Genomic DNA, 524,290 nt, shown 5'->3' with positions numbered 1-524,290 from the left:
AGAGTTTGGCTACGTGAATAAAAATTTAAATCCTGTGGTCTTATAAATATTCTGAGGATGTAGTGAGTTAGGCGTCAAGCTGACTGCTAATACATACCTACTCATCCACTGATGTGTCTTAGAATGTAGCAATGCTAAGATTTTTGTTTATTTGTGCACCTGTTGAAATTATCACCGGAATTGTTTACATATTTAGAATATTGATAAATTCTTAAAGACAACGTCCAATAAGCAATAAATGTGAAATTATTATTAATTTTTGTCAACACTGCATAGACTTTAAATACACTTATTAAATGAGTGTACATATTAGATTGTTTAATACATATTATGATGCAGAATATTGCAGAAGTAGCTGTTTTAGTATCTTTTTCGAAAATGCGACACGAATAAACTACTAGGTATATGGGTCTGTTCAGCATATATTTTTTTTAGGGATTCTGCCATGTTTTTTAAGGTATTTTTTAAAAAAGTTAGAAAAGCTAAAAATTCGCCTTCGGCTCATGAAGCTGTGCATTTCGAACTGTTTTTAAAGTCTGTACTATCGCGCGTTCAAATGAAATCCTGGGCTGGGAAGGCGTTGGAAGTTGACAGCTAACCTAAAATTTAGAGCCAAAAAATCTTTCTTTTTTTTCAATGTTTTTGCAATGTTTTACATTAAAAGTAGAATAAAGTAATGATTCCTATTCTCGAAGCAAATAAGCAAATATCTTTGCTGAAAACAAACATGTTCAATTATGTCCCGATTAAACATAAACAAATGTCATTCGTGTCAAACGGCGGGAAATTCAAACTTTACACTGTTCTAAACGATTTAATTTTTCCAACGCCTACTCAGCCCAGGATTTTATTTGAACGCGCGATAGAAGGGTCTGTTCAGAACAATTTAATTTTCAAATACAAATCAATAGATTTCATAATCATTAAAATGAATCATACGGTCGCGGACAGAAAAAAGTAGGACAATGTTTTTTCGCTAATATAAGTCTGTTCACTGTTTCTATGGTTACTATTAAAATGTTTATTTATAGTAAGCGCGGGTTACTCAACTCAACCTAAATTTCTTAACAAGACTTGTCCTACTTTTTTCTGTCCGCTACTGTACTTACTTAAATTAATTGTTAAGTATAATAAAGATTATTTGAGGCATCCCAATGTTTGGAACGTGCCATTCAGAAAAGAGAAAAAAGAAACAACGATTTTTAGGTGAAAATTTATCGATTCCAAAATTATTAAAATTTTACGGATTTTCTCTTATTTTTTTAAAGTTTTGTACTATGGGTCTGTTCAGCATACAACACTTTTTTAAGGTATTTTATCTATTTTTTCAAACTTTTGCTAGTTAAAAAATTAACTAACTAAATGGAGAACACACATTTGATGTTTAATATGTACCTACATACAGTCGCGGACAGAAAAAATTAGGACAATGTTTTTTCGCTTATGTAAGTCTGTTTCCGCTTTCTATAGTTACTATAAAAATATTGATTTATTTATTACAGTAAGCCCGGTTTACTCACCTCAATTATAGCTAAATTTTTTAATAAGACTTGTCCTACTTTTTTCTGTCCGCGACTGTATTAAATCCAAAAAGAATACTTTGAAATATGTAAGTTATTCTGAAATAGTAAGTTTATTTATTGAGTTCGTGTGTAAATTGGGCTTTTTTTGGTATGAGTTCCAGTTCCAATAAAGAGCCCAATTTACACACGAATGAGTTGAATAAAAAGTTTTTTTGTTCGACGAGCCCCTTAAAGGCTCCAAATCGATTGATGTAAATTATGCAACTAATCGTTTTATATTAATTATACGTGGCGTAGATTATGAAATTGACTTTTCGCACGGTAATATACTCGTACATGAGCTTTTAGGATTTGATAAAAAAATAAATAAAAATGGAATACACTGGCAATAAAAATTGGTAATATCATCAGCAAAGATATTGATCAAATTTTGATTAACTGCTCCCTAGTTTCTTCTAGTTGTCAAAATAATCTCAAAAGTGATGTAATGTTACATACGCATTTACTCCAAATATTTCACCTATATCTTTAATTAATACCAGTGGAACGGCCCGTGCTTACGCACTAAAATCAATAAAATATTAAAATTCTACGCTCATTTTCGATATCTCTTTCTTCTTGGCTTCGTCGTTCTCTATTTTCTGCTCTTTGTGGCACAAGTTCGTCTAAATTATCCATTATTGTAATTTTTTTCTTATCAAATTAATGACAGGTTTTACTGTCAAAAGGGGCGTGTCATAGCAACACAGTTTCGTGGGTACCGCCATATTGTGTCACGAAACGGTCACGTATTTGCATTATAGTATTAAAGATTGAACCAACACATTCAAAATATTTATCAATTAATCATATTTAATATTCGCATTTCCCCTACAAATCAGCTAAGACCCGGTTTCTGGAACGGTCCGATAACTTAACGGCCCGGCCGGTTAAATCAAGCGTTGCTATAGAAACGCCAGAAAGTGACCAATCACATTACATGATTTTTGTATTTATCGGAGAGTTAACTAACTGGCCAAATAAAATGTTTCCAGAAACCGGGCCTAAATCAATTAAAAAACTTTAATGGAGTGTTTAAATTTTGTTCTAGATATTCTTCGGCTTTGCTTCTGGGCTGGCCCTGCCAGTTTTCTTCTTCAACATGCTTTTTTATAAAATAAATGGTATAGTGGTTCCAGAGCTCTAACGTTTTATGATAGGCAATACTAATAACGAGGGGATTAATATTTGACACCTCCTAGTGAGAAAAGGAGCACTTCGTCCAAGAGAGACTACCTGGTACCGTCTGTCCTCTTTCTAAATCCAGAGCCCCTAGGCTAAAGACCCACCCTTAAAGGTCTGTTTATTTACGACCATTACCTGATTCTTTGTTAAGCTGTTTAACTTCATAACGATATTGCCTATCATAAAACGTTAGAATTCTGGGATCACTATACTTGTTGTTCATAGAAAACAATATGGGTTTGGTCTTAAATATCACAGAGATATTAGAGGCGGAAATATTTTTCAATCTATAAAAAAATTTGCTATACCACCATTAGGCTTTTTATATCTCAATATACTAAAACCTTTTTGGAAAAATAATGAAGTTGATATCATTCAAGGTGTAACTTCAGGTTTTAAAAACATCGCGTTTGCATATGTCAAATTATCGCCGTTTTCTACATGTAAAGAGGAAATTATGAATTATATTGTAAACAAAACGAAAGAAAAATCGTTGAGTGAACATTTACTAGGCGACGGATTAAAAAGGAAAAGTCGATTAACTAAAAAATAAAAACAACAACGGATTATACGTGGTGTAAAAGTGTGATTACAGATATACTCGGATTTAGAGTAGGCTGTGATTGATATATTTTGTCTATTAACGGTTGGTAGACTTTTTAGCACTGACAGTTGTCAATAGTTTTATGTCACGATCAGAATAAACATGTGTACCTACTGTGCTGTCTTAAAAAACTGCATGTTACCAACTTCATAAAAAAATCACAGCCTACTCTAATTCCGAATTTATTTGAAAGCACGGTAGCAGTGAATAAACATTGATGATATCGAATTAGACCGTAAACTGATGGACATTACGATCAAATAACCACAAACTTTACGTTTGCAAATGAAGTTTATTTGTGAACGCGATCGATGTTTCTTTTAACTTTTTTCCGATTGTGATGAACTAAATTAAAAAATATAATTCATCCGTTTTATAATAAAACTGACTCGTACCAGACTGCGAACTTTCCAAGAACAATAAAATTTATTAAAAAACTTTTATTTCATATTTTACAACTCCAAGTGTCGTTATCGACAGCAGATTGAAAAATTGTGATGATTTCAATTTCAAATAGGGGTATGGACCGGTTTGAGAAAAGAATTTGTTTTAGTAGTCTTCTGAATAATTGTAGTATTCTAAATGAAATCAATTATTTAAAGTAAAAACTAAAGCTGTACGGTTTAACTGGCTTCACCAGTTAAAGCCGTTAAGGGGCGTATTCTGTAACTGCCCCGCTAAATTTTAAAGGCCGTTAAATTAAGTTGTCATAGCAATGACCAATCAGGGCTTGAAATTTTAAATTTTAAAAGGCGCTAAAATTTTAACGGCCCTTTAAAAATTTCAGAATAGCTCCCTTAGGGTTAATTAGATCATGATTAAACCGGTTTAACCATCAGCTAATTAACTTCTTTAACTGGTTAACCATACACCTCTACAAAAAACGATCTGTCGTCGGTTCGTTAAAAAAAAAGACATCTGTGATTTGAAAGCTGATGATGCTACTATGATGATACTTTAACAGAAACAAAAGCAAGCACCCGGCCACTTGACCACATTTTTTTTAACACTGTTTACTGTGACAATAAAAGATGCTTGCCAGTTGACTGTCTGAAGTGACATTTTCATTTAATCGAAATGCGAAGTGATTTCTGCGCTGTTTGGGAAATTCAAAATTGCAACGTACACTTTTACCTATTTTCCGCCCGTTTCTAAAACACTGTTAACTGTTCGATTAGGTGGGTATAATAAACAAATGACCAAGTAATAATAGAAGGACGAATATATATCAGGTGAGTCAACACATCTCCACTTTAAAAATTTTAAACGCCCGTTGAACACGTGCTATTTTTGGGAACCCGTAAAACTGAAATTCCTTCGATTTAGCTTTTTATAGAGTCGAAAACAAAACTTTGAAAAACTGCAACATACATCATTCAAAAAGTGTGTAGAAAAATTACTCTCGGACGTGAATTATTAGGGAACAAGGTAAATATTTTAAATAACTGGTGTCTTTGACCACCCACATTTTCTTCATATTTCGCACAGATGGGGGGTTTATGACCGCTACCCTTGCAGCTTCTTTAGGGGCTGCGCAAAACTTGTACGTTACTTCTACTTGAGCAGCTAAACGTTCAAGACGCCTTGTAGTTGTCACCAATCCGTAAATAAATTCATTCCTTGTTAAGTTTAAATCCGTTTTTATTTTATTTAATAACAACATTCATATAATCGTACCGACCAAGCGTACGATACAACACATTGGTCCTTCGAGCCGGATTTAAACCGAATTATTATAAAAAAGTGATAAAGTTCTCGAGTGAGTGTCGTCATCGAGGATTCCGACCCTTGGTTCAAGAAGCGTGGCAGCATCCAGAAGCTCGGTAAACAAACCCAACGCCATAGTCTCCACCCAGGAAACCAACAGGCAGTCAAGGACAGTGAGACGTACACCCTCATCGTGGACAACGAATCCAGGTCAGAGATATCTGTTTCCTTTAATCAACCATCCTCACCCGTTATTGCCATATTGTGCGTTTTGTATTGTCATTACGCGGCGTGAGAAGTTTGAGTTGCAAGTTCGAAATCAGATTTAATAATGCCGGAAATGGAAAATCCAAAAACTAGCCGTTCCACAGCAAAAGGTAAATTAACGCGAATAGAAAAATACGTAAACGATGATACTATCGAGAAAAATATAAACGATTTAACCATACGTTTAAACGCTTTAGAAAATATTGTAAAGGACTTTGACAAAGCACAAGCCGGTGTCGAATCAATGCCCGGTATCGAATTAGCCGACGAGGAGGACGAACGTGATTCCTTCGAAGGGCGTTATTTTGATGTTGCTTCAAAAATTAACACTCTTATTCAGAAAACTCAAAATAAGGAACAGGCGATCACAACAGGTACATCTGTCCGTTCCGTATCAAATTCAAATCGCGATGATTCTTTAAACATTCAATTGCCTGTGTATAGCTTGCCTACATTTTCGGGTTGTTATAAAGACTGGCTCTCGTTCTCAGATCAATTTAAGTCAGTTATCCATGAAAACGACAAATTAGATAGTTGCAAAAAATTCCATTGTCTAAGGTCTTGCCTAAAAGGCGAAGCGCTTAAGACCGTAGAATCGTTATCGGTGTCAAACAATAATTATCAAATTGCATGGGATCTACTCGAAAGACGTTATGCCAACGAGAGATTAGTAGCGCAAGAGCATGTGTATGCTATTTTAAAATTCCCGGTAATTGCAAAGGCCTCGCATACTCATTTACGCGAATTAATTGATATGTTGAACACCAACATGGAAGCGCTAAAAATGTTGAAAGTACCGGTAGATAGTTGGGACGCGATCATTGTTCCGATTATAACCGAAAAATTAGACTTTCATTCGAAAAGGGAATGGCAGAGCAAGGTCGATGCATCTATTCCCAAGTACAAGGATTTTTTACTCTTTTTAGAAAAACGCCATCAAACATTAGAATCGTTGTTTCTTACGAATAAACTGGTAGTAACGAACGTCCAACCATCTAAATCAAAATCAAACAGCTACTCAAGCACGTCGAACAACCAGTCGTCAAATAAATCAAAATTTTGCAATGTGTGTAAAAAACCAAATCATTACACCAATCAATGCATCACATTGTTGAAATTAGACCTTAACGAAAGGCTCAAATTAATCCAGCAATTAAAACTATGTCAAAATTGTTTCAAGGACAACTAGGAGATTCGGGCGCAATAAAAATTCATGAATTGCAAAGAGCTAAAATCACCATCATCCAATTAGTTCAAAAACAAGCATTTGCCGATGACTTAAAAATCCTTCGACAAAATAAAGCTCTTCCTAACAAAAGCAGATTGTTAACGTTAAGTCCTTTTCTTTCAAAAAACAATTTGATTAGAGTCGGAGGACGGTTAAGAAATGCTTCTTTAAAATTTGACACCAAACATCCGATCTTGTTGCCAAATGATCATCACGTGACCAAATTAATTGTTGAGCAAACTCACATTGAAAATTTGCATTCAGGAGCCGAAGGCACGTTAGCGGCACTGAGACAAAATTATTGGATAATTTCACCCCGTAGTCTCATTCGACAAGTTATACACAGATGTAACTCTTGCTTTCGGTGTAACCCCAAACGAGTGACTCAAATGATGGGAGATTTACCTGCATGCAGGCTCGAATCGAATCGCCCTTTCCTTATTTCTGGAGTCGATTACTTAGGACCGATCCTAATCAAAGAATCAACCGGTCGCGGTAAAAGAAATGTAAAGGCTTACGTCTCGATCTTCGTTTGCTTAGTAACCAAGGCAGTTCACTTGGAGTTAGTCGGTAACTTGACAACCGAATCATTTCTGGGCGCTTTGCACAGATTAATCGCCAGAAGGGGTCACGTCCGGCACTTGTACTCCGATAATGGTTCGAACTTTATCGGAGCCGCAAATCAAGAAACCAAAAAATTCAAGTCATTTTTAAAATCGTCAGAATTTCAGTCCGATGTGATAAACAAATTAACGGAACGAAATACCGAATTTCATTTTATTCCAGCGCGATCACCGCACATGGGTGGATTGTGGGAAATAAATGTTAAATCGGTAAAAAATCACATTAAAAGAAGCATCGGACTTGCAACTCCAACGTTCGAAGAAATGTACACGCTCCTCACGCGAATCGAGGCAATTTTAAATTCTCGCCCCCTTACACCAATAAGTAACGACCCCAATGACCTCGAACCATTGACTCCCGGACATTTCCTTTCCCCAGGTGAATCTCTGACCGCAGTCCACGAGGGTGACATCACCGAGATTAAAACCAATCGACTGTCCCGTTGGCAACTCATCGAAAGGATGCGTCAACTCTTTTGGCGAAGATGGACTCGGGAATATCTCTCGCGACTCCAGGCGAGATCTAAGTGGAGAAATCCCGACACCACACCTGCCGTCGGCTCCCTGGTGTTGATTGCTGACGACGATCTACCTCCACTGCGGTGGAATCTGGCGCGCATCACCGAGCTGCACTTTGGAAAGGACGGGTTACCAAGAGTGGCGTCGTTAAAGACAAAAAACGGTGCTACGAAACGTTCAGTGCACAAACTGTGTGTGTTACCCTTAGAACGCGAGGACGTTCACGTGTTGACTCATTACGAGTGAAAAACTGTAAATTGCTCGCCTCGTTTTTTTTTGTGTATTCATGTATTTTGATTTTTTTTTGTACATATTTAGATTTAGTTTTGATTTTTTTTAGAGTTAGATTTATGTATTACATATATTAGGTCCCTCATATTCGTCTTTTGATGTATGAAAATTTTATCTTATTTTTAAGTTTGTACCATTTTTTCTTATCTCTAGTTTTATATCATCTTACTTATGTTCACTTAATTTCATTTTTCTTATTTTTCATATTTTATCATTTTTTTTTTCTCTTGTATTTAATTTGCCTTATTTTATTCATTTGAAATTTATCATTTTATTTTGTTCATTAATTGTTTTAATACGAAATTGATTCAATTTAGTGTTGAACCCTGGAAGGCTTCAAGGCCGGCGGCATGTCTTTGACCACCCACATTTTCTTCATATTTCGCACAGATGGGGGGTTTATGACCGCTACCCTTGCAGCTTCTTTAGGGGCTGCGCAAAACTTGTACGTTACTTCTACTTGAGCAGCTAAACGTTCAAGACGCCTTGTAGTTGTCACCAATCCGTAAATAAATTCATTCCTTGTTAAGTTTAAATCCGTTTTTATTTTATTTAATAACAACATTCATATAATCGTACCGACCAAGCGTACGATACAACTGGAATGTATATTTTCGGAATTTGTGTTTTCTGCATCTTGTGTTTCGGCCTTGACTCTCCTTAAAAAATCAGACAGCTCGATGAAATGTATGCAAAATCTGCAGATCGGTGCACATTATTTATTTATTCGAGATGCAAAAATCATTTCGTTCTTCCTGTTTCGTCGCAGCGGGACCGACGTTCCACCTTTCGAAAACTGCACAAAACGTCTTTGATTTTCGGTACGAACGGAAAAACAATAAACCGTGACAATGCTTGTAGTGGATTTTGTTGTGGGTGAATTCGTGTGTGTTCTCCAAAAGGTTGTCCATTGCAGACATCATTTGAAAGTTAAATCGAGTCTGGTCAAGATCAGGTCTGTAGACTCCTACATGAATAAAATATTACTTAATTGTAACAAATTCAGTTGAGGCGAACTTTATCCATGAGCCCTTTGGCCGACTCGCTGCCACGAAAAGAAAAACATTTTGGGAGAAAATCAGTACTGATTTCGACAACAAAATGTGTTTGTATCTGCGCTAACAAAACATGCAAAATGTGTATAATTCGGACGGCGCTTATAATTCGCAAATATTTGCTTTTGCAATATGTAGTAAAAAGAACTGACAATAGGAAATATGTATATTGTTATTAGATTTTAACGTCGTGGCAGTAATTAGCAAAAAAGTAAAAAAATTTGCTAATCATAGTGATTTATTTAAGAACCAAATACCTGACAGACTACCACTTGTCATCCATTGTTCTAACAATAGAATTTTTATCGTTCCCAGTCCCATATGTGCCTACCTGTTGACTCTCCACCCAAACATCGTAAATAGATAATCGAAGGTTGGGGGTTGGAAATTCCTCCTTCGTGTTTACCTCCGATAAAAATACAAAACGGGGGAAGGTTTCGTCTCGTTATTTTTTATTTTCGTGCAAGACCTCGATTCCGAGCGGGCGCTTTTGATCCACCCGGATCGTATAAAGATTTGGGGACATCATGCGTGGCTTCTTCGCTTCCTTTGATCAGCATTTTTTTTCCCAACCCTCGCACTGTATAATTTCGTAATTGATGTGGGCATCGGGAAAGAAAAGGAAAGCGCAGGACTCGTGTCCGGGCCCCCCAGGTGGTGTCGTACGCTCTCCTTTGTGGGGGATGCCATCAGCAGGTACCCAACAATCGTCAACGTGATTTCATTCATACGAGAAATGTGCAAATCTGAATCAGTTGTCGCGAATCTAGCGGGGAGTTTTCTTAGGTCGGCGAGGAAAGAGGGGATAACATATATAAATGTTCGACAAAAATTAATAGCTCGCTATAGTTTCCACCGACACTCTTCGATAAACAAATGTGCAATTGAAGAAATCGGGGCGGATTTGCTTGTAGAATTCTTGCGTCGACCAAGTACACCCAAAGCGGAGGGAACAATCTCCTTCTGAAGTTGTTCGCCGGCTGGGACCAGTTGGTTTTTGTTTTTCGTTTTTGGACGGTTTCGATTAATTTGAGATGCGAATTGCGTTCGGGGTGATTTTCGTAACGGGAATTTTCGGAGGATTCTTCGGCGACAACGCTTCCGCCTCGCCGGTGCACCACCACCACGTCATCTCCAAAGACCTCGACGACAACACCGTCGACAAGATGAACAAGCCTTATATCTCGATCTCGGTGAGTTTCACGACAAGCCTCGTATCGTTCTTCTTTGACCGAGGCGATGATCATCTTCGGACCATCTTCTGATTGCAACACGACGTTCGAGAGTGCCGTTCGACAGTTCGGGAAATTCGACGGGAAACTGGCTCGAGTGAACTTGAAAAGAAAAATTGTCAAGGCGATTGATTGCTTGCAGCGTCGCTCCGTCTACACGGACTCTGGCGCGGTTTACAATCAGTAATTAGGATTCTGCACACGTTTACACGTGTACTACTATTTGAAATTCGAGATTCGACACTTCAGATCAACGTCGTTTTTTAAATTGTGTAAATCGGAGTCAGAGTGCGGTGTAAACGTGCGCAACGCTTATTTATTTTACAATCGCTCGAATTGTTTGCGCTATTTTCTTGAGCCTTTTACGACTCGATGCGATTCGTTTGTTTCGCTTTATTATTGTTATATTTTTTGCACAACGTTTTCCGCGAAATTACGACAAACGCTAACGTCAGGGTTGCTTGGCAATAATGTAGCCCAGGTAACGCGATGTGGTCTGCTTTTAAGTCGCGTCACGTGGTACGGCGTTTGTCGCATTTCCGACATATGCAGAAAGTTTCATAAATCAGCGGAAAAATGAAACATTAATGGAGTGTAATTTTTTTTTAATTCTGATGCTTTACAAAGTGGAGTAATCGATATGTAGGGTGAGCCGCAATTTTTTTTGTTTTATTCCTGTTGTATCTGTTACGATATAAAAATCGACACATCTCGAATGTTAAGTTTTTAACAGTTTGGATTTCATCCAAAAAAGTTTCTGAATTAGGATTCAGATGGTCCAGCCTGTATATTTTAAAAAAATTTGAAATATTGTAAAAACAGCATTAAGCGTAATATGTACATTAAAAAAATTAAGAGAAAAATTAATTGCATTAACTTACTGTAGAATTTAAATTTTTTATTCAGGTTTAACAGGTTTCTAATATTTTATTTAGAAAAAAAAACGCTTTTACTACATTTAATTCTTCTAAGGTCTTTAATCTTTATTTTTAAATTAGCCTACATTAACTAAATAAAAAGTCATTTCCCCATTATAATGTGGCCACAATACAAAAAGTAAGAGTGAAGGCTATTTTAGAAACACTCGGTGTATAAAGTTTCTACACCCTTCTCTATAATGCAGGGACTTCCCCTATTTCTAACAATTTTTCTACAATATTCCTGTTTTAAATTTTTTTTATCATAGTTCTAGATCTAGACAATTATGAAAACATTTCACGTTTTGGATATTTTCATATTTTTCCGAATATTTTTTATAATTTTTTTAATCGTTAATATTTAGGCACTAACAGAATCAAATTGTAAAAAATTACAATATTAAAATATGTAGTTATTTGTGTATCAAGGCCAAAAAGTGCATCTTTTTCGACCGAGTCTGAGTGTTTCGGCCGAGGCGCAGCCGAGGCTTGAACAGACGAGGACAAAAGGCACTTTTTGGCAGAGATGCACATTAAATTTTTTAGGCAAGTCACGAACTACTTATAAAACAAAAGACATTATTGGAAAATTAAAAATTTATTTTGTATCTACCTTTTTCAAATAGATAAACTTATTATGTAATATTGTAATATATACATATTAACGATTTTCTTTAAGTATAGTATTTTTTTATCAGCTTTCCAACAAAACGAGAAATTTATTATTTGCAATACAATCACTTATTTACATAATTTATGGTGATAGGACAATAATTGTTATCGGTTTTGTCGGTTTCGTTGTTAACTTACCAAACAGGTTAACAGATAGCGCCACGGCCACCGTCCGAAAAAGAGTTACTTTTCGTCCGCTTATGAGTACATAAAATTACCGTTTTCAAAGTTGCCTACAAAAGTATTTTAGTAAGAACTACAAATTTTCCGCATTTTTCTATGTTCATAATGTCACGTTTTTAATTTCATTTTTAACTTAACTATCTTAAATATTTTTTTGAACAATTTTTAAACTCGTAACAGGCCCACCCTGCATATAATCGATATCGATAACTTTGAAGGATAAATAATTGTAGCACTATAAAATCGGTAAATAGTTGCTACTCGGTTTTAATTTATTGTTTTAACATTTCGTTGGTGATCTCATTTTCGTTTTGAAATAAATTATGATAAAAATTTAAGAGAATTATTACACGTAATTAACGCTAAGTGGTAATAACAGACGGACCAGTTTGGGCAACAATAAATAATATATAATAATTATTATTAATAATTTAGCGAAACGCAGCAACCGTATCAGTGACCTTATTGATTAACGCCGCCGAGACCCCCTCCCACGTGCAAATTAATTAAGTCGACTTGTTTACACGTTTTATAATAATTAAAATTTTTATCAAGTGTCCGTCTCTAGTGATACGAAATTGTGTACGCTTCGGTGTTAAGTTAAAAAGGCTTAATAATATTTTTTTTGTTGCAGCACGATCGAGCAGACAACAGCGACAAAGCAGATGTGATAACCCGAGTCCAAAAAGTATTTGTCGATAGTCCGAAAAGCAACGTGAGCAAAAATGGTAAGCAGCAAAAAACGAAACAAACGGCCTACTTGCTGGTCAAAACAATGCGCCAGAGAAACAAGAGATACATCAGTTGTAAGTAAGAGCCCATTTCTCAAATTCACGTAACCTCATCGACCCTCACGTAACCCCTCTCGAGGGTGTCTCGTTGCGTAAACCGTTCGCCCTCGAGTCGCTCAAATTCGCAATCAGTCATCGATCCCTCATCAAGACATCAGGCATTTGGAAGGTGGAGAGGTGGGCGGCGACATAACAGACGACATTTGTTCCAGATCTCACGCTCTGCCATTTTAAGATTTGCAACATGGGTCGCAAACGAACCACCCGATATTTTCACATGATAAGGAGGTTGGATAACGAGTCGTAAATTGTCCGTCGTTAGGAACAATCTAGATTTTATTTGTATACCGTCATCGCCGATGTGGCGCAATCAAGCCAGGTGTGACCTCCCGAGTTGAGGTCTCGTCGTTCTTGGCTTGGTTCGGCGAACGACCTGAAAGCGACGGGCTCGCCAGAGCCTGCACCCTATTATTTATATTTATTATTTATGTATTGATTTGTAATTATTGAAACAGTGTTAACAGTATTTTAAATATAGTTTTAATTTTAAGCACCACTTAAGCACATTTATAAACAGTTATTACAAAAAAGTTTTTAATGTTTGAACTTCAGATACATATAAAAAGAAAGGAAAAAAAACGAAATGCCCACACCTCTCTTGACAACGTTTAAAAATGTTCTCAACAATACAAACTATTAGTAACATCATAAATACTCCATTATAAATATAAAGCTCTGAGTTTTTTAAGGCCACTAAACTAAGATCTAGAATTGAATACAATACAAGCTTAATAATTGAATCTTCCGAGTTGTGTAGTCCTGCACTGGCCACTTAGCCAGCTGTTAAAGTTACCAACATATACTTGAAATCGCCGCCGAAATCATCCTGTAATGAATAGAAAAAACACGTTGAGTGCCGGTTATTGGGACCATATTTTTTTATGTGAATGGCAGTATGATGAAGCTATAGTAATGGTGCGTTTTACAGAGAGGTAGAGGTGAATTAGTCAACCACGGCCAGGAGGACTCTCTTGTAGTCTCCGGAGGTGTCGCCCTGGAAAGTACAGATCAGTCACTAGAAGCCCATGCATTAAATACAAGCGTTAAACAAACCCACACCGGTTAATTCAAATTAAAAACTAACTCTGCTAAGCTAACTACTACAGTCTGGTCGAGGTTATTTACAGTTTGGGTGGTGTCAAACGCTCTTTTATTATATTTACAATTCCATACGATCACGTGGCAAAAATTAAAATAAATTAATAAAAAGCTTCTAAGAAAGCAACACACTTTGAATTAATTCGTTTTTGTTACAACTATTACTGGAATTTGTTTTAAAAAGAAAAAATCTGGGGTCTTTTTTTATTTTGACATATCTGGATATGTTGGCTGTACTGGGTGATTCTATGACTCTCACGTAATGTGACTCTCGCTGTCTTTTTGTGTCTCGTCTGTCACAAAAGGCAGATACAATGTTGTATAATTGACAAGGCACAAATTAATCCGTTGTGATTATTTTACTATAATTTCAGGTGCTCTAATTTTGTCGGAAATGAACTTAAACTTTCTGTTTTCAAATCAAGTCGATACTTATTAAAAGCAACAGACCTACGTACCTGATGTGATAAATATAGGATTCGAAAAAGGTAAAAACGTACAGGTTTCGAAAAGGAGTTCTTTTCGATACCGGGTTCAGGAACATTTACTTAAATTTTTACCTAATGTTGGCAGTAACTGATAGTCGTGGCTACGTGATTATTTTACACTTTAAATTCAAAACTTGAATTGTTCGTCTAGTTACTACCAATGTTACCAACCGTTTATATTTGCCAAATATAATTTTCCTAACATTATGTTTTGAACTTTTTTTTTGTTTAAAATAGGGGCAAAATAGAAAAAATATTGTATTACACACGTTTTATAAGCGATTTTGTCGCACTTGTTTGCTTTGTAGCATTCCTCGCTGCGCTAGCCGTGCTCTAAAAAACGCGTGCGACAAAATGCTGTCTTATAAAACTTGTATAATAAATTACTATTATTTGTTTGCTTGAATGTACGGATCCACTTTTTCTGCTACATATTCCGAAGTCCTTTCGCCGACAGTTACGTTACGTTTTTTCACAAAGAATTTTATTTTTATACTGATGTACAAAAAGTATTGTAACAATAATAAAGTACCTAAGTGATAATTATTGACGATGTTTTTCTTTTATGATAACGCTGCATGCCAAAGAACTCTTCTCCAATGCAAATGAAAACATTCTTTTGAAAGCAGTTTTGTGGAATTGAGTTGCTCTAAATTATATTCTCGTTGGTAAAATCCAAAACTTTGAAACATTTTGTTAACTTTGCTGACCACGGCGGAAAATGAAATAATTTCGGCAGCGATTAGATTGAATTCCATCTTGTTGAAACTAAATATTAGCAGTGACATTATGAAATGATAAAGTGAACCCAATAATGTTTGTTGAGCAGTTGCTAAATTATTCTGTAACGAACATTTTACACAGAGAAAAATAACATAACTGTGGCTTTTTGTAAGAAAAATGAGCATTTAAGAGAAGAATAAATTAAAACATTGTCAAAAATATACTTGTGTGACTAAATTCATTTTTTAAGAATGGTAGAGAGTATAAGGCATTCACGATCTTTTTGGGACCGAGTTGGCTATGGCCATCCAGTGATTTTGTTGGCAATACCTCGGTGATAACTAAATTCCCTTAAGGAAATTGACACTTTTTGTGTTAGGTTAGGTTGTTTTCAGTTTAGGGTTATATTTTCTGAATAGGTACATTGTTGCCGGATCTCTTGAATCTGATCTGTTATTTTTAAATTAAATTAAATCGTTTAATACCAATTTTTTATCGTATCAAATTATTTTGGCAATTTTGACTGTTCCTTTGACGGAAATTTAAATTATTTTTACATGCTTACTAAATCATTTAGTTTCTTACGTATATTAAAATAATAAATCTGGCAATCCGGTGGCAAGAAAATGTCGAACAGACACTGACAGAAAAAAAAATTGCATCCGTTGCATCACTGAGTCAGTTAGTCCAACATGAAAAGAAAAAATCATAGCCAACTCGGTCCCAAAAAGATCGTGAATGCATAATAGTGTCAAAATGTATAGAAATTCTAAAATAAAAATTTGTGGGAAACAACTATGTAAAATAAATGGAAAAGTGGATTCCGTTGCTTTTCATAAAGAATTATGCAACATGATTAACAAAAAAGAGATAAGGGCTGTCATAGAAAAAAAGTTCTGAAAACATGTGGCTCAGCGTCAATCGTACCAACAGCGACAACGAAAATAAGTTTTGCCAAAACTCCAACAAACAAGATTGTGTATAGTAAACTCAATAACCTTTTTCTTCGTTCATTTCGAAAATAGGATTCTATCATGAATAATTTATGTTCTTAAATGAAAACTTTTTTTAACTGTGTAGTTTACTTGTGACAGTTTATTAAATTACGCCGCAGGTTTTCAGAAATGTTGTTTTCCATAACCGCTCTTTATCTCCTTTTTGTTTTATAATTTATAGCTATCGTAAGTATTTCTCACATCCTGGTATACTATGGAAATTTCCGGGTACAATAGTGTACATACACTATTTTTAAAAAAACGTGATTAACTGGTTGCCTACAAACAAGGTACTTGCAAATTATAGAATTTTAAATTGACAAGAATTCTCTCAAATCATCTTGCATGAGGTAGTCGCGAAAAAAAAATCTCTCATAGTGCCAAAATTACACTTTGAAAATGATAAACAATAAAAAAGTGACAAGTGTGGGCTGTAAAATGTACAGTTATAAAGCACAGTCAACTAGGATGTTTTATAATAATAATAAACACCGCGATTAAATTGTTTGTAAAGGAACATTTAAACTGCTTTTAATCTTTTATTGTTAAACCATTGTTGCTATAACTTCAAGTGTCAGAAAATCACTTTGTTTGAAATGTTTTCAAAGTGAGCACAAGTGAAGCTTCTTTTGTTATCTCGATTAGTTCATTATTGTCTTTTGTTACTGTAAGCCCTACACATCGCTATTGTTGTTAGAGCGTGTACTTAGAAGAGGACCCTTTAGGATTTGGGTCAGTTTCGGTTAACCCTCAACCTACTCGTCAGAAACGTTTAGTCCCAAGATAGTTTTAGTCTTATTAGTGTCTACTTTAGCTTTCGTGACACTTACGGAAATCCAGCTTTCCAGAGTTTTCCCGTATTTGTCCAAGAAGGCCTGTTTGATGTCTGCGAGGTCGATTTCAGATCTAGAGACGACGATTCGGATTAAAGTCTTGTCGTTGGTTCCCAGTCCGGCCATGCTGTCGTGCAGACGCTCGGCGAAGTATCCAACTTTGCTTTTGACGCACTTGACTGCAACGATTATTTTATGAAAAAGTCGCGGCTCCCACGAGAAATTCTTACCGATGCCGAGCAGGCCCTTCTCGATGCTCCCCGAGAACTCCTTCTTGATGGCACTTTCGATGTCGTGACCCGCCAGTCTCTCGTACTCGGCGAAGGTGGCCCTGAGTTGTTGGTAGCTCCGCGTGATCAAAATGGAATTGAACTGGGACTCTTCCGTCCCCCATTGGCCCTCACCGGCGCCGATCAGCGCCTCGGCGTCGGCGGTCGCTTGGGCTTCGTTGACTCCTTGGTTCTCATCGCGGTTGGCTTGGCACAGCGACACCAACAGCCGCTTGAAGTGCCCCGAAGAGTCACCCTTCAAGTCAGATTCCAGGGACTTTCCGTAGGCTGCAACACGTCCACGATTAATCAAATGTCACCGGGGTCAACCGTCCACGAACTGGTCGCGTAGTTACTCACTGTTCTCGTAGAACTGGCTTATCGTCCTGATGCCGTAGTTCGACAGAGTGCACAAGATCTCGATGATGGCCTCCTCGTCGGTCCCCATGCCCTCGACGGCGTCGTGCAGCTCTTTGGCGTAGAACTGGGGCAGCGGCGTCATCAGCGCCACGATCACATCCTCGAATTTACCCCCGAGTTCCTTCTTCAGCTCGGAGATCAGGTCCTTGCCGTAGGAGGTCTTGAAGGTTTCGGCGATCTCGAGTCGTTGGACGATTCCCCTGCGGGCTAGGACGTCGATGATCACCTTTTCGTCGGCTCCGAAACCTTTCATCGCCTTCTTGAGGGTGGCGGCATCCTCCACGGGGTCGAAAGGTTCGGCCGGGTACACGGTGGGAGTGCACTGGAATTCGCAATAAATTCGTTTCAATCGATGCGACAAACAGAGCGTGGGCGGGAAAAGGACAATTGAGAATGTTTTCGGAATTAGTCAACGGTCTGGCCTTGTGGGATACGCTAAATGCATTATTCATGGACGGGTTTAGTGGAATTTTTTAGATAGTGCAAGGGTAATAAAAGATAAAAATGAAAGATAATGCTAATAAGAATAGTGAATGCAAATGGCGAAAACGCAAACATTTTTTTCTAGTGATTATTGAATATGGTTGGTATCGATCGATAGTAAATGTCAGTGTTAAATGTGATATGATTTGAATCTGAATCCATGTTTTGGATCAAAATAAACTACTAAGGGGGTAAATTATTATTGTAATATAAGCCGAAATTGCATGTTACACTCGTTTCACAAGACATATTGTCGAACTAAACCCTCTCGTTCGTACTCGTATAACAATATAATTATTTTTACACCACCATAAAAACTGTTGTTTTTTCGAATCGATATTATGCATATTACATAAAAGGGATTAAAGTGCATCTTTTCGTCGTGTAAATTTATTTGGACGGCCGCTGCGAGGGTAGTAATAACACGAGGGATGAAAAATCACTTCAGCTCCATGATATACAGGATGTCTCAGCTAAGATTTTCGAGCCTAATATCTCGGTTATTTGCCAACGGATTTTTATGAAATTTAAAATGCAGATATTTTGGACCGTGAAGGTTCAATTAGTAATAATAAAATTACCTCAAGTTAAAAAATGTAATTTTAACACATGTTTCCTTTATCGAAAATTATGCGCGATTATTATTAGATTGTTAAACATTAAAAAATAGGGGTCTACACAAACAATTAAGTAAATCACTTGTCTGATTCAACGAAAAGATTTGATTTTGTCGTTAAAAATTTAATGTAAAATTTGAACAGTTACCTTTTGAAACAATTGATGAAAGATTGCCAAGAAACATTTTGTACACCCTTTAAAATCTGTCAAAATTGGGCGCGCTTTATTAGAAACGTCAAATTGTGTAAATTTATTGAAAATACTCTAAAAATAGACTACAGCAGCAGAAATTTCAATATTGTTGAAAAAGGAAAAAAATTTGCCTATGGAGAGTGTCGTAAGAACTTCAATGATACAGTTCGTTTTCTCGTGGAACACTATCCCAATGTAGGCTTTACAAAATGTAAGGTTAAGAGAGTCGTCAATTTATTTGAAGACACAGGAAGCGTACGTGAACTAAATTACCTTACTAAAATATCCCGATCGTGTTTTAGCCCTTTATGGAAGAATTAAAGCATCCAGTATAATAAATTACGTCCAAATGTTGTCTTTAACTTTGTAAGTGTTTGTAAGGTTAGCAGGATAAACGTCAAATATATCACCTGCGCTTCTGCGAAAAGGGATGACCCAAATTCGGCAAATTGCGCGTTTGTTTCATACGCGTCTACGTTTTTGTATTTGTAGCCACGTTTAACACAGTTTTTTGCTTTTTTTTGCACACCAGACATCTTTCAAGGACGAGTTTTTCCCTACAGCATTTTTTATTGACGATCAATTTTTTATGTAAATCTTAATTGATTCAACATTTGAAAAAGGCATGTAAAAATTACGTTTTTAAGAGTTGGGTGATTGCATTAATGGGATTTTATTCTTCACCGTCTAAAATATCTGCATTTTAAATTTCACAAAAATCCGCTGGAAAATACCTAACTGAGTTATATCTGCATTTTAAATTTCACAAAAATCCGCTGGAAAATACCTAACTGAGTTATTAGGCTCGAAAGTCTTAGCTGAGACACCTGTATATGCTATTTTTTGCACAACCTTGTATTTTGCTTAATTTGCTACACAAATAAAGAGAATACAAAATGAATTTCTGGTTGAACACTAGACAGTGTTGCTACATTATTACCTTCTCCACCGTGTTCACTCATTTTACATTAATAAAGAACTCTAAATCGGAGAAAGAAAACGCGTGGGATTACAACACTCGCTACACTTCCCACTCGAAAGAAAAAGTACCGCTTCATGCACATGTTGCATGAATGGTATTGCATTTTTTGTTGTTGTTAAAGTAAATGTCGAGTTATTTTCTAGTTGGCTGGATTCTCAATCATTTAAAAAAAGAAAAACAATAAACGATTGCCCACTGATGACAAAACAAAGTCGAAAACGTGAATTTCATGCTCGCTTTAGAAGAAACAGTCTCAATTTTCTCGACAATTAGAAAAGTTAAAAATTTTGGAGGAATTTTCTTTTTGTACGTTTGCTGACCTTAAACTTGTCTTGAACGTTTCCCGCCAAAGTTTAAGCCAATTTATCCAAATTAATGCACAATAAAAAAGTGTTGCCCACACACCTGTACTATTAAGGTTGTTAATTTAAAATAACAATTGATCTCATCTTTATGGCGTCCGGTTTTTTGAAAAACTCGCTGAACACGACGGTCGCCAAATTTATTCCTTTAACGAAGCATTGTTTTTTTCTTTTCCTCTGAGGTCTCATCATAAGGTTCTAAGCTCTCGTGTACATAAATCTTAATTTAATTCTCATAATTAAAGAACAGAGACCTCTCGTCGTTAGCAACAATCGAAGGCCAGCGAAGTTGGAGGCCGGATGAGTCGGTCGAGGTCACTCTATTTCACTACAATTTGTCCATTTTTGTTTATTTATCTGAATTATACAACAACAAAAATGCGGGTTGTTGAGAGATAACGAGTGCAACGTGATAGCGGAAAGTTTTCGAATTTGTTCGTTGGAGCGTCCGGGTTGTTGTTTCGGACGGAGGAGAAAACAGGTCATCGGTTAATGCAGTTCACGTGGACTCGCCCCTTCACATTTAATCACCCCTGCTCACACCTTTTAGACGCCACTTTATGTGAAACTGGGCCAACCCAGTTGCCAACAAGGCTCACAAAGGTGGGGTCGATGAATACATTTTTCCCTGATGTTGAACTCGAGCCACCACAATCGGTCAAATGGGGATATTACGTTTGATTCTTCTTGTGTACAAGTCCTCACGTAGAACCAGTTCAACGCAGAAGTGTAAATCTGGTCGGTAGTCCTCAACTTTTTTACGCAACGAATCGGAATGTTCAAATGAAAATTTGGTCGAGAGCGCCTGTCAAAAACTATAGGGCACATTTAGCCGAGGAGCAAACCATTCTCTTTCTGACAGTGCCGTTCGTTCAATTGAAAAAGAACTTTTTTAATTAAAATCGAGCACAATATGAAAAGCAAAGACACATTACAAGTGGTGACAGCTACAAGGTTTCATAAGCTACGACGCACGGAAAATAAGCAGAACTTGAGACAAAGGATTCTTGATCAGATTTTTATTTAGACACTCTGTATAATAGTATCCGAAAATTTCGCAAGATAATTTGGGAAGTGATTGTTCCACGAAAACTCCCACAGTTTGAAAACTACTGTACCGTAAACTGATTGCATATCCCGTTACGATTTGATCAGATAAAAATACCTTTCGATGCATAAGAGATCCGAAGAAAGTAGGACGCGTTGCAACATCTTCACATTTACCAAACTCGATATTTCTCTCATTATTTTTTTATTAATTTGTCGTTACACATGACGATTTGCTGCGGTAAGCTGACTTAAATGATGAGTCAAGGGTACAGAAATTACTCCGACTTGTTTAATGACAGTCATACAAATGAGCAAAATTCCTTCGGCAAGCAGGCTAATTGAAAAATTGGGCGGCTTGTTACACCGTAAAGAAGCTTATTCTTAAATTGTTTTGGAGCTTTTGATTTATCTGTAGAGGTTTTTGTTAAAATATCGTATGATCTTTAAAAAGTCTTTGGATCGCGATAGCAATGAAATGTAAAAACCATCTATGGAATTATTTACTTCTACTGCCTGTAGTTTTTATTGTACTTCAAAATAGCGCTAATCTGTCACGGAACTCATTTAAACATAAACGAAGCGAATAAATCCAATCACCATTTTCAACACGGTTTCCATTACTGTAGTATGATTTAATAATAAAAATTTTATGTTCTCTGAAACATTTTGAATTATAACCTGCTAACTTGAAAGTTGTCAAGTAAATGTCAAAAATAATTGAAATAAATAATTTCATAGATAGCTTGTTAATTCCACGGCAACCCTGATCCAAAGACTTTTTGATCGTACGATATTTACCGAACTAAGAAACTACGAAGTTTCAACGCTAACTAATCACTTCGGGAATCATTTCGTTAAATTGCCCAAAAAACAACAATTTTATTTTTAATTGTGTGTAATTTCCGTTACGTTTTTTAACTCCGGGACTTTCGGAACTAACTGTAATGATGATATATTTGTCCTGGAAAATAACCAGTCCACGCGAGTGTCCCACTGAACACAAAGATTTTTTGTGAAGGTCATTTTTAATTGTGTTGAATATTGTTAAATTTAAATTTTCCCGCATTTTGTGCGTCAATTTGTAAAAACAAAGTGGGTCGAATCTGTCTTTTTACAATTTGACATCCGTCAACGAAATTTGACATAAGATGACATTTGGTGCTTTCCTAGTTTGAATTTTGTACTAATTGGGCGAAAGGTCAGGTCAGAAAGAGTGAAATTAATCGAACAATTTACACGTTAATTTGTGCTGCAGATTAGAATGACTTCGACGTCACTGTCGACAACTCTCCTGGGAAGAAAACACCGATTCGGCTGTTACGAATTTATTCCGAAAAACTCGGAGACTCGGCGATTTTTAACAGATTCTGGGAAAATTGAAGAACTTCCGTTCAATAAATATTTACGCGAGTTACGTAAACTTAACAAATTGATCTCTGTCAAAAATATTATGTGTTGTAACTGTAAGTCGAGGAGTCGAACATTTCCCGTGTTTTTTTGCACTTAGTGCTCTGCGGTACGAATAACTGCATAGTTGAGGCGTGTGATAATGAACGCATCACTGTGTTATGTCTTTACAACATGTTCGCAAATATGTACTCAGCGAGATTTACAACACCTGAAACAGCAACAAGATGACTTCTCGAAATAAAAATAACCGTGATACTGTATCAGATTTGATCCGCTTCGGACAATTTACGCTCGGAGCTTCCCCTTGTTGTTTACAAAATTTCGAATGAATGAGTCTGGACTAGCGCCAAAATGGGGTAAACACAGCGTCGAATGAGTTATAGTTGGTGTTCCACTATTGGAGTATTGATTGTCCTGGATAAGTGGGAAACTGGAAAGTTTCCTTGGTGGTCGATAATGTAATGCCGGTGCAACGTGCATCGAGTCCTCCTCGTTCATTTTCCGAGCGAAAACGCGTCGTTCAATGTCATCGTAATAATCTGGAGTGATTTATTTATAGTTTAAGGATCAAACGGGGTAATTAAAATGGCTAATAAAAAAGCGAGAACCGAACACGCCCACCGGTCGTCGATGAAATTTGAAAAAAGCGTCGCGTTATCGAAGGAACGCATTATCGGGGAGGAAATAGCCGATTAAAAAACCGCAAAACTGGAAGTCGAAATGGGTCGGACAAGTTGAAAATGCACTCACCTTGAATGGATAGTACTGTTGTTGACTCATTTTGGCGTGAAATTCGTGTGACTAGAACAAAACAATTACGTTACACAATTGAAACAGGTACAGGTAACGTCAGTTAGCGAAGTAAGGCTGCACTGGCCTCAAAATGTTCACTCTCCGATAGTTATAATATATATGACATCATCTCTGCGAATAAACACTACATTAGTAATGTTCTTCGAACTGCTGTTAGTAATTCTTTTTTAAGGAGTGACTCCCGGAGTCTACAGAGAGCAGACTTTATCGTGCCTCATCCCTCGGAGTCGCGCTAAGAGGCGGTTATAATTAACTCTGAATAATTGACATAATCTATTTTGGTGACGTCCGTGTCATCGCTTGACCAGAGCGAGCAATCAATCGATTACCGCGACTTCTGGCAAATCGATAAGAACCGTGAATGTTAATTTTAAAAAAACCGATAAGAATTAGCATTGAAACGTCTTCGTTTCGTTGACCTTTATTCTGGTAACGTGCCAGATTACGGCGCCGGCATTTTGATCGCCGGCGTATCCACCGAGTGCACAAAAAAAATATGTTAATGCAGGAAAACTGGCTTACCCTAGGAAATGAAGAGTGCTCAGCAGGAACAAACTGTAATAACAACCGCCGTAGTCACACCCACTCCGGCTTTGCAGGCAGTGAAAGCGGCTGCTGACTATGTTGCTGGTGCAGGACGGGTCTGTGCGCCAGCGTACTTCCAAAATTTTTATTGGTGAAAAGAACGAGCGGCGGTTTTATTGGCGGCAGTCGTCGAGGACGGGGTGGCGCAAATGAGGCGATTTTCGCGTTGTTACGGCCCTGTTAAGCTGTCAACGGCGGGGGTGGATTTGTCTATTGCCACGGAACGTTTCGGGATTTGGAAGGGAGGGGGCGGTTTAGTTTCCAGAACCTTTTTCTCGCATTTGTTGCAGCCACAACAGTTGAAAATAATTTTTTTAGATAAAATCGGAACGATTGTGGTCGTAATGCACCAGAAAACTTGCGCTTAACAATTTTGGGTGATTCATTTGGCGGCAAAAAACCGGTTCTAGGATAAGCAACGATGCGTTATGTGACTTAAGTCGCTTTAATTGTCCTTATGGGATATGTTCTAGAGGGGCGAATTTTAGGGTGCCGATGTTGCGAGCAACATTTTGAAAATAGAGCAGAAATAGGCTTCAAGGACTCGAATTTCTCTTCAAATAAAAATTAAAACTGTGAATGATTCGTTCGGTTCGAGGAAACACGGAAAGATTGTGTTATTCATAGTTTATGCAAAAAATGTGCGAATGATCATACAACGGTCAGTTTTCATTCACGTAGTATAATTGAAGGTTAATCTTCAGCCGCGAGCAATCATGCGAGATGAATGAAACAGGAAGGTGTCAATCAGTGTTGCGTTAGCGACAGGAATTTGAAGCATTGTGGAATTGCGAACGAACGCTTCATTAAACCTTCACCGTGTCAATTATGCCATAAATACTCCCGATTTCTGACAAGTTCTAGTTTTTATGACAGTTATGATGCATTTCCGCCCGTTCGAGGAATCGAGGAAAATTCAATGTTGACAGTAAATAAATGATACGACCTACAATAATCCATTTATTTGCCTTCCACATAGTTTAAAAAAACGGAAACCTGCAAAGAATCGCCGTAATACACAAGTGTTGTTAAAATTAATCCTTAACAAAAATTAATCTTCCAGGAAGAAATACTGTCCCGCCCGTTTCTGCTCCACGTCCTTCACAGATTCTTGCTTGTTTATCCTAGGTCTGAAATTGTTGGGGTCCCGCCTGAACGTGATCCCCAACAACTCCAAAAATCGATTCATCCCGGCCAGGAGCGTCTGGGGGGTGTTGGCCGTCGTCTTCACCGACGGCACTCCCTCGAACACGATGACGCGGTCGGCGAGGTAAGTCGCCATGATGAAATCGTGCTCCACCACGAAGCCTGTCTTCTTGGCGTGCAGAATAAATCTGTAAACGAATCGGATCAGATCTGAGCCGACACCTCGACCCGAACCCACCTTTTGATGACTTTGGCGGCCACCAAACGCTGCTCCGAATCCAAGTAAGCGCTGGGTTCGTCGATAAGGTAGACGTCCGCCGGTTTACCCAAACACAGCGCCAGGGCCACGCGCTGGAGCTCACCACCGGACAAGTTCTGCACCTCTTGGTCGATGATGTCGTCGATCTTCAAGGGTTTGGTCACGTCCGCCATGAACTGCAACACACGATGTAGTGTCGAGAGTTTCCCAAAACGAGAACAGTACCTGGGGATGGATGTAAGCGTCTCGGATCTTCTCGTGGAGGAGTTGTCGGACCAGTCCTTGAGATTTCGGACTGATTTTCTGCGGCTTGTAGCTTATGTGGAGTGTTGGTAGTTCCCCGGAACCTTCGTCCGCCTGCAAATTCCCGGCCAACATCCTGATGAAAGTGGTTTTTCCGGTGCCGTTTTCTCCCAGCAGGACCAAGATCTCCGAGTCGGAAAACTGGCCCCTGACCACGTGCAGTTGGAAATTACCCATGGTTTTCGTCATGGAAGGATACTCGTAGTGGTTCATGCGTTTCACTTCTTCCTCGGTAGCCGATTCGGCCACTTTGAACACCAGAGATTCGTCCCGGAAGCGGAGATTCTCCGTCGGGACAAAACCGTCCAAGAATATGTTTATTCCTAAAATCGCAACGTGTTTTTGGGTAGTTTTTTTTTTCAAATGCATTTATTTACCTTCGCGTACGGAGAAGGGCATGGTGACCACTCCGTAAGCTCCAGGAACTCCATACAAGCAACATATGAAGTCCGACAAGTAGTCCAAGACGCTCAGATCGTGCTCGACCACGATGATGAATCTGAATTTGAAAAAAAAAAATATGAACGATAAGACTACAGGAAAATGTGTGATGCGGGTACACTGTTAAAACGGAACGGATGTGTTTGTTTATGTGACACAAGCATGACACAATCGCAAACAGTTATGGTTTTATGGAATTTTATTTATGAGAAATTCCGCAATTTATAAATAGCACCAATTATAATATAATCATATTATGAGACATAATGAGGGCGAAATCAATTTTATGATAATAGTACCGCTATGTAATCAACAAAATGACAGCAAATAAACATCTGGAATGTTCTATTTTTACATAATATCCAACTGATAGAAAAATTTTATTTCAAATGTCGCAATTTGTAGGTCATAAACACAATTATTATTATTTGATCTCCGACTTTTAATGGACGAAATAAAAACAAAGCAATTGGATGTAAGGGCAACATAAAATCAGTCACGAAAACATATAATTCTGAAAAAATGTGGTCAAAAGGCATCGTGATTGCTTGTTTCGGTCAACGTTGGCCTTGTTTCGTCACCTGTCAAACCAAATGTCAAATGTCATTTATTCACTTCTTAGAACTGACCAGACATGATGGTTTTTATTTTAAATTAATGATTTACGAGGATATTCTTAATTTACATTAAAAATGATGATGAAAGTGAGGTTACGTATCTGGATGTGTCAAAGAATAAGCTCTAAAAAGAGGACTTGCGATGACCAAAATTTTTTTGAGCTTAGTTACGAACCAATCGGCGAAAGGAAGCTTCATATCGGGTACCAAACATAGATGGCGCACGCGCGGTGCAACTGACCTACTCTCGCGTCACCACCTTGCACGTTCAGTTTTTTTCTCTTATACTTACTTATCTGGATGCAATAGTGACCGAATGGTCTGGGCAGCGTTGAGTCTCTGCTTGACGTCCAAATACGAGCTAGGTTCATCAAACATAAAAATATCTCCATCCTGTATGCACACCATGGCGCAGGCAAAACGCTGCAACTCCCCACCGGACAAGGCTTCTATCGTCCTGTCTCGTATATGTGTCAAGTCCAACATTTCACAAATTTCGTCTTGATTGTTAAGTTCGTTTTTCTTGTTCAAAAGCTGCCCCACCGTCCCTTTGACAGCTTTAGGGATCTGGTCGACGTATTGTGGTTTGATTAAAGCTTTCAAGTCATCTTCCAATATCTTTGTGAAGTAGTTTTGCAGTTCGGAGCCTCTGAAATGGCTCAGGATTTCGGTCCAGTCGGGAGGATCAGAGTAGCGGCCCAGATTGGGTTTTTGCTTGCCGGCTAATATCTTCAAGGCGGTCGATTTGCCGATACCGTTGGTACCGACAAGTCCCAAAACTTCACCGGGACGCGGAATCGGTAATCTGTGAAGTTTGAACGAGTTCTTGCCGTAACGATGCGTCGTATCCCTTTCCAAGTTACTGGGAAGATTGATAATCGTGATGGCTTCAAAAGGACATTTCTGCGTGAAAAATTGCATTAATCAAATGTTGGTCGATGTTTGGTGACAAACCTTCACACAAATACCGCAACCGATGCATAACTCTTCTGAAATTGACGCAAGTTTACTGTTCGGTATTACTTCAATACATAATTTGCCCATGCGAACAACAGGGCAGGATTTCTTGCATTCTTGCCTGCATCGTTTCGGTTTGCACTTATCGCTATTTACGATAGCGATTCGTGTTAATTTGTCAGTTTCTTCGGTGGCCTTTCTTCGTGACATGTTAACTTACAATATGTTAAGTTTCAGTGACACCTAACCTAAAAGTCGAGTCGCAAATGAGTACCCAAAAATATCTGCACGTCTTTGGCATGTCTTGTAAATGTTGTTAAATAAGTTTTAGTAATTGTTTACTCACCAGTGATTTAAATTAATGCAAAACAGATAAAGTCTAGGCCGTCAGCACGACCGGCCATGAGGAAAGGATAGGGTGCAGGCCTGCCAACAATAAAATTCCGAATAAACTAAATGGATGTATAATATTGAAACAACAAGTGACTATTTTTAATTGTGCAACGTCAATTTACGATTTTGAAAGATAAACATAAGGTTTCCTGTACGTTAGATGCATAATTTGAACAAAAATTTCGAAAAAACACCAAACATTTTTATATTGAAATATCGCGAAGTTGGTAGTGGTGTCTGTCACTTGTGTTTTGCTCCAAATTTCCTAATTTAGAAATTATAGTCTCATTGCCTTAAAAATAATTAATTAATTGCTTTCAAGCATGTCTAAGGTGGATATGGAATTAAAAAAGGTATATTTTGCTTGACGGCTACGATTGTAGTTGTAAAATTCCCAATTTTAGGCCTTCACAGAGCTGCAAGAAAAGCAAATTGACACAGCACAAAAATTGCGCATAGCAGACTTACAAATAGAAACTTTACAGAGAAATAAACAGCACGCAGCTTTTACAGAAAGGTAAAGCCCGAAACATGCGTTCTTTTTATGTATCTATTGATTTAACAGGGAAATTTCTTCACTGGAAGAGGGCACCAAGACTTATGAGTCAGTAGGTCGAATGTTTGTTCTCACACCCATAGATCAAGTCAAGGAGAGTTTGCAGAAGAAGCAAGCTCTGTCTGAGGAGAAGATTAAGGTGTTGGTAAATAACATGGCATATTTGCAAAATAGTTTAAAGGATGCAACAAATAGCTTGCGTGAATTAGTACAACAGAAAAAAGAATCTTAGTTTATTTGTTTTTAATGTAACATTTCTATAAAATACATATTTTATTCAGCCATAGCAGTTTCAAATAGTAACGGTTCCGACTGTGGATTCTCCTCCACATGCATGGGCTTGTGGAGTAGTTTGAAAATTCCTGTACCTATAGGCGCTGGCATCCCCATTATGATATTTTCCGAGACTCCGTTAATTTTGTCGGTTTGTCCGTAATAGGCCGCGTCGAACAAGTGATCAGCCGTTTTTTCAAACTACAAACGAACAATTAGCATACAACAGTAACTATGTAATAAAAATACTCACTGAAGCCAAATTGAGAATAGACTGTTTCATTTTAGACAGTCCGTAGCGCGTGATCCCCAAAACCTCGCCCGTGTGCGTCATCTGAGCCGCCAACAACATGATATGTCGGTAATCGACGCTCATGCCGTGATTCTCCATCACCATTTTAATCTCGGACATAATCGTCTCCCTACAATTGTTCAAATCAAACAAGAAAAACAATCCCGACGGCACAAACCTCGCCGCTTCGATCCCCAACGTGTTGGCAACCTCGATGATGTTGTTAGACACGGTTTTCGTCCCCTGGACGCCGTACGTGGCGATAACCTCCCTCAGATTGTCGCCTTCGACGCACAAATTGTACACCGTGTCGCCACCTTTCGCCTCTTTGGCTATCACAGCTCTGTTGACCGTCGGCAACCCTTTCACCACGACGCTCGGTATTTTCGCCTTCAGCTCGTTCAACGAAAAGTTGTACCGCATCGAGTGTTTGTTCCCGCTCGGGTGCACCGTTATGATGGTTTCGCTTTCGACTCGCACCTCGGTCGGCTTCAGTTTCAACTTTGAAGTGCAAATACTGAAACGACTTGTTAACACCAAATCGAACGAGAAATCACGTTGGCACACCTGTATCGCACCGTCTCCGCGCTGATTTCCAACCTGAGCAGTTTAATCCTGTCGTAGTTCAGCTGGATGAGGAGGAAACTGTCGTATTGCGTGTAGATCTCGTCGATGAACGACGCCACTTCTCCGAGGGTGGTCCTTTCGATTCTCGCTTTGACTTCTCGGGCGAAGCCGATGTCGCGCGGGTCGGTCAAACTGGCCGTGATGATCGGTGTGCTGATGTGCTTACTCGCGTTGATGATTTCTTTGATCCTGCACAAATATTTTCAACGATAAGTTTCTTACAAGTCGGTCACGTGACAACTGTCAATTTTGACATTACTACCTGGGAACTCCTTGTGTGATGTTCATGCTGGCCACGCCGGCGAAATGGAACGTCTTGAGAGTCATCTGAGTGCCCGGTTCGCCGATGCTTTGTGCAGCTAAAGCTCCCACCGCCGTTCCCGGTTCTATGATGGCTCTGATGTATTTCTGTCCGCACGTTTGCAGAAACGTCACCAACTGGCTGCAAGTCAGTCTTTCTATCTCTTTGACGACGTCGTGGTCGCCAAACTTCTTTTCTATTTCCTCCATTCGGTCAGCTATCTTATTCATAAAATCCCTACAGAAACACATATTACACTAAACCGTCATTTACCAAGTGCAAATACTAACGTGAGTTCCGTTCTAAATTCTGGGCTACACTCGTTGAGGGCGTCCGTTTCCAAAAACGTTTTCGTTGCTCTTCTGATTTGGTGGCCGTTTAAGGCGATTTCGTCACGATAAGGACATCTTGCCTGGACATGCCTCAAGACACGCTCAAAGTCTACTGGACAATCTTTTCCTACCAAAACAAATGTAAACTTTGTGCACAACAAACGCTCAAAACATTACTCTACCTTCCATGTAAGTAGGATCTAAGCTGTCACAACCGTAATTAACTTGCACAATGTCCCCCTCAGCGTTTCTTACGGAACCGTCGTAATGCACCACCAAATCCTCCAACGACTAAAATAATTTTAATTTACCTATCTATTATTTTGTTCGATTTAATCAATCTTGACGGACGCTTAGAGTACGCTCGAAAAGAAAAGTACACATCACGTGGTGTCTGATTGTACTGGTCGCACGACCGCCCATGTACTTCTCAATCTGAACATACTCTACTGTTGGGACAATTTACCTTGACCAGCCTCCTTTGCATGTACCCAGTCTCCGCGGTCTTGACCGCTGTATCCACCAAACCCTCACGACCTCCCATCGTGTGGAAAAAAAATTCCGTGGGGGTCAAACCCGTGAAAAAACTGTTCTCGACGAAACCCTTAGCTTCTGGAGTTTTGGCTAAAGCAAAATTAATTTTTCTTTGCACGATCCAAACTGTTGCTGAACTCACAGTGATGTTCGAAGTGTGGCAGCGACCGGTTTTCGAACCCGTCTGGTACTCTTTTGCCGTTCAAAGCTTGCTGCCCCACGCAGGCGATCATCTGAGAGATGTTAATGAAGGAGCCTTTGGACCCCGACAGCGCCATGGTGAGAGGACTGTTCGTGGGGTGCAGCTCCGCCAGACACGCCTGACCTGCGTGCTCGCGAATAACCGACAGCTCCTTGAGGATGACGGCTTCGAGGGTCTCCTCCACGGTGCAACCTGGTTGGGTCGGGAGGCGACCTTCTGCCATCTGGCGGATGTATCCGTCGCACTTCGAGTACCTGAAAGCTTCAGATTAGTCTTTGTCCGAGTTGGGACGGTGGAGCCAACCCCTCGTCCAGCAAGTTCTGTTTCCTCCGCAACAAGCTCCGGCTGGGAGTGACGTCTCCCACTCCGATTGAAAAACCGGTGTTGATCAGGTAGAAAGAAGTGAGCTTGGCCAGTCTCCACATCGACTTTATGGCGTAATCTTGGCCGAAGTCTCGCAAGATGACGTAGAAAATGTTGCTGCCTTTGCTTCCGCTTCCGAGATGGGTCTTGTCGAGGGTTCCGGCGATCAGTTCCGAGTTCCTGATCAAAACGTAAGAGTCTTTCACGCACAACTCTCTGTTTTTGGTGTAGGCTTTGCCCTTGGCTTCCAAGTTCGCTTTGACCGGACATTTTCTGTTGGGGCGGAAAATGAGGCTGCAGATTTGCTTACCGGACCACAGGCGTCTGGGCTAAACATGACAGTCATTTATGCAACGTGTGCGCAAAGCACTTTTTTTTTACAAGTGGGAAGTTTACACACACGACCGCAGCGAGTCTCTCAAGTGCCAAGGAATAGTGTTTTGTTTCTTACCTTTAGGATGCAAGGTGTGGGTAGGTGGATTTGCATGTGTGTGTCAGTATCCGCCAGTAGCGACCCTGCCAACTGACAGGCTTGAGTGTAGTCCAGAAAAGTGTCTTTCTTGGAGAGAAGATAACCCCCGGTCAAGAAATCTTGTGTGGCCGCGATCAAAAGCTCACCATTACGTGGTGTTACCAAATTATTTTTATTCTAAAAAGAACTCCATCCAGTAATACATTTTTCAACAATAATTATTTTATCGTATCATTACTCATAATACATAGTACATTAGTTACGCTGTCAGAATACGTTAGATACAATGATACGATAAAGCTTTGAATTAACTCGAATATTAGCGGTTTAAACAATCTCGAACGTCGCTAGGAGGATGCCTCGGCTGGCGCCTCGTCACTTCGCAACGTCCTCGATATTATAAATCGTATAATATTCTTGTAATATGAATAGCTATTATACCCCCATCAAGATCAGAGCTTCGGCTTTGGCTTCTTCGGTCTGGGGCAAGTGTAAGTTCATCTCGTCGCCGTCGAAATCCGCGTTGTAGGGATTGCAAACGCATTCGTTAAATCTACAATATTTCAAAACAAAAATAATTCTACTTGGACCACGACCTGCGGTATTATAACCGGCATGAAAATGTTTCCGAAAAGGAGACAATTTCCGCCGATGAGGGCGCCACAAAACGGGCGCTTCACGGTAAAATAATAATAAATGTGCAATATAACAAAGAACAATAACAACACTAAACACAAAAAAAAAACGAACAATAAGGAAAAGATTCACGAATTTAATTTCAAAGCAGCAATAAAAGAAAGAGTTTCTTGACTTCAAATTCAAAATGTCATTTGAACAAGAAACATTTTCGGTGACAAAAACTGGAGATGGTAAACTACCTGTGTTCGGTCAAATCAAATTAATAATTTTGGTTAAAAGTTAACTTTATGATTAACCAAACAAAAAGCCATTAAAGAGCCCATTTAAATTTGGAACTGTGAGCGTTAGTACCTCCACGACGACACGAGGGGGCTCTGACCTTTGCCACCAATAATTCAAACTTAGGGAGTTTTCATTTCTTGACCTTAAGTCCTTAAGTTTTCTGTAGTGGTAACGCTGTTCTTGGTGTGTACTGGTGCAGTTTTTATAAAACTTAAGAAATTTTTAGATGCTTTTTTAGCGTTTCCTGATTGTAAATATGGTCGAAGGTACGCATACAATTGATACCTAAAAGGTAAAAAAATTTAAAAAACTGCTTCTCTTTTAATTTTAGAGGTTGATATGCAAATGCGGCAGTTGCGATTACCAAAGAAAAGCAGAAACATGGTGAAATTCCCGGTGCGAGTGATTTATAAAACTGGAAAAGAATTCTACGGAGTCTTAAGAATTACAGCCGACACGATCGAAGTAATCCTTTTTGATGGAGAAGTGGATCCATTCTTCTTTACTGAAGATCACATAAATGGGTGCAATCCGTTAGGATTAAGTTTGAACTTGACAAGCAGCATGAGGCCACAATGCACAATAATTTTTAAAAAGAAGGTGGCTCGGTGGCCGCATGGCTGTCGGAGAAAGTACTCCGAGATCGCGGTCCCAATGCTAGTGGGTTCGAATCCCACCGAAGGAGGGAGGATTTTTTCAAAGGAAGGAACCTCCGCCGGGGCTGACGGTAGGGTGGTGGAAGGAAGAATCAACACTCTTTCGGCCACCACCGCGAGGTCAGCACGGGTTCGAGTCCCGTCGGGAAAGGCGCCCATGGGTGTATAAATGTTGTTGTGTATGTCTGTGAATGTGAGGTGGAATGGGCGTGGGTGGCCGGGGAAAGTGCCCCGGAGCCCCGTCGCATCACCTGAAGAAAGGATATGCAAAGAAACAAGGAAAATGAATTGAAAAAACGGCCGACCGAAAGGTACCGTAAAAGCCGTATGGCAAAAAACGAGAATGGCAATTAAAAAAAAAAATAAAAAGAACAGAAATTTCAATAGAGCCTTAACCGCTATCAGCACACTATTCACGTTGGGAAACATTCTAAGCCCCCATGAAATTAATAATTGTATTTTTTGCAGTGCTTCCACAGATTATGAGGAAGAGGAATTAAGAATTGCAATCGAAAATGAGGAACATGCTCCAACTACATCCTAGTAATAATACGAGTATGTAGTAATAAAGTTTTTCATTTGCGACTTTCTTGTTATTATTCAACCTTTTTGGCTGATCACAAGAGGGCTGAGAAGAGTGGTTTCTAAATGCCGCACAGTGGGATAAATGATGAAAATAGTGGCCAATACCTCAAAATATAATTTTTGGTGATTATTTCCTTCACGTGTTTAGCAACCAGTTGCGTGACAACTATTGACCAATCAAAACGAGAAAACAAAAAATTACCCAAATAATCCGATAAAAAATGTCGGTACATACCTGATTTTTTTTTTTAATATTTTGAATAAAAAGGATTGGAAACAATGCGTTTGTTTTCATTCTATTCAGGAAATAATCAGCCGTATACCCCTCGTGCAAAATTTTAATATCGGCAATTTTTTTGCTAATGAACTCAAACATCCATAAATTATTCGGTCAGAAGACCAATTATTATCAAATAAAAGCCCTCGACTTCGTCTCGTGCTCTTATTTATAAAAAACCACTCCTTCGGCAGAACACCAGCCGCGAACGAGGATGTCATTATTTCAGACAGAGGTGTAGACAACGATATAGCGCAATTTTTTAGGAGTTTTGCTGACATTGTTTAGCAAAACTTTTATACTATTTAACAAGAGTTTTTATCTCCGCCATAATACTCTCGTGTCAAAAATGGATTACTCCCTAGAATTCGAACTTTTAGGGAAATAACGTTTTTCATGTTGTGTGTAACTAGAATTTTCAAAAGCCTAAGGTTGGTTACTTTGAATTGAGAGATTAAATCCAAATATAACGCCAGTAACCAAAATTGATTGTGAAACGAAAAATCATCTATCACTTAGCGAGAAATTAGTCATTTGCAACTGTTACAATTAATTTGCTGTCTTACATTTTTGGGATATCTTTTGTTTGTCACCAGAAACCACATAGCCTCCAACCTAACCAAATTTATGGCAACCTAGTAACGAATATCCCTAAATCCTAGGGAATAATCCATTTTTGACACGAGAGTAGTAAACGTTACGTTGCATCGGTTGCAGAGCACTTTAATATTAGCAGACCGAGATTTGATAGATTCAACTTCTCTTTCACACAAAGTCAGACAACGTATGTGGATGTTTAATGAACAGCCATCACACTTAACGTGTGCCGCTTTTCCACTAACATCCTTAAAGCAGTGGCAACAATTAGCACTCATTGCACCTAATTAATATGCAAGAGGCGCACCCGCTTGTTATTTTAAATGTTTTTATAACGCAACGCTGTGAATCGCTAGGTACAAAAAACCCCAGAGGACAAAAACAACGGTAAGATACGGATCTTATCTGTCTCGTTGAAAAATGTATTTAAATACGGCAATAAATAAGTATAGGTGCTTTAGGTACTTGCGTAAAAACTTGCAAAAGTTGGATATGCAAAGGCACAAGTAATATCTGAGTCACAAAACGTCTGCAGCAACATCAAACGTGTGTGTTCAGCCAATCAGAGCGCTTGCTTTCATCCAATCAAAAATGTTTATCGCGGATAAATCGTCTTGCCAGTCTGTCATCTGTCAAAAGCGATTAAAATTGCATAAAAAGATAATTAACGTTAAAGTTTGTATTCTGGAATTAATCTTGCCAAAAATAACACGATGTCGTTGAATTTGGGCATTTTTATTCAAAGGTTAATCCCGCGCGCTAAAGCTCTCGGGCCTAACCAGAATAAAAATGCCCAAATTCAATTCGTAAAATTGTCAAAGCAAAAGGATTTCGTAAAATTGAAAAATTTATCCGATAAAAAAATTTGGTTTTGTTATTTTACCTTCGATTGAATCCTTTTTGCAATATCTTTTTGAACCATGTGATTTCAGTGGAGTGCGCACACGTTACGCCACTGGTAAGATTCTACTTGTCAGATTCGCATGACTCAGTGTGCTACTCTTAGAACGGGCGGACTCTACGAGATTTTTTAATAAGCTATTAGTCGTTTTAATAAATGGTACAGGTTCAGCAGTCTCACCTCCTTTTTGGAAATAAAATGTGGAAACTATTAACCGAAAAAAGTTGCAAGTTTTTCAAGAATCAATGTTTGCAAGTTTTTACTGGAAGCGGCGGACCAAGAGTGGATCATTCAGAAAGTTGTACTGATGATGGGCATATTCTATGGCTGTCGTTGTGATGAATTATATAAAATTGTTAGTTATTATTGGTATGTAATTATTTTTCAATAAACAAATTGTTTTTCACAAAATCGAATTTCAATTATGCGTGAGCAAAAGTGCGTGAGCGAAAGTTAAACCTTCATCCACTGGTAACCACTTTCTAGGGAGGTATCGAACAAAAAATTAATTAATACACAAAGGATATGAAAGTCCAGTGGGGGATGGATATTCCACCACTGAATTTACGTACTATTAAGAAAGATTTAAAGAAAATTTTAGAAAATTATAACAGGTAAAAACCCTTAAAAAAGCAAAACGTCCTGAACAAGCCAATATAGTTTTGCTTTTTTAAATATACCTTAAAAACAGGGTAAAATACTTAAAAAATAAAGTGTAGATTTTATAACTCAAACTACACTTTTGAACAAGCCGGTTATAATACACCAGGTCGTGACTTGGACTTTCAAAGTATTTAACAACCGATCAAATAAATTTGTTGTCAAGCAGTCCACGGTTTTCTTACATAATTTAACTCTTTCAACAGTCTCCAAAATATGTACGTATTGATGGTAGTCTGCTTCCGCTCTTTCGTTCTACACGAAATATTTGACAACTAATGAAGCTACGCCATACGTCAACGGAAACAAAAGCAAGCACCAGACCACTTGACCTCAAATGTTTTTGTTACCTGAACGTTCTGTGCTTATGAATCTTGGCCCGGTGCGCCATAATGGACAACTTGTGCAGACTGGGCTGTCGATTAAACAAAACAATATCGTTGTCGTGCAGATGTCGTTCCACCAGATCCCCCAATTTCAAGTCCTGGGCCAGCTTCTCTCTGTTTCCGTATTTGAGAAATTTCTTGAACGCCGATCCTTTCTGTTGGACGTAGTTAGCACCGGGCCACTTGTCAGGTCCGTTGATGACCAACTGCCTCATAGCGTCGATGTTCGCGTGAATCACTCTCTCGGGAAAAGTAAGAATTTTTGCGACGTGCATCGGAACACCGACCTGGTCGATTTGTAGAGTCGGGTCCGGTGATATCACGGTTCTGGACGAAAAGTCTACACGTTTTCCTGAAAGATTTCCCCGAAATCTGCCCTGTTTGCCTTTTAGGCGCTGAACGAGGCCGCGACCTGGCTTCTTAGGCTGAAAACAGCGCCATCTATAGTACGATAAGCGAGAGGCGAGTTCCTAATTTACCATCATGGCGAGGGGAACCCCAGACAGTTCGCTGTTAATGTACAGCGCCGTCTGCAACTGCAGAAAATCCCACCCTTCTTGATACATGTTCACGGAAGCGCCCGATAATTTGTGCTTCTTAATCACGTCGTTAATGAAAATAATCTCGGACTGTCTCATGGTCAGGTCATCCTCGTTCCTTAAAAAAAGATACAACGAAATCACGCGCAATACTTCATAATTACAATAAAAAACGTACGTTCCCGCTTTTAAATCGGATACAACGGAAGGTCTGATGGAAACAGGTGGTACCAACATCCTCGTAAAAATTAAATCTTTCGGTTGTGACCTTGAATTTGAAAAAGTGTCAATTTTTGTGATCAAAACTGAAATCGAGCATAAACCTGCGTCCGTCCATCGCTAGTAAAGGAATGTCGCTCTGCGGGATGCGTTCAAATAATTTCAAAACGTCAATGGGCGTGAGGATTTGTGACACGGTAGTCGCAGTTAGGGCGTTTTTTATTTCGGGGTTGGCTTCAATGGCGGCGCTGAATTTTTCTAAAACAACGCTATCACACAAAATGTTTGGATGAAATCCCACACTTACCTATATGTTCCTTCATTATTGCTTCTTTATCACCACTCCTATTTTTCTCACACATTATCTTCAAAACTGACCCCCCAGTGCTCCCTTTGCTCGCCGTCATCTTTTTGACAAACCCGTTCGTCTCTTTGCAATGGGGACACTTTGTCAGTTTCTTACACTTATCGATGATCTTCTTCCTGATGGCTCTTTTAGTCATGTAACTCAGATTTTCATTGGACAAACGGATTCTGTACTGCGTCTTGTCGGCCTCCGGGAGAAGGACGCGCGCGCAATGTTTGCATATCGTCTGGAGTATACAAATGATGCTCCGGAAGTATCCCACGTGAAAAACCGGCAGCTCCAGATCCACGTAACCAAAATGCCCGACGCACGAATTTATGTTTTTACCGCAAGTCTGGCACGGCGACTCTTTCGAGTTTGTTCCCTAAAACCAACTGTTGGGGCTAAATTCGCAAAAAAATTATTGTGACCTACGAGTCTTTTATCGAGGACTCCGTATGGGATCGGGGTGCGTTGGACGTCTTGGTTGTACAAATTTTTTGCAACGACGTGAATATGAGACTGCTGCTGCATCGATTCTGCACTCTCGACGCCGAAACTTACGTGCGAGCTAAGACAACGTGTTACAAAAGAGCCGGGGGTGTTGCGAAATACTTACATTTTTCTCGCGACGTCAGTCTCACGATACTGTTCTTTGGGCATTTTTATTTAAACTGTTTTGCACAACTGACACAAACTTAAAGGCAGGACCTTATTTACGCCAATAACTGTAAACATCACGTTTCACAACACATAACCTAACCTCTTTTAACTTGACATAACCTCAATCCGATGTAAACACTACAGTTGCAAAAGCCATAATTTTCATTAGATAGAATCGACTAGACAACCAGCAATACATTTTGGTACAAATGGACATCGATACAGATTTTAATCAAAAATTCTCTCAGGATTGAGCTCCTGGTTGGTTAAATGCCATCATCTTTGATCGTAATTTTAGTTAAGATAATTTTAGATTTTGTGCATAAACTGATGAGCATTTGCATTTTATGGTTATTAATTAATCTCTTTGTTTTTAAGGAATATTTATTACAAAACAACAAACATGCATGTTACCTAATGACCTAATAGATTGTTTGTTACAAGGATCTTGTATTTTCCATCGCCATATTTCTACAAAAAGCAGCCTATCATTATTAAAAAAAAATATACAAAAAGCTGACAGGTAGTAAACGTTTTCAAAATAATAATCTCCCGGCGTTTTGCTTTTAATTCCGAGAATCTAAAAATAAACAATTAACTGCGCGAAACAGGACAGGTCTGCGATTATAAAATTGACTGCGGGTTATTCCCCTAATAACAATTCATTAGAAGAATTATGTAAACACGAAAACCACTTAAGTCTGCTGCTAATTAGCAGTTATAGTTTCAACTCGTTTAACCTGTCCGTCTGCCACATATTTCTGCGAATTTATGTTATTTACATTGTGTCAAAAAAGAATAATTTCGCGCGTCGAGTAAACAGACTTTCTATTATTATCCTACTCCCAGGAGAAGTCTCCCGCTGGGATCTCGTTATGCAAATTAGTTTCGCGATTCATGGGGAAAGTTGTCGAGATTAATGGTGATGGTCTGAAATTATTTTGGCGTTTCGTAATCCCAATCAGTATTTATGAAGGATACGGCTGATTTATTCCGCAAAAAAAAGAGCGAAACTGCGGCCTTTCCAGAACAAATCGAAAAATAAAACGGCAGAGCCGCGTCTCGGGTAGGGAACTGTTCGGGGGTGGGGAATGAAGCACAGTTTAATAACTTAGAAGAATTTATTGCTACAGTATTGCTCATGGAATACTGAGTAAATTTACACTTAACGATTTAAAACCTACTGTTTGACTACGAGTAACACCTAAATATTTATAAACTATACTGTACACAATTATCTATAATTATCAGGAAAATAAAATAATATAAATAAAGTAACAACAAAACCACAAAATTGAAAATTCCGGTTTTGTGCGTATGCATAAAAAGCATTGAGTAAATATGTATAATAATTGCATTCAAATTCTTCGCACTAGAACATATACTGTTAAATTTGTCGCCATATTCATAAACAAATCAAAGATTTTCTTCTCGCACGACTGTAATGGCACTTATTAAATAATAAAAAAACAAAAATCCTAAACTGACATTGTTCAAGGCTAAAAAACACAATCAATCAACATGATGATTATCCCGGAAGATCGCATTGTTTATGAATAGAGCCAGAACCGCATCCGAAATGTAAGGCAAGTTTTTTGGTTTACCATCACAGACCGCAATGATAAATTGAGAAAAAACCGCTAATCTTAAGTCTCATAAATACGTATAAATTTGAAGTGTGTTAAACATTATTATGTACAATAACTGTAATCATATGCCAGTATGAAAATGGGCAAATACTGATCTACTACTGCATTTTTTGACAATAAAAAATGACGTAATTATGTGCACTGGTCCCGAAGCACTTGCACTCGAAGCATCTGCAACAAGAGAAAACATCGATGAATGGGAATCCTCTTACAACCAAAACAACACAATTTACATAGAATGGCCACCGAGGTCGGGTTTAATTGTTGCGCGAATTTTCCCACAAGAGATCAGAAAAAAATGTTGTCACACGGATACGTCCGAGGGCTGAGTCGCTGCTGCTGAATACTTTAACATATTAAACGCGGAAACGGTGGTGTCCTTGCGTTCAGCTCACCCAAATTGCCACCAATTACGGACGGAACATGTCTCATTTTCGCGCAAAAAATACTTCATTAAGCCGACACGATTCGGCCGGGCAACGATGAAAACCGTCAAGGACGATCCTAATCACCTTAATTGTCTAATTAATCACACCCTCGCCGGACAATCGGAATTCTTCCGGCGCGCGTGCGAAATTTATCGCGTTATTGTTTGCTTCTTCCGTTCCGACTCCTCGGAGGTAAAACAACAACAAATAGAGGTGATCTAAGAGCGCGTTCGGGCCAAACAGGATTCGATTTTTTGTGGTGATGTCACGAGCAAACTGGTATCGACCGCCCTCACCGTTTTTACAGATGTGTAACAATAATCTCGTCGTCGATGTCGTCTTTTTCGTCGTCGGTCTCTTCGGGCTCTTGGATGGCGGCTTTGTTGGCGGCCTCGAGGGCGGCAGCCCTCTTCTCCTTCTCCTTCTGCCTTCTGACCTTACGCATGTGATGGACCTCGACGATGGTGTACATGAAGATGCCGGTGAGGAGGATGCTCAGCTGGACGTAGAGCTTCATGCGAGCGCACAGATGGGTGGAGTAGGCGTAGGCGATCACGAAGCCGACGCTCTCCCACAGGCGGTAGTTGGAGAAGGCCGGTTCTTTGTTCCTTCTGAAGAGGGTCCCGTACAGACCTGCAACAACACACTCTCAGCAACAATGGAAAATTTTTGATCGTTTGCAAGGAAGGACGTTCGTTTTCCTGTGACGCGGCTGATGCAATCTAAAACCGATCATTATCGATTCGCTCGAAGGTATTCCGAGAATTGTACGGAGGAAGCTGTTATTAGCCGGTCGAGGGATCTTTGGCTAATAAATTTTGCTTTCCTGCTGAATCGCCACGACCGACTCCTCCGAAGGTTTGACCGCTTTCTTACGCGCGAATCTAATTAATTGAGATGCTTGTGAAGTAAAAGTGCGACTGAAGGTGAAAATACCAACAATTAGACGCTTAAAAATTCAGTAATTGGTCGAAATAGAAAACTTGAGAAAGTTCACACGTCAGTGCGGGGTGGACAATTTTCAAGTTGGCAACATTGTTCTTGACCTGACCTTTTTTGGGCTCATTTTCGATCCAACTGGATCGAACTTGTTTCTACGACAGTGATCGAACGCTCGATCATCAATCCTGACAAAGTGTTGGCTCAAAATCCGATAATCCGGTTGGTAAGAAAATGTCATTTGTCAATTCAGTTATGCCAACCTGACACTAACTGCCCACTAGATTTTCTTCTAAAGAAAATAATTTCACAGAGATGAACAAATTTGCCTTAATTGGTTCGCGATAACATTATCGAATATTGATCTAGATTGTTCGAATTAAAAAAACGCTTTCGTCAATTATGCGAATCAATCATTATAAAACCGGGTGTTATAAGGATAAATTAATAAAATCGAAAGTTAATTTATTACAGTGTTGTCGGATCGTAAATCAGTTACCATAGACAGAAAGCGTCAACGCAAAATTTCTGGAATTTTGATTAAACGCCACCTTCGGATTGAAATGTCAAATGAAATTACGCTGTCTGTCGAAATTAGATGATGATAAAGTTCTCACTTTAATAAATACCTCTGGAGATATTTTCTCTTTTGCAGATAAAATCAATTAAATTGTACTCGTTGACAGTTCAGTGACATTGACGGAATTCAAATATTTCTGTTCCACTACTTAGATAAAATCGAAAATTATTTGCAAAATCCGGCAGTTGGTACTAATGTGAAGAGGTTTCGTTTATTTAGCGAGTGTAGGTTATATTTTTCCGAAGAAATAGCCTGAGAAAATTCTTCCCAAATTCCAATAATTTTTGCTCTTCAATTTTATCAAATCTGCTTTTAAAAAGAAATTAACAAAAAAAATACAGTTCGTACTTGTTGGAGCACCACGATTATGATTTAATAAACGAAACTTTAAATAATATGATTTATTTCGAAAAGATTCAATTAATCAACGCGAGACTTGAAACACTGATTTAAACGTCCTCTTCTGTCAAATTATTTTGACAGGTGACTTAAAACTATTTCGCAGAAATGGAGACTGTAAATTCTGTCAGTGACAACTTTCGATAAGATTTGATCACAAATATTTAGGAATGCTGAATCAAAAAATATTTCGTCCATAAATTATCCTCGACAGACCCCACTCACCCTTCTTCTCCGGTGATACAAAGAATGACCTTTATTAGCATTAACATCACCTTTGGACATTTTTAAAGTTAAATTCTGTGTAGACGTTAATGCAAATGCAATCCGGGCATAGTTAACATTTAAATATATTCGCAGAATCGAAAACAACACAAAATATGTCTCGTTTAAAATTCAGAAGTTGGGAGCATTCTGCAAAACGAAAGAAAAAAAAACCACCAACGCAGTTTTATTTCGATTCTGAATAAACGCCATTTCCCCCACCGATGTGCTGGACCCGTTTTAAATTTCGATCAAATTCAATAATGCGATTTCGTCCGGTCCCAAACCAATAAAAACACGATTTTACACCGACTCCCAAGGCCGTGAAGAGATTTTTTCAATTACGTTCTGACATTGGCTTACTTTTCGGGTCCCATCTTTTTATTATTTATATGAATAACTGAAATTGTTGAAAACCATTAATTTAAAAAGTGTATAAAAGTGAGGCCGTCGTCTGGGGATTCTGTGTCACAAGATCTATTTAAAAATACTTTGGTCGTGTGATAAGGTTAGAAAAAAGACGCGTCAAGAACGTCCGTCATTATTTGTTACATAACTGGAGCGGAGAATCGTCCAGCGTCCTTCCAAGAATGTCATCTGAACTGCGGTTGCAGCTGAAACGTGCGTCGATGCAAATGCCGACCTAGCCAACGCCACAGGCTCGGAGATTCCGCTCGAAACGATCTCCAATAGAGAACCGCGTTCGTCGACGTTCTGTTGCTTAGTCAGTAACCCGGCTACAAAGTCGCGGCTTGACCTGCTTCGCCCGGAGCCAAAGAGGGAACCAGTTACGGCCGGTTGAGCCGCCGGAGGCTCCGTCTTCGCCAATCCGACAGATGAAACATCGCACTCCAAAAGAGGATGAAGAAGTGCGTGCACCAGCAACAAATCATCCAAAACATTCAAAATCCGCGCCTTCTTTTAATCTAGTTCCTCTCGACACTCACCGTTGACCTGCGTCTGCCAGACGGCGTCGCCCACTCCCCAGAGCCCGGCGGCGATGAAGAACAGTATGGGGCTGGAAGGGTGCGGCCGCCACAGCAACAGCCACACCTGGAGGGCCGTGTGGACGACGGCGCCGAGCGCCATGATCGGCGCCCTCCCGATGTACTTCATCACGGAGCCGAAGAGCAGACAGCAGATGGCGTTCACCACGCCGAAGGAGATCATGACGTAGCCCACCGAGGGGATGCCCAGCGCGCACGACACGAATGCCTGGGTGAAGTCGGCCCCGATGAAAGCCTGCTCCATGCCTATCCAAATCGTTATAGGGATGAGCAACTGCTGGTAGGGCTTCTTCAGCTGGTATGCCGTGGCTGAGAGCAGCTGGATCGGGGTCATCTCGACGCCGCTGTTTCGTCGCTGCTTCTCGCCATATCTGAAAAAACAGAAGGGGTCAGTCGGAGTCGGTTCGAACTGGAACGGTCAGAGGAGTGATGTAATTTCCGAAAATGTTGCGTCCGTCGCCCGCCGCTCGGAGCTGTCTCTCTGGAGACTTCAACGATGGATGGGAAGGGTAGTGGAGAGAGTCGTTTGGGGAATCCCGATCTGGCGAGAAAAATGCATCTCCGAGGCCTTGAAATGGCGCAATTCGAGAAATGAGCAAGTGTTTGTTGCCGGTTACGTGTATGATTTCTTCATCTGCAGACGTATTTCTGCCAAAGCGCACAGTTTTTGCGTCATAATTTTATTATTGGAAACGATCGCCTGACAAGCCCACCTGAGAATAATTAAAAAACTTGATTCTAATTTCATCGTTTTCATGCCTTCAAGGATAGTTTTTTGCCACGTTATTATCCCAAGCATAAATTTTAAGATTTGCAACGAAAACTGTTTTTATTCCCGTCCGTGTTCAACTATTTATGACATTGTTGTGCCCAAAATTATCTATTAAAAGAACAACTGCAACAACAACTTTTTACTTAATTTACAAACTCAGTTTTATAATAATAACCGTGGACTGGGGACTGAGACACTATGACTTAGCGAGTCTACTTTTCATTATTTTATCACTGACACCATTCGTCTTCACTGACCGAACAATTTTTTGTGATTAACAAAAGCATCTTTACTTACAGATTACACATTACAGTAAGAAATATTTTTCTAGGGAAAAAAATAACGCGAGTACCTACTACGTACTTACAGTCAAAATCAAAAAACACCAACACCGCCTCCCAACCCAAAATTACAACCGGCAACGCTGTTTGGTGGAAAATGAAAAAAGTAAGTTATATACAGTGCATTCACATTTGTTTTAGACCAGAGTAGGCTATGGAAATTTGGCGAGTTGTATGGTAAGACTGTGGCTGAATGACAATATACATCATGTATAATATTTGAGGTTACACTTTCTTGTCAAAATTCATGACCATGTAGCCAAGCATTATCATTTTCCAATTAACTACATAGTTTCGAGGACTCAATAATATGTGTATTTAGTGATAAATGTAAATATTGCACAAATTTAAAACTAATTTACATTAATACTTTATAATAATGGCAAATTTGACACTGGCAGTTCGAACAATTTTGATTTTGTTATTTTGACATAACCTCGATACCAACATTTAAAAAAATTAAAATAGCCTACTCTGGTCTAAAACAAAAATGAATGTATTATATATCGCGCGTTGAAAGAAAATCTTGGGCTGGGGAGGCATTGGAAACCGTCAATTATTGTGCTTTTTTAAAGCGTAGATTAATTGGAGTATGTTGACAGCTAACCTAAAATTTAGAGCCAAAAAATCTTTCTTTTCTTTCTTTGCAATGTTTTACATTAAAAATAGAATAACTTAACGATTCCTATTCTCGAAGCAAATAAATATTAAAGGGCACCCTTTGCTGAAAACAAACATGTTCAATCATGTCCCGATTCAACATAACGACGGGAAATTCAAACTTTACACTGTTCTAAACGGTTTAATTTTTCCAACGCCTACTTAGCCCAGGATTTTATTTCCCTCCACCACCCGGCGGCACGGCAATTTTGCCGGAGTACATACACTATTACGGATATTATTATCAAGTAATAGTGCAGTGCTAACCAACTTAATTACTGGCGTCTCGCCTCCACATTTTGACTTTGTTGTGTTTTTATACATATTATGTTCTGTGTCAATGTTAAGGAACTTCCTCACGATATGACATGAGCATAATACTCGTAATTATATCTTTTTGAATTTCAACTACTAATGTGTTCCCTAAATCCAGAATTTTTAAATTTTTAAATAGAGATGATTTTATTATTATTTTATTATTGTGTTTATTGCTCTCTAATGCTATTGTTTATTATTATTATTTATTTTTATTATTTTATTATTGTGTTTATTGCTCTCTAATGCTATTGTTTAGAGAGACTGATCTTTCTTATTTCAATTTTTTTTATCTTCGTCCTAAACCGCGTTGGAATCCGCTAACAATTTCACAATTTAAATTTTGATTTTACGTGTTGATGCCAACCAAATAAACAAAAATTACCAACTGTAGAGTGGTATTTTAATTTGACAACCTAAATCTATCGGGCGTTCTAATGAAATCCTGGTCTGGGAAGGCGTTGAAAACCGTCAATTGTTTTGCTTTTAAAAGTGTAAATTGACAATCAATGTTGATAGCTAACCTAAAATTTCTAAACAAAAAATCTTTCTGTTTTTTCCTTTCTTTGCAATGTTTTACATAATTGTTTGTTTGTTTGTTTGTTTGCCATGCGCATCTAAATTCTATTTTATAATTTACTGACAAGTCACGAGATGGCATCAAATCAAATTTTGTCAAAATCTTAAAACTCCTTTGATATATATTTTTTTTAATTCTTCTGATAACGATAGTGGAGAATCAAAGCGACGACAATCGAAAACAATTCCAAAAGTGTCACTGCAAAATTCTTTCCAATTTTTTTCTCGCAAATAAACCAAATCGCTCTTTCCCAATTTCTGTCGGCCTTGAATTTAATAGATGAAATTTTTAGTCACGTGTATCTTACGTAAGTATGCACATTTTGCTTTACAAAGAAATAGTAAATTAAGTTTTCAAGTTGGAAAAGGAAAAAAAAATCCCAACCTGCACAACCACAACAATTCCATTAACAAAGTTCTAGGTAACTTGTTATTTCTTAGATACAATAACAGTAGCGTTTGGTTCATATTAATTTTTCTTCGTCTCGGATGTATTACGGTTGTTTGTAATTGGCGGTTGTGGTTGCGGTTACGGTGACAGATGCACCCCTGTAATTCTTGAATTTAGACACCGATTACGTCAGTTTTCCGACATGGACTGCAGATGGCACAACGACAATCGCATCAGTGGAATTCCTGGATAATTTTGAATTTCCTCCGCGTTCACGAAGCTGTCCGAAGTAATGAAGCATTTCCTTCGCATTTTGTCCAGTAAGTGGCCATAATGGCGTTTTTCAGCGACCGCGGTCGGAATCGCCGGGTGCGCTCCGACAAGTCGTAACCTGTCGCCGACTGTGGACAAGCGATAAATCTGAATAGTTCAAGGACAATCAATCATCATCCTTCTGCGGTCGGGGTGGAGTCGAAATGAAAGTGTGCAACAAACTAACTAGTCGGCTGGTTATGTAAGTGCATACCACCTCCGCCGGTCGTAATGAGTTCTTTGACAATTCAAGTGTGACCGGAGAGTCGGTCGCAACACGAGCGAAATCCAAAGAACGGAGGCCAAAAAGTGTGGCAAAAAGCCGTTGTGGAATAAAACGCCGCGCGGCACATGACATTCCGGGAAACGATCTCGCTTCTTGCACTAACTGTAACTGTCAATTTGAATCGATTCGGCTGACAGTTTTACTTCTGCAAGTGGGAAAGTCGGGCACGTCTCGAGCACTTCCTGGCGCCAGCGGAGCGGTCTTTAATTGAGGTTCGCTTTACGCAACCGGAGGATTGATTGTTTGCCGTTGATCGTATGCGGCGAAGAAGTGTCGATAATTGGCGACTGGACTGTGCGAATAACTGGAATTGTCATCGTTTGATCGGATCCGCTTCGATCCGGTTAACGAAGTACGTATCTTTTGGACGGCGTTGACGCAATCCCGTCGTGGAAAAAATCCACAACAGATCCCCAAAGATGAAGCAGTGTCAACATTGGCGCGGTGTCAACCTTGCGGTCCTGCCATTGCAACTTTTTATGATCCGCGATGGCAAATATTTGGCGTGCGAATAAATCACGCAGAGCCGTAAAGTTGGCCAAACACAACACGCATCCACGCCGGGAAGGCTGTATCGATTAAAAGGTCAAAAATGCAGCGCGGCGACAATCGTCGTCGCCGACCAATCCGTAAAACCGTATAATTAGAGAAGCATTCCGGGCGAGTACGCGGCCTTGCCGAAGATAAATAACAGCCTATAGACATTCAAGATGGCGGCCTTCGCCGGAGAAAGGTGGATGCCAAATCTCGGCTGACCGTCGCCGAAGAGCTCGCGACTCCGGTCGCTTTCGAATTTCGTTGGGGTACCACCAGAGGTGACTGACACGCCGCCTCGATTTCGAAAAAGTCGACCGGAAACTGGAAAACGGATGCCGAATTATCGGTACCACCGAGATTATCCGTTTCTGTTACGTAACGAGCGACTTCCGTCGGGTACTCACGGCCGAAATTCGATTGTCTCGAACCTTCCGAGCCGACGCGGATGGGGTAGGTCAGGTCTCGTAGACCTTTGGGCGCCGGCCTCGGCGGAAGGTTGTTTGCGTTTTCGTCCAAACAAGGAAATTACCTAATTGCTTTACGTCACCCTTCGCACAACTCCCACAGTACCACCATCATCCTATTTGGTCGTGCAACTCCACCCGAGAGGTGTCGGTGGTACCGCTTGGTCCTCTTGGTCGTAGGTACTCTCTTTACCGTTCAAGTTTCGAACCTACTTCACTATGTGGTACCGCGAGGCGTGCAAACAGTCGCTGCTAGTGCCACGAGCAGCTTGCGAGTCAAGGTAAACCGTGTTTTACGATTATCATTATCGCTTTTTAAAGCTCGCGATTATGTCACTGGACAAAAGAACTCTATCGGCGATGGTGTAACGAGTACCACCGGCACGAAATGCAGGTCCAATCGCAATTTCCTCACGGCGATAATTTTTTGTAGAAAGTAGGGTAGTACAGTACCACCATGCATGCACCTGGAGTTTTTTCGATGTGAAGAGCGGCTCCGACGGCGTCGTTTGCATGTTTTCAAGGCTTTTCCCATAAATCTTGTACAAGACGAATTCTGCAATCTTGCGTGATCACAATCGCACAAACAAAACATTTCTTTATCTGTTTGTACGCCGTGAGCGGTTACATGTTTAGTCAAAAATTAATTTTTATTACCCACTTGATGCTTCATCGCCATAAAAGTTGTTTGTTTGGACTTGGGGAGCTTGATAAGACTAATTAACTTCTGTTAAAATTTCCTCAAAGTTGTAAAATTGGGACGAATTGACGAAACCAAATTAGCATCTGTTTATTCATGTTTCTTCGCGATTTCACACCCCATTCTTCCCAAACCCGATCACCTCGAACCTGGAGGTGTCGACATCGATTCGCCGCTTATTTATTACGAGTAGTATCGATAACCACCTGCAGAACTATCGAGTTTTCGATTTTTTCCCACCGCTCACCTTGAATCTCATTGGACGTCAAACGCTCAATTTGCAACAACGATCTGTCGAAATTTGGAAAACAACAAAGAGCTGTCCGTACGCTTCAACTCGAAATTCGGCGACCGATTGATCGAATGTCAGGATAATTATTATCAACGAAGAGTGAACATTAAATTGCAATTTTTAATAAAAAAAGCAATGACCTCACAAAAGAGGACGCATGCGATTTGTGCTGATAATTAGTATCCATCCCAGTCATTGTCCTCTGCGCACTGGCATTAATATAATAAACATTTTTATCGTTTCCACACACGGCGATTTCCAAATTTTTCATTGTAACAATGCAAATCAGACATGCCTCCAACTCGGTACGTTTCAGAACAAATTGCAATTCAAGTTATCAACTTGTAGCAATAATCTTTGTTGCAGTTTTAATCTTGTCGCTGGTCCAAAAATTAAAATTCTCACGCAAATCTTCAATCGATTAAAATTTTCTAGGGGCCCAAACCAGTACCAATCAACACAACAAATTGACACAAGTAAAACTTTCAAAGTCAACTCCCTCCAAGGAGGGAGGTCTCAGCTCTTCTCTGGATTTAGAAGAAGAAGTAAGCGGTACCTGATCTGACTTACGTAAGATGAGGATGCTTACCGGAAAGCATCTCTTTGCCTCCGGTAACGCTCCAACTTCCTTCTTTACCTTAACAAAAACGCTAAGTACGTCTGGTACCGCCTCCGGTGGTTCTGGTGCTTCCTTCTTGGTGGTGGTAATAAAATCAAAACAGTATTGGGCGCACCCGTGATCTTGTCAACTACATTTTTTATTTCCAATCGAGCGATTACATTCCCAAATTGGGCCGAAGGTTCTATGTAAAATCTTCAAATTCCATCAAGGTTCGCAATTACGACGCGGCAACAAGGTTCCACTTGAACCTGTCCGATCGAACCGTTTCGATTGTTGATTCGAGCTTCTTCAGGCTGTTACACCGATTAAATTATGATCGGCGACTTGTGAGTCACCTGATTAATTCATAATTAATTAACCGGTACCTGTTAGACGTAACTGGTTGGGGGGATAATGACGGAGATCGATTTGAGATAATTGTATTAACCGACCGGCCCAAAAACGACAGGAGGAAAATCGTTACGTAAGACAGTTGGCCCCGGCGACGAGCGAATCCGGCTCGTGACCGATCAAGGCAAAATCCCGACTCCGGCCGTTTCTTGCGCGCAGCGAAAGAGCTTAACGGTAATGCCACTGACCTTGATAGAGGATCCACGGAGACGGCGATGAGGAAGACCGCCGCGAAGATGCAAGCCAGGTAGATCGCCGCGATCTCGTAGATTTCCTTGTCGTCGGGTCTGGCCAGGTTGTCGTTGCTGGAGCTCATGGTGGTGCAGAAGTTGGCGCCGCAGCCCTCGTACGTGACCGGTCCCGTCTCGTTGGACTCGGTCCCGTGGGGATTGCTCAAAACTGGATGGAACGGATGAAAATCGAAGTCGCTCGATCGCAGTGTGTTTGCTTACCCAGCGATGAAACGAGATTGCCCCAGAGCTCGGACGTCTGCCAAGCCAGGAAGAAGAACCCGAAGAACCGGACGATGATGCCGTCGACGGCCTGGTCCGTCAGCTTGGCGTAGACGCCGGCGACCTGGGTGAGGTAGGTGGCCTTGGAGGCCCACATGGGCGCCGCCCCGATGCCCAGCAGCACGCCGGCCGGCACAAGGGTGTAAAACTTGGGGTAAACCTGCAGTCCGATGTAGGGCGCGTAGCACATCAGCGAAGCGCAAAGGGTCCACTTCACCGTTAGCCTCTTGATGAGGAATGTCGGAACGAAAATACAACTAACAACGAGAGCGGCGTAGATCGCGCTGAGGGACACGGTCCCGAGGCCGTCTTTGGCGTTGACGCTGCTCTGCAAATTGGCCGTTCCTTGGAAGGCCGTGAACTGGATCATGAAGGCGCAGGAGATGCACGACACGTTCTTCAATATCCTCCATTTCTCCTTGGTGGGTAGCTTGAACTTGCCCTGCTGGGAGGCCTCCTCGTCTGTTATTTCTTTGTTGGAGGGCTTGCCGGGCCAACCGTTGTCGCCGTCCCCTTTGAAACCCTTGTTGTCGTAGCCTCCGGTCACGGAGACCGTGTAGACTCCATCCTCTTTGGTGGCGCCGTCTCTTGAATCGGCGCCGGTGTTGTTGTCGAGGGACGCGGTCATCTCGCGGCCGCGATCACCCTCCTCGATCTGCAAACAAAACAACCATCAGTCAAACACCACCAAATACACCCATTCCCAACCCCAACGCCGACCAAATGGTCAAATCTCAACGTTCTTTCCTACAAATAGAACAAGTGAAGATGTACTGATGGCACCATTGCCACCTTCACTACATCTTCACCGAATGTGCTGAGCTTTTTCTTCTTCACCAAACGTCCCATAACGAATTTGTACCTTTTGGTGCGTTCGATTTCCCTTTTCGGTGTCGTATTTCGTCTCGCGTAACAGTAAACCGGTGCTCCACCAGAAGGAACCGCGTCAGGTCGTTAACGGTTACGGCGAGGATCACGACGTGGGTGCTTTTACGTAGCTTTTGCACTTCCAAGGCCGACTGGTTCCCCGGTTCGGACGTCAACCCCGCTTGCCCAATGCAACAGCTGAAATATTGCTGTTGCCTTTCATGGAAATAAAAACGCGAGTCCTTTAAGGGGCACCGGAGAAAAAAAACCGCCGGACCTGCATCTCGAAGCGGGCGCTCCGTTCGTTTTGCACTTTTTTCGACGGCTATTTTTGGAACGTCGGCCGTGATGCGTGCTAAAATTACAGACATAAAGATGGAATGCTGTAAAGTAGTATCTCTTTAAGGTATAAATAAACCTGCAACTTGATTATGATTTACGTGCGCCGGACGGCTTGTTTATTTTCTCCGCCGCGGACCGAGCCTCGATGGCAACAGTCGCAGCAGCTTTTGCCAAACCCGCATTATCTCCCCCCGACAGGATCGATTAACAAACAAACACCAAGCGACGAACCGGCCACCTCGCCCCCCAGATCTCAACCACCCAGACGGTCCTGTCTGCCGATTCTGAACGCAACAGATGGACAAACAATCTTGTTTCTTTTTCTATTCTACGAAACCACTCCATCATCATCCTGGTCAGCCTTCGAAAAACTTCCTGGACTAGTTTTTGCACCAAGAAATAGACCAGAGAAGGTTGAGCACTTTGATTTTTCCTTCTATCCCTTTTTGTTTTTTTAGCGATGACACAATTAAAAAGCATGGGACGCGGTGCAAGAACAAGTTGTTCCGTTTTCTCTTCGGGTCTGGTCCAGATTCGTGGATGTGGGCAAGGAAGTCGCATCTAAACTGGTCCATCAGATAACGGATTCCTTCTGGTAGTTTTGCAAGTGTTAGATGCCCCATAAAATTTGCATTTCAACCATCTGGTCGATAACCCTCCGGATCTGGTCGGATCGACGTCAAGATGGACTTGTCTGCGATAAATAATGATGGATGGGGGATCCCCCCATCGAGCATTTTGCCAACCAACGGATCGATTTATAACGTCGTGAGTTACATCATTTTAAATGATGTTTACAAGTCCCGAGGCGTTCAACAGTAAAAAAAAAATCCAATTTGCTCCGTGGTAACCGTGAACCTGGTGCAATGAAGGAGTCGATAATTGATCGAATCACATCGTTTCCCACCGTCGGTCGAGGATTATGGATGGATGGGAAAAAAGGCGACCTGGTGAAGGCTGGAACGTTAGCGCGATAGCATTGAGGACCGGTGGAAGCGAGGAGACGATACAAAAAGCAATAAAAAACCAGCGTTCCCATATTAGTTTGTTATTATTGCTAATTCGAGTGTCGGAAACATGTTATTACAAACTTCCGTACCATTGAGTGACAAGGTCGGAAAGATGCGCACGCAGATAGATATTGACCATTGCAATCTTTAATTGCGGGAGTAGAAGATGGAAAACGCGCAAGGGGGTCCGGTCCGTCCCTCTCACGAGTGATAATAATTGAGCTCTGGTGATTATGTAATAATGAAGCGTTTGTCGGAGCGCAATTTGCGACACGATTCCGACGAATCGCCGTACGTGATGATTAGAAAGTTTCTTCTTTTGATGATGGCGGACAGATCCAAAACGTTGGCCTCAATAGCGAAAACGGGGCCCACGGCGCGGTCGTGCTCCCTAACCACAACACAAAAGCCGATCTAGGACGAACCAGGTCAGTAGCCGACCTGGGCACGCCTCCGATCCGCCGATTTTCACTTTTAGGTGAACCACATATCGTCCAAATTCCGTGGGTGTTGCGTCACCACCGCGATCGAATTGCAAATTATGCATCGGACATTTGTTGCATCTCGACCATATGTCACGGTCGCGTGGCAGAAGGTACAATCGCGAAATTATAATTTGGGTCAACAAGCGCCGATAATTGGGATGGAGCATTCGAAGAATGCGGATTGAGGACGATTTAAAGAGCAAACAAGTGAGGTTCTCGCCGGAAAGGTGGCGTTTAGACCTTGTGTCGCGAGCCCTAAGGCTTGTTTACGCTTTTTGCCCGTTCCAAAGGTTCTTCCCGACAATATTTGGCCGCATCTTCTCCAAGGGTACCAACTGTCATCATGCTCGCGTCAACTCTGGCAAAAGTGACTTCTTAGAAGAAAAACAAAAATGTTTACCGATAAAGTTCTACTTTTGACTGTTCCGATCTGTTTTGTTGTCACTTTAATGTCTACATTTATTGTTGAATTTGTCAACGGTACCTTGAAACACAAATCGCAATTAAAAAAATTCAATGGATCGCTTGCCAAATGAAGAAAATTAAATGTGCAATGTGGAAATGGGCTGCCTCGAGGGAGCCTTGAAAGTAGCGAAACTAAAAGAAATAACCCATTTTATGGGCAGCCATAACAAGTCCATTATCAGCAATAAAATTTCTTGAAGTACAAGCAAAATGAAAGTACTGTGTAACCTCTTGACTACGGAACGGATCACAATAAAACGATTTCTGACTTTCTAACTTACTAATTCGGACATAATGTGGTTTATCTAATTATTTTTCTTCTTGTATCTTCTTCCTTCGAATCAAAAACTGTTTTCAAAAAACTAGAATCGTACAGGAAGCCACTTTCAGGTCAAAATTTTTGCAAACAAGTTTGTTTTTGAGAACATCTGGAGGAAACTCGTCCGCGAGAGAATCCAGTTTTTTCAATTCTTCTCCTTTGATTGATTAGTCTTTCAAAAAAACAGAACCACTCACCGTTTGTAGATTTCGATTTGGAGGGAACGCTTTGACAAGGGAAAAGCGGAAAAACTGGCCCTTCTTGTAAAAAACCGACGAGTCAAGTTCATGATAGCCGGACTAACATTGAACGGACTTGATAAATCTGGCCGAGAGGGGGCTAAGGTGATCATGAAGCAGAACGGTGAATCGAACATGGAAGATTGAAAAAGTGATGTGTATTAGTTTTTTGTCCTTCCCGTCTCGGTAATGAGTTTCTTGGGCGCTGATTCAGATGATTATAATAATAAAGACGATTTACCATGGAGTCGACCAGTACCCAATAGAAGCTCACGACAGACATCCTTCGTCTGGGCCTGGTCGAGCTTTGACTTCCATCGCCAGAGTGGACCGAACTGATTGATTTTTTCTTGTGATCGGACGTCATATTCGATCAGAACGATACCGTCATATCACTCGAGATATCACTGGTTCTTGGCACTCCAGGAGTTTCGAGCACACTAAATGTTGCACAATGCAAAAAGGATAATTTCATACTGCAGTTGCAGCCTTGAGATGTAACCTGTGCATTATCATAATGGTGACTATTGTGCATTTGTAACAGGAAATTTATAAACGGGTATTAAAGCAAGTGTCGCATTTGTGAACGGATCCTTCTGCTATTGTTTGCATTTTTCCACGGTTGAATGTCTTTTAAGTGTGATTATTTATGTTCGACGTACCAGCGCGTTCATGCCCATAACCATAAATTTTATTTGGATTCTTGGAACCCGCAGAGTCGACTTTCCGCTATTTTGCGGCACCACGAGAAGACTCATTTGCATCGGGAAAATTCGCCACCGTGCTGCTTCTAGTTTCTACTTCTGGTCCGGGTTCACGATTGAGACACGTCTGTCCCTGGCACCGAAATCGAGATCGGATCCGAGAAAAAATTCAGGCGGATCATCAACGTTATTAAAATTAATTAGTAGGGTACCGCTCAGAAAAAGTACTGGTAATTGCCACGGCACTGTCAAAATGCTTAATTGACGTCGTGGACGTAACAGGACTGTGTTTTTTGCACGCGATCGAATGCACAAAAATCTAATTGCATGGAATTCGATGGCGAAAAAATGGCGGTCGACACGAACCCATCCAGTGGAATTTTCGCGGCCGACTTTCGATCCTGCCAGGAAGCCAACTCGGATAGCGACGATTTTCTGCTGTATTGTTTTTTGTCATTTTCACTACTTCTAGATAGATGGCACGGTACTCACGTCAACAAAAGAACCCGTTTTCTAGACGGTACCCAGTTTCGATCGCATCACACCCACAACCACCGGCACCCACGGAGTTTTCGACCAAGCTGGCCCCGATTTATCACCGATGGATTTATTACTCTCGACGCCAGATCATCCTCTCAAAAACCCTTTGTTAACTTGATATCGAACGGATCGAATCTATTCACGGATGCTCACTGAAAGCACCATTGTGTTCGCCGGATATTGCTGCACCACTTGCCAAAATTAATAACATAACAACTTCACAAAAGCTTGCAACCCTCCTTCTAAAGACAAAAACAACTCGCATCTATTTTTGCTCTTGGTCTATCAAACATATCAATCTACACCTGTAGACCAGAATCTAGAAGAGACGAAGACACAACAGAAGAGAACTGTTGCCAGTTAAAGAAGCTGTTGTCTGTGACAAGAACAACTCCAGACGGTCCACCAGACCACCCGATTTGCCTCCAATCGAATCCCCGTGGCCCCCATTTTCGTGGAAACGACTCCTTACCAATTAGTAAGGCAAAAAGAATGATAAACCGACGCAACGAGCACATTTGTTATTTATTTACGAAAGGTTATAGTACCAAACACAATGCGAATTGTAATTCGAGATAAAACAAAGCCTGCAACTGCGTATTTCCACCGTTAATCCCATTTTTGTGCGAACGGACGCCACGTGTCACCTCCGAGATCCCATCCGGATCATTTTCCCTAATAATACCTCCCGATTTATATTTCATCCGATACCAGTTTAAGGTAATAACATGTTTGGTGAATGCATAATGACATCCTCGTTAAAACCGTAACCTTTTCTGGTTGGCGGCTTCTCGCATTGAATCCGCGTCCCATTGTGGGGAATGAAGATGCAATCCTGGTGTGCAGGAATCCTGCACGACTGCAGTTCCCAGATGAGACTCAGATTGTGTCGACCTCGGCGGGGGAAAATCCGCGAAAATTCGCACACGCGACCGCCAGCGAGGCGACTGCAGTTGTTTTCTTGAAGGCCCACCAACATTGCCAATGCTGGAGACGCAATTATCGCCACAATGTTGTTTGTATTTACGATGGATGGCTTCAGTAATATTCATGATATAACCCGTGCCATATTAAGCTAATTATTTTAATGGTCTAGTGATTTAAGACCGTTAATTAGCTAGGTGGGTTCTAGAAGTTGCTAATTACATTGATTTTCGTCGCCGGATGTGGAAACGTTTAGCGGGACGAAATTCACCAAGCGAATCCTCAAAACATCTCAATCTCCACTTGTCATTGACGAAATTCCCTGTCGGAGACATTCACGCCTGTCAATCGTATAACGGAAACATTGCGCATTGCTCACGTTTTATCCCGGCGCGCCGAACCAATCTCAGACGCGACTTTGGGTAGCCTTTGACGACGAGGAAGTCCGACCAATCGAGACGTATTCCACGAATCCGACTGGGGCGACGTTCAAATAATTAATCGCACGGTTACCCAATTATTCCCATAAATTATTCATAACGAGAACGAGTTTCGGCGCCATTACGCACCCGACAGCTACAGTCCTGTCGGGAAGTGGCACTCGCTCCGATTTTTGCAGGAGCGAATGCCACCGAGAAAAACACGTCCTGCGTGATTTATCGCCTCCAGAGCGATTAATTACGATCAAATAGCTAAGTTCAATGTTTACAACAGTCAAGTAGGTGGTTTCGAGCGTAGGTCAGTTGTGGGAAGCGCGAAAAAAATGCGACATTTTTCATCGAGACCGATAAGCTCGACTGGTTCTTTTCTCGGCGTGATGTCACAGCTCCGAAATGGAATCTGTCCGCCTGATCTATTCAAATTTATGCGAGGACATCGCTCAATATTATTTTCTAATTCATGCATAACGGCATTCGACGAGATTTTTCCTGCGCGCGCCTGTGTGATCGACATCTACAGGAAAATTGAGTCCTGTCTGGTGCCAACGTCACTCTTTCATCATCCTTTTGTTGTGACAATGCTGCATAACACTTTTTCCAATTGGGAAATCGGATTCTTTTGTGGAAAAAATTGGCGAGTCGCTCGATGACGTGCGCCACTGGCACGAGGTTCCTGCTCCGCACGAGAACCAACAACTCTTTGTTGCGAATTCGCCGCAAAATATTCAAATCTGCTTGTGCCTCTGGGCCGTGTCGTAACCGTTGCGTAACCGGCCAAAAAATATTTTTTATGGAGACGTCAATCAAAATTGTGTGTTTTTTTTGTTCATCAGAAATTTATTAATAGCTTTCCAGGTCAAATATTACTGGAAAATCCTTGAAACGCGAGAGCTTTGTTTTCCGTTCTATTCATCGAGTCTAAGCTGATTACGTGAGTAATTTGTGACTTTGTTTATATCGCTTGCCGTTTAATTTGTATAATTTTTCAATTAATTTGTGTAATTTGATAAAAAGTCGGGTCGCGTAATGGCGATTGTGGGTGATAATCGGCTCGTTAAAGAGGTGGAAATTTTTGGGTTCCAGCTGCGAGGACGAAACAAAATATCTGTGAAATTAACACTGTTCAACATAACTCCTGGGTTTACAAAAAAAAGAAAAATAACAGTGACGTAATAGGTCGACAACATTCATAATTTAAATGGAACACACTGTAAATAACCCATCACGAGACCTTCATAAATCCTTTCCAAATTGTATAACGCAACCGGTCGTGATCGACAAAGGAAGTTGCAAATTTGACGATCGGGTCAGCATTCAAAATTTTCAAAAACACCAAACGTTCCTCCTGGATCTGGGTCCGGACAAGATAATTTTCGAATTCTTGGACTTTTTGCTTCGGCGCCATAAGAACCCGTTTGGTGCACTGGAACGTCAATTCGCTCGGGTTCCTGATATTTCATAATCGGCGACAAATGTTCGACATTTCACGAATTCCAGCAATTCAAAAATATCAACAACATTTCAACAATTTGCGGTTGTAAATAGTTGCGGTTGCCTTAAAAAAAAATCCCGACGAGTTTTGCACCTCAAAAATGAACAACAAATCGTGATTAATTCGAAACGTTTGCTACTGTGGAGGAGGTTCCGCCGTACCAGAACGGGTTCTCGACCGCGTGCCAGACCGTTCCAGTCATCTTTGCCGTTCAAAATTTGGCACTCTTGGAACCCTGGACGAAGCAACTCGTCTCGGCTCTTTTGGTCACAAATTTGGTACCCGCGCGGCCGCGTTTTTGCCGCGTCAGAATTTAACGGCACCTTGGCCCGTCGAGATTATTGAAATAACAGCATCACCGAGTGTTGGTGTCGTGCGAATTTACTTTCCTTCCACAGAGTGTGCCCCACTTGACCGCACCTTGCGGGGATCTACGTGCGTACCCAATAGACAATAAATATTGGTCAATCACCATTTGCATAAACAAAAAATCATTTGCATGAGCGAAAAATCGTCGCCTTCGCGATTTTTTCGAAAACGACGAGTACCACCAGGTACGGTGGTGCAGTCGTCGGCGTTTGTCGCCAAACTCTTCGCAAGTAGGTCTGTGTCATACTTTCTACACGCATTAGCAAGTTTAATTTGCGCGATTCTGTCGATCGCCACAATTGTTGGCAGAACCAGACGGTTTTGCTTTTCAATGGTTCTTGCGGTAGGTTGGTCGCCGGTTCGCTGGTACCCGTTAGACACACCTGGAGTTTTTTTGACGGCGTCACGTGGCCAATTAGGAGTCGCTCTCGTAGATCATTTTGACGTTTCCTCAATACCAGACGAGCGATTTGGATTTTTTCGCCGACCGCAATCGGTATCCATCGTTTGTGAGTAAGGTCGTCGGTGCGAAAACAATAATTAATGAGGACAGTCGATTTTGGAAAACATCTATTGGTTGGGTCCGTTGCCCAACGTGAACTTTAAGCGGCCGTGCAATAAATTGCCCAATGAGTAACGTTAGTTCTAATTTAACAAGCATTATTATTCACGAACGCTGTGGCAATAACAGGTTTTCCATATTAAATGATTTTCAATAAATGAGAAAAAACACTTGCCCACCAGTCGTGTTTTGACAAAGTTTGTTCACCTCCCGGGGTTGTCAACTGGGCTCTGTGGTTTGCTCGTTTGTGCAAATTGTAAATACTACACGTGTTCGGTCGAAGGACGTGATCGCCAATTAATTATTATTCACAACTTTTCTCTTACTGTTAGTTGCTAGGTCGGTGTTTGACATTTCTTTGACGTCATCTAATCGTTATTTACATTGTCTGGTAGGGCGTGCGAGCAGCTATCTTCATCGAGTGCGAACTTCCTGCGGGCAAGGGTGGAGCTGACACCCTCCTCCTCTTCATCAGGAAATTAATTCTCCCAGTTTTTTCCGTTGCTCGAGTAAATGGATTAGGTGGCAATTAGCGACGGTTTTCGCACGCCCGATCGTGACGATCTTTATCGGTAGCTTTCAGAAAAAGAGTCACAGGCCAAAATTAGCCATTAATTAAGACTTAATTGAACGGCGAGGAACACTCGGTGGATTAGTCACAAAGCCGAGATGCAGAATATTTTCAGGCATTCCTTGCGATCTCGAGATCCATTCAGCGATAAACGTGTCCCTAAAATGTCTGTTTCCTCCTACTTTTGGACAACAAACTGGCAATTCCGATGAGATCTACATTTCCAAAAAAAACAACCGAATAGGTATCTCTGTAATTGTCTAGATAGAGCACTTGAATCTCCTCCAAATAGAAGTGACTTGTTGATTTGAGATTAATCTAAAAATAGCTTAATTTATGGCGGGCGCTTAACAACAATGGCCAAATGCAGAAAACAGATCACGCCTCTAGATTTAATTGTGAAGATTTGGCTTATCAGAGGCGATAAAATCTCAAGATCACTCGAAAATCCTCTTCAGCTCGGTTGTCGAAAAGCTGGCCAAATCGTACAGGAAACACTCCATATATGCGAACAATCCGACATAAACAAACTTGCATAACATGGCGGAAGTTTCGATGAAAGTGAAAAATAATTTTATATTCACGCATATACTCCGTTCGTTTTCTATTTGACAGCGCTAATTTTTTCGATCGTACACATCCGACCGAACCGACCCACATTACACCGAACCAAACCTAGTTACATAAAAACAGTCGAGCCAGTTCGAACTAGGGAAAACCAGTTCGCACTAGTTCCATCCAGGAGGATGTTTTTCGAATCGGAAGAAAGTTTCCACGATTCGAAGAAGTCGCGACGCTGCGCTTTGCTTTGTTTTCTTTCTTCATTCTGCATTTGGTCGGCTTTTTCCGTGATGCACACGACCATCGAGGAATTCCTTACGGACGAAGGAACAATGCACCGATAATTACCGTGATTGGACCGAAACAATGCAATATTGAATATCGACGGTGACGTCAGGGTTTACTGATTTCGTCGAAAAACTGCAGAGGTGTGGTTGCGAATTCTTGGGCGAATTCTGGTCGAGTTCCGCATGAGGAGCGCGACGTTGCGTCAGTGCCCATACAGGCAATACAGGCTTGCGACACGTTTTTGACACATGTCAAACAAATACAACAATTCGGCCCAATCGAAGAAGACCAGTGGAGTCGCGAAGTGCTGACAAAAAAGATTATGGTTTAGAACATGACCTAACCGTTTTCACGTCTATTGTTTACAACGTTCATTTGGAAATTTTAGTTTCCTTAAGATCCTACAAATATATCTGTAGGTGCACTCCGCACACTGATAGACTGCACCTTTTTAAATCCTAGTTCCCAAACATAGCGCAGTGAAAAATACTAAACTGTCTAGCCAATTGTTTCAGGTTATTGCAGATTAATTCCCGCCAGTAGTAATCCTACGCCTATGATGTTGTTTACAGAATGACAGCTGTCAATCTGAATAAAGTTTCAGTACAAGTGTTTTCAATTGTTGTTGTTGCAATTATTGATTCTTCCAGTATGAATGATATAACAAATTTTTGCGCGCTATTCTACTTTTTACCGCGTAGACACTTGTCTCTGTGTCTGTCAAAAAACGTGCAATCTATCAGTGTTCGGAGTAGAGTATATTCTAACAGTTTTTAAATTTCTCCTCAAAGTTGGTCTTGAAGTGTCAATTGTGAACGCACCACGGATCAGCTGTTTAAATCTAACCTCGCTTTTTGCATTCTTTGTGTTTTTACCCAGCATAATGATGAGTGGTGCGTTTACAATCGACTCTTCAACGCCAACTGTGAGCAGAAATTTAAATGAACACGCTATATAAATGTATAGCCTAATTTGTGTTCTTTTAACAAATATTTATTAGTCTTCACAGGGGAAAAACAAAAAACTGTTTCGCAAGCCATATTGCTCGTTTTTGTTTTTTTTTTCGGCAGACCGTCACCAACAGGTAAAAAGCCATAATTTTACTATCTTTGGAAAAGCTCTACTATTATTATGCTAGGTGCATAATATGATACGGTGAACGTATGATAACAAAAATTTCAAAATGAAAATAAATACAAGCACCAGAATCGGAAAGGTTTTTTTACAAAATCAAAATTGCTAAAATTCGACGAGCCACCGCAACACGTGGGTTTGTTTTGACTGTACAAATGAATTTTTGGCAACAATTAAGCGACGAGTAAACGAACCGAAAATGGTTTTTAAATCACCCTGTACATTTGAAAAATCGAATCACACAGCAAATATTTAGAAAATTTCGTGCACTTACGATATTTGGAGAGAAACCGGCTCAAATTCCCATCGATTAGGTTATCACTGCCACATTTTTGGAAACATTTAAGAGTTTCGATAACTGTACGAACAAACGAGCGCCATCACGGAAATTAAAAATGTTATGTTAACAATCGGCTATAAATTCAATTTGAGCGATGGAGTGGGACGTGATTTTCAATTGTTGTTCCTCGTAATTTACTGGATGTATGCTTTATAGCCAATTATTAATTGTGGAGCCGTCAGCCACGATATTTTCAAAATCTGTTTCTCTTATGAAAACGAAACTTCTACACTGATGGGTCACGATTCGCGTGACATGTGACAACCAAAACGTTTGTTACCTTGATTCCACATTCTTTTATGGATGTTTGTGCGAGTTTATGGTGGTCGATTAAATATTTGATTAGCTTATCGCCACCTGGCCAATCTACAAATTTCGCCAATTTTTTCTTCCGTTCCGAAACGGCCCCGACCATTTCCCATCAAAATCACCACCGTTCTCCTCGACAGATCAATTTGAAAATAGCAATTCGAGCGAAAGTGAAAGAGCGACAACGGGTGTTGATGTCATAAATCATCGCACATGCAAATTTATGGCTATTACACCACACACCGACGATGCAAAAACAAATCTCAAGTACTGTGGGCGTTTTCACCCCGTCTGTCCGTCGCCACCTTTACGTATTCACGATTTGTCTAGACGGCTCAATCCAAGAACTGACCTTAGTCGAGCCCGTGTCCCGCATGAAGAGATCCCTCTTATTGTCTCTCCGTCGCGTGAGGCATGTTTATTCATGGTGGATTCGACGAAACCGATCCATAAATTCAGTTACATAACGATCTACAACACATTTTGCATTGGTCGGGAGTACCTTGACAACAGGCATTGGAAAGTGCACTCTATGAAAATGGCCACTTTCAAAACTAATCAGTATGTGATCGGGAAACCGCGCCGAGAAAGGAAAATTCCACTTGAATCTCTAATAGATCGCCGAGAAATTCAGCTGTCAGCTGAGCGATAACGCGATTTTTCCACCGGGTGACGTCACGCGAAGACTACTCCACAATCTGTTGCGAAACTGACGAAATTACTCACGTTGCCGTAAACATATTTTTCATAATTGAAGTTGCCGTGATTGTCTGGCTGTCCGATAACGATCGGGCTAAAAATAGAGAGCGAAACTATTTTCGACGAGTGGCACTCGTGATCGTCCCAAAATAGCCCAAAAGTGACAAAAACAGATCGATCGATCGATCAAGAGCGTCTGAACGATCGACTGAATATTCATCGGAGGAGGTTTTTCGTTCGATTGCGGTAATGCGGTCGATCGGACTTGTTAAACACGCCGTAATAACAGTCTGCGGTGTTCCACACCGTTTCTATTAATTACCGACGGACAGAAACTGGCTCCGGAGCTTTCCGGCGGCGGTCAAGCTCCGGCCCTTCGGACAACCGTCGATCGCTCTCCGCGCAATTATCGCAAACAATGCAATAATTAACGAGTGAGTAATCGCCGACTGTTATGTATAAAAATTTGTTTGTTTGGGCGATTACGAGCGAGATGTGTTGGTTCGCGGGAGCGGAATTTTTCGGGGAGTGACGTTTCCTGCGCGACATCTTCGGAGCGCAATCCATCTAGCCCTAATCCGGCTAATCCGGATGCAGTGTAGGCTCGATCCAAGATTAAAATCTGACAATGGTATTTTCAGATTGATTAGGCGATCTAAATCCCGACGCGAGCGAAACCTGTCAATAACAATTAAAATTAATTAATCTACCGCCGAGGTGCCGTGAGGTGCATGGAAAACGGCGATTAGCCCGATTCGCGGGGTCCGTCCTTGGCTGGCGAATTTTCGCACAAATTTTTATTTATCGCTCGGTTATTTGTTGTTAAATAATCAATGTCAGGCGTGTTCAACGACTCCGGTGCGCTCGTGGGCAAGGGAGCCGCGCGCTCCTGCAACTGGTAAATATTGTCATTCCGTCGAGGAAAACAATAAATAACCATCGACTGGTCGGCCACTTTTCATTCTTGATGGCATTTTAATTCGTGTCATTTGCGATTTTATTAGGCTCGATTACGAACGGCAATTCAACTTTTACCGAAGCCGGCAACGAGCACTTATTATCCTTAGTTATTATTGCGAAACCTCAAAACGCCACTTTCTAGAGGTGTCGACCCGCCGCCGACATCCCCGAGGACTTACTTGATAGCGTGTGGGAAGTCAACCGCCGTTTCGGCGCAGCAGCTGGGTGGGGTAAGTCCGGTCCCGGATCCTCCGTCGTCCTGGAGAGCAGCTCCTGGTGCGCTTCGGCTCGTCGAGGTCGCGGCAGACCACGGCGGAAAAATCACAGACACTTATGTTTAACGCGTTGGGATGGATGCGCCCCAGCTTCGGACCTGCCGGTTCTTGTTTGGGGGAAATCGCCTTATGCTGTCGTCGAGTTGAGGAAACCGAAGAGCCGGTTGTAACTGGTTACGCTCGCGTTACGACCACCACATGCACCGCGAACAAGAGCTAGGTGTGTACTGGCTCGCCGACGACAAGTGCCGAGGTTGGAACTGACGAGACCTTTTCCCCAGGACCAGCTTTTACGGAGATAGTTCACGTGCTTTCTGGGAAGCTGCCGGAGGTGACGTTCTGATAGGTGCAGAAGCTGTCGACTGAGATCCGAACGCGTCACGCCTCCTGATAACACCGCTCAGTCCACCACGTTTCGTCCCCGGAGCGCGTCGCCCGAGGAGGCGCTTTCGGCACGGGATCGACGATCGTTCCAGATCTTTCTCCCACGCGACTGACAGACATTTTATTTCTTAGACATTTTTGCCATTTGTAACGTGTCGTTGAAATTTTCACGGTGGCTCCAAAAATTTTTTTTTTGTGGAAATAAAACCGAATGGGAAGAGAAACGACACGCTCGCCACCATGTTTCGTAATCTTCCTAGCAAAATTTAATTTTTACGACATTCGTAAACAATAAAACTGTTTACTCGTTTAATAAAAAAGGTTAAATATTTTTCAATTATTAAATTGTAGGAACAATAAGAAAATCGGGAGTGGTGGTACTTCTGTTTTATTGATATTTTCACAATGTTTGGAAAATGTTCGCAAGGCCGATCTTTCCACAATCATGAAATTTTCAAGGTTTCCCTGTAAAACTTTATTCTTATCTGTAATTGTTTCGATTAGTACCAAGCGCAAACCATTAAACTAGATTATTAATTATTATCTAGATTATTTAATTAAACTAAATTAAATAATTTTAAATTCCTCTATTGGTTGGGCAAAATCTCTCAGGATCTGCTTTTAAGACTGACATCAGTGACATCTTTGTTCTTATTAGAACAACTTTTTTATTTTTTTATAAAAACAAGAATATTAATTTACTCGATCCTGTTTTACAAAAGATGAGATCAGGTCTAAAAAGATTTTTTAATCTGTTATTTGTTAAAAATGAACAATTAATGACGCATACGAAAGTCTTGAACAAAATAAAACCAAAAATATAAGCATTTATCAATCAAATGACTGATTCATAAAATTTGGCAATAAATACAAAAATATTGTTTTCTGTTTAACTTTTGCATTTCGGAGCCTCTTTTGCTCCGCAACCGCTTATTTAACTGTTCTCTGACCATTTTCTTTGTCCTGGAGAAAATCCAGTACCGACTGTGCGAGAAATAGCTTGAGATTTTTACTTTGTGTCAAGAGGTTATACCGGTTCTCGGTTATTACCGACATAATCCTACTTAACATTGGCATGGTCACCGTTTAACACGGGTTTTTTGCCAGATTTGATGGTATTACCATTGCAGTAATGCAGTAAAAGATGTTCACTTCGTGCAGTGACAAAAAGACGAACCACACAATCCGCTCAACTGGACTTTATCCCTTCTGTATTTATTTTATGGCCAGAGAGTGAAAGATTTTTTGACAAACAAATTTTCTTCTACAAGAAGGCCGTCCTGGAAAAGTAAACATTTAAAAATATGCAAAAATATGACAATTAAAACGAAAACTTGCGTTAGGTAACTGAAATTTTATATTTTTGGAACAGGAGCAAGGAGAAAAGAATTATAAAATGCAAACAGTCTAAGTATAGACATTTGACAAAACGAGGATTAGGTAAGTGAAATTATTTCTGTTTTTCCATGACTGACTAGTTCTTTATCACTTGCACTGGCTAAGTAAGACGTTGGTCAACAAAAAAGTCTACACTCACATTGTATCGGGTGTTCATTTAAATTTCTCCTCAAAGTTGACGTTGAAGAGTGGATTGTGAACGCACCACCCGTCAGTTTGCAGAGTAAAAACACAAACAACGCAAAAGTGAGGTTAGATTTAAACAGCTGATCTGTGATCTGTAGTCCGTGGCGCGTTCACAATCGACTCTTCAACCCCAACTTTGAGGAGTAATTTAAATGTACACCTGACATAACCACCACACCTGATATTACCCTTTTTCTTACTTAAAAATGGCCGATATTATGTGAAACTTTGCACAACCTATAAAAGAGTAAACTGCTGTATGGTTCTGTTTTCTTGTTTCGTGATGCAAAAACTTAATCACTAAATTAAGCAGGGAAATTATAGTTCGAGTTTGTCGGAGCACAACCTTCACAAATAAATATTATTTTTACTATTTTTCTCTCAATATTTTGCAGAAACCACGAAAAGATACGCCGCAATCTTTGCTTGTGAAAATCTTGTTTCCATTGGCAACATTTTTTGTTTCATGATCTGAGTCACGAAGAAAGTTCTTTAGCAATGAAACCTTAAAAGACCACAATCAAAATCACGAGTCACCATAAATGTGGACGTGAATATTTTCTGCCGCAAATATTGCAATTTTCCCTCTGTAAACCTGTCCCGGCAAAATTTGTCTAGGTCACGTAATCCATTATCAATCTGGAATATTTTCTTTTTACGGCCCAATTAACATGGTAAAAAACATAAAAATTGTAAAAATTTATTCAAATCGATGTCTGGAGTTCTGTACTGACCACGAACTTGCCCAAATTACAATATTCTGTTGCAAAATGTCCACCCATGAGCGACTCCTTGTCAACAAACTTTCTGAATAAAATTTTAGTTTTTGCATTCGTCGTCTAGACAACGTCAACTGTGTTAACCTTTTTTATTGCAACGTTGGTGATAATTCTGTGTATTGTTTTGCTAACGTCGATATTGGCGATATTTTTGACCAACGATTTCAACCTACTTCGCAACAATTACGGTAGGCGCATGGAAAAAATAATAACTGTCTTTTTCTCTCTTTCATTATGATATGAAAAAAAGCAATTATTCCACGTCCTAGTGCGATAGAGTTGATAAAACACAAAACGGCAAACAATAATGAAGAAAATAACCTGGAAAGCGTACCGAATGCGGAGAGTCCATCAGCGCTTGCAGATTACGAAGTGCTCCCAACAAATAGCATTTCCGTTAAATTAATTTGTCAACAAATCAGTGAAACCGAAATTATATTTGTTACCAGTGCGATTAGATCGTTAAACTGTAACATTAATGAAATTCTTCACTTGAGAAAGTGAATGTTTATTTTAGATTTCCATTTGACCGTTCATCAGAGATAATCTTCTCTGAAGAACCATTTTAAGGAATCGGCGGACCGGAAGCTCTTCGTCCGATCGCTGACGTACCAACGTTAATTGTCTTACATTCGTTATTATTCACTTTATTACCGTTAAATTAACGCAAGGCGATGACGTGCGACTCCTTTAATACTACTTTAAACCAAAGTAAACTGCACCGTTTAACGTCGTTGGTGAAACACACGTTTCTCGAAAAAATACAATTGATCTTTCACGCAATCTGGAAAATTCCGCTCGACTGCAGATTGTAAATTAATTAACAGTTCGTGAAAATTATGGACATTTTGTGTGGTTTGCAGAATTGTGCTGACCTTGACTTAAAATCTGTTTAAATTTGGAATTGTATTCTTTCCTCTGAATCGCTGAAATGCTAATTTTTGGGTCACATCTCTGCACCCCAATTTACAATGGCTATCCATAACACACTCGAGGTACTTAGAAAGTTCTTTATTAGGTAGACTTTCTCAAAAAATGGTCTGTAAATTTTCTGCGGAGCACAGTATAATGTCCGAGATCATCCACTTTCACAATATTTCTTAATTAATGATTCAGAACTTTGTGGTCAGTGCAGTACTCAGCTCGACAAGTACCTACATCTCCGCATTAAATATAAATTTAAATTCACTTAATCTGTCTATTCAGAAGAAGCAAACCCAAAATTATCGATTTTGTGATTACTCTATATTATCTCTGTGGGTACTGCCGACCTCGAAAATGCTTCTTCTTCATATCTCTTTCCAAAGAAATAATTGCCTAGTCACTTAGACAAACTGGCATTGTGATGACTTCGTATCACGTGACGCAAAGATACTGATAAAGTTGTCATTTCAATCTTGCAGATCCTGTTACGGTTGCAACTGGCACGGTTTCTCATTTCAATGGGAAAACAATTATCACCGAGAAGATAACTCATCGAAGCGCTGGAAGACCGGCTTTTCGGCAATTTGCACAAAAAATATTGGCATTTTTTAATGCGAGTCCGGTTTTTTCCGGTTCCGAGTACCTCTTGCGTGAGACCTTGGTCGTGTGGTACCAGAAACTGGTCCTCGAATCGAAAATAATTTGGAAAAATGTCGTCGCACATCGATCGGTGTGAGAATTTTTGACAAAAAATTGCAAAACAAGTTCGAGGCTAGTCGGTATTCAAATTACCAGAAGAATGGTGCTTGCGCACCAAAAAAAAAAATTCGAAGTCATTATTGGTCAAAGATTAATGCGTCATGCACGTTAATATAAAGAGGGATTAATGTCGATGCGAATTTGTTTGTTAAGAATGACTTATGGTGATGATAAGGCACATGGAGGCGATTAAAGAAAGTGGGACAGGTAGAAAGTACTTCGGTACGACGGGCGCGGTTTTACTAAACTGGAAAACCTACGAAAAATCCTCGCAAAGTACCGTTTTCATAATCTGGTTCTGGTACTTGTGCAAATAGAATCTGACAAAAGTGGGAAATAGTTTTTGGAGAGCACTCGATTATTTTCGGATGCAGATAAAACAAGCCACATCTTCCAAAAATAGAATTTCCCATGTTACCGTGGTCACGTTTGATTAATTATTGATAAGGTTTTTTCGCGGCAGTAAATAAAACAGATTTATCTGCGACATCCTAGAAAAACATTTTTTGACACCAGTTTGTTCTGAACTTATGCGAACGTTATTTAAATATTATGAATAGTTAAAGCTGGAGCTGAGTAAAGCTTGAAAAAGTACACTTTCGTTCGGCGTAATCCTGGAGCGTTATCCTGTGCAACTCGCATAATCGCGTCTAATTCCGATAAGATCTGACAGGTATGTCGTGCGAGAATCAATTAAAAAATTGTTATGACGTCACAAAACAATATTGTATCTACATTTTGGAATTAGCAGCCCAAAACCCTTGGCAAACAATAAGAATATTATTAGCTTATTTGCACAATATGGTCCGCCATTAATGATTGATAAAACAGCTGATTTAAAGTATTAGTGCATAATGACTATCCTCTACGGTGAAGAGATAGAAATGGAGAATAATCCCCGTGGATTTTTCTGATAGGCAGATTGCGATTTAATCGATAATGCCTTTATATTGCGGGGGGCTCACAAAGAATTACAAAAGCTACAAAGTTTGATTTGCAAATCCTCCAAGATCAATCAAAACTAGCAGAATAAGCGACGAGCCGAGGAATGTAAATTTTGTGCAATTGGCCGAATCGATTCGCCACCGGAAAAATTATTTTTAGAAGACAAATTGATCACCTTTATTGTTTTAATCAATCAATGTCACTTGACAATGCATCGCCAGATTAGGCAATAAAAGAATCTATTTTTTAAACCGTTTATTAATCTGGAATCAATACTAAGTCTGTTCTTATAGGATTGCGATAATCCTGCAATAAAACTTCTACTGTCTACTTTAGACCTGTTAAAAAACGTGTGAAAAACTGAGCGAGGGAGGAGAAAATGTCTCGACTTACCATCATCCTCCTGGAGACATAATCCCTTCACCACTTCACTAGACAACACAAACAATCGACTCGCTGCGTGAAAAAGCGCCTCAAAAAATTCTTTGATAATGGCGGGGCCGCAAAAAGACACTCGGAGGAGGCATAGCGTACGCGGTGGGCTGAAATCAAACTGCTTTGCTTATCGGAGGCGAGCATTGTTGCTGTTGTTGGTCGTTGTTTTGCCGAGTGTCGAAGACAGAACAAACAAGAGGCGATTGCTTAATGGTGTCAGGTGTGGGCCGGAGGAATTTGGCATTTCTTTGCCATTTTCGGTTCTCGTCTCCGTCGGATCGCGTTTCGGCGATAAGCGAGAGTTGTTTTCTCGCGGATTTTCGTTTATTAGGGGCACGCGATTCGCGCCTATTTACGTTTGATAAATTTGCTCCTTCATTGTGAAGTGTCACTCGAAATTTTTCCGTCAGTTTACTTATTTTGTAATCTGGTAAATGTTTGTCGGTGAGCTACGAATTTTTCCACGATAGGCACTTCCACCTGCCTAATTAGGTGAACCGATACACCTTATCGACAAATTAACCGCGCCGACTGCACGATTGGCTGCTGACAATGGCAATTACCGATTTCGAGTGGTCTGCACCGTTATCTTTTCGACGAGAAAAATTTCGTCTCGATCACAATGGAATACGTACACACATTAATCCGAGGACTATTGTTTTTCCTCGAAAAAATATTTTCCAAACTGGTCACGCCGCTTTCGACGAATCTGCCAATCGACGCGATAAAAAAATATTTTTTTGTAAAATTTTATCAAAATGAAGTCATTTATACAGTAATTTTCGGGCGTAAATAATACCTTTTGCGCCCTAAGGTCTAAAAGAACAACAATTAATGTTAATAGCTATTTTATTTGTTGCATCACATTGGCAACCAACAACATAACTCTCGATAACTTTAAGGTGTATTTAAATGATTTTACAAAAAATAATGTTTGCATTTCGGGCGTGAACGGCGATTTTGGCCCTTTGGCGTCTTATAATCCCTCGGCCCTTCGGGGCTTATAATTCCGCCACGGGCCAAAATCGCCTCCTTCACGCCCTTAATACAAAAATATCTGTTTGGATTAAAACCACGAAAGCTGTTGCAACTTATTCCGATTTTTATTTTGTTGACTTTGTCGTTCGTGATTCGATAAAGCCTGTCGTAAAATTTGTAAGTCATGAAAGGTTGTGATTGTCGTTATTCAATAAAGCAAGTAAAGTGGCTGTAAAACTCGTAGAAATGTAAAAAATAAAAAATTTGTATTTGACGATAAAACGAATGCACCATAAAAAAATCTAGACTGGGAGCTTTTCGAAACGTGATCCTTGACCTCGATCCCTAACTCGATGTTTATTCATTTTGTGCATTCGGTTCTGCATTGTTAAATACCCACCGATTAAGAACCATAAATTATAAATAACATAATTTTATGATAATGTATTTGCACACGTGTGTGCTCTTCGTTGGCTGTAAATTTAGGATTTTTCTACACTAATTACCAAGTTGAACCATTTTACTACGTTTTTGGTTTATCTCAAGGTAAAAAAAAATTGCATTTTAATACTTATGTAAGCGGATAATTGTCTTTGTTTACACAACAGTGTTGTATTTCACGTTCATTCGCCAGGTTTTCTCTATGAATGGAACGCTCAAAACTAATCCAACCGTTCCTTGCAAGATACTTTCACAAAATATCAGAAATATCAGACGTCTTGATTTTACTGAATTATTACCCACACCATAATTTACACTGACCTTGACAAAAAATGCATCTAGTTGAGACTTTTATTGTCTTAGCTTGTTCAATGATGAATTACAATCATTGCGAGCAAATTCGAATAGAATGTTTTGGTCACGAGCTTTGTGTTCCTTCTTGGTAAAAATCTGGTGTCTCGGAAGAATGTTACATAGCATTCCTCCATAAAAGTATTTTTCAAGAAAAGAAGAAAATTGGCAATGGTGTGACAAATCTGGAAATCATGGTGGATTAGGTAGTTTCATACTGTTTCAATTTTCAAATCTTTTGAGATACATATTGCTTCTTGGCCTTGATAGTGACAATTCACAGAATCTCAATTTTGATTTTTTTTTCACAAACTATCGAGTGTTCAATTGAAAAGTTCATCAAGTAGCCTTTGAATTTTTCAAAACATTGTGAACTATGTCTTAGAAGATCAATGACAAAGGTCAGGTTAGGACCACGTTAAAAACTCGCAAAACACAACTGACAACTGTCAAAGAAAGCATCATTCTCCTTTTTCACTCTTTGATCAAAAAGTCATAGCCAACTTGATGAAGTTTTCTTTTGAACACCCGTTACATATAGGAACGGCATTTTTGTCATGTAAAATGTTACATTTCCCATTAGTCATTACACACAAAACTACAGTCAATTTATGCCATGAGTATTCAACGTATAATACCTACGAAAAATGGAAATTTTAAAATTCCTCTTGCTGCAAACCGCTCCGAATGCTTGCTATAAAAATTCATCTTTTTCTTCATTAGTGAGTCTTCTCTCAAGGTGGTGAATGGAGTGTACAGGGTGTCGCAAAATTAACGTATTCCAAATCGGGGGTCTTGTAGGGAAAAATCCCAGGAATCTCGAAAAAATAAAATAAAAAATACAGGGGAGGGTCTTTACAAAGATATATGGGTCTGAAGGTTCAAACTTTTCATCATGTTTTCTTCAAATAAAAAATATAAACGGTTGACGTTCGTTTTGAAATATGGTGAGGATGGTTATGTAATATATTAAAATATAAATGAAAAGACATTTCTTGAAAAAACCGCTTTATCTCGAAAAAAATAAGTTTTGTTTTTCCAATTTTTGTTCGAAATGGAAGTACAACATAGCTAGAATATTAATCAGGTACTTTTGTACAAATATTGGCAACTTTGATATTTTTTTCAAAATGACAGCAATTTTTTTTTAACATTTTTACTTGGTCAACAGGTACTAATCCCCGAACTCGGAATACGATAATTTTAAGACACCTGTATATTAAAACTTAAATCAAAGAGACTTTGAGTGAAAACCGCATCAAAATTTGTTCAGTGGTCCTTTCATAATATGTATGTTAAGAAGAAGAAAATGAGGCTTTCAAAAATAGAAAAACTATTTTTTTGTAATTATTTGGAAAAAAAAGCAAGCCTTTGGTGGTGGAAAGACCAAAACTGACGCCAAAAGTCAACGTCACTCTTCTCGTAATTGTATTTTGTACGTTCAACATCGTTATGTACTGATACTTTAAAAGGCGGAAATAATAGCTCATTTGCTTTTTATTATTTATTATAATACTGTAGTGCCAAGCGATTGGCCAGTTTTATGAAAAACACTCGGCAACAACCACTCACTTAAATTCGAGTGAATCGGATGATGTAAAATAAACACACAATTAACAAATTAAAATTCAGATATTCCATTCTTCCCGTTTGGTTCTGTTGCACAATCGGACTACAAATTGCAATTAAAAAATTCTCCACTTTAACGACCGTTTCTTACAACCGCAAACAACAATGCGACCATTTAATTTTTCCTAATCGCTGTTGCAGCGGGAAAAATCCGGTAATACTTATTAATTTTTAACAGACCGTGATTTCTCCGACAAAACATTCACGACGCGGTCGTTATGTAACAATTCGAAAATTTCTGATAAATAAATAAATAAAATCTCCTACCGTCTTACGTCACAAATATTAATACCGGAGTGATTTAACATTAACGTATTCGGATGAGGTTGATGTAAAATATTGGCTGGCATTTTTGCACTTGTAAATAAATTATGCAGCTTGTTGTTGACATTTGTCTGCATTTGCTCGTCTACTGAAAAACCCTATTCTCTTACACGTGTACGCAGATAATGGAACCTTGCTCCTCCAAAACTACTATAAATATTCGACCAAAAGTGGGACGTTACGGTTGTCCTTTGCAAATTCTTTCAAATATATTGCCCGTACTATACAACTATCTATAGCCACGTGGTTTTAGTTGTTGCATAACAAATGGGTTGCGACAACTTAACCTTCACAGTTTTAGGGTCTTTTTGTTTTTGTATCTGTTTATTTTGCATTATTTGTTGAATACTCACAAAATAATGAAATAATAATTTTTTAATTACTATTTAAATTCGCCATTTGCAAAAACTCTACTCTACAGTTCAAATTCTTCATTTTAGATTCTCTTCAAAGAGCAGACCACACTGACAGATTTGCTGATAAGTGCTAACTGTAAGGATAGAACCAGGAAAGTTTGTGTTGCGTAAGGAATGTTCAATCACCTCTGGGCCTCTAGATCTGTACAAAAGCGTCTTGATCGCACTGGTGTCATTACCTAAAAGGCCACCATTACCAGACCTGCATCCCAATTGAGTCCACCCGACACCATATTAGTGAAAATTGGTATTCTAATAATAGATAATTGTTCTAAATATATCAGCGTGTTTGTTTGCTTTGTACTTGGAACAGTTTAATCGTCGATTAATTCGTTACCACCAGTTTATTAGAAAAAGTGGATTTTAACGAAAAATCCCTCGACTAGTTCGAACCAGTACGGTTGAAAGTTAATGAGTAATTATGTCAACATTGCTTTGCTAGGACGATCAACAATTATTGTTGCGGTTGCTTGTTGCTAATATTTTCCCCACACAATTCGTCAAACACTTCCAAGATCTCTTCTCTCTTCTCCTTTTGTAACGGACACTAATTACGCGAATTAATTGAATCGTGCCCATTTTTCGAGTCCGCTTTTTTCCGGTTACGTCTCACTAATCTTATTAATTATTCAATTATACAGAGTGTGCGTAATTTATTTGCATCAACGTCGCATCTTTTATTGAACGTAATAGTGTAAATCACGCCACCAGCGTAATTTAGATAATGTTGTCACGATAAGAAGGAATAACATCTCAGGATTTTCAGACGCAATTTTCAAACGTGATTGTTGTAATTTTTTCGTAGGTAATATGCATGGGAAGGTGGACAGAAAAGACTTACAAGAGTAACGAAGAACAAATTTTAAATCTGGGAATATTTGTTATTTTGCATAATGTATTTTTGAAAAATAACTTTTTATCGATTAACTCGCAAAACATTACACTTTGCTCACTAGTGAGAAAATATTTTTCCTCACTAGTGATTCAATTACCATCTTTGCTCACTATTTTCAGTGAGCAAAGACCACTGAAATTCAGTGATCATGGAAAATATCATTGTTGCTATTTTTGTTTGATAAATTTAAAAAAACAATGATCGGTTGTTTTCGTCCTGATGAAGAAAGAAAGCATTCCTTTATTTCGCTTTATCTACGAATATATACAGGTGTCCTAGAACTCGCGAATCAGATTTAGAGTGCGCTTTCGTTGGTGATAAATGAAAGTAATAGCGTAAAAAAATGGTAAGGGTGTAGTAGATTTTTTGTAATTAACAATTAAAGTTGACCAAACAGAAAGTAGCTGTTAATTTAAATTTCAGGTAAATTCAACGAACACTAAATTGCTTAGCAACATAATTTTAGTAGTAATTTTTATTATTCATGCGATTCATACGTATTACACGTTACTTAGTAACTAAGGGAAAGAACTCGTAAAAGTGAAAATTACTCACTATTGGTCAATTTGAAAAATTCATAACTAAGAAGCTATTGCACCCTGAATATTTTTCTGGACGTTTTTCACCTCCATTACGAGGAATATGCCCTTTAAATCTGATTCACCAGTTCTGGAACACCCTGTAACATGTTATTCAAAGAAAAAGTTCACAAATGTCCTTGGCACGTTTATAAATAATTGCAGTAATGAAACATGTTTGGAGTGTTTTCTACTAATAGCAAGGAGTCGATATTGTTCGTAGAAATATTTTATCAAAGTTTTGTCAAGATTTCGAAGATTATTGAAATTTCTCGTGTAATTTATTGCCTCTTTTCACTTAATCCTGGTTATAATATAATCTGAAAAAATTAAGTCGTTATATATCCGGTGGTTTGTTTTAATTTATTTTATATATTTAAAATTTTAAAAAATTTAAATTTTGAAAAATTATTTTAATTTTATATGCCCTTTACCTTTCTTTGATTTTATCCTTTTTTATATTATATGCTATTATTTTTATTACAGTTTAATTTCACCTATTTCTTTTGAATATTTTCATTCATCAATCTAAAATATGTAAAAGTTCTACCGAGCGATCATTTAAATTTATAATTAGAGTAGGCTATGATTTGTAAATTAGATTGGCAACAGTGACTGTTGACTGTGCAGATCCTGTCAATTGACTCGCTGTGTAAATTACAGGTTATTTAAACATGTTGACGTTTAGGGTTCTCTCTTATGTTCCATCATTTTAATCTGTGATTTATAGGAAATGAAGCACTAGAGTTGAATAATGCGGCTTTATTAATTTAATTATTTTTTAATTATACAAATGTTCAAAGTCTTAGTTTAGATGCAACTGTTAATTCCCCGTTTCATACAGTGTGATCATTGATCAAAAACGACCAAGTCTGTTGGCAATGAAACAATTGAAAAATATTGGTGTTTTTTTGTCTCGTAACTGACACTGATCGGATGTTTTAACTTGACACGAAATTTAAAAAAAGTAGGTTATGTCGGTTACGCTATTACAAAAATGCACCTTTGATGGTAAACAACACAGTCAAAGCTGACAACCGAAATTCTGTTTAGATTACAGTGGTACCAAAATCATTCATATTTTCGTTGTTACCAACAGATTCAGTCATTCTTGATCACGCGGTATTTTCAAACGCATTTTTCAAAAACTAAACAGTTACTGCGTTTTTGGTTATCAACCGGAAAATTAGGGAATGCGTTTCGAAAATCTTCAACGCAAGCTTGTATGGAACACTTCAATTCACCATTTTCCTGCCGTTCACCGTTCTTAAAATAACTCTCCGTAAGAAAAAATTTGTGTTCCGAACATTTTGAAACGTCATTTTGACAATTTTTAAATGAAGCTGCAGCTGTCAATGTTGCTAATCTAATTTAAAAATCATAGCCTACTCTATTTATAAATTTAAACGATCGCACGGTACTCCTATCTTGTCCTAATCCTAATTTAGTTTATCAATAAATCGGTCTTTTCAATGATAAATGTTATCTTTTTTTTGTGTTTGGATTCGATAATCACTTTTCGAGTCTATTTTTTGCTTGTATTTTAATATTGTTATCACATTTTGATCGGTATCTTATAGTATTTCCTGTTTGTCCTCGCTTATTGATAAATTTAAAACATGCTATGGTGCAAAGGTACTGATTAGACTGTTTTACACATTCTAATTCTATTCTTCAGACATACATTTAGTTTAGCAAACGAAACGAACAGTACCAAAAAGCGACTTTCACGTCCCAAGTTCCAATTCGGGAATCGTTAGGAGATCAACAATTATTATAGAAAAACCTTTCAGTAATGTTTTTTCACATATTATATCCCAAGTGCAAAATTTTTTATCGGAAATTTTTTTGCTAATGAATTATTATCAAATAAGAGCACGAGACGAAGTCGAGGGCTTTTATTTGATAATAATTGGTCTTCTGACCGAATAATTTATGGATGTTTGAGTTCATTAGCAAAAAAATTGCCGATATTAAAATTTTGCACGGGGGTATACGGCTGATTATTTCCTGAATAGAATGAAAACAAACGCATTATTTCCAATCCTTTTTATTCAAAATAATAAAAAAAAAAAATCAGGTACCGACATTTTTTATCGGATTATTGCACAGTGTGCATTTTAGAGAAATTTTATCGGATTATTTTTTGTTTTCTCGTTTTGATTGGTCAATATTTGTTACGCAATTGGTTGCTAGACACATGAAGGAAATAATCCGTACAAAAATTTTATCGATCCTAATAAGTTTTACTTTCCTCCCACCAAGATAAAAACAATACTTTTAGGGCCAGTTTACAGAAGCGAAATTAAGTTAATCGTAATCAAATGTGAAATTAACTGAACACGTGATAAGATTGAACCAATCGAAGTTTCGGATTCAAGGGTTAATCGCGCATTAAAATTTAATTCCAATTAAATATTTAATTCTCTTTCTATAAACTGGCTCTTAGTCTTTACATCTTGGTACTTTTATTTAACTTAATATTCATGTCACTAAAACACCAGAAAAAATCAAGGTGTCTAAAATCCAGGCTACTAAGTGGTTTCAGTTCTAAATGTTCAAAATTAGTTCGAAAATCGGCTGTACTATTGTTTAATTTAAATCATGAACGGTGATCATTTTGGATATTTTAATTTTTAAATTGATTCATTACCTAATTGTTTTGGAACAAAAATCTTATTACATATTACTTTTTATTATTTGCTGTCGTTAATCACATTATTAAACATTTTTCCTGCCTAATTTCGGTTCGAAGTCTTTTATTCATTTGTTTTCACTGTATCCACCAGGGTAACTTATTTTTCTAATAAACAGAAGTAATCCATTTTCATTTTTTTATACAGAGGTACTAGTCGTCTTTCATAATCAGTCGTTTAAAATTTTGAAGTGGGGTGGTCGGGGGCGGATTAATGACCTGACGTCTACATATAACAAATTACTCTCCCCATGACTGGCATCTAAAAATTCTAAATTTGTAGGTTTACTTAAATACTCGTACTCCAAAAATAAACGCATCCGAATTTATTGCACCAAGAAATTGCTTTTTATAGTGATACATATTTTCTTTTACATTTTTCCTGTCCTCTCTTTTCTTTAATCTATTTTGTATTTTATAATTCATAACTTAACATTTTCAGAAAACCCGAAAAAAATGTAGACAAAAGTAGTCGCTTCTTGAAGTCAAACGCAGAAATACAGGCTGTTTGAAAAAAAAACGCCTCAACCCACAACTTTTTTATTTATTATCCGATTTCAATGAACAAAAAACCGAAGATATGGTTTTTCATGTGCTACGAAGCAGTCATAAAATAATTTTTTTTTGGCGTTATTTTCAGTAGCTTACGATAGTCAACTTTTTTTTTTTAATGGACACATGTAGTTTTTTAGGCTCAGTCTGATAAAGTTTTTTTTTCTGAATCTAACCATGTATTAAAAGTTATCGTTTGGTTCATAGCTAACTGAAAAAAAAATAAAACAATTTTTAATTGTGGTTCAGTTTATTATGAAATTTTCAAGTGTGCCGTGAAAAACAATTGGAATACAAATAGCAACAAATGTCAAGTGTGAGTTTGAAAATTTTCAGGTGCAATCTTGAAGGGTTTTATTATTATTTTCTTGGAAAACATAAATAATAATAATAATTATTATTTTTTCTATTAACTTTTTGTTTTTCACTAATTACGATTTTTATTACACTCGAACATAAAATAATAGTCAAATGACTGCTATCCTGCATGCCTGACAATGTTATTTTATACTTAAATAAAAAAAGTTTAAAAAAGCAGATGAAAACTTCTAAGCTGACGTTTAGATGACATTTATCGTACTTTGTATTCCGATTGTTTTTCACGGCACTCTTAAAAATTTTATAATAAGCTGAACCACAAAAAAATGTTTTATTTTTTTTTCAGTTAGCTATGAATCAAATGATAACTTTCAATACATCATTAGATCCAGAAAAAAAAACCTTACCAGACCAAGCCTAAAAAACAACATGTATCCATTTAAAAAAAAAGTTGACTATCGTTAGTTATTGAAGATAACGCCAAAAAAAAACCATTTTATGGCTGTTTTGTAGCGCATGAAAAACCATATCTTTGATTTTTTTGTTCATTGAAATCGGGTAATAAATAACAAAGTTATGGGTTGAGGTTTTTCATCAAACAGCCTGTATACAGTGGTCAGGATTTCTCAAGAAAAATTTAAATTTTTTCATATGGCAAATTATTATCTTATAAACTTGATCGAACCAATTGACATTGTTCCCACTCTTTTCTCATCTATTTAACGAAATTCTAAATCTATTGGTTAATAGGATCTGAATCTGTCAACGCTAAATACACTTTTGCAGAACATCAGAAGTGGGAATCGTCGAAAGAAATGCAACATCCACGTCCGCCTCTTCATTCAATTTTAAACATCATAATTATCTCTCTATTGAGTAAAACAAATTGATAAGTAAATAATACAAAATTATTATGTAATTGTCCCACTGACACAATTTATTCAACAATTACACCGAACCTTGAACCGCATTCAAATAGTTAATTTCCATAAAAATGGTATCTTGATCCCGTTATCACCTGCAGAGGTCCGTAAATATTTTGCGCAAATTTATCTCTGTGTACGTTAGATTAATTGCGGCTTTTAAATCATTCTTCAACGCACGAATGACAGAATCACATTTCTAGTGACTGGGTAAATTTGAAAGCTGCGATAAGCTACCAACTATTTGCTTAATGAAACGACCAAAATTGAAGCGACACTGGTTTTTCTTCTTTCGATATTCCGTCCGATCGTCTAGGAGGTCTAGCCGAACGATTTTTTTCCGTGACTCATCCGACTAATTGGTGTTAAACATTCTGAAATTTAGTTAAAAATAAAAAACAAATATGTTTGCCCGTTATTTCGTTGAACTTGGAGTTAAATGAAACGAAAATATTTTCTCGCGTCAGTTTACTCGCCAATGTTTGCGGTTTTGAGGTGTGGATGGTTGAAAAACCCCATTCGATCTCGTATGCAAATAATTAAAACTCACTTTGCCGACGCTCCAACATGATTCTCATTTTATTCTTTAATAGTCATTGTGACGTAATTTTGCGATTAGACCGATACCAGCCGAACGACTCGATTGCAACGTTGCATTATGCATCTCCAGCTGATACCGAATTATTTTCAACCAAGGCAATGTTCACGAGTTTGACAAATCGTCGAGAAACATCGTCATGTGTAAACACTGTTCTGTCAATCTTCCTGCCAACCTTCCTGCTAATAGGGCACAAGGACCAGCTCAGCATGTGGCGCATTTCGGAGATGAATAAATTTTATTGCATCTTCAATAATATGCTTCAATGTGACGACTCTAAGCTTGCCTTCTCTTGTTTGGCAAACACAAATACGTGGGAATTAAAACAGAGATTCTTGTTTGTTCCAAACAATAATTACTGTGTGTTTCTTAACTTTCGTTTTTCTCAAAGTAAAGTTTAGAGTGCAGTTTTTAATTGGACGTCATCACATCGAAAAGTTTTACAAGTCATTCATCGTAGGAACATGTCGTCAGTTTAATACACTTTCGGTGAGGTTAACGTTCTTGGCGCAAAATTGAACTTCATTATGGAGGCAACGATTGAAAAGAATAGAAAAAAGTGTAACGCTTGCGGGAATAGAAAAAATGACTATTATTAGTACATTCAATAAGTGATTGTGAAGGATAGTTAGTAGTTCATTCTTCTTATACCTAACTTGTTTTACAAAAAAAAAAAAATTACAGGTTTTTAATGAGAGTAATGTTGTGCGTCGAGAAGAGACTAAATGGTCAGGACTGAATCAAAGTGCAGTGTACAATCTGAAATTAATACATGATTTAATTTTCATTCTAAACGCGTTGTAAATATAATACTAAAGGAATTAGTATTTATGGCAAGAAAGTATTTTACGTGATTTACAACAATCCATTACCTTCAGGTGAACATTGAAATGAAACCTCATGTCAAACGTGATTGCAAATAATTATATATGTGCAGCTTTTGCAAGAAAGTACCATTGGAGAAATATTTTAATTTGAACAAAGTAAAGAAACAAATAATGCAGCTTGATAGATTGTCCTCGCAACATTTAATAAACAATGTAAATATTTCTTGATCGTAGTTCTAGTTTAATTTTTTCTGGTAATCCAGATCGTTTTTTCTTTGTAAGATTAATAAAATAACTTTCAATGAGTGTCCCACGTGGGGGAATATTAATTTAGGAGGAGTTAATCAATTTTAGTACAAAAAAAAGAACAATTAAAAATTCGAATTTATTGCAAGCTATCGGGCCTTCAAATAAATATATATTTAGAATAGGCGTAGGCAACATTCTAATTCTGTTAACAGTGTAAACCAATTATTGCCCGGAGTTATACAGGTTACATAGTAAGCTTTTTCCCAATTTCATTTTGTCATATTCCGTAGAGGGGGGATAGGGAGAATGCACTACAAAAATTAAAAATATTTTCTAACCTAATTTTATTTCCTTAAAATGTCAGACGTTTCTTGTGTCATTTTCTACGCGGGAAGAACGTTACAAACAATTGAATTTTCATAGGTTGCTCTAAATATAAATTTATTTGAAGGCCCGTTACAATCATTAAATAAATATCCATCAGAGCCCTAGGTTCAGTCCAATGTAAAATTTGTGGAATGTAGTAAATAAAAAAAATATTAAAGAACAGAAGGAAAAAATCAATAAATATTTTATCGGCTCAAATTGAAAATTTGTTGTTGGCCATTAAATAGTATTATTATGTTATGAGGAGCAAAAATGAAGTTTTATGTGCTGAGGCTGGTAGTTTGATTGCCGAGCGCAGTGAGGCATATACAAACCAGCCAAAGCACATAAAACCATTTTTGCTCCGAATAACATATACTATTTTTTCTTTAAACTTTCATAACAAATTATTTAAGAAATGTTAAGAAACCAGGTAGAAGATTGGGTAGATTGATAAATTAATATAGCTTGTTTTGGAAAGCGTTACTATGACTATCCCTAGTATAAAAAACGCTGTGAACAAAATCGGAAATTGGTTTTTATAATTATCCGTCTGTCAACCCGTTTTAATTTGGACAGATTTTGCAAATATGTACGTTTTGCAATTATTATGTACAAGTTTCTTGATTAAACCTTATTTATTCACTTCATTTTTCAATATGTCACATTCAGACACGAATTTGTTAAAATTTGAGTTTGGAATTTCAAATGTCAATGAAGTGACACTTTAGCATTATCGCCACAGCAGTGTAACGTCATATTTTACGGACGTTTAAAAAAAAATCATTTAGCCAACACAAAGTGCGGAACAATGGAATTATTTTCCCCGTTGGGGTCTTCTAAAAGAATTCGGACAGATCTGTTTCATTTTTTAAAAGAAATATTTTTCCATCATTTTTATTTTTCTAGCCCTTTCCGTTTCCCCGCAATGACGCCTTTGACATTTTTTTAAATGAAATTTCGACCTCGAAAGTAATTAAGACAAAAAGAGTAGAAGATTGAGAAACAGTAATAGTAAGACACAAGGCACCAAAAAATGTTGAAAGCTTTAGAAGAGCAGAAAAACGTAATATTCTATGCTAATTGGAGTATTCACTCTTTTATTAATGAGAACCTGAGAAAGTATGTGAGGAAGAAAAAGGTGGAAGTGAATGCTGAGAAGACGAAAATCATGGTGTTCGAGAGAAAAAGGAAGAGTGAGGAGAATGAGTGGAACTGGCAAGGAAGGAAAATAGAACAAGTAAACTAGTTACATTCAATGAAAGAGCCACATAACAGAGAGATCGTGAGGAAAGCAAATAGGGTAGTGGAATGTGTTTGGGGAATAGGAGAGAGAGAAAGTGGGGAGATGATTTCAGGAGGAGAATGATGATGTTTGAGAGCATGGTCGAGAGCGTATTGATGTACGGGGTAGAAATCTGAGGATGGAAGAAACAAGAGGAGGTAGAGACAGAGCAAAAAAAAAATTTGAGATGGGTGCTAGGAGCGAAGAGTGCAAGAGGAATAGATTGAAAGTGAAACCGGGAAAGAAAAGACAAAATGGATGGAAGGGAAGAGTGCAGGATACTGACGGAATGATGGAGAGAAAAGAAAAAGAACACGCAGAAGAAGGAGAGAGAGAGAAATATTATCAAAGAAACAGGTATGCCAGTGAAGTGGAAAGATTGAGAGCAAAAGGAAGATGGATGAATGTAGAAGTGAGTGAAAAGGACAAAGACACAAACAAGCAAGAAAGAAGGGAAAGAATCAAAGAATCCAGATACAACAGGGAGTATGACAGAAGAAATTCCGGAGTACCTGGGGAGAGAGTGTGTAAAAGAAAGAAAAATGATGGCGAGATTTTGATGTATTGGATCGAAGGAGAGGAAAGAAGGTGTAGAGTGTGCTATGAGACAATTAATTGAGCATGTGGAATGGATGTAGCGAAATGAGAGAGAGGGAGAGCAAGGAACGGGGAGAAATACTGAATGAAGACGGAAGGGAGATAAGATGGATGAAAGAGATATGGAAGAGGAGGGAAATGATAGAAAAAGAAAAAGGAGGGGTATAGGAAAAAAAAGTTAATTTTTGCAATTGCATTTTTATGTTTGTAATCAGGAATCCGAAATCCCGGACGGCAAAATAATGAGCTGTAATAAACTTCGGTGACAAGAATTTTGGTCTTCAATTTAAAAATCGTTCAAACGTTAAGAATACATTCTGCTTATCAAATTAAAACTTATTGTCAGTTTGTTAATTATCTAGCACCAGATAAACAACTACATAACGTAATCAAAAGTAACTTAAAAGAACTTGAATCTAAATGACTTCATTATTTGAGAAATTAAAACCATCACAGTTTCAGATTTTTCATTATTTTCAAATTTCATTATCATATTCCATTGCCGCAAACCATACGTCAACGATTATTGTAACCCAAAAAACAACCTCTCACCTCATTAACAGTATTATAAAAAGACACACATCTCTTGTATTGTCAGTGTAGTTTAGTCTGTCATGTTGTAACATGTCAGTCAGCACTAAATAAAATTAATATCAACGCAATCTGTTGTTATCCTGGCCAAAGCGTTCACGAATTTCTTTAGGGAATTATGTCTTTAAAAATTCAAATATGATCTGATCGGATGAGATCAGCTAAAATCGAATTTGTTCATTTTTTCCATTTTTCAAACCCCTGAAGGGAAAATATTTTGGTTAAAGACCTGACCTGACCTGACATTGACAGAGTTTATTCTAGTCAAGTCAGGCCAGGTTACGAGTAAGATAGGTCAGGCTTAATTTGCAAAGAGAATCCATTTCAATTAAAAACAGCATGATCGAATGTGGTCTGGTAAGGTCAGACCGGGTCAGATCAGATTTAACTTTAAATTTTAATTAATAAATTTGATTTAGAAAAGTGACGCCGTACTAAAGCGTTGAATGATTTCTTTTGGAAATTAACACAATAAAAGTAGTACGATAGCTAGAGTGGTATTTTTTACAGTTAGCGACAGACAATGATATTTTCCGTGACCGTCCATATTTTAAATTTTATACATATGTGTAAACTGCGTTTCTGTTATGTCAATTAATCCGAATCGGCACAATTTCTTTTCATTTTTGATGAACAAAACATTCAAATGAAATTTTTTAAATCAGGAAATTTTCAGGTATGTAAATAGTCCCCCAGGCTTCAATGTTTAATTAATTACTGGCGGAATAAGAACAATTATATGTATTTTGTCTTACAAAATCCTATTGACGTCACACACAAGTGAAATTAAAGTTTAGGCGAGAAAATAAAATAATTTCTCTGAATTTAAAATAAATGTCATATTCAGAATTTAATTCTCATCTCTGTATCTAATTAATTATTATTATTTATACAAATACTAGAGAATTTTTTCATTTGCTCTAACATTTAGTTGAATCGAAATTAAAATGTATCCATGTTAAAATAAAAAAAAAAAAAATAAAACGTGTAAAGGTTTCCTGTAAGCTGAGTTAAATAAACAACGCTCGTCCAGTGTTAAAATTGACAGGGAAAACTTGTTAAGTGTCACTTGAACCACATTTTTGCATGTAGCAAGATGCTCACCTTACGTCATTCGACATTCACATTATATGCCATCCTATTTAAAATCCCACTTAAGGTCAGTAGCATACATTTATTTTTTACCAGTTGAAAGGGTCATCCTGCCGAGCGACTCCCGTCGCACGTCTTTCAACACTGATCAACAAACTGATTTCGCTTTAACGTGTTTCGCATCGATTCGTCCACCGATCGATCAAGTATAATTTTCACGAAGCAGGAAGGCCAGAAAAAGAGGTAAGGCAACTGCCAACTGTAGGAGACGCAAGGACATGCCGAGAACCTGTTGCGCGAAGAGCAAACAAACGCGCCGGACGCGCTGAAGAAAATAATCGGCGACACAAAATCGACCATGTTTTCGTCAAAAATCGAATCCGGGTGAAAAATCACCGAGGAGGTTCGTTGAACTGCGAAACGTCGACGAGGGCCCCGGCGCTCTTTCCCCAGAAAAGCAGCTGTTCGTCAATTAGTCCGGATTATTTTGTAGAATTTCGTAAATGTGTCGGTCGGGTATTAAGTTCATTGTTGTTTGAGGAAAAATAGTGTTACAAATCAACCAGATCAAACATGTTGGTGTCAGCTCTGTTTAGAGATGCGTCTGACGGTAGTCGAGAAGGTCGCCGCTCGTCTCACAGTGGGCCAAGGTATGTGGGAGACCCTCACGGGAGGCTCTACTGTTTATGCTGCACGTTTAATTAAGCGACAATGATTTTTTATAGTGATCAACATACGAACATGCATGTTGTGGATATATGGAGGCAATTATGTATACGCAACGATTGAACTAACGGTGGTTATGGCGCAACTCATGTGATCTACCTAAGTAGCCAATATAAATTCTGTTGGGCTGGTCGACTGGATTTTTCTGACTCACCTAACAAATCGATATCGAAACTGCCAGCCAGTTTAAATCGATTGGGACGCGATCCTCACAGTAGGCTTGATCGACTGTCGATTGGAAATTGATCGTCGGCGAGAATCGCCGGCCCAGGATCCGCAAGGGATAATCGATTTTTAAAATCGGACAATGATCGATTACTCCGATATTTCCCGAACTTAATTATGAATGGCTTCAAATTTACCCACGTGTTCCTACTCAAATTCATAGATTTTTTCTATCGATTAGCCAAATGAGCAGTCGACACTTCTGATTTGTAGAAACGTTCGCTTGTGCGGAATGATTCCTGCAAAGGATGCCTAAAATTACAATACTCAATTGCCTACTTAAAACCAGTTCATGGATTTTTCGTTGAAACATTTCAATTCCTTGAAGATAATCCTAATAATCCTGTACAAGTCAGGAAATAAACATTTTTTAACATAATTGTGTCGTACTGCATGTGCAGATAAAATTTTGACATTTATTCCACCTGAATGTTCTGCTATGAAATATTGTTATTACTTTTTGACACTAAAATAACAATAAACATCGCAAAAACCATGATGCATGTGTTCAAGACATTTCGTTTATTACAAAGTCAAAAAAAAAAAAAATTACTGAATCCTGCTTACTTAGTTACGACTCGTTAGATACCGTTACAAAAATAATCGCTTATGGCGTGTGCTTGTAATTTATTTTTTAACTGTGTGCAAAAAATTATTTTCAAACGCAATTTACATTATTTTCTGATGATTGCCTCTTCAATAAATAATTAACAACACATTGGAAATTGTCCATTTTATAAATGCTTCGAACATGTTAATTAATAAATTTATGCAGAGAAAAAAATGATAAAAGTCCTTGGCACATTCATAAAACGATTTCAGTCACGAAGCATATTTAAAACGTTTTCCAATAATACCAAAGAATTAATCGCTCTTGGAAAGTCTTTGACGAATTTATCGTCGAGGTTTTAAATATTGTCTACGAATTTCTAAATGTCAATTTAATGACACTTGTAATTTGGCGCCAAACAAATTCAAAGTGTGTTAAATCGGATGACCCGGGTGGTCGTGTTGTAGATTCAACTCTACCGATAAATATTTGCAAATATGCTCAGTGCATCACTGGAGTGCGAATTGCGTTATGTTGTTATATTACGTGTCATGGTCAATTTTGTGCATAAAAATGAGAAAGATTGCGATTAAATTTCATTTCACAAAATAATCAGCTGTCACAAAATTTGAAAATTTTCTTGTCAGGTAATGTAGTAACTAATACTTACATTATTAGAAACACAACACAGTTATTTTCACGAAACAACTCCTCTGCAGTTTTTAATAAACAAATTCAGTTCACCGGTAGTACGCAATGCTTTTTAAAAGGGTAAATTATACTAACAATTTTGTCTACGAAAGTAAACATTTGTTTACTGGTGTTTGTGTTATCTAAAACAGTCTGTAAGTCAACAAGGCTACTGATTACTTGAAAAGGAAAGGTAGTCTGTGATATTGTATACGATTGTCTAAGGACGTTAGTGAAACAATTTGTCACTAAATCTAAGTGATAATTTAAATGTAAAACATCTAATTTAAATTTAAAACTTGTAATTTATGTTTTAATAAAAGAATGAATTGAATTTAAATTAAGGACAAATCACACCGGGATGCTATACAATAAAAATTTTCATATGTTTTTAAAATGGGCTGTTCACCTTTTGAACTAATGAGTTCTGATTTTTCTATAAAAAACAACACTGGAGAGGAGAGTTAATTCAGAGCATTTGCATTGGATACTTTACCGTACGATCAACAACAAGATAAAAGAAGGCTTTGAGATTTTGGACGTATGTCGACAGATTCCCGGAATGCATGGAAGTATTTTTGGTTGCATATACCTATTTTAATTTAAATTTGGAAATTTTTGACGAAACTCGGTCAAACAGGCAACAGCGCTATACAGTGAGCGGCAAAAGTATGGAATAAATTCCATAAAAATTAAACAAAATTTTTTTCAAAAAAATCTTTGGACGGGTCAATTTTAGTTTATAAAAATACATGTTTTAGTACCAAAGAAAATTCCAAGCAGTCATTTGTTTTCGAGTTATGACGTCATCGAAAGTTTTTTTAAATCGAAACCCCCTATTTTTTTTCTTGATTCTGATAGCCCTTTTAATTGTCTAAATGACAGCATGCATACAAATTTTGTTATCCTACATAAGGAAATTTTTGAGAAATAAAATAATAAATTTGGAAAAAATTAATTTTATAACGAACAAAAACAAGTCAAAAAATCAAGTAGGTACATATATCAAACAGTCAAATGTTACTGTCAATTTCATTCGTATGTGTTATTTGTTTTACAAAACCTTTTCGAAAATGACTCATTTAACAGAAACACAACGTATAGAAATTTTAATTTTGATTGGGCGCGGGGATAAAATTAGATAAAACTAAAACAGAGGGAATTTCTTCATAAACTTGCTTATTGTCAACAAGGGTGGAAATTCGAACATTTAATTCCATAATTTTAAGTATTTACTAACACAGTTTTTGACTTGTTTTTGTTTGTTATAAAATTTATTTTTTCCAACTTTATTTTTTTTTCTCAAAAATTTCCTTATGTAAGGTAACAAAATTTTTATACTGCCATTTAGACAATTAAAAGACCTATCAGAATCAAGAAAAAAAATAGGGGGTTTCCATTCGAAAACAAATGACTGCTTCGAATTTTATTTTGTACTAAAATATGTATTTTTATAAACTAAAATTGAACTGTCCAAAGATTTTTGTGAAAAAAATTTTGTTTAATTTTTAATGAATTTATTCCATACTTTTGCCGCTCACTGTATATCCATTATCCGTTATTGAAAACACCATTACGAAAATAAGATGAATCTGTTATGTTAAAATTTGATGAATAGTAACAGTTGTTTGACGTTTATTAGCGGAGTTAGTAAATTACGAAAAATCTGATACTGTCAAAGTCATAGCCGCCTCTTATCTAAATAATTGTTGATCGCACGGTATATTATATTACACTTTCAGGTACGTACTGAGCTACTGTTACTGTTACTTTTAAAGTAAAATCTGTCTTGTTAAGTAGTTACTGTTGCAAGTTGCTTTACCAACCAACAAAATTCCAACTCCTGATCTAAACCATCCTTGTTTAGTTTTTGAAATGCATAGTTCTCTAGTTACTTTTCCCTAAAGTGAATTTTTTCTGTAAGTTTACATTATGTGATCTTCACCAGAAGAGAATTTTTTAAATAAACTATACAGCTTATTTCCAGTTTTTTTACATTTTTGCATCTGAAATTTTCCCTTCTTTCTATTTTAGATCATCTTTGAAGCAAATTGCGAAAGAGGTACTTATTTCATAAAAGATCATCTTAGTGAAGCTTTATGTCCTTCATTTACTGTAGACGTTTTCGTAGCAAACATGGTTGCATTTCTGATTTCAAAAGTACCACCAGGATTTCAAAAAAAGATGCAACGAGAAATCGAATTCAAACTGAAGGTGAAACTCGTCATCTCTGAACAGGCTCTGAAATTCACCAAGAAGATATTGGACATGATCCAGAGTTGATCACGAGAGGGCGAACTTCAAGATGGCGGAAGGAAGATTAGTGATGGGGTCACGAAATGGAGCTGTGTGTGGTGGAAGAGGTAAAACTAAGAAGAAAGTGCATAGGAGAAAAGGAAGAGAAGAATCTAAGCACTAAGTTAAAAGAGAATTCAAATAGGAGTTCAGTACCGACACATTAAGAATGTGTGTGGTGGAATAAGTGAGACTGGGATGCGAAGAGAGAAACGAAAAAAAAAGAAAAGCCAAGATGGATGACCATGATGGATAGTTGTTGGTCGTTAAAAGGGTTGATATTTAAAAAAAAAGATCTGAATGAACAAAACTCAAGACCCTAAGGAAACCAAGAAGAATGTTTTTGATTTTTTGCAACAAGAAGACATTTTTCAGTTAAAATTTTGATTTGATCTATTTAAAAAAAAAGACGCTGAACTAGTTTTTAACCACAAAAACAGATACCAAGCAGATGCCACATATGCTACTGGTAATGTTTCATCTGTCAGTTTGGCACATTTTTCGCTGATCCTGTATTATAACTAATATACACGATTCCTGAGTGCCTTTTTGCAAAATTTAGGAGCCCCAGCTCTGAACCGTCTCCGGTTCCGCTCTGAAAGCTCCAGCTTTTTCGCATGCGACCACAATTTATCATAATTGTAGTTTTGCATCACAACATAGCGTAGCATGTTAATATCAATCTGCCAACGTGTAATTAATAGTATCAAACTAAATAGTAATTCGTATTTTCGGTCGACACTAAAGCATTATTTGTTCGCGTGCAGCTGCCGTAAAGTCTGTTTTTGAAGCTCCAAGGTCAAATACTGTGGGAATTTGACAATGTCAATTCGAGCAAAATTGTTTCTAATTGTGATTCTATTATTTTACGTCAATTTTATGGCAAAAGCGGAATAATAACAATCACAATTGAATTGTCACGTAGCGAAGTTTTTTTTTGCCCGGTTATTAGTCCGATTGTGAGAAATGATTAATTAGCAGGAAGCGGGAAATTGCAGGAAGGATAATCAAAGGGTCTGCGAAGTACAGTTCGTGTCCGAATCGATGTGCCTTTTTGTCGCTGTTTTTGGATTGTGCTGTGTGGTAATCGAGAGTGACTCACTGGACGATAAACAATCGAATCGGTAAAAATGACCGAACGTGTTTTTGTTTCGATAGTTTTCAATACGAGGACGTCGGTAAATATTTTTAAAAATATCGTTTACGTAGGCGCTTATTTATTTTGTTATTTACACACAAAATAAAAAACACGGCCATACAAGATAATTTTTATTGTAGATTAGACGACCCTAATCTAAGATTGTTTGGAAAATTTAGACGGAAATTGTAATGATGCCAATTTATTAGCTCGCGGTGTGAAATAAAAAGACGGACGGATGTGAAAAATCAGCGGGGGACAAGCAAAACAATAATTATTTTACAATTAAAAATGTCCCACTTATCATACTGACGTCTTTGCGCCAATTTACTCGAAGCAATTTGGACAAAGCTGTGACAACGGTCGGTACCACCATTATTTGTCAACGAACTTTAATTCTTCATTTTTATGTTCTTCCAGTTTCCCTGTATTTTGTTGTGCATGTTTTTCCTACAACAAATTAGCCGAATTACTCCAACGATAAAATCCGAAACAACTCATGTTCGATAAAGAATTAATTGCCGATTCGATTGTTGCTTTTCATTATTAATTCAGCCAAACACATAAACTCGATCCAAAGCAAAACAAGAGATTAAATAATTCCTTGAATTCTGGTGATTTCACCGGGAAAGTGGCATATTCACATCGGGGGTCCGCTTATTTTGAATTTTTATCCACACTTGTTTGTGATTCCAGTTTTGTATTATTTTCGCACAAATATTTAACAAGATCCGTCTTTATGATGCGAATAAAAAAGTTTTTATTATGTGTATTTAGTGGCGGCCGTTGATAAAATCTCTCCTCATCGAAGAAACAGCAAACAAGAACGAGATGAAAACACAAAAATATGTTTATTTTTCGTTTAGTTGCGTGTTGAATTCGGTAACAAGACGTTATTGCAGTTTTAAATATTTTGCAACTTGTTTTATTTTTTACGATACACTAATTAAAGTTTCATCATGATTAATTTATCCGAAAGTTGTTCAGTTTTCAGAGATAAGATTAACTATTGGGACCTTGGCACGACTTCGTGCCTCTGGTGTGATTGGTTTTCGATCATAAAATAATTAGGTACTCCCACCAGCTGCAAGAGCAAAAATTAAAAAAATTCCTATTGACGCTAAACTGTTATTTAATATGTTGCATTATTTTAAAGTATGTTCCACTTTTTATTCTTCCTACTTTTACCGACTTCTTTTATTTTCTAATAATAGTAAGTTGGCGGCTTCCGGGCTGTATTGGATTCGTGAAAATAATATGCAAGTCAGGAAGTAGGTGCCAATGCAGCTAATAACATACTTGAGTGAGAAATTAACGGTTTTCTATATTTTTTCCATAAAAATAAACAAGTGAAACAGATAAAAATCATTTTGAGAAATAAATCAGAATGGTTTCCATTGTTGTACGTCAGGTGGTACCATCTTAATGTGATAGTAGGTCGGTGGCAAAAATGAAACAAGGAACATCCGTTGCAGTACACGTTAAGTAGCCAAAAATTAAAATAAAACTCTTCAAAAAGACTTATCTATTAAACGTTCAAGGTGAAAGTCTGCTGAACAACCGGAAACAGGGCTCGCGACATCAGGTTAAACACAAGAAAGATTTTAAACGTCCTGCAGACAGTCCTTAAAAGTGTAATGTTTTAAGTAGTAAAAATTCTACAAAAAATTAGGTGATTTGGAGGACTCAGGGCCAAAGTGCAGTATACTATATTATACAGGGTGACTTGGGAGGAACGGCCGAAACTCCATGAGTGTACTTACACGTGAAAATAATGCTAAAAAAACTCATATGCTCTTATCCGATTTTCATTTGTTTTCAAGTTATAGCGTAATAACAAACAAACAAATTTGCAAACATTAACGTTCTCTTAATAAGCGCGTTCTTTTATGAAATGTTGAAAAATACCGCTTTCGACCTCTTAAAACATTTTCTGCTTCGTCTACGAAGGGCGCTTGTTGCTCTCCTCTCACTGCTTCATGCCTTTCTTGGCTGCAGTATTTCTAATACATCGAATTAGTGCTTTCAGAGTGCCCAATTTGTACACTTCATTTTTCAACCAGCGAAATGTTTTTTAACCTCAAACATGGCATAGTTTAATTACAAAATGTTTTGAATGTGAAAAAAGCGAAAATTTGGATACATGAAGAACGCTAGATAAAATTTTTAATTACGCTATAACTTGAAAACAAATGAAAATTGGATAAGAACATGAGTTTTTTTTAACATTATTTTCACGTGTAAATACACTCGTGGAGTTTCGGTCGTTCCTCCCGGATCACCTTGTATACAGGGTGCTTAAAAAATGATGAAACAACGCTATGCCAGACGATTCAGGGTCACCCCCAGAGTACTAGAAAAATGTTAAAAAAAAATTGTCAACTTACATTAAACAATAAGTCAAAGTAAATTCATAGGTAGGAAACTAAATGCAATTATGTACAGTGTGGAATAAAATGATTTACATCTAATTACCTTTGGAATTTTTGCACATGTAAAGTTTCCTGTACCGCTCTACTTTTTTTTTGAAGTGCCGAACTATTAGTTCTGTCAATAAATGTCATCAATCGAATTGACAATTGTTACAATTTACTAAATTGAATTAACAAACGTTGGTGGCCACTTTCAACACTAGCTGTGACTTGCTTTTGGTAGCTCCTTTTTAATTTCAATCTCTACCTTGCATTCATATCATCCCTTCGCAATAAATCACATTTGGAATTTTGGAATATTTTGAGGTTAGGCTTTCTTTTTTTTTGTAGAGCGGCATTTCGTATTTTTACAAGGGTAATGCAAAGGTAACTAGATGTAAATCATTTTATTCCACACTGTACTTACCTAATTAATAGCTTGGTTGCCAGATCAGTTTTATGATTTTTGTGCAAAACATTAAAAATAAAACTTGATATAAAGGTATGTACTATTTATTGATTTTAAATAAAAATTATTGCTGAACATCATGTTAAATATGTCTTTCACTACAAAAGTTGTTGAAATATTAAAAATTGGTTAATAATAAATAACAATTTGAGATACGGTTTTATAGCCTCCATATCTTTAAAAAATCACGAAATAGATTTTCTTTTAAATTTTTCCCATGCTCAGAGGGTGTCTCTGAATAGTGCACAATGTATTATTTCGTCATTTTTAAGCACCCTCCATATGAATTAAAAAAAACACTAAAAACTACTTTGATCATAAATCGATCAATCATCTCAACTACATAGTTTCTATCATGGTCTTTTTTGGATTATTTGGAATTAAATAATACAAACTTGGCATTAAATTAATACTACTACACAATAATAATTGATAGAACAAATAGTGAGTGCGAAATTTTTTTAGGAACGGGAAGTTCAAACAAATAGATAAGGGTTTTGACAATTACCAACCATCAATTAAAAGGAATACTTAGTACATACTAATATTATATCGAATGCCTATCCAGGTGCAGATAATTTTAAATCATCAATAATTTGACGTGTATTTTGATTTTTGGTAGACTATTTCTTGAAACGAAATTAAAACGGAATTCATAATTTGAATGACAACGAAAAGCAGGTGATGGGGAATATTAACGCACTAGTGCTATATTTGCTAAAATGGCTAAAATCTGAATGGATTAAATCTTTTGAAAGAAATAGAAAAAGGCAGTCAACCATAATTTGTATTTTTGGTATAAAGTGCTAATTCTCTTAAAAAGAAGTAGACGCAAGATTCATTGTAGTGAAAAAAATCTAATAAGGTTCTAATTAGATTCGAAAACATGTCATAAACCGCTACTGTGGTACTTTTCCACACAGTATTCATAAAAAAATCTGCACAGGTTTATTTAGCGGAATTTATTTCGTTGAATTACTTATCAAGTAAATAAGAAGTTGATTTTTTGACAGTTATGATTTGAGGGGACATTCTTAATTTTGCACAATAATTCTTGACCTTGTAACCTACATTATGTACGACAGCTTTAGTACAATGGTAGGCGGAAGTGCAATCGAAGCCAAAAAAGTTAGAAAACGTACACAAACATCACATACGAGTTGTTTAATAACAGAAACGAAAAATTAATTCTTTGTGATCCGGATACAAACGATTAATTACTGCACTTTGTGCGTCATTCGTCCATTAAACAAACTAATCGTAAATTTCAAACCGTGGATGAAGAGGTGGCGATAATAAAAAAATATAACTCCAGCAGCCAAAGGCATTTATCAATCAATTTCGCAATTAACTAGGTGATAGTAATGCATACTTTTCCAAAAGAATTGTCGAAATTGATTAATTTTAACTACCGTAACGATAAACAAAAACATCTGGACTTTGCCAATTCGAATTTTGTATTTTCTTCACGTCATGCTCGTCATGTCTTGAGCAACACTTGTGATATGAGTATGAATAATGTACAGTTGTTGACGAAATTTTTGTTCTAAACGGCAATGTGAAAACGTATTTTATTACAATGGAACACCACCAATGGAAATGCAAGTCCTGTAAGTCTTGACACGCCAAATCAAGTTTTCCTTTATTTTTCTTGATAGGATCGCTCCTATAGAAATTATTTTATCATTATCCTTCTCTGTTACATCCAGTGCAACAAAGAAATTCATTCAGATTCCAATAAGACTTTCAGTTCAAAGGTTATTTTTCAAAAAAAGGAGCCACCTATAATTCATAGTAAACATGTTTTCATGTTCGTTTCCTGAGATACATAACATATAACTAAATATATAAACTTTCCCTTTTCCTGACCTGACCTAACTTGACATCTGTCAAAGATAATCTCAAAATTTAAAATTAATTAATGTTTTTTAAGACTTTGCCCAAACGAACACGAAAAACGTTATTCAATATTCGTGCGCTGTCAATTTTCAGGTATTCAGCCTGTTTGGCATCACTCGGCTAACGCCTCGTGTTTCAAATTTCGGTCTCATACCTGAAAAGTGATCTGACAGCGCTACTCATATGAAAATAACTATTCTACATTACCTCCAGGAAAACCACAACTTTGATATCAACTTCAATGACTTGGCTTTCTCAGAAAACCAAATCAATGTTTTATCTTTTAACAACAGTCTAAGATGTTTGACATCTAATACGAGATATTCACAATTGTAAGATTCTTTAGCAAGTTTAAAATCTCTAAACTAGTTGTTAAGTTTTTTCCACAGGTATTATTACATATCTGGATCTGGAATTTATTCATGTTTAAGAAAAAAAAGGAGACAAATAAATTCTTATTCTCAAACGCACAATTTGTGTCGTCTATAAATAGTCATTTTTTGATAAATAGTTTTGTTATTTAACATCTCCTGTGCTGGAAACAAAACGTGGCTAACTTCCTCAATTAATTTTTAATTAAAAAAAAACTTTGAAAATCGTCTTGATATCTATTTTGGGACCTTGATGAAATATACAGGCTGCTCCAAAATTCGCGGAACAGCTTAGCAGTACGTTGTTAAGTAGTCATTAAAATATCAGATAAATATGTTAAAAATAGTATAATATACTATTTCATAGTATAATACATATACTATTTCATAGTATAATACATATACTATTTTATCTACTTTGCTTTACTAATTTCTGAAATTTCAGCTGTTCAAGTTTCCATATTAGACTAGGGACTTTGCGTGCGTTGGTAACAGACATTTTTTACAAAAATGTAAGGTTATTTTACTAAATTTACTTCGTAGTTTCACTGGTTACCTTGACGCCTGACGTCAAACGGCTGATTTTGCCAATATGTATAACAAAAGCTAAAAGTTACCAAAAACAGTTGTATAATATGCTTCATTATTAAACTGTTTTCGGTATAATATTGAGCCTATTTGTAACTCAAAGTAGATATATTTCTTTTTTGTAGAAGATATGGACCTACCTGTAAATATGTATTTCCTTTTTTTTGTATCGATAGAAATAAGAAAGAACAATCAAGGCAAGACCATGTTGCCATATGTTATTTGAGGCAAAACCGACATAAAATCACTTCTTGAAAAAGCTGGAAATAATGAAGTAAATTCTAACGTAAGTTGACATTGCCCCATTCAGTTGTTCCGCGAATTTTGAGGCACCCAGTATTCCAAAATCTAGGATTATTCAACTAAATGTCATATTTTTCAATAACTCATGAACTAAGTAAATACTGTTTTAAGTATGCTTCCTATATTTTTTAATTTGTGTGTAGTGTGCCATCATTATGTGAACGAACTCGTAGAGATATGATAAACACACTTTATACAGATTTTTCTCTAGTCATTATGTCCATTACTGTACTCGTTGAAACGTAAGTAAATAATTCTTTATTGCTCTTTTGACAAGAGACTATTCCAAAAACAGGTTTGGTACGACAGTTTTGCAAACAACAATCCAAAGTACCTCTCGGATCTTTGTACGACTAACAAAAGAATATTTATTTAAGAAAAAATTAGCAATAGATCCGCAAGTGCACAATTTTGCATTATGGACCGTCAGAATCACAGCGTACTGTCAGGTAGGTATCACAAACAAACAAAAATTAAAAGAAACGAAGCAATTTTTGCTTTTGCAACATTTCTATCGATCCGCTGAATTCCCAATTTTCCAATCGACTCTTAACGACTGCTAAATTGCAAAACGCCAATAAATCCATTTGCAAACCGTAATCTTCCACAATCGCAACGTAAACAACGATTTCTTTGTCCGGTTCGAGGACGTTCTCGTTTCTCCATCAATCCACACCTACTCTTTGTGCAATATATCGTTACCGACATATTTCCTTCGCACTTGACAAAAGCTCGACCAGTCTGGAATTTTTAATGACCTCCGACACGGCGAAAAACTTTTCGGACGCCGATCCTTGCTCAAATCCTGAAGGCGTCACCGACAATTATCCCAAAATTAACGATCCTGCACCGCTTAGTCAGGATTACGTAGACGTCCGACAGACAAACGTCTCGAGAGCCGTCCGAAGACGGTTAATAAGTGTCTGGAAGGCGAATATCCTGCGACTCCGGCGCCTGCTCGCGCAATCACAATTTGTTCGGCGCGATTGCATAATGGTATATTAAAGAACAAGTTTCATAAGGGTTAATTTGGCGCACGAGTCCCAGGTGTAGAAAACGAGCCGTAGGGGAGTTTTCTACGGGACGAGTGCGCCAATGCCCTTATAAAACGAGTTTTTTGTTATTTTTTCGAATTTGCACCCTTTTTTTAATCTTTAAATAAAAAAATTAAATTTTCAAATTCTAGAGAATTTTGTATTAATTCGTAATTCAAGGTAACGGATGCAACTACATCTGCAACAGATGTTAAAAAGTAGAGTTTGAATGTTAATATTGGAAGTTTTTTGGTGTAAGTGACAATAATACACTGAAATATTCATAAAAATTTTCTTAGAGATCTATTAAACCTTGAATGCAGTAATAGACCTATTAGAGACGCAAATTCGAAAAACAATTTTTAATCGATCGAGAAAGAAGAAGCTTCTTTCAAATGCAAATCGGTGGAATTTCTCTCGGTTTCATTGGCCCCTCGTAAAGTGCACTTGTGGGCCACCGGTCGTGAAAGGAGAGAAATGTTTTGCGTCAATTATCGCCGATCCTTCCAGTTTTTTCCAGTCCTGATCCGTCGCACACAATAAATATAGTTTGGGCAAATATTTAAATTATGAAACGGAAATCGACACATAAGATCAATTATGAAACCGGCGCTAATTTATTGTTTGTTGATTTGCACGCTCGCGTGCTAATTAATTGTGATACAGTTTTTTCAAGTGACAAGTTTATCGATACACAACAAACTTTCACTGCGGGACCCGGGCGGGCCTTATTGGTGGTATTGGCACCACTTGCACTTGTGCAAACCCAAAAACGGCCACCTTGGACTACTTCGCATCTTTGTTGTGATGCATCGCGACCGAAAATAGTCGAGCGGGTACCTCCATGGGTCGAAGGACGGCGAAAAGTCACGGCCTCTCTGACCAAAATGGACGCCGTGACGGCTTCCGTTTCCTCTGCGGATCGCGCACATTCGTTGCATAATCTGATTTATTTTACAATAAATAATTTAGCGTTGATTTACGGCTCATAAATTTGTTCATGTGCTCTTGACAATGAAAATATGGTAAATCACTGTGAAGTAAATACGGTCGCCGAAATTTTGCAAGCTCTTCGGCTCTTGGTCGCGCTCCCAAACAGGTTTCCACCTCGGCATCCGACCATTGTGCAAGAAGCATTCCGTAATTGTTGTTGTGCAGAGATTGTAACATTGAATTCTCCGTTCAAAAATCGCGCGCACGACCGTTCCGTTCCGCTCGGACTTTTCGCCCGGAGGCGACGCCATCGACGACTCCCGGAACGAGTTCCTCCCCGGTTGGCTCTCCTTGCACGTCTCTCTATTTTTACCGCAGACCGGTACCTTATCAGCCGGTATGAAGCGCAACAAGTGCATCTAAAAATAGTTTTCTGCTTATTCGGAATGTGCCGGATCGGAGGAAAGTCTTTGTCCGGAGAGGGTCATCAGGGTCTCGACGAACAAAGGCGTCAACCGTCGGATCCTACAAAATACCATTAGTTAAACGAGATTTAATTATCTTCCGTTATTTTGGTTCGTCAGAAATGACGGCATCGGCTAATAAGCGGATAACAATAATAATTTGTAACGACTACCGAGTACATAATTACCAGTCAAAATGTCATAATGGATTTTTAAAATGCGAATGTGAATTTTAGGCGACCTTGAGTGTGAAGTTTTTTCTCAAAGTAATTACGGAGTAAGCGTCGTTTCCTAGGTTTAGTCGCTGGATAATTGAACTTGAGGTAGGCTTTGTCTCGTTAACTACGCAACTCCATTACAGATTTCCCCAAATTACGAAATACTTCCGAAAAAAAAATTTTCTGCGCCGTTTCCAAACGCTAATCATGTTAAGAGATGAGAATAATTGCTTTATTTGTCCATCATTACTTGCTCGACTCAAACAAGACGTATTTGTACATCCAGAGATTAAAGTATTTACAACTACAATATTTTACATTTTTATCACGCAGAAAATATAATTTAAATAAATTAAATACTAACATTTTTTTGTTTTATTTCCAACACAAATAACTTATTTTTTAAGCAAGTTTCACTTTATCTTAATTATGGTGGACCTTGAAAACTGTTCGACAGCTATGACTGATGAAAATAATCCAAATCTCTATTCATATTTCAGATATTTTCAAAAAGCACATTTTTGATTGCGACAAAACAAATATTCACCTTTTCACTTGTTTTTTTTTTTAATTAAAAAATTTGGTTTGAATCAGATTTGTTGAGATTTCAAGAAAAAAAAATTCCAGATTCTTGTTCAAAGTTTATTTTTGACAAAATCGAAACTGCAAAAATTTTGTCTGCATTAACACCACTTCCAAGACATAAAACAATCATTTATTGTCTTCGTAGAACTGATTAAGATTAAGCGAGTGTCGACCCAAAACGAAAAAAATTAATAAATTTAAAATTGACCAAACCCATAATTAGAAACAAAAAATTGTATGCATAAATCTCTGTCGAAGGCTTGTTCTATAATTTTTGCTGTGATTAGAAAATTGCAAGAAAATTCATCGAAAGGTGAGAATACATATTGTAAAAAAAATCTGTTTTTTCCTTATAGATGTGGTGGATTATCTTGCTTAAATCAGTGCTAAAAAGTAAGAATTATGAAAGATTTTTTCCTTTGACGTGTCTGAGCCTGTAAACAAAACAAACTACGCTGGGAGATAATGAATGGTCGGGACTCATTATGCAGGAACCTGTAACGCTAAATGACGTCGTAATCTTGCAAGCTCCCATTACAACAAAAAAGGTTGTGTTGCGTTTAAATGTCAATAACTTATTTAATCCGGTTAACCGAAACGTAGATCGCATACATTAATACAATTAAATCGCAACGGCCTTGACAATTTCTTTGTGAACCACCCGGTACGGAGAGTGATTAAACAGTGACGTCACAACAGTCCTGCTCCTGGCCCTGACGTGCATTAACGTCAAACCCGAACCCGCTTTAAAAATTTTAATGTCGCAATTAAGTCGAAGTTTTAAGTGAAGTTAACAATTAAAAGAGCGGATTCCTTGAATCGAACCTCAACATTTCGCGTTGGTTATTATTATTTCGTTAATTTTTCACGCATTTCTCTTTGTCTCACCTTGCCCTTGCTCGACGAATGTTGTTATTAGTTTTAATGAAATGGCACGAGGAGGTGGCTGCGGCTCCGTTCTTTCTTTCCTTATGGGCCACGGATCCATTAAATTTACATAACAGGATAATGGACGGGTTTGCGTCTTTCTAATGGTTGAAAATTAACAAAAAAATTATTTATTTAAAAGAGGAAATTAAAATTCACAAAAATCGACAAGTACACCAGACAATAATTTAAATGTAATTATGTACATATACAGCGTGTCCACAAAGTCTGGAAACACCAATAAAATAGAAACGAATGAGAAAAACGCAAAAACAGGTGAACTAGCGTTTTCAAACAGCTTTCTGTTGATGGTAGGTATCTGTTTGCTGTTTGTGATGACCTTGAAAGAGGTTTTTTTTTAATGGCAACGTCGCATTTTTACAACCGTTTTTAATAGATCTTGTAATTGTCTACCCGACGGTCAAAAAATTTTCAATTTACCTAAGAAATTTCCTGAAAAAACCTAATTGGTTATTAGAAAATAAAGAAAACTTTAATTTTGAAAGGCAACTATAATTCTTACAACAAATGTTCAAAATGTTGTCCTTGGACATCTTGACAATATCCTAAATGATAATAAAATTCGTTTTGAACGTTTTCTGTTATTTCAGCAAATTTTTTTTATAACATACATACTATGTAATAACTTTTTCAAGGTCAAAAGACCGAACAGACTCCATCAGCAGAAAGCTTTTTTAAAACACTAATTGACCCGTCTTTAGATTTTTTTTTAAATTATGCGTTACGTTTTCAGACTTTTTGGACACACTGTATGTATTGTAGACAGATACCTAATAATTATTGTTTTTTTTTTTTTGACGTGAAATATTTTGTGAAATTTTACTTTCACAAAACATTAAAGTGCACTGGCGCTGCAAACAGTTGAGTATCACTTACTCTGTGAAGGTGTGCGTTATCTTGCTGAACTGCGTAATGATTTAATCCAAAAAACAATCTCGTGCTTTGTAAAATCCCAGACAAGCTTAAGGAAATGCTCCTTTCAGTTTTATAAGTATCTGCAATACTTTTAAGCTTTACGTATAGATAAAAATAATTAAGAGATTTTTCTTTCAATCAATATATCAGTATATGTACTCTGTTTCTGAGCCCGATGCCGCTAAGCCATAAAACGACCGAATTGATGACAGATTACAGTGCCTCCAAAACATTTAATGAATAATTAATTATAAGCAACCTAGGCCATTCTACTGGTATTAAAATGTTACAATTCAACTTTTTGAATTTTCCCGACAAAAGAAATTAGCATGTGCGTGTATTAAGCGGTACAACCCGGTTTTACGACTTACCGGCATCGAACTCAGAAACGGAGTATACCTACATATCTGATGTGAGTGACTGCTTGTCCTCTGATGTATTATTATTATTACTAACAACATTCATTGAAAACTTCTCTTACATAACAATAAAGTAAATAAACGTGAGAAAAAACAAATTGCGGAACCAATTACTTGCAGCATCCCACTTAATCGAAAATCCAAATTTTATCTTGTTGTTCATTTTGGCGTAGATCCGGCTTAATGCACCATATATTACATACAAATATGGCTACTGACGCATGTCCGCATGGAAAAACATTTAATAACAAGTTATCTGTACGAACAGTTTTCGTCTGTAATAAGCGGACAGATCAAAATATTCTACGGGGAAATGTAAACAAAGACCCAATGTAACGGTCAAAGTCACAACAACATAACAGAAGTTTCTGGTTAGTCTAGTTCTTGTTTACACATCGACTTGCTAATCGATTTTGCAACAAGTGACCCACACGTGCGCCGCTGCCGACACTTCCCCGTCCAAAATCCACCACGTCCTCGGCAAAAAAAAACAGCGCCAAAAATCCGAATCACGAGGACCTGATGCAACTGGTTCAAATTTTTTGCACGCGAGCGGCATCGATCCGCGAGGCGCCACCTGTCGGTGACTTGCCTCGTTCGCGTTGCAGCGTCCTGTTCGCGCACGTTTCGCTTTGGCGCTTGTCCGGCAGAGGGCGCCGCGTTGCCTCTTCGTCGACCAATCGAATAAAACCTGTTTGAACTCGACAATTTGAATGGGCTCTATAACCGCTTCTCGTTGAGTCGGACGACTTGCATCGTAGGGGGCTGTTGTCGAACAGAGCCGGCGTCGAGCGCGTGTTCTTCCATTTCGTCACAGGCGAAACAAATACAAAAAGATAAACTGTCAAAAAGAAACTTTTTGTTTTATTTGATCCTTGCCCACCAACTGTTGACGATCGCGCGACTAACGATTCCTGCAAGAACTGTCGCATTGTTTGTGTTTCGGTTGGAGCAATTGAAAGTGATGAGTGCTTCGAATTAGTGACAATTGGATTGATCAGTTCATTGCCGACTTCTCTTATTGAGGTAATTGTCTTCATTACTCCGTTGTTTATGTGGTCGCGGCGACAATTGCCTTATGACAAGTCCCGTTTTTAATTGTACAACTCGTTGCACAATACCACAGAGACGGTGCAGCTGCGGCCACATAGCGATTTGCAACTAATCCATTTGAATATGTTACTAATTGTCTAATTGTCATTGGGTGCGATCCCGCCGCCGATAAGAGACAACATCCGATGGATCTCAATGTCGCCAGTTGCCATCATCTAATGGCCAATAATTGTACCCTTTCCCATCAAATCTTTACATACCTAGTTGTTTTTTTTCCTGTAAATTGTTCACATCGCCCCTGATTAATACCCACTCTGATCCGTCAACTGGCTGCGGAAATGACAATGAGTATCCTGTGCTGTCATTAAATATGCATTATGCATACGACTCGTAGTCGAATAAAATACCTTCTTGGTACACGTTGCCATTGAATGATATATTAAATTTTGATTTTATCTCCATATTCAATGAGCGGAGTCAATAACCCACCGGTTATGCATTTTCGATAATTAGCATACCTGTGAGAAAATCGCATCAAGTTGCGACAAGACGTGTCACCCATAAACTGCAATTGGTTCGGTGCTTTTCCACAGAGCCAGTCGACTCAATAGATTCGAGTGCAATAAACTTGAAAAGCTGACTTATCGATGGTATTTACGGGTGAATCAAATGGTGAAACCTGATTGACTAATATTGCGTTCAATGGAGTTGTAATTAATATCGAGAAGATAATTGAGTTGGTTGATGGGCAATGCAATAGGCATGTAGGTCGAAGACATTCGTTCTTTTCAGATGGTCGTCAGTTCGTGTGAATCAATAGTAGTTGTCCATGTTGATTCTTTTGATTGGCTTTTTTCGGTGATGCTTTTACAGAAACATCCTTAACGATGCGGAAGAATTCCACTTACACAGATGGAAGTTAATTGGACTTGTTTTTTGATAGAAAGCTCAGAAAACTCGCATTGTTGGTTCCAAGAGGTGCACCTGTGCTGTAAAACTGAAGCAGTGGGATGACTTTATGTTGTTTCACAAAAAAAAAATCGGAAAGAGAAAATTACAAATGAGCAATACTGCGATCGTGCAACAAAGTGAACTCCAGACAAGTTGTAGAAGGAAACCGTGAGCATTATTGATGCTGTAGATGACCTTGAATGTCCATAACAGCTTGAGAAGTATTCGCACGACAGCACGGACTGAATATTGTTTGAAAACTCTTTTCAGTACGCCCATGATGTGGCACTATCTTCTCTTTCAATGTATTCAGAGAAGATAATTTGGTACAACATCCTCGAAGACGTAATGTTTCTCTCTTGCCAGCTAAGATCTACATTCCACTAAATTTTAGACAAACAAATTCTGAGAAGAAAAATGTGTGTTCACTTTCCGTCTCCCGATTTGAACCCACCAGAAAACATGTGGCAACACTCTTTGAATTGTCAAACAGAGTTATGGCAGTTTAAGTACTCTCTTCGTAGGAGTGAGAATTCTCCGAAAATCATGATGCACTTGCTGTCGTCATTTTTTTCTAATTTGTGGATTGTGCATTTATGAGTCAGTTTGCAGTCTTTAGTTCTTTAGTCTAATATTCTAGGAAAACAGACTTCAGAAGGATTCTGTTACCATATTCAGTACTGAATATTCTCGAGTCCCCGTAAATTCTTGTGAATCCCACCAACGTGTTAAAATTGATCATAATTTTCTAATATTCGGTAATTTTGTATCTGATGTCTGGTAAGACTTTGATTCTCTGTATTATTAATTATTATACAACTGTGGCCTGCAAGACTACCAGATTTGTCACCAGTCGAGTATGACTGGGATATTGGTTACGTTATTTACGTTAGCCTTTGCATAACGTATCCTAATATAGCATCAACTAACTGGGAATCACACCTAGTGAGTGTATAAATGTCGTCTTAAATTTTAATTTAGACGCTACGTAGTCCACTAACTTTACTGTTTTTTTTCAAAATTTTAGATGATATTACTTTGATTACCTTATAAATGAAATTGGTTGGCACTAACGATAAGAAAGAAAAATTCCAAAATAGACGTAAGCACTTGCTGCTTTATTCAATTGGATTTTTACTGGGTAAGACATGAGAAAAAAAGGGAAATAATAAATATGTATACAGTAAAAGCTCCCTTAAAGGACAGCTTGCTCCTATGAACGCACAGCTCCATCGAACGGACAGTTCTTTGGGCACCGTTTTAATTCCTATAGGTTTGTTAAGAAAGTCATCTCTATTGAACGGACACGGACAGCAGTTTTTCCTCCGTCTTTGAAAATAAAGCTCTCTTAGGCGGACGCGGCTCCAGTCGCCGGGCGATTCCCCGTTTTACATGCATCAGCATTTTTTGACTTACTTATTCTTATTAGTGTATAAGTTGCTCTTATGATACCTTGCGCAATACATATGTGGTGGGTGAAGTTAAAATGAATTCGAAAAACAGCCATATTTTAACCTTAAACGAAAAAATGCAAATAGTTGACCTTTATAATGCAGAGAGACTTTCTGTGCGTGAATTAGCTGAACGTTTTAAGATTGGAAAAACTCAAGACATCTCTGTTGAACGGACAAAAAATTTGAGACTGACGGTGTCCGCCCATGGGAGCTTTTACTACCGTGATCAAATTTTATCACAGTTGAGGCAAAAATTGTGTTAATTTTGTTTGAAGTTATAACATTAATCTGCAAGCAATGCAAGTGTTTGAAATGTTAGTTCCAGTTTTATTGTGCGATCTGTCACTGCCCTGCAATTAAAATTCAAATTGTTGCCAAGCAACGATTCATATTAAAAAAAGACCAGCTGTAGCTGTAAACATTTATGGTCTTATCTCCGAATGCAGCTTCGTTACGTCATTGTTATATACATATTTTACAACTGCAACTAATCTGTGCAAGTTTTTTCTCTCAGTTTTACCTATTCTCTTTGTTTATTTCTGCACTTTATTTCACAGTAATTAAACTACTGGAACTTTGTTTTTAATAGTTTTTAAAAAGATACTCCTCTGCCTGTACTCCATAAACAGTGAACAACTCCCCCAGAAACGGCATCATTTTTCCTGGGTCGACGATAATTTTATCTGGACCAAAGCCCGCAACTCCGGAATCCTCCTTTTCACGTAATTCTCGTTCTCGTGCATAATTTCCTACAGTTAAGTTTTATGATATTAACGACACAACGAAGAGGAAGAGAGTGTAGTTGGAAAGAGTGATTTATAAAAATATGTGTCAAGTTTATGAGAATTGCCCACCGGAATAACGATCCGCATTCCCAACTCGACGTGGTACGAGTGCATTATTCCGTAATTTGTAATTTAAATTCAAGAAATTAACAATTAACGTGTCCGGTAAAGACGGACCGGACAATAGATCTGTGAATGGGAGTTTCGTAGCGTGACATTCGGGTTCATTAAATCTGACCAAAAAGCGTAGATCCCAGCTCGTAAGACTTCGCTTCAACAGTTTTCTCTTGATGGAAGACGTACCTACTTTTTCCACTCATGTTTCAGTTTTACGTCCAAAACCACAGGTAGTGTACAGTAGTGTGTTTTTATTGGGTACATCTCGGTGCAACAGCTCTTTGATTACGACAGTAAGGTATAGTCATCGGCTTGAACAAATACGACGTTCCACTAAAATAATAATTTTATGTGGGTATCTCCAGAGAGGAAGAACAGAAGAGAGAGGAGAATAAACGAGTAATTACTGCATAAATAACATTGGTCGTAAACTGCCGAGTGCAATTCTAAAAGTCATTCATTTTGTTAAAAAGTCAAATTTAAATAAAAAGATACAAGAAAAAAAAAACAATCGAGGCTTTTTTCATTGTGATTTTTCGAGAATGTGCTGTAAAAAATGTATTTTTGTCTGCTACCAATACATATATGTAATCTGTTTCAAAATCAAAAATCCAAAACCTATGGAATTATGTTGGCAGAAAAAAAGAAATCCCTAGAATAAGTTTCATTTTTTTGGGTTGGCCCAACCTCCCGTCAAAATTTGACATTGAATTGTTGAGTTTTTTACGTAACACAAAATAATTATAATGTACAAAAAGGTGGTAGCTACCATATCATAACTTTTGAGTGATATAATAAAATGAGACTAAAAAAACACGATGAATTACGACCTAAACGACTGTCAACAGTTTTCTTTCATAACCCCACTTTTTTCTGACACTTGCAAACACCCTAAAAGCAAAAGTTGGCGACGTTGTCGGTTTCATTTTCGAGATAAAATGCAGTGTTGGTGGATTTTTGATTCTGAAACAGATTATAATATGTATGTAGTAGATTATATCATTAAGAGTAGAAGTGAGTCTTTTTGTGCTAAGCTCAGAGATTGAAGACCGAGACGAAGTCGAGGTGGAACTAGGCGAAGTTTTTTCGGATAAGGTTTCTTTTGTCACCCAGATGGAGATAAGACACGATTTCACACTTTTGTACAGATTCCAGTCAGTGTTACAACAATCATGGACCTGCTCTAAAAACATCGCCACATTTTTCTGACTTGTCTGATTGATCATTCTTTTGGTACAAGACAGAAAGAGTTAGAAGCTCATTAAACAGGCTGAGACAGAAATGAAGGATAAAGTGGCACTCTTTTCATTTAGTTCAAGGAGAGTTTCAGGAACGGTTCGGAATGCTGCGCCGACAATTACGCCATGCCGGTGAAAATGGCATTTGTGCGTGTTTTGGTTCTTGAAGCACGACATCTGAGAGCAACGCTCTGTTAGTCGAGCCCCTTGGGCCGTTAAACGAAAACAGAGTCGTTGATAAGACCGAACGCTGCGACTGCAGTTGTCGCCGCACACTCGGACGGACGACTTCCTCGTCATCGATCATGTTTATGCTATTATGATGACGGAGTCGATTTGCAACCGTCATTATTGGCCGTGTGACGTAATAAATCGACCTCGCCCGTCGTCATCGACGTGGTGCGATCACCGGGACTCGGAGACAGGTGCGCCGCCTCCCAAACCTCTACAAGAGAGAGGAATGCCCGGTTGTACGAGGAAAAAATAAAACGAAACATCGGTGAGTGCAGTGCGGTTGCTATCCTGCTCGCATCTCAAGAAGACGGATCGCTGCAGGCCGTTCCGAGGCCTTGAAGCTGCGCCACGATGAGTTCGTTTGCAGGAGGAGGTGCAATCTCCCACTTGTTGATCGATGCCGTAAACCGGGGATTTTTACACACCTCGAGGGTTCGAGGGTGCAATTAGAGAGATTCTGTACGTGTAAATTACTAATGACGTGTGGTTGGTGGCGAAAGTGGTCACGAGAGGCGGTTTCAGAAGTGTTCATCCGTTTCCTGTGGCGTCTTGACTGAAAAGATCCGTCGTTGTGGAATGAATTCTGTTATAAATTCGCAACAATGTATACTGCGGAAAATTGCATTCCTCGTTCAAGCAAGCAATCTTGCTCTGCTGAACCAGAGAAAATACATATTTGCATTTTAGCTAAGAAATATTTTTTAAATAATTTTGTTCTGACGTTACGAACTTTGATGGATCTAATCAACGCAATTACCATAACTGTTGATTGAACACAGTATTATCGAAATATGACAAATATAATTCTACACCTTTTCATTTATCATATCTTTCTAATTTGTACGCATTTACTGTCGGTTAACTAATTGGACATGTTAACTGATAGGTTCATTGATCACTTTTGTTAAGTGATTGGAAGTAGCAAATTGAAAATAGAAGGTTTGATGCATTTCGCTGTTGAAAGTGCCTTCAGCAACAGGTTATTTTTGTCTGCACGAGCATCAGTCCTCAGTCTACCAATATCTACTTCAATTAGAAAAACAAGCAAATTTTCTTAATGTAGACTGTTGAAACAGCTCAGTCATTGGAGGATTTTTTTTGAGATTAATTAAGAAAACGCTGATTTTTTTCTATAAACAGATTTGGTTAGAAGAATGAAAGTGCGAAATTTTTCAAGATTTTGTTGTATGTTTAATGTGAAATAATACAAAAATTTTAATAAATCTAAAGACTTCAATAAATCAATCGAGGGTATAGTTTGTCCACCGAGAGATTGGTTGACATAAAAATCACTAAATTCTTCAAGTATGTAGTAACATTTTTGCCCTAAAATTATGCTCTAATTAATGTATTCTAGTGCATTTTGTAGTGTTGGGTTATAAGCCTACAATTTAAAATCGCCCAATCTCTCGGTGGACGAAGTATAACTAACTATCTTATGGCCAGTTTCTGGACGTTGCTGTAGAAACGCTAGAAAATAACCAACCACATTACATGATTTTTGTATTTATCGGAGAGTTAACTAACTTGCCCGATAAAATTGTTTCCAGAAACCGGGCATTAATAACCTTAATTTTTTTTTTTTGATTTACATCATGTTCAAAACTGTTTTTAACAGCATAATAGCCTACCTACGACACTAGTTTATATTTGTTATTTTTAGGGACTTGGTGAGTAGTAGAAAGTGGTCGCGCTATGTTTTCTTTTTACAATATTACAAAAAATCCAAAATAATAGAGAATTGCTCAAAGTTGGATGTTGAAAAATCATTGTTATTGCGTTTTCAAAATATGTAGTTGAAACTTATTCCGGAATTTGCTAATACATACTGACGTTACCATTATTTTTAACATTAATTTAATTTTTTAATTGTAATTGAATTTAAGTTTCGTTTCTGTATTTTTTAAATTTTTGAAAGAAGAATTTGTTCTAATTTTACAATTAAACATAGTTTTTTTTAAATAACATGTTTGTGTAATATTAAATCACAACAAAACGATAATTTCATCAACAATTACTTCTTAACTCTTATTCGAAGTCGAAAGAGAGAAAAAAATCGGCGAACCAGATTTCACACACCCAGATAGTACATTCCTTTAATTGCCTTGTGGCAATTAGTCGATGAATAAGTTCTTTTCATGTTTAACGTAATTGGGTTAAAAGAAATTACTCAATGTTGCTGATCTCAACTCTCAAGGTATAAGTTTACAAAATTTGTTTCGTTTCTTAATAACATTGAAGAAGAGTTGAACTGTACACGATAATAGATGACTAGAACAGGCACATATTATGTATTTTGTTAAGAATATTGTTTTAATTTAAATTTTCAATAATACTGTACTGATCTGAAGTACATATTTAAAGGTCTTAAGCTAGATAAGTAATTTTGATCTTTTTGTGTATTGTAATGAACATATGACATCCTTGATGGCTCTGCGCCATGTATCAAATAAATTCAAACTCAGGAGTAGTTGATGGAATTGTTGAAGATTTATTTTTTGATGTGTATTCAACATCGCTGAGAAAATTGCTTTGCAGCTGCACCGAATCCAACAACCCACCCACAACTGACACTATCAACAAAAGCATTTGCTCACAACCACATATAAAACCAAGTTTTAAAGTAGAACAGGTTCTGTGGATCTCGTGAGATTTGATTCTGTATACACGACACACAGTCAGTTAAATACAGGATTATTCACGTAAGATGACGAGCCTGATTGGTAAAAATGCAAGTCAGAAGACAATTCCCAAAGCAATGTCGATCCCTATTACATTATTCGTCATTATCACAATGCGCATAAAACATAGACACCAAAATATGATTTTTAGAATTTGCGTCTGTAATAGGTTTATTATTGTATTCCATTTGGAGTCGTTTATGGCTATTTATTAAAGCACTCGTTGTTTAATGGATCTCGAAGAAAAACTTTATCAATATTTCAGTGTATTATTGTCATTTACACCAAAAAACTTCCAATATTAATGTTCAAACTCTCCTTTTTAACATCTGTTGCAGATGTATGTAGTTGCATCCGTTACCTTGAATTACCAATTAATACAAAATTCCCTAGAATTTGAAAATCTAAATTTTTGTTTAAAAATTAAAACAGGGGTTCAACCTCTAAAAAATAACATAAAAAAAACTCGTTTTATAAGGGCATTGGCGCACTCGTCCCATAGAAAATTCCCCTACGGCTCGTTTTCTACACTTGGGACTCGTGCGCCAAATCAACCCTTATAAAACCCGTTCTTTAATATACTATTAATTACTATTAAGCAATTAAAATCACAAAAGTAATGGGTAAGTAGGATTATATCGATTCTGTCATCGTTCGAAAACCTTTTCAAATACTAAATAAGAACGAAAAATGCAATGACAGCTATACCTTTGAAATTAATAGAATACCTACTTGGATTCCTGATTTAATTTTTAAATACCAAAACACAATGGATGCTTTGCAAAGTGTATTTTGGGTTGTATTTTTACCTGGTCAGGCTCGTCATTTTACGTGAATAACCCTGTATAGTGATGGTGTTAGATTATCATTGGCATGAAATTCAAATTATTTGGAAGTTTCACGTAATAATAATCTGAAATAGAATTGTACTCGAGTAGACCTCATATAAACCCGACTTGACTCCTATGGAAAATCTTTGGAGGGATGTTAAAGTATTGTTAAAACTAACAATTCCAAAACCTGGAGAAACTACTCGTGTCACAGAGGCTCGGTACTCCATCTCTGTGGAAAGACGTCCCCAAGATGTTTCGAAATGTTTGAGGAATAAACATTTTTGGACAAAGCTAAACATTGTTCTTGTTTATCAGCCACTTTAGTGTTTCTGGTACAACCTATATAGAAACAGATATTTGTTGCAAGTGCAAGTTGTTTACATGAAATCCTTTAATCTTTGGATTAGTATCAGTTTTCATTATATTTTTCTGAAAATTGTTTACTTCCAACAAAAGCGAAATGAAATGCCGTCTCGGTTTAACGAAGAAATTTCAGGAAGTCTGCACACCTCAAAAGATGACTTCCCGTTCGTGGACAACCGTCGAGACTCCTGCTGCACCTGCACAGAACCGTTGCAGCAATCGCGCATCACCGACAGTTAACGTCTAAAGTTGTATTTTAGTGCGTGCGTGGGCGTCCCATTATTAATGGCTTTGTAGTCCTCCTCAAGATATATGACGTTTTATTATACCAACATAAATATCAGCAAAGGAGGAATATTAACTGGTTTATTTTCTTAAGACCGAGTTTGCATACCACCTCGTAATAATTTTGAAAGCGCACACGCCGCCGCCAAGTAAACACGTTCACAGAACCTCTTCCACCCCTTTTTCAGCCCCATCAATCGAATCAGTCGATCGCGCTCTATTTGTTATTCAATTAACTTGCGGTCACTCGAACCGAAACAGATTTATTTTATTAAGCTCCGGATTTATTTTGCATCCGGAGGATTCCGTTTATGTTCGTGCGCAATTTGTTTGAGTTTCTTTCCGGGGAATAACGATATGTAAATATTTGGTCCCCTTTGTGTTAACGCATTCTCCGTTGATAAAAAGAAAATTGCGGAAACGATGCGAGATTGGATTCGGTCGGCGCCTTTTCTTGGGGGAGTAATTGCGGACGCAGATATAATTCCATCGGGGAGGAACGACTTTGATCGCAAATAAATGCATCTCTTGCAGAATGTATTAGAACCCTGAATGCGGACTCCAAGTGGATACTCCAACTTCGGCGGAAGTTACCCGAGGCCACTCCGGGCCCCTCCAATACTCCATCGATTCGATTCCTGCGACTCCGTGACTGCTTTCTTGCCCTTTGTCTATTTCCCATTTAAACTACCCATTTTCTATTCCACGACATATTTTCCTAACCCATTAGACGCCAAAAGCTCAGTTTACATTTTTTCGGTTGCACTTTTCAGCTTATTTCTGATGACCGAAAGCACACCTTTTATCATTATCACCAATTTTGTTAATGACTATTTGCGAGTGCTTGTTTTGGCAATGGGCTCGCAATAGCTAAACGTCTAATTTTAGTGTGGAGTTAGCAGATTTACGGCCTCCGGCGAGATAGAAAAAGGATCCAGTGTGTATTTTTAATCCAGACTTCCTACAATAAAAAATGCAATTCAATCGGTGCCGTAAACCCGAAAAGCTGGAATCCGTCTAATTCCTGCGAGGTGCAGCTTTCATGATGCACGCACGTGTTCCTGCAACAAAGCAGCTGTTTCAGCTCGCCGGCGGACTCCCTCGGCCATGAACCGGCCCCTCCGCTCTTCCACTATTAAAAACTATAATCAAGAAAGTGAAGTAATTAGTGATCCTCTCGCTGCAGAAGAAACTCAATTATTTACGTGGCGGGATCCGAAGAAAACTGTTGGCTTCAGTCCGCTTTGCGACCGTGGAAAAACCGGAACGAATTTTTCGACTTTGAAACGTTTAACAACGGGAAGTGCGAGTTGGATTTTTGAAATGGCCGAGTAAATCATCAGAGGAGTTACTTTCATGTTTGCTGATTTGTAAAAATTAAAATTTTATGGCCCAGATTCTGTTTAATCAGACATCCGATATTTACTTACGATAAATTTTCTAGTTGGCATAATTGGCACCGGGTTTTATTGCGCCCATTTATCTATGTATTCTGGTCAAAGTGATTTTTTAATGGGTTTTAAAATGCTGCCGTTGAAAACTGAGAGGTGGTGCGTGTCGGTTTGATTTAATAACGGAAGAAAATAGTTTTTGCTTTTGAGTTGTCAACGTAATGAAGAGGAAGTTTACTGGAGAGTAATGTTTATAAGGGAATTCGGGGAATCTTCTCCTTATTTCCTCGTGAAAACGACGGTGAAATATGTTTGCCTTCAGCGACTCCTCCGCATCTTGATCTACATAGACGCTTATGTGCTTTCATTATCGGAGATAATTCCTACACTCGCATTTTACTTCGCACCTTTGTATGTTGATCAAAGGAACGTTTCTCACCACTGACACTATTAAAAAGCTCGCACATGCGAGCTTCACAATTTTTATCATTTATTTCGAATGGATTTATTATTATTGCCCGTTTCTTAATCATTAATCCAGCCATTATTATCTACAGAATTTTCTTGCATCTCATCAAATGTTCGTAAGATAAATCCTTTGCATCCATTAAGAGATAAACAATAAGATAATAAAGTCTTCTATGTTTTCCATAAACAGGATTTTGTAGAATCATGGGTACTTAAGAATCCTTTTATAGAATTGACTCGTATGTGAAATTAAGACAAATCGCATCTTAAATAAAATTAATACATTTATGGCTGTGTAACTAAGGTAAACGCTAAGTGTCACTAGATGGTGCCATTTAACTATTACACTGTTCTGCATCAAAATCTCCCAAATGTTGCATAGAATCATAATAGAATTTGGTGCACTAAATTCGAATCTGCAAGTCCAATAACTTTATCACAAATTAATTTTGCACTATAGCTAGCGAATTTCGTAAAAAACACTCTTTTGAAAAAGCACAGTTCCTTTGACCTTGTGCAGTGAATATGAAAAAGAAATATGACAACATGTAGCAGAGTTAACGGAGCTTAAAGACAGTTACACAAAGTTTTGTTATTTTTGTATGAGGGGGATGGCCGAGCGAAGGACAGTCAGTACAGCAGCAAGCAATAACTAACCCAGAAGAACCGGAATAGTACGGTAATACGAACGTAGTAACCTTTAGCAAATAAAGTGTTGACCCCCACACCATATAAGTAAGTAAAGTTGGAGTTGATAAAATTTTATATAAAAGCGATGGATAAAGATGGGGCCTTAAGTAGAAGTGCAGTGACGGAAAAATGAAACAAGATTTTTTTGTTGGACCTCAAATTCGGAAACTTCTCAAGAACGCCATCTTCAAAGTCAAACTTAGTGAGACACAAAGACGGCGTGAATGACATTTAAAAGCTCATCGCACAGTATACTTGGGAATGAGAAGACGCAAAGCAACGACGAAATGATATAAGAAATGTTTTCCATGATATCGAACTCTTGGGTACGATTATGTCCTTTTAAAATCTCATTTGAATTTCGTTCCCAAGAACCTAGGAGCTGCCTTCACTGGTTATGGGGAGAGAGCTTCTACTAAGAGATAGCACTCACGGAGAGGCGTTATAAATAACCGAAAGTGGAGTGAATGAATGCTTGCAGATCAGTTTGTCATCATCAGAAAATTACCCAAGAAAAAATATTTCTCTACTCCTGTTGGATAATACTGTAATTATTAAAGTGTTTTCCATTGGATAACAGGATTCATTACCCACAGCCCGTTGAATAATAATTTCAAAACTCACTGCAAATATCATAGCAACTAATTTATGAAGTCCAATCGCAAATTTCAATGCAATGATATACAAAATATGTAATAATTTTAAAACGTCAATTTCAGTTTGTAATGAATAATGAAACTTATTTATCAATTTCTCTTCATAGTCGTAGAAAAAGTATACCTAGAATTCTATTCGCGGATAATGGTTATTACTCGCTCGGATGAATTACGCCACTCGCCGGCGTCTCGTGACACAAACTCATCCTATCAATACCAACCCCACATTCAATAATCACTAGAAACGATGTGAAACTGTTTTCGGTGTCACAAAATGCTCGTTGTGACACCGAAGAAGAAAAAATATACAGGGTGGAAACTTTAACTGGAATAAAATTCATAACTTGGAAATAGGCAATTTTTGTAAAAAATCCCGAAACAGATCGATTATTATTTTTCCTTGCCGACATTTTGACGCAATGGTTTTTGCATATCTGCTTCCGGAAGTGCTCAACCACCCCCAACTTTTTTTTTTCAAATAGAAGGGTATGTCAAGTGACACCTCGTTTGAAAGACCACTTCGCAAGGAATACAACGCACTATTTTTTTCCTAGACATTTTCAAAGCCTACGTGCTAAAAAATAAAAACCAATTTTATAAGTTTAACATTATTGGCCACCGTTTGATTGTTGGCAAATTGCAAATCGATAGTAACCTGCATCCCTTACGTTTTGTAACATTTCCGGTGTGATTTGCCTAACTTCATGCCTAAAACCTAAGAATATTGAGGACCTTAAGCAACGTATCGATGTAATTTGCCAAGAGAGAAACGGTGCCCATTTTGAACATTTGTTGCATTAAATAGTGTTGAACTTATAGAATTGGTTTTTATTTTTTAGCACGTAGGCTTTGAAAATATTCAAGAAACAAATAGTGCGTTGTATTCCTTACAAATTGGCCTTTCAAACGAGGTGTCACTTGATTTACCCTTACGTTTGAAAAAAAAAGTTGGGGGTGGTTGCGCACTTATATATTCCTGTTTAATTTTTTTTGTCTTGAAGCACCTGGATGTGTCTTAAAACCATCTTATATTTAACTTTTTCAATATTTCAACTACAACAAAATGGTTGACAGGTGTGAAATCGGGCACTCCTGCTGGCCAGTTTACGCGATCTAGTTTTCCGAGAAAATTATGTTTAAATAATAAACTTAGCAATGTCAAAAATCATGCCAAATTTTTGTTAATGGATGTGTCAACCTTACTATTGTAACACTGACTTCATTACCGAAAAAAACTTATTGCCATTTTCGTGAAACCAATTAATTTCAATAATTCTTTTGTTTATCGATCTGGCTTGATTCGATTGATTTTTTTAACTTGCATTTTATAGTTCAATTCCAAATACACAACCATTGGAAATCACACTGTTAAAAATTAAAAAACAAAATTTTCAAAATATGTAAGTGTACCGACTGGACGATTTCCGCAATGTGACTCAGAGAAAGCAGAAATTGTGCTTCTTTAGCTGTCGCTAATTCCAAACACTAAACGACTTTAATCGTTGCAAATTTGCAACGCAAATCAGAATGCAACGGCACATTTTCATTCAATTATGAAATTTTCGTCATACACAATGGACGGTTGGCTCCCATTGTTCGCCGCCTTGTCCAGCATTCCCATTAGAATTTTTCTCATTCTCCACATAGTCGCTGCGAATGTATTCGAACTACAAAATGCTAATCCCGCACTCGGCGTAATTCAAGACGGATTTTTCAGGTAAGCCAAGCAGAACAGCGTGGTATTGTCGACGAGAGCTTTCTTTATTACGATATTCAAATGGCAGGCCAGACAGCCATCCTGCATTTTCGCCGCGCTCGCAAACGTGGAAATTTCTCATTACTGTAAGGCGATACGTTTTCTTTGAAGATTTTTAATATCCACAGAAACCACAAATACCAACCAACCCACTCGCCTCTACACAAAGTGCACAATTACGAACGTTCGGCCGCTTTGAATGGAACGCGTGCCGCATTCCTCGCGAATTGCAAAAACTTTGCGATACATTAATTGCAACCAAACCGAGTCATTGTGAAGTAATTTAAGTTTGGCGCGCCGACTCGGGAGATAACTGGAAAGGGCGCACTTCCGGAATAATGGAATTACTGCTTCCTCCTACGCGACCAAACGGGGGGAGTTGGTGGGAGCTCGCCGAAGCTGTTAACTTGGTCGTGTTAACACCGCTAAATACAAAATCACACATAAGTCGGTCTTCGCAAATCAGATCTGTGGCAGCAACGTTTTATGTCCTATAAATTCTTATTATAACGACCCTGCAGCCGGTATATAACGATTAAATCTGCATTTGCTTCGATAATTCGTCTTTATAGATTTCTGCTTGTTTGCTCTCGTAAGTGGACGATTCCAAAAATAATTGCCGGAGGTGCTGTAACAAATTCGCTTCCGTGCGACGGGAACTCTTCTTTTATTTTTAGTAGAATTCTTTTCTGTCGTACAAATTTCGAACTGTTGAAGGATTTGCGTGTGATGAGAGAAAAAGACAAATGACGCTTAAACAAATGGAAATGAAACAGTAAATGTCGCTGAACTTCTTACACGAAGCTCTGAGTATAGGGGAAATACTGCGAAGAGTTGAATGAAGTCAAATTACCGGAGTCAGAGTATAACTTCATTTGTGGATTCATTTTAAAGAAACTAAAACAAAAATATGTTCCAGTTCCTTTGATAAAAATTGCAAATTTTAAAATGTATCGATCAGAAATTGGCTCATATGTGTACATTTATTGAGGGCATGCAAAATTAAAAATTTATGAAAATCAATCAATTGTCACATATTATATCCCAAGTGCAAAATTTTTTATCGGAAATTTTTTTGCTAATGAACGAAAACATCCATAAATGAGGGCAGAAGACCAATTATTAGCAAATAAGAGCACGAGACGAAGTCGAGGGCTTTTATTTGATAATAATTGTTCTTCCGACCTCATAATTTCCGATATTAAAATTTTGCACGAGGAGTATACGGCTGATTATTTCCTGAATAGAATGAAACCAAACGCATTATTTCCAATCCTTTTTATTCAAAATAATTAAAAAAAAAAATCAGGTACCGACATTTTTTATCAGATTATTGCACATGTGCATTTTAGAGAAATTTTATCGGGTTATTTTTTGTTTTCTCGTTTTGATTGGTCAATATTTGTCACGCAATTGGTTGATAAACACATGAAGGAAATAATCATCTTAAAAAAAAAGATTGAAAGGTGTGTCCTGGACAATTATTTAACGATAGCGTATTAATAAGGCACTGAGCGATTTTAAAAGATTCAAAAAAAGATTCAAGATGATTCCAAATAAGACATCAATCGGCATGGATTGCTACTGCAGCTGCACCTCATTTTGTACAAAGCGTCACAAGTCGCTGCAAGATAATAATAATTGACCTAACCAGATATACTTTCGATGACGAGTGGCAAAGGACCATTTAGAGCCAGCCATTAATGATGAATCCAAGAGATTGTTTGTACCAACAAAAAGAGAAAACTTAAAGCACTGGAAACATGCCGACTCTTAGCCAAAAAAAAAAAAAAATCTTCTGGGAAGGTCAAGGCGTCAGACTGTTGGAATTCCAGAGGGATAATAAAGAGACAGTCACTCAGGAGTATTGTGTGAATTTAGAAATTACCAAAAAGCAAATTGAAAGGGGAAAAAAGAAGATCTTGTTTTACCACGACCTTCGGCAGATTTGTAGCACAACCTCACTTATTTAGGAACTGCTGGAGTTCCTTCGAATTTTTTCCTCGTCCCTAAATTAAAAGATTCCTTAGCAAGAAGTTTTTAATAAGTGGGGAGATTATGGCAGTTGCAGAGAAAAATTTTCCTGAATAAGAAGAGACCTTTTTTAGGAAGGGACAAGTGGATTGGAAATTCCGATGGAAGGATATTCCGTAACATTATAAAATTAGCTTCGACATTTTTTGTTTCTCCTGGACTAGGAAATTCTCCCAAAATATTGCTCAATACAGATTTTTTCAACATCTGGATTTTAGTTTATGAAGAATCTTTGAAGAATGCATCTCGCCCGTGTTTACGCCTAGCGATACCCCGAAACGAGAGAGCCTTCTGATATGATTTTTAAAAGATTGGAGGGTCAGTTGAGAGCTAATTGGCCTCCCGTTAACTTATCAAAGCAAAGGATAGCTATGCATGGGGAACACGAAATAGCATTCTGCCAATTTTGTTGGAGGAGACAGATTTACACAGAAGACAAAACAGGATGACGGGCCCCTCATTTCCACAGAGATAACTCCACTAGATTATTTTTTTAAGGGGAATGATCAAAGAAAGTGTCTACCAAAGACCTATGTATCAACAGCGGAGAAGATCTCGAACATCGAAAACTGTCACTTGTAGATCTTTCCGGAACTGCATTGATACATGTGAAAGGAGTGGTGGGAAGTATTTTGAACATCTCCTTAATTGATTCACTTTTGTATAAATCAGTGAGATTTAGTTCTCTTGAAGAATTTCAGTTTTCCAGGCGGAAAACAATAAATTGTCAAAGACAATTACTTAGTAGTTCAGGACTATTATTAGGAACTAATAAGTAGTATCAGGAAAGCCTACGAGCACATCACCTACACAAAACAACATTCTTTTTAACCATGCCAGTTCATTGTGTTGCAACTGAATGTTAAAAGAATAGCCTCGATCTTGATGATCAATGTTATTGGTGCGAATTACCCAGTTTTGAATATTAGCTATTCGTCATCGCCACCATACTGTCCCGAGTTTAATCCAACTGTGACAAATTATGTAAATGTTTTATTTAATTTTTTAAGGCGATAACACAAGAGATTACTGTCTCGTTTGTGACAAGTTCTAGTTGACACCAGTTAATTAAGGCTCATTATTATTAAAAAAATGCACTTTGTAGTTTCTTCATTTGTTTCATTAAGAACCCTTCTTATCTGAACCATATCTACACAGCTTCTTTAAATTTTTAATTGGTAGTAACTGTTAATAAGCTAACATAGAAGTATACATATGTACTTTCAAAAATATTTGTCAGTTATTTAAAAAACACAAAGATATAAAAAAAGATGTAAAGAAAATTATACAGGGTGTATCTGAAATACGTGTGTTAATTTTAACCAGTGGAAGAACTCACCAATTTATGAAACTTTTCTCTATAACATTTTGCAAAATCCGCAAACGTTTTCTAAGATTTTTTGCCCCCTATTTTTTACCAAACGAGTCGTTTTGTGTGATTAATTATAATCAAAATAATGTAAGAAGTCCCGCGGCAAAAATGCGAAGTAATGAATGTTTCTATGGTAATGAAATGAACAAACATTTTTCAAAATCAAAGAAATTCCTTTTCGAGAGGATTTCCCTTGCCATTCAACGTGGAAACGCTGCAGGCATTCGGGGCACTTTTCCAGATTCCGCAATATTATCGGAAATTTTTGTATTATAAAACAAAAATGTTTATGTAATTATGTTATTAATATAGTTAAGATATTTTTGAAAGTACATTCAAAACAATAAATCTACGTTTAAGACACAATTTATTATGTATAAAATTGAAATTTTTGTTTTGAGTGTATGTACTTGACATGGGACTTTTTACATTATTTTTACTATAGTGTCTATTTTTCTGTAACCATGAGAATTTTAATTTTAATTATTTAATTTTTCTATAACAATCTAACTTTTATAACAAGGCTCCGTTTCTATCACAACATAAAATTTTCGCCCTTACCCATAGGTGGGTATACACTTTGATGGCTAATTTATTCCAGATTTTAAATCAATTTGTAATGTTTTTTCGTAAACATGTTATAGAGAAAATTTTCATAAATTGGCGATTTCCCCCACTGGTTAAAATTAACACACACGTATTTCAGATACACCCTGTATACATGTACAAAGTAGAAAGAAAATTATTATAATTTGTAGAATATCTAAGCTAGTGAGACATGTTAAAAAAATATCTCGTTAAGACCACTTTAGTTGTCTGCCAATCAGTTCTTTGAATGATGCACGAAGGCGTCAGTTTACAACTTTCAATCTGATTCCACCTTTAATTAACGCATATTATTTTCATCCGTTATTCGTATGTTCTGACTGTAAAAAAATGAAAGATGCATATTAAATTTTATCGCTAGCGTGGAACCAGCTACATGTTGATTCCCATTCCACGACAAGATCAATATAGTGTGTCTGCTCAAAGATTTGTATCAGACCAGCTCCTGCAGCGTCAGGAAAATTCCAAAGAACTCGTAAATTCGAGAAAGAACAGGAGATTATGACGGTATCAACCTGTGCTGCAAGCATAAATTTGCCAGGTCTCATCAATAGTGCCGTTATTAAATTTTGAAGAGCTTCGTTCAGTTTACAGTGGAGAATTTGAACGTTCCTCATCTGGTCGGCATCCTTGACCAGTTGTGAACCATCTTTCGTCTCTCTTGTCCGAATTAAAACAAATAATTTGCATAAATCGACGCTTCCAACAATTACAGTTTATAACATCCACGTTCTGCTTTCTGCTCCCTGACTCACTGTTTGTATCGCACTTAATTGTCCGTTGCCGGTCGGGCAGGTGGTCTGGCAATCAAAGCGCAGCTGTGCCCGCTCCGGATTTTAGTTCTTTTTCCCGTGGACCAACCCTTCGCGTCGGCAATCGAGGAAATCGCAGTCGAAAGGTGCGGAACTGTGATGCAACACCCGGCCGATAGACCTCGATGGTCGAGATAAACACAACAAAACGACGACTGTTCATTCAACTTAAAAAAAGTAAACTTGTTCCAGTCCTCTAAAAATAGTTAAAGAATGGTCAAGGTTAGACGGCCATCGGTTGCGAGCGCCCATGCCATCTAGCACCTTTACCTGGTGAAGCGGTTTCGTCTTTCGAAGGCGCATTGTTCTAACAGTGGTCTGTCTTTTCCAGGTGGTGCATGATTCACGGCCCCCATGCGATGACAAATCTACGAAGAAGAGTGATCGAGCCGCGATCACTGACTAATCCGATGCTCAAATGGTGGTGAAATGGTTGATTTTAGACGCGGTTAGATATCAGCCAGTCCTCCAGCTCCGGCTGTGGTGTGAGGTCGTCCTCTCGATTTTCCTCCAAGAACGCACGTGTTGATACAGCTGAGCAGTGCCGAAGGTGCCAAATCGTTCAGTATTACCGGTTGTGTTTGTGATCGGTGTGTGTGAAAATGTGATTTGGGTTCTGTGAACGTGACGATGCCCTCGAAAAAGCAATACGATTTAGTTCAAAATGACGATTATGACACTAGAATTCCGCTCCATCCTGAGGAGGCCTTCCACCATGGGATCACGTTCCAGGCTAAGGTGAGTCGGGGAAAAGGTCGCGCTTTTTGCGGGTTCCGCGCGTAAATTCCTTCGGTTTTATTGCGTGTTTATCCGTTTCTGGAATCAGGTAAATCAACACCGATGAGGAAACGCGTTTCGTGTGTCTGACTGGCACAAACATTTTTTTAGCTGATGCTAAACTATTTATTTTTATCGAGTTGACCTATTAATGGGGTTACCGTTTTCAAAATATTTAAACGATTGTCTGCCACGATTTTCTCGAATGGTTAGTATTTCGACCTGTTTTGTTAAACTCGACCGTGTTTCCCGTACAAAGAAAAATGCATATGGATGCGATTAACAATTGAGATTTATTTTAAAATCGGCCATTTGTGGCGCAAGCTCTTTGTGTGCTCCAATATCGGGAGCCTTAACCCACTTACGAATAATGATTGTTGTTGGAAATACAACAAAATCTTGTTCCACAAGAAAGAGACAAAAAGTGTTATCAGGGTTTTCTGAAAACAAAAGCTTTTGTGTCTAATTAATTTACAACACGTCCGAAATACTTTTTTGTTGAAATTGAGTTCTTTAAATTACTCAAGCTTCAAATGTAATTATTGTAAACATAAAGATATTTTGGAGCCAATAATTTCGGAAAAAAAAACATACCAGTCAAGTTTAAATTTACGCCAAAAACTAATATAAACTATGACTAAATCCTTCTTGTTAGTTTGAATTTCGTTTTGTTTAAATTTATTAATTTCGAACAGCAATAATTAATGCATCTTATATTTTTATCTTTTGTTTCAGTATTTTTTCTTGTTAAAAAAGTCTGGAGAAAGTTTATCTCTGTGCAAGATTTTTTACATTACAACAATTTGGCACTAATTTTCGCACCGAGCACAACGAAAACAGGGTCACAATTGTCGACTGTAATTAACTAATTACATAAGAGCTTCAATTTTTGATAATTTTCTGTTAGCAACGAAAGCTTGTTGCGAAAAAATTTGACAAGAAAAAGCGTCACGAATGCGAAGGTCGACGATCTTCTCATTCTATAGTTTTTCCAGAGAAATTTCTTCAAAATTCAGTGCTTTAGTTGTTAAAAGAGAAAATTATCTAGAGAAAAAAAGTCGAGTGTAACTCGTCGAGATAATTTTATGGCTCAGGATTGTAAAGCATAAAACATGTGTTTTATTTTACAATATTTATTTGATCACTCGTTGAAACAAATTGCTGTGGTAAATAGCTAGTCTACACATGTATTTATCGCTCTCAAAAAAGAAAACACATTTTTATCAATGTAAAACTGACAAAAACGTAACATTTTTTATCTTCTTATTATAGAGAAATAAAATTATCTTCTTAAAATTCTTCGTTAAGGATTTTTCTGTTTTATTTGTTATCTCAGACGAAACAACGTTGTTTTTATATTTTATGTATAGAAAAAAATATCCGTAGATTTAGTTGAGTTTTTTCTATCAAAAATATTAACAGGTTATTTTCCATATTGGACAACATTGCAAATTTCTTTGCAAAGAAAAAAACTGCATTTTTAAATTTGAGATTTGCATTATTTGCTGTACAGGGTGGCTTTGAAAGTTGTACAGATTTTTTAACCAGTGGTAGAACTCCACAATAGGTAACGATTGAGCCAATAATGCCAATAGGTACCTATACAAATGTTGATATTTTTCGAGAAAAAGTTATTCAAAAAAAGTTTGGGAGCCACTGAATTTTATGAAAAAATGGGTCAAAAAAACAGTAGACTGATATGGTTTTGATCTATGATGAAGCCCGTGGAGATTTAGAGCCAGCACGGCAAATCTACAGTGAAAACTTTCCTCAAAGGATCCGAACCTTTGTAAACGTTGTGCAGCATCTTCGTGATTTCGGCCGTTTCTGAAAATAAGCTCGGTCTTGGTCGCCAACGAGAAGATCGCAATTTAGTTGTAGATGAAAACATTCTTCACGAAATTGAAAAACAGCCTCGAACTGGTCGTCTTGCAAATCACCTGGGAGTAATTTCAGTTTGTAGTTTGGCTGGGAGTTGAAAACGCCGCTCAGGAAATTGGTCAAACCAGAGGCATTCTAAATCGAGTTCGGTTTTCTTGGACACGTCGCGTGCTGAAGCTTGCATGGCAAACATTGGCAAGCATTTTGAGCAACTTCTTTGAGGTTTCATTTTATACTTTTACTCGTCCTCACAATTACAGTCATTTTACTTTATTGTTTAAACCTTTGTTGTTTTCTGAATAAGTTGCAGGCACGATTTTATTATCACTTTACAAATTTTATCAAAGATTCATGACGAAACTCAAAAAGATTTAACGATAAAAACCAAACATAACCTCCAATGACAGAAAAACTTCACATTTTAGGTTGGTCGTACGCCACATTTGAAAATTTTCAGCGGTTCCCAAACAAACTGATTCCTTTGATTCTCTTGTAAACCATTTGTATAAGACAAGTTGGGTTATTTTGCCTTCTTTTAACACGTACTAGCTCAGGTTAAAATATCTGCACAACTTTCAACATCACACTGTATACTCTCCTTTTTATGGAAAAAATATTACAAGAGCTGAAAAGATTACAGTAAATACTCAAGGACAATTTCTGTATGTATTTGAAAACAAAGAAAATTCTTGTCAAAACAGACTTTGTTATAATGTATGATTTTTGTTTTCTTTTTGTTTTATCAGGAAACCTCCAAATCTTAAATTTCAAATAGTCGCTTTTCTCTCTCGGGCAAAAAAATATTTCTAAATTCTGAAAATAGTTCTTCTTTTTATAAAAAAAAATTTGCAATAAATTCCACTCAGTTTTCACCAAAAGTGATATTAGAAAAACTAATTTCCCTGTGTTCGATCTGCAAAAAAGCGCCGTTTAGAGTGTTTGTTGTCAGGCTGCCTGTATATCTCCGTTCATTAATAAATTAATTAATTGATTGAATTTTTTGTTCGCGATAACTTCTGCAAAGAAACACCCATTGGAATGTTTGCCTGTCTGTCTGGCTGTCTATCTATCTGTCTGTTTCCGTTCATTTCATTTATCATGTAGTGATTGATCGGAAAAAAATGTCTTGTTCTCCAACATACAAATATTACTGATTTATTGCTATTAATCTGTGCCGACTTCATTGATCTGACATTTTTCTAGTTGCTTTTTTTGAAGAAGAATAAAAAATAATGTAAATATTTATTATAATCTGATTTAATTGGCAAAGAAATTTGAAAAAAACATGCTGACGGATGATAAACTTGGATGAGTGAGGAAAGGTAACCAAAATGAAAGATCTATCAAAATATCTTCGAAGGTTGAAACCAGTGCTCCTCACGATATCGGCTTCAAGTTCTGAAATTTATTCGCGGAGTTATGGCATTATACTAAAAATAACATTGTATTCTGGCTTTATAAATGTATTAATCAATACTGAATCACTACCAACCACAAATAATATGAGTAATGACATGTTCTTGGCGTCACATGGAAGATTATTTTAGTACGTATTAGTTGTTACATAAAATAATTCCTGACTCGTCGGACCAAATGGAATTTTCTCATTCGTCGAGAAGTTAAATTAATCGGTCTGGAGGCATTGTCCTCGGCAAAAAGAGTCCAATCAAACTTTCGCTTCGACTCATATTTTGCAATTCAAGTTTTTGGAAAAAAAGACGGTCGGACCCGGAGCAACTTCCAGCAATTACAATTTTCTGCAGAAACTTGTTGAGAACATCCAATTTCACAGTAATCCAATGGTTTCTTTCCATCTCGGAGAGACGCTCTCGTAATAAGGAAGCAAATTAATTGAGTATTAACTGCGGTTCCCTTCCAACGCGAATTCCCCGAATGATCGGCCGATTAATCATTTTTGTTTATTTAAAGTGGTGGAGGTTTGTTTGAATGGGAGAGGATTATAAGATTAATTTTCCCGATTTGACAGTAAATAGAGTCTACCTGTAATGTTTCATTGCCGCCTAAAAATAACTTGAAAACCTGCCAAGAAAACTCACGACTCGAATCCTCATTGTAATTCAATATAAAACTGCCTCCGGCTGTTTTTCCTCTCTCGACACAATTAGTTTGTCGCAGGGGCGCTAATTGATTTGTAGTGCTTTTACCACCGCCATTAGTACACTTCTCCACTTCTTGCGGGAGGGAGGTGCGACCTCCTCTTTTAATTCGGTTAGTCTGCGATATCGTCCCGGACAGATGTTGCTAGCAGCATTCGGCTAACTTATGTTAGTTTTCGCAGTTTGGAAGTGTGATGTCGGCTAATTTGGGATTACTGCGGCCCGGAATATACTACCACGCCAACTACAAGAAAGCTAATCCCCTTTAGAACTACATTTTCCTCCAATTTACAAATCCCGACAAAATTTAATTTAACCAAGTGCTATTTGTACATTTCACGGACGCTTAATCAAAACGCAATCTGTAATTTTCCCCTCGAAGTGAGTTCCTTGACGATCTGAGAAAAACAGCTCCAAGACATGCGGGCAATTTTCCTACTGCCACCCTCCCTCTCCCGTCAAATCCGAAAGACGTGTTTCCTTTGCAAACATTTAATTAGCCGATTCCGCGACAGGAACAAAGCTTTTTCATTCGGAATGTGTCCTTCCGCGGGGCCATCAAGCTCGCAAATTTAATTAACGTCACCTCGCGCTTGTTTAAGATAATTGCTTCTTTTATTCCCTACGAAATTGAAGTTTTTTTCCTTAGGTACAGATCCGCAGATTCCGAACGGCCCTAACGAAAGATCAAATTGTGTTCACGACAAAATTCCACAAATGTTTATGGAAATTGGATGTGAAATTGATGGAATACAAGTTTGTTATTTTATTAAGTTATTACGTTACACGCTTGTAAATATTAAATTATAATATACATCGTGATAGCCCAAACTAATAATTTTTCTTTATCTGTTTATTCCATTCCTTGAATTTTTTAATGTTTTTTCTTAAACTGAAAATGGTTTCATCACATCAATTGTATTGAGGCATTTTCCAAATTTATTATAAAATTTCAATTTGTATACACCCACTGATGTGTATAAATTCCTCCAATCCAAAGCCTTTAGGGTGCAGAAGAGAATATTAAAATCTAAACTACATAATATTTTTTTGCCAAAATTGCCCAACATAGACAAACGCAACACCAACTATGACTCTAGGGAATAATTTTTTCATGTTTTTGTGAGATCTGATATTTTGATGTACCTACCTAAATTTGGTACTTGTTTAGTAATTAACGGTTGCTGATTCGATAGTTCTTCTGCAGATTTAATATTCAATAGATAATGATTTTAACTTACAAGTGGGAATTCGCGGAATAACTCAATAAATTCTATATTTTTTAGATTTGAAGATATGGGGGCTCAAAAGGTGCAGCTTTGATCTAATTTATTTTAAATATTGGAAAATATTTTCACTACGTTTTTTTTTACTACCCAATCGTATTGCAATGGTTTGCTTCTTAACAGCATTTACAAGAAGTGATTTTATGTCTACAAAAAAGAATATAGATTTTTTTAAACATTTTTACCAGATATTTTAATGCCTGCTTAACAACGTAATGCTAAGCTGTTCCGCGAATTTTGGGGCATCCTGTATACAGAGTGCGTCCTAAAAAACGCCGCAAGCCATATCTCCGTTATTTATGGCTCGATTTAAATAAAAACAACTGGAATAAATCACCTTAAAGACACTATAAGCACAAAAAAGATGATTTTTTTTTCAAAAAGTCATTCAAAGTCAACTTTGTTTTTTCAAATAGCTTGGTATATTTTTTCATTCCGATTTCGAAAGAGATTATTTTTCTGAATCCAACGATATGCCACATGTTAGAATGCAATTAACAGTAAGCGCAAAAATAAATAAATAAAATAGCATTATTGGACATTTTTTCTTCGAAAAAAAATCAGGTATGCTATGAAAAACAATCCTAAACGCAATATTGTTACTTTTTGAAGATTAAAAAAAAAAAATATATGATATATGTAATTAATATTGCGTTTAGGATTGTTTTCCGTAGTATACCTGATTTTTTTCCAAGAAAAAATTTCCAATAATGCTATTTTATTTATTTATTTATTTATTTTTGCGGTTACTGCTAATTGCACTCTAACATGTGGCATATCATTGGATTCAGAAAAATAATCTCTATCAAAACTGGAATAAAAAAATATACCAAGCTATTTGAAAAAACAAAGTTGGCTATCATCTGACTTTGAATGACTTTTTGAAAAAAAATTAATCTACGTTGTGCTTATAATGTTTTTAAAGTGATTTATTCCAGTTTTTGTTTTATTTAAATCGAGCCATAAATAAGGGAGATGTGGCTTCCGGCGTTTTTTAGGACGCACCCTGTATACAGGGTGATTCATATAGTATCATACAAACTTTAACCGGTGGTAGATTTCAACCCCTAGACACTCTTACAAAAATGTCCAGGTTCTAAGGTTAAAATTCTTGAAGATAAAGGATATTGAAGAGTGTACTTCCACCTTTTAAAAACTGCAGATAAATGAAAATATTTATTTTACGTTGAAACAAACTGTCAGGCATTGTTGTCAAAATGAAACTATAGCGAACTTTATAATACATACCAATATTTTCTCTATAGCAACAATTATTTGCTTCTACATATTATGACACTCATGACATTTGTTGTACATTGGACGTAAAGTGGAATAATTTACCAAAGAATGACATTTACCAATAGTGGAAAAACCGATATGGTAATTTTTGACAATTTTTGATGTATGACTCAAAATTTTATTGTCGAGAGCCTTTTGAGACCGGAATCTGCCACTGGTTAAAATATTTATGAAACTATATGAATCACCCTGTATATTTTTGTATTCCTCATTAACCAGTTTATCGGAGGAAATTCTTGTCCGACTTCTTGAGCAGTTCCATTTATTCAGAGTAATGCAAATGGTTTGAATTAAATATAGGAAAACTATTTTTAAGTAAGTTCGAGGATTGGTGCATTCAATATTGAGAAAATTAGAACAAGAAAATATGGTTTGAAGTTTTTATAGAATTTTTACTAACTAGGAAGGAAAATGTTCTGAGAAAATGATTGCTATTTTTTGAGTGCACGTAAATCTTGACTCAAAAAAATACTAGATTTAAAGTAACATTGGTTGACTCTAATGTCACCAGTTCTCCTGAGTGATGTAATTACTGAGGAATCTTTTATCAATCATCATCGCTACATTGCATACATTTTAGCAAAAAAAGAAATTACGCAAATTATGGAAGTAACTCCGCATCCGCATCTATTCGAAGGCTTAGACGAAATAGAGAAATGAGTTAAGGCATACGCTTTTTTGTTCACGGTCTACTTTGACCAACATTTTCTTTGATCGTGCCGTATAATATATTAAACGTACAGGGTGAAACAAAGTTTTAACTAAATCAAGCCGACGAAATCAACAACTTTTGAATATTCATTGCTTTCAGACATAAATATTCAAAATTTCGCTAAAGTTTATCTGTCTTTCACCTTGACCCGTTGAAATCAGTTCCTAATTTATTTCTTGTACAAGTAATTTGTGTTTTTAGCCTGCAACACATGTGTTCAATTGGATACAAATCCAGGGACCGAGCCGGTCACTATGACGGGTACCGAGATCATTTTCTACGCTTGTTTGTCACATTTGGAGCTAGTTTTTTCTCATCGATCACATCGAACTAAATAAAATTATGTATTTTCGTTTCACCGCCGAATAAAAATCTATTTGTGCTTTCTTGTTTTTCTTAGAAACCGTAGCTTTTTTGGTGGCACGTCTTTCTCGCACAATCTTTGTTGGGTGGTCCTTGTTAATGGTGATTTGAAGTTGACTCTTTTTTTACCTGTTAGGACTGGCAATGTTTTGTTGATTCTTTGATGTATCTGTCCACAATAACAATCTGCAATATTGAATTGTAACATTTTTCTTTTAGATTCTGTTATTGCTTTTAGTAAATATTTTTTTATTTATTTAATATTTTTCTCTGACTTCTATGCAAAATAACGTAATTAATTTTTCCATAAAATATCAGTCAGGTTTTAGAACAACATTTCATTTAGGATGCATTCAAAATAATTTGATACAAAAAAAAAAATAGTTTTGGTTTTCAAAATATTCATCATTCAGTTCGATACTGCCATAAAAAAATCTACTTTTTCTAAATTACTTCAGAAACAAGGTTTTTAAAACTATCAAAGATCCAGTTTGAAACTACTGCATCAACTGTGCATTGATCCCAAAGCAACAGTTGCAACGAGTCCAGATTTGGAGAAAAAACTTCAAGATCGCTTAACTTTGACTGGACATTTGCTTAATATACCACCTGCGTATCAAAAATAATTTTCATCCGATTTTTCACCAGCACTGTGGAGTGTTTGTTAAAATGAATTTTTCGTCTTCAGGAAAATAAAATGCAATTTCATTGCTTCGTTTCATAAGAAAATGCATTATGTATACATATTAAAAATTAGTCACACTTTTATTGCACCTTCTAGGACTTTTCTTGAAATTTCCACCATGCCTATGATCCAGTTTGGTCCGTTTCCTCGCGATCCTGTTAATTTACAATGCAACTATTCTCTTTCTCAAGAACGCAAGGTTAATGCATGAGGCGCATTGCAATAGAAAGTGTACACAGCATACACAGTTATCTCATTGGAGTAGTGTTTCATGTCCTTTGTTTGCTTCTTCTGTTTTGTAACAGCGATAAGGCAATTACGTCTTAATGAATAATCTTCCGAGGCTAGGGTCCACGTGTGGCCCGACCAATGCGTGCCGTGATGTCAGCTAAATGCAAATTAATTGAATGTTTTGTGGAATTTTCATTCAACACTGGAATGTTTTTGTGTCAATAGATTTATTCACACAGCCTTGCAGGCGCTATCTGCGAACGTCGATGAATCTTCCCATTCCGGAGTGTGGTACAAAAGCTTCAATTCCTGACGTGGGCGAAATCTGATTCAATAACAGAAACCGCCGCCGGATATATTGTCAAGTGAAATACAAATGCATTTGCAGCCGCCGAGGAAAACTCTAATGCTTCCACTCTCAACCGGAGAGGAAACAATAATCCCATAAATAATTTAGCATGGGATGGCGGGATAATGCGATGCACCGGGGATCGACCGTAGACCTTGATCTGGCAACGCCGTATTTTACGACGGGGAAATGATTCAGTCGCGTGGAAAATCGGAAAATCTTCTAGTTGCTGTCGCTCTTCTATTTGCGGTTCGCCACTTTTAATTTTACTGCTCGGTCTCCAATTATTATCATTTGATGGTCGCTCGCTGTTATCCTTCGAGGAGTGTGCCGAGGCGTTAATGGCTTTTAAAATGTTCTAGGCTTTTCAGAGCACTAAACAGCCGGAAATTTTAAAGTTAGTGGGATGGCTCAAGTGACCATAATCGAGTTACTCGAAGGATTATGCCGTATTTAAAATTTAACGACGATAATAGCACACTGCGGCTATTCAAACATTTACGTTTTGTGAACCACGCATCCGTCTGTTAATTTTTAATCGGTTAATATTTTGGCCGAATAATTTAACTCTGGATTTTGCTCCAAAACTGAATAATCCAACTGGCAAGGTCGAAAATTGTCGGTACAACGTGATTACTTCCAAACAAAACTGCATAATTTATCGCCGTACAAAGAGTTTAATGAATGGCCACTCTGCTGATGGCAACAATTGATTTTGGATTAGTTTCTGCGTAAAATAATCCTTTGCAAATTATTCGTGTGAACGACTTGGATTACGTAGTGCCGACTAAAAAGTGGTTTTTGGCGGGAGATTATACACAGACGTGTCATTGTCTTACCTTGACGTTTAGCAAGTCAAGATCGATTGTTTTTTTGGCGGCAAATTTCTTAAAGAATTCAATGTAAATTACATCGCGATGGAAGCAATAGAATTTTTTTGCGGTCTTTTCAAGGGCGAGGTGAGAATCAAATATGTAATACTGCCATGATTATTCAATTTTTTAGAGATTATTTTCTTTTCGATTTAATTTGCCCGCACGTATTTTGTATTACGTAATTTTTTGGGAATATCTCAGGGAAGATTTAATGCTACATTGTTACTTAAATGTCGATAAATAAAAAGCTAAACTGCTACCAGAATAGCAACAATGTGGGAAATAACTGGAAACGATTTTGAAAGAATGAAAAAAATGTGTTTTGCCAAAAATCTGAGTGAAAAGTTTCCCAGGCATTGCAAACAATAATTTGGGCACTAGGACAAAGAAAATTAGATGCGTAGATTGACTCCTACGCGTTTGTAAAAATAAGAGTAGATGCTACTGTCAGTCAGATTATTTAAACTAACCTAACTTACTACCTTGAAATAGGTATTATTTTACTGTTCGTGTTATAATTGTTACCTAATGTGTACACTTTTTTCATTAATTTAGGTGATTGTTAATTGTATTTAAAAAAATGCAGTAAAGTTGTGAATAAGAGCTACATAATATATTTATCCACTAACATCGTTTTTAATCTCGAAATCATGATTTTGCTTGCTCGTTTTCACTGAGGCTATATTATACAGGGTCGGGCATCGTATACGCGCACGCGGGAAATCGCGACTTCTAATTAAATTTAAACTGTTGAAATTTTATATTTATTTTTTATTAGTTTTCTGAAATTAACTGTTAATTTACCTGTAAAGTTTTTACACTAAATGAATCTGTACCTGCTAGCGTATCAAATCCTGGTGGCACAATTACAAATTTTGACTTGGTTAGCTAAATAATTCGCTTTTTTATTTAAACGCAAACCAGACGCGTGATTTATGGCTCAAATGGTATAATTTGCCGACAAAAGGACCATTGACTACTAGCCGACCGTTTTGCCTCTTATTTACAGCTTTGCCATAAAATTGACAATTCCCATTGTCACCTAAATGTAGAACAGCAAAAGTAGCAGGTCATAAGTAAAAATGATTTTCAAAGTTAAAATGTAAAATTGCGTTGAATTCAGAATCTATTAGTGTTTTTTCCGCTGATTTCGTAAATAATTATAAGAAGTGAATCTGGTTAGGTTAGTATAAAAATTAGAATTTGACTTTTTGGTAAATTTACCCTTTTTTTTTCTTGCTTTGTTTATAAGTGAAAAATTATCAAAAAATTATGAAATGTACCTTACCAATACCCAGGTAAGTGTAAAAAACTTCGACAATTTTAAAGTAGGCAAAAATTTTTGGTTAAGCATTCTTTCAACTCTTGTTTCACTTCAAATTTATTGCAAATTCACGAATTACCCAGACAACAATGCCAACACATTTTTTGGTGTGAATTTATACAAATATTTTTTTCCGACGACCACTATGAAAAATGCGTAAATTCGCACAAATAACTATTATTGAAAGTTGGCTATTGCATGCAAATAGCGAACCCGTGTGCAATGAAACTGGTTAGCCAATCAGATACCTTCTAGCCTGTGCGCAATGAAATCATTGCACACAGTTGTAGTAACCATGGCCACCAATGTATGTTTTGTCCGCAGCTCTGTCGAATAATATTTGAAGTTTGAAGGAATACCGAATATTAGCGTTTTTTTTTGTGGTCGTCGGAAAAATATCGTGTATACCACGTGTTGAAAATTCGATTTCACACTCGTTTGCTTAAGCCACGCGCCTACGGCTTGTGGCTCAATTCTGCAAACTCGTGTGAAATCTTTCATTTTCAACTCTTGATATACAATATACTATTAGAGCATGTAGCAGACTGCTAGTTACTGCAGACACTAACAATTTCTTTGAAAAGTTGTTTACGTGATGATTTCTGCGAAGATAAAATTTACAAAAAATGACTTAATAAATTGAATAAGTCTGAGACGAGTCAACTCATAAAAGCAAACCTCAAGGGTATATTTTCCCAAACAAATTTCCCACCGAATTTGTTTTGTTGGATGAAACTCATACATTTTATTTTATCACCTCTCGCCGAGTTATGGGAACAATTTTTTAAGCTGCAGGAATTCAGCCTCTTGATTATTCGTAACCCAGACGTCCAATCGAGTCAATTATTACACGACATAATCCCAGAACTACCGAACCAATCAAGCCGGAAAAGAGAAGTCTGTTCGAGCGTGAAGTTTATGGTCTTCGTCCATTGTGACAACGTACCCAAAGTACATTCTTGTATTTACAGAAAATGTCTTTTGTGACGCTGTCACCGTGACGTTGACTCTATTTCAATTCCACCCATCAATATTTACAAAATTCATCTATGTTTGTTTGTTTTCCATCTATAATTTTTTCGTCGGGTGTGATTTTGTAAAGTAAACGTCGCCACTAGCAAGATCACTCGCAAGTTATATTCGGACCCAAAAACACTAAACGTAAAAGTGAGTCGAGCTTGGTGCAAAACCGACGACCGAAAACACAATTCACTGTTGATTGTGGCCGCCACTACTAAAAATTTTCCGCCCCACAAAGTGTCGAATCTGCATAATTGACCGAAATAAAAATTTTCCGCTGCACTTCAACCCCCCGTTCGCAATCGATCCCTCCCTCAGTGTCACTCACAAATCTGTTTTTTCGAACCGGAACAATAACCGGCGAAATTTCAGTTCCCGGACGGAACCCTTCAAAATCGTCCTTTGATGACATTTTCATTCGATAAAATTGTTAATTGGTCCGAATCGGCTCGATTCGGATAATCCGCAAACACTTTTCAAACAGACCCCGGGGAGCTAATTCCCGGCCGTTTGGATCCGAGTTGGGGACCATTTATTTCAGAAATTTCCGCCTGAAAAACTGCGGATTCGGTGGCGGCGGAAACCTCACCGCCTGTTAGCGCTGACCCGGACGAGGTGGAAAACGCCGGACGAGCTGCGAAAATTCTTCTGTTTCTCCCCGCGAAAATGAAATATTTTTCGCGATTTCTTCCTCAAATAAATACGTTCTATTTCCTCGGCTAGCGTTTATTACGGGCGAAAAAATTTCGTATGCGATCCGAGCGGTCCACTGTCGTTTATAACTCGCTCGGAGGAAATTTGCTCCGACCCGACTTATTGGCTTTGTCTAGGGGGGTGGATGAACTGGAAATTACGGCCGCCGCACCGCCACCTTAAAATAACATGAAATATCGTCGGACGACATCCTCTGTCTTCGAGATTTTAATAACTCGTCCGCATTTTTAGCACCGGCAGAATTTTTGCGCTTATTCATTCTACAAACACTGTCCCAACACTATTTATACACTTAAGTACGCTTTTTTCTCCAAACATTCTCTAATTTTGAAATTCCTAGACGTCATCGGCTTACCTGGAAGTTAATTTCTAAATCGAAAAGGCTATCGTTAATGGACCGGCGTTTACACAGGGACGGGTGGGACCACGGAAAAAATTATACCTGATTCACCCCAGTTTTCGACGCGGTTCGTCCCAGTTATTTTGATGAAAGTAATTTCCAAGTGGCATTACGGTACACATTAATTTCGGTTGCCCAAGAAACCATTTACATGATGTATGGTGAAATTTACATAGAATTGAAATTGTTTTGGGCTCGGGAGTGTTAGGCAAGGTATACGCTATCTCGACAGGATGTTTTATTTATTTCCTTCTTATTCCTCAAGTAAATATTTAATATTTATAGAAAGATTTTGGTCGGACGCTATCGGCTCTTTGGATTGCGGCATTTTCTTTCTACTCTCGATTACTGCGTCAAAAGTGACCAGATGCCGACATTTTTCAACCTCAAAATCTCTTGTAATATGTGATAGTCAAATGTTCCTGTTCTTAATTTGTTAATTTAGCTGTATAACAAGTTTTTTTCTCTAGATTAGAAAATGACTAGAAATTGATTAGAGATGGGATGAATACCACTTTTCTCAAATTCCTATTAATTAGATAAAATGACTCTTGGAATATCTGGATTATCGAATATGCCAATAATTTAGAAAATTATTTCAAATTTCTAATAAGTAAATTAACAAAATAACCAGTAAAAATGCATTAATCGAATAATGAAATTTGCTACTTGTTATTTTAATTATTTTTGTGTACCAATTATTATCTAATTACAACCTACTACGTTTCTTTACTTTTTCTGTTTTCGTATGTTAAAATTTTTCTTAACTTTGCCGAATTTTCTCCTTTAAGAACTTTTTAATTCCTCAAATTGCAGCATTCGATACACAATTTCAGAATATTCTTTTAGAAGCTTTCAATCCAATCGTTGCTTGGCATTAAGTGCCATATTAAATTACTCCTTTCAGCATTAATTACAGCGAAAGCTCTCCAGTGCAGACGTTCAAGGGAGAATAGGTTTTACAAGCAGGAGAGACAAATTCGCCTCGTAAAAAATATATACAACGTGTTTCACCTAAGAATATGAGCCTGACGAAGTCTAAATGCAACACAAAATACATTTGACAATGGGAACTAGATTCATTAAAAATTATAAATTGTAGTTTTGGACATCTCTAACTCACACAATCGGTAGGGAGCTTTTCCGCAAATGTGCGAACAAGGGGAAAAAAACTTCAGGAATGTCCTACTTTCTATCAAAGTATGATTTATTACACATAGGGCCAGTTTTCTGTAAACTGTAAATTAAGTTAATCGTAATCAAATGCGAGATTAACTGAACACGTGATCAGATTGAACCAATCGAAGTTTCGGATTCATGAGTTAATTGCTCATTAAAATTTAATTCGAATTAAATATTTAATTCTCTTTCTATAAACTGGCCCCTAGTATTGGGTTGCATTTTGAGTTCGTCAGGCTCGTACTCTTACGTGAAACACCTTGTATATTCGAATGAAATTTCAGTTAAAATACATATTGTTAATTTTCATCCTTTTATCCAGTTTTATTGAATTTAGTTAACAATAAATGAGAAGTTCAATCAAGTAAACTGTTGAAAATTAGAATAAATAATAATAATAAAGCAACACGTTTTAAAGTTTTCACTAATACACACAGGGTGTAAGCGAAATATACGGAATAATTTTAACCACGAGCTACTGGCTTCATGTAGAACTCGGAAAAATATTTAAAAAATTATATGTAAAAAAAAAATTGACATTTAATTTTTGAGGTACATTTTTTTACAGTTAGTTTTAGTCTTCCACGTTGTCTCACAACCTTGTAGGTAAAATTTCAGCACATTTTTATAATACACCCTTGTATATCATGTTTTATAAAACGTACACGAGTGCGAGTGCTGGAATCGGCCGAGTGAGTATTAGCCATTACACGCGAGTAGAATACGATTTTTTTTTCGTACCACGTACATTTTAATTAAAAAACGTACACAGATTCGCCAAGTATGTCACGTCAAAATTACTGTGACATATGAATATATGAATCATGGCAATTTTATAGTCTGGGCGATCACTTGCCAAGGCAACTTTATGACTGGTCACAACTCGTGGAGTAATGACTCATTAGCCACGGCTGTGGGCAATGAATACTCAACCGTTGATGAATACATATAGAAGTAAAAGTAGAACAAAAACAAACACTGATCAGATTTGTCAAAATAATAATAATTTTCCCATTCATACAATATGAAGTAATTATGTAATAGTGTTGTTTATATTACGTTGATTAAGTTCTCATGAATATTAATACTTTGGCCGTTCCATTTTTATTAGTATGAAAATCGTAGGTTTATTCCCACTCTATTTCTAAGCTTTCACAAGCTCTTCACAATGACAGTAATTCTCATTACTTTATTAAGCTCCCCTATTGGAAAATTCTTAGTATAATAAGCCAATCCTGCAAAAATTTTCCATTTTCATGCCGTCTGCGATAAAAAGTTTCACCGTATTAAATTGCTCTGACATTACAGGAAAAATCTTGTGTGTTTTGAGCGTAAACTTATAACATCTTTCTTTCAGAATATGCTCCAAACTTGAAGGCTTTCATTTATTTTAGGCTTGACGTTAATAGATATCAATTAATTTCCTTGCTTCTTCCGTATAAATCTGACAATTTCCCTGAAAACTACACCGCATTTTTCTTTGACAGCTTACGACTTTTTTCATCTTGTTTATGTTGTTGTAAATCTCCGGTTCGTGAACTGTCGAATGACATTAATCATTAATTTACAAAGATCGACAGTTGTTGTGCAATCAATTATAATGGATGACTGGATTATTGCACTTTTCTGAAACTTGAAATGTAAGTTGAGCGATTACAGCATCTGAGAACTTTTCTCAGCACATCCTTTACCGCTTTTAAAAAACAAACGAGCACAAGGACTCATCGGAACGGTCTTGGAAATTTCACATTTGCATGAGTGACAATGCGTCGTCGTGTGATATTCAGATGAAAAATTAATAACTTCGCCCGGAGACAAGTTTATGTTTTCCAGTAAAATGCGTCGTTTCGCGACGTCCTCTCCTATTCAGTCAACAATAAAACCCCGAAAACAATCCATAATTTAAACACCCCGTTGCGGAGTGAAAGCAAGAAAGCTGCAGCAACAACCCTTCAATTTGTGGTCGGCTTTAGAGAAGCCCCGAAGATTTCGATTCGCAACAATGAATCAAGACAGATCTTGACTGACATTCGCGAAATTTAAGACGAAACGATTCGTTTGACGCAAACCGACGTTATTAAAATGTGTACTGAAAGACAAATATCTTTCGAATAAAAATATTTTTCCCCAGCCTAGTTACTCTTTAATATCATAACAAGCTGCCATTAACACTCCGTATTTTCAATATTTTCTCGTCGTGGGCGTCGGAACGCCAACGACCATCTTCCCGAATTTATAAATTCCCTCGCTCGTCACTCAATTTGCGGTAAACTTTCTGCGATTGATTTATTAATTTATACGGCGGATGACAGGTCGATGCGTTTGTCGCACAATCGATCACTGTAAATATTCCGAAATGTTATGATCGGGATTTCCGTCACTTCCCTCCCATCTCGTTAATTTTTTTTTGTGCGATTGCATTTAATTGGGTACTGTCAAAATCGTTTCCTGTTCCTGCGGAGGACCTCGCCGACCCATAAATCATCATGCGACAATACAGTTCGTAAAGTTACGTTGTATTCATACACATCACGCGACCTATTATTTATCCACCGGCAAAAATGGGTGTGGGCGGCCGTTATGGGTACCCAAAACCGGTCTGGGTACCTGTCTCGCGGAGGCGAACAGCTGATCCTGCCGCAAGCGCATCCTGGCGGTGGACCGTGCACAGGTGGAAGCGCTGCTATTTTGCTTCCAAGCCGAGCCGAGGTGCAATGATGAAATCGGTTATCTTGAAAAATGGACGTGTTTTTCGAACATAAATTAAGAGCGGGCGCATTTTTATTGCTTTTGTAAATAAAGCGTAAATTTCTGAGCATTAATGTTTAATATAGGCATTTAAGATTTATGTCGATTCACAGATGTGGCTTATTCGTAGGGAAATTGAAACTTTGCGTGTTCGGGATTTTAATAGGTGTATTGCTGGTTGCTGTGCCTATTACTATGATAGATACATAAAAAAAAAGCAAACGAAACCAAATTTTCATTTCTATTAATTGTTACATTAAAAGCTTCACTAAAATTAATTCCAAATTTCCGGATAATACAATTTAAAGCATCGATTTTATCGGACATGATTGAAGCGAAAGAGAAAATTCCACGCTTTTATAATCAAAGATGGGTGGTCCCCTAGGGCGATAATTCTCTCGGTACTTAGTAATAAATTTATTAGGTCCTGTGGGTTTGACATTGAGTATTTCTTTTCAAAATAAGTTGATGATGCCATTTGTTAGTCACTAGTGACAAGTTGGTAAATATGTTGATATATTATTAGTCCCAAATGGCAGCCAAACTCTTGGAATGACACTAATAGAATTTTTTAATTGAATGTTTCCATCAACATTTTTGGACAGCGATCATTTTGTTCAGAACGAGTTGTATTTACTACTTTTCCGTTGTTTTTTGAATTTATGTCTACATTTTTGATTTGTTTCTCAACAGAAAGTGCGCCAAAATATTTATGGATCCAACTACTTCAATATATCTTACACTTTATTTTATGTCACAAATATCACCAACACTAGGTGGAATTCAGGTCAGATCGTTTCGTAATAGTTTTGTTTTTACATAAGAAAAGCTGTAAGAATAGAGTTTCGATTGAGACGGCAAATAAATCTATGCACTAAATAAAAACAACTCGCTTAGATGTTTCCTTTGAGACTTTTTTTTTGTAATACGTAGATCATATATTGGGTGTTCATTTAAATTTATCCTCAAAGTGGGCGTTGAAGAGTCGATTGTGAATGCACCACGGATTACAGATCAGATCACAAATCAGCTGATTAAATCTAACCTCACTTTTTGGGTTGTTTGTATTTTTACTCTGCAGACTGACGAGTGACGAGTGGTGCGTTCACAATCGACTCTTCAACGCCAAATTGGATAAATTTAAGTGAACACCCTATATTTATTTTTATAGATCTGTGGGTAATTTTTTGTCTTGTTTCTAGCTTTTGGTCTTAAACATTCTATATTTTTTGAGCAAATAAATTAGTGTGTGACTTTCACTATTTAATGAATAATTGAGTTGTTTAAAGTTCAAAGCCGCCTCCAAAATTAAACCAAAATAATTTTGGAGTAGTCTCCGAAGATTTAATAAAAAAATACGTATTTGAGTTTAAAAATGTATTGACATGGTGAATATTATATTAGCTTTATTAAATAGCAATCTTGAAATTGCTTAAATTCACGTAAACAGTTGAGAAACAATTCTCTTTGTTACCACAGATGAATAATAAATGAAAAACGATTTAACCTTTATATTATTCAGACTTAGACCTTTCAGATTATAATTTTTTTCATTGCTTAAAGAGTAAATGGACATAGTTGTCGATGTCCGAGTGAAAAAAAGGAAGAAAAATGACGCGATTACTTTTTTTTGGTTTTTGCAATTTTTGCAATTTTTTTTAAAGTGGTTCGATTAGAATGTTTTTGGCTAGTTTTGTTAAATACAGCGATTAGAAGTTACACCAACAGTTGAGAACTCCACTAAGTAGCAAGTTCCAAAAGTTAGCCTCCAAAATATGACTTACAAGATTTAACAAAATATCAAACATTGTCAGTCAATTAAAATTATTCACGTAGTCCTTAGGTTTTCTAAAAAAGTACGAAGCAAGCAATAAATGAACAGCTAAATATAATGACCGTTTGTTGGATGGAAGAATTTTTTGAAAATATTTTTCAAAAACACTTTATTTTCATTTAATTATTTAATAAGATTTAGACAAATTAACAAGCAAGCTTTGTTGTGTGCAAATTAAGAGAATAAACAAGAGATTTGAAAATGGATTTCGTTTCGTTAACATTAAAAGCTGCTTTTCTTCGTGGTTTACATAAAGTGGCAAGTTCACACAAACTTTTCGTCTCAAGTGACAATGGTTACGTAAATACATCTTCAAATAACCCAAAGCAAATTAATTTTAATTATAGCAAAAAGTAAGAGGCGCCGCCGACTTTATCAATTTCGAACTTCACTAGACAATTATAAATCCATACTACATTTTTTATCCTTAAAGAAATCGTTTTTATTTACCTTCTCGTAGACTGGAATAGTTTCAGACTAAAATATTTTAGACAATTAGCAATTAAGCATGATTGATGGATGAGTTATAATGCTTTTGGGGCTTTTCAGAAATAGGAATCAAAGTTGTTTTTAGGAAGGGAGATTGCCATCTCATGAAATTGCTGTTTCAGAACTGGCACGCAAATTGCCCCAACTTTTCGGTGGGATTCCCCACCAAACTCGTACACATTTTTAAGGGAGCGAAGGCAATAAGAAGTACTATTAAAAGCGAATTCTATTTTCTTAATGATTTATTCCGGGAAAGTTTACTGAAGTTTACTTAATTTCTCCTTAATTCGGCGCAAAATAAAACGCGGAAATCAGAGAGCACTCGGCGAGATCCGCTCCGCAATTAAAAGCTCCTTGTAAAAAGAATCCAATAATGTTCCATCATCCTTTCTTTTATTAAACTCCCATAAGTTCGGAATTAATGAAAGGGAAGGCGTGTTTTTCGAGAGCCGATTTGCTGAGTTTTGTTGAGTTTGCGGCCGTAAATTTTTGCGAATCTAATTTGGGATTTAATTAAGGGAATTTAGTGAACAAGGGTAGGGACAATGTTTTCGGCGCGATTAAATATTTAAATAATGTTTATAATATCCCCGAAGTGAACAAGGACCCGGTCGGCACTCAAAACTGAATGGCTAATGTCCCACAAGATCAAAGCTTTTCGATTAATTTATTACAAGGAGAGAGATTTCGCAACGGGTAAATCCCCAGTTGTTATTATACCCGGTAAATCCCCTGTCCGTCCCGACTCGTGGGATTTCGCAAAATAAACCCAACTTTTATGCACGGCCGAACTTTCGCGTAATTTTATCACGGCCGAACGAGATAAGTGAGGCCCGAGATGGCTGACACCGAACTGTTCCCCAGACGAGATAAGAAAATTGTTCAATTTGCAGATTAGAACTGTTTTGCCTCCGAGTTACCGTATTCCGATCTGGTCTTGATTGGGGAATTACCGAAGGCGGCTCCAATAATTCCGATCGATACTAGTTCAAGGGGAATGTTATTAGTGTTGAGTTTGTGGAGGATCTTTCTAGATAATTACCAGAACGCTGCATTTTTTGCAAACAGCTTTGTAGGATCCAGATCCCACAGCTAATGGAGTTACAGAAAAATCCTTTGAGATGCTTTACATTGTTCGAGTTTTCCAGCCAAGGAATTTTAGAAAGTATTTAGAGTGGTAACTGATTTTAGGCCGAAGTTGTAAACAATTAAGCTGCAATTCGGGATAGTCTTTTTTTATGTTAAAAGTAATCAGATAACTGAAGAAAAACCAAATACATATTCCGAAAAATACCAGTTTTTCTAAACTGGAAAATTACAGTTTAAAAAAGTCTTTACACTTAAATCCTTCTCGATTTGCTTCTGATCTGAGGGTAGGTATCTTTCCGCGAGAAGAATTAAGACCTTAAATTTTTTGTTGTTTTGGAGAACACCAACGAAACATATTTTAGCTGAAACTGTCAATCAAATTAATTAGAGTGGTTCACTCGAAATTCCTAAGAGTTCAAAAGGATTCAAGAAAAAGTGAAAAAGATGGATAACTAGGGGAAGCCAGAGCGGAGAGAAACAACGGGGTCGAACATATTACGAATTCCATAACAGTAACTTTTAGGAATGGTTCACAATATCACTTTTCTTGTCATTGTTGGCGTCTGGCTGATTTTCCATAGAAAATTGGCCAGTTGTTTTATCACAGAAAATAAATTCGGTCAAGTACTTTGTTTACTCTTGATATAAGCTCAAATATATCTCATAAACTCTCTTTCTACGTATTTGTTGTTCTTGGCTTTCAATTTTCCCTAAAATGTTGAGTGGAGCTGAATACCATAAAAGAAGAACTTGTAGTAGTTGAAAGCTTAGAAAAACAATGTGGAAAGAGCCAATAAAGATTTGAAATTGTTTCTGAAAGGAAACCTGAAGCAAAAAGAGAAAACTTAAGAGCATGTGATGATTAAAGTGCTTTAAGGGCTTGTTCAGTAAGTGAATTTTACCACGTCATTAATTATTCCTTTTTTACTTTTGGATATTTTTGATTATTTGCATTTTAGATAATGTGGATCCATCCTGCTCTACCCACAAAGAAAACGAACTTGTTGTAGCATTATTCTTTAAAAATATATAAATCACTTGTATTATGTTTATGTACCATTGTATCATTGTGTTCCGGTTTCCCCTATTTACAACAATAGACCCCACTTCAACAGATTAAAATCGTTGAATAAACGGTCAATTATCTTATGTAAATAAGTCTAATTGAATATATTCATTTTTTTAATGATTCTTTTTAAAAATATGGTAATTGTAGACTATCTTTAAACACGGGGATCATGACTAGCAAACGATAAATTTTTCGTAAATTAATGTAATTTATGATGAAAGACTGGAAGGCTTAAAAGACTCAAGAGTCTCTACAGAAAATTTCATAAATATTCCCTGCTGCAAGCTCCCTCCACATTTTCAACGCACATTCTTCGGGCCGCTCATCTTTCTGCTTTAGCAATTTCCGCCGATTGGAGGGACGACGAAACAGCGAAAATAACGCTGATAAATCGAAACATGTAGAAGAAACGACATAAATCTCGTGTATCCTTTCTTGGGCGCTTGTTGATGGATGAAAATCCCAGTCGAGCATTTCGCTCTCCGATATATTTTTTATGGGCGATTGATCCTGGCCAAAAGTCTGTATAATTGACGATTTTCCCGATCATCTGTCCGAGAAGGATTATCCGCCGGACAAAAATAATACAAATTGTGCAGCACGCGGCAGAAATTTGCGTCGAAAAACTATATTTCATAGTTTCTCATCTCCTCTAAATTTACATCCAGTGTTACACGCGTTTTATTTGTAGGACCTGAAAGACAACGACGCTTTCCTGGCACATCACTCTTCGCCAACTCGCCTCGCGTATTTTTCTCCGATTTTCATTTTCCACCAGCGTATCCTTTTTAATCCCTATAACAATTAATTAATCACTCGCGCCGTTAAATTATTCATGGTCGGGCGTCCGCGCGAGCCGATAATGCCCAAAGGGCGCCGAATTATGGAGGCCCGGATGTTTTAATTTCTTTTTTTCGGCCCGGAATTGAAATATTGGCGACCGAATAAAAGGAATCTCCTCCCGGAGAATGCCCGGAATTTTAAATACCGGTCTGACGGAAACCGAAAGGCTTTCATTTCGGCGTGTTGACTTTAAAACAATATGGCTTCTTTGTTGCGATTAGCGTATTTTTCGGGGGAGCTTTTGAAGTCGCAAATTGGGGAAAATTGAACTTTTTTAATATCCCGCCTCTAATTGCGTATCGATCCCGGAATCGTCCTTTTTTCGGATTTCGGTTGATTATGACGAGAGATATCTCCGTCGACCGGTGTTTATTTGAGTTTCATCATCGTTCCGGTCGGGGTCTAGGTCCGGTGATGATTTGAAAAAAGGCCACGCATAATGGACCCAATCAACTGGAAAAAAAGACATAATTGTTGTCGATCATTGTTCGGGGCGCTCATGCGGAAAAAGCTGTTTCAGGAGTATCATTGAACTTGATATTGTAATTGATTCAAGATTTATTTTGTTTGTGTCGAGTCTAGACAAGCGGGACGTATCGATGCCCACGAAGATTTTCTACTTTACTCGCGACAATTTTGCTTTTGCAATTTTGAATTAATGACGTTAATAGTGTTGCCAATTAATTCTGGTATACTCTTGCGAGTGCAGAGTGCGGGGGATTACATTTTGAAAATTGCAACGGTTTAATTGATATATGACATCCATAAATCTGCCACGTAAATCGCAATGAACACCGTGCCAGTGTTGAACGACTTGTTTATGCCTTGAACAGTTTGACATTAACGCCTAATGAGAGACTGTAAAAGATTCTACCTCATCTACCGAGTGACTCATCGAAATCGAGCCATTTTCAAAAAGACGACTTTAAAAGGTATCATTGGCTGAGTTAATCAAAATCTTTCTTCTCGTGGGTGTTAACAAATTACAATGAAACTCGTGTTTAATTATTTTTATTCATGGAGAATGGAAAGATGTTTTGAATTTACATTTAATGGGGGATCTGCTATATCACGAAGTGCTTCTGGTAAACGTGACTTCCAAGAAAATGCAATTAACTGAAGATGGAGTTACACTCCAGACCACCAGAATGCCGGGTGAACGACAAAATCCGCTTTCAGTACTAGATTGCGATGACTGATGTATTAATTAAAACCGTCATGTGAATTTCAAGCAATTTACTTGTCCTTTAAAAATATTGAAATTCAATCACTTCACAATTTGATTCGAAGAGGGTGAACATTTTTTGTTCTTATACAGGGTTATAAATAATTGTCCTATCGCACTTGGCGTTGACAATCCACACAAATTTTGGATGTGCCGCCAGCCTCGCAACGTTAGATAAACTACTAGACAAATTAAAAATGCAAAAAATTATTGGGCATTTTGTAATTTTTCTAGTTAAGGAAAATCTATTGAAATTTTGAATTGAATAGTTGAAGAAAACAGGAAGGGAACATTAGATTGGAAAGAAGAATGATGAAGAGAAAAAGTGAAATATCTGGAAAGATACCTCTTTAAAACTAATACATACATACAAAAATGTTATAGACGAATAAAAAGAAAATAATTAATGAAAGAAACAGTTATGATATAAAATAAGTAATAAATAATGTTATAAACAGCAGAAGATGACGAAGAAGAAGGGGTCAATCAATTTTTTACTAATTTTTATTAATTATAATGAGATAAAAAAATAAATAAATGAAAAGGGATCTAACAAAACATAAGGATTAAGATTTTAAGCAGTGATAAATTGGTAGCAATAGTAAAAAGAAGAATGAAGATGAAAACAATAGAGGGAAACATGAAAGATTAATTAGAAAGGAAAGAATAGAAAATGTAAATATTTCAGGGATTTACAAGTTTATTAGATTGCAAAAAAATGAAGAGGGGTGTGCAGCGGAACATTGGAATTTAAAAAAAAATTCTCAGCCATAAAGTCTTTAAAATGTTCAAAATATGAAAAGTGACCTCTAATCCCAAATAAAAAATTGTTTCGTGTTGTTGTTTATGCTGTTAGTTACCCCAGACGTAATAGTCGTTTACATTAGAGTGCGGTAGGTGTATTTTACAGCGTGACAACTAGGTTTCAGGCACGAGGCAAAGCCGAGTGCCGTTTAGTTGGAGCGATGTAAAATACCTACCTGTTAAAGTATGGTCATCTTTTATACTGTAATCTTTGTAATGTAACGTTTTTTTTTGGGTTAAAATTAGACCTGAAATAAAATCACAAATAAAACTTTCACGTTGCTCTTCGCGTTTTATTTTAATTCTTTCCCGAATATATTTAGACGTCCTAAATTTTAACAGAATGATTCTTGGCCTTGCAAATTTATTCAGACAAATTAAGAATTCCAATTTTGAAGCAACCAACATCGGAGTATTGTCATAACGATATATGAAAATGTATAATTAACAAGTTGACTTACTAGAAGACAATGACATTTTAATTATTTATGTAGTGATGAAATATTTATATAACTTAACTCATGATATTTAAGTTGTGAATTAGTACGCCAACAAAAATCAACCAAACCGTTGTCAATAATTGCAGATGACTGATGACTATTTGACTCGACACAACATTTACTGTTTTTCGCTGTTAAACATTACAACGAACAACGTTCCTCGTTAATTATTCGATGCAAACAACTAATTGGGACATACATTGTGGTTTTGTTAGCACGAATTGTAACAAATTAAACGATAAATTATTGCTTGACATACGACCAGCTCCGCACGGACCCAAAGATGATGAACTTTGCACCCGACCAGAATTTCCGCTTCAGATCCCCAAAATTAATTTCGAGTTTTTCCGTCCACTGTAGGAAAACGCGTCCGGAATCGTACTTTTGAGCTTGCAAGACCCGCTTCCAATCGAATCCTTCATTTTAGTTCGCGGGATGCTGAACGTTTCTTGCATTCACAGTGCAATTAGAGCAATTAAAACCGCCGCACCGAATCACTCCAAGTTTGCTCCTGCCATTTGTACAGACAGAACCACCAGCCATAATTAATTTAATTTGAACATCCTCGAGACCCGAGACACTACCTGGTTTCTGTACAAGAGGTTCATCAAGAGAAGGACGTGTGGAAGCGTGCCAAAGGCCCTGAACTTTCGTTTCCTTAATTTTTCAACGACTATTACCGCAGATTTCCGCGCGATTATCCTGGAAGAACTTGAGATATTCCAGGCACTTTTTTACACGCAAAATCGTAGTGAAAGTAGCACTTTTTTACAGGAAAAATCGTAGTCAAAGTAGTACTTTTTTGCATCATTTTATTCCATTTCCTTGGAGATGATTGTCAAAGCATACCTATTTTTTTTTTTTAATTTTTCATAAATCCTTTTGGACCAAATTTCTCAACTTACATCGATATGCAAAAAAATTGTGTGTACAACACGTTATGAAAGTCTCTTTTTTTCACTTATTTGCTTGAGTTATCGGGCTACGCCCTCGTTAATCAATCTGCAAATTCGTGAAAAAAAGTATGACTTTCATAACTAGTTGTACAAATAACTATTCTTCAAACGTCCGTAAATTATGATATACTGCTACATTGATAAGGCTAAAGTGTTACTTCATTGCCATGGCATCTAACAAGCTGACCGTGAAGTTATTATCTCCGCTAAGGAGCGTCCGTGAAGTTATTATCTCCCCTGATGAGCGGCTGTGAAGTAAACTAGCTAAATCATTTGAAATGTCTATCTCAAATTGTAACAAATTCGTGTCTGAATGTGAGATATCGAAAGCTGAAGTGAATAAATAAGGTATAATTAAGAAATGTTATGAAAAAAGTTAAAAGATGAAACAAAAGACTTGTAAAAATTTTTCTAATAAAAGAGTCTCAAATGGAATCTGTAAAAGGTATAAAATGTGTTTGTTAGGAGAAGTAAAAAGAAGTGTAAAGAAATAAAAAAAGCATGTTAACTAAGGAGACGCATGACGCAGACACCTGTTCAGTCGTGTAACCATTTATACAGCAGTGTCTAAAACATTTTTTTATAATAAGAACGACTCAAGAAGTCGCGACTGCAGCACCTTTAATTGAGCTCCTTCCAGAGTCAGCTATGCAAATCGGAGTCGATTCCTAGTTATTAGATTGCTTTTTTCCGACCAGGTGCAGTTATCGACGCCTGTGAAACTCATTTTGCAGAAACATACCTTTACGCAAAATTAGAGAAGTTGCTGAACCGCGATAATGTCTCGTCATCCATCTGCAAATGCAGCGTACCGTAGTGTAACGTTGCATAATCACTGGGGAACATCTATTTCGGACGTAAAAAAAGACATCGAAAACGGCATTTATTCAAATGGACGAGCATTTTAATTTATTTCCCCGGTCTATCTCCGCTCGAAGGACGTCCCGTCCGGACTGAAATTTCATCCTGACGCGTTTATTTCAACAACAAAAAACATCGCCGAGAAAACGTCACACTTTGTTCCGAAAGTGAAAATTCACTTCGCTCGAATTTGAGGTCGCCGGGTCTAGACTGCTATCGTGATGGAACGGTCAAATTTTCCAAGGACGTGCTCACGCACGTGCGTGGTAAATTGGTGGCTTTTGCATTTCAATCGAGATAGGAATGCCTAGCGAATATCTATGGACATCATGCGGAAATGTTAGCTTGTTTACAGGCTTGCGGTGCGGAATCGTTGATGACGGCGCCGGATTAGACAAATCTGAAACTGAGCTTTTTGTATTTAGGTCGCGCGATCTCCAGGCCAGTGGAGCTTTTGGGCTTTGCTCTGCCGAAACCTGAAAAGAATAGATAAAAATACGCGTCTTACAGATATGTATTGCATTGCGTGTCGATTCGTTACGAAATATGTAACTGGATCTTGTAAAATTGTTTACGTTTATTTTAAAGATATTTGGGGCAATTTTTTGGGTGTAGCTGTTAGGAAATGAAGAAAGCTGAAAGAACCCAACAACTGAAGATGTCGAGGTGGTCCTGTTTAATATGTAAATGTTGTCTCATGTCCAAATATGCGGCGGATGCCAATATTTAAATAGATAACGATTGTAAAGTCATCAGCCAAAGCACAATTTAGAATATAATAAAGAAGTCAATGTCTGCATTATACGATTTTATAATTTATTATCCTGTTTACTTGGCTTACAGTAGGTACCTGCATCTTTGTTACTGAATGTTCAAATTTTATTTCTGCATGTCTGGGCTGTTACCTACTATTGTTAAACACACCCCAGTAGCAATTTGTGTAAAGAAAATTTGTTTGATTTGTTTGAAGGTAAAATAACAAGATCTCATTTTTTTATCGGATAAATTTTTCAATTTCACTAAAATGTTTTGCTTTGACAATTTTACGAGTTGAATTTGGGCATTTTAATTCTGGTTAGGCACAAGAGCTTTAGCTCGAGGGTCTAACCTTTTAATAAAAATGCCCAAATATCAACCAGTAAAATTGTCTAAAGCAAAAATGATTGAGTGAAAATTGGGAAATTTATCAGATATAAAAAATTAGGTCGTTATTTTTGACAACATTAATTCCAGAATGCAAAGTTTAACGTTAATTATTTATTTATAATGCCTACAGTTATTAACAACAATGTTAACCACTTTTTGCAGATGACAGAGTAGTAGGACGTTTTTATCGCGATAAACATTTTTGATTGGATGAAAGCAAGCGCTCTGATTGGCTGAACACGCACGTTTGAGGTACGTGGGAGTTAATCAAACTAAAAATAAAAAGATGTTTTTTTTTTGGATATGTACACCAACTGTCAAAGACCGATAATTTTCTTCATCGTAAATTTTCCTATAGCTCAATTGACAAAAATGTAATTAGAGTTTTTAATTTCAATATTTTCAATGAGTCCTGCGTCACTGTCATGAAATCAAATTTTAATGACACATATTCGATGCAAAAAAACACAAACATTGGAATAAATCCAAATGTGATGTGTCTGCGAACTGATGCTGGAAAATAATGCCATAAAAATGTATGAATGTCCTATATTTACTTATTTGGAAATTCAAAACAACCCCAGTAGTTAGATTGAATACATTGATCCTAAAAAAAACTCATTTTCTTCTGACAGTCCCATTTCGCGATGCTACTACTTTTCAAAAGTATTTCTGGACTCGAATAAACGCCGCAAGTTTTTTGATGCATCTATTCTTTACTTCTATATTTCCTATTTACAAGACTCCCCGATTATCTCGTAAATTTTCTCAATTGCCCGAAAAAGTATTGTATTAATAGCTTTTACAAACCGTTGTATTAGAACTCAACACAGAACAGGATAAACTCAAAATTCAAAACAAAGAACTAAGAACAAGACAATGAGCGGCTGTGTATCCCAGGCCAGTTCGTTCGCAAGTGAAGTGTCCTTCCCCAATACGACGACTTGGACAGGCAGCGGCTCGGGACTTCCCGGATTCTGAAGCGCCAAATTCAAATGCAGATTCCAGTTGCTAACAGTATCGTTAATTTCTGGTGCTGATTTGGTGCATAATAAGAAAATGAGCGTTCATTATAATCGATAGCAACAGCGTGATGAAGAAATGTGTAATACAACAGCGAAAGTGATGACAAATGCCTAATAGACCGCCGGATATCGCAAATGATAAATTTTCTCAATTAATAAATATCTGCATGTACGTCATGCACCCATATCCAATCACAATCCAGTAAAACACAACCAATTCCATTTTGAAAACGTGACGTTTTAAATTATGAATTATCTTGGCATCTTCTACTTTCAAGGTATGTGGGAGTGTTTCGTTAAAATATTAGATTTCCAGTGAAAATTTTTTCTTTCTCAACTAGCCGACTCGAAGAGATGCCAGCGATGATAAATTTGGTGTTGGTTCGAAGACCTCACCCAGCATCGTCCATTGTTTCCCCAATCAATTTTCTATAAATAGCCGATACTGTTAGCGCGCTTGTAAAAAATCATCTTGAGGCATCACCACCGAGATAATGGTCGCTATCGAATCAAAAATTGTAATTTACTGGTGAAACCCATCTTTAGGAATTTATTAAGTGTATGATGTGGAATTACCGCACTCGAGTCGTTCGTGCTGGTCGGATGGGCACGTCTGGCTTATCCTCGGAATTTTACGCCGGGCACTGATCGCCCATAAAAATACCCACCCCTCAAACAATCTCGCATTATCTCGACTTGTCGCTCTCCCACCTGGGGGAACACGCGAACCCGACTTGCCACATTGTAAGTGCTTCGGGGGGAGTTAATTCGGTTTTGTTGTAAGGCGGTTCGGACACATCACGGCTTTCGCATTTCCTCCGGAACGGAGTCTCTTTACGACCTCGTACCGGGGATTTAGTCGTCGGAAGGGCGCCTCGATAAATCGTCAAGGCGGGGAGGAAAAAATGTCGACGGACCGGCGGCCTAGGTCAAGTTTAGTTGATTATCCGTTTACGTAGCATCCTCATTTGGTCGTTACTGAGATGAAAGACGTGCCAGGAATGCCACGCCGGTTTCAATCCGGTGGTCTCCGTACCTGCTGACGACGGCCGATCGCCTGCCCCAGCTCTCTCAAAGAACGAACGCGCTCGATAAAATCGTGGAATGGAGGTTTCTGGAAAAGAGCTCAAAGGAGATGGCGACTTTAATTAAGAACGGCGAGTGCTGACGAGTTCGATTGCAGATGGACGGGTTCTGGCGGAAGAGCCACCAATTTTGTGTTTGTGTAATCGCATTATTCAACAGCTCAATGAGTACTAAAATAAGTAGAATCCTTCGTTCTTGCAGAACAATACCACATTCTACAAGGTCTTCTGAAATTACACGGATTTGCGAATTAACAAAGAACTTACGAGGAAATTCTGAAAATGCACATGCCAGATGTATCTGCAATTTTTTTATTCACAATTCCCACCACCGTTGTTAAAAATTAACGATTTTCGTCCTGCAGGATTTTCAGGGGTACTTTTCATCTCTCATTTTTTTTTTGTTTGCCATATATTTATTACTCGCATCAGATTTTTTCTTTTCGTCGTTCGCTTATTGCTCACCTCAATTTCATGATTAATTGCTGCTGGTTTTTATGGTTTTTATGTCGATTCAACGTACGTAATGTGATCAAATGTTTCAGAATATTACAGTTTCTAACATTATAATTGATAACCTTTGATGACAACAACTGAATCCTTTATTCGTCTAATGAATTATAAAACATGAAACTTACGAGTGTACTAAAAGAAAAACATTAAATTTGTCGTGGTTAAAATATCAGTTACCGATAGTAGGAAAATCTCAACATTTTTTTCTTTATTGAAAAAACTGAGTAGTTTAAATTTTCAAAATTTGATAAAACGACCTCGAAGAACATAATATGTACATCAAATTCATACTTTTTGTTAGTAGACCTTACCTCAGTGCCAATATTTAATTGTTTGTTAATATTTCTAATAATAATCGGTTTTAAACTGTAAGACAGTTAACGAGTTAAATTTAATGATAGGTATATAATATAATCTAATTCTTTAAACCACTTTTTTTAACTTAAATAATTGTTTAAGTATAGGGTTAAGTCCACATGCTGTTATGTAACTAATAACGGATGTTCAAAAACTGGCACATTTGGAGTTGCCGTGGTTTGGAACATGCTTGTCGTTGCTAACCTACATAACCTAAAATTAAACTTACGAATGTGAACAAAACGTCAACCACAGCTTAAGCAGGCACAAAAATGCACAAGCTGGTCCAAATGGATTAATTTCGGAACACGCGTTATTTTAAATGTGACTAACCACACTGAAACATTTGATTGATGCAAGAACAAGTCACAATCAACGTAAATTTTTTTTTTTTTAAATGTGTGTATTAAGAAATTTTATAGATTTGTAGTAGGGTTCAAGTATTTTGAAGAAAAAATATTTGTTATTTGTGAGCTGTGACCGCGGTAAGGTAAATTTTTGTTTTAAAAATGAACACATTCCTCATACTTAATAAGAGATCTTCGGATAACATTATAGAATAAAATAAAAGTTTATTCGATAAAAAAAGAAGGTAAGTTTTTGCAGGTAACGTTTGAAGTAAAAGTGTAATAAAGAAATTTTTAGACACCCTTAATGAAAAAGGTAATTTTACGTACTCCCAAACGGACGAAAAGTAACTCTTTTTCGGCCGCACTTTTCTGACCTTGGACCGTGGCGCCATCTGTTGGTCTGTTTAGTAAGTTAACAACGAAACCGAGTAAACCGACTGAAAACAAATGAAAATTTGACAATTAAATTTAACCAAAGTATTTTATTTGCCCGAACAAGTATCGTATCGTTAATTTCTGGTGCTTATTTGGTGCATAATAAGAAAATGAGCGTTCATTATAATCGATAGCAACAGCCTGATGAAGAAATGTGTAATACAACAGCGAAAGTGATGAATAAATGCCTAATAGGCCGCCGGATATCGCAAATGATAAACGCAATAATAATTGTCCTGTCACCGTAAACTATGTAAATTTCTCGTTTTGTTGGCAAGCTGATAAAAAATGCTATAAAATAAAATTGTTAATATGTATTAATAAATGTATTTATTTGAAAAAAGTAGATACAAAATAAATTTTGTTTTTCGCAAATTGTTCTTGACCGTACATTTTTTGAAACATACCGTATTTACAGACATGTTAAATTCATTATTGACGTTTATGTCACTGTACAAATTCCCCGTCTAGTCTGTCTATTTTACCTGTACTTCCCGGACAGGCTTTGAAAAACTATAATAATTATGGAATTGGTGGAACATTTGGAATTCTTGAAATCTCTGAGCAAATCTGCTCGGCAGACAATTTGTATGTTACCTCTCCAGCACCGAGTTCTTCACAGTCTCATCACAATTCGATGCGTCCCATCGAACCCTTCCAAATTTAGAATGTAAATTTACGACGCCCTTAACTGACATTCCAATTAATTACAGGTAACTTATGGCGATGTAGGAATCCTTGTCCGTGTCCTTGATACGAGTTAATGCTCCTCTCCGGCGAGTGTCTATCGACGTCCTTTTCTGGCGTTTTCAGACGTGAGAGGCTTTGTAACGATCGTTTCGTCGTCTGCCTAGCTTTGATTACTACTACAAATGCCTATTCCAGGCTCGCATAAAACACCCCCGAAGAAATGAATGCTCAAACCTTCTCGTAATTTGAATGGATATGGGTGCCGCCGTTCACCTCCGCCATTCAGGCCTCGTGAATTATCGTGACCGCCGGAATAATGGGGCATTTTGGGAGGTTTTTGTGTTTTCCGATGGTCGAAACGTTTTTACTTTATTTGTCCGGATGATTTTCCAGTCGACCGATTTGTTGTACTGTTGTCGGGGAAAAAAATTAAAATAAAAAATAGTGAAACCGGAAACACTATAAATATAGAGCCGCCACTCAATTTGAATATCGGAAATTCTACCAGGGACGTGTTTCAAATATGTATGAGGATCGTGCCGAAATGCCGCATTCGATGATTCTTTAATTAAAGTTACCGATCACCCACGAGTTGAAAATAAACAAAAATCTGGCGGCAGTCATGTGACACATTTTCAGGAAAATTTCAGTCCACCAGGAAAACGTAACGAAAATTTTTACAGTCGTTTCTCGGCTGAAACATTAATCTGTCAACGGCAAGTATTAAATAAATAAATTTTCCTGATTTATGGATTTATTTATGTTGTGTTTGATATGTGTTCAAATTATGATTATTGATAGTTTACAGACGTACATCTCGTTATCCTTTAATTTTCGGTCATATTTTGTATAATTTTGTGAAAAGGACAGTCAACTAAAATATTGCAGTTAAACATTATTGCATTTAATTAATTTTGCTAATGTGGAACCTGTTTCGATTAATTTATTTGGATTGTACAGTAATGTAAAATTAAATGTTAATTAACTGTCCAAATGAAGGACATGAATTAAATTTTTTCTTTATTCCATTATTGGATACTACTTTCGGGAACAATTAAATTGTTTTGCTAAAACATAAAATTTTTAATAAAAATATGGATGTACAATTTGAAATCAACTAATCTAGTTAAATGTTATCAAAATATTTCTTCATCTGTCCAGAAGGTAAAACAAATCAATCAGTGTTACTTTACGATGAACTTTATAGTAGGATTAGTACATTCTTCAATGAGTGTATAATGATTTCTATTATTCAAGAGGATAAAAATTGCAACACGAGCCGTAGGCGAGTGTTGGAATCATCCGAGTGAATAATAATGAGTAGAAGACTATACTTTCTCCACGAATATACAAAAAAAAAACAGTCTCCGAAAATTGAACTTAATAGTCGTGGAGAAATACAATTTTTTAAATTTTATTTATAAGAAAATCGCACGTCTGCAATAATCATCCAATAGAAAAATTGCATCAGGTACGATTAAAATGGCACCAATAAAAATTTACCACATAAAAACGGATTAACCCGATTTAGTCGAAAAATGATCATTACTTTCTGGTAGAGGAAAATACAAAGAAAACTCGACCACCTCGAGATTATTTTTCACAATCGTAAAAAAATTTAAAGAGGGTTTCGTCAACAGATTAAATACGAAATAGATTTCTGATAGCGTTAGATAAGAACGTAGACTGTGATGGTGCAGGAAACAATAAAAGGATAATTTGTTTGGTGTAATTTCCTCGTAATGATGGTGCAAATGCATTAACGTTATAATCAACTCATTAACAATTTTTTTAAACACCAGGAAGCTGGGAATCTTCAATGGCAATGGCATTGCATAATGTTAAATTACCTTTTAGATAAATGCAGATTTCTGTTATGAAGTTAATTGGTTTTTCATTTAAATTTTTTTATTTACAAACAATCATTCTGATTTTTCTTGGTAAATAATTGTTTCATAAGATTATAATAATTGACGCAATTGAGTGCAGCAAAAAATAAAAAATATCTATCACATGCTTGCCTTTCTTTTGTTGGACGTTATTTCCACTTATCTTTGTTAAAAGCTTATAACAGTTAATCGATTGGACTATTTCCTCATAGAAAAAACTAAAATTGTTCGATAATCTAGTTCAAACTTCACATGAGTTGACGTTGAAATATTACATCTCGATTGCAATTTTAATTGCAAATGCACTTAGAAGAATTAATGCCACAAGCTCTTCTCTTGTATCAGCTCTTAACCTGAAATTTCCAAACAACCGTCTTCGACATTTAACCAGCGGAATCACGTCATTCAGAAAATCACGTAACACGAAGACAAAGCCCTCTTTTTGTCCGAAGATCATGAAGACGTTATTATTCTCCTCGAGGCGCTATCAAGATGTGCGAGTAACAGGCACGTCCGATAAATTCAATGTCTCGAGTCCATTACTTCTTTTTATTGGACGTCCGAATTTGCATATGCAGCGACTTGGAGTACGGTAGCTGCACACATGGATGCAATAAAATTGTTGCTTCTGTTAACGGCCGACTGGATAGTTTCTTCGTGAATGGTGCAACCGTCTATTTATCGCGGCCACACCCCGAAACAACCGACATAAATATTTGTAATCGGAAATGGGAGCCGACTTGACGTAATTGGAATTTTTACATTACAAGGGGTAACAATGGACGTGAAATCTCCGCTTAAAGTAAATAAAAGGGACGCAGCTGGCCGGGACGTGTGCATCCATCTTCCAAATCACCACGTATGGGTGCAGGTGTCAATGATGTCCCATTGTAAACGGGAATGTCATCAGCTCTGACATCTCCAGACGATGTCGTCAATATTAAACTCGCGTTGGTGATTTCCTAGTCTTAAAAACAATCGGAAAATAACGGCCGTAGATTCGGGACTAATCGAATTTCCTGGTTTCGGTGCGATCTGTTTTATTGGAAAATGGTTTCAAAATGTGCATTAGCTTTGCAGTCATGTCAAATAGCGAAATGGCCGTTTTATTGCTGGCCAAAGTTAGAACCCGAACTCAATTAGATCGTGGTTTTATTATATACTGAGTTTCACTAAATTTAATCGAAAGTTTACAAAACGCAAACATAATAAGTTATGTTGAAGGATTTTATTGGACGATAATTAAAGGGGCATAAAAATTGCTACTCGGAATTTGTCAGACAAAATTTAAAAAACCAGGAAAACAAGTGAAAATAGGTACAAATTCTATTTGGTAATAATTCAGTCCAAAGTTTATAAAACAAAATTCTCTTGGAGTTTATTTTGACAGCGGCAGTAGTCTCAATAGTGTGCCACTGCAATGTTTTCTTACATTTGTAAATTTTTGCTTTATGATTGTTAGCAAAAAGCATGGCGCTAAAGTGCTATTTTTACTTTGAAAAGTTTCGACCGCGGGGGCAGTCAAAATCGCTTTTTTGAATATTCCAATTTTAGAATTAACGTAATTGGATCTCTCAACATTCGATACCTCAACCCTACGCCAATATTTGCCAAGTACTCCGATGCTATGCAAATCACGCAACCCTTCCTCCAACCTCACTCCGGAAATGCACCCTTCGTGACCTGCAGCTTCATCTTCGACCTTCCGGAGCGGTCCTTGTAGGTATTTAATCTGGCATTTCCCGGACTATAAGATCAGACCGAGAGCGAACGTTTAATTCCCTTTTTGCTGGCGATTTGCTATCTCGAGACAGATACGGCAAAAACTCCGGTTTTTTCTGATTAAACTCGCTTTCGACCGTTCGAACATCTCTGCCTAATTGTGGACACACGGTAATGTAAAACAAATGTTGTTAGAAACGGTCTCAACAGATGCTTGGCACCGACAACCAAACACTGACTGTATCATTAAAATAAGTACTAAGGTAGAATCTCGAAATGTCAAGGTGGCGAGCCACTCACAGACGTTTCAACATGCAAAGTCACCATTCCCTCTCTGTTTGTCTTCGTCGACGATATGCCCTCCTGAATTTCACAGATGAATTATCGTCTGCTAATTCCCGTGCAATATTGTGCCATGGATTAATGGATTTATCGGCTGAACCGAAACGCTTCTCTTCGAGCATATTAATAAGCGATCCATTTATTTAGGGTGAGATTCGGGAAGGGTGGCCCCTGAGGCCGCCTCCTCACCGAAAAATAGATCGAGAATACTCGCCACCAACACTGTCCCTTTCACTGAATAATATTCTTGCAATTATGACGTTAACATTGACGTTTCTCCAAATTCCTTGTACGCTAGGATCTGTCAACGTGTGTCCCCACCTTCACGCATATTTCGACCGATGTCCTGGTGCCTTTGGCTCGAAAAATCGTCCTTACGCTTGTCTTTTCGCTAGTAGCGTTTTACTATAGCGTGTACGAGCCACAAATAAAACAATCACCTGTGTATTTCAGCAGGAGTGACGTCATAACACATGTGTGCGCCCGAAATAAACGTGGCGCCGCGACGCGGTGACCATCGCGTATAATTAGTGATCGCATTACTGCTGTTTTCAGAAATCAGGGGCGTACGTTAACCCGTCGCTCCTGCTCTTTTAGGTCGTCGGTTGATGAACACACGTTCAATTCTTAATTGGGTATCAACGTGTGGGTGTTTTATATTCGCCCTGAGATGAAAGCAATCAGCTTAGCACGGTTTGCTGGACTCGCTTCCGCGTTGACTTTGCTGCTAGGTGAGCTTTTCGGCTGCAATTTGATCCCGTAATGAGCGTTGCTGTAAAATTGGTTGCATATCAACAGGCGTCCCACATTTCCGATGTCTGCAATAAATCCGTTCAAGAAGTTCGCTTCCAGCCAGACCGAAGCTTTTCGGTTGTCGAGCAACAAACAAAACGCTCTAATTTTTCTATTTTGCTCCTGCGAGAGTTTCCATCCGAGGAAGTTGCGATGATAAATGGACTGTGCACGTCCACATGTCGGTGTTGTTTATTATTTTCCCGTCAACGCTGTATTAGAAACACAATCATGTCTGATGACCGCATCGTGTGGCATGACATGTGTAACGTGAAACACATGCTCGAACCTATCTTGTAATTCGCCAAGAAATTGTACGTCTTCGACATTCGAGCTGTGCTCGAGGCTTCGGTGTCTGTCGATCCTGGCCGCGGTAAACAAGGAATTTTCGATTTTTCTTTAGGACTGGGAAATTCAAATATTTATTCATGTGCAATGTGGAAAATTTGTGAAGGAAATGTAATGCTCCCACTGAAATATCAACTCGACACTGTACAAATATCGAGTAATATCGTAATTTTCAAAGGGGAGTTTTTCTCCTACAAAACAGAAAAACTTGTTACAATGTCGGGGCGGTTGGGCCCGAATAAAAAGACGATTAATTTGCCGAGTGCGTTTACACATTTTTACAGTAAGCTACATTAAGCTAATTTAGCGCAACAGCTCCAATTAAAAAAAGGATCTCGTTGACAATTTGTATTCCTACATCCGGTTTTAATTATGTTGAATTTATTAAATTCACTTCGGACAAGGTGGACCGTTTATTACGATTTTTATACGGAAGGTGTTGAGTGTTCCGGGTTTTGCGAAAATGATTAACTTTTTCCTTTTCGTCCTGTTTTCCTGGCGCTTTTAATTAAACTGCGTCCAGTTTTGTAATCCATTGCGATTTTCGGGTTTTTCTTTTTTTGCAGTGCGGCCATACATCTGTCATTTGAGATTTCAGCGTCTCAAGGCCTCAAGTTGAAAAATCTCGTAAAACGTGCGAACCGGCGCATCCTTCCCGTTGGATGTGGTAACATATTGTCGGCCGACACAAATCTTTCATCCCGAAATTAGAATGGACCGAAAAATATTAGCGGCAGCACGGAAAAAATTAATAAACGCAAGTCGACCGCGTAAAAATAACATGAAAGCGAACATGTCAAAACACGTGTACGAGATGGTTGTATCTCAATCAATCCGGGGAGCTTTGCGATACACTTTTAATAAATCACGAGTCGTCTCGAGTCGGGGTCAAATTTTGCACAACTCGGTCCCGAAATTAGGCAAACTGCACCATTTCGCAGACCGACGCTTCCGTAATAAATCGGGAAATTGCCAGAGAGCTGAGTGCCAACCGATTCAGAGGCGGCGATAAATCCGTCCGTCGGTCAATATTTCGTCAATCCAAAATGTGGTATCGATTTGGCAATTTGGTCTCGAGCAGTGCATCGGGGAATTCCCGGAACAAAGGTGCCAACGATAACACGCCGGATCGTCGAAATTTTCCGGGCGCTAAATTTGTTTCTTTGTTTATTTATTAACGTGAGAAGGGAACGCTCCCGTGAATTGTCCCGCTTGATCCCGGTCTAATTCCCGTTTTTATTTGCAGTACATCGGGATGTTGGACGTGCCCCGGCCGACCAGCAGGGTGGAAATCGTGGCGGCCATGCGGAGGATACGCGTAAGTCGTGGAGATTTACGGCCCTCCGGTCTGATTAAATTAATGTTTGTTTCAGTATGAATTTAAAGCGAAGGGAATTAAGAAGAAGAAGGTGACAATAGAGGTCTCGGTGGATGGTGTTAAGGTTACGCTCAGGAAAAAGAAAAAGGTAACAGGGGGGAGATGTTGAAACTTTTGTATTCCGACTGCACGTACAAGAAAATACTTTTAACGGTTGTGGCCCCGGCAAATGGCCTGGATGGGAAAGGGGAAAACACTAGATTTTTATTAAAGAGTTTTATTTTCCCGGGCTTTCCTTTTGTCACTACACATTTTTCTCCAGGTTATAAGTCCGACCTCGTTCTTTGCAAAAGCTCCGCCGTTTCATGTTTATCGCCAGCTTTCACACATCCCGCCCTGCATCATTATCCGCCAGTTTTCGCTGATTGCCATCGACAATAAACAATTTAATGAGCCGGTGCTCCCCACGCTTCGGAAAACCGTTAATCTCCTTGTGAAAATTTCACGTGCGTCGTGTTGTTTTCCAATTTCTTTGGTAAATACGCTCGAAACACATCTGTGCGTGCCGGTTTCAATTTGCATCTGTCCCGCTGCGATAACTCACCGGAGCTTTTTTTTTCCAGAGGAAACACTGGCTGGACGACGGCAAGCCCCTCCTCCTGTCGCACCCCATCTATAGAATATTTTACGTATCACACGATTCTCAGGACCTGAAGATATTTAGTTACATAGCTAGGGACGGAGCTTCCAACGTTTTCAAATGTGCAGTATTCAAGTCGAACAAGAAGGTCAGTACGAACGTCTTCCGCCTTCCCGACTGCCGGGAAAGTTTCCCCTCTTGTCATCCTGCCAAAGAATTCGCGCCTACTACAACCTGTCAAAAACTGATTGTTAGTTGGACGACGTTTTGTTGCTCGGCAGGAATAATTGGGGAAGCGTTCTCTGTTTGCGGGAATTGTTTACAATCCGGCCTCCTACAAATAGGGTCAGGAATCGAGAGAGGATCCCGCTCTTGCTGCGGCAGCGTTTTCCCTCATAATGCAACTGTCACATCCTGAAAAATGTGTTTTGCCCCTTCAAGATCTCCAAGTGTTCTGCCGGCAATCGATATGACATATCAGGGAATATTGTTGCTCCGGCTGTCATCATCTCTTCGTGTTGTCGACGTTGGCACAATATCGATGGAAAATATGAGTGGCCAATATATTTTGCACCATTCAATTATAGATTCGGCAGTGGCGTGGGGCCCCCTCCACCGGGACGCCATTACATTTACCGACGGTTAAATATAAAAGAAGTGGAAGATTGCACTTGCGGGACGTCACCGTTGTCGTGACATCATTTGTGTATCTGCCAGAATGTTGTCGTTTTTAATTTAATGAATGCAAACGCTTCTTGGCAGAGATTGCGACGACACACGACATTAATTCGTGAACGACAATGGACCCGACCCGGCTTCCTTCGAGGAAAACACGCAAGGAAGCTCAGGAAATGTGGAGTCGCTATGATAACCGTGTCCTCTAATAAACGACCACTTACCATAAATTCGCCCCTTCACTGCAATTACAACCCCACACGAACAATTAGTCGGATTGGAAGTTTCCTTCTGGCAAAAAGGCGGCACATCCGTTAGCTCTCGTTCTTGCACTTTACAAATCTAATTAACGTCTCTCGGAATGTTCAAAAAAAATCCAACGTGATACTCGTTTGGCACTAATTTTGGAACTTCTTCAATTCTCTTTCGTTTCCAACTTTGCGAATGTCGAGCGGCTCTTTATCAGATTAAACGGAAGTAAAATTTCGCCAAAACAAACTGGAAATATTTTTTTGTAGGGGCAAGTTTAAATGAAGCGACTAATTTAATTTCTCGTCGACAGTCTATACTGTTTAAATTCCTCCCTTTTGCGTTTCTTTATCGATTTGTTTCCGATAAGTCCACAGATTGTGCGGTCTTCCGTAATTTCCATTCGCTGCCAGATCGCATTTAGGCGAGCTTTATCTGCACTATTGATTTCTGATAGGTTGCAACCCCCAGACAATCACCCCGTTCACGAGGTCGCATAAAACCCACACTCATTTTGCTAATCACCGGAGAAGTGTTAGCGTGCTCGCCGACGGAGCTTCCGAGCTGAGAGATTTTTTCTAAATTGAATTAATGCCGTTTTTTAGCATTTAACAAGATTAATCGCCTGCAAATTGCGCTTGGCCATGTATCAAATTGTGGTGACCATCGTCTGTGCAAAAACTTATTACTCAATGCGAGCTCATTACCATCAGTACTGAGTGAAGATGCTCACAAATAGATACGGCTTATTTACAATCTGATTCTCAATTAATTCTCGCCTTTGAAGCCACGTGTGAGATTTTACTGTACCATTTATCTGTCACATAAAAGTGGTATTATTTTCCATCTAAAGAGAGCTTTTTGCGTTTTCACTTGAAACACCTCGTCGGGAATTATGTAACAAGAACAAACAACCTTACCTCAATGCACAATGGTCATTCAAATGTATGTGGTTGTTTACAAAACCTATTATTATGTTTGTAGACGTAATTTGTATAGTGTACAGTTTCCCGCTCTCGTGATTTTAACTGCAAGCAGAACTAATAAAAATCCCTGTACAAACCCCAACGAGAAGTGTTTGTTTCAAGTTGGAGACATATTAAACATTTATTCAGTTGGGGGATTCCCAGGATGCAGCTACAAGTTGACATCAATTCTTTTCACACCACACTTACTATACAAAGGAATAGTACATTCTTCAATGAGCGTATAATGGTGGCTATTATTCAAGAGGATGAAAATTCCAACACGAGCCGTAGGCGAGTGGTGGAATCATCGAGTGAATAATAGCCATTATACGCGAGTTGGAGATTATACTTTTTCCACGACTAGACCAAGAAAAAACAATCTTTAAAAATTAAATTTAGTTTGATTTTTAATATTTGAAAATTAAAATTGTTCCTCGCGGTTGCTACGCCATGCGCGACTTATTATTTTTTACAAACGCAAACAGTTGTCATACTTTTTAAGAAGACCTCAAAATGTTATTATTATTTAACATTGCCGACTTAGCTCAAATCTGCAATTATCCCTTGAATAACCTTAATAAATTTAACTCCTTGCACTGTTTATTGTGACAGTTGACGAACGTGAATTCCCCGGGGACCGTTCCACCAAAAATCTCCTTTGAGAAATCACGAATTTATTTCATCATCTAAAGTGATCCGTGTTCCTGCCAAACAAAAATGTTTTCCATCCCCTTGGCCGCTCGGTTTATTGACCTGTTCCTCCGTGGCAGCCATCCATTATCCAGGGAGCCAAACTAGATACCTTCAAGTGGATTTTTTCATCTGATCGAGAGGACGATACTGGCCGGAGGGTGTATCTTGAAATCCCCCTATTCAAATTGTTACCTTCAACCCTCGTTATGCGGGCAATGTGAGGGCATTGTCGTGTTCTGGCGAAGCTGCTGCCTCGAGCCACGTCAATTCCGAGCCCCAAAGGTGGTGAAATTAATTTTATAATAAATATGTATCAGTTCGTACCCGTCTAGTCGAAAACTACCCCGAACAGTTCAGTTTACTCCTGTATTTATAGTTTATTGTCCTGGTGGAGACGTTCACCTTTATGGTTATGCTTTTGCTTTATTTTCTTGTTTTTGTATCTAATAAAAATATAGTGGGGAAAATGGATTCTCGGAAGTGGATTTCTCACCTTTTCGAGGAGGTGATGGTCACAGAGGAATGGGATTATAGTTGGAATCAATAAAACGAGCTCGTACTTTGCGGCAATGTGGCAAAGAAACTCTACCGGAAACCACGTCAAAATGTTTCCTCCGGGCGACAAGTGTCTAGTAATTTTTTACGTGCAATCGCGAAGTGTGGTCTCTTAACCTTTTCGAGGAGATTGTTTTTTCACGGATTGATGCCACACGCTTCGATTAAATCGAACCAAAAATATATTTTTCTGTAAGTGATGGCTTTGCTTTCATTTCAGGAATCGGTGAAAATCGCTATTTAAAAAAAAATCTCTTTATTTTTCTGACCTGTATTGATTAACCCACGCTCCACTCCAGGATGATCAGCAACAGTAGATTTTTCTGATAGTCTTACGGCCAGGCTGATTTAATTACTTTCCAGTTTCCAGCCAGTTGTTCTGGCAATTATCTCCACCTTTCAGCCAGATTTATACTCGTTTAAGCCCATTTAATCTCGTGTTACTCTCGCACCAAAGTCTTTATTAGAGATATCATTAGAATTGCTGGTCCAATTTATGAAATCATATCAAAGTTTCCTAATGAACTTTTAAGGGCTTTCGCTTCGGAACCCATCAATCCGTCGGTAAAAATCGCGCCGTCGAGACGTTATAATTCCATTTTACGACGAAAAGGAGTACACCTCCTCACACGTTGGAAATTCAATGAACTCCGGGAGCGTCTTCCGACTGCGAACATTTCTAGCGAGTTTCTAATTATTAAATGTTATTATTGTGCCACCTGCGCTGCTTCCTCGACTTGCTTAATTAATCAAAACGCTACCTCCTTTAATATTAAATTTCTGCAGGGGGTGCAGAAATCGGTGACGAAATTTTCATATACAAATTAATCGCTTTGCTCTTGGTCATTTCTCAACCCAACAATAAATTTACGAGAATAGCAATACTAAATTTCGTCCAAATTCCCTTCTTGTTTTTGTCGAGGACACAAATCCTAAATTAGCCCGGACGATCGAAGATTCCCCATCTCCATGTCTTTCGGAAGCAGTTCCATCATATGCGTCTAACCGACGTTCATCTTTTATCTTCGACATAAACCTAACAGTAAAAATGTAAGTGCCGTACTGGGTGCAGAGACGTTTTTGAATTTATTGCGGCCTAACGGAAGCTCCACTGTGGTTAATTTCAAGGGTGGGCACGGTGGTTACTCAAAACGAGCAAAAATTACCTCTTTTGCGTGTTTATTACGTAACAGTTTCTGAAAGCAATGGAGGAGGAATGTCACTTGTTCGACAGTCTCCCATAAAACGACAACAGAATGTGATTTGTAGATTGATATTTGGCTCGAGCGAATATAAAAATTTAGCGACGGTTGGAAATAAGAAAATGCAATTAAAGCGAACCGAGATGCCAGAGAGATAGGTTCCTTATTTATAAGTGTTACTAATTTTCTAGTAAAGCTCGTTTCCTTATCTCGCCGGTGGCGAATGCAGCAAATTGGCGAATAAATTTTCTGGGAAAATTTTTAAGTGTGTGAATTTCGTGTCGAAGCAATAAAGACGATGTTGTCGTTGAGATTTAAAGTAAATTTCGGGCGTCGCGTCTAAAAAGTTCGTCGAGATATTCAGATGCGGAAACACATGTGGTGATTTACGGTTTCTTTTTCCAAAAAATCGGGATAAATATCGTCATGCTTTCCACACACGAATATTCCGACGCTGTATTGGAATAAATTGTGGAAATTTATACACGGCTGTCGCTAAAACATCGCGTTTTATTTGTACATTAAGTCGTGTTAAAAATGGAAAACATGTGTTCTATTTGATGTAAAAATATTCACCGTTAGTCGGAAGTTCTTTCTTTTTTTTTGTTATACATTTTATATTTATGTTATACAGGGTCATTATAAATTATTGTCCCATCCCAGTTGTCGTTGAAAATCCACACAAATTTGGGATGTGCCGCTAGCTTCGCAACGTTAGACAAACTTCTTAGTAGACAAACGTCAGCAGCGCTACCCATCGGCGATGCTACTCTCACTCATGTTATAAAGCTTGCGGCGCATTCAACTACATCACCAACGCCTACTGCGATGAGACAATCATTTATAATTAGATTTCATATTTAGAAAGAATTTAGGACTGATAATAATGTTTAAGAATTAGAAATCTACATTGACGTCAGACTTTATTTCAATTATAAACTCTAGCAAACAGTACTTCCTAAAACTTTTATTTTATTTATGTTATTAATTTAAATTTTTATTAAAGTTGCAGTTTAAAAAGTTTTTCCTAACAGCAAAAAAATACAACACACAAATGAAACATGTTTTTAATTTATAGAATATTTAATTTATTCTTGTATTTGTATTACCTCGATTTGTCCATTTCAGAAAAAAGAGCAGATTCAAATGTAAAATTAAAGATCCAGTTGTCAATCAACTGTAATAATTCTATAATACTTATTTATAGTTTTTTGAACCTGCTATAATAGTGTATTACATGACAAGGGACTAAAGTGCATCTTTTTGTCCCGAGCAGCGAGGGCAATAATTACACGAGGAATGAAGACGAAATAAGAAAATATAACAGCACAAATGCTATTCTGTAAAAAAAAAAAACAGTGCCAAATAAGTAATAATCAAGACAAACATTATTTATTTATTTGTTGAACAAAATTAGACACTTTTTCGGTTTTTTTACATAAACGTAATGGCGCGAAAAATACCACACACGACGTGGTTGTTACAAGCACTTACCAACCGCGTAGCATAATATGCTATTAATTGTGTACGCCCATTATTTTTAATTCTACATTTTACTGGATTCTTTAGGCGTAATAGATTGATCCTTTTTTCTTTTTTACTCGACAAAAAATCTTTTGTCCAACTTTCCCTTAAACTTTTAGGAGGAATTTTCTTTTAATGAGATTTTTAACTAAAAAAAATTGCAACTGAGCTGTAATTGATAATTAATTGGAACTAACATTTTTCGCTTTTAATTTTCATTTTCATCAACTCAAAATCGTAATTATTGGTGAACACAAGTAAGCTTAAGAAAAATTAACATGAGTTGTGTATGCCGTGTCGTTTTAATTCTTACTCTTTACCGAGTTCATTAGACATAATAGGTTCGTCGTCTCTCCCTCCCATTTGAGGAAAAAAAATCGTTTGTCTTTAATCAGGGTAGGTCAGAGATTCGCCCTTGTCACAGGCAGCGCTTCCCGGGCACGAACTTCGCCAAGATATTTAATTTTTTCTTTCCACTTTAAATGTCGTGACTTAAATTTTATTCGTTTAAACGGCCCGTCTTAAACGATTCCGATCTCTGAAAGTTTGACGGATAAAATTTTTACCTCCACCCGGCTCAGTCGAACCGTTCCCTTGAAAATCTTATTCAGTTCGTGAGAAGGCTCGAAGTGGCTCATCTCATTATAAATTCCTGAATCCTGATTCAGGCGAGACTGAAGTTTCACCGTCGGATTTTTCACGCTATCAATTCGATAACGGCCGTCCTGATACACAGCAAAACGCGAAACGCAAAATAACCGAAAATAATGGACTGCTAATGCATCGTGGTAATTTACCCAGACATTGTGAGTAATCAGTGCGAAAGCTCGGAACGCATAAACATGTTGTGCGCACGGTAGCGGAAAACGAGCCAGAAAGGCGGAATTTATAATATCGATATTGTAAAAGTCGCAATATTTTGATGTTGGCACTGTTTTGATAATATTTTTTAATTTATCGACGTCGCTGACAAATCCGACGATTTGTGAGAAATGTCGCCGATTAATCGTGCCTGTTTCGTCAGGTCCCCGTGGAAATCGCTCCTGCTCCTGAAAAAAAAATGTGCCGTTCGACCTCCATCACCCGAACAGTTACTTTATCTCCAATTTACTTCCCGTGAGCTCAAGACATTATTATAAATCATAATTTTGAAGCGCTGCCAAGATATAAATTAAAAGTAGATTTGCTCATTGTGTTGGCTTATGAAGTGGCGCACCTGCAAGCTAATACATAAGCAATGTGCATTTCGCGTTGCAATTTGGAACGTGGCTTTGGGCCTGATTCTTATTTAAGACGTTGGCAATAGAAACGACCATAAAGACAGCGCAGCATTGCGATTTTGCGCGATTATTTCCCCTACGAATATTATTGACCAATTAACGTGTCCAATTTCGCCAATCGCGGACCCCACGAGACGATAAAACTGTTAGCTAACTGTTTTATCGGCCAAAAATTTTTATTGCTGAGATTTATGACGTTCAGTTTACTCACATTTTAGGAATAGTTGCCACGCTACTACTAATATACAATAAACCAAACAGTTACTTCCCCACTAAATTATGTGGAACAACTAAAAAACCAATATTTACCTACATACATGTTCCTATTTTAGTAAATTATATCATTAAGAGTAGAAGTGAGTCTTTTTGTGCTAAACCGAGAGATTGAACACCGAGACGAAGTCGTGGTCGGCAACTGGGCGAAGCACAAAAAGACCTACTCTGAATGATAATATACTGTTTTATCTTCAAGCGGATCACAAAAAAAAAATGTGGTTTGCAGTTTTAGAATGGTCGATGGGATTTTTTTTTCGTCAAGTTTCTTCAGACACGAGATAAGTTTTTCTCGTAATTAACATCAGCTTGGAATAAGCATCAAACATACTTGGAACGGTTTACTACAACAGTCTTGCACTGTATACGATTTAAACAGATTTTTTATGAATCGGTGAAAATCGCTATTTTAGAGAGAAATCTTCATATTTTTTCTGAATCTATTTTTTTTTAATTTTCTCTTTATTTTTCTTGCCTGTATTGATTAACCCACGCTCCACTCCAGGATGATCAGCAACAGTAGATTTTTCTGATCGTCTTACGGCCAGGTTGATTTAATTACTTTCCAGTTTCCAGCCAGTTGTTCTGGCAATTATCTCCACCTTTCAGCCAGATTTATACTCGTTTAAGCCCATTTAATCTCGTGTTACTCTCGCACCAAAATCTTTATTAGAGATATCATAGAATTGCTGGTCCAATTTATGAAATCATATCAAAGTTTCGTAATGAACTTTTAAGGGCTTTCGCTTCGGAACCCATCAATCCGTCGGTAAAAATCGCGCCGTCGAGACGTGATAATTCCATTTTATGACGAAAAGGAGTACATCTTCTCACACGTTGGAAATTCAATGAGCTCCGGGAGCGTCTTCCGTCGTGGTCGGCAACTGGGCGAAGCACAAATAGACCTTCTACTCTGAATGATAATATACTGTTTTATCTTCAAGCGGATCACAAAAAAAATGTGGTTTGCAGTTTTAGAATGGTCGATGGGATCTTTTTTTCGTCAAGTTTCTTCAGCTTAGAATAAGTATGAAACATACTTGGAACGGTTTACTACAACAGTCCTGCACTGTATACGAATACGTTTTAAACAGATTTTTTATGATATCTTCCTTTTGCACGGCTTGAAGTGATTGGAAAAAATCATATGCTGCAATTTTTTTCTCGAGAATATTCGTACAGTTCAGTGATTAATAAGATTTGAGATCTGTTTTTTCTCTCAGTTTGCAATTGTTTGACATTTTTGTTCCTCCCTCCAACAATTCCGGAAACCCCAACTAATTCTCCCTTCGGTCATTATCAAATCGAAATCACCTGCAGCATTCGCAATTCGCATCAAGCGGCACTAATTAAATCCGGAACTACAAGTAGTCACGTGTCTACATTGTAATCTGAAATACAAAGCCTCTTTGAACACGATTCCGACTAATTTAGTCTCATATTTCGGTATTAAGTGACGTTTAAATGAAAGGAAATCTCGTAAATTGGCCGGCTTATTCTGCGGGATCAAAAGGTGCAAGAACCCTCTTCGCACATCAGCTCGTTTGAGAACATTAAAATTTACTGCACATTCTTCTCTTGGATGTAACTATGGCGACGCGTCTTTGCACGTGTAGTCGAAGGAAAACAGGCGTCGATGCTGGAAGAAATTCACACGGACCTGACTATTTTTGTATCTGGTCTCACCGTACGGGGATTGATGGCACAAAATTTTTCAAAATCGATCCAACGAAAATATTTATCGGATTTGTTGTGCGAAAGAAGGAAACATCACAGGAAGTTGGCCATCGATTTCTTCGTATCGTGAACACGACGTGTGAATACATACATTCTTGTCTAATTTCTTCGCAAATATTTTTAAAAGCTTACATTGGGATGGTGGGTGGATTATCTAATAAAAGTTGTTTGTTGCGGTGAGTTTGTAGTGAAACTTTTTTGTTTAGATGAACACGTCTGAGATTTTTGTGGGATTTTATAACTCTCACACATTTTCCAAATTTGGAATTCTCAAAAGCTAAACTACCAAATTTTCCCAAAGTAAAATGCATACATATTTTAGATGCACTGCATCAGGTTCAGAATTTTTTTTTTTCTATTTTGCGTTTAGAATAAGTCTATTCTAGCACCAAAATGACGTCATTTGAGTGCTTTAATAGGTCGTTGGCGTGTTAGAATAGACTAGTAAAATTTACTGTATTGATGTTGGTAGCGTGAAGTGTCAACTGACAGACGTCAAAAAATAAATCTCGCAGAGAACAAAGCAAATTAATAAATAACAATGAATAAAACGTTTAATTTTCATACTGGGATTTGGTAAATTTTCTAACGTCTTTTGTGCAATTTGCCTAATTTGCGGGGGCATTAATGATAAACTTTCTTCAGCATTCATTTTCAAACATCAAATGCGAAAATAAAAAACCTGACGTTTTAAATTAATTTTTTTCACAGCCGGCTAAAATTATGCCACATAGAAAATGTCACCAACCAGCGCAAAATTCCCTACATTTAAAATTTTTATTTTTTTAATTTATAAAATGGTATAAAGCGACAAAATAGAAAAAATAGTATAAAAGATTCGTTGCAGAAGGTCATTCAAGCACTCATTTGTTCCTCAACTCGCCGCTACGCGGCTTGTTTCCGAATTTCAAATTCGTGCTTGAATAGATGCCTTCTGCAACTTATGTTTTAATATACTATTAATGCATTATTTTTGAAGTTGTTTAAAACTAGCAGAAACAGAAAATAGTAGATTATATCATTAAGAGTAGAAGTGAGTCTTTTTGAGCCCAGAGATTGAAGAACGAGACGGATTTTGATTTTGATTTTGACATCTGTCATCCAATGCAAATGGATGACTCGTGTTACACCACAGGGGCACCGGTTAAATATTGGCTAATAATTTCGTTATTTCGCTTTTTAGAGTTTTCAGAGAAAATAAGAAATGAAAAGACCAGATTTTAAAAAATGTCCGATGATTTTTTTCATATCTTTTAGTTCAGTAGATGTAAATGCAGGTTTAATGAACTTATAAAATGGATAAATGGGTTTTATTAATGCAACAGAACTTGCTCGTCTGATAAGAGATTGATGCAATTAATCTTGCTGACCTAGTTTGGCGAAACTCCTACTGTTGCCTATTTGCAGTTAAGAACTGCATTGTTGTAGAAATGATTCAATATAGGATGACGTTATTTGGTCAATGCAATTACTGCTAAAGTAAACCTCATCGAAAATTCAATTTTGACTCCCTTTTTATTCATACTTCAAATCTACAATCCTTTGGCATAAAACCCCACTTCTATTTATTTTAAAATCTAGTAACTCGAGACAATATTATTTTGTATATCAACATTAAAGACATTTCCGACGGTTATAGTTCTTGGAGGTCTAATTTCTCTTTCTTTTTATGAAACTAGGTTGTTGTACGCTAATAGCCGAAGCGCGTTTGTCATTTTATTTTTTCGGACAGGAAATTTCTGTTAGGCTTCTGTTTAGTTAACCTGTTTCACAACGATTATTCTTGACTGAAATTTTGACAATGACAGACGAAAGAAAAAAAGGGACAATGAAAATAGAAATCTTGACCTGACCCACTGGCCATATGACGGGATCAATAACCACTAAAATTTCATTTTGTTTGTTTTGGTTAGCCAAAAATATGTGTATCCACAAAAGAATTTTGGCTAAATGGCTAGCCAAGGCGATCAATTCTCACCACCAACAGGCGGTTTAATCAACACTTGCATTACAAGCGTTAAAGAGGTGTCATCTTTAAAAAAACATTGGAAAAGCTTCGATAGAGTCATTAAGGATAATGGATTTTTAAGTTGTCGTGGAAACTCTCCAACGCGGGAAGAAGTTTTCTTCTTGTCTTATTGTGGTGGTTGGTGTTTAAGAGACCCACTTTCTGATTTTGACAAAGTTCGTTATGATGTTTGTGTTTGTTGTAAATTGCAAATTTGGTTTTCTGCAGTTATCGAATTCCCTGTTGTTGTGAGGTTTGATTGATTTGGCGAATCGATTTCTTGCCTGAAAGACTGCGAATCGAAGCACCCAATTTTCGCATTAATTTTCAGCTGAACCGCAGATTCGTTAATGGCAATTTTAGAAACCATTAATTGCGGGCTATTCGCGTCCAACAATCAACAAACTTTTCTCGGAATAAAGTCGCCCGAGTAGCGGTCTCGAGCAAAACCTTCCCCGAAATAGAAGTCGTTCCGATCCTCCCATCCAACTTTCGGTCGCACTCGACCCCGTCCTGAAAAATCTCCACGTTGTCGGTATCGACAGGCGTCGAAGCGTCGACTTTAATTCGAAGTAAAGTGCAATAGATCGAAAGATATAAATAAGCTCACAAAATCAAGTACAGCGGTCTAGGTGTGTATTTGCGAGGCCGCTCGTCGCGACGCCACTTGCCAACTCCATCCTAATCAGTTCGTCAGTTCGTCGGCCACCTGAAGCATCGCCTTCAGCCAGACCCGCCAGAACCGAATCGTTCGCGGTGCCGACGCGGTGCTTCTCCTCGCAAAGCATGAGATATCTGCCGCGTCCTCTCGAGGTGTGGACGACGATGTCCCCGAAGGATGAGTAAAGAGGGGAGAATGGTGAGAGCACGCCACGCCAGCCTGGAGATGCCGGACCCCGAGGTGGTCGTCAAGAAGAAGCAAGACGTGCTGACCAAGGCGCGCAACAAGCTGATGAACCTGGGGGAGGTGCTGAAGGCCACCAAGAGCATAGACGCCGACCACCACAAGAAGACGATGACCCAAGCCACCATCGACTACTTCTTCAAGCACTGCCCCAACAAGGACAAGAACCACGTGTACGCCAACGCCAACACGTGCAAGAAGAACTCGCTGCAGAAGCAGAACTCCGTCGGAGCTTACCCGATCAAGATAGAGATCACGCACGACTCCGACGAGGAAAAGGAGGCGATCAAGAGATGCCGTCCGGCGACGGTGTGCGTCGACAAAGTGAGCGAGGCCAGAGAGACCGCCGCCCTGGCCCTGGAAAGGCCCCGGAAGAAGCTCTCTTTCCGCGAGCCGGAAATCGTGAGCTGCATGAAACACCACCACCACAAGAGACACGACAAAGAGTCGACGGGACTGAAGAGGAGTTCGAGCTACTGCAACGGAATTCTGCACCGGACTCCCAGCTTCGACGACGCCGATCTGGAGGTCTGTTAGCACCTGGGGCTAAATTTAAACTGTGCAGTTTATTTTGACGGGTCTCTAACGCCTTTTTCCTTGTTACAGAGCCAGGCGATGCGCGTCGTCAGGACCATAGGTCAGGCCTTCGAAGTGTGCCATAAACTGTCGATAACCGCCCCCGAGAACGACAATCTGGACCAGGACGAACAGGATACGCTTACACAAGACTTGCTCAGCGACCGCCTCAGTGACGTAACGAGTGATAAACCGAAGAGAGGTAAGTGGATGGTTGTTTTCGCCGACCTCTGTCAAACCTCGATTGATTCATTTCGGCCAACGCGCGACTTTCCAAAGGACGGAAACGATGTTTTTGTCATAGAGGTCGCGCTTAATTAAATTAACAAATGGCCCGGCATACTTTCGGTGAAAATACACCGAGTTAAAATTAGTTCAAGTGCACACCTTGATTGACTCCAAAAAAATTTTTTTTCGAAGAAGCGCCCCCATCTCCGCCGGCGCTTGTTCCGAGAGCGGTAAACAGTGCCAATCAAATTGGATTTCTTGCGATTCTGATTGTTGTGTTAGCAGTTCAATCGAAGAGGGATTAAAAATCGGCGGAAATTCTCATTGTGATTGTGTTTGTTTAAAGACATAACACGCTCTCGTCCAACTGCTTCATGTCCGATAACATACATTAAATGAAGTTTATTTTTTATTGGTATGATGTTGAGCAGAAATGGCTCTGCGCAACAACAATATACATGAGATTGGTGTTTATAAAGGTGTCAGAAATTGATTGTTCGAATTTAATTTCATTATCATCGATTACGTTACGGTAATGAAAGTTGGCAGCGGGAGCGGTCGTTGTGTTTGTGATTTTCCGAAAGGAACCGTTTCAGCTTGAGCGCGACATTAGTTATTGTAAAAAAAATCCACGACGCTTTTATTTCATTCATATTTTAAAGCCGACGAAACTCTTACATCTTTTTTTCGTTAATAAAATTAACTTGGCTGCCGTCGTCTCTAATTTGTATCGTTTTGTATCAAGGAAATTAAAGTGTTTATTCAGCCTTTCAAAGGATTTTTTTCAATTTATTTCCGTCCAATTCTGGCCGCACGAATATTGCGTGGAATATTTTTCACAATGAAAAGAAGGAGAACACAATTACGAGATTTTAAAAGTTATTCAAATTTCAACAAGTTGTTTTGACTTTTTTGTTATCCCAGTCATACGAACGAATAAATTTGTACATTTATTTTAAAAAATATAAATTTAATTTTCAAGCTCGCACTTACACGATTTAATTCTAAATTTAAAGCAATTTGTTATGGGCGTCAAAAATATTTCAATATTTTCGCACTTAATAAGAATAAACATTTAATAAAACAGTCAACACTGGAAAATTTCTTGCAAAAATTAATGTATATTGGTAATACAGAAAATTATATCGTCTTGATTGTCCTCTACATTTTCATTATCATTGTCAATAATGACAATTTTAAAATGGATTTTACCGTGGAATGCTTTAAAAAGAAACCTAATGCTTTCATATTTGTATAGTCGAATTCCAAGTTCGCACAATTTTTCCCAAAATTTCGTGAAATTCTAGCCTTTTTAAAAAGAAAAATGACCCTAATCAATTTCACTAGAGAGCTAGAGGTGAACGAATTCGTAATCATGTTTTACGCTTGCGAGACTGAGTGAGATAGAAATCCAATTTTTTCGTTGTCGTAATTTTTAGAAATTTGGGTCAATGTTAATTTCCTTGAGAAAGAGGAGTACATATTTCCAGACATTACGTCGAAATACATTATCTTAAGTGTGTGATATAGAAATTAGAAATTTCTGGTCACATTTATTTGAACAAATTTGACATTGTCTTTTCACACTTGTGAGACGGTCGATGAGGTTGAGATCAAAAAATTAGAGTTGGCTGTGACCAAAAATTTCAGCTGGCAATTTGTTAAAATTTCAATTATCAGATGTCAGTCTTAAAAGTTAGGTTAGTGATTTTGAGAACGTTGAAATCTTGATTTTGAGAACGTTGAAATCATGATTTTCATAAAGGTGTGCATTATGTGTGACCTGTCGGTTGTAAAAGAATCATGAGGAGCTCCAATCGTATTCACGAACTAGAGTAAATGTTCGAAATGTTTGCCTTCAGCTTCCAAACATAATGCTACTCTCTTCGCTTCATGTTTTCAAATGACCTTTGCAAAGTCGGGACATCAATTCAATTGCAGTTATCAGTAATTACTTGCATGAATTCGGGAATTGTGTCAGGCCTGTTTTTGAACACGTTGTTTTTCATTTATGGAAAAACAAAATAATCAAGGCAAGTTGTTGGTAAGTGCCTTGAAAGTCCGGAATGACAGTTACTATTCTAATTAGTGACATCTGAAGTAAATTTTTACGTGCTGCCAACTGAAGTGTATTAATCATGGCCATCTCGTTTTTTTTTTTAGGTCACACGGTACCTATGGTACCTAGTATAAAACAGTGTGATATAGGACATCAATCTCAATAACTTTTCTCAAAAGAGATAAGATTAAGATCTAATTCTCTCGCCGTTGTGGTGAGAAGAAGTTCGTATCTATCGTAACATAACAAAGCTTTTTAGAAATTTTGGTAGACTCAATTCTTTTGAAAAAGAGGAATCTTTTCAAACGGGACTTCCAAACGACCGTAAGTCGTATCACTAATGAGATAGAGATGTGATTTCTGTGATATTCCTCTCGACAAACTCATTATTGTGTGAAATTTCGAGTGAGATCGAGATTCAGTTATATCAAGTCGTAAAGATTTTTTTGAAAACTCGTCTATATTTCTCTATCACGTTTGAAGCGTTAAACTACATGATTAAGATTAAATGTAAATGATGCAAAAATGATCTCACACTCATCTCGGTCTGAGATCTCACTCACATACGGTAGTGCACCTGCTCATCTCAAGAGTGAGATATTTTTGGTTTAAACATTTTTTGAAATATTTTGGCGTATTTGATTCTCAAGTACAGATATCACTGCTGTCTTTCTAACAAATAAAAAAGCAAATCTTCAAAATTTGAAGTCAATTTACCAACTTATTTTGCCTATCTCGAGAAAAGCTTCTTATTTGAAGATATTAATTTGGAACGAATGCATGAAATGAATGGTCCCAGCTGCGCAGGTGGGAGTTTTAATCACCAAACTTGCAATACACCTCTGGAATCGTACAACTTCTATCATATTTCAGGTTAACAATTTGAAACTTTGCTAAACAGAAATTCATTGTGCAAGTCTGTCTCTCTTCAATTCCACCTTAATTGTTCAATTGCATTATAAACGTGCAAAGTTTTCGTCTGCAGCTCGCCATTTCTTAAAGCTCTCTCAAACTGGTACCAAACTCGTCAAATTAATAAGTTACTCGTTCGCCGATGAACGTTTCCAGTTGTTGGAAACGCGACGTTCCCGTTGGATCTGCGAGCAATTAACAAGATTGTGTCCACTATTTTTAGTTTCCCTCCCGTTCCCGATCCGTTTCGAAATTGGGGTTCATCGGCCATTTGCGAAATTGTACCGAATGCAAACTTGTCAGCGTAAAATTAGCAGTCAATTACGCAAGGGAGTGCTATTTAAAAATGATTATTTGGTAATTATAGGGAAGATGGCGGCTTCGACGCGGTTCCGAGTGCGGAGACGCCCTAATTGTCTTGTCGCCTGTCAGAGCGGACTCGCTAATAAATGACAAATAGTGGAGGGTTCGCCGAGCCAAGAAAAAAAAGCCGGAAAATATCTGGGGGTCGTCTGCAAATCGATTTAAATTACGAAAATGAAAATAAATTGAGCCTTTACGACGGCTTGTAAAAATTTTAAACGTGTGGAAATTACGACTTGTTTTGAGATCTTTAAGTACTGCCAACAATAGTTTTATTTGTATGCTTAAAATACATAGGCCTGAAACAATATGGTGAAGAGTTTCCTGATATTTGTGCGACGGCAAACTATATTTACCAGCCGATACCGAGCTTCCTTCCGTAAACAACGCTTTGTCAACCGAGCACTTAATTACTTCCCTGCTAACGCATTGTTGGTCCAACAAAGTTAACAATGCAGGAGCAGTGCACCGGCTCTCGGTTTCGTTTTACATAAGAACGCCGTCGATAAACTTGCTGCACGGACTTTGATCCAATTATTGGAAAAATGCCTTCTGTTCACGATCCGAATCCTGATCGAGCTCGATCGCCTACACTTTCTCTTTCCGAGTAATATTCGCTAATTCGCCAAGTTATTTTCTTTAATCCGTGATTTATTATTCTGTTATAACGAGGTGTGTAAGCTCTCGGCGCTTAATTAATAGATGAAAAGCAAGCATATTGAAAAAGGGATCCGGGTCGCCTCTCAGAATTGAACTGACAAGCTTCCTTTAATTACTGCATCTGTAACAACTCCACTATTTATTATTCCCTTTTCCTTCGGCACCTTATCCCGACTGGCCTTTTTTTAGCCTCCGTTCCTGCAAGACTATAATATAGAAAGAAGGCGGTTTCCAAAGTGTCCAATAACAAAAATCCCTAAAGGCACTCTTCTACAAGAGGGTGATGCTTAACGATTATTTAAGGTTAATAAGGGTCAGTGGTCATCGATTTGATTCCCTCAGTTCAAAAAATGTTATGTTATTATTATTTTAATCCTTTTAACTGCAGTTCTTATAAAATTTATTCTACACAATTTCTCAGAATGTAAAAATAAAATTTTGAACACTGTTTATGCAGGTCGATAATTAAGAAAAAACAAGAAGAGGGTAGGGTAACTCTCAAATTAAATTTAGCCAAGAAAAAACAACTAATAATTAATTATCAGTATTTTCATGTTTATTTAATTGGATTCATTTTTATTATTTTTTGTATAAAACAATAAAAAATCTGACGTTGTTTGCGGCACGAGCAGTGGGCGGTGCTGTAGTTATCCGAGTAGTCCAGCCGTTACACGCGAGTGAGTACGATACTTTTCCTAGTATACTCAGTTTGTAGCTTTTCGTACATTTATTTCCAGTTAAACTGTTTCAATATAAATGAAAAAAGCCTCTGGTTGTCTTATTTTCATTTATTTCTCTAATAAGGGTTAAATTATGTGTTTTAAATCATATTTCAACATTTAAAAAAGGAAGCAGCTGAACTTTTACCCTAACAATAACAATAAGAGTAAACATTTTGGGGTAAAATATATATTGTGTTAGACGATTACTTGAACCTATCTCTCCCTTTATCGTTTCTTTAATAACTTTATTCACGAAGAATCACTAAGTCTGGAGAATTATGATTTGAAAAGGAAAAGTCACTTACGAGTCTTATTACAAAGATGCTAAATTTAACTTCTGATTTAAAATTTGTATTAATACGCTACCAGCGACTGCAATTATGTTATGGTAAATTATCTAAACATTTAGCAGCGCATATCTTCAAAAATAAGGCTCGAGTAGTAAAATTATTTACGATTTGGACTTCCGCTACATACAAAGAAATGTATAGTAAAGAGCCAATCCGCCTTTCTACTACTGAGACACCTGTGTTCGAGTATTTTGGTATTTAACAACTAGTAAAAATTTCTCGAATGACGACACAATCTGGCAACAATCATTTTCAAGAGAATTCTCAAAATAATGCACCAACAAAGAATCTGTCTCTCAACGATTTTTTCTGGAAATATGGAACACCTGTTCCCGTTTTTCTTGCCAGCGTTAATTAAAAAAATAGGTCTATTTATTTATATCTGTGTCAACCATTGTTCTAAAATTCTCCACTCCATTCTCCCGTATTTTTAGAATTTCGTAAATTGATCAAACTAGAATTATTAAATTTTCATTTTTCAAAATTCTGATTTCGTTGCTTCCAAATTACCAAAAAAAAAATTAACTAAACTCCGTTCAAATATTTGTTTTGTTGCCAGTTTTTTTGTGCTGCTATGTACTTACTATTCACTAATCCAACAGAACTATCAAACATGGTCATATTGTTCTCTGCTCAAGGGATATTACCACACTGTTGATACAATACCCATTTAATTCACTTGCCTCGGATGCTCAACAACAGTCTCTGTTTCTAGTCACCATTTACCCAAGAAACCTGATTACACTGGTATTTGCTGTTATCTGTTACACAGAAGTTGGGATAGGATTCATAACTCTCTTTTCAGGGAGTTAAAGCCTCGGCTTTGTTGTGAAGTTCGAGCAAGAAACTGGTAAACAGGCTCCGATCCAACTTTTCAGACATCTGAAAAAACGTCTGCGAAACTGAAAACGCCACGTAATGACGTTCCACTTCAAAACAATACATATTTACCTAGGTGATTTTTGGCACCGTTTCGTTTACGATTCCCCACATCAAAAACGTTCCGAGATAAACGGCATTCATAATAATCAAAGTGGGAAAAACACGAACTGCGTCAACCGGAGCTTTTCGAAAATTCGCTGCTGCATTTTTTTTTGGCGCGCCGGTTTCGTTGCACCAATAAACCACCACCCCCGGAATGGTGCGTCGCGACCAATCTGGAGAAAGATCGTTTGTCGCGGCCACCGGACCCACCCGACCTATATTCGCTTGAAATAAACTCGAATTAATCCGCGGTTTACTATCGGAGTAAATTTTCAACAAGCACTCCGACTAAATTTGACGTAATTTATGTAATTTCATAACAAATGACACGGTTTATTTATTTTAAAGCCATGTTTATAATCTCCACTACATAGGCTACTCGGCGATTAATACATCTAAAATTAATTCACACACAAAGTCCAGCGGATCGGTTTATGTGATTCGAAAGCATCACTATCGCCGACTAATTAATTACTCTATTATTAGCGAAGGCGAAGCGTTAAAAACACACACTTATAGCTGGCCGAAGTTTTAAATAGAAAAAGTATTAAGAGTAAATCGCGTGCGACGCATCGCTTGTACTTTTTGATTATATTTATCTCGGGAGAAACGAAAATACCTCCGACAATTTCATGAATCATAACAACCTGGAGTCGTTACGCTTACGCAACTGACTCGACAAAGCAGCGTCGCAACTTGAGTCACACGTGTCGCGTGAGCTGCGACTCGCGTTTTGTCTACCACGACCCACGGCGAAAGTGAACATTTCCAGTCGAGATGAATAATGTGTCGACTTATTACGCTAATAAACGTAAAATCGGAAATATTTTTATTATGTTTGTGGAGTGGATAATAAATAAATTGTAAAATGTATGCAGCCGCGGTGTTTAGTGTTGTTTCGACGGTCGATTTGATTTATCGACGTTCCGGAGTACCTACACCTCGAAAATGAATTTTCCCAGGCTCTTAATTTTTCAGCGGACGCATCTGTATATATAAACATCAAAAGAGCTTAACAGGCAAAAGACCCAGTTTCAGATTTAGACTTCGGGGCGACAAAGAGAATGCAAAAACGCATGAGATGTCGTCGAACCTGGACCGATGTTCCGCAACACCCCGTGTTATTATTAGGTCACCACGGAATCCAATCGTGACGTCAATGGTGCACTCAGAACAATTATTTATATGAAAGCTCCACGGAATGAAGTGTTTTATGTCATTTCTAACGGCGAGGGGAAATCGACATCGCCGTAAAATATGTTATCGTGGATATTTAAAATGGAAGAAGCTGTTACGTCCTTCCTGCTAATTTCTTGTTGGAATGGATCTTTTAAAAGTTTTTTTATTTCGAGAATCCATTAGTGTCGCTAAAACGCTCCCGACTTGATAACAAATGAATTGCTCAGGAGAAGAACACTGGTGATATATCGCCATCTCCAGGACGAATAGGTTTTTCTAACACATCGAGATAATGGAAATGAAAGTTTTCTGAAACCGGCGTCGAATGTGAACTGTGGGGTGGATTGATAGGCCGGATTAGGACGATTTTCCGATAGTATTACTTTTTTATTCGGGACATTAGGACCGAACCGACCTTAGGTGCGACATTCAATAACACAAAACCTTCCGACTTTTCGCCCCCGGAATATTTCATTTCGCTCATCCCTGCAGCCCTGAAGAGCCCCCTGTCTGCGTAATTTCGCTGATCGATATCGCCGTTTACAAAAAATATATTTAGCCTTCGATGTTGTAAAATTAAATCCGTTTGTAAATAAACAGTACCGTCTAAATCCACAGTAACTGACCGCGGAAGCTGCTAAGGAAATGTCTTTTAAACGTGTCATGAAACTGACAGTGTCTGCTTATCGTTCTGTTTATTTTGGAAAGCCCAGCTTTTCGAGACGCAGATATCGTCAACCACCGACAGGTTTTTTCACAAATTCGCTAAATTCTAATGAGAACTCAACAAGTCGAGATATCTGACACATTAAATAACACGAACACTTGGATCGTTTTAAACAATCAATCAAGAAGTTACTGCAAATTTTGACGAGACGATGAAATATTGCTTACGTCTATCTTTGACGGCGACATGAAACAGCAATGCTTACTGAAATATTGAAAACCGAAGTTCAAGGAACTGTAAAAAGTACAAAAGTAAAGGAGACTCACATGTAGAAACGGAATAAACAACAGGTGTGAGGGATATCTGAGCTTTTGACAGGTTCTGGTCGGTTTCATTTTGTGCTTTGTGTTAGACCCAAAGCTCTAAAACTTTTCAGAAAAAAAAATACTGTGACTCGCAACATATTCAGTACCCTTTGATGAGGCAATGTGGACTGACGAGACTCCATAATAGATTAATAGCTTTTCGGTAGGGCGAGGAATGCATCAGGGATACGTTCTTGTACCGCTACTGTTCAAACATCATTCAAGTACAATATTTTTATTTTTAGTCTGTGTTTTGTGGAGTCTGCGAATCGTCCAAAATAATTTTAAATCTCTATTTCTAAGAACACTGTTACATAGATAGGGCAAAGAAAGACGCTAATAAATGTATGTGTTAAGTACTGACTGTGACGAATTATTGAAAAGTAACAGGAAGAAACAACTCGATTTTGTTATTGTGAACCGTAAGTTGAGTTATTAGTTTTATTTTAAATTTAATAAACAAGACAAAGTTTAAAAGTGGGTGATCGCAAACTTAAATTAAAATATAAATTCGACGGATTTATTGTACGATTTAAAAAAAGGAGCGAGTTTAAAAGAGAATTGAAATAAAACTGGCGAAGAAGAAGCGAACCCACTTGAAATGTTGATCGATCAGACTTCTCCTTTATCAGCACAACACCGATAATCTGCCAGCGCTCATCAAAATCTCGCGTAATCCCACATTTCAAATTCTCAAAATTAAATAAATCCTCCGGTTAATGGAAAAAGAGGATTTCGTCTGCGCGTAATGACCTCGTTATTTTTTACAACTGGAAATTATTTTATTGCCCTTTAAGGGCGGCCACTTGGAGCCGCCGAGAAATGTCATTAAAAAACCTCGCCTTTTGCAGATTTAATGTCGGAAGGTGCCAGCGACAAAATGTCTTTGCCGCCCGACGACGGCAGCTTCAGAGATTCCTACACCGACACCAAATCGTGCAAGCCGCACCAGCTCGACATCCTCCCGCCCCCACCCAGCACGAACACGAGGAAATCGCCTCTGGTGAGCAATTCGTGAAAAAATTTGTCGCCGTCTGGTCACGGTTTTTTGCAGACCTCTGCGGAAACGTACTCGTCTCCTCACAGCGACGTCCTGACGAGCGGCAGCGGGAGCGGCGGCAGTAATTCGCTGCCGCCGCCCGGAAGCGCGCTCTCGGCCCACCACGAGCTACAGTTGATGAGGGAACAACTGGAACAGCAGAGTCAGCAGACCCAGGCGGCGATGGCACAACTGCAACTCGCCAGGGAGCAACTGGCCGCGGAACAGGTAAAAAAGGGTCGACAATAAAATATCCCCAATAAGATGTGGGAGTGATTTATCATCGTAGTCTTTACCCCGGTTCTCAATCATCTTGACGATAATTCGTGCGCTCAGCAAATAAATTTTGTTTCCTGCTAATTAAATTCACGGAGTTTCGTAATTTTGCACAGCAGGATAATAACAGGAATGATAATAAGAACCTCAGGTGCAATTTTACGCTATTGTAATTTTATGGCAAGACCCACACACAGTGCACTTGCTAATGAAGTTGTTTTGTATACATCCATCTTGTTATGTAAATGTTTGATAATGCTTCGCTAGCGATTAGAGCGATTAGAACCGGCGACCAAAACAGACATTTCAGTTTCGAAAAAGAATTCTCAGTGCATGATCTACTGACTGTCGTTTTTTCAAGTAAAATATTTTTCTTAAAGTTAGCCAAGAACCAAATTTATAATATAACAGGATACATTCTCGGTCGACGGCCTCGTTATGCAAACTTCTCATGTGTGCAATAATAGTGTCTATATCGCACTCGTTGCGTAAACAACATTTACAAAATCTTCTCTTTTTGGTAATCACAGTTTCGCACCTGTGATTTAAATGGATAGTAAATTATTTTAGTTAAACACAATAGCAGAAATACATTACTTGTTTTTTTTAAATAACATATTGTTAAAGTCATTTAAGCCGACTTCAGAGAAGTTTTTGATTAAATCGGTTACTGCGCGCGACTTTAAATCCAAACATATTTTTGGTTAATGGGATCTAGACTTGAACATCCTGAATGAAATTAATTTCCTTTTTATTCAATACTCCATTCACAAAATTGAATCTGTCCAAAGGCATTACCTTCCATTCTACCCTTTTTACTGTGCGTATTTTGGGAAAGGATTTGAGTAATTTCACCAACCCTTGCTCTAAACATTACTTCTATAAATTGACTCCGAATTGTACAACCTGATATGTATCGAAACGAATCCTTCGTGGCCTTTGAACGGTATAATTTCTACATCCTATTTTACACGCTTGCAGGATTTAAATTTAATTTTTGAAAGTACACTCCCATTGTATCCTTGGCGTAGGAGATATTTAATACTGTTGGCAGCGTTATTATAGTGGATTTGCGCCGTATCCGTATCCGGCTCGAAGGATCATGATGCACTCTGGCTAATTGATTATTTTTCTGTCGTGCAGAGTGCAAGGCTGGAGGCCCAAGCCAGGACGCACCAGTTGTTGATCCACAACCGTGAATTGCTCGACCACATTTCCGCCCTCGTGGCCCATCTGCAGGGTGGCGAAAAGGCCGGTCAGCAGCAGACGCCGCCCCACGTGACTATGCCCCAGGTAGGTATTCGAGCATGTCGAAGTGTCGATTTGTCCCGACGATAAATTGCCTGTTGCTTGCTGAATTGGAAAACGAACGGGGACGATTCGATCCCCCGAAGAGTGTGTTTGCATGGGATTTAGTGTCCGAGACGCGGTTTTTCAATCGAGTAGGGTATTCCTGTAGGAGATTGACGTAAGAGCATGGCAGCGCATTGTGCTTCAGATTTATTATTGTGCAGAAACTTAATACTTTCGATTATTTTTGCTGCAGCTTTCGCTGCCGTCTCACGCTCATGTACTGAGTGAGTGTTTTGCATTCTGTGTGCAGGTCTTTGCAAAACCGTCGGATAACAATAACCATATGCTTCTGGATATATTCACCACGACTAAATGTTAGGTAATAACAAGAAAATGCTATTAACTTTTGGTGTTCCTTCGGAGTTGCGTCATCCTCGATGAGCCCCCGGATAAAAATTCCCGCGGAAATAACACCCCCGGATTATTGTCTTTTTAATGTCGCTTTGTCGTGTTGAACGGATAAATCTCGGTGTGTTCCACTCCCTCGCGATTATATAAAGAGCATCAAGTGAAAATGAATAAAGGCCATTATTACGCCGAATTTGCATTAAAACGAAATTTTAATTAGACGGTGAACAACGGCCGGCTACACTTTTTTCCTTCCTCTTTTATAGCGCACAAAATCCACACCGTGTGCTAGCCTTTACTGCATAATTAAAGTTTCCGCCCCAACTTAATTAAGAATTTTCTACAAAAACCATCGGAAAAGTTGTTACTCTTCTTTGATCTATGCCCACAATTTTTAATTTTTCTTTCAGCAATTTTGGCTCAATTTTATTCTTTACATGTCTGTAAATGTTGGACGATAACAAAGGAAATGTTTCCTTATAAATATTTTTACGGGGGCAGCTTCTTTCCAAAAAAAAATTCCAATTCAAAATTAACCACCAACAAGATAAGCTGTTACTTTATTTTTATAAAATGTAAAAATAACTTTTTTATTCTTATAAGAAGCGCTATCCCTATAGTTGGCGCGGCGACCCACTGGAGTGATAAACTGGCGTGACTTTCGGGGGATGGTTTCCTATTGGGTAAAGGGCGCGCGTTAAGTATGGTGCAGTTCAATGCACGCAGCCGAAAATTTCAAGCTTCCATGGTCTCGTTGTACGTTCGCACAAAACTAAAATTTGACGAAGCAGTGTAAATCAGGCTTTTCATGACGTCACTACGAAGTATCACGTGAACATCTCGTGATTACTCCAGTGGTTCGCCGCGCCAACTATAGAACTTGAGCGTTCTTCGAGCAAGATGAAAAACAGCATTTGTTGCAGACGTAGTTACAGTTTGTTGGTTGTAAGGAAAAAACTTCGCAGAGGTCATTATGAGCGTAGGTATAGAAAAACATTTTGGAGTATAATTTTTGAAAAATCACAGTTTTCTCAAGACATTTTTTCAAAAATTTTCTTTTTCAATCCAAAAGGGGTCGAAAGTATTATATTTTTATCATTCCAAAATTGGAGATTTGAGTTTTGAAAAATGTCTTCTGCAACCTTTCGCCGTCAACTTTATGCCAAACCACAGGACCTCTACTGCAGTTCTTCACTGCATCCAGGACTTTTATTATTCACCTTGCACCAGCGCCGAGTTTCCACCCAAAGCTTAACGAGAACATCAATTAACGGTGTAACGAGGGAAAACAAAACGAAACAGTTCCGTGTCCCGTATCAATTTTTTAATGAAATTCCCTTGTTTACGCGTTCCATCTTCTGTTAAATTGGTGTTTGCTCGTTTCTGGCGGCTCGGTTTGCCGAGATTAAACAAAGACTAATCCACCCCCGCCTTGTAAAAATCCTCCCGGACTTTAAACCCCTAATCGGCCGATCTTTCGTTTTGATTTGGTGCTCTCGCCCCCGCGGGGACCTCTCCCCTTCCGCCGCCGCCTAATTGCAAAAACCCTAACAGCTCACCTGGGAATGACGACGACGAAGCACCGCGCCACGATCAGTAAAAACTCTTTGACTCCGCGCAGCAACAGCAGCAGCCGGGGTCGGGCGACAACTACGCGTCGGACCCCATGTCCGAGTCCGCCTCGTTGGACAACAACCCCGCCCTGCAAGCCCTAGGCCTGAACCCCCAGGGCTTGATAGAGAACCGAGCGGTGACGTCGTGTCTGCCGCCGTCGCCCCTCCGGACGACGTTCAATCCTGCGGGCGGCGTTTTCAACTTCTCTTATCCGCCGCCGGTCGACGCCGCCTTCGACTCGCAGCTGCTCCAGAGACTGCAGAACCTGAGCGGGTACACTCCGTCGTCCCCTTTTCCGTACAACTACACCCAGACGCTGCCGTTTTTGTCGGCCGGACTGTACAACCAGCCGCTGCTCAACAACAACTACACTCTTCAGTCGCCGCCGCAGAAGAAGATGCCGTCGTCGCCGATGCCCATGAGGCACTCGTTCGCCGGCACCAGTCCGGCGTCCGAGCGGCGGGTGAGTCCGGGGAGGGGCGGCGAGTCCCAGCAGAACCTCTTCCAGTACCCCGGCAACCAGGGGAACCACCTGCAGGTGCAGCAGAACGTTCACCAGAGGCAGCCCAGTCCCGACAGGAGGGAGGGGCAGTTCATCAAGCCCCTGTCGCAGATGGGGACCCTCACCACCACCGACGCGGAGGGCAGGATGAGGGTGATCGTGCCGGTGGCGGCCGGTTCGGCCGAAGAGACTGGGAACATGTTGGCGAATTTGAGACTCGGTGATAATTTGAGACTTGGTGATAATTTGAGACTCGGTGACGAATTGAGGACTCTTAACGGACCGGCGATCACCAGGTCGACGAGTGAGAAAGTGCCCAACAGGAGTGAGTTGATGTCACAAGTGCAGCGCACCATGTGGGCCAGACATACTACGAAATAGCGTGTGATTTTTCAGTGTAAATAAACTGTTACATCACAACCAACATATCTGATAGTAGAAGTTCGCGATCGTTAACTTGAGAACTAATTATAGCCCCTTTTGTTTTGTTTTCCATCGGTTCTGTTTATAAAACACGTCCAAAACTGCTACCAGATTGTAGGATCACAAGTTAAAATATAGGCCTGTTTAAATTTGTAGTAGTCCGTATGATAAGGAGCCTACATTAGAATTGACGCACTGTTAGGGATAAATTATCCGTGATGCTAATATTTCAGCATTTTGTGCTAGCCAATTGTTCTTGATTTTTATTGACATTTTTTTACAAATCAAACAAAAATTTTAGTGCCAAAGCTATCGTGTCTTCTGAATTTGTAGATGTCCAGATCTTTAGCGAATGGACTAAGAAGGATCTATATCGAAGATGGTGAAAAATTTTTCAATTTGCATCAAAAAAAAATCTTTTGAAAGAATCCAAAATCGTCATTGATTTTTTTGACGTAGGAGAATATAAAAAACATTCCTTAAACGATCACGGATCGTGCTGATATAAATCTAAATATGCAATAAATTATCTTTACACTATAATAAATGTAAAAACAGTCTTCTGACAATTTTAGCAGAATATACCCAAGTATTCAAAAAAAAAAAACAAAATATATGTTACATTGTATTAACACATTTTGATATGGTGCCAAAACATGTGGTAGTTATTTTTACTGTACCTACGTTTGAATACTATACACGGAGTGATTCGAAATGAATAAGAAAATATTGGAAAAATTAAAATTTCAAAATTTTGAGAAAATACAGCTTAAGATAGCTAAATTTTAAAAAATTCAAAGTATGTAATTAAAATTTTAAACGATATCTTTTCGACTTATTGGAGAATTCAGCAATCAAACTATGTAATACATATTCAAATTCAAAAAACAAACTGGGCACAAAATTAAAGAGAAATGTTATCTTCAAAACTCGTGGTTCTTATAAAAAATATTTTTACAGGAAGAGTTTGTAGTTATTTTGGTGCGAGTGTGTTATGTTGGCTATAAGTCACGCGAGAAAAAGTTTAATTTTTAATTTTCTCAAGTGACTTATAGAACATAACACCTGAGTGGCATTCAAGATTTTATCCAACAACTGCAACAATTGCAAATAAATGTAAATGTAACCCAACAGTGAGTTACAGTTATAATTCACACGTGAGTTATGAGTTATAACACACGCGTGACTTATGGACAACTGTATGTAAATAATTCACACGTGAGTTATGGCTTATAACACACGCGTGACTTATAGACAACTTTACTGGTCTGAAATAAGAACAGTTATGTTGTTGGATAAAATAATAAATCTAAAAACGAAAATCTCTAGAGAAATTAAAGTACCACAAATTTTGTAAAATTATGATTTTTGTAAACGCACAATGCAAAAAATGACATGTTCTGCTATGACAAGTAATAGCAAAAAATTATATGCTTTCACGCGTACCTACCCAATGTATATTTATGATGTGTCGCTCGTCAACGAAAAAGCGATTGAAATGCATCAAGCATGGAATTTAAGCCGACTTTAAATTATTGAAATTGGAATTTGCATTGCATTCGGGTGCAGTTAATTACTCACACCTGTCGAACTCGAAAATTTTAAATTGTCAGTGCAGCCGGTGCAAACGTCCCTACAGCTCTAAAAATAAATTTATGTTGTGCCGCAGTCGAAACGCGAACCTCCATTGGAAAATTTTTCATTCCGTCTTCTCGATTCTGTCGCAATGTATTTTTGAAAAATGTACCATTTGAACCATCATGTTTCGTAAAATTTGAGACTTACAATGAGCCAGTATTGATCGATGTAAATATTTTAAAAAGTCCTCTTGTTTTACTAAAGCGTTGTTAGAGAAACAAATAGCCGACTATGTTATTTTTAATGTATTTAAATAAATTTTCTTTTGCAATAATCCCCGTCGGTCCTGTAATTTATTCACCCACAAACTCGCCTCTCGACACTCGCGTCCCATTTATTAAAAAATAGAGAGAGAGAGAATAAATATCGAACGAGCAGCAAGCAACAGGGCAGATTACCACCTAAAACACACCCCAAAAATCTAATTTCTGCGTTTAGCTCAGTTCAACGGCCAAAGTGGAGCGATGGTTCGAGCTGCTGGAGCCGCCTTCCATCTCCCGTCCCGAGAGCGGTTTCGTATCCTGCCAGGATCCAGATTTGGAGGAGGACGATGACGAACGAGCGATACTTGAGGGAACGAGGAACCTCTTATCTAAACTTAGTGCACGCAAACAGCGGAAGTTGTTGGGGTTAAAATTAGGCAAGGTGACGACGTTTTGACGTATGGAATTTCTTTGAGTCGGCCACATCGGACGCAGCATTGTTCTAACGTTCGTCGCACTCAAAAAGTTCTTGTTAAGGAGGAGGGAATGAAGCGGTCGGGGTATTCATTAGACGTGGGGAGCGTGAAATGAGGTACTCGCACTATTTTAAATTTGTACTTTAGCAGGATTTACGAGAAAATAAAACTGGAACGGATGCACTTATTAAACTCCGCCAGGAGACTGACAAATTCCGGAAGTCGCTCGATTTTTAGACATTTTATAATTAGTCTTAATTTAATTATAATTATGTTTATCCCAAAACGTTAGCCGAACATGTGATAAATGCTGTAATTGTAACGTAAAATTATTCCAGTGTAATACTGCCATTTATTACGTAATCGTTTTTGTTTTTAAATTCGCTAGTTTTGTAAGGACATTATTTTTAATAATACTGTTTTAATTTAATTGCATCGTCAAATAGTCAAATATATAAATATTAAGTAAGATAAACGACATCAGCTGCAGTATTGTACAAGGCAATAAATTCTAGCAACTAGAAATAATTAGGATTATTACTGTACTATAATTTCAAATGTAATTAAAAGTGCTATGTACAAAAGCTTCAATTTACGTAGTAATTTATTGTTCGATCAAGGCTGATTTAACAATTATTTATATTGATAATAAAGTAGTTTTAACATTTATTGCATGACTGACTTATAGCAAATCGAAAATAAATTTTTAAAATTATTGCACTCTGCTTTCATTAACCGCCAGAAATCCACTCGTACATTACACAGATATTTCATCATTTTGTACGCAACAGTTTTCTTACCTATCACTTAAATAAAGTTTGTACAAATTGTAAATTGATTTTAACACTAATACTGTATAAAATTAGGACACCGATTTTCAATTTGGTACAAACTAAAGATAAGTCGTAGATCGATTCATGTACCAAAATAAAAATAAGACATGTCCATGATGTTCTTTTATGCTGTGGAACTTTATGTCAAGAGTTAAACATGACCTAATGTAGAGAAACAACCAAGTGTAAAAAGTGCTGTTAGTGTTTTTTTTTTATCATTTAAAACAACAAATTTAAAAAAGTGAGACAGCTGTGCAGTCAGCCAGGAAATTCCAAATAATTTTCAATTTTCATTACGACTCTGAGACATAAACCTACAAATGTATTTTAACAAAGACAGAAAAGTGCTCTCGGCGGTTGTTTCTTTCCTTTAAATCTTGTTCAGTTCTGACATAACATCGACCAACACTTCAGGAGAAGTTAGAGCAACGTAACTCGAAGTACACGAGACAACAATAAAAGCCCTTTTTTCCTTTTCATTTATCTGAGTGTCGTTGCATAATTAATTTTTTATTTGACCGTTACTGTTTCGAATCAGTAGGATTACTCTTTGGTTTCTTCACGCTCACACCATCTACTGTTAATTAAAGTAAAAATATAAATCTTGCAAGTTTGTTGTCATTACGGTGAACAGGAGAGCTTATAAATCATAAAAGTTTTGTCTTTCCAGGATAAAACAGCTGTTGAACCGTCACAGATCCGCCATTTTTTTAACTTCTAATGAATTCAACTCACACTTCGACTTATTGAACTTTCATTAAAGTTCATTCAAGTTTCGGTGCAATAAAATTAGTAAAACATGTGAATAGATTTAACTCGAGTCGCAGCTGGAGTTAAGTGCCACAAAAAAGTTTCATCAAGGATTTTACACTCTGTAAAGCTGTTTGCAGTTTACCAAACTACCAATTAGTGCATTTTGTCCACTTTATTACGTTTTTCAGGAACGTGCTTTATTTTTACTCGGCAGTTCACAAGAAAGGAAAGACGTTTCGCCAAGTTTGCAAAACAAACACGAGGCCGAGTAAAAATGCATCTCATTTTCTCGTTTTATCTGTACAAAAAATCCATTAGCAAGCTTTTTCTTGTTCGAGATTATTTGTGTAATTAAGACTCTTACAAGACTATTTTTAGTAATATAAATTGATAATGATAATAATGCACTAAGTATGGGGTAGTTACAGTTTATAATAAATTATACGACTATAGGGGAACAGCTTTGTACTCGACGATAATCGTTCCCTGCAAACAAGAAACTGGATAAAGGAGAATAAATAAAGAGAAAAATGGAGAGAACCGGATTTGTGTGCGGAAATCGCTACGAAACTCTCACGTTTTCAAAACCGCACAATTTATTTGGCAGTTTGACACTTATTTGCTTTTTTATTATAGATTTTGAATACACTGCATCCACTTACAAATCTCTTGATCGATTTTAGAGACTACCCTTCTTGTTCGGGGGAAAAGCTTTCCGCCTCGAGAACAAACCGGACTTCGTAAATAGCACAGAAACTTTTATGGGAGAAATTACTTCCACCTTTTTTGCCACAAGTGGAGGCAATAATACCTAATTTTTTTCTGTTTTCTACCGCAATAACAGAGACACGACTACTGCTCGGCTTTGTGTTGAAATATCAAGTGAGCTAATGAAGTTACAACCAGGGTGCTTTGCCATGTTAAACGTTTTCTTCTGGTAGGTACTGATTTCAGGGAGAACAATTAAATTGGCCGCGTTTGAATACATTAGCGCAAAAAAAATGTAAAATAAAAATTACGTACATACCAGGATGCAAGCTAGAGGACAATGGGGCTTTGGACCGAAAGTGTAGCATCCATTCTGTAATTAAAAAAAAAATCATTGTTCATGATGGTGAACCCGAAATTATGCTTATACCTATGTTCGGAATTGATAAATCAAAATGAAACTATGCTTTACTTATCTTCAAACCCTATGATGTGAAGATAAGAAACAAGAAGTTATAACCTAACCTAACCTAAGTTCAACTTGTCTAACTACTCACTAAGTATTTCCGCAGCATTACGGCACTATTGCTGATAAGTGATAACTAACAAAAACTGTAAAATGGAGGAATCATCATGTAAGTAATGGTAATTATAACAAACACAAAGAAGGAATTTATAACTAGCACAGCACCATGTATCTGTCAACTTTAAATCAAAATAATCAAATCCATGGCCTACTAGGTACTGTTAAATTGTAACAATGCAATAGGTTCATACTTTTCATATTCGAATATAATAAAAGGAAAAAGGGACATTTAATAGATTAAGGGGCTGAAACATTTTTTTTTATGGTAAAGACACTGAGTCAAAAATTAAATTCGATTTTTTATACCAGAAAGTTATTCGCTTTTTTATTTTTCGTAAGTTGGCTACAATTTTAAACGTTGTGACAGCTCGTTATGCTCAAAACGTCACTTTTGTAGAGTGATAATTCCGATGAAAAAACACTTTCTAAAGCGTTATGAGTTGTTGTTGATTAATTTAACGTAGTTATTGGGACATGCCAGGTAATTTCGGTGGACCCGTCACCGCCTCCACCCTGGTTTGATAATGTACTTTGTTCATGACACCTCCCAATTTCCGGCGACCCTTCAATAAAATTTCCTCACCACTCCAAGTTCCTGGAGGTTAAGTACCTGTAATTATTACGTGAACTAACTTTAATTATGCTCATGCCGTCAGTCTAATGTGGGTTTTAAGAGGCCGTCGATATCAGCCCCCGGCATCTAGACTCGACTAGATAACGACCCCTTAATAATTTATCGATTTCGTTGTAAATTCAGCGAATCTAAGCTTGTCCATGTGAGTTTTGCATTCCAGGGCGCCGCTCCAAACCCACTTAATTAATTTGGGTAGTTTGAAATCCACCTGGCGAAAATAATTAAGGTTATTAAAGCGGGCAGCGATTAGCCGGAGTAATTCTTTGAACATTATGAACATTAGCATAAGTAATAAGTTGTGAGTGTATCATATATCACGGCACTAGGAGCGTTCTCCGCAAACAGCGTGGATTAGTGGAGGATGGGGGTGGCGACAATGTAGATGTCCAGGTAATGCGCAAGGTGTGGTTGGAATAGATAAACCGGTCATGTCAACATACGCGAATATATCACCCGGAATGTACACACTCGCATCTGCAACTTAATTTGTTGTCGAAACGTGTAACACGAGCGCACTTCAAAGTTGTCTGTTTGTGACATCGGCACTGGATACAAGATGGATGCCAACTTCAAAGAGAACGAAAAGATCAAGAGAGAGACGCCCCCGGGGATACTCAGGACGGAATCGGGGAAGTCCAGGCGGGCTTCCGTCGAATTCAAATTTCTCAAACAGGTAAAGAGTTTGCTCTGCTCGTGAGGGCCCTTCCGAGGGTCGTTGTTCAGATTCGAGTTGCCACCCACGTTCCTTTAAGCTTTCACACATTTTATTTTACCAAGTTATTACTATCATGCACAAATTCTCACAAAATTTTAGAAAATCTTATGTTGTGTGGTATTAACATGTACAGAGTGGTTCAAAACGACCGGTTTGAAATCGGCGCATGTGTATTACTGGTTGCATAAGTCGTTAATGATGTTCCAATAAATGTGATAGATTTTTACTGAATATAACTGTTGTCATAGGTGAAAACTAAAGTACAATTTGACTCTATTACAAAATTGCCACTAATAAGATATCAAGTTCGTCAAGAAAAAGTAATTTGGAAATTATTTTAGACGTTGTATTTTGTCAATCAATATCAGAGCTATATTTTTGTATGAAAAAATGTATAATTTAATTTTTTATTTGACTTGAAGTGGTGTTGTGAAATGTCCTGTACGACATAATTGTTATTCTTCAGCACTTGTTTATATTAGGAAAAAAACTAAATGTTTATGTATATAAATTAAACTTTTTAGTGACAAAACATTGTTAACGTTTTTATATCATCAAAATTAACAAATTTTTGTACCCTTATATCATGATGCTTTCTGTTTTTTCTTCTAAACGTTAGTGTTACATTTTAACTTGCATCTTTACATCTTTACATCTAACCGGGCCTTCTTTTTTCAAAATTCCACTATAGTATTGCCGTTATAACTTTTTATCTGCTTCGCCCACTAAAATTGACCAATCAGAATCAAAGCGAGATTCAATCTGTACAACTTTTCATCACATTTGCCACGTAAAAAAGTTAAGGTTAGAATTTTTCTGTCAAGTCCACAATTATTGTTTTAGTTTCTAAAAAATAAAATGTCATTAACACAATTCGAATGTCAGAAATTTTTACTGTGTAAATCAGATCGTCTTAACAACCTATTTGATTGGTAACTAAGAAAATGAAATGGGCGGGGCAGATAAAATGTTACGTTGTCCTTAGTTCACGTTGTTTTGGCATAATTGGAGGCCATGATTTATTTTTTTTAACGTTGGACACACTGTTTGATTTTCGTCACAAAAGTGCCTGACATGCTGATCTATCAAAATGAACATAACATGTTGCTGATTTTCCCGCGATGTCTGAGTATTCTTCTATTGGAAACTAGTAAAACTGACAACTTGACACTGACGCTATTTATAACCTCAAACTTAATAACCTAATTCAACGGACAACTTTACTACCAAAATAAATTTCCATGGCCTCCCATTATGCCAAAACAACGGGAATGGATTTCATATGATACATTTGTTGAGGTATAACTGCCCTTTTCCCAAAGAAATCTACCTTTTTTGGAAAAAATAAATTTTACAGTTGTGTATTTAGTGTCTTTATTTGAAGATTACTCTATGAAAATATAAAAATCTGTTTCAGAGAAATTGAGTAATAAGGGAATTGGGAGTGCTCCAGTTTCATGATTAAATTTTTTCAACTTCATTATTGTTATTTTTGAGGTGTGGCTTATACGTAGGAAAATTGATCCCCGAGGAACTGTAACGTTCAATTCTCACCTTTTCGTGTATCTCATCATTCATCAAGCTGCTGACACTAAAACTCTTCGGTAATTGTTTGTAATTGTTTTTGGGGCATGTTTTAAAGTTGTTTTTAAATGGGACTTGAGGTTTTTCTCGAGGTTCATTTTTCTCGAGACCTACCACCAACAAGAAAATCCTCAAATCAATACTGCATTCTTCGTTTGTTCACAAATGCTGGGTGAATGTCTTAGGTGTCAACAACTCTATTACATATTCCCAATATGAACCCATAAAAGAAAATCTGAATTTGTTGATGATTTATTTTGCAGTAAAAGACAATGTAAAGCTGGCATAAAATCTAAAAAGGAACATTCAAGTGATTTTTTACAAAAAAAATACTTGATTGTTTAAAAAAAATTCTCGTCTGTTGCCACGTACTTACTTCTTATCAGTCCTCCGTTATGTAGAAAATTAATATTTGGGATAATTGGTTACTGTGGTCAAAAGGTCTTGCTTTGAGTGATTATCGGCTTCAGACTGATGAGCTATTCGAGACAAACAAAAAAATGTACGTCCTTTTGACGTTAATATATCAAATAATTTATTACAAATGTGTAATAATTATTATTTATGCAACGAGTTTCTGTGTAAATTGGGCTTTTCTAATTGCCCGAGGGACAAGATTAAAACACGAATGTAGCGAGGGTTTTAAGGCCTCGAGGGCAATTAGAAAGGCCCAATTTACCAAGAAACGAATTGCATACAAAATTTTATTGTTTGAAATGACGTCCCTGAAGCTTCCAAATCTTTGAAAAATGGTTTCGCATTTGGTTTTGATAGTTTTGACAAATTTTTCAAGACCTGTCAGAAATGTAACGTTGAATGTGTGTCTGGGGCAACGTTTCGTTATCTGCTCATTTTGCTTTAGGGCAGTTAAGAGGCAGTTTACAAAGGAGAAAAATGAGAATTCATGACAGTTGAAAACAATAAAACAGTTTTAATGATTTCGCAACAGAAAACAAAGCAATTAAACAAAACATGAATTTTTTATTGCGAAATTAAACATGTGTAATTATTACATTGTTATAAAATTAATGAATCAGGAAATGTGAAACGGTTTTGTTGACTTTTGCAGTGTTTAACATATTTGTAATATTCATTATAACCATATTTATAGAGGGTGTCTCAGCTAAGACTTTCGAGCCTAATAACTCAGTTATTTTCCAACGAATTTTTGTGAAATTTAAAACGCACATATTTTAGACGGTGAAGAATAAAATCTCATGAATGCAATCACCCAAGTCTTAAAAACGTAATTTTTACATGCCTTTTTAAATTAAGATTTACATAAAAAATTGATCGTCAATAAAAAATGCTGTAGGGAAAAAGTCGCCCTTGAAAGACGTACGGTTTGCAAGAAAAAATCAAAAAACTGTGTTAAACGTGGCTGCAAATGCAAAAACGTAAACGCGTATGAAACAAACGCGAAATTTTGCAGAATTTTGGTCATCCCTTTTCGCAGAAGCGCAGGTGACATATTTGACGTTTATCTTGCTAACCTTACAAACACTTGCAAAGTTAAAGACAACATTTGGACGTAATTTATTATACTGGATGCTTTAATTCTTCCATAAAGGACTAAAAAACGATCGGGATATTTTAGCAAGGTAATTTAGTTCACGTACGCTTCCTGTGTCTTCAAATAAATTGACGACTCTCTTAACCTTACATTTTGTAAAACCTACATTTGGATAGTGTTCCACGAGAAAACGAACTCTGTCATTGAAGTTCTTACGACACTCTCCGTAGGGAATTTTTTTTTCCTTTTTCAACAATATTGAAATTTCTGCCGCTGTAGTCTATTTTTAGAGTATTTTCAATAAATTTTCACAATTTGACGTTTCTAATAAAGCGCGCCCAATTTTGACAGACTTTAAAGCGTGTACAAAATGTTGCTTGGCAATTAATCATCAATTGTTTCAAAAGGTAACTGCTCAAATACCTTCAAATTTTACATTAAATTTTTAACGACAAAATCTAATCTTTTCGTTGAATCAGACAAGTGATTTACTTAATTGTTTGTGTAGACCCCTATTTTTTAATGTTTAACAATCTAATAATAATCGCGCATAATTTTCGATAAAGGAAACATGTGTTAAAATTACATTTTTTAACTTGAGGTAATTTTATTATTACTGATTGAACCTTCATGGTCTAAAATATCTGCATTTTAAATTTCATAAAAATCCGTTGGCAAATAACCGAGATATTAGGCTTGAAAGTCTTAGCTGAGACACCCTGTATAAATCAATATCAAAGTTTACCCTAAATATTGTTGTGACATGGAAATTGTAAAATAAATCTTTAATAACGGTGTGCGTTGAGAATGATCGTTCTAAACATCGTTCATGTTGTTTTAGCATAATGGGAGGCCATGATTTATTTTTTCACGTTGGACACACTGTTTGATTTCTCGATTTCCGTCACTAAAGTGCCTGACATGTGGACCTATCAAAATGAACATAACATGTTGCTGAATTGCTCGCGATGTCTGAGTTATCTTCTATTGCAAACTAGTAAAACTGACAACAATGCACTAGACTTTGACGCTATTACTAACCTCAAACTTAAATTAAACTCAAATTAAATGTAACATTTCCATGGCCTCCCAATCCCATTATACTACGAGTACAACAACTTGAATGCATTTTACATTGTATTACTGAAGCGCTTGATTTATCTGGACCGACGTATTTCTTAATATTTGTATCTTTTATTGACAACTGAATTTCACGACATTTCACCATATCTCTTAATCAACGAACAAATGACGACAAGTTTACAGTTGCAATTTTGCACTCCCTGCACTTTTACCGTGACGTGTAAATCTGCTATCAGTGTTTTTCACACAATTTGATGCAACCCGTAATACGGTCAGAGTGCGCAGTGTGTAGGAATATTTACGAGCTTTGGTGCACACCCTTCATAACCCCGTAAGAGCTTTTTTCAAGTCGCGACCCGAACAACCCATTCTTTATTTATTAAACATCTTTTAAGATCCCGTCTTGTTAACCGAAAGCTTTTACGCTCAATCAGGACAACCGGTGGTGAGCGTGTTTACATTAAGCTCGGGCTTACGTACGATCAGTTGCCCTAATAATAGGAAGCGGGATAATGTGTGTTGTCTACACAATTCATCATCAAAGTGTCAAGCTCACTTCGTTTAGAATGTTAAAAGCAACACAAACAGCGCCTGCGAGATAAACATCACCTGCAAAAAATCACGGCGACCATAAATTAGCGATTTTTCTGAAGGACGGTCTTGATAAGCCGCCCCGGAAGCTGCTCCGGCCCGATTGCACTCTAAATGCCGAAAGTTTTTATTAGGGGGCGATAAATATGGTAATTTCGGCATGAATCGGGAAGTTTTGTATGTTTCAATTTAATACAGCGGCGGAATCATCATTCGAGTCATGCGCTAATTTTAAAAGTTGGCGGAAGTTGTGCAAGGGGGCGAAATCTCCAACGGGCGACACACCCTCGAGGAAACGTCGGCGTGTCGGGATTAAAAAAATTAATAATGTAATATTGTTTGTTGCACGATTATGGGCGCTCCTACACACACTGCTACATCGGAATGATTATTAATGGTAAAAGTGGCGTGCCGGTTCTTTGTTCTAAAATACGCGAAAGCTTGCACGAAAATTTGTTTTCATTGTCAGTGCAATTTTGTTTATTAAGAAACGACGAAATAGAGTGATTAGGCGGCCGGCGCTTCTCTCGAACGGAAGGATTCTGTCTGCTTTTTTTTTTTCGTTAATTGCCGTTCCGCCACGGGAATTGAATCGTCCGAAATTAGGTTCGTGTTCTGTAAATTTTAATGACGGAAAAAGAATAATTAGACATTATCGATCCCTTGGCCGCCACCGTTGGCAACTCGGATATCCGATGCATTTAATTGCGAGGCTGGAAAAACGGAATTCGAAATTTTGTGAAACTAATTTATCGCCGAACAAATAGAGAAATCACGGTGGAATGGCAGCATAATTGGGTGGATTGGTGCGCACTCCATAAATATTTAATGGTGCTCCACTACCTAAATTGACTAGTTTTTGCCAAATAATTATTTATGCAACATCTGTACAAAGCACTGATGTTTTAGAAGTGGGAGTTTACACGCACGAGCGCAGCGAGTAAAAAAGTGCTTTGTGTACAAGTTGCATAATGCATAATTTTTGCAACATCGTTGTCCTTGTGAAATAAAGTTATTACGAAAAAAATATTTGATGAAACTCGTAAATATCAGGTAGCATTGATTTTCTTCTGGCCTTGTCTAACTTAGGTTAGCTACAGGGTTATTATAATTGTAAATTGCGATCAACAATTACTTAAATAAGGGGCGGCTATGACTTTGACAGTGTCAGATTTTTCATATCTTAACACAATTGTCACTTTCGTAATGGTGTTTTCAATAACGAAAAATGGACATATGTCCAGCGCTGTTGGCTTTTTGACCGAGTTTCGGCAAAATTTTCCAAATTTACATTGAAACAGGTATATGCAACCAAAAATACTTCCGTGCATTCCGGAGCATCTGTGAAAATACGTTCAAAATCTCAAAGCCTTCTTTGATCTAAATAATTGTTGCCTGCACGGTATAACAGAATGGAGAAAACGTTTTGAGTCGACTTTTTTCATTTTCCGAGATTCTGTTCCAATCACTTAACAACCACGTGGCGTACCTAACAATATAATATACAGCTGGCGGGAGAAATGTATGATTTATCCTGACGTGTAAGTTGTATCCAGATGGCAAAGCTTGCGGGCTACAAAGCACCCACAGAAAAATACCATTCCCTGCCGAGGAGTAATAAGTAAGATATACACGAAAATATAAAAAGTTGAAATTATAAAATAAGAAAAAGAAGGTAAAAGGTAAGACTTTTCTGCCGAAGAACTCGAAGAGATTACTGAAACAGCGAATGCTGCGGTTTCAATTTTGACATTATAGCTTTAATAAAGATGTAAACATTCCTAAAATTTTCGATTTTTATTTGACTCGTAATGAAAACTCCCTAGGAATTTTTTTGAAAAATTAGCTGCCTAAGAAATAATTTACATATTATTTCTCTGTTGATTTTTGTATCTGACTGACTTCTGCTCTTGGTAATGAAAAAATAACTAACACGTGTTCAATTGAAAAGTTCATCAAATTGGCTTTGATCTTTGTCGCTATCTTTGTCTAAGCAACTTAATTTACGATGTTGTTGTCTTTTAAAAAATAAAGTCAAAGCTAACTTGATGAACATTTCAATTGAACACTTGTTATTAATTCACGCTATGAAAGAAAAATGCTTAATACTGATTACTGCTTTTTTAGTGGCGGTGCAAAAACATATTCCTTTTTTTCATAAACGAAATTACGGAGGGTATTTCGGGCTAATTTGACTAATTTGAGCTGTCACATCTGGACATTTGGGGTTTCTAAATAAAATTTGAAAGAGGAGAAAGTTGAGGCAAATCGAATTGTGCGCTCGAATTTTGTCACAGAGGGATAGCAGCCACATACAGCAACAACGCAAAAAACAGGAAACAACTTAGTTTAAGTTTAAAATTGAATTGTATCATTTAATTTCTGCATGTGGGGGTGTACCTACGGGAGTTAGAAAATCAATATATTTGCCAGTTTGTCAAATTAAATGTTTTACGAAAAGGGATTCGTGACATGTATGAATTCGGCGCTTTTTCTAAAGGACTGACAAATGCGGTGTATCGTGGTAGGTTTAATATCGTTTTAAAAAAGTAGACTAGTGGATTTTCTGTCTTCTAAATAAAATACTGGATGAATTTTATTTTTGAAGGGCTGAGTGTAATTTTATAACTACTTTTTAAAAGTTTAGTAAATTAGTTAATCAAGATTGCATATCGTGTCTTGATTCATCTTTTAGGTTAGGGTTTTGGAAGTTTTTTGTACATATTGTGAATAATTGACATTGTAAATAACAAATATACTTACAGGGTGTTTCACGATTGATAATAAGTCCGACGGAATTTAAAATGCAACCCACAACACATTTGCAAAGTAAACCTAGATACGGGCGTGAAAAATATCCAGGTTTACTTTGCAAATGTATTGTGTCTTGCATTTTTAATTCCGTCGGGTTCATTATCAGTCGTGAAATACTCCATATAATAACTAACAGTTCTGGTGTCACGTTTGCAATTATCTTTTGAAATGCGTGCTTGCAGTTCTTGAAAACTTAAAAAATGATGCAAATCTAAAAAAAATATGTATCGTCACTTGGTGTATCTCTTTCGAAACAAACAGAACAAATCACATACATCTTGCTAGTTACAAAGTAAATTGTAAAACACAAAGTATTTTACTGTTTTCACCAAAGTCTAGACTTTAATGCAATTCAGTTTATCGAAAATCGAATACCAACCAATTTGGCAAGTTTCTACTAGCGGAATAGAATAAAATTGCAGCCTCTTAACATAAAAACATCATTTTATCCCAGTGTATTTTGTAGAAGTTTTTGACCTTTTTTTTTCGTAGACGTTACACGTCTCCAATTTTTTATACGATTATTTGAATAACTTTTGTGATCTGCATTAATTAAATAAACTATTTTCTTTGTCACTTTGCAGTTTTCATTGTTGGTCAATTACATCTCATAAAAGTGTTAAGTACGGTGTGAAATAAAGAATTCGGCGTTAATGAGTTGAGTTATTCAGAATCGATGTGCATGAATTTATTCATTAAGAAATATCCCAATGTTCAAATCTAAGAGACGTCTTTGGAGCCCCATGTTAGACGTGCAATCAATAGATTTGCTCGAACTAGAAGTGTAAATAAAGGAGCATCATCTAGAACGCCTTGAGTATCTGAAAAAGTTGTTGAGGACAGTAGGTTCATTTGTTTATGTGCTTTGTGTAAACGTTTGTCTTTTTTTAATGCAAGTTCAGTCGATTGAACAAACCAAATCTGTCACAACTTTTGTACAATATTTAGAAGCCCCTTGTTTTTATGCAACCAAATAAACACACTATGTATTGTAGGTGGCAAATTCCACAAAACCGCCCCATGTAGCACACACCCTGTATTATCAACGTAGTATTAACTTGTCTAAATGTTTATCCTTTTCGAAAGTTTTTTGATATGCTCTGTTTAAATTCCTTTATAATGTACATGTCTATAATTTGTTATCACATCCTTGATTATTGATGCTTGGTTTATTTAAACATTTAACGAGAAATTTTGTTAACTGGGTAAACAGAAGATTAGTACTTGAATTCGAGTGAACAAGTCAAGGACAGATAAAAGAAGAAATTTCTGTTTGTTAACAAGTTAGTCGAAGACTAATTGAAAAGTAATAACACGAATTCAGTTGGCTGTTTTTTATCCAATTCACCTGGATTAAAAACAGGTCGCCAGACGTAAATTAGAGGATAGACATGAAGCGCGGGGGAGTTCCTGAAGCGCAGACTGTTGCTCGCGCCACGAAAATAAATTAATTTTTAATTACGATCTTATCTGTCCGATAGACGGCATTAATCACATTTCCGCGACTGTCACGCTTCCGGAGGTATGAAATTGATGAGAGGTCATTAGGTGTAACAGGCTTTTTCCCCGCTTCGGCCTTCAGCACCTTCCCCTTGATGTCGCCCAGTTTTGATTAAACTAATCTCTCCCGGATCTGTTTTCCAAGAGTTGTACACATCACTTAATTGGATTAAACAACGTCGACCATTCCAGATATGACAGAAAACACGCATCCGTCGATATCGACTGTGTCAATTTTTTCATCTCGTCGTGTCCATCGGACTGCGAACCGGCTACATTGTCACATCACACGCAGCGACAGCGATCGTAATGGCCCTTCAGATAAATGGAAAGCCCATCGATTAGGCCGCGAATTTCATCAGCAGTTAATTAGACAACAAAGAGACCGCACGAAAGCCGAAGAATTCCAGTTGATATTTGAGACGCGGCATTAAGGCAAACACCGTCAATAAAATGTAAATCTCGATAAGTCAGTGTCAAGATTTAGGGGCTCTTATTCGAATTAGCGAGACCTGGCTAAAATAAATTACGCCCCTTTTCCATTCAATTCCTGCGGCGTCTCGCTCCAACTCCGGGGACCGGCTTGGTGTAGAGAAGGACGCAGTTAGCGGAGCACTTTGGGGCTAAAAAGAATCGGTATGGTGTTTATAAGGTGCGGTCAAGATTGAATAAATGCGTGCTGCGAATGTTTTCCAGTATTTTGATTAAATTATAACCCTTTTCGTTTTCGCCCCGCGCCGTTAATAGATCTCAGATCGAAGGCCGCACCACCATTTCGATGCGGTTCATCCGCGGGAACGCTTCTTGTTAATAAGGACCGTTCATTTGTTGATCTTGTAACTTTGTGTGTTTGCTCAAGGTTTGCGTGTGTGTAATTATGTTTGTATTGCTGTGAATCCAGGGCGAACCGGCGTCGCCCCAGCCCTCCGTGGACCGCTTCTCCGTCACCTTCGCCGAGGATTCGGTCAAAAGTGACAGTTCGACCAAGTGTAACTACTACAGTCCGGCCACTTTCAAAATGGATAAGGTTCATTTTCCAGAAGGCTCAGGTAAAGTTTAATCAGTTTTGCGGAGTTCACAAGTTTTGCCCAAGTTGCGAAACAGGGTGAGGAAACACAATTACAAAATTATTTCCGTTATGTATTATACATCCGACGAGGAATTTAAGCCGTATTAAACACGGCCGGGTGCGGAATAAATGATCGCTCGTTTGCGCAATTTAACAGATTTTTTTAAACTAATTTTAATTAAGTAACAGTTTTCACTTTTTTAATTTTTATTTTATTAAAATTGCTACCTTTTTGGTAACCCTTCTAATCCTGTACAGTGTAGGTGGAATAACACATTTTTTTTTTAAATACAACCCTTACAAACCTCTTTACTATTCGTAATTTTCGATTTATTTTACACGTTTTGCCAAATATTTTACTTGTACATATTTAAATGTATGTGACCAAAAGTAAACGAGTGAGCGTTGATTTTCCCTATGCCTTATTTATTATGTTATTATGCCTCGAAATAAATTCAGAACTCCATTAAAAATGGAAATGTATACTGGCCACTGAGTGTTAGCTTTTAATGATCCCTTGAAGTTCTGGAGTTACACTAAGCTTTTGATTTTTTTTAAATATTTAATTCGAGTGGGAAACTCACAGAGTGGAAGAAATGAACCTGACGAGTGTTAGCTAACCTTTGAAAAAGTTTCAGTTAATTAGTAGGCTTACCAATGAAATGTTTAGATAGTAATTTTTAAAATGGAATGTTCGATGTTGAACAAATATTTAACGGCTTGAAAAATTACCAAAAAATAATCACTAAAGGAGTTGCAATACATATTAATAATTTGGCAAACTCTAATTTTATTACATATATGTATAGCTAAAGTAAAATCGTTATCGATGTGAATTATCAGTGTCAAAGTTTATAAAAATTCAGTGACTGTACCGCTAAAAAATGTAAAAAAATATTTACTGTTTTTGCTGAGACTGTAACGTATAGCAAATGCTAAGAGTGAGGTTATACTCCAGAAAATGGAAAACATTGTTAAAAGATTATAATAATTATTAAATTGCAATTCATTGTAGCAGTTAATGACCCACACTTTTTTTTTGCGGAAACCACTGTTCGTTTCTTTTGTGAACTCATTTTTCTTTCAATAAAATGTTCCAATTTATAACTTGTATAAATCTACTTGTCACGTTTGACGTTTGGAGCCAAACAATAACTTAAATTCAAAAATCCCGAGAAGCGCGCCTAGTAATTTTAGCTGATATCAGCTAAAATTGCTAATTAAAAGTACCTACTAAACGCCATTTTGACAGTTCACAGTTATAACGATTTTACAGTAAGCCTTCTTTCATTTGTGATATTTTAATATGTAATGTAATATTTTATTTCCAACATTTAAAATGAACGTTCCAATTTGTATTATTTAAAAAAACAGTTTTAAAAATATTGTCTAGGAAATGTACCGAGCGATCAAAAAGAAAACAAATCAAGTGTGCTACCTCATCTATAGTTTGCGTTGCATAATTATACTTGCTATGGACAGTCGTTTTAGTGGTTGCCTGCCTCTCGAAAAAACTATTGTCAATTAATTAATTAATTGTTAATAATTAATGCCTTATCTTTAATGGTAAAACCCATTTTACCACTTATTCTGGAGATAATTGTTGCTTGCTACAATTATAGTAAAGTAAACGTCTGTAAACTTTGTCGTAATCAAAAAGTTGTTTTGTAGGTTAACAACAGCACATCGTTGACGTTTCTTTGACATTTCAGCAAAAAATCTGCATACCAGAATCCATCGAAAGTTCTTTTATTGAAAAAAGTAAACGAGCACAAATGTTCGTTATCAATTTTAGCTTTCTTTTATTTAAAACAAGAAGTAACGTAAAAATTAAAGTTTTGATAAAAAGAGAAAAACGAAATTGGCAAGGTTAAAGGTGAAGTCGTTGTGTGAGTTCTCACAGCACTGCATGGTTCAAAACATTCTTTAAAGGCGATGTCAATTTGCAAAGCGAAGATGATTCAGGTCAACACAGCTTTTGAGATGTTATCTAAGACTTTATAAACAATGAATAAAAGTTGCAAAGAAATAAATATAAATAAAGAATATACGAATTAACAGTCCAAACGGTTGAGAGAAGTGATTTGTCCTGAAAAATGAGTCTTTTGCTGTCAGAATAAAAGATGGATTCACAAACGTAAAATCCAACATCGATGCTCAGAAAAGATTGATTTGTAGATCTTGTCCGGTGTTTGGTGGATTTTCGAGGGAATACTCCATTTTAAATTGTTTTTTTTTTAACCAAGAAAAGAGAGAAAGAAAAGGCGATGTTATTTCACATTATTCATTGGTCCTACCACACTCAGTACCGAAAGAATACCGTTTCAAGAAATGTATGATCAGGAGCGACTTATCAAAAACAAAAGATTTGAAAACGGACGGTGTAATAAATAATCTAGCCGTAAATGTCATTATTACAATAGTTGTCACGACGACCGAAGATCAAAAATTGTGTTGGTTTAAGAACGGTTCCTATGTGAATGAGTCCCCATTACTAACATGATCCAATAGTACCGAAACACAAATTCAAAGTTAGGTTGCGTGAATAAAATACCAAATTTTTCTCCTAAAAATTTTGGAAAACCTCAAATTTTGGAAAACCTCTAAAGCAATTATGTAACAATTAAAAGATGATGAAAATAGAATGAGAAATATTTTATTCCTTGTGGGTTTAATAAATTGGTCAACTTTAGTAACGATTGATTTTTTCCATTGCCCACTATAAAAAAAATTGAGAATTGTCTTAATTCAATATCTCTCTTGCAGTGTGAAAATTGACGCAATCTTGTTGAATCACAAAATTATTTGGCCATTTGAGAACAATAATTCCTTGTGATTTACGTCCACGGTTCAAAATAAAAAGAATAGTTTCCTAAAAATGCCGCAAAAAGTAACTCTGTTATTTATTGTCCGATTTTAATAAACAAAAAAGCAATAAAATGTTTAAAAAACACTACAGTATGGATACATTTTTTATTTTTTCAACATTAATTCTTATGTCAAATAAGTGTCAACTTTCTTTTTTTAAATGGAAACATATTTTTATTCTGGTAGAGATTTTTTTTCTGATTTCAATGATGTCTAACTTTTGTGGAATAAATATTTAAGTAGATAAATAAATAAAAAGTTTTTTAAAATTTCATTAAAAAAAGTTGACTATTTTTCATTGATTTTAGTGTTAGAAGTATCACTTTTTTTCACTTAGTAAAAAAAAGTTATGATGTCAGCAACTTTTTTTAACTGCTTGGTTTTATGATATTTAATCTCTTTAACATTGTCATTGTTTTCCACGGCGGGCTTGATTGTTTTTTAAAATTGATTTATAAAGCATCGTAACATAATAAAATTTTTTTTTTTTTCTTGAATTTTGATTGCACATAAGTCAACGTGTTACACATCATTGAAATCAGGAAAAAAATTTCTACCAGAATAAAAATAAAAAAATATATGTTTCAATTAAAAAAAAAATTGACACTTATTTGACATAAGAATTAATGTTGAAAAAAGTACAAAATTCAGCCGTTTTCTAGTGTATTTTTAACCATTTTATTGCATCTTTGCTTATTAAAATCGTACAATAAATAACGGAGCTGAGGCTTGCGGCGTTGTATCTTTCTATGCAGGCTTATGATAAATTAACGCACAAATTTCAGTATTCATTTTTGAAAAAAATGCAAAAACACGTTTTTAAAATTCTGCTTCTTTTGACGTATATAGAAAAAAAATTGGGTCAAATTTGTCAAAGTTACGACGTCATTAGTATTTTTTCCTAATGGGAAGCTACGATTCCGATTAGATTATTTGATAGGGTTAATTTTTCTGGATTGTAAAAATCTAGTTTAAGTAAGGATTACATAAAAAAAAGCAAATTGATAAAAAACGAAATAAACTTGATTTTAATAATAACTAATAAATAAATTAAACAATACTTTAAAGCAAGAATTTACTCTATAAACTGTTTGACGTGTTTTTGCATTTTTTTCAAAAACTAATACTGTACGTTTTCTGAATTTTGTGTGTTATTTTATCATAACCCTGTATATTATCCTGTCTATGTCTACAAGGAACACATGTATGTACCTTCAGTTGGTAAAAATTGTGGTAAATTTATAGAGCACAAATTCCTTTCTCCGTTGTGCAAATGTCACTGTCAGATTGCTGACTGTCTAAGATGTTTCAATATTTATTTAATGTTTAGAGTATGTTGACATATTCATTCAAAATAATTACCAAGGTACATGATAAATAAAATTAACAGTGTCACGGTAAATATACAGGTGTCCCAAAATTCGGGAACAGGGCAATGTCAATTCATGTTAGAAAATTATGAGAAAAATAATAAATCAATTCTATATCTTTTAAATTTAAAGATATGGGAGTTCAAAAGGTGCAGATTTGATCTCATTTATTGTAAATATTAAAAAAGATCTTGACTATTTGTTTTTTACTACCCAGTGGTATAATCATTCTAAATGATTATGATCAGGTTTGCAACTACATATTTACTAATTATTTCAAGCATTTATAAGAAGTGCTTTTATATCCGTTTTACCTCAAACAACATATGGCAACATGGCCTTGATTGTTCTTTCTTATTTCCATGGATACAAAAAATATGAAATATATATATAAGTATAAATGGAATGTTTAAAAAGGTCCATATCTTCCACCAAAAAAAGGTAGCTTTTTTTAAACATTTTTACCTGATACTTTAATGACCACTTAACAACGTACTGCTAAGCTGTCCACTTATTTTGGGACACCTGTATATAAAATTTGAGTTTAAACCCACAAATAATATTCCCTTTTAAATTAGTATATTAAAGTACAGGGTGTCCCAAAAATGGCGTACTAACGGTGCACTACAGTGTAGAACAGATTACCGTAAACGTCAGAAAAATGTTAAAAAAATTCTATTGGACTTATTTGCTGATTTAGCGGTCTTTGAAAGTGGCATTTAACAGGTCAATTATTTTGAAATATATGTATGAAATTGTCATGGCAGCTACCTCTCATCGTATATATTATCACAAAGTACAAGATCATTCACTACCAATATCTAATCTTGCATAATAGAGAATTTAGAAGCTTTGGAAATCGAAAAAAATATTTTAAATCCACTACGGTAACATTTCAAGGTAATGATGTACGAATATATCTTTGTTTATTTTGTATTACCGTTAATAATAATAATTAAAATGATTTTTTTGGTGTTTAGAAAAAATTTCCATTTTACCACTTGTAATTTCAGCAACGGGAATAGTACCGCAATCTCTTTTTAAAAATTTAAAAATTCTGGATTTAGATAACACATTGGTAGTTGAAATTCAAAAAGGTATATTATTATACTCATGTCACATCGTGAGGAAGTTCCTTAACATTGACACAGAACATAATACACAACAAAGTCAAAATGCGGAGGCGAGACGCCGGTAATTATGTTGATAAGCACTGCACTATTACTTGATAGTAATATCCGTAATAGTGTATGTACTCCGGCAAAATTGCCGTGCCGCCGGGTGGAGGTGGGATAGTGGCAAAAATTGATTTTTTTATCGGAAACATTTTTTCCATATTTTTTTCATGTACATTTAAACATCCTCGATAAGGTAGTAAGTAGTTTGTACGCCATTTTTGGGACACCCTCGGGGACACCCTCGGGGACACCCTCGGGGACACCCTCGGGGACACCCTGTATAAGTGGATATTAAGATCTTTAAAACACGGCCGATTTTTCGAGCACGACGGCGCAGCCGGAGGGTTCGAAATAGAGCAAGTGTTTTAAAGACCCGTTATCCACGAATACTTTACGATATATTTTTTTTAACGTTAAATGAGTTAACATTTAGACTTCACGTTTCTCCGGTCCTCTCGGGTTTGGTGATGTTTCCATGGAAAACGCGCGATGTTGCCATGGAAAAGAGCGTTTTTTAAAGTTCGATTTAAACACGCTCAGGCGTGTTTTAAATGAGCAAAATTGGTTACCAATAAAAAAAAATGTATAACAGACTTAAACCAAATTAACAAATCTTTTTATTCAGGTATGTACACATCAAATTTAATAGTAGTTTGTAGATCTAATTTTGTATTTTTCCAATAATACTTTTTGGTTAATTTCTTCTGAAGTGGGCTTCGACCGTCAAGGCACTTTTCTGTTGGTTAACACTTCCTTAAACTTACAGACATAGAAAATTCAGATGAAGAAGACTACTCTGCAAGCGTGAACGCCGTAATAATTCGGCGGGCATCGACAAAAAAGGGCCGCCGCCGGAGCACCCGCCGCGCTAGTTCTCCTTTCAGCCCCGATATTTTGCTGGGCAGCGATGGCGGTCGCAGACGCTCTTCAGTTTTTACCACCAGCTCCGGCGAGTACGTTTCAATTACCCACCCAAAAAAAAAAACACTAAGTGAATCCGCAGCACCGCAATTACAATAGACGACAACGCCGCCGACGTGATCACTCAGGACGAGATCTTCGAGAACATCAAGATCCACAAGGAGGTGTTACGCGACGTGAAGATGCAGCCGTGGAACATGCGGAAGAAGCTCAAGTTGGTCATCCAGGCCAAGACCTACATAAAGAAGCACGAAGGTGCGTTGCAGGAACGCCTGGCGCAGAGCCGATCGACGAGGGACATGCTGGCGAGGTGGAACATCTATCTTATAAAAGTGAGTCGTCGACGGATGTAGGGGATGATTTAGACGGAGGGAGGTTTCCAGAAGTGGCAACATTACCGGCGCGAGCTGGCCAATTTGTCCAATTGGCTCGTACCTTGGGAGCTCAAGATAAAGGAGATCGAGTCGCATTTCGGATCGGTGGTCGCCTCGTATTTTACCTTCTTGAGGTGGCTGTTCTGGGTTAACATCGTCCTGGGGGTGGTCCTGATCTCCTTCGTGGCCGTCCCGGAGGTAGGTCGTATTTTACTAACACCTCTGGATTAAATTCTCGACGAAAAAACTTTCCGACGCTCGAAGAGAGTAAATAACATTTATTTTATGTCCCCAGAAGGTATAACATCACTTTCGTTAATCAATAGAGTATCGCAATATTAATTCACAACGGCAATAATAATGATTCTCTGTTTGCTGAACTGTTTAGCAGCAGTTGCAGAATAAAAATACATATCTGAAAATAAACCAAAGATTAACCAAAAGCAAATGTATTGTGGGTTGCATTTTCAATTCCTCGGTCTCATTATTACCACTCTTGAAATACTCTGTATAACCAAAGATCCACCACCTGTTGAGTTATGTTGGCTAAACGATAAATATCCCTAGAATCCTACATAACGATGCAAGTTGGCACAACTGAAATGACAGTTTAATTTTGTCAAACTGACGTATGTGCTTTAGAAATATTCAAATCAACGTATTGCCACGAAAATAAAGATATCTGCTTAACAAAAAATAAAAATTTAATTAACACGATGTGCGAAACAATTAGGTAAACAATGTAATCTAACTTTCCTTTTCCCCTAGATCAAAGTTTAACAGTGTTGCCGCATGGACTGTCGATGTAAATTGCAGTTCTGTTGGATTTTTGATTTCTGAATGTGCGTGATAATTCATGAAAAATAAATGGTGTCTCAGAGACACAATTTGAACAACAATGCTTTTACTTTGTTGCGATAAAAACCAACGAGAATTTCGTTATAAAGAAGAGTAAAAACGATAATGTATTACTCTCCGACGTCCATATTTTTCTCCAAAACTGCCCTAAATTGTAATAAATTCACACACTATTCCTACAACATTTTGTTCAAACGAACAAATCGCAGCCTTGCGTCCCAGATAAAAAATAGATATTCCGAAACTCTCAGCTTTCCTAATCTACGACCACTCTGACCCTTGTCACCTTACACGTGCATAGAAACTCTTATTATTTTCTGTCACCCTAAAAATCGTCCTTTACAGGTTCCTAGAGAAAGATATCAATTGGGGCAAACTCCAATTTTTTAATCAAATCTTGATGATGTTCGTGGTTAAAAAGTTGTCACTTAAAGTTTCAACGAGAGATTTATGAAATGAAAATTTAAAAACCACTTGGTGCTTAATACAATAACAATATGAGATAAAAAAATTATTGGAACCCTACTATGAATCACAAGCGGACGAAAAGTAACTCTTTTTCGGACGCACTTTTTCGAACGCTGCCGGTGGCGCCATCTATTGGTCTGGTTAGTAAGTTAGCAACGAAACCGACAAAACTGATAATTGTCTGTTACCGTAAATTATGTAAATAAGTAATTGTTTTGCAAATAGTAAATTTCTAGTTTATTGTTTATATGTATTTATTAATAAATTTATCTATGTTTTTGAAAAAGGTAGGTACAGAATAAATTTACAATTTTTGTCTTTTGCGTTATAGTTTGGGCGGTCGCCTAAAAAATTTAATATACACCTCTGCCAAAAAGTTCCTTTTGTCCTCGCCTGTTTTCAAGCCTCGGCTGCACCTCGGCCAGAAAACTCACACCCGGACGAAAAAGATGCACTTTTTAGCCTTGATACTCAAGTAACCATTTTTATTTAACTAAATTTTAATTTTCAGTTTTTAACATCTCCCTGATGATGACAGCTTTGCTGTCAGCTTTAGTTTCAGAAAAAAAAGGTGTATGTATTTTGTGTAAGGGTAATTGATAATAAGATAGTTTTCGCAGTTAGCAACATCATATGAGTTTAACATCGCACGTGCTCTTGATTATTTCCACGGTATTGGAAATCGATCGATTTGAAAGCTTTCGTTGCAGTTCCCGAAAGAAATCTTACCAAATCGCGCTTACTCTTCCCATCGAGGCCTCTTCGTGCCCCATTCACGGATGTTTTGACTCTTTAATAAGTTGTGTCGAAACAATTTACAGTGACGGTAACGCAATGTCAATTTTCGCTTAGTAAGTATGTTCGCGCAGATCGGATTACAGCATTTCCTTGCGAAATGTGGTTTAGAATCTCCTTGCTCATTTGCTATGCCGGGAAAATTAGTGGAGTGTTGTACCCCATCAGGAACAATTACAAGGAGGTCGTTAGATTCACGCCACCGGAGGACGAAGTCACTTTCCACTTGTATCACAGGTGGGTATACTTTTTCAATTTTCCTAATACGTTCTTTTCGTCGCGGGCATTTCCCGTCGAATCGATAATTCGCCGTTTTTGGACGGACAAAATGATGAATGAGACACTAATGCGACACGAGATTTTAGTAATCTACTTACATAAGATGTATTATGCCCCACAGTAGCGACTTATCAAGAGATGACCAGCTTTACATCGACGATTTCGAATCGATTCGGGATTCAAGATTTAATCCTGATTTATCCACCAAGATCATAATTCATGGTTGGACGCACGGAAAGGATGTCCCCTGGGTGGTGGAGATGAGGGAAGGTAGGTTATGGGTCACGCTTTCTTTTCATTAAAAAAAAAATCTTTCAGAAAAATCAAATTTTATTTGTTCATCTTAAAATGATCAGTTTTTGCCAACGATTAGTTGACAACCTTCGCATTTAACAAAAGTAATTAAGACCTTAAACTGATAACACACTTTGTGTCGTCTTTATTAAGCTTGACCTCATTGTATCCATTTTGCTTAAGAGTTGCGCAAATTTTGCACACACTTGAACTTTCTTTACCCTACCACTTGCTAAGATAAGTTGGAACAAATAATCCTAAGAACCTGTAATCATAAATTTGTGTACCTAATCTGGCGCTCCTAAATTAAACTGATTGAAATTAATTAATAATTTCTTACTACTTTGTGAAGTACAAAACAAAACAAACTCCGATAAAGTAATTTAAAATTTTGCCCAAGTTCGAGTTTTCGACACGATATTATTTAATACGTTTGAAACTCAGTATTTTTGTTAAGAAGTTGTACATAATTAACAGTAATTAATAATTAAAACATTACGAAATTGTCTTCACGAATTTAAGTACAGCAAATCAAACTCTTTGATGCTAACCTATCCGAATAAGTTGAGAGAAGAAGTCTAGAGGGTTTAATTTTTTTTAAGAGTTTACACGTCTCCAGGTCTAAGAACTTTAAGGATTAAAATGTAGCTTCGTGAAAAAAATTCAAATTTCGTTATCACTGCTAAAGGTGAAAACTTCCTGGAAGTTTTAGTTTAGTTTTACTTTGCTCCGGGGGAAGCTGTACGGACTCAAAAGTAAAATTAGTTTACATCGTAAGATGTGTGTAAAATGTAAAAAATAAGCGCAAAGTTTTTAGATAAAAGGATTTTGTGGGCCGTGATTAAAATTGATAAGTGATGTGCTGAAGTGCTATTTCATTAGAGCTTGACCTATTGTAATTAATGAAATTAAAGAAAAAGATATTACGAGGTCGTTAATACATGAAAATAGTATATTATGCAACAAGGTTTATAAGTGTCTTTTTAGTTACGAGTTTTATTAGGCACGAGCGTAACGAGTTTAAAAAAACTTCGAGCGTGTTTCACGTCCGAATGGACATCAAGTCATGACTAATGAATAATCGTATTTAAAGTGACGTTTTATACACTATTTGTCAGTGCAAAATGTGGCATTTTAGAAAAGGGAGTAGAAAAAATAAAAAGGCTACTGAGAATAGTAGTTTATTTGACGAGTTTGTGTGTAAATTGGGCCTTTTTTGACACGAGTGGGCCATTTAAAAACACGAGTGAAACAAGCGTTTTAAAGGCCCACGAGTGCCATAAAGGGCCCAATTTACACACGAACGAGTTGAATACAACGTTTTTTTGTTCGACGAGCCCTTTAAAGGCCCCAAATCGCTTAAAATCTTTAAAATTAGCTTGACGTTTCGTTTTGACAAGTTGTGACATTTATCAAAATCCGTTCACATAGGAGAAAATTCGAAAATTCTGACAGTGTCGAACAAAAAAATATTTTTTGTGTAAAACCAAAATAATTCATAATAACCATACCTACCTACCTATACCACCTACCTATATGTCCCTAATTATTTACTGTCTGTAGTAGTTAACCCAATTATTTGTTACTCGCAATCAGCATAAGCCTCCTAAATTGGCTTAAACCTATTATCTACTCATTTATCCAATATTATGCAAATTAATGTTACACAGTAGAGTCTGGTGTAGATCCTCCACCATAACTTTGTTTCTACGCACAGAACTAAGGTAACTTGAGATTCTTTAAAGTGTGTTTTATAATTTCCTTCCGCGCCGACACAAATCTTATCTGTGGAGGTATTTTTAATACGGCTCTGTTTTACCTGGCAAAAAACAATTTACAATGAATAGCTGAACGGTTTAATTCTATAAACTTTTTCATTTGTTAGTCGACGTCTTCCGCGCCAGAGAGAGGAAGTTGATGGCTTTCTTCCTTCTCACATTAATTTTACATTATTAAAATTTCAATCTCAAAACAACCATATTAAAAGATAAATATGAATGAAACTGTCATCATTATTTTGCCTGTTTTGCTTATGTGTATAGAGTGTTCCAAAATATAGCCTGTGCCAGAACTGCCTCCCCATAGAAAACAGGCATGTGCCAACAGCAAAAGAGACTCCAAGATGACTAAAATAAATTTTCCTGTAGCTCACATAACCGAGTTTTCAAGTTTTCAATTTCACCAATCCCAGAAGCTCGTCCTCAGGTATTACGAAAGAATCGGACAGGTTGCTCACAGTAAAAGTAATTATTGATATGGCAACAAAATTCGAAATTTGAAATCCCGGCAACACAAAATTGTGGTCATCCTACCTTGATGGTGCTAAACTCTGATTGGTCAAGTCTAGGATGTCTTTTCTCGATTATCGCTTGAGATAGGACTTCTTTTCTTTAAAATTCAGATTTTCACATGTACTCAAATACTCCCTTTTTTCTGGGGAGGCAGTTCTGGGACACCTATATGTGTAATAACCCAACAATACGTTGCTAAATAAAGATAAAAAAGCATTAGATAAATATGGAAAAAGACCTTAATGTCAATAATAAAATTAATAACAATCAATTTTTTTTAAAATCATGTAAAAAAAATTAGAACCAATTTTCAAAATTTTGTCAATGTTGCTCTCTAGAAACCTAAACTCTTCTTATAATATTTATTTTTATTAATCAGTCCTTGGAGCTCTATCGTGATAGAATGCACCAGTTGGAGCAACGCTTCTTGTTTTCTTGTTTTTCTTATTCTTCAGTTGGATCTCTAAAACCACTACCGCTGAAACCCCTTCTTTTTTCTTTTCCTTCATTTTGCATCAAATGCAAATAAGAAGCCAGAATCACAAAATTCGAATAAAATCACAAAGGATCTTGAAGTGAACAGTACAAGTTTTTTTTTTTTTTGACAATCACAAGGATATTGAGTGTTGTAATCAATTTCAATCTTGATTCGTGTTCTTTGATTTATTAGTGAATTGAATTGGAAATGGCTGCAAATGGTACAATAAATAATTCACTGTTAAAATAGTATATTAAAAAAACAAGTTTCATAAGACCAGTCTTGAAGCACGAATTCAAGTTTAAAAAACGAGTGTCGTAGCCACGAGTTATTTTAAAGAATGAGTGCTTCAAGGTCTTATGAAACGAGTTTCTTACACTATTTTTTGTAATTTGCCCTTTTTAAGTCGTTTTTAGACAAAAATGTTTACTTTAGTCGATTTAGGGATTTTTGTGGCGATTGGTAATGATGTCTTAATTTTAAAAGTAAAAATTTGATCTAGTCGCCTTTTGTTTTATCCAAATTCGGTAACAAAACAGGAATATGGAAGATAATCAAGAAAATCTTGCATGTACGCTCCTTGAGATACGTAAAATTGCTAAAAATACGCTAAAATTCTTCCAATGGACACTTCCTGTTTTTGACATATTTTCTAATTTGGACGACAAGATAATTCCGCATCAAGCTTTGCCAACCTAAAAATGTTCGTAAAATGTTCCGTTAATTAATGGTTAAAATGAAATCGCAGATGATGACGTCGCGTTCGTTAATATGCTATTAGAGAATCAAAATGGAGGCAAATTACAAAAACTGTTATTAACTCATTGTAAAAAACAATGTCAATAATCTTTTCCACTGATCATAATAAATGAAGTCAGAAGTGTAACTTCTGAGTCCTTATACGTTAAAACCAAAGGGATGGGATTATTTTGACGTTTTTCTCATGATCTAGCATATTTAAATTATACAGTATGTCCAAAAAGTCTGGAAACACCCAAATGAAAACGTAACGCATTATTTTTGAAAAAATCTAAAGACAGGTCAATTAGTGTTTTAAAAAAGCTTTCTACTGATCGTGTCTGTTCGGTCTTTTTGATGACCTTGAAAAAGTTATTATGTTATTAAAAAAAAAATTCCTAAAATAATAGAAAACGTCCGAAACGAATTTTATTATCGTTTAGAATTTTGTCAAGATGTTCAAGGACAACAATTTGAACATTTATTGTAAGAATTATAGTTGCTTTTCAAAATTAAAAGTTTTCTTTATTTTCTAACCAATTATGTTTTTTCAGGACATTTTTTTTGTAAATTGAAAATGTTTTTGAGCGTCGGGAAGACAATTAAAAGATATATTAAAAACGGTAGTAAAAATGCGACGTTGCCATTTGAAAAAACCTCTGATGACATCATAACTCTTTCAAGGTCATCAAAACATCAAACAGATACCATCAACAGAAAGCTTTTTGAAAACGCTAGTTCACCTGTTTTGCGTATTTCTCTAAAATCATTCGTTTCTATTTTATTGGGGTGTTTCCAGACTTTTTGGACACACTGTATAATAATAGAGTATAATTTTGATTTTTTAATTAGTACATAGCATTTTGATATCATTTTCGTAAGATAGGTACTTGTTTATTCAGATCTAAAAAATGTTACTATTTCGGAAACATTAATTTATGTCCTAATATCAGCAAATTTCAGTTTTTGAAACATTTCCTTTTTTACATGGCCCTGGAGAGTTGTAGACGTCAGAGAAAAATTCGTTGTTCCTCGAAACTTTTCTCTCACAGCGATCCACCGGAAACATCGTATCTCATATTGTAAACGTATACATTTTTTATCAAATTATTAAATATTTTATTTTTTATTAAGCAATCGTTCATCAGGACATTTAAAAGTTTTTATCCGCCATAAGGACAAGTAGGTGCTTGATTTTTTATTTCCTGCTCCTTTGTTTGCAAATTCCCCTATTTTATTGTCACGAAATCTGCCGTCACGTAACGCCGTTTCCGCTCCATAACATAAAATCTTCCCGTTACAGTTATGGCGAGCAAGAATTTGTGGAACATAATAGTGGTGGATTGGGCGCCCTTATCCCATGCGATCTACACCGAAGCTCGCATTCACACGGCCGTCGTCGCCCGCCAACTCACTTATTTTTGCGTGTTCCTGGCAAAATCGACCGGAACCAGGATGTCGGCGGTTCACATGATAGGCCACAGCATGGGGGCACAAATCGCCGCCTTCGCGGGCCACCAACTCCAGCTCGAGGGCAACGAGAAAGTCGACAGGATTTCCGGATTGGATCCGGCGGCTCCGCTGTACGAATGGCCCCACATCGAGTCCCTCGACGAGGTCCTGGATCCGGGGGACGCGTCCTTCGTCGACGTCATCCACACGAACGGGAAGCATCTGGGGGTTATTTTTCCGTCGGGACACGTGGATTATTACCCCAACGGCGGACAACATCAGCCTGGATGCGGATTCTGTGAGTGAATTTAATGGCAGGGTCGGCTCTAGGCAGAAAGCGGCAGAAGTGAAGTCAAAAATTAACAGATGAAAAAAAGCTGAAAAAGTTGGTGGCAAATTTAAATAATTTAAAAATTTTCGAAAGTAAATAATAATAATTAATACAAAACTGACTCAAAAAAGATATTACAATAATATGTAATAATTAATATGTTTTTTTAACAGTTACACAAACAGACAAAAACAGAATTGGTATTTCTCGTGATTACTACATTTAAAAAAGAGGTAAACTACAAAATATGAAAAAGGTAGGCCCTCAAACTAGTCAGGCCCTCGGCTTCGCCTCGTGCCTGAAACCTAGTTTTCGCCCTGGAAAATACACCTACCGTACTCTAATGTAAATAACTACTTTGCGTGACACTTTACTGCACTAGTACAATAAATTATTACTTTACCACACTAGTGATTAATATAACATTAAAATGGATATCCGGAGAGTTTGATATTATCATATTGTGAAATGATGAATTCAGAATTAAGTACATACTTTACCATCACAGTCAACAAGCCAAGAAAACAATTTCTAAAAATGATTTGTAAGAACCAATATTGTTAAGTAGGTAAATAAAATAAAACAAATCTCATGGTTTTACCTATGTGTCGAAAAATTGTAGAAATTTTTAAAGAAGTAAATTTTCCTCGCCTGTTTTTCGCCCAGAATGGTCAATTCACAAAACAATATGATTGATGATTGAATAATGTGTCCTTGAAAAAAAAATTAGGAATCATTAATTGAGCTCGTTTTCGCTTCGTCAAACTTTAGGTCCTCGTAACACCTAAATTAATTAATGACCTCTATAGCTTTAATTAATCACCATATTTCCCGAGAGACTGTAACACATAAAGAATGTCCACAAAGAATTCACTCATGTGCTAATAAAATCTTCTAACCGATAGAATTAATTTACAGAGAGAATATTATTCCTGTCAGATGATCTTAATGATGATTTTAATTGGCTGAAATAAGGTAATAAGAGGCTATCACAGCAATAATATGAAACAAAAGAAGCTATAGTTTCCAATGTCAACGACATATGTCAAATTTGACAGCTAAAAATCTTTCTTTACATTGTTCCAAAATGATTGTGGTATTGTAGGGTGCTTGGATCGAAAAAAAAATAGTTTGCCACTTTTCGACGATAAGGTCCCGCACTACACTACCCCAAACATAACCTCCAAGCCGCTGGCAAGTGTCAAATATCACTTCTGTCATTCGTTGCCTGTTGTCAATATTAAAAAATTCACAAGAAAGTGAAATGATGCCTTGGTTTTACCCAATGAAAACTAGTCAAAACGTTTTATTATTCTAAGGAGTTGTAACTGGTTGAAAACCATTACAAACTGATTTAGTTAATATTGTTTGGTTGATAAACCTAACCTCTCTTATACCTGTCATTTTGACGGTTCTTGGGTAGTTGATCACTTTTCTAGCATGCGTCAAAATTCAAAATACTTGTCAAAACCTACTACGATACGTAAATCATTTTGGAACACTTTGTCCATTTATTATTACGTACCGCGCAAAATTTAATTTATTGATTTACTTTACTTTAATCGTCGTAAATGATTCAACAAACATTTTAAATTTGAAATTTTTTCCTTTGTTGTATTTCACGATTATTTAATTCCGAATACCACAAAGTAGAAATTAATAACTTAATAAGAATAGAAAGAAGGACCAGATTTTTTGATTAAATTTTATTTTCTAAATGTGAATAAGCTTTTGGTTGGGCCCACATATTCCTAGTGAAGCCTTAAGGCAGCAATTGTTTTTGATTGTGACGTCACAGTAAAGACATTAATGACGCGAAAATTCTCATTTACAAGTGAGGTTAGGTTTGTGTATTTATTGTTTTTGCGTAATTTTTACTTTGTGAATCATTTAAATAACACCAAATCACAACAAATGCTTCTTACATCTTAATCATATGTTGATAGGGTATAAAAATACTTCCCAGGTTTCAACGTCTCTTGCGACGTTCGATGAACAGTAAATACCTTGGTATCAACTGAAACTATTATATGCACTTGCCACCAAGCTTTTGCTTCTCTCAATTTTCCATAAGAATGATTAAAACACCGTATTTGATACTTTCTGAAAATGTAAACAAATGTCAAATTTTGACGTTTGGCCTTCCTCGTGACGTCACACGCCTGGAGTCCGAGATGGCCGACCTTGGAGAGAGACCCCTCAAGGATAAAAGCGAAACAAACACACGCATCGTTGTTAAATCTTGTTAATTTTCTTGTCTTCATGAAAATTATTTTCCTGGCGGGGTCGCTCGTCCAGTATGGTTCGCGCAAGCAACGGACCAAAGTAAAAATGTAAGCAGCGCCTCATTGAAATTTCAAGAGCGCGCCAGTATTTTACACGAGTTTTATCGTTGTCGGCAATAAATATCTGTCGCAGGGGTTTGTAGCCATATGCGGTCATGCGAATTCTGGACGGCTTCCGTGAAGAAACCTGATTTATTCAAGGCATATTCGTTCAAGTCTTGGGATGAATATTTAGCAGGAAACGTAAACGGACTGGTCGCCGTACCTATGGGAATTGCAGCCAATCCCACTATTCCTCACGGCTCATACTTTCTGGAAACCACCGACGAGGAGAGGGCTTACCTCAACACCACCACTACAATCCTCGACAGCTTTAATGCGAGGGAGGCGAGCCTCGGGTAAACCCAACAGACTGCAACCACCATAAAACGTTTTATATTCCCTGACTTTTAAATAAAATGAATAAAAGAAATTCACAATTGTTTCAATTTTGTCGTAACGCAACAGTTAAAACCGTCAAGGTAAGGTAAGTTTTTTATACGAAGAAATAAAAACTTGAGTTCTCCCACGATTTTTTAATTGTCACTGTCTGATAAATGTTGCTCGTTGGATGATTTAGAAGTGGCTCGTTTATCGTTTTGCGAGATAAAGTACGCCAACGTATCAGTATAAAACTTGCAGTACTTATCACGTTGAGGTAAATGGGTCTTAAGGGATTCATTCGCTTTTACTCTCGGCTAAATTTGACTTCATCGGTGTTCCGGCAGAATCCTGCGGCTCAGCACAGGATTTAGCTTCAATTTAATTTGGAAGCTCAATATGTAAAATAGTGAATTTTAATGAAAATTATCAGCACGGTGAAATTTAATTTTTTATTTCTTTCGGCAAACTTTCAGTCAACTTTATCACTTCAGGGATGACCCAAGTTTTATCCAGTCTCTCGTTATAAATAATAAATTAAACAATTTCTTCCTCCCGGGATGATCCAAACGCAAACTAGATTTAACTAGTAACTCGCCAAAGTTTAATTTATCCGGATTAAAATTGTTAATTCGCCCAGAGCATGCCCCGTTGCTCCGAGGGTCGTAAATCACCCCCTGAGCCGTTTGTTGTAGCGGCGATACCCGTAAAAATATTATATTTGCGAGGAGGTCTATTTACGAGCCGATTCCCTAAAAATGGATTTTAACCCTCGCCTATCTCGCTAAGAAAATACATAAATTTCCCCACAAACCCCTGAATATTTATAGGTCAAAAACAATTTTTTAAATCACGAGCCCGCTTGTAAACATGTGAATAACGCGTTTTGCAGATGTTAACGGCGGCTCCGGACGACCGCAAGCGCATCCTCCCGGAGGAGAAGTACAACTCCACCAACTTCCAGACGTTGTGGGACTTCGAGGGCGTGTTGCGCTACTCGCCCCTGTTCTACGGCTGGTACACGTACAAGGAAAAGGGCGGCTCAGAGAGAATATAATGGGCGGCTACAGAATGCCCTTCGCCTACTTCATAACCGGCCTGGTGGCGTACGCGTACAGCTTCTTCGCCACCTTGCGGAAGTGCGTATTGAAAGCGGTAACGTGTCGATTTGCATTCAGTGGTGTGGAATTTGCAGAATGGCGGAAAACTCTCGTATGTCTAAGCTTTCGGAAAAGGATGATGAATGTATTTTCTCGTGGAAACTGTTCACGGCGTGGGATTACATGATTGGGAACGCGGAGACCGCGCATAATAGAATCGCCTCGATTGTCGTCGGATTTAAGGAGGCTTTGGTGGAGGAAGCCGAGAAGAAGAGGGAGGCCAGAAAGTAAATCCGTTCGAGCAGGCAAATTACGCGAGACGATCGCTTTTCTTGCAGCTGGAAGATCACCGCCTTCAGGATACTCGTCAACACCATCGTCTTGGGCCTGCTGTTTTTCTCCGCGTTCGCGGTCGTCCTCGTGGTGCAGAGGTCCAAGGAGCCCGAGGCCAGGAGCAGCGTCTGGAGGAGGAACGAAATCACCTTCGTTATGACGCTCATCTCCTTATCTTTCCCCATGATATTCGAGGGACTGGGATTCCTCGAACAATACCACCCCCGAAAACAACTGCGATTGCAGCTTGCTAGGTAATAATAAACTCGACGCTCTTTTGTTTGTGTCGCCTTGTTCGCTTCATTCTTAGACCGGGGGAGAGTGTTTTAATTAACACGGGGATTATTGACGTTTGCCCTTTGCGCGAATTTCCAAAAAGCGGGATTGTTAACCGCTTTGGGCTAATTCGAAAAGTTTTTTTTTTACAATTATGGGTTCTGCAAAACGTTGTAATCCCGCAATAATATTTTTTGCGGAAAACCAATGAATATTTATTTCAATATTGAAGTGGATTGAAAGTGTGGTCAGAAGAAACGGTATTTTACTCTGCCGTATTTAAATTAAATTTTAATTTAGTTGCGAGGAGGAAAGTTTAGATACAGGAATTACGGCGCGTCAGAAATGACTTAATTAAAAGACAAGAATGCGAATAATTATTCCAAAGAAATGTGACAATATCAGAAAGAAAATCGAGAAAATCCAGTGTTGTCGTCGGGTTGACGTGTCGTGTGTATAGTTGGTTGCCTATACTAGCTATTATGGTAATATGTTGGGGTATTAAATTACTGCATACAGTAATTTAACATCAGCAAATTATGTACGTACATAATTTCCTTGTCGTAACGTAAACAGTTATGAAAATGAAACCGAATTATTTTCATAAAATAAAGGAATGAGATAAGAGGCAATCCTGAGAAATATTTTTATCGAGCGACATTCGAAAAATTTACAGAGTCATAAAGAGATGTAATTACATATTTTGTACAATTTAATACGAGTCGTAAAAATGTGACAACATATCGTGCATATTATTATGGCAAAAGATTCCCAATAAACGTCGTTCTTTTCTTTCTTTTTCTTTGTTTCGAAAATGTTCAATGAAAAATTCAATAAAATAGGATTGACAGTTTCCACAGCTGCAGTTCTGATCTGTTTTTGTGAAAGAGTGATGAAAGTAAATATTTTACTATTTCTCATCGCGGGTAAAAATTATTCAGGAAAGATGCTCAGTGGTACGAAAAGATGACATGACGTGACTGTAGATATTAAAATAGCAGTGATCAAGCAACAAAGAAATGGAGAAAAAAGTTACAGATACGCCCATAATAGCAATTACCAGGTAAGAGGGTCATTATGAAGAACATGGAATAATTTTGAACATAAATATTTTCCAATCAGTCTTACTTGGCAGAACGCGGACGAGTCTTTATGGTGTTGTCTAGTTTTAGCAAATGAAAGTTTTAATGCCACTGGTGACTAATTTCATTGGTATAAATCCCGTTAAGGGTTTAAAAATACGGGACTATAAGATTGGACGCCAAGTGCACACACTGAAGGTAATTGATTTGAAACCGTTTGCAAAGCGTTATGAGTGCTATTCATACCGTTGAAACCGATTCGAAACGTTTGCAAAGCGGTGATCGGTTGGCTGCAAAGTCATGTCAAACCGTTTCTAGAAAGATATAAGTGTTATTCGTGCTGTCTAAACCGATTCAAACCGTTTACAAAGAGATACGAACACTATTCATAGCGTTTACACTGATTCAAACCGTTTGTAAATTGGTAATCGGTTTGCAAGCATCGGTTAAGTGGCATAAATGTTTTGCAAACGATTTGAAATCAGTCACTAAAAATGTCACTGGGTAGGCACTAGGCAATCAAACGTACAGGTTGAGAAATGATCTTTAATCCAGAACCATCATTACATGCAACGTATCTCAGAAATATATTTAAATATATTTTTTGTTCGACACTGTCAGAATTTGAGAATTTTCGCCTGTGTGAACGGATTTTGATAAATTTGACAACTTGTCAAAACGAAACGTCAAGCTAATTTTAAAGATTTTTAGCGATTTGGGGCCTTTAAGGGGCTCGTCGAACAAAAAAACGTTGTATTCAACTCGTTCTTGTGTAATTTGGGCTTTTTTGGCACTCGTGGTCCACTCATGCCAAAAAAAAGCCAAAATTACACACGAACTCGTTAAATAAATAACTATTTTTTCCTAAACTTTAAAATTATCCAATTAAAATTATTGGAAGATTTGGAACGAATACCGTTACCCGCCTGTGGGGATTACTTGGTTCGTCGATGCCGATAAGCATCGATAACACAAAACAAATTCAAGAAAATGTTCACTTGTTTTTTGCTAATTTATAATGATAAGGGTGGAGGAGAAAAAAGGGAATCATTTATGGTGGATATTAAAAAGAAAGAGTCATACGGAAATTCTCTGAGACAAGCAGTCCCGCACGCTTCACCATACGCCAACACAATATCTATGTATTCACTATTTTGGATTAAATTACAGAATCAACACATACCTGTGTTTTGGAGTCGAATAAAACTATATTCCAAAAAATGTTACATAATAATTTTGTTACACGGTGTGTAGTATAATATAATTTCTTTCATATCTTGATCATGTTCTATACATTATTTATTTCTTAACGTACTTACTTCCTTGAGAAAAGTCACAAAAGTGGTAATTAAAATAGTAATTATGTAGGTATGTTAATTACGACGACATTCAAAGTTTTTTCTGTCGCAAATGCTGGAATATGCAGATCACAGGGATTAGGATAATTTATGTCCTCCTTTCTTCTTCTAAATTTTGAACTAAGGAAGGCAGAAGAAAAAGAAGTACTGCTTTCTAACGTAAAACTACAAAGATAGTGCTGGTGGCGCTATCAAATTTGAAATTTTCCTTTTTTTCGTTTTTTATCCAACAGTGGCTTCATTTTACAATTCCACTGATTCGTTTTGCAGTTACGATCGTTTCATAGGTATGCTCCACACCTCGTATTTAAAGGAATTTTCCAACAAGAATCCCATTCGGGGACGTGTTTGAGTTGCTCGAAGCGAATGGCCCGCTCGTTCGCCGGATTTAATTTCTCTCGATTTTTTTAATAAGGATATTAAAAATCATAGGTTTACATTACCCAAATTGCATTTTTGGAAAATCTGACAAACAGAATTACGGGGGTGTGTGTGACCATTACTTCAGATGATATGTCAAAATTAACTGTTTTACTACCAAAAGGTGCAGGAAAACCATTTTTAAAATTAACTTGGCATTGAAGAGTCGGTTGTGAACGCACCACTCGTGTATAAAAACAAAAACAATGCAAAAACTGATTTTTTATTATTAAACAGCTGATGCGTTCACAATCGGGTCTTCAACGCCTACTTTTACAGGAAATTTGGTAATTGTTCACTTTAACTACTTCTGGAATTTTCGCGTTTTTTCTGGCTAAACAGCCTCAGGGCGTCCGCCTAGATCGTTTCCCATCATTCAAACCTTGTGCAAATGCCTTTTTTTTTCTCTCTTGTTGTGTTTCAAGGTCGCGTCAAGGTCGCGCCAATGTCTTAGTAAAACTAAAGGGTAAGGAAAATCCATTTGCACAAGGTTTGAGTGGTGGGAAACGATCTAGGAGGACGCCCTGAGGCTGTCTAGCCAGAAAAAACGCGAAAATTCCAGAAGTAGTTAAAGTGAACAATTACCGGAAATTTAACTGAACACCCGATGAAATTTTGGTACAATTCAAAGTAAAAAAACGTTTCGATAAAATAAAAAAAATGAGGTAGCACTCTTGATTTGTTTTCTTGTTGATCACCTTGTATAAAACCAGTATGGATAAAGAATGCTGACAATCATAATCATCTTTGTATGATCATCACACACAAAATACGATAATCACGATTTTTTTTTCTATGATAACGGAATTTCGACTAATATACCTAACAAGATTTAGTCAAAAAAATATTGATTGCATTATTGTCATTTCCGTTTTACACATTTTTTGAATTTGTCACGTCTTTCAGAATAATGGTTCTTAACCTCCTCAACTTGTACTCCCTCATATTCGCCCTGTTCGACAAGATCGACGGCATGGTAACTAAATAACGCATTTATCGAGAGCCACGACACCGATTCTAACATTACAGACGTCAGAGCTCGAGAAATGGAAGAACAACCTAACAACGGCGAACACGAGTCTACAAGCTTACTCAGCGGTAATGCAATGCAGCGAGAGCTGCAATTCCGAAAGTGATACTCTTCACGCAGCCAATTTAATAGCGGCCCTTGCCACCAATGTTTCATTTACAATGTATCCAATTATGCAAAAAGCATTGAAAAACGCAACCGCGGAAACTGATAAGGAGATTACGGATTCGGAATTTACTACCAGGGCATTTTCTGCAATTTCTACTGGTTCGAGTGATGCACTAAACTACACAACCAGCTTGCCGGGGGTTGATTTAGAGACCAGCGCGAGCTACAACGATTCGGGTGCAGAGTTCGAAGAGTTTGAAAGCTCGTTTGTGGATTATTTGGCCTCGGTGTTGCTCGGTTTCGCACCAAATCAAACCGACAGTCCCGAAGGGGATCTGTCAGTTTTCGCCAACAGCTCCACCGTCAGTTATGATTACGTCAAGTCAACACTAGCACCGATTCTCAACATCACCGAGTCCGAAACGGAGAAGATTTCCACAGTGGTTCAAGCACTCTCGTCGACGTTGGAGTCTTTCGGTAAAAACGTCACCAAGAAAAAGAACTGCAAAACAATCTGCAAAAGCGTGACTCTCCCTTTCGACAACACTTCGGTCGCACCTCCGAAGCTGATAGATGAGTCTAGATTCAACTACTCGACCAAATGGAAGCTCAGATCTCTTTGCTGGGAGACCATGTTCGGCCAAGAACTGATCAAGCTGACGGTGATGGACTTGGTCATGACTATTCTGTCAACTCTCGCGATGGACTTCATCAGAGGAATCTTCGTTCGTGTCATGAATCCTTGTTGGTGTTGGGACCTCGAGAAAAAATTCCCCCAATATGGAGATTTCAAAGTTGCCGAAAACATCTTGCACCTAGTCAACAACCAAGGGATGGTCTGGATGGGAATGTTCTTCTCTCCTGGTCTGGTCATCCTGAACATCATCAAACTACTCATTTTGATGTATTTCAGAACTTGGATCGTGCTCACTTGCAACGTACCCCACGAGATCATCTTCAGAGCTTCAAGATCTAACAACTTTTACTACGCCCTGCTGCTAATGATGCTTTTCTTGTGCGTTCTACCTGTAGGTTACACTATAGTCCGGATCAAACCGTCATGGCATTGTGGTCCTTTCTCCAAATACGACAAAATATTCCACATCTTTACCAAAACGATCAAGCAGAATGTCCCAAAACCTGTGAACCAAGCTCTCGACTATATCGCGTCGCCTGGTATAGTAATTCCTCTTCTTCTTCTCTTGGTACTGATCATTTACTACTTGATTTCACTAACTGGTGCTCTCAGAGAGGCCAACGAGGATTTGAAGGTACTTGTTGTGTTGCTTCAAGAACGAGACGTGAAGATTTGATTTCTAGTTGCAACTGGTAAGAGAAAGGACTGAAGAAAGGCGCAAGATGTTCCAGATTGCGGACAGAAGAAGACGAGGACCTGGAGGTTCTGGCGAATTCTTCCAGACACCATTTACCAAATGGAAGAGACTCATGGGTAGTATTCCAAACGCTGGCAAAAGTTTTGACGACACGTCACCGCGACAGGAGTCAAGCGAGTGTCCGAAGATCAAAGAAGAAGAACCTGAAGCACCCAAAGCTCGAGGTAATCTTCCGCAACACTATCCGCATTTGTTCCAGGCGTTTCCATTCCAGATTTTTTCTCCAAGTTTATCAAAAAAGCTTTGGGTAAGTCCTCGACCTCCGAAGAGGAAAACCACGACAACCAGAACATGGACGAAGGAACCGACACCGAACAGCACGAGTCGCTTCCCGAAGATTTGGTCAGCGTGAAGGACAGTAAGCTCCAGTCGCGATTCGACTTCCCCAGAGCGATTTTGTCGAAGAAGAACAGCCAAAAAAGCACCAGCGAGTCCAGCGACAAGAACGCCAGACCAGTTCCAGCTAAAAAGGAGATGCGGCAAGATTCCGGCTCGTCGGTTTGGTCCGATAACATTCCAGTTATCACAATCAGCAAGACCGAGAGTGCCGAGTGTCTGGATGTGGTACCGGAAGTGGCGAAAGCGGAACCGGTCTCGGAATTGCCCAAATTCAAGCCGAAGATCAAGTGCGTGCTGAAGAAGCAGAGTGCGGAGATCGACGAAGACGTGATTCGCCACTTCAGCAAAGACCTGGACTTGAAGCCCGGGCTGGAGGAGCACTTGGAGAAGGACGTGGGGGCGATTTCGGAGTCTTCGGACGATACGGCGCGCGAAAGCAGCACTGATACGGTTCTGGCGGTGAAAGTCGAGGATAAGGAAGAAGAGGCGAAGACAGGTGCGAACGGTGTTGAGCTGTCGTCGAGTACTACCGAGTCGAGCACCGAGTATAACGACAACATGTCTTTGTAAAAGTCTACATTGTTGCTTATTTATTGGTGTAACACAACTATGGTTATTATAATAAAATAATGAACAATAATCGAGGTCAACTAATGGAACGAGTTCGAGATTTATCGATGTTTCAACACACAATTTAAATAGATCACCGAACTATTTTTACTATTGGGTTGTGATAAGTACAAACGAAATTTGTGACCTACAACCTTGGTTTTATCAGCCGTGTCGACGAACTTAACACCACGAATTTGTCTATTTACAAATCGCACTCGATTTTTCTAACGGATCTGATCTCATTTCGGCGCATTGTAGTGTTATGTCATTTTGTCATGATGTCATTAACACATGTTAATTGTGAGTCACTTCGATCGGCCATAATTCGTAAATTATGAAAGAGGGACGAATTATTCAATGGGATGTGTGTGTGAAGCCCTCACTTGTCCATTGTGAAAGTTATCGCTCTCTTTTGGAGGAAATCCATGCGGAAATGAGATAAAGTATCTACAGCATCCGCATAAAACATTTTTGTTGTATCGCGACGTGCCAGACTTATAATGGAATAACGAATGTGGAGTTTTTATAAAATACTAGGTGCAGCAATTAAGTTAGTGGCTTAAGTCACGTAACTGAGTCACTCTTTGCCTATGATTATTCAAGAGGAAACGATTAATGCGTCGAGCTGTTCGTATTTTTGATTGCGCCAATCTCGCGCCGATAAAATGCTTGAAATAAATGTAGCAGAGGTATTAGCTATTTGATGAGATTGAGATGCGAAAGTTCAATCGGGACGTTGTTGGATTAGCTTCGTCGGTGGTTGCAATAAAAGCGTAACTGGATTTTTAATCGGTGCTAACCGCAACCGCAAACAGTCCAGTCTGTGATGCCAGAGTGTAAATAATACTTTCAAGCAAATACAATGGCGTCATTTTTCAAAATAGAAACAGAAACATGTTAAAGTTTCGTAAATAATGTAATAGATATTAAGGCTGGCGTGGTTTGAGAGTAAAACCAAAAGATGTTTGAAAGTTGTGACAAAATGTCAGTATGTACTCAGTATGTCAAAATTTGACAGCAGAACAACTGTGTTGTTGATTTAATGTTCATTTTTTTAAAAATCAATTGTCAGTGTCAAAATTGCCTCAAAGAACATGCTGTATCACCCTAAAACCTTTCATTTCGGAACACCTCTATCGTAAAATCTCCCTAGATCAGGTTTGAGGTTATGTTAGTAATTTTCAAATGTCAGAAAAGTTTCAGGTGTAACCAAATTTTTTACCAAAAGACCATAATGACACTGAAAAGTGCAACTGAACATATACAGGAAAATGGGAATTTATTTAATGAGTAATATAAGCAGTTTACCTATTCATCTTTAGAATCTAACCCCCAATCGTCTTCCGAATATGATTCTGCGGAAAGTTGAATTATTATTGAAAGAATGTCTTCAATTGGTAGATTTCCCATCAAATATTTCCAGTCCTCTCTAATCAGTTCCTCGCAGTGACGAACACCATTGGCCCATATATTAAAATTATAAAAGAAAATACCTCGAATATGTGTGCATCTTTACTGCAATTTAGCATGGTCGGTTTTTCTCTCTGCATTTCTTCACGTAATCTAATCATAACCAATTTTTCTCGTTGTGTTAGATCCTTGCTTTCGGAAACTCATTTAACTTTTTATTTTTATTTAAATGAAATTGCGGCTTCACTAGCGCAAGCGCCTTCACAATTCACATCTATGACATTTTACGTTGCCAACCTAATTACTATCAAATAACCAGTGGCTCATACCAACCTGACAACACTTTGACAATTGATTATTTAAAAAAAACAGACTTTATGCAGATGATTAATAATTTAATATGTAATTAATAAAATATCATTCAAAACCTTAATTTATTAAAAAAATTGGCCATAAAAAAATTGTTTCTACTACCTCTAGAAAAAGTAGGGATTTCCTCCTAGGGTAAAAAGTGCGGTGTTGTCTTCTTAAGGAGCTAAAGTAAAAATGTCAAAATATTTAAAAAAATCAAAATTTATTTATTAATAACAGTATGATGAGCAATGACTGAATCTGTTGGCAATGATACAATTGAAAAATATTGGTGTTTTTTTTGTGTCTCCTAATTGGCACTGACACGACATTAAAAAAAATTAGGTTATGTCAGTTATACCTATTTATGCTATTACATAGAAAAATGAACCTTTGGTAGTAAATTTCAAATTTGCCTGTTAAAGCTGACAACTGGAAATGCGTTTAGATTACAGTGGTACCAAAATCATTAAAATTTTCATTGTTACCAACAGATTCAGTTATTCTTGATCACGCCGGATTAATCGTCAAAATAAGCCAAAATTCCGTAATTTTTTTTGGCATTACTTCCAATCATCCATTTTTTTAATAAATCAAATATTTTATTTTACATTCCTACTGATTTTTTTTAATATATTTTTTTTAATAAATCCAATTACACCGATTTAGCCTCTTGGATAATATTTAGGAAAACAAGACGACCAACGAGGATGAAATAAACCTTGGAAATGACCAGTGTGCTTTTAATTTTGACAGTTTTTTCTTCTTGAAAAGTAAAAATTGAGTATGTAGTAGAAAAAATATATGTATGCTTTTGAAGTAAAATACCAATTCCCACCTTGCACGATCATTAAAAATAATACATAATACCTATTTTATGAACTATACAATAATAAATTTGCACGACAAGCTTTTATGTTCCTTATTTTTCTAAATAACATTGTAATGTTATTGAATTGACACTTTGGCAAAAATACATTTTGATTTAAGACTCTGTCTTCAAAAAGCAAGGCTCTGTACTCGAACAATAAAGCATAATAAAATAATAAAATATGTTATGTAACACACTCGGTATACATTTAAGCGTATTCATACTGTGTCGTAGAATCAAGCAGCAATATTTTAAGAGCCAGTCTTAAATTTATGTCGGTATTCTTTCATTCAAATTAAATGAAGACGTAAAAGATTTCATAGAAATATCTTGTTTAATTTAGTGCCTTCACAGTTCCATCATAAAGTCATATTTTATTTAGCCTGAACTTTCAGGGACATTTTTTAATCTCTATTAATAGAGAAAATCCCTAGAATAAATCACTTTGAAGGTACTTTTGTAGCAGTTTTCATAACGGGAGAAAATTCTGACAGGACATAAAAATAAAACAAAAACAGATTTGAGTCAAAAAGAAAACATAATTTATTACAACTTAAAACATATTCTTTGAAAATTCCAGTTACAGCTCATCCATTATAGACATGAATTGTCAAATTAAAGGTCGCCCAAAATGCGGTGACTGTGCCGTTTGTTTAAATACACGATTGCACTTTTGCTGAGAGTGTACTCATAATCTAGTAGGCAAAAATAGCATTTGTGTCAAAATGTGAAGAGAGGTTATGTGGCCTTCAGTATTAATTTTTTTTCTCGTAGAAGTGTTTTACAGTGGTAATCCAAGAAGTTATTAGTAAATTAGATATGGAAGGGGATTGTGTTCAATTCTTATTTACAAAAATTATTAGAAAAATGAAAAACGAAAGAAGGAATTCATTCAGAATCAAATAATTCGCCGCAAATAACGTCAAGGACTTGTCAAAATCTCAGATTATCATTTGTTGTAAATTGACGTGGCTAGTAAATTAATCACTAATGCCAACCTAACGGTACTTTGACAAGTCACATCCAAAATGGGTGAGCTTTGTCCTAAACAACAATTTTGACGTTTACTTTGCAATACTTACACAAGGTCAAAAATAACTGTTTTTTCCAAAAGAAACCCCTTACTTGCAGAACATAGTTTCAAGCCAAATAAATTCAGAGTTTGAAAATAAGATTCAATTATTTTCGTAGATGACATCAGTTGAGCTTGTTGTGGACGACGATGAGTGAAAAATTCCCAAGTTATTTCTTAATTAGTCACAGAATTATTCCCAATTACGACTTTACTTTAACCATAACGTCATAAATTTATGTTCAAAGGAAAATAAAATTGCGATTATACGGTATGTTTATTTTAATGGAACAGAAAATACGAGGTGAATGTCGTTATATCTGCCCAGACTCAAAGCACGGCACGATAAAACTTCCCACTGTTTTCGATAAATAAGAAGAGAAATTATGAAAAAAGTACTCTCCGCTATTAAAGTAGCCAACTGTCTGTCGGTCATGTCATTTTCTTACCGCACAATTGATTTAAAAATATTCAAGCCCCAACACCCGACGCCACATTCCCCCCACATTCCATCGGGACTTTTGGGACTTTTCGAGTGTTTTCACTAATTACCCAATCTGTCCAACATCTGTGCCGAAGACAATCGCCTCGTATCTCAACAGCTGTAGCACTTTTAACCTCTCGTCAATGTTATCTCGTTCTTTGGTGAATCTGCTGGGAATAAGTTACAATTTTATTATTGTTATTTTGATCTGTATATGGTCACTCCTCGACGGTCGTTTTCCTGGATCACACAAACCGGTCGACGCAACACTTAACAAGTCTTCACAGAAACAAGAAAATTAGTATGATTAATAGACAACGGCTCAAGATCAAAGTTTGAAAGCTCGTATGTCCTATCATGTTCTGTTATTACTTCTTATTAACGACTAATTTCATCACAGATTGCCTCCACACAGGTGCAACACTCCGTTCCTCGGATTATAAATCGAAGACAAGATGGTAATAACCACACAACATGGAACTAGCTGGCTTCCTGCAAGATAACTCCAGTGCACCTGCACCAATTCGGTGGTGGAGGACGTGACCCTCGCACCAACCCCTCCTGGAGGTGAAGGATTTGGCCTCTCAGGGTGGCCAAACCGTAAACTAACTTAACAAGTTTCCAGCACCGACTTAATTAGCTTTGAAGTGGATACAAGAGTCTTCGGAATCCCTCGCTGCTTGCAGAACATATTTGTTTTGCTTTTGAAAATTATCGGTTATGATTTTTTGGCAAGGGAATTAACGTGAGACACCTGTCGACAGGCTTACCACATGCAACATGATCATCGACGGTCACGCAGAATCTCGTGCCGAGCTTGAATGAAGACCAATAAATTCGCTTCTTTATGATAACGTACAAGGTTTAAATGTATTTTATTAGGCGGGTCGACGAGGATTTTATTAATGAAAGAATAAATTGATTATGGATCGAGCAGAGGTGAAAGCATAACGAGGTGTAAACATTGGGAGATAAGCAAGCAAGTTTGCACTGTGCGCTTCGGTTTAATTAATAAGTGATGTGGGAATGAGTGTTTTATTGGTGCAGGTGAAACTCGTAAAATTTAATTGGAAAATGTTTTGGTCGTTTTTGTTTAGGCTCGTGTCATTCAAGAGTTGATAATCTTTGGGAGAGATTGCTTGGCGGTTGGAGTAAACAAATTTGGGTGTTGCGGTAATAAAACAACAATTATTTTGCTATTTTGGGAGAGATTGTTTTAATTATTTCCTCGAAGAAAAAGTTAATTTTAAAATTATGTATTTACAGTAGTTTTTATTGGTTCTTTTTTATTTTGGAAATACGGATGTTCATAAAAATTAAAATTAGCTTTATTTGCAATTTTTAAGATGTTCCAAATAAACTACACCTACTAGATGTTAAATTGTAAAAAAAAGTCCATTCAGATGTTGTTTTGATTTTTAACTGACTAATTAAGCAATTATGTAATTACTAAAGGCTGTTCAAAAATTTAAAAAACCATTGGGGTGCAAATAACACATATTTCTCATGACATTTCCTATTACTTATGACAGTGACAGATAAGTCATTTGCACTACTAGTTTTTTGATTTTTGAACAGCGTTTAGGATGATTTCAAAACTGTCACTGCAATTAGTAATTTACGAAAATGTTTTGAAAAATTCTACATGGACGATTTTTTAAAACGATTTTGATTTGGATCCAGAATTAGGACACTCAAGTTTGATAGAACAAGTTTTTGGAGACTAGTAGATAGATAGTAGATTATACAGGGTGCGTCCTAAAAAACGCCGCAAGCCATATCTCTGTTATTTATGGCTCGATTTAAGTAAAACAAAAACTGTCATAAATTAATTTTAAAACACTATGAGCACAATATAGACTAATTTTTTTTCAAAAAGTCATTCAAGGTCAGATGAATGTCAACTTTGTTTTTTCAAATTGTTTAGTATATTTTTTTATTCCGATTTTGAAAGATATTATTTTTCTCAATCCAAAGAATATGCCACATGTTAGAATGCATTTAACAGTAACCGCGAAAATAAATAAATAAATTAGCATTATTGGAAATTTTTTCTTCGAAAAAAATCAGATATAGTATGGAAAACAATCCTAAACGCAGTAACAATACTTTCTGAAGATTAAAAAAAAAATAATATGACAGAACGTGTAGTAAATATTGCGTTTAGGATTGTTTTCCATAGTATATATACTTGATTTTTTTTGAACAAAAAATTTCCAATAATGCTATTTTATTTATTTATTTATTCTAACATGTGGCATATCGTTGGATTCAGAAAAATAATCTCTTTCAAAATCAGAATAAAAAAATATACCAAGCTATTTAAAAAAACAAAGTTGACTATCATCTGACCTTGAATGACTTTTTGAAAAAAAAAATCTACATCGTGCCTATAGTGTTTTTAAAATGATTTATTCCAGTTTTTGTTTTATTTAAATCGAGCCATAAATAACGGAGATATGGCTTGCGGCGTTTTTTAGGACGCACCCTGTATTATTAAGAGTAGAAGTGAGTCTTTTTGTGCTAAGCCCAGAGATTGAAGACCGAGGCGAAGTCGAGGCTGCAACTGGGCAAAAAGACCTTCTACTGTTTGATAAAGCAAGGCGTATTTCTCTACTTTTTATCTCTAGGCTTTCTTGAAAATTTTCTCGGAAGCAACAAAGAATTGAGGAAATATGTATATTCCTCAAAATATAAAATAAAAAGATAAATTGTACGAAGATGTGCTTTTCAACATTATAATTTTTTCAAAATGAAAACGACTTTTCACTGTTGACTTTAAATTTAGTTGACAAAAAATACTCAAGTGTTAAATTTAATTTAAAAATTGTGGACACTATCTAAGTTGATGGAAGTAATTTCGTACGGGTCATAGAACTTTGATAAAAACTAAACTTTGCTTAAATAATTATCATATAATCCAAAATATAAATAAACACTGCTGTACTGAAAATCTTTTTTGTGTGGTAAGACGTAGGAGTCAAGAATCTGATTTGATCACTATCGATAATTACTTAACATCATCTGGAAATTCGTGTTTAAGTGGAAATAACCCCAACTTTGTTGTTCCAGTTGAAACACTAAGCTGTTCTTAAAGTTACAGCGATTTTTAAGAAAAAGTATTATTTAGTTGATTTCCTTGTAGAATCTCTCACGGAAATAAAGCGTTCGTCTGCGACTGGTGCTTATTTTCGCAACAAGATCATACGCGAGGTCAGAAATTCACTTCCTGCCATCTTTCCTCTTTGAAAATTCCTTTCCGGTCGCCGTGAGCTTTGGTGTCCTCCAAATGTCAATGTTTTTCCCTGGCCCAAAGTAAATGAAAAAATTCTGGTCCAAGAGGTGGTCAGTGTTTGTCGCTTTCTCGAGCCACTTTTCAAGTGACGTTTTCAGCCTGATTCGATGTCGGCGTCAAGTGCCCCGAGACAAAGAGTAAAATATCTTATCTAATTTGTTGTCCACAAGAAAGTGTTGCATCGAGTCCCATCCTGTCTCAATTACACAAAGACAAGCTCTCGGCGAGCAAGCCTACGATGCCATCTGAAAGCAACATGGTTGTCTCAACGGCACGGCGATGCTGATTGTGCAGCATTAGAAATTTTCTGTTTGAATGAAGTCATTCACCATTTTGCATACCACAAAGCCTAACATAACAAACACGCCTTTGCCTCCCACAGCAGCCAATAAATTTTTATGGAGGCAAATATGAATGATCCCCGTTGCTGCCGACTCTATAAAATCTATTCCCGGAGCACCTGTATGGTGGAAATAGCTCGATGTCTGACTAGAAGAGACCACGTGTTTCGCCAGACTAATTAATGTTGTCTGTCGCATCGGTCATCTTCTAGCTTTCCCTGGCCGCTTTACAAGCCAACAAGCGTGTTATCCATACTGACTATAAAATTGGAATTTCTTATTGACTAATTGCCGGAACCCGTTTTTTTACGATGTATACAATATGGCAAGTGTTCAGAAAATGTCGTCCACTGTCGCCGCTTCATGAAAATAAATAATGTTCTGAATGAAAAATGAGAACTACATTTTCTTGCACACACCTTATTTTTATTAACATAAATAGCTTTATAAATAAATTTGTAATTTTGATCTGTTGCTGTAATGGAGACGTCGAAGTTTATTTAAGCACATTTTAATTTTATTTTTTACGTAATTTAAAACAATAATGACATTTGGTTTGGTGCGGACCACAACTCTTGACAATAAAAAAAATGTACCCGTATTATAAAGTAATAAGCAATTTGCCACGAGATATAATTATAAACCATAAAAGACCTGTTTAATTTACATTCTCAAATTAAGTATTATCCACAAAAGAAAATTATTACGCTAATTTGAAAAATACATAAAACCTAAACAATAAAATAATTTTATTGCCCATCACCAGTTTTTATCTGTTTAGATATCTAAAGTGAAAAGTATACAAAACATTTTTGGCATCTACTCGTATATCAGAGTACATTCGTTCAAAATATTTAAAAATCAATGGAAAAGTCAGAAGAAAAATTATAGGCAGATGGTTAGCTCTTCCCACAAATTTATGTAACTAACTAAAAAAATGTAATCTACCTGTTAAAAGATCCAGTTTACAGAATACGCGAAAAAAATCCTCTCCAAAATATCAATATTGATTATGGTACTCGTATTATCGAGCAATCAAATTATGTAATTTGTAATCGAGTCAACTATGAATCCGAAATCGTATGTCGCTACTTGAACTCCACACTCCAAAAAACACAGCGTGAAACACAGGTTAGGTCTTGACAGTTGACATTTCATGTAAACAATTGCAACGGTAGTGAAAGTTACATCGAATTTATTTGTATACCCAGGATTAGGATCCGCCGAAAAATTGTAGGAGTAATTAACAACAAAGTTAGATGCGGAGACTAGAGTTTTTTCAGATATATTTAAAAATTGCATTATCAAAATTTTGAAAACCAATTCAATTTTAGTCTTTAAAATGACGGAACTTTAGATCCCACAATGAAGCATATCAATCGCAAAAGACATATGGATTTCAAGTCCATGGATGACTCGATTACAAATTACATAATTTGATTGGTCGAGATTAAACAGTAGGTATCCTATTTTCAAGAACAAGCCATAGAGTAATTTTACCTCAAACTGTATTTAACTCCTACTGTAATAATGTCTTGAAATACATGTGGAAAAGGAGGTCAAATGTCCTTTTGTTTCTGTTGACGTATGGCGTAGCTTCATCAGCTGTCAAAAATTTCTTGAAACAGGAAATGTAGGACGAAAGAGTAGAAGTGGACAACCAATAATATGCACAGAAAACGTATCGTATATTATGTCAACAAATGAAAGTATGATGAAAGTGAGGTACCTGAAGAATTGTCAAAGCATTGCAAAAAAAACACGACCTACGTTTGGAAAAGAGAGAGAGAAAACCACGGCCTGGTTGACGACAAATTTATCTGAACACTCGTTGCTTATAAAATGTAAAAATCCGGCTTAAAATTAAGAAATAAATAAATAGTTCATCCTAACCTCAAATCTCAAATAGTATCTGTATCATTAAAAATTTACCAAGTAATAATTATGTAACTAGTGAATAACTTGAAACCTCCGGACTGTTGGTGACATTTTATGGATTTGGCAATAAATTAGTATTATTGAATTTAAAGTTCTACAGTACAAAAATAATTCTTTAGATTTTTTTACTATTGTGTGCAGGATTATGATAATTTGTGGTTATTGGTGATATCATTTTCTCAATCTCCTTGCGGTTCTGCAGCTTATACTCGTAAAATCTTGGCTTTAGTATTTATCCAAAAACGACATAATCTTTTTTGTTCTGCGGACAATTAGGTATATTTTTTATTTTTTCAGAAATATACTACTAAAATAATCATATACATATGTATTACCTACAGCTTTTCAAACAAAAACTAAAAAAATTAAATCAAAACAATTATGATTGTATTGGATGTTCATTTCTCCTCAAAGTTGATGCTGAAGAGTCGATTGTGAACACGCCACTCATCACTCTGGATAGTAAAACACAAACAACGCAAACAGTGAGGTTAGATTTAAACAGCTGACCCCTAATCACAATCAACCCTTCAACGCCAATTTTGAGGAGAAATTTAAATGAACACCCGATACAATCTTCAGCCCATTTCCATCATGTTGGAAAAACTTTATTTTATTACGTGTAATTTTTCTTTCAATTTAAAATTCAACCGAAAGAGAATAAAATCTGTTTATCTACTTTGCGTTACAAATGGGCTCATTATTATATCGAAGAGAGTTTAATAATGAATCATATTATTAAACAGTTTTTGGTAACGTTTAACTTTTGTTATATTGGCAACATCAGCCGTTTGACGTCAAGCGTCAAGGTTACGAGTAAAGCTACGAAGTAAATTTAGTAAATATAACCTTATATTTTTGTTAAAAATGTCTGTTACCAACCCACGTGAAAGTCCCTAATCTAATATGAAAACTTGAACAGCTGAAATTTCAGCAATTAGTAAAGCAAAGTAGATAAAATAGTATATTACACTCTTCATATCTTGAAATATTTCCTCAATTTAAATTAAATTCAATTACGTTTTATTTATTAGATAAGAACAGTTAGACATTTATTACACTGAAAACTAAACAACAAATATATACTCCTTTTTTCTTTCTTACTAAAAATAAATGCAATTCTTTCGCATATTTTTCAAATACAAAATAAATACAACTTAAATCTCCTGTAGTTCTGTAAATAAAAAAATTAGGACCTATAACATTGTCTCTTAAAAAACACGATGTCAAAGTTTTTTACACCTATTAGAAATCACCCTGTATGTACTACACTTTTATTTCGGGCTGAAAAGAAAACATTGATTAGAAACAAACGAAACTTCAATGGTGGTGCAAAAAATGTGTTTCATTAGTAATTGCATTAATTAATAAACCCACAAGACAGCGATATTTACGTTGTGTTTTGTTTTAACTCTAGAAAATAAGGTAATTGTTCACTTTAACTACTTCTGGAATTTTCGCGTTTTTTCTGGTTAGACAGTCTCAGGACGTCCTCCTACATTGTTTCCCACCAGTCAAACCTTCTGCAAATGAAAATTTTCCTTACCCTTTAGTTATACTAAGACTTGGCGCGACCTTGACGCGACCTTGAAACACAACAAGAGAGAAAAAAAAGGCATTTGCACAAGGTTTGAATGGTGGGACACGATCTAGGAGGACGCCCTGAGGTTGTCTAGCCAGAAAAAACGCGAAAATTCCAGAAGTAGTTAAAGTGAACAATTACCGAAAATAAACAATCAGTAGCTATTTATCCAACGAGTTGCAAAATGAGCGTCTTTTTTGCACTAGACATGACAATTGGACCATGAGTGTCAACGAGTGGTCCAACATGTCGTGTGCAAAAAAATTGCCTTTTTGCTACGTGTTTCATACAAGATTTTTTCAAATTTAGTTACGAAAAGCATACATTCTGATCAAAATCCTGTTTAAATCTGCTATTTCAATAATTCTCCGGGATAATACTACTAATGTCACTTTTTAACACTAGTGATAATATAATGTCACTTTTTTTCACTAGTTATTAAATGAAGCACGTTTGACAACTAAAATGATATATCGCAATGGTTAGTTTTCGTAACTAAATTAGAAAAATTAAATTTATTTGTACATACATATTCTCACGTTTAGTACTCGTTGCAATTGTTTAGTAAACATTGGTTTTCTTTTGTCTTTTTACATAAGAAATATGTAATTAGATAAAAAGCACGGACAACAATTACGTAGAAAACGAAGTTGTTTTTGGTGGATAATATGTTTTTCTCTTTAAAATAAAAATTGTGAAGCAAAATTATTATTATTACAATAATTTTACGAAGCGGTCTGCGTCCAAGAGCGCCGCGTTTGAATCCATCTCGAAGAGCAACATTACTTATTGCAGGACCAGTACTAATTGACCTTTGGCATTTAAACCATCGCGGCATCTGAAATGTGCAAGAAAGTGAAGTCGACGAAACATGACTTAAGGGGCCCTTTGTCGTGGCAGCACCGGAATCGGCGCGGTCGAGCGGGCCCTCCGGGAGGCAGTCGGCGGGTGGCATTTTCCTAAATGCAGCCCTGGACGGAAAGTAATCTCCGCACAAGTGTTCAGTCCGCGGGCATCTGGAGCTCACACAACATCCGAGGAGAGCATTGGCGTGCGGCGTCCGTGCAGTGTTGTGTCGTGGTCCCGAGACTTAGTCGATGATGCGTGCGAGAAGACGTTGCGAATCGTGAAAAGAGCGGTGCCGATTTCGAAAATGCGCTCCGAAGTGCCTTTGACTCTGCTCGTTCTGTGCGTTTTCGGCGGCGCTCAAGAGGCCGACATCACGCCGGCCATGGGCCGGAAGGGTACGAGGTGCTATGACAAGTTCAACAAGGCCCAGGTAAGGACCTTCGCGGCGCTCGGACGCCGCCGCGAACTGCTTGCCCCAATTCAAATCTCCGGTAATGAATTTTTCCGATGCGCCCGCCGCCGCCGTCGCCGAATCGTGATGGCCTGATAAAGAATGTAAACGTTGGCCGCGAGATAAAGTCTAAATTAAGCCACGCACCGTGAGCTTCTTCCAGTAATGAGTGAAATTTCGAGGCGGATTTGGTCTGTCCTCTGTCACGCTATTTTTGACCCTCCCTGGGTCGCACCACCGAGGGTGCTTCTCGGAAACGGCTGTTGTTTCCTCACAAACAGACCGTTCTTGAAAGGCGAGCTTGCAAAGTGACGCATTTGTGGAATTTGTTGCCAAACGCTGATAACGTCGTTTTAATTAATGAATGAAATTTTTATTGTGTTATCGCCGCCGCCGGTTTCACAATGGCCCATTCATCGGGACCCGTTGGATTGATCGATCCGAACCGCGATCGAATTGCCTTTCTGATTTGTTGTTTATTGTTGTTTCCGACCAGGAAAACAATCAAGTCTTGCTCTCGATAATGCAAAAGTTGTCAGTGCCGTAACGGCCGGGATAAAGTGACTCGTTAGACTAGTCCAGTACTATACTATGTGGTGTGCAAAAGAAAAAATACCACCTCGGGGCTGCATTAATTTATTATAAAATATGTGAACATAGTATCGGAGTAGTAGTGGGAGGCTTATTCAAGCCTTCTGGCCTTGAATGACTTTGGTTATATTATAATAATTATGTGCATTTCATTCATTCACATAATCCGACTTAGCCGATGAGTGAAAGTTACGATTATTTATGCTGGGGATATTTTTAATGCCATTATAACCTACTGTTTGCGCACTAATTGCCTAACGGTGCGTCCTCGATGGCCGATGAAATACGGCACCCGGTCCGGGACAAATTCTGATTGCGTTTCAGTATTTGGAGGCAACGACTTCGGAATAAATTTAAATTTTATTGTGCGATTAATTTTTATCTCCGGTTTTCTTTTTGTCTCCAGTGTTTGTGATTCAAAATTTGTCACTCTGGTTAAGGTCGTCTGGAAATGTAAATTTTAAGATTTCTCGCTTCTGACTCACAGATTAGATATAAGAAGGCACAAATGGAATAATCCCACCGAATTTATTGACAATTGTTTCGGGTTTAAGTGATTTTCTACAGAGTTTATCGCTTCATTCTCTTTCTCAATTTTGGATCGATTTTTTTAACTTTCCAAGTGTCAAACATCTACGCAGAACGATCTTGGTATGGTGCACGTAGTAATTTTTGAAAGCACATTTAAAAGCTTAATTAATTAAACTGGAAAAAATTGATTTTTTGATAGGTAATTTATCTAAAATACTGCATCGTCATGTGTTCTATGGTTGTCAAATTTTTTTATGAGGTCACGAAAGAAATGACCTGTCAAGAAAATTTTTATACCTATTATGATGAAGCACCTTTTTTTTCAATCGGTATTTTTTTTTTGTTTAAAGGACTCGGTTTATGATTTCGAATATTGTTGAAATTTCTGAATGTGGAAGTACAAAATACAAAGAACGGAGATAAATACGGTAGCAGACAGTTGTTTATCAGCAGACGAGATAACATTTAATAGAATGTGTTAATCATTATTCAAAGGAAATTGAAATGATAATTATTCAGACTTCAGAGGAGAAAATATCTTTCGACATTGTTGCTTGTATCTAAAGAGCTAAGTAAAGTTGGATAAGATGTTAAAATTATTTAAATTGGTTCAAAATCTCAACCAGCTTTTATCTAAAATGTACCAGTTTGATAATTCTATCCAAATAAATTAAAAAAAATGTTGTTTTGACCACTGAAGAAGAAAACGTTTACATAAATTCCATATTTAACAATGTCTGGAGAGCCTTTTTGGCAGTTTAACAATTAATGTAACAATAACTTTAAGAACAAGTCGTGAACAACAGAACAAATATGGAGCAACAAAATTATAAATGTTAATTGTTCAACTATTCTTTCGAATATTATAGAATTTAGTCATGGTCTTTATCGTGAAGTTTATAAATATTTGTCCAACTAAACTAAATCGTTCTAATTTTAGCCTTGATTGAATCCTATACTTTTCTTCCGGTTTTAAATCTGGAGATTTTGAAGGCCAACACAATATCCCTTTATTATTATTACAATTACAGAATTTGTGCGTGATAGTAAAAAAAATACGATTTATTTTTCCCACTTTTTCGATAAAATGGTCCTAAACCACCTGCCCAGAAACCTATCCAAACCTTAATAAATCCACATTATTGTTTTTTTTTTTTTTCAAATTATCTTCTTCTCTGAATTTGAACCTTTAATTTTACTTAAAAGCAATTTTTTTTTGTCAGAATTACGAAAAGATTGTCTATGTTCTAAGACTTTTTTTTAATTGTGCTTGAAGTTATTCCCATGGGTCCAAAATCTTTTTTAAATTTTATGTTGCCGCAAAAAGATTTTTCGCCAGTAAATTCAAGAAATATTAGTGGGTATCGCAATAATGTTTCTCAAATCAAATACATGTATGTATCAAATTTTTTTGTTTTTGAATAGTAAGAAAAATTCAGTGCTCAGCATACAAATCAATCAGCTGCCATCAGCTGTGTCCATGTTTTTTTAATCTTTACGAAAATTTGCAAGAACTCGTTGTTTGTTCTGTGGACACAAATCTGTAATAGAAATCTGAGAGAAAAGCCGTTATATTCCCGAAAAATAACATTATTAATGAACATAACCTCACTTACCCAGTAGAGCCGAGTTTTTCACTTTGTAACGTTTACAGCGGTTATTTTTAAACATTCCATTTATCAAATCAACACATATTTACAATTCGTCAATAATAATTTGGCGTAGGATAAACATTACTCGGGCTGTTCTGATTTATTTTCAACTTAGTAAACGTCATCAAATAATTAAACATTGCCGATGCTGCCAACCGTTCAAATAAACATGATCCTAGGGCTAGGGCGTTTATGTTTTTGATGAAATAAATTACTTGAGATTTTTTTTAACCAAGTCTTGACAGGTTAGCTCAAAATAATGTAACAACAGAAGAGATTTTTCTGGAATTTTCTTCCATTTAAGCAATGAGAAAACTGGGGTAATTTTTTGCAGTTGGCAGTATCCGTGACATGCTCGTGAACGTCATCATTGCAAAAAGTGATTTAAAATACAATGTGGGTGTTGAATTTTGAAGATCGATACCTATAAAAGTACCCATTTTATTGCTACACAACATATACTGAATTATCGATTATTAAGTAAGGTTTACATTTTTTCTTTAATGAATGGATCTTCTATTGGCCTTAAATTTTACTGATAATAATAGTATCTATAAACGTCGCAGATATTCATTTTGCTTGTTATTTTAAAACGACATCAACATTTTATTTCGTTAACGTATGACGTAGCTTCGTGCGCTGTCAAACGTCATTTACCCAGCGCACAAGCAGCGGTGTGAATAATTTCTTTTCCAAGTTCATTTTCTTAGTGCGACATGATTGTTTTTATTTTAATTAATGATTTCATTGGCGATAAAATACGATCAAAGTGAGGTTATGTATCTGAACGAAATAGGTAGGTGCCGATACTAATTAAAAACTTGTAAAGGAAAGAGAAAACCACAACCTGCCCGACCACTATTTTTTTAATTCGTTATAATGTAATTTAATCCAAAAAAATTACTTAGGAACTTGGTTACTGTATGTCGTCAAACATTGAAAGTTGCATACTACGTTTTCTTCTCTGAAATTATTTTTTCTAAAATAGAAAACACATCCCTAGCGGTTGCTTTTTGTCAGTTCAAACAGGAAATGCTTTTTAGACCTACACAAACATCTGTCGACAAGTATCACTTTCCCCCACAGGTTAGACCCAGTGTTCCAATCAGTTTCAACATCACCTTCTCCAGTCTACATATTTTCAATCTTCGAAATTTTATCCCTAATTTATTATCTGTCACAAGTCAAGGCAGTAGTACTGGATGAATTCATCACAACCTGCAGTAAATTATGTTCGCGGTCGGGAAGTACCCCGAGGTTATAGTTTGCACATGTCTGTCTTAAAGTCTTCATTATATTCCTTTTTTTGTACTTGCATCATTCCATGTAAGTTATGCAAAACACCTCGTTTTATCGACATTTCAATCAAAATGCATATTGCACCTCAGAAACTGCATTACCATCTAAAAATAAAACACGCCGGCCATGTTGTTTTTGACATTCGCAGAGTGACAACTTGTGAATGACGTCACGCTGGGGTGACCTTGAACCACAGTTTTTTGTTTGTTTTGTAGTGAAAACGTGTTAAGTTTTTGAAAAGAAATGTATATTTTTGGGACCACGCTGTATGCGGTGTTAATCAAAATCGCCGGTGAGAAAATCGCCGCCTCCATTAATTCGAGGTGGTGTGTAAAGGAGCTTACAAACATCTTTAAAAATGAGTTATAATCTGACAAGATAAGTAGATGGGTGTATTACAAAAACACACTTAAATCACTGAGCGACATCTGAAAGGGGCTTAGCCAAACTCAAGAAAGCTGAAGATGAAGCGAAGAATGGACAATATGGAATAAATTACATCGGTACGAGTCGAACACTTGCTAACATAATTGTGAAGAGGCTCTTCGAAGAGCACATGTTCACATGTGATGTCATATCAAAACATAGCAGCAGCGCCAATTCATAACGGGTATCAAATATCAATTCCTGGTCCAGAAGTGGGTCGTTTTTTCCCAATCAATTTACAAGCGAGGGTAAGTTGTTTTTAGAGGCGCATCAACAACACCCCGCCAGCTCGCCCCGGGGGGGCCCTAATTGAATCCACATCCGAACAACATGGCACGAATCAACATAGTGGAAGAAAAACAAAAAGTTGGACGCAAACGGAACGCCGCAGTTGGATTCGAGCCCGCTAAATAATTTAATTAATCGCCACCTCCACAGGCGTTTGTTTTAATTAATCCTTTCGATTCCGGATAATTCTATGGCATTACGGAGGTGATCGATCAAGCAATAACATGGCGAACACGAATCGCGTGTGTGTTGGAATAAATTAACCAAGTGGTAATTATCGGCGGAGATAAACAAGAAAAGTCGCTTCCTAAGCTTGTTCGCGTACGTTTCTGTTTGCAAGAGAACAACGCCAAGAGATGCGAGATGTGGACGTGAATGGTGGATTTCAAAATTTGGGTCAGGTTTTGAGTGGCAGCGATAAATTGGATTCATTCATTATGAGCACGAGATTTATCGACGAATTTAAATTGATTCAATTTGCATAAGGCAATAGCAACAAATGTTGTACAAATAAAAACTGCTTTTTCTCATGTTTCTGTTTCGTTTCTTCCTATTTCTTTTTCATCCGCACAACCTTTCCGTTCATTTTTCTACTTTTCCATCACCGTTCTCCAAATTCTCTTTTTTGTTACTTGGTTTTAGTTTCCCCTTTCATTTTTCAGTACTTAGTGCAGATATTTAGTGATCATTTTATTTATTGTTATTTTAATTGGGAACAAAAAGAAATCACAATGTGCCAGGTCAGGTCCACAAGGTGGCTATCGTAATAATAGTACGCCTGAGGGGTCCAAACAATGTCTTCTTTGTGATGGAATATGAGAAGGAAGTTTTTGCCGTGATGGAAAACTTTCCCATTTTTAGGACTTCGTAAATTACAATTTTTGGAGGACTTTTGGAAAGGACATTCTTGTGCATCTTCCCACACTATAGCATATTGAGTCCCCAAAGAGATCAGATTTTGAAAAATAGAAACAACAGTCTTTTTCCTACATTTCCAAATTGTTTGATTATTTTAATCATTAGTAAATGGATTAGCATGTTTTGTAAACTCCTGTTGCGTCGATTACATTTTAACTCAAGTTCAAATGCTAGATTTGATCACCTGTCATCACCATTTGACACTTTGTTGCTTCATTGTCAAAAACAGAATGAATCCTTTTAAAGTGTTGTTTCGGTGTGAAAGAATTTGTAAAATATCCTTTTTCCATTGTATAGTTAATTTAAAAGCTCGAAGAAAATTAACGATGGCAGAAGTTCTCTTTCTTCCGGTACCGGAAAGACATACGGTTTCGGCATAAATGTTGTGCTGGATACCGGATCGGTTCACCGGATTCTACCGTGACATTTGTTCATTTATTTTTCCATATTCCTCTTTATTTTCTTCTAACGGGAAATTTCTGTGTAGCTAGTATTGCAAAAATCTATTGAAGCGGGACGTCAAATATTCCAAGTCCAAAAAATATTTACTGTGCCAAAAAGTGCGTTTTGTCTCGCCTCTTTTCAAGCCTCGACTGCGCCTCGGCCAGAAAACTCAGACTCAGACGAAAAAGATGCACTTTTTGGCCTTGATACACAAATAACTATTATGTAATTTGCGAATAAAAATGAATTTTGAATTCTTTTGTAATTATCCAATCATAAAAAAAAACTTCTGCGATCTCTTTTTTAAAACGTTGCTTCAACTGGTACAGTTTTTTCATATACATAGAGGTGCTCATCGTAATAGTTGTGCGTGGTATGACGCATTATTCATTATAATAGCAGCATTCTAGAGTAATTTTGCTCCAAACCATTCTTCAAATAATTCCGTAATAATCTTGCAGTAATCTGCAATGCAGTTTTTAATATCCTTGGCAGATATTAATAACGTCCAATTTGTTCAGTCATTTTCTTTTTCAACGTTCAAAATAACAAAGTGTTGAACTCTCTGTTGAACATTATTATCATCAAATCAACCCCAAGGAAGGACAACTTTTTTCTTTTTACAGTTAACATCATAATTACACACTCGGTTAAAACAAATCCAAATTTTTCTCATCTGGATCAAATTTCTCTACCAATGGTTTTGACAAAAAAAAATCTTTGTCTGTTGATATTACAGTGATGTGCAATGGATACTGATGTTCCATTATGTTAGATAGTAACAAGAATTAAATTTTATATCGGGTGTTCATTTAATTTCGGTCAAAAGTGGTGTTGAAGAGTCGATTGTGAACGCACCACTCGTGTAAAAACGTAAGATTTAAGCAGTTGATAGCTGATCCGTAATCCGTAGTGCGTTCACAATCGACTCTTCAACGCCAACTTTGATCGGAAATTTAAATGAACACCCGATAGCAGGCGCTTTTTGGAAATTAGCTCTTTTGATAATACCACACATTTTTCAATTTTGTTTCTCTAATCATTTTATCAATTCTCTGACTTTGTTATTTAATTCGAACTTCACTTGTTACTTTTTTAAAAGTAGTTTAAATAATTAAATTCACATAATATTTCTATTATATTTTTTATTTTTCTCATAAATTGTCTGTTTTTTGGACCATTTAGAATATCCTCGTTAATTTAAGTACCTAGTTAACAAATATAAATAAAAAATATTTTTATGAACAGTTATTTAAAAAAAAAAATAAGAGACTGTGTTGGGACTTATTCTCAAAAGATATTGAATCCTGTCTTTAACAAATGACCATGAAAGGAGTGTTAAAGAACGTTATTTGGAAATCTACTTATCTAAACTTTACACCAATTATTATTAACGTGAACTTTAAACTTGTCAATACATTGTTGTCACTGTCATTAGCAGCTCCTCGAACGTCATTGGATATTGTAAGGCCTCGGATGTTTGCTCATTTTTTCTCTATGACAAATTTTCTATAAATGCGAATGTTGTCAACACTGCTGTTGCAAGATTAAAGCAGTTTGTCATCAAAATATGGACCTGCTTAAAAAATAAACCAAAACAATATCTTCCGTCATTTATTTCCGTTATGTTTTTTTGTAATAAATCCAGTTATATCACTTTAGCCTCTTCCAGGATATCTTTAGAAACGATTTCCTCAGGATCAAAACAGGACGAACAGCGCGGATAAAATAAACCATTTATAAGACTCGACCTTGGTAATGGCAAGTGTGCTCACTCTGCCAATTTAATTTCGAGAAGATTTTATTATTTTTTTTCCTAAGAAGATGGTAGCAAAAATAATGTGTATACCTCGAGTATAGTAAAGATGGGTACGTTTTTTGGGCGATGGCGCTCGTGTCCATTTTTGCGAAATTTGTTTGACTTCGGCATGCAAATTGCTCGCAGCGCTTCGACCACAGATGTGCATTTTCACAAAGAAGACCGCATGGCGTGGAGAATGTTGCAACTCCAGTTTAAGAACATGCAAACACGCCCGCTAGCGCTTAATCAATAATTAATGCAGATAAATCACAAGTTGCCCATCTTTGGGTGAAATTTCGTATCGGCTCGGCCATCATCGAAACTTAGTCAAACACGCCAAAACGACTAATGGCACAGCGGCGCCCTCAAAGAGAACCTGGAAACAGGCTATTAATCAAGCGGGTTCTTCCTCGTTCGTGGCTCATTAAAGCTGGCCGTAACTGCACACACGCATTCCGCGCCAAAACCGCCCTTGCGGTGCGGACGCGCGCCTCCAAAAATTCCTCCTCTGGACGCGACTCCCGCGGCTCCCATTCAACGGCTCTCCGACATCTGTTTGATATTTAAGATATGTAGTACAAAAGGTTTTATGAGTTCATTTTCTGTTGAAAAGTCGACAGACCGTCTTGCAGCTTGACGTGCCATTAAAACGCCAGTCATTCGCTTTTATTGTCGTTGCTTCGGAGTTTTTACTCGCGTCGTATTAGGATTCCTTATTGTCTCAACTGTATTGCATGTTGTACATTTCAGTGAGCTTTTAATTTACCGCCGTTAAAATAATATACCCACCCACTGTTGTGACTGGATTTAACAACGATAAAAGACGGCTCGTTAGCTAATAAAGCCGCTTAATGGGAGCCAGCGGCGTGCGGCACGACTCCGCGCCGCGAACCACATCCGTCCGGTCTCCCCTACGTTACTTTTTCAACGCGCAAATATACCCTCGTCTACACTCTTTTTGTTAATATTTGTTTTATGACATAACGGATTAATTATCTGAAAGGCTGAATAAGGTCATGGGTAAATAATTGAAGAATGCGCCAAAAAGGGAAGAGGTGATAGTCAATATTTTTTTTTTTTTGAAGAAAAAACATGTTAAGAGCTGTGCAAGTGTAGTATTTGCTTAGTCTAAATTCCCAAGTTTGACAAAAAGAAATATAAAAAAGAACAAAAAAAGAAAATATTCCAAAGAAAATGTATAAACAAGATAAAAATGAAAGTGTAGAATTGAAGTTATTTTTGTGGCAAATCAATGAGCAAAACAATAGAGAAATTAAAAAGGCCAACAGTGTCACTAAGATATGTTATAAGTACAATGTATGATAATATTATTTCATTTGTTTTTCGAGATAACTTTTTTTATAATAATACAATGACTCTTTATTTACACTGATGTGTTTAAAATACCATTCGTCAGTCTGCAGAATAATAACAACGCAAAAAGTGAGGTTAGATTTAAACAAGTGATCCGTGATTTGTAATCCGTGGTGCGTCCACAATCGACTCTGATGCCAGCTTTGAGGAGAAATTTAAATGAACACCCGTTACTAAGTGTTACGTTGGCAACATATCTTAGGTTTTATGTTGGCATATCTGATTTACATATTCTAATACGTTAAACCAAATGCCGATTGACCCTGAAATTGTCATTATCACCTTTTATTTATTAAAATTATTTTTACTACCACAAACAATTTGCAAAATCTTTTTGTGCATTTGTCAATTAATTGTCTACTTGACAATACCTATCAAATAATTTTAAAAATGTCGTTGAATTTTGACAATATGTATATAATTCTAACCTATCTCTCGTAAGAAGAGTTCACACTATGAAAAAATTGTTAAAATGTGTTAATTTTATTCTGACAGTTTCTGTTTTTTTTGTTATGTTATGTTATGTTATGTTATGTTATGTCTTGGGATAGGGGATCGGGAGCGTGTGCAATCACTACCAGTGCCCAGTCATTACTGTCTTTTTATTGACTCCCCACTATTTACATTATCTACAATACTACAATACTATGACATCTTCCCCTTTTAAAAAAAATTACAATTTTTCTGGACGTCTAACCTTTCGTCCAAACTTAGAGATATAAATTGTTCTTCGTGTGTGTGATGAGGAAGCAATTTTATCTTGCTCAGTCTCGCTTACTTCGTTGTCTTCCTTATCACTCGCACTAAAATTATCACTGCTTAATTCTATTACATGTGATTCCTCATGTGCTTCATCTTCACTTTCAGAATCAGAAATATATCCAGAATTGTTTATAAAATAAGGTTTAAGAAAATATCTATTCCTTCTTAAGATTACATCACTACCATCCTCCTTAACTAAATAGGATCTATCATTAAATTTTCTAACTACATGTCCGATTACCCAAATATCGTCTTTCCTGATGTACACTTTATCACTTGCCTTTAAAGGTTTTAAAAACTTAACAGACTTGTCATAATACATCTTTTGTTTACTTTGCCTCCGTACTAACATTTGACGTTGTTTTTTAAAATCAATATTCTTTGGAAGTAATAACTTACTTTGGATAGGTATCAGCGTTCTTAACTTTCTATTAAAAAATAGTTCGCACGGCGACAAAATACAGTAATCTACAGGGGTGTTTCTGTAATCTAACAAAGCTAGTTCTAATTCTGTTTTTGACTCTATACATTTTTTAATAATATTCTTAACAGTTTGAATGGCCCTTTCGATCATTCCGTTTGATTTCGGATATTGAGGACTAGATGTGACATGTTGAAAATTCCACTTTTTAGCAAACTCTTCGAACAAAAATCCTGCATATTGCGTACCATTATCAGATACTAAAGTTTTTGGAATTCCCAATCTCCCAAAAATATTTTTTAAAACACGAATCACTGTCTCTGCCGTTATATTATTGACTTTAAACACCTCTACGTATTTAGAAAAATAATCAATAGTGATTAGGAATTTATTTCCGTTATATTCAAACAAGTCACATCCGATCTTTTGCCAAGGATACTCTGGCACCTCGTGTGGTTTGAGTGGTTCCTTAAAATTATTTCGGGAATATTTTCGACATACCTCGCATGACATTACTCTATTTTCAATATCACGGCTCATGCCCGGCCAATAGAGTACTTGTCTAGCCTTTAAAATACACTTGGTAACTCCTAAATGACTCAAATGAATAAGATCTAACATTTCTTTCCTTAAAGTTTCTGGTACAACCAAACAATTTCCTCTATAGACTAAATTATCGATAATTACCATTTCTGATCTCACACCAAAATACGCTTGTGACTCTAACCTACACTTTGCTTTAGAATTAGGCCACCCTTCTTTAATGTACCTCGATACTATTTGTAAACCCTCATCTTTCCGAGTTTCAATACGAAATTGTTCATTTTTTGCTGGTGAAATAGGAAAATGTTTTCTTAAATAATTTACCTGAGCCTCATACTCATTAGTAAAAATTTTTGTTTCGTCGTTCGGCATTTTAATTCTACTAAGAGCGTCTGATATGTACATTTCCTTTCCCGGTTTATACCTAACATCTAAGTCATAAATTTGTAAATCTAAAAGCATACGTTGCATTCGCATTGGACAATCGATCAACGACTTCTTGAAAATATGTGTTAACGGCTTATGATCGGTTTCGACCACGACCTTTTTCCCATAAATATACTGGTGAAACTTTTTCGCCCCGTATACTATTGCAAGCATTTCCTTCTCAATTTGAGCATAGCACTTTTGAGTGTTACTCAATGACCTTGACGCGTAAGCTACTGGAGCACCTTCCTGTAACAATGCTGCGCCTAAGCCATCCTTAGATGCATCTACTGTCAAAGTTAAAGCTTTCGATGGATCATAAAATCTTAAAACTGGCGCTGCTGTTAATATGTATTTTAATTGCTCGAAAGCCTTTTGCTGCTCAAAATCCCAACGAAAAACTACCTCTTTCTTCAACAATTCCCTAAGAGGCTTTGATAGTTCTGCCACGTTCGGAATGAATTTATGTAAATAATTTATGATTCCCAAAAACGATTGCAATTCCTTAACGTTGGTTGGTACTGGATAATTTTTTATTACCTCGATTTTACTGTCATCCGGCTTTATCCCTTGATCGGTAATTTTATGTCCTATGTACCTAACTTCATTAACAGAAAATTTACATTTATTTACATTAAACTTTATATTATATTTTCGAGCCCTTTCTAATACTAACTTCAATCTTTCATCATGGTCTTTTTGACTTGTGCCCCAAACTAAAATATCATCTACATAAATCTCAACACCGTCAATTCCCTCAAAACATTGCACAATTTTCCTTTGAAAAATTTCTGACGAACATTTTAGTCCAAAGGGAAGCCTTTTAAATCTATATCGTCCAAAAGGCGTATTAAAAGTACATAATTTTGAACTACTTTCGTCTAGCTCTATATTCCAAAATCCGTTGTTTGTGTCTAAAACTGAAAAAACTTTTGCGTCCCTTACTTTACTCATTATATCGACATACGTAGGAATTGAAAAATATTCGCGCTTGATGGCTTTATTTAGATCCGTTGGATCTATGCAAATTCTAAAGTCCCCATTTGGCTTATCCACAATAACGAGAGAATTTACCCAATCGGTTGGCCCTAACTCTTTAGCAATTATATCTTGCGCTTCTAAACTATCTAACTTATCCTTTAGTTTTACCAGAATTCCTTGAGGAAAGCGTCTTGCCGCGTGCACACATGGTTTTACTGAAGGATCGATCTTAATGCTATATTGACCTGGCAAGCATCCGATACCACTAAAGACGTCTGGGTATTTCTCGAAATAATCCTTGGAATCTTCTTTTGTCACACCCTGTACCATCTTTGCAATTTTTAGTTTGTCTATTGTTTCTCTACCTAGAACAGATCTTCCATTACTCTTTGATACAAACATTTTTATACTACAACTATTATTTTTATAAAGAGCCGGAACTGTGATGTATCCCAAGATCTTAATACGACTTCCTGTATATTCCATTAATCTGGTATTGTCTTTTATGATTTTTACATTGCCAAAGTATTTTTTATAAACAGAAAATGGAATAACATTTACGTCAGCTCCACTATCAACTCTAAATTTGACATCTTTGTTGAAAATTTTTAAATCAACCATCCAATTGTTTTCATTGTTGGCGTTATTTTGTACCAAATCTACAAATAACCCTTCATCGCGATCAATATTGCTAATTCTCCGATTCTTACAAAATTTAGCAAAATGATTGTATCCACCACAATTTTTGCATTTTTTACCATAAGCTTTGCACTCACGTTGCTTATGTAGTGAACCGCACCTATTACAATTGTACATATTGTTAGCATCAAATGATTGTTTATTGTCGGCATTAAAGTTATTGGAACTTATCTGCGTTTGTTGATGATTTTTGAAATGCGCTCCTCTCTGTCTGCTGCTCGCTTCTTCTCTTTTCCCATCTCTGTCTCGGCCACTTGCAGTCCCTTGACGTTGTACCCTTTTTTGTCCATCTTCAGTTTTTCTCACTCCCATAACTGATTGGAATTCGTCTGTCCTTCTTCCACTTGTGGTGCACAAAATTTCCATTTGCTTGTTCGTTATCTCTGCCGCCTTGCAGATTTCAACAGCCTTCACCAAGTCTAAATTTTTTGTTCGCAAAAGCCTGTCCTTCACGTTCTTATCTCTGATACCCAACACCAATCTGTCCTTTATCAGAGACTCGCTCAATGTCCCAAATTCGCAATTTTCACTTAGCTGCTTCAGCTGCGTTACGTATTCATCCACGGATTCTTCTTCTCTCATGTCCCTTGAGAAAAATATGTATCTCTCGTAGGTCACATTGATTGTAGGAGCAAAATACGCTGTGAATTTCGCTTGAATGCTTGCGAAACTCGTCTTTTCTTTCACACTTTCGAACTTGAAGGTATTGTAAATTTTCAGAGCCTTGTCTCCAACGCAGTTAAGTAAAACCGCCCCCTTGTACTCCTCAGTTTCCTTTTCCGCCTTCGTCGCTTGCAGATAAATGTTTAACTTTTGCACAAAAAAGCTCCATTCCGCTGCGTTATCTCCGTCTAACTTTAACTCTGAAGGTGGTTTTGCACTGTTCTGCATTTTGCTGTTTTTTCTTTTTTCCACTTTAGGAATTCACTTTTCACTTTTCAAACTTGACTTTCTCGTTGAATTTGTCTTTTTTCCGACTGCGCCATGTTATGTCTTGGGATAGGGGATCGGGAGCGTGTGCAATCACTACCAGTGCCCAGTCATTACTGTCTTTTTATTGACTCCCCACTATTTACATTATCTACAATACTACAATACTATGACAGTAACCAACTGTACAATGTCGATTATTCACAATAACATTAATCTTCCACAAGCCTAAATATCCAACTAACAAATGAGTTAAGACATGACATATCAATATTGGTCAGGGGTGCCAACCCACTAAATTCGCTTCAGTCAGTTATAATCTCAGGGTATCGTGCGTTCGAAAATAAAATCGAGTAAGCCATGACTATCATGGTTCAGTTGGAAGCCCTAATTTAATTATTATTGTTATTATTAATATAAAAAAAATAATTAATCAACAACTTAAGTACATAACATTTTTGTTTTACAATATAAAAATTTCCGATAATAATGCGGAATCTGGAAAAGTGCCCCGAATGCTTGCAGCGTTTCCACGTTGAATGGCACGGGAACTCCTCTCAAAAAACAATTTCTTTGATTTTGAATCACCTGATTCTAGAAGAAATTGATAGGTTATTATCGATATGATACTTATCTACGTGAATTTTCAATCTATTATTATCCTTAAAAGATTTTCCAGGACATAGAGTACATACTAATTTTTTGTTTACGACATCCAGAAGCAGCAAGTGTAAAGGCCAACACTCAAATTAAATGAAATCACAAATCATTATTTTTTTCTTATTTTTTTAAAATACTTTTCTAACTACCAGTCTTCATCGATTCATTAAAATATAAAAGACGTTGATAAAAAAGACATGACCACTGGTCACGTTACTGTTAATGTCTGCAATTAAATTCTAATAGTTTATGATGACAGGTTCCATGTTATTAACTGTCCCAGCAGCGGACTTCCAACATTCTAACCGCCTGGAGCTCCAACATTATCAGAAAATTAGCTATTACGGAAGCTCCGATTTCCCACCACTCCGATTAACAATGACGTCCTTATCGTCGTTATTTTCGTCCATCCATGTTTACCAATTTTACCATGGCAATAACTACGGTTATTTTCGGAATTAAGTGGCTCGCAGCGGGACGAATTCAAAACATTTTGATGAAACTGTTCATCGCCCTTTCCATCACAATTATTTTGATCACGCCGATTCCGAATCCACTCTTCGACGATCACCGCCGACAACCTGATGAATCGTAATTTGACGGGCGAAGAATCGCGGTTTACAAATGACGCCTGCCCCACTGGGTTAGCCATAAATTTCCCCGACATCACCTGCTCTTGCATAACAGTATCGTCGACAATTAGCGTCGGAACCTACCTGGTCGAGGAGCGCGCGCCCGGCAGGACGAAGGGGCTGTCGCGGAGAACCCCAAAAAACGGAATGTCGCTTGCGAGAGCTGGTGAATGCCGAGGTGCAGCTACGGTAATTGAGCAATAATTCAGGTGTATGCACGTGCAGGGGTTTTTGACCTGCACCTGTATTCCTGTAGCTCTTACCGCATCGACCAGATGCACAAGATCTCCTCCGAGGATGTGACATTCGCTGTGCGAATGGAATTTGCGTTAGAGTGGTACCAGCTTCCGGATTGACAATTCGCAAGGAAAATGACACTTGGACGGTGAAACGGAACAGTTGAGAAAATTGTCAAAAAGGTTCACGTTTTTAGAATCTGTACCCAATTCTGTACAGCGACAGGAACTTATTTATTTTCGTAAACAGGTACAATGCATGCTGCAACGTTTCGTAATTTATGCTTCCTATCCACAAGTTGTTGGCCCACCATCTGTGTTTATTTACTTTGAACATGTCTTAGTTCTGTTTTGGATTGTTTTATAAACTTAAAAGCCGAGCTTGCTAACTAAATCTTCCTTCAGACATTTTAAAATGACAAAGATTGATAAGAAATCCAAATTTCAATTATTTTATTTTTCAATTCAATCTTCCTTTTTTTTAAAATTCATTTTATTCAGATTTCTACACTCTTGTTGGAATAGTCTGACTGCAAATGTGCTAAAACTGCAGATGCTGCATGTACACAGGATTTTTTATACTACCTTTTTTTTATAAAAAAAAAAATCTTAAAATCAGTATCAGAGTAAGCACACTTGCCGTTACCGAGTTGTTTATGTCTCGTTTGAACAAATTTTTGAAGAGTAGACTCCGGTATAGTCCAATTATTATATTCAAAAAAGAATTGAAGTTAGGAATTTTCTCCCAGCTGAAAATGGTTACTCTTAACTTGCATCTCTTGATTGGAAAATCATCACTTGCATATCTTGTTGGAAAGTGAAGTTTCTGTCAAATCTCGAAAATGTCAAATTTGTATCGATCCAACGTTTCAAGAGGTTAATTTTTATTATTTTGAGATTTTCAATGGAACATGTTGTCAAAATAATGGAAAAACACACATTCAAATTTCCAATCGAATAACAGCAATATATTTTTTGAGTTCAGTACCTTCTAAATGACATTTCGCGACCGCAACAATTAACCGCGAACGTAGTTTTGTGCATTAGTGCTTCAAAATCATCCAAAAAGCATTCGCTTTTTTGGGCATTCTGAAAATAATTTGACTTGATAATAATTAAATCTGGTTTACAAAACGCCATTTCTCCAATTTGGATGTTGAAAATGTCGAAAGAATGAAAATAAATCACTATTAATTCTATTGACACTGTGGCAAGCGCCATCTATTCACAAAGGGTACACGATAAATCAGACATAATGCGCGAAAAATGTCTTCTTCCACTCGGTTGTTCAATCTGCCCAACATAACCTCGAAAAATCAGAAAAAGTAACTATTCAATGCAATGCTCATTTGATAATTTTTTTTCAATAAAAACCCTGAGATCATACACAATTTAATAAAATAAAAAGTGATGATTGCAAATAATTGTTATTTACAGTAATAGTGAGGAAGACAAAGCTTTCGTTCACGCGAATTGCCTGTTCTTGACAATGCAATTCAAATGAACGTAAGCGGCCTTACGCTCGAGTGCTGTATTCGATACCTTCTTAGCAAGCGAGTCTGTAACTTTTTATTCAAAATAATTAAAAAAAAAATCACATTTTTGGACGGAATAAACAAAGCTCTGCAACGTCAATAAAGTGGTTGTGGACACGTTGTGAAAATTGTGGAAATGGATTAAAAAGTTATATGTTCCTGATGCTGTCTAAAAAATCAAAAATACGTTATCAGAAAGAGTTGGAAAAATTTACGAGAGAATGAAAACCAGTGAATGAAAAACACTGAGCGAATGAGAAGTGAAGAGAAACCTTCACCCACTGGTGACGCTACCTGTCTCGGTCATTCAACATGATCGTACCGCTGTAATGAAACATTTTTCACCTCGCATGTAATAGGTATATTGTAGGCACTGTAGGTTTTTTTCTGTACAACCGACAGTTTTTACAACTTCCTAGGTTCAAATCTAGACAGTCCACATTTTTTGATAAATCTTATTAAAAATTTTCGTTATTGAGTTATTTTTTTGACAATTTTTCAAAAAATGTCAAGCAGACATTTTACTTTTACCAACAAATTTCTGATCGTTTTTCTAGCTTTTCCAAAGAATTCCATTTTTAAATGTTTGACCTAGTTTTCTTATTTCGTCTCAATGGACATCCATATTTGATTTCAACTAAAAAATAGTGGTTGATTGGAGCAAAATCGAGACTGTGAATGTGTATGTGAATGACTTTATAGTTATTTACATAATTAGTGGGATAAAAGCAATATTACAGGACTCGAGTGTGAAGATTGCAGATGACGAGGGCGTTAGCCCGAGTTCATCTGTAATCACACGAGTTTCCTGTAATATGCTTTAGCCCACGTGTTATGTACAAAATTGTATCTAAGACAGTCCCATATTTAGAAAAAAGGTAAATCTTATTGATTTTCGCTAGTGAAATAAATGAGTTTCATTACTTATCCCACTGAGTGAGGTAATGAAACTCATTTATCCCACTGAGTGCAGTAATGAAGTTCTTATCCCACTCAAAATTAGTGGGATAAGTATCATTTATCCCAAGGGATTAGATAAAAACGATTTTCAACATTATTTTTCTCTAGTAGGTAATCCCAGTAGTTTTATTTTATTTTTTTGTGCATGGTACACGCTGTTCCACACTAAAGAACCATAGTTCCTCAACAAGAATGGATTCCATTACATCTTTGTTTCTTTTTTCTTTCCTTTGTACAGGAATAAAATGGAGCATATTCTTTTAATTCCTGAAAGGAGATTTAGAATAATATGTGGTTCCTGAAAGAACACAACTAAGTCTTTAGTCTTTTGTCACACATTTTTTTTTCGGTAGCAGCTTCCGTAAGAGCTTTTGTGGCCACTGAGTTCTCCCAAATGGATGTATTTTATTTATTGCTTCGTGATATCAAAGAAACGTTTCCGCATTACCTTTTTCTTAATGTTATTAAGAACCACAGCTCAATAATGATTTGTTAACATTTAAAAATATTTCTTCTTGACTTGACTTCTTCTTGAACGGGATTTCGGCCATATTTTTATTTGAAATTAATAAAAAATAAGTTCTGCTGAACCAATTAGGAAATGCCCTATTATTCTTTGTTTCCCAGTGGTCAGATCTAAAATCATTCTCTTGGAGTAGGTAAATAGTTCTGTACAGAACGAAGTTTTTTACTGCAATGCGAGGATGCATTTATAACAAAAAAGATATAATCATAGCCTAAATTATGTATACTCACTCATAAAATTAAATCTATTGGTAAACATTCACTGTTTGTTAATTACAAGACTTCACATTCCAGAAATTTTATTTGACAATTGTTTGAGTACAGCTGCTTAACAATATCTCTTGCTTAGGCCGAAGTAATTTCTATCGAATCCGTCAGCATTGAATCACAGTTGGACTTTTAATTTCAGATTCTTCACGATTTGTTAGTGTATCTGGTGCATCTGAATAAACCTATTGTTCTTCAAATTCTTTTTCAGACTTGCAGTCCGTAACACTCCTTTGAAAAATGTTTTAGTACGAATGTGCACAAAAGCTAATGTTTTATTTTTTCTTACGAATTATCTCTGATGCTTCAAATTTTTTGCATCCTATTATCGTTTGATCTCAACATTACACCCTTGTAATGATTTAAAATTGCTCCATTTCGTAAGACAAAGTACAAAGATACATCAGTATAAAATTCACAGTCCATAGCACTTTGGAGAAAATGTGTCCTTAGGGATTCATTCGTTTTTACTCTTGGCTAAATTTGACTTCATTGGTGTTTTAACAAAATCTTTTACCTGAATTTAGTTTACTTTAAATTAACAAATTCTAACGAGAATGATCAGCAGAGCTGGAATAAATTTTTGTTTTTTTATTTTAATTTGTTCTATCTGCTTTTCTTATAAACAATAAATTTCCAAGTGAAAACAAACTAATGGTGAGCGGTGCGAAGGAATTTTCAAAAGAAAATTTTATTATAAAACACTCGTACAAACGCCTATTTAAATTTGAAAACAACAAATTTAACTGAAGTTGGAAAGGTGTTGTGGAGAATCTTCAGCGTAATAAATGTTATTGTCGTGCAGCTGTCGCTTGTTTGAGCTGAAGCCAAAATAACACTCTGTGCCCAAAAACATTTTTTTTCCCTAAAATGTTTGAGATCTCAATGAGCTTTATAAACTTTAACTTGACTTTAACAAATTATATATTTTTTCACTTCGGTTTAATTTTTTAAAGAATTAATTATGAAACTGTTTTTTTCACTAATTGAAAATGTTCGTGACTCGGAGAAAATATAACTGGAGGCGTCAAAAATAAATTCAAACATGTACCATGCGTTCAACATGGGCTGAGTAGGCGCTGAAAAAAATAAACAATCTGGAACAGTGTAAAGTTTGAATTTCCCGCCGTTTGACACAAATGACATTTGTTAATCGGCACGTGATTGAATCTGTTTGTTTTCAGCAAAGGGTGCCCTTAGATATTTGCTTCGAGAGTAGGAATCGTAAGTTTTTAAATGTAATGTAAAACATTCTAAAGAAAAAAAAAACAAAGATTTTTTGTTTATAAATTTTAGGTTAGTTGTCAACATGCTCTAATTACGAACGACTGTCAATTTACACTTTAAAAAAGCAAACAATTGACGGTTTCCAACGCCTCCCCAGTCCAGGATTTCGTTTGAATACCCGACACATTTGCAAATTTTAGTTTTATTGGTTTACTCTTCCTTTCTTCAGCTTTTACGCTAGACCGATAACATTCTTGACTCAGACCAAGGCTGCGAGCGTCGAAAGTTCAAATAAAGGTTTGATGTGATAGATAATATCTGTACACGAAACTCGTTAATTTTCAACAATCTGTTGTCTCAGTGAATCATTGTTTACTCGCAGAAACGAATTTATAACGTGGGAATGGTTTATTGACAGTTAGAAAGTTTATTTCATATTTCTTGGGGCTTACGGGTCGTTTGATTTATGCATAAATTAAATTTATTTCACGTTAAGTAACGTAACATCGGGAATGTATTAAAGGGAGTCTTGTCACGATGATAAATTGCGTCGTTATTTAAAAATGAAAAACGAAGTGATCGAAACAGGTCACCAATAAATAATTACTCTTTACATATTTGATCGTGTACTTCTTAATGAACGTGTACCTTGTTCGAGAAAATATCAAAATAAATGTTTACTGTTACATTTCTGTACACATGGTGCGCTAGACTAAACTCTCTTGCTGTCACTAGTAGCGGGAGGTAAATTGTCATTTTGACAAATTACACGGCAGATCGCTTTTTGATATTTTTTTCTCTAATTGCATTCTAAATTTATCTATTCTTCCAGTATGCTATTTGATTTTATTGTTTGCTCCTTGTACTTTATAATCTATCTGCTTCTCTTTAACAACCATTTCTTGTGCTTCTTTCATTTCATTTTCTTCTCTTCTATTTTCTGTAGAATAATATATCTGTCTGCACTTGCGAAAATTCTGAAAATGTGTGAAGTATAATATTTTTCTCATCAGCCCTCACAATACGGTTGGAATAAATGATGGATCTTATCCGAGGATAAAAATAGTGAACAGTTTTGGGAAATTTTCTGAAAAGAAATTTCAGCGTCACACGAAATTCTTCTGTTCCATTCAATACTCCAGATGTGTAGCAAAAAGAGTTCTCAGTTATTCACAAATTTATCAGAAGTTTTCATTTTCTAAATAATTACAAGATTTGTTACATGGTAAAAATATAAATTTTCTGCCTAAAACATCACCAAGGTACCAAACTGACGAATGGAAAACGAAATCTATAAGTAAAGCAGTTGAAAATCCGATTACATAAGTTGGTCTTAAACAGATATGGTATTTGAAAAATAGAAAAAAAAGCTTCTCCAATGAGTTTAAATGATCTAAAGAGCTTTGAATGCGATGTTCTTTATTGTAATTTCAATTTGGTTGTAGGTCGTAAAATTTTATTGGATATTATGAGCGATTAACGGGCACAATGTTGGAAAGCGGCGCGTGCCGTTTGCCGTATAATGCAAATATACCAAATGTACAATATAACCCTGCTTAAAATATTACCTGCTAGTGGTAAACTAGGATTTATAAGCCCCGCAAGATCTTTAACTTAAAGTATAGTTTTCCCATTTATAATTTGGTTTTATGGCAGTGCAATTGTAATTATTAGGGGCTGGGGTTGTGGTTTTGGCGATAGTGAAGATATTGTAACCTGGTCAGACAACAGACCTTCTTTTACAGTCCTAGGATTTATGGCGGTAGTTGCCTATTGTCGGGGTATTTAACACCCTTACAACAGGGCTGGTAGTAAAACCAAATTATAAATGGGAAAACTATACCATAAAATTTTACGACCTACAACCAAATTGAAACTAGTATATATGTATAGTTACGAGTAGTAAGTTTTTCCAACCGTGCTTAAAACTGCTTTAAGCGGATTGGATTCAAGGTTGTGTGGGTTGGACTAGACTACTAGGGCATCAAATTGAACAATATGTAAGGTGCTATTCGTACCCAATAAACGTAAATGTTTCTATTCTACAGTTTCTCGCCTAACATTATTAAACTGAACTTTTCTACAAAACAGGATAAAGTAGGCTATGACTTTTAAATTAGATTGGCAACACTGTTGTGTTGTTTTAATTTAAAAGAAATAAAGCACTAGAAAATACATAATACAGTTTTATTGACAATCACAGAAAATGTTCAAAGTATTCTCCCCCGGCTTGGAAACAACTGTTAACTCGCCGTTTCATATTTTGTGTTGAATTTTGCAGCGTCATTTTGACAATTCAAGTTGTCAACAGCTTTGCCAATCTAATTAGAAGTCATAGCCCACTTTAATTATAAATTTAAGTGATCTCACGGTACTTCATTATTTAAATACTGTTTCTAAAAGAAAGAAAGAAAAATATTGACTTATTCGAAACGAATGTTTTTTTCTTATCAATCCATACTTTTTTATATACAGGTGTCCCAGAACTGCCTCCCCAGAGAAAAAAGGGAGTATTTAGGTAAATGTGATAATCTGAATCTAAAGAAAAAAAAGTCCTATCACATAACAAGTGATAATCAAAAAAGACATCCTTGGAGTCTCTTTTGCTGTCGACACATGCCTGTTTTCTATGGGAAGGCAGTTCTGGGACACATCACTTATTTTTAAATAATTTAAATTTGTTCCGTTGCATTGAGTTAGCAATGTTGGCATCACGATCCAACTGACAGCTGCACTGTCAATGTTTCGTATCAGTAACGTTAAAAAGTAAGGTTAAGTTTGTAAATCTAAATTTACAGTTATTATAATTAAGAGTTACCTATTATAATTTTAAATTATTATAATTATTATGTATAAGTTATAATAAATGCAATGTTATCTGTTTGCTTGTATGCAACACGGCATACTTTTATCTACGAGTATGTAACTTTATCGCGCGGGACAAAATGCACCTTTTACTCTTCTTGTCTTCCTTTTGTTGTTCTTGAAGATATGTCAAACTGTTGGAAAACAAATTACAAGAAATTGAAATATAGGAAAAAAATGTGTTTCTTGATAAATGCCCACTGGGCCCCTTTAATAATCAATATCAACATATTAACTTTTGTTGTAATCTCATTTTTTCATAATCTACAATAGCGAACAATAAATTTTGGTCGTCAATGTCATTCTTTGACGCAATAGAAAATGCTCCATTGTAAAACGGTCGTAATATCATAACCTATCATCACGTTGTATGACATGAATTATCATTTTCTGACACTTTGTTGATATACGCAGGCAGGGAATTTTTTTAAATATTTTTTAATGACATTGACGACCAAAATTTACTGCTCGCGACTGTACATTTATATTATAGGTCACATCAGTCTTTTCTCTTTTCAAGTAGGAGTTTTTCTGTCAACTTGAACAAGATGAACGAAATATTATCTTAAAATAAAAAGAAGCAAATACAAACACTTAGAAACTCATGATTTACAACTTTTCAGCCTCCGTACAATGTTTTATAGTAACATAACCTCTACCAGTCAGTAATATCTGTCAAGGTATTGATATACAAGATGATTATAAATGTTTTTTACATCGTAGTTGACTGTGATTTATGGTATACGTATAGATTTGCCGCCTCTTCTGGATTTGTAAATTTGACAACTCACTTGTCACTTTGCAGTTTTCATTGTTAATCGTTTTTCCAAGACTCTCGTACAGGAGATTAGTTGCTGTAGTAAGTAATAAACATTTTGTGTACACTTCAGCACTGTCTAACTTTAGCAATACAGAAAAATATTTGAAACAACAATGATGAGTGAACTTATTCAGTGTTGGCCTGCTATAATAAATACCTTTCAAAATATTTCAACGTTCTAAAGCAGGAAACGTCTTTGGTAGTCCATATTAGAGATGTAGTCGACAGATTTGTTCAGGCTGAAAGTGTAAATAAATTAAAATCAACTGGAAGCGTTCCAGAATCTAAAGAAGCTGTTGATTACAGGAATGACTGGAGCACTACCTACAAATATTTTGCAATACATCAGTGTTTAAATGACACCTTAACGATTATAAGAAGAAATTATTCGTTACTGTCGCAATATTGGTCAAGCAATGTGACAAAAGATTTTAAAAAATAAGTGAAGAATAACCAAGTGTCTGGTAGGTACTATTCCGGACACGGAATCTTGGCCACTAATGACATTTAACTGACAAATAGGTGTGAATTGGCCTTATTGAATATAACCCAACTTTTGACTGGATAGTGCCATTTCTCTGCTTTTGTCATTTATTAATGACACTAATGCTTGGTTTACATCATTTTTTTTAGAAATGTCTAAAAATTGTTGGCCAAGATTCCGTGTCCGGAATAGTACCTAGCAGTGAACATTACTCCTTTGAAAATAAAACAATTATTTTTACACTGGGCATTCTTGTTTTTATCATTTAAAAAAAAAAATTCCATCAATTGGACAAAGTTTGGGAGGTGATGTGATTTTAATTATTAATTACTTTGCCCCTCGTTTTTAGGCAACCCAACAATCACATCAATTTACCACTAAGGTAGTAAAGGGTGTTTTTTAAAATTTGACGTCGAAGTTGTCGATTGTGAATGAACGACTCGTCTTAAAAACACTGATTTTTCAAACTGCACCCAAAAAGTGAGGTTAGATTTAAACAGCTGATTAGAAGAATTACAATAACTCTGTAATTAGTTTTTTAAAATGCATTGCCAGTTAGATGATTCCCTACCACTCAACCACCCATTTTTAACAGTAACACTAATAGAACTTGCGTCTTTAGTGACAATGAAGGAACATACTATTTGCTAAACACTCGTTTACACAAGTACTCAGTTGATACTGAGTCAAAATGAACCCAACAAAGCCATACTTATGCTTAAAGCTCGAATTTAATTAGGTTAGAGTTATTGGAATGCCTTGGTGGGGAAATATTTGTTTGCCATGTCGTCGACCAAATGTGAGCAAAAAGCCTCCAAGTGACACTTTACCCCAGTCTGGCAGTTAATTAAACGGCGACGTATTTATTGCGGTTTTAACTAAGTTTATTGAAGTTAATCGAGCCGATCGTTTTCGTCGAGAATGCAAAGTTAAATGTTAAACAAACAGAAATTAAGTCAACGACCTTGTCGCAGCCAAATAATTTTACTACAGGAGAATTCATGAATGAACTAGGCGGTTTGCGGCCAGATTCCGCCCGGATTTGGACCAGATGGGCCTAATTATGCAAAGGCGGATGTGTGCCGGTCCAGTTTGAAAAAAGAACCACGCCGGCTCTAAATCGACCGAAATCCGAACAGATCACTCTTGATCTCGTTCTCGTTTGGGCTTTGTTTAGCAGACCTTAAAGTGTAATTCCTTTGGTAAAACTCGCTTTACTTGTAACGCCCACTTGCGCCGACAGGAGAAAGTTTAATTGGAAATTCTTGGAAAATATCCGAGTAACTTATGGTTTTTTTCGACTTGCAGTTGCACCGCGCTGCGCTTATTAAAGCCGGCTCTCGTTTTTCCTTTTCAGTTTTTACGCGCTCTATAAAGTCAAGGTAACTGAAAATAACGCCAGCTTCAAATTTAATTTTAGATCGTGCAGGAGCGTAATCAGCGAAAAGTGGAACCGTCATTGTCGCGGTCCAACACCGTGAAGGCTTCCGACTGGTTTGGTAATTGATTTTTCGTTATCTGTCGATTAAGTAAGACACGAAACCGTCAAGTCGAATAAATTCGAGTTGTCGCCGGAAAAGGAGCCATTCAGCTGAGGTAAACTGTTGCCGTTCAAAGAAGCCGTCTTCGTCGGACTGTTAAATCTGCATCTATTTATGGGACAGATGTGTTGCTGATTGTTGCGTTCTGTAAAACAGACTTGTTCCGTTTACAACGTTAAATCTATAAATAAGCGCAGGAAACGCTGCCAGTTACACAAATCAAAACTCGGAAAATGGTGGACTGGAAGTCGTAATTGTAACGTAACGATGCTGAACATTCCGGAATTGTTCCTTGCAATGAAGCGATGAACCCTTGATGTGGCGGAAAATTTTTTCACGACCGTTACATTTTTGGCCCAGATTCTTCACACGTTCACATTGGCATTGTTTGTTTTTTGTCACCCAAAATAAACGGTACAAGTGAAATAAAGTTGTCATCACTTCGGTGGAAACTGACAGCAGACGTTACAGTGCTTGAAGATTTGTAGGATTGTAAAAATACAAGTGCTATTATTAATCTATTAAGCTCGGAGATTATTTTTGGATTAGTTGTGTCTTCGCGCGATTATTTTTCATTGTGATTCATCTATCTACACCTAGCTGGAACAAAAGACAATCTATGGAATAATCAAAAGGTAGGAAGGGCGAAGGGGATTGTTTGCAGAAGAACTAATAAATAAAAACCATGTGTTAAGAACATATGTATTGAAGGAAATTAATAATCAAATCTACAAAAAGAAAGTTCCAAAATACCAATTGCAAGCTGGAAGAAATTCATAAAACGTGTGGAAAACTGAAAAATGAATTATGAAAAATGGCAACAAGTGTTAGTTTGGCGTCCAAATATCGTTTTTCACAAGAATTAGCAAACGCTATATTTTACCGCAGTACTCAGGAATTAGCAAAAGAACAAAAAAATATTGCAAACTTCAAAAGAACTACAGGGTCATCATAAATGATTGTCCCATCGTAGTAGGCGTTGGTGACGTAGTTGAATGTGCTGCAAGCCTCATAGCATGAGTGAAACTAGTATCGTCGATAGGTGATGCTACCAGTGGAAATCTGTCTACTAGTTTGTCTAACGTTGCGAGGCTGGCGGCACATCCAAAATTTGTGTGGGTTTGCAACGGCAACTGCGATGGGACAATCATTTATAATTACGCTGTATTAGATAACACCACCTCTTCTTCTTGTTGTTATGTCTCATCCCAGTCAGTTTGAATTTCAAGCTCAAGATCTTGTAGATTGTCTGGAAGATTTGGTAGACGATGGAGTCTGCGTCCCGTCATGTCCGACGCGTGTTCGGTTGGCGATAAATGGGGAAAGGTTGCAAAAGAGCAAAATGTTAACGAGGTTATCCTAGTACAATCTTCTCGTCACAACTGTGGTATGTGGGCGCGAGTTATCTTGTTGAAAAGTGGTGGCATGGGGTAAGACAAAGGGTCCAGAACGAGGTCAATGTTTTGGCGAGCGACTAAACCAGTGGAGATAAATACCAAAGTAAACGGCCCTCATGGTAGATAGTACCCTACATCGTAACCCACTATGGTGTCTTTGGGTGAAGTCTAAATTCAGTCTTTGTCTTCTACCTAGCAAACTAGCACAAGCAGACTGGCAAACATAGTCTTTGTCTTCTACCTAGCAAACTAGCACTAGCAGACTAGGAAACATCTACTGATCTTCACAAGTAGAAGCGGAACCCTTCAGTAAACACGCTTTGACGTCATTCATCCTTCTAGGGCATCCTTTCAGTCCACCATGATGACAATCTTCTTCTTCTTCTTAGCCAGTTTGAACCAACAGATCGGAAAGCTTCTGGAGAGTTTCTTGTAGCTCAGAGCCGAAGATGTCTTTCCTCTTTTCCTTTCTTCTGTTCAATTTCTCCATCTTCTACGCACTGGAATGCCGGTGTTGTTGAATTATCTTGAGTTTTAATTATGTGTTTCATTTGGCATTCATTAAGAACAATTTTTTGCTGTGTCATTAATATTATTGACTCGCAATTCTACTTTCTTCATAAGATGTACTATTACTACTTCTGCTTTCTACCAAATTACTAAATATATAGAAAGACTAAACAGTAATAACTGACACCTCTTGTGCAGTAAATTTCGTGACAATTTAAACAATTTGGACAATTTTTGCCACAAAGTTAAATTATTGTTTGTCAATAGTTTTTAAACAATTTTGGTTAATTTTTGCCACATTATAGATCATTCGTCATCGTTTAGAAATTTATAAGTTTGTTTATATGTAATTTGTTAATTTAATTCAACAAATTCAGTCCCTGTTTTGTGCTTTTGGAGTGCTACAAGGTTCTAACTTGTAATCTTTACTCTTTTAGGTTAATGATCTGTAGATGTTAGATAGTCTTAACTTGTGAAAATCAGTAAATTTACTTCTGGTTCATTAAAAATCACATTTAAATATTTATGAATGAGATGTTTTATCGTTTAGAAACACACTATCACGTTACCACATTGGTATTAACATACTTGTTAATGGGGTTATTGATAATATACATTATGTAATCTCTATGGTACTTATACGTATGTCGAAATTGTAGAAGATTTAGTAATAATAATATAACTTTGTGAGTAGAGCTGTCCAGCATCCATTGTTTGTTATGTCAGATCCTGTGTACACAAAATAAACTGCACAAACTTATCTAACAAGATGGCCATGAATTCAGCTGACAGGAGAAGAAAGTCCTTGTTCTTTACCCACTCCACTGACAGATTTAAACCATACAGAGTTTCCGCGGGATATTCACGGATGTCAAAGAAGTGACGATCCAAATCAATGCAGCATCATATATTTTTGTTCGTCAATTGTCAATTCATTGGTCAATAAGATAATGTTTCTTTAGAGAGAGATTTAAACAAGCTAATTAAATTTCTTAATTTAATTTAATTTATTAATTCTCTGAGTGTGTGTCATTGACCCTTCAGCTCGAATCAAATCGATCTTAATTAGTTTAATTTATCTCGCGAATTTAATTAATCGTTTTTTTTAATGGAATCTCGTTGATGATCCGCTAATGATTTAATTAATTTACTGGATATCACGGTTTTCGTGGAATTTCCCCTTGCGAAAACCGCGATATCAACGAAATTAATAAAACCATAAAAAACCGCGAGATGATTAATTAAATTAAAAGCATGCTTAATCGCGAGATCTATTGAAATTAATTATATCATCCGCGAAAACCACAACAACGAAATAACCGCGAGATTAATTAAATCCGCGAGATCGGTTAAATTAATTAGGCACGATAAGGCACGGGAGCAATGGCGAAAATCGCGAAATTCCGCGAGAATCGTGACATCAATTAAATTAAATATACCATTAACGGGAATTAGTTAATTAATTATATCTTCCACGAGATCAACCGCGAGATTCTACGAAAACCGCGAGATCAATTAAATTAATTCATATCGATTAATTAATTGGCGTTATGTATCAACACTTCTTGTTCTTTGAACGGCATTGCCCCTCGCACGACCTGCAGTGAACAACATACCACGGCATAATGGGACAAGTAATTTTTTCCTTTCTAACCACACGATAACAACACTTCAAATTCTTGCTAGGGCAAATTAAAATAGTGCTCATTATTACGGTACATACCAATTTTTTTAATATTGATTCAAGATAGATAAATCCACTCGAAATGAACACTTCAAATATTCAAAATTCATTCTTGTTACCATGAGTACCACCAGCAAGTAAAAATCAAAATTATATAACTGTATGCATGAGTTCCCGCCTCGGTCGGAGCTGCAAATGGCTCAAGTTTATCAGTTTATTCATCTGTAACGGATTATGAATACCTTGTTGAAAGTACTCAGAGAACAAAATGAAAGAGTGGAGTTATTTTAATTTTTACCGAAATGTTTTGGGAACTAGACTGCATTATTTACGCTTACCTTGTTTACAAATTAGCGGCAATTAACACGTCTGCTGCTCCACTAAAACGATAAAAAATACTCGGACTTTTATTTTTGCTTTAAATTTTAGGCTCGAACTAGATTTCACTTTTTTTCCAAATGTTAAGAGTTTTTTTTCTGGGGTAAATAAAGTTTTATTACACGTCACGTTACAATAACATAACCTATCTTTTATCCAAGCGTTTTAGTTATCGCAAAGCACTATGAAGCACTTTGTGATCTGAAGTTTCTTTTACTGCTTGCTTGGTACTCTTTTTTCCAAGAGCTATTTAAAAAGTGTTCTGGTCGGCCGCTGTGTCAAAATCTGTCCGATTCCCTTCTTCGACATCTCGCGCAGTAGGGTCTTAACGACTATCCGGCGGTCTCCATTTTAGAAATAGATCCCGCTTTGAGAAAGCAGATTGTCGATCTAGATAGCCCGAAATAATCCCAAACTAGTTTAATGGGACATTTTAAGTGGCCACGCGGGCCACATCACTGAAAAATGTTTTATTACCTGACACAACCCATCCTTCAGAGCCATCGTGACCTTATTCATTCCGTGTCATTAAATCTGACGGTAATGATGATGACTAACATCGATTTTCCTTCCAGAGGTGTATACCTGAATTCGAGAATGCAGCTTTCAACCTTCTGATGGAGGCGACGAACACGTGCGGAGACCAGGGGAAAATAGAATATTGCGTGCAATCCGGCGTCACGGGCCTCAGGAAATCCTGCGAAGTTTGCTACCCGAACGATCACAACTCCAGGTACCTCACCGACTTCCACAACCAGGACCAGCCCACCTGGTGGCAGTCCGAGACCATGTTCGAGGGGATTCAGTTCCCCAACCAGGTCAACCTGACGCTCAAATTGGGTAAGGAAGGCTCCCTTTCCAGAACCTCTACCACTTTCTGCCGTTTGTTTTGCCCACTTCTTCTGACAGAGCTGGGACCTCCACTTCTGAATTGTCCACAACTACAATTATACGTTCTCAACATCTCATGCAATTATAAATTGCGGAACTCTTCTTCTTTTGGTTTTTTCTCGTTTTTGACATTTGCAAGGAGCACTATTTTTGAGACAAAAGAAGACTGAGATGTTCACGTTGGATCGTTTACAGTTCAACCCGAAATGTTAAAAGTTGACGTGGATACAAAAGGCAAAGTTGCTGACTCACCCGGTGTATGTTGAATGCAGACACCGAACGATCCCGCTGCCATTATGAAATAATGGTACCCTGTCATCAGAAACATCTGAATGTCCGCGATGGCGAGCTCTTAAGAGAGTGTCTGGAAAAGCTCCGCGTTAGTGGTCCGCATGACACGCCGGTCGAAATATTTATGGCGTTCCCACCGATAAAAAGCATTAAGGAAGTCTGCAATAAATCGCTGAAAAATGGTAGCGCTTTATTCATAGCCTTTTAGCCTTATAAAACAAACAATGAGCCGTCTTTTGTTTTGCGGAGCGGCGTGTTCCCTTATACGGAAGCATAACCATAACAGACATCCGAGAATTTAAAATGGACCATAAACATGTAGTGAATGTCCATATAATTTGTGCGGCCGTCATATAGCGCCGTTCGTGATGACGTGCAGACGACAACCGACCGTTCTTCCCCTTCAGCATTTCCACGGTTTTTAGTCTGTGGCGCTTGGCACGCGACGAATGCGCTGCCGAATAAGGCAACCTCTGACTCCTTCTGTCTACATTTTTGTCCGACGACGCTAATTTGAAATTGTAAACTTCTACAAGGGCCACTGGGAAAGTTCCCGACTGCAACTGTTCTTTACTCTTTACAGAAGCAATAAGCAATTCAAATTTGAAACGGTCGCGCTCAACACGAGGAAAGAGTACGAGTACTTTGCGCACTGAGTGGGGAGAATGTGGGTTCAATTCGAAGCACGATCGAAGATGATGGTCGAATTGCATCTAGAATTACAATTACAGTTCTAATTTGTCACTTGTGATTTCTTTTTGTTACCCATATTGAAATATGAGATGCGTGGTATTCGATTGCGTTGAAAGTTTCACTAGAATGCTTAGATGTAGAGAAAATTTCATTTCAACGTATTTCTCAAAATTTGATACAATTCTTTTAAAGACTGTAAAGCAAAAACATACTTTTCGGATAGATTTCCCTATTTCGTTCTCCTTCAATGACATCGTATTCTTTATGCAAAAAGTCAAGGTCTTTTGAGCTTGTGTCACTTTTGCTATGTTATGGAATCATAGCAGAGAATTATGTTAATATGCTTTATTTTGCCCTACGGGCTTTCGGATTCCTGATTACATTTTTTTAAACATAAAATACCAATTCCAAAAAAATACATTTTTATTGCTATCCCCCACCCCTTTCCTTCTCTGTAATTTTCCTCCTCTTCGATATCTCTTTCATCCATCCTATCTCCCTTCCGTCTTCATTCAATAATCCTCCTTTCCTTCATTCATTTCGCTGCATCCATTCCGCATGTGCTCGATTCTCTCTCTCCAAGGCTCAAATACTCCGGAATCTCCTCTGCCATACACCTCTCATACATCCTGTTGTACCTTGATTCTTTGATTCTCTCCCTTCTTTCTTGCTTATCTGAGTCTTTGTCCTTTTGCTCTCAATCTTTCCACTTCTTCACTGGCATACCTGTTCCTCTGGTAGTACTTCTCTCTCCCCTACTTATCTTCCATGCATTTTGTTCTCAAACTTTGCCGCTCTCTTTCCCACTCACTCTCAGCCTCTTCCTCTTGCACTCTTCCCTCACTATGTAACCTGGCGTTTCTGTGTCCACTCTTAGCACCCATCTCAAATATTTTTCTTGCAATCTCTCTATCTCCTCTTGTTCCTTCGATCCCCAGATCTCTTACCAAAGAATTATATTTTCTTCAGTGGTAACAAAGGATTGTAATTTTTTCAACGACAAAAAAAATCTCTGTTCTAAAAGAACTATTTGCACCGACTCTCCCTAGTCTTTGGTGATTTGTTTTTCAATACTTTCTCTCGCGCAATACTCATAGGTACGAGTATTTTGCTTGGTTCCAAAAGGCTTTTTTCACAAAATTTTACTTGAATCTAAAGTAAATCCCATAAGCAATGAGATGTCCTTTAATTTTCATCTTTTGTTGATTACGTCATCAACTGTCTTTCTTTCACTACTTTTGTCTCCACCTGACTCTGTTGGCTACAATTTATCTTCAATGCATATTGATTGCTAACCCATTTTTTTACGATTGAACCGGAAATAAAAACTCTTCGGAGGAGTATCCAAGTCCTCTTTAACTCCTTATAGACTTTTTCCTTCTTGTGTTGGCAACTCAATGTCAGCTTCAACAGACCTTCATAGGTTCTAAACAGAACTGTTTTGTGAGTTTTGCTACGTTCGAATCAAAGATCCTCTTTAAACATTAATAGGTGCTCTTTACTCATCAATGAGTTTACCTCATCTTTAGAAATACTCTTTAGTACATTCAATCGAGATTTCAAAGTTTTACATATTTGAACGAGGCGAAGAAGTCCGCACCAAGGACTGTAAAAGCTTGCATATATTCGTCTTACACCAACTCATACATACAGGCTGATTCACGTAGCCCGTTCATTAGAAACTTTTTGATTTCCCAAAATCATATTAAAATGAAAATTGGCAGTTGACTATAACCGACTACTCCAAGTTCAAATGAAATATTTTCAAAATGGCGACACTTCCGGAAATACCGGAAATCGATGCCATCTTTGTTTTTTTAAATAGAAAGGCCCAATTTTGACTTCACATTTCGATTCTACGTTAACTTTTGAGTTTAGTAAGTACGTCTTTTTGTCAATACTTATCTGTCATCGTTTTTGACCTATGTCATCTTTTTTGCAAAAAAGTGAGGTTGCAGGGCTTCATTAAAAAAATTATAATTCCTGAACCATCAGAAATAAATAATTTATTTTTACTTTAGTGACTTGCCAAAGACTTGGCCGCTTTTTTGCGCTATCAACGACATTTTTTTAATGTTTCATACGCCTACTGCAATTTTTTAAAATTGATAATCAAAAAATGTTAAAAACTTCATTTTTTTAAATAGCAACTACCATTTCTGATACTAGATATAAATGTAAAATTAAATTTTAAGGCCACTTTTATCAACATTATGTATGCTTATTTGCAGCCGTTTAGGCGTAATTTCAATTTTTTGAATAAAATATTATTTTTTATGATCAATTGTTTTATTTGAATTTTTATTCAAAAATAGCATTGCAATAAATATTAGATAACAACAAAACAATAAAAAATAAGCAAATTAACAAAAAAATATTTTAATGTAAATGAATTCATTGAAAATATTTTTTGTTAATTTGCTTATTTTTTATTATTTCGTTGTTATTTACTGTTTATTGCATGTGATTTTTGAATAAAAATTCAAATAAAACAATTGTTTGATTAAAAAAAACAATATTTTACTCAAAAAATCGAAATTACGCCAAAACGGCTGGGAATAGGCATACACAATGTTAATAAAAGGAGGCTTAGAATTAAATTTTACATTTATATCTAGTGTCACAAATGGCTGTTGCCATTTAAAAAAATGAAGTTTTTGACATTTTTTGATTAGCAATTTTGAAAAATTTCAGTTGGCGTATGAAACATAAAAAAAAATTCACTAATGGCGGAAAAGATCGGCCAGGTCTTTAGGAATTCAACTAAAAAAAATCAATTATTTATTTCCGATGGTTCAAGAGTTATAAATTTGTTAATGAAGCCCTGCAACCTCGCTTTTTTGCAAAAAAGATGACATAGGTCAAAAACGATGACAGATAAGTGTTGACAAAAAAACGCTCTAAACTCAAAATTTAACGTAGAATCGAAATGTGAAGTCAAAATGAGGGCTTTCCATTTAAAAAAATAAAGATGGCGTCGATTTCCGGTATTTCCGGAAGTGCCACCATTTTGAAAATATTTCATTTGAACTTGGAGTAATCGATTATAGTCAACTACCAATTTTCATATTAATATTATTTGGGGAAATCAGAAAGTTTCTAATGAACGGGCTACGTGAATCAGCCTGTATAGTCAATGTTATCCAAAGATTTTCCTTGACAATCATTCTCTTGTGTCATTTTCTTGGTGGAACACTCAGTATATCTCGAAAAGTTTTATGCAGACGTGAGGCAATATTTTAAGAATCATTTGCCACTCGACCAAAGGTTCCAGGTTTTTTTTCAAATCAAAGAGCAAATTTCCAAAATCAATTATTACAATTTTTGGAATTTCTAAAATCTTTGATATAGATGTTGACTCCAAACAACTTTTCTTAATAACTTTTTGTCGTTTTTGTCACATACAAGGCACTTCACTTTACAGAAAATAGATATTTATGCATTAAGGGAGATATGAACATGATTTTTCCCTAAGGTTGACGTGGTTATAATCCGAGGGCCCTTGGCCCGAGGAAAAACATGAATATCTCCCGTGGTGCATACAATATTTTATTTTTTAGTCTCTCTACTTAAAAGTTAAAATTTTATTAAAAATATTTAGCAGGGAAGATTGCGTGAATATATGGTTGCTATAGTTTCGTTCTCATGAGTTTGTTGCCAACAATGTGGAGGGCAAAAAAATTTGACAAATCCCAAGGGAGATATGAGTTGTTTTTCACAATCTGTATTTATGACGAAAAGAAACAATATCGTGTTACTAAAAAATAAATAGGGTTTTTTGAAAATTTCCAAGGCATACTTGATTTTTCAAAACTACAATTATGTTAGACATTAGTCTTTAACCAAGCAGGGCTGAACCGCGAAATGTTTTATCTTTTACAAGAGTCGTTTCACCTATCCGGGGACACACTGTATGTAGTTGGTGAAACCCAACTCTATCCAATTGTTGTTACGCTATTAGAGGTGTTGGATTTTCTCATGGACTATGAGTCATATCTGCGCGGAATATTGGTCTTAAGTTGGCGCTACAAACCGACCGGAAAACATCGTCATTCTTTACGTTAGTGTCGTCTCTCTCTCGTCTATTTGCATGTAAAGTAGTCGGCGTTTTCAGTTTTCATTTCAAGATTTTTCACTGGTTCATCGCTCCACCTTGGCGCAGATATTTCCAAGGTCACAGCCAATGAGAGAATCCAACACCTCTAATATGAAAGTAAAGAAACAAAATCAATAAAACTTTCACTTCAAAATTTCCTAACAGGATTGAAAACGAAAAATGAAACCAAACGCCACTCGACTGGATGATTTAGTATATGACAGGTATATCCAGAGATGAATGTTATTTCTTCATGTGACCATAAATTTGTGAAAACGTATGAATAAAACTCCGTTCGGAGAACTTTTGAACTGTCCTTGGTACGATGCGAAAAAACCGTGTCGAAAAAGCTCCGGTGGAATTTTCTCACGCGACCTCTCCGCCGCTGAAACCTGAAATGTGAGCGATTCAGCGACATGCACCGCGGGACGGTGATGGTATCTCCAACAAAAGGAATCGGAGGAAAGCGTGATTTATTCGAAATGAATAGCAACAATTCAACAATTACGAGACTAATTTGAGCCCACGTACATACGTCTGCCCGATCAAAAACGAGATTCTGATTTATGCTTCCTGCTGTTTTCTGCTACTATCGGGAATGTGGGTGTCGGACAAATCACGGTCTTCCTTTCACACTGTCGCCGACAAGAATTGCGAACTGATTCGTTTTACGTCGATCGGGGCCTTGCTGATGGCTGTTTATTTATGGTTGGTATGTCTTTGCAGGGAAAGCTTTCGACATCACGTACGTTCGGCTGTGGTTTTACTCGCCGAGGCCGGAGAGTTTCTCCATTTTCAAAAAAACATCGGAGAATTCGCCCTGGATTCCGTACCAGTACTACAGGTATTTGTCCTATTGATTAAGAAGTACATACTTGTGGATGTGGTGTCGGTGAGAGCCTCAGAGCTTTTAGTTCGCTTCATTTCTTTCACGAGAGGTTGAAAGGATGTGTTGGCGCTGAATAGACAATTCAGATATATCAGTTAATTGGAAATTACAAAATTCAATTAAAAAAACTCATACACAAGACACAATCTGAAAGTATTAAATTATGAACCATAATTCTTATACATATTTTCCATTTGCTTTCCTTATTGCTTCCTAAAACGTCAATTTTTTTCCTTTTCCATCTTCTTCATTAGCCAGTTGTCTATCTCTCTCATTCTTTTATTATTTATTTTATCAACCACACCTTTTTGCTGTAAAGGCGGTCACATACTTATTATTAGTTTAGATTTTTTTTATCATTCATCTGTTGTTTCAAATTTCTTCCATACGATATTATTTTCTTTTGCATCTTGTTAATTATATCGGGTGTTCACTTAAGTTTCCGGTCAAAGTTTGCGTCGAAGAGTCAATTGTGAACGCACCACTCGTGTAAAAACACAAAAACGGAGGTAAGATTTAAACACCTGATGCGTTCACAATCGACTCTCCAACGCCAACTTTGACCTGAAATTTTAAATGAACACCCGATACTTACTAATTCTTAACTGTATCTAAAATTAAGTGATCATTACAACTACAACACGAGAAGACGAAAAATATCTCTTTCAAATTTGAATGTCACTAAATTACCACCGTATAAAATTCATTGATGTAATAACGGATCAGTTTAAAACGGTACCCTTAAAAATAGTATCGGGTGTTCATTTAAATTTCTCCTCAAAGTTGGCGTTGAAGAGTCGATTGTGAACGCACCACTCGTCTCCAGAGTAAAAACACAAACAATGCAAAAAGTGAGGTTAGATTTAAACAGCTGATCCGTGATCTGTAATCCGTGGTGCGACTCTTCAACGCCAACTTTGAGGATAAATTTAAATGAACACTCGATATCATTAGAATAAAGACTTTTTTAGTAAATAAGGCGTTTTACTCGTTTGAAGAATATCTAAATGCTGATTTAATGATTTTTTGTACAGTTGCGGAATTAAAATTTCGGGCAGTATTGTCAATGTTATGATATAAACTCTACAACAACCTTTATGTTAATAACCTCATTTTTTACTCTTGTCATTTTTTTTTTCTTTTTAGCGTTCAAAAATTGTGATTTGCGGCATAATAACGGGTGGGCAACATATTAAAGCGATGATTTAATTACACTCAGTGCAATTAACTCAAAATTCAAAATTGACTGCGTGACTGACACAGTATAGTTTAATTTTTGAATGTCAGTCATGATGACAGTAAAAGAGATTTTGTTGAAGTGACAGAAAAATACTGCCCGAAATTTTAATTCCGCAACTGTACGTAGCATGTTTTTTTCTTCTTTTTTTTATTAAATTACTTATGCTTTATGACACAAACAAATATTTAGTTTATTTATTTGCCTTTTATCCCTAAAATTCACTTTTTAATTTCTATGACCCTGCTCCACGTTTTATGACATTTTCGACGAAACGTAGATATTTTTATTGTATTTTTTGAAAACATATTTTATATTCTCTCTCTTTTTCCATTCTTTCCACTTTTCCCCTTTAACTTACCTTGATTGCTTTCCACTACTTTTTTTTTTCTAATTTTCATATCTTCCTTTAAGCTAGTTTCTCCATAAAATCGTAGTTAAAAAATACTACCGTTATGATTATTGTATCACTGTTAACTATGTATGTATTAACTTTTTCTTTCCTGTTGTCCGTTTTTTTACTTTTCTCTACACTTGTTTTAAACATTTTTATTTTCTCATTTTCTCCGTTTATAGTTAACGTACTTTCATCATCCGTCACCATTTTTCGAACTATTTTGTTTTTTTCGTTTGACATATTTTGAAATGTAGTATTTCTTCGTTCTAGAATTTCTTGATAAAATTCATGGAGTGCTACATCACTCTCTCCACCAAATTCTTCTTCGTCTTTCTCATTTTACTCTAATTGTTTTATTTTCTTTTTTTTTATTAAATTTATTACTACCTAATTTTTCTTCATATGTACTATGCTCTTCTGTTTCCTCCTTTTTTTCATTTTTTTCAGTAATCTTTCATTAAAACCACAGTGTAGGGTTAACGTGTTTTCATTGTTACTTTATGACTCTCCTCTGGCCACTTTATGCTTATTTCCTTTTCATCTATTCTAGATGTTTTTGTTAGGTTTTTTGCATTAATAGACATTCTTTTCTTTGTTAGTTAATTTTTTGTCTCTTGATTAACATTTTCTTTTCATGATTACTTTATGACTCCCTCTTTTTCTTCTAATTTAAATGCCATTAATTTTTAATTTTTTCTATTCATATTTCTTCTTTGCTTTCTACTACATATTTCATTTTTGATTTTTTATCGAATTATATTCGTTCCTCCAGTAATATCCATGCTATTTTATCACTTTCTGTCTCTCCGTATATTTTCTTCTTTTTTCCTTCTCATTTTTTTTTGTCCTTCGTTTCTGCATATTACCATCTTTCTTGGTCTTTTGTTTAAATGTGTTCGTTCCTCTAATAATCAGTTAAAATCATAGTGTACTATTAATACTTTGTCAATGCTATTTTATCTTTCTTTCTTTCTTTTTCTTCTATTCTATGCGTCTTTTTTTAAGCAACTAATCTAACTTTTCTACTTTCCATTTTACTTTTTCACATGATATCATTTTTTGGTTCTTCCTTGTCTCCTTTTATTTTCTTCTATTGTATGTAAATGTTTTTATTCTGAGGATTCTGTGCATCTATTTAAACAATATTTTTCTTCTTTGACCTTAGTTTCTTTATTAATTACGTTATGTTTTCGCCCTTCATTAACATTCCATCATTTTATACTTTATACCTCCATCTTTTCTATTTTTTCCTTCTTTCTTTTCTAAATGTCACTAGGTTCTGATTTTCTGTATTTATTCATATTTAACATTTCTTTACTTTTCATAATTGCTTAAAATTACCCTATTTTTTGCTACGCTTAAATACGTATCCTCGTATCTTCACCAATTTTCGTGTCCACATTTAACGTTTGGCTTTCACCATTTAGCTACTGTTTGGCTCTTTCTCATCAATTTCTTTTCTTCTTCCTGCTCTTGAGTACAACTTTTCTTTTTTTATGTTTTTCTTGTATTGTATGAATAACCCAATTTTTATAATGATTTTCCTTTATGTAAACTTTTCGGCTTAACAGATATTTTAGTCTTATTTTCCTTGAAAAAAAAATGTCTTGTTTTTTCTTGGGGACTTTCTGTATTTTCTGTTTTTTTTTTCTGCTTGTCAAACTTATATCCTACGCCTTATAACAAATTATTTTTTATTAAACAGTCTATACTAAGGACAACGTAACATTTTATCTGCCCCGCCCATTTCATTTTCTTAGTTACCAATCAAATAGGTTGTTAAGACGATCTGATTTACACAGTAAAAATTTTTGACATTCGAATTGTCTTAATGACATTTTATTTTTTAGAACCTAAAACAATAATTGTGGACTTGACAGCAAAATTCTAACTTTACCTTTTTTACCTTTTTTTTTTATTCAGATTGGTCAATTTTAGTGGGCGGAGCAGATAAAAAGTTATAACGGCAATACTATAATAACGCCCATCTTTCTTATGACATTTTTTATAAACCCAACGTTCATCAACCAACTATGCCTCCAATTTTTAAATTAAAAATGCAACTTGTTAATTAAGGTAAAAATATCCGGTATTATTGACTAAACAATTTTTGTAAAAAAGAATGTAGCGTTTCACAGTCGTGCTATTTGACTCTGTTGTCTTGCTGAAAATCCTGCGTATTCCAAGAATGACAAATTGCGGACGATTTTATAAAAACAATGGAAATAATTATTGCCTGTCAACCTTTATAGAAGATTTTCGTCATAACTTATTGTCGGCTTTGTAGAAATTATGATTGTGCCAGTCACGTGCCGCGTGTTCTTATCGTTGCTGCTTTGTAATCTGAAAATTCACCATTCCCACGTGCAAAACAAGATAAATCAAACAATTATCAACACACACGCACCAGCATATGCAACACAATTAACACGGATGCTTTCTGTAGCGCCACTTGCCGAGACACCTACGGCCTGCCCGACAGCGAGCACACCACGAGAGGCGAAGAAACCAGAGCTCTCTGCACGTCGGAGTACTCCGACATTTCACCTCTTCGCGGAGGAAACGTCGCGTTTTCCACGCTGGAAGGCCGACCGTCCGCTTACAACTTCGACGCCAGTCCCGAGCTGCAGGTAGGGTCCAAATTATTATTATTACTGAGAGGCTAATGTCGGTAAATGCCCCGTTATTATGCTTCCAAATCTATTAGAGTCGATGGTATAAAATAAGCATCTAGCGGATGTTGGCCGACAGCTATGAAAATTAAAAAGGTTTTCACCTCTGCAACGGATAAAGTGCTCGATCGGTAATGCTAAGTGGGCCACCCAGGAGACCCACGACGTTGGTAATTTTGGTAATTTGCATAAATTAAATTGATTTTGCGGTGCGTATCGTGTCGACCAAAAATCGCACTAATGAAATCACGCGAAATCGTAATTATCTAGCCTTATGTTTGCAAAAAATTAAGATTGGAGTTTGTGGAAGGCGCCATCCTCGAGCGCCGCATCTCGCTCACCAAATATACTTGGATTTTAGCAATTTGGATGAAAATGGAGATATGCAAATTTAGTTAAGAATCAATTCTGCTAAAACAATACAATATTTGAATTTTCTGAAATTATGCAACAAGCGACTTGACCTACATTTCTTACGTTCGTCACAACTTAGATTTAATTCTTATCTAAATTTAAAAATATTGTTTATTGCTTCAGAAAATAATTGCCATTGGGTTGTGTTTCCAAAACCAAATTTGGGGCAATAATAATCAAACTATTAAATTTGTACTCTGTAGGTATACAGGGTATTTTACGGGTCATAAAGAGCCCAGCGGAATTAAAAATGCAACCCACAATACATTTCCAAAGTTGATGTGGCTATTTTAAATATCGTATCGTATTGTTTTAAAATGAAATTATGAGTCTATGATGACTTTGCTTCCAATAATTTTATCCTGATTTGTGGCGAATGTAATAAAAATGCTTCTGCTGTTGCGCATTTATGCAGATAATAAACATTTTCCCAAAAACTCTTCCTTTCTTCACAAATTCATTTAACAAAGCGAATGACGTTTATGTCAAAATTTATGAAACTGCACAGTTAACCATGTTTTATGTTTTTGATTCCGTGGGCTCAATATCACTCGTGAAATACCCTGCTGAATGCTCCTTATTTTATATGATTTCATAAGTTTGCTTTTTTAATTTGAAAATACTTTACGACTTGTTGAGCAAATTAAAATATTGACAATTATTTTAATTTAGAATTATTGGAAAATAATTACAGCGAACTTACACCTTAAGTCAGGATTATTCTTCTTTATCGACTCTAAGACAAAGATAAGAATAATAAAAATGTCTTAGAATTGTCTTCTGAAACAAATAGAGAATGTTCTCGAGTTTTAGGTTATGATGACAATGGTGCTGTTTCAGATCCATTGTATTCAAGTTGTATTGACCAGAAGTGGGTTATTTGCAAAGAAACAATACAATCCACACATTTCTAATTAAACAAACACTAAAATAATTTATACCACTTTCTAACAATTTACTGAGTCTATGGTCGATACCAGATACTCAACTCAATATTCTGTGGATTGCCAAAAATTGTCAAACGCTAATCGTTACCAACTGCCTTATTTGTCTAACTGTTGCCAATATACATTTCAAAATTTATTGTTGGCCTTTAACTAAATTTAGAGAATTTTTATATATATAAAGACAAAGATGAACTGATTTCTTGGAACCGGCCAGGTCTAGTCTGGTCTTCGTTCTTTCTATTAAGGTGTTTCCACTAAATAACGAAGAGTGTGATAATGGATCTGTTAAATGTTAAATCTAGAAACAGACTGGTAAAATGATTAATGAACCTTTTTCACTACTTTAGTTGTATTTTCCTGATTGAGAACACATTTGTGAAAATTTTCGTTGCAACTGACGTAACGACCTAACCTAAATTTGTTCCAACTATTCTGTAACATAACCTCACAAAACGCACCATAAGTCTGAAAATCCACTAAAACACCACTAAATATGAAAAAACACTTTTTTAGAAAATTTCCGTATAATATCAGCGATTTTTACAGTCAAGTACAACGTATAGTAGGTATATTTTGAAAACAAAAATACAAGAATAAGTTTGCTGTTAAGAAATGAGTACTAACTCAAGCCACCCTTAATTTCACCTCGAATTTCGTTGTCACAAAATGGAGTTAGATCGCTAGTCCGAAAACGGTCACGATACAGTACATGGTCTTGTTCTCCCACCTGACGGTGCAGGTGCCATCCGTGGTACTGTCCCAGTAGCAAGAACTGGCGGTGTGCAGTCCAGCCCCCGTCTTCTGCATGATCGAGCAGGTGACCACGTACTTGAAGTTCTTCTTCAGCTTGCTCAAGGCACTCAGGCACTGTTCGGAAACTTTGGCACTCCACTGGTTAACTTTGTCGGTCTCGTAGGTGGTCCCGCTCAGCAAGGATTCGATCGTGTCCTTGACGATCTTGTTGACGTCGTCCGGCACAAACTGATCGTCGTCATCCATCTTCGGCGAATTTTGATAAGTTCGATTGATTTGTGACAGGCGAATTTTGTTTTGAAACATGACGATCGGATCGTTTCGCGGGTGGATGTTGGCGCGCCGTTCGTGTCTTGCCGCGAAATGAAGCCCCGAAGAAGTGCTCCAAGCTAATAATTTCCAGTAAACGATGAAACGCGTTTAACAGTCACACAGTGCTGGCACGCGATGTTTATTGTTTGCTTATCGTCTGCTATTTCCTACTGCTATTTACCTCTCCGACTCGGTATGCAAACTAATTAATTATATTGCCTGAACTATGGCCAGAGGAAACGTTTTAGACGTAAAAGGGTCATTATACACCGCCGAGGAAAAAATCCGATACCATATGGAAGGAAAATCGATTGCTGTGCCAGGCGTTTCATGACTCCCTTAGAAAAACCTGCTCAGGTTGGGGTACAAGATGTTATACGTGTTTAATGCGTTTATTAGATTCTTGTGGCAATATTCCGTGTCGCCACGATTCGTTGTCTCTATCCGAACTAAGGGGTTTTTGTAACGCAATTTAAACAATACGAACCACAAAGGTTTTTTATGGTATAGATCGTACAATACGACTCTAAATTAGACGTTTTTCCTTTTGTAATAACAATAAGGATCGATTTCTCTCTCTTGCAAGTTGCAAGACAAGAACTTTCCAGCAGCGAGAAGTGTATTTTAGGTTGCAGGATTAGTGCATTACTGACTGTATGTTGGGTTATCTATACAACTCTTTCGTTAATCAGTTTTGCAACAAAAAGTTTCAATAAATGAAAAAATACTACTTGTGAAAAATGTAACGTTATTAACAAACACACCTTGTACAAGTTGAGCAATAAAAATTATGATTTTAATTGTTGTTATTTGGTAAACGTTTATGATGTTGGTAATATAAATATTAGTTCCTGTTGCTTGTTTTCAAAAACGGTAAAAGCAAACATAACATAAAATAGATATTTTTAGAACCTTGGAACTTCCGCAAAATAACTCATAGGAAAATAACTGCTCATTCCGAAATGTTATAAATTTTAAACTCATTTAACTGTTAAACAAAAACTGACTCTATTTTTTAAATCGTTAATTAGGTACTTCTGGACCGTGCTTCTGGACATTATTTATTATTGTTTTTAGGTTGAGATTTTTTCTTCAAAAATTATGACAGATTTGACCTAAAAACAAATAATGAATAATTATAATAATTATTATTTTATTAAAACAGAAAGATTTGAGTTGTTCTTGTTATTGCACGTATTGATTTTAATCTTGCAAGATTTTTTTTTCCATTGGATAACTTTAACCTTGTCTTCGTCAATTTTTAAATTAATTTTTACCCCTCACGTTTTTACCTTATCTTGGATAAAAAGTGTTTGGAATTCTGACATTTAAATCATTCTAACTGGACGCACAAATAATATCAAGATCTGATCCTTTCAGGATAATACCGTACGATCAACAATTACTTAGATAAGGGGCGGCTATGACTTTGACAGTGTCAGATTTTTCGTATCTTTGCTAACTCAGCTAATAAACGTCAAACAACTGTCACTATGAATAAAATTTTATCTCAAAAATGGTTTTTACTTCAGAACATAAAAGATGCATCATTGAATTTTCAATAACGGAGAATGGACATGGACATGGACATGGACAGTTGCCTGTTTGGTCCAGTTTCGTAAAAAATTCTAAATTTAAATTGAAAAAGGTGTATGCAACCAAAAATACTTCCATGCATCCAGAGCATCTGAAAGTCTAGATTTCGAAATACGTTCCAAATTCCAGAGGCTTCTTTGATCTATAATTGTTAATCGCACGGTACAATTTCACCGGATTCTAATTCATGTTAGAATGTTGAAAATTTTCAGGATTCAGTGGTCATAAGTAATATGCAGTGGAAAGAAATATCCTCTTGAAAGAAAATTTTGTAAATTGTTGGATTTTATGTATTTTATAGTGTTTCAAACAATGACCTCAGGCCATCATCAGCAGTTATGCTGTTTTGTTGGTTGCATACGTAACAACACGTTTAAAACTAAAGGTGTGAATGTATATAGATTTATTTTTGAAATTACTTTACTGCTTTCACAAACGTACGACATATTTTGATAGTAATTTTAATTAAAAATCTTGGAATAGATTCCAGGTTAGAAAGATGCCTTCTGGTGTGAAATTGTCTCAAAGTGCACACCTTATTGCATAGAGGTGTGTTGTTGTGTCCTCCAAGGAAGTATTGAATTGAATCGAAATCGAAACTTTTGTAATGTTTTATTCCAGCTATCTAAGGAAATAAAACGTGTGCAGTAGAGAGTATTGCCATTTTAGTAATACTTTAGATATTCTATTGAAGCATACTCGTACTTCTCTTGAAGGGCTTTTGGATAGGTAGTGATCTAGTCTGGATTATTTCAACAGGAGTTTCAGGTTCTGGTTTAATTTCGCTCCTAGAGCCGGAGTGGTCTAGCATTTTAATATGGGATAGTCTCGTCTTCCGTAATAGTTTTTTGTCATTATCATGAATTACGTCTGTACTCGTATTTCTGTAACCCATTTTTACACATACGTGTATTTATGCGCATATTTCAAGGAATACTTTTATTAAGTAAAATAAAATAATTCTTTTCAGAGATGTTTTACGAAATATGCACATGTATTATTTATGAGACCGTTTTCTTTGACTTTGATCTCCTGAATAAGTCATTTAATTAGAGATGAAATAAAATGTAAAATAATGACAAATTATCATTCTGATTTATGAGGCAAACAAGATTTGTAACGTCATTACAATTTATTAATATCTATAAATGAAACTTGACCAGAATTATCCGTTGTAATTTTTATTGATTTCACTGTATTGAAGTGTCAACTTTAGTTACTGGACAGTTACGCTTTCGTAACTAGCATCGTCAAGTTGGTACCGATAATCAAAAAGCACTTGATATATTTTTTTGACAGTTTTGAGAAATTTTTCAAGACCTGTCAGAAATGTAACGTTGAATGTGTTGTCTAGGGCAACGGTTCGTTATCTGCTCATTTTGCTTTAGGGCAGTGAAGAGGCGGTTTACAAAGGAGAAAAATGAGAATTTATGACAGTTGAAAACAATAAATACATTTGTTGATTATTTATTGCAGCAACACCATTCGTTTCAACGAGTGGTGTAAAAATATTGTAAAATAAAACAATATTTTGTGTTTTTGACCCATCAGAGTCCTCCATATTATTTCAAAAAGTGACAATTAGTGATCAGTTTTAGTCGTCTGTTAACTTAAACATGATTCAAAGAGAAGAAGGAAAAGAAACGGATGGAAGAAGAAATGAAGATGAAAGGTATAAAGACGGAAGAAGAGGTGTGGAGATACATAAATAGGGAAAGAAAGAAAAAAGGAGAAATAGTGAGTGATAGAATTACTATGGAGGAATGGAGAAAGTACTTCAGTGAGTTGTTGGGGGGTGAGGAAAACAGACAAGAAAAGGAAAAGAGACAACACAGAGTGGGAGAAATAGAAGAGATAACAAGAGAAGAATTAGAGCAACAACTAAGAAAACTGAAAAGGAAAAAGGCACCGGGGAGGGACGGTATACAGAACGAATCGTGGATATATGGAACTGAAAGGGAAGTTGATAGGTTGTTAGAGATAATGAATGGAGTGTGGAAGGGAGAGGGCTTCCCCCAGGAGTGGAAGGAGGGGATAATATGCCCCATATATAAGAAAGGAGAAAAGGATACAGCCAGCAATTACAGGGGGATCACGCTCCTTAATACGGCATATGAGGTATACGCGATGATTGTGGAAGAAAGACTGATGAAGGAAATGAATGAGCGGGGTGCGTTACCAGACGGGCAGGCGGGATTTAGGAAAGGTAGAGGGACTATGGACAACGTATATATCTTGAATCATATAATAGGAAATGAGATAAAAAAGAGGGGTAGCAAGATATATGCATTTTTTGTAGACCTGAAGGCGGCTTTTGATAATGTGGAAAGAGACTTACTGTGGGAATACTTGAGAAAGAAAGGGATAAATGAGCATCTGGTAACAAAAATAGAAGAGATATATGAAGAGACGATAAGTAGAGTGAGAGTGGATGGAAGAGTGAGTGAATGTTTCAAGACGTATAAGGGAGTAAGACAAGGTTGCCCACTAAGCCCCAGCCTGTTTGCAGCGTTTATAGGAGATATAGAGGAGATGTTCAGGAAGGGGCAGGCAGGGGGGGTCGTGGTGGGCAAAGAAAAAGTGTGGTCTTTGGCATACGCGGATGATTTGGTGGTGCTAGCGAGAGAGGAGAAAGGTATGAAAGAAATGTTGGGAAACATGGAGAAATATATGAGGAGGAAAAAGTTGACGGTGAATGTAGAGAAATCCAAGATGATGGTGTTTAGAAAGGGGGGTGGTAGGAGAAAAATAAATGAGTGGAGATGGGAAAAGGATAAAATTGAAGAAGTGAAAGAATTTAAGTATTTAGGTTATGTGATGAATGAAAGAAACACAGCAGCAGCACATGTGAGAGAGTTAGTGAAAAAAGCGAATAAGATAATAGGAGCGGTATGGGGGATAGGAGAGAGAAAATTTGGACATGACTTTAGAAGGAGAATAATGATGTTTGATAGTCTGGTGAAAAGCGTGATGATGTATGGAGCGGAAATATGGGGATGGAGAGAGCAAGAAGGGTTGGAAGGGGTGCAAGGAAAATATTTGAAATGGGTGCTAGGAGTAGATAGAGAGACACCGGGCTATATAGTGATGGAGGAAACAAAAAGGGATGGAATAAGAATAGAAGCAGGAAAGAGAGCAATAAGATTTGAGGAGAGGTTGATAGAGAGAGGAGAGTGTAGAATTTTGCAAGAGTGTCTGAAAGAAAAAAGGAAAGAAATAGGAAAAGGGGTATGGAAAGAGAGGGAGGCATATTTCGAAAGAAATGGGTATGCAGGAGCGGAGATAGAAAGAATGCGAGAGGGAGGCAGAGCAATGACACATGAATTGGTGCAGAGAGACAGAGATGTGCAAGTGCAGGAAAGAAGAACGAGAATTAGGGAATCTAGGTACAATGGGAAGTATGAAAAAATAATAACGGAAGAACTACCAAAGTACCTAGGAAGAGAGAGTAGAAAGGAGAGAGTGATAATAGCAAGATTTAGGTGTGGAAATGAGGAGAGAGAGAATAAATATTGGAATGAGGATAGGATTAGAGTGTGCAGGATGTGTGGAGAAAAAAAGGAGACGATAGAACATATGTTGAATGAATGCGTAGAATTGAGAGAGAGAGAGAGGAAAGTAGAAAAGAAATGTTGAATGAGGACGGAAGAGGGATCGAATGGATGAAGAAGGTTGAGTGGAGAAGAGGGACAATATGTGGGGAGGGATAATTGTATTTGGAAAGCTGCTAATTTGTTATTGTTTTGAATTATTGTCTTATTTAGTTAGTTAGTTTTAGTTATTATATTATATTTTATTGTATTTTATTGAGTTAGTGGGAAATGTCGAAAATCGGATAATTTATAAACCTGTATAGGTATTAAATATACATACAACAACAACTTAAACATGATTTAAATTTAAAAATTATGTACTTGAAACGAAATTAATATCTGGAAACCATGTAAACTCTACCGTATAAATTTGATCACTCAATTTTGAGCCCCCTGTATACATTTTGAAAATTTAAATTATCGAATTAATTCTACAAAATGATTTAAAGAACCGTGTAAATAGAATAATCTATAGAGTTTCTAATTTTCATATTAATTATTCCGACATACAAAGCTATAATTAACAGTGTGTGCAACTTTTATAAATCTCGAAAAAGTGCTGTAATAATAATAGTCTGTGTTTTGCGATGATTAATGGTATATTTGCAATTTTTGCATTTCATAAACTACCTTACATAACCACGACTTAATCATCTACTGTTGACTTGTTAATCTGAAATCTGAGATTCCCATATATTTAACAGTTTATTAAAAACTTTACGAGACATTTAATCTTCGTCCAAGATTTATGACAGCCTTAGTTTTTACATCCTATTCCGGTAATGAGATGTATTGGCCTTTTAGCAATTTAAATTCTGTCAAATATATCAAACAAGTCTTAATTTTGGACAAAATAATTAAGTAAACACCAAACACACATTCCCAAGATGAGTAACCCTCCATCATTTGCAGTTGTTAATTAATTACACACTAATTCAAAGAAATTCACTATGATTACCTGACATGTTCTTTTTCGACATTCCGTCGTACATTTTCACAACCCAGCGTGTATTTATCCTACTTAAAAATGAAACTAATTAAGTGTAATTACGGAAAACGTTTTAACAAAACTTAATTATAGGATTTTAGAATAATCTCTACATCTTAATCGTCCTCCTCCGAAGGTACATAATCATTGTCTGTAACTCTTGATATGATAATTTCCCTGTACACACACTCCCAAAACTCGTGATTTACCCAAGAGAAGAATGCACAAAAAATGAAAACGTTTTTTATTCGGTGGAATCAATTGTCTGGGAGCGTCTGAAATCTTGATGTTTTTAAGAAAGACTGTACGTGCTCAAATATTTACCCACTCCTTCCTCGAGGTATGTTTCTCCCTTAATTTGGTGATATCACGCCAGTACTACCTGGTGGTTGCATATTACTATGTTATTTATTAGAACTGACTTGGACGCTATAACAACACTCCGGGCGAGGATTACAGATAACTGCTTGCAATTATCTCACTGTTTTCTAATTTTAATCATTGATGCGTGGTACTGATTACTGCAGTGATTTCACTTTCTGCACGCAGAGTCCAACAATCATCGAAATTGACACATTTAAATGACCGGTACTAATTACCAGAATACAGACTAGGTACTATTTGGTACTGCTCGTCCACTACTATCTTCCGGGTGTCTGCGAGTGTCCAACTGCGCCATGAAGATAATTTCTTTGTAATATCACCGAGTCAAAAGCGCTTTGTACTTGAGCAAACTCCTCGAGTACGACGCAGTACCGGTATGGAATTTAGAAAGAATTATCTGAAATTTCGGTGGTGATTGATCGTCGTTTGGGTGAAAGCGGTTGAAACGGATTTGATAAGCTGAACGTACCATTTTTCAGGAATGGGTGACAGCCACCGACATTGTGATAACGCTGGACCGGCTCAACACCTTCGGTGATGAAGTGTTCGGCGATCAACAAGTGTTGCGCTCCTATTTCTACGCCATCGCCGACGTGGCCGTGGGGGCAAGGTGCAAGTGCAACGGTCACGCTTCCGAATGCATCGCTTCGACGGGAGTCGACGGCTCCAGGAGGAGAGTGTGCAAATGCGAGCACAACACTGCGGGGCCGGACTGCAACGAGTGTTTGCCGTTTTACAACGACGCCCCGTGGAAGAGGGCCACCGCGAGGGACGCGCACGAGTGCAAACGTAAGTCATTTTTGTACCATTAAAAGCACAAAAGGAAGAGAAGTGCCGCTGATGGGAGTACCGGAAGTCGGGTGATTGCCCGTAATTATTGTGCAGTCGCAATTATGGACTGTATAAGGGTACGCTTGATGTCAATTAGATGATGGAAGATAAATTGCTGAGCTGATCATTGTTGCCGCCTTGGCAGTTTTAATTGTGTAATATCTTTGTGTCGGTACTGTGAGAGAGAGTCGCGTTGTGTTCTCTTGACCACGTTTATACAACTGTCACAGGGATAAAAATCATATAGAAGTTATAACTTGTTATTCAAAATTTTGTGCTTCTTGTACTTAATAAAAATAAATAAAGTAACAAAAAAGGAAAACACTAAAGATGGTAAAGATGATAATAATTTTAATAAACGACATAAAGGCCATAATAATGAAGATGGATAATAACTAAAGTTTATGCAGTTTTACAATAAAGTAAGAACTAATATTAAAAATAATGATAAGCAAAAAAATGCAATTACATACATCTTTTTTGAACTCGCTACCTTCAAAATAACATTCCGCCACCGCAACAGTCATCTGCGATTTCGCGCACTAGTGCTTCAAAATCATCAAAAAAGTATTCGCCTTTTTGAGCATTCACAAAAAATATTGTACAAAGTATGTACAAACTTTGAAGCGAGAAGACGTATTCGGCACAATCGCGCAAATGAAGCACTCGCTACTTCGTCGCTCGTGCCTCAAATACTGCGCTCATGCGCGAAAAATGTCTTCTCGCGCATTATTGTGTATACTTAAAGTAAAATAATTTGTGTAGCGGGGATGTTTGGTTTTTTTATTATCAATAGATCTACATCTGTTTACAAATTGTTACACCACCGGAAGGACCTCAATTAATAAGGATTAGGGATAATTGCCATCGCTGTAAATTTGTATTACATATTACATGTAGCTTGATAAATTTAGAAACTAGTCGTGTTTCTAGATTAGTTTTCACAGCCATGGGGCAAGAATTTTTTAATCCGTATGTTAATACAGAAAAAAGCATATTTATGTGACTACATTTATACCTTATTTGGACAGAAGAGGAAATGAGAAATCATCATCCACTTATAAAAATGAAAATATGCCCATGTTTAGAATTTATCGAATAGTTAAAGGTAGAAATTGGAATTTCTTGGTAAGGTATCAAAAACAATAGTTATCACATGGCCAGTGAGCGCTTGCAAAGCAATTTCTGGCCTTGTAATACACACAAAATTTTTCTTAAAATATTTTCGGATAGGGAATTTATTTTTCTTCCATTGGCAACATAAAGGACCCATGAAGTGACTGTGACAACACAAAAGTCAATCAATTCTTCACATATTCAGAACCGTCGTCGTCCTCCCTGTTGTTGCTAACCCGTCGCCAGTTGTCTACGAGGGTTGCCAACCTGGTGGCGAACTTTTTACGAGGACTAGAGTCAGCTGTTCGTCGTTACCCCATTCGCTGTCGTAAGCGGAGGCCGCCCGCCCGTAAGCCTGATAACCCCCTCGGCCTTTACTAATTGGACTTCTGGTACATCTGCCCAACATCAATATTTCATACTTAGAAAATTCTACAAAGATTCCACATGTCATTGACACACAGTGCGACCAACCTAAAATGTTTCGTTAAAAATTCCTGTTTCGATTTTCTTGCCTAGGCAAGATTTGGGCAAATGAAAACTCAGTAAATTTAGACGGAGGCCGGAAAAGTACTATTTTTAACAGCAGAGGGGAAAAATGTCAAAAAGATAAGAACACAGTTGGTGTTTCTCATGAAAAATTAATTGTACAATATATTAATAAAGAATAATCTGAATTTTGCTGTTTTTTGCATTTAGGAAATGTTACTGCAGTGTACTTGTCTTTTACTTTACACATTGGCAGAGTTGAGACTTTTGGACATTTTGGAATTTAGAATTTAGTTTACTGAAAAACAGCATACTAGCTAGCTGGAAGACCTAAAATGATAAAAATTGTAATGCAAATGTACACTTATTATTAATTTCACCGTTACTTGTACAAAATATTAAAATTATGTCATAATGACATTACCGCATCAGTGTCGTAAAGTGACACTTTACCGTACTATGTTCTTTTCTTGTGATTTCGCTGGTATCAAAATTTTAATAGCCGCATTTGCTGCCATTTCCATGACTGAGGAAACACTTTCTCGTGTACATCATCTGCATTTTAGCAGTGACAGAAGCGTGACAAAAGTAAAAAGTGGCTGCAACCTACCACATTGGTTTCTAACGGGAATAATTGATAGTAAATAAAACGGACGATATTCGTATCGTAATTTTAAATTGCGACACTTGTATCATAAATAACTATTAGGTAAACACATGTTTATCAAGAACGATGTTTTACAGGCCTAGCTCTACAAGCTGCAGTATACATAAATAATATTATTTATTGTCCTCAAAACATTTAATCCAATCAAATTACCTACTCACAAAACTTGAATTATACTTATATCGGGTGTTTTTTTTTAATTCCACCTCGTAGTAGGCGTTGAAGAGTCTATGCGAACGCACCACTCGTGTAAAACGTCATATTTAAACAGCTGATCGGTGATCCCTAACCCGTATAGTGCATTCACAATCGACTCTTCAAGCCTACTATGAAGTGAAATTTAAAGAAAACACCCGATATATTGCACTAGTGAGTTTGAAATTTGTTCCTTAAAAAATCTCTCGTGCATGTCAAACTGTCGATAATTTCGTCTCGTCTCCATTCACGCACTTCCAGAAAGTTATCTACAAATTGACATGCACTAAGGATATTTCTACTGAATATTTACCTAATGTTAATGATTTTATCATAAAATATTCCGACGAAATTATGTACTTTGGCTTGATTTGGCCCTCATTATACTGGTCCCCTCGAGGGTTTTCGGTTAATTTTATCAAGATTAGTACAGAATAGTGGATGAACAACCAAATCAATTAAATTGTTGAAAGCTATGATAATGGAGCAACTTGAGAAGTTTGACCTACAAGTCATGCCAGATACGATGAAGATGTTTAAATAAAGCGTACAGAAATACATAAAGGAGGATCATTGACGGCGTGGAAATTCGTCATTTTTGAAAAATTTGTACTTAATAAAAATAAATCTAGAGTAACAAAAAAGGAAAACACTAAAGATGGTAAAGATAATAATTTAAATAAACGACATAAAGGCCATAATAATGAAGCTAAGTTATGAATCAGTTAAAAAAAATTGTTGGAGAGTATTTCGTTATTTATAAAGTTTGTACCAGGCGATCGAAAAAAAAAATCGAGTAGCTATGCAGTTCAGTTGTCAAAGACTGTATTTGACAACCGTCAAAGATTAAAATATATTTCTTTGACAACAGCAATATTTACACTACTGTATTATCAAAGACTCAACCAAATAAAACACAAAGAACAAATCTTGGACTCAAAATGTTCACGCAATTTAAAAAACGGTCAATGTTCGCGGGTTCAAATGAAATCTTGGGCTGGGAAGGCTTTGGAAACCGACAATTGTTGTGATTTTTTAAAGTGTAAATTAATTGGAGCATGTTGACAGCTAACCTAAAATTTAGAAACAAATAAATCTTTCTTTTTTTCTTTCTTTCCAATGTTTTACCTACAATAACTTAACGATTCCTATTCTCGAAGCGAATATCTAAGAGCACCATTTGCTGAAAACAAACAATTCAATTATGTCCCGCTTAAACATAAACAAACGTCATTCGTATCAAACGGCGGGAAATTTAAACTGTAAACTGTTCTAAACAATTTACTTTTTCCAACGCCTACTCAGCCCAGGATTTCATTTGAACGGATGATACAAATAAAAATTCTATAATCTGAAAAACATACTTAGCATTCCGCAGTCGGCTGCTCTTGCACCTCTTCTAATGATAAGTTGTCGATTTTGAATCTGAGACCAAACTTACTTGTCAGTGTTTGAAGTTTCTGGGTTTCAATAACGCCAAATAAGTTGCACAAATCAATTGTTTTGAAATTCTCGTGTACAAGAGCAAAAGAAAGAAAGTTCTTCTTAAAGTTGTCCAACTTGAATGGGACGTTTTCCAATTTCTTTCGAACAACACAGACAATATTCTATTAAATTTTAACTTTTAACTCTTTACTACTTCAGTACTTTTTGAGTTTTGCGGTTGAAATTGAAACAATCTGGAGTAATATAACGGGTGTTCTTTTAAATTTTCCGTCGAAGTTAGTGTTGATTAGAACTCTGTTTATCTGTTTGAATCTAACCTCACTTTTTGCGTTGTTTGTGTTTTTAATCTGCAATTTGAAAAATCAGTGTTTTTAAGACGACTGGTTCATTCACAATCGACTCATCAACGCCAACTTCGACGCCAAATTTAAAAAAACAGCTTTACATTATGTATTTTTTAATGTTTCGTTAAGACAAGTAAAGCTCATAAGATAACGTCCAATTCGCTCAAGATAAATGATCTGAGATGCGATCAAAACCGACTGCAATGTCTGATTCTGACTTGGCTTTTATTCCATCCGCCACTCTTCATTGTCTCTTTTGCCTCAGCCAGTCCACTTCATTCTCGCTGTATAAGCCCTGACGAATTAATTTTGAGGACGACAAGCTCGCAGTAAAGCTCTTGATATATAAGTTCGCAACAAAAGCTACCTGGCGGCGGGGGGCCGCTCCGCAGCCGCCAACATTGTCTTTATCCGGTGACCGGCGCCGGACCTTTCCAACCATATTTTTACGAGCGCCATAAAATAATTTGACGTCGTAAGCACTAAAACGCTCCCCTGCTATCTGCACGTCACCTTTTCGATCGCCGACACCGTCGTCGCTCTCTTAAACACCTGAGAACCGTCTTCACACAGTTCCCAGTTTAATTTTCCTCATTCGAGTCCATCTGCGGCGATAAAAAATACATAAACCCCACAGGTTGAGCGGCAGTTAAAGCTATCATATTGTATTTCAATCAGACAATCCTTTTGTCGAAGCTTCCAGTTGAAGGATCCGAGCAATAATTTTCTTCATTGGTAGTCGGTTAAGAGACGTGTGTAAAGACGGTTTGTATGGAAGCGAAACTCCGATTACTACTTGCTCCAGGTCTTCTCCATAAAGAGAAAGGTGAACGGTCGCCTCACCAAAGCCATATTACCACAACAATACGACCAATATCCACTTAAAAGGCTACAAATCGCGCTAATTGCCCCTTTTATCTGACTGCTAATTATGCGAAAGTTTCTATAAATTCAATTTATTGGCCGGTTTTTAATTGACGTGAGTTGTTGGAGCTCCGTTCACTTAGCGCACGCCGCCATTAAACTCGGTACCGAAGGAACAAAAGCACACGAGTTAAATTTCATTGTTTCACTGCTGCTTTTTGTATTCCTTTTGGGGGATTTGGGCGGCGCTCAAGTTACAAATCAAAAGTTTCTTCCGCCTGTGAGAAGCAAACAACACGTGCTTCTACCACACAGCGCGCTCCTCCACGACGAAAATATATTTTTCCTATTATTTTTACAACAATTAAAGCTGCAACCTGCACAATGCTATTCACTACTAGTGCAGATTTTCTAAATTTAATTTTATAATTTAAAACTAAACTTTACTCAAAATTAGAGCGTCAGAGTAAGCACACTTGCCGTTACCAACATTGCGTTATTACCAAAAAATCTAGGGAGAATGCAGTGGACTATGATTTATGCAGAACATCGATCACACAAATTATTAAATTATTATTAATAATAATCCAATTTGATTTTTTTTAAATAAAATTTATTAATAATTTGTGTTGTAATACCTATATAAAGTCCATTCAAAAATCAAGAAACCACCACCTGTTGCTTTAGGTTGGTAAAATTTAAAAAACCCTAGGTAGATATTTTTTCGTACTATGTTGGTCATTATAAATTATGACATTTATTTGATTCAAAATAAAATTGAATTGCTTTGAATTCCGTTCATATTGTTTTATTAGCAGCAGGTTTCATTTATTTATCAAGACATTTAATAAACACTTAACCTCAAAATTACAATTATCACCAAATTTTACACTAAACAGCGTTGCCGATAGTAATTTTCGAGGAAAATGCGACGTTGGTGGTTTTTTTATTTTTGAATGGACTTTATGCATGTAATTTAATTTTGATGTTGCAAAAATTATGAATGCAGCTTGTGCATGAATCATCTTTTTTGGCGTGGGATTACAACATGTGCTGCGCCCGTGCGTGTAAATTTCCCACTTGTACAAAAATTCCGTGACGTGTTTTATGGATTGGTTGATTTGAACCATCCTGTATTAAAATGTTAGTTGTCACGTTGGTTAGTGTAATTTTTGAGTGATTTATGCATCTTGCGGCGATAGCTGCAAAATCCGAAATTTAAGAAAGCAATAAAACCAAATTTTTCAGCAATAAAATTTAACGACAAGATTATAAAATAAATTTTTTACGGCAATTCTTATTTAGATAAGAAGATTTAAATAAAGCGTCTGTCGGGTCACGCCGATTTCCTTCTTTGGAGTGACCCAAAAAGAAGAAAAACTTTTATTTGTCGATATGCCGGACTGGTCGACGGTTTCAAGAATTAGCTCAAAGTCGTATTCTTGCAAACAATCTCGAGCACAAAGAGTCGCATTCTTATTTTTGTCTCTAATTTGAATAAATCCCACAAGCTCATTATTCTCTTGCGGCCAGATTTCTTTTTATTTTTTGTTTGTGTCGCCACTCACCTCCACTTTTTACTTTTCTTAATTACGCAACTACAAAGAAGAATATCGAAAGAACCTAATAACATCTCGAACAGCTTTTTAAGGTCACATCGAGGATTGTTCTTTGATATGCCGTTGAACCTGCACTGACACTAATCCCTTTATAATGAATGTTTGAAAAATACTGAAAGTGACACTTCTTATTATTGGATCTGACGATAAGATCGTCGAATTGCCTTAATCTAACACCCGATTGCTCAATAAAGCCACTCTCGGTGGCGACAAAAACCAATCAAAAGCAGTTCTGGCGAATTCTTAATTTAAACACACTTTTTGTCTGATGATCCGATGCAACGCAAAAACAAAGAGTCTTAACCTCAAAACCGTGTCCAGTTAATTTATTCCGCAAAGTCGATAATGAAGCGATTCGGATATTTTCGGGGAAATAATAAAAAACCAAGAACATGAGCAGCTTTCTAGATTTAGGCATAGAATATTTTGTAAATAATATACATCATCCGACGTGTTGCATAATATTCTCATTACACAACGGTGTTCAGCGGTGGTTCATTAATTATCAGCAGGTAGCACTGAGCGGCACATAATGTCATGTCGTCTTCCAGACACATTCGTCAGAGGTGGAGCTCCTCCACGAGGAGAGAAATTTTCCAATTCCAAATCATTTCACATCTGAATAATAACATACCAAGTGTGACAAGTCCGGAATTGGTTTTTTGTCATTTTGAGAATGTTTTGATTTTGACAGGTCGGCCTGGGGGCCCCAGCTTCTCGGAAGCATTTCTGATCTGGTATTTGCAAGACTACAAGTATTCAATTAGTGGACAAGCGTCATCAATCAAAAGGCAAATGGGAACATAACTGCGGATCTCTTAACACACTTCCTCTCCAACAATCATCAATAATTTTAATTACCGATAGCATCGCTGTGGTACTTTTTCCTGGTAGTGCGACCCTCCTCTCGCGACCTATGAATACTAATGTCAAAATTGAAAAGTTGCGGGGAGGAGGAGTTCCGCCTAGGCGATTCGGTGGCAACCGCCCAAACCGTGGAGGTCCAGATTTGAAATTTAAATCAGACCGATTAGAATTATGAACGATTATTCGTGTCCGGCGCACGGTCGCAATTGATCAATTCTAGGTGGACAACATTGTTTTTCGTTCTATTTTCGTTTTATGTGCATTGCGGTGATTACTTTTGGTCATCAATGTCACTCTTCGACACAATTGAAAGTCCTCCAGTGTGAAACGGACATAATTTATGATATGTTGTATGACATCAATTGTCATCATGTCCTTTTTGTCAAATTTTATTGGTGAACTGAAACGCGAGATATATCGGAACAAATTACCTAATTAATGAAATGATTCTTACAACCAAATTTTGGTCGTTGTTTTGACCAATTTTCAAAATAAAACGTTGACTATTCATTGACAGATGACAGTAATCAAGTACAAATTTTAATACAACGAACTTTTAAAATGACATTGATGACCAAAATTTATTACTCGCCACTGTACCCCATTCAGATTGGGACGATAAAACAATTTTAAGGTTATAAAAAAAGTCATATTGTTTTTTTTTAAATAGGAGAAACATTTTGTAACTCACTTCATTGCTATATTGAATTACAATAAAAAAACATCGAATGCATCACAAAAGATATACATATTCTGTAGATATTCATTATTTTAAATATACTTATTTGTAAATTATTTACAAAATGAGTGGTAGATCTAAGGAAAAATCAGTAGAATTGACAACGGTGCATTAGATACTATTCGCCACAAACTGAACCCAACTTTTCATTTTCCTCTAGATCGAGATTCGACAGCGTTGCCATGTGCATTTTCGATGTAATTTACAGTGTTGGTGGATCTTTGATACGAGAACAGTGAGAATAGATATACAGCGTATCTATAAATGATTGTCGGGTTAAGCTAGCTTTGGAAAAAAATATTGTGCCGCCTTTTTGAAACAGATGCCCAATTTTAATTTATTTACTGTTAGTTCTGACATTAATGGCGTTTAATTCGCGCTTTTCAATCGAGGTTTCGTTCCTTATGTTCGTTTTATCACAGTTAATAAACACCAAAAATCTGTATTTTTCAATACTAATTGCAAATGCGTCCAGCCAAACAAAATTTGTGAGGGTAGGATTTAGCCAACAACCTAACCTGAAAATGTGACATTCAGAATTGACCTAATTTATTCTACTATTCATCGCCAGCTGGACTAGACAATCATTTATAGAAATCCTGTAGTTATTTTCAACGATATCCGTGCTGTCAATATGACAGTATGTTGGCATCACTTGCTGTTTCAGTTTAGTAATTTTGAATTTCCTAATTTGGCATTTACCTTGACACAGCAAATTGAAACATTCAAATTATCTATCATTTCTGACAAATCAAAGAAAATATAGATTTTGAAAGGTCTGCAAGGGTTTTACTCTTGGCGCGAGAGAAAAGGCGGTAATAAATTATTGCCAAGAACGATTACAATTAAATCCTGGCCTCGGGAAAGAAGAGTTACTTCGCTTGGCAGCAAAATTTTTTGACCTCAATTTCTTCTTTACCACTTTTTTAACCAGGCATTGCTTATACTCTGAACATTGGTTATGAATTTGTGCGTGTCGAATTCGTACAATCTGCAACGACATATTGAAATTGACATTGACAGCACGGATGTCGTTGAAAACAACTTTACAAGACTTATATCGGTAGATCTCCCCAAAAATCGGTAGAGTTGGTAACGCTGCAGTTGACAGCTGCAGTTCACCAGAGACTTAACCTAACTTTTGATTTTCCCCTAGATCGAGATTCGACAGCGTTGCCACGTGAATTTTCGATGTAAATAACAGTGTTGATAGTGAACAGTGAGAGTAGATATTATTGATATTTGTTATAAACAATTGTCAAAACGTTGTCAAATTGGTCTGACCCAAACAGTGATTTTTCATGATAATACGATTGGTCACACATTTTTTTTAATGTCATTGAGCCTGCGCCTTGACGAGCAAGAATTTATTTCAAATTTGAAAAAGATTTCTTCTGATTCCTCATGAATGAAATTTGTTCTGAAAATGAATTCACGGAAGAAATGTACGGGAAGCAAAGTGAACATAACCTCAACTATGATTTGGGCTAAAATCGTTATACATACAGCTGGTCCATATGCGCACATTTTAGGGTGATACAGTATGGTTTATTGTTTTATTTTGACACTGACAATTGTTTATTTTAAAAAAAATACTTTACAAGACCTAAATCGGTAGATCTACCGAAAAATCAGTAAAGTTTGCAACGCTGTAAGTTGACAACGTTCTCCACAAACTTAACCCAACTTTTCATTTTCCCCTAGATCCCGAGTCGACAGTGTCGCCACGTGTATTTTGGATCCAAATTGCAGTGTTGGTGAATATTTGATATGTACAGTTGGTTGCAAAAAAACGGGAAACGAAAATTTTCCTAACGTAAATTTGATTTTGTCCATTTGTCAATTAACTGTCTATTTGACAATACCTGTCAAATAATTTTTAAAAATGTCATTGACTTTTGACCATTATTTTAACCTATCTCTCAGAAGAAGGTTTCACACTACAACAAAATTATAAAAATGTGTCAATTTTATTCTGACAGTTCCCGTTTTTTTTTGCAACCAACTGTAAACCCCATTCTGCGATGGATTTTATATTTTTTGACAAATACAGAGCCACGTGACCACACTTTACAAGAGTGCTACACGATGAAAGGTATAACGGCGAGTCAAAAATTATTATATCATTTATCTTAGAAGAATCAATAAATACAATAACAGTTTATAACAGTTAAACACTTGTTCTTGTGCCGTAAATCTATTCAGATAAACAACTGTCAATTCACCAAGTAGAAGTAGTGCGCGTAGAATTACAAGTGGCTTCAATTGTTTTACAGGGCTACCAATGGTCTACTGAACAACTTGACACAATTAACATGGCGCGTTTAGTATTTTTCACTACTTTATGATTTAGAGCTAGAATTTAAAAACGTAAAATCTATCACTGAATGTCAGTTTAAACGGGCGTGATATTTTTTCATATGTTGGCAATGCAAATTAATTGACAGTAAACGTCAAAATGACTTTTGTGTCTTGATTTAAACGTCAGTTTTGCCAAAGCAACCTTTGAAAAGTGTTACCAACCTTTCGAAAGTGGTCCCAACTAGAGTGGTATATAATATACTAATTTTAGTCCCAACCTTTTACAGTCACCTGGTAATTATTCAAAGTAATTAAATGAGTCTAAATTTTAATTTTTGCCCACCTAAAATTTACAAATGAGCGTGCGGCGTCCGTAATCGCGCAAACGATTTGCGTAACTGGTCCCGACCGAATTTTGTACAAATTTCCCACTTAAGCCCGATTAAAAATCCCACGTCCGTGTTAATCCCTGCGATTTGAATTGAAGCTGTCGCAATCACGTAACGACAGGGGCGCGCTGGCCATTCAGCTGTCACTCAATCAAAAATCACGAGGGCCACAATGAGCTAAACGGTGCGCTTATTACTTAAGACAGAGGTGACATATTGATGGTGAGCGCACCGAAGACTAGTCGTGGACCGCTGCTCACCGTGAGTCGGTGTTTGTCGGCTGTCGTGTTCACGTCGTTGGTGTGCTTTAGTGCACTTCTCAATCTCGATGTCGGTGGTGTGACCCTTAAGGAGTTGAGGATGGGGCCCGTCCGGTCGCCTCGTTTGATCCGCTTAAAATTTAAATAGTGGTGCAAGAGGTGACACGAACAGTTATCCCAACGATGAAAAATCGCCGGATCAGGTGAAGACCGATGAGCGTGCAGCGCCGCGAGATGCTCCGGAAATTCCTGCTGGTTCTGTTGATTCCGGCAGTGGCTGAGGGCACCGGGTGGGACGGGCTCAGGCCCTGGTTCTCGGGTTCACGTAAGTCGAAGGAACGCCAGTTGGTGAGCGCCGCTTCCAACCCTGTCATTACTGTTGAACAATGAGGTGGAAGCGCGCTTGATCCGTATTTGACCGCGGACGTCATAACCCATCAAGCCCACGATTTATTGGTGGATCCCCGGACAGACGTTCGGCGCCACTCTTCTCCATAAACAGCAAGGTTTTTCGTCGCGCGGATCTAAATATGAAAAATGGTCGGCTCGTTTGGTTCTCAGTTACGTGACCCGTTTGGGAACGAGGCGAGCTCGAAGAAAAAACGGCGAAACGGGGATTTCATCGAATCGGTACGTTTCCTGGAGTCCGGGGGTTCAGATTTGGGGGCCTAATTCGCCGACTAATTGACAGTTAGAGAGACACGTGACGAGTCATTGACAGGCCGTTGCTTCTAACCATGAGAACCCGCCTTGTTACAGCACATGGTGGCTAGCGCCGTTGCATTGTCCGCAACATTCTTCTCGGTACTCCTTTTCGCGTTTCGCCACGCTAATGATGTCGCTTTTTGGAGCATATTCCTTATAAGACCTCGCGGACCTTTGATATCTACTCGGCTATCGCTTGCTCCATCGTTAAAATCTCCGCGTGATCGATTCGCTCTTCCACCCACCGCCTTTTTTGCACGAGATCTTGTCCACTGTCCGCGAACCGTTCAGATTTGCATTTTTATTGTGTTTCGCTTTCAACGGCCACAAAAATGATTCATTCCATTTTGACCACCTCTTGCCGGAACAGATGTTTCCGAGAAGGATGAACATTACTTAATTGTTGTTTTCGAATTGTACAAGATCAAATTACCATATCCAGGCTGGAATTATTGCCGATGCCGGTATTCAGCCGGGCTCTTAAACGACTGATAAACGTTGACGACCTGACACACCTGAAAATGCATTCGGAATTAACCATCGCTGTCAATCAGGAATATCCGTAAAAGCTAGATATCCATCCGTGGTCATCATTAATAGGGCCCGCGACGTAAATTGTGGAGAAAGTGGAAAATCCCACAATCAGAACACTGGACTTATCTCCCATCAAAGTGTACTTCTTAGGCGGGAGTGTACAATGACACTCGATCGGTGTTTTGGCTTATCAGGGTGCGACACTATCGACTAATTGAAAGCCAGTTATGGACGAGAACAGTTTAACGAAAAAAGTGGATCGTGATAGTCACCCCGTTACACTTCATGCTCCATTAAAGAAAATGGCTCAGTTAGTACACGATTTTATCAGTTTAAATTATGACTTAATTTTTTATCGGTGTATTGATCAAACAACTAAATAGACAATCTAAAAATACGAAATACCTGCTTCAGATTTATCTGAGCTCCGTCTAATTTTTCTGAATCTTTTCCTGTTTGTTAAACATGTACCGCTAATTAAGTCCACTTCTTATCTTTGCAAAAACCTTGATTGATAATACTAGATGTAAATTCTTGCAATAAACTTGAACTTGACTACTTGTAAAACGATGTTGATTCATTTCCTTTTTTATTTATGTTTTACGCTCTGAACCTTCGCAAAATATTTTAGCTTAGAATTTCTAAAATCATGTAAAGATCGAGTTCCAGAATATCTTGGGGTTAACGTTTTTCACATGCGTAAGACAAACATTGTAAATTGAATTTTTTCTAATATCGCAAAAAATAGCGAGTAATAGTGTATTATGCAACGAGCGTGTAATAGCGTCTGGTACTCGCGAGGTGAGTGTGACACGAGCCGCAATAGCCATCACACGCGAGTAAAATACGATACTTTTTCTACGACGTCATTTCCACGATCAGATTTGATTTTTTATTACTTCTTTTAATTTTTTTAAAATAATAATTTAATTACGTCAAGACAATAAAAAACTGGAGAGTTGAAATTGTATCGTGTTTAGCCAATCACAAGCATCTTAAATGTAAACAAAAACAATAACTGTGCGACTACTGACCACATCTCTAAATAAAAATCGATTTGTTGCTTACGCATATGTTTGTTTATTTTGACCGGACCAAGCACCTAATACAAATTTTATTTTTATCAATCACATCTCTAGTCGGTAACCAATTTTTATTTACAAAGCAAAAAACTCGTTCTTTGGGGCAGCGTAACACTTGACAACGAAACCCGACACGCCCACTTTTTCTTGTCTGTCCCAACAAGTCTAAAATCTCGATTTATCAACTCTCATTTCAATATTTTGTCGACTCTGGACTCTGGAAAATGACGAACGAAATCTTGTCTGTATGCTCGATCTTCTCCGAAAGCCTCAACACTTCGCGTCTAGACCGTTCCCATTGTTCCCATCGGAAAAATGGTTGAATATGTAACACAGTTGCTGCACTATGGGTTCAGTATCAGTGATGATCGAGATATATCTACACGTGCTTGGAGATTTGTAGACACGGTTCCCTTACCATCCCATGCACCACGTCTTGAGATAGTTCTCGAGATCTTCACCTCTGTTATAAATGAGCTCAGCACGATACCTTTTTTACGCGAGCATTTTCCGAACTCTCGCAGCGTGATGACCTGTTAGTGGACTCAAAACATTGATATATTTATGTATACATCTGTATAATTAGCGGAGGGACGACGCTTTCGTTACGATTCTACCACAAACTCTTATTACTCAATTTCCTTCTGCCGATTTATAACAGCGACAGATCTTTTACCGTTTCCTTAATCGACCGTCGAGCCGAGTTTAAAGCGAAACTCACTTCGCCGCTGAGAATTTCTCTCGACTTTATCGCCTCTATAGATTATTAATGTGAGTTAATGGGTTAAGCACTTATTGGATGCGTTCTTTGGGCGGACCCAGGATGGCCCATCACGTCTGGAGCCGCTCCCACGACCGTGTGGCCCACGCAGTAATGTTTCAATTCCGCCAAGACACTGAGCGTGTACCTGTCTCAAACCTCGTCATAAACATTACACGAAAGGTCTCGAGAACGCCCATTTATTAACCCAGACGTATTATCTGGGACGATTTTGCTTAAATTGCTCCATTATGTTACCGCACGCCGCAATGGTAGCCGCGATTTACCGCCCAGAACTACACAGCCCTAGACAAATCACTGGACGCTCTAACAACACAAAACAACTTCAGAAATATGTCGGGACGATCCTAGTTACAAGTTAAAGAAGAAATGTCAAATTGTATACCTATTTACTGTCCATTTTTTTAAAATCAGCTGTCAAAGTGTTGTCAGGTTGGTGTGAGCAATTGAAAGTGCATTTCACAATATAGGTTGGCAACGTCAAGCCGTGCAAGGTCATCGGCGCTGTCATTGCGCATAACTGTCATTTGCGTTTGCGTTGAAAAATTAACGCACAAAATTTGAAATGGTGCCTTCGTAGTGCACAGAGAGTGAAAAAATGGCCCTGATTCGGTACTGCGAAGAGTTGAAAGGTGACAACCTTGAATTGAGTAAAAAGGCGATTTGTGAGAAAGCTTCAAACATATTCAACGTATCGTATTAAATACCTATTTTCTAAATTCTCGTTTATTTCCATAAATACTTTTCTAAAATAGATACCTACGTTGGACGTCTGCAATCATATGTGATGGCTTTAAAACGACAAAATGTACTCAACCCCGAAAAAATTAATGTTTTCTTCATTATTTAAAGTACAACTGTGTTTCATTACAAAAAATCGTTGTGTTCCAAAGTCCACATCAATGTAGGTACCTAAACGAAAGTACATGCTCTACAAAATACTCTTTAGATACAAGAATGTACTTACATAAACCTACATTTCATTGAAACCTTTAACACTGACTACGTTCGACATTTCAATTACGTTAGACAGACTGACAGACATAACCTCAATTTTGATGTGGGGGGAATTGTTATACAGTTGGTCGGAAAGAACAGGTTTTAGGCTAACACAGTCTGATCTTTTACAAAGTTTATTATTATTATTATTATTATTTTCCTTTGAGAGCCAAGTTGGATTTGAGGGTGCAATCGGCCCCCATTCGTCGACTTTTCCTTGTCTTTACGTGCTCAACACCTCGAGGGCACAAAGGTCAAGGTTCATCTTGCGCCGAATTGCTCGTTGCAAATCCATTACGGTGTCTCACGCTCTCGTTTATTTGCAGAATGCAATTGCAACGGTTTCTCCAATCGCTGCTTCTACGACGAAGAGCTGTACCGCCTGACCGGCCACGGAGGCCACTGCTTGGACTGCACCGCGAACCGTGATGGGCCGAACTGCGAACGCTGCCGCGAGAAGTACTACAGCCACGCGGACGGCTATTGCATCGCGTGCGAATGCAACGAGATCGGCTCCAGGAGCCTGCAGTGCAACTCCGAGGGGAAGTGCCAGTGCAAGCCCGGAGTGACCGGGGAGAAGTGCGACCGGTGCGCCGTCAACCACTACGACTTCAGCGTGAGCGGGTGCAAGAGCTGCGGCTGCTCGGAACCGGGCTCGGCCGACAACCAGCCCAACTGCGACCCCTACAGCGGCACCTGCTTCTGCAAGGAGAACGTCGAAGGGAAGAGGTGCAGAGAGTGCAAACCTGGGTTCTTCAATCTTGATCTGGAGAACGAGTTCGGGTGCACGCCGTGCTTCTGCTACGGACACTCTTCGCAGTGTATGTCGGCGAGGGGGTACTCCAGCTACTTGATCGAGTCGGCGTTCTCCAAGAGTCCGGAGAGGTGGAGGGCTGAGGATGAGTACAAGAGGAACATCGAGGTGGAGCACATTCCGCTGATTCACAGCATAACTGTCACAGCGCGTGGGGACGAAGCGGTGTACTTTTTGGCGAACGAGAGGTATCTCGGCAACCAAAGAGCCGCCTACAACCATCTCCTGCAGTTCAGTCTCAGGGTTGGCGACTACGACAGACCAATACCAACAGCCACCGACATCATCCTGGAAGGAGGGGGCGCTTCCGTCACCAATACAATTTTCGCCCAGCAAAACAAGATTCCAAGCAACCTGGTAAGATCACGTTTCAAAAGTTGCGTCAAAGCACTATTTCTAAACTTCTTCTAGAATCAGAAGTACAGCTTCCGCTTGCACGAACATCCGAACTACGGTTGGCAACCGCGCCTCTCCGCCAGAGCCTTCATGTCCATCCTGAGCAACCTGACTGCCATCAGAATCAGAGCCACCTACGCCCCTCGAGGCACGGGCTACTTGGACGACGTCCGCTTGGAGACCGCCTCCCAAGGGGTCGCAGGCAGACCGGCTCTTTGGGTCGAACAGTGCGCATGCCCCGCCGGCTACGTCGGCCAATTCTGCGAGTCCTGCGAGCCAGGATTCAGACATTCTCCATCTCTGGGTGGTCCTTTCATGCCTTGCATCCCGTGTGATTGCAACAAACACGCCGACATCTGCGAATCGGAGACCGGGAGATGCATCTGTCAACACAACACCGCTGGTGACAACTGCGAGTTGTGCGCCAGAGGGTACTACGGGAATGCTCTTGGGGGAACACCTCAAGACTGCCAGCCCTGCGGGTGTCCCAACGGAGGGGCGTGCATTCAAGTCGACGAAGACATCATCATGTGTACGGAGTGTCCAGCTGGTTACACAGGACACAGGTGCGACTCGTGCTCGGATGGGTACTTTGGAGATCCCAGTGGGAGGTTCGGGCCTGCTACTCCATGCGTGCAGTGCGACTGCAATCTAAATATAGACCCCAATGGTATCGGGAACTGCAATACCACCACAGGAGAGTGCTTGAAGTGCATCCACAACACTGGAGGACCCAAATGCGAGGAGTGCTTGCCGGGGTATTACGGAAACGCTCTGGCTTTGCCGAAGGGTGACTGTCAACCCTGCCAGTGCAACCCCATCGGTACCGAATCCGGTAAAGAAGGTTCACTCGCTTGCGACCGGATCGGAGGTTCTTGCTACTGCAAGCCTCACGTCGTTGGAAAAAATTGTGACCAATGCGAAGACGGTTTCTTCAACATACGAAGCGGCCAAGGGTGCGAGTTTTGCAACTGCAACTCTATTGGTTCTTACAATCAAACCTGCGATGTCTATTCCGGGCAGTGCTTCTGTAGACCAGGAGTTACAGGGTGAGTTGTGGCTACTTAATCACGCAGAAGTGTTAAACAGTTGAATTTTGACAGGTTGAGGTGCGACCATTGCGAAGCTCGGAAGTACGGATTTTCTCCGGAAGGGTGCAAAGACTGCGATTGTGACGAAATCGGGTCTAAAGACCTCCAGTGTGATGTTTCAGGCCAGTGTCCTTGTCTGAACAACGTGGAGGGCCGCAGGTGCGACCGTTGCAAGGAGAACAAGTACGACAGGCAGAGGGGTTGCGTAGATTGTCCCGAGTGCTACAATCTGGTCCAGGAAGCGTCGCAAAAGCACCAAGAGAAACTGGCAAGACTCGGAGATGCTCTCGACGAGATCGAAAGGCGTCCTACTGTCATAGACGACGACCAGTTTCCGAGAGAGCTGCAAAAGCTTCAAACCAACATTGATGTGTTCCATGACAAAGTGAAAAATGCTACAGGGGAAAACAGCATTATACAACACGTCCACGACATCAGAAGTCGAGAAAAAGAAATCTCCCGGACTCTCTCTGCGATCGACGAGAATATTTATTTGGCCAATGAGAAAGCTGCAGCCGCTGAGCAAAGCATCGACAACACGGATCAAGTTCTGGAGGAGACGGATGACAAGTTGAACGATGCTTTCAACAATTTGGATACTCAAGTGAGAGGGGCGTTGAAGAGTGCTCAGGAGAGGGCGAACAACGCGGAAACGCAGTCGGAAAACATGAGAAAAATTGCACACGAGGCTCGAGAAATCGCCGATAAGCTGGACCGAGACGCCGATGCTCTGACTCGGAAGGCCGACGACGCGAAAAACAGATCGATCGAAGCCTACGAGATCGCCAAGAAAGCCATCACCAAGCAAAACAATATAAGCGAAGAAGAAAGACTGCTGCGAGTCGAGCTCAATAACGTAGAGAGCAAACTGAATTTTACCAAAGAACGGACCAAGGAGGTCAGCGATCGGGCTGAAGAGGCGAAGAAGAACGCTTTGGTTCTGCTGAACGAGGTGAACAATCTCGTGATCCCAGAAGTTGACATGCCGAAACTGAAAGAGAAGGCTGCGGAGTTGAAACTCGGGGCCCAACAGCTGAGAAATGAAACGGAACGGATCGTAAAGGAGAGTCGCGATTTGGTGGCCAAGATACAAGAACAACTCTACGTCGGAAGGGATCTGCTCGAGAACAGCGAGGCCCAGCAAGAGGACATCAACGACGTCCTGCTCGAAATCCACTTGTACAAGAGCCAAGCGGAAAAGGCGGTCGAAATGGGCAACAACATTTTGAACACAACCAAAGAGACGTACAACGTGCTGACACGTAAGTTGTTCCATCGTTGAGTACCACAGTACTAGGAATATTTTTTTGATGCAGATTTCGACAAGCAAGTGGAAGACAGCAAATCAGCCTCCGAGAAAGCTCTCCAAGAGATCGGCGAGATCGAAGACATCATCCTCGAAGCTTTCGACAACACGACAAAAGCAAGAGGTACTCTCGGAGAGGCCAAACGCAACGCCGACGAGGCCCTGCAGAAAGCCCTGCAAGCGGAGGAACTCGCCAAAAACGCGTCGTCCAACGCCGAGAACATCAAAAACGACGCCGATCTGTTGTACAAGAACGCGACAAACCTGAACGGGGAGGCCGACTTGATGGCCGGACGGGTGGAGGCCACGGAGGCTTCCTTGAAGACGCTTTTGCACGAGACCAAATCGAACGACACTCTGATACACCAAGCCAAAGACAAGGTGAGTATCGGTGGGAGCAAGCGGGACAGGTTCAAGTGGCGGTTTTAGGTTGGGCGTGCTGGTAAAGAGACCGAAGAGGCGTCGCAGAAGGTCAACGAGTTGACCGCTGACGTGCAAAGGATTCTGGACGAACTGGCGAACTTGCCTCAAATCGACGACAACCAACTGGACATGCTGGAAGCGGAGCTGCGGAAGGCCGAAGAGAGGATCATCGAGGCCAAGCTGGACGAGAAACTGAACGAGCTGAGGCAACAACAGAAGTCGCAGAGTGACTTGATCATCAATTACAAGATGCAGATTGACGAGCTCCAGAAGGAGGTGGACAGTGTGGAGAGGATCGCGAAGGCTCTCCCCGATGGCTGTTTCAAGCGGGTCGAACTTGAACCCTAATCTCTTATTATACCCCTTATTAGATTATTTTAGCTACATATTATATTTTTTCATAGTTTTTAATACCAAAGATTCAATCACAATTAATTCTTAGAGATACTTTTATTACTTAGTGTATAAAAAATCTTTACAGTGTTTTACCACTGCCATATCTTGTGTTCTATGCAAATGTTAAGTATACTCAATTCATTTTTGTAAATATTGTGTATAATTTGGAATAATAAACCTTCATTTTGATACACTCTTCTTTCCTTGACATTTTCGTATGAATCAAACTCTTATCAGTAGATTAGAAGCATTAGATACCAAAATATAGAACAGTACACATTGCTTAGGTGGTGATGAAAGCGTACATTTGGATTTTTTTAATTTGGACTCTCACTTTGTCAAGTTCTGGTGAGTTTAGAAGTTGTTCTTTAAGCGTCAGTTTTCAAATAGCAAGTACTAATTTTAAGGCGATGCCGATCCAAAAGCAAACTGTAACACCAAGTGTTATCACAGTGTAAACACTACTCACGGTCATCTTTTGGAACTGATCAATCTTTTCAACGCGACTACTTCTTCGGCAAAAGTGCCGAAGCTGGTCGATTTAGAACAATTGAGGAATGACGTGAGAGAACTGGACAAGATAAAAAATGAGTCCAAATTGATCGACAAAAAGTTGAGAGACTTGGACAAAAGAGTAACGGAAGCGCAGAATAACACATCAAATGATCAACGCATTGTGGAGGAGATCATCGAAAAACTCAACAACATTTCAGAATATAATTCTGCTGCGAATAAAATACTAAACGAGGCGAATAATCAAAGAAGTAGGGCTGAGGACGCATTTAATCTGGCGCAAAATGCGTCCAACAAGTGTCAAAAAGTGAACGACAAATATAAAGAGTTCCAGAATCTTCTAAATACGGTGTCGAAAGAATATGTCGGCGTGAAAAAAACTTTTGACGATGCGACAACTAGAGCCAAGGCGCTTAACAAAGATCTAGGCGAGAATTTTCAAGAGACGGTCAAGGTGAAAAATGATTTGGAAAAAATAAAGCTTCCTGCAAATCTGATCGAGGACTATTTGAGTAAAAGTGAAACCAACATGAACCGAATCATCAATCGGCTGAAGGAAAACGCAGATTTGTTGAAAGCGCTGTTGGAAGGTTTGGATAAGTGAAAACGTCGACGAAAATAACGTTTCTTTGTTTTAGATTCGCGCAACAGTTGGAACGAAATGCTGAAAGAAAAAGGGGAAGAAGTAATGAAGACTGTTGCAGAGATTCGAGAAGACTTGAGGCAAATGGACGACGCGTTGAGAAAGTATCGAGAAGCGTTTGTCCCAATGGACAAATTTACTCCCACGGTAAATGACGAGTCGAGGAGACTTCTTGCATCCATAAAACAACAACTCGAAGAGTTGATGAAAAGATTTCAATCGATGGACTTTACAGAGGAAGAAAAGAAATTGCTGGGTGACACTAAAAATGACGTAAGTTTTGTTGACAATTTTGGAGAGTGACAAATGACTTATTATTTAAGAGAAAATATTTGGAGGAAATCAGGAAGAGAAGAATATTGATCAAAGAGTACAGTTTACTGCTCGATGCTGTCCCCGCCGATGACAAAGAATTAGATAAAGTGGAAGATGAAATTGAGAAATTCAGACGCACGATTTTGTTGATTGAAGAAGCGAATAGATTAAAAAATGAACTGGAGCGTCTTAGGAGAAACAGAGATGAAATTTTGAAGATTAACTGTACTGCAATTGGTTCTCAGGAGTCGGGATTACTACAGTAGATGTTCACGATATTTTAAAATGAAAATTTAGGATAAAAGACAAAAATACAATTATCTTTTGAGAGTTGGCATTGCTCTTCCAAGTGATTTCCAGTAATTCCAGTAGCTTTATAATATCTTTTTTTCACTACTAGTCTCAGAAGGCGTCATTATTGACTCTCGAACCGACCCCAGAAGTAGAATTTCTCTTCCTTGGTTAATAATAATTAACAATAATTAACAGCCGTCACCTAGCAACGAAAGATTTTCTTTGATTTTATTGGTTAACGTAGACAGACGATTTTCAATTTTCATAGCAACCGTTGAAAAATGAGAACTCGGATCGTCGCATCGGACAGACAAATTTAATTAATAATTATTATTAGAAAGGGTTTTAGCGGATCTAGTAGTGAAAAAAATAATATATACACCACGCTAGAGAAGACAATTTTAAGCCTCGCTTCTTTATTCCCCTCAAAGCTTCGCTTCTCGGGGAATAAACTACCTCGGCTTAAAAAAATGTCTTCTCTACCTTGGCGTATAATATACTATTATTTTTTAGTAACACGATATTGTTTCTTTTCGTCATAGATACAGATTGTGAAAAACAATTCATATCTCCCTTGGGATTTGTCAAATTTTTTCACCCTCTACATGGTTGACAACAAACTCATGAGAACGAAACTATAGCAACCACATATTCAGGCAATCTTCCCTGCTCAATATTTTTAATAAAATTTTAACTTTTAAGTAGAGAGACTAAAAAATAAAATATTGTATGCACCACGGGAGATATTCATGTTTTTCCCCTCGGTTGACTTATAATTCCTCGGGCCAAAGGCCCTCGGATTATAACCACGTCAACCTTAGGGAAAAATCATGTTCATATCTCCCTTAATGCATAAATATCTATTAGATCATCTAATGAGTCTACGTTTTAAATGGCAATAAATTTGGTTTGTAGTTTTACGATTTGTAAATTGTTTCAAAAAGCGCAGCATTTTATTCTTTATAAATCAGCGTTTATTAATTTAATTAAGTACTATTGCGAGCAAAAAAAGTGGGACATCAAACTTCTGTCAGTTTTGAAAAATTCAATGTAGTTCAAGCTTTATTGTCATTTTGCCTTTGATTATTGTCATAGAAATTTGACACTATTCTAGCTGACAGTTTAAAATTTAATTTTATACTCCTATTTTCCTTTTCCAAATGCCCTATTCTTTTGATAAAGGTAGATTTTGATTGGGACTTTGCATTAAATAAATATTCACTACGTGCTTACTTACTTTCTACACTTGTTTCCTACAATCTCCAATACTTAATGACAATTCAAAGTAGGGTTAGAATCAGATAAGGTATTTTCATATTTGGTGGCGGAAACAAAAGACTGAGAAATGTCACAAACATGTATTGTCCGTGTCAAATTTCTCATAAACGCCGTAAAAAGGAATGTCTAGGTAAATTTAAATTTTCGCTAAATAGATTGAAAAAACAAATTCTAGAGAAACCAATTTTTGTCAGTGCTTCAAAAGGAAAAGTTATTCTCATATAAGCAAACGTATTACAAATTATTTCTCTAGTTCGACGATGAATAACTTTCTTATTGCCAATTTGCTGTATTTCTGTCGAAATCACGAACGTCTTTGAGAAATTTGACACTGACAATACAAATTTGTGACATTTCTCAGTCTTTTGTTTTCGCCATCAAATATGAAAATATCTCTATTTCACATTAAAAGTCAAGACAATGACATTGATGTCCCACTTTTTTTGCCCGCAATAGTACCTAATTCTTTTTTTTTGAGAGCAAGTGTTAAACTGAAAGATTCGAAAACCTTTAATGATTAATTTATTATTTGTTACATTGTTTTATTTAAAAAATAAATCCTGTTCCAAATCTTTGACAGCAGCGATGGCTGTCTTTGACAACACTGTCCAATTGACAAAACGATTTTTTACAATAACTATCGTGTAGAACAAAACGTGTGTGATTCATTGGAAGTAATTCCAATTTCTTAACGTAATTTTTTCATGTTAAAAATAAAAAGGTGAAAAAACAGCAAGAACTTGACACCGGACCTGTTAAAATAGAATTGTCAAACAATTAATAAATCAAATGTCAAAACAACGTGCCGCTGACAGATCAACCCGCGCGCCATCTAGCAGTGACGGGTTGAACCGCTCCGATTGCGATCCAACTCCAGCGCACATTATCCCGAAATAATCGAGATAGTGCCGGACCTTGATCTAGATTTAATAATTCAGTTCAGTAATGGCGCACAACAGAAAATAAAATATTCACTGGAGTGTTATCGGTGTGACAAACCCCGCTGCAGCTGCAGCTGTCAATTTGACGTAACACAAATCGCCGCCTGTTTTATCGACCTATCAAAATTTCTAAAATGGTAGAAGAATCGTGAGGCAATGGCAAGTGCGGTGTAACGAAAGAGTGTTTTTTGTATTGTTTACATGTGAAAAGTTAGTTTTTTAAAGACATGGGGGACCTCAACGTGGACGTTTCCAAACTGCCGGAGGATGTGCGGGAGAAACTAGCCGAACTAGATTTAGAACTGTCCGAAGGTAAGCTTTTTGGGCCCTATCTGAAACAGTCTTACATCTCAATCAATAACCACATTCTGTGGAAATTTGGCGAAATTTTAAGTGACCGCACCGGCGGCGTGTCAATTAGAGAAGCGGAGCTGTGCCACTTCGTGTGGTACACTTTGTTTACCATCACACTGGCACTGGTGGAGAATCAGGTTTGACATAAATTTTTCAGGGGAGATAAACCTGAATTAAAAAAGGCAAACCCACTCGGCCCCCGCCTGCGAGGCTCCTCTCCAGTTGCCATTTTTCCCCGTAAATTATTAGGGGACCACACCTGCATTTTTCCGTTCAAATTGGTTATCTACATTCGGGTCGTTATACAAACACTCAATTTTTACCGCAATTATATTACATCATTATCAAAGCCTCGGAGTTGCGAGCAGCATTGTGAACTGTTTAATTGACTACCTGTTTTTTAGCCCGTGAGTCATCACCAGCACCACGAACGTAACCGTTTTCTGCAGAAAAAGACCGCTATTTACTCACCACCGACTGATACGTCGCTCCGAATCAATATTGATAATGTCGAGATTAAATTGGGCGACGTGGGGTCTGCTAATTCGATTCCGGAAATTAAGTCCCATTTAAGGCCCTCCAAAAGAAACGGACGCCTCCCCGATCCCACCATCACGATTCCGTGATCTATGAAATTTCTATAAATCGCATGAATTAGACGTGAGTCAGCCAAGGCTGCGTCCCGCCAGTTACTTTCTTGCGCTTTGAATGTACAATTTTTGCTCCATTGTTTGAATTTCGAGTCTTTGTTGTAGAACTGTCGACAGACAATCGTCACAAACGCTCTAATTTCCAGAAAAGATTAATAACGTTATCGTAATTCCTTTCCTGGGGCCCCGTTCTGCAAACAGAATCGATCGTATTGTTTCAAACATCATTATCTAAAGAACGTACAGGAAACAAGAAGTGATTCGTGAATCCTTTGGAAATAATTGTCGATCGGCGAGAGGAAGCGGTTTTGCGCCGAAGACGTCTTCCGTCACAGCAGACTAGCGTCGGAAGGACGGCGCTAATAGAGCGACGCAAATTAAAATCGACGATTTGCGCTGGAGATCGACCGCGACTCCAGTCCAACGAACCTGATCCTTGCGTATCAGTCCATCTCTGTGGTTGAACACATCCTTTGGCGTAAACGATTTATTTAGTGGAAAACAGGAAGTCGCGCTGCCTTGTTGGGCCGGGTCAGGTCTCGCCAGCGCGTTTTTCCTGCGTAAAGCGGCGTCGAATTTGAACAACGAGGCTCAGTTCCGAAACACGTGACGACACTTTCAGTGGCTTCAGTCAGCTCGTGTCAGTCGAATTTTTCATTACCATAAAACGGTCACATCATCGAACTCATTATTCATTATCTGAGTCATCGGCGTGAGTTTATCGACTGGAGCGGAGGATTTCGTGAAGACCGTCGAGGAATTGTCCTCCACCGGACAATGTCAATTATTATTGTCAGCACCACTTTAGCTCGTCACGTAGTGCATTAAAAATGCAAGTCTCGATCCGCAGGACGAGCTTAAGATTTACTTTATTATGATTTATTGCATGCACATAAATAACGTCGCCAGTGGTAAAGACAAGTTGTCTGCCGGGTCGATGCCTCATTTGCCGTTTTTGTCCCGGCTAGATTTTTTCCATTTTCAATGGGAATAAATCAGAATTGATGGCGCAGAAGAGGAGCGAGGCAAAAACTGAAATGCATTCTGCTGATGATGAGATTTTGAAAAAGTTCGTACGGGTTTTACAGCAGTAATTGTAAATGAAAATGAAACGGGAATGCGTTGCAGCGTCAAGGTCAGATTATCCCGATTGGAATCTGTTCGATAAGATTTCGCAGTCTAGGGTCCCGTTAATTGCCCTTCGGAGACCCAGGGAGTGTTGGGTGCGTGCGGCCCATCAGCACAGACTGTGACCACGAAACTTGCGCCTCCAATTTCGCGGATGATCGATATCGCTTCCTCAAGACCGAATCGATAATCTTGACGGTTCGTTAATCAATCGATCGTCTGGTGGTGCGGCCCCACCTGGAGATAAGATTCACATAAATTGGTGTTAATTATCGCCCCGGGACCGCGTCAGGTACAGCAGAGAGCGCCGCTTCATAATTTCCACTCTCTTTACAAATATGATTGGATTACGGTTAACGTCGCCGCTCCGGGGCCCCTCATCCTCATCCCTTTGAGCTCCTCCCCGGGAAAAAATAAATAAGCGTCTCCGTAAACAAGTTATTGCGAGATGAAAGCCGCCGCAACCGGAGCTCCGGATCGAATCGCCGGAATAAACAATTGTTGGGCCGTTTCACGAATAAAATGCTTTTTAAGCGGCCGCGTTCGTCATGCGGGATTCGCCGGGATTGTGTTCGGCGATTCGAAAATTGGATTGCATCCAGCGATATTTGTGGCCACCGAATGGTTCGCATCTTGCCGGAAAAAATGGGAACGTCGGAGTGTCCGAAACGGCACACCGAACTCTTCACGGAGTTGTACTTTCTCGCCGAGATTAACCTAAATCAAACAGTCAAACGCATTGTTGGGCGATAAGGAGATAAGAGTTAGTGGTGAGGGTTTTTTTTCCTGGCGTCCTGCGGTTCCCAGAAAAAAATTTATCTGCAGCGTACGTGGAACAATCAAACGTACTTACTTATCTTTTTGATGAATTTGCTCGGCGACTGCTAATTTTACGATCGATTTTTGAGAAGTCGCATTGTGTTGCCATTGCCAGATCATTTCAGGAGGCTTTTAGCGGATTCTGTCGCTGAGGTAATCTCGACCAACATCAAATTGCCCGTTCGATTCGATTCGCTTTATTATCTCTCCATTAATTTTTTTTCCGTTTTGTAAATGTCGAGACTCGGGGTCATTACAAAGATCGCAACGGCACAAATTGTTTCTTCGTCTGGAAGTGCGCCGCACTACACGTGAATCGAGTCACATCTTTTTGTTTGTTTAGTGCGTTGATAACACTATCTGAACAAAGGAGGATAAATAATTAACACAAGTTGGGCCCTGGATACGAGTACTCTGAGTAATGCCACATTTAACGAATGTGACGTGCAACGATGCGCAATCCCAGATCCGATCTAAAGTACTTTTTCTGATTGCATGTTACAAAATGGAAAAGCGACGTTTAAGCTTGACACGGTCAAATAACGCACGCTTTGTCATCATTTTATGTCCCTTTAATTTGCTCCCATTTTGTAATCCACGCCGTTATTTTCTTTTTGACTCTATTTATGCATCACCCTTGTCCTATTATTATTCGTTGCGTTTTTATGGTCTACTGTGGTGTTATCAAGTTGTAAAAGGTCCGATAGCGCAATCACAAATCTGGGGATCTAGGTCTGTCACGAAGGTGTCCCAGATGCGATCGGTGTCTTACACTGATAGCTTTCTAACACGCAAGCTTTTAGGACAAAATCAATTAGTCCTCAATAACACCAGTTTTTGATGTTGCTTTCCGTTTGTTTTGTTTGTGTTGCACTGGTTGTGTAATGCTCGTTCTTTTTAAGTGGTTCGATCAAGGACGAAGTGTCATTATTACTTTGAATCAACGAAATAATTTTTGTGTTGTTCGGTTTTGTAGATCAAAGCAATGGCGCAGACCGCGACGTTATCACGTTGATAGGAACGAACTGTTTCGTGGTGAAACTACGTCTTTCCCAAATAAAACTTAAATTTTCCGTCCCGTTCTCATCTTTCTTCGTCTTGGCTGGATGTCACGATATGGGAATTTTTACGTTTTATCGAGGTAGATTTAAATTGCGTTATCTGACGTGACGGATCGTTATGCATTTATGTACATGTGGTCTAGCTTTTTGACGCAACAGCTCAAATATAAAATTCGATAAGAAAATGATGCGACTACGTAAGTGGTTCTCCTAAAAAATTAACCTGCTGGGAAAGTGATAAGAACTAATCGAGGACCTGTGATAGCTTTATCACTACAAACACAACAATCATCATGGTTTTGATAAGTAAATGTTTTGAAAATTCTGAAAAAATTTCATAGATATGGTGGTATCTGTTTGTTGTAGAATATTTGCTTGCTTTCAATTAATTCTGTTCTGTTGTTATGTATGAATATGCAAGAAGATGCATGACTACGGTTAAATCATCGTAAGTAGAGGTGTTGGATTCTCTCATGGGCTGTGACCTGCGCGAAGGCGGAGCCATAAACCAGTGAAAAATCTCTAAATGAAAACTGAAAACATCGATTACTTTCAAATTCAAATATGTCATACAAATAGACGAGAGACAGAAGACGGAGATATGACTCATAGCCCATGAGAAAATCCAACACCTATAATAGCGTAACAATTGAACAGTGTTCGGCTTCACCAATCACGAGTTGTTATTCTATACGAAAAAGGAGAAAACGGTGTGTTGGTGTCAATATCTAGAGCAGACAGATCAATCAATAGCAAATATTTTGTCCCTTCGAGACCATTTGAGTTGGGCAGAGAGATTTTCTCGATGAAACGATTTTTTCCATTTTGATTTAAATTCTGCTACGCATTGTTTTGCGCTACACATGGCCAACATTTTTCCACAACTGTGAAAGACGCCTGCAGGAAGTTGGAAATTATTACGCGCTTACTATTTTTCAGCGAATTGTTTGTTTGTCTTTTCTGACCGCGAGTCTTGTAACGTTCGTAAAAACTGGTAGGTTTACACCATCAAACGGATGATTCAGCTGAAAAGAATCCTCCGCCAGTTGCGGAGGTCTTCTTCGAGTCGATGCATCATGACAGAAATGATCAATAGAAGAGGTTGCGGTCGTGGATGTCCCATCGATAAGCATAATCAAGCGTGCGTGTTGGCACAATGTAAAGTTCAAACTGCGTACAGTGGATCTGTTGTAAGAAATTATCTCGTCAAACACCCATTTTTCCGGTTTCGTCTATTATTAAACCTAGCGGAGATAGTGTGGGGCTTTTCTCGTTAATGAACTTTATTGGCGATAACCTCCCGATGCAAACAAGCGCGACGACGAAAACATTTCGTTCGTGATTTTCCAAGAGGACCAAGGGGATCTTGTGAAAAGAAACCCTTCACCGGCGTAATCCCCTTGGTGTTTGCGTTTCCGAGAGACCCCAAACATGCGAGTTAACAAGACGGCGGCGATAATTAGTTCGGAACCGAGTGCAGGGTTGAATTTCTTGAATAGTTGAGGGAAGAGCGACCGGTCCATCGATCCGGCTCCCCCTCGACATAATTTTTTAATTACATCCACTTGATCGATAATCGGTTTTATTCCGGGCTCGTGCCTCTCGCCGAAGGTTGTTCAATCCACCAACGTGTCGCACCCACGTCCACGTTGATAACGTCGTGCACTCTTATTTGTGCAGAACAATTCGATTTGGCGGAGGTGAAAGATTATTGCCAGTCGCGGCACGATTCCTGCTCGATCGGAATTCGCATCCCCAAGAGCTCCTGCAGCTTCGATTTGTTGTCGAGTGTTGTCGGATGGTCCTCGAAGAGGTCCAAAGCGACCCATTTGCCTACGCCTAAAACGGAATCCGTGTTTTACAAATCAACACATTCTGCAGCGGTGCAGACGTCAGAGAAAATCGAGGATTCGCCTCGGATAAAGTTGATAAATTGGAGCGCCAACTCGCTCATCGCTATTGTTGGTCTAATTCGTAATGGGACCAGAAGAATAGAAATGATTAAATGTCAATTGCACCAGCCGCACGATAACGTCACGCTTCGAGCATAATTTTGCTCAATTTATACGATTAGATTTTATGAGAGCGACGTTTTCGTTGTCCTGTCGACTCCATTTGTGAGTCGCGTTATTATTGGAAACTAATCGACAATTTCGGGGAAACCCCGTTAGTCAGTGTTGCTTTTGCGGCGTAGCCAACGCGACCGCGAAAATAAAATTGTCGCGCTCCAGGTGGGGTGGTGTGTTTTAACGGCGGCAGGTGGCCCCTCGACTCCCGCACGGAAATTGGTTTTTTCGCAGACGTAATCCCAGAAACGGCGTTTATTATTAAATAACCCTCGAAATCTGTCGTCCTGTCGCGGAGGTTAATAAAGCGGAATGGCGGCGGCGGGGGCGGTTGAAAAAAATATCGTTCAATTACACCAGGACGAGGGGGTAACAGGTGTTCCCAGGATTGTTGTGCGTGTCACCTCCAAACCGCCGGTTTTAGACCACACTAATTACAATAAATAATGGCTCGGGGCGGCTGGCTTCGTCCAACTAGAGACAACGAAATGTTGGGTCGTTGAAATAATTATAAATTCTTTGGGTTGGTGGAGCACGCGAGGCGGCGATACCGCGGGATTTTTTCGTTGGAACAATTTGGCGAAGTAATGACGAAACTGCACCGGCGGAAGTTGGTGAAAGAATTTTGCGACAACCACCGACAAAGCTGGAACGGTAGTTTGTTGTGTCACGGACTCGTGTTTTGCATGATAATTAATAAGTGAACTGTAATTTAGCGGTGCAAATCAGACGCATTTGTGTTTTAATTCGAATTGTCTTCGGTTGTTAGCAGAGTTAAATTGTCTCGTCTGGACTCGCCTTGATGAGGAGTTTATCTCGTTACGGTGTTCTGCATGGTGTCCTCTCCAAAACCGCGACTGTGTAATATTGGTTTAATTGATTCGACCGCAAATTAAGCATCTTGTTCGATCCGTGAATTAAATTTGTATTAACTGGAAATTAGTACCAGCAGGAGCACGATGCGAACGTGATTTAATTAGTTAATTAATGGCGCGATTTTAGCTAATGAAATAATCAAATTTGCGAAGCATTTAATTAGCAGCATGCTCGCGAATTTTTAGCGTTCGCGCAGTTAATCTAATTGTCTGCCGAATTACGAAAGCACAATTATTTACTCAATTGATGCATAATGTTGTTGTTATCGAAACTCGTAAATTGTTTAAGTCGACTAGGAGTAGGGGTTAAGTTGCTTCAAGTGTGAGGCAACACCAGTAGGAAGTAGCTCAAAATATTGTTAACATGTCAAATGTTATTTCTAAGCTGTTACAAGTGCCATTAAGATTAAATTGTTTATCGTGAACTCGTGTTTCTTTCGTTGTTGTTCTATTATCTTTTATTGTCTCGTTTCCTAACTAGATTCGAGCAGACAATGTAGATTGAGCTGCTGCGGATTGGTCACGAAAATTTATTTGGGAGGAATTATATTTTATGTATATAAATATTTTTTTATTTTTATTTTAACGAGGAGCCATCTCTTAAATGTTTGGTACTTTTAGTGTGTTTATATTCTGAGTATATGACACATCACCAAAGTAATAACATGTCCAGTCGAGTATGATTTGACATAGTTGGCTCTTTCAATGTAATTTTGCGAAAACGCAATGGTAATGTGTAATATCGTGGAAATTGAATGTGTGGTCGTAACTAGGGAAACATGCAGGTCTAAACAATGTTGATAACAGGTTTACTAATACGCATATTTATCTAGGCGAAATAAAATAAATAGCGGAACGCAATAAATACGTCATAAAATGTACGAACGAATTGATATCTTTTTTAGGATGTTTTGGGACGACTTTAGTTGGAATTTTTGTTTTATTTATGTGCGACTTATTCGAATGTTGTAAACAAGGAATTCGACAAAATTTTAACGAGTTTTGTTGAGATAAAAGAAAATTGGGTCGCTAGTGTGTTGGTTGTTAATGGAGTGACGATGTCGACGGAGGAGTTTTTGATAAAAGTTGTTGTGTTCTAATTGGCGAACGGTCGAAACAAAAAGGGGCTGGGTAAGGGGACGTTCAGACGACGGACGACCGATAATGATTAGTTGTTTTTGTGGGAAATGCGTCGTTTTAAAAAACTACAACAATGAAATGGCAACAAAGCTCCTCACCTGCTCATCAAAGAAGTTATTGTAATAATTGAAATTGATTTGTTAAAGTCCGTAACTTCTTCATAGACATTTTTTGATAAAAATGTATTCTCTAAGATTTGATGAGGTCTGCTCTGTTTTTGGACTGACAACTTCGCGACGTACTTCGATGGTTAGTCCAAAAAAGATCGAATTGTTATTAAATAAAGTATTGAGTGTTCAGTTGAAAAGTTCAACTAGCCTTTGAATTTTTCACAACATTGTGAGTATGTCTGGCAAAAGTTAGGTTAGGACCACGTTAAGAAGTGACATTTTCGACTACATTTATTTTATCTGTAATGTGAGTACCAGGTTATCAAAAATGTGTATAATTAGACCAGAACATGTCTCTGGTAACAGTGAATACAAAATACAAATACAAATCTTAATTTGACGAAAGTCGCAGCGATGCGTAATCCGTAATTTTTTTTTATGTTGAAAGCATTAAATACACACCAAGACATTATTGTCTACGTTGTCGACGAGGCAATTGCACAGATGTTCTTGGATAATCTGCTGGCTTCAATTCATGCACTGCTGACTCAATTGTTGGATAGATATTTTTGGTGCATTAATTAATCTGAAATTAAATTTAAAGTTAAATTCCACAGAAAACGAAACTCAACTCAAAAAGACAACTCGCAAAATACAACTGACATCTGTCAAAGAAGACATCATCCCTTTTAAGGCTTCTTCTTTCATCAAAAAGTCATAGCCAACTTGATGAACTTTTCATTTGAACACTCGTTACAATAGCTGATCAATTATTGCAATCTTACGGAATTGGATTGTAGTCTGTTGTAAAGTATCCGTATGGTTTTTGTTTTTGTACAGTTTTTCTCCAGCAGACGCATTGAGGTTTTGTAGAGTTTCTGATCAGCGTAGATATTAGTTTTCTTTAGAATGTGCAATAGCATTTCTTATGTAAAGGAACAACTAAAAATCTTATACAATGCGTCCGTAAAGTTCGGAATAAATTCCATAAAATTGTAAGTATTAATTTCTGAGAAAAATCCTCGAAGAGGTCAACTTTGTTTTTAAAAAGTGCATGTTATACAGTACGTTATTTAAGTTGACAGCTTGTCGTCTCCTAATAATGACGTCATCATTTTTTTTTAAATGACAACCCACACTTTTTTCATCTTTTTCTGGTAGATCTTCTTAGTATTTAAACGACTAATGAAAAAAATTGATACCCTTACATAACAATTTTTTTGAGAAAATGACAAATTTTACTTAAAAAATTTAACTTAATTTTTAATGTAAAAATTTTAATTGACTTGAAACAAAATCAAACAAACATCTCAGGTTAATAATAAAATTTAACGCAAATGTTGAAATTGCCTCCCGCAAACTATTTGGCACTCACCGACATTTTGTACACTGCGCTCAATAATGTCAGCGCTTATTTGTTCCGTTTCAGTGCAAATTCTCTACCGCAAATCGTTCTAAATTGCTTGGTCTATTAAAATAAACCTTCCGTTGTAACTAAATCTATTGAAAAAAAAATTAAAGTTAAAAATTAAATTAATTTTTTTGAGGTAAAATTTGTCATTTTCTCAAAAAAATTGTTAAGTAAGATGTCATTTTTTTTCATTGATCGTTTAGCTAGTACGAAGGCGTACCAGAAAAATAAGAAAAAAATGAGGGTTGTCATTTAAAAAAATAATTAATTACGTCATAATTAGGAGATGAAAAGCTGTCAATATAAGCAAAGTACTGAACAATATGCATTTTTTAAAAGCAAAGTTGACCTGTTCAAGGATTTTTCTCAGAAATGAATACTTACAGTTTTATCGAATTTATTCCGAACTTTACGGACGCATTGTATGTATTAAATTCCATTGATTCCCTTTCAGTCAGATTTTTTTTATCTTGGTGGTGGTGGTAGTGAATTCTTAGGATTGCTAAATACGACCAGGAAGGTGATTAACATCACTCAAAACTTTCTATCACTATCAGGAGACTCTTCTGATGGACCTAGCTACAATATCACTTTTTTTAAAGATATGCACGGTAATTCGCATTCACAACAATAAAAAATAAAATTCAAAAGTCGAACTGGTTTTAAAAGTTTATGCTGAACATAGATAATATTTCCTGGATGTAAAAAGATGACACATAATTTTAAGTAGATTCTAGATTAGATTGGATCAAGGTTTTTATTTAACTGGATTACATTGATGTTTTCGTTTTTTTACAAATCGTTAGATATTATAGCCGAGGCAAATAAAAAAAAATACATCATGCAATAGTGTTTTTATGTGACTCAGATGGCTTAAGTTATACGATTCACAAAATCAACAAAGCGGGATTTTGCGTTTTTACAGCCTAGTGTAGTATAGTTAAACTTGAATTTTGGTAGTACCGCACGTTGTGAATAACGGTTTGAATATTCCAATATCTAGAAACCTGAGGGTTCACATAACTCTTCAATAAGAATGAATTAACAGAAAAATTATCCGTATGGCAAAATATTTTTTAGATACATTTTACAATGCAAAACAGAACGTATATGACAGCCTTGGCGCTTTACTGATCTTTATGGTTGTACATCTCGGGCCGTCAGGGTCAAATGAAGAGAGTATAGGTGATTTTTTTCAGTTCAGTTTCTCACAGATGAGGTAAAACACTGGAAAATATCAGTTTTAACACAGGCTAACAATTTTTTTTTGTGCTGCGTACCAATTCTAACACGGAGGATTTACTGGAAAAATTTTGTCACAGCTAGAAACGTGTACATGTAAAAACAGTGTTTATTTTTTTAGCGGTTTGCGGTAAGACTTTCTCGACAAAAATGTGCCAACGCTACGAATGCAGTCCATAAAATTTTGCACAATAATAGGCGAAAAAAATCAAATTGAAATCCTACGTGCTCGAAATCCATTTTCACACTGATAAAAGTTGATTGTTGCAGTTAAATAAAAAATCGACAATACAGTTTTGAGTTTTGTAATCCTGATAAGAAATTAATTGAGAGTTTGGTGGTCGGACACGAGTCGATGTTTCAAGTTTATAATAAACTTTTAACGGTTCCAGTTGGTTTTTCAAGAATTACACTTGAAAACCTTCTACCGCATTTCTTAGACCAATTGACCTCTATTAAAGATGTAACCAAGGATCCTAACGATCACTCTCCCGACATTTATCAATTTTAATGCATCGTTTTAATACAGAGTGGGGTATGATAATGAGCCATTGTAACTTTCCAGGGTGGGTGTACGTGGCCAACGTTCACCTCCTCACATGAAATGTTTAAATTAATTTTTCAAACAAAAAAAAAATTCCGGGTTCGTCGCCGGTGAGCTTTTTGTTTTAATTGGATTCGCCCACGGCACGCTCCCGACATAATTACGTCAGACATTAAAATTTCGTCTTTCTGTTGTGAAAACGTGCGTTCGAAAGACGACCAAGTGGTCGGCTAAATTTACAACCGTTAAAAAAAGAATTGCGTCCCTTGTTTGTTACGACGTCGGCTCAACTATCGCCGGACGATATTTTACTTTACAAGTGTCGTGGAAGTAATTACAGCGAACAGCAGGAAACGGCACGCATCACTTGCGACGTGTGTATACTCCTGAGGGAGCTTATTACTTGCTACTTGTTGTTACGGTGCACATGTGAGTGTACTTAACATAATTACAACATTTTCATGTGGGTCCGTGTAAAGACCTCTTGCACGCAGGAAAATAAACCTACTTAAGACGGCGTGCTATCACACATAAATAGAATTTAATGGTCGTTTACTCTGTCAAATTGGACTGAACGGATCCGATGAAAGGGCGATTCATCTCCCGGTGATAAATTAATCCGATTTTTTCCATTCAAGACGCTATTTAAACCTGAACCGAGACCGGTACGCTTCTTTGTCCGGTGAGAATTTAAACTATGCTGGAAATGTTCTCGTTGTCTTATTTCCTTCGCACCTGCAGAATGACCGCTCGCGTTGACGTATCCTGCCAGCAGGATTCAGCTTTTCTGCGAGCGTCGCCATCTACCGACGAGAGTCTTCGCAAGTGTCGGTAAACTAGTTCACAGTTGGTGTCTGTGTTGCCGGCCCGAGTAGTTCACTCGGAGTCGAGTAGGTGGCGCGGCGATCTCGGATCTCTAGCACCATGGTGCTAAGCGTTGCTGCTCTGGAACCACCAACACTTTTCTTATTTTTGATATTTTTTTTGATCAGTTCCGATTGCAAATTGTACTGGTTGTGTTGCATTCTCCTGCTCAAAGCGGATTTAGTTGAAGGAGGCGGGGTTGCTTCGGCTCTTCTTGTGTGCACAGTATTTATCTACGTGTGTGACGTTCCGATCAGTTTTTGCAGATTTCAACCGTAAATCTTCTGGAACGTTGTGTACGTGGACAGGCTGTCGACAATGCCAGGTCCGGGCTCTGATCTGATACCACCAAACAAAGCCGAACCGAAAAAATCATAACGACAGTGATAACTCGCCGGTGCCTTATCGTCACAGGACATCTCACGAGCATTTTGAAAAACGATCGTCTCGAAACGAACAGCAAGCCTCATGTAAATTACATAGTGGCTGGGTATTGATTTCTGTTTGTGGAACTAACTTCTCTGTCGTTATTTAGACGTATTTGCTATTCAGATTAAGTTCGCTGTGGGGCTGTTTATGTGCTCTCTCGCTGTTTCCACTCAAATAATTCCTGTAATTCTAGTCGTGTGTCACTGGTTTTATTTCAGAATAGGAACTGGTGTTTACCTTTAATGAGCGCACCAAGAGTCCGTCCACTTTTCCGACCAACATTATCGCAAACCGTGACGGTTGTGCTATAGCTTTCCAATGGGTTCGGCGCCCAAGTTTCGTCCGAATGAAATTTTTATTTCTTATTCAGGTCTCGTTTCATAATTCAGTCGCAGATCGAAGACGAGCTTAAATTTGTTTCCAACAATAAGTATGGATTTCCAAATTTCATGCATTCAGTCTGGAGGAAGGCTTTTAAGTGTGTAAACACAGCAGGAAATGAAATTGTTTTTACTGCGGAAAGCAGCCAGCGAGTCAACATTCGAAGAGCGTGTTTACTACGAAATGGGGGAATGCATGAATTTTTTATTGAATTAATAGCGAAGTTTCTGTTTGTTAATTGTTGGATTCGACTTCTGTGCTGGGTACGCGGCGCTCAGTTTTTGTTTGTTGGAAAATAGACGAAATGGTTATTCGGATAAAAAAGCTTAAATAGGTTGACAGGATTATCCAATCAAAATCTATGCCACAGAAAATACGAGGTGCAGAGGGGAGTTCCTACAAAAGTTTTGTTTTTATGCCATAGCGACATGTATTTAACTATTTATTGACAGTGAAGTAAATTTTACTTGTTGATTTTATAATAATTACACATTTTCGGTTGCACAAAAATTGTTGTGGACACTTTGGCCGCGAAATCCTTTAACATCCTCCAGATTGTGTTACTCGGCCACAAGCGGGGCCTCGGCGACAATTTTTCTCGTACGTTAAAGAATGATTTCGCGGCCTTCATATACAAACAACTATTAATTTTAGTTGTTATTTATCATTGTCAATTTAATGTGCACTTTATTTCAATGAAAACCATATTATTAATCAAATAAAAAAAGGTGTTCCGATTAATTAACATGAGGAATTAAAATTTGGTTTAAAAATTGGAGAACATTGAAGAATTACATTTTTTTTAGAATTCGTATATTAACTACCTACATCAGATTGTTAATAAGTAAATTACTCAAATAGAACAACCCATTAATTTAACAATGAAGTTTTATATTTAAATTTTTAATTAACAGTTATTAATTAGAATTTCCCATCTGGTACGGATGTTTGTTCAGGAAAATTACTCTTTCTCACAATTTCAATACTTCTTGAAATCTGTGATCCAGTGAAAATTTGTCGTTTTAAAAGAATAAAACTAGACGATTGCTTTATTAATTAAGTCAATAAAAAATCCGTTCTACTCTCAAAACAGAAATAAATAAAAACTAAGCGACTTGAAATGTTTAAAAAGAAATTAAAATTGATGTTACTATATATACCGGGTGTTCCCGTGAAAAGTTCGGATGCATTTATTTCTGGTGCCCTCACTTTGCCTCACCAGTCACCCTGCATTTTAATAGGATTAGTGACGCATTATGAAAGACCACATCTTGTTTAATAAATATACAGGGTGTCCCCAAAAAAGAAGACGAGTCCATAACTCCCTTATTTATAGGAGGATTTTAACTACATATTTATACACCAAATTACATAAATGGTTGCGAATAGGCTAGAAAAGGGCCTAATAAATTTATGTATAACCCCAAGGGCTTCAATGGTAAACTGTCAAAATATTTTTTTTCAAATGCGAACACATACTTTTTTAAAAATTATTCTGATAGAGATTTTTATTCTGAAAACAACAATGTATCACAAGTATACACTTACATAACAAAAATACAAAAAAACGCAATGCATTTTGATAGCTTCTCCCTTGGTGCTCATCATTTGTTTCAAAAGTTAGTGTTATTTTTTTTATACGAGGTTATACTTGTGATACATTGTTGTTTTCAGAATAAAAATCTCTATCAGAATTAAAAAAAAGTAGGTATGTGTTGAATTTTTTTTTGACAGTTTAACCTTGAAGCCCTTAGGGCTATACGTGAATTTAGTAGACCATCTTGTAGCCTATTCACAACCAGTTAATCTGGTGCATAGATAATTAAAATTGTCGTCTTCTTTTTTAGGGACACCTGCATATCTGGAAAAAGCGTGATGAGTTTTCTCGGCTTCGCCTCGTGCCTGAAACCTAGTTTTCGCGCTGTAAAATATCCCTACCGTACTCTAACTATTTCGTATGAGCTGACTGTCATCTTAAAATTTCAACATTTGTAACATTAACGACGTCAGAAATAAATCCATCCGAACTTTTCGTGCTGATTCGCGGTATAAATGACAAAGAGAAATAATCAAAAATAAAGAAAAGTAACAGTAGCAGATGTGGTTTGGAAGCAGTTAAAAGTGAGAGTAAATGAATATTTTTTATAATTTATAAAAACAGTTAAAGATACGAGTATTTATAAATTTATTAAATATTTATGTAAAAATAAGAAACATAGGAAACGTTTTATGCATTTTCTATTTTTGGTCAGTGTCAGTCCCTGGACCCAGATATCTTGCATGTGGACCCGAAGAAGTTGTAGGCAGGAAGGAATGAATTAATCAACGTTGTACACCAACCACATTCCATTTGTTTTAGGCGACAAACTGACAAGGAAACATTAACATTAGTTTCTTCTAAACAGTATGTCGTAACCATTGTCGTGTCGGGTTGCGCATTAACTTGTTGAAAAAGTGTTTCGTCCTTACGAATGCAATTATTGCAACAGCACCAAACACCCGATCAATCACATTTAAGAAAGCAAATGTGTACCAAATATCCACGACGAAAAAAACCCGCTTAAGCAACACAAACTTTTGTAGTGCGCTTTTTTGAAGCACACCCATCAACTCATGTAAAAACATTACTTAAACATTTTGCAACGAAACAATTTCGCTTTTTCGATCTCGATAAGGATCGCACCGCAGTTCTGTTAATGAAGTGGACGTAATCTTTGCAGTTTTGTGCGGACTCCAAAGCGATTTTTTATTTTTTGGGAGCGAACGTGGTAATTGCGGGGTCTAAGTTATGCGTCACTTTTATTTATTGTTGATTTTATGGGCCGGTCCGCGCAAAAATGTAAAATCTGGATAAGCAAGGTCGACTCGTTTTCTTAAATAATGTCGAATGCATCGGGACGAAATAACATATCTGACGTTTTTTTGAATAGACCGCGAGGGAAATAAAAACACACGTAAATAACAATCGAGGTTCTACGTTGACATATTGCGGCCATAGGAAGTCGATGAATTTGATGTCGAATGAAATACACTCCCGAATAAAATTGTCTTCGCCGCGCCGGTCCAGCCGGCAGCTCCATTTCAGTGAATTTTTTTCCGGAGGGGGTGAAACTCGTCCGGAATTGGAAATCTCCAATTACGAAAATGATCACGTAGAGGTTGGAAAAGATGCAAAATGCATATTAAGTGCATAGATGCATATTTTCTCTGTTTTTTATAAATGCATATGTAATATAAATTGCTGCATATTCAAGGCGTTTTTGTCTCTTTTTTCCGAAATTTACCAAAGGGATGTTTCCATTTCGTATTTATGCAGGTAGAAGAACGTCTAAATCTTTACAGGTAAACTTAGGTAAATTGCTTCCCAGAACGACAGAGGTAGTTTTTCCAAGAGAAGAGTTTCTTCGAACAAGGGTCGAATTGTCTCGCACTCGAATTTACCCCATGCGGTTAATTATTTCGAAAAATGAGGGTTTTAAGTGCCTTTCACCTAACTGTTTTGCCATTTTCTGGAAAGGTGGAATAACTATCAGATAAATAATTCTCACACTTTGAAATTTTCTTCAGTTCTTACCGTTCATTCAAACGCGTTAGTTTACCAAGAGTGCTAAAATGCCGAAGCAAGTAACAGACAAAAACAACCTACTAAAGAGATGGATCGCCGACAGAAATTACTTGAAAATAATTGACTCGTGTCATATTTTTTGCACCGTCTGTGAAAAAAGGGTAAGTTTACCATTATTTTATACATAATATAATTTTATTCAACAACAATACAAATATTCTTTAATATTTATAGTTCCTTTTTATCCAAAAAAAAATGGTAATTTTTTATGTTTTTCACAGATTACTTGCGATAAAAAGTTTCAAGTGGATCAACATTTGGGAACTAAAATTCATAAGGAAAAGAAGCAAACCCCCAACACATTGGTTCAACAGTTGTTTACAAATAATCAAGCAGTGAAAAATTCCCCTCAGGAATCAATTAGCATATATTCAAAGTAATTTTGTTTGTATTGCAGATGCAATAACAAATTTAGAAACTAAAGGCGATTCATTGCATAAATCTATTTCTATTGTAAATGGAACAAAAGAAAAAATTTCTAAATTAGAGGGGTCAGTTAATGTAAAAAATAAGTTTTGTTCCATTATAGAAAAAAATGTGGGCTTTCAAAAATTAAACGAAATTAGTGAGGTTATAAATGGTAACTTTTCAACTGAGTTAGATTTGGAACCACATTTCATCAGCAAATTTAAATTCGCTCCTATAACATCTTGCGATGTTGAAAGAGTATTTTCGACTTACAAATATATTTTAAGTGACCGCAGACAATCTCTAACAGTTGATAATATAGAGAAATATTTAGTAATTTATTGTTTCAATAGGAATAGTGACTAATGTTTATAAATTAAAATTAAATGTATGTATTAATTATTAAATTATTATAACATTAAAGTAATAAAACTGTTGTTAGTTTATATTGTGTATATTAATTACTAATTAATAATTACGTTTAAGTTTGTAAATAAACATATGTAAATATATAAATAACAAGAAACTGTTTTGATTTTTATCGTGTGTGATCAGCGAAAAAGACCAATTAACGGCATATTTCAATGCATAAATGCATATATAAATACATATTTTCTCTCTTTTTAGTGCATACTTGCATGCATATTTTGGCCATTTTTTAGTGCATATTTTCCAACCTCTAAATTGATCAGTCTCACCCCAATCGCGTTTTGCCAACAAAAATGATCGTGGGTGGTGTCGCCTCGGCGCGACAGGAGTTAATTAGGTCTTGAACGTGATACCCCAGGTAAACAACGTCGTGTGGAAGAAGATTGTTGATTTTGGAGAATTCGGGAAAGTTCGGAGCCAGAAGCGCCTTATTAAATCCGAGTGGAGTTAATTTCCCCCTTATTAAATTTCACATCCAGACTTTTAATCCGACGTGTGTTGCTGCACCGGGAAGTCTCCTCCCAAAAGGACGAAAAACCATCATCGTTTTCCGCGTATCGGCTGAAATATAATCGCATTACAACACGGAAAGCGGCGATACGACCGTGCGAAATGGTTTTTGGTCTTTCGTTTTTTGTTTCTGGCGGAGCTTTTTATATTCTTCATTTCCATTTTTACTTCCTCAATTAACTCGGAATTGGGTTTATCACACTTCATTTGGGTGGCGTCGTTCATTATACGTTTTTCGTTTTGTGTTTGCTACGAATGTTGGAGATTAATGGAATGCGATGACGGTTTCATGTATTATAACGTGTGAACCTTTTTGTCGCACGGAAAGGGTATAAATTTTGGTTTTTGTCGTTTGTGCGGCCAACAAATGATAGTGATTTCCATTTTTAGTCGACGCTTGTATTGTCCCACATTTTTTTCTTCTCTTTACCAAATCCATATTTACAGGCTCTGGTTTCTTTTTCGGTTCGCCTTTTGTGCACGGCCGTTCGTAACGACACGAAAAATGCAAAAATTGTGTAATCTCATCGAGGCGGAGTCGAGTTCGTCACGAATTCTTTTATTCCGTTGGTGAGGTTGCGACATAATCTGGAATACACCGAGTCTAATTACGATGTTAATTCATCTCTTGCAGAGAGGAGTTGCTAAACGCGGCCTACCTGGTCTCGAATTAATTCTTTCGGCGTGTGCAGTTCCTCATTAATGTTAACGATCAATTATTCCTATAAAAATTGATTATGTGCAAATTTGTTACGTTCGTTCACATTAAGAATCGTCCTTTTTCGTTGCATAATCGCCCGTGTTTAGCATTTAATTGACACCATTTTCAATTATCTGATCAAGGACAAAACACTTTTCTAATTAGACGTGCCATTGTCTCTGTCTTTGCTTTTTGTCCCGTCTAGTCCTGTCGTAATTTCATTTCGCATTTAACCAATTGTGACGTTGAATAATAAGCTGCAAGAAACGAAACGAAGAACGTTTTGGCGAAATGTAATTTTGTGTGGAGGAGACACAATAAAAATTTCGATATTTCTTTAGAAATCCTTTGTTCGATTGCAACAACTCCTCCCGAGTTTAATTTTTTTTTAGAGTGTGTCGTAAAGGTGGGCCACGTAAGTGGCAAAAAAACGAAACAGTCACGAAGAAAAGAAATTTGAAACGCGAACAAATGTAAATTGAAATATTTTTGTCTAGAGAGGTGAAGGGCATTATGAGACTAGAAATCAGGCAAAAAATTTTGTTGAATAAATCATGACCAAAAGGTCGGGATGGGAATACGGAATTAGTGACGGGGAGGAAATTTATAACAAAATTCTTGCAGCAGTTTCGATAAAAATTGTTGCGGGCGAGACAAATAAAAATAGGACACGTGGAGTATAGTGAGGGTTGGGAATTTTTTATTGTTTTTATAAGATGGTGACAAACGGCCAACGAGAACTCCGACGCACCTCGTTCTTTGATAAATCTAAATTTATGTAAGAAAAAATGAACTTTGAACTTTTACCAAATTGAATAATATGGTATTCGGGAGCAGGCGTGGAAGGAAGGTAAACGCAATATCGGAGAAATTACACAAGATTTGACTTGCTTAAAAAGGAAAATGTGGACCTGCTACATTTTCAGCCATGTGTGAAACGAGTTACTACCAGCAGAGTGTTTAGTTAAATTAGTCCTGTTGTGAAGAGGACAGTTGTACAATTTTCTGGTTGGATTTGAATAACAGGGGAAATACTTGACATCGTTTAAAAAAGAGTATTGTTTCTTTGTTGAAATTCACTTTTTTTTAACGGCCCAGGAGTAGCGATAGAAGCCTTTCTTTGGCTTTTGTAACAAACTTCTTTTGATGTGGATTTTACCCAATACCAGGTTGTGAAAGATGAAATTTGAAAGAGTGAAAATTGTATGGCATTTAAAATTTATGGAAAACGTCAAGAGAAAAGTAAGCGTAAAACTAAGTTTATCTAAGAAAAAAGTTGAACTTTGACCTTTTGAATGAGGGGTATGGAACGTACAAGCAGGTGTGAAGAATTGGTAAAAGCAATTTGGAAGTATTTATCGATGCAGGTACTTGAAAAAGTGTAAACCGGGCAGTGCATGGCAAAAGTAACAAATTGTGATTTTTCTGAAAGAAGAAGTTGGTATTATGTCAAGTGATTTTTCTATAATTGTAAGAAAACGAACGAATAAAATTTGCGTGTCATCTAAGTTTGTTAAATGTCAGTAAAAAGATATACATATCTTAAAACTTGAAAGAGTACCATTTCTTGTTCGGTAAATTTGTAGATATGTATAAGAAATTAAAAAAAAAACTTTTATAAAATTAATTACATGTAAGTATGAAATTCAGTTCTAAAAGTGGTTGGTACTAAGTACAGTAAAGTACCGAGGCTTTGAATGAAGAAATTGGTAGAAATATTGGATTTTCTCCTGGGCTGTGACCTTGGAAATATCTGCGCGAAGGCGGAGCGATAAACCAGTGAAACATCAGTAAATGAAAACCGAAAACGTCTACTACTTTACATGCAAATAGACGAGAGAGAGACGACACTAACGTAACGAATGACGATGTTTTCCGGTCGGTTTGTAGCGCCTAGTTGAGACCGATATCCGTCGTTTGCGCAGATATGACTCATAGCCCATGAGAAAATCCAACACGTATACCAATCGAATGCTTTTTAGAAGAAAGTAAATCATGAAGCGATAACATTTGGTTGAAAAGAAGTTTGGTCAAAGGAAACATTTGAAATCCTGAAAGAGGATTAAGAAGATGTGGGAAGAAATGTGAAAAGTACTATTGGAAGAAATACTCTTGCAAGTACCAAACTCATAATCATAACTTTCAACATGTGGACATTTTTTGAAAGACGAGGAGCATTTCTTTTTCTAATTAAAAAAGAGAAAACTAAAAAGAGAGAGTAGAGGAATAAATAGTATCCACAACTGTATAGTAGCGTAGTTGGGATTTGAATTGCAAAAGTAATATTTGACATCTTGAAAGTACCAGTGTCTTCGTTGAAGTTGACATTTTTTTAATGTAAAGAAATAAAGATCTGTCTTTCTGAGGTATTTTAATGTAATCACGCTAGTCTTCGACGGATAGAGTTGGAAATAGGAAATTAAGCACAAGAGAAAGTAGAGGGAAATGCAAGGGCAAAAACTCCAATATTTATGTACTTTATTCTTTAATAAGTTTAAATTTATTTAAGGAGAAATTGAAATTTTGCTTAATTTGGAAAGCGCGAAAAGAAAAGCTGAAAGTAATATCGGGAAAATTACTGCAGGGAATTACTTAAAATGGAAGATCGCGCAATGTCTAACGAAAGCAGGAAAGTACAAAGTTTCATCAAAATTTAAGTCTGCGGTAGGAGGGGTTGCATTAATGGCTCTCGTATTAAATTCTGATTAGAACAGGTCTTGAAAGATGGAAAGATAACATCTGGTTACTACAGTCTCTTGGATTTAAATAACAAAAGAAACCTGAAATCTTGAAAGAGTACCATGTTCTTTGTTGAAACCGAAACGCTTTATTCAAGAGAGGATTGTGGAACGGAGACGCAATAGAAATCTTTCTTTGATTTTTTTACAATCCACCCTTCGATGTGTATTTTAATGACGCGCTTTACAACACGAGGTGCAGCAGCAATAAAGGATTATACCATTCCTCACCGCTTGTGTAGGCCAGTGTCAGCTGCAGGAAGTAGGCGATAGATCGAAATCAATTTCGCCCCAGGTACATTGTTACCTCTGTGTGACAAATTCCGAAGTTGCAACTTGAGCCAACTATTAAAAGAAGATTAGGGCGAAGGGGCACAAAATACGTAAATCCTAGCATCGTTTAGTCGAACCGAGCTGGAAGTTTCGTCATAATACGACAGAATTCTGAAGTTGATGGGCTTTGTTTATAAAACTTGTCGATTCGGCGAGAGTTCATTGTTTGCTTTGTTGGTGAATTAGATCGGTCCATTAAACCTCCTCCAGCTGTCATCCCTCCGCCTCATCTTCGCCGTAACGGCAATTAGCGAGTTGATTTTTGCGGAGTATCGTTCACACCTTTGTTTCTGAACGGTCCAGCAACAGTATGTAAATGGTTGGCGCCTTTTCACCAACCCACGTCTCTCCTCGACCGACGTGCATAACAATTAACGGCTTTTATAATTTGATTTGTAATGCAAACACTTTTCGAACGTTCTCGCTTCCTGCATCCGCGAAAGGGAGAGGCCCGTAATGCGCCGCCCCGGGACCAAACAAAGACGCCAATAAATAACGGTTATCGACTGTTGGAGAAGACGAAGTGAGTCTAGGTGTCCGGGAAGAGCTCCCCCGTCTCTCGGGATTGTCAAGATAGCACCCTCCTTTCTGTGATGTATCTGATCGTCGTAATCTTCGGAAGAAGGGAAGGGAGGCCCTAATGTGTATCCGGTTTTGATGTGATTCCAATTAAACAACGAAATTACCGGATTACTGGTTAGACCCAATTTAGTAACTCCCCAGCCGATAGATAAACAATTATTTAGGCGAGTTAATAGAATATTGGGCAAGGTATAAGAGCCATTTAATAACGAGGAGGTCTGTTGCGAAAATCGTGTCTTTGAGTCTATCCATGTCGAGGATTGCGCCACCCAGCACTCATTATGAATGTTTACATTGTTAATATCAAATGTGTTCGCCTGGAATCGACATCGGTCCACATACCTGACACACTTTCGTGGTGGTTTTTTTCTCTTTTGTCTGAAACCTGCAGGTGGAATTCCAGGGTGAAATTGAATCGAGAAAATTGAGCATTATCTCTGTACACAATGGCTTCATTAACCTTCCAGGATAAAAGAACTGTGAAATTAAACGTGTAAAAGGAAATGGGCACAATTAGATTAGCTCCTGGGACAAGGAAACGACTTGTTTGTTTTCATTGTGGATAAGTTCCATAGGTCCTGTTGAAAATTTCAAATTAGGACGGTATATCACCGAACAAGGACGCCCCGTAATGGATTCGTCAGTTAATCGTTTTCTGCCGGAATTTACGAGGTTGTAGTTTGGAAACGTATCTTTCAAGGATTCGAAAAGGAAGCGATTACAACGAAGCGTTTTTATGACAGTGCACTACGAACAGCGCAGGTCCTAGCGGAGCCCCCGCTTCCACTAATTGCAAGTAATGTGAAGTTTCGCTACTAATTGTTGCTTTGGAATTGCTTCCACAGGACATTTTTTCCTCGACCAAAACTGATCCGTCCAATTAAAACAGTCGTGACCACATTTTATGGACATTCTGGGAAAACTGGTTAAAAATCGACCGCTTTATCTTTCTTATTTTGTCGGAATTTTTGGTTTGAACTTATTGGGAGTCGGAGCTCGTTATGGAAATTGTTTGCTTTAATTAAATTCTAGGAGCACGAGTTCTTAATTATTTTTTGTCGCTCTAATGATGTGGTTTAATGTGAAATTTTACATTTAACTGCGTACGCCACCGATGACCTTGATATCGCACCATTTCGGGTGACGCCAATTAACCATCTAAATTATCACCTCTTGCAGGAACCGAAACCATCCACCACCCGCTCTCGCCAAGGTATTGGCAGAACCGGTCGAAAAATTCGAAATTACATAATTTCGGAAAGATTGCTAATAAAATGGCAATTTTAATTAATTTGAATTTAAAAACGAGTCGACAGGTAAACAATTTTAATCGATTAAAATAAAAAAAAGTTGGAATTACGTTGTCACAACCAGAAAAGTTTCTTGGTAACGCATTGCTAATTTAAAAGTTTGAAAACATAACCTAGATAATGAAGAGTTTTTGTCGGGTTCTTAACTGTTACGTAAAGTTCACACAAAACAAAATCAAGCACAATGCGTTTTTGCGTTTGTATTATTTCGCCTTAAGAAATTGCATAAATTTATTTGTAGTTTTTAAGTTGATACGTGCAGTTGTTGACACGTGACAAGTCGTTTGATCGTTTCACGTGTAATTTATTTATTTATTTGAGCGACTAGTGGGTCACTAACCCCGGAACCATTACAAACATCGCCAGAAAATTTCCGTCCGAATATGAAAATTTCGTGATTCGTACTGGAGATTGAGTAATAAATTAGCAACGTTTTATCTCTTTTGTGATAAACCACCTTACGAAATTGTAGCAGGTACGCGGTCGCATTTCGCGCTCATTTGCATATTTTTGCAATAATCAAGTGAAAACGGAAGTTCGACAAAAAGCAACGTTCGGTCTTGCACAAACTTCGCGTTTTGTCGCGTTTTGTTTTTCTTTATCTCGAACGCGATGGAAATAATTTTTTACGAAATGAGTGCGAGAGAGACATTTTTCGCGCCTGAGCGAATTATTTGAGGCACGAGCGACGAAGGAGCGAGTGCTTCATTTGCGCGAATGTGGCGAATACGTCTTCTCGCATTGTACAATATTTTTTGAAACGAACATTATGTCTGATTTGTCGTATACCCTTGGTGAATAGGATGACGCTTGTCGATGCCATTACCAAACTGTCAATCGAGTTAATAGCGATTTATTTTCACTCTTTTGAAATTTTCATCATCCCAATTGGAGACTTTATTATTATCAAGTGAAATTATTTTCAGGATGCTCAAAAAGCATTTGCACTAGTGCGTGAACGTCGATTTCCCGCATTAGTTCTTCAAAATGACCTGCGACCGCACAGTAGTGCGCGAACATCGATTTCGCGCACTACTATGCGGTTGCGAAATGTCATTTTGAAGGTAGTGAATTCAAAAAAATTTGATTGATCGGCGGCGGCGGTCCGGCACCGTGAAAATCCTGCAGAAAATCGTGTAGATCTGAAAGCGCGTGTGGTTTCGTAATAATAATTAAAAATTTCACAGCTGGAAAGTCGAGATAACGAGAATGGGAAAAATTATACGAGCGGCCGTAAGTCATAACAGCGGTCATGTATTGCGGATGACCTCGCGAAAACCCCGACCGTTGTGCATTTTATTTACGCATCGTAATCACTTTTATGACGTTATCTGATGTACCTTTCGCAGTAAAGCATAAAGCCGGACTCATCGCCATAACAATAAACCAATATTAAAATGCCCCAGGTATAAGGAGAGCGCACTCAAACTCGACGACTGGGCGATCTGTTTATTGGCGATTAATTAAATCGCCCCCGACAAATGGGCCGTTTGTTGCGAAAAATATTAATAACGAGGGTCGTAGTGTCGTTATTAAATATTTAATTAACGTCAAAAGATATCTTGTAATGTGGTTAACTGACCCAATTATGCTTGATTAATAGTGTCACCATCGTCTGTCTAGACGCTCAACGCGAGTTTATTAAATTTGCTTCGGAAAAGCGCCCCGACTGTCGTCTAGAAAGTGCAGCAATTTGTCGGAAATTATCCTCGGAATTAATCATGCAGGATATGCAATCGTCCGAAAAATATTCGCACCGATTTGTCAACGTCCCCGGGGTGCAGCAGCACAACTGCAGCGTTTCAAATTTATTCAGCCGTTGGAAACAAAGGGCGCTAAGCGTGCTGTCGAACGGTGAATATTTGCCAGGATTATGTTTGCAGGACGCTATTTTTCAGTCGAATTAAAACGGGATCGCAGCGTTGTTGCATAGTTGCGTGTTTTTGTCGAGTATCGTGTCGGATCACCGAGCACATTTGTTCCCATTTAGGTCCTGCAAACCGGAAACGCGACGCCCAGAATTAGTCCGGTTGTTGCGGGGTGTCGTCGCGGGTCCGTCAATTTGCAAGTGCACCTGACGAAGAGGTCCGCTCACCGCCTCCGGAACAGGAGCAGCTGGAGAGCACGATTAAAAATTGAAACGTTATCTCGGCTCGACTCCGGCATTAAATCCGGTAAACGTAGAGCAGATTGCTGCAATAAAGCCGGATTATTTATCGAGTTGACTTGACGGGAACTGTCCATAAACTCTCCTGTACATTAACTAATGATTGTCGACGGTCCTGCGGATTGTGTTCGTTTAATGTACTCGATCCGACAGGAATGAATCAGTGTCGTTTTGGAATCTGATTTGTTCGGAGGTCGTTAATTGCGGGTCGTTGTGACCGCCCCCGATCGAGACAAGTGGAACAACATCCGACGACTCTCCTCTTCTCCACTTACTTTCGTTGGACGGACATCTGGCGCACCGCAACATTTTTTTAAGCCGGCGATTAGCGAAGAAACTGCTCTCGTTTTCGCGATTGTGCTCTTTAATGTCATTTTAATAAGTCCATTGTGCGGGGAATTTCTCCGTTTAGGGGGAAAGCGCCGGCGATTTTATCGAGATGTATCGTTGCTGGGCACTAACAAAAAGTGACTGATAATCGCGCGGTTCCACCTAATTCCGTTAAAACTTTTACCGAGCCGCAGTCTCCGGAGTAAAACAATAAAAATTCCCCGGGAAATTGCGCCGACCCAATTTCACAGAGATGGTTTTACGCCGACCAAAACAAATTCGGAATATTTTTCGAGGAGCGATCAATATGCATATTGGATCCTTGTGGATTTCCGAGCCGGACGGGACCTTTATCTCGCCGTTATTGCCCTCCGTTATCTTTATACGACACTTTCTCGACAGAATGGTCGTACGAATTGCACAACGTCCATTAAATTAAATAATTTATTACCTTGTGCTGGGTCGCAGCGAAAACGACCAAATCGCGTTCGCGTGTGCGACTCCAAATACGTCCTGCCCATACAAGGACCGATGGAATTGTCGTCTGGCATCGCACCAGCAGCTACTGGACGCGACGAACCAATTTTTGGAGGCGAGCTTCTGGCCTGATCTGGCGTCGAAGTCTCCGACGAAGAGCGGTTCGGACGGTGCTCGTTGGATAAACAGAAGTGAAGAACCGCGTCGAGGAGGAATTTTCAAGAGGTCGGACCACCGGTCGTGGTCGTAAAATTTTCCGTGGATAATATCGTTATAATAATGGCAAGGGTGTAAATAATAAAAATGGGATTATCACGCACACACAGGCGAGCCGTGTAAGAGTAAAAGGAGGCATTTAATGATAGGTACCAGCATGCAACAACGCATGTCTAGATAATAAATCAGTAATTTCCATGTAACTGCGCCCAGTCTGCTCTTCTCCGCCAAAACGACAACTCAACGTTATTTCATACATTTTATACACTCGGATCGCCTCCAACACTCACGTTTTCTCGTCTAGACTGCACAAAGAGCGCCTATATTTGCGCATCCAGATCGCTGACAACCTTAATAAATTTTTGCAGCATGTCGGCAACCATGCAAATCACATGTGCCTCATGCATATACAAGCAGCTTCCTAAGGGGCCAGACAAGTTGCCCCTATAAAAAAGAACGCACCGCTGGGGGCGGTGTCGTCTTAATAAAGATTTTTTTCGCATTGTCGAGGGGTGGAAGTGTCCTCCCACCCAGACGGTGCCGGTGGAAAGGGGTGACGAGGATAATTTATTCTGCGGTGGTGTTCCCAGAGCGTTTACCGCGTTTGTTGTTTTCGGGATCTAGTCTGAGCACTGTCTCGCTCCGAGATTTATTCTTTTAATCAAGTCGAAATTAAATTGCGTTAGTTAGCAAAAACGCAATTTTAAATTATAATGCCGACTTGGAGTTTCGTTATTTATTCCGAACAGCTGTCGACAATTTCACTTAGTTTTATGGACGGCATTACGCAGATTAGGACGAGCCGCACCTATTCCATCAGGAGTTGTGCACCACGACGCCCCATGTATCTCGCCGTAGGATTATCATCATGTCCTCTGATTTGTTGCCGTAATATATTCCGTTTATGATTCGAGATACGGCTCTGCGGTTTTTACACCTCTTTTGATTTGATTTGCAGGAAGAGACCGGGACCGAACTCTATACCTATAGCTTTGTGCGTCAAGTCGTAAAATTAGCCCCGACGAGGTGGTTCCTCATATTGTCAGATGTATGAGCCGAATCTGGCTCGGTGTCGACACATTTCGTGGTGCAAGAGATGAAAGCCGAAGACGTATTGTTGGTTTCGTTGATCTACATAAATGTGGAATAAATTACCGAAATTAGCATTTTCGTTCGTTCGTCAGCTGAGCAGGTGCAAGTTTCGATGCACGAACTCCAGCTTGAACTCGCTTCCTGTTTGCAAGTTCGATGCGGCTTCCTGCGATTCCGGAGTTGTTGCAGGATTAACTCGCGAATAAATTCGGGATTGCCTGGCTTTTTTTTCTTAAATTAAATTCGCAGCCGAGACGCGGAGAGCGTAAAATGCGGCCTGACCGGTCTCATCACGCCATAAGGACGTTTCTTTATTGAGGCATTCATTTTAATAAAGTTGTCAGCGTCGGCATCCCAGCCCCGATCAAATGTAACGAAGACACACCTCCACTTTGTCCAGAGCTGAGCCTTCTGATTCGGCGTCGAGGCCGCTTTGTTCCCATCCTGCCGGTCAAAATCGAGAGATTTTGGGTTTCGCAGGAAAATCAAGCCTCTCCTCCGGCCTTTGCGGTCGACGACCTTCATTTTGAACATGTGGTCGATGATTTTACGGGCGGCTCTCGCGAACTGTTTATTTTCGAAGGGTACGCGCAGGAGTGACAGCTCCTGCGAGTCGTACGTTTTAATTAAAAATTAACTCTTTCGAGGAGTTGGCGGGGGGCGTTGACCGGAGCTTTTATTGCGGCTCAATTTTGCGCTCAAATTATTCCTTTTCGTGGTTAACGGTGAAGCTATTTTTCCACTCACGAATCAGTTTTGTCTATGTGTGGCCGGTCGGGACGGCAACTTCTAGGTAATTTAATTACAATTCTGGTGTGCGCAAATGTTTGCCATCGCCGAACGGTTAACGCGATTACATATTTAATTGCTCAGAAATTGTTTAATTCAAATTGAAGCGGCTTATTTCGTTTTGTTGTTTGTTTCTTCTTTTTGGACGCCCTGGTCAAATTAATGCAGCCAATTTGGCGAACGCTCGCTAAGCCGAATGGAAAAGTCGTCCAAACTGGATTTTCCTAATAGATTTGGCTGTTTAGTCGGAATGGATTTTCTTTAATAACCTGCGCGCTTTACGACCCCTATTTTTCACGATTATTGCTTTCACACGTTATGTCGTAATTCAGCTCGAGTACTCTCTTTTTCTGTTCTTGTTTGTTATCGCCGGTTGTATTTCACGAGCTGCCAGAAATCTTGTTGCCAAGATAACGATAATTTCTAAGGTAAATTGTTATTAATTAGTATAATTACGGACGCTTCCTTCTGGAGGTTGTTCGAATGTCTCTCTTCGGATTTATCTGCGCCGATACCGGAGTATCTACTTTGTGTAGGAACTAGCCTGGAAGTTCTCGACTGAATAAAATGGCCTACCCACATCGAAATTTATTCGAAATAGTTGAGATAAGGCGTTTTATTGGAGGCGATAGCGGCTCCAGTGAAAGCAGTCGGATTGCGATGTGACAAAATGCATACATACTACGTTCATGTGCCAGGTCATTGCCAGGGAAATTCGTTCAAGTACGTTGTGCCAAACGAAAAAATTTCACTGCCAAGAACAAACAGTGCCTAAGGTGGGACGAGTCTTCATTTTCTAATAATTACAATCAGCGGTCGGTGTCGTCTAATGAAGCAACCAAGCTCGGTACCAGTCATGGTGCAGGTACTCAGCTTGATACCCGATAGCGGTACAACGTTTTTTTCCAATGAGATAATGATTTGGCACAGTTAGTTGGTAATGAAGCGATTGTGTTCAGAAACGTGCTTTTCAGGAAGTACAATCTCGGTTGCGAAAGCTTGCAGGAATGGCTCAAACCCACCCCGATGGTGCCGGCAACTCCCGATAAATACCACCGCTTTCTACCGAGCTGTGACCTATAGAAGTGTTCAGAGGTACTGCCCACGTGAGCACACCATTGTGACAGCTTCACCTGACGAATTAGTAAGAACGTGTGATATAATTAACGGTGTGGACCTCTTTCGGCTGTTAACAACCGGATTTTTGTCTGAATAAATTAAGATAATCTTTGTACCACAGAGTATTAGATAATCCGCTTATCGCGGATTAGCTAAGTGTAGGATTTATTAAAAGTACACAAATTCCAATCGAAGGAGATCGCCTTTGTTGCACTTTTTTCGGCACCGGTGCTTTCCAATTTCATGTTTCAATTTGTGTTTTTGGGATAAACGGGATTGTAAGAACTCCGCTTGGTAACCGTTAGATATTGATTATTTTCGAGTGGAGGTCGCAGACAAATCGTCGTTTGGGAGTATAAAAAATTTAAATTAAATCGAACATCAGCATCAAATGTGGAATCGAGTAATCAGGTCTTGATGCTGTGATGCCGCAGAGGACCAATTCTATCAAAATCGGGACGATTGGAAGTTGCGGTGTCTCTCCTTTGCGGTCCTCCCGGATCGGATCAAGCCGTACCTACTTATTTTAATGAACAAAGTTAAAATTTGTTATGACCAGACGGGGCAGGTATATTCCTGAAACTTCCAAATCGCTTTTGTTCGTGAAACTGGGAGTATCAGTCGAAATTACGCCCGAGTTTTATTTTGCTTTCCTTACTTTCTAGTTTCATGCATTCGTTATCAAAAGTAACCGTGTTACGACGTAATGGATAAGTACTCGTAAGTAATGGATGAAAACTTTAATTAGTTCCACCTAGATTTTTTGCTCGATTTGAGCCAATTTGCCGTACAAGGCGCTGCAAAGGAGCGGAATATTTATGAAGGCGGAGCGGTTGTTTTTCAGGAATAATAAAACGGGAGAGTCGCCCCGTGCATAATTTTTGATTTTTGCGCGCACAGAATGGCGAATTTTAGGCCGAACGAGGTTCGTTTGTGCATAAAGAGCGACTCGCCGCAGTAAATCTCTCCAATGGGATTAGAGCAAATGAGACAAGGCATTTAATTTTTATTAAGTTTGTTGTTCCATTAACCGGGCGTGCTTTGTCAGACTTCCGAATTAAGAATAGTTAAATACCAGTCCGATCTGAAACGAGAACAGCGCGAAATAATAGTGAAAATGAACACTCTTTATCTCTTCGGATCTAAATGGAGTAGCCATAAATCCTCCGTTTCGGTTTCAGCAAAGTTCAAGTTCCTCTATTACATTATTTTCAGATTACGTGTACATAACGGGCCGGGCATATTTCCGATTCGCTATATGTACAGCTAATATTTGAACAAGCAACGTACACCCACCTATTCACTACGATACTATGCCTATTTGCACTAGGCAATAAATTATAATAATTGCTTTATTAATCCTTAGGCCGGACCACCTATTTGGCAACGCTCTGCATTACGCAGCGTTTTTTTTCGCGGGGGCGTAGATGTGGGACTAATGCGAACCAATGTGCATTAAAAATGGTGAAATGTCGAGTGGTTTGCCTTTTCAGGAGCAAAAATGATAGTGCGGCCGACCACTAATCAAGTCATCGGGCTCCGGAAAGCCCTAAAGCTCCGCCGTAATGACAGAAGCACAGCTTTTGTACGGTAATTAATTCAGTAGCGTACTTAGGAAAACCTTCAAGTTCTACAACCGGCTTAGTTAACTACCACCGTCAAACTTGAGAGGAATTGTGGTCATTTAAACGGTCAAGTGCACGCCGAACAGATCGGAACATCAAGGGAACAAGAAGAAAAAAGTCGCTTTTAGTACGTCGAATGTGAAAGCTGTTCTTTCAGTGATGTTTTCATTACTTTAATTTATTAATTAGAATCTGTCAAATGCGATATGGATTAAATTAATTGGTCTGCATAAAATGTAGGTATAAAAATTTAAGAAAGCGCGCACTGACCGAGAATCTTCAGTTTCTATGTGTTTTTTTTTTCGTTCTTTTGTGCGTAATCCGGTTCAAGTAATTTTCCGTATCGTTGTTATTGTTACTTTTTGATCATTTGTTTCGTTATTTTATGTAAAAAAAAACAAACAGTTTTGTGAATCAGGTTTTTTTTTTTTAATTATCCTGCAGAGCTTTTCAGTCAAGTACAATTGGTTTGGAAACGTTATTTTTTCAATAATATTTTTATTTTAGTAGATTTCATAGATGGTTTAGGGTTATTCAACCGTTACATCCATTAATGACCATAAACAAGTTGATATTAGTTTAGAAAATTGGCGTAAGGTGGAGATGACAAAATGATAGTTATTCACATTTTACACTTATTTCTACAAAGGTGGACAGGAAATGATACTTGATGCCAGGTGTACACAGGTTGTTTTTGAAATGATAGTACAAAAATACTGGTAAAATGGGGATGAGTAAAACACATACACAAAAAAATTATCCTATAAAAGTCTTTTCGTTTTCGTGATAAAAATAAAGTAAATTTTGGTTAAAATTGTCAGTACGCTGCTGAATTAAAGATATGTAATTAAAAACGTAATTGGGGTTGTCAAGCAACAATAATCATTTTGTTGTATATTTGTTAATAGCATTGTCCGGTAGAATGTGCATGGACAGATTAAAAAAAAAATGGTTTTCTGTACTTTTGAGAATCTCCATATGACCCATTTTTTTTTTGTACGAGCATTTAAAAAACACCCTGTAGGTATATTTTTTTTCTGCAACCTTTTTATTTAAAAGAAGAACCCTTAAAATTTAAACTTTGTCAAAATTAGTCCATCAGTAAGCACTTTCACCAAGAGAATTTTTGAAAAGTGGACTCCGGGAAGCGATTCTGAAGAGGTCGTTTCCTAAGATATCCTCGAAGAAGTTAAATCCACATAATTGGATTCATTATCAAGAAAGTAAACGGAGAAGTGTGAAGTGGAACATGATTTGTTAAAAAAATGGATGACGGATTATTTTTCAAGAGAAAAATGTTAAAATGATGTTCCACGTTAATAACAACGCTTGCGATTAAGGAAATTATCTGGAATCAGTTTTGATCTTCATGAGAGTTTTGAAAGCTTTGCTCAAGTTTTACAATTATTTTAATGTTCCTTGTATCACTTTCCTTTTGTAGAATCTTTCAAAGTAAGTTGTACCATTACTACAGTACCACTACTAAATACACCGTGAACAACACGATCCCAAGGAAGTTCAGTTGTGTCCAGTTTTGTATTCTGAGGAGCCCACTTTTCGTTTTGTAATTGGTTTTATTTATCTTTATGTTCCACATAACTTTTGCAAAGACACATTCTTCTGAAGAAGGTGAATTAAGGAATTATAATTTTCTTCCTCTAGAATTTTCCAACGTAACCCTATTTACGTATACGTTGATTCAGTTCATCCCAAACGAGTTCAATCGTATTTAGTTCTGCATTTTGAAGGACCACTTTTCGTTTTAAAATTTTTATTTGCATGCCAGATTGTTTTTAAAGAATGACTAATGTTACCTGTCATGAGTTCCACTTTTTCCTTTGATTTTTTACGAATGGTCCATAAGTATCTACAACAATAACACAAAGTATTGTGCGGTTTTATTAGTTAGATTATTAACAAGGACAGCAAGAGTTCCTAGAAGTATCATATACGTTTGGCTATTACATTATTTTCCATTCAATTATTATTCTAATTAATTTTTTGCAGTTGGTTTTTCCATCACTGTAAATATTTAAATCAAACATTTTATCAATATGTATCTACATATTTCTGTTGCTTCAACAAACAATTTATTTTGCTACTGTTTGTAGTTGTTAATACAAGCTGCGGCATCATAACTTCCTTTTTTGAAATGCGCGCCATTCAGGCAGTTTTGTTCCCTACCCCTGTCAGTTGCCATCATGCGTTGGAACACTGGGGAGCGTACGTTTGCCGTCGAGGTCTCCTTTTCTGTTCTGTTAGAGTAAGGCCGGTCTGAGATATGACATTTGGTGGGGGAAATCTGCGTGGACAAAATATTCCAGTGGCGTGACAAAACCAGTCACAGCAGCTATAAATCGGCTTATTCAGTGTATCGACAATGAGGGGCGTCACCTACCTGACACGATTTTTAAAACTGTGTAAAACAAAACTATAGATATGTACTTACATTATAGAAGAAAAAAAATAAAAAATTCTGATGGGTAAACTGAGTTTTATTGCGTTTTTAAAAAAGCAAGTTATGTTGTCGCACCCTGTAGTATGTACGTAGTTATCTCCCAAATAATTGGAAACAAAGGAACAAAATAGCTCTACTTTCTGAAGTTCCGAAAAGAAAAATACATACTTACGTGGAAAGATCAACAAAAAATTATAGACATTTTTTTTTCTGGAAATAGTTTTTTTTTTAAATCTGATTTGATGTTTACGTTAAAGTTTTAAACAGTAGGCGTCTGCACTGTTTTGCAATAGACCAAAAGGTCACCCTTAAGAAGCAGCCTTTGCCGGAATATACATTTGGCGTTTCAAGGTTAACTGTCAACCAACGGCGGAGTTTACGACATCTTTGGATGAACTTTTTATGTGAAAAATAAAATATGAAATAATTACCGTCGCTTGATATTGAGCAAACAGAAAATTAAACTGATAAGGGCGGCACTAAAAACGCCATTAAGAGTACATAACGATAATTTGTGAGCAGTTTGGTCGTTACAAATTTCAGACGGGTCTTTGTTTCGTATTTTAATAAGGACGAGGAAACGACGGAGGTGCGGATAAGAAGTGATATACATAATTTCAATTTTTATATTTCGTTTGCTCCAGTTTATGTCGTGTCATGAAAACGTGACTTTATCGTAACCGAAAATTAAAATCACTGAAAAGAGTTATAAAAGCTGTACCTTGTTTCGCCGCCACTAAAACCTGGCAATGCAGATAGCGTTATGAATAAATGAAAAAGTGCGGAATATTTAACAGTTTTACACGGTTTTTAATCCTGAACGCGTATGTCGCCGAGTGATTTACTCTTTATTACCGCCGTCGGTGCGCGCCTCCATTGTTCTTCGTACAAAGAAAGGGCAGGATTTTCAGTCGTGTTCGTGGGCCCGCTTTGTTCCGTCCTTCGGTTATTAATGAGATTTCTCGCAGGTGAAAATCAACTAATGATCAACCGCAAATCATAATTTACGTTGTTGAACACGACCGCGATCTGACAATCGATGCGTCTCCAACCGAGAACCTGCATCACCCCGATGCGTTTCTTCCTGTCGGAAGTTTAATTTAACAAATCTACGACGGCAATATCGTACCTCGGAGCTTTCTCCACCGTCGGGAAATATGAAAATGTCGGAATGCGTTGCGCAACCCACCTGCACGGCTTCCGGGGTGCACGGCCATGAAATATGGCCCGGTCAGTTGCGAATCCGTTTCGTCGCCCGGATTTTTAATGGCGGGAAAAGTCCGGATCAGCCGGGAAAAGTGAGACACGCACCGGGAAACGTTCAACGAGGGATTGTTTTATTGAGATGGCGGGATGCGTCCCAGCGCTGATAAAGCGAATTTATTATCACGACGAAATTAGATTGGTGTACTTAGTTAATTGACGCCCCAAGAAGTGCGCTTGTACCTGGCTGATTATAATGTTTAACTCATAGATCTCGAACTTTAATTAAGGGCGAAAGACAGACGTCTAATATTAATTAAAGTCGTTGCAGTCGCGGCTAACGACCTCACCACGCTAATTCATATTTAATCTTGCCAAATAATGTGCCAGCTTAGTGGCTCGGTGGGTGATGGCGTCACCGCACAAGTCAAACATGGAAACGCATTCAACTTTTCACTTGCGAGATAGATGCATTTGGGTGATGGCGAATCGTGTCACAACTCGCGGTTTCTTTGAACCGTGAAACCGGCTCCGTGTCTTGCATTAGTAAAATGAGACTCTTCATCGGCGCTACTTCTTCGGCTCAAGCCAAATATCAATCTCGACCCGGGCACGGTTGCCATATTTCACCGTTTTATGTGTTTCCCCGGCAGCACGAGAAAATACAAATTCAACCGCTTCAATTCCAAGCCCCTCGACGGTGCTGTTGCATCTTGCATCCTACTGAAGGACTGCGCTTTTGCGTCTCTGCGGCACGTTCGTGCCGAATTTCCTTTCGGGTTTTTTTCCCGAGAGTGGCAATCCTTCTATTAGCCGCGGCTCTTCGGCAGGACGGGAATTTAAAAAGCTGCCGGTGTTCAGGGAAGCGTGAAAATGCAAGGATTTAGTGGATATTGTGTATATACAGGAATTGTAGCAATGGGAAAATCCGGATTTTTCCTTCTATTTTCTCGTGCGATATCGAATTTCTCGAGAAAATGTACTTACAACGTGCGAACGCCGTTTTTCTCGACAATTGCGAAATTTATTTAATCCGTATTTTTTTTTTCAGGTAAGCCACGGCGGTCTTAATTCTGTCAGAGTGGTGAGTATCACGAACAGCAGATTCCGATTCGTTTATTGTTTGAACACTTTAATGCGGCATTATCAAGCGCCGGTTTTTGTTATTAAGTTTCTTAAGAGGCTCGTAAATTTCTTAACATGCTATTACTTACTTTACGCGGTTTTACATGGGTGTTATAATTACACGGGTTCTGAACCGACGGCTCCTTTGCCACAGCTGGGAAAGTGTCATCTTTTCAGGAGACTCCAGGAGTTGTCGTGCCGTTACGACCGGCCATCAGTCATCCAAGTAAATTAAATCAAGTGTGGGCTTAACCCTGAACACGCGAATAAATTTTCATCGTTTATTCCGGTCGAGCTGTTTTGTAATCTGATACCAAATTGCTTCCTTGTCGAGATGTGTATTGTACCATAACAATGGACGACAACAGCACTATAATCCCGCGAGATAATAAAATTCTCACATTTTCATTAATTCTCTTATGCAAGCGACTCCGGAGTTTTTATCATAATTTCCTGCCTGTCGCTCCTGCCAATTTATACATTCGCGCCACGAAGGACGCTAATTCCGCATGTTCTGGTAAGTGGACGCTGTGACCTTTTTCCGATTCATGTTTCCTCAATAAACATCGGACTTGGATGGACTGCGGTGGGCGATTTGTCCCGCCTGAAAAAATACGGATCCTGCAGGAGCGACTCGGACTAATCTTGATGGATGTCTTGGATCATCCAGATTTCGGAGTTTTTGCACACGTGGCACCAGTCGAATCGGCACAATTTGGCGGAAGATCCAGCAACACTGAAATTAGTCGAGCTTGGGAGACGTCGTCAGGATTATGCGGAGTGCAGCAATAAAGCTGTCGCGTTACCTGCAAGTGCAGCGAGCTTTACGGGTCAAGTTATTACGGCGCCGCAGCAGTTGAGAAAACTTAACAAACCAACATAATAAATTGTGGACTTTTATTACAACGAGGATTCCTGCTGTGCGGCGCAAGGACCGTTCGAGGAGCGAGATGTGTTTATTTAGCAGGACTCGTCGGAGAGGAGCGGACGTCATCTCGCTAACGACGGAGTCGCTCTCGTTTAATTACCGAAACAGTCGCGTCAGGATTCCATTTGGTCCTGGGGAAAAGTGTGCACGTTCGCCGCCGCCCCTCGGAATTCCAGATGGAGGAGGTTGTTTACGTATTCGGTAGATAATTCGGCTTTGAATGGATCCAGTCGGAATTGTTGGGAGCGAATCGATGGTAACAGTTTATTCGTACGATGTTCACCTGCTCTGCTATCTCTGAAACCGCAGTCTTCGGCTCGTTGAATGGTTTTGATCAAGGTCGCCCGGATGCCCACTCGTCAGGAATCCGCAAGTTAACAAAGGGCCCGTGGGCCGACTCCACGACCAAGACGACGTCGTTCTCCGATTCGGAATCAAGGATCGTAGGATGCGCGACAGTTCGCGGAACGAAAGTTATTTTCTAATAACGACAGTGGGAAATTCTTCGGGAGACGCCACAGGCAACCGGCAAGATAAATCTTCAGGAAGCTGTCCGGAACGAAAAGCTCGACGCCGGATCACTGTTGTTCGAGCATATTAAGCTCGCATTTTTCTTTGCGTGTCGATGTTTGCCTCGTCGGGGGGTTGGCGCTAACGCGTCAGACTTCCTCGTACACCAGACATTTTTGTCGCTGCTTGTTTCACATTTGCGTAAAATTTAAACGTTTATTTTATTTTAAAAGCGATTTAGTAACAAAATTAGATAAATTATACAATACATAATTATAAAAAAAAAAAACATATATCTAAAAAAATGGAAAAACACATTAAAGACAGATTTTTCTTATTTTCTTACTGCTAAATTTTAACACTAGTTTCGACATATGTATTATTGATTGCAAATAGTTTTTGACAAGCACCTAAAAATATTTTTGTGTGCAACCGTACGCGAAATGAGCGCTTCGCGTGCGCACAACAGGCCGCGAAATTGAATTTCGCAGCCGTTGCCTTGACGACGGCCATAAAAGTAAAAGTAATTTTTATATTTATTTATTATCACAATTACAACATATCTATCTGCATATTTCCGGTGTAATCTTACTAAATCTGGATTGGTTACAGTTAAAGTTTGATTTTGTGTCACGAACGGCCACTATTAGTACAGAATTTTCATCCGGTTTGAAATTTCCGCCAATTTCAAATGAGACAGCCGCATGAGAACTTGAGAAAGAGTCGATAAGAAAGATCCCCATTATCGATCCATCATCTATATAAAACATACACATGTGAATTAGGTTAATTTTGGTTAATTTTTCACCGATCAAAAAGAGGAATATCTCGTAACATTTCCTGAATGTCATCAAGACATTTTGATTTATTTATGTCTTTGCACGGCTGCTGATATTTCCACGATTAAAATAACCTAAAAAGGAGCAGATGATACAACCTAGCATAACAGAACTTAACATTTACCTTCCACATTAAATAAATTTCAATAAATAGGTAAGCCAGTACAACATTATCCGACACGGTTTTCACATTCTTCTTGTTCAATTTATGCACAATTTATAATAACTAACTCTGGATGAGTACACTTTATTTTTATTGACAGTGAAGGAAATTTTAGTTGTTCATTTTATAATTACAAATTTTCGGGTTGCACACAAAATTTTGTGTACACCTTGGCTACGAAATCCTTTGACGATCTGGAGATTGTGTTGCCTCGGTGGCAAAGCGGCCTTGGCGACAATTTTTCTCTCGGTTCGTCAAAGTACGATTTCGCAGCCTCGATAAAAATAACTATTTACGTACATTTTTAACCGATTCATTTTTTTTCCAAGACAATTTGTTGGATTTTTTATTTGCTTCTCTACATTTTGCAACTCAATATTGAGACGTACCATTTTGCTAATGCAATTTGTTTGTGATTATGTATTCCACGTGATGGAACATTACTCCTTTTTTGCGAGTTTCTCCTTACAGGTATAATTTTACATCTTCTGCGTGGTCATCTTCTCTTATGAAATCAATCTCACTACTTACTCATTACTCGCCGTACTGACGTGAATTTTCTCTTCATACAACAAGCTTTTACCTTTTTTTTCTTTATGTGCATTATTCTTTTCCAACAGGTTTTTTCCTCTTTTTCCTTATAATTGCTTATCTTCTCGAATCTTGCCCATCAGTCTGTTTTTTAGACTTCCGTTCAGGTGTTGTTAAGTGAAATTTCTCTTCGGAAAAGGATACATGTATTTACATACATTTAGTAAAAACTGTTATAATGATTTCCTAGTTAAGAAGACGTAGTATGATATTCTACAAGTTGTTGGCTGAAAACACAGTACAAAAAAATTACAATATATCGTGAAATAGTAAAGAAAACACCTGTTGTCAATTGTTATGAAATTTCCTTAAATGGCTATCAGATGGAATTAAACTATATTTTTGCGGCAATGTTGCATTATTGGATAATATTTCAAGCTTGAATATTATATCAATACATTCTTGCCGAAATAGTACATAATTTATGCTACGTATGCATAAAGCTCTATTTTTTTTTGGAAGTGGGGATTTTGTACGCACGAGTGCAGCAGGTGTTGTAATGCTATACGCAAAAAAGTGTTTTACACATAAGTTGCATACAGAGGTAATCTTTTTCAACAAATATTGTATCTGTCAAAAAAAATTGCCGCATTCTTTTAATTTCAAAATGTGAATTATGTAAAGGTGTTTGATTTTATCATGAGCTATGAGTCATATCTGCGCAAACGACGAATATCCGTCTCAAGTAGGCGCTACAAACCGATCGGAAAACATCATCATTCGTTACTTTAGTGTCGTCTCTCTCATCTATTTACATATGAATATGTATTTGGATTTGAAAATAGTCGACGTTTTCAGGTTTCATTTACAGATGTTTCACTGGTTTATCGCTCCGCCTTTGCGCAGATATTTGCAAGGTCACAGCCCATGAGAGAATCCAGCACCTCTAACATTAGTTCTTACCATTGTGTAACTTAGGTAACCAACTAAAAGTCAAAAACTATTTCATTGTTAGAATTCTTTTTCAATTATGTATGTATGTACTTCCATAAAATGAGCGAATATCGTGGTAAATGTGATCATGAAGCACTGTCAGGTAATTTTTTATTTATCTCGTGAATTAAGCAAAATTTAGCTAAATCCAGGTGTAATAAAAATAAAGTACAGTGCTTTATTCAGAGTGAAAAAAATACCCATTTAGACGGGCAATATTGATTACAAACGAACTACTTTTTCAATGGTGGTGCAAAAAAAATTAGAGCATTTTTTTTAGAACACTTTCATCAGAAGTTTGCGTATTTCAAGCACAGCAAATGGTTGTAGACAAAACGTTTTAACTTTTTGTTTGTCCGTCATAATGTTTTATTTTAAAGGATCGTGATGGAGAAACACACATTCTACAAGTTTAATGTGTGTTGGATCCTAGTGGGCAGTGAATTGTAAAGGAAGTCTATTAAGTTCTATTTGTCATTCTATGCATGTTTAATGGTGGCAGCTGGACCTTCTACGATTTGATATTGCTGCCCATTAGCATAAACCTTCCTTGAAAGTGAAAACCTATTAGTTTTCAATTAAGTACGTTTATGTTAGGGGAAAACAAGGCCATCTCAAATCTCAATATTTTCTTGATGAAATTAGTGATTTACGAGTGGTGCCGTGTGCATTCCAGCGTCATCATGTTGTAACATTCATATTCCAAAACAGCGTCAGTCTTTGGTTTAGATTCTGTTAGGACTATTCAATATGAAAATGATGAGAAAAACATTTTTTTTTATTAGAAACAATAACCTTAGTCGATGTTCACGATTATTTTTATAAAACGCAACAGTATCGAATTCAAGCACGCAAATTTAATTGCATTATCTCTGACATGCAAAAATGTATTCCATAACACTGTCATAATCATAAATGTAGATCAAGGAACTCTGCTCTAGGGTGCCTTGTAAACACCTCCTAGCTAAACAACTGCTTCGGATTCTTACTAGAAAAATTCTCCGACTTGCGTCACCTTTTTCGTTACTGCTCCGCCTCCGTGCAAGATTATGACTTCAGTTTCTACTAAAACTAAAACTAAAGAGCCACGAACGATTAGTGAAAATTCCATAAAGATACTTTCAGTAGTTTTTCTGTTATAAGTGCGCAAGCGATGCATACATTGATATAAATTTTTCGTTTTATAGCATATGACACAATTAGTTGTTACTCTGCGGTTATCTGTCATTTAACAAAAGTGTATGTATCAATATTGACGACAACTTCCGAAAGTTCTGATGATTTTGGATGTTTCAGGAATGATATTCGCTGCACTACAATATTTGCACTGCTTGGAGTTATAAAATTTTAAACTTAATAAAACGACGAATTTTATCAAACTTTCTGTCGCTGATAATGATCGACTGAAGGAATACTTTACAATTGAGTTTGATCCTCATGCGCCGACCGTGGCTGATCGCGTGGAGGTCGATGCGTACGGGGAGGTTCGAAGCTCCCCGGCAAGGTTAAAAGATCACGGCAACAAGAAGAAAATTCCCGCCGAACAGATGATTATGATCGCGGATTTAACTAGGAATATGTGCGAGAGGCAGGAATTTCATCGTTGGCAGTTTGTTATTGAGATCCAGACAGTCGATTCTCTTTGATGCCGCCTTTATCATTCTCAATTTCACACTAGTACGAGATTTACCGATTTCACGTTCTCACTGGATTTCATTACGTCGGGAAATTACAAATAATTGGAAAACGACTGCAGGAATTGTTCCATTCTTGTTACGGTTTCTTTTCGCAAAAAGATGAATAGGGGGAAGCTTGCCAAGGAATTTCATCAGTGCATTACTGCACTGCAGGCTGCAATAGTACGAATTTTTTCGGTCGTCCAGGGTGCCAGTTAATCTAGTCACGAGGTCACGATCCATCCGTTTGTTTCAATTTGAATCGAGAAAAATGGAGAGAAGGACGACCTCATCATCGGGAACGAGTTTTTCTCCAATTAAGATTGAAATAATGTTATTACGGTGGAACCAGTTCTCGCAGGTTCGGATTTAATTTTGTGTTTACTAATTGATCCAATAGACTAGAAGATGTTTGTTTTCGATTTTATATTTAGACGTGGAGTAAGCTCAGGGGCATCACACCGAGGAGGTTGACCGCGGAGCGGTTGGGCCTCTGCCAAAAAGTTGTATTGACATTTTAAGCGTCTCAAGAAAAAAAACCTGAAACTATAAATTCGCGCAAAAACACGCCACCATCGATCAGATCGTTGCAACAGGATTGTTTTCGTTTCGGTCACTTTTGACGTGTAACGACACCCACAACCCAACTCCCAAGTGATTTTGCAACGTTTATAACAACACCCAAGAAAACGCCGTTTAAGAGACCAACGAAAAAGAAGAGGACAATAGATGCGGCAGGAAATTGGTTTCACAAATGAAATTCTCACACGTGACTTTAAAATTTGATCATTCGACTGGCTCCTCGTTCGAGGCGCAGTTTTGACCTTATCGGTCTTCCCCCAAGAACATGTTACATCTTCGATCGCTCTCGACTGGAGAAGAATCGTCCGTCTGTCAATTAATTTCGCATCCGATGCGGCTCGATCGATCACAATACGGGACGATTCGACTCGAGGTAATCGGCTCGCGTCCATAAACATCTGTTTATCCACCAGGCAGCGCAGATTAGCGTCCACTTTATTAATAAGAGTCTGGACGCGATTTATAGGGGCATTAGGTGTGTTGCATGTGTTTTCTCAACGTAAGTGAGTAGACGGCGATAAGGAAGGCTGCAAGTGCAGATGTTTCCTCTCGTGCTCACTTGAGGTTCCTTGACCGATTATGGAGGTACAAGGATGTGGTATTTATAAGTGCAACCACGTCCAATTGGTTCCCGGTATTTTTAATTAATTGAGGCATTCCATATGCTACTTGTCGTGGTGTTCTTTGTGGGCACGATGAATGGCGTACACGGAATAATGAAGATTAATGCCGTGCATTGATCACATTTGTGCATTGCTGACTAACGCCTAACGGAATTCATTTTTGTACTAAATGATGAGGTTTTTTCGTAGTTTTTTGCGGCATTCCGAAAGCGCCCACGGGCTGGATCTTGCTAAAATGGAAAACGTCTGCAAAACGCGGCACTCGTGAATATTCATTGGTTCGTTTAATCTGCACTTCCGATAAATGCACCAATTAGTTCTAGTGGAGTTGGGAATTGTTCGACGAAGAGGTCCTCGCGCAAGTGGAGACCTTGCGGAAAACTGATTCATCAGAAAAGTTGCCTAATCTGTTTGTGATGTGTGTTGTTGAGGTTTTCGCAAATAAATGTGCGTGTGGTTTGAACCGTGCTTACAATAGAATTGTAATTGCACACGGATAAACACCATTACGTCCATTTCCATCGAATCAAGGCTGCTGCGAAGGTGAATTTTTTGCGTGAAAAATTAATTTCTTTGTTGACATCGAGTGTTAGCGACGAGTTGGGGCACCTCGAAGAGCTTTACGGACGACATAAAATTCGTCCCGTTATTATGGTTGCGAGGCAAACCGTGGAAACCACTTAAAAAATTTATGAAATTAAGAGCTTCCCCATACCGAGTGGTCGGAACGTGCGGGCGACCTAGATTCGCCACCAACAATAGAAGTGGGACGGTAAAACTAAACTTTTATAGTCGCAATTTTAAGGGGGTGCTGTTTGTTTTCATTGCCTCACTATTATGTGCTTTGGTATTTTGTTCCGGGGGAAACGTAGCGGAGAATCGGTTTCGCCCGGACATGCCAATCTGCGAACTTTGTTATAAGGAGGTATTATAACTACCCAAGTTTCGTAGGTCGGTTTGTGTTTATTCCCAGAATAATAAACTTGTTTTTGGTCGGTCGGGAAAAGCCGGAGTTTAGCATAGCACGCCTAAAATAATGTTTGCTTAAAAATCTTCCAGCCCCACTTCCCGCTTCTTTATCGGTCAGAAGTTGCAAGGACGGCGATGATTTTGCATTTGGCCTTCAGCAGCTGTAAACAGGGGATGGGACGATAACAATAAAACCGACCAGGTAGGATCCGGTTCGGGGGAGTTTTTCCAAGGGTTGCATTCTAATTGTTCATTACTTTTATGCGTGCCGTAACGAAGGTATCCCGAATGGTCCTGACGAATATTTGAACCGATCCAGATGTTCTCTGCCGCTAATATTTTGGCAGTAAAATGTTTCACAATTGTTCCGACTCGCAAAGGTTCACCGATGATAAAATTTATTCACGCTGACAGTTTCAGTAGGGATGTAACGAGCGTTAGGAAAATGCCGTCAAACAGGACGGCTTTTTAATTGATACTTATTTAAATGCGAAAAACTGTCGGTTAGCACTAAGAAAATCAGGAAAACTCTCGTTGGTTGGTTGTAAAGAGAACTCTGTTGTAAAAAATCTAATCGGCACCACTGCTCGTTCGCGGAATCAATGACGTTTGACAGCTGAAGAAGCTACTGACCACAAATTTTTTGCACATACGTTACTGGGAACCAGGGGAGAAAAGGATATTAATATTTAAACATTTTCACAATGGTGACTGTTTCTTAGTATGTTTGTTACCTACTAAGCAGATGTTTTTATCACATCTTGCTCTATTTCTATTATTTTTTTCAATGTAGGAGGAGCAAAAAATCGAAAAAAGTAACACATGTTAATTTTAGTTTTAAGATGTTAGTGTTTATGTTGTTTTTAACATTTTAAATCGTTCTGAAGAGGTTTTACGGTTCACAATATTTTTATATGACTCCGGAGCGTGGGATGAGTGTAAAATAAAATGTGTAAATGGTAGTTTCACGAGAAAAGCATTACATATTTGCTATTTTATTCTAAAATGGATTTTATGTTCTTGTAGGAAGAAAGGAGAGGTGAATGTTTACAGAGTGGTAGTTGATGTATTAGATTCTCTCATGGGCTGTGACCTTGGAAATATCTGCGCGAAGCCGGAGCGAAAAAGCAGTGAAAACTGTAAACGAAAACTGAAAACATCGACTATTTTACATGCACATAGACGAGAGAGAGACGACACTAATATGTATAAAGTCCATTCAAAAATCAAAAAACCACCATCTGTTGCTTTATGTTGGTAAAATTTAGAAAACCCAAGGTAGTTATTTATTCGTACTATATTGGTAACTAGAATTATTACATTTATGTATTTGATTCAATATAAAATTCAATTGCTTTCAATTTCGTTCAAATTATTTTATTATTGGTTATTTATTAATTCTTATTACATATTTTTACTGAAAACTGGCCAGAATAAGAAAACATTTAACCTCAAAATTACAATTCTCACCAAATTTTACACTAGACAGCGTTGCCGATAATAATTATCGAGGAAAATGCGACGTTGGTGGTTTTTTGATTTTTGAATGGACTGTAACTAATGACGATGTTTTCCGGTCGGTTTGTAGCGCCTAGTTGAGACCGATATTCTTCGTTTGCCCAGATATGATTCATAGCCCATGAGAAAATCCAATACCTATAGGTACCAAGTTAATGCTGGAACCAACATTTAGTAAAAATTATAATTTCCATATGTACGAGTAACAACAGTTTTTAATTGAGGCACTGTAAATGTAAATATGTATTCTTGTGGAAAGATAATTCTTAAAATCTCTAAATTAGGATTTGTTATTTCGTAACTGTGTTATTTTACTATTTACATTTTTCGTTTTTGAGTCCAGTTTCAACTCGAAACTTTTTTCGATCGCCCGCTATTTATCGTCCTTCGAGCCGGATATTTCGTCCGCTTCACCGTTATCTATTCTTAATGGAATTCAGCAGAAAATTTTGCGAGTAGTCGGTAAAAGACCGCTAAACTCATAAAATATGAAAGCAGTCATAGTCGTATTGAAAATTTATAAGAACGTTTCTTTGCCCTCCGTTTCATAAAGTGCCGTCGCGCATTCGTTTAACTTTTTATCAGTTCCCATTTATGAGTACCTTCCGTTCGAAATTATCATTCTAGGTCGACCCGATACACCTCGAACGTCGACTTCTTCGTCGCCGCTTCCTCATTTTGACGAATGACCCCTTTCGACAGTCCGTCACGGTGTAAAACCTAATAATGGCTGAATTTTTCCCCTCGTGGTGACGAAGCACAATTTTCTTCTTTCGATTGTGGCCGCGATGGCCCAGGTCCACGGCGCATCGTGCATCCGTAGTGCGATGGTCCGTTGAGAAACCAGCGAGATCACTCTCTCTTTTGCCCCCCTGGGTCTCCGGTGCCCCGCCAAAGTTACCGGTCGGTCCTCCGCAACAAGCACGGTACGACCAGTCGTCCGGTCGCGCGTTCTTCTATCAACATCGAAGAGTCGTGTGCGTCGACAGTGCTCGGTTGTGCTGCTCCCGCTTATGGGATTTTGTCCGGGTGTGCTTCCAGGAGGTGAACCGTGGCTGCAGTGTGGTGATCATCTCCGATTTGTGCATTCGTGTCGGTACTAACTCCACGGAATGTGATTGACCGAGGCAACAGTGCCGTGTTTTTACGATTCAAGCGAGATGACTTAGGATTATGGTAATTCCCGTTTGTCTTGTGTCTCTCGAGTGGATAATCCGGGTAATCCGGCAACAGAACGACACAATTGCGCTTCTCTTTGCCGTAATTAATTAATCGTACGCGGTTATAAGTTAATTTGACGGCGACGTGCTCCGGGATCGCCTTGAATCCTGAATCTGTACCAGTCGTGTCACATCACCGGATTTGTTAATTAGAATCGCCGGATTTATTTACACTTCCAAAGTGAAGACTTACGTTGTGGGAATATGATATTAACAATTTCTGACCCCCCGCCAACCGACAACATAATTAGTTTCGGATTAAAGCTCCGGCAAAAAAGAAAATGGCTCTGGGTCAGTTTCAAGGGTACGTTATTATCCTCGGTTAGTGTAATTCTTCGGATCGGAGCCAACAACCGAGCAGATCGGAGCACCGGAAGGTTAATCATCGAGTACAAAAAACCAATGCGTGCAAGTAATAACCGATTAATGTATGACACTGGGTGTAGTCAGTTTGAAAGCATTTTAATTGCGTGTTTTCGTTAAATAATTAATTTTTTTTGAGTCACTCGTTACGCGCAGGAAAAACTTGTGTATCATGAATAGTTAATTCGCTGGGAGCAACTCCGACAAATGAACACGAACATGTTCCGAACAGTTCGGAAAACTTGACCGGGGGAAAGTTGTTTGTTTTGTTCATTTGGGAAAAGCGAAAAATTGCCGCCATCATTTTAATAAATGCGTCCTCTTCTTGCGCTCTTCGTGTAAATTCGGGGCGAGGGTTTCAATCTAGATGTGTCTTTTTTTTTCCAAACAAAAACTGCTAATTTGTCAAGTCAGATTCGATTAGGAGTGCCGCCGTGGAAAATTCACCGGTTTGTTTTGACAGTCATTATAAGTAATGGGACCAGAGAAATACATACTCGTAGATATGTATCTGTTAATTTCGTCTGTGTTAACAACTTTCTAGGGTGTACCTACGTTTAAGGTAAACGAACGAGGAAATTTATTGTTGCGTCACGAAGTACGTGGGTGTCTTTTAATCGATAAACAATTGTAATTTCACCTGACCTTATGGTGCAGACACAACGACAATAGACAACGGTCGCGGACACAAATTAAGATTGAGATTTGCGTTTTTTATTTGTCGCGAGAGCTAGCCCGGGAAGGTAAAATGTTCTTAATTGTCATTTAAAATTGTTGTTTTGCGAGCTTAATTTGAATAACGCCTCCATAAAGCGGCCTCAGCTTGATCCCACCCTGTACGCAGCACTTTGTTTACTAGAGTTACACCGAACGCACATTACCGAAGTTACATAACTTTATTCTTAACAAGGCAAGGTAGAGAATGTTGTTAATGGATGGTAGGAAAGTAACATTATACGTGGAAACAATAAGAATTATTGTGAAAGTGTAAAGATGGGCGCACAATGAGCCGTCGAAAACGTAGGCTGCGTGTCGGTTGTGTTTCTATCGCGGAACCTATTTCTTTCCCATTAGCGTCGCGAAGACGTCCTTAATGTCCTTCCTGTCCCATATTAAAATTAATCCATAACGCGTGTCCTAACGGCGCGACTCGTTTTTCATCGTTCCGGTTTACATATGCATGCAGAGGTGTTCGTAATCAAAACTGTATTTAGTTTCCGGTGTTGGGCACGTTGTCTTCTCCGGTTGTTGGTAAATTTCACACTGGCGAGCCTCGGAAAGGTGTTGAAGGCTTATCGGATCGGCGATCGGATCAGAAAATGCCGTACGCAAGGAGCGTTCCGATATTTTTTCGCCCCCCAGGCGATGTTATTAATTTCAAATCAAGTTTATGGGCGTCGAGATTGCAAATGCGGAGATCGGACAGCTACTTGCAGGACTTGTATTTTTTCGCCTCGGCTGCTGGAGTGTTTTTAATTCGGTTTTTGAGCTCGACCGGTGACTCCTTTCTTCTTCGAGTCTTGTAAAAGTTGCAGGAGACTCGTTCTTAGAGAAATGTCGAAATTTATGCGGTCCGGCGCCATTTTTAATAAATTCTATTAAATTACACCTGATCCGACGCGTTTTTATTGCTCGACCTGACACCCATAAACTGGAAACGGCAGCATTCATTTTATTGTAATTCCGTTTTTCTTCATTTATGGCTCCGGTTAACCTTCCTCCGCGTCGTACACGCGATATATTGAAATTTTTAATAAGCGCCGAGGGATAGAGACACCATGAGGTGATGCAAATTGGTGCAGGACCTTGGGAAAACAATCCGGTCTCATCTCCGACGGTTACGTAAACGACGGCAGACACCGAGACTGAAACTACTTCAACAATGTCACTCTTTATCTAATTTAGAACTCCTCGTCAGGATTACATTTTAGTTGTCACAGGCAATTCATGAAAGGCAAACGGCGAGTCGGCACGAATCTCCTTGATTTTTGTCTTAATTGAAAAGATTTTTGTGGCAGCGCCTCTCCGTGGAACAGGTCTACCAACAATGGAGATAACTGTTGCAGGGTGCGCCCGCAGCGGGGATCGGTTAGTTTTTTTAATGATCCGTCTCGAGAGATGGGATCTAATGTGGTCTCTTGCGTTGTGTACACGATGCCCGTCAATATTTGGTCTGCAATTCGCACAGCACCTGCGATGTTTATCTTGCGACTGCATCCGAGGGCGCAGCATCAGGTGTCAGAGACGGGTCGGAGACGTCGTGATTAATCTCTTTTGGGCAGGTCTTTAGCTCCGGCTTAATTGAATAATGAATTACCGCGCGTTGGGCACGTTTAATTGCTTTCTAATTTCTAATCTGTGGAACCCATCGATCTCCCATAAATAAAACGCCAGACGTTTATTGCGAAGGTCCATGCGTTCGTTTCGTAACAGAACCGTGTTCCAGTATCACGATCGTGTCGGTTACGATTTTGTGCGAGCACTCGTGTGGCAACAGCCGTTGGAGGCTGATAGGGTATCATCCCGACCGATGAACTCTCACTTTTTAATAACCTGACGTCGTTACGCCACCTTTTTCTGTTTGCTCAAATTTTCACCGCCTCCGATAGCAACACGTAACAATTTTCTCTTGTCCCTGCTACTACATCCTAATCTTCTATGCCTCAGAAACATTTTTAAACCCTATTGTTCCCAACAAAGTTTGCTCTTCATAAATGCTCCTTTTGCCTTTGGTTGTCAAGTTGACCTGATCTGACCAGGTCCTTGATATTTACCAGGAAAGTTCAAATAGATTTTGGAATTTTGCTCCCAAATGCAAGAAAATTGCCTTGCAAGGAAATGACTTCTTTCAATAACCCAATGGACCTTCTCTTCGTACTACCATCACTGTTTCGGTAATTTTTTTTTTGTTTCCAACGATGATAGAACAATCACTTGAAGCTTTCTTGGATAATGTAATGGATCTTCTAGAATCTCTTCGTACTACCATCACTGTTGAACTCATTTCTGTTTACCGTTTCCAACGATGATAGAACAATCAGTTGAAGTTTTCTTGGATAATGTAATGGACCTACTAGAATCCCTTCGGACTACCATCACTCTAGCAATTATTTTTGTTTGCCGTTTCCAACGATGACAGAACAACCACTTGATACTTTCTTTACGAGGAAATCCATAGAAGACTTCACCAACAGTTCGGGGATGAAACTCTATCAAAGACCAAATGTTTTCCAGCGATATCAAAATTTTTGGCAAGGACGAAAGCGTCTGTGTCGGAATTTGGTCCTTGGCCCCGTCGAGAGTTGTCCTTTTAATTGCTCCGCTAATTTGGACCGCGCCCACGCTGATTTTTTCCCCGAAAGAAATGGCCGCGATGAAATTAAAAGTGATTATACGGCGGTAATGGTGGCACACCTCCGTTTCGGTGGATTTAAATAAATTTATTATACGGCCGGGGCCCGGTGGGCGAACTGGTTGGCAGCGTAGGCATTTTCTCAATAGATTTATCAAATAGTGGTGTATATTATACATTTAAATCATTGTTTTATGGTAATCCCGGACGAAACAATCGGATTCCTCCGGGCGCAGAGGGCGCTGCGAGTTGACGCTTCGTTAACCCAGAGAAAAATTGCAGTCCAGGTGTGGTGTCATTACGCGATGGGGCCCTTTAATTTTCCCCGTCAGCAGTGATTTTTTCACGGGCGACCGGAGTGATTGCAGTTATTTGCATATAAGTCTTGTGCGGCTCGGGACTTCCCCTCGCCGTCGCATGTACAGTTACCAATAATTAAGCGTGGTTATTTCGTGGAATCGTGCAATTATGGTGGCTCACCTGGAGTTCTTCCATATGTTTAATTTATAAAAATCTAACTGTACAATTTGATGAGAGGCGGTGCTTCCGCGAATTGGGATTTAATTTTCCGGGCTGGACCGGAGTCTGTCTATCAGCGCATGATCCAGTTTCGGTAGTAAAATGTTTTCGCAATACGAAATCAGATTAAATTGTTACTCACCATAATATATTCTATAATGTTGTTATCGTCGATCTCTACGCTTTAGGTAAATCATGATGTATTGCAGTAAAAGCTGGTCTGGGAACATTTCTCTCGCGTCCTTCCTGCTCGAACCGGTCGCCGCCGAATCGATCCGATTCCAATTTAATTGTTGCAGATTTGTTAAAAAAAAAAAGAAAACACGACAATGACAAGTGTTCGTTATTGATCGTTCTGTTGACTCTCCTGATTTATTCCTCAATGGAGAGTTTTTTTCATTCGGTGCCGGAACTTTCCTCACACGACTTTCTGTTTCGCCTAAGCTCACATTAATAAATAATTTCTTAGCGATTCATAACTGGGAACGGATTTTTTCCGCTATTGTCGGTTTGATTTATGTCGTGTGGCCAGGAATTAAATAGAGCCATTACGTTCCATTATCTGATAATAATGTCGTGGTGCGACCGGTATGTAAAAATTTCCAAGCCAAGCCTTTCCGATATGGTCTTTGACAATTCGCTTGATCGAGTACGTTTCCGAGAATTCGTAATTGCACAACGCGAACCGTTGGTTTCGATCAATTTAAAATGGTAATGACGATTAAGTGTGCGGTCGAATCGGAGGTGCAAGATGGATTGATAAATCGACGACATCAGTTGTTCGAGAGTTGATTGACATATGTTCCGAGTAATGGAATTATCGTCTAACGGAAATCACTATTGCCACTGTAATTTTACAGTGAATTCCGGCCCCGATGAATTGCAAAAGCGTTAGTTTGTGACGTGGGTGACGCTCTGTCAGAGTTATCGACGATCGAAAATGACAATGCCTATCAAAATGTTGACCTTTTCTCTATCACCGAAGAACCAATTCGATTGATCTGAATCCGAAATGAAATTTTTTCGAGCGTCTCAAGAAAGACACGTTCAGGCACAACCCGCGCGCGAAACATGATACGCCAAAGACGTGTTTTGGGATTTGAAATGAAAAGTGATATTACGATGTGAACGTCAGAATATAATTGGTTGAACTCTGCTAGCTCGTCCAATTTAATAAAGAATTTCTGTTTTATGGCAAGAAACTAAAATCTAAAAAATTCCGAGACAAGCTATTCGCATTATGTATTTATGCTCCACGTAATTCTTATTAGACGTATCAATTTAAGACTGTCATAGAACGTCTACCATAAAGTGGCATAACTTATTACAGGTCCACGGGCATGCACGTAAAATATGTCGCAAGAAATTGGTTTTAGATGGATTCAGATAAAAATATGAAAAAAAAGCAGTAAAAATATTTCAAGTCGTTGATGCTTTCTAGTGTAAACCAGAAAATGCGATTGGTATTTTTTTGTGTCGGGTGTTCATTTACATTCATCCTCAAAGTTGGCGTTGAAGAGTCGATTGTGAACGCACCACTCGTCAGTCCGCAGAGTGAAAACACAAGCAATGCAAAAAGTTAGGTTAGATTTAAACAGCTGATCCGTGGTGCGTCACAATCGACTTTTCAACGCCTACTTTGAGGATACATTTAATTATTTATTTTCAAATTTCTGCTCTCAATGAAGTGTTAAGACTTTGTCGTAGGAATTGAATTCTGTTTCTGCCAATAATCGACTTGCGTGACCGTATATTTTTGGAGGGAGGTATTATTAAAACCTGCTCTATGTAATATAAGAGTAAAATGGTGAAACTTGAAGAGAGGAGAGGGTTGTTGATTCTTTCGGAAAGTTTGTATTGTTGGAAATGAAAGAATAGGTAAACAATATTGTGAGTGGGCGAGGGCGTATGTAGAAAGAAAATAAAGCGCGTCGAATTTTGCCTTTTGCAACAGTAATCACGACAGATTGAAGAGGTATTTGGACAAGAAGGCGAACTAATTGGAAGCAGGAGAAAGTTTTGATGTTGTTTAAAATGAAAGCTAGCCATTTCGACTTAATGACAATAATAATTGGAACCTACAAGTTGTAACTGTAAATTTGTAATGACCCAAAGGAGCAATTTCAAAATTTCCTAATTTTCGGTGTTTATTTTGTGATTTTGTAAATCCAAATAGCTGTTGGCCATTAGTGCTATTTACGTATTCGCTGATTGTCCACTCATCGAAAATCATTTTATCGCCGTTACCAATTGTGCAGCTATTTATTTATTTTTCCTATCATAACAATCTACCATTTGAATTTTAATTAAAATCGGCGTGTGAATGCAAATGCGCTGGAACTAGCTTTGCGTGGAGATTTTCTTTGACTGGTTTTTTGTCCGTAACTTTTTTGGTGTCAGATAAATAGGAATCTGTCTGAATTGTCCTGCATCAGTGGCAGTTTTCTGTACGCTTTCATGCAGCCATTGTCGTGTTTTCTTTACTACCGATTTATACAATTGAAGATGTTTTTCGTCTAGACGTCATTATTTCGTGTTTTTGCCTAAACGTAAACAGAGATTAATCGATTCTCTGTTCAGATTCGATAAAATAAATCGAGCGAAAAGCTCTCGGCGCAACCATAATCGTAACTTTTTAAATTTAAATGGTCGATGTTAGTAACCTTTTACAAGGATAGCAACATTTCACGAGTAGGATCCAGCAATGTTGTATTATTTTTATTGGCGGCGTTATTTTCACGTTTTATTTATTTCGGATGTCGTGATGTGTTGTCATATGTTGTTACAGAACGTACTCCATATCTAGCAGCAAGGTTATGTCGCTAATTTTCCATTGTTCACCGTTTGGAAGCCTTCTAATGTGTTATGCTCGGAACTGATCGAGTCTAGTCATACAGAACGCAAATTTACATCGTTTTGTTGCGGATTAATTTTCATTTGGGGCAATACGCGGTTTTCAACAAATGAAAAAGAATGTTAAGCTTTTTTTCTAAGAGTAATAATTTTTTTCTTCAAACGTCCGTAAAATATGACATTGCACTGCTGCATCGATAATGCTAAAGTGTCACTTCATTGTTATGGCATCTAACGAGCTGACCAGCGTCCGTGAAGTTATTATCTCCGCTGAGGAGCGTCCGTGAAGTTATTATCTCCGCTGAGGGCGTCCGTGAACTTATTATCTCCGCTAATGAGCGGCTGTAAAGTAAACTAGCTAAATCATTTGAAATTCTCACCTGGTTTCTTAACATTTCTTAAATAATATGTTATGAAGGTTTGAAGAAAAAATAGTATATGTTATTTTCTTCAAACGTCAGTAACAGTGACATTATACTGCTGGATTGATAATGCTGAAGTGTCACTTCAGTGCCATGGGATCTGACGAGCTGGCGAGCGGCAGATAAAGTTATTATCTCCCCCGACGAGCGGCAGATAACGTAAACTAGCTAAATCATTAAAAATTCCTATCTCAATTTTAACAAATTCTTTTTTGAATCTGACATATTCATTAATTAATTCATTAATCAAGAAACTTTTTTTCTTCATTTTATCTTGTGTTTTAGCATATTTATTTTCTAAACTTTAGATGGAAGGAAGTTTTTGCCTTTGCTGCTCTATGCATCTTCGAGATTATCCGCTGCACATTTTAAATATTAATTAATCACACCACTGCAATTTTGTTATGCTGTGTTTGAATTTTTCTCAATTTGGCTTTATTTTGAATAAATGTTAATTGCATTGGTGTGCACTTTACGCGTGGTTAATCACATTCGTTGTTGATTCGCCGTGTTTTGGTAAATTTTAAAATTATTTGCGCTGTCGAGTTAACGCGGTTAATTATTAATCACGATCGAACGTCGGTCGGAATGTTGAAAATTGATCGGCTCCCGTGAAAAGAACCTGGCGGGAGCTTTCGATGGAATTCGGCTCGGATCAAATGCAATAAAAATTTTGCGTTCGCCGTTCAATCTGTCGGTGATTAGGTCACGTTCGGTCGATTTAAACCGCCGCTTAATTTTTGATGGAACCGAAGAAGCGTTGCACAACAGCGCAACGCAGCCTTTGTGTGTCAACGTACAATTAATGCGTGGGTTTCGGTTTTTCCCCCTTTGCGAGCGCCATCAGTATGCGATGTCACCTCCACGACAAGACGTCCTCGTGTGACGGTATTCGCTCGATAAATAAACAAACATGTTTTGAATTTTTCTCCTCCATTGTTGTCCGATCGGTAAATATGTACACAGATTCGAACGTTGCCAACCGTGATAATGAACTGCTAATCAAAGACGTGATTAGCTGCTGGCGCACTCTTAACTTACCGTTACGGTTATGCGACTACGGCACGATAGAACATTCCGCCTTTTCTGCAACACCGCAGCTGGTTTATCGAACCGGCCAGTTATTTTATTACGGATAATCTCATCATCTCTGTTTCCTGGTTGCTTGTGTGTCGTCTGCTTCGAGCTTCTGCCGGAGCTCCGGTCAATATTGGTATTTCTCGGGTAATCCGGAGGCGAGCTTCTTACGAATGCAAGATGGGAGAGTTATTGAATTTGTCCTGGGAACTAATTGTATCCTTCAGGACCGAGCGAGACGGTCAGTCGCGTATTAATCAGTCCCATCGATTTCTGCCCATGGAGGCGCTCGCTTCCTGGTTCGGTGATGGATGGCGCAACTTCATAAATGGGAGGGACCCTCCGTATCAGCCGGTAGTTAAGTGCGAAATCTGTCAGAATTGCTCCGATTATGATTGATTCGCTTCGCGTCATGATGAATGCGTACTAATAAGACAGTTTAGACCGAATTGGCAACGTTTAACATCTTGTAGCGATCGGCAGACTCATATTTTGCTTGCGGTACAGACGGAGCATCCACTCGAGAGAACAATTTCGATTTGATCGTGTTTTTTTTTCTAACGATGGTGTTGGTTCATCCAGGTCGAAGAGTATTCCGCGTACGTAGTCTATTCAGTCGAAATGGAACTGGCGAGATGGGCGAGTGTTGTGCATTCGGATGCAACGACGGCGTGGTTAAGTAGAGGAATTCCAGTGTTGCTCGAGACCTAGGACGTCCAATCATGAAGCCAATCACCTTCGAAAACTTGCGTCGATTGGTGGGCGCCGGTCGAAAAAAGAAGGACAAAGAGTCGTCGTTCAAACGGAGCGACTCCTTCAAGCGGATATCCATAAGAAAGAGCTACCTGGACAGGGGCAAAAAGAAACACATCTCCAAGTTGGAAGTGGCCACGCAAACGGTCGCCGAAGAGGATCTGCTCAAGCTGATCGAACCGACGACCAAAGTAGATTCGGGTGTTCAAGTGGACAAGTCTGAATTGAACGAGCCAAGTTACGAAACGACCAAAGGTGCCAAGAACAAAAAGAGTGACTCGAAAAGTGGACCGGGACAGAGTGTAATCGCTTACGGTCAGTGGTTGAAGGGCATACGCAAGGATGAAGCACCCGTGGTGTCCGGGATCAAAGGATCCGAAAGGACAGTCATCTACGTGCCGGCGTCGGACGAGGTGCGACCGGGGTCGCCCATCATCCAGCAACTCTCGTGCTCTCCTGTGTTCCGAAGGAAGTCCCCTTTGTCGAAGCGCAAGAGTAAACAGAGCAGCCCGATTTTACAACGGAAGGAGAGCAACGATTCGGCGGTGGAGATGTTCCCTTGGGGAGACTCCTCCGACGTGAAGAAGTCGCCGCTGTTCAGAAGGAAGTCGCGGCAGTCGCCGGCACCATTGATGCCCGATTCGGGCACCGAAGAGATGTGCTCGCTGTCGATCAGTCTGGGGAGGATCTGGATGGACGCCCCGCAAGGCATGGCGCCCAGGAGCTTGGAGATGCCGAAGCCGTCGGGATCGACGGCCCCCGCGCACCACTCCCTGGACAGCGCCCTGAAGGACCTGAGGGACGACCCGATCGTGATCAACCGCCTGCAGAAGAGACCCACGCCGCCGGTGGGGAGGACCTTGTCGTCGACCAGCAACACCACCGTGTCCACCGGGCTGTTCTCGAGCAAGGACTCGGGGTTCTCGTTCTCGACGACCGCCCCCAAATTGAGCGACTTTCATTCGCACGTGCCGGTCTCGTCCTCTCGGGGGTTCTTCCGGAAGAAGAAACCGAAACCCAAGCTCTCCGTCAGCAGGGACGGCTACTTCAAGCGCACGAGTGGTGCTCTAATAGAAACTAAACGCAGTTCGGTGAGGCGGAGGAGCAGTCGCAAGAAAAAGGGAAAGGGCGGCAAGGGCAAGAAGAACAGGAACAACGCAACGAGGAATGATTTGTACCAAGTGGTTGTTAGTCGGCCGCCTAGGTCGTTACGTTCTTTAAAATTGGACCCGATGATATTCGTTCCGCCAGAAAAACGGAAAACTTCCGTGACCCGAAAGCAGTCATTTAAGATCGGAATGCGTGAAATAAGGAATTTCAACCCCCACGACGGTTCGACGTATTCGAACAGGAGTGTAAACGAGAGCGCGGATGAGGGTCTGTACGAGAGCCTCCCCGGAGAATACGACGATCTCTCCGACGAACAGCCCCTCAGCGGACGCATATCACGCATCAGCCTCCGAGAGGACGACTACGATCTGCCCTCTAATGATTTCACTTCGGCTACTCCTCTTTCCGAGGAGTCGATCGTCTCGGGGGCCGTTAGTCCCGCGGTCAGCGATGACGACGCTAACGACCGGAGTTCGTCGTCGAAATGTGCCAGTCCCTACGTCGTTCCGGGGGTGTCGCCCGTGCCCCGCAGGAGGCCCGTCCGCCGGAAGAAGTCCGGTCTTTCGCACAAACGCAGCATCACTTACGTAGTCAAGCCCAACATAATGAGGGCTCCTTCGACGTTGCGCAGGCCCACCAAGAAGTTAGGTGAGTTGAGAATTTTTATGGCGACCGGAGAGAGACACAATCTCCGCAGTTTTCCTTAATTGGAGCCCTAAGTATTTCCATTAGATTCTTTTATTCCAAGCGCGAACGCCGGATTAATTCGTTTTTAATTAAAAAAGTGTTCATTTTAATCGGCATAGCTTTTCTGCTCGACTTGACTGATGAAAGTAGTCGCGATGATAAAATAGCACTTTATTGTTTCACCTCGCCAGATACAACTTTTTCTAACGCACGTTACGCCGTCATCAGAGCGACTGGCTGCTGTCGAAACGCGCGTCAGCTTTAACTCTAGAAAAAACGCGTACCTGGTCCCGGGGCAACAATAAAGCGTTGTTGTGGTTCATTATAATTTTATGCGATTGTATTCAGCGTTGAAAATAGCGAATACATGGTTTTGTTGCTTGGTGTATGTTGCAGTAGGTGCAGTAGTGGAGTCGCAAGGTTAAAGAAATGCACTACCATGTTCTTGAGCAATTCACGGCGAGGTGCTCGGGGCTGTCCTAACATTAGTTTTGCAAGAGATTATTGTAAAACCGGTACACGTTTAACACTCGCAATAATTTCTCGCTGAAATGAAGATTTCCCAGTTTAATAGGTTGAGCGCCGTGTTTTACGTTGATCAGTTAAGGTCCGCCACGGTCTTTGCCTCTGTATCTACATCTTCGCACATCCTCCGTCATTAACAAAGGCCCGATGGAACACCTGAAAACAATTAAATTTGACTTTGACTATCTGATAGGAACTAAATTGGCCGATTCCGAGCGAACGGAATCTAGTCGAGATAAAAACAGTTTTCATTGTTCATTTGGAACGGGCCGATTCATTACGCGCCCATATATTTTAACGAGTAAAATGCAATTTAACCGGGCGAAATGCTTAATTTCAAGTAATCACAGAATAACGTTCGCCACCCGTCCTTTTCTAATTAAGCCCTTTGTGATAAGTTAAAGTGAGATATGGGCCGCGATAATTCTGAAAGCGATATAAATTATATAGAGGCAAGAATGTAGACGGAAGGGAGGAAATTTTGGATTCGAGAGAGTGTTAAAGCCGTAATGTAGTGTAGCGATACAATTTGGAGAGAACTGGAGATCGGATCCAACTTGAGGTGGAATAAATTCTAAGCTGGATTGTATTAAGGGGAGTCGTCGTAAAGAGACGAAACGCGTCGAAAAGTTTTTTCTTATTGATTTCGCATAAAATTTTAATCTTGATAAAAGTTGATACATCCTTCAAAAGTTGCCTCTCATTTATAACAAATGATTTATGGGACGGGAGCCGAAGTTCAAGTTTAACATTTAATATTTTGGCGTTTTTACTGGAAGAATGTCGCAGCTGTGGTGAAAATTTTCGGGGTGTAGTTTCGTATTTTTGCGCGCGTTACCCCGGCCAAAAATTTAACTCGGAAACTTTCCGACGTCGAGTCCGCAATTTAAGCCTTCATATTGTACGTGCCAGCCTATTCGGATATCCTCTGGTCTAGAGATTGCGGTTATATATTTTATGGAAAACTTTCACTGGAGCGTTTCATTCAAAACAAAGTCGGGGCGTGGGAACCACCGTACCTTCCTCGGGTACCGTCCTCAATCTTGGCGAGATGAAGACCGAAAGGATCGGTCGGTCGGTGCCAGATTTTTGTGATTCATGAAAATGGAAATTATTTATGGGATCCTTTAGTCTCCATTACGGGGTTTAGGGGAGATTGATTTTTTCCGAACGGAAGTTCAGGATCTAACGTCGAGCGAGACTTAATAAAAATAACGGCCAATCCGAGCTTCGGCCCGACGAATAATTCAAATTCGAGAATTTCAATCAAGCGCTTTTATTGCCGACTTTACTACTAGGTATTTTATTTAATTTCGGCAAAAATTTGACTCGGCTGCGAACATTACGGACTGTTGGAATTTTTACTAGGCGAGGTGAGCATAGAGAGGGTCGGTCGTTAATCTTTGATCTCGAACTCGTCGAACTGCTGAAATAATCGCTTGAGTAAACTAAAATGGTTTTTCAGATAATCTTCGGATGGGTATTGTTGTATTGAACTTGACGGAATGGCGCTGCTGTTCTTCGAATTCTTGTTGCGTCGAATTTTCATCAGTAATAATTTTCCGTTTTTGTTTCAGGTGAGTGCCACCTTGCCAGTCTAGGGATGACTGATGTCTGATAAAATTTGTAAGTCATTTTAATCTTGTACGAATTAAAAGTGAACTGGCCATTATCGAATAACTAAGGATCGGGGATTTGTCGTTGAGCTTCTTACGTAATTTGGATTTTCCCAAAAGAGCTTTTAACTCAGAATTTATTTTCGGAGAAGGCTGCGTTACCAGATTTTATTCTCCAGGATATTTTAAAATAAATAAATGAAATAGATTTGTAGTTAGCTGACACCTAAAATACATAGTGTAATTATACAATGGCAAAGGTAATTTGATGTGATTGTTTGGTTGCCTAACACCAAGGGGTTAAAGGTAATGAAATTTGACGTAACAAATTGTAAAAAAAATAATTAAAATCAGATCAAATTTCGTCTGTTCCATTGATTAAAATTTTATTGCAAAGTAATAAAAACGAAAACATGGCACAAATGTATTATTATAAAAGCCCTGTATTGTTTCTATCATGCTAAGTAGAACAAAAAATACAACATTTTAGAAAAATATCTCTTGTAATTTTGCTAAGGCGTTTGAGATTAATCTCAAGCAAGAGATTTTTTTTACAAAATTGCGATTCCCAGATGTCTTCCACAGTTTTTGCGAATAGCATTTATGGTAAAAGTCAAGTTAATGTCGTGTACGTCGACTTTTTTGTCAATTTTATACACAAAAGGAAGCAAACAGCATCTGTAATGGGTACGAATAACAAGTTTACTACGTTTCTGGTGTTTCGCAGTGCTTTGTGTTCGGCCCGCTCCTCTTTTTACTCTTCTTCTTCTACTTTAATGAAACTGTGCAGATTTTGTTTACAAAATCTTGGTTTTCCGGATGGTGTTAAGGTATAAATAAAATCAAGAAAATTTCTTGAAATGCAAAAATTTGTAAATGAAAAGTGTGTGGATGAGACTAAATCTTCATAGCGTAGAGAATGACCTCCACGGTAGTTCCAAAATAGTTCAAAATCAGATTTTTAAGTAATGGTGAGACTTGGATCCACCAGAAACAAAAGAGCACTCAAAATAATGAAAGCATGATTCTCCACCATCAAAGAAGAACTGGTTAACTTTGTCTGCAGAAAAGATTACCGCTTGCATATTTTGTAATGCCGAGGAGATGATGTAAATCGATTGTCTTTCAAATGTTCGAAATGTGGAAGGAGTCTATTATAGGAAATTTTTGTATTAACTGAGAAAGACCAGATTTAACAAAAAAAGAATCATTTTGTAAACACCGTTCCCGCGATGTCTCAGTTTTCTTCTCTTGCAAACTAGTAAAACTGACAACAATGCACTAGACATTGACGCTATTTATAACCTCAAAACATAACCTAATGCAACAGACAGCTTTACTACCAAATTAAGTGCAAAATTTCCATGGCCTCCCATCATGGCCAAAACAACGTGAATGCATTTTATCAGGATAATGTTTATTTCCCATACAAGTGTTGTTTCCGTTGCAAAAATTGCTAAATTGATTTACGATTTGCTTCCACATTCGCGTTATTCGCGACAGATGCCTTGTTGCTAAGCGGTTCTTCTCAGATAATGAACTCAATGCCACTGTTATTGATCTGGGAATCCTCTTAAATTCAAAAGATACAATTTTATTGGGTCTAACAGCAATTTTCCAATCACTTCACTTAGATATAAGGAGTCATAACAAACTGTCATCCAGGTCGTGGTTTTTTTTCTATATTTTACGAACCCAGGTTGTCATCATCGGTAGTCGATGAAAAAAAAACTGTTTACGAAAGAAATGTGTAATAACAACTACTTGTTTCCTGAATAAATGACGTTTGACATGTATGGCTGGAGAGCTGATGAAGCGAGGCCATACGCTAAAGAAAACAAAAGCAATAACTTAGCCGCTTGACCACAGATATTTTTGAACACACCTTACAACGGCTCATTTGAAAATGGTTTGTCAATTATTTGCATTTGTTTCATGATCTCCCGGAATTAGGTGGGTGAATAATAACAAGACATATTTTGTTCTGCATTCTGTTTTTTGTCGAACTATGCAAATATGCACCTGCCTGCATATTTTCCAATTTCTAAAATTAGCGTCAAGGGCGACCGCGTCGGTCTCTGCAATATACATACATATTTTTGTTAGACGTAGAAAATTCGCTTTGGTTCGATTTTGCATTAGCATCGCTGGGCGTTCCATGATGGATGTGCAAGCATTTGCATTTTCTCCCGGCGATTTAAAAAATCTCCGTGGAGGTCTCTAAAGTTCAATCCACACCTGATGACATCTCCATATTCCCGTCGATCCGCTCGCTCACCTGAACCGTGAAAGCCTGATGCGATTAGGATTCACCTTGTGCTTTACGCCGGTTTGTGTGGCGGCGATCCGTCCGTGAAATGTTATTGTTTTTGTGCGATCGAATTAACAGGACCTGATCCTTTCGAGCGGAGGCTTTGTCCTGATGCGGTGCACGAAGAATGCCGGTGTCAATGCGGCGTCTTGCGCCACCCGCAAAGTTCGTGATTCTTATTATGAGGCAAGCAGTAACCAGACACGCTCATCGTGAGCTCGTGATGCCTCCAAGAGACTGCCGCTCCGAGCTATGGATGTGCTTTTCACTGCCAATAGACAAACAGAATTACTGCACTGGAACACTTAATTAGATTCATTAACGGGGAAGTTCATCTTCACGTGCACACCGCACAGCTCCAATCAAGATGGATTCCAGACGGACTCTTATTTATGGCGGACAATGTCATTAGTTCATTACTCAAATTCGAATCGAGACCTCGACCGCAACTTTTTCCCTCTCGGAAGCTCGAATTACTCCGTCGCACTTCTTGTAATTACTCGAGGTGACTCCCGTCTGGATATGGAAATCGACGGGTGTTGGGGCGTCCTTTCATGGCCACCGGACGGGTGTTACGGAGAACTTTCACCGGCGATCCGTAATGGTCGTACTTATTTGTAGAAAGCACGCATTTGACCATACTTGGAGGTTTATAATTTCAGATAAACTTGACATTACATAACGCCAAAACCTGGTTTTGTGGTCACTAATTAAGGTGTGGTCAATGCCACGAGGAGCTGGTCTGTCATTACAATTTGCATGGTGGGTTTTCTTCAGAGGTGGTTGCGTAAGCTGGGGGTCACAGCAGTACGAGAAGACGAACGGAAAATTGCCAAGAACAATGGCAAAGGAGAGGAATGACAGAATGGACAATAAAACCGGAGAAAAATCCGAACAACTGTTTTGTAGACAATAGGAAAGGGGCAAAAAGAGTTGGTTTGCCAGTCCGATCGCAATTAAGAAGACAAAGTTCTCACGATTCGGTTGTGGAAAAAGCTCGAGGCGATTCGCAAAGAAAGTGTCTGGCGGGAAAGGAAATTGGAAGGAAAATGTTGGTGTTGCTGAAAGGAGACATTGTAAATTTGTTCTGTGTACGAGTCGTGCAAACGGAGAGTTTTATTTCTCCAAATTCTTGCAGATTAAAACGCTTCGTTTAATTTTCCCCGCGTGTTCGGATTCATTTGCCGAAAGTAACCCTTCGGATATTACGTCCAATTACTTTTCGAATACACAACGAGGATATTGTTGACCGACTCTCCATGCAGATCAATACCGATCTGATTCACGTCATAAATAATACATAATGCTTTCGTGAAGCACGGGCACGATTTCATTTCCTCCATTTTTGGGGGACTCCAGGAAGACCTTTGTTTCCTTCATAAATTGATTACGGGATCAGAAACGGTTTTTCTCTTGGTTTCATACCCCCGAGATGGAAACTGTTGATGGACACGGTGCTGAATTTTAATCTATTTAAATCGTTACTTTCCTTTTAATTTCGTTCTAGATAATAATTCCAGTGTTTCATTTACATACATGCTTGCTGTTGTTTGAACTTTTATTTGGTGGTATTTCGACCGAACCCAACAACGTTTTCGATCAGATCTCATTTTTACAATCCATTTCGCTTTCGCATATTGTCAATTTGTAGACGACCTTTGTGTCAAATCGTTATGGAAATTCGCGTGGGACATTGATAGTTCAAGATGTCGGATCGATTGTTGTCTAAACATTTTATCGCTCCGAATCGCACTAAATTAAGGTTAATGACTGTCAGCTTAGGAGAAAACAAAAAAATGTATATCGTGGTCTGAGGTAATTTGGAAACAAATTAGAGATCGTAGATTAAATTAATGCACATTAAATTAAGGAAAGCGACGAATGCTAATTGCCGTACAATAAAAATGGCAAATGCAATTAAATGTCGCGGGGTTTTTATTTTGGCGCGTGGCTGGTCCAGCTGGTGCGATAAATCTTGCAGTGGAAAATTTGACGTGATTTTGGAGAGAATGGCGTTATTGGCTTTGGTCTAATTACCGAGAGTGTTTCACATGACTTGATGATGGCACCCAGCGAAGCAGATCGAATCGAAACACTAATTCGATCCTTATTTGTTTGATTATCAGAAGGAAGGTGGATGCGTTGATAGGAAACGTCTAGAGATAATTGTATGTTCCGGGGACCTAGACCTAAGACAAAATTATCCTCCGGTATCCTTGGATCGTCGAACAACCTTGGCAGCCCAACGAAAATTGCTACAGTTGTAATAGCGTTGCACAAGAAAGGCAAATTGTCGGTCATTAAGCAACGTAACCGCCCACGGCGCACCAAGAAAAGAGGTAGATCACACCAGATAAATTTATTTGAATAGTAAAATGGGTTTCGCCCACCAGATGATATCGTGTATCGTGGCGATACATACTTCTAACTACATGACGATAATGGCACGAAATGATACCCCATTAGAGGAGCTCAAGCCATAACTGTAAATCAAAATGAAGTGCAATAAAGAATAATCGACGGTCGGCAACCGGGGGCGGTTGGGCTTTACTTTTGCCGCTCGAGTGTTTATTCCGTACGGGATGATCCCGGAGCGAGGATCTTCTGCCCGCCATTAGTAATACAAAGTGTTTAATAAGGCATAAAGTTTCAAATTGCCGGCTTTATGTCCTAGGAACGCGCACGGGCTTCCCTGATCGATTCCGCCGGTGCAACCGAAACCGCCACTAAATTATGTAACGAGCGTTCCGATGGGCCCCCCGCGGAAGACGAATCTTCACCCCTTTTGTCAGTTTTTTTGGCGGGATGTTAAAATGGGACGAGGAAGCGCGGAAAGTTTATTTTTTTAGTAACCTTGGCGGCAGGAGTGTCTCGTCCTGTTTTTAGAACGCGCGCGAATCTCTGATCGTGACGTTTTTATTGCAAGTTATTTTCGAAAACTATAAACTCGAAAAAAGTGTGATTCATCAAAATAATAATAGAGTCGTGGGTCCCGAATCGGCGATTTGTCCCTGCTCAGCACTTTGGTGATTGAGCAATTGGTTGCAGTTTGAGGGACCCTTCTTGGGAGCGCGTCCCATCCATACATATTCAATGGTGCTCGTACGTCGGATGTAGGTCAAGCCGAAATGGATATTAATTTTTGTTTTGTCTTTATCAGACGTTGCTGAGCACGTCCCTGCAGGAGCAATTTGTTAATTAAGCTGTTAATTAATTTTTCACCCTGGGAGTAACGCGCTTTTCATTCATCCCGTCTGACATTTGCATTTATTTCTGTGGTAAGCTCTTTATTCATGTTGTTGGCCAGATACACCGCATTGGTTGATCTAAATTTCGTTACATTGTGGATTTGGTTTTATCCTCGGGGCCCCACGCCGCTTTATTTACTTAATTATGCGATTATTGCCGGTCAGCGCGTGTTTTTTTATTGTCCACAACGCAAACAGCAACAATTACGTTGACCGTTTCACCCATAAATCGTCGTCGGTTTCTAGATCAAATATGCATGTCACGGTAACCATTATGTTATTACCTCGTAAAAATAAATTCAAACCGTTGCATGAACGTTGGGCATTCTTCATCAACCCGGTAGTGTGGCGTGCCGGCCGGGTTTGCCCCAGCGCACCGCCAGATAAGCCTCGGCGCTTCACATATTTTAAATTGTTCGACTGCATAAAATGCGCAAATGTAACGGAAAAACTGACAGAAGCCGAGCTGAAGTTGGAAAAGGTCAACCTTCGAAAAGACAACGGAACTGCATATTTAGATCACGACTGTTGCATATTATGGATGCAGATAAGCTCCCATTACAATGAATAACTGATAGAGTGAGAGGAAATGTCAGCAGCTGTAAGAAATCTAATCGCTCCAAGTGACCCAACGTTGCTGACAACAATGGTGGAATGTGGGGAAAAATTTTTGCCAAGACCTTGGTCCAGGAGAAAGAAGTTGGAACGAACTTTGCTGATTGTGTCATTGAGGCAAAAGCTTGAGTTTTCTAAATTTGGAAAGTTGGGTTTCTAGAAGTACATGCAATTGGACGATTACCTCTTAATTGGGGTAAACGCAGCGTTTTGATCAAGAAAAAACATTAAGGTCGTGTGCCCGTTTTAGAGAAAAAGGAGAAGCATGATAGAGAAAGAGCTGAGGTTCATGTAAAAATAACAGCTATTTTCAATACAAGTGAGCAAAGTAGTGCATTTAATCACGGGTACGGAAGTTGGGCATCTGAGCCGAAGGCGAGGACCCCCAGCCGTACGACGTGGATCAAAAAAATTCCAAATAAAAGAGGAAATGTTGTTAGGCTTTGCGTGTTTGTGATTGGTTTACTGATTTTAGTTTAATCAGTGATACCAACACATAATGCATTTAGCATGAATTTTTCCAGAAGTTTACCCCAAGCAATTTCAGGTTTTTTGGTCAATTGAAATCTAAATATGTAACAGGTTAAAAATTTAAATAAGTCAAAAATAAGACAAGTTTTAGTTATTAATATCCAGAAAGTATTTTGAAAGCATATCAAAAAAACTTTCAGTACAACATATTTGGCGCCCTCTATCGACAAACTCGCAAAACATTCAGTTTGCTCACTAGTGAGTAAATACTTTTTCCTCACTAGTGATTCAATTGCCATCTTTGCTCACTATTTTCAGTGAGCAAAGACCACTGAAATTCAATGATCATGGAAAAAATATTTTCCGTGGAAGAAAAACAGTGTGCCAAAGCTGTCTCGTCTTATTTGTATCAAGAAATAAAAGTATGATGAAAATTGTGTTTCTGGTTCTTTATGAAGCGATTTTGTGTCGGGTATGATTTGATTGTGGGGGCTTAGTGTGTCACTTAAATTTGAGACGTTCGTGTTTAATGAGGTAAAATACGAAGTGAAATGCAATTTTCTTTGGAGACGTTTTCACTTCTTGAACTGTGGTGTTGGTCGATATCGTCTGGCGCGAAACAGTATTTTTGCTAATTCGGCGATGGCTTCTAAGTGGCGAACGTTGTACGTTTTGTGTACATTAATTATTATAACCGAGAACATCTGTCGGAGGGGTGGAACAGCAGGAGTTGGTGGTTTGTCGACGAGAGGGTTATCTTGTAGGGTGGCTCCGCAGCGTCCGGAATGAAAGAGAGGCGAAGTTTTCGAATTGTGCCAATTTCGGGGGCCTCGGATGCAACGGAGCAACGATTAAAGTAATTGCCTCCATTATTTATTGACAGCGCCACCGTAAAGTGGAAAATAAAGTAATAAACATTAAAAAATTACGCTTCTTTCATTTTTATCACGTTGCGTCTCTCCGGGGCGCGCTAATGTTTAAAGCCGTAATGGAAATAAATTTTCGTTTAATGGCCCTTCTTCTGTGCGACTTTCATCCGAAGCCGCCGTCATGAAAAATGTATCGTTCTCGGACGTCGAAACGTCCCTTCGGTGTGCCATAAACCGGCCCCGGACTGCCGCCGTTATTAGCGACCGCCGACGTCCTCCGGAGCAGCACTTTGGCACACTTCACACGTTGCATCATCGCGTTAAAAGACGCACACCGCGGATTCGGGTGGAGGAAGAACAATTGTGAGAAAAATACTCGACGGGGTTAAAACGTTACGTCCTTGCGGTTGTAAACATAAATTAGTTCCGCTTGCTCGGGCCCGAGTTGGTTCGAGAAACTTACACTCTCCAAATAAAACAAGAGTAAATCTCAATTTGCACACAATTAGCTCCGGATCGGACGTATTCTACTTACGGTGCGTACTCTTCAAGGTGCCACATGGGAAAATGTTTGCACGGTGAATTACCATATCACTGGGAAGGTGCCTGTCTCATCCGTTCTTCCGCGAGCGGAATTTTAAAAGGTGGTCTATTTGTTTTCGTGTTAACTGTCAAAAATGTAAAAGGATGTAATAAATTTACACCCGGCGAGTGCTCTCTTCATAATCATGATAACAACGATGGTGTTTGTTTCCAAACATTCGTGTTGCCACAAGGAATTGTATAGATGGTAAATACGAGTGATACAATGTCGTGCAAACAAATCAACAGTATCTTGTTGCATCATTTTTAACACTTGATTATTGGAGGCGTTATAGACTTGTTTGAAAGAGGACTTGATTTCGTGCGGAGAAAGACAATAGCCGATTTTATGAACTAGTTGATAGAATTTCAAATCTCAGATAGACTTTTATTAAACTGTTTCAGGATTTTGTTTTGAACGTTGAGAAGCCAAAATGATTGTCTGTGAAGCTTCTACGCCGCGATTTAAGAGTTTTTATTTCATCTTCAGCCAAAATCAGTGGAAACACCAAATTGCATTTTAGTATTTTAATTTTGCAAATGTAACGAATGTTCAAATCAAGTTATGGTCACGCAAGACGCGTTTTTTCTTTTTTCCGGAAAAATCTTTCATAATGCGCCATGAGGTCATTTTATTTATTTGTGGTGATAAATGACCAGTTGAAGTTTTCGTTTCGTTTCATATTATTCCCCTTTTCACTCTTCCACACTTGCCGCTTCACGAAGTATTTCACAGCTGATGCAGCCACGCCTACGTCAACGGAAACAAAAGCAAGCAGCAGGCCACATGACCACGCATTTTTTTGAACGCGCGTTATGATACAACAGTTTTAATTTCACATAGACATTGTTGGGAAATTTCAGATGGTATTCCCAGTATTATAATTTTTTTTGTGTAAAGGACATATTTCACGGCTCACACGGTAGAGATGGGCGAACGTTGTAAAACTTGGAATACTAGAATTCGGCGTCTCGACGAAATTCAAATATCTCAAACGTTGCCCCACGAATAATAGAAAATAGAAAAAATACATGCAACATTTTTATTTCATTATTCGTAGTTTGTTTATTGTACATATTAATAATACGTTAGGAAAGTTACAGAATACGTTTACTTTTCAATCTGCAATAAATTACATTTATGATTTTCATTTTATTATTTACGACTACCATAAAAATGACCAGTTTCAAATTTGATCTTGGATAACTATTACTTTCAAATAAATTAAAATCACAACCTTCAGGCTGTATGCATGGACTAATAATAGGATCAGATAAACGAAAATTACCTCATTTTCTAAATGAAAATTATCTCATTTTCTACCACTTAGGTGTGATCGAAGAGAATGTTTTAATCTTTGTGTTCTGTTATCTGCTATAACATAAGATGGAAGTTCTTGATTAAATTCAAAGAGCCAATATCTGGCATTAATTTCTTCAGTTCTTCACCCACTTGATTAGAACAGATTTCACTTCTTTTTCTTTATAGATAATTAGGGCCAGACTGGAGTCCAGTTTATGTTTCTTTTTAACAAATGAGGCAATTTTTGTCAAAGAATACAGATACGATGTCATAATTCTTGACATTTCGTTCATAACATTGACCTTTTTTGTGTTTATGTTCGCTTACAATGCAAAATGTCATTATGTAATAACAAATGTTCAAATAAATTTGTAGCCAAGCAGGCTGTGGTTTTATTTCTCGTTTCGAAAAGTAGGTCAACTTTGTAGTTGACAACTTCTTCAAATACATAACCTCATTCATATCAAGCCTTCATGAGTTGCAACTTCTGGTTCATTTTATATTGTTTCCTTAACTCCTACAACGGTTTCTGAAATTTGTATTGCTGCTCATCCACTTCCACTCTTTGGTCCTACAGTTCACAAAATATTTGACAGCTCATGAAGCTACGTCATACGTTAACGGAAACAATAGCCAACACCAGGTCACTGACCACACATTTTTTGAACACACGTTATATGATCAACAAAAAAAATAAGGGGTCAAATGTCAATGTTAACATTTACGTCAACATTATTTAAAAAATGCTTTTCACTCAAGAACACAAAATATAAGTTTACCGTACACGACTTTTTTTGTTGGAATTTCGGACAAACCTCTCTCATCGATGTTGAGAGTGTGAATGGAGCTACGTCCTACGTTTTCGTCAGTTATTTTCTACAGCCGCCTTTCAACTCAATTTTAGTTGATTATTGCACATGCTGCAACAAATAAGCATCTCTAGGTATCAAAAATCTGTACTTTTCACCCAACTTTAAAAATGCACACCCCTATTTTTTTCAAGATACCGCATATTTGAAATTTGAAAATGTTAAGCTCTCCTAAATGGTTTTATTTTGCATTTCGCGAGTCTATCCTAAGAATTCGAAAATATGTTTGTTTGATAATAATTACTAGGTGTAGAAGCACGAGCCAAAATTATGTTATCGCTGAGCTAAGCTATTTTTAATCTTGTTGACGTTGCAATTCTTACGTAAATGAGGTTTTATTCATTCAAAGAACACTACATTTTCGGATTACGCATTTGTGATTCACCAAATCACTGCTAACGCGATGACACCATCATCTATTAATTTTATTACATTCAAAGAAAGCCAATTGAGTTGCTTTAAAATACAAATGACGAAATTAGAAAATAGTTCACATGAAAATGAACAACATTATAATGCCCATCAAAAATCTGTAGAGTTACTCTTTGGGAAATAAAAACTATTAGCAGTTCAGTCATGGCGCTTCTATTTCATGTACATACAGGGTGTCCCAAAAATGGCGTACTAACGGTGCACTACGGTGTAGAAGAGATTACCGTAAACGCCAGAAAAATGTTAAAAAAATTCTATTGGACTTATTTTCTGAGTTGGCGGTCTTTGAAAGTGGCACTTAACAGGTCAATTATATTGAAATATATGTATGAAATTGTCATGAGAGCTACGTCTAATCGTATTAATTATCACAAAGTACAAGATCACTGGCTATCAATATCTAATCCTGCATAATAGAGAATTTTGAAGTTTTGGAAATCGAAAAAATTATTTTAAATCCTCTACGGTAACATTGCAAGGTAATGATGTATGAATATATCATTGTTTACATTGTATTATCGTTAATAATAATAATAAAAATAATTGATTTTTTTGTCGGAAACATTTTTTCCATATTTTTTTCATGTACATTTAAGCATCCTCGATAAGGTAGTAAGTAATTTGTACGCCATTTTTGGGACACCTGTATGTATCTATTTTTTCGTTCATAGAATCTTTCTAAGCTTGTTTTTACATTAATCTAAAATTCTATAGTTGTATAAAGTGTAAGAAGTCACAAGAGTATTGGGGTGTTGGGCTGTTTTTAACAAATTATGAAAATAAGTATGTACATAATTTCATTGTGTATTTAACACAATTTAAACAAAGGAAACGCAATTACACGCACGTACAAATTGTTGTACCTATTGGGAATTACCAGTTTTTTAGCACTCTCCGATTATTTTTGTAATTATGTACGCTCCCATTCATCGATACTTTTGGACAAACAAGTTGCTAATAAAGTGGTGACCGATGACATTAAAAAATGGCAAATTCTTAACGGGCGATGTGGAGTTGACCTCTGCGGATATGTATTTTTTTTTCTTCTGTTGGGGCTAGGACCCGGGGGCGAAGCGACAGAAGTGGTAAAAATTGGCCGACGTTCCTTTCATTAACGGAACACATCCATCTCGTCCATTCGCTTTCATGATTTAAGAACTCGCGTTTCGAGTCGCTCATCGTGAAAAATGTTGCGAAACAGCAAAGCAACCTCAAAGGCACCAAACAAATAAGTGGAGAGGTCACGACACGAACAAGATAGATGGTAATGCAGTAAATTCCATTTAGAGTGAGCAGGAGCATTTCTCACTGATGTGCAGTGATCCTAGACGGCTTCGGGGCGAGGCACCGACCGTCAACTCCTCGAGTTCTCTTCCTGGTCCGCCAGATAGGAACGTGCCAGAACATGTGTCGAAGTGTCACGCGATCCACGCCACTTACTCAACAACGTTGCGTCCACAAAGCGTAACCGGGACCTCACTTAACGTTCAGGTTTATTAACTGAAACGTCCGGAGCGGACCGATCGAACCCAATCCACTTAATTCGGCGGAAATCCACGCCGACATCTGGAAAACTCTGGAAAAGCGCCCCAATTGAATCCCCGGCACTGGAGCAACGCGTGCGGATAACAGTGCAAGTTTGCGGAATTTCAAATTAACACACGGCTCGGCCACTTTAATCAGCGAATTAGGTTAAGGGGTACTTCATCTGGATGTAGTTAGCCGACGGAGCTAATTACCGACAACTTCACGCATACATTACGATCAGCTCCAGAATTCAATCCGATATATCGACATACCTCGCCGGATGTTTGGATGTTGCAAGGGGATGTATTGCGGGGGCGGCGCGCCGTAAACCTCCCGATTTGCAACAGTGAGGGACAACAGCTGGCGCGGAGCGGAGCAAATGATTTTCTCTAACGATTTGTGGTTAATTTTCCTCCGGTGGAGGAAAGTGGCAGCGTTTTCCGTGCGGCCGACCCAAGAATTTACGATAAAAAAGGGAGTTATCGTAAATTTTATTCGGTGGGCACGCTCTGCGCCCAAAAGCTCCGAAAGCTCGGACCTCGTCACGTGCACCCGCACAAACATTCGCTCCACAATTTTCACTCCGGACGAACTGTACCATCCAATTCATAATCCTTTGTTCGATGCACTGTCGTGTTCATAACTTTCTAATGAACTGACGAAAGTAGAACGTTCCTCGTCTTCTATTATACATCTTTGCAACAATATTTTTTTAATGATCGGTTATTGTCTCTTTGTTTTGCACAACTGAAACGCGGAGCACGAAAGAGCAGCAATGAAAAATGTGTCTATGGAGCTGAAAATCATTGCCAAATTACAGCGCGCTGAAGGGAATTTATGGTGGCTCATGGAAATAATATGTCATCGCGTCCTTTGGTTTGTTTCGACAAGAAAGCTCGCTGTTGGAGGCTATATTTCAGCACGAGTGAAATCCTGCTGCGACCGCGGAAGCGATAATGGCTCGGGGGTGAAGCTTATTGGTTTTTGCTTTTTAATCGAGAACCGCTGAGTGTGGTCTTCTTTCGTAACATCCTGGTGACGTCTGCGTCAGCACTAATAACTTCACATAAATGCAGATCGCTTGTTCCTTTTGCACCGACTTACATAATGAAACCATTGTCTGAGTGACATAATACCGAAGACAACTCCCTCGACAAACAGTCTTTCCGCGTACTGCATTAAGTAATTACTGTGGAATTGTGCGAATCTGTTGTGTTCGTGCGACGAGTTGTTTAACGTCAATAAAAAATAGCTATTTTCAATACAAGTGAGCAAAGTAGTGCATTTAATTACGAGTACGGAAGTTGGGCGTCCGAGCCGAGGGCGAGGACCTCAACCGGACGAGTGAATAAATGCACGTTTGCTCATGCGTGTTGAATCTGATTTTTTCCATGATCATATAATACAGTCGCAGAATCGAAATTTCGGGCAGCATTTTTCTGTCACTTCAACAAAATCTCCGTAAACCACCTTTTACTGTCGTCATGACTGACATTCAAAAATTAAACTTTTCTGTGTCGGTTACGCAGTCAGTTTTTGAGTTTTGAGTTTATTAGTTAAATCAAAAATAAGACAAGCTTTAGTTATACAAAAAATTATTTATTAAAATTTAACATAAAATAACATTTTTAATTTACAATGCGAAAATTTCCGATAATAATGCGGAATCTGGAAAAGTGCCCCGAATGCTTGCAGCGTTATTAATATTCAGAAAGTATTTTAAAAACAGATTAAAAAAACTTTCAGTACAACATTTTCGGCGCCCTCTATCGACAAACTCGCAAATCATTCACTTTGCTCACTAGTGAGGAAATATTTTTCCCTCACTGTCACAAGTGATTCAATTGCCATTTTTGCTCATTATTTTTAGTGAGCAAAGACCACTGAAATTCAATAATCGTGGAAAAAATCTTTTTTCCGCCCCGCCGGTTCCGCGTTGGCAAAGAACCGAGCAAATGAACTTGCGGTTTGGGGAGATTTCCACCAAGTTGTGTATTATTTACGACGCTTTCTTTAAATTGTCGAATAATCAGGTTAAGCGAACATTTAATATTCGTGGAATATTAACGAAAAATTTCACGTTGACGCGTTAAAGCATTCGGATTATGTAAGCGGGCTCCGGAATTGATTTACCGCTGAGTAAGCTTATTTTTTCGCGGTAACCGCTTCCGGATTTATCATGTTCGATCGTTAAACGTGGTGATTGGCCCCGAATCCCGATCCTTGAAAGAGCACGGGGACGGCGTTTGATGTTTGGCCAAACACGAGGAGGAAAATTAAGTCGAGAATGTTGCGGTGGGTGTTTAGAGGTTTGAGGGGTCAGTGGGAGTGAAGAAGTGCGCGACTTTATCGCTCGGTGGTATTCGTGAACAATGAAATTCAAGGATTTTTCGAAAAAGCAACAGCGACTTTCGTTTTAGCATTTTTATGTGGTCAGTGAACCCGAGGCGAAGGTCGATAAGACATTATTTTATTTTTTTCCTGTTACTAATTTTGTATGCGGCGTCCATTAAGTGTGACACTCGATCGCGAGGATGATTATCGATTTGTTATGAGGAAATTTACGATCGAAAAGTCGTGTAGGTGTCGATGTTTATGCATAAAGTTCCCCCGTAAGGTCAGGTAAATTCGTAAATCTCTCCCGGTGCGACAGTGGAACGAGTTGCGTCACTTTACGTCCCTGGGAATAAAGAAAGGAAGAAGTCGCGTTATCCCGGCAATTTCACATGACCACCGGAAATATCTCCCGGAACTTCTCGAGTGTATAAGAATGTAAAGTTTCTACAAAATACGGTTCCGTCTTCCGTGAGTTATTAATGCAGAATGTTCTGTTGAGGGCGGCGTAAGGATTTGTTAAGTTTAGTTGGGCAGGAACTCCCCAAAGAACCTGCAACGGTTTCGAAATAACACGAGCGGATAGATAAAAGAACGTTCGTTCGGGGGCGGTTGAATAAAATTTCCATTAAAATGAGTAACCGTGAACATCCTCCCCTGATCCGTATTACTGGACCTATCTCGTTAAACATTTACGTGTGTGTTGTGTAGATCACGTCGCAGTGGCGGCGCGTCCCTGTTTATCATGCCCCCGCCGCCGATTTTGCGTGTAAACACCGCCGCCATTCCAAAAACACCGACATATTTCAGAGCAGACGCGGCGGCGGGAATCTATTAGACGAACTAATTTCCAGGACAGATCCGCCGCCGCCGGAGGAAAATTCCCGAGTTTTACGTCGAGCTTTTAATTAATTCATATCGGCTCACATAAACCCGATGTTTCCGTTTTATTTCCCGAAAGCGCAGCATCCTTGAAGCTCCCAGGACCAACCAGCTCCGTCGACGTAATAGCCTATCGACAATACTCCACCCGGATTATGAAAGCCATGCAGCCGGGCCTTAAAGTTCGCTCCTGGAATGGCCAAGACTTAATGAACGCCCGATGGTTACACACGTTCTGTTGCAAACTTCTAAACATCTGTTAACAATGCTCCAACAAGTCAAGTTTAAAGCTGATCTTTTAAAACCCTCACATTTCCACTGTCACGTCGCAACATGTTCCAGTTATGACACGTTCGTTTTGTTGCTGCAGACGACACTCGGACACTTAAAGTTTTTACAGCGGCAGTCACATCCGGTCCATAGATTCCTGTTTAAAATTTTCGCATTTGAGGCAATTCGCCAAAGAAAGCTTCACGTAATGTTAAACTGCAGCCCAGAACGGTATAGCTAAAGTTATGAACTGGAGGAGATGCATTTTAATGGGTTTTCACTGTCCCACATTTTATTTTAAGCTCTCTGTTAAATCGAATCGGTGGAGCTTTCCAATCCTGGCATTGGCTCAATCGAGGCAATGCAGCAGGTAAACCTCCACGTGCATAACAATAAAATGCAACATAGATAGCTTTTAGCGAGGCAAACTATAAAACTCGGTGCTGTTTGTAAAGCCGCATACGTGCCCTCCAGCTTTCAATTTATAAAGTGCTGCACTTCTTGACCGTACAACATTGCTATACGGTATAAATTTTATCGTGTGCATCGTGAATATCTAATAAGCGAAGCGGATTACGGACACAGCTTATGAATATGAGATTAAATGCATTACGTGGAAAAAGATGAGAACAAAAGGAATCGGTGGTACATCCTCCGGTGCTTTCCGGCTGAATCCGGAGTGGTCAGTTCGTCGCCGAAACTCCGGTAGCTGCGCTTTTTTCCGCGTTGACTTATGACTCACGGAATTGTGAGAGGCGGCCCATTAGCAATAAATTGTGCAATTAATTTCCATAATCTATGATAATCCGTTGTCGTTCGTGCAATGCGAATCTCTCCTCCAGATACTCGATTATCGCCGACGTACGCAGTTTATCGGGGAGGTTAAAGTACAAGTTGAAACCTTGTGTCTTAAGACAAGTTTTTGTAATTGTTCTCTATTATTGTAATTTTTTATAATGGTGATTGCGTCATAAATAAAACGTTAATAGCCCGTGCGTTGTATCTGAACAGAGTGCGAACATTTTTTTTTTCAGTTGAATGGAGAATGAAATTTATGACAAGTTAAAGACCGACAGGTACACGATAATGCGCGCCCCCACACGGCAAGAGCAAGTGTGTTGGCACAGTCGATGACACTTCCGTTAAGTTGTTTATGTTTAAGTTTTAAATGATTCAACAGTCTCTTCCTTTCCAATGGAGACAGGTCATTCTGGTTCATTTTTTGACGACGTTCAAAACATTTTTAGTTCTTCTTTATTATACGGGTGGTTAGTAGTTACATTTACTTTCTTTGAAATCATGCAGGAGAAAACCTTAAAGAAATAGTTAGTGGAATGATGTCATTAAAGATAAATTTTCTTGGTTTTAAAAAAAAGTATAGTACATTACTCGTTCCTTCGTCGCTCGTATGCAATTCATCCACTTGTACGTAATATGCTCTTTACTACTCTCGTAATGTAATAATGTATTCGACTTCGCGGAAGGTTGGAGGGACTTTCTGATTTTGTTAAATTCTCAAAAATTATTCAATTTAAATTGTTAACCCGTGCTGGGACAGACCTTGCTGTCCAAGGAATCCTCAATGTAATGTGACTAAAGATACATTTTCTCCGTTTTAATCAATTTTTTTTTTCTAAAAATTTCTTACAAAGCTACTGATATAGCACAATGGAAAATGAAAGACATTTCTTCTATTAAGGAAAAAACCTTTTGAATGAAGATGAAGAAAAAGAATTGATTACAGGAAAAAAAATTGCGGACTGGATGTTTGTTTTTACTCCCAGCATAATGTTTTTTTCAGAAAGCAGAGAAAATTTTCCCGTTTCATAGTTTTCCATGTTGCCAACTAGTTTTTTCCAAAATTGTAGAAATTTGGTTGGAGTTTTTTATTTTGAGGTTTTTCGCTTGTTTGTGGGAGGGGCTTCCCGATTTTGTTAAATTTAAATTGTAAACCTGTGCCGGAACGGCTTTTGCCTCTGCAATTCGCGAAATTTATTGTTAATAAACTTTTATATCGTCGGATGTTTTATTGGCAATAAATGCAGAACGGTTGGCGTTGTTGATAATTTTATTCGCGTCCGGTGATACCGTATCGCTCATATATTTCAATAATTGATAGGATGCTTCGTCGCTTGGCTACCCCGGCGCATCCGCCATTTCTGCACAAGTAAACAGGTCGAAACCGTCCCAATCTCGCCCCTTTCAGATTACTTTTGCGCGAAGCGTTTTTATAAGCCGACGATAAATTTGTCCGTGGATTAATATAAAGAAAAAAGAGATGCGGCGGCGTTCAATTGGCTTCTCCCGCCCCATATATCTGATTTAATTCCAGGTGGATTTATTGAATGGCCAACATTTTCAAGTAAGATAAAGTGTCCCCCCAGCAATAAAATATGACAAGGTCATCGGAGGCGTTTATCTCCCGGGCGAAATTTTTCCCTCTTAAGAATTTCACCCACACCAGGGCCTAATGTAGCAGACATGAATAACGGTGGCACGTCCACACTTCTGTAAAAGAAACAATGTAAGATAAAGTGCTATCGTGGCGTGGTCGCTTCTTGCAATGAGTGCAAGCAATTTGCTTGATAAAGTTAATGGTCTCGAGAGGAGCCCTGAAAGATGACAGTTCGGGTTGATATTGTCGAGGGGCGGGCGGTGGCGGCTTTCTCTTCGTCTTATATTTTTTTACGGCACCGCGGCCATCTGCCCCGATCGTCAACATTCAAATTAATACCATCAAAGGCGCAGTCACGTCATATTTCCCATGCTCAAATCTGAACGCGGCCAGGGAAATTCGACGACGAGATAGATAGAAGATGGAGATCGGACGAAAGGGTCGTTTTATGCGAGGGGTTTTTATGTGCCTCGTCGACACGGGGTAATAAACACACATGAGGGAAATCGTTTTATACACTTAAAGTCACCGGCAACGGCCACGTTTCGATGAGAATAATACACACGCACCTTAATGAGTTTTTCAAGGGGTTTGTTTGGGGGAAATTTTACGCACACTTTCATTTCGAAGGGTCCACTTGCAACCCTTCACCTAGGCAAGCGGAATCGAGAAATTAACGGTTTTTGTAACGGGCTCGGTTTTATTTCATTATAAACATTTCAGGAACTCTCCCCTGCACAGTTGAAGTTTTAAAAATATGACTAAAAGAGAAAATGCTGAGGAAAATAGTGCACAAAATTAATTTTCGTAGTAATTTTCGGTGTCTGTAATTTTAAGATTATTTTGCTTTTGTTAAGAAATCTAAAACGACAAGGGGGTAGTTTTCGTTATCTGCTCCCAAAGGCGTAGTGCGGTTATGATTGCAGAATTTTAAGAAAATGTCTTGTTTCTACCGTTTTCTCGTTATAGAACTCGCTAAAGTTTCATAATTTAAGGTTTAAGAAGTTCATGAAGAGTCTACTGTATCTGAATCACTAAAAAGCGCCACATTCTTTCGATTAGAGTTATTTTTATCACACAAGCTGACAAAATTTGACTTTGTCAAGGGAAATTTAAATAATCTTTGTCTACAGTGTGTCGCATCTAGGAAGAAAACTTTTTTGTTATTCTTAGGAGTAGATTTTAATTTTTGTCGTAGAACTTCATCAGGTGCAAGTTTTGAGGGAAATACGACACACTCTATATAAGACTTTTTAGTTAATAAATTTTAAAATTCCAAAAGATACGTCCTTTTACTAAAATTTAACAAAATGTTCTCATTTTTGAAAAAGGAAAACTCAAAATGCTATTTTATCGAGAGGCATTTAAATAAATTATTGAAAAATGAGGTGAGAATTTTTTTCCAATTTGACGTTAAAGGAGTGTTTAATTTGTTGCTGTTGCTATAAAATATAAATGTCATGTAATTCTAGTTCAGGGTTTTCATGAACGTTTATTACATCGTGGTTGGCGGTGAAATTTGCCACCTACTATTCATATCGTGGGCATCAGGTGTTCATTTAAATTTCACCTCAAAGTAGACGTTGAAGAGTTAGTTGATTGTGAACGCACCTCCGATTACGGATCACGGATCAGCAAATCTATCCTCACTTTTTGCGTTGTTTGTGTTTTTACTCTGCAGACTGACGATTGGTGCGTTCACAATCGATTCTTCAACGCCTACTTTGAGAAGAAATTTAAATGAACACCCGATACTATGTGTATACTAGAGGTAAATGGATGTGATTATTGGGTTGCTTAAAAACAATAATATTTGGTAAGTGAGAAGGAGCTGCACCGGAGGGTATTTAGGTGTAATTCGGCTCGATTGGCGTAAGTGTTCGGTCGTAAAAATTACGTCGACGCCCCGCCGTTCGTTTTTTATGTCCGCCATCCACCTCTTCGGATGTCGTGCGGGCCCGATATCGGATGATGCGTCGCTTCCGCAGCGAAAGTGTATTATTGATGCGGCCGTGAATCTCGAAAGGTAATTGCAACAGGGGGAGCCAACGTTGTTAACTCAACTTCTTGTAACTTATTCGGGACGATGGCGGTCTCGCCCCACGAAAACTTAAACGCGTTCGCAGTAAACATGTCATTTTGCGCGGTAAACGGCCCATGCCGAATATAACGGAAGAATGAAAACGTGTCGCCGAAAAGTCCAACCCCGACGATGCTCAATCAACCACCGAAGGACGACGATTCCACATTCACAGTTCGTTTGTTTCGCCCGCCGCCGCACCACACGCATATGTGCCGCCGCCAGAAAATACAGAAGAACATCGAAGGTGTGCGTGCTTTTTTTATATAAGCTCGCCCCGGAATAAAGTTCCAAATTGGTGTCGTAAGTTTCGTCGTCGGTTGCGAGAGCTTTCGGAATCGGTGCGGGTAGCAACAAGGGAACAGATAGGGCGAGAGGACGTAAAATATATATTTTCTTTATTGGGGCGACGAGATTATTAGTCATAATTTGCGAGAGAAAGTTCAAGTTTCTCGCTGTGTTTGCCGCGGAAAATCGACTCATTGTCGACGATTTAAAATATTACCGGGTGCTCGGGGGATATTAATTATTGGAAGCGGAAGGGCTGCACGGGGTGTGGCCCGCTAACACCTAACGGTATTGGGAATTCGGTCCATTTTTAACACGATCTGGCAACAGATCGTGGACAAATGGGACGTAGAGGGTTGCATGTGTGAATGGTTTTTTTATTGATACAAGATTTGAAAAAGTAAAGCATTGTACCATCTTAATGTTAATAATAAATAAATAAAAAAAATTCAACTAATTAATACATTTTCTCTGTTATTCTCTAAACAATAGGTACAGGGTTATTATAAATGATTGTAGTCGAAGCAGGCCATTACCATGTTATGAAATGTTTGCCGCTTTCATATGAACTGTCAATTTTTTAGGTGAAAAGTGCGGTGATGAGGGTTTTATTTACTTTTTTTAAATCATCGATGGAATCCAAAAATATAGAGTTGTTTTGCATCCAATTTAACTCATGTGTGTGAACGGTGTGTACTCACTCTCTTACATATTCACATCATTTTGATGTTTTTTATATGGAGCGGCAACCATAAATTTTACATTCAGTTGTTACGCCTACTGGGACTACAATCATTTGTAATAACCCTGTATAAATCACCGCTGAACGTAATAAATGCACTAAATAGTTGAAAATAATAGATTTACAAAACAGGGAGTTGTGAATAAATTAAATGCGTTAAACGAAAAATATCAACAATTTTACTGGAAAATATGAATGGATTTCAAGTATTTGAGCGAGGAATAAAAAAAACATATCTTACCAAAAACGTTCTCCACATCTAACTTGGAGTTCTTGGACGAGATTAGTGATTCTGAAATATCTTATTTGGAAATTCAACGATGTGAAACCAACTTGTTGTAATAATATCTATTTTATCAAATCCCCTGGAAGGATAACAACCCTGTTTCTTTTATAAATCTACTTTCAAGTTTTTCTACGGATTCGAAGTAGCATTCATAAATTGGATCGTCAAATGAATACATTTCAATTTAAACCCTACAAGGGTTAATTGACATTATCATCGTGTCAGTTAGATTTAAGAACCTTTCAAAGAATACAGGAACTATTCTGCTGGTTCGTTTTGACCTAGTGTGCAATCAAAAAGGAGTAGAAGGAATAAAAAAGAATTAGTCATGGTCCACTATGTACCAGAGTTCGCGTGTCTTTTCTTAAATTTAAATTAGTTGCTGGTTATGATTAATTTCAATAACCGACCATTCTTATGACTACGTTTACCATGTTGTAAGGAAAACTGTTAAATTATCGAGAGAAAACAGAAATGTTGAAAGAAACATTGGAAGCAGAAAAGCAAACAAAATAACAGCCACGTTCATTCGAAGACTTACTCGTATCATTAAGCAAATAAAGAAATAAGAATAATAAGACATGTGTTTTTTTTTTTGTTCATAGTCTACTTTGATCTATTGTAAATTATATTGTTTTGCTAACAGTAAGATAGAAACAAGAATAACACGACTGAAAATATTAGTATTCGTGTGTCTCAAATTTTTGAGACATTGCCAAAAACTATAGCAAGTTACTAACAGTGCATCTACACTCTAGGAAACTGTGTTGGCAAGATGAAGGAAAATTTATAATAGTACGAGCCCTAACAACTAAATGTTCGGACAAGCATTGTTTTATTAGTGAAGAAGGCAGAAAGTAAAAATTTGAAAGAAATAACTTCCTTTTTTTTTAAGTATACCGTAGAGTTTAATGTGAAAAATAATATACCACAGTAGATACTGAACATCATTGAATATAATAAACATTACAATAACTAATAATCAAAATGAAACAATTAAAACAGAAAAACTTGGCAACTAAATGTTCGGACAAAATACTGTTTTACAAACTTAATATTCAGTTACGGCCCCTTTTGCTTTTATGACTGCCTGAATCCTGGCGGGCATAGTTTTTACTAGATCCCCACAAAATTCTGGGGTAAAACTGGCCCATATTTTTTCAATTTGATTTTTTAAATCCTGAATTGTTCTCTGTGGGTAATTTCTTAAATAGCTTTTCATTTTGTGCCAAAGAGTTTCGATGACATTTAGGTCCGGACTATTTGAAGGCCATGAAAGAACATTTATGTTATGTTCGCCGAACCTTTTTTTAGTTGTTTTCGCGGTGTGATATGCTGCCCCCTCTTGTTGGAAAATAAAATCATCTTGAGGATACAAAAACTGAAGAGTCGGTAATAAACTATTTTGTAAAATTTCTTGGTATTTTTCTGCATTTACCGTACCCTCAATAAATTGATATTTCCCCAAACCTCTTGCAGACATGCATCCCCAAATCATCACACTTTTCGGAAACTTCACAGTTCTTTTTAGGCAGTCTTTATGAAACGCTTCTTCTTTTGAACGAATGACTCTTTTTCAATAATCTCCCACAGAGACGTCGAATTTTGATTCATCACTAAAAACAACTTTACTCCAGTCTTCATCCGTACATTTTACTTTTGATTGGGCCCAGAGTAGTCTGTTCTTCTTTTGTTTTTCCGTCAGTAGTGGCTTTTCCTTGGCCTAAATAAAAATGATTTTGTGCTCACAAAATTTTGCTTACTTTTGTACCTTGTAAAAGCTTAGTCCAGACTTATGAATCCATTTTCGGCAACACTCTCGCGATAAATTAGTCCCAGACTCGTCATTCCATTGGGCAGTGATATCCCGCAAAGTATTTCTACGATTTTTTTTTAAATCTTAATTAAATTTCTTTGAGAACGCTGGGTAACAATTCTCGGTCTTCCTGGACTTTTTCCTTTAACCTTCAGTTCTCCAGTTTCGGCATAATTTTTTCCTACTGTAGACTTGGGCACGTCCAAATCATTTGCAATATTTCGAACAGTTTTTCCTTGGCAGTATTTTTTAATGATAATTTCACGTATTTTAATGTTTGTTGCAAATCCACGACCCATTACAGTTCAAAATTCTCAATTTTTTACTTAAATTAAATCAAAAATATTATAATTGTTAGGTACGCAAGAGATACCAGTTACTTTAACTGTCAAAATAAGCAACTGTTTTCCAGAGCCTACTAAAAAAAATACAAATATGCATTTTGTCCGAACATTTAGTTGCCAACATTTACTTGTCAAATTTAAACATTTTGTTTTAAAATATGAGATGTATACGTAATACACAAGTAAAATTGTCTTTTTGTAACAGAAAAATATTATCTTTATCCTCTACATCAATTCGTAATGCATTATTAAATTTCTACTAACTACAGCAATACTTTTTGTGTCTTTAGTATATTTGTCCGAACATTTAGTTGTTAGGGCTCGTAGCATGTACGCATATGGATAAATGAGAATTTCAAAAGTATTATAGAATAGACGTCAGAAAATAGCATCTATATTAACAATTACCGAAGAGAATGCCTTGTTTAAAGGTCATTTGAAACGTATTTTGTTGTATTCAATTTGGTATAATTACTTTTCTATTTCTTTGCATCGAATCATGTCTTCTTATGTAATAATAATTTCGTATTTTTGTTTCAGGTGAGTGCCATCTCGTTCCAGTTTAGAGATGATTGGTATGTGATGAAACTTGCGATATTCACTATAATCTTCTATTAAGACACAACTGATCAGTACTGCCTAAATAACGAAATGTCGGCTCATCAGTCCACGTAACAAAATAAAATTAGAGCTTTCTGCAGAGAGCTTTCAACTCGAGCGATTTTTGGAAGAGGTGTTAATAGATAACGCACGACGGTAGTTTCACAACGTTTTCAGAGGTTCCGGGAAGGTTTTATTTTTGATTAAAACAAATCAAATCACAAATACGAGTATGAGATTGCTTCATGTGTAGACGATTTTATAAATTCAATAAATGTTTTTTTTTTCAATTACACTTTTACTTTGCTCCTCGCAAGCTTCACGAGCAGGTGAAAACTAATCGTCGCCAGAATTTACATCTGGTCCTTTAATTACCCCAAGATCTGTCGGAACCGTCTGCTGAATTGTATCTCTTCTCCCTCGCCCTCCGCACGATTTGTTGTTGTGTGGATCTTTCAATATTTAGCACTCGAACACCCCTAGACACGTTTGTATTTTCCCGTCCTTATCGAATTTCAAGTTTAGGAGCGCAAGCACTTCAAATTCCGTTGCTATATAAAAGAGATTTATTTATATTCCATCTATATCGGATATTGGGGGGTTGCGTTTCTTTTGAGATCGGGTCGTGGACACGAAACGTGGCTCTCCCCGAATAATACTCTCCCGTGTAAATGCCCCAATTAAGGTTATAATGTTTCGAAGTCTCGTGCTTTGCAGCCACCTATTAGCTTCAGGATAATGTCTTCATTTCGTACCGTTATATTTGTACCGGCGCACGTAAAGGCACCCCCGTTTTGACGATGTTCCCCATTTGAAAGCTCGTTTGCGTGCGACGACGAATATGCCGAATGGGCCGTGCCGTTTGGGAAGTTTTATATTAACTCGGCAGCAAAGTGGCGCGTTTCGATCTCGAAACTGGCGATGCGACGTACCTTATCAGAGCTGAATGCGTCGACGCGGAGGTATTTTTCTGAATCTTCTGAAGCGAACTCTGCTGGTGTAAATTATGGGAATTCCGACGTTAACGCTTGCAACATGTTTCGCAAAAATTCATCAGGAATTGCTAAGCTATTCTCCCGGTCGTCCCGGGCGGCCAACTTAAAATTCTGCAGCTATGGGAAAATTTATCGCAACTATCCTTTTAACTAAATGGGTTCATGAACGTGTACCGACCGGTGTTGGGTTTTTTATTATTCAAGTGAAGTTGGAAGTTCTAAAGTGTTTTGGGGTTTATCATTAGCGATCGGAACAAACCGGTTATTACTCCACTCGGGAGGGGGGGACTAGGTGGAATTTGTGGTTCCCGACAAAATATGGGAAGCCACAAATAAAGGAGACGTGCCGCCTCCCACCGTCATTTATAATAATTACAAGGGAAGAGTGCCTTGATGACTGAAATAATCAATTTAATCCAACAATGGAGTGACTTACAGCCGGTTATTTTCCTTCAAAGTTGCCGTCACATTAAAAGGGTTTCAATTCTGCGGCGATCCCCCCAGATTGAAGCTACATAGTTTTTGGTCGGGGATCAGTTTCCTCGTTGACCTAATTTATGATTGTAGTTTAATTTAGTTGTTAATAACACTTTTGTTCCATTTTCTATGTTCCGTAACTGAACTCGGCTTGCAATTTATGATGATGAGAGTTCTTATGTTTCGCCTGAATAACTTTGCGCAACGGAAATCGACGTTAATTTCGAGTGGGGTTGTTTTGTTGCAAGATCCGTGCAAGGACTGTTGGGCGATTGTATTTTTCAACAACAGGAGTTCGTATTTTCAGCGAAGAAGGCGGGTTTTCTTTTTTTCTAGAAAGTCGTGAAAGATTCCATTTATTATTGTGACAAGAAATTTAATAAAGTAGTGAGTTTTAATTAGATACTGCGAGGTTCCTTTCCAGTGGAGAATAGCTCTGCAAATTGAATTCCGTTAAGAGAAACTTTTGATTGTTAATGATTTCCTTCAATGGTGACAAGGTCTTGAAAATCCGCAGATTTAGATTTCCACAGTAATTACGAACAGATCGAAGGTTCTATCGCTGCAGCATGATGCATTTGCGTGGTGATAAGTTTCCAGTGTCATGGAGATAATGTGTTTGTTATGATAAGCGGGTGCGTTTATGGATGATTAAATTTACATCAACAACAAAGAAATCCCAGTGCTTGAAGTCGCGTTAATTGAAAATTGAAGCCAACTTAAACAAAATATAGAAATTCTGTCAAATTGATGCAATAATTGTAGGAAGGGGAAGTAATTGCTGGTAATGAAGTTGTAGTAATCTAGTTGTAGTTTATTGATGATCTAGCATCAACGCAGCAAAAACCACAGAAATGTGGGTCAGGTAACGTTGATCAACTTGCTCAATGAGTTTTGGTTCAAAACTTTATGCTTTATGTCGTTGAATTATTAACGCGAAAACCGAACGAAGCGGGAATTTTGATGCAGGTTTTACCTTCCTGTCAGCGTCTATCCCACTTCTCATTTGATCCTGCAGGACAATAAAATTATTACATGGAAGGAAAAAGAGCTTCCGGCCTAGACAAGAAATTTTGCTTTTGCGCAAGGCAACAATAATAAAGTTAAGGGGCTCTAATAAAGTCACATAAAAATAAATGCACGGTGCAGTAAAACAACTTTTTCTTTCTTTTGGAAAATAAAACTGAATGGCGAATGCTTGACGTAAAACTAAAGCAAAATTAGATTAATTTTAATTTTTATTGTGCACGCCGTGAATGCCAAACATGATTAGCACAAGAATTGAAATAGATTAAATTCTGTAAATATTGCTTGGGAAATGATAAGAACTAAGTAGTAAACTGTAACCAAATATGTAGGTAGTAGGCACAGGATTTTTTGCGTTCAAATGGACGGAATAATAATATATTAATCAACGAGCCTGTAATTATTCACAAGAATGAAGTAAGTAAGTTGTTTTCACTCGAGTTGGTAAAGTAGAATACGGATAGAATACGAAGATTTTGCGATTGGTCGTAACCCGTGAAAGTAATGAGTCATTACTCACGACTGTGGATAAACAGTATAATTATTTATCAGTTAGCGTTAGTGTTATGTAATAGGAGTACATTTTTGTATAAAAACTTTCATATCGCTTACAAATATGTATTACCAATTCTATTTTTTCTGATAATAAAATATCAAGACTGAAGAAACAGGGCGGTTACAATTTTAACCATTCATGTCCGAAAATAATTTTACAAGTTTGAACGACGCATTTACCTACCTTGAAAAACAGCCAAAGTTGCATTTTCATACTTTCGAATGTTTTGACGAAATGACTTCGCGGAGAATGAGAACAAAAAAAAAATCTCGCAGCTAATATTGACACAATGCTGAACTCTGGGTTAACGGCGACTGCGTTAGGACGGTGAAGGTTAATGCAGGTCAAACGTTAGATAATAAAATTTTATATACAAAGATAAAGCTAAAGAGAACGCCCGCTGGACAAGAAAGGGCTCTTGTGAGACCTCATAACTAACGGAAAAAATAAGGTGAAGAGGATGGGACTCCGGTCATCGCTTTGCGGTAAGCGTCAATCCTTCGGAAGCTTTGTGGGTGACAAGGCGACTCACGGATGTTTTGGCAACACAGTTATTATAGTATAAGTATGTACTTCGAATGTTTTTTCACATTTTAAGACGAGACCTGAACAGAATCATCTTCTGAAGGATACGACGGACGTGCCAGAGGAGTCGAAAAGGTCGTTTCTGTCACGGTTCCGTTTTTGGTAAATACGATAAACAATAGATTCGAGCACGTATTCAAAACAAGAGTTTCCGTTTTGGGTTGGTGAAGGTCAAATTCTAGATAATAAGATTTGACATGCAGCAGATAAAACCAGATGGAACGTCCGCTGGACAAGAGAAAACTTCCGAAAATACTGATAACCGAAGACGTCCTTGAGAAAAAAGAAATACGGCTAACAAAGTGGGACCACGTTCACCGCCTTGGGGTGCTCTGCTTTTCGCTTCCAATCCTCGAACGAGATGAACTAAAGATATTTTAGTTCAGATGTGATCTTCTGTAGATTCTGCCGCGTATTCGAACGAAACAAATGTTCCCGTTTGGGTTGGCGAAGGTCACGTTCTAGATAGTATTCGGTAGATAAATCAAAACAATGTCCACTTTGGTGGAGAAGGTTTTTTAAAATATCGGCAACAAACGACGTCGTCGAGAAATTGTAAGAGGGGACCCTATGGACCGCCTCGGGGTGCGCCTCTCCCGGCGGTTTCCCCGGGCGTCTCGGAATTCGTAGGTGGTGAGACGAATGAAAGACGTTTTGGTAGGGGCCATACGTGACCCGGTGCGTCGGATGCCTCCCCGCATTCCCGTCGCGGGATTATCTTTCGGGGGATGCGGAGTGCGTGTCGCGGGAGAGTGGGAAAGGTCGTTTTCGAATGCGATCTGTCACGGTGGCGTTTTTAATAAATAGGGTAAACAATAGGTTCGAGCACGTATTTAAAATAAGAGTCGCGAGGCGCAGGTCAGGCCTCGGTCCGGGTACGGCGAACTCGCGACGCGTCTGCCAGTCCAGAGTCAGTCGTCACGACGCCGCTTCCGATCACCCAGCAGGCGGAATGAGACACGTTCATCATGTCCAATTGGTGGTGGTATACGTGTGCAGCTGGCACGCCAAGACGGTCGCGTTGTCACACTCGTAGTAAAGAGATCGACGACAATAAAGAAGCGACTTGTGATCATCCGTTCTCGTCCCCCGAAGGAGTCGAGTGATCGTTGTTGAGTTTGATAAATGTAATAATAAAGAAGAAGTGTTGGTGTTGCAGTTGTTGAACTTGTTAGAGTAAATCTTGTTGATGCTGATAGGTTTAACGGTATTTGATAAATTAGTCTCGTCTCGCTGGCGTGTCCGGGACCTCCTGTTCAAATTCTATCGATCTAGTGGTTAATCGAAAGTGTTGAAGAAGTTTTCCAAAGTTTAAGTGACTCTTAGTAAAAATTAATAGGTGCATCGAATTAGCAAGACAAAGCAGCATTCTAAATGAAACATAGCCGAGCAGCGTATCGCCCAAACTGACTACGTGCGCTACCCCTAGAATCTTAGTGTAAATAGAAATTCTCCCTTTATCGCAAATATTGATGATAACCCTCGCATAAAGACGGCGAGAAATTTTCCGGAGAAGAAAACGAATTGGCCCAATCCCCCGAGTGTCGTTTCTCTTCGTTTCCCATCATAACAATTCGAGAACGTCACCGAGGAGCGAGCCCGACCCCTCGGATCCGTCACCCCCTGGAAAACAGCCCGGTGACGGCGTTTATTAAATTCGAGAGCGCGGATTAAACCGCCCCATCGGACAACAATAACACGCTGAATTTCCTGATAGGTCGAAAGGTCCGAAGCGATTGTGGTCCCGTCCGGAGCGAGTGCCGTTGACGTTCGCCACCGGAGTCGGCCGGACGTGAAATATTATGAGGTGTCAGGGGTTGGCGCGACACGAGGTGTTCGAATATAGCCCCGGTGCGGTCGGGGATCGTATCGCGCGATGAAAATTGTCCAGTGGTGATTCCGTGATGGAGAGCCTCGAGGAGGTGGCCGCCCGCGAGGAGGCCGAAAGGCAGCAGAGCCTCCGGGATTTGGAACAACTGTACGAGTGGCTGCAGCAGTTCGAGGACCCTCCAGCCACCCCGAGGCCTCCGCCGCCTCAACAGTTCAGGAATGGTGCGTAGATTTACGGGTTTGCACGTTAAGATGTTGTTTTGACCAATTTTGAACGTTTCTAATTTCGAATTTTTTACCAACTACAGAAAGTAGAATGTGAACGTAAACTCATAATTTAGATTAAGACTCTTTACTACACTTTTGTTTGTTAATTATTAATTTACAAACAACTTGTCAAACGTGGAAGTGGCTGTACTTAGTTTTAATTTTTGATACACAACTCTGGGGGAACCCAAAATGGCACGACTAAGTAGAATCCTAAAATTATTTTGCTTAAAAATTATGAACTATCGACACTTTTTTTTTACAAAATTAATAATTGATAAATCCGTTTAGAAAACTCCAAATCGAATAAACTTTTCGGAACGTAGAGATTTTTTTCTTTACAATTTGTATCTTATTAATTAACAATAAGAAAACAAACAAGAAAGGGGGAATAAAAACACAAGAGTACCGAGATATGTTTTATTTAAGTTTATTATATCGGGTATTCATTTAAATTTCTCCTCAAAGTTGGGGTAGCAGCAGAGTAAAAACACAAACAACGCAAAAAATTTGGTTAGATTTAAACAGATGATCCGTGTTCAGTAATGCGTGGTACGTTCACAATCGACTCTTCAACGGCAACTTTGAGGAGAAATTTAAATGAACACCCGATATTATTAATACTAACAGAAATGTATGGTAGCCTAAACAGTTATTTATTAAAAACATTGATTGAATAATAATAGTTTACTTAACGAGTTCGTGTGTAAATGGGCTTTTTTTGGCATGAGTGGGCTAGTTTAGAACGCGAGTTTCATGCCAAAAAAAGCCCAGTTTACACGCGAACGAGTTGAATACAACGTTTTTTTTTTGTTCGACGAGCCTCTTAAAGGCTCCAAATCCCTTAAAATCTTTAAAATTAGCTTTACGTTTCGTTTTGACATTCACACAGGAGAAAACTAAAATATTGTCAAGAAAACATTTTTGTTCTAATTCTTTTATTACTTTCTTGGTAATAGATTTGTAATATAATAGTATATTATAATATTGTAAGTAATAGAAATGCATCATTATACAAGAGTGAGAATTTTGACCGACGAGTGCGCTTGCGCACGAGTGGGACACTTCTCACGAGTTTCATAATGGCATTTCGATCACTAGTGATAAAGTGGAACCAGAAATATAGTGTTTTTATGGACTCTGGTCGATAATTTCTTTTACAATTTTGGGGTCACTTTTATTACCAACTTGAAGAGAGTTATAAATCTTCTATGACAGATGTTTTTGAGCCGTCTGAAAATGGACCATCGAAGACAAAGGTAGGTAGAGCCCAGTCGCGCGACGAGTGCCAGAAGATTATTGCCCTGCCATAACTGACCCTCTCAAGTTAATGTACTCCATCCCTCATAAAAACACTATATTTCTGGTTCCACTATATACGACGTTTTATCTTACAGGTGCAACTATTGCAAAAAATCCAAGAAATGAAATTTCATGCAAGTAAAATAACAGCTGTCAAATTTAGTCACTTTGAGTGCTTTATGTCATGTTAAATGGCAGCTGTCGAATTTACTCACTAGTGAGTACTTTATCTCACTTGTGATTAAAATTTGACTTCTGTCACCGAAAACAATGGTCTAAGGTAGCTCAAAAACTCCACCTGTAAGATAAAAATATGTAGATCATTCTCTATTACTCCAAATGAGATTTTGTACACTCTGTATACTATTACAATTTTTGACGAATGATTTCTATGCGAATCTTATTATTTCTAATTTTGTGAAATAAACAGAAAAAGTTTCAGTATCACTCGTTCTTTTAGGATTTTTCATTTGAATATCTGCTAATTATATTATCTTAAAAGTGAGGTTTTTTACGATTGGATTTATGGTCGTCCATAAATTTAAGCCTTACTTCACTTTTAGAGGTTCATAATTAAAGAGCTATTACACGAGTAAACGTTCACCAAATGCGTTCAGAGAACTTTTATAGGAAAATAACCGAAAATTCTAACGCCTATCTCGCACAATTCGCTGGAACACTCGGTACATTTGCAGTGGAGGTCAGGTCTGCAACAACATCGAAAGAGAATGTTTCGGCTTTTACGGGAACGCCCTAACGAAGATTTAAAACGTTTTAAGATTATGTCGTGAGCCAGTTCTGCAGAGATAAGGATCATATTCGCTCCAGCCGATTAGCTCCCGATATCGTGTTATTAATAACGGGGTAGTCGATGTTAAAATGTGATGGCGAAGAGGCGCCACCGTCGTCGAGCCCGATCGTTTGCATATCGTCGATACCTCCTGAGGGAACCTCGTCCGGGATTTGATTTATCGAGTCGAGTTAATGCAGAAATCCGTTTTTAATTAAATCGTTTGTTTTACAAGATAATTTAAAGTATGATTAATGGAATGTTTGATTTATATGAAGCAGAAAGTTGTATAGCTTATCTTGGACGAGTAAATGGTAAAGTTTGCGAGGCATTGTTCGGTTTTGTTTAATCACGTACTATTCCAATTATCGCTGTTTATACTTAACTGAAGTTTATGTCTGATATCTGCTCCGATTTCATCCACGTACAGAAAAACAACCACCCCCAAACAGCTCACCCCCCGCTTAATTGACTTATTGTATACACATCACCACTACACGTCTACGCTAAATGAAAAGTGGACACATCGAATTTATGCAAATCACAACAACACACTTGTCCGACAGATTTATTCCTGTTGTTCTTCGGATGATTTCCATTGTCACTCTCTCTCTCAAAACAAATTTAATTTATCGCGATCGCGTTTTTTTTTTCTGTTGCTTTTCTGTCGTCTAGTACATAGTTCTGAACGATGGACTGCAAATTTAGGGGTTATTTGGACTATTAGAGTCCGCATTGCAGGAGGCTTTGTTCGTTGCAGATGCAGCAAGAAGTGGAATGAGAACCTGTAATAGGCCTTCCTCTAGGGCGTGTTTTTGTCGTCTCGATTGTACAAGGTGGATAATTTTCCGTGTCTCCATGCACGACTCCGGTGTGTACATTTCAATTATGCAAATTCGCTGCATTCTAGAATTAGTTGAAACGTGTCGAGACAAAGACCCTAATTTGATGGCAGTTTATTAGGGCGAGGCCACCCCCGAGTCCGAATTAGTGAGTAATGCATCACGAACGGGTTAAGTACCGACGAAAATGCATCATCGCTTGGAATACTGTTGCGGTTAAGAGATGACGCTGGAAACCGTAACTTTATGATTCACTAGGTGTTTTAAGTGGACAAAATCGTCTTTTTGTCCAGCTCGCTTTTACGGAGCCGCAGTCTTTTTTTGTAAAGGGAGAGGAGAGGAGTGAACGAAACGAACACGTTTCGAGCGTGAACAAAAGTGAACGAATTTCGGCCGGGGTCACCTATTTATCGGAAAATTGAGGCCAAACGCGGCACGAACGGAGCTCGCTCATAGGCCGACCAAAACCGGGACACAACGCTGTCCGGTATCGAGTACTGTGGCCAAGTGCCTAGCGCGCCACTTTACATTCGGAAGGTCCCGGGTTCTAACCCCGGTGCCGCCTAACCAGGTGTGGGTTTTTTTCACAGGTTTCTTCACACCATCAAATCGTGGTATGTCCTCATATCACAGATAAGGCGAATGTTGGGTCAGTATCAACCTCTCAGTACCTACCACCTTCCTTCCGCATCCATCCTCACCGTACCCATGCCTAATCTTCCCGTCAGTGTGACTGAAATGGGCTTTCAGTTTTCATTTACAGATTTTTCACCGGTTTATCGCTGCGCGCAGATATTTCCAAGGTCACAGCCCACAAGAGAATCCAACACCTCCACCTTCGACTCTCCTTTTTAAATGCAGAACCGGTTTATAAAAATTAAAGATCTGTTTATTTATGTCCATTAGCTGCTTCTCTGTTGCCCAGTTGCAGTTTATTTCATATTTGCAGCGATTCGTCAAAGCTTAGTGGAAGAAATTGCGGCGGCGAGATCTCATCTCTCGTGGAGAGATTCCCGTCTGCACATCTCCGATTAACATTTAATTTGAATTAGTCGCGTCTACGCCACAAAGTTGCTCGACAACAGACAGGAGCCACGGAAGAAACTCTGCGTTTCCCCGACACGAACCAGCGAGGTCCTGCGACCCTGTTGGTGGTTCTTACGCGATCCCTGGAGGTCCGTCCGTTGTTCTTTTTCATCCCGGACCGTTCTCCATCTCGTACAAATTGAATTAGATGTCTTGGCGTAAATTTAGCGAACAACAGTCGATAATAATTTCGTATGTAGGGTGTGCGCCTCGTCGAATCGATCACCCCCGCAGATATGTTGGCCTTTTTCGGCGCCCTCACCGGCGAAAATCACGAACTCTCGTTTTTATCGTCTGCCGGGGCGATAGAACTCCACTTTAACGGATATATTCGGAGGCAAATTTGCGCAACAATGATAAGTGTTTTTTCGGGGAGGGAACGGCCGGATTTATCATTTCGATTCTTCGGGGAGATGCCTCGGGGCCGCCGATGTCGCCTGAAGAGAGAGCGTGACGCCTTAACGACATCGGAAGGTCTCCGCATTAATATGGATCTGTTCGAAGCGAACGGAAGGGAAAAATGGTATTGTAGTGGAAAAAGGGGACCGGGTAATTTCGGGTGTATTTTTTCGGAGATAAATATCGCCGATTGTGAAAGCAATTTGGAGTGGGTAAATCGAACGGGAATTTTCCGGGAGCAGACGTGGTCGCGAGGAAAGATTAAAACATCCAATTTATCCGGACGAAATGGCAAATAGTGGACCGGAATTATCTAAATGAGATTTCTAATTCATCATCGGCGTCACGTTCTGGAGCCCCAGAAATGGGGAATCGAACGTTCTCCCTTTCTGCGGAAAATCGAGCCACACCGAGAAATTATTCATTATTTACCTGAACAGGCCCGATAAATGGTGCCACAATAAGAGATTGTATCGGCCCCGCTTCGGTAAATCATCACGAGAACATACAGAACGATAGCAGGTACGGGTTTGATTTATATTTTAAATGGAGCCATCCCAAAATAGTACAACTGACCCAGTTTCACGTGCGGATCGTTCATTCCGGGAAAACTCGGGAATTGCACCGCATAAAGAGCATCGTCCTTAGCGCCTCGAGGAGTCACCCTCTCGTCCTTTATACGGCCAAGATGCTCCCGTTTCAAAGCCGCTGCGGAAATGCGACACGTGGAAGTGGCCGCACACGATCCGCGAGACACCGCCGCCGACGAAGAGATTTGCACTTACATGTACTTCCTCGCCCCCGAACGCGAGGGTGGTCGAGGGGATCGCGCCAGTTTTCGGGAAGTGCAGCAGGTTTCCTGGCGCAGGGACACGTTTAAATTTAGATTTTCGGGACGGAAATAATGTCGGTCAGCGTGATCGTTGGTATTGAAAATGGAGGAAGAAGCGTCGGTTGTTTGGTCTAATTTTTGTTGGAAATGCGAGAGAAAAATCGAAATTAATATTTCCGTTTTTTGCACCGTCAAAACGCAAATTAGATTTTAAATTAACCGCAAATGTACAAATACGGGTCGGAATTGAATTATTTGTGATCTGGTAACTTTTTTGTAGTCCCAATTAAACTTGAATTATATTTTCAATAAATCCAATCCCATTTGTAGCATCGATCGGAAACTTCATTGTTTGTTTTATAATTTGTAACTTTTGCGGTTTCATTAAATTTTATTGTTGTTTTTGTAATAGTTTGCAACTGCAAAAGTGTGCATTATAAAATATGAAAATATGTAGGTAGTGATTTTTTGCTGTGAATATTATGAATTTCTAAGAATCGTCGTTTAAATAGAATGTGCTGTAAGTTTATAAAATATGAAGGTAAATCAATATTCGTTTTTTTCTTCTTCATTATGATAGTAATTACATGGATGGTTCATCATTTATTGGTCTTGACATTTATTTGTGAGCTGACAAATGAAAAACTGTTTATCGACGAAAGGTAATTTATTTACAGCAACATATTCAATTAGGTTGGTGCTTCTTTTGACATTTTAGAAGCTTTTCAGAGAAATTTGTCTTTTTTCAACGTCTGAGCAGTAATAAAAGTGTTTGTAAAGAAGTCTTGCAGACACGAAAAATTCTTAAGACAATGAGCGAAGTGATAGGTGCCTTTATGTAAACCGAGAACAAACTGGTTAAGAGGTTTTACAGAACAGAAAACTTTCTGAATATTTCCCAAACGCGGGACATCCAGAACTGAATAACACCAAAGCACACTGATTTGATCCAATTTTTTCTATACAGAGTGATTCTGAAATAAGTTTGGAAAAAAAACGGTAATTGGTGATGATGAGCAGAAGTCATATACAAAAAAAAAAAATTCTTATAAAAGTTTTTTCGTTTTCGAGATACAAATGATTGAAAATTTGGTCAGAATTGCTAGTACGCTGCTGAGTGATTACCTGATTATCTTGGTAGTTTAGCAACAATAATAATCAAAGGTAAAATGTGCCCGTCAGTCACAAACGTAACATTACTGCTCTCGATCATTTCCATAGAAACATTTACAAAGCAGTGTGCTTACACCTAAAACTTTATTGTGGAATCGATGTAACAATGGTTGCTAATGAAGTGAACAAATTCGGACAAATTTTTCTTATTCATAGGCGTTGAAAATACAAGGATATAGGGTAATTTCCCTCCTTTTGATTTCACCTCCAAAATACACATTTTTTTTTCCAAACTTATTTCAGAATCACCCTGTATATACCATTGAAAAAAAACCAAAGGGAGGGAAGGATTTGGAACAAATGAACTGCAAGGAAAATTTACTACGATTAATCAGAATCTGAATGAATTTCTCAAATATGTGGATGAAGCTTGGTTTCATCACTTTGATCCAGACTCCTCACGCCAAAGTACTACTACCGTAGCAAGAAGGAATACGGTTACAGTTTTTTTGGGATTCTATGCACTGACTTTTATCGACACAAGGGTATAAACCCTTCCTCGGACAAAAGAGGAAAACCAAAAAAAAAAACACTGTAAGAAGCACATAAAGGGTAAATGAGTCGATTGAGTCAAAGAAATTAGTAGATTATATCATTAAGAGTAGAAGTGAGTCTTTTTGAGCTAAGCCCAGATATTCGCAACTGGGCGAAGCACAAAAAGACTTTCTATTTTGAATGATATACATATACGACTACTATTTTATCTTCAAGCGGATCAAAAAAAAAATGGGACATGAAATACCGGAAATTCAATTGTTCACTATATAATATTCTTTGCCGTTGCAGAGATACTCTGTTATCACCAGGTGACGTTTCTTCGACAGTAAAGAAACCACACTTTGTTGGGCTTTCGCCTTTTCGGCAACAATTTCTGTGCCTCCTCGTTTGTGGTGTTTTTTCGCGGCACGACGTGACAGCAAAGGCGACGAACAATTTCGATGCTAATTTGGAAATAAGAATTTGTTAGTAGTCTGGATTGTTTAGGAAAGTCGTCTTCAAAGAGAACGGTGGGTGTTTGAATTTTTCGTAATTGAAAAATGAGACGAACCATCATCAATTCTGCGGCTCAGCTGTTGACACGAATTCTCGCAAAAGACTAAGGAATTATTTAAATAAGGCGAAACTTGGTAACTTTTCTTGTTATCATGTTTATCCTTCGCCGCGTAATTACGTTTTTCGAAGAGCAAAAGCTCGGCGAGTTGAGGGCGCGACGTAGCCCCGGCAATGGGCTTTATTAAGTCGCATCCGTTACAGTTCCGTCCGAGCTTTAACGATAGTTTTTGTTAATGAACGCACAGTTTAATGTGTTATTTTCAGCGGCATCCATCAATGTCGCTTTACAAAAAGAGTTAAGTAAACGTCCATTGAAAAAATCGTTCTCGTCGACGCTCCGCGGGAGCGGAACACACGGAAGAATGCAGAGCGTGAAGATTAACAACATCGGTTTAATAAACACTGATCAATTTGTCAGTGGCCGTATTGAAAGCTCACGTTGAAAGTTTTAAGGGGAGGGGCGGCGAGCCTCGTCGGAAGCTCGCCGCGATAAATCATTCGTAAAAAAGTTACGGTCTTTCGGGGGTTAAATACACTCCGATTTTATAATGGAGAATCTCGAATAAGTAATATTTCTTCGTGTCGCGGGGGGATTTTAAATGAAATATCAAATACGCATTTGTACGTTGGGGTGAATCGAGTTATTTCATAAATCAGCGCCGAGAGGTAAAAACGACAGAAAAATAGAAAAAATCTGATTAGGTCGGCGATGATTTATGGTTACGGTGAATTCAGCGAGCACCAGACAATTTGTGGTCCTGCACGGGACTGACTTCCTGCAGGATCATCCGCCGACATTATACGGAGAACACGACTCTAAATTACGAACGAACCGAGTGATGTCATTGTGGCCGAGCAATGGTGATTCAGTAGGGATGTGTTGTTTAACCTCTTTGACCCGCCGTGACCTCGACAAGTGGATCAGGACTACAGACTCAATTGCTCCGTTTAGGATTGCCGAAGCTGCACCCGCCGGAGTTTTTCCGCCGGACCCAATCCCGGAAAAGTGCACTCTCGCGTTTTTTCGGACTATAAAAAATTTACAAAACTCGGTCCGTCGATATTTATATCTCCCCCAAGAAGCGGAACAATTGAAAAGTGGTCGGACGTCGGACAAGCAATTATCGAAACAGCTCCTCCCGACGAAATTCCCAGGACTGTAGGAATCGTTTTATTGTTAGTAAAACACGAACGAGTTTCCTCGACCACGTCAATTAATTGAAACTATTTCGATGCTATAAAATGACGCTCCAAGGGAAAAATCCCCACGAACATTACACCTGACATTTCAGGAACATTACTTTCGGGTAGCATCACATACCCTTTTATCCGTTTTAATTAGCTATCTGTTATTCGGACACCTGTATTGTGAGGCTTCCCGAGTTAATTGCGAATGTTTTGTGTTGACATCTTACATTTGTCGGTCGCGCCAGGTCTCCGGTTTTCACTTTAATTAATAACACGTATTGCCGAGTCCGGGCGCTTTTCAGCTCCGGGCCTCGCAACAGGACTAATGGATTATATTTGTGCACAATGACCGACCGCCACATAAAGTAAACAGCTCCGGTCGCGGCCATTCCAGATTTTAAAACCGACTCCGGATTATTAATGGAAATGTATAATTTTACCCGTTGATACAACAGACCGACCGTTTCTAAAAAGGCGACGACAGCTGCCGCCATTATCCCGGCGCGAGATTGGTGAATTTTACGTGGACGAAATTAATTTCAATTTTTGAAGGGAAAACTTCTTTGGGCGCACCAGACGGACAATGAATTAGTTTCATGCGACACGCTAAAATCGTCACGCGACACGCTAAAACCCTCACGCGACACGCTCAAATCGTCGTCAGGCTCGGACCTTGAAGTGAAAACTTCTTTAGGCGCACCACACGCGCAGTGAATTTTCTTTTCATGTAGTTGTTAATGAAATGACTCCAAAATTTAATTTTTGTCCACCAAAAACTTACGAATTAATGCCTGCTGAAGCGAAAGGACGCGGCGGAGAGGTCAGGAGTTGCTTTTTTTGAGCCTGGACGAAGTGGTGCAGGACGCGCAGAATAAATTAGGCTCGTGTTTCAAAAAGCAAAGTGGGAGGACGTCGGGACGCCTCAACAGCGTTTTGTGCAATTCAAAGCGTTGTAATGATGCACTCCGAGGTTCAGAGGGTCTTTTTGTGGCGCCGTCGCGTCAGGATTGATTCGATCATTGTGCATTAATTTTGACTGGTAATAGGTTGTAATGGGTCACAAATCCTGGCTGAAATTGGCGGTGCAGCGGTGGTAATATTTAACGCGGATTTTCTCCGGTCGGAGGGGTCTATCAATATCGACCGGAATTTGAATGCATCTTCGTCAACCGGAGCAGAATGCCGTACTGTGAGAAAGGTTCTTTTATGCTAGGGTATCCGCGAAGGATCACTTTTGTGTTTCTATTTTTAGTGGGTCGAAGGTACCTGGTGGGATAGCGCAAGAGGTTGAAGGACACTCGATCGGAAGGTATTTGTGCGCCCGATAAATGATTTATTAAATCGGGATTCTCTCCTGCATTATCTTTTCCCTTCTGAATGAATTAAAAATGTAGCGAGCGTCGCTCGCTTTATTGGCCAACTTTAGTCGTTTAATCCTTCCAGTTGTTTTCTTTTTCGTTTGTTCGGGAGTTAATTAAAGACTGCGTAATAATTTAATTTCACCGACAATTTAGCCCGATGAATGCTACGTACAGAGACGAGTGTTTATTTTATAAAGGGCTTCCGGAAGACGAAATTCCCGTCGACTTCCACGAATAATTTGTCCGAGAGTGCGACGTGAAAAGTCCATTACTGGCCGGTTGCAAATCAGCGTCGCACAGTTGGCACGTCTGTCTATAAGTTGGTGATTTGCCTTGCTCCGGTCGTTCCGGGGCGCACCGTCGAGGCGTTATTATTTCGTTCGGGTCGTGATTATTTTCTCGAATTTCGGTCCGAAAAAAGGAGGTGAAACATTCTCGTCGGGAGATAATCAGCGCCCGCCGTTACGAAAGCAGATTTGTGTTCCATCATCTTGTCCCTCCTCGTTTGCCCTTTCCGGGGGTGGCGTGTGCCGTGGGTTATCGCGTAATATTGACCCATTTGCGGCGCAATTGGGGCGCTCCGAGGGGAGTCAAAGTGCACAACGCACCTCTAATTACCAAACAGAGAGAGGGTGGATGTAGTGCTGTGCCGCAGACGTGTACATTTCACCTTTAATCACGATGACGATTTATCTCCCGACTACTTACTCCACGGAAGGAAAAGCGATGACTTCAAAGCAGTGAAGATCCTTTGCAATTTATCAGGCAGTTTCGAAAAGTTTCCTCTTTGGTTTCCTCCTGTGCGCGCATATGATATGGTTTATCTCCCGCGGAATTTATCGCCTCCGCAGGAACCCAAATAAGAATCGCGGCGTCAATTACGTAATGGGTGCACCGCCTATCGATTTGCAACCTAATTGAAATCATTCCCAGCGCGAAAATGTTCCGTAATTCCGCAAATTGGGACCGGGAGAAATTTTATTAGAGCCAGTCCTGAGTTCCGGCCTAAAAATACGCAAGATTGATCGCCAAGGTTTCAAGCAACACGTTCGTTACTGGGCACTCTTATTGCTCACAATTTTCCTGCCAGCAGACTGCGAAAACCATTATCTCTTTATCCATAGGGAGCCATCGTGACGTGTTTACAGGTCCGGAATGGAGTCCCACCGGGAGACGACGGGAACTCATTTATTGGATAAATTAATTCCACTCTTTTAATTATTCTAGTTTACTTCTCGAGCTGGTTCGGAGCCCGGGCGAAAAATTCGCGTGGGCGCCTCGTCAAAACCCCACAGGGGGTTCAAATGAATTTTTTTTACATTCTGCAGCACGGGGTTCTTGAATTACCCAGGTTATTTTTGTCACGAATTACATCAGAGTTTTCAAGAACATTTACCCCTGAAACGCTAACAAACTCCTCATTTGTGATCACTCATTGCTTAAATCTAGTCAAAAGGGTGAAGGATTAGAACAGTTTAGATGTTTAGAAGGGGCACTACAAATTGTAATCATGTAGATTTAACTGGAGTAATTTTCATTTCACAACAAAACCATAACATTGGTCCTTCGAGCCGGATATATCGCAATAAATATAACAAAACTTTACGTTCATTTGCTCTCACCCATTGTTTAAAGTACTGTTGTAGGCTTCATTCGTACCATTCGTTTGATTCTTGAAAGTTCTCTTAATGTAATAAGCTAGAAGTAATTGTGTCCAATGACGAGTTATTTCTGTCAGTCAGTCAAAAGGATAAAGAATTAGAACAGTCTCGATATTTAGGACGGATCTAACTAAAGCAACGTGTTATTGAAATCGCTTTTCAGTCATTTCGGAGAAGTTGGTCTGTAAATTTCAACTAAAACTCGCTCCTCTAAAAGAATGAAGGACACAAAAAGGACTCTTAATGCGTAGTAGTAAAGCCGAGTGCGACGTGGATGAAGTTGGTCATTTTTGGCCCCCATTTCGAGGGTTTTATGTTGCGGTGTTGCAAAGATTTGACGTAGAACCTCTATTGACGCAAATCCAGTTATTTCAACTGGCAGTCCAAGAAACGTTCCCAAGTCTTCATGGTTCAGAGTAGAATGTTTCTATCTCTGCGTTGTCGGTTGTGTCGAAAATGATTACCATATCGGTTTGACACGAATTTACTCGGTTGGTATTCAGCGCTGGTCCAGCTTTTAATGCAGGAAAACTGTAGTCCTGCAGCACGGCAGGGGCGCGAAGGGGTTAGTCGGGGCGCAACGTGTCCACCCCGAGGATTGATTTTCTTCGCCGTTTTAAAACTTTCGTCATTTTAATACCTCCCCCGGCGTGTTAGCTTGATTGATGGCTCAGCGATTGGCGCGTGTTAGGTTTTAGCAACGTTTTATTCGACGGCTTTATTCAAATCCGAGCTGTTTTACGAGCGCCGCACTGCTTCTATCTTTTCAAAAAGCTTCCGCGAGTTCGGTTTTAAACCTGTGGCGTACCCTCCGGAGGAATAACGGTAACGACGCGGAATATTCGTGGAACCGTACCGACATCGTTCCACCATCTCGCAGGGTTTTGCAGGAAAGTGTGGCGCATTCCCTCCCGTCCGTTGATGTAACTCGGCGGACCGATCGGGAACCAGGGGGGCAGTTCGCAGCTAATACGACGAGGGAGGTGTGCGAGCTTTCATTAGTGGGAGCTTTCATTTGCATCGATGGTCGGCGCAAAGCCGATTGGTCCGACGTTCTAGTTTCTTGTGGTTTTTCAATTTCCAACAGTCGACACAGTGTTATAAAAATAAATTAATGTGTCGCATGTCATCAGACGCCGTAAATGTGCCGAGTCGTGCAGAAGAAATGCAGGATGGATGAAACGAGATACTCATGTTACTCGACATCGTGGGATCTTCGATGAAAGTAAAAACACACCGTACCTAACGAAAATAAAATTGTTTCGCGTTGATACAGCTGTTTGTTATAATTAAATGTTTAATTGTTGCTGCACATGGCGTAAAAACACCGGGTCGTGTGTTTGCTTTGGCGTTTCGTAGAAATTATTTTTCTATAGTTGGACCGCTTCGCTTTGCTTCTGTTGATGACAGCTGTTGTCAATTATTGGGTTAAATTTTTTAGCCAACAAAGGTCCGTACTAATTGTGTGCTATGTGGTGGTTTTATTTTTTCACGACAAGACGAGGTTTGTTCATGAAAAATGTATTTCAAGCCGTGAAGCTTTTTCACTCAACAATGTGCACGTGTACAGCTTTTGCTGTTTTTAATATGTAGTTACTGTTGCATTTTTGAAAATAATTTTGTGGAAATAAAAGCATGTTATAAAGATAAAAGATAAATTAGAGAAAATCCTTTATTAAAAATTAAGAAATGAAATAATTCTTTTCTTGGCACCCTTAATAAAAACGGTAATTTTACGTACTCATAAGCGGACGAAAAGTAACTCTTTTTCGGACCCTGACCGTGGTGCCATCTGTTGGTACGTTTTAGTAAATTAGCAACGAAACCGACAAAACCGATAATTGTCCTGTCACAATAAATTATGTAAATAAGTACCTCATTGTATTGCAAATAGTAAATTTCTAGTTTTGTTGGCAAGCGGATAACAAATGCTACAAAAATTTAAAAAATTGTTAGATACAAAATAAATTTGTAATTTTTCCAGTGATGTCTTTTGCTTTGTAGTTCGTGCGGTCGCCTAAAAAATTTAATGTGAATCTCTACCAAAAAGTGCCTTTTGTCATCGCCTGTTTTCAAGCCTCGGCTACGCCTCGGCCAGAAAAATCAAACTCGGACGACAAAGATGTACTTTTTGGCCTTGATACACAAATAACTGTTTTTTTAAAGACGTATCTAAGAACTTTGACTATATGTCAATGTCAATTGATTTATATTACATCTTATTTCCGCGCCTCGCCCTCTATATTTCTACTCCTAAGGACCACTTTATTTTCCATAGTCGTTTTGAACGTTTAACCATTTTTTACGTAACGTAATTTTTTTTTACACATCGTATTTTTTCCGCAGAACAAGTGAACGTGGGCGATCACTAAATGTCAAAGATTTCTTTGCATAATGTTTTTTAAATATATTGAATAATTTTCTCTTGTTCCACGGCTTTTGTTAATGTAATTCCTACAACGTTCCGACTTGTGAATTGGCATAATTCGAAGTTTTCTACGTAAATCTTGATCTGTGGACAGAAGTTGCGTCGTAAATTTTTATTAAAGGAAGCGAAGATTCTATCAGAGTTTTGTGAAGGAAGAGGACATAACCCGTACAGTCTCTGGGTAAATTTCACTTTTTAGAAAGGTCGTACGTAATTACGCAACGCAAATTTTTGTGGTAATTATAAATCTGATATCTCGACGGAATGTGTATTTTGCGTAAATCCGAAATGAAAAAAAAATTAATTAACTTTCGTTCAGATAAAAATCTGAAATTTTAAACGACAAAGAAGTAGTAGAAGTAGGGTCAGGTCCATACTCCTTTCAAGGACGCAGGAATAATTTAATACTCCTAGTACCTAATAATATTTCATTACCTTTACTCAGTTTTTTGTTAAACTGGAAGACTCGCTGTACCTAATTAATTTCGATACGGACGGCTCGTTGCCAACAGAAGTATCCAAGAGCGACCGTCGATGCTTCATCCTGAAAATTAATCTTCTTCAATTTGCAGTAGAGAAACAAACGATGGACAAAAATATTTGCAGGAGGGACGTTCAGATCGTTTCTAGGCGAAGAGTTAAATCACGGGCCCTTTCTTTGTGATTAGAAAGTTGCGGGGAATCAACGACTGAAAAAGTGAAGTAATAAAAGAGCGGCCACCGAGTGATCCAATAACTTGGTCATTATCCCGGGGCAATCTCTTAAGGATTCGCGGACCGCAGGGCCGGATTCGTCCTCGGGAATTATTGCGGCATCGGATTTTTTAAAATTCTTCCAGAACGGGATCCATTTCGTTCGTTGTCGCGTGGGAGGGCCGGAACTTTTTAATGGCAGTTTTAATCGCCCTCCTTCGCGACACACGGCTCCGGAGCAAATTCCGGTGTATCAGGTAGCGCCGCGCCTCGTGCAATTTCTGAGGGATGCCGAATTTATGCGGCGCCCTCCGATTCGTGCCGTTTAATTACCCCATAAATAAATATCAAGGGCGCCCACGTGAACGAACGTCTGAAATCGAACCGTCGGCTGGATATGAATAAGTATCCCGTTCCCCATAGATCCCGACAAAGCGGCGGGAACATCGATTTCGGCCTCCACTCTTCCGGATCCCGTTTAAGTCGTTCCATAAATGATACAAGATTATGCCAATAAATAACGAGATTATTAGCTTATTTCCCTCCGTCCATGTAACGATTTTTCGAATGGGATCCGGGGAAGGACACGCAGCCGCCGAATGGATCTAAGATTTGGCCGAGATGAATTTCGAACTGACGGCCGGGACATTATAACGTCAGTATAAATTCGGAATGACGCCCTTTCCGGACGATAGATCACGCGAAAATGTCCCGACGCGATCGATGTTCAATTTTAATTTGCCCCCGAACGGAATACTGAACACCGAAAACTCCACCTGGAAACTCTTCCCTGATCAATTTATGAAGGAGCGTTAAAAAATATGAAAGAATATCATTTTTAACGTAATTTAAATCAGTATGTCATTTTGTAATCTTAAAATTATCAGTCGCAGTAGTTCTTTTTCGCTCACGGGATTGCCGCACTCGTCTGCAACCTGTTCAGCCAAACTTGCAATTCGTTTAAAAAAGTATTACTTTACGCACTCGTTACATAATTTACCATTGCCCACGTAATAGTTATTTACAGTAAGAGTGAGGAAGGCAAAGCTTTCGTTCACGCGAATTGCGTGTTCATGTATGAAGCGGAGCTGATGCAATTCAAGTGAACGAAAGCGGTCTTATTCTCGAGTGCTGTATTTAGTTTTCTTCGATACCTCCTTAGAAATTGAGTCTGTAACTTTGTATTCAAAATTTTAAACAAAAATAAGTCACATTTTTGAATGGATCTGTTGCTGTGGAAAAAAATTTAATACAAAATAAACAAAGTTCTCTAACGTTAATACAGTGGTTATGTAAATTATGAAAGTGGATGATGAAGAGTTAAATGTTCCTGATGATATCCTGAAAGATGCGAGTGCCGCGAGGTACCAAATGTTGTCTAAAAATCACTCATCAGAAAGAATTGGAAAAATTTACAAGTGGGCGAAAACCTGTGAGTGAAAGACAGTGAGCAAAAAACGATGAGGGAAAGTGAAGTGAACGAAAGAGAAACCTTCACCCATTGGTAACTATGGATACAGACTCACTTTCTAGAGAGTTATCGAACAAAATTTACTTATCCCTGTGTGCCGTTCGACCCGGCCCGCCGCTGCATATTTAAAATCCGGAGCGATCATCGTGTCCATAACTTTGCACCCCCATCGACAGAAACTGCGAGGGCGGAACGGTTTGTGCAGGAAACGTGACCGGTGTCGAGTTGTTGCCCGTAAAAGTGTAACAACCGTAAAGAGACAAAAAATCGGTGGTGCCACACGCGGACGACATTATGTCGCGTGTCGTACGGTGCGAGATAAAAATGTCGCCGGAGGAAAGTGGTTAATTGTTGCCGTTTCAGTTTTCAGCGGAAACGTACCCACACAGGACGCAGAGAGCGTTGGAATTAATTTTTTCTGATGGTGCTCCCACACGAGTACTTTTTCCATTTTAAAATTCCGACTAGGGTCACAGCAACTATCTCTAAAGATATTCAGCGAGTGACCTTTGTTAATTGTTGGCAGTCAGGGTCTTTCTCTAGTGTGCACTATAAATAGACAAGAGGGGGACAATTCTTCGGCGAGCAAATGGATGATTCAGTTTTTGTTTCTTTGTTTAAACAATTAAACTTCTGGTAATTTATTGGAGACATAAATCTGAAGTTATCTCGTAAAAAGCGACGGGAGACAAATCACGTGGAAGCATCAGGAACGAAGATTTATTTATTAGATATCAAAAAAATACCTACTGTTGCCCAGTTTATGTTCGGATCAAGATATACGCCCCAGGAAAACACATAAATCATGGGAAAAGTCCAACGAGATTAGCATCGTCGATACAAGAAGTGTAAAACTATCGCGGCCATTCATGTATTAAACAATTACGACTGAGAAGACGTCCCGGAAAGTTTGGCCTTTTTCTCGGATTTAATCTGGACGCGTTATCGCCCGGAGACGGATCTGGAAGGCCTTATTGCGAATACGCCATTTGTCGTCGATTACAAGAAATAAATTTCTATTTTCGCGAAGTCGTAACAGCTCGTTAAGTGCGGTACTAAACGGCCGGGTACTGATCGAGGCGACCATTAAAACCGTTTAAACAAATGAACATCGGGAGTCGAACAGTCGAACATCTGCGCGAGATGACTCCGGCGTAAGCGATGTGACATTGAAATATTTTTCTTGATGTGCGGTTTTATGTCCGAACAAGTGCGGTTAACTGGTCCAACCAGCTGAAGCAGCTGAGGGCGAAACCGGTTAAAAAGCTGAACCAGTCAAAGAATCAAATCGGCCAAGGAAATTGTGGGTAAAATCCATTTATCGGTCAATAGGAGAATACATATAGTTAAAGAAAAAACAAATCGTTCTGGTTCAAGTAAACTGACCCCTAACTAATTAACCAAGTGAACTGTAGTAACATAACCATCAGCTAATTATTAACCAGGCTAAACCCTTGAACCGGTTGAACCAGTTAAACCACCCGGAGTTAAATTTAACCGGCCAACCTATTTGGCTCTAGCTGGTTTAACAGTTAATTAACCAAGTTAAACGCTTTAACAGTGGAACAGTAGAGCCTTAATTGAGATTATCCTATCAGTTGGAAAATTAATTTTTCGGATTTTATTTCAAAGATGTCTATCTAGACGACCCCACATAAACAAGCTAAAAACGAAACTGCTGCCGGACATGAAAATTTTATGAATTACGTAATCGTTGAAAGAATCTCATGCAAAGTTCACATTATTGTTGAAATATGTATGAGAAATTAAAAAGTGGCGTCTCTTATCCCAGACATTAACCACGTTATGTTTTTACAATTTTTTTTGAACTGGGTGGCCCAGCTTTTGGACTTTCGTCGTCTACGTGGCCTTAGGTACTGGTAGCAAAAATGCTTAGAAAATGAGTGAAGATGGAATCTTGAAACTTTCTCCATTTTAATTAAAAAGGAATATTTTTTTATCAAACTGACACATACACTTACATTACTTTATCGTCGTTTATATCTTTTAGATTTTTTTTTATTCCCTCATCAACTTTTTTAGACTGACGGTCGCGACTTCGGTATTTCAGGTTGTTCAACGTTCATCACACAATCTAGTGTTTTGGCAAAGTATTTGAATAAAATTCGAGGAATGTAATTCTAAAATAGTTAAAGTGATCATCGACAGCATCCAAAAAACCACTTTGGATATTTTGGAATATAATTAAGTTAGTCGAGTGAATATTTGGAATGCCGACGTAGGTACAGGTTGAAAATCCATAGAGTCTGGCTCGGCTTTATCTGCTCCTCCCAAACACCGATCAACTTTTCAAATAACCATTACAGCGCTGAATTTGAATTAACAGCGATGTACAAGTACTTCGCCAATTTAATGTCGGCGTTAAGTCAGTTCTTTATGGGTTTAAGCTTGATATTAATTCCCCCGGCGGATTTGGGCTGGATGTTGGGCGCTTCTTCCGAGGGTTTTATCCCCTTCTTGCCACACTTCCCTCGGAATTTAAACAATTCCGGAGGCGCGCCCCGGAATTTTTATTTATCGAGGCGCGAGGAAATCGGCGCGCGCTAGTGCAGCGGCGGCGGCGATCACTCGGTCAGATTTTACGCACGCTAATTCCGCGGCGGTCAGTTTCAGGATTCCGGGAGCGCGAAACGGGGAGGGAAGTCGTTCCGGGGCGCTTCTCGCCGGAGCGTGTCGGATAATGTCTTATTACATCCGGGTGTAGTTCGTATCGCACACGGGCTGCTTATTAGTGCGGAAGTTTAGAAAACAAAGTAGACGTAATAAAACTATACGAGGGGGTGGTGCCGGAAGGCGGCGAGCAGAACTCCTAGCGGGAATTAGAGAAAACGGAACGCCGCCACCTGGTGTGGCGGCGAAATTACGAAACTATAAACAACGGCCGTACTGCGAATTCCACATTATATGCAGAGAGTCCCATAACTTACGGCGCCCCGTTCCGGGGCCGCTTCTTTTCTTCCGGGAGAATTATTTCTGTTTTTCCGGAAAATATGAAACAGTTTTCTTAATTAACCGACGGGCGGAAGGAACGAACGAGTGGCTCGGGTTGTCGTTTTTACGGTAAAATGTGCGAATAATCAGGTCAAGGGAATTTGCATGAATATTCCATTAAATAATAAATTATTCAGGCAAAAATGGCGGAGGTGAATAGATCGGATCAGGTTTTTTTTCTGCTCCCGCCCGTGATAAGGTTTGACAGGAGACGGACGTTAATGTGTGAAGTTGCGCCGTCTCCATAAATCCGGAATGGCTTTTAATGAAGTTTGAATTGAAAATCGGGCGTACGGGTCGTTCCCGGATCGGGTCCGGGTGGAAGTTTTCGGATCATAAATCGCGGCTGTTCCGCGCTTGTTGCGGCTCGTTACTTCGTTAACCGCCACTGTCGAAGACATGTGATTTGATATAGACATTTATTTTATTTAATCCGGGAGAAACCAATTTCCTTTAATGGAGGCAGCGAATGTATTTTTTTGTTATTTTCCGGCCTACGCTCGCCCATCGAAGTGATATCAATCCAGATTATATATGTCGTAAGTGATAAGAAATGGGCCGGAATTCTGCCAACAAACTGCGGTCCCCCAACATTCTAATTTTCATCAAAACTCCATTCGATACTCGATAAAGACCTATCAGATCTCCGGGTGAAGGAACCTTTTATCAACTTTTGCCGGCTGAAAGGTTGCGCCATTTTTTCTCCAGTTAATTAGCAGCGTAGGTAGTTAGATCACTGATAAGTAATGTTAAGAACATTTTACAGTGATTACGTACATGAACACTTTTTTCCCGCCCACACGCCACATAGAAGCCAGAATTCCGCACAGGACTGCAGACCGGTTCGCTCTTGGGTCTCCCCCCACCCACGCTTTTCACCAATTCCTCCCTCCTCCAACACCGGAGTGGCTTTTTCTTGACGCTTTGTTCCGGATGGGCCGTAAAGGTGTGCGCTAACGACATCGGAACGTTTCCGTGTATTGGCGATCGATTAATAAAAAGGGTGGCCCGTAAAAGTTAGAGCTAATAAATGCGCGAATTGAAATCGTAAAGTCCCCCCAGTTCGTGGAGGGTCGGCAGCCGCCACCGAACGTATTCATTGCGAAGTTTTACAACGTTTTGACGTTTATGCGTGTTGTATTACGCGAATTAAGACGTTATCCACGTCGGAGCGGAAACGTTTCCAGCTCGCCTCTGGGCATTAAATTGTATGTGGTGGCGGTTGATGTTCTCCGAGTTATCAAAGTTCTTATTTATCTCATCTCCCTACGAGGGGATGTTGCGTCATTTCGCCACCGTGCCCTCGCGATAAATCAACGGGGACGGGACGGAAAAAGTGACCATAATTCCGGGACATTCTCCTGGTAAACTTTCCTGGACATGTGCTCCCCTGTCCTAATCCCGGGCAATATACCTCGTAAATTTAATTCAGCCGGTGCCGTTACCGTACGGCTTTTTCTTCTCGTCACTTCGCCGCAAGAGGTGCATTCCGAGGGCGATGTTGCCGTGAGTTATTATCGAAGGTGCTGAAAAATACGACTGTCGGAGATTTACGATATGGTCTGACTAGTTTCGCGGCGGTCGTCGTCGGCACAAATTGACAATGAGGCTTTATAGACGAAAGTTGCTCTTGATGTGCATTTGCACTAGGTCTACGGTAGTTTACCATTTGTTTTGTGTCGCTATCTGCCACCGTCGACAATGATTCCGCTTGCGGGAAACTGACCACGACAAGCAAAAGCTTTGTCGGTGATTAGGCCACATGATTCATGTCGTTAATCTCAAACTGATAGATCATTACTATCAGTTCCGTGGCAGTTATCATCACCAAATTTACTACACATTTTACACAATCCGCACGAAATTGTAGTGTATTTTGTACTGTTTTCTGAATTTCGTTGTAGGTCGTAAAATCTTATTGCATATTATGAGCGATTAACGGGCACAATGGTTGGGTTTGAAAAGGTACAATACAACCCTGCTTTTAATATTACCTGCTAGTGGTAAACTAAGATTTATATACATATTATAAAAGTATGTACCATAAAATTTTACGACCTACAACCAAATTGAGAAAACAGTACTCGATTTCTCGTTGAGTCGTTTATTCATCAGGGTTTTTTATTTTACTAAATTTTTATTCTGCTGGTTTAGAACTCTTCAAATTTAGATTGTTTCCAAGTTTTATTCTGTGAAGATAATTACACAAGTGTTCAATCAAAATAAAATCTGGATTGTATCGCGGTGAGTTTAGAACATTTTCGCCCTGCTATTTACGATATACTCGTATGTGGTAGTTATGGATGAGATGTTAAAGAAAGCACAAGCGGGAGGGAGTGTGGTAGATAGAGAGAAAGTTTGGACCTTGGCTTTTGCGGCCGACTTAGTAATTGTGGCAAAGAGTGAAAGAGAAATGAAAGTGAATGTTCAGAGGACGAAAATGTTGGTGTTCAATAAGAGAAAGAGAAGAGAATGAGTGGAACTGGGAAAAAAGGAAAACAGACCAAATAAACGAGTTCAAAGAGTTGGGTTACACGTTCAAGGAAAGAGCCACGGATGAGGCACATATCAGAGAGATAGTGAGGAAAGGAAATAAAGTAGTGGGATGTGTTTGGGGAATAGAAGAGATAAAGTGGGGAGGTGAATTCAGGAGGAGTATGATGATGTTCCAGAGCTTGATAGAGAGTATATTGATGTACGGGGCAGAGATTTCGGGATGAAAGGAACCAGAGGAGGTAGAGAGAGTACAAGAAAAATATTTGAGATGGGTGCTAGGAGTAGACAGAGAAACGCCAGGTTACATAGTGAGGAAAGAGTGCAAGAGGAATACGCTGGGAGTGAAAGCGGGCAAAAGAGCGGCAAAGTTTGAAGACAAAATGGATGAAGGGGAGCAGTGCGGGATACTAACGGAATGCTAGAGAAAAAAAAAAAACACGGGGAAGGAGAGACAGAAATGGGTATGCTAGTGAAGAAGTGGAAAGATTAAGAACAAAAGGAAGATGGGTGAATGTAGAGCTGAATGAAAGAGACAAAGACACAGACAAGCAAGAAAGAAGACAAAGAATTAAAGAATGCAGATACAATAGCGAGCATGAGAGATGTATGACAGAGGAAAATCCGGAGTACCAGGCGAGAGAGAGTGCAAGAAAAAGAAAAATGATGGCGAGATTTAGATGTGGTAACGAGGAGAGAGAAAACAGATATTGGATGGGAGGAGAGAGACAATTGAGCACATGTGGATTGGATGTAGCCAAATGAAAGAGAGGGAGAGAAAGGAACGGGGAGAAATACGAATTAAGCAGAAGGTAGATAAGATGGATGAAAGAGATATGGAAGAGGAAGGAAAGAATAGGAAAAGAAAGGAGTGTGACTTTTTTGGAATTGTTATTTTTATGTTTTAATCAGGAATCCGAAAGACCGGAGGGCAAATAAAGCATTTATTTATTTTACACTTTCGTTATCTAAGCCTCTTTCTTTGAGCTACTGGAATGGATCGTCAATTAATTTTCCTTCTAATGTGTTTCATCAATTTTTTCATTGAGAGCCACATCTTTTTTTTAACATTGTATTTATGATAAATAATAAAATTTTGTTCAGCAAACATTTTGCAAGCAATAACTTGATGGTATTGTGTTGAGGTATTTTTAACAAAATTTTATGCAGTCTGAGTGCGCTGTTAATTATGCACCACAGCGGAGCCCCAAATGCGCTTTGATCTTGTGCGGATGAAAGTGCAGCCGGCGAGCCCCGCCCCTGCTTTCCAGTGGTGTGGGGGCCCAACGGGGTGTGATATGACGTGTAATTCTGGAGCCGTCCGGGCCCTATCTAATAATTCGAGGCATAAGCCATAAATAATGCCAAATGGTGTGTGAGTGCGGTTAAAATTGGGAGGTTCACATGGAAATATGACAGTGTTGGTCGAACGGGCGCTCGCAGAACGGCTTTCCAGGCAGGATTTACATTTCGTTCGCCCCAAAACTAAATATTAAATGATTATGCACAATTAAAGCAGAAATTCGTCCCAGTTCTGATTATGTAAATGGTATCCGTGCCCGTTCATGGGTTATGCCGTCGAGTAATCAGTGCTCGATTGTGCAGAAAATGCCCCCATTAGGGAGGCACCGATGGCATTACCATCTTCGATTTGTATGCTCGCGTGTGTGGCCGGCGCCCCTCTTAAGGGGACACGGCGAAAATCCGGAAAAATCTTTATATTCATCGCTCAGTCTTAGCCCAATTAAATTTTCACGCTTTTCCCGTTCCTTAACGGAATTTCCTCCGTCGAGTTTAGTTGGAGCCGGTTCTTTTCAGTTTCTGAATTCTAGCAACTCGTTGCGTGACTTTAATTAAAGCATTGTTGTTGGTTTTCGGTGGAACTTTTTGTAATTAAATACCTCATCTTCGGGGTGAAATGGAACTTTTGCTTTTCAATATTCATCAGTCGAGCCGAAATTGAAAACACTCGTCGTGGCGGGGCGTCGAGAAGGGGGTGGGACCGTCCCCCCGACGAAACGTTATAATTCCGTGATTAATTACCGCTGTCCGTTCGATTTAAAATTGTCAAAGTCGGCGACGGGAAATCGATCGAGCGATCGTAAATCAAAACGTTATCCTTGCATATTAGTCCTGCTGGTTAGTTGCTCGGCGACAATTCTGCATTAAAATTAACTCCCCGTGGGAGGGGGACGCGAAATTCGGCAGTGTACACACGGATTTCGTGCCCATCGGTTAATTAAATTTGCTTTGACGAGAGCGTACGTGCACCGGAGGAGTCCGGGTGCATCCCGGGATCGGCAAACATCGATGAAAAATCTATCGATGTTTGCCCGGATGTCTTCAGTCCGACCGGCTAATTTTCGCACGAGCAGCGGTGAACAGGACTTGATTCCTCCGGCCCCGGAAGATCTTGTCCGGTGTTGACTCCGGTTTACAATTTGTTAACTCCCAACCAACCGAGGGGAGACACTTTTATTTCGGCGGCTGATGGAGTTTTGGATTACTTTATGTGGAAACCGGGAACGATGCGTCTGACAATTATGATAAGCCCACGTCCTTTTCAGCTAATCCTTTGTTTGTCTGGAATTCTCCCGGAGCAAATATGACGTAACCGGAGGGCGTTCGCGCTCGACGAACTTCTGTTTCGCCGATGTTTGGCTTGTGCTAATTTCGTTTCTTTATTTTTTTCAGGTGATATAACACAGAAAGGATACGAAAAGAAGAGAACAAGACTTCTATCCCCTTATGTGCCTAAACAAAATACAAGTAAGTCTGGTCCCAGACGGGACATTTTATAATATATGTATTCGGGGGAAAAAGTACAGAACAGTCGTTTCGGGTGTTCACGGTTTCTCTTGAAAAATTCAATTCAGTCCTGGAGCTGTTTGTTTTTGCGCGACCTATAAATATAAAATCAGTCGAGATTTTTCATTCCGGAATTATGGCAGGCGTACTTGCCATTTTATTCGAAAGAACAATGGTGCGTTCGTTCCCTTTTCGAATTATTGAGAGCCTGACCTGTTTTATTGACGCGACCGGATCCGGTCGAAAAACACGAAAAATTAATCGAATTAGTGACGTCACGTGTATTAGGGCATGACTCCACGAATCGAAGTGACGTTGTTGTGACCATTCATCACTTCGTTTCCTGGCCCTTGTGTCTCAAAACCTTCTATTAATAATTTCTTATTACTTCTTTGACACTTGTAGATTTTTTTTCCATTACTTTTCCAGTTTTCCGACTGTTCTACTAACTACACTTTGTTAACGTGTTGTTTTCGAGTCTGTTGGTGGAAGTGGTTTTGGACAAACTTTTAATTAATTAATTAATTAATTTAATTGTTTTCGCACTAAAACATAATCCGGTGAAATTACCGTTAGCAAAAGGACCATCAGGAATCGGAAGTGACTGCTTGATTAATAGCCGTATTTTTACGGTGTCGTCGCGCCACAAAATAAAAATAATGTATTCCGCAAGTTACACGAAACAGGACGGAATTTCCAGCATTTACATAAAAATAATTTATAAAAAAAATGCGCTCTCCTGTTGGAACGTCGGCGGCAAAACGCGTACAGTTCTACATGTTTTAAGCGCGAATAAATTGGAATGAATGCGACACCGCAGGTTTTGCTCAAATGAGCACTGATTGGCGGGTTTAAAAAAAATGAAAATTGTAGTTTCGTGTGCGGGAACAAAAGTGAGCGATCATCGACCGAAAAACGAACGACCGGTCATTTGACATCATCGATAAATTTCCAGAACCACGTGATACTACGTTGGATGACAGGAGAATCTGTGAGATTTCCGTTATTGGATGTTCCCAAAAATGGCGAGAGTAAAAGTCGATCGGGTCTTCGCCGGCTAAATAAGATATTGCTGATTCGGGCTGAAGAGCAAGGTGAAAAAGGAGGAGTGGAAGCGAAACAACAGAAAAGAAAAGTAGGAACGGCCCACAACCACCTACTCGGCTGCCTCGATTTAGTACCTGGCTAAATTTAGAGAACAGAAAAGAGATAATGAGCGAAAAATAAAACTGTAAATAACAGAATTTAAACGGAGAACGTGGAGCGAGCGTGAGGTACGGCAAACGAATTAGGAAAGGATACTTGGGAAATCGAAAAGTAAACAACGGTGACAAATAGCGGAAAATGAGAATGTCGAAGGTATTGATTAGCGCGAAGAGCCGGTTTTGTTCTCGTTTACTTTCCTTTTTATTTGAAAAGATTATTGCGATTTATTAGTATTGATATTTTGGCAACTAGGATCTTGAAGGTGTATTGGTAGAAATGAAAGATGCAGAAATTATACAAATAAAGTCGAATTAAAAACATTGCAGTTTTATCTTTGTTCTTTTGGCAAAACTGGCTAATTTAAAATTTATTACAAGAATCTATTAATTTAGCAATGAAGCTTTATTTAGGTACTTCTTTTACGTTTAATTTGCCTTTATCACTCTTTTTTTTTCAATAGAAAACAAGAAAATTACTTTTTTTTTTCAAAATTTTGGCAATTTGAATTTGTACGTTGCATTTTATAAATTTCGGGTGTTCATTTCAATGTATCCTCAAAGTAGGCGTTGAAGAGTCGATTGTGAACGCACCACGGATTACAGATCACGGATCAACTATTTAAATCTAACCTCACTTTTTGGGTTATTTGTGTTTCTACTCTGCAGATATATTTCTCAAAATATAGAAATAACAAAGAAATCGATTCAGTATTTTTCCATTTTCCAGAAAAAATAAATAAGGGAAAATCTTTCTTTCAATATGACACAAAAACGTTTCATAAAGTATTTGAAAAAAAGTCAGTAAATTAATTCGTTTGGCTGAGGAAGAATTTTGTTTTGCTTTATTTGGAGCTGCCTAATAAGGTTCTACGAAAAATCACAAAGAAGCAAAACTTATGAAGTTCTTTTTATTGCATAGTTCATAAATATAGTAGCGATATTTTGATATCACTAAACGCACTTTTGACATGAATGTCACATAAAACATTTCTTTACAAACGTCCAAATATTTAAAAATATTCAAATATTTTGACATTTCCTTGAATAATAATGTTACAAAAGGTCAAAGTACGTCAGATTCTCAATTCATCAAACCATCTAAGAAATTACTGTAACCAAGGTAACTAAACTTTGTTTTTACTGTTAGTATGTTGTTTTACTATGTTGCCAAAATTTCGATAAGTTTCAATTTTATTAATTATCTTATAAATTTCTGTTCACACTAGTGCGAAAAGAATAGTAGATTATGCACCGAGGGAGTGAAGTGCATGATTTTTACCCGAACTGCAGTTTGTACCCCGATGACGAACCCCGATGGTTCTACAAAACACTGAGGGTAAAAATCATTAACTCCCGAGGTGCATGTACTATTTTTTGCCCAACGATTTTAATCCCAAAATTTGTAAATACATATGTAGTAATAATTCATGCAAGAAGTGCATGAAATAGTACTTTTTTCAGAAATGGTAAGTGAAAAAAAGCGTCTCCGGCAAATTCCTCGAATGCAGTTGCTCGAAATCAAATGCTCGAAATCAATTGCTCGAAAATTAAATTGCTCGATTGTAACTTTTCTCGAAATACAAGTTCCTCGAACTGCAATTTCTCGAAAATGTTTTGCTCGAATTTATATGGTCGAAAATGTGTAATTGGAGTGTAATTAGTAATTATTAGTAATTACGGACTAGTCGTATTAATGACATTAATGCCTTCAAAATATTCCTGTAAAAAAATTTCTCGATTCTGTTATAATGTACTTACTAACCTTATATCCCAACTGCATATTGCATAAACTTATTGTTTTATAAAAAAAAAACTGTTGCGGCCTTGAAGAAAATAATGGAATCTCAAATGCCTGCACCCGAAGATCTGTAACGGCCTTACCGCCTTACCGCAATTACAAATCCCACATCATAAATAAAACAAGTCTTCAATTTTTAATATCGTTTGATTTAAAATCTAATTCATATTTTTCTTCGGTAATTTCGTTTATAAATTTTAGAAATGAATTCTCTTATCAGTGTAAAAATCAGAAGTTAAAAATTTTGTGTAAAACAGTTTTTTTTTAAATTTATTAAATGCAATACGGATGTAGCCTTTGTAATAACAATCACCGCATTATCCTGTGTATGATAATTACTTTCGAGCAAAACATTTTCGAGAAACCGCCGTTCGAGCAAAGTCATATTCGAGCAATTGACTTTCGAGCAGCTGATTTCGAGCAATTCGTCTTCGAGCAATTGCATTCGAGCAATTTACCTAGATTCGAAAAAAAGACACTTTATGCAGTCCCATTCAGTATTTTTCTACGACTCTGTGTGCCTAATTAGGAAAATCATCAACATCAAAATACAAATATAAAATTTTACGTTTCAACTTCAATTGTTTTCAGTGCACTATAATTCGGCTATTTCGGTGCATGTATTTACATAACGCCCAGAGTAGAATAATGACACGCTACGGCACTGTTTTTAAACGCTTTGTGCTTTTTCCACTACCATAAACAGATGTTTTACAAACTAAAAATAGTAAATTGTAGTTCAGTTTTTTTAACAGTCGTAGAACAAATTATTTCATTAATTAGTCAATTCCGTCATCCATGTACCGACCTCGCATTGTACAGAAACCTAAGTAGTACAAAAGCGTTTAGAATTTTTTAGAATGATCATTTTTAAAGCTAAAATATTCGTTTAGAAACTTGATTTCTTCAATTTTTTTGTGTAATCTTCCTCACACTTCCTTTTCTCTGAACTTCTGAACTGGCTTTGTTTCCTACGGTCTGTATAGTTTCACTCTTGCAGGACGAAATTCACGCAGGACCAGATCTTAATTGTACCTGCACATATCCAGTTTAAGAGCTTTATTGCAGCATCACGTCGCGTAAAATGGCGCTGGACATAAAAACCGAGCAATAAAGTTACATTTTCGTATGCGGATATTGTCGCAAATAAAGCAATCTAATTGGAAATAAAACCGTAATCGCGTGTATTTTTAGTCGACAAATATAAATTTATAACTGAACAAGTTCCGAAAACACATTCATTTATGTTCTGGTGAATGGAAGAAGTTGAGAGAGGATTTTCATCGAATCGTAAATTCGAACAGATTAAAGTGATTAAAGGGACTTTTATACGTTGTAAAACGTGACGTGGCGCAAAATGAAGAAATACGAACGCAACGTAAGGGCCGTTGGAGTTTTATATTTTTGGAAATGTTATGATCCGGAGATTAGTCGTTCAGTGTTCGGTGTAGGTAAAATTTTCGTGGGGAAATATCTGTTCGGGAAAGCGGGAAGCCCCTTTGAAACGCCGAGATCCGCTAATTCGCTCAAATTGGCAGATTTTGGGAGTTGAAGGGTGCTAACCTACAAAGACGTGCAGATTAATCAGCAGGATATGAGAAGTAAATTACGCGAGGGGCAGCCACTTTGTGCGCCAGAGGCTGGCTGCATTTCGACTTCTTAGTCGACGATGGCCTTTTGCTAACAGTAACCCAGGTTGAGCGGCCAATTTGGCATGCCGCGTGCATATCTCGTCTTAATTAGGCGGCAGATGCAGTTAAGTCCCGAACTAACACGGAACGTTAACGGTGCACCATGTGCTTGATGACGTCTCCGTGGCCGTACGTGCACCAGGCTGCGCACATTTAACACTCGGCGAAGAGGTCGGGTGTGCAAACAGCGACCGGTGTTACCGCTAATACCCAATTCGTGTACGGCATCTCCATATCTCATCTGCATTCCCATGTCACTAAATGCTTTATTAACACTCGAACTGGTGGTGTGTTCATTGTGTTGTGATGTTTAGCCGGAAGCGGTGGAAATGACGGAGGCAGCGGCAGCGGCGGCGGCGGCGGAGGCAAGCAGCACACGAGACGACGCACGCAACGGCGCGTCACGCACAATGAGAAGAGATACCATTCAGGTTCGCTCATCTTCCTCATCTCAGTCTTTAACACATTGTAACAACGCATGTTTCTTCGTGTCTCGATGGTTGTGGTTGAGCGCATACGTGCTTTGCTTTTGCCTTTTGGAACAGTAGTTTGTCGACACGTGACATCACGAGAAGAACGGCGGCGACAGGGACGACCCCACGACGAACACGACGGCTGTCTTGCGATCGAACGGTTCGCCGGAGATACAGGGTGTTGCAACGAGCAGAGAACAAAGCGTCAGGTGAAGATGACTGGGTCATGCAGCGACGCAACACGCTTTGTTTTGTGGAAGGATGAAAAATACCAACCGCGGAGTATTTATGACATAACAGAACTTAGCACCGCGTGTAATTAATATCTGAATGACCGATGAGGAGATCATGATAAGTTAAATGTTAACTAACTGTTATTTCTAAATTTAGATGTTGGATGGCGTTTCTGTAGTTGCAACAGTTCTATAAAATAATTCAAGCTGCATCCGGGGAATGGAGATTAAATCAAATGTAGAGCAAGAAAGGCAAAGATTGTTACAATAAAAGTCTCAAATGTTTCTTTTAAAAATACATTTAACAATATGTAAAAATAAATATTCGTCTGGAAATGAGTACTCGTAGTTGTTTGGAATGAGACGAAAACGTGCACAACTCGTTTTCTGGTACTGTTATGAAAATGCTTGATAAAAATACGTTGTCATTATTTCTTTTTCGTCCTATCTAAAAATGGCGCAATTTAGAAGAGAATTAGTACACCAGAATTAAAATAACGTCAATAACCATATTTGTGTGTCGAATTTTGGTTAAGAAAAGAAAAGACAAGAAGAGTTTTTTTTTAATCTGGAACTACCGTATTGTAAAGTAGAGGGGAGATTTTTATATGATCCACCTAGCTAAAGAGTTGGGAGAAAAGTAATGTTTCATTTTTCCCCATGTGATCCGTTAACGAACGGTTACACATTTATTCCAACGTTTTTCCAATAAGACTGTGCCTTCAAAAAAAAATTCTTTTGATAAGTCCTCAGAAATTTATCCACCACTTTCAAGTATTCATCCGAAGAAAAATGGCGTCCCCTCAAGTGCTTTTTTAATTTAGGAAAGAGATAAGAGTCACTCGGTGCCAAATCTGGGCTGTAGGGTGAATGTTCCATCTCAATAAAGCCGCACTCATCGATTCCTTCACGGACTCGGCGAGCTTTGTGAACTCTGCAATTGTCATGAAGAAGCTTTCAACTTTCTGATTGTTTCCTTTTAGACTTCTAGAGCCTTTTTTCATGTATTTACTCAGTAAGATTCCTTCCGTATGTCAGAACACCGTCGCCATCAGCTTTCGTCATGAATTCTCCGTTCTTGCTTTTTTGAATTCTTGGTTTGTCGGTGGATCCCAGTGATACACCCTGTTATAATTATCAAATAAAGCTCTTCCTCGTCAGCCAAAGCTCCCAAGTTTTCTTTCCCAAGCAACCGATGTCGCTTCCACGCCGGTGCAACTCGGGAATGAACCGGTTGGGTCCCGTCTCGAGAGATGCACGTCGTTTCGAAGAAGAGCATCGTCTTTTTGTCCAGCTCGCTTTTACGGAGTCGCAGTCTTTTTTGTAGAGGAAGAGGAGAGGAGTGAACGATACAAACACGTTTAGAGCGTGAACGAAAGTGGAAGAGTCTCGGCCGGCGTCACCTATTTGTCGGAAAGTTGGGACCAAACGCGGCACAAACGGAGCCCGCTCATTGGCCGACCAATAAGCGAGCAGAGTACCTCGAACAAAACCGGGGACACAACGCTGCCCGATATCACGGCGCATCTTCCCCGTACACATTAATCATCCTCTGGTGAAGATTCTTGAGTCCATTTACTTCCCTTGTCAAGAATTTGATTACGCTTCTACGTTCTAGATAAATTTCACTAATCTTTTTGTTAGTTAAGGCTACACAAAAACAACAAAACTCTAAGGATGTGATAAGTAAGTAAGCATTAACATGTCACAACAACTTGACAGCAAAAATTTGCGGTCGTCACATATTTTCGTCATGACTAAGTAGATAATATAAAAATTTCCCCTTGTAGAAAAAAATGTGGTCAGATTTGATGTCAGTCAAATATGTATTATTAATTTTTAAGTTTCCGAATTAGTACTTAGAAAAAGATTTATTAAAACACAAAACGTGTGCAAAATTCAATTGCAACAAAATGAAGCTTTGTCTTATTACTAAAAGAAATAAAAATTGAGTCATTCCAGAAATTTGAAGATCTTATTTTTGCACAATAACACTAACAATCTATATGGATGGTAACTTGGTGTTGACTTTGGCCGAATAAAATCTTTAAAAAATTGTGCATCGTTACATATTTGAAAGTTATGCTGCAGCATCGCATATGCATTTTAATAGGAAAATTAAATTTAGAATGCACAAACATTACCAAATAAATGTTCCGGAATATTTGCTGAGAAAATAAATCATCCAACCACCATTGGCGTATCTTTATTCCACTGTCGACGATCTTCTAGCTTACGTCATTTTCTATTTAAATCCTCTTAAAAACTGAGGACGCAATCAAGCCGAAAAAAATTAACCACAGCTGTAAAGAATTCCGCAAATGATTAATGACATTAATTACAGTTCTTCAAACTAAAATAATAACTCGATGCACTACAGAATCGATCCACATACAATCGCTCCTTAACAAACAAAAGTACAGAGAGAAAAAGTAGTTGGAAGCGATATCCTCGTTGCGAATAGCAACTAATTGTTGATCAAGTCGTGATGGAACACGCAAGAAAAAACCGTAATCTCCTCATCTCCACATTCTTTATCGATTAAAGAAAACTGTTCGGTTTTTGTTGCAATTACTGGCGCGCGCAGAAAACGAAGATGAATCATCGAAGCGAAGTTGCATTTGGTCCAGTTGAAATGGTCTGGAGGCGGTTGTGTTTTAGTTGGCGGCGTTGCGCCACCCCCTGTATCTCCTAAACGGGCGAATAAATTATCCAAGTGTATCATCATCACATGAGCAATCCCGTCACGTCCGCCCCGACATGATTTTTAAACAAGACAGGTCCGTTCTGTTCGCCGTGCTGCACACAAGAGAGGCCACTTTTTGTACATTTCGTTGGTTTCGTTTAGTTTTTAAGTTGGAATATTTTTTCCGTTCCGTTTCGCATGGCTGAGTGTTGTTTTGCATGTAGATGTGGGTGATGGGCAATCCAAGGATGCGAGGGGCGTCAGTCCCGCCACGAGGGCTATGCGGAGGGGTAACCGCCGGCTTACCCGAAACGAAAGCCGCTATCATTCAGGTAAGAGCTTGCGCCCCATCCAGTCCCGACATCATTTTACCTCATTAAATCAAGTCGAAGACGGCGGCGGCGGCGCTTCTTTCTTCCGTTCACTGTCGGAATATCAATTTTGAAGTTGCACCGAATTATCCGGCGCTCGAGCAGATGTGACGACAACTAAATCCGAAATCGGCGAGCTGAGCAATCCCGAAAGTGGATATCTATTTAACAGTCATCATCGATTTCTCAATTTATCGCCCCGGCGAGGAGGAGGAAAAATGGTGGAGGCGCCGGGCGCGAGACCTCTTCCTCGCGGCTCCCCTTCTCCGGAGTAGATTATTTCGGAGCTTTGTGCGAAGCGGGTTCTCTATCTGTCTGTTAAAAAGTGGAAACTTTCGATGATCGAACCAAATTACTAATCACAGCTGGCGAGCCGCTCCGGAAGTGAAACCGTCTACTCCGAAAGAAGGGGGTCGAAGTTCGGCCGAAGTTTTTGGCAAGTTGGAACTTCCAAATTGCTCCTGTTACACACAAAGTCGGTCTCCGGGAGACCTCTTATTATGTGCTTTATTGTTTCCTGGTTAGTTTGACAAATCTTCGAGTCTAGATGACGAACGGAGTGGCCCAAGTTTTACGCTGATGATCTCGCAAATAGCACAGCGGGAGTGAGTATATTGTTCTGCTCGTGGTTTCGAGGAACGCGGTTTCAAGTTGGTGTTGGTCGCAACAGTGGGTGAAGCGAAATTATGCGCCCTAAGATGATGCATCTCGAGCTAGGAGTCACTTGACGAATTACATTTTTACAACTGATGAGGGAGTACGACTATCGAAAAATGGAGTAAGTTGTCACAGAACAATTAAAACGTTACTGTAAAAAGTATACAACTTCTGTGCCGCAGTGTGATTTACAATGTAGTGATCAAAAATAAACGAAAATATGATGTGGTTATTTGGAAATTGTCCAGACTTATACTGATGATGATGAAATCAATGTTAGATTTGTATTTTAGTAAAGAGGTTCATATTTTTTTAAAAGAAAAATATTCTTTGGGTTAATCATCCAAAGCATTTTTATCACCTAAAATTTGCACAATCAAAAAGAGAATCAATCAAAATTTTTGTCAAATGTTCACGTTGTGACTATCAAAAATAAATCGTTTTTGACAAATCTTTGTAACATTTCTTGATTTCTTCAGTTATTATTATTGTATTAAAAACTGGAAAAAGATTACACGTCATGCTTTCGTAAGCGACTGTCATGATAAAAAAAAGGGTATTTTTGAACACAGGTGGGATTGGAGTAATCAAAATTATTATTGTCTTGGCAGAATTGCAAAAGTGTTAATGGCATTATGGATACAACAAATTTTACTACATATTTCTGCACTAGATCCCGGTTATTTTGCAATATTTTTTATTGCCTTACTATGAGAAAAATTGGGCAACCGAAACCGAATCGATGTCTTACTAGCTGTGTCCCTCTGGATTTGATCCTGATGTTAATGTTTTAATTCTTGAAAGATTATTTGGAATCGTCTAACCTAATTCCGTTTGTTTGAAAATGTGTTCAATATCTAAAACCTCAAGCGAGATCATGATGATTGATCAGTATTTTTTACATAGAACGCAACTACAGGGTACTTCACAAGTGATAATGAGTCCATCAGAATTGAAAATGTACATACATATTATCTATTCACTTTGATTGTGACCACAACGAAAAACATAGTAGGCGCTGTTTAGCTGTGTGCTGCATACGTTTTACACTAAATATTTGTGTGGTGTGAACATGATGGAAAATGTCAGAATTGTCAAAACTTGACCATGGTAGTAAAGCAATGATTTTTATGTATTTATCAATATTAATAACGGAAATCAATATTTGAAGTAGGAGAAACTAAAAACGTCTGTCTGATTCTGTGATCACGTCTGTTGAAAAGTGGAGTTATATCCAGGTACAGATTATTTAACGTAAAAACTTCGAAATCACCTCATGCAATTCTCGATATTAATGAAGAACGAAGGAAATGGTAATTTGGCAGTAAGACAAACGCGAAAAATGCCTGGTATAAAGGTAATCAGAACTTTCAATTAGCATTGAAAATATTTTCAGATAAAAACTAATCAGACAGAAAGTTCAAAAAAATGATTTACAGGGGATGAAAAGGCAGAAGATATCAAACTACAACACTTACTAGCCAAAATGTACAACAAAAAAGCACAAATAGAGTTAACTTTATTGGTGATGTTCATTTTTGTGAGTTGTTTTCCCGTTGGCTTCAATAAATGTCTCGAAACAAGTCAATATTAACCGTTTGGTCCCAACTTTGAGAAGACGACGTGGCATTTTCTTTTTGAATTGTAAAATTTTGTACCAAAACTCAATTTTATAGATATGCGCACAGTGTACGTTGAAAAACGTTTGCGCAAGTCGTTCTCCGTTCTGTCTTCTGTGAGCGTGACGTTTCTGTCAAAATGGCGCCTCCGAGGGTTGCCAACTGCGACTGGATTTAGTGTTATCTAAAATTCCTTATCAATAACCTAGCAACTGAAAAGTTACTACGGAGTGGTCACAATCAAAATGAATAGATTATACATTTGCACAGTTAACGTGGATATTTGTTTTTTGATTTGAAAGCTGTGCAGTTTCGTAAGTTTTGACATAAACGTCATTCGCTTGGTTAAATGAAATTGTGAAGAAACGAAGAGATTTTGGGAAAATTACTATAAACGCGCAACGGCAGAAGCATTTTTATTACATTGGCCATAAATCAGAAGCATGTCCTGTTTTCTCATCGTTCGAATACGTTTCAATCGTCGTATTTTAACTTTTTCGTAAATGTCAGTTGTGACAAGTAAAATTATTGGAAGCAAAACCATCCTGGATTCATAATTTCATTTTAAAACAATACGATATTTAAAATAGCCACGTAAACTTTGGAAATGTATTGTGGGTTGCATTTCCAATTCCGCCGGGTTCACTATTAGTCGTGAAATACCTGTATATCTAATTAAAGCATATAAATGTAATTGCAGTAACTCTTGCAAAATATGCAAGTTGGTTGCTTGTCATTGTTATAAATTTAGGTCAGTGAACTCTACTTTAAGATGCTTTGTAGACACGCCGTTGCTAGGCAATCACTCCGAATGTTTGCTCCAAGAATCTGTCTTTCTTTATTACTCAGCCCCCTGTCGACGTGGTGAATGGTTAAAACTTCAATTAAAGGAACGTTTCAACTATTGATGACAACCCCATTAAAATGTATTCAGTAATTCTTTAATTATAAGGGGACAAGTGATACATACTCGTAGGTATATACACACGAATTTTTGCCTTTTATGGTAGATATGTTAAAGTTTGGACATGTAATGACATCAAAATGTAAGAATCTGAGTTAGCTGCTAGGAACTACCAAAAACAGACGGATTTCCAGCTTCGACCGGCGTAAAACTGTATTAAGTGCCATAAAGCTCTCCAACAAAGTTGTTTTTCTTATAAATAATAATCTATTGCGATCAAAATACATTACAAAAGTGGTAATAAAAAAAGAGTAATGTTAATACAAAATACTTAAAAAAATAGAATAAAATACTAGTAACAAAACGAAAGTTGATGACCATAATAGTGATATTTAAAAATATTTAACAAATCTTTTCTCTTTCTCTTGCATATGGAAGATGATTTTTCAAAATTTTCCGAATGAAATAAATAGAATGTAAAAAAAAAGTTTTGCACCATCATAGAGCAAAGTTTCGGGCAAGTTAAAGAAACATAAATATGATCTCAAGAAAACAATGTACGGATACTTCAAAAACTTACCAATAGGATTTCAGTAGTGGTAGATGAACAATGCTATTAATAGAAATGAAAAGATAAGTAAAATAATAAGAAAAACATTTTTTCCATAAATTCTCAGAAATTAATACATATTTCAGAAGGAGCAACAAAAATAATAGCTATTTACAATATGAGTGAGGAAGGCAAAGCTTTCGTTCACGCGAATTGCGTGTTCGTCCATGAAGCGGAGCTGAGTGGACGATCCAATTCAAGTGAACGAAAGCGACTTCACTCTCGAGTACTATACTTGGATTTGTACGATACCTCCAGAGAAAGTGAATCAGTAACTTTATATTCTAAATTTTAAATAAAAATAAATCACATTTTTGGACCGATCTGTTGGTATGGAAAAAAATTAAATTTAAAATAAACAATGTTCTGTAACGTCAATAAAGTGGTTCCACGATGTGGAAAGGGATAATGAAGAGTTATATATTCTTGATAGATGTCCTGGAGGCAAGTGCCGCGAGGTACCAAATGTTACCTAAAAAAGATAGTGAGCGAAAAACCATGAGCGAAAGTGAAGTGAACGAAAGAGAAACCTTCACCCACTGGTAACTACGGATATAAACTCACTTTCTAGGGAGGTATCGAGGTATCGTTTTGCTGTCACTCACGAAGGGCGAAAAGAAATCGATGACAATTTTATCAGATAATTTATTGTAAAGAATAATTTATTATAAGTAATTTTTCTATAAATAATAAAATCTTGCAAAAAATGTTCTTCCAATTGGAGATTAGATTACTTAAATTTGCACTAATGTAAGTGTCCACTTCTTCTCATCTAAGTTGTCATTAATTTATTACGTAAGTCCGTCCACTCATCATTACATTTCCAATTCATTTTTGGATCGAATCCTTTTATCTCACCGCACCACTTGGAGTAATCCGTTTTATCTAAAGGCAAATTTAATTACCAACTGAAAAGCTCTGTTTTTGAAATACATATTTCAAACAGAAAAACATTTTTAGCAATAAATTATGGTTTCTGAACGTTGTGCGTCATTTTTCCATAATCCCTTCAAATGGTTTTATGCTCACTTAAAAACACATTATTTTGAAAACGACGCTTCTACTGACTCACCAAGATGCACTACTCATCCATGTGTTAAGTATCAATTTAAAAAAAACAAAAAAGAAATGACTGTTCTTGGTTATTCTACCGGATCTGGGAAGATATTGATTATGAAAAACTTTTCCATACCCACCCTAGCTTTTGATGGTCGTAACTTTCGTATCAGTTGAGATAAAACGAAAATTGAATCAGTGGTTTTTTATTATTTGACAGCGCTGTACGCGTTCGAACGACCCCATAATTTTGAATCACCCTATAGAGGTTGCGGTTCCAAAATTTATTAATCAATACCGCCGCAACAAAAGAGCGTAACCGCGTGGCCCTCCGACATTATCGACACTGGGTTTATTTTGCGTCAAATATTGGCTATGCCACACTTGCGAAAAGTGTTTGTCTGATTCATTTGCTTTAAGCTTGAGATCGTGGTTACACGTCCGAATAAACACGCGCCGAGCTTTCTCGGTTTTTCAGTTGGAAAAGTGTGGAAAGCCGACGCTCTATTTCGCGTCGACTGTCAAAATTCTTTGTGTGCGAGTCCGTCTCTCCGAAGTCGCGATGTTGGAAAATGTTTGCGATTTAACGTTGTTGTTGTGGTGTTGTAGAGGTGCGACAAGAGGCCGTTCAACAAGCACTCGCCCAGGCCATGCAGAACAGGCACAAACCGTCGATGCCGATGCCGTCCAAACGCACATCCGTTATGGCCCGGAGCCCCGACAGAGACCAACACGATTCCGGTAGGTGACTGACACCGCAAGTATCTGCACAGATAACATTGTCTCTGCACCACGTCGTCTGCTGTGTTGCCACACAAAAACTACAGATAGCAGGGAACAAGCGGATTTTTGGCGCCCAACAATGGGTCCGTTTTAAATAGTTGTTATCTCGTTTTTAAATACTTATTTCGTCGTTTAACTGGACCCCGTAAGGGAACAAAGGAGACGACTGACAAACGAGCAACACAACGGTGTTTTGAATGCCAGTTTAATATTACTTTAAAAAAATTGACTTGTAGCAAGAGAGTGTATAGAGAAGATATGATGAACACTAAAACCAAATGTGGTTTTAACTGGTTATTTGAAAGTAGGTTATTTGTCAGCGTTTTAAAGACAATTTTTTTAAAGGGGAAGCAAAACACTTTGTGGTGGTTATATCGGGTGTTCATTTACATTTATCCTCAAAGTAGCCGTTGAAGAGTCGATTGTGATCGCACCACGGATTACAGATCACGGATCACACTGACGAATGGTGCGTTCACAATCAACTTCTATCTTTGACGGGAACGGGGAAATTTTAATAAACACCCACCATAACGACGGTTCAAATAAATTGTGTGCCAAACATAAGTCGTCTTTTTAGTTGCCAATCTTTCAGATACTTGGCCTCAATTCTTTTTTTTTTGTAGAAACTTACGGATTAAAGTTTTCGGTTCATTTTATATTATTTGCTTTTCAAGGGTTTCTGAAATACACTTTGATGGTCGCCCAATTCCACTCTTTCCTCGAACTTCCTCTTTCACGAAACATGTATTTGACAGCTGAAACAAAAGCAAGCACCAGCCCACTTAACCACATATTTTTGACGCACGCTACTATTTCAATTGTTTGCTAAAATTTCAAGAAGCAAAAAATTCCATTTCTTTCTGATACATATTAAAAAGTTAATTAAATTTGATAAAATAGCTATTAATATAAGGAGGATAATATGGGATTTATAATATGCGAGGACGTTGCCAGGTGACGAGGCGATTAGCCGAGTCACCTGCACAACGTCCGAGCTTTATCGTATCATTGTATCTAACGTATTATGAACGCCTAACTTATGTATTATTATGACTAACTAACGTATTATAAGTAACTAAGGAAGCTGCGTTATTCGAATATTATGAACTTCATAATTAATAATTATCAATAAATGTGTAACATACAGTTATCATAATCGTTAATGATACAATAAAATGTTTTAAATTTAACACACATTTAAGCATTACATATTACAAAATTACGGAAAAAGAATTTTCACTCATTTGTCCTTCAGAAAGTCGCGGGAACAAGTTCAATCTTCCAAGCTGATTAAAATCTCAGGGAAGCTTGGGAAAAAATAATAGAACCTTTCGAAATTTAATTTTAATGCCAAGAGGTCTATTTATCTTTTTATCAGTATATCTAAAAGTTTTTCCATGGTTGGAGCCACCAGCCAAAGCAAATTTTCCAGCAAATGACTTCCAAGTTTGTTGAAGAGTGCAAATTCCTCACCGATTTTGTTTTTTAAAATATCCGACTTCAGGCAACATCAAGAACCTTAATTAATCTGGCTTGGGATATATTTGGGACGTTATTCTCGTTGTCAACAAAATCAATATTTTAAACTTCATCATGACGAACAATAACCGTAGGCGTGCTGCGTGAGGAAGCCACATTGGAGTAAAAGTGATCGCTTTCATTGATAAAAGTAATCAATCCTTTTTTAATTCAATATTTTAAACATGTTTCCCCGTTCGCTATCTCTTCGGAAACAGAGGGTTCTGACACATTACCTGTTGTCGAAGGCACACTTTGTTTTTGAAAACATTTCCTTGTTAAGTTTTTTAACAGTCAGTTCCAATTCTAAGACTGCGTAATGTGTACACATTTTTTCTCATGCTTATGTCTAACTCATGTCCAAATACTGGATGGATTTATAGATTTGTTTTGTCAGACGATCTTTTGTAAATTTAGATGAATAGTTGGAGTTAAACAAAACTTGATTTGATTAGAGTCATATTGACAGTTTGATGACATTACTAATTTTGATATAATTGAGCCCCGACATGTCAAACTAATTAATTAGACTGCCCGATCTTCTTTGTTTCGGGCAACTGATTTGTAATTGATGGAGAGTCGCTGACTGACCGGTCACACTCTTGCAAACTCTTCGCGAAGTGCTCCGTGGTCAGGAGTAATGAAATTTTTACCAAAACAACAACAAACTACATTAGTAGCTCTTTGTCAAGGGAACACTTGTACACACTCGGGTTATTCCATTATTTCCCATTATAATAGTTAATTAATTCCTTGTAGCTGTTTACTGACCGCACCTTAACGTAATCTAAGATTATGTATTTCTTAGCTAGAACATGTACAGTTTGCACCAGTGAAGTGAAGTATTTGTTGTATGTATGTACATACTTTAAAACGACACAATTTTTTAAATGACCTTTATCTAACGAGCAGAGCCGTGACCCGTAATAAATCCAATATTTGAATACTTGAATATATCTGACACATTTATATTGGCTCCACAAAGGACAATTTTTGATGTTCAATTGAGATAAATTTGGTGCTTGTGATTGTTTTATTTGCTCTTGCATTTGAGCGATAAGTTCTGAATTCCGATCGATTACACCAGCTGGAATGAGTAATTTTGATCACCGAATTAATTCTTAACCATCATCATTCCCACTTGGATGTTGCGACAAATCAAGATGAATTAATCGCAACTGAAATTAAATCCAACACTCTCATTGCGGATCTTAATTGGCAATTCCTTCGCATAGCTGTTCAAAACACCGACACTGTTAATGGTTGCACTTGTTCCGCTTGTCTTATCGAAGAAATTCACGTTGTTTCGTCAGCGAGGGACGTTACGTCTCGTTATTACGTGAGACTTTCACGTCGACATAAATTCTCGATGTGACTCATTTCCAGTGGAACGGACCAAAACCTGTTATTTGTTTAGTTCATGCACACCATGTAGATGTACCTGGGCCGTGGTTCTTTCTCGGTGCAGAGAGTGTTTGTTGTTTGTTGTGCGGTTTTACGGCCCGCAATTTATCGTCGACGACGATTTTCAGAGTCCTCGTCCGACGAAGACAGCATAGTGAACGAGGAGACCGTCGAGAGCACACCGGAAAGGGAAAAAGTGAAGGACAGAAGCACCCCCCAGATGTTCCCGCCGCCGCCGTTATCAGACACCAGCAGCACCGGTTCGCCGCCACCTCTGCATCACAGGTCTCGTCTGCCGCAGCCGAACAACTGGGACCACAGGAACCGACAGGAGATTACCGACATCACCGACGTCATGCAGAATTTTCATCCATGTAAGTCTGAGCTGGATCGGTTTAAAAGACGGGGTTTCCTTCATTTTCAAAACTAAAGAAACATCCTGTCATTTAGTAAAAAGGACCAGATGTTTTATCTTTCCAGAATTGGTCCCCTTTGTTCTACTCGCTCGCTTCTTTCTACTTCACGTCTTCCGTTTCCATTCGGTGTCTATTCCCTGCTTCCTTCCCGCTCTTTCACTCCTTCACGTTCTCTCAACGCGCCTTCCGTACGCACTTATCCTTCCTAATGCAACTTCATTTACTAGAAGTCTACATTTTTACAGAAATCTGAGGGAAGATTGATTTTAGCACAGAAAAAAAATGATACTTATCTAGACGTAGGTAAACATAACCTCACTTACATAAACAGACCTATTTCTCACTTTATGCTATAATACGTTATTTATGAATTTTCCACGTGTCCGTTGAAACAGAATGCCTTTTAACATTCATTTTAAGCAATTTTTGTAAATGTCAACAAGATATTCAAAATTTTTGACAGTGTCGCCAATCGTCTAAAAATGATGTCGGTTCAGGGTTTATCATATCCGTTCTGAATTAGTTGAATTTTCATTTTCACATAGAAATCGTTTACAAATCTGTTAACGTCGGCTCAACGAGAAATATTTTGAAAATAATGCAATGGTAATTAACAACTGATTTCAATGAAAGTAGGCTGGGGAAGTAGTGATTTGTTTTGCAGTTAGCAGCACTCGATAACGCTGTCATTGTCATTGTTTGAAATGTTTCTTTGAAATTTATTAAAAATGTAAATTTACCGACCGTCTATTATGGCAACTGATTTATGTTGGAAAAATTTCTTTTATCTTACAGGTGGAGTTTTTGAGCTACCTTAGACCATTGTTTTCGGTGACAGAAGTCAAATTTTAATCACAAGTGAGATAAAGTACTCACTAGTGAGTTAATTTGACAGTTGCCATTTAACTTGACATAAATCACTCACAAGTGACTAAATTTGACAGCTGTCATTTTACTTGAATGAAACTGCATTTCTTGGATTTTTGCAATAGTTGCACCTGTAAGATAAAACGTCGTATATCACACGTGATCGAAATGCCATTATGAAACTTGTGAGAAGTGTCCCACTCGTGCGCAAGCGCACTCGACGGTCAAAATTCTCACTCTTGTATAATGATGCATTTCTATCACTTATAATATAATATACTATTAATTTCCCGCGGCCGCCATATTTAAAGAGTACGTATTTTACCATTACTCGGTCACATAATGACATATTACTGACTGAATGAGGTTAGGATCACATTCTATTTTTTCCCTAGTCTTCACTTGTTGATTTCTGATTCCTGCGTAAAGGAAGGTGTTTTTGGAAATGTTTATGTAAATCAGGGCGCTCGAACATTGACTCGTGCCGTGAGATATTATTACTGGATCATCTTTTTCGATGGTGTTTCGCAGTTGCCGGGAGAACATTTCTTATGTTGGAGTTAATAAAACGTTAAAGATGTGGCGGCCGGATCTAAAAAAAGTTCCGGATCGATAATCGTGTGGGATAACATGTTTAATAAATTTATAGATTCGCAACCGCCTGATGTCACGCACAATACCGCTCAAGGTGGTCGTAGAACGGCCGCCGATCGAGTGAACAGATACGCTTCTTCGGCATCAGATGACACCATGGGTACGGGAACCGGTCGGTGGAAGGTGTCCGCAAAAATTCAACAGTTACTCAACACACTTAAAAGGCCTAAGCGGCGCCCTCTGCCGGAATTCTACGAAGACGACGACATCGAGCTCGAAATCGCCGCCAACCCCAAGGATCCGAACGCTCCCAAGCCAGAAGGTAACGAGAAATAACGTCCGACAATCAATATAAAGTCGTGAATAGCGACGTTATGTCATTAAGTGCATCTCGACCCGTTCGAGTGGGTATTAAGTTAACGTGTGTTGTCGCTGTTCGAGCTCGTAAGGAGCCCTCGAGACACTTTTTGCTCGACATTATCGTAGAGTTTCATGTTTACAGGTCGAGACGTAGCGTTTAAGAGCACTTGCAGATTTTTCGCTATCGGAACTGTTGCAAAGACAGATTTATTTTGTTCGCAGGCGGCTGCATGAGCCCCGCCATCGGCGAGCAATTAGTAGTACCATCTGGTTTGCCCAGGAGCCTCGAAGCAGCAATCACCCGATACGGAAATGGCACTTTCAAGGCACCTGTGGCCACGGTTCTAGACCCTAACGGCAAGCTAACGAACAGTTTAACATACGGCAAGCTATTGAGTCGTTCGCACAAGATCTCGTATGCTCTCCTAACGAAGTCGTTCAGTAAAAACGGCGATACCAGCTTGAAGTCAGGCGATCGAGTCGCTCTAGTCTACCCCAACAACGACCCGATCAACTTCTTGTGCGCCTTCTACGGCTGCCTCCAGGCTGGTATAGTCCCGGTCCCCATCGAAGTGCCCATCACCAGACGCGACGCCGGCTCTCTCCAGATAGGCTTCTTGCTGGGCAGCTGCAGCGTCCAGGTGGCCCTCACCTCCGAAGCCTGTCTGAAAGGACTGCCCAAGACCACTTCCGGTGACGTGGTGCAGTTCAAGGGTTGGCCCCGGCTGACCTGGTTCGTGACCGAACACCTGACGAAGACCCCCAAAGACTGGACGCCTACTCCGAGACTGACTGACGAGACGCCGGCGTACATAGAGTACAGCACCGACCGTGACGGGTCGGTGATGGGCGTCACCATCACCAGAGCGGCGATGGTGAAGCACTGCAGGATGCTCACCATGGCCTGCAACTACACCGAAGGCGAGAACATGGTTTGCGTCCTCGACTTCAAAAGAGAAGTGGGACTGTGGCACTCAGTATTAAGCAGCGTCTTGAACGGCATGCACGTCATCTACATCCCCTACGCCCTCATGAAAGTGAATCCGGCCAGTTGGATGCAGATGATCACCAAGTACCGCGCCTGCGTGGCCGTCGTAAAATCCAGAGACCTCCACTGGGGCTTGTTGGCCACCAAGGACCACAAGGACGTCAACTTGTCCTCTCTGAGGATGCTGCTGGTGGCCGACGGGGCCAATCCCTGGTCTCTCAGCTCATGCGACCAATTCTTATCAGTATTCCAACCGAAGGGGCTGCGTCCGGACGCCATATGCCCCTGCGCCAGCTCCAGCGAGGTACTCACGGTCTCCGTCAGGCGACCGGGGAGGGGCGGAGTGAACGCGACGGGGCGCGGGGTGCTCTCCATGCAAGGCTTGAGCTATGGGGTGGTCCGCGTCGACCAAGAGAACAGTCTCACGTCGCTGACTCTACAGGACTGCGGTCAGGTCATGCCGGGCTGCGTGATCGTCGTTGTCAAGATGGAAGGACCCACTTACCTCTGCAAGACAGACGAAGTGGGCGAGATCTGCGTCAACTCCGGCGCCACGGGAACGCAGTACTGGGGTCTTCAAGGTACGCTCCGGACAAAGAGAAAATCCGGTCAAAAATTAAAACGCACATTTGTTGCAGGGCTTAGCAACAGCACTTTCAAGGTTCAGCCTCTGGGCTCGGACGGTCAACCGATCTCCGACGCCGAGTACACCAGGTCCGGCCTGTTGGGCTTCCTGGGGCCCGGCGGTCTGGTCTTCGTCTGCGGGTCGCGCGACGGCCTGATGACCGTGACCGGGCGCAAGCACAACGCCGACGACATCATCGCCACGGTCCTCGCCGTCGAACCGATGAAATTCATCTACAGGGGGCGCATCGCCGTCTTCAGCATAAGAGTGCTGAGGGACGAGAGGATCTGCGTGATAGCCGAACAGAGACCCGATTGCAGCGAGGAAGAGGTGGGGTCGCAGACGAGCGATTTGCCTCGTATTCATTCGCGATTGTTGTTCCAGTCGTTCCAGTGGATGTCGCGTGTTCTCCAAGCCGTTGATTCTATTCATCAAGTGGGAATTTATTGTTTGGCCCTTGTTCCACCCAATTTTCTACCGAAAACGCCGCTGGGGGGTATCCATCTCTCCGAAACTAAGAAGAGATTTATGGAGGGTGCACTCCATCCGGCTAACGTCCTGATGTGTCCTCACACGTGCGTCACGAATTTACCCAAGCCGAGGGAGGTTCATTCAGGTAATTTGCAAATATTTGAATATTAATTGAGGGGTTTTCTGGCATGAACTTGATTTAGTCTAGTGGGATTTAAGTTGAATTTCTCCATAGACTTTCAGTTCCGAGATGCGATAACGACACACACGACGCCAACTTTATCGCATCTTGTGTTGGGTTGTTTTTTGAGATTTTGGTTTGGTCTTTATCAAGTCACTACTCCAATAAATATTGAGAAGAAATCTGGAAAGTGGCGCTCCACGCGCTTTGTTAAACTTCAATGAATATTAAACAAGACGAGGGCGATATTTACGGAGCTGCGAATTTTCCAAAATTGAATATTTCATGGCCGACTGAAAAATGTATGTGGCGCGCGGGCACAACGAAACGGAACGAGAAAATATTTCGGCGCGGAAGAATTTCTTGACCCCCTCGACGGGAAAGTAGAAATTTGAAAACGGTGCTATAGTGTTTCAGTATTTATTGGATTTGATTAGTTCACCTCGCTCGTACACATGTCCCTTTTGATTTTTGTACTCATTCTGTCTGTACGAACCTGCACAGATTGCGGTCTCACACTGTGACTAATTTCTAATTTCTGTGTAACCGAATGCAGCAGTGTTGCATTTACTAACGACTAGAAAAACCCCTTTTCACGTAAATCCGGTACGTGATACCGGCACTGGTCCAGGTACGCGCGCTACAACGTCTACGTTTCTGTCCTAGTGGATGGTTGTAGTCGTCCCACCTGAACTAACAAGAGAGCTTTTGCTTGAGTGATGCTACAGCATGTTGTTCCTCTGCATTTCAGCAACCGACTGTGTTTCAGACGTGGGTCCGGCGTCTGTAATCGTCGGAAATCTCGTTCAAGGTAATAGACTCGCTAGCGCTCAAGGTAGGGATATGGGAGGACTCGACGAAGAGAGCGACTCCTCGAAGAAGGTACTCCGGTTCCTTCTCAGTCGTACTTAATCGTCACTGGCTCCTCGCTTTTGCAGCAGCAGTTCATCGCGGAGATCCTCCGGTGGAGGGCGCAGTGCACCTCCGACCACGTCCTGTTCACCCTGCTGAACAGCAAGGGGGCCGTCGCGAAGGTGCTGTCGTGCTCGGAGCTCCACAAGAGGGCCGAGCGGATAGGCAACCTGCTCAACGAGAAAGGGAGGATCAACACCGGCGACCACGTCGCACTGATCTTCCCGCCCGGTCTGGATCTGATATGCGCCTTCTACGGGTGCCTCTACATCGGCGCTGTCCCGGTCACGATCCGACCCCCGCACCCGCAGAACCTGCAGACGACCCTGCCCACGGTCAGGATGATCGTGGACGTTTCCAAGTCCGTACTGGTGCTATCCACGCAAGCTGTGATCAAGCTGCTTCGCTCGAAAGAAGCCAGCAACGTCGTCGACATCAAGTCGTGGCCGGCGATTCTGGACACCGACGACATGCCCAAGAAGAAGCTGCCGGTGGTGTACAGGGCGCCCACCGCCGAGATGTTGGCCTATCTGGACTTTAGCGTTTCGACGACGGGAATGCTGGCCGGGATCAAGATGTCGCACGCGGCCGTCACTAGTTTATGTAGGAGTATGAAACTGGCCTGCGAACTCTATCCGAGCAGGCACATCGCGCTCTGTTTGGATCCCTACTGCGGACTAGGATTTGCGTTGTGGTAAGTCTCTTGACACTGTTAAGGCGATCCGGATTTACTAGAACCGTGAGACTATCGCTGCCTTCCGGGGATTGCATTATCCTCATGTGAGGTGCCATCAGTAAAGGGATTTCAAGTTGTTTTTGTTTTTGAAATAGTAAAGGTCGCGCCAGAGGATAAATGCGTACTTTATTTCTTGCTCTGAGCTTTCAGAAAGTCCCACTGACAACACTACATTCATATTACCTTCCACAGTTACAAGAAACGAAAATATGGACAAGTTAGTTTTTTTATTCTCCGAGTGTTTCTCATTTTATTTTCTCTTCAAAACTTTTCTTTGTTATTTTTATACCTCAAAGAGGCTCGGATTCAGTGGAAATCTCTGTCGCACTCCGAAGACTCTTTCTCTCTTTCACCTCTCATTTGTAAAACTTTGTGATTTATACTCCCAAGAGTCTGAAAGCTCCGTTGTACAATCCAATTATTAATTTTTTTCTGTGTTTCTGCGATAAGTAGCTGATAACAATCGTCGATCATAATTCTCATTGTCAGTGCGTTTCGCGTTTTAACGAGGTCGGAGTAAAAAAGGAACGAAGTTTGATCGGTAATGTATAAATAAGTTTCAGGATAAGCAAAAAACAAAAGCCATCCACAACTAAAAGCGTCCAGAATAATTTATGGATGGAAAATCTGCAGTTCGTCCGAGAGTGAAATTTTTATTAACCGGATCCAACAGGAGAGACTAGTTTAAATAATAATACAGGAAATATCGCACTCTAAGGGGGCAGTCGCACTCCAATTTGCATTATTTAATTGGAATATTTCTCGCCTTCGTTAAGGCATAAATTCTTTCGATTGACGTGTGCGATATTTCATTAAAGCCGCTGATACGATCCAGGTGTGCTAGCGTGGTAAAATCTCGAGCAGCGAGTTCTGCATAAATAGTTTAACACCAATCGAAGCCCATGAAAAATTCAACGTGTATTTATGTCGACTGTTGGAACGTACTCGAGAGTGACAGTTTCGTCGAGGAATCCGGCGAAGTTGAGACATTTTTTTGGCGTCGCGATTTAATTAGCGACACTTTTTACGTAAAGGCGGTAGTTTTCGAGTGTACTCGAAACACTTGCTACGGAACGAACCGTTTCGAATGACAAAGTTGAGCTCAGGTGACACTAATGAAGTGCACTTTGATATTAAAACAAGAAGGCAATTGGCTCGTCTTTGGCAGTTGACGGGCAGAGCTGAGAATTTAATTAAACGACAAATAAAATTTAACGGGATTAGAGGGAAATCTGTCTGAATCTGGTTAATCGTGAATTTGGTGTTGGAAGTGCATTTATACTAAGACAAGATACCCCTACCGTTGATCAGTTCAATTTTCAAAAATTAACATTTTTTAATACGGTTGGTAGAACTGAGATGCATTTAGGAAGTTGCTTCGTTCCATTGAAAACAATAGTTTGAATTTTTTGCCCCCGCAAGTCACTCGTGACGTCATAATGCACTAAACTTTTAGGACAGTCTGTCGATCACGCATTAGGTGTTCCCTCACTAGAATAAAACCGAATAAACCCCACGGACCTTGGGTTCTATTCGAACACTGAAAATTTCTGGGTTGATTTTACGTCACGAGTTACTTTTCCTCTATAATAATAAGAGTGTCGTGATACGGCCCTTGCTCTTTAATTGCAAACAAAATGTTTACTACTTACCGCAGTAATTGATGTCCTGCGCGAGATAATCTTGAAGAAACTTCACTAATCAACCCGGCAACACATTAATTAACACTGAAAAATTATGAATTTATGAACAATGAAAACTGTAAGGTGACAAGTGTGAGCTGTCAACTGTCAAATCTATACCGTAACGTAAATCACAGGCAACTATGATGCTTGATGTAAGCAACATTTATAATAACTGTATCTATGGATATCAATTTGCCGTCTCTCTGTAAATTTGACATTTGACAGCTTCCTCTGCAATTTTCATCGTTTTTCGTTTTTCAAAGTGTAAATTACGATGTTCGTTCTGATGGCAAAACCTTTTTCAAGACTACCTCGAACCTCGTACAAGACATTATACATTAATTATTATTTATGCCAGCTGTTTTATATTAAATTATCGATCTAGAAGCCCCTGTCTGTATCCAGTATTATGCGTTATACCCGAAGTTAATTATTTTTCTTGCCATTTTGGTGGTTATCTAACCGTCCCCACGTCTGCCTCTTCCAGGTGCTTGAGCAGCATATACTCCGGCCACCATTCCATCCTGATCCCCCCGTCGGAGGTGGAAGTGAACCCCGCCCTCTGGCTGTCCGCCGTGAGCCAATACAAAGTCCGCGACACCTTCTGCTCTTACGGCGTGATGGAACTGTGCACCAAAGGTCTCGGCTCCTCCGTCAACCAGCTGAAATCCCGAGGCGTCAACCTGGCCTGCGTCCGAACTTGCGTCGTCGTGGCCGAAGAGCGTCCTCGAATCAACCTGACGACGAGCTTCTCCAAACTGTTCAGCGCCCTGGGCCTGAGCCCCCGCGCCGTCTCCACCTCGTTCGGGTGTCGAGTCAACGTGGCGATCTGCCTGCAGGGAGCGTCCAGTCCCGAACCCTCCACGGTCTACGTCGATCTCAGAGCTCTCCGCAACGACAGGGTCAGCCTGGTGGAGAGGGGCAGCCCTCACAGTCTCTGCCTGATGGAGAGCGGCAAGCTGTTGCCCGGGGTCAAGGTGATCATCGCGAATCCCGAGAGCAAGGGACAGTGCGGCGATTCGCACCTGGGGGAGATCTGGGTCCAGAGTGGACATTCCGCGAGCGGATATTTCACCATCTACGGGGACGAGAGCGAGTACGGGGATCATTTCAATGCCAGGTGGGTATCCAGAGGGGGGTGGTGGTGTCAGAGCATGTCCAGATTTACCGACAGAATCGATAAATATCGTAGAATGATGATGTTGGTGAAATATTTGTCGATGTCGGTAAGGTTTTTTAATTTGGACATTTTAATAAAGCAATTTTCGACTAAATTCGACTGCATTGGTGTATTCGTTTCCTGCTCGGACCAGGAATTCTAAAAGGTAATGTCTGATATAGAATAGAAAAAACATTACGTTAGTTCCCCAAATCATTTAAATTCGAAATTCCGCTGTCTTACACCATTTTTGTCTTGTTTGTTGTTTGGCCGGTCAGCTCAGGACATGCTCAAAAATAGATAAAGAAGATGTCATTTCATGAGGAACTTAATGTCACCTTAATCGTTGTGAATATATTTGTGTTTTGTTACTAATAGATGTTAGAGACGTAGCCCTAGAAGTTATAAAAATAGAGCCTCAGGTACTTTTGCTAGAGATACATTTTTGTAAAAATGACAGATGACAGCCACGAAAGTTTTGCTGTCCGGGTAAAGAGTTGCCGGAGTTGACCGACCAAACGTATCGGCTTCGCATTTGCTCTAAAAATATTTCCTGACGGTTCCCGTGCGCTTCCGCAGATTGGTGACCGGAAACACGGGAGAGATCTACGCCCGGACCGGTTACTTGGGATTCTTGAGGCGCACCGAAGGGACGCAGTCGACCTGTCCCGCCGAAGAAACGATTCTGGGCAGGGAGAGCGACACGGAATCGCTGGGATCGTCGCAACACCTAGTCACTACAGATTCGCCGGAATTGCACGACGCCGTCTTCGTCGTCGGCGCCTTGGACGAAACGATCATGCTGAGGGGGATGAGATACCATCCGATCGACATCGAGAACAGCGTGCTCAGATGCCACAAGAAAATTGCCGAATGGTGAGTGTGCGACTCTGCCAATCGGAATTCAGAAGGGTATTGATGTGTTTGTTCGCAGCGCCGTGTTCACCTGGACCAACCTGTTGGTTGTGGTGGTGGAACTGGACGGCAACGAGAGCGAGGCCCTCGACCTGGTGCCGCTCGTCACGAACACCGTACTAGAAGAACACCATTTGATCGTTGGAGTGGTAGTGGTGGTGGACCCCGGCGTGGTCCCCATAAACTCGCGCGGCGAAAAACAGCGCATGCATCTGCGCGATGGCTTCTTAGCCGACCAACTCGACCCCATTTATGTCGCTTACAACATGTAAAGAGAAAAAATGCATTAAAAAAAAAAACAACGGTGTTATGTAGTAGAAGTTTACGAATGTTTTTGAAACATATTTACGTACGGAAACATTCAAGTTATTGTAAGCATATCTGCCATGAATTCGTGATTTTATAATTTTAGTATGTTAGACTTATGTTTAGTATTATAATTTAGAACGGAAAAATATTTTGAAAAAAAGAAATTTTTACAAATTCGATTCGGCTCAAGTTTCTAGTGACGTCTGAACATTTTCACAGTAGCTTAGTGACAATGTGTAGATGTACATATTACAGCCTGCTCGGCTCTAATGTATAGTTTATTGTAATTCTAGACTGTACAGTTACAGGAACTTTTTGCTTTCACCTTGTGCAATACTTCTCTTTTTTAATTAAATTCATCACTGTTTTTGTGATCGTTTCGTTTTACTTTCCTATTGTGATTATGTTTTGTTTAGTTCTAGTTTAATATGTACATACATCATGCGACCCAACTATTATTTTATATTATTATATACACATTAAAATGCGGATATAGTACTCTAGTCTCATTTTTTTAATATATTCGCCTGCTGCATCCCCCATTTATATATACTATAGGAGAATATTTCAGGTTGTGTACGATCATGTGTTTATTTAAATAATTAACAAAAGGCGCTTTATTTTCGTCCTATTTTTATATCATGTTATTTTATCTCAACCTTAACGATAAATTCTTTGACGAGCTATACTTTCTTGTGTTCAATGCTCAAATTAACACTACATATTTATGCTTTGTTCGACGTTAGTTTGCACAAAATTCTGTGTCTACAGATCGTGACAATAGAGTAACTTTTATGTACATATTAATGTAGTGTTGACAGTTAGTCGTTGTATTTGAATACTTTTTGTTAATTAAAAAATGATTATTTACGTAACTTGTGGACACAGTTGCAAATAAACAATAAATGTACCTTTATAAACATCTCTTTTCTCTAACCGAACCTTGGCAGAGTCGCGCGCTTCGAAAATACGCTTAGATCACGAGGTTGCCACCAGCACTCGAGATGATCACGTTTGTATTTGTCAAAATTCTTGCTAGAAATTAACTTGTAAGTACCTAGAGAAAAGATAAAAAATTTACAGAAAAAAAACAAAGAGTGACTACGTACGTAACAGTCTCGGGAAGCTGAAAAAGAGGAGTTTTACTACAGTACACAAAGTACAAGAATTGCATTTTCAGAATTTACGTAAACTAGAAAAAATTAGGTTCATGATTTGAAATGCAAGTAAAACCATCATTAAAAAAAAAATACTGAGACTTGAATGATAAAATCAAACATTGACTGGTCATCAATGCTCAAGTATTGTTTATAAAACGCAAATCGGAACTCAAGTCTGTCTCAAGATTGAGTCTATCTTAAGTTTGGACTATAAATACCTAAATGAATTCAGTGCAAGAAGAGTGCGCACCGTGCAAATGAATCGAAAACGTTACTTATAAATCTGTTTCAAAATCAAAAATCCACCACCTGTTGAATTATGTTGGCAGAAAAAAATAAATCCCTAGAATAAGTTTCGTTTTTCTGGGTTGGCCTAACCTTCCGCCAAAATTTGACCTTCAGTGTGTCACAAATATCAAATTATAAAAATGCCTCGAAAAACAAGGAATCTTTTAACCGCTAAATTAAAGCGAGCGTTCATTAAGTGCTGCGAGGAATTTAAAAAACACGATGAACGGCTGTCAACTAACCCCACGTTTTTCTGACACTTTCAAACACACTAAAAACAAAAGTTGGCGACGTTGTCGGTTGTATTTTCGAGGTAGAATGCAGTGTTGGTGGATTTTTGATTTTGAAACAAATTATAATCTGTTTCAAAATCAAAAATCCACCACCTGTTGAATTATGTTGGCAGAAAAAAAGAAATCCCTAGAATAAGTTTCGTTTTTCTGGGTTGGCCCAACATTCCGCCAAAATTTGACCTTCAGTGTGTCACAAATATCAAATTATAAAAATGCCTCGAAAAACAAGGAATCTTTTAACCCCTAAATTAAAGCGAGCGTTCATTAAGTGCTTCGAAGAATTTAAAAAACACGATGAACTACGACCAAAACGACTGTCAACAGTTTTATTTCATAACCCCACGTTTTCCTGACACTTTCAAACACAGAACACCTAAGATAAGAACTGATTTCCCTATGTTAAAGGTTGGCAACGGAAAATACAGCGCTCCTGGTAGTCCAGTGGCAAACTAAATGACCGCGGGAAAAATTTGAACGCAACCGTCTTTATAGTGCTCCCTTTTTCAGATATAAGTTTTTTTTAGTTGTCAAGATATTAAAGTGTAAAAAGTAAATTTGGTTTTAAAAAAACCAAATATACTTTTTCACTTTAAAATCTTAACAATTTTAATAGTAGGAAAATAAAATTAAACACATATATTTATTAGTTATATATTGAACGAAAAACCGACACAAATAAGAAAAAAATGTAACAAGATAAAACTCTAAAAATTCAAGAAAACAGATAAACAACAAATTAACATTCACTTGAAAAAAGTAAAAAACAAATCACAGTACTATTTACATTTCAGTCTTAATATCCCTCGGATACTGCGGAATACTTCTACTCGCGAATTTACGCTTGTTTGTCAAAACTTCACTTTCACCTGTTCCACAATAATTATGGTCTTGAAGATGAAAACTGGAAATGCTGTCCATTATTTCACCATCTTGAGAATGTGAGGAAGGTTTTTGATCCAAACCTTTGCAAACCGCGGTCAATGTTGTCGACTGATGACATCAACAACTACAAAATCTTCATTTGCAGAATGGTCGTAAGGTTTTGGTACAGAACCGGTGTTTAAACGATCCTTTCTTTCATTCACAAAACTATTGCCTCAAAATGATGTTCACAAATTTTCCATGCACCAGTTGATGGATTCTGTATATTTACAAGAATACTTCTTTCGGCTAACAACTCCCACGACTGAAAAACTTTAGTTTACACAGTTTACATATCAAGTATGGCACTAATCCGCACTAATCTAAACGAAAACTTTCGGGAAATTTGCCAAGCATCCTTGGCATAACCCAAAACGAAACAAACAACACATCACACAAGATGGATGCTAGTTCGCAAACTCGCAAAGGCGCAAGCTCACAAGAGTCACTAGATGACAAGAATGACATTTGCCTGCGCGGTTTATTCAAAATTCCCCCTCTCGCTCCGTGCCCCGCCGGTGGCACCCACACTTTTTCCGCTGCCATTTTGCCAATGCCAGTTTCACCCCCCTGCTTTCAAATACACTAAAAACAAAAGTTGGCGACGTTGTCGGTTGTATTTTCGAGGTAGAATGCAGTGTTGGTGGATTTTTGATTTTGAAACAAATTTATCAAGTTTTACTTTTTCCACCAAATTTTTGTGGTAAATTAAATGTTAACTGTCATCGCTGTCATTCAGAATTCAGAATCTTCGTCAAGCATTCGCCTCGTTTATTATTTCATTCGCAGCAGAGCAGAATTATATTCTGAAATGTTGTTCTGCGCTTCCGTTATTCTTTCGTCCAAATCTCTTAACTTTTCGTCGATCAATTTGGACTCATTTTTAACTTACCCGACCAAAGGTGGGTAAGTTATTGTGATCGGTCCAAAATTTCGAATTGCTAATTTCATCAGATCTTTACGTTTTGAGGTCCCCTGAACACGTTTATGAAGTTTTTAGAATGATGTCTGTCTGTGCGTCTGTGTCCCACTTTTCGTTCTCCTACGATTACTCAAAACGCTTTGACCGATTGCTTTCAAATTTGACCAACACAAACTTACCCGTGTGAATAATCGACATCTTAAATAAGATTTTATGAATAGTAATTAATATTTCGAGTCCCACGTTTGCAATTGCTTTTTCAATTGCGTGCTTCAGTTCCTTTTTATTGTGATCAGCAATAAAATCCATTTGAAAAAATTAAAGATAATAATGACAACATTGACAACTGTCTTAGGTTTGACTTTTGACTTGACATATTTAAAGTTGAAAATCGGGTGTGCCAACATAAAAGTTAAAATATGTTGCCAAACTGACAAAAACATTTTGGTCCGGTTGTATAAAGCCATGTCAAGCGATCTGATTGGGGAATATTTAACACTGGATTTGAATCAGGCAATCAAATGGGCGGATTTCCGACTTGACGCGTTGTTGACTGGCACGATGTTAACTAAGCTTTACACAACCGGGCCTAGTCTCTTGGCCTAAAAAATACAAGTATAAAAATAATAAGTCTTGTATTTGCTCATAAATCAAACGTTAATAAAAATACAATATCGATTCTAGAGAGTGTGTTAACTGTGTTGAATCTTTAACGGCGACGGATTGCCCACGCTGATGGACCCATCCCACCGATCCCATTTCTGAATCTCTTCGAACAACTTCCTCCCCGGATTCTCGCTGCTCCTGCACTGGCAATGTCCCAAAAGCACATAATCCTCCGCAATGGCCCCTATCTTGACCCCATATCTGATAAACTCCTGCGCCATCTTCAACACTCCGGGCGGCGGCAATTTGTTCATGTAGCATCCAATGAAACATATTCCTATCGAAATGGAGTTGTAGTCGAGGGTGTGAGCCCCGATGATATCCCATCCGCGCCCTTCGTAAATGCTGCAATCCGCCCCCACTAGAAAATTGTAGGCGATATCGTTCCACTTCCGACTTTCGATGTGGAACTGTTGAATCAGACGAACCAACAAGTTGTTGTCCGTTTGGGTGTAGGCCTCTTCGCTTGCGGAATGGCCTGGAACGAGACGATGAAATTTGGTGTTTTTTTTCTTTCAAAGCGAGGACACACAGATTATTACGAACTTGCGAGGTGATGAGAAATATTTCACGTCTTCGGGGTCTAGGGGGGGTTGTGCTAGCCACGTCCGGCGATCAACTATCGGGAAAGGATCTGCAAACTGAGAGTTATTTTTGTCGATGGTTTACACAAGATACTCACTTGAGCGTGTGTTTGTGTTGATCGTGATGGTTTGATTTATCGTTGGGGTTAATTGGTTTATGTAAATTGGGCCGTTTATGTGGGTTACGTCGCCGATATGAACATTTTGGGATTGGTAAATCTGAATGTTTTTGTAGTGGTTGGGCTTCTTATTCATTATGTTGTCAAAAATGAGCATGTCGTTCTGTAAATATTGAAAATTTTAGTTTTTTAAACGTACAACTAGGCTATTTCTTATTTTTAGTTTTTATTATCATTTATCAGAAAACGCAAATTCCAACATTGACAACCTATTCTGACAACAAACAAACAATTATAAGCTTTCAAATATCGCAAAATCTTCTCTTACAAGCAGCGAGTACATGAAAAACAATTACCTACTAACATGTTTGTTCACATTGCAAGTTTATTTATTGCCTGGTTTGCAAAAAAGTGGTTATGTCGTTATAATAAGCTGATAATAATTACAATTATCTATGCATCGTTTTCAACAACATAATTTTTTAATTACTTCATACCTCATACTATGTACATATTAAGTTAATTTCAAGGTTTGTAAATACTGGATTTATAAAATTTGAGTAAAAATAAATGTGTGGAATGTTTTGTCTGAAGAACAGTAAGGATTGAAACCATTTTATTTTACGGTTGAAATAATTGTAATATAAATATTCGCCAATATGTCTGAGAAATAAAATTTCTCATCAAAGTCCCATTGGCATTAGCAGAGAGAATGATTGTCATTTAGTTAAAATCGAAGGTTTATTTTAATGTATCAAACAATTAAGAAGATTTGCGACAGAGAATTAGCGCTGAAACGGAACAAATAAGCCCTGACATTATTGAGCGCAGTGTACTATTGGGGACAAATTACTTTGGTCGTCAAAGTCAGTTGACTGACATAACGTTGTAAAGCAAGCATTAGGACGGTTAACCTTATTTTTTACTACTGTCAACCACTGTCACTGTCAAACTCATTATTGCAAAATGTTAAATACCGAAAAATGGACAACTGAAGGAGATATTCCTAGGAGGAAAAATTGAAAAGATTTCCACAAGGCAATTTGGCCCATGGACAATCCCCCAGAAACAAGGGAGATGATTCTAAATTTTTGAATGGTGGAAGGTGCCATATTTTTGACAAGAGAAAAGTCAATAATTTGAAATTGTCATCACTATTGACTTGACGTTAATGCTTGGTTTACATTAATTTGTTTTGAAGTGACAGAAGAATGACGACCAAAGTATTTTGCCCCCAATAGTACAAAGTTCGGTGAGTGCTAAAAGGTTAGCGGGATCCAATTTTAACATTTCCGTTAAATTTTATTGTTAACCTTAGATGTTTGTTTGTTTTTGTTTGAGGTCAATTAAAATTTTTAAAACAAAAATTAAATTAATTTTTTTAAGAAAAATTTGTCATTTTCTCAAAAAAAAAAAAATGTTATGTAAGGTAAACATTTTTTTAATTCACCGTTCAGCTAGTACGAAGGCCTATCAGAAAAATAAGGAAAAAGTGGAAGTTGTCATTTAAAAAATATATTGATGACGTCAAAATTAGGAGATGAAAAGCTGTCAATAGTACTGAAGAATATGCACTTTTTAAAAACAAAGTTGATCTCCGAGGATTTTTCTCAGAAATTAATACATACATATTTACATTTTCATCGAATTTATTCCGAACTTTACGAACATACTGTATGTATTAATTAAGTTAATCAAATGCGAGATTAACTGAACACGTGATCAGATTGAACCAATCAAAGTTTCGGGTTCATGGGTGAATCGGGTATTAAAATTTAAATTCTCTTTCTATAAACTGGCCCTTAGTAGTAGCGTCAAGTCGGAAATCCGCCCATTTGATTGGCTGATTCAAATCCAATGTTAAATATCCCCCAATTAGATCGCTTGATACCATGTTAACTTTAACAACGAACTTGACATCGCTTTTTACAGCGGGCCTAAGAACCATCGTGGATTCAATTATAATTATTTTCAAATTTTGAAATCAAGAAATTGTTGCAATATGTATGAGTTGCGGCAAAAAAAATTCAGAAGCACTCCTCTCGTAAATAACCCTGTATATTGTTGCTATTAACGTTGTATAATTTAATAAATGAATGTATTCTATTGTTTACAACATTTTCCGAGTAGAGCAATACAATGCAGAAAATTAAGTTTATCATTGTGATAAAGTTTGCAAAAGCTATTTAACATCATTATCGTTACTATTAATATTGGTGAGTGCATAAAGGCAACATAGTAAAAGGTAAAACAGTTTTTTTAATTCACATTTTTTTAACCCATTATCATTGACTCATTTTAACCTATTTTAATCTGAACGGAAATTGACTATCTCATTACAACACAAACAAAAATAGAAACAGATTTTGTTATGTTCTTACAAAGACTGCAGCGACATTTTCATTTTATTTATATGGGCTCATATGGGTTCGCAACAACGATTACAAAACGTAATTGGTGGCTGATCAAGACAGGAAAAAAATTAGTTCGACAGTGATAACAACTCCTTCCTATTTTGTGTTTAGATACCAGTTGTCAAAATGCGTCACCAAATAGATAACATACCTGTTATGTCGCAAGCAAGTAATTTGGTTGTAGGTCGTAAAATTTTATTGCATATTATGAGCGATTAAATGGTTGGGTTTGAAAAGGTTGGGAAGCGGCGCGTGCCGTTTGCCGTACAAGGCAAATATACAAAATGTACAATACAACCCTGCTTAAAATAGTACCTGCTAGTGGTAAACTAGGATTTATAAGCCCCGCAAGATCTTTAACTTAAAGTACCATAAAATTTTACGACCTACAACCAAATTGAAAATACAATATGTATTCTAATTGTCAGCCTTGAGTCTTCTACATCTGCACCTACGAGTGCAATGTCCATAAAATAATACGTTCAGAACAAAATGAACAAATGGGAATGGGAAGTATTATTATTGTTAATTAACAATTAACACAAAAACAAATCTTGTTTAAAACAAAGAGATAATTCCTTTTTAATGATTTGTAATGGACGCACCTCCAGATTTTTTTTTATTTATTTCTCTTATTTCTCATTTGAGTTCACTTAAGCTTATGACGCTTTCAATGATAAGAAAAAACATGTTTTGCAATTTTTACATGACTCAATGTGACCCATGTTCAAAACAATCGGAAATATTTCCACAAATTACAATATTTCTTGTTTGCAAGAGCTAAGACAAGAAATAACTTGCTTTATTTAAACTGGCACTTCCTCTTTTACGAGATACTTACATTATTCTTCCCAACAATTTTATTCGTCATACAGACATTCTCGTTTTCCAAAACCATTTTGCCCTCATCAAACCTATCAAGTGTCGCTTCTGCACTTATTCTATCCTCGTACAACGAACAATCATCACCCAAACTACAATTGTCCAGTGATTTTCTGCACTGATTGATCATTTCAATCGTTCCGTCCTTATTTACGTTGCCACAGTTATTTACTTTACAAACGGCACTAAGTCTTGTTGCGTCACTTTCCATCATTGGTTTCTAGTTAGTACATTTGCCGCAAACTGGAGAACATAGAACGACTTAGTGCAACCACATTGCACTTTGTTAAGAACGTCACGTGACGGAATGACTGAAATAACTTTAATAATAAACAAATTGGCGAGAAGCGCGTCTGCGCCAATAATAATCAGCGAAAGTTTAGTTCAGTCGGACTTGGATTCCACGATGAGTAATCAGTCCACAGACTCACATAAGATAATATGCTTGCAGGTAAGTTCTATACTATTTTTGAGGTTTGCAACTGGACATTGAACGGGTTAAATCTGTATTTTCTGTGCAGCTTGGTCAGTTGAGAATAACTCAAAAACAAAACTCAAACATTCTGCAGATTTTCATTAACGATGAGTAAAAACCACAAAACTCGTGTGAACTGACTTGACCTCGAACTGCGAATGGGAAAGGCGGGGATTTTTCTACTGCAAAATATTTGATTAATTCCTATCACATCTGTGTTTGGCTATCTTTTTATTCCTATTAGAGTAAATTACTTTTTTAAATTGTGAAACTGAAGATGCACAAAACTAACACAGTAGACTTACATAGAACTGATAAAAGAGTGTCGATTAGATATCTAATGCGAATGGAGCTACAGAACTTTATTGTCCTATCAAAGTGCAGTATTAAAAAACAACAATTTTGTCCCCATAAATCTTATTCGATTGTTAAATGTTGAACACACTAATCAATATTTTTTGAATTGCAGAAACACCAATTTTTCAAATTTTGTAGTGGCCTGATAAAGGGATACAATCGATCGCTTTAGTTAGATGCATTTCTTGACATACTTGCAGCAAGAGGGTGTTCGAGATGAATCCAATTATTACGGTTCACCCTTTAACAAATAGCCCAACAGCAGTTTGGGATCAACTATCTAAAACTCAAAAATCAACACCTTTACCGATACAAAACCCATCAAAACCAGTCGAACCCGGCAAAGTCAGAATCGTGTGCATGAGCGACACTCATTCTTTAACTAATTGTTTCAAATTTGATGTCCCTTACGGAGACATTTTGATACACGCCGGAGATTTTACCCACTGTGGTCAAGAATGCGAAGTGATCAAATTCAACGACTGGATGAGTACTGAATTTGAACAAACATCAAGCGGATGCTTGTTTGATTCTCTTTTTAGAATCTCTGCCTCACAGATACAAAATCGTGATTTGTGGAAATCACGAGCTGAGCTTTGACATGACTTCCGCCGAATTCCACTACGCCAGGAGCAGGACAAAAGATGAACCTGTCAAAGACATGAGAGATCTTTTAACAAATTGTATTTATTTGGAAGATTCAGCTGTGACGTTATTTGGACTAAAATTCTACGGAAGCCCGTGGTAAGTGTGTGAATTTGTTGTGAATTAGTTGTACATGTTGATGCAGGCAGCCAGAACATGGAGGGTGGGCTTTTAATCTGTCACGTGGCGAGCAATGTCTGTCCAAATGGCATCTGATTCCTGACGACACCGACATTTTGATTACACATGGCCCCCCTCTGGGTCAGTGCGACAAGCTGCAGGAGAACCGAAGAGCAGGTTGTGTTGAATTGTTGGCGACCGTTCAAAAAAGAGTGAAACCGATGTATCACGTTTTCGGGCACATACACGAAGGTACGAAACGTGGAAATTCCGCATTTCTAGGTATTTCTTGTGTAATCTAATCTTTTCGGTACCATCGCTATCATATTGATAACCGGAAACACAAAAATAGACTGACAGTAGATTAAAACTTGAGAGATTTTTTGTTTATAGGATATGGAATGTGCACTGATGGAGAAGTTGTATACGTTAATGCTGCCACGTGTAATGTGAACTACATGCCCAAAAATTTGCCCATCGTTTTTGACGTCCTCCTACCAGAAGGTCAAATAAAAAGCTAATCGGTTATATTGATTTCAGTTTTCCATAATGTTTTTATCTCAGTACTTAATTTGTCTTATTTACAAACGCTCTGTCTCTTGTGATAAATGAAACACCGGTATTGTTAATAGGATTGTAAGTAACAAACAGATATATCTTTTGCAGCATATTTTTTAATAATGTTTGTTTGAAATATACTAGTTTCAATTTGGTTGCAGGTCGTAAAATTTTATGGTACTTTAAGTTAAAGATCTTGCGGGGCTTATAAATCCTAGTTTACCACTAGCAGGTAATATTTTAAGCAGGGTTGTATTGTACATTTGGTATATTTGCATTGTACGGCAAACAGCACGCGCCGCTTTCCAACCTTTTCAAACCCAACCATTGTGCCCGTTAATCGCTCATAATATCCAATAAAATTTTACGACCTACAACCAAATTGAAATTACAATACAGTGAAAACATGTTGTTCTTTTACTTTATTTAAATTTAATCCAATAATATCTTGCCGATCGATTATGTAATTACATAAGAAGTATAATCGTGTTCGACAAAAATGTTCTGTAGGACAGTGTTATTTTTTGACAAGATTAAAAAGTATTTTTGCTGCAAGTTATGCAACCAACCTTACACACTTGAGGAGTTAAGATTCGATGAACGTATGTGCTTTTGGTCAATACAGCTACGATCGCGACAAAATTGACGACTGGTAAGTCTTGGGTGGATTCTGGGCTATTTTAAGGCCTTTAATCTTGTTTTTGTCTTTCAGTGAAAAGATACACTTGCAAATCTGATAGGAAATTAACGTTTTCGCAGAATTACAATACCTTAATTTATATTTCCCGCGTTATCGGAGCAACCATAAACAATGAACAATCTAACGTTCTGTCAAGCATGCGCAGCCTTTTCGATTTATCGCGTTTCGTCCCAAAACAATTAAAATCCCGCACTTTGATATTACTTTTGAACTAATTTACAGTGAATCGGAAACGGATTTCGAACTCGGTTCAGTCTGATGTGTTTTAAATGTTAACAATGTCGCACATTCAAAATGTATCATTTCCAGAACCGCGCTTTATTTTGTGATAACCTTGACTGTGTTTTTGTGTGTTTTAACTATGTTGAAATATATTTCGTCGTTCTTCTGGAAAATTAGCGCCGCCTCAGAAGCACCGCTGCCTCTAGACGAAGCTTACAACGTGATTAAGGAATGCGAAGAAAACCCGGCGAGCCCGGAGGTGGAGGAAGACCTTGTTAAAGATATCGGAAGTTATGAGGTGTCTTACAGAGTGGGAAAGATCACGGAGGTATCTGATGGGGCCTGCAGAGTCGACAATTTGTACGATTTTAAGTCGCACCTGGACAATCTTGCAGTCGGGACGAAAATTTCCTACCAGTTAATGTGTTCACAAGGTGAGGTTAAAGTTGTCGATGTGCATGTTATAGAGAACGGTTGGAATGTTGTGGAGACTGGGAAGCGATCCTGGCATGAAAGGACTCTCGTTTGTTCGGTGGAGAGTCGCGAGGGGCGAATCCTTTCGCTATCACCGGGAAACTTGACGGTCAATTTGGATGATGTTTGCTCTGCTTTTATCCCCATCGTGGGCGACTGGGTCGAGCTGGATGTCAAGTGCGAAGTCGACGAAAATGTGGTCGACTTGACCGGGAAGGTTCTAGAAATCAACAGATTGCAGCCTTTGAGGCCCCAAGTGAAGCTGGGGCAAGTGTCGTTGTGGAATCCTAACGACGAGTCGGGTTTGATGGACAAAAATATTTTTTTCAACAAGGATTCGCTCTATTGTGGGTATATACCGGTAAGAGGCGACAAAGTGGTGGCAGAGATCATCGAGAGCAATCAAGGGAGGTGTTCGTGGCGCGCACTAAAAATCATCCCAGACTACCTCCACCAGAAGGAGGCGAAAGACATAAATACTTTGAACGAAGAATGCAAAGATACTCACGACAGTCTCAGTATTACCGACAATATCTCTCTAACTTTCTTGAAATTGGGGGCGATCAAGGTGTTCACTGTAGAGGTGGAGTCCCAAGAAGAGATTCAGTTGGTCTGCATCGAATTGCCGATAATCAACGGCCAGTGCAGGCTCGTGGAGAACATTGACCATTATACTCTGCAGCCGAAGCAACCCCTCACGATACGGTTCGATTGCAAGGCCAAAAGCGCGGGCGAGACTCGCGAATTGCTCATCTTCCACTTCGAGAATTTCAAGATCAAGCGTTGGGTGGACATTAACGTGGTCTCGAATCGACCGCAGAACGTCAGAGAGAACAAAAACGCTCGAAAACACGTCGTGTCGAGGGACAAGCGGGAGGTCATCAGGGGGCAAAAAGTTTACACCGCTGCGCGTTTCGTCCCCTTGCGCATGCCGGACTTCGTGGTTCCGGAGAGGGTGTTGAATCTCATCACGAAATACAAAACCGAAAAGAACAGCAACGTGTTGAAAACGGAACTGGAGAGGATGAAGCCGTGTCTGGTCTCGACCCTGAACTACATGAATTACGAAGACAAGTTCCACACTTTGCTGCATCTGGACGAGATCCATATGATGCTGGAGATGCAGAATTACGACCAGCAGAGGGCGTGCTTCGTGAGAAGCGGCGAGTTTTTGCTTTTGGAAATCGAGAATCTCGCGGAGAGGAGGCCGTCTGTGATACAGGGAGATCGGGTTATCGCGAGGAGCATCAGCGACCCGAAGAGCCCGGATTATGAAGGGTTCATTCACAAGACCGGGAAGAATCACGTCTTCATCAAGTTCTCTCAGATCTTCCACGACTCGTACGACGGGGAGGACTACTCAGTGTTCATTGTGGCGTCGAGAGTCACCTACCGGCGGAAACACTTCGCGGTGAACTTGGCGGTGAGGAATCTGGGAAAAGATTGGTTGTTTCCGTCGAGGATCGTGGAGAAGGAGCCGCAGTTGGACTTCGTCGTGGACAGCTACGTCGACTGTTTGAATTCGAGCAGCGAGAGCGACGACTTGGACACGTCGGACAGCAAGTCCCACAACATCATCGGCAAGCAACGACTCTTGGAGAAGATCCGCCAGTTCCAGCAGAGCACCGAGGACAAGGTCCCCATCCGCAAGCTGGAATGGTACAACAAGTCGCTAAACTACTACCAGAAGGAGGCCGTGCGGAACATTTTGCTGGGCGTGTGCAGACCCTTGCCGTACATCATCTTCGGCCCCCCGGGCACGGGAAAGACCGTGACCATAGTGGAGACCGTGCTGCAGATTTTACGCCTCATGCCGCACTCGCGCATTCTGGTGTCGGCGCCGTCGAACAGCGCCGCCGATTTGTTGGCGGTCCGGTTGATCGACTCGGGGGTGTTGAAGCCTGGAGATCTGGTGAGGCTGCTTGCGACGTCAGCTGTGCCGTTCGTTTCGACCAAGCTGGCTCCGTACTGCGCCACGGCGAATATAGAGCGCGAAGGGACCGAAACGTCCGTGCCGGTGATGACGGCCAATGGGCTCATTTTAGGTAAGGTGGAGCCACCCAGGGAGATTCAATTGATGCGTAAGACAAGGGTGTTTTTTCTCCAGGGTATAGCTCGGCAGTCTTGGGCAGACATCGGATCACTGTGTGTACGTGCTCCAGTGCCGGGTTGCTCTACTCTATGGGTTTCTCGAAGGGACACTTTTCTCACATCGTGGTCGACGAGGCTGGGCAGACGTCGGAACCGAGCGTTTTGATTCCTTTGGCGTTTTTAGACATTTCAAGTGGACAAGCCGTATTAGCCGGTACGTTTAGAGTCCTAGTGTTTAGTTACAATCTGTTTTTTAATCAAAGAACCACCAACCACCAAAATGGAGCTGACAACATTGCACACTTTTGACGTAGGGTGAAAAATCTCATCATATAAAAATTGAGGTTATGTAGAGATATTAGAAGTTTTAATTTGAGTTCAATAAATGTCTCACTTTGCGAGGCATTGTTGAAATTTTAGATGCGAGTCTAATGCGAGTACTTTCAATGACAATTTTACGAAACCTATCAATTTCTATTAGGGAATTTTATTTGTTCTGTAGTTAGTACCAACAATGTTACCAGATGTCATAGCCACCCCTTATCCGCATTCATCGCGAATAGACATCGCGTTTGGCTAACTTACTTGATTTAAGGGAATAATTATGTTAATTAAGGACCACGACCTGCCGGCCTGTTCAAAAGTGTAGTTTGAGTGATCCCCGCAGAGCGCTAGTGTACGGGCGCTTTTTGGGGATTTTATTCATCTTAAGTTTTTGTCACCGAGAAATTCTCTTGCTCAAATGACATTTTGAATTTGAAGCCAAAGAACTCCTTGTTTTTTGCTGTTTTGAAATGAAATTCGTGAATTTTTTCCTTAATGTTCGTTGTTTTTGTGTTTAGTGTTGTTATTGCACTTTGTTATATTCCGTATTGATTATTATTTAAGCCTAAAGGGCCCGTAACGCATTTTTCATGAAATAAATGGTTATAATACAGCAGGACATTTAAGCAAGCCTAATTTACCCTTTATTTGGTGTTGTTACAGGCGACCCGATGCAACTGGGGCCTGTGGTCCTGTCTCAAATCGCGGCAGACTACGGCTTGGAAGAATCGTACCTGGAGCGCGTGATCAGCAGGTTTCCTTACATAAGGGACTCTCAAAGTTTTCCCAAAACCTGCGGCTACGATCCACGCCTCATTACAAAACTGATCTACAATTATCGATCGCTACCCGACTTGCTAAAATTACCGAGCGTTTTATTCTACAACGACGATCTGAAACCGACAGTAAGTCACGCTCAAGGTGTCCCCTGTTGATTGTCTTCTGTTTAGATTTCAGAGCAAGACAGCAAAGAAGCGGCGATTCTCGAAAAGCTGCAAGAGATGCTACCTCGCACCGGGGACGACAAGATCGCCTCGATAGTATTTCATGGCGTTTTCGGCGAGAACTTTCAAACGGAAGACTCGCCATCCTGGTTTAATCCCAACGAAGCGGCGCAAGTTTTCTATTACGTGAACGAGCTGTACCGATTAGGCTTGACGGAAAGCGATATCGGGATCATAACTCCGTACAAAGCTCAGGTACTGTTGCACCGTTGTCGTTGTGTGTAATTGAATCGTTTTTGTTTGCAGACCAAGCAGTTGATAGAACTGTTTAAAGAGGCCGAGTTCAATTTACCGAAAATAGGGACGGTGGAAGAATTTCAAGGTCAGGAATTCAACGTCATTATTTTGTCTACGGTGCGCTCAAACAAAAAATACTTGGCCAGCGATATCAAGTACACGATGGGTTTCATATCGAGTCCCAGACGGTTGAATGTTTCGATTACGAGAGCCAAGGCTCTGATGATCATCGTGGGGAACCCCCAGTTGTTGTCTGTCGATCGGTGTTGGCGTTCCGTCATCAAGTACTGTACCGACAAGGGTAGTTTCGTAGGTAGCTCTGCAAAATAAGTTCTCTGTGTTTCGAAGTTTTTTTATTACTTTATTATTGAAAAGATATTTTTAATACACTGATTTAAGATTTCGCAGATTGTTGTACTGCCACTCCGACACTCCTCTACCCTTCATTCCGTTGACCTCGCACTCTACGAATCGCTCAATTAACCTCGCTTCCACGTTGTTTCCTTTAAAATGAAAGGATTCGTAAATTACATTAATCCTAACGTCGTACGTCTCGTTATTGGCGTTAAATGAGAAAGCGTAATTTTTTCCTGGGGTACCATTTTCGCCGTGTTGATACAACACCAAGTCGCAATTTTCGATGTAGTGAATTGACTTGTCGGGGAGGACAACGTAACCCATCTCCAACAGAGAGGTGGTGGCAGGTTGACTCACAACACCTAGAGACACTCTGGTACGATCTTCTAGGTAGAGCATGTGGAATGCGTATCGGTGCATCAAAGTCCAGTCTCTCTTGTACCCTAAATCCATTGTTTTATTGTTGAAACGTGTTTTGCCAGACTCACCGAAACTGTGATCTCTAAACGAGTCCATTTTGAGCCTGTAACTTTTGTTCTCCACCGTCAAGGTTCCCGTGAAGTACCCCATTTGTTCGTAGTGCGTTTGGTGAGCGCTTTGCAACAGTTTTAATAACTGAAAGACTGAATTTTTTTAACTTACGATTTCAAAGCGTCGAAGAGTTCTTCAGTCCAGGTTTCTCGAGCGATCGCGGCGGATAAAGACTTGAGACTCATGTCGGTCTCGAAGAGAAAATATGGCAAGTCCGACGTCCATTCTCCGTCCAGTTTGACGTTGAAAAGCTTGTCGGGGTTCTTTTGTGTTCTGAAATCGACATGATTGGTTCGAATTTTGACGCGGTGTGATTAAGCACCTCATCTTCCCATTGAACGAAACGTACCACCTCTTCATGGGTTCGACCGGTGTGAAAGAAATTCCTTCGGCGCTGTACTCCTTCATCAACAGCACCGAACCGGGATCCGCGTCGAGTAACGTGTTCGGCAACTTGAGGCTCTCGAGTAGACCCAATTCTGGCACCTATTCAGCGCGCAACTGGTCAGTTCGATGGGATAAAACCGCAATTATTTTACCGCTATGTAGAATAAGCCATTAGCCTTGGCTCGGTGCCGCCGCTCGATGCCCCCGCAGAAGTAGAAGCCGTTCTTCGAAACGGCCTGAAAGAATGTCGCGTCGAACGCCTGAAATTGACAGCGATCAGAGCGGGATGTGGGTTTGTGGGTGCGTACCTTTTCGTGGTCGGATAACGGTTTCATTCTCTCGAGTTCTTCGACGGGGATGAGTTTCAGTTTAGTCTTCAGTCGTCGAGTCCACAGCAAAAGGAAGAAGCTGGCGAATTTCAAATAGTACCATTTTCCTGGTTGCGAGTAGACGCCGAAGATTTTCTTGGGAGTGGGTTTTTTGCTCTGGATGTAAAGGGTGGACAAGAAGATAATGGCCAAAATGAAAATTGCTACGAACATTTTGCTTGACAACGGTGACGGTTTGAGAGAGAATGAGGGAAATATCAAGTAGCCTGATAAGCCTTAAGATAACAAAATCGTATCACGTAATCGCAGACGACGGAAATGCATGTGGAATCTTGCGATACTGATTCGCTGCTGGCAAAACCTAAACGAATCGGTGTTTAAGTGCGAACAGACGCTTATCATGGTGATAATTGGTTTATTATGTTATACAGGGCAGGTCACGTAAGGCATATTTCTGAATTTATTTTGTACGCAACCAAAAATACTAATGACGCTGACCACTTGATACCGATTATAATGTGATTTAATTTAGTAATCAACGTACTATTGGGGAAAAATTACTTTTGTTGTCAAAGTCAGTTGACTGACATAGAGTTGTAAAGCAAGCATTAGGACGGTTAACCTTATTTTTTACTACTGTCAACCACTGTCACTGTCAAACTTATCATTGCAAAATGTTAAATACCGAAAAATGGACTACTGAAGGAGATATTCCAAGGAGGAAAAATTGAAAAGGTTTCCACAAGGCAATTTGGCCCATGGACAATCCCCCAGAATCAAAGAAGATGATTCTAAATTTTTGAATGGTGGATGGTGCCATATTTTTGACAAGAGAAAAGTCAATAATTTGAAATTGTCATCACTATTGACTTGACGTTAATGCTTGGTTTACATTAATTTGTTTTGAAGTGACAGAAAAATGACGACCAAAGTATTTTGTCCCCAATAGTAGGTATAGTCGTTTTCAGTGACATCCGGGCTGTCAGTATGACAGTATGTTGGCATCACTTGCTGTTTCAGTTTAGTAATTTTGAATTTCCTAATTTGGCAATATACCTTGACGCGACAAATTCAAATTATTACCCATAATTTCCGACAAAATATGTAATCTGATTCGGATTCCGACGATGACTTGATTTTACCATGTTTTACACCATGTTGAAGATTGAGTTTTATTGTTTGTTGTTGATGTTTCACGATATATAAATTTTCTTTTATCATAACCTCAATTTCTTGCTTGACATTTTTTTTACTAGGATTTTCTTATACTCTGAATACTGATTGTAAATTTATGTGTACCAAGATATTAAAAATGACACTGACAGCACGGATGTCATTGAAAACGACTATATAGGTGTCACAGAATGAACCAGCATAATTTTAACCACGAGCTACTGGCTTCATGTAGAACTCGGAAAAAATATTTAAAAAATTAAATTAAATTTTTGCAATAGAAATTTCCATTTTCTCAAAAAAATTGTTATGTAAGGTATTACAGATATCAATTTTTTTCATTCGTCATTTAGGTAGTGAAAAGGTCTATAAAAAAAAGAAAAAAGTGGGGGTAGTCATTTAAATAAATTGCGCAAAAACCAGTGACGTCATTTAAACAAGTTGTATGCCACAGGTGGCATTTTTTATGTTCAGACTGTACATATATCGTAATGTATTTTTTATTATACCTGAATCATAATCCCTGTTTTTGACACTAAAATGCGTGCGAAAAAGGGCCTTTAAAACACTAAAGCTTTAAGGGTTGCTTAGGTAACAACAAATTCACCTACATTTTGAACAATGATAAATAGACATTTATACACAATTTATGATAGCAACGAAACAACAACAATTAACCATTTCTATATCAACGATTAATGACACAGATTACTTCGGAAAAGGTATTTCAATTTACTTTTTTTGTTACATATAATTTTCAGATTGTAGTGCAGGTATAATAAAAAATAGCGTATGATACACGTTTATAAGGGCCTTTAAAGCACTTGCGACGTTAAAAGCACTCCGCTACGCGTCGTGCTCTTAAACTCGTCGCGCGTGCTTTAAAGGCTTCCTTATAAACTTGTATCATAATATACTATTATTCACAATCGGTTAGTAACGTACAGCTTTTCTAACCTCTTAAAGGTTAGAAAGTGAGCGATTACTCGTGTACACATCAACCGGTCAGTAATATGGTGAAAAAAGGAGTCAGTAATGAGTCGTAAGCGGTTAGTAATGAAACCCATAACTGACCTGTGGTGGCGCTACTGTCGCACCAATTGCGAAAATCTCTCTACGTTTTTCTGGTATCGTAATTTGCTTTTGTCAGGTAAGAGTGTTAATTTGTGTGCGAATTCCCGCAATTCTGGGGAGGGTACACTTTATTTTACTATCGCACATTTTGTTTGTTAAAAAATGTGAGCAAATGTCAATTTGGTTTGACTTTTGTGAACTAAAATTTAATACAATCTCAATCGTGCGCGCCGAAATAAACGATAATATTACGGAGGTTGATTTTTATTTATTTTTTATTATTATAATGTTGCTTGTTTTATTAAATGATTGATTGTGAATAATAGCTATTTATGCACCAAGGGAGTTACAACGATGATTACGAGAACGATGAATCCAACTCGAGGGCTTTAGCCCGAGAGATGGATATCGTTCGATGGGCGTAATCATTCGGTGACGCCGTGGTGCATACAAGATTTTATTTTTCACTACGTGTTCTTTAAAAAAAAGAAAATGTCATCTTTGCAATTATGAATTGATGGCGTTATGAATTCATTACGCCCGCTTATTCTTATTACGCCCTGTATTATGCCCCGGTTGTTATGGACATGTTTACGTATTTCGTATCCTAGGAGTCATGCAATTATACTAAAGTGGAAAATAAAATAGTTTACAAACCTCGGCGAAAGTCCATTCCTGTGTCTCGAGAACTTGTTCACCTCGAGGGCAAGCCTCTCGGTAAACTATGTATTGTTCTCTCGACAGGAGAATATTTTTTGACTTTTTCACTTTTCAATGTCAGATTTGATGTATAAAAGGAAAACAGTCCGGTAGGATGTTGCTAAGTGACACTTTCCGGCTCTGATACTGTTATAACTCACCTACCGGACTGAAATTGGTGATGCAATCGAGCATCTGCCGGACAGTATGAAATAAAATATTCAAATTAATTAGGAGGTGGATGTTAATAAACTCCATCCATTTTCAATAAACATTACTGTTAGGGAATTTTCTTTTTTTGTATTGCAATGAAAGTGTTTAATTTTTTTCTAATATTGAACATTCAAAGCAGACGTTTTGAATTTGTCAAAAAATTTGACACTGTCAGATTATAATTATTGAAAAAAATACGATTAAGCAGCGATATCATGTAGGCCAGAGGCAGAGTTATAAAGAGAAAATGCCGGTGTTTTAAAAACATTTGGGAAGTAAATGGTCCAAATTTGGGGAGGTTGTCAGTTTACCGAATGGTTGGGGAGATTTTTGCCGTAAGTTGATAAATCCACTTTTAATTTTAATTGATCTATTTAAAATGTTAGCTTCAATCTCCTACAGATATCTAAAGGAAAAGTACGGAGTAATTTCTGGGTCGGGGGCACAGGCACTGTCCCTGGAAACGACGCACGATGGAACTGTGAAGAAATATTTGCGCCGTTGTGCACTTTTTTTAATTACAAGACCGCCGGGCTCCAGACTTGACTTGACAGGGTTTGTTCCTGAGCACTATTCATTTCTAATGTATCATGCTTTCACTCTGTGTCCTGCTTTGAAATATTTTCGTTAAAATCTGTTTACGTTACGTACACCTACTTGCTGGTTTCAATGCCGGTATTTAATATTAACCTGTAGATACCATATTTTAAGTAAAATATTCCAAACTAGTTTACTTTGCTTGATTACGGGACCCGATTAGAGATTTGTCAAAAATGACAATAATCGTACATTATAACCTCTTCAAAATACACATAACCTGAATTATTATTTGTGACATTGCATTTACAATAGAAAAAAGTTGTATTCTATTACACCACAAAAGTTAATAAAATCACTAGATTTAGTTGTGTATATTAAAAATGGATGGAGTTTACGTTATGAAATTGCACGTTATAACGCTTCAAAATCAGTAATAACACGAAAAGCGCGCTCAGTTGCATGCTAGCTGATCACAGAATCGAATAGTATACCTATTGTACAAAATATTGTACAGGGTTATTCTAAATGATTGTAGTCGAAGTAGGCGTGAAAACTGAATGTAAAATTTATGGTTGCCGCTCCACATAAAAAAATCATCAAAATGATGTGTTAAATTGGGTGCAAAACAACTCACTATTTTTAAAATTGATTGTAGAATAACTCAATATTTCTGGATTCAATCGTTAATTTAACAAAAATAAATAAAATCCTCATCACCGCACTTTTCACCTAAAAAAGGACAGTGACAGCGACACAACTGACAGTTCACATGAAAGCGGCAAAAACGTAATAACATGGGCATGGCCTACTTCGACTACAATCATTTAGAATAACTCTGTATAATTCTTAGGACTCGTAATAGTATTTTATTTCCACCTTCTAAGTAAATGACACTTTATAGGTATTTGTGGTAACTAAGTAAATGGGTAATTACAGGCAGAGCCCTGTAATATTTAACAGGCACGTAGAAGAGACCTGTAATAGTTATTACAAGTCTCATCAAAAAATAAATAATCAAAACTATGTTTATTACAAACACAAACAAATTGAACTATCAATTGTTACAATTACATACGTTAATAATACATTTTGATCCGTTTCGGAAGTATTTTCATATCGCTCCTGGGATCGAATCAGTAGAGAGCCGCACTTGCAGCGTTGGTAATTCCGTGATTATTTTCTTGCATTTCAAGAAAATCGCCTTCAAAGTCTTCATCGGGCATTAAAGCCATTCTTTCTTTTCTTTCTTTTTGCAACAAATTTCACAAAACTTCTGACAGTATTTTTGTTGTTTATCTCAACACCATGACGACGTAGGTATAATTGCCCCACCGCCTTTCACTACAAAATTTTTATAAACATAAATAACAATTAAAAAACGAAATTTAAAGGCTGAAGGTGGAAATAAAAGTTTGTATGCAACTCGCTTAGCAATTAATCTTTACTGGGCTTACTGGCTTATGGGACTCGCTCCTTACGTCGCTCGTCCAACAAGTGCCAGCGCGCCCGTAAACATTAATTTACTAAGCTTGTCACATAAATAACTATTACAGTAGAAGTCCGTTAGGATAGCCTTTACTGTCGAGCTAGAGATTTTGTGAGACGAGCTCGCAGAGCGGGTCGAATAATACTGGCGAGGCTGTAAAGGCCCTAACGGACGTGTATTGTACAATAGTTTTTGTAATATCTCTACGATTCGTTCAAAATTATCTTTTTGAAATACATTTTTTTCAACGCCATCGAAAAAACCGAATGATTAATAAGTGTGCGGAGGACGTCGTCATGTCAACCGTTGTTTGTGAAAAAAAATTGTTTCAATGTTGTTTGTCAGATTTGTTCAACGCTTAACTTTCCGTTGAAAATAAGTGAATGAAATCAATAAAAAATCGCAGTCAAGATATTCCCGATGTTCGGAAGTGAGGTCATCGTTATTGCCTGCAAAATCGCGCTTGTGTTAGTGAAGCATCATCTTCGATCTTGTCTCCATTTGCTGCTGTTTGTCAGATTTGTTCAACACTTAACTTTCCGTTGAAAATAAACGACTGGAATCAATAAAAAATCGCGATCAAGATATTCCCGATGTCCGGATGGCCGCAGAGCAAGTGAAGTCATCTTCATTCCTTGCAAAATCGTGCTTGTGTTGGTGTTAAAATTCTGAAGCATCATCTTCGATCTCGTCTACATCTGCTAGTGGCAAACGGATTTCGATTAATTCAAGGTGTGTCCCATAACATTAAACATTAATTATTGTACCAATTGTAAAAAAATTGAAAAATAAAGTTTAGATCTACGTTGCTATAGTTATTTAATCATTCATAACGGCCGCTCCCGCTCATAACGGACACCTATAACGGACTCCGGCCGTTATGAGGCTGTTTACATGGTGACAAACAGTCCGGAAAGCCACCTTTAACAACTAGATATTACAAAAAGTATTAAATCTGTAGAGAAGAATATTGTGCATAACTAGTTATATAAATAATCCTGCATTCGACAAAATGATTTTTAGATGTAAAATTAAACATTAGCTGGTGTTTTTTTTAAAATAATTTGTTAAAAAGAAAAACGAATATGGTACCGACTCGTACGGAGGATGAAAAAAGAAAGATGGCCAGTAAGAATATTCGACTGGAGATCGCAAGGAAGAAAAAGGGGACAACCAGAACAAACGTGGATACAACAGGTGCAACAAGATATGACTAGGAGAAATATGTATAAGGGAAGAAGCGGAGGACTGACGAAAACGCACCACGGATTAAATCGACTTTGACGGGAAATTTTAATCAACACCCGATATATGTTTTTTTATTTAAAATACGAATAGAAAAATTCATTCATTGATTTCAAATATTTGCTCGTCTTCAACTTCAGAGTCAGAGGGACTATTTCTGGAACGTCTGCGACAGATGTTCGCATTGTAAAACTCATTTCTGAAACAGTCAAAACACCTTGCAGTTGTCGAAATAAATGAATAAATGTATTTTGTTAAGTTTTAAATCCGTTGATATTATTTAATAACAACAATCACCTAACCGTACCAACTGAAGCATACGATACAATAATGCCAGCTGTCAATAACATCAATAAAACCAACCGAAATAGGTACAGTCGTTGACCAAAATAAAATAGGACAAAGTAAATTTCGATTGTGTAATTCGATATTTTTGCGAAATCCATCTCTTAGGAAACAAAAGTGTCAAAAATAAAAAAACAATTCTGATAAGTGTCATCATTCGACAGTATTTCAAAAACTCACAATCATTCAATTGAACATAGTGACAGTGACGAGATGACAAGTGAAAAAACACAACCTAACTTTTTGTAAATCAATTGTCAAGTCAAATCAAGTTGTAATCTGAGACACATACGTCTCAGTTACACTACACAAATCTTTGAATTGTGAAACTGTCTAAGGTATAGTGGAACCAGAAATATAGTGTTTTTATGAGGGATGGAGTACATTAACTTGAGAGGGTCAGTTATGGCAGGGCAATAATCTTCTAGCCACAGAACACAAACCTTAAGTTTAAGAGTGCTTCTAGCCACAGAACACCTCTTCTAGCACTCGTCGCGCGACTGGGCTCTACCCATAGATAAAATAAAATACTATAGAATGCAAAGTCCATGCGACATTTTATAGCCGAGGCCATCTATCGGCTTGTGGTAGGTGCAAAATTTCAGAGCCTGCTGTGATTTTTATGGATTTTTACTACCTCCTTCCCTAAATTCCATTCTATTTTATTATTCGTTTTAATAGCAACACAAATAAAATACTCCCATTATTTTAGGTGTTTCTTTTATTTATTTTATTTTCAACTTTTTTTACAATTGCTAAAGCTTGATTATAAACTTCATTTTTATATGAAACCATCCTGCTGTCTTTATCGCACTTTATCGCTTAAAATGGTATTTATCCCTTTCGGAAACCTAAATATGGAGATATTAATTATTTTATTGATGATACTTACGTGTTCGGCAATTTTTAATTCTGGACTATCCATCTCAAAACCATGAAATTCGTTGATATCGTAACCAACGTGCAGCGTTATCGACATTTCATCAAAAATTAAAGTACACAATTTCCTTAGTTTTGAAACAGAATTTTTTAAATTTTGAAAGTTTTGTTTACCATGAGGAATTTGTAAACTGGGTATGGCTTCCTTCGTAAACTTATTATTTGCTAAAAACTTCTTATGTACTTTTAAAGTATAACAACATGAGTATTGCCTGTTAGCTTCAACATCTCATTGAAACGTTCAGCGTACTTACAAGGATTTGGAAATCTATGCCGCGTTGGACCTAAACGATAACAGATGCAGACTCGCATCTTTATTTGTGAATTCAAAACTTTTTAACATTAAATGTCAAAAGTGACACAATTGAAAACATTTGTTTTATTTAAATTCCGACTATACGCCCTCTGGTGGCTTGTGGTAGGTGCGCAAAAACATTTGCACAAAATTTGTAATGTGCTTTGCATTCTATAGTATTTTTATTTTATCTGTGGCTCTACCTACCTTTGTCTCCGATGGTCCATTTTCAGACGGCTCAAAAACATCTGTCATAGAAGATTTATAACTCTCTTCAAGTTGGTAATAAAAGTGACCCCAAAATTGTAAAAGAAATTATCGACTAGAGTCCATAAAAACACAATATTTCTGGTTCCACTATAACACTTTGTCCTATTTTATTTTGGTCAACGACTGTACTATGCCGGCCAAAAAATTTTGGCCGTCATTGTCTGTCATTTAAAAAAAAAATTGTAATCCGTACTTTATTGTCATCATGATTACCGTCTTGATTATTATGAACGTTATTTTTTGGGTGGTAAATTTCAAAACTCAAAATTATTTTGTCATTTCTACTACACAGAACGTTTACCTCAGGGTATCTATGTACGATTCCCCTAATTTTGTTCATTCATGTCGGATTTTTGAAATATCTGAGCTTCAGACAGTTTAAATTGATTCGAAAGTGAGGTTACGATTTCTAAAGGTTTATTTACACTTTACTTTACTTGAATGTCAAGAAAGTGACGGCCAAAATTTTTTGGCCGCCATAGTACGGTTGGTGGACAATAAAAACTGGGACACTCAAATTTTTTAATTGTCAGGAAAAGTCAAAATAAATCTGACTTTTACAATCACAGTTGACAGTTATCTTGTCAGCTGTGATCCTGAATCTAACTGAATTTCAGAAACACCTAATTAGGCAACGCCTTGGGAAGGGTATTACCATACGAGCAATTGCTAACGAGCTAAACGTTAGCAAAAATACTGTTTTGTGGTATTTTTGTCTTATGTACCATATACCATAGTTAACCTATTTGTTAGCAAGCCCGAATTAAACGGTGCAAATTTGCCAAATTTAGATTTGAACAGTTGTCATTTTTGTCCCAGTTTTTTTTGTCCATCAACCGTACAATTCAGTCTTGAAAATTTCATGTAAAATTTTTTATTGCCAACTGAAATAGTTATTGTTATATACTCACCCGGTATTATGCTGACGGGAACTTTTGCGCACCGGTGAAATTTACCGGTATTTTCGTAGAAAAATGCATGTACGCGGCCGGGCCAAGGGCAAGAGATTGTCATGGGAAAAGAAAGATAGTAAATTTAAATTGTTAGCAGATTTCAAATTCAGAGAACCACTAAAATATTGTTCATTAGGTTAATTTACTTTTTTATTCACAATCGGTTAGTAACGTACAGCATTTCTAACCTCTTAAAGGTTAGAAAGTGAGCGATTACTCGTGTACACATCAACCGGTCAGTAATGGTGAAAAAAGGAGTCAGTAATGAGTCGTAGCGGTTAGTAATGAAACCCATAACTGACCTGTGATGGCGCTACTGTCGCACCAATCGCGAAAATCTCTGTACGTTTTTCTGGTATCGTAATTTGCTTTTCTAGGGTAAGAGATTGAGTGTGAATTTGTGTGCGGGTACCCGCAATTCTGGGGAGGGTACACTCTATTTCACTATCGCACATTTTGTTTGTTAAAAAATGTGAGCAAATGTCAATTTGGTTTGACTTTTGTCAACTAAAATTTAATACAATCTCAATCGTGCGCGCCTACTAAGTTTTAATATTTTGCCGAAATAAACGATAATATTACGGCGGTTGGTTTTTATTTATTTTTTATTATTATAATGTTGCTTGTTTTATTAAATGATTGATTGTGAATAAAATAGTATACAAACCACGGCGAAAGTCCATTCCTGTGTCTCGAGAACTAGTTCACCTCGAGGGCAAGCCTCTCGGTAAACTATTGTTCTCTCGACAGGAATGGAACACTTTCCTCCTCGGCATGTAATATACTATTAACATTCTCAAGTTTATGTCAAATATGTAATAATAAATGGGCGAGAATTGTAAATTGGAAACTAAAAGCTTTATCGTAAAATAACTAGAATCGTTTGCGTTAGAAAAGTAACAAAACAAAGTATAAAAGGAGTAGGTAGAAAACATAGAAAAGAGGGTAACGGAACGGCACTTCAGGTATTTTGTAGAAAACAGATGTGTGAGGGGAGCGAATGAAGATTACTAAGTATTAAGTAATTAATTAGAACAGTTTTGGGGAATTCAAACCAATGTAGAACAATTCTTAGAAGCTGCAGGTCGAATGGCATGACAAGGGCTAAACTCTTAGCACTTACGTAACAGCGTTTCAAGCCCAATTTAGGTTTAATTTGTTTCATGTTTATTTCTGTTTGCTTCTTGATGCTGATGTTTATTATTGTCTATAAGTCTATAGACTTATACAGAGTCAGTAAGTTAGTGTCATTTCCAGAGTTGTAATCCAACCACAAATTATGTACTATCGCGGCCATCCAAAAGTGAACGTTTTTTTTTAATGGTTTGATGTTTACTTTAAATTATAGGCGTCCTAAAATGTCAAAGTTTGACACTAGAGTTAAAAAAAATATTGAAACTATTTTTTTAATATGCCACATCTCACTCCGACTCAGACAGCTAGAAGAAAATTGGTCGTTGGCTGCTGTAGCGAGAGAATTACATGCATCTTTAATATAAAGAGGCGTTGGCAAGAAAACAGGCTTGAGAGACCAATACGAATAGGTGTTGGAAAGGTTTCTTTACTAAAGTTTACTTTCACTTTAATAATGTATTAATTACTTCTCAGCCTCATTTTTCTTACAACTTATTTATTACAACTTCTTATTATTAAAATAGTAACGCCTGCTGCACGAACGCCAATGAGTACAGCCTGATTTAATCTAACGAAAAATACGAAAAATTTCGCAAGCTATCGTTCACTTTTGGATGGCCGCGATTGTACATTCGGTCTGGTCCTAAACAAAAGTCTAAATTTAAACATTTAAAATTATGGTGGAAAACGGAAACGGTTAAATCGAAAGTTCTAGAAATTTCGAAAAGGTGTCGCTATTGGCTAAAAAAGTGACAAGTTAAATTCTACCGATCTGATTGGCCATTTTGGTCAAGTAGGGGTTGCGAAAGTGGGATGTTGGGAAAATGATAAAACTAACGCGGAACGGGAAACAAGGTCTTTTTCTGTTTTCATTTACTCAGGGTTGGAACTCCAAAGTAGCCAGAGGTACGGGAAGTACCTTGTGAACACGTGTTTTACAATTACAAGGTAGATAACTTATTTATCTAATTCGACCATTTTATTTCATCACTATAGCAACACAGACAATGGTCCAATGAGAATCTGAACATTTTTTTAAACAAGAATCGCAAAAACTGAATGTTTTTATTCCCGTATTGCATTTGATAAATAAAAAGGTCTCACTTTCGTTTATTTTTGTTATCTACTTGTTTTATTTCTTTATTAAATGTAGGTAGTTAGATTAAAATCGTTTGATAGGCTGATAAGCAAAGTTTTAGTAAATTTAGATTAATTTTTAAAACCCTTCAGAATTAGTTTTCGAAAAAAAAATATTTAGAAAATTTGTTGTAATTGATGAGCACTATTACCAGTTAAAATTAATGCACTTATTTTTGTTACACCCTGTATTAAATGACCTACAAAGTTAAATAGGGATAATCGCCAGCATGCAGAATATTTTTTGCCAAACTACATATTGGTATTATCTTCATGACACGAATTCTTCTTTTCATTGAACACTGCTGTAAACTCATTCCTTTTTTCAGGTGAAGTATATGTTTTGGATGATGAAGGTGAAGTAGATTTAGATTTAGGAAATTATGAAAGATTCTTAAATATAACATTGCATCGTGATAATAATATAACAACAGGAAAAATCTATCAAGCTGTAATAGAGAAAGAGAGGCATGGAGACTACTTAGTAAATAATAAGAATTCGGAAACATAAAGGTCTTTCAAAAGACTGCATGTCAATTCTAACAGAAATATTCCCAAACATCAAGAGTGATACACTCTATAGCATTGTATCATTAGAATATCAAAAAAGGATGAAAATGAATCACATCAAAAGCCAAACAAATATCAACAAATATTGGGACTTGTATCAACAAGCTGTTAAAATATACTGTTAATTATATTAAAAATTGCAGAGCAGTTTGATATATGCCCATGTTTAATTGCTAAATTAATTCCGCAAAAGTACTTTGAAGATCTTAATTAGACAGAACAAGCACAAATTAATAATTACCTAAGAGACACTTCTTTAATACCACTTCACGAGGATACAGAAAACATTATATGTATATAAGTATTATAACAACAGGAAAAATCTATCAAGCTGTAATAGAGAAAGAGAGGCATGGAGACTACTTAGGAAAAACAGTCCAAGGTAAAATTTATTCTAAAATGAGAAATTATTATATATTTTGAAATACGGCTAGCCGTACCGCCGATAATTTTGTTTTGTTCGAACGTCGCTCCATTCGGGCTGCCTTATCGATTTTCTTTCTTGTAGGATACATATCAGAGATATAAACGAAGCTTTAAAGAAATTGGGACGGATGTGTATTGGGAATCTTAAAATTGGCGTTCGAACTCATAATGACTTTAGAGCAACAAGTTAGAGGTGAGTCGGAAAGAAATCTAAATCCCAAGGCGGCGTGCCTGAAAAGGCGCGAAGAAGAAAAGGCAGAGGACGGGCCATCAATAACCCGATAATACCTCAACTGAGCATACACTTTATGGAAATAGAAGCCACTTCTACTTAGACGATAACAATTCATAGGTAATTAATTCATGTAGTACTGTAAAATTATTATTGTTTGAGACCTATAATAGTACAGGTCATTATAAATGATTGTCCCATCGCAGTTGGCGTTGAAAACCCACACAAATTTGGGATGTGCCGCTAGCTTTGCAACGTTAGACAAACTAGTAGACAAATTTACACTACCGCCAGCAGCGTTACCTATCGGCGATGCTAGTCTCACTCATGTTATAAAGCTTGCGGCACATTCAACTACGTCACCAATGCCTACTGCGATGAGACATTTATAATGACCCCGTACTAGTACATGTAAAATGTAATGTCCATTATTTTCCCATTTCTAATTTGTTTTTTTTTTTGCAGTGCAATCGTAATTATTCGGGGCTGGGCTTGTGACTTTGGGACCAGCCGTAAAGACATTGTAGCCTCTTCAGGTATCTACGCTCCACCATGAGAAAAGTGATATTGCTGTATATGTATTTTTGAAAAATAAATAACTGACTTTCATTTTTGATCTTAAAGCCGTTTGACACGATGACAGTTTTGATATAAAATTTAACACCAAAAATAATATTAAACATTTCGGTGCATAGCATTGATATTAAAAATGTTAACAAATTTTATATAAAAAATGATACATTTGGCAAATATGTGTAAAAAAAGGCGCAGGAGCAAAGAAAGCAGCCCGCCAGTGTCCTCAATTATTTCTGTGCTGTCAGTCCCAGTGGCGGCTCGTGAAGTCAAAAATATGTATTTTTATAAACTAAAATTGACCCGTCCAAAGATTTTTTTAAAATAAAGTTTGTTTAATTTTTAATTAATTTATTCTATATTTTTGCCGCCCACTGTATATTAATAAATTTTGAATAAATAGATTGATTGTGTGAAATTTGTCTTTTTTTATAAAAGTGATACAGCATATTATAGAATGTTTATGCATATTTCAGTTCATTTTTAGCTAAAAAGTGTGCATATATGTACTCGTATATGCGCATATTTTCTTCATTTTGAAGTGAAACTTTTTATGGGAGGGTCTTGAAATTCTGATCGGCAACCTTTTTGTGTGACGAAAAGTGGTGGGGGTAAACACTATTGGGTCGAGTGGGAGCAGTGTCTTTTCTTTGTCACACTCACGGCATTTATCGATAATGCCCTCTCTTTAATTTGGAGGCTTAAAAATGAACAATGAGTTACGCATTTCGATATTGTTTAGTGTTATCGTTGTTTATAATTTATTTTCTTCATTAAAATATACAATTTTGTTGTGAATATGCTATTTAAAAGTGATTGATGAATAATTACAATGTTTCCCTGTAATATAAAAGTTTTTTTATATAATTGATTCAAAAAATTGAAATTCACGCATCTGTGCCTGAAGTGGGTCATTTTCTAACGTGTATTTTTTTTTTGCATTGTTAGTAAGATCGAAACCATAGAAACCATACAAAACAGTGTGTGAAATGCAATTTCACGCATACGACTATTTCTGTTTTTCATTTCACGCACTGTTTTTTATTAGTTACCTAGCAACATGGTGACTGCATTGAAACTTCAGAGTTCCTTCAAAAATTTGAATTTTTAATTTCAATTTTTTGAATCAATTATAGAAAAAATATTGTTTATATTTCGTGCGCGAAGATGTTTTTGTGCATTCAAAGGCTTATACTGCCTCGACTTTCGTCTCGGCGTAAAAGACCTTTTCATACACAAAAAACATTCTCTTCGCGCACTTAATATAAAAATAACTATACTTCTATGGTGCGTCTTTACGACACATTCTGTTTTTTTTAGTGCATATAATCCGAGCTTTAGTCATGATTATAATACAAGCATAATTTACACTTTATTTGGTGTTGTCACAGGCGACCCGATGCAACTGGGGCCTGTGGTCCTGTCTCAAGTCGCGGCAGACTACGGCTTGGAAGAATCGTATCTGGAGCGCGTAATCAGCAGGTTTCCTTACATAAGGGACTCTCAAAGTTTTCCCAAAACCTGCGGCTACGATCCACGCCTCATTACAAAACTGATCTACAATTATCGATCGCTACCCGATTTGCTAAAATTACCGAGCGTTTTATTCTACAACGAAGATCTGAAACCAACAGGGTAATTGTTCACTATAATTACTTCTGGAATTTTCGTGGTTTTTCTGGCTAGACAGCCTCAGGGCGTCCTCCTAGATCATGTCCCACCATTCAAACCTTGTGCAAATGCCTTTTTTTTCTCTCTTGTTGTGTTTCAAGGTCGCGTCAAGGTCGCGCCAAGTCTTAGTAGAACTAAAGGGTAAGGAAAATTTTCATTTGCACAAGGTTTGAGTGGTGGGAAACGATGTAGGAGGACGCCCTGAGGTTGTCTAGCCAGAAAAAAACCGAAAATTCCAGAAGTAGTTAAAGTGAACAATGACCACCAACAGTGTCACGCTCAAGGTGTCCCCTGTTGATTGTCTTCTGTTTAGATTTCAGAGCAAGACAGCAAAGAAGCGGCGATTCTCGAAAAGCTGCAAGAGATGCTACCTCGCACCGGGGACGACAAGATCGCCTCGATAGTATTTCATGGCGTTTTCGGCGAGAACTTTCAAACGGAACACTCGCCATCCTGGTTTAATCCCAACGAAGCGGCGCAAGTTTTCTATTACGTGAACGAGCTGTACCGATTAGGCTTGACGGAAAGCGATATCGGGATCATAACTCCGTACAAAGCTCAGGTACTGTTGCACCGTTGTCGTTGTGTGTAATTGAATCGTTTTTGTTTGCAGACCAAGCAGTTGATAGAACTGTTTAAAGAGGCCGAGTTCAATTTACCGAAAATAGGGACGGTGGAAGAATTTCAAGGTCAGGAATTCAACGTCATTATTTTGTCTACGGTGCGCTCAAACAAAAAATACTTGGCCAGCGATATCAAGTACACGATGGGTTTCATATCGAGTCCCAGACGGTTGAATGTTTCGATTACGAGAGCCAAGGCTCTGATGATCATCGTGGGGAACCCCCAGTTGTTGTCTGTCGATCGGTGTTGGCGTTCCGTCATCAAGTACTGTACCGACAAGGGTAGTTTCGTAGGTAGCTCTGCAAAATAAGTTCTCTGTGTTTCGAAGTTTTTTTATTACTTTATTATTGAAAAGATATTTTTAATACACTGATTTAAGATTTCGCAGATTGTTGTACTGCCACTCCGACACTCCTCTGCCCTTCATTCCGTTGATCGCACTCCACGAATCGTTCAGTTAACCTAGCTTCCACGTTGTTTCCTTTAAAATGAAAGGATTCGTAAATTACATTAATCCTAACGTCGTACGTCTCGTTATTGGCGTTAAATGAGAAAGCGTAATTTTTTCCTGGGGTACCATTTTCGCCGTGTTGATACAACACCAAGTTGCAATTTTCGATGTGGTGTATTGACTTGTCGGGGAGGACAACGTAACCCATCTCCAACAAAGAGGTAGTAGCAGGTTGACTCACAACACCTAGGGACACTCTGGTACGATCTTCGACGTAGAGCATGTGGAACGCGTAGCGGTGCATCTAAGTCCAGTCTCTCTTGTAACCTAAATCGATTGTTTTATTGTTGAAACGTGTTTTGCCAGACTCACCGAAACTGTGATCTTTAAAGGCGTCCATTTTGAGCCTGTAGCTTTTGTTCTCCACCGTCAAGGTTCCGGTAAAGTACCCAACAGTCCGACGTCCATTCTCCGTCCAGTTTGACGTTGAAAAGATTGTGAGGGTTCTTTTGTGCTCTGAAATCGACATGATTGGTTCGAATTTTGACACGGTGTGATTAAGCACCTCATCTTACCATTGAACGAAACGTACCACTTCTTCATGGGTTGGACCGGTGTGAAAGAAATTCCTTCGGCGCTATACTCCTTCATCAACAGCACCGAACCGGGATCAGCGTCGAGTAACGTGTTCGGCAACTTGAAGCTCTCGAGTAGACCCAATTCTGGCACCTATTCAGCGCGCAACTGGTCAGTTCGATGGGATAAAAGCGCAATTATTTTACCGCTATGTAGAATAAGCCATTAGCCTTGGCTCGGTGCCGTCGCTCGATGCCCCCGCAGAAGTAGAAGCCGTTCTTCGAAACGGCCTGAAAGAATGTCGCGTCGAACGCCTGAAATTGACAGCGATTAGAGCGGGATGTGGGTTTGTGGGTGCGTACCTTTTCGTGGTCGGATAACGGTTTCATTCTCTCGAGTTCTTCGACGGGGATGAGTTTCAGTTTAGTCTTCAGTCGTCCAGTCCACAGCAAAAGGAAGAAGCTGGCGAATTTCAAATAGTACCAGTTTCCTGGTTGCGAGTAGACGCCGAAGATTTTCTCGGCAGTGGATTTTTTGCTCTGGATGTAAAGGGTGGAGAGGAAGATTACGGCCAAAATGAAAATTGCTACGAACATTTTGCTTGATAATGGTGACGGTGTAAGTGAGAATGAGGGAAATATCAAGTACGATGATAAATAAGCTTAATGCAAGTGGAATCTTGCGATACTGATTCCCTGCTGGCAAAATCTAAACGAATCGGTGTTTAAGTGCGATCAGACGCTTATCATGGTGTTAATAGGTTTATTATGTTACATTTCTATTAAATCACGACAAAAACAATGTGGAAAAATGTTTGAGTGGTTATGTAACCTATAATACAATAGTGTTGTGCTGGTGGCAGTGTTGATTTTTTATTTCTGAATTACATTTGATGAAAATTGTCTTTTACAAAAATAATAGTAATAGTTTTAAATTGAATTTTTAAACACAAGAATTATAGAAATTCTTTGAATTAAAGTGATTTTGAAGATAAAAATAAGTTGTACGGTTGGCTTAAAAAAAAACGGGAACTGTCAGAAAAAGTTCTGTCAGATTTTATTAAATTTTTATAGTTTGAAACGGCCTTTTAGAATTTAGGTTAAAAAACTACACTTATGTGTCAGAAATACTACTGTCAAACAGACAGAAATTGACATAAATTGACAAATTAAATTTTCAGTTCACATTAGGTCAAATTTCATTTCCCGTTTTTTTTGAAGCCAACTGTACCTAGATTAGGTACAGTTGCGGTATTAAAATTTCGGGCAGTATTGTCAATGTCATGATATAAACTCTAAAACAACCTTTACGTTAATAACCTTATTTTTTACTCTTGTCATGTTTTTGTCTTTGTGGCATAATAACGGTTAGACAACATATCAAAGCGATGATTTAATTACACTCAGTACAACTAACTGAAATCTCAAAATTCAAAATTAATTGGGTGACTGACACAGAAAAGTTTAATTTTTGAATGTCAGTCATGATGACAGTAGAAGGTGCTTAACGGAGATTTTGTTGAAGTGACAGAAAAATAGTGCCCGAAATTTTAATTCCGCAACGACCGCAACTGTACATTTACGACCTGGAGGCCCACAATATTGATTTAAAAACGCAAAAAAAAATGTTTCTAAAAAGAAGAAAAACGTTATCTAGAATATGAAAAATAAGTATTTTTGGTCATAACTTAACAGATGTACGGTCGGTAGACAAATAAAACTGGGACACTTAAAATTTAATCTATGTAAACCAGACCATTGAATTGTCAATATATTTGTCAGTGTCTATATAATATGTCATACCAAAGTTAACCTATTTGTGATAAAGCCGTAATTAAACCATGCAAATTTGTAAATTTTGACTTATGTGATTGTCATTTTTGTCACAGTTTTATTTGTCCGTCGACTGTACCTACAATTGGTTGCAAAAAAAAAAACGGAAAATGAAAACTTTTCTAATGTAAATTTGGTTTTGTCCATTTGTCAATTTATTGTCTACTTGACTAACCTATCTTTCGTAAGAAGGTTTCACACTGAAAAAATTGTAAAAATGTACCAGTTTTATTCCGACAGTTCCCGTTTTTTTTTTTTACAACCAACTGTATCGCATTTTTTGGGAATGCGAAATTTTAACGGGAAGACAATTTACAAAAATTTGAAAAATAAATAAACAATGAAGTTATACAAGAAGGTACTACCGTGTGAGCAACAAGTACTGATTGAGTTGGCAATAAATTCTGGTGAGTTTTGGTGACTTTTATGTCATGTTCCAACCAGAAAATCATTTTATTAATAAAAGATTACAAAAACCAAGACGTTTAAATTTGAAATGTATACCAGCTGTCAATAATGTCAATAAAACAAACCGGAATAGGTACAATTCACTGTCTTGAAAATTTTATGTAAAATTTTTTTTTGCCAACTCTAACAGTTATTGTTGCTCACCCTGTATTTCGGACACGGAATCTTGGCCATTACGGACATTTAATTGACAAATATGTGTGAACTGGCCTTTATTGAATAATACCCAACTTTTGACTCGATAATGCCATATCCTTGCTTTTTTGATGTCCGAATAAAAACTTCAAAGTCATTTTTAATAATTGTCATTTATTAATGACGCTAATGATTGGTTTACATAATTTTTTTTAGAAATGTCAAAAAAATGTTGGCCAAGATTCCCTGTCCGGAATAGTACTATCGCGGCCAAATTACATCGGTCCTCACTTTTTGGCACCTTCAGTTTTTGATAAATATAGAACCGTCTTACTTGCTTGTGAAGGGTTGTCTATGGGGCAAATTGATAATTTTTTGCTTTTGAACCCTGCCTTCGCAGCTGGGATTTATCCCACCCGTATGACACTGACAGATTAAAATGATTTTGACAACCTAAAGCTTGCTTTACAATAATTGAATATCATTAATGTCACATTGACGACCAAAGTATTTTGGCCGGATAGTACAACGTAAAAAAAGGCAAAATTGTAAAACTTTTATGAAACCAAAATGTAATGAAGAGGAAGAAATAATGAGTGTAGAAACAAAAATCAGAATTAGAATAGAAGTTTATTAAAATTGAAATCAACATAAAAAGAAAGATTACGAAGACGCGATAAAAATTAGAAAACCAGATAATAATATACAGTGAGGTGAGTCGAGAGGAACGGCCGAAACTTCATGGGTGTATTTAGTATTTACACGTGAAAATAATATTCAAAAAACTCATGTTCTTATCCGACTTTCATTCTTGATCTTAAAGCCGTTTGACACGACAGTTTTGATATAAAATTTAACACCAAAAATAATATTATATAGAGTTCAATTTGATATTATAAATGTTAACAAATTTTTTTCATTCAATACAATTTTCCACCGAATAAACCCAAACTCCCCCGACTTCCAATCAGATTCAAATGAAAGATGTCCCATTCATTTTGCCCAATTTTCCGAAATAAGTTCTCCATATATTTCAGGAATACATTTCAAAATAAACTCAAGTTATAAATTCAAAACTCTGTCCTTAGATGAGAGGCGCGAAGTTATGTGCTCACAAAACCCCCATGCCATTTCAAATGGATTGTTGTAGTTTTTCAATTTTTTTCCTTCATTATCCGTGCCATTTGTCTTGTAAAATCGGTCCAAGAGAGACCTAAAAGTCTTAGGTGGGAGATCCTGTAGGTTAAAGAATTGGTTAGTTTGAAAATGAAGATAAATACCGAACAGATACAAGTTCGAAGTGCTGAAACAGAGCATCTTGAAGGACAAAAAAAAAACAAAACAGTAATTAAAATTTTTATTGCCTATTCGGTCGGTACATTCGGTAAAAATGTTGTCGGGAGTGGTAACGCGAAAACTCCACTTTGGCATCATCTGGTACGACATCAGCAAAATTCATTTCCGATTCGTTCTACATACTTACAATATCGGTGTAATTACCATCTAATTGAAACATGGTTCTACCTTTTACTAGTGACTACAAAGACCGTGAAATTATACCGAAGGAGGCGATGCACTCAATTTCACGTCCAGTGCACGTGATTTACGCAGATTGATCATGATTAAAGGCGACTTTCGTGCAGAGCGCGTATCTCGACGTCGAGCTGCGGAGGAGTGCAGCATGCAAAACAATCGAGTCCGGCTTTCTCGGCATCTTGCAGGGTCTGCGGAAGATGCTGATTTAAGGTTTCCGGCAACAACAAGGAACAGGCACCACCCATCACCAGCATCGTACCCATAATTATCAATGGGAGAGTCAGCATATCAGATCCCTTGAACGAAACAGACAGCCCGTCGAACTCGTAAACACTCTCGGACGCTCACCAGATAATTCACCAGCGGAATCAACACCGGACCCAACATTCCCATCATCGAGCTCACGCTCATGCCCAGCCCCCGTACCACCGTGGGGTACAGCTCGGACGCCATCAGCGGCAGGATCACGAACGACGACGAGATTCCCATCTTGCCGATGCAGTACAGACCGAGAGTGATCACCGAGTCTGGAATTTAGCAGTCAGGAGAAAGTGATGGGTGAGCGACGGTGGTACCGTTTTGGACCAAGAAGGTTGCCAGGCAAGCCGACCCGCCCACCACCATGCTGGCACACAGCGCCCATCGTCTGCCCCATCTTTCCGTGGCGGGCCACAAGAAGAGGTACGTGGGAAGCTCGACAGCTCCGGCTAGGAAAAAATTCAAGTACTCGTCGCCTCCAAGTACTGGGGCGTAATAAGACAAGCCCACGTAGACGCTAGTGTTGGTGAACCAGATAAACGTGATAATTACAGTCTTCCGACGCAGGTTGGTCGACTGGAACAGATGCTTTATGCCATAAGTATTCTGCTCGTCATCTTTCACTTCTAACTCCGCGAAGACATTGTCTGGTAGTTTTCTACCGTTGATCCTGCAAATCTAGATCGTTACGCCTGGAACCGACCAAACTAAACTGAGTACCTGGCCATCTGTACCAAAATCTTTTCGGCTTCTTTCACTCTTCCTTGCGCCAACAGCCATCTCGGACTTTCTGGTAGAAGCCACCAGTGGAAAAACAGAGTCACGAATGGTAACGTGGTCGCAAGAGCTAACAAGCGCCAGTCTCTGACGGCCCACACGATGATCGACAAACTGACCAGAGCCAAAGAATAAGCGATGTTGACCAAAATTGTGACCAGAGTTCGATGTCGAGGACCCACAAGCTCGATGGCTGGAAGTGTTATATTTACAACAACTGTTGGTGGTTTGGTTGTGGAGTACCTAGTACGTATGGGGTGCCCAATATTGCAGGAACTGTGAATCCTACTCCTACGCGACAGACGACCCAAGTTGTGAAATTTTGGGCAAAAGCGGTAGCGGTGCCGAAAACACATTGAATGAACAAGTAGATGAAGAAAGCTGGTTTTCTACCGACGCCATCTTGGACGTAGCCGAATATGTAGTTACCTATGAGGCCTCCGATTCCCAGCAAGACCAATGCGAGAGTGGCTGAGAGGTCTCTGTCACAAACTAGGTCCCACTGAAGCATAAAAATCGTAGGATTTCGAAAATGGTGGAATTCAATACCGCAAGTTGTCTCGAGTGTAGTAAAGTTGATCAAGAGCGTTTTTGAAAATTTGATGAACGCATGTCTGGCATAATATGTCACGTTTAGCTCTGTGACGAAGCAATAACTGTCTCTCTTATCATCAACTGTCCAAGTGATGTTAGTGTTTCTTAACAAAAATAGAGCACAAAAGACACTTGGGACCGGTTTCACCAACGTGAGTTAAATATAAGTGCAGATTAAAATATACAAACACATTGTTATATTATAACAATAGGTAACTAAAGTAACGAAGCATTTTAACCTACAGTTAACTTTAACTGGCGTTGGTGAAACCGGCCCTTAAAGTCCATTTTGTAATAAATTATAGTCCGATGGATCAATTAATAAGCAGAGCAACTGTTATTTTGCTATCTCTTTTCAACATAATGTAAAACAAGCTACTGGATTCTTGTACGTATTTTATTCAGTCCATCCCACTATGTATCTCGCTTTGACATGTGCGATTAGAGCAAGACGCGAGTTGTACGTTTATTCCATCAGCGACGTCAAATTTTTAGGTTAGGTTTTAACTACATTTGTTATTATTTTGTTCAATTTTGCTTGAAATTTTCGCCGTATGATGCCAACGAAAAGCTACGCAACTCTTTCTTGAATAGCAGCCACTGACAAAAGAGGACCATTATTATTAGTTCCCGTGTAAAATACATTAACAAATTTCTTATTAGCGTGTAAGGGCATTGACCTTACGTGGCACTACCCAAACAAAATCTAGGAAGAAAGAAAGACACTCCAAACCTGGTTGTTTAGCGCTGTTTTCAACAACTTTGAATATATTTTATCCACAATTACCTTATAATTGAAGTTTTATCCACACTTATGAACCGTATAAAGTAACACTTTATCTACTAGTGGAATAATGAAGTCACTTTATTCCACTAGTGGAATAATAATACGATAGCAGAACTTCCTCATTTATTGTCATTACCCTCCGTTCTTCTTTCCAATCATTAAATTCTGAAAATACTTTTTCATAATGTTCCCTGGACTTCGCAGGGAATAACTGGCGAGTCGCTTCTTCAGCTTCCTCAAGAATTGTCTCAGGAACAGGATCACTTTCTTCCATTTTCACCAACTTGCACAGCGTTTTGTACAAATGGAGTCGATAAACAATCAAAAATAAATAGCGACCATTCAAGACCTCCCATGTTTTTTAGTTAATTTCAATGATTTTTGAGGTGACATCCGCTGTCAGAGTGTAATGTCAAATCATTTTTTGATGACATGAGATGAAATTTTGGCGATTCTGATTTTAAATCGCTGTAATTGTGGATAAAACGTTATATTGCATTCGTGTTTTAGTCGCATTTTATCCACTTAAGAATATTAAACGCTCGTGCGTTCGCACTCGCGGTTAAAAATTCTTGCGTGGATAAAATGCTATCTAAAACACTTATACAATAAATAACTATTACCCTTCACTTGATAAATAGTTATTAAAAATGAAAACGGAGGAATGAATTTGCAGAAAAATCATGAAAGCACGAAAGAACACAACTTAAAATCTCAAAAATTAAAATTTGTAATGATATTTGTCTCAACAGGGTGAATACGGTGACTCTTGGATATTGTTTATTAACAGATAAACAGAAAATAACTAATAAAATTCGGAAGTCTGTTTATAGTGGCATATTGGTTATCTGTTCTTGAATCGTTATGTTGGAAGTTTTCAGATTATTGTAAAATAACCAATTTTATATGTTTTGGGTATTACTGTGACAAAAGAGGTTACGACGTCCAATGTTTGATATTGGAAAATTTAAAAACGATCTGGGGTGGTCTTATTACTGTTGGATATTAATTATTTTGTATTGTATAATATTGGGGACAAAATACTTTGGTCGTCATTTTTCTGTCACTTCAAAACAAATTAATGTAAACCAAGCATTAACGTCAAGTCAATAGTGATGACAATTTCAAATTATTGACTTTTCTCTTGTCAAAAATATGGCACCTTCCACCATTCAAAAATTTAGAACCATCTCCCTTTAACATTTTGCAATGATGAGTTTGACAGTGACAGTGGTTGACAGTAGTAAAAAATAAGGTTAACCGTCGTAATGCTTGCTTTACAACTTTATGTCAATCAACTGACTTTGACGACCAAAATAATTTGTCCCCAATAGTAGGTATACCTAAAAGTGAAAATGGATGTAAATTTGTTATATCTGACTTGGTCTGACGTAAGAAATGAAAATTTTTGACATTTTGCTTGTTTTGATAACATCAAAATTGACAACAAGAAGGATGAATTAAAGTGTAGAAAACTTGATGTAGATACTCGATTTTTTTGCAATCGACTGTAATTGTCGTTTCTTGGGACAGACTATGCTGTTTTATTTCATCCAGGGGGAGCAACTAAAAACATTTAAATGACGTTTAAAAGACGTCAAATGTTAGACAAATGGTCAACAAAAAAAAAGATAAAATAAAACTTCTGAAAACATGAGTCGAAGCTTCAGTTATAACCAGGATGATGAGACATTTTGCCGAAACTCCAACAAACAAAGTTGTGTGTGGTAAATCTATTTACCATTTTCGTCCTTCTCGTTTGGAAAATACTGCATTCTTAAATAAAAACATTTTTTAAATAAAATGAGGCAAATGTCACCATTGACAACTGACAGTTTATTAAGTTAAGCTGCATGTCAAATAAAATTGTAAATCCCTAAAAATATTGCCTGATTCTTTAGGTTGGAGACACTGGAGAAGGCAACTTCGTATCGTGTTTCTATCCAACATCTGAAATTTACCAAGGTCACTTAAGGGTTGCCAATGTGGACACCATAATAGGAAATATTTTAATATCCAATGTTGCTTTCCTTTCAATATTGGTAAATAACCGATGGTCACCATAATAAGCCTGAATATGCTAATATAAATTTCCAAATAGCACCATGCACTGCTGTCAAAGTGTCAAATGTCGAAAGCAGACGCAGGGTCAGTCGACTTGATTCGGACTAAGCTCATCGGACTATATTAAAAAAAAGGACTATAGTCACAAATTGGAGCTTGAACTTGACAATAATGTAGCAGTGACCAGCGACAGTTCACAAGCTATCGGGCGTTCAAATGAAATCCTGGGCTGAGTAGGCGTTGGAAAAATTAAACCGTTTAGAACAGTGTAAAGTTTGAATTTCCCGTCGTTTGACACGAATGACATTTGTTTATGTTTAATAGGGACATAATTGAACATGTTTGTTTTCAGCAAAGGGTGCCCTTAGATATTTGCTTCGAGAATAGGAATCGTTACGTTATTCTATTTTTCTTTGCGAAACATAGCAAAGAAAGGAAAAAAAATTGGCTCTAAATTTTAGGTTAGCTGTCAACATGCTCCAATTAATCTACGCTTTAGAAAAGCACAACAATTGACGATTTCCAACGCCTTCCCAGCCCAGGATTTCATTTGAACGCGCGATACAACGTACGGGAAATAAACAAAATTTGTGACAGAACACTCTTGATCAAACATCAAATGCTTTTATTGCAGAAAGGCATTCTCACATGCATATCATAACCGTATGTTTGCTGAAAAGAATGGTAACAAATTAAATGGCGGAAAATATTATTGTTTGTTGCAATTAAAATAAATCTGCATTACTATCTGTCATGATTTCCTCCTTTGACGTGTAAACGTCTGGTCGTATCTGCAATAAACTTTCCTGTTAACTCATTCGTTTCAAAATATTGGATACTGGCTTCCGCTATTATGAAAATGATCTACAATCTGATGATTGTTGTATGATTACTGGGCAAATTAAATAAATACGTAATAAAGGCACACACAGGATATAATGAATTATGTGAAAAAAATTAATATCTAAACACAGCTTGTGCTGATAGTTTTATGCCTGTGTAGGTTTTTCAGACGTACTCGGTTGTTTTTATTATAATTAACGTCTGCCGTTATTACAGTAATTTGGTTGGATTAAAAATGAATACATAATGTACTTACGAGATTTTTTCAAGCAAATTACCAGACAAGAAGTGGAAGGTGTTTTATGTCGTTAAAATTTGTTTTTTAAATTTTCACATAGTTGTAAACACTATTACTAATTAGTAATTACTCGTTGAATATTACTTTCCATAATTTTTTTGCGGGAAATCCGTAACGGTGGCGTCACAGATTAACAGCAACAGTGAGGAACTTTCAATTGAAGAAGAAACTATCAAACATCAACGACTGTGAAGTTATTAACTTCTACAATATGAAATTTTATTCTTTAATATTTCTTAAATGAAACATTTTTAATATGAAAAAGTTTCTGTCTTTCTGTAATACGGGGTATTATGACTCATGTACCGTGAGATGATTTAAATTTATAATTAATAAGGTAGGCCATGACTTGTAAATTAGATCGGCAACACTGTTGACAACTTGATTTGAATTGTCAAAGTGACGCTTCAAAATTCAATACAAAATATGAAACGGTGAGGTTAAAAATTGTCATTTAAACAAGTTGCACATCACAGGGTGGTATTTTTACAAGTAAAATCGACGTGTCCGAGCGATTTTCTTAAGATCATCATATTATGAATTTTTTTCCAAACTTTATGTTCACACTGTATATTACAGTGCGATAACGCATTTTTGAACTGTCGTAGAATTAGATCACTGATATTTGACAAATGCAAATTATGATGGCAGATTTAGTGGATATCGAATGTTTTCACTAAATGTATCACCATGAGAAAAGTGATGTTGCTGTATATTTTTGAAAAATAAATAACTGAATGTTTTTGTATTTACCTAATCACTGAAAAAGGCAATATGTAATTTGAGAACAACAATTCTGTTTAGAACAACCCACCGAGAATTTTCCTGCTTTTCTGACGACAGTTTTTACTTTACGTTAATGATTTTAAGCGTCCGAAGAAAATCACAAAGCACGAAAAATGAAAAGGGAACCTGCGGTAGTAGAAGAGAGAAAACCTGTTCGTTTGTTTTATTTATTATTTGCATTGCTTAATTCTTTTTGATAACAATGCAGCAATATGCGGAACGCAAGGATTTTCATTGTTTTTCCGAGTTTAGCGTTTTTCAATAATTTTTGATTTGCAAAGAAAAAACTGTCATGAACTTTATACGGGGTCATTATAAATGATTGTCTCATCGCAGTAGGCATTGGTGACTTTGTTGAATGTGCCGCAACCTTTATAACATGAGTGAGACTAGCATCGCCGATAGGTAGCGCTGCTGGCGGTAGTGTAAATTGGTTTCAAAGAAATGCTTCAGTTTTTCCTTTGTTTTGAATTGCCCACATTAGAGTTTGTTCATGTTAGAAACGACACTATAGTTTCTTCAATCGTGACGATTATTTAATAACTCTTGTGGTTCTTTAAAAAAAAGCCAAATATTTATAGTTATGAACTTCTCAAAAGTCAACTTGAAAACCTATCTTTTCAGTTTCTAGAATGACATTTTTTATCGTTGCAATTTACACTACAGTCCGTCTGCAGAGTAAAGACACGAACAACGCAAAAAGTGAGGTTAGATTTAAACAGCTGATTCGTGATGCGTTCACAACCGACTTTTCAACGCCAACTTTGAGGATAAATTTAAATGAACACCCGATATAATCAAAATGCACTTCAACGATGTCCACATTATTTACTCTACGTATGAAACGCCTTTTCGCAATAAATGCCGCTTCAATCGTTTCAATAATTCTTAAGAATATATTGTTTTTGTCGACAAATCCACCGTTGGAATTGTTTTGGCCACATTTATTTCAATTAGATCCAATATCTTGCGTCGAATTGCGATTTCAGCACGAACACGAGCGAACTTCCAATAAAGTTTGTAAGTATTAAATTTAGCATGTTCCAGCGTGAGACCAACCTACCTCAGTAATAACCGTGTTCTCATGACCTTGCTTATCGTAAACCCATCCGTGTTTGCATGGAATTGTACTCACGGTGGTGTAATTCACCGATTCATAAAATTCCAACGAGGTATTCGTATAATTCAAATCGTACATTCTACATTGGCTGAATCTTGTTTGTCCATCTAGCTGTACTGCGGTGGGTACACTAAAATTATTTGGTGTTAAAAGATCTTATCTGTCTATTGTTTACATGATTAATTATGGCGAGGTGTCGGCAACGGTTCCGCCAAGCTGGTCGTTATTATATCAACCGACTCTACCACGACGCTCCAAGTGATTCGATCAGCCTCGAGCTCACCGAAGACAACACCCAAGATGTAACAGATAAAACGGAAGTTGTTCTGAAGAATCGAAAAAGTTGCAAAGAAATCAACTGAAGCTCGGAAGTTCACGCAAAATAAAAATTCCAAATTCCAAAATGTTTTGAAGCCCGCAAGACTCCAAAACATTCCCGCACTCTCTAGGGTGCTGGCGAAACTTTTCAGAGCTCAAACGTCCGAGTTCGTTGTTGAAAAGTACATTTTGGGAGTACCTTATGTTTCTGACGAGTTTAGGGTCGTGCTGGTCCAATCCGTCAACTTTGCACCAGTGCTCGGGGGTGGCAGCCATGAAGAGCTGATTGTAGGCGTGGAAGCCGCACGGAAACGTCCCTGGTAATAAAATAAACCACAGAACTAATTTCTGGTAGCGACCAAATTCGCCAACGTGAGGCAAAACATCGTCGAGATCCATCATCTCCAGTTAGACGTTTACTCAAAGACTGAACTTCTCACAGCGAGTACTCGACTAATTGGAAGTTGCATAATTTAATAAAGCGAATAAATTAATTGACCGGATTGAAAGGTCCATCGGCGTCCAGAACGAAATGAGGATGTTGGTTGGAATAAATTTTAATTGAATCAAGGCGCAGTCGCGACGTAATTACATCGAAATATGTAGTAATTTATTTTTTAGTAATACGATATTGTTTCTTTTTCCAACATCGCTTATGAAAATGATACTTTCATCACTCAATTTAAAGAGGAAAATAGGCGTTTGCATCACTAGTGAGGAAAATGGAGAAAGTAAACTCACTAGTGAGGAAAATTTATTTAACAATCTACTACCTATTTATTAATATAAAAAATTTAAAACACTGTTATCTGCATTAATTGGAACTCCAGATCCGGAAGATTAAAAAAATAGGGGAGTAAAATAATTATAAAGAAATTTAAAATTGAGACTAATTTTCATAAGCGACGTTGGAAAGAATAGTATACGCAATTCCTGATCAAACTCGCAATACTATCCTCACTTGCTGGCGCTCGTGAGTATATCATGTATTGCTCGTTGAAAAATCTGGCACTTTCATCACATAGCTTTATGAACACCATGAGTGCGTAGCACGAATGGTGTTCGAAAGCGTAATGATCATGAGTGATACCATCGGAAAAATATCCTACTATCTTTGACTACGAGTTGTATTCAACAGACTATTCAACGAACCAAATCAATGTTTAAAATAAAAATAAAATAATTTCGTTGTTCAGTTAACTTCGTAAGAAAGTAATAATTTCCTTGAATAAAAATAATAATCAAGGTTTGTTTAAAATATTCACCTCGACCATTAGTGGAATAGTGAGTTTATCTTTTCACTAGTGGAATATTCGCTGGAATTTTCTGTGGCTAGGCTACGAAAGTAAATATCTGCTATTTTATTGGTTAATATTTGAAAAATAACAGGTGAATTGAATAGTCAGTTATAATACCACGAGTAGTCAAAGATTGTCGAATATTTTTGTGGTGGTATCACGAATGGTCATTCGCTTTATGAACACCATGAGTGCGTAGCACGAATGGTGTTCGAAAGCGTAATGACCATAAGTGATACCATCGGAAAAATATTCTACTATCTTTGACTACGAGTTGTATTCAACAGACTATTCAATTAACCAAATCAATGATTAAAATAAAAAATTTCAAAGCTAGTTCGCAAATCTGCGTTACACATGATTTCATTGTTCAGTTAGCTTCGTAAGAAAGTAATAATTTCTTTGAATAAAAATAATAATCAAGGATTGTTTAAAATATTCACCTCGACCACTAGTGGAATAGTCAGTTATCTTTTCACTAGTGGAATATTCGCTGGAATTTTCTGTTGCTAGGCTACGAAAGTAAGTATCTGCTATTTTATTGGTTAATACTTGAAAAATAACAGGTGAATTGAATAGTCAAATTAATTAGGAGGTGGATGTTAATACGTTATGAAATTGCACGTTATAACGCTTCAAAATCAGTAATAACACGAAAGGCGCGCTCAATTTCATGCTGGCTGATCACAGAATTGAATAGTATATTGTACAATTTATTGTATAATTCTTGGGACTCGTAAATTATTAAATCTGCAGAGAAGAATATTGTGCATAACTAGTTATATAAATAATCCTGAATTCGACAAAATTATTTTTAGATGTAAAATTAAACATTAGCTGGTGTTTTTTTTTTTTAATAATTTGTTAAAAAGGAAAACGAATATGGTAGAGTAAGGCCGGCCTGAGATATGACATTTGGTGGGGGAAATCTGCGCGGACAAAATATCCCAGTGGCGTGACAAAACCGATCACAGCAGAGAATAGCGGTCACAATAACAATCAGCTTACTTTCAATCTGTTGAAAACCCCTATTTTACGAAAGATGGACTCGTCCGACTGTTTTCCGTCTACGCTCACCCCCACCAAATGTCATATCTCAGGCCGGCTTTACTCTACCGACACGTACGGAGGATGAAAGAAGAAAGATGGCCACTTGGCCAGTAAGAATATTCGACTGGAGATCGCAAGGAAGAAGAAAAAGAGGACAACCAGAACAAACGTGGATACAACAGGTGCAACAAGATATGACTAGGAGAAATATGTATAAGGGAAGAAGCGGAGGACTGACGAAAACGCACCACGGATTAAATCGACTTTGACGGAAAATTTTAATCAACACCCGATATATGTTTTTTTATTTAAAATACGAATAGAAAAATTCATTCATTGATTTCAAGTATTTGCTCGTCTTCATCTTCAGAGTCAGAGGGAAAATTTCTGGAACGTCTGCGAAAGATGTTCGCATTGTAAAACTCATTTCTGAAACAGTCAAAACACTTTGCAGTTGTCGAAATAAATGAATAAATCTGTTTTGTTAAGTTTTAAATCCGTTGATATAATTTAGTAACAACAATCACCTAATCGTACCGACTGAAGCGTACGATACAATGCCAGCTGTCAATAACATCAATAAAACAAACCGAAATAGGTACAATTCATGTAAATTTTTTTATTGCCAACTGAAACAGTTATTGTTGCTCACCCGGTATTATGCTGACGGGAACTTTTGTGCACCGGTGAAATTTACCGGCATTTTCGTAGAAAAATGCAGGTACGCGGCCGAACCATGGGCAAGAGATTGTCATGGGAAAAGAAAGATTGCAGTAAATTTAAATTGTTAGCAGAATTCAAATTGAGAGAACCACTAAAATAATGTTCATTAGGTTAATTTACTTTTTTAACATGCTCAAATTTATGTCAAATGTGTAATAAATGGGCGCGAATTGCAAATGCAAATTAGAAACTAAAAGCTTTATCGTAATATAACTAGAATTGTTTGCGTTAGAAAAGTAACAAAACAAAGTATAAAAGGAGTAGGTAGAAAACATAGAAAAGAGGGTAACGGCACCTCAGGTATTTTGTAGAAACCAGGTGTGTGAGTGAGGGGAGCGAATGAAGATTCCTAAGTAATTAATTAGAACAGTTTTGGGGAATTCAAACCAATGTAGAACAATTCTAGAAGCTGCAGATCAATGGAATTGCAGGTCGAATGGCATGGCAAGGGCTAAACTCTTAGGGCCCGATTTCAAGTCATGGTCGCAAATAGGTGGTGCAGCGCAAATGTGTAGTTATCTTTGTCATACACATTAATTACCAATATGCGTCATCTTTCTCTGTTGCGACGTTACCATGACAACAAGTGCGACCGTCGCAAGTCAACTTGAAATCAGGCTCTTAGCACTTACGTAACAGCGTTTCAAGCCCAATTTAGGTTTCAAAATAATGTTAATTTGTTTCATGTTTATTTCTGTTTGCTTGTTGATGCTGATGTTTATTACTCTCTGCAAGTCTATAGACTTATATGGTCAGTAATTTAGTGTCATTTCCAGAGTTGTAATCCAACAACAAATTATGTACATTCGGTCTGGTCCTAAACAAAAGTCTAGGGGCCAGTTTATGGAAAGAGAATGAAATATTTAATTAAATGTTAATGCCCGATTAACCCATGAATCCGAAACTTTGATTGGTTCAATCTGATCACGTGTTCACTTAATCTTGCATTTGATTACGATTAACTAATTTCGCTTCTGTAAACTGGTCCTAAATTTAAACATTTAAAATTATGGTGGAAAACGGAAACGGTTAAATCGAAAGTTCTAGAAATATCGAAAACGTGTCGCGATTGGCTAAAATGACAAGTAAAATTCTACCGACCTGATTGGCCATTTTGGTCAAGTAGGGGTTGCGAAAGTGGGGTGTTGGGAAAATGATAAAACCCAACGCGGAACGGGAAACAGGCCTTTTTCATACAAACGTGTCGCCCAAAAATGAGAAATTTAAGCCTACAGGTACGTGATTTCGTTTCTACCACTCAAAATAAACAGTCTCCATTGTATTGTAGAGGAAGCTGAGGTCGCTCTTTATTGTAAGCGCAAGCGGCGTGGCCATTTACGCGGCCGTCAGTTTTTACAAGAATGACAAAATTTTTTACACGAATGTTGTCATGCTGCTGGTCCACCTCGCCGATCCTGAAAATGCGCACAGACTCGGGATTGTCGTGAGTAAATATCGCCTGATCCCCAAGAGCCGCTACGTTGATCCTGACTCGCTGGTAAACATTAAAATATAAAAAAGACAATTTTAATGACAACTCTCAGAGAGTTACAGTTTTTGGGAAGCAATTCAACAACCCCATTGGTATAGCTGCAGGTTTTGACAAGCATGCTGAGGTTATTTTAGGTTTGAGTGATCTAGGTTTTGGTTTTGTGAAAGTAGGATCTGTGACACCTGAGCCCCAACTAGGCAATAACAAACCTAGAGTGTTTCGCCTACCTGAAGATCATGCTGTGGTGAACAGATATGGCTTTAATAGTTAAGGTCATGACAAGGTTTTAGTGAGATTGAGCAGTGTGAAAAGTAGACAAGATTGTAGTCCTGTGATTGGTGTCAATCTAGGCAAAAACAAAAATTCTGCTGATCCTGTGAACGATTATGTTATGGGGGTTAAGAAATTGGAGGGGGGGGGTTGTTTATATCTTGCCATAAACATTAGTAGCTCCAATACTCCAGGTCTGAGGTCTGAGGTCAATGCAAGACAAAAGTGTGTTGAGGAATCTCTTGAGAGCTGTGATAGATGCCAGAAATGGTTTACCTAATGACTGCAAACCTCCATTGCTTGTAAAGTTAGCACCAGATTTGAAGTTATGAAGAGTTGCAAGATATAACTCAAGTTGTGACAGAAAAACAAACAAGAGTTGAGGGTCTAATAATCTCAAATACCACAGCAGAGAGACCTTTGTTTTTGCTCAACAACAGCTCCAAAAGTGAGACAGGGGGCTTGAGTGGAAAGCTACTGAAAAATGCCTGAACTAAAATGATTGCTGATGTGTACAGATTGACAAAAGGGCAAATTCCAATCATAGGTGAGCGTTCATCTGTTGTAATAATTGCCCAAGTAGATTGTTTTAGGCGTTGGGGGCATATTCACGGGTGGAGATGCTTATGAGAAGATCAAAGCAGGAGCAAGTGTTGTGCAAATATACACAAGTCTAGTGTATGAGGGTCCACCTGTGGTGACGAAAATCAAGCAAGAACTGTCCGAATTGTTGGCCGAAGACGGTTACAACAGTATTTCCGACCTGATTGGCCATTTTGGTCATGTAAGGGTTGCGAAAGAGGGTGTTGGGAAAATGATAAAACCCAACGCGGAACGGAAAACAGGCCTTTTTCATACAAACGTGTCGCCCAAAAATGAGAAATTTAAGCCTACAGGTAGGTACGTGATTTCGTTTCTGCCACTCAAAATAAACAGTGCGACCCAGATCTGTGTCAGACATCACGAAGATCACCTGCAAGAATGTCAGCGTGCAGAGGGGGCTGCGTAAGTTTTGTCTTCCCCAGCGGGACAGTTTCGAGCGGACAGCGTCCAGAAGAACGAATTCATATCGGAGTATTGCGGGGAGATATTTTCCCAAGACGAGGCGGACAGGAGGGGAAAAGTGTACCACAAGTACCTACATGTGGAGTTTTTACTTTCTTGTTCAACTTAAACAATGGTGAGAATTTGATTAGTTGTGTGGCGTGTTTATAAGTTTGTTTTGTCAGATTTTGTCGTTGATGCAACAAGGAAAGGGAACAAGATCAGGTTCGCCATCAACCACTCGATAAATCCGAATTGTTACGCGAAGGTTATGATAGTCAATGGCGACCACAGCATCGGAGTTTTTGCCAAAAGGGCTATCCAGCCGGGAGAACAGTTGCTCTTTGACTAAGGTAAATATTTTGGAGGTTAAGTGTGTTGAGATTAATTGTTTTTTGTAGATACGGCCCGACAGAGCATTTGAAGTTTGTTGGAATAGAACGTGAAATGGAATTTTTGTAATTCAGTTTTTTTTTTAAATACATTCTTTCATTTTATTAATGCGTGTTTTTAATTGTTTCATTGTTATTGCGTATCCCAGAACCCAGATTACTCTTATCCAGTGACGTGGGAAATAGAATAGACGGAGAGTAAGATAGACTGTTTTGATTCCCACCTCTTCATTTTTGCCCTTACCAAGATCGCCGCCGATTGTATTGCTGGTTGCCGTTGCGAACAAAATAATTACAGCAATTTGGTGCGGTTCTGTTTTAAAATTTACCAATATTGCTATATAACAAGGTTGTAGTTGCTATGATATGAAGCTGTTGATTGGTTTGATCTATGCAAAATCAATGTTGTTCAATAACAATATTGCTAAATTTTGAAACAGAATCGCACTAATTACATATAACGGGTGTTTTTTTAAATTTGGCGTCGAAGTAGGCGTTGAACCGTCGATTGTGAACGCACTATACAGGTTACGGATCACGGATCAGCTGTTTAAATCTTACGCTTTTACACGAGTGGTGCGCTCTCAATCGACTCTCCAACGCCTACTTGGACGCCAAATTTAAAAAAACACCCTTTACAGTGAGCGGCAAAAGTATGGAATAAATTCCTTAAAAATTAAACAAAATTAAAAAAAAAAAATCTTTGGACAGGTCAATTTTAGTTTATAAAAATACATGTTTTAGTACCAAAGAAAATTCCAAGCAGTCATTGTTTTCGAGTGACAACGTCATCCATACTTTTTTTTTTATGGAAACCCCTACTTTTTTTTTTTTTATTCAGATAGCCCTTGTAATTGTCTAAATGACAGTATTAATTTTGTTATCTTACATAAGGAAATTTTTGAGAGAAAAAAAATAAAGTTGGAAAAAATAAATTTTATAACGAACAAAAACAAGTCAAAAAATCAAGTAGGTAAATCAAACAGTCAAATGTTACTGTCAATTTCATTCGTATGTGTTATTTGTTTTACAAAACGTTTTCGAAAATGACACTAAAACAGGGGGAATTTCTTCCTAAACTTGCTTATTGTCAACAAGCTGGGGCATGGCAATTCAAACATTTAATTCCATAATTTTAAGTACTTACTAACACAGTTTTTGACTTGTTTTTGTTCGTTATAAAATTTATTTTTTCCAAATTTATTTTTTTTTCTCAAAAATTTCCTTATGTAAGGTAACAAAATTTTTATACTGGCGTTTAGACAATTAAGAGGGCTATCAGAGTCAAGAAAAAAAATAGGGGGTTTCCATTTAAAAAAAGTATCAATGACGTCATAACTCGAAAACAAATGACTGCTTGGAATTTTATTTTGTACTAAAATATGTATTTTTATAAACTAAAATAGACCGGCTCAAAGATTTTTTTGAAAAAAAATTTGTTTAATTTTTAAGAAATTTATTCCATACTTTTGCCGCTCACTGTATGTTATTATAAAGTTTTATAATGATGGGGATATCAAAATACAATAAAAAGATACATGAAATAAAAACGGACAAAGGCCAAATCAATTTATTGATGTTTAAAAAGTAGAACCTTTCTTAAAAGCTGTCTTACAGACGTACAGTCGTTGACCAAAATAAAATAGGACAAAGTGTTACCTTAGACAGTTTCACAATTCAAAGATTTGTATAGTGTAACTGAGACGTATGTGTCTCAGATTACAACTTGATTTGACTTGACAATTGATTTACAAAAAGTTAGGTTATGTTTTTTCCCTTGTCATCTCGTCACTGTCACTATGTTCAGTTGAATGATTGTGAGTTTTTGAAATATTGTCGAATGATGACACTTATCAGAATTGTTTTTTTATTTTTGACATTTTTGTTTCCTAAGAGATGGATTTCGCAAAAATATCGATACACAATCGAAATTTACTTTGTCCTATTTTATTTTGGTCAACGACTGTACCTTGTAAATTTTTGTTGAATTGGTTATTAAAGTACCTACCTAATACCTACACACCGTGAGTTTTTTTATTTTACTGAACATAGGATTCATGAATCTGTAAGTTTGGTTGCTTATTTCAAATGAATTGACTTGTCCATTTTAGAACTGAACATACAGGTGGTCCAACACCTATAATACAGTATGGGAGGCACGGGATCCAGGCCGGATTTATATAATATTTCATCACGAATATTTCTATTAAATGATAATAATTCCTTTGAAAGCATTATTTTCGTTTATAATATCTATCAATTATTATCACGTACTACGCTCATTTAATACACAACTTCCATGTCGAAGAGTGTTCTTGTATTACTGATCGCCGGAAAAAATCGCGTTGCGTTGTAACTTCAATGTGTACTTTATTATTCTTCCTTACTTAACAACTTAAAATTTTTTAATTTTAATTTTAAGTTGTTAAGTAAGGAAGAATAATAAAGTACACCAGTGGCGGCTCGTGACCAAATTGAAAGGGAGGGCACACTTCGATCAATTCGGATTGTACCCAATACTTTTTTATTGCTGTCTATATCCATGTCAGTGCCAGTGAACACGGCGTTTTTATATTGATCTATGTGTAATTTTAAAATATCGTCAACTTCGGCAATTAAATTTATCAATCCTCGAAAAATGCCTGGGTTATTGCTCTCAACCCCTTCATCATGTCCACGTAATGCTAACTCAAATGCCCCGCAAAATTTTATCGCGTCAATAAGTTTTCTTAAAATATATCGATTTTCTTTCACTTTTTCATTGTTTTTGAATTTCAAGGCGATATACCCCACTCAGCTGGTTACGGAGGTCCGTATTGCCCAAAATTCCAAACTCGACTGAATAAAATACATGTTTTTGGCTTATTGCATGCTTTTTAACTTTTTGGCCCAAATGTTTTAAATCTGTAACACCGGTCTGAACCCAGGCAGGATCGCAATCAGCGGATCCCATTATCAAACACACGAAACAATAAAATGAGTTACTTACATCGCAAGCACATAACCAACTAGCATTATTGTACATACCTCTGTTAAAATTTCTTACCACAATTTTACCCTTGATCAAATTTTGTTTACAAATTTTCAGGTTTGGACGAGGTGGACCCAACTATTTAATTTCTTTCCGCTCTTAAAATCCAAGTCCAACGGCGGTTTTTAAATTTTTAATTGATTGAACGGAATTCATGATAATATTCGTAAATAGCACGACTGAAACCTAATGTTACTATTAATGCAGAATGCTAGTGAAAACTACACTTGAAAGCAGAAAATAAAAGCACTAAACACACGTTTGATTAAGAATTAGACGTGTTGCGAACTTGCAAATCAGTTGAAATCTCGTTAATCTCGTTAAAATTTGAAATTCATAACTTCGGATGCAATCGAGCTAAAAACAATTCAACGTTCGATGAAGTCCGGTAAATTATGTGTTCTTTCTAATTCGCTGTGGGCAAAGTCGCCCTTGCCCACAGAGATGGGCATCGGCGTCATAGGGATTTTTTAACATGATGTTGTCGGAGAACTTGTAGAAGCGTCGTACGTCGTAGGTGAAAATAAACGAAGCGGGGCAAGCTAGTGCTTGCCTACGCCGCGAGGCGCTTTTGTAACGCAAGATCCAAATGACGCTGAGCGGCGCGCAAAATACAAAATGCACCCATTTCCCATTGTCACATTACAAAGGCGATTTAAACTTATTACAATTTAAATAATCGAATAGACTATATAACGATTTTTATATTTATTGTTATCCTTATTTTACAATTTGTTTTGGGGGGGCATTGCCCATCTGCCCCTCCTGTACCAGCCGCCACTGAAGTACACATTGAAGTTACAACGCAACGCGATTTTTTCCGGCGATCACCCATCCAAACACTGACCGGTCCAACATTGCTTAACTTCAATGGTCACATGATGACAGTGTTGTCACATTAGTGGGGCCGCTGTTTTATCAATATTATCATTATTACTTTAGCTACATTGCTAGCTCAACATATTTATTTCGTTTGAATTTTATTAGCGGTATTTTACTAGAAAATAACACCATTTAGATCTGAAGATAACCGAACGTGAAAGCCAAGATCCGAATCACATATTCCGCTTAGATCGTATAGATCTGGTAAATATCGAATTTATTCAAGGTCAGAGTCGTTACCGGTATGATTTTAAGACGAAGTGAATGTCTGTAAAATAGCAGCTGCGAAGCGTTATTAAGAGAAATTTCGCAATCGAAGAGCTTCTAACGGAAAACGATTTTCTTCTTTGAGGCAACCTGATCCAAAATGACGAGACGAAAAGGGTGCCAGGATCGTCCGGCACTGCTGATTCGGGAGTATCCGGATCCAATGATACTCCGGAGCCGATACCCGAAATAAAACGCACGTGTGCGAGTTGACCAATTTAACTAAAGTGAATTCTCTAATACAGTGATAATGATAAATAAAAAATACATAGTTTGTAAAATACAGGGTGATCCAATTTTTTTTTTAAATGTTCTAGCAACTTTATTTCTTGTCCGATTTTAACAAGCGATATATCAAATGAAAAGGCGTTTAAGGGATCATGAACTACCATATAATATTTATTTTTTAAAGAAGCAGTTTAAGTGGGGTGATATTTAACTTTCTTATTTTAAATAGTGACATATGTTTTTCATTACTTATTTTTAAAGTCACTATTTTTCTAAACATTGCTGTACAAAAATATTATTCTCATCTTATTTAATGGAATTATAATACATATATCTAGTCTTTCGAAGCGATTTTAAGAACTATCTAACACCAGTCAACTATTATTCCGCAGTAATAAACTGGCTACTATACTCCGTTCACTTGACCAATACAGTAATCACGTGCGCACCCCATGATCAGCTGCCGAAGAACCTCTACATCTCGTTGCATCATCTGGGCAAATCCAATGATCATCAAAACAAAAACTGATGCCGAGGCGGTGATGGTCAGCTGAGGTGCTTGTCCACGTGCGACTGATAATTTTTGGCAACAATCTGCCCGAGATTCCTTCTAGTGACAACATTTGCAGACGAACAAGTGTTCAGGATAGAGGCCGCATCCTGAGCCTGAACCCATCTCTTGCTTAAGATAGATAATCATTTGAAAGTTGGGCGTGCCGACCCTCTCCAGGCGAAAATGTTAAGAAAATTACACACTATTTATTTATATGTTTATCCTTCACAATATTTATCATGCGCTCACGTTTTCGTAATGACACCGTGAACTTTACACAAAAAGGCGTAAATCATCCTGCATTAAACGCACAATTTACGTCCGCCCACGCGAATCGTTTATTTCTAAGTCGGTGTTAACCCCCTTCTCACTTTCGTTCGTTTTTCAGGCACCTGTTGAGAAAAGCGAATCGGCGACAAGCGGAACCGACACTCTTGTCATTTTCAATTTGTCCGACGAGGTGAAAAGAAAATCGGATAATGAGTTTCAGTGGAGCTGGTTCCAACGATAAACGCCACAAATGAGACTAATTACTCCAACCACTTGTTGGAGAAATTACCTTCTGGAGGAAACGGAGCGGCTCCGGTCCTGGAAAAAACCCATCCGTACCAACAGTTAGTCTAATAAATTCGTTGCAAATTAGCATCGCGGCCTCGTCCCTTAATGGGTTACCATTACTCACGACAGTCTCGGTACGGAAAATTAATTGGTAAAGTCATATAAACTCGCTCCGGCTGCCAATTATCAGTTGTTAAATATCAATCGGTGGTGTCTTTTTGTTCGGCGATGATGCCCCCGCCCATATTTACTGGCCAGTCGGCAGACAATGCCCTTATAAATCGCACACGATCATGAGAGGAGCAATTTAGTTTTCTTTTCGAGACAAAGTGCTGTCCTCCGGGGGCCGATAAGGTGCATAGAACCGAGTTCTCACAGGTTAGGGAGGCGTGGAAGTGCACGCCGCACTTGACCCACGTAATTAGAGCCCCCTCGTCGGAGGTCACTCGCGGTTCACATGTCTGCCGCCGACGAGGGTTCGCCCGAAGGGACTGCCACCCCCGACTCGGGGGCGCCCCACGAATGGAACAGACGGCTAATCTGATTTTGCCTCGAGACGGGAATTTTGGAGCAAGTCGCGGACCCGAATATAATTTTCTTTGCAATCTGGAACCAAAAAAATCTACCCGATTAGGATCCCCGTGATGAAGATAAAAATAAATATGTTTCTGAGCGGATAAAGTTCAAAACTGTTGAGAAACGAGCTTTGATAGAAATATGTATCGCAAGGAAAAAATCTATTACTTATTCAAATATAATCTAAAGCTTTCATCTTTGGTGGGATAATTTATAGACTCCATTACTGCAATATAACGTTCAGGTTTAAACGAATTCCTACTATAAAGTTCACAGAGTGTTTTCCAAGAGGTCTCGCTTATTCAATGAGTTGACATAAATTGCTCGACTCCGGTCTTTAATTAAATCATCAACTATTCCACATGTTTTCGATTGGGTTCAAATCAGGAAATGTGAACGCTAATGCACCGCAACAATTGGTACTAGTTTTTAATACGTTTAAATGAACGCTTGCCTCATTATTTTGTTGAAATTGGTAACCTCGAGATGTGGCGTCAAATTACTCCGTTGAATCAAATTCAGTTGCACTGAAAATTTCTGCAGCAAAATCTATAAAGGACTAAACAGACCGTGCTCGTTTTGTGTATCTTAACAGTATAATAACTGTCACTGTTGGTTGTCTTTTAAATTACAACCAGAGAAAATTTTATTAGAAGTTTTGGCAACGTAGCATTTTCAGAAAGAATTCTTTAGAAAAGGAACAGTAAAGAAAGTAGAATCGCCATTTGAAGAAGGATAAGAAATGATAATCGTCACTTAACCAGTATCGAAACCATTGCTGCAGAGAATATCTTGCAGGATCATTTGAACCCCAGGAAACATGTTTGGTGACGCGTCTTGAGAAAAAAATGGTTGCTTTTTCAAAATTTGGACCCTCTGCAGGTTTTGCTTTGGCAACTAAATCTGCAACAAGAGTCCTAAAAGTGATTTCATTTTTACATCACAACGACAACTCCTTTTATATTGTGCAGCAAGTCAGACACTTTTTGGAGACATTAGGAGTAAAATTATATGCCTTAGAGTCCTGATCTAGTACCATGTGCTATTTGCTTCCCAGATCAAAGAAAAAGTCGTTGAAATTCTGAAAACCTCTCTAAAGTTAATTCAATTTAAAAAATGCGAATTTTGCTGTGACCTCTGGTGCTACTGAATGCATAATAAGATATTAGACATTAGGTATTTACGATACAAGTGGGATAAGCGCATTATTATTAAACGCGTGCGAAATTTGCACAACGAGGCGAAGCCGAGTTGTGAATCGAACAAATCTGTTGGTAATGGATGGAACTCTATTTATTTATAGTTATACAGGGTGATTTTGAAAGTTGTTCAAACATTTTAATCACGAGCTACAAATTTCGGTACATTTTAAAAATACACCCTTGTATCATCTTTTATAAAAATGTACGCCAATACGAAGTAACCTATAGGAAATATGCTTTAAAACAAGGAAACCGCAGGTTGTTTGACAACGTAGAAGACTAAAAGCAATTAAAAAAAAATGTAGCTCAAAAAATAAATGTCATTTTATTTTTTGACACAGAATTTTTTAAACATTTTTTCCGGGTTCTACATAAAGCCAGTACCTCCTGATTAAAATATCTGCACAACTTTCAAAATCACCCTGTATTTTTAATTAGTTACCAAATACAATTTATTCGAAAATTCCCGAGTTCAGTTCATTGGAGTTTTATTCCACAGTAATAACTTTTTGGGACCACTGTCCAAATAATTTACGCTCTGGTAATCTTCTCCTTAGAGCTCTAATCTTTAGGTTAATTTTTTGTGGCCATCCTGACACCACTCCAATGAAACTTTACCATTCATGGAAATCTCTTTATAATTCCAAAAACTATAAAGTTACCGATGCGCAAAATTCTTGTAAGTTGTAGTGGTTTTTCCTCTATTCTTGCATTGTTACCAAATTTGTTCTGCCCCTTTAATGTCATGCATCACATAAAAAAGTGTGTCACTAACTAGAAAACTAGAAACCCTCTTCAATTTAGCTGTTCTGTCTCTTGGATTTTATTTTGCGACACGAAAAAAATCGACTTGGACACAATGGTGCCCCTGTGGCGTGGCGTCAACTAACGGTTTTCAGCTACGACGAAAGCGATGTTCATGAGAAATGTGAAACTCATCGAAGTCGACAACAAAGATGTCATTCAACATATTGTTTAACGTACCATTTCTCCGACACTAATGAAGACACGTAAAATATTTAACCTTGACTCTTTATAAAAATTAACTGTGGCGACTTTGATAAACAATTTAATAAAAATATAAGCCAAAAAATCATGATTAAAGACAAACCTTGAATCATCTTTGACTTGATCAACAGAACTTTAAATTCACCCATGCAAGATGGTTATCTTGACCACTTTTGAAAAAGTGCATCGAGACAAGTGTTTTAATGATGTCAGCTTTGAAGACTTCTTGTTTAATTTGGAATCTTACCGTGGTAAAAAACGCAAGACGACTGAGGTGCAATTTATGCTGCGTTCAGTTTTGCATAATGCAAAGACATAAACTGGTCGATATCAAAGGATGAAATCTCGGTAGTGAGTTGGTCGAAAAAAAAATTGTATTATTGTATTCCGCAGGTCGTCACTTCTTGCGGGGCACTCGCCTTTGATGAACAACCGCCATCGGTCCACTTCGAAAGAGTCTCGGCGCGCAACAGAAGAGGTGCCGGATGAACTCGGACGAGTCCCGTCGACGTCCCGGACCAAGCGGATCTCTTCGCGTCCTCTTGCTCCGATTTTAACGACCAATTACGTAAGTTTGTTCCAGTGGTGACGCTTTTACTGCCAGTTCACGTTTGACGTTCTCCTCAAACCGTCATTTACATATTGATAGCCCGCCGCGATAACTCAGGAGGAAGAACGTTGCATAAAAAGCCACTACTGGTCGACGCTGTTGGTTCGTCTTATCTAAATAGCCAATTTGTGCACGATCTCGATCTCCTTCGCATATTCAATCATATCCTAATTTCGGTCCATCACCATAAACAACGCTCGCCCGAATTTATTGCCATTACAGGACTTTGATGGCGACGACCACTCGATCTTATCTGTTCGGTGTTGAAAGCGTCTTTCGCAACTACCGGATGACAGAAGGCATTGTTGCCATCGGAGGATTTTTGCTCGCGGAAATAATGGACGGAGCAACAAAGAGCGTCGTCGGATTGTAAAAGAATAAGATGTTCAAACGGCTCCGGTAATTCAAATAAAAGTGGCATTCCTCGAGTTAAATTATCTCTTTGACAGTATCTGGCATCAGGGAGGAAATTCTAACATGTCCGAAACGTCGGCCGTATATCATTTCGTCAATCTAATCTTATCTCGGGACCAGTTAGCGTGACTGTCCTCCGAAAATCGGAAGAACTGGAGGATGGCTTTTACCGTTACTTTGAGTGTCATTAGATCTGCGCGAAACGCGGAACATGATTGCATAATGGAAGACTAATAGGACTGAATGAAGGATTCTGCAGATGTGGCTGTTACCGCGTAAGCGGTTTAGTTCTGTCAGGAAGTCTCTTTAACTACTTTTCGTTATGATGGTCAAGAAAAATTTTCAAAAGAAGCTCCATCGATGAGTTTTGATCAGATCAAAATTGAGAAGCAACAAAGTTTAGCTTCTCGTTTGTCCAAGTCTGGAGGCGATGCATCATTTATTGTCTCTGTCGTAGAAGACTTTGACTAAGAAATGAAAATTTTTATTAGCGAATGGTCAATGGGTGGGTCTTTTTGCATTTAAGAATTTCGCGATCTGTTGGTTAGTGAAGTTTGTCTTTTCCCGAAAAGAGTAATCCATTCCAAGAGGAATCCACTAGGATGTGAGTGATGTATCAGATTCGTTCGTATCGATTAATTAAGAATTGGTTCAGATACTTTAAACTTGGTAGGTAATGTCGTTAACGTGAATCAAACTCCGACCACACCAGAATATGGTGAGGAAACGGTGATTTGGTACGTTGATTTTATAGTAGATAGTTGAAGGTTTTCGGTGAGTAGGAATGAGTTAAATAAGAACGTGGGTGTCAGCGCTGTCGACAATGTTAACACCAGAGCAGAAGCACATTCCACAACAACTGATGCATCAACTAGGATTCGGATGGAAAAATGATGATTAGAATATTTATTTTGTGATTCTGATGGAGACTTTTTGATTGACTATTTGTTGTATGGACAAAGTACATGACAGGGGAGTATTGCACCGAATTAATTCTCCACGATGAAGGAAAACGAAAGGAA

General features: G+C 38.0%; 19 protein-coding genes, 5 long non-coding RNA genes and 2 pseudogenes across 42 annotated transcripts; 15 read left to right on the top strand and 11 right to left on the bottom strand.

Moving 5' to 3' along the window:
* The first annotated feature begins 9,868 nt into the window (after positions 1-9,868).
* CNMa (CNMamide) lies at positions 9,869-13,392 on the top strand. 3 transcript variants are annotated; one of them, XM_069049167.1, is made up of 3 exons: positions 9,869-10,234; positions 12,680-12,855; positions 13,049-13,392. In XM_069049167.1, the coding sequence occupies exons 1-3, from the start codon at positions 10,076-10,078 to the stop codon at positions 13,068-13,070; spliced, it is 357 nt and encodes a 118-aa protein (XP_068905268.1). In that variant the 5' UTR covers positions 9,869-10,075; the 3' UTR covers positions 13,071-13,392. The 3 variants fall into 3 exon arrangements, with proteins under 3 accessions (XP_068905268.1, XP_068905271.1, XP_068905261.1); XM_069049170.1 differs by having other exon boundaries at positions 9,870-10,234; positions 12,680-12,773; XM_069049160.1 differs by having other exon boundaries at positions 9,873-10,234; positions 12,680-12,851.
* Positions 13,354-24,308, bottom strand: LOC138131877 (annexin B9-like). 2 transcript variants are annotated; one of them, XM_069049141.1, is made up of 6 exons: positions 24,155-24,308; positions 23,570-23,620; positions 17,663-18,044; positions 17,264-17,590; positions 17,031-17,212; positions 13,354-13,722 (listed from the first exon to the last, which is right to left on the bottom strand). In XM_069049141.1, the coding sequence occupies exons 2-6, from the start codon at positions 23,597-23,599 to the stop codon at positions 13,669-13,671; spliced, it is 975 nt and encodes a 324-aa protein (XP_068905242.1). In that variant the 5' UTR covers positions 23,600-23,620; positions 24,155-24,308; the 3' UTR covers positions 13,354-13,668. The 2 variants fall into 2 exon arrangements, with proteins under 2 accessions (XP_068905242.1, XP_068905250.1); XM_069049149.1 differs by having other exon boundaries at positions 13,354-13,890; positions 24,155-24,306.
* On the top strand, positions 22,533-24,111 carry LOC138131921 (uncharacterized). The gene is made up of 2 exons (XR_011159947.1): positions 22,533-22,612; positions 22,665-24,111. It is a non-coding gene; the product is annotated as an uncharacterized lncRNA (long non-coding RNA).
* An 856-nt stretch (positions 24,309-25,164) lies between the features above and the next one.
* On the bottom strand, positions 25,165-28,372 carry pix (ATP-binding cassette sub-family E member 1 pix). Its single transcript, XM_069049106.1, has 7 exons — positions 28,287-28,372; positions 27,938-28,188; positions 27,276-27,886; positions 26,303-26,424; positions 25,848-26,248; positions 25,602-25,798; positions 25,165-25,551 (listed from the first exon to the last, which is right to left on the bottom strand). Exons 2-7 carry the CDS (start codon positions 28,148-28,150, stop codon positions 25,269-25,271), a joined length of 1,827 nt encoding a protein of 608 aa, XP_068905207.1. The 5' UTR covers positions 28,151-28,188; positions 28,287-28,372; the 3' UTR covers positions 25,165-25,268.
* Positions 28,373-28,526: 154 nt separating this feature from the next.
* Positions 28,527-29,171, top strand: Pfdn1 (prefoldin 1). Its single transcript, XM_069049179.1, has 3 exons — positions 28,527-28,686; positions 28,738-28,850; positions 28,899-29,171. Exons 1-3 carry the CDS (start codon positions 28,657-28,659, stop codon positions 29,119-29,121), a joined length of 366 nt encoding a protein of 121 aa, XP_068905280.1. The 5' UTR covers positions 28,527-28,656; the 3' UTR covers positions 29,122-29,171.
* Polr3A (RNA polymerase III subunit A) lies at positions 29,091-39,165 on the bottom strand. The gene is made up of 19 exons (XM_069049095.1): positions 38,992-39,165; positions 38,808-38,943; positions 38,334-38,757; positions 38,131-38,284; positions 37,986-38,075; positions 37,748-37,925; positions 37,233-37,693; positions 32,727-32,838; positions 32,265-32,462; positions 31,754-32,142; positions 31,391-31,704; positions 31,181-31,338; positions 30,897-31,005; positions 30,673-30,841; positions 30,344-30,619; positions 30,022-30,270; positions 29,633-29,971; positions 29,416-29,584; positions 29,091-29,363 (listed from the first exon to the last, which is right to left on the bottom strand). Exons 1-19 carry the CDS (start codon positions 39,033-39,035, stop codon positions 29,163-29,165), a joined length of 4,170 nt encoding a protein of 1,389 aa, XP_068905196.1. The 5' UTR covers positions 39,036-39,165; the 3' UTR covers positions 29,091-29,162.
* A 972-nt stretch (positions 39,166-40,137) lies between these two features.
* Positions 40,138-71,159, bottom strand: LOC138131805 (UNC93-like protein). 3 transcript variants are annotated; one of them, XM_069049028.1, is made up of 6 exons: positions 71,138-71,159; positions 51,415-52,129; positions 51,151-51,361; positions 44,242-44,672; positions 41,409-41,745; positions 40,138-40,855 (listed from the first exon to the last, which is right to left on the bottom strand). In XM_069049028.1, exons 1-5 carry the CDS (start codon positions 71,141-71,143, stop codon positions 41,414-41,416), a joined length of 1,695 nt encoding a protein of 564 aa, XP_068905129.1. In that variant the 5' UTR covers positions 71,144-71,159; the 3' UTR covers positions 40,138-40,855; positions 41,409-41,413. The 3 variants fall into 3 exon arrangements, with proteins under 3 accessions (XP_068905129.1, XP_068905137.1, XP_068905123.1); XM_069049036.1 differs by lacking the exon at positions 71,138-71,159 and adding an exon at positions 65,274-65,718; XM_069049022.1 differs by lacking the exon at positions 71,138-71,159 and adding an exon at positions 55,443-55,583.
* Positions 71,160-104,805: 33,646 nt separating this feature from the next.
* LOC138131725 (carboxyl-terminal PDZ ligand of neuronal nitric oxide synthase protein) lies at positions 104,806-192,726 on the top strand. Of its 2 annotated transcripts, XM_069048918.1 has the most exons (10): positions 104,806-105,091; positions 124,176-124,582; positions 163,415-163,486; positions 163,542-163,634; positions 164,110-164,274; positions 176,801-176,972; positions 186,111-186,262; positions 186,314-186,526; positions 187,718-187,867; positions 189,897-192,726. In XM_069048918.1, exons 2-10 carry the CDS (start codon positions 124,475-124,477, stop codon positions 190,770-190,772), a joined length of 2,001 nt encoding a protein of 666 aa, XP_068905019.1. In that variant the 5' UTR covers positions 104,806-105,091; positions 124,176-124,474; the 3' UTR covers positions 190,773-192,726. The 2 variants fall into 2 exon arrangements, with proteins under 2 accessions (XP_068905019.1, XP_068905011.1); XM_069048910.1 differs by lacking the exons at positions 104,806-105,091; positions 124,176-124,582; positions 163,415-163,486; positions 163,542-163,634; positions 164,110-164,274 and adding an exon at positions 174,359-176,722.
* Positions 192,727-197,054: 4,328 nt separating this feature from the next.
* LOC138131294 (transmembrane channel-like protein) lies at positions 197,055-233,016 on the top strand. Its single transcript, XM_069048227.1, is given in 13 exon segments — positions 197,055-197,318; positions 207,347-207,494; positions 213,697-213,883; positions 213,934-214,183; positions 214,235-214,423; positions 225,807-225,956; positions 225,959-226,053; positions 226,110-226,301; positions 226,353-226,601; positions 230,390-230,459; positions 230,513-231,892; positions 231,942-232,179; positions 232,230-233,016. Coding segments are annotated over 13 exon segments (3,960 nt in total). The 5' UTR covers positions 197,055-197,201; the 3' UTR covers positions 232,925-233,016.
* LOC138131301 (pancreatic lipase-related protein 2-like) lies at positions 216,341-224,966 on the top strand. The gene is made up of 4 exons (XM_069048240.1): positions 216,341-216,583; positions 216,747-216,895; positions 221,730-222,176; positions 224,628-224,966. The coding sequence occupies exons 1-4, from the start codon at positions 216,447-216,449 to the stop codon at positions 224,894-224,896; spliced, it is 1,002 nt and encodes a 333-aa protein (XP_068904341.1). The 5' UTR covers positions 216,341-216,446; the 3' UTR covers positions 224,897-224,966.
* A 12,272-nt stretch (positions 233,017-245,288) lies between the features above and the next one.
* Positions 245,289-316,415, top strand: LanB2 (laminin subunit gamma-1). Of its 2 annotated transcripts, XM_069048157.1 has the most exons (10): positions 245,289-245,589; positions 275,993-276,257; positions 282,115-282,232; positions 286,358-286,541; positions 296,050-296,359; positions 312,125-312,969; positions 313,024-314,057; positions 314,112-315,361; positions 315,416-315,786; positions 315,835-316,415. In XM_069048157.1, the coding sequence occupies exons 1-10, from the start codon at positions 245,464-245,466 to the stop codon at positions 316,174-316,176; spliced, it is 4,845 nt and encodes a 1,614-aa protein (XP_068904258.1). In that variant the 5' UTR covers positions 245,289-245,463; the 3' UTR covers positions 316,177-316,415. The 2 variants fall into 2 exon arrangements, with proteins under 2 accessions (XP_068904258.1, XP_068904269.1); XM_069048168.1 differs by lacking the exons at positions 245,289-245,589; positions 275,993-276,257; positions 282,115-282,232; positions 286,358-286,541; positions 296,050-296,359 and adding an exon at positions 307,745-308,022.
* Positions 266,292-270,584, bottom strand: LOC138131291 (uncharacterized). The gene is made up of 3 exons (XR_011159753.1): positions 270,479-270,584; positions 269,581-269,662; positions 266,292-269,457 (listed from the first exon to the last, which is right to left on the bottom strand). It is a non-coding gene; the product is annotated as an uncharacterized lncRNA (long non-coding RNA).
* Positions 288,437-289,146, bottom strand: LOC138131268 (dynein light chain Tctex-type 1 pseudogene; annotated as a pseudogene).
* A 32-nt stretch (positions 316,416-316,447) lies between the features above and the next one.
* Positions 316,448-319,221, top strand: LOC138131258 (chromosome partition protein Smc-like). The gene is made up of 4 exons (XM_069048181.1): positions 316,448-316,572; positions 316,632-317,327; positions 317,376-317,653; positions 317,704-319,221. Exons 1-4 carry the CDS (start codon positions 316,518-316,520, stop codon positions 317,959-317,961), a joined length of 1,287 nt encoding a protein of 428 aa, XP_068904282.1. The 5' UTR covers positions 316,448-316,517; the 3' UTR covers positions 317,962-319,221.
* Positions 319,222-320,249: 1,028 nt separating this feature from the next.
* DIP2 (disco-interacting protein 2) lies at positions 320,250-463,088 on the top strand. 9 transcript variants are annotated; one of them, XM_069048092.1, is made up of 16 exons: positions 366,781-367,026; positions 376,239-378,167; positions 434,826-434,900; positions 439,948-440,064; positions 443,250-443,357; positions 448,852-448,983; positions 452,079-452,324; positions 453,883-454,149; positions 454,410-455,756; positions 455,814-456,130; positions 456,185-456,416; positions 457,222-457,334; positions 457,391-458,058; positions 460,273-460,905; positions 461,524-461,820; positions 461,879-463,088. In XM_069048092.1, exons 2-16 carry the CDS (start codon positions 376,379-376,381, stop codon positions 462,129-462,131), a joined length of 6,594 nt encoding a protein of 2,197 aa, XP_068904193.1. In that variant the 5' UTR covers positions 366,781-367,026; positions 376,239-376,378; the 3' UTR covers positions 462,132-463,088. The 9 variants fall into 9 exon arrangements, with proteins under 9 accessions (XP_068904243.1, XP_068904193.1, XP_068904182.1 ...); XM_069048081.1 differs by having other exon boundaries at positions 457,204-457,334; XM_069048142.1 differs by lacking the exons at positions 366,781-367,026; positions 376,239-378,167 and adding an exon at positions 320,250-320,520 and having other exon boundaries at positions 457,204-457,334.
* On the bottom strand, positions 328,685-330,454 carry LOC138131282 (uncharacterized). Its single transcript, XR_011159751.1, has 3 exons — positions 330,207-330,454; positions 329,075-329,361; positions 328,685-328,997 (listed from the first exon to the last, which is right to left on the bottom strand). It is a non-coding gene; the product is annotated as an uncharacterized lncRNA (long non-coding RNA).
* On the top strand, positions 336,409-344,453 carry LOC138139235 (uncharacterized). Of its 2 annotated transcripts, none has more exons than XR_011162250.1 (3): positions 336,409-336,799; positions 336,850-337,008; positions 337,129-344,453. It is a non-coding gene; the product is annotated as an uncharacterized lncRNA (long non-coding RNA). The 2 variants fall into 2 exon arrangements; XR_011162249.1 differs by having other exon boundaries at positions 336,412-336,799; positions 337,186-344,453.
* LOC138131275 (uncharacterized) lies at positions 443,365-445,580 on the top strand. Its single transcript, XR_011159749.1, has 2 exons — positions 443,365-445,402; positions 445,450-445,580. It is a non-coding gene; the product is annotated as an uncharacterized lncRNA (long non-coding RNA).
* Positions 463,089-466,372: 3,284 nt separating the features above from the next.
* Positions 466,373-470,735, bottom strand: LOC138131160 (peptidoglycan-recognition protein LE-like). Of its 2 annotated transcripts, none has more exons than XM_069048005.1 (4): positions 470,377-470,735; positions 467,101-467,284; positions 466,951-467,052; positions 466,373-466,896 (listed from the first exon to the last, which is right to left on the bottom strand). In XM_069048005.1, exons 1-4 carry the CDS (start codon positions 470,629-470,631, stop codon positions 466,445-466,447), a joined length of 993 nt encoding a protein of 330 aa, XP_068904106.1. In that variant the 5' UTR covers positions 470,632-470,735; the 3' UTR covers positions 466,373-466,444. The 2 variants fall into 2 exon arrangements, with proteins under 2 accessions (XP_068904106.1, XP_068904097.1); XM_069047996.1 differs by having other exon boundaries at positions 466,965-467,052; positions 470,377-470,631.
* On the top strand, positions 470,733-472,977 carry LOC138131185 (metallophosphoesterase domain-containing protein 1-like). Its single transcript, XM_069048027.1, has 5 exons — positions 470,733-470,868; positions 471,362-471,739; positions 471,792-471,993; positions 472,040-472,266; positions 472,408-472,977. The coding sequence occupies exons 2-5, from the start codon at positions 471,466-471,468 to the stop codon at positions 472,533-472,535; spliced, it is 831 nt and encodes a 276-aa protein (XP_068904128.1). The 5' UTR covers positions 470,733-470,868; positions 471,362-471,465; the 3' UTR covers positions 472,536-472,977.
* Positions 472,978-473,088: 111 nt separating this feature from the next.
* On the top strand, positions 473,089-478,027 carry LOC138131050 (probable RNA helicase armi). 2 transcript variants are annotated; one of them, XM_069047812.1, is made up of 6 exons: positions 473,089-473,224; positions 473,285-476,013; positions 476,076-476,273; positions 477,047-477,288; positions 477,334-477,582; positions 477,634-478,027. In XM_069047812.1, exons 2-6 carry the CDS (start codon positions 473,634-473,636, stop codon positions 477,952-477,954), a joined length of 3,390 nt encoding a protein of 1,129 aa, XP_068903913.1. In that variant the 5' UTR covers positions 473,089-473,224; positions 473,285-473,633; the 3' UTR covers positions 477,955-478,027. The 2 variants fall into 2 exon arrangements, with proteins under 2 accessions (XP_068903913.1, XP_068903906.1); XM_069047805.1 differs by having other exon boundaries at positions 473,132-476,013.
* On the bottom strand, positions 477,965-479,441 carry LOC138131142 (uncharacterized). Its single transcript, XM_069047974.1, has 6 exons — positions 479,208-479,441; positions 479,052-479,159; positions 478,835-478,998; positions 478,624-478,785; positions 478,470-478,576; positions 477,965-478,424 (listed from the first exon to the last, which is right to left on the bottom strand). The coding sequence occupies exons 1-6, from the start codon at positions 479,439-479,441 to the stop codon at positions 478,006-478,008; spliced, it is 1,194 nt and encodes a 397-aa protein (XP_068904075.1). The 3' UTR covers positions 477,965-478,005.
* A 14,490-nt stretch (positions 479,442-493,931) lies between these two features.
* Positions 493,932-495,137, top strand: LOC138129387 (probable RNA helicase armi). Its single transcript, XM_069045702.1, has 3 exons — positions 493,932-494,003; positions 494,517-494,765; positions 494,817-495,137. The coding sequence occupies exons 1-3, from the start codon at positions 493,932-493,934 to the stop codon at positions 495,135-495,137; spliced, it is 642 nt and encodes a 213-aa protein (XP_068901803.1).
* Positions 495,138-495,173: 36 nt separating this feature from the next.
* LOC138131150 (uncharacterized) lies at positions 495,174-496,830 on the bottom strand (annotated as a pseudogene).
* Positions 496,831-499,632: 2,802 nt separating this feature from the next.
* Balat (Beta-alanine transporter) lies at positions 499,633-508,516 on the bottom strand. Its single transcript, XM_069047947.1, has 7 exons — positions 507,870-508,516; positions 507,296-507,482; positions 501,104-501,362; positions 500,804-501,053; positions 500,401-500,753; positions 500,174-500,352; positions 499,633-500,121 (listed from the first exon to the last, which is right to left on the bottom strand). The coding sequence occupies exons 1-7, from the start codon at positions 508,070-508,072 to the stop codon at positions 499,912-499,914; spliced, it is 1,641 nt and encodes a 546-aa protein (XP_068904048.1). The 5' UTR covers positions 508,073-508,516; the 3' UTR covers positions 499,633-499,911.
* A 3,749-nt stretch (positions 508,517-512,265) lies between these two features.
* On the top strand, positions 512,266-514,048 carry LOC138131187 (uncharacterized). The gene is made up of 5 exons (XM_069048042.1): positions 512,266-513,050; positions 513,097-513,399; positions 513,450-513,683; positions 513,733-513,900; positions 513,949-514,048. The coding sequence occupies exons 1-4, from the start codon at positions 513,002-513,004 to the stop codon at positions 513,897-513,899; spliced, it is 753 nt and encodes a 250-aa protein (XP_068904143.1). The 5' UTR covers positions 512,266-513,001; the 3' UTR covers position 513,900; positions 513,949-514,048.
* Positions 514,049-524,290: the final 10,242 nt, after the last annotated feature.

The sequence above is a fragment of the Tenebrio molitor genome, chromosome 1, assembly GCF_963966145.1.
Source record: "Tenebrio molitor chromosome 1, icTenMoli1.1, whole genome shotgun sequence".
Taxonomy (NCBI): Eukaryota; Metazoa; Arthropoda; class Insecta; order Coleoptera; family Tenebrionidae; genus Tenebrio; species Tenebrio molitor.
This window is presented reverse-complemented; position numbering and strand designations above follow the sequence as displayed.

Coding starts and splice junctions, on each gene's coding strand:
- LOC138131142 (XM_069047974.1), bottom strand. CDS start 479,441: ATGTTCGTAGCAATTTTCATTTTGGCCATTATCTTCTTGTCCACCCTT. Junction 478,999..479,051: donor ATGGCTTATTCTACATAGCG/GTAAAATAATTG, acceptor CGCGCTGAATAG/GTGCCAGAATTGGGTCTACT. Junction 478,425..478,469: donor GTTTAGAGATCACAGTTTCG/GTGAGTCTGGCA, acceptor CAATGGATTTAG/GGTACAAGAGAGACTGGACT.
- LOC138131301 (XM_069048240.1), top strand. CDS start 216,447: ATGTGGTTTAGAATCTCCTTGCTCATTTGCTATGCCGGGAAAATTAGT. Junction 216,896..221,729: donor GGTGGTGGAGATGAGGGAAG/GTAGGTTATGGG, acceptor TTCCCGTTACAG/TTATGGCGAGCAAGAATTTG. Junction 222,177..224,627: donor TCAGCCTGGATGCGGATTCT/GTGAGTGAATTT, acceptor TATCTGTCGCAG/GGGTTTGTAGCCATATGCGG.
- LOC138131725 (XM_069048910.1), top strand. CDS start 176,129: ATGAGTAAAGAGGGGAGAATGGTGAGAGCACGCCACGCCAGCCTGGAG. Junction 176,973..186,110: donor GAGTGATAAACCGAAGAGAG/GTAAGTGGATGG, acceptor CGCCTTTTGCAG/ATTTAATGTCGGAAGGTGCC. Junction 186,527..187,717: donor AGCAACTGGCCGCGGAACAG/GTAAAAAAGGGT, acceptor TCTGTCGTGCAG/AGTGCAAGGCTGGAGGCCCA.
- Balat (XM_069047947.1), bottom strand. CDS start 508,072: ATGATGGATCTCGACGATGTTTTGCCTCACGTTGGCGAATTTGGTCGC. Junction 501,054..501,103: donor GGGCACCCCATACGTACTAG/GTACTCCACAAC, acceptor TAACACTTCCAG/CCATCGAGCTTGTGGGTCCT. Junction 500,122..500,173: donor TTCCGCTGGTGAATTATCTG/GTGAGCGTCCGA, acceptor GTTTCGTTCAAG/GGATCTGATATGCTGACTCT.
- LOC138131877 (XM_069049141.1), bottom strand. CDS start 23,599: ATGAGTCAACAACAGTACTATCCATTCAAG. Junction 18,045..23,569: donor AACAGTACTATCCATTCAAG/GTGAGTGCATTT, acceptor TGCGAATTCCAG/TGCACTCCCACCGTGTACCC. Junction 17,591..17,662: donor AAGCCAGTTCTACGAGAACA/GTGAGTAACTAC, acceptor GACGTGTTGCAG/CCTACGGAAAGTCCCTGGAA.
- pix (XM_069049106.1), bottom strand. CDS start 28,150: ATGTCACGAAGAAAGGCCACCGAAGAAACTGACAAATTAACACGAATC. Junction 26,249..26,302: donor GCCCTTCTCCGTACGCGAAG/GTAAATAAATGC, acceptor TTGCGATTTTAG/GAATAAACATATTCTTGGAC. Junction 25,799..25,847: donor ACGCTTACATCCATCCCCAG/GTACTGTTCTCG, acceptor CGTGTGTTGCAG/TTCATGGCGGACGTGACCAA.
- LOC138129387 (XM_069045702.1), top strand. CDS start 493,932: ATGCAACTGGGGCCTGTGGTCCTGTCTCAAGTCGCGGCAGACTACGGC. Junction 494,004..494,516: donor AAGAATCGTATCTGGAGCGC/GTAATCAGCAGG, acceptor TCTTCTGTTTAG/ATTTCAGAGCAAGACAGCAA. Junction 494,766..494,816: donor TAACTCCGTACAAAGCTCAG/GTACTGTTGCAC, acceptor TTTTGTTTGCAG/ACCAAGCAGTTGATAGAACT.
- LOC138131050 (XM_069047812.1), top strand. CDS start 473,634: ATGTTGAAATATATTTCGTCGTTCTTCTGGAAAATTAGCGCCGCCTCA. Junction 476,274..477,046: donor TGGACAAGCCGTATTAGCCG/GTACGTTTAGAG, acceptor GTGTTGTTACAG/GCGACCCGATGCAACTGGGG. Junction 477,583..477,633: donor TAACTCCGTACAAAGCTCAG/GTACTGTTGCAC, acceptor TTTTGTTTGCAG/ACCAAGCAGTTGATAGAACT.
- Pfdn1 (XM_069049179.1), top strand. CDS start 28,657: ATGTCTAAGGTGGATATGGAATTAAAAAAG. Junction 28,687..28,737: donor TGGATATGGAATTAAAAAAG/GTATATTTTGCT, acceptor TCCCAATTTTAG/GCCTTCACAGAGCTGCAAGA. Junction 28,851..28,898: donor CACGCAGCTTTTACAGAAAG/GTAAAGCCCGAA, acceptor TTGATTTAACAG/GGAAATTTCTTCACTGGAAG.
- LOC138131258 (XM_069048181.1), top strand. CDS start 316,518: ATGAAAGCGTACATTTGGATTTTTTTAATTTGGACTCTCACTTTGTCA. Junction 317,328..317,375: donor GTTGAAAGCGCTGTTGGAAG/GTTTGGATAAGT, acceptor TCTTTGTTTTAG/ATTCGCGCAACAGTTGGAAC. Junction 317,654..317,703: donor TGGGTGACACTAAAAATGAC/GTAAGTTTTGTT, acceptor TTATTATTTAAG/AGAAAATATTTGGAGGAAAT.
- CNMa (XM_069049160.1), top strand. CDS start 10,076: ATGCGAATTGCGTTCGGGGTGATTTTCGTAACGGGAATTTTCGGAGGA. Junction 10,235..12,679: donor AGCCTTATATCTCGATCTCG/GTGAGTTTCACG, acceptor TTTTTGTTGCAG/CACGATCGAGCAGACAACAG. Junction 12,852..13,048: donor AAACAAGAGATACATCAGTT/GTAAGTAAGAGC, acceptor CATTTGTTCCAG/ATCTCACGCTCTGCCATTTT.
- LOC138131187 (XM_069048042.1), top strand. CDS start 513,002: ATGATTGCTGATGTGTACAGATTGACAAAAGGGCAAATTCCAATCATA. Junction 513,051..513,096: donor AGGGCAAATTCCAATCATAG/GTGAGCGTTCAT, acceptor AGATTGTTTTAG/GCGTTGGGGGCATATTCACG. Junction 513,400..513,449: donor TGAGAAATTTAAGCCTACAG/GTAGGTACGTGA, acceptor AGTGCGACCCAG/ATCTGTGTCAGACATCACGA.
- LOC138131185 (XM_069048027.1), top strand. CDS start 471,466: ATGAATCCAATTATTACGGTTCACCCTTTAACAAATAGCCCAACAGCA. Junction 471,994..472,039: donor AAATTCTACGGAAGCCCGTG/GTAAGTGTGTGA, acceptor ATGTTGATGCAG/GCAGCCAGAACATGGAGGGT. Junction 472,267..472,407: donor TTTCGGGCACATACACGAAG/GTACGAAACGTG, acceptor TTTTGTTTATAG/GATATGGAATGTGCACTGAT.
- LanB2 (XM_069048157.1), top strand. CDS start 245,464: ATGCGCTCCGAAGTGCCTTTGACTCTGCTCGTTCTGTGCGTTTTCGGC. Junction 245,590..275,992: donor ACAAGTTCAACAAGGCCCAG/GTAAGGACCTTC, acceptor TTTTCCTTCCAG/AGGTGTATACCTGAATTCGA. Junction 286,542..296,049: donor ACGCCAGTCCCGAGCTGCAG/GTAGGGTCCAAA, acceptor ACCATTTTTCAG/GAATGGGTGACAGCCACCGA.
- DIP2 (XM_069048081.1), top strand. CDS start 376,379: ATGAAGCCAATCACCTTCGAAAACTTGCGTCGATTGGTGGGCGCCGGT. Junction 455,757..455,813: donor GCAGTACTGGGGTCTTCAAG/GTACGCTCCGGA, acceptor CATTTGTTGCAG/GGCTTAGCAACAGCACTTTC. Junction 457,335..457,390: donor AGAGCGACTCCTCGAAGAAG/GTACTCCGGTTC, acceptor TCGCTTTTGCAG/CAGCAGTTCATCGCGGAGAT.
- Polr3A (XM_069049095.1), bottom strand. CDS start 39,035: ATGCCCAAAGAACAGTATCGTGAGACTGACGTCGCGAGAAAAAT. Junction 38,285..38,333: donor AATAATGAAGGAACATATAG/GTAAGTGTGGGA, acceptor GCGTTGTTTTAG/AAAAATTCAGCGCCGCCATT. Junction 32,839..37,232: donor CATAAGCACAGAACGTTCAG/GTAACAAAAACA, acceptor GAAATATTGTAG/ATTTAACGAATGCGTTTGCA.
- LOC138131805 (XM_069049022.1), bottom strand. CDS start 55,568: ATGACGTCCGATCACAAGAAAAAATCAATCAGTTCGGTCCACTCTGGC. Junction 51,362..51,414: donor CAATCTCGTTTCATCGCTGG/GTAAGCAAACAC, acceptor CGTTCCATCCAG/TTTTGAGCAATCCCCACGGG. Junction 44,673..51,150: donor TCCGTGGATCCTCTATCAAG/GTCAGTGGCATT, acceptor CTGTTTTTTCAG/ATATGGCGAGAAGCAGCGAC.
- LOC138131160 (XM_069047996.1), bottom strand. CDS start 470,631: ATGATGGAAAGTGACGCAACAAGACTTAGTGCCGTTTGTAAAGTAAAT. Junction 467,053..467,100: donor CAACACAAACACACGCTCAA/GTGAGTATCTTG, acceptor CTCAGTTTGCAG/ATCCTTTCCCGATAGTTGAT. Junction 466,897..466,964: donor TATTTCTCATCACCTCGCAA/GTTCGTAATAAT, acceptor GTCTCGTTCCAG/GCCATTCCGCAAGCGAAGAG.